General features: G+C 43.8%; 2 protein-coding genes across 2 annotated transcripts; one reads left to right on the forward strand and one right to left on the reverse strand.

The window, feature by feature from the left end:
* The first annotated feature begins 8400 nt into the window (after nt 1-8400).
* On the forward strand, nt 8401-482844 carry GABRB1 (gamma-aminobutyric acid type A receptor subunit beta1). Its single transcript, XM_083167879.1, has 9 exons — nt 8401-9076; nt 9278-9369; nt 9578-9645; nt 201058-201278; nt 370507-370589; nt 449679-449816; nt 449893-450045; nt 453947-454197; nt 461506-482844. The coding sequence occupies exons 1-9, from the start codon at nt 8997-8999 to the stop codon at nt 461851-461853; spliced, it is 1434 nt and encodes a 477-aa protein (XP_083024005.1). The 5' UTR covers nt 8401-8996; the 3' UTR covers nt 461854-482844.
* LOC146050849 (uncharacterized) lies at nt 294375-302494 on the reverse strand. The gene is made up of 2 exons (XM_083167878.1): nt 302263-302494; nt 294375-297080 (listed from the first exon to the last, which is right to left on the reverse strand). Exon 2 carries the CDS (start codon nt 296771-296773, stop codon nt 294737-294739), a length of 2037 nt encoding a protein of 678 aa, XP_083024004.1. The 5' UTR covers nt 296774-297080; nt 302263-302494; the 3' UTR covers nt 294375-294736.
* Nucleotides 482845-576716: the final 93872 nt, after the last annotated feature.

The following is a 576716-nucleotide window of genomic DNA, read 5'->3' on the forward strand; positions in this document are numbered from 1 at the left end:
CAGAAAGACATTCAGAGACACGGAGCAATAATGATGGTGACAATTTAGTGGAGGATAGATAGATTTGAGTATCATCACTGTACAGATGATACTGAAATTCAAAAGAGTCGATTAGTTTGCCAAGAGAGGAGGTATAGCTCGAGAAAAGCAGAGGACCTAAGACTGAGCCTTGGGATCCGCCAACTGACAGAGGTAGTGAAGAGGAGGTAGAATCAGAGAAGCGAACACTGAAAGAGCAATTACAATACATAGGATGAGAACCAAGAAAGGGCTGTGTTCTGAAGATAGGGATTGTAGTGTTTGTATGAGAAAAGAGTTGTCAACAGTGTCAAGGCAGTAGAGAGATCTGGAAGATTAAGAAGTGAGAGCGAAATCCTGACTGAAGTGGGTCCAATAAGTTGTAGGAGTTAATAAAGTGTGTGAGGCAAGTGTAGGCAAGTCTCTCAAGTAAACAAGAAAAAAGACTACCCTAGGGCGGTCAGAGGGCGCTGCCGTGGGATGTAGGTCAAGTGAAGCTGCTACTTGGAGGGACTGAGTAGGTCCCTAAATATAGAAAAAGAATAAAGGAAAAAAAGTAGCGCTTACCAAGGAGGAATTACAATGTAAAAAACATTTAATGTACATACATAACAATAAAAATTACATGAACATAATAAAAAATAGGGTACTTGTGTATTTTGGCGGCGCCCATCGCATCGGATATCATAAGGCATACGATGGTATGCGATGCGACGCGATATTGCGCGGTATTGTAAAATGCCATACAATTTTCAAATTGTATGACATTGTATATGGCATACAATGCCATACAATGCGATGCGATTAAACATTGTATAAGCACCCTAATGGGTGCTTACAATGTTAAATGCACCCCCACGCCACCCCCCCACTATAAACGTGAACCCGAAGCGTGGCGAGCGCAGCGAGCCCGCGACTGGCGTCGGTACGCGTCCTCCGACCTTTTCATACCCCCACTATCCACGTCGGCGTGGAGTTGAGAATAGAAAGTGTGGCGAGCGCAGCGAGCCACTGAGCCCGAAGCGCGGCGAGCGCAGCGGATACCTGTGAAGCCCGCGAGGGGACTCCGATACCTGTGAAGGTATCCACGTCCCCTCGCGGGGCTCGCTGCGCTCGCCACGCTTCGGGCTCGGTGGCTCGCTGCGCTCGCCACACTTTCTATTCTCAACTCCACGCCGACGTGGATAGTGGGGGTATGAAAAGGTCGGAGGACGCGTACCGCCGCCCCTCACGGGCTCGCTGCGCTTCGGGTTCACGTTTATAGTGGGGGGGTGGCGTGGGGGTGCATTTAACATTGTAAGCACCCATTAGTATAGGGGCCAAAAATCGCGTTGCATCACATCGCATGCCATCGGGTGCATGGCATGCGATGCGACGCAATTAAAACATTGCGCGATGGGAATCGGGGGCGCCGCTATAATACACAAGTACCAAAAATAGTATATAAAAACTCTCATATACGGCCCTTTCTATGTGCCACTGTGTGGATAATATTGGTAAGGATCCGCTCCTATTGTGCCGCCTTAATAAAGTCCCAATTGGAACAATGCAGTTCTTAAGAGGGGGTGAATTGGCTTTCCACTGGATTCAAAAGACGTCATTGGAGATAGACATATTTACCACTGATTGTCCCCTTGGAGTCTTGTATCCATTTAGGATTGCTGAAAAAGCTGTGATCTCCGTTGGGAGGGGTAGGTGGAACTTTCTCCGCTTTAAGGAATCACGATGTCTGTGGAGAGCGATGTATATTTGTCCCAAGTATGCAATTCTCCAAAATGTGAGGAGATAAAGACGGCTGGTTGGATCCAAAAGTACACAGTGCAGCGATGGCAATGAGGGGCCTTGAGAGTAGCAGCTTCCAACGTGTTTCACTGCCTCTAGGGACAGCTTTTTCAAAAAGCTGTTTGTCTATTGCGACGAGGGTCCCCTGTCTGAACCGACAGTTGGAGCTTCGCTATAATCTCCTGTTTAAAAAGCCTCATTAGGTGAAACGCGCGTCGAGAGAAATTGAGGTTTATGTGTGGGGAGAACCAGCGTTGGTGCTCACCCAAATCAGGGGAATCAACCTGTGAACTCACATACAAGCTAATAAGTATGCATATAAAAATATATTGTTGAAATGTAATAGAAATACACAGGAGACAAATACAATACAAATCTGGGTACTTGTGAGTTATCCGGGCGTCCGATTTGTAAATCGGGTCGGATCGGGACATCGCATCGCATCGCATGCGACCATCGGATGCGATGCGATGCGATGCGATGACCCGATTTTTCCATAGGAATCAATGTTAAAATGGACTGAGTCTATTTTAACATGGAATTCAATGGGAAAAAGGGTCCTTTTCATACCCCTACTATCCAAGTGGGCATGGAGTTGGATATAAACCTGTGGCGAGCGTAGCGAGCCACCGAGCCCGAAGCGTGGCGAGCGTAGCGAGCCCCGCCAGGGGACACGGAATACCGTCCCCTCGCGGGGCTCGCTTCGCTCGCCACGCTTCGGGCTCGGTGGCTCGCTACGCTCGCCACAGGTTTATATCCAACTCCATGCCCACTTGGATAGTAGGGGTATGAAAAGGACCCCTTTTTCCATAGGAATCATTTTAACATTGATTCCTATGGAAAAATCGGGTCATCGCATCCGATGATCGCATGCGATGCGATGCGATGCGATATCGCATCGCATCGCATCTGATTGTATAGAGAACGAGGGGTTTTTACCTGCGCACTGAATCTATCTTTTTGATAATCTTTAACTAGCAGCTGCACCTAAACGGGTGACTAATCCCGTTTAAGAAATGGGCAAGATATGAGAATAATTTTGTGGTGCTGCGCTCCGTTAATGAAAATTCTACAGTCTGTTTTAAAATGAATAAATTGTTGTTCTTTATTTGTAATTAATAGAAAATGTGTATGCGGCAATAGACCTTTTCAATACAAACGCCTGACTTGAAAGACAGAAATATTGTATTCCTTCAAGGTTCTTACAATTGCTCGTGGTGAATAAATACAAGAAAAGAAAAAATGAAAAAAATCAATCAAAAAAATGAAAATGAAAAAAAAAAAAAAAAAAAAAAAAAAATTCAGAAAAAATCAACACAAGTGTGTCGTCAGTTATCTGTCCAATAAATTGGACGGTGTGTACACAGTTGTCACAATATTTTGCACTAATTGCAGTAAATTCAGGGTTCCTTGGTAAGAAAAAAAGGTGTGTTTGTACTTAGTCTGTGCTTTAGAACAATGTCAAGCGGCGTCCCGCTATTTGTATTCCTCCTGTCACTGAGTTACCGGTTAATGCTGGTACCTGTAGATTGGCGTTCGTGTTCGGTCGCGGTTTTTCTCGTTTGGGAGGTGGCTTGGGATCGCAGGGTCCTGGACTTGGGTGCTGCGCTCGTCTACTACGTGGCACCGGCAGGTCCGTGCGTAACACGGCTGACCGGGCTGCAGTGAGGCAGACGCTGCTCCCTGTCTGGAGATGGAGCGGCTCACCGTTTCTGGATGGAGATCCTTCACGGTGACCGTTCGGTCTCCTTTACAAGACCCTGTATGACCTGCCTGGCTCACCCTCCTTCCGATACTCACCACTGCCGGTACACTTGGTATCCTTCAGTTTCGCTCAGGTCTCCGCTGCGTGGCGGTGTGTGCACCCACCGGCCGCTTCGACGTGGGATCCTTCCAGATGCTGCTAGCTTGGTTGCTAACAGGTATAGATGTGGTAGTAGTGTATATCCTCCTGTAGAATTTTCATTAACGGAGCGCAGCACCACAAAATTATTCTCGCATCTGATTGTATGCCTTAACTTAAGGCATACAATCAAAAAATCGGACGCCCAGATAACTCACAAGTACCCAAATCTGTGTATACATATAGGGAATCAGTGCTAGCACTCACCCAGACAGGGGAGTGCAATCAAACTCGCTTACAAATCATATAGAAACAAATTTGTAACAAAACTATCAAAGTAAAAACTCCTTAAACAGGAGATTATAGCGAAGCTCCAACTGTCGGTTCAGATAGGGGACCCTCGTCGCAATATAAAAATACAGTAAGTGACAGACCCATTAATCAGCAAAATCAATAAATACGCAGGAAGTAAAAATTTAAATGTGATATGTGCAAATAAATAATTGTATGCTGAAATTTAATGGGAGAATCACTTAAAAAACCCCAAGAAATACGGGAATAATATCTAGCCCAATAAACTGTCATCGAGGCTCCGACGGCCGGCCCAGACAGGGGACCCCCGCTGTAATATAAAAACACACAGTGGGGTGATAAGTGACAGACCCACTAAACAGACAAACAACAAAGAAATTTATAATCCCACAAACACACATGAAACTAAAATTTAAAGGTGATATGTGCCAGTAAAAACTACACACAGAAATTGGAAACACCAAAATTGCCTTGTAAAAATTCCGGTATAATTACCACTAAACTGGGGCAATACAATTCTAAGCGCTGAGGGAGCTAAAAATTCAAATTAGACCCAACACACACCTCTCTCTGAAAGGGGAATATGCTGTGCTAGACGCCAATCATTGGAAATAAAAGAGAATTAACCAGCACACATCCCTGCATAAAATACATTAAAGGAGGAAAACTGGGCTGTAGGCCAATTTAAGGCAACAGTGCATAGACACAACAGACCCAAGAAATACTCCTAAAAAATCAAATATAGTGCAGCAGACAACGAGCTCTGACATCTTTTTTAATACTCTATTCTTCACATCTTCTCATCTCTTTGTACAAGCACTATGTCTAAATGTATATGATTTTAACTCTTTATTTCACCTAGAAAGAAATAATCCTCATTTGTTCCTATAAAAATAAAGGAATCAAGACGAAGGGGAACCTTTTTAAAGAATGTTTATTAAAAGTTAAATTTTATTGAACTCATCATTACAATACAGTAAACATAAAAATAAAAAGTCAAAAAATTTTCTGTGTGCACTCAAACAGCGTAACATCTTTCTTGCACAATCTCTTGTGCTACCACAGTTTTTCGATATGCATGACCAGACTGTTTACCAGCTGTGGAATACAACTGGTCCAGAATGGCTCCTGGCTGAGGATATGCAGGACCGGACTGGTAAGGGGCTTAGGATATGCAGGACCGGACTAGTAAGGGGCTGAGGATATGCAGGACTGGACTGGTTACCGGATGAGGATTCCCAGGACCTGGTGGAGCTGTACAGGATACAACATGCAGGTTCACACAAAAATGTTATACAGCCTCAGAATGCTGCAGCTAAACTTCCTTTAAATCTCCTTGCTGGACTGTGATTGGCTTCAGGGAAACTGACAGACTGGACTGAGTCTTAGGTTGGGAAAGGTCAGCTGGAAAACATGAAATGCAGCATGTCATAAAATATCATACAAATGGTCAATAGCTGGTCAGTAGTCTCGGTTGCAAGGTGGAATTACCACAGGTGCATGATTAGTGCAGGAGTATTGCACAATCTCAAAATGAATGAATGGCAGCATAGCAGATGCAGTCTGTATGAAGCAAGGCTGGGGAACTCAGAAAGCACCGCAGACTAAAGGCAACATTAATCAGAAAACATATTAACAAGTATGTGGAATTAACCAGGTTCCTGACAATATATCTGGTGCTGCCCATGTCGGGTCAATTCTACAAAATTTTCCAGGTCTTCTTTTAGTTCCCAATCTGCGTCTACATATAAGTAATCCAATAACACCTGGCATGGTGTAATTATAAATGAAAATGTTGCACATAGACAGTGCTAAATAAATGGTAAGTGCATTCAATGGAGGGAACTGTTACCAGTTGAGTACCCCAGGGATATGTACCTGGACCAGTGCTCTTTAACATCTTTGTTGGTGACATTGCAAATGGTATTGAAGAAAGAGTATGCATTTTTGCAGATGACACAAAGTTATGCCACAGGGTAGACACACCAGGAGGGGTAAAACACATGACTGAGCATTTTGGTAGACTAGAGGAATGGTAAAGACCATCTACTGCTACAGTTTAATGTTAAAAAAAGTGCACTTGAGCCTCAAAAATCCAAAGGCTAAATATCATATCAATGGCATTATAATGGTAACTACTGAGGAGGAAAGGGATTGAGGAGTCACTATTTGAAGTGACTTAAAGGCAGGAAAACAATGCAACAAAGCAATAAGAAAGGCAGGTCAGATGCTTGGGTGCATAGAGAGAGGAATCCGTAGCAGGAGAAAAGAAGTAATAATGCCACCGTATAAGTCATTGGTACAACCTTATTTGGAATACTGTGTCCAGTTCTAGAGGTAATTTCCCGAGTAGGATATAAATACATTAAAAAGTGTACAATGAAGGGAAACTTAAATGGTGCAAGGTCTACATAAAACTTACCCAGAAAAATTAATGAGTATATTCAATTAGTGTCGGATCCATTCCGACAATCTTTTGTCATAATGAATCCAATACAGTGGGCAAATTCATCTGTTGGATTCGGCCGCTAATTGATTCTCACCCAGCCGGCACTGGGACCAGGTGAGTGCATCAGCAGTAGCTGGGACAGCCCAGGGTGAGCTGCTCTCACCCGGCCTGGCAGCGTGACAGGTGAGAGACAGGAGAGGTGGCTGGAGGGGAGGACAGCGGACGGGAGGACGGCACTGGGTGAGCTGCTGCTGCTCACCCAGCCCCATTCTCCCTGCCTCAATGCAACTTTTTTTAAAGTCAGATTGAGGTGGTCGGAAACGGGGCCAAAAACTGAGAGATTTGGCCATGTTTCCAACAAAAGCAGGTGGATTGGTGGCCAGAATTGAATAGGTCGGAACCACTTCCAACCTATTCTAGTCGGAAACTGCTCTCTTTTCGGGCATGCTTGGGATAGACATATTAATATCGTTACAAAAAACAAAGGTTAAAAAAGGGTTGACATTGCTTAAAGCAGCGGTTCCCAACTTGAGGTACTTGTACCCGTTGTACCACTTCCAGTTCCATCTGCAGCATCATAAGCGTCACCTCGTGCTTTTTCCCGACCAGCAATACACTGGGAGCTATCCGCACTGCTTTCTGACATCAGCGATCATCTGTTAAGCACTGACAGGGGTGGAGGAAGCAGCGGCCGGCATTAATCCTACAGGTGTTAGCGGGAATCCCAGGAGACAGTACACAGCCAGTGGCCAGACATAGATTCCTGATTGCACACTACTCCTCCACTATTCCTTGATATAAGGACATGCATACTGCTCACTTCCACTCCACTCGTAAGTACTGTGGATATTTCAGATTGAAAGCCGGGTCAAGGGATAAGGGAGAGAAAAAGGTTTGGGATCCACTTGCCTATGGGATAATAAAAAGGGGGCAAACTACTGTAGATGAGCCATGTGGTTCTTACCTGCCATCAAATTCTATGTTTCTATAAATGACAGTAATACCCCTTTCACACCGAACTTGTTAAACGGTATATTGCCGTTTTTTTCACATTTCAAAACGTTTAAGTTCATTTACCGGTTAAAGATAACCGGTATTTCAAAAAGTTTAAAAAGCAGAGTCCTACACGTTTCAGAGCCGTTTTTTATGCAGTGAGGCTCTGAAACGGTATTTAGTAAAAACAACAGATTACAGACCTGTGATAGGCTGTCCCCTGCATTCTGCTTTGAAACGTGTTCAGGGGATCAAACGGGTTGACTGATGTGAATGGTACTTAAACGGTATTTAAAATGGTAATCTACTGCAATGTGAAGGCTCAGAACCGTTTTAAATACTGTTTAAAAATACAGTTTTTTTTAAACGTTTTGGCTGTGTGAAAGCGGTATAAGAAGCCTATTGGTTGCTTTGGTCAATGTCTCAACCTTATCTCTTTCCAAGGCCTGATACATCACCAGTAAATGTGTAGATGACACCCAGTCATGCAAAACTAAATGCAAAGCATCTGAACCAGTTCCTTGCATGATGCGGGTTCATTCTCTAGCCTAACAATATTTGTGTTATGTCTGTGCATATCATTACTCAGTCATATGGTTAATGTAATGGAAGCACTCACAATATTTTTTTAGAAGAATTTTTTTTAGCTCGCACAGTACTACAAAAAGAGAGCAGACATTGTCTTCCCTCTTTATCCTAGTAAATGACCCCCCCCCCCCAGCCCATAGCACCTGGCCGCTGACCGTCACCTCCTGTTGCAGGTAGAGCAGGTACAGGTGGCATGACATGCACTCAGAAAAGCCTTTACATAGGGATGTGCAGACATCCAGTGACCCTTCCATTATACACTACTATGCTAAGGTGCGCTGTATCTAGGCCGGTGCCTCTTCTGCATGCACATATCAGAGCAGAAGTAATTGGTTTGTGTGTGTGCGGTTTATATTATACCCCCTCCCATAATCAGAGAAATCGTGACCAGGTACTGTACGTATCTCTCTCCCAGAACAGCTTCCCTGAGAATGGCTGCTGGCTGCTGAGGATAGATAGATAGAGAGGCTGGCATGCCGCTAGGAACCTGTATGCTTGCAGACTGATTCACATTCTGATCACCAGGCTCCAGTCACACAGCAGCAGCAGCAGCAGCAGCACGTACAGGAGCTGCTACTATACGCAGCAGCAGCAGCAGCAGCAGATCGCAATCATAGCCATGCTAACCCATCTCCCCGAGCCCGGGAGGAGGTCAGCCTGTGCAACACTACCCCAGCAGCCCTGAGACCTGACCACCACCACAGCTCCTGTGCAACCCCCCCCTGCATGCACTAGAGCACAGGTCAACGCCAGAACTTTTACAGGATTTGCATTTTTGTGGACGTGCTATTTTTTTTTTTTTGGTATTTTTTTTTCCACGGGATTTTTTTTTTCTTCCCCAGTGTGTGTGGATGTTGCCTGCAGCGCGCATGCGCCTCTCCATTAGGCATTATCGCCTGGCTCCAGACTTTAGTTGCATTCGTGGTATCTTCTGTTAGGAAACGTTTAGATTTTTTTTTCCTTTTTTTTTTATAGTTTTATTTTTTTATATATAGATATACACTTATAGTAATGCGGAGGCTGCAAAACAGAGGATATTTCGGGATTGCATCGTTTCCTGTGATGGTAGCTATGGTGTGCTGTGCTCAGAGGTGAGATGCTGTTGCTGCAGATATACATATGTCTGCTGCTGGTGTTATTCTTATTAATTGGTGTGATGTGACAATGCTGCTCATATATGGGATGTAATAAGGAGGGGGTGGAGGTGAGGGGGGGGGGGTGAGAGGGAAGTTGTCTGCATGCTTGCACTTTAGTGTACATACTGACTCCAGTCTATACTTCTTCCCACCCAGCGTTAATGAGCCCAGCAACATGTCTTATGTGAAAGAAACAGTGGATAGATTGCTCAAAGGATATGACATCCGTTTGAGGCCAGACTTTGGAGGTAATGATGCCAATACATGATCATATTGTATATACAAATATATGGTAATGCAACACATCATCTCTGCTTCTTGCTGATGCGCACAACCCACTGATTGCTCATATTAAAATAAATAAATAAATACATATGTATAAGCCCTCCATCCTGGAATGTATGTGCATACTGCTCCTATGGAACGTCTGGGTCTCATTTGTTTCTGCTTCCTCAGGCCCTCCCGTTGATGTCGGGATGAGAATTACTGTAGCCAGCATAGATATGGTCTCTGAAGTCAACATGGTGAGTACATGGGTACATCCTTTGAATTAAACAAGAGAGAGAGAGGTAAAGGGAGAGACTATTGCCCCATATTTAGAGCAGGGTAGAGCAACTTTGTGTCAACGTGGCCTTCACTATCTGTCTGTGTGGTAGCTAATTGCCCAGGTGTTGGATATAGCTAATTATACCTCCTTAGGAAACATTCCCATCTGCCATGCATGTGTGTTTGCTGGATCTCCAGCCTACTTCAGCACCATGGACAGGGCTGTGCGTGCCTGGCCTGTTGCTCTGCTGCTATTGGAAGTACAGTAAATGACTGGTGCTTTATTCACTTTGTGGAACGTAACAGTTGCGTCACTGTGATGGTGACTGATGTGTTTCGTGGAAAGGTGGGGGTCTGTTGCAGAAGTGGGGTCAAACTGAGCTTGTGCATGTGAATTCAACTTGTGATGGAGGCTATGACTCACAGGGTGACTGTACAAATTGGTATTGATATATACCTTTTACTGTGGTGATGGATAACAGTATTACAGTCACATGTATTTTTTTTATTTTTGGGATTTGGAGTTTTGCTTTGTTTTCTTGTTTATTTTACGTCAGTGTTTCGAAAACGAAGGTTCTGTGTCTGCATTTGAAAAAGTTTTATTGTGCTTCATAACTTGGTTTGAGACAGATGGTGGAACCATTTAGTTTTTTTACTACTTGGGTATCAAAGTAACAAATGTTTTTGAAAAGTGTTATAGACTCAATAACATATTATTGCTAGAACTTCGATGTAACATTGAACAAACTTTACATGTGTCTTTTACTAGTTTTTTTTAATGTGTCAGAATTGTATATCATTTTACTATAGTTACTAAAGTGTTTTTACCAATATTGGGGCAGATGTATTAAGCCTTAACAAGAGATAAATGCAAGGGTGATAAAGAGAGATAAACATCCAACCAATCACATCCCATCTGCCATGTTACAGGCTGTGTTTGAAAAAAGTCAGTAAGGAGCTGATTGGCTGGACCGTTTATCTCTCTTTATCACCCTTAATCTCTTGTTAAGGCTTAATACATCTGCCCCATTGTACTTTAAATGGGAATTCTGCATTTGGAGAACTTTATTTTTCAGGAAAAGTAGGTTAACTTTGTTGTAAATCAGATCTGTTGTGTACATACAGTCAAATACATGGAACATACATGAACTTATCTACTTTTGTATCAAAGGACAACAGATTAATTTGCTTCTTTCTTTTAGTTTAGTGGGGGGTTTTATCTTTTCTGGGGGGATTATTATGAACTTAAAATGTTTTGCTTTGTTCTGCAAAGTGAAGTGTTACAATGAAGTTAAATTAAACATGCAACCAGCTGTATAGTGTGCCTTTCAAGTGGAGATACTTTAATGCATATTAATGGAAATGGGGCCAAATTCAGCATAAGTTGTAGTTTTTTTAACTTAAATTTCTTCCACTACCATACGGAGGTCAGCACAAGGCAAGGCCGCCACTCATGCCAGGTCCTTCCACACGAAGAAATTTCTAATTTTTGCCATCGTATTACAGAAATGCAAACGCTTCAATGTGCAGAGAAGTGCTCACATGTTTAGGATAGCCCCCTGTCTGGGCAAACTAGCTGTGAAGGCAGTCACCGGGTCAACATTTTTCCCATTGCAGAGGCTTCTATCACTCTTCCATTGCCCAGACCGCATTCCTCCAAAGTTCTAACACTCTTCCGTTGTCCGGACCGCATCCCTCCAAAGCCGCGTCGCAGCCCTCCCAGTGCACCGTCACCAACCTCAGTTGGCACTTAGACTGCGGTTGCATTTTTCTGGATGTGACTTCAGTTTATGGGCTCACGCATGTGCACTGCCACATGTGTCCATGTGCAGATTTGCTAGAATCCGCAATTTAGCAAATCTAGGTTCACTACTGAATTAGGCCCACAGTACAGATTTTAACAAAGTAACAAACATATTCACATTACTCATGACTGAAGAGTTGTAATATGGTATTTTCACTATACAAAGTTTAGTTAGATTGTGTCTATGGAACTGTACGCTATGCAGAAATGGAGCTAAAGATAATGATGACATAACTAGCTCTTAATGGTCTCAGATAATGATGATGAGGACTGGTAGCAAAACAGTGGCGTGCGTTAAGTTCATTGGCTGGTAAGGCACCCGGTAAGGCTACTGCAACCACCCCACCCCCTCCCGCTCCCACAGCAAATCATTGGGCATTTCACAATCTCCCCCCAGTACACATTAACATGTCACACTCCCCCCCAGTACACATTAACATTTCACACTCCCCCCAGTACACATTAACATGTCACACTCCCACCAGTACACATGAACATGTCACACTCCCCCCAGTACACATTAACATGTCACAGTCCTCCCAGTACACATTAACATGTAAGACTCCCCCCAGTACACATTAACATGTCACACTCCCCCCAGTACACATCAACATGTCACACTCCCCCCAGTACACATCAACATGTCACACTCCCCCCAGTACACATCAACATGTCACACTCCCCCCAGTACACGTTAACATGTCACACTCCCCCCCAGTACACATTAACATTTCACACTCCCCCCAGTACACATTAACATGTCACACTCCCACCAGTACACATGAACATGTCACACTCCCCCCAGTACACATTAACATGTCACAGTCCCCCCCAGTACACATTAACATGTAAGACTCCCCCCAGTACACATCAACATGTCACACTCCCCCAGTACACATTAACATGTCACACTCCCCACCAGTACACATTAACATGTCACACTCCCCCCAGTACACATTAACATGTCACACTCCCACCAGTACACATGAACATGTCACACTCCCCCCAGTACACATCAACATGTCACAGTCCCCCCCAGTACACATTAACATGTAAGACTCCCCCCAGTACACATCAACATGTCACACTCCCCCCAGTACACATTAACATGTCACACTCCCCACCAGTACACATTAACATGTCACACTCCCCCCAGTACACATGAACATGTCACACTCCCCCCAGTACACATTAACATGTCACACTCCCCCCAGTACACATCAACATGTCACACTCCCCCCAGTACACATCAACATGTCACACTCCCCCCAGTACACATTAACATGTCACACTCCCCCCAGTACACATCAACATGTCACACTCCCCCCAGTACACATCAACATGTCACACTCCCCCCAGTACACATCAACATGTCACACTCCCCCCAGTACACATTAACATGTCACACTCCCCCCAGTAAACATTAACAAGTCCCACTCCCCCCCAGTACACATTAACATGTCACTTCTGCCCCCAGTACACATTAACTTGTCACCCCCCCCCAGTACACATTAACATGTCACACTCCCCCCAGTACACATTAACATGTCACACTCCCCACCAGTACACATTAACATGTCACACTCCCCACCAGTACACATTAACATGTCACACTCCCCCCAGTACACATCAACATGTCACACTCCCCCCAGTACACATTAACATGTCACACTCCCCACCAGTACACATTAACATGTCACACTCCTCACCAGTACACATTAACATGTCACACTCCCCCCAGTACACATTAACATGTCACACTCCCCCCAGTACACATCAACATGTCACACTCCTCACCAGTACACATTACCATGTCACACTCCCCACCAGTACACATTAACATGTCACACTCCCCCCCAGTACACATTAACATGTCACACTCCCCACCAATACACATTAACATGTCACACTCCCCCCAGTACACATTAACATGTCACACTCCCCCCAGTACACATCAACATGTCACACTCCTCACCAGTACACATTACCATGTCACACTCCCCACCAGTACACATTAACATGTCACACTCCCCCCCAGTACACATCAACATGTCACACTCCCCCCAGTACACATCAACATGTCACACTCCCCCCAGTACACATCAACATGTCACACTCCCCCCAGTACACATTAACATGTCACACTCCCCCCAGTAAACATTAACAAGTCCCACTCCCCCCCAGTACACATTAACATGTCACTTCTGCCCCCAGTACACATTAACTTGTCACCCCCCCCCCCCCCAGTACACATTAACATGTCACACTCCCCCCAGTACACATTAACATGTCACACTCCCCACCAGTACACATTAACATTTCACACTCCCCACCAGTACACATTAACATGTCACACTCCCCCCAGTACACATCAACATGTCACACTCCCCCCAGTACACATTAACATGTCACACTCCCCACCAGTACACATTAACATGTCACACTCCTCACCAGTACACATTAACATGTCACACTCCCCCCAGTACACATTAACATGTCACACTCCCCCCAGTACACATCAACATGTCACACTCCTCACCAGTACACATTACCATGTCACACTCCCCACCAGTACACATTAACATGTCACACTCCCCCCCAGTACACATTAACATGTCACACTCCCCACCAATACACATTAACATGTCACACTCCCCCCAGTACACATTAACATGTCACACTCCCCACCAGTACACATTAACATGTCACACTCCCCCCAGTACACATCAACATGTCACACTCCCCCCAGTACACATTAACATGTCACACTCCCCACCAGTACACATTAACATGTCACACTCCCCACCAGTACACATTAACATGTCACACTCCCCCCAGTACACATCAACATGTCACACTCCCCCCAGTACACATTAACATGTCACACTCCCCACCAGTACACATTACCATGTCACACTCCCCCCCAGTACACATTAGCATGTCACACTCCCCCCAGTACACATTAACATGTCACACTCCTCACCAGTACACATTAACATGTCACACTCCCCCCAGTACACATTAACATGTCACACTCCCCACCAGTACACATTAACATGTCACACTCCTCACCAGTACACATTAACATGTCACACTCCCCCCAGTACACATTAACATGTCACACTCCCCCCAGTACACATTAACATGTCACACTCCCCCCAGTACACATTAACAAGTCCCACTCCCCCCCCAGTACACATTAACATGTCACACTCCCCCCAGTACACATTACCATGTCACCCCCCCCCAGTACACATTACCATGTCACACTCCCCACCAGTACACATTACCATGTCACACTCCCCCCAGTACACATTAACATGTCACACTCCCCCCAGTACACATTACCATGTCACACTCCCCACCAGTACACATTAATATGTCACACTCCCCACCAGTACACATTACCATGTCACACTCCCCACCAGTACACATTAATATGTCACACTCCCCACCAGTACACATTAACAAGTCACACTCCCCCCAGTACACATTAACATGTCACACTCCCCACCAGTACACATTACCATGTCACACTCCCCCCCAGTACACATTACCATGTCACACTCCCCCCAGTACACATTAACATGTCACACTCCCCCCAGTACACATTAATATGTCACACTCCCCACCAGTACACATTACCATGTCACACTCCCCACCAGTACACATTAATATGTCACACTCCCCACCAGTACACATTACCATGTCACACTCCCCACCAGTACACATTAATATGTCACACTCCCCACCAATACACATTACCATGTCACACTCCCCCCAGTACACATTACCATGTCACCCCCCCCAGTACACATTACCATGTCACACTCCCCACCAGTACACATTACCATGTCACACTCCCCACCAGTACACATTACCATGTCACACTCCCCCCAGTACACATTAACATGTCACACTCCCCCCAGTACACATTAACATGTCACACTCCCCCCAGTACACATTAACATGTCACACTCCCCCCAGTACACATTACCATGTCACACTCCCCCCAGTACACATTACCATGTCACACTCCCCCCCAGTACACATTACCATGTCACACTAAGCAAACCACGTGTACGATAGGGAGGAATGTACTGTATGACTGATCTCTGCTAAATTCTGCATCAGCCTCCATGTGTTAAAATATTTGTTTCAGGGTAACTGTAGTAAACCTTGGAGAGTGATAAAGGGGAGAGAGATAAAATACCACCCAGCCCCCAACTGCCAAACCCAACCTGTGACATGACAGTTAGGATCTGATTGGCTGATACATTATTTCCGTCCACTTTATCTCTCTCCAAGGCTTAGTTCGTAGACCCCATATTACTCCCCATGTTATCACTCTACAAGGCTTAGTACATCTCCCCAAGAGTGGCCTGTTTATTACATGTTATTAAGTTGCCTGTTTATAAAGCTTTATAGGGCAGACCACATGCACTATCACAGATATCTTCTGTGCTCAGCTATGTAGGGCTGGATACCTCACCGTCTCTATCTTATTGTAATGGGGCTCTGGTCTTCTCCAATATATCAAGTTTTTCTGACCTTTGTACCCCTATATCTAATGTCAACTTGAGATGGTGTTAGCCATTGTACAATGACATATTGTTTTACTGACTCATTTTTTTTGTATCGATCTTCATAAGTCTACATCCCATAGTCACACAGGCTCAGTCGGGCAGGTTGGTCAGTACCTGGCAGTAAAGCATAGCATAATCCCCCATACAGCTATGAAAGATCAGATGCCTCCAATTTCATTTAAAGAGCCTCTGCCATCACAAGTAATATTTAGGCCTTTACTGCCACTGAGCCTGATATTAAGAACAGTTGTATAGTTAAAGTAAACAGAGAATGGAATAATACATTGCTCAAAGGGTAACATAAAGAAGTTTTTTAATCCAAGCTACAGTAGATTATACACAGCTCAAATTCATTATTTGATATGTTTGAATAGAACTATTAAATGTGCAGGCAAACATGGGAGCTTCCACTCAATATTGCTGCGGTAAATACATTTTTGAACTTATTGATGTCTTACGAAAATCAGAACAGGATTGTCAGTTTAAGAATTGCCATTCAGTGCCTGCTCGCATTTTCTAAGCAAGTGAAATAAATGTCCTTTTTTTATGAGGTGTCATGACATAATTAAAATTTGAACCCATGAATTATATATAATGTGCCAGACATCATAAAGTAATATGATTTTAAATTGTTATTGAGGAAGTTAACTAAGAACTTATCTGGATGGTAGTTGAAATGTGTGACAAAAATATATTTGCCATAAATCTATAATCTGAACTTTGAAGAAATTCATAGTTTAGCTGCTCCTCCCACCCCATGCCACATGCCTTGACCATCTCTGCTTGCTTACATCCTGCGATCACGCCATCTCCCACTTGCTGCACCTCATGTCATCTGTCATTCACCCCTTCCCACTAGATTGTTAGCTCCTCAGAGCAGGGCCCCCTCCCCTTCTTTTGTCAAAGCCTTCTTCTCCTCAAATTTCACTTATAGCTCTCCCCTAATCAGTGACCATCCTGGTCCACATAGACTCCAGATGGCTATGGCTCATCTCTATCTATGGCTGCGGGCTCCTAGTACGTTGAACATTTCCTCAATACTTACACATACCTCCCAACTGTCCCGCTTATCGCGGGAATGTCCTGTTTTTTAGAACGTTCCCACGTTGCTCCCAGAGCCGGCAGGGCAAGACAGTTGGGAATCCCCCCCTGTCATCTGTAAATAGGCACTGTGCACATGTGCACAGCATCAATCCTGCAGCCAGAGGGGTTTGGGGCATAGCCAGCAGCTCATGGAGCTGCTGGCTATGCCCCCACAGCTCCGAAAACAGGGCGTGGTCTCGCGGCAGCAAAGCTGCACACAAATGTTGGGAGGTATGCTTACATCTAAGCTGTAGTGGTTGTTGAATTGTCGTGCTTCTTGTTACCTTGTATTTTTGTTATTTATTTAATATAATGTTAAGTTTTGTCTCCCTGCACTGTTCTATTGCTTGCCCTTTGTACGGCGCTGCAAAGCATTTGTAGCACCTTATAAATATAATATAATAATAACTATCCGTGGTGGATAAGGTTGTAATTAAGATCTGTGTAAAGCTGGGTGCTCACTATAGGATATTATGGACAGGGCATAAAGTGGTCATGCAGAGATGGGGGAACTCATTTCTCTATGCCACCTAATAATACCCACCTAATAATAACCCCTCCCCTCGCCCCCTTAGGCAGAGACAGGGCCAGTGGTAGGGTTTTTGGCATCCCCTTGCAAACTAGTATTATTTTCTGTGAGAATTACAGTGCAGGGCCAATGTGGAGGTTATAATGTTCCACCTCCCCATTAGAGGTGGTGGAACCCCCGTTCCCCCTCACTTTTACCCCTGAGTATGGACAATTTATCATTACGAGGTGATTCGTAAAGATAAATCATTCACATTGTATAGTGTGTGCACACTATATGGGCGCTTCCATGGGTTGGGGACGACATCCTCTGTTACATACATGAAACTCAATTTGAGGATATCGTGAATGACAGCATACTCCTGGAAGTGGCCACTGACGATATATCAATGGTTGTTTGGAATATTGTGCAGTGTGTATGGACTATATTGGGAGTTTAAGGGAACTTAGATACATAATTTGAGTAATGTATGGAAATTATATGTAGCTGTAACGTATTCTGAAACAAAACAAAGTTGAGTTTTAGGAAATATAAGCAGACTCAAAAATAATGACAAAGATGAGTACATTGTCAGGTGGAAGCTGAGGAAAAATTGGGGTACTCTTTACCTAGAACGGCGCCCACGATTGAAATCGCGGGCATCGGGGGTAAAATCGCGGTAATCGCGGGCATCGCGGGTAAATCGCGGGTACATCAAAATCGGGTACCCGCGATTACCGCGATTTTCCCATAGGGAACAATGTTAAAAAGGAAGATTGACCGCGATTTTAGCGTTAAATGCCTCAATGCCCGCGATTTTTACATAGGAAACAATGTTAAATGGGCCACAGAGCCCTAATAGTCCCCCTGAAGTCTTAAATGGCCCCCAAAATTTTTAACGCCACCCCACGATCAACGCGAACCCGAAGCGTGGCGAGCGCAGCGAGCCCGCGAGGGGCGGCGGTACGCGTCCTACGACCTTTTCATGCCCTACTATCCATGTCGGCGTGGAGTTGAGAATAGAATAGTGTGGCGAGCGCAGCGAGCCACCGAGCCCGAAGCGTGGCGAGCGCAGCGAGCCCCGCGAGGGGACGCGGATACCTTCACAGTTATACGCGTCCCCTCGCGGGCTTCACAGGTGTCCGCGTGGCCACGGACACCTGTGAAGCCCGCGAGGGGACGCGTATACCTGTGAAGGTATCCGCGTCCCCTCGCGGGGCTCGCTGCGCTCGCCACGCTTCGGGCTCGGTGGCTCGCTGCGCTCGCCACACTATTCTATTCTCAACTCCACGCCGACGTGGATAGTAGGGCATGAAAAGGTCGGAGGACGCGTACCGCCGCCCCTCGCGGGCTCGCTGCGCTCGCCACGCTTCGGGTTGACGTGGATCGTGGGGTGGCGTTAAAAATTGGGGGGGCCATTTAAGGGTTAATGGGCTCTGTGGCCCATTTAACATTGATTCCTATGGCCAAATCGGGTCCATTGAGCCATTTAACAGTAAAATCGGGTCCATCGCGGGCATTTAACATTGATTCCTATGGGAAATCGGGAGCATCGCGTCGCGGGCATCGCGGGTACATTTATGGCCGGCCGCGACGCGACCGACACGATTTTTAATGTTTAACATGGGTTTCAATGGGAAAATCACGGGCATCGCGTCGGTCGCGTCGCGGGCAGACATAAATGTACCCGCGATGCCCGCGACGGGCGCCGTTCTAGGTAAAGAGTACCAAAATTGGCTCAGTCAGTTGGTAAAGGGGGCAGGGCCGTCTTAACATTAGGAAGGGCCCCTGGGCAACCTAGTTCACTGGACCCCCCCCCCCCAAATTAGTTTGCCCAGGAGCCCACAGTCACCTCCCCAACCCTCACCTCTCTGGCTCCGTGCGGCAGCCAGTCAGCTTCCGGCGGCCGGGGATCCGATCATCTTCGCTGGGGGATCCGGGCAGCGGGATCAGGGCAGCGGCGGTAGCTAGGAGCCTGCCCTGAAGTGGCAAAGCGCTATTAACTGGCGGGGCGGGAAGCGCTGTTGCATTTGAAAAGACTGGCCAGTCTTTTCAAATGCAGCAGCGCTTCCCGCCCCACCGGCAAATAGCGCTAATGGGAAAGATGGTGGCCGGGTGGCGGGGATCCGACCATCCTCGCTGGGGAAGGGGATCAGGGTGGCGGTGGCGGTAGCTAGGAGCCCGAAGCGGCGAAGCACTATTTGTCGGTGGGGGCGGGAAGCGCTGTTGAATTTGAAAAGACTGGCCGGATGCTGATTGGCTGAATTCAGCCAATCAGCATTCAGCCAGTCATTTTAAATGCAGCAGCGCTTCTCGCCCCCCCCTGCCGGCAAATAGCGCTTCGCCGCTTCGGGCTCCTAGCTACCGCCACCGATGCCCTGATCCCCCTGCCGGATCACCCAGTGAGGGTGATCAGAACCCCGGCACACGGACCCCCGAAATTAAATTCACTGCTAGCTAGGAGGTGAAGCGATATTTGCCGGCGGGGTGGGAAGCGCTGTTGCCTTTTCAAAGACTGGCCGGATGCTGATTTTCTGAATTCAGCCAATCAGCGTCCGGCCAGTCTATTCAAATGCAACAGCGCTTCCCGCCCCGCTGGCAAATAGAGCTTCGCCGAATCAGGCTTCTAGCTACCGCCACCGCCCTGATCCCCCTGCCCGGATCCCCCATCGAGGGTGAGCGGATTCCCGGACCCCGGCCACCATCTTTCCCATTGGGCTGGGCCGGGGGCCCCTAGGTCCTAGGGCCCCCGGGCAACTGCCCATCGTGCCCAATGGGAAAGACGGCACTGAAAGGGGGCAAGGGGTGGATTTGAGAAAACCAGCCCTAGATTGAGAATTTAAACTACTGAGGAGGAAAGGGATTTACTGTTGGAGTTACCTGTGCCCAGTACTAGAGATCATATCTTTTAAACAATATAAAAACATTAGACACTGTACAAAGAAGTGCAACTAAAATAGTGCAAGGTCTACACCACAAAACTAAAAAAGCTTGCTATGTATATTTTGCAGCAGAGAAGGAGGGACATGATAGAAACTTTAAAATATATTAAGGGTTTTATCAAGGTACAGAAGGGAGACATTCTTCCAAGCAAAAGAAGTATTAGAACTCAAAGACATTAGCTGAACTGGACGGAGATAGAGATTTTGCCGCACTCACTGTGGTTACATAGCTTTATGCTGGTGACCATTTTGTGCCGCTAGTCCAATGGGCCACAATGGGTGTCACTACAGCTGTGGGATAAAAATATTCTTTACAGAAAAAGTAGTGGGTAAATGGAATAGCCTCAGATCACAGGAAGTAGAGGTCATTTAAACATGCTTTGGATACACATAAACATTTCCTTACAAAGAACTAATGATAATATATGGTTATGGTTATCAAAAGATGAAAAACAAAGACAAACTAGATTGGGCCAAGTGGTTCCTAGCCATCAATTTATGTGTGACTAGACATGCTGACCGGCCTTTATTTTCACCCATACAATTGATTTTCCCAGGGGTGGATGGTTTTCCATAGCAGGATGCTATCAGATGAGTGGTGGTGGCTGGTGATGATGTGGGCGTGCGCATCACCGCTCATTGCTGGACCATACACACTGGGTGGCTCACACGGTTAATGTGAGCTGCTTTCAGCTCAGTATCGCCCAGTGTGTATGGGCTTTTGCTAAAATTTGCACAGATGGCAAAGTCTATTCAATGTTTTAGAATTTGCATATGGATTTGCAAGGGTACAGTATAGGGCTTAGTGATCCATAGGCAATTCACTCGCAAATTTGCACGGGGCGGTTACTTTTTCTGTCTGGGTGGCAACTATCTATTCCCTTCTGCATATTCTCAGATTAGCAATTCATGCTGAATTAGGCCTCATTCTACATAAAGTACCAGGCGCCCAGAACTTTTCATAGCAGACTGTAGTGCATTCTCACATGTTATGCATGCTCAATTGATGAGGACAGCACCATTTATTTTACCATTAACCATGGATTCTCCATGTACACTAGTTTCTTATTGTTACGGACTCTCTACTGGTAGTGCCATGCACCTATATCCGAGGCAATAATACTACTGGCAAGCTATTGAGGGACAGATGTACAGTACCAAGCTTAAAAAAGTGGAGAGTGAAAATAACCAGCCAGTCAGCTCCTAACTTTGAACATGGCAGTTAGGAGCTGATTGACTGGATGTTTATCACTCTCCCTATGTTATTACTTTTTTAAGCTTTATACTCACAGTGCTAGAAGAAATAAGGTCTTGAACTAGAGATGTGCAGGTTCTGATTTACACTGATTTACTCTGATTTCAAAGCAGGATCTTATTGGCTATCCCAAATCACATGACAGTTGTTGACAGTTGATAGCCAATAAGATCCTGCTTTGAAATCAGAGTAAATCAGAGCCTGCACATCTCTATCTTGAACATTTTTTTATGTATTGCCAGCTATGGTAACCCTGTATCATTTGCTCTACTGTCCCAATGTAATATAGTTATAGTTGGGAATACAGGTGTTTCATGGAGCCAAGGGGCTGATTCTGGTTAACTCTGTAAGCTGTGAGTCCTGTCGCTACCATGCGAGGGGATGTGTAATGAAGACACACCCCCTCCCATGCCTCCGCTGCAGGGGAAATCATTTGATAGTCCCAGCCAATAAAATCATTTCACCTGCCTTCGCAAATAAAAGTTAGTGGAGACTGACTTTTATTTGTGGCTGCGGGGACAAAGACATCATCTAATGTCAGCCGCCAGCCCCTGGCACACTTCATTCCTCCTGCATTCCAATGGGATTGGCCAGCATTTTCACGGGGGCACCCATGAAATGCTGGGCGTTACCATGGGCAACACCCAAACCTGCCACTGTACGCCCCCAGCCTGCCCTGCTCCCTTTGAATGACTCTGTGACTATGCAAGTCGCCAAAGCCGCTTGCAAAGGGGACTTGCACATGCGCATAAATGACATGCACAGTCCCCCAACCATCGGAAAAGGGTCGAATTTGCCCCATTCCATGGGAATCGGAATCACCCCCCAAGTGAGAATCAGAAAGTGCGCCTTTTAGGGAGATTTCTCCTATTTTTTTAAGGCGGCAATCATTTCAATATAAACTTGTTCTCAGTCAAAGCAGGACTAAAATATCATGAGTCCTAGCAATACTGGTTTGGGGCCCTTCCTCTATTGTAGTAGCAGCAGTAGTATTTCATGTACATTTTCTCAGTGGTTTGGTGTGTAATGTAGGGTACACACCAGGACGACCCGCTCACGATGCACATCGTGAGCGGGTCGTCAGTGTCTCGTCCGACCCGCTCACGGTGACGCAGGGGGCACGACCCGCTCACGATGTGCACCGTGAGCGGGTCCGATCCGATGGCGACACGCTCCTGGCTGTATGGTCGTCATTCAGATCCTACCTGCAGCAGGTAGGATCTCAATAACGACCAACCGACCCGCGGGACCGCGCATCGGATCGGTATCGGTCCACACCAGGACAGAAAAGGGCCCAATCACCACACAATCTACATCCAATTGGTCGGCATTGGATCTAGATTTAGGGGATCGGGCCCTAGTCGTGCTGGTGTGTACCCAGCATAAGGTTAACACGGCACATAATGAAATAGTGTGTAAAGCCAGCAGATTCTTTAAAGACAATTCAATTCATACTACATTTGTACACAAGATCATCTCAAGGGGATGGGGGAGGGGGTGAACTAATTAATTACAGAGGGCTGAGCTTGTTTGAAAGGCTAACAGGGCCAGGCTAAGGCTTCACCCAAAGACCAAACTATGAACTCACATTGAAGCTGAGCAGGTAGTTAACATTAATAATGTTACCTGCCTATGGCTTGCAAGTTCCCTCAGGCCATGGGATCAGGCAACATCATCTTTAACATTAATATCTACAACAGCCTCATTCTGTCCCCCTAAGGGACAACCCATTATTTCCAACAGGGTTTAACCTAAATTCCTTCTCTTTCTGTGTTTAAGGTTTTATCATATTTTTATGGGCCAGATGCACTAAGCTTCAAAAGTGATAAAATGGAGAGTAATGAACAATCAACCAATCAGCTCCTGCCTAACATTTTTCAAACACAGCTTGTGACTTGACAGGCGGGAGCTGATTGGCTGTTTGTTTATCACTCTCCATTTCATCACTTTTGAATCTCAGTGCACCTGGCCCTATATGAGTTGACCTTTGTAGATACTGTCCCTGAGTTCATAGACTCACAGACAAACTGCATTTTTTCAAAGAGAGCTTTTGTCAAAATTTACAAATATAGCCTGTATTCTTTTATAATACATATATATAAATCCATCAGCCATAACATTATAATCAGTGACAGGTGAACTGAATAACACTGGTGATCTTATTACAATGACACCTATTAAGGTATATTATATAATATATTAGGTAGCTAGTGAACCGATATGGCTAAATGACTGGGGGCGGGATGCAGTAACATCGGTGGCCCCTCTCCGCCACACATCGGTGGCTACCACAAAGATAATTATCGCATATGCACTAACATATGCGAAAATTATTGCAAAGGACAGCTCTTGTGTTAATAGCTGCCCTTTGCGATGTGCTCAGTGATGTGTGAGCTTTCCCCAGCGGTTCTCCCCCCTTTTCCTGCCCAGCAGCTCCCTTCTCAGACGGCTGCAGGGGCTACTGGGCTCAATCTCCTCCACCCTGCACCCGAAAGAGGTGCAGGGAGGAGGTCACTGGTCCGGGCAGCGCAGCAGGAGGCTGCCCGGGCAGAGGTGAGGGAGGGCAGCTGGGGATGCGAGGGGAAGCCCATAGGCTTCTATGGGGTTATACCAGCTAGGGCTGGCGTAACCCCCCCTCCCCCCTCGCAGCTAATAAATCGATAGCTGATTAAATCTCACAGAAGAGCTACTACTGTAAAAAAGTAATGCTGGCTATGGTAAAGAGGTTGAGGACCAACATTGAGCATATGAGCATCAGAAGAAGGTGACCTAGTATTTTTTATTTTATATGTTATGTTGACAGAAGAGTGTGTGTGTGTTTGTGTGTCATAGCACCATCATACACTCTTGGAAGAAAGGAAGCCAGCAGAGGCAGTAGGATGCTCTGCGCAATGCTCTGCTAGGAAACCTTGAGTCCAGGCATTCATGTGGTTGTTACTTTGATACCTTCTACCTAAACATTGTTGACGACCAAGTACAAGGCTTCATGGCAATGGTATTCCCTTTACAAAAGCTGGTTAGTTGGTACTTTATATCCATCCAGGCTTAGTACATGGACCACTTACTTAGTTCCTCAGTTATTTTGATGTAACATCTATGTTGAAGCCTGAATATCACTAAAACCTGCACTGTTAGTGTGCCTTGAAGACCGAAGTCGGAAATACCTGGGCTAGTAGAAGAGAGCTTGGTTGAATGGGCCTTCGGTTATCCACTCCTGAATTGTTTGTGAGGGAACTCGTCTTCATCTTATTGAGAACAAAGTCTGGTTGTTGTGTACCTACTTCCAAGAATTCCACATTTTATTTAACTATTTTCTTGGGTTGTCCTGTGGGCTTGTGATATATGTGATATTTGACAGGGACCAGATATGGTTAGTCACTACCAACATGGCCTTAGTTCGGCAGGAGTACCCTCTAACCACTACGATCCAGTACAAAGAAAAAAAACGTTTCACATGTCACATATTGCTCATATTTAATTCAATACCTGCTGGTATTCTTGTGCATGCATATGCACATATAAATGTACTGGAGTGGGCCACTGCAGTTAGTTGTCCCAGAGGAACTACTGTACAACCAGCTAATTCAAGTGTTTGATAATGAGATACTATGTAAGAAAAGATGTTTGCTCCCTGGAACATCACAGAACACAACTTTAACATTACAGGCATTTTAAAACAGTGGTTTAAAGATGATTTCACACTGAGATGTGCTATGACCCATTTTAATAAATGAGTGTTTTAGCTTTTACAGAATAAATTATAATGTGCAATAGGTATGTGCCACCACGATTTCTTAATTGCAAAAGTAAAATTATAATTAATGTTTTAATTTTACTTTTGGAACATCCGTGAGGGAAAGCAGTGAATACAATATATATATATATATATATATATATATATATATATATATATATATATATATATATATATATATATACATCTTTATATGGAACATCGACCAGGATTAACCACAAAAGTACATTCAAATATTTTCCATAACTGAAAAATATTCTTGTTGAAAAACCATATTGATGCATCTCGTGTTCTAACATGCATGAGGCTTGTGCCAAATAAGTGAACTTCCCATATGCTGGGTACACATTGGTCCTTATTCTGGTTCACTCACAAAGGCAAATTCCTTCTCAAATGGACAAAACCATGTGCACTGCAATGGGGGGGGGGGGGAGAGATGTAACATGTGCAGAGATAATTAGCTTTGGGTGGGGTTTTACTTCAAAGTGACATCTATATTGCAGTGTAAAAATAAAGTAGTCAGTATTTTCCCTGTACAAAAACATAATAACTCACCCAAATCTAACTCTTTCTGCACAAGTTACATCTGACCCACCTGCAGTGCACATGGTTTTGTCCATTGGAGAAGAAATTTGCTTTTGCGAGTGAACCAGAATAATCCCCATTGTGCAATTTATCATTCATACAGTGATCAATGAGATATTGTTAAGTGCATCAGCTCTTTTGTACACAGGATATGTCTCCAAGGGCGTAACTACCATAGGTGCACGGGGTGCAGCTGCTATGGGGCCCAGAGCTGAGAGGGGCCCACTTTGCCTGTCAAAGTATCATGTTCTATATACATTTTTCAGCAATAGGGCCCCTTACAATTTTTGCTATGGGGCCCACATGTATCTAGTTACGCCAATGTCTCTGTTGTTCACATTCATATCCGCAGATATACAGGTATCGGTACATCCACCTGTGTGTATGGGCAAATTATGGACATACCATTTATGATGATAGGAATCGCTGACAATGACATCACAGTCCTGTAGGCAAATTTAAATGCCTGCCCACATGTGATGTCTGGCCAGACACATCAGGAGGTGTGTATGCTTGCCAAAATTGGTTTCATGGTTGCTGGGTCCAGCGGTCGGCGTTGCCATGTTCCAAGTGTGCGCTTAGCCATATTGGGCCTTATTTTGGTTCATTCTTTCTGACAAAATCCTTCTTAGATGGGCAAAACCATGTGCACTGCAGGTGGGGCAGATGTAACATTTGCAGAGAGAATTAGATTTGGGTGGGGTTTTACTTCAAAGTGAGATCTATATTGCAGTGTAAAAATAAAGCAGTCAGTATTTTCCCTGCACAGAAACAAAATTACTCACCCAAATCTAATTCTCTCTGCACATGTTACATCTGCCCCCCCTGCAGTGCACATGGTTTTGTCCATCTAAGAAGGATTTTGTCAGAAAGAATGAACCAAAATAAGGCCCATTGTAACATACAGTATCACATAACACATTTTTCACTCTGAACCAAAAATCATGGAATTTTCCTGAATGTATGATAATAACAGTGATTAAAAAGGGGTCTTATTCATGTATGTAAGTAAAGCAAAAAGTAGCAAGTAACTTTGGGGTTTATTCTAGTTCATTCTTTCTGACAAAATCCTTCTTAGATGGACAAAACCATGTGCACTGCAGGTGGGGCAGATGTAACATGTGCAAATAGAATTAGATTTGGGTGAGTTATTTTGTTTCTGTGCAGGGAAAATACTGACTGCTTTATTTTACACTGCAATATAGATCTCACTTTGAAGAAAAACCCCACCCAAATCTAATTCTCTCTGCAAAAGTTACATCTGCCCCACCCGCAGTGCACATGGTTTTGTCCATCTAAGAAGGATTTTGTCAGAAAGAATGAACTAGAATAACCCCCTTTGTGTCTGGAACAATCCATAATGCCATGCAAGGGGAGCAAATACATTTTGATTTTTACATGCAAGGTAAGAACTGTCTGGTTTTGCATGTAGCCCACAAAGGTTATTCTGGGTACACACCAGGACGACAAGGGTCCGATCCCATCAATCTAGATCCAATTCCGACCGATTGGATGTAGATTGTGTGGTGATTGGGCCCTTTTCTGTCCTGGTGTGGACCGATACCGATCCAATGTGCGGTCCCGCGGGTCGGTTGGTCGTTCTTCAGATCCTACCTGCTGCAGGTAGGATCTGAAGAACGACCATACTCCCGGGTGCGGGTCGCTATCAGATGGGACCCGCTCACGGTGCACATCATGAGCGGTTCATGCCCCCCCCCCCCCCCCCGCGTCATCGTGAGCGGGTCGGAAGAAACACTGACGACCCGCTCACGATGTGAATCCTGAGCGGGTCGTCCTGGTGTGTACCCCGCATTAGACTGCTTTATTTTTACATTGCAATTTAGATTTCAGTGAAAATTGCTTGGACGGATCAACAACCGTTCAGTGTGTATGCGCTGAGTGATTTTCAGCCCAGTGATTTTCCCCATCATCGCTCTGCATACATGCTGGGTAAAAACGTCCGGTGTGTATGGGCCTTTACTCTCTCTGCACATGTTACATCTGCCCCACCTGCAACGCAACATGGTTCTGCCCAGGTGATTATTTACAAACATGAATCAGGACCAAAGTGCCTAAATGATCAAGTTTACATTACATCTTTGCTAAAAAACAGTTGCCTTTATTCCAGAATGTATTTGTTCCAAAATGCAGACAGCTTTACTGTATTTGTTTTTATTTATCAGTAACAATGAGACACACAGATAATGCAAAACAATGAGACCACTCAGAAATGAATAAAAGCTTCAGTGAAGAGTAGACACAATCATCAAAGGTTTATTGTCAGCTAGTCTTGACAGGCAGACATACTTTAACTTGTTGGCAAAGCCATTTGTAGTTCTATATGAAGCTGCCAATGTAATAAGTTGTCAAGATCATTTTATAATGTACAGTGAAGTTATAGGGGTACATTTAATATGCTGAGAATTGCCATGGAAACAGTATCTGAACCCCTTGCCCCCCATTATGTCCTGATCTCATGGATTTTTTGTACATAGCATTATGGGTCTGCAAACAAAAATACGGAAGTCTGGAGGGACCAAGATGGGACTTGTTGCTCATTGTGATGTTCCCATATAATGTTCTAGCAAATATATAAATGCAACCAAATAAAATAATAAAAAAATTCCAACAAACATTGTATATAATAAATATTAAAAACTAGATGTTGTCCCTTGTGATGCCTGGGTTTCCCTCTCTCTATCTCCATCTGTGACTGTTTCCTTCTCTTTATCTTGCGCACCCCAAACCTCCCCCCATTTTATAAACTCCCATTCCTGGATTCTAAACAGATTCCTGACTTTTTGACAGCAGTTCAATTTAGCCAGTAAGGGGTCTACCAAGAAGCTTCTGGGCAAGGGCAGTTATAGTCTGATGTTACTATGTCATCTGTCGATGCTCTGCAGCCCCTTCTGTCAACTCTTAGCAGCTCCCTGCTGTTGGTTCCCTGGCAGAAAGAACGCAGTCTGCAGATCACTCAGTAACAGAAGCTTTCTTATCTCAGCATCAACTTTTGTGAGTTGTGGGGGTAAGCAGTTCTATTAGTAATCTTTATTTTCTTACTGTGAAAGCAACACATTTTTTTATTGCATATTGTGTTGGAAGGTAGCAATTTTGGAATTAATACTTTTATAATTCTCCAAAATATATTGTTACTAATGCTTACCTCCCAAATGACCGGTCAGTCCCGAGGGTGTGGCTTGCAACCACGGCATCCCCATGAGGCCATTTCCTCTTCAGCATAGGCCACACCCCTTTTCAGGCATGCACACGGCTCCTGATTACCTAAATGGAAATGTTGGGAGGTATTCTAATGTTATATAGAAATATCTTGCAATGAGCATTTAAACAAATGATACACCCATCTGTTTAGCAGAGTAAGATTTATAAAAGTATCTATAAATCTTACTGTGGGGCATTATTATTGTGTGGGTGGCATACCATAGTGATGGCAGCATTGCGATTTATGGTATAATATGTAATGGGCATTATGTTGTGTGGCATAGTGTGTAATGGGAATTATGGTGTGGCATTGTGTGGGGCATAATGTTCAAGGAGCATTATGGTGTGCAGCATAATGTGTATTGGCCACTATGTTGTACGATATAATGTTTATCGGACATTACAGTGTGCAGCATTATTTTTAAGGGGCATTACAGTCTACCTGGCACAATGTGTACAAGTGGCACTGCTGTGTGACATAATGTGAATAACGGACACTACTTTATGGTGTAATGTGAATTGGTACTATTATGGGCCATGCCCCTTCCAATGAGATAATGCCCCTAAATTTTATTGCAATTGTGTGTGTGTGTGTGTGTGTGTGTGTGTGTGTAAGGGGGTACCGATTCCCTTTTTAACACAGAACACCAGAATTTCTAGTTATGATATTGATGCACATGGCCACTGCATCCGTAATATGGTAAGAACATGGGGGGCACCAGACAGTAAGTAAAGGTCCTTCTCCTACCCTGCACCCCCTCTAAGCCTGCGTGCTTTCCCACCCTGCACCTCCTCTCTCAGCCTGCGTCCTGTCCCACCCTACACCCCCCACTCACCCTGTGTGCTCTACCAGTACTAGATAGTATATGGGGTATATGGGGTGGTACAATACACTTAAAGACACATCCCCTTTTAAGTGGCCACAACCCCTTTCATGTGCATAATTACAGTCTTCACTTTTATAAACTCCCATTTCAAAATTTCCACTTCCACCACTGCATATAACATACCCAGAAACTCAACAGACCACTTCCCCATTTGGGCTAGTTTCGGAAATTTCCCAGCCTGGTTTTCCAACCCAATCTGCCCCTGGTGCTTTTTCACCTGGTAACTGTAACCTTTCCCCATGCCAGTATAAGAAATTGCTAAGGCATTGTGTAATGTTCTGTACACAGTATATGCTTAAGAATACTATAGCAGTAAGTTTGTTTGGAGTTCTGTACTGCTCTGTTGCAAGGGTAGGTTAAGTTCAGAAACAATGAGATGCGTTAAGGGCACCAGAACTCAACTTCAACAACTTCAAGAGCCCCGCAAAATGTGCTGCACATTTATACCTCTATATCTAGGAATAATGCTTAAGGGTAATGTAATGATAATAAAAATTAAAGTACTCCACATAAGACTGTAGAAGCCAGCTTGTCTGGCTGAAAACAGCATAAACTCACCTGGCTATTGGCAGGAATCCTTAGCTCACACACTGGATCTGGGCCCGGGGGTTCGGCTTATCTTGATTGACGGGCCGGCTGATTTGAATGACGGTCCAGGATAGGCTGCTTGAGGTCAGAGGTGGAGATTGATGGGGTGATGTTCTTGCTTCCAGAAGATTCTGCCTCTTGCTTCAGGAAACGTTGAGAGGACTGTTGAGTACAGAGACATTTGTTAAATAAATCTGTCATTGCATTCCTTATATCCTAACTTCTCTCTCATTAATCTTTCCCTTACTCTTTAAGTCTATAAAGCTTATTCTCTTTTCCTATCATTTCCTCTTTTATCCTTTTCTAAATTCTCTGATATGGCATCTAGGCCCAAAAGATCTTTGGGGGCTCCCACCAGATATGAGGGGTCGGTTAGGCCTAGGGCCAGGCCCCCGGTTTGCGGGGAAGACAGGGTGCTCTCCCCCTCACCACGCAGGAGGATAGGGGCAGATGCGGGCTTAATAACTCCCGTGGCGGGCGTCTTGGCCCCCCAGAGTCCCTAGGCGCCGTGGAGCTAAATCCACAGTGCCTCTCTGATGGCAGCAGTTTCGCCCGCCCTCGGCGTTCCCGAGGACGGACGTCAGAGAAGGGGGAGCCACAGGCCGCAGAAGCGTCCGCCCGCGATGGACAGCATAGAGGGGAACCGCTGGCTGTGGTGTCACCCGCCCGCGATGGACAAGCGGGTGGGCAGCTGAGAGGCAGAGGCCGCAGGAGCCATTCGGCGGTAGATGTGGCGCCCGCCGAGCGCATCATTGCCGGGCGGCGAACGGCTAGGCCCGCGTCAGCCGGAGCAAGGCTGTCTGGGGAGTGTAGTTTAAGCCGGGCAGCCACCGGGGATCAGCCCGGGGCTGCTCCGGTGCGGGGGAGAAGGAGGCGGGCTGCTAGGCAAAGCAGCCTGCCTTGCAGCAGTGGAGCTAGTGCGGTCAGGGCTGCATATGATAGGCAGCCCAGCCCTGACTAGCAGTTGGTTGGCAATGAAGGGGGTGATTTGCCATTAAACCACCAGGGCAATAAACGTTATAATAAAATAAATAAAAGGAGGGGAGGTCAGGCTGAAGTGCCTGTGGGTCCAAGTAAGAATACAACATATAGGAGAAAGGGGAGAGGCTGCCAGGGGAATCAGGTAGCCAGGGGAGCTGGCATAAGGCCAGCTAAGGATGTAGCGCCATCTGGTGGGGGAAGGAGGAATGCCATCCCTGAGGGCCATTTTATTAATGAAATGAGGCATAAGCTGACAGATGCTGAATATGCCATGCTCAAGGCTGCAATAGGGTTTAGCCAAGACACCAGTGAGGATTCGGATGAATCCTTATCATCGGGGGAGGAGTCTGATAGGGGCAGCGAAATTGGATTACAGGTTAGTGGGCCCGTATCCAGCGTAAGGGGTCGCCAGGCAAGAGGGGGAAGCGAGAGTGGCTGTGCTGGCCCATCGCAAACAGGCCAGGTTAGCGGTGGCAATAGCAATAACGCTAAGGCCAGGCGCCGTGAGCGTAGGAGGTTAGCAGCAGAAAGGGCGCCCGAGGTTATCAGAGTTTCGCCTGCGGCGGGGTTACAACCCGGCCGCACTTATGCAGATGCGGTGAGGGGCACTAATGCGTCAGGGAATATAGTGTTGCTAGACGCATCCGCGCTAACTTCAATTTGTGCAGCAGTGGTGTCAGCAGTGGCTCCTTTGATGACCGCCGGTCCAGGCGGGCAGGGGAGTGCTGCACCTGCTGCTACGGTGGCTTCGGTGTCTGACATTATAGCCAGAGCCATAGCGCCAACCATTACCGCGGCAAGGGGCGAGCAAGCGGTTTTCCCGTATTGGGAGGCCATCGCCCTCCAATGGGTCGGTTATGGGGTTTGTTACTGAACCTCTATTGGCAGGTCGGGGATCGGAGCAGGAAGTTATAGAAAGGCCGTCAGCAAGCCGTAGCAACGATGGGGGAGTAAGACGAAGAGCAGCGGCATCTGATACGGGTGAGTCATCAAATGACCCTGACTCGACAAGTGAGGGTAATGCTGTGGCGACTGACGAGGGGTCAGGGAGCTCCTCTTCAGGAGGGGCATCTAAACATAAGAGGCGACGCAGACACCAAACTTCCGACTCCTCACTGGCATCAACGTCGTCCGAGGGTGGTTTATCCTCGCACGGCGGTGTGCGGCGTCGCAAAAAGAAGAGGCGTTGAACTTATCGGTCACATAGCTCGGGTTCATCAAATGTATCGGTGAAATCAGACACTGTGCAATGTGCAAACACCGCTGTAAAGCGGGGTTTGCGCCCTAGGGCTAGGGATAGGATTAGAAAAGGGCGCTATGTAGATATCTTTGCTTTAACAAGCAAAGATAGGCGGGCCCTCCTAGCCGCAAGGAAGAAAGGACCCGCTAGCGAGGATGCCTTTCGAAATTATAATAACTGGGTTAGAGGCATACTTAATTTTGCGGCCTGTTATTTAGAGACACATCCAGATGAATATGTGAACCTGGCGAGATACGAGTTCCTTATTCATAAACTCTACACCTCTTACGTCGGTCCCGGTTGGCGGGTCTATGACAAAGAGTTTAGGAGGAAGCAGCACGGCCGGGAGGTGTACGATTTTGGTAAAAAAGACGTAGAGTTATACGGCGAAGTTGCCGAATCAGCTACACCTATTAGGGCTGCTGAGAATAAGGGGTGGGTAGGACAGTATGGGAGTAGGCCTTACAATAACATTAATAAGGGTGGTAATACTAAGCCTGGCCATGGTAAGTGCTACTCATTTAATAATGGGCAATGCAGCCTGGGAAACCGGTGTCGTTTTCGGCACCTTTGTCTCAGATGCGGAGGTCCACACGCAATCAAGGATTGCACAAAACCACCAACTGGTGGGGGAGGTGGGGCTCAGTCCACGACAAAACAAAGCCGCGGTCCAGCGGCACCTGTCGTTGGATAGAGCCCCAACTCCAATAGTATTGGTCAGGATGTTACCATGGCTGGAACGGTATCCGGACAGAGAGGGAGCAAGATTTTTGCAGTCCGGATTTTCAGAAGGTTTTCAATTACCTGTTTCCGCTCCAATTAGTACGAGAACTAGGGGAAACTTACGCTCCGCCATGGAATACCCTGACATAATATCCCAAAAAGTTGAAGCCGAAGTAAAACTAGGTCGCATGGCAGGCCCGTTTTCAACACCACCAGTTGAGGGACTAATTTTGTCCCCTATTGGGGTGGTTCCCAAAAAAGTTAAAGGGAAGTTCAGGCTGATTCAACATCTTTCTTGTCCTAGAGAGTCGTCTGTCAATGACGCCATCAATGACGATTTGTGCACAGTTAATTATTTTTTATTTGAGGATGCTATAGACATCATTCAAAAAATTGGTCCTGGTGCACTCATGTGCAAATTGGATGTTGAGTCAGCATTTAGACTATTACCTTTACATAAGAACGCATTTCAGTACATGGGATTTAAATTGAATGGGGGTTTTTACATAGATAAATGTTTGCCCATGGGTTGCTCTATTTCATGTGCTTATTTTGAGCGCTTTAGCACATTTTTTGCAGTGGTGCCTACAGGAAGTGACGGGAGCTGACAGCATTACTCATTATTTGGATGACTTTCTTTTAATAGGTCCTCCAAGTTCTGACCGGTGCCTTAGGTTACTAGAAACAGCGCTTGATTTATTTAGAGATTTCGGGGTTCCCGTGGCAGGGGAAAAAACCGAGGGACCTACTACTAATTTGGTGTACCTTGGAATTGAAATTGATTCCGAGTTAGGTCTGTGTAAACTTCCTCTAGACAAAGTACGCCGGCCACATGACGAAATACTTTATGCCATTGCGGCTGCTAAGTTAACACTTAGACAGGCTCAATCTTTATTGGGCCTGTTTAATTTCGCATGTAGAGTTATACCCATGGGCAAAATATTTTGTAGAAAACTTCAGCGAGCGACCGTCGGGATTCGCAAACCCCACCATTTTCTACGTCTATCTTCAGAAATGAAGAGGGATCTGAAAGTGTGGGAAATGTTTCTGGATCATTTCAACGGCATATGCATATGGCAAGCTCCAGCCGTTGCAGATGCGGAGTTGGAATTATATGCAGATGCTGCAGGATCTTCCGGATTCGTCGCATTTTATGCGGGACGTTGGTGCGCAGATGCCTGGCCCGAATCTTGGGCACGAGACGGCATGACCAAGAATATGCTATTATTAGAAATATTTCCAATAATGGTCGCTTTAGAGCTCTGGGGCGCAGAATTGGGAAACAGGGAGGTTGTCTTTTGGTGTGATAACCTAGGGGTGGTCCAATCCATTACGCAACTAAGGTCAACCTCTCTCCCAGTTTTGCGTATTTTTAGCACGGATAGTGATGAGGTGCTTGGCGAACAACATTACGTTGCGAGGCAAGCACATCCCAGGCGTGCTTAACGAAGTAGCGGATGAATTGTCCCGTTTCGAATGGGTAAGATTCAGGCAACTTGCGCCTTTAGCACAGAAGCATGGTGAACAGTGTCCATCTTTTTTATGGCAGGTGCCTCTGGAGGGGTAGAGGAGCTGGCCCTGCGGTCGTTAACGCAGGCGACTTTCTTAGCTTATCTACAGATAGCGCAGGCCTTATGCTTGCTGGCGAATCGCCAGCAGCATGCTGCTGGCGATCCGCCAGCAACACGGCGCGCCATCTGACTGAGACGCACGTGCGTCCCCCACGCACGCGCGTCTCAGTATCCGGGCGGCCGGCCGGCGAGGCGGACGCAATACTGTCCGCCTCCCGCTCGAGGGGGGCTGGGGGGACCCGAGGAGGCTGTGGGGGGGTGCGGGCGCCCGGTGTGGGCACCGGGCGACCGAGGGCAGCACCGTCGGAAGGGGACGCGCGCGCACCTCGTGCGCGCGCGTCCCCTTCCGACACACAGATGGCGCGGGAGCAGGGAATGGCGATGGCGACGCCATCGCCATCCCCTGCAAAGATGAGCCCGGCCCCATCTGTAGGCCTCATGGGAGCGCTGGAGCGAGTTCATGCTTGAACAGGGTGGCACAGGTAAGAGCTCTAAGCGTCTTATTATTGCCTTCGCATGGAGCCTGTACTTGGAGGGTAAGTCCAGAAGTTTTACGGGACGCTCTCTGGCAGGCATATCATTCTTTTGCGTCTTGGTGGGAAGAGAGACATCACCAAGTCTTTCATCCTTTACAGGTTGCTAAAAGGATGGGCCAGAACCAGGCTGGTTTTGCCCGACAGGCGACGGCCGATTGATGACGGCCTGTTGCGTCGAATTTCGAGGTCCCTAAGAGTAATTTGCTCTAACGATTACGGGGTTCGACTTTTCAGGCTGGCCTTTGCCATGGCTTTCCATGGGGCGTTCAGAGTAGGCGAACTGGAGTCCGCAACCAGGGCATCTCCCTCGCCTATGCTGTTCTGCCATGTCGACGTGCGCCACGACGGTTTGTGGTGCAAGATACAGCGCTCAAAGACCGATGTAGCAGACAGGGGTCAGTGGGTCCATTTGGGTCGGAGTGGCGACCGCCGGATCTGTCCGGTGGCGGCGGCTCTGGCTTACGTGGAGTTGCGGCCCCAATTGCCCGGGGCCTGGCTGATGCACATCGACGGGTCCCCCCTCACTAAATCACAGTTTAGGTCGGTTTTCAGGCGCTGTATATTGCATCAGGGTCTTTCTCCAGCCGACTTTGGGACACACTCTTTCCGTATCGGCGCCGCTTCGGCAGCCGCTGTGGCGGGTTGGTCTCAGGTCGACATACGAGCACTCGGAAGATGGCGGTCTGGTGCATTTAAGCGATACATCAGGCCGACATAGTCCAGTGAGCCCATTTGAGGAGTAGCCGCTCGTCCAAACGCGCTTTAGTGTTTGGGGGGCCTTGAGGAATTTTTTGTGTTATCACCAGTCTTAAATTAGGCTCTAGCCAACTGGTGGAAGATTTGTGTTTTTTGCCTCAAGTCAAATCGGGTGACCCACCCCCCACCCTTTTTTCCCATAGAACGTGAAGCAACAGATATGATTATACTTAATTCAAGTGGGTCAAATAATCAATTAGTCTTAAATAGATCACCCAAATCACAGTCCTATTAGTTATCAACAATTTAATATAGAACTCCAAAATCACCTTTAAGGGAATCTCCCGGGCCCCCCTTTAAAATTTTGCAAGATGTTGGCCTTCATTTCAATTTTCTAACAGTATCTATCATTTCGACTTACAGGTCAACGCTTGGACACCTATATGATTTGGATGGTGGGGCATTCACTTATGTATTGGTTGTCCCTGTCCCAGGTAACCACGGATACGGAACGTTTCCCGGAAACGCGATTTATCCGTTGGCTGGGGCGTAGAGGTATGAGGTGGTCCGCGTTGAGGAGTCTTTTGGATGAGTCGGTTGGGTCATTTGGTTACCCACTTTTTGTCATCATTCACCTGGGGGGCAACGACCTAACGCATAAGTCCGGTCTCAATATACGAATTGAGATTAGGAATTTATTGCTGGATCTGATCAGAGAATGGCGATTTTGCCGTTTCTTTTGGTCAGAGATTATACCTAGAAAGGTTTGGAGAGATGCACTCAATCCGGGTGCCATCGATTTGGTACGGAGGAGGATAAATTCTGTAGTCGGCAGGGCGATAGTATCGGAGGGCGGAGTGGTCGTCAGGCACGAGGCCATATCCTTTAGAAACGAGACCCTGTACAGGCCGGATGGGGTGCATCTCTCTATAGTCGGCATGGACTTGTTTTCTCAGAATTTGATAGACGCATTGAGAAGTTTAGAGGTTTAGTTGAGGGAATTTTTGTCACTAGGTTGGTGGCGGGTCAGTTCAAGTTTGAACTGATATGGCGGAAAGAACGGTAGTTTAAATTAGAGCTGTATCTACACTTAGCTGGTGGTTGATGTCGAGATGTGGGCATCACCGATCCAGGTGGGCCCACATCTGGACCTTAACGATCATCTACTTCGGATAGGGTAAATTGTTGCGGACATTTGTAAGTTAGGGCAGGTGGCCCAATTTTTTGAGGACTCGGGCAGAGTGGTGAGCTCTGCCTTAGTGATATTGCGAGGTCAGGGGCAGAAGCAGAAGGTCAACCCCCTGACCTTAAGGGCAATTGGCCCCCTTTTTGAAAAGTCCGCTTACAAATTGTGCCGTTGTCTTGGACGCTGGCAGGTGGCCGGTCCTTGGCAATTAAGGGCAGGAGACCCTTAGATCCGGAGTTTGTTATTTTTATTACTTTGTTATTTTCCAGCAATGTTATTTATCTTGCATGCCGTTCTTTGCCCGCCACCTTAGTTAGAGCAGGGACATAAATTTGAGTTAGATTCAAATAGGCCGCCCCTGCTCAAAATAAATAAGCCGTCCCCTTTAAGCCCATTCAGTTGTACGCGTCTTTATTTCTTAGATAAGTAGCGTGAGTGTGGATGAATGCCTATGTCTGTGTGGAGTTTAAGACTGTAGAAGCCAGCTTGTCTGGCTGAAAACAGCATAAACTCACCTGGCTATTGGCAGGAATCCTTAGCTCACACACTGGATCTGGGCCCGGGGGTTCGGCTTATCTTGATTGACGGGCCGGCTAATTTGAATGACGGTCCAGGATAGGCTGCTTGAGGTCAGAGGTGGAGATTGATGGGGTGATGTTCTTGCTTCCAGAAGATTCTGCCTCTTGCTTCAGGAAACGTTGCCCTCCCTCCCGCCCCAATTGTTGGTTAGAATTCGTTTTGAGAAGTCGAGCGCATTTATTCGTTTAGTTGTTGTCGGCTTATTTTTGTCCTGGCGGAAAGAACGGTAGTTTAAATTAGAGCTGTATCTACACTTAGCTGGTGGTTGATGTCGAGATGTGGGCATCACCGATCCAGGCGGGCCCACATCTGGACCTTAACGATCATCTACTTCGGATAGGGTAAATTGTTGCGGACATTTGTAAGTTAGGGCAGGTGGCCCAATTTTTTGAGGACTCGGGCAGAGTGGTGAGCTCTGCCTTAGTGATATTGCGAGGTCAGGGGCAGAAGCAGAAGGTCAACTCCCTGACCTTAAGGGCAATTGGCCCCCTTTTTGAAAAGTCCGCTTACAAATTGTGCCGTTGTCTTGGACGCTGGCAGGTGGCCGGTCCTTGGCAATTAAGGGCAGGAGGCCCTTAGATCCGGAGTTTGTTATTTTTATTACTTTGTTATTTTCCAGCAATGTTATTTATCTTGCATGCCGTTCTTTGCCCGCCACCTTAGTTAGAGCAGGGACATAAATTTGAGTTAGATTCAAATAGGCCGCCCCTGCTCAAAATAAATAAGCCGTCCCCTTTAAGCCCATTCAGTTGTACGCGTCTTTATTTCTTAGATAAGTAGCGTGAGTGTGGATGAATGCCTATGTCTGTGTGGAGTTTATTACTTACCAAGTGTTTTCCACTGGTTTATAATCTGAAACAGATGGGAGTAGAGTTTTTGGATCCCCTGTACACTATATAATCTCCTTATCCACCCACATTAAAAGTTCTGTGATCTTCAAGTTCCCCATTGTGTTGTCTGGTCTACTCGTCTTCTCAAAGGGAAGCACTATGCAGTGCATTACTGGGAGTTGACTTAAGGTGCCTATACACGGTACAATTGTTATGTGCGATGAGATGCGCACTCCCATCACACATCTCATCGCAGAGCTCAAAAAGTATGTGCGGCACATACTTTTTGTACTAGGGTGGGACAGGATGCAGGCTGAGAGAGGAGGTGCAGGGTCGGAAAGCACGCAGGCTTAGAGCGGGTGCAGGGTAGGAGAAGGACCTTTACTTACTGTCTGGTGCCCTCCATGTTCTTCCCATTCCCCGGATGCAGTGGCCTATGCAATGCGATAAGATTAGATATTGTATACAATATTGTATACAATAATTGTACAGTGTATGGGCACCTTTAGTCCCATGAGATTTTGCACAAGAGGTCAGAGGCTGAGGGGCTTGTGCTGAGCTCTGCTTGGTGGAGCTGATCATGTGCTTCTCAGGCCCATGGAGGACAGCAGCAACAGCGACCTCATCATGGGAGGGTTTTTAATCAGAGGCAGCGCTGAGCATGTCGGGGCTCCTACAGAGTAAGGTACAGAGGGACAAACACAGGCTTTTCATGTGGTATATATATATATATTAATCCCGCCCCGTGCAGTTACCCATTGACAAGTTTATACTGACTTTACTCTTTTGACAGTGTAATATTTTCCCATGCAGTTTGCGGCCAGTCTAAAGTGACCTGGGCCCTCCGAAGGCTCAAACCGGTCCTGGTGTCATTGTCTGAGGGGAGCTGTGGGCTACAGACTCTTTCAGATATTTACCACCTGCTGGCTGAACACTGAAGATTATTGCCCACTTTCTGTCTGGACACAGATATCAGTGTGTCCAGCTATGCCTGCTTCCCTCTCTTGTCCACCCTCACTGCAATGTTCCCGCCATCCAAACTAAGCCATGCCTCTTAAAGTTGAAGGATGGCTCTCTCGCCTGTGATAGTAAGATAAGCAAAGATCTGATCAGATGCAAGTTTACAGATCTCCCTCCCCTCAACATTCCCTTCTCTGTATTAGAGGCAGACTCCAATCAGATATCTCTGGCGCAAGCTATGAAGAGAGCAAAACCAGCTTTGCAGTTAAGTTACCAACATAATGCTCAGCCACATCTTTTTATAGGTTAACAATAGGGCTCTATTTGCTAAAGCTGGCCATACATCTACTGATTTATTGTCAGATCTGGCTGGTTGGAACAAAAACCTGGCAATGGATGAGTGCAAATGACAGTTGACAATTTGTGTCATAATGCTGAAAACTGTCAGTCAGTTACTACCAGGTTTTTGTTACAACCAGACAGATCTGGCAATACATCTGTAGATGTATGGCCAGCTTAAGTTGTGTGTTGGTCACATGACTGCAACACTGGTTATGCTTTGCTAAGAACTAAGGGCCAGATGCACTATGCTTTAAAAGTGATAAAATGGAGAGTGATAAACAGACAGCCAATCAGTTCCTACCTGCCATGTCACAGACTGTGTTTGAGAAATGTCAGGCAGGAGCTGATTGGCTGGTTGTTTATCACTCTCCATTTTTATCATTTTTGAAGCTTAGTGCATCTGGCCTTTACTTTGAGGGGGCTTTCTAATTGGAGCAGTCAGAGCTCCGGCGGGCATGGGAAAAGAGCCATAAAATTGATCATTGGGAGACATTGGGCTAGTACTAGGTACTTACCCAACCTGTAGTCATAAACCAAAAGCCTCACTGTTTTGAATACAGTATGCAGTGTGCTAAAGGTGTTCTGTTCTTAGCAACTGTGACATCAGTTTATAAAGTTTATACTTTACAAACATTCTGCTCCTTTGGATGAGCTTTTCTAGCCGGGTCATAGCTTAGGCCCTTATTCTGATTGACGCGTACTTTTCCGCATACTTTCGGATCGCGTCTTTACGGCGTCTGCGCATGCGTGGAGAACGCCACGCGCATGTGCCACGCCTTGACTCCGTACCTGTTCGGGCAAATCCCGTACAAAACTGTTCACCGCAATCAGTCGGGAAATATGGGCGTATTATGGGCGTCATGCGGAATGACACATGGGCGTAGTTTCAAAGTGGGCAAAACGGGGCGGAAACATGGGCGGACACGGGGGAGTACACTGATGTTGGGGGGCGTGCATTCGGATACCACTCCGAATGCACGCGAACAAAAAGGGAAGAAATGTGCGGTGTCCAAAAGGCTACTATTGCTTTGCGGACACCACTCGTTCCTGCGGTAGGCGAACGGACCGCCTAATGACTACAAGCATTAACACCTGAACCCAATAGAATCGACTCCTTTACTCATTACTCACTAATAGGATGCTTGTCAGTGCTTTAATTGAAAACATTGCTGCTTCAAGGAAACCTTACTAATCACCCACATATGCTGTACTTGTCACACACTTGAAACCTGCTAACAATGGACATGACTGAATATTAATAGTATCAATACACATGTGTATTCGACATGTACTAATGAAACCACACAATTTTAGTAAAGTAAAGACATTTATTTATATACATTTCACAGTCAATGCCACTGTGATGCAATGACAAAAAAAAAAAAAAAAAAAAAAACATGTTAGGAATGTACAAAAATAAATTATAATACAAAACAAATATAATTGCACACAGATGGACTCCAGCACCTCCTATGTGCCACTGCACATGCAGGCAGTGGGAAATGAGGAGGCTGCTGGCCCTTCTACAGCAGGGCAACCTGCACCTGACCATTCTACAGCAGGGCAACCTGCACCTGGCCCTTCTGCAGCAGGGCAACCTGCAGCTGCCTCATATGCACCATCAGCAGAATCATTTGGAACACAACCGGGGACTTAGCAACATCACTCCAAGTACAGATGACAGTAATGGCAGGCAAAAGAGGGCAACAGGGGAACCAAAAATGACATATGAAGCAAGGGCTCATCTGGTTACCCTCAGCACGTGATTGGACACAAGAAGCTGACACACACAGCACAATGGAAGAGTTGGGATGACATAACGGTGGAGATTAATGCAGCCACAAGTTCATTTGCGACCACGTTTGGCCTTGGTAGGCTCCTTGGCCTGTGCAGCAGCTCTTCGGCCACGGCCAGATGCTGGGGCAGGTGGAGCAGATGCTGGTGAGGGGTTGGCTGGTCTACCCCTCCTGCCAGCAGGGAGTGTTGCTGGTGGTAATGCACCAGAAACGGATGACATTAGGACCCTGTTGCTGTTAACCAGCTCCACCATAAGCTCATTATGGTGGAGAAGGAGATCATTTTGGCGGGTGGCTTGCTCGGCCAGCACCTGAGCACTTGCAGCCATGGCCTGATGCGCCTCAGCCATGGCCTGCATGCTCCCAGCGATGGCCTGCTGGGTGCTGACCAAGCTCGCTATGATCTCCTCGGTCCTACGCATCCGTTCTGATGCAAACTCTCCCTGCTGGTTTATGTCCCCAAGCATCTGGGCCAAGGTGGCAAAATCGGCTTGGGCCGATGGCTGCTGCTGCACAGGCCTACCACTGGGGCCAGGTGGCACGGACTCCTCCACCTCCTGAGCAGAGTCGTCACCAAGCAGTGGGGTGTCTGTGGAAAATGAAAAACACAATTAGGACACATTCTAAGATAATTACTTGCACAAGCTTATGGCATGACAAATATTTACCTTCAATAAAAGACGCAAACACTTCAGCTGGGGCCTCGCTATCCATCGTGCTCACCCCCCTGATCTCCTCAACTGATACACAGCTCTCGGCCATCAACTCCAGGGGGGTGAACTCTAGCCCTGATGGCATGGGCCCGGCCCCAGATCTCTGGCTGTGTTCCCACCGCTTGGTCATCTTCCTCTTCAGGTTGGTTTTGTCCTGCCACCTGCAATGTAAGTTGACATATTAATACATGTCACTCCAGATGTTTGCTGTTGCAGCCATTGCTCTGTGCTACATATTACGACATGTGCTTAATGTCAAAAAGATAACATTACATGCAACTATGATATCAACCGTTACAAGACACATTCACAATCACCCTACTCTAACTCTCAACTAAATAACATGTTAATAATGTCTGTGTATCGTAACAACCTCACCGGCCATTTGCAAAATCCATCTAAGCATGAATTCAATCATTACTTGTCTATTACTGGGCACATGTATCACAAAACAACTTGCCTCTTCTTGACATGGTCCGCCTCACGAACTTGTGGCGCAACTTCATTAATCTCTGCCGTTATGTCTTCCCAAATCTTCCATCGGCGTGTGTGTGTCAGCCTCTCCGATGGACACTCAATCCAATCACGTGCTCGGGGAACCAGGATGGCAAGCTCCTGTGCTTCATATGCCTTATTTCGGGAACTTGGTTCCTCTGTTGCCCTCTTTTTCCCCTTGCCACGGCCATGGCCACGCCCACTGGCACGTGGCGCTGTACTTGAAGTGCTGGCCATGGTACTATCTTGTGAAGTCCCCGGTTGTGTTCCAAATGATTCTGCTGATGGTGCATATGAGGCAGCTGCAGGTTGCCCTGCTGCAGAAGGGCCAGGTACAGGTTGCCCTGCTGTAGAATGATCAGGTGCAGGTTGCCCTGCTGTAGAAGGGCCAGCAGCCTCCTCATTTCCCACTGCCTGCATGTGCAGTGGCACATAGGAGGTGCTGGAGTCCATCTGGTCAAATAGTTGCTGCAGCTCCTGGTCCACCTCTGGTTGTGATCCAGACATGTTAGCAACAACATTGTCACATTCTAATACACCTTTATATACTGTTTGTGTATCCTGTTTGGCGGACATCAGCGGCAGCTGCGTTCCGTGCGCGAGCGTACGTCGCTGTTTTTTCGCGCCGCATACGGTGGCGGAAATTCCATTGTGTAAAACCTGGCGAAACTTTGACATGAAATACTGGTCACCAATTCTAACATTGCATAGAATCTTCTGATACACCTGTGACTATCGCACAATACACATGCTATTTGCTAGCATGACATGACATTTGGTTCATGACTACTGTGGTATTGTGGAGTTTGATTGCAAGCTAAAAGTAGCCCAATCCCTTAGAAAATCCAGGCCACAAGTCATGCAATACTCATCACTACTGTTATAGACCACACATGTGAGAGGCCTATAAATAGTGAGTTGCTGCTAGAATCATTTGTCTCCAGATCTGGACTTGTCAGGGTCTAAGGTAAGCTTTTCCATGGTCCTTGTAGATATGATATCCATTAACAATGTCAGTGTATGAATGTATGCACCATTGCCTCACTGACTACAGATTGTTGGGCCAGCAAAGTCTTTGTAGCATTATTGCAACATGTCACATGTTCACTATTTCACTCACAGGTCTTAAACCTGTGTGTGTTCATCTATTGCAGGACAACATGTCCCAGCAATAGCTGAAATGTCTCATAGTACATGATGTCGGCAACAAATGCAGACACCTTTGATACTCAAGTAGTGTTTAGTAGTTCGATGTTGTAAGCATCTGTGTGTTTAGGACGGTGTGTATTGAGTTCATATTATTGTTACATCATTATAGAGTCAAATGGATATTCGGGATTTGACGGGGCGGCCATCTATTGTACGTATTGAAGCCTTCAAATCTATTTGTAGTCGGATATGGCCATTATGTGCATAGGTGCATCAGTATTTATGTTCATTTCTTTATAGGTTGCTGAAGCAATGATGCGGTACATGGAAAGGAGGCTAAGGGCACTTGCGGCTCTCCCCACTCGTCGCCCAAGGAGGCCAGGACGTGCTAGAATCTATCGCACACGGGTGACTCTGTTTGCTATGCCCGATGATGAGGTACTTACTAGGTACCGGTTACCGCCACATGTCATTCTGGATCTGCTCTCGTTAATTGAGAGTGATCTGGAACCTCTACACGGGATCACGACAGCAATTCCGCCTCACACACAGCTGCTGGCGGTGTTGCATTTCTGCGCCTCAGGATCATTCCAACAAGTAGTGGCAGTACTTGCTGGAATATCTCAGCCGGCCTTCTGCCGAATCCTGAGGCGTGTGACGTCGGCCATGTTCAGGCGCAAGGGGCACTTCATGGCCATGACATTTGCCACCGAGACCCTGCGCAGAAGCCAGCAGGCCTTCCATCAAATTGCTGGCTTCCCTAATGTGATAGGGGCTGTGGATTGCACCCATGTACCATTTGTGCCTCCATCTCGAAGTGAGAAGATATATAGGAACCGCAAATTGTTCCACTCACTGAACGTGATGGTGGTATGTGGCCCATCCATGGAAATTCTCGCCTTCAACTCGAAGTTTCCCGGAAGTGCCCATGACTCTCATGTCATCCGACAAACCGGGATATGGCAAAGACTACAAGAGCTGGAAGGCCGTGATGCGTGGGTTCTGGGTGACTCCGGTTACCCATGTACGCCCTGGCTACTTACGCCGTACAGCTCCCCAGCACCGGGCCCACAGGAGGCATTCAATGGGGCGCATGTTGCCACCAGGCAAGTGGTGGAGCGCTCAATTGGCCTTTTAAAGGGTCGATTTAGAGTGCTCCACCGCACTGGTGGTGACTTACAGTATGCGCCTGAAATGGTGTCGAGGATCGTGGGCCTGTGTATATTTTTCCATAACATTGCTGTGCGGCGTGAGATACCCTTTGATGAGTGGGAGGTTCCATCTGAGCCGCAAGATCCGCCCATGCGCCCATCCCGCGCCCCAGAATGCCGGAGGGGATACCAGCTGCGGGACTCTGTGGCGCAAAGATTCTTCAGGTACATTTTATATAGTTGACCAGAACACACCAATTGTTGTAAAAATCACCCCTTCAAATAAGTACAGTGTGTTAGTTGTCAGTGTTACAAAACGACAATTAGCCAGCCTGCCCTCCTAATGGCAAAGAAATTGTAGATATTTATCATATGTGCTTAGTTTTGGTGGAAGTACAATATAGGTGCTCATTACTATACCTTGTGCAAGGGATCTTATGTGTTTGTTATATCTTCATTATTGTAGTTGATACTATCCCTGATGTCTGGTGAGTACATTGATTTATTCCCTAATGTGGTGGGGACTTTTTCCTGTGTTGATGTATGATTTGTTTGCAGATATATATATATATATATATATATATATATATATATATGATATTGGAATTTATTAACATGTTTTAAAATTTCAAGGAGCAGCCAGGCAGCCAGGCAGCCAGGCAGCCAGGCAGGCAGCCAGGCAGCCAGGCAGGCAGGCAGGCAGCCAGGCAGCCAGGCAGGCAGGCAGGCAGGCAGGCAGCCAGCGCAGGTGTATAATGCTGGACTCAGGATACCTGCAAGTATGTGTATGTGTCTTTTAAACATAAATGTACACATACACATAGATGCATAGAGTAAGTAATGCTAAGTACAGCTATGCGTTGCTAAGCTATAGCACGCGTTGCTTGGCGGAACGAGGCGTTATTGGATTTGCTAAGTGCATACACACTGTGTTTTATATATATCAGATTTGTTCATTCCCATACATCAGCACTACTGTTTTTAAGGCATGCGAATTTGTCACCATTTGTGTTGGCGCAGAGACGCTGTTCATGTAAAGATGAACAATAAAGTTATTAACACAAATTACTGTGATAAACCAATGCCACCACCTGATTGGTTGATTGATGCCATTGTTAACATGGCGGAGACACGCAGGGCAGAGCCGTTTTCGCCTGCGGAACTGAGGGCTCTGGTCTCCGTCATGGAGACAAGGCTGGGCCGTGCGGGGCCCTTTATCACTAATGGCCAGAAGCGGCGGGCCTATGCTGCGGCAGGGCGCAGGATTTTCGCACGCACTCGGGTGCGGAGGACCATCGGGCAGCTAGAGAGGCGGTGGTCGGACCTCCGCAGGCGCCAGCCCCAGCTTTTACAGCAAATTAGGGGCGAAATAGCTGATTGTGAGTATTTTAGCTATGAAATTTCGCACTTACATCATAGCATATATAAACAATAAAATGTGTCTCATGATAAGTGGGTGTCCATGGGTTTAAAAGTCCATAGACTGTTATGTGTGCTTCTTCCTGGTTAACATGCAGTCATGTGGCTTTTATATGTAATGACATAGCATTCATGATTCTGATGCATACAATGTGCCAGATCTAATATGTGTTCAACATTGATAAATGCCAGGGTTGTAATGATTGAACAAATTACTAACAATCACATAATAACTTAAATGTCACATTTTGGAGTCCATTAACAGTAAGGAGCTACTTTCAAGCATCGTTTGCCAACATTATCACCCTTCCATGTATGTCTTGTTATGGATTAATACATGTGCACCAATGACCCGACATTGACCATGATTTTGTTTTTTACCACACAGCACGAGCCCGAGCACGACAGGCACGGGAACAGGCCGAGGCAGCCCTGGCCGAGGAGGAGGCCCAAGAGCGTGATGAGGAGGTGGCGGCGAGGGTGGAGGAGGAGCAAGTGGAGGAGGAGGAGGAAATGGTGGAGGAGCAAGTGGAGGAGGTGGAGGAGATGGTGGAGGAGATGGTGGAGGAGGTGGTTGAGGAGGAGGAGGTGCCTGAGGAGGTGGTGGTGGAGGAGGTGGAAGAGGAGTTGGTGGCAGAGGAGGAGGTGGAGGAGGTGTTGGTGGCGGAGGAGGAGGTGGTGGTGGTGGAGGAGGTGGTTGTGGCGGAGGAGGAGGAGGTGGAGGAGGTGATGGTGGCGGAGGAGCTGGCGGAGGAGGTGGCTGAGGAGGCCACAGTTGCCCCGGAGTTGGACGAATCCGAGGGGGAGGAGGCGTGTGAGGCACCGGAGTCCCATCAGATCGGTATGTTTACATAATGCATCATTCATGAAGTAGTTGTACTGGTATTTGTTATGTAGCACTGGTGATGAAAAATTTGGGTACAATACTATTAATACAGAACTCAAAGTGGGTAGCTACAGATACAGGTACGGGTTAGATGGGGTGTCCAAGGCATCCCTTTCATCCAGGACACCTCTGAATTACACAGGTTTGTGGGATGGCTTGGAGCTCCATTTTGACTGCCACATAACCGTTGTAGTTAAACAGGATCCTGGAGTAAAGGGATGAGTGGATCATTTGTGGATTAAATTCACCTGCTGCAAGCCTCGATTCTGACCCATCATATAGTGGAATCTATATTGTTGTTGAATGTTATTTATAAACTATAGGATGTATGCTATAAATGGAGTATGGGCCGGCCTACCTGGGAATGGAGTCACAAGTTGCCAGTGTCCCTGGAGCCTCCTCTACCTAAACACCCCCTGTAGTTCAGATTGTTTTTTTGCCCTCACAGAATTGTAGGTTGGTTTAGACTGAATTATGATTTTGAGGATGTGTACTGTGCATTCCTGACATTTGCATAACTCCCATGCCACGAACCATCACTGAACTTAGACTGAGGAGATTGTGACAAGTTCTTATTGACGGAGGCCATGACATGCTTGTCATTGGTTAGTCATGGGTGGGTTGTAAATGAGAAGAAACACTATGACTGTTATGTCTTCTGCAGAGTAAAGGGTAGAGGGAAAAAAACACAGTATGTAGTAAATAAGTTTGCATGTATGTATATATGTGTGTGTCATATCTATTTATCTATGTGTGTCTCTATCTCTCTACATATATATATATATATATATACACATGTCACCTAGCATTTCTGCTATTTATGTAGCAGTATGTGAAATGTATGCATGAATATCATGACTAATTTTTGCCCCTTTGACATGCCCACAGATGACACAACACCGGCAGATGAGGGGGTTCGTGGGGCCCTCCTGCGTGCGGAACACCATTTGCGCCTATTATTAGCCGATCTCCAGGACCTGCGAGATTTACTTCTCTAATTTATTATTTTATATTTTTATATTTAAATGTTAATTTGTCATGCAAATAAATGGTTTATGCAAGTTCACAGTTGTTGGTTTTATTTGCACATTAAACAGTATATGTGTAGATTGTTTATAATCTTTTACACAGGGTCTAATACAAACCATTGCACTTCAATTGCTGTAAGGGTTAATGTGTGCAATGCATGTGTTAGGCATGCTTGTAAGGATATATTGGCATCTAATTGATTCCAATTCCAAATAAGCATTTTTGTATGAGGATAGGTAATTGAATAAGTGGGTCATGTGATGTATTGCAGAATAGACATAATAGTGGGTTGTTTGGCGTAAATACACCGCTTACGAGCGGTAGCACCGCTTGGCTCCCGTTCGGATGCGGTATTCCCGTGCATACTCTGTAATACTCTGTAATACCGTGCAGAATCGGAGTGTTTCTCCCGCACACGCATGGTTTGTATGTCGTCCGTAAACACGCCCTGTTCTTAAAGAGTGAGTCCGTCCGAATGCGGAGGACACGTGGGCGTTTCTACGGACGATGGCCGCACGCGGCAGAACACCGTGGCGTGCGGGCCGCACCGTAAGAATGCGGGAATATCCGCACCGATCAGAATAAGGGCCTTAAAGTTGTGCAAGGTGCAATAGTGTATATTCACAATCTACATCGTTTATTATTTACATGATGTCAAATGAATATTATCCTACTAAAACAATGGAGATTTTTTATTTGGTTTAGTTTAATTTATTTTAATATGTAGATGTAGCGCCCTCCCCCGCTCACACACACATCGTTTCCGTTATGCATAGGTGCACACACATCGCGGCAGTGTCTACAACGTCTGGGTGCAAATAGTCCCAAACATGATCACACAGTGCATGTCCTATGGATTGTGGGTGCATCAGTTCACTTGCCCACATATGTAAACACTAACTGAATAGTTGCGGGTGTGATCAGCGTGGCGGTATCTGTATTACAAGCTAAAATATAAATAAACATCTGTTTTTAACTTGTATAATTACTATAGTTGTTATACAGAATTACAATTACATAGTACATTGTAGTATATATTATATGTTAGATAATAACTTCTTATGGTACTTCTTGTTTTTTTTATTTCTTATCGCTCTACTCATTTCTTTTTAAGGGGCTCTTACAGCTACTATTGTACGCTGATAGAGTGTAAAATTTATGGGCTACTGAATCCATAATTTGCCCCAAATAGGTTTAGTGTGTTCAGACTTAAAAAGATAGTTTGCAAATATGGCTGTTTGATTACATGCTGCAACAGAAAAGGATTAAGCACAGGGAAACTGGGGTGATCAGCCAAGAGCCAGCATACTGAGGGGCCCCCACACACATAGCTACCTCACCAGGATGGAGGCACTGTGGCATGATGTGAATAGACGTTTCTGTATTACATAGACCCTGATTCACAAAGATGGACATAATTACAGAGCTGCACACAAGCAGCTTTGCAATTCCTTCCTCCACAATGCAAATGCAGCAGGAGGTGTCTATGTGAAGCATTGCATTTGCGATCCGAGTGCAGCGCCATGCGACCATCGATTGCCATGATTTCAGGTTTGGCCAAGATACGTAAGCTGAGGCTATTTCCTGGCACTTTGTGAAATCTGTGTGCAGACCCTGGCCTTCTACCTGGAAGGCTGGCCAGTCTCTTTACCTCCCAGTGTTATAGCTTGTCAATCATACTGTGGCTGGGAGGCACTGTGAGCAGACTCATACATGGAGAGATACACATGAACGGGACACACCCACCATCGGAGATGTGCACTAACCAATGAGGGAGCATGCATCTCAGAATCAAATTGGGGCACTGCAGTGTGTTCATGGCATTACAGTTTTATTGGAAATGGCCCCTTCAAAAAATACTGGCTCTGAGGCCCCCACAATTAGTTGACCTGGGTCCCCCTCAAACCGGAATCCTTCTATTTTTTTGATCGTTGGTTGTTTGCAAGTTGATTGACAGGAAGCCGGTGTTTGGGGGGTGGTAACCGGATGTTTTCTGGGAGTGTGAGGGAAAACGCAGGCTGCCCAGCTATTGGCTCAGGGTGAGATTTCTTTCTGGCAGGGTGGCATATACCTGATTGCTGATCTCGGAAAATTAGCAGCTGTGCAATCAGGTCTGAATTAGGCCCCTCTGTGTATGTAACAGTGTAAAAACTGTTAATTAGATGTGACTTCATACAAAGCGACATAGTGTAAAAGAGGGATTGTATGGTATTTGACAGTGAGAGACCAGATTCTATTTTTTGTAAACTACTGTATGAAGTTGGTTCTAATGTGCATATGGGCCTTATTCTAGTTCGCTCTCTCTGACAAAATCCTTCTTAGATGGACAAAATGATGTGCACTGCAGGTGGGGCAGATGTAACATGTGCAGAGAGAATTAGATTAGGGTGAGTTATTTTGTTTCTGTGCAGGGTAAATACTGACTGCATGATTTTACACTGCAATATAGATCTCACTTTGAAGTAAAACCCCACCCAAATCTAATTCTCTCTGCACAAGTAACATCTGCCCCACCTGCAGTGCACATGGTTTTGTCCATCTAAGAAGGATTTTGTCAGAAAGAGTGAACTACAAGTAGAATAAGGCCCAATGTTACCATCACAGGGCAGCATAACATTTATTAACAATTATAGGCAGAAAATACATTAAAATATAGTGAATATAAATTAGAATCTAAAAGTGAAAAGTGGTGATGTTGCCCATAGCAACCAATCAGATTCTGTCTGTCATTTTCTAGGATGCAAAAAAATAATGATAGCTAGAAGCATTAATAAATATACCCCTAAATCTGCAGTGCAGTTGAATATTGTATTTCATTCTAGAGTCTGTTGTCCTTTGGGTCAGATAAAAGGTTTAGAATGCAGTGATTCTCTAACCAGGAAGCTGAAGGTGGCCATACACTAATGCGATGTGTAGCAGCAGTGTATGGCCATCCGAGCCCCCTTGCGTCACCCAGGACCTTCATGCTGTCCTTTCACAAGCGATGTATAGTGTTACTAATGCATACCTTCCAACTGACCCGACTTTTGCGTGACAGTCATATATTTTGGGACCGTCGAGCAACCCACCCAGGGCTGGCAGTACCCTACGGTGGGGGAGGGGGGCAGTTGGGAGTCCCCCCTGACCGTTACTATTCTGAAAGGAATAGACACTATGCGCAGCTTGCAACCTCGACATCCCTGTGAGGCCATGTCCCCTTCGGCAGAGGCCACACCCCTTTTTTTCGGGCTCCTGATTACCAAAATGGAAATGTTGGGAGGTTTGCTAATGTTGCATAGAAATATCTTGCAACAAGCATTTATACAATGATACACCCATATGTTTAGCAAGACATGCCATTTAAGCAGAACATAGCATTCAACTACAACCCATAATCATCTGGATACTAGTTTTCTATAGTAGCAAAGTAGGCCTCTGAGGATTAGTACCCCGGGTGGAGAACCACTGATTTATAATGAATGCAGTATAGTCAGAAAATTGCACCATTCTAATATCATACCTCCCAACTTTGAAGAGGGAGGCGGATGGATGCTGGTGTGCATTGGAGGCTGCTGGGGGCATGGCCTAGCAGGAAGGGGGCATAGCCTATACTCCCGATGCTTCCATAAGGTCACGCCCGTTTTTTCCGCTGTGGGAGCAAGAATAGACGCTGTGCGCATGCGCACAGCATCTTATCATGGGTGACAGGGGGTACTCCCAACTGGCCCCCCACCGCAGGACACTGCCAGCCCCAGACGGGACACGGGAACGTCACCAAAAACAGCACATTCCTGCAGAAAGCGGGACAGTTGGGAGGTATGTAATATGATCATCTTTCATTGCTCCCAAGGACTGTACCCAATACATTTCCCTGATTGTTCATTAGTACACATTATTCTGCTGGAATCATACATAAGAATAAAGGTGTGGTCAGGGCCGGTGCAAGGCCCAGATGGCACCGGTGTAAGGCCCAAAGCCGGCATGGGGTTTTTGTTTTATGTTTTTGCAATGGGTCACATAAACTTGGGACACATCACTATTAATTCTTTGCTGTTATATTTGACATTTCTGTGCCACCTGATGTCTACTAGTCACAGCTGTACATTACCTTCAGAGACTAAAGGGCAGATGTATTAAGCCTGGAGAAGAGATAAACTGGAGATAAAGTGGAGATATAATGAAAGGAGATAAAGCACCAGCCAATCAACAACCAACTGTCATTTTCAAACACAGTTCATTGGCTGGTGCTTTATCTCTTTTCACTTTATCTCCACTTTATCTCCAGTTTATCACTTCTCCAGGCTTAATATTTCTTGTCAAGATATAACTTGTTAACTTTAACTTAACAACAGCCCATAAGCTGTCTTTGACTTCATGTAAGTGAGATCTGTTAAATGTCCGTGTATTTTCCCCTTTGGCTGTCATAAGTCAGATGCTGTTTGTGCTGTGGCTTGCTTGAAGTGGACATATTTTGATTGCAATGTCCATTCCAATTTTACCTGGTTTTCTTTATTTTATTGTTTTTGAAAGTTTGCCCAGACTTGTTCTGTATGTGTTGATCAAAGTTCTGCTTCAGCAGACTGAGCAGTGGCGTTTATAATGTAATCCCTGCCGCCAGCAGATACAAGTTCTTTCAATATTTTACATTTATGCAGAATTGCATATACAAGGTTGCATTGTAATAGGATAGTAAAATATTAAGTACATTTTTCTGTTAGAGGAGCAGAAGTTTGCAAATATGATAGGAGCAAGTTCAGCAGAGCCTTGCATCCTTGCTAAATGTATAAGTAAACATGTAGATGCACATCATTTTATGGAGGAGTGTAATGGTTATACTATATTTACAGAAATTGATTAGAAAAAGGATAAAGGGGCAGAGAGAGAGAGAATTTGAAGGTGTCCAGTGCCTCCTGAAAGCATGCATAACCTTTTTCAGTATGCAAATACAAATGCTTTTCCCATTTACAATGCTACAATAAGAGTACATCTAGGTACACTAGAACCACCTGAACCTGTAAGTGGAGTAAGTGCATATCTACTGTACAGTATGTCCCATTTGAACAATGGGAAACATAAAGAAACCTTTTTTTGTGGAAGAGACGCTCACAAAGCATTTCACATACTGAGCTCAGTTCAGGTGTAGTCATGTTTGTTTACCCTGCTGACTCTTTCCATACTGCCACAAGCTACTGTAGGCACTTTTGACCATGTTTTGATGTATACTGTTACTGTATGTTTTCAGAATTGCCTTCCAATGGGTTTGTTACGATATGCAGGCAGTTGAAATCCTGAAATAAGTAAGTATTTTAGGTATAATCCAAACCCTAACCCATCCCTCTTACATCTAAACCCTAACCCCCCCACCACAAAATGACCCTAAGATTGTAACCCCCAGCTTAAACACAACCACAATTAAGTACATTTGGGTTCTGTCAGGTTTCTAACTGTTGTGATTCCGCTATCAGTATTCTGACTGTCTGTATCTCAACTGCCAGGATTCTGACCATATCCCTTCCCAAGAGTACACAGTAGAGAAGTAACTTGAAGTTTGATGCAAACACCGGCTACTGACCAAAAGGTCAGAATCACACTCAAAATGTCCCACATTATGAGGTCGCCTCCAGGGTAGAAAGGTGGGTTCACACACACACACACACACACGCACACACAATATTATAATCTTACTATTTCCATTTGAACAGAAATCCAGAAGCCATAATTTCTGAGCCTGGTTTGGGCTACAGAAATGGAGTAACAGTGTAAGTTTAAAGTTGCTGCTGTGTTTACTGTATCTAATAGGACAACTGCAACAGTTATCTAACCAAGCTCAATCCACACTGAGTGAGTCATTCTTACAGGTTGGTTTAATTCAGTTCCCTACAAGGCTCTGATGATCAAGCGCGCACGCAGCAGTGGTTTCCGAGTACCCAGAAATCCCCAATGCCCACCAAACTGTCCAATTTTTATCACAGCCTACGGCAGCTGTCTCTATTGGAGACAGGGCAGTGACAGCTGGCCAGGGGAGGCAGGGATTTGTCCCCAGCAATTAAACAGGTACACTCCACTAATGTTTGAAGGAGTAAGTGGGTGCAGGTGGTTGTGTGTTTTTGTGGATATGGTGTATGTATGCTGTGTGTTTGTGTGTGTGCAAGCTATGTGTATGCACAGTATGCTTTGTACAGTATGTGTGTGTCTGTGTACTTATGTGTATGTATGCTACAGTATGTGTGTATTTTGTTTATGTATACTATGTGTGTCTGTGGGTACATACTGTGTGTATGCTATGCGTGTGAATGTATGTTATGTGTGATTGTGTCTGCAGTGTGTATGCATGCTACAGTAAATGTGTGTGTATGTACAAAAGAGTGTGTGTGTGTGTGTGTGTAACAGGACCTCCCCTACATGAAAATCCTGCCATTGCCCCTGATGATGAAGCCTTCTGCTGACAAGTTTTGTTTGTAGGGCATAGTCCTAGACATGGGACACTCATTTTATGGGAGAAATGGGTCAAGCTTTGAAGGGAAATAAAGTGGAGAGGTAACCCAAAGGAACTAAATCAGCTTCTGCCATTGATCTACAGTAGCACCGTTTTTGAAATGACAGAAGCTGAATGGCTCTCTACAAGACTTGCTGTATCTCCCCCTTGCTGATAATATACTGTACATTTTTGTGTGTTTATTTATTAAGATACTTTACTCTGATCAAGTATACTTTGTAATTTAATTTGGCAAACATTGTCACATTCTGTTGCATGCTGTTTAATAAGGCATTGGTGTATCTTTAATTCAATGTTTTATCACACTTTGAGGATTAAGGAACTATTTATGTATTTTGTGATTATCGGGAATACTTACTGCTTGCCAGACCCTACAATTGTCTGCTTGGATTCTATATAATTGTTTAGATCTTCTCTGTTATATAGATCTACAGTATGCTACTCATTTGAACTTTTTTTTAAATGTATGTATGAACTGTATTATGGGAGTTATTCTGGTTCATTCGCTCGGATGCGAATTTGTATCCTTGCGAGTCAACCTAACCCCGCCTTGCGAATGGTGGTACACCGGCCACCATTCGCAAGGCGCGTTCCTTTGCAATGGCTGTGAATGGATGTTTAACATAAAAATCCATTCACAACCTGCGGGGGAACACCCACATCATTGACCATGTGGACCGTGCACGCATATGTAAGGGTGAAATGGAGACGGGCAGGGACCCGCTGCACCGCCGTTGAGATACTGGGATGCGCGTGCGCGAGAGACACACAAGCGTCCCAGTTTAATGGAGTCCCTCCCCGTCGGCGCTCGCCAGAGATGAAGTTCTGGCGGGCGCCGGGACTGAATGGGAGGGGCTCCAACTGTATGAGGACACATCTGTATTTATTCTGTGTATCGATGTGGTAGTGCATGTAAGCTTTAACGGTCCACTAATGTGAATGAGTGAATATTTTCTACTAAGAGAAACAGAATATGTACAGTATGCACTATTTTAAGAGTAATAAATTATGTAGGTATTTAATTGATGGTGATTATCTGCCTTTCCATGTATATATCGTTTTAATAAAACAATAAATTACAGAGCATTCCGAGAGAACGGTATCCAGTTGATCAGCGGCGTAGCTACGTTTTGGGCGCCCCCCCTCCCTAACGCCCCCCCACCGCCCATTCAAACCCCCCCAATCCCCCGCAGCCTTACCTTTCGCGCTGGTCCCGGCGGCTCCGTTCTTCTGCTGAGAACCACCACAAAATGGCCGCCCCCATACAGCAGACAGTTTCAGAGAACTGTGTGCTATATGGGGGCGGCCATTTTGTGGTGGTCCTCAGCAGAAGAACGGAGCCGCCGGGACCAGCGAAAGCCTGCAGGGGATTGGGGGAGGTGTAACTATAGCACCGCAGCCCCCGGCGCCCCCATATGCACAGCGCCCCCCCCCCCCGCGGTGGCAGGGGCTGCGGTGCTATAGTTACGCCAGTGCAGTTGATTGGTCTACTGTTGACATTCTTTAAGTCTACATCACAAGACTGCTGTCAGGTTCGTAGTGTTGACATTTGCAATGTTACCATGTGAAATGTTGACTGTCATTAGGTTTAGACTGCCGGGGGGAGTTAGAGTCAGGTTGCAGGGGAAAGTTAGGGTTAGGTTGCAGGGGAAAGTTAGAGTTAGGTTGCAGGGGAAAGTTAGGGTTAGGTTGCAGGGGGAAGTTAGAGTTAGGTTGCAGGGGGAAGTTAGAGTTAAGGTGGCCATACACCTACAGATTTAATGTCAGATCTGGCTGGTTGGAACAAAACTCTGGTCATTTCTGAATGACAGTTTGGCAGATTTCCATCACTTCCATGCAAATGGTCAATTGTCGCTCTCATCCATAACTAAGTTTTTGTTCCAACCAGACAGATCTAACAATAAATCTGTAGGTGTATGGCCACCTTAAGGCTGCTTTCGGTGAGGCGTAGGCACTGAGAGGAGGGCAAGGGTAAGGGATAAGGTAAGATTGGCAGAAGTTAAGAGATCAATAGACTACCAGGTACAGTTTGATCATGTAAAAATAGCATTAGCATAGACACGGCATTAACTATGGACACGATGACTGTCAACAAGTGATACCAGCAGAACGGTCAGAAATAAGTACATTTTAGTATATTTTAGTATATCATATTCTTTATAAATACATTTTAGTATATCATATCCTTTATCACATTGTATAGATGTCTGCGCATTATCAACCTTTGTTTCTGAGAACATTGGATGAGTTATTTTTCATAATCAGCCATAATTACCTTATAGAATGATGTTACCCTCTTTGTCAGGTCTATTGGAAATAGACTTCCCTCCTTGCCTTTGAGTCAATGTCTCCATTCTTGCAGCAGATTCTTTTTGTTTAATGTAGTGTTCCTCTGAATCAGATCAGCATAATTAGCAAAGAGATTAACACAATTAGAAGTTAAGAAATAGTTTAAGCTATTCCGAAAGCTGTGAAGTGGAAAATGTATAATTATATGGATGTAAAATTTGGGGTGTTTTTTTTTTTAACCCAATAAAGAAAAATTTATTGTGCAGTAAAATATTTTTAGGTACTTGTGTATTAACACGGCGCCCATCGCATCGCATACCAATAATTAAGGTATGCGATGGTATGCGATGGACCTGATTTGAGGCTTTTCCTGGGAAGAGTGTACAATTTTAATATCGCGTCGCATCGCATGCCATTATAATGGCATGCGATGCGACACGATTTCAATGTTAAATGCCCAGGCAGACCCGATTTTTAATTGTATCCCCACCCTGATGGGTAATAAGTATGTTAAATGTCCCCCCATTGTTAACGCCACCCCACTATCAACGCCAACCCGAAGCGTGGCGAGCGCAGCGTGCCACTGAGCCCGAAGTGTAGTGAGCCCCGCAGGGCTCGCTGCGCTCGCCACGCTTCGGGCTCGGAGGCTCACTGCGCTCGCCACACTATATAAAATCAACTCCACGCCAACGTGGATAGTGGGGGTATGAAAAGGTCGGAGGACGCGTACCGCCGCCGCTCACCACACTTCGGGTTGGCGTTGATAGTAGGGTGGCGTTAACAATGGGGGCATTTAAATAATAGGTGTACTTCTGCATTTGTAGGACCCGGCACTTTGTGACTCGCGCTTGTGCAGTCCGACTTTTCAGCGTGCAGGCATAAAAACTGGGAGAATCCTGGGTATTTCTGTGAGACCAGGAGAACTATTCAAAAAGGGGGAAACTCCCGCTAAATGTGGGAGGGTAGGCAACCCTGCTTACGCCATTGAGAAAGGGTTTACAAAGGCACAAAGTGTAGTGGAAATGATGTATGCATTTCTCTTGCTCGATTCTCCATTATTCATTAGCATGAAAAAAATGTTGAAAAAAACCTGACGAAATAAAAATATAATATGTAAATTATAAATATACAATTTGCAAAAAAAAACCTGCATTCGTGATGAAGATAATTGCTGATTCAGGGTCAAATAGGGGCTACTTGCTCATCGTACTTCTACCTGGGATGTTACCATCAGTGCAAGCAGGACAGTGAAAGCATAGTCACTAAGACCAGGACAGTGCTATATTGTCTAATGCTCCATTTGACCCTTTATTATGATATGTCTGCTTTTGAGGTACTGTATGTCTGCTGATTTTATGTAAATGCTTGTTGTTAAACATTGGAATTTGTGTTTAATTTTCTTAGGTGCTTTCTTTATTCTTTTTTTAGGTTGGGATCCATGTTGTGAGAAGAATTAAGAGAAGTCCCCAATAATGCAGTTTGTGAATATGATTTTACAACATGCTATTACCTTTATTGGTGGGAGATTTACCAAAGCTTGGAGAAAAAAAAGTGGAGAGAGTTAGCTTGTAACTGTCATTTTTTAAACACAATCTGTAAAATGACAGCAGCTGATTGGTTAGTTCTTTATCTCTTTTCAAGCTTTGATGAATCTCGCCCTTTATGGGTGCACTCTGCATTGGTTATTGGGGTGAATACTACTCATTTAGTTTTTATATGTGTGTGTGTGTATCTATCTATCTATTATATATATATATATATATATATATATATATATATATATATATATATATATATATATACATAATACATACAAACACAGGGGGCCCAGCACTCACTACAACAAACTAACTCACCTTAACATTCAAATAATCAATTAAATAAATAATGGGGTTTTAGTTCATGAATTGATCAATGCATTTAAGCTTGCAGCCCATCGCAAAGGGACCCCATTTCACTGCAAGTCCTACGCTAACAACTGGATTTCATGGGAACCTGGCAACTGTTTGCACATCATAGCTAAAATGAACATGTGTTATTTTCCTGGGTTGAATAAATAAGTTTGTTCACGTTTTGCAAATCCGTGAGTGCCGCCTGATTCATTGACCCTATATATATATCTATATATAGATAGATATATATATATATATATATATATATATCTATATATATCAGAAATCACAAATTAACAAACACAAGCCACACCTTCATCAATCAGAGATGTCTTCTCAGTCACCCATCCCCTCCGCACCTGTAGCTGCCCTCCAATTACTCAGAGACACAGCCCATGGGGCTGGTGAAATTAAGTTGTACTCAGCCTGTGAAGTATATCCCATATTAATAAAAAAATCAAAGACAAAAATGACACATAATTAAAAACTGGTTATATATATATACAAAATTGCACTATACAATATATCAAAACCTGGTAAGTAATGTACAATAGTACATGTATCGGTACTCTTTACCTAGAACGGCGCCCATCGCGGTGATCGCGGCATCGCGGGCAGTACATAAACGGCCGCGACGCGATGCCCGCGATCACCGCGATTTTTCCATAGGGAACAATGTTAAAAAGCCTGATTGACCGCGATTTTGCATTCAATGCCTCAATGCCCGCGATTTTCACATAGGAATCAATGTTAAATGGGCTACAGAGCCCAAATAGGCAGAATTAACCCTTAAATGTCACCCCAATTTTTGTACGCCACCCCACGATCCACGCCAACCCGAAGCGTGGCGAGCGCAGCGAGCGCAGCGAGCCCGCGAGGGGCGGCGGTACGCGTCCTCCGACCTTTTCATGCCCTACTATCCACGTCGGCGTGGAGTTGAGAATAGAATAGTGTGGCGAGCGTAGCGAGCCACCGAGCCCGAAGCGTGGCGAGCGCAGCGAGCCCCGCGAGGGGACGCGGATACCTTCACAGGTAAACGCGTCCCCTCGCGGGCTTCACAGGTGTCCGCTTTTCGCCACGGATACCTGTGAAGCCCGCGAGGGGACGCGTATAACTGTGAAGGTATCCGCGTCCACTCGCGGGGCTCGCTGCGCTCGCCACGCTTCGGGCTCGGTGGCTCGCTGCGCTCGCCACACTATTCTATTCTCAACTCCACGCCGACGTGGATAGTAGGGCATGAAAAGGTCGGAGGACGCGTACCGCCGCCCCTCGCGGGCTCGCTGCGCTCACCACGCTTCGGGTTGGCGTGGATCGTGGGGTGGCGTACAAAAATTGGGGTGACATTTAAGGGTTAATTCTGCCTATTTGGGCTCTGTAGCCCATTTAACATTGATTCCTATGTGAAAATCGCGGGCATTGAGGCATTTTAAAGTAAAATCGCGGTCAATCAGGCTTTTTAACATTGTCCCCTATGGGAAAATCGCGGTCATCGCGGGTACACGATTTTTATGTACCCGCGATTTACCCGCGATGCCCGCGATGACCGCGATTTTTTACCCCCGACGCCCGCGATTCTAATCGCGGGCGCCGTTCTAGGTAAAGAGTACCCATGTATCATAAAACAGCAGAGATCACACCACAGGGCATTACATTTATAAGATACAAGCAATAATATATTATTATATCCAACTAGATCATAAATCCTTATATATTTGTAAGAAACAATGCAGGCCCAGTTTTTAATTTAGGCCTCGTGGTGCCAAAGAATCCAACTTCATAATTCACCTGCTCTCCAGTTTAAGTAGTAGTTTATCTCTATTACCGCCTCTCCTCAACTGGGGATATGGTTGATAATCTTGGTGCGTAAACTAGCCACCGAATGCCCAGTCATCGGCTGGTCACTGACAAGAGTGCCGTATCAGTCGACTATATACTGTAAAAACACACACGTGGGACCATCCCGTTTTTCTCGGACTGGCATTGTTTCGGGTGGGAGGGACAGTTGGGAGCACCCCTGCCTGCTGCTGTTCTGCACAGCAGTGGAATAGACACTGTGCCCTGCAATCAGGTCTGAATTAGGCCCAGTGTCCGAGGAGGGCCCCTTCGCATAGAACAGGTTCCAAGCCATGCACTTTATAAATCCACTATTTCCCAGCCCATCAAAATGATGGTACAACATTAGAGTGATACCAGCACCGGTGGCTGTGCATGCCGGAACAGAGCAACACTTGATTTCTTCCATCAAGTGCACAAAACACTTGAATTTTCCCCATAGCGGTAGGAACAGAATTAGCCTTATGTTGTACAGGATTATTACTATATTAGGTTAGTTACTTGGAGCAGAACCATCGACTGATAGCTGGCCACACTATTTAATACTGGACACCCTACCCTGGCATACCCCTGATCAAGGCCAGCTCTACCAATTGCCAGATGTAGGCAGCTGTGTAGGGGCTACAGAATCTGGGGGCATCCCGCCATCTTTCACAAAATTATTGAGAACGGCAGGTGTCTAACATCTAAAACATGACTTCACATGAGGTTTTGGAAACTTAGTATTTATGTGCGGGTGGTGGTTGAAACATTCAGCTAAGGTTTTGCTTTGGCTGCCAAAAAACCTTGCATTGACAATGCCACCGATCTGCCCTTCATGCCCCAGTACAACACTGGTTGTTTGTGGCATAACAGCTCTTTAGCTTATTACTGAGAAGTGTACTGGCGGCCATAAGGAATAATGCAGCTGCTGGGATCAGTTCATTCAGCATTATTTATCTCTCTTTAAATACAGGAGACATACATTTTGTCTTTTACTTTGTCTATGATGCTTGGCTCATAAATCTGTTGCTGATGAAGATCCAGGTCAGGAATACAGAGTAGGACGATTATGTACAGTGTGTATAATGGATGCTGAGGTTCTAAATGATATTATTCCCTGCATGTGGGGTTCCAACTTTGGCCAGTGTGAGAGCTTGTTCCAAGCATGGACTGTTCTAATGAAGATGCATGAGAGCTAGGGACAAAGACATGATTATTCCATTCATCCTTCTACTATTTCACATACATTTCTATTTAATTCCCCCAGCCAAGCTGATTTAATACAGTTGGGCTCTCACTTCTTAAACACTACTCACTATTCAATCTTACTGCCATTTTCATTAAGTAAACTAGTTCATAAATCAATCTGTGGGCACACTTCAATATTCCAATGGGTAATTCTCTCCACAGCGGTTTAGTGCCTCATAAACAATTCGGATAGTTTATTTAGCATATTGACTACGCGCGCAGTTTTAGTATTGGTAGGTAAAGTAATAAATGAACAACATTCTAGATCTATCCTATGTCTTAGATCTACATTGTACCTACATTGTACATTGTACCTCCTTTCTGAATCACACATATTGCAGGGACCTCAAATGTTGTCTTTTGGCGATTGTGCGCTGCACAGGGGAACACATCTGCTACGTATTTACACAAGAGAAAAGAATGTTGGTGGGGGGTGCACTGGGCAATGCTATAAAAAATAATACATTTTTTTTTAATAGTAAAAAATCTTAAAAATTCTGTGAAATATAAAAAAACAGGCAAGATAGGTGCAAATGTAAGGAAAGAAGTGATTAAAAAGATATTAAATCTTGACATGGCGAGGCTCCAGTGTTATTGTGTTTCAATTGTCCCACATTAAATGGTTAAACCACTGTGTGTCTTATTCTAAATAGGACACACACACTAAAAGAAAATATATAAGCTGATAATACACTCACTACACTCAGGGCCGGTGCAAGGCACCGGAGCGCTTCAGGCGAGTCGGGGTGGGGGCGTCCCGGTGCCGGGGGTGGTACCTGTGTAAAAAACTGGCGTCCCCGGCGTCCCTGCTGAGTGCTGGTGTGTGCAGGGGTGTCCGTGCCGCCGGGGGAACCTGCGGCGCTGTTATTGTGTACAAGCTGGCCGCGGCCGGCGGGGTCCCTACAGTGAATAGAAAATAACTAGAGCTTCCCGCATAGCGCTAGTTATTTTCTATTCACTGTAGGGACCCCGCCGGCCGCGGCCAGCTTATACACAATAACAGCGCTGCAGGTTCCCCCAGCGGCACGGACACCCCTGCACGCACCAGCACTGCAGGGACGCCGGGGACGCAAGTTTTTTACACAGGTACCACAGTTCGCTAACCCTCCATGCTGGGGGTGAGGGGCGAACTGCCGCCCTCCAGGTGCCGGCGCCCTAGGCAGATGCCTAGAGCTGCCTAGTGGTGGCGCCGGCCCTGACTACACTACAATTGTTGCTAAATGGTCAGAGAATGTTTCTCTTTAATGCAAATTTATCAACTTGACACAGCCTTTATCAAAGTAGGCTGAGTAATATGGTACCTCTTTTACACTAAAATCCCTGTTGGGCACTGGTCTTCGAACACGGGAGTTTCCAGGTTCAGACCCAGCTTTATACCCCATTTTTACCCCTTTCACATCAGAAAACCCGGGAATATGTTCCCTGGATCATGCAGGGACATTGCCGGATTGGCCCCTTTCACACCAGCCTTTTGAAAAGACTGGGCGGACACTCTCAGCCAATCAGCATCTGGGCAGTCTTTTCAAATCCAGTAGTGCTTCCTGCCCGACAAATAGCGCTACAAGCACCCAGCTGCTGTTGCCCGAATCCCGGCAGTCTAGACCCCAGACCCCGCTGCCTGTAACCCGCAGCCCAGACCCCACCTGGAGGCTGGGTAAGGACCTTTCACACCGGCCTGTATCCTGAGCTGGTCACGGGAGCAACCCTGCTATCTAGCAGGGTTGAATTCCCGGTAAATATTACCGGGAATTTGGTCCGGGAACCTTGCACACCAGCGATAGTCGTGGGTTGTTCCTGGAGCCAACCTGGGAATTCAGGCTGGTGTGAAAGGGGTTTTACACAGCACTGCGACCTGGGTCAGACCCAGGTCTGCACTGTTTACACCTGGGTCAGCCCTGCTTTTTCCTATGGATGCCAGGGGTTCAATGCTTGTTGCCAGGGGGTATTACATGCCCGTTGCCATATGGGGTTACATGCTCTTAGCCAGGGGGAATTATATGGTTGTTGCCAAGGGGGATTACATGCATGGCAGGGCAGGGGGATAGGCAGCGGGGTCCGACCAGCCGGTCCGAGATGGCAGTGAGGAGCTAGTGGTAGCATATGCCAGTTGACGGGGCTGCTGAATTTAGGCCGCTGTTTGGCTGAGTGAATTCTCTCAGGCAATAACCATACGGCCAGTTTTTTCAAAATATTTTTTTAAAATTCAGCAGAGCTTCCCGGCAAATGCCACTATTAGCTCCCCATCTCCGCTTGGACCCGCTGCCCGGACCCCGATATCCAGACCCCACTGCCCGCCACTGCACATAGGTGTGTGCCAGCGGTGCTTCACTGCTGGCACACACCTACAGATCAGATTGGACCCAACACATTACGGGTGCTAAAAAGCACCCGCTATCTGCCACTGGTGGGTCCGATCCGAAATATGTTATGTGCAACCCGTCAGTCCTCCCGACTCCGACCTGATGCACATGGGACTGCGCATCAGGTCAGAGAGAATGTTAAACACATCCGATTTAGGCCGATGTCTCGGGCCGATCCGTCAGAAACGGGCGAAATCGGCCCAAGTCCGGTAAGTGTATGGACATCTTTAGGTTACAAAAAATGGCCATGGCCACCAGTAACACAGTTCTTGCACTGCAGTAAAATGCTTTCTTTATATAACATCTGTAACTCCACAACAGTTGGTTTTATTTTGCATTTCAGTTTCCGTTTTGTATAAATCACAATGGGGTATTATTTGAAAAATATATTTGTTACAGTACAGTATGTAGATAATTACATTTTCCATACTGAATAACCCCTGTGTAACTCTTCTGCCATTTGCCACCTTAATCCTTCTGCATGGGATACTCAATGCTAAAAATAGACTTCAACAAAACCATTCCATTCAGCTCCAGAGAGCACAACAAAATTGGACTTTACATGTTGATTTTCTAAAAGAAGTTTAAGTCCGCAGGGATTTCTCTAAGTAGGAATCTTATAAAAAAAACAAGGACGCAGAGGAAGCCGTTCAGGCGCTCACTATCTTTTACTATGTCTATTGTGAAATACTTTCAGCATAAGAAAAAATCCTCCTATTCATTCTGCATCTTCCTGCCTGGTGCTGTGACGGACGTTGTACATACTGTATATGGCCTGATTCAGGCCTTTTCGCTAGCTTGCATATATTTGCTGCTTTGCGAATGGGTAAACGCAGCCCGCTGCCAGCAGGTCTGAATAACCCCATACTGTATATGTACAAATTGGTATTTTCTTATTCGTAAAACGTGAATTTCCGCTGTAGTAACTCACAGCTGCTGGGTTCTTTATCATCTGTGTAACATTTAGCTGCAGTAAATGCTGCTGTTTATATATTGCCATTAAGAAAACGATATCCCTACACATACAGATAATGGGGCTGGTTTAGATGTGGGCGTGAATGCATTATGCTAATTAGTACTGAGATGCACACCAGCAGCCTTGCTACGATCAGCAACTGCGCACACACACACACACCACACACACACACACACAATAATAAGAAACCAAAAAACAAATTTATAATAGGGGTATGCTATAGACCACCAAATATAAATGAAAGGGAAGAGTCTCTTCTTTTAAACCAAATCAAACAAGCAGTGGCGTAACTATAAATGATGCTCCCCCAAGCCAAAATATTTTTAGGCGCCCCCCCCCCGCCATAATGCCCCATACACATTACCTCTCTGTCTCTCCCCATGTCCCTTTCCCCCACATGCCTCTCTGTGTCCCCTGGTCCATTTCCACTATATGCACATGTGTCCTTCCTGTTCCGTTCTCACCACATGCCTCTCTTTGTCCCTCCTGGTCCCTTCCCACCACAGGCCTCTCTTTGTCCCCCCTGGTACCTTCCCACTACATGCCTCGCTGTCCCCCCCCATTGTACCTTCCCACCACATGCCTATATGTGCCCCCCTTGGTCCACACTGACCACCCTGGTGGGACTTAATTTAAATGAATGGCTGCAGAAAAAGGTGAATTACCAACCTGCTTCTAATTATTGTTGTCTGTCTGCCACATATGTGGCTGGGAGCGCTGTGATTGGCGGAGAAGCATCCCTGGGGAGGCATAGCAGGGAGAGCGCAGCGAGCTTACTGGCAGAACCCATCCCCTGTAGAACACTCTCCCCTCCGCCCAGCACCGTGGCCACCTGGACATCCTCTCCCCCGGGACTGGCTGCTAGCGCACTGCACACTGCCCCCAGCAGACTGTTTGACCCCCACCTCCTCACCTATGTGCAGCAGTGGGGATGATCTGGGCGGCGGCAGATAGCTTGTACTCTAGCGCTATGTGCCGGCAGGGCAGGAAGCGCTACTGAATTTGAAAAGACTGGCCGGGCCGGAAGCTGATTGGCTGAGAGAATTCTCAGTCTTTTCAATGTCAGCAGCGCTTCCCGCCCTGCCGGCACATAGTGCTACAACTTCCAGCGGGGCCCAGAAGAAAAAGACTGCCCGCTGTCAGTGTAGCATACTGGGTCTGGGTGGGATACTGTTTTCTCTCATACTTGCCTACTTTTGAAAACTAGTTTCAGGGAGATTCCAGATGCTAGTAAAATGCGCTGCCCCATTGAGAGGGGGATATCGTGGTCCGCTCCAAAGGTTGTGTCTAGCTCCACCCATGTACATACACTCAGTGGTGTGTTCTGCAATGGCAGGTGAAAACTATAGCATACCTCAACCTGCCGCACCGAAGGCGCGTCCGACCCCAGGAAGGGCGGAGCTACATGCCAGGTGGGTATGGCCATGGGGAGAGGCCTAGCACTGCGACCCCCGTTTCCGTCATTCCTAGCAGGTGAGCACCCACGGCTATCTGCCTGCACTACCTCTGTTCCTGCACTGAAGAGATGCCGCACCCAGTACACACACCCATCCCATATTACACCCCGTACACAAAGTACCATATCACATTATATACAGCCGCCCCTCTCCCATATTACGCATAGCACCATATTTTAATGGGCCTAATTCAGACCTGCTTGCATGGCTGCAAATTTGCATAGCGGATGATTATCATTGAACTGCATATGTGTAGGGTATGCAGTATACATGCACGAGGCCATGCTGCAATAAAATCCTGCCATTATTTTTGTTGGCTGCCGTTCGAAAGGTAATTGTCATTGAGTGGGCATGTGGGGGTGGACAACGAACGCTTTTGGGAGTCCAATAAAAACACTGGTTGTCCCTGATATTTGTAAATATCCGGGCGGGTTCAAACGGATGTGCAGCCTTACAAATCCAGTCACACAGGGGGCACATTGATTTGCAAGGCGGGATTTCACTGGTGCGCGGCGGAGACTATACTGATCAACAGGTCTGAATCTGGCCCAATGAATGCAGCCTTCACCATATCACATTATACACAGCCCCCCTATGTTACATTATACACAGCCCCCCTATATTACATTATACACAGCCCCCCTATGTTACATTATACACATCCCCCCTATATACATTATACACAGCCCACCCCATATTATATTATACACAGCCCCCCTATATTACATTATACACAACCCACCCATATTACATTATACACAGCATCCCTATATTACATTATACACAGCCCCCCTATATTACATTATACACAGCCCCCTATATTACATTATACACAGCCCTTCCCATATCACATTATACACAGCCCTCCCCATATTACACTATACACAGCCCTTCCCATATCACATTTTACACAGCCCTCCCCATATTACACTATGCACAGCCCTCCCCATATTACACTATACACAGCCCTCCCCATATTAAACTATACACAGATCCCTTATATTACATTATACACAGCCCATTCCACATTATAAACAGCCCCCACACACACTAAATCCCCATCATATTACAGACCCCACTCCCCCAGTACACACACAGCACCACAATAATAAAAGTGCCACATTACAGTAGATAAAACACAGCCCCTCACTCCCCCACTATACAGCACTCACCTGGCTTGCCCATTCCTTGGAGGTGCAGGGAGCTGGCACTGTGGTGAGTGTGTTAGGCCAGCATCAGCATGTTACAGGAGTGTGCAGGGAGAGCAGGAGTCAGGACTGTACCCTAATGCACGCACGGAGCCCATAAGAATGCCGGTCACAGGAGCAGGGAGAGCAGGGCTGGGGCCTGCTGCACGGAGCCCATGAGTGTGGTGGGCGGAGCCAGCATCAGGGAAGCCCTGACTGACAGCTCCCCTGCTCCTCAAGCTGCACGGACTTCCTCTAACAATGTACAGCGCGGCAGCAGTGGCCGGCTGTGTATATTCACGAGCAGCTGCAGGCCCCCTCCTGACAGTACTGCTCAGCTTCTTCCCGGCTCCTCTGTCTGGCCTCTCTCCGTGCCCGAGCCGGCGCCCAGGCAGCCCCCGCTCCTCCAAGCAGTGGCGGGGGCTGCCTTACACAAGTTACGCCACTGCAAACAAGCATCAAATCAGGGTCAGGTATTAATTATGGGGGATTTTAATTTACCCGACATTGATTGGGAAAACGAAACAGGTAAATCAGCAAGAAGCAATGGGTTCTTAAGCTTACTTAAAGACCAGTTTATTACACAAATGGTAGAAACTCCAACAGACTTAGTTTCAAACACAAAAGTAATTGAACAATTAGGGAATAGTGATCACAATATGGTTTCACTGGAAATCAACTTCAGTAAATTACATCAAAAAGGATCTGCAAAAATACTAAACTTCAGAAAAGCGAACTTTGAATTATTCAGGGAAGCCCTAACAGGAATTGGGTGGGAAACGGTTATGGAGGGAAAGAATGCAGAGGAAATGTGGGATACTCTAAAAAAGGTGCTTGATTCACTAACTATTGAATACATTCCTAAAATAACTAAAGGTAAATTCAACAAAAAAAAGCCACCATGGTTGGACAAAGAAGTAAGGTCAGCTATCAACAATAAAACCAGAGCCTTTAAATTCTATAAAAATAACTTGAATGAGGAGGCGTTCGCAAAATACAAAGAATCAAACAAAACTTGTAAAGGGGTAATCAAAGCAGCTAAAATATTATATGAAGAGTGCATAGCCACTGAAAGCAAAACCAACCCAAAGAAGTTTTTTAAATACATAAATAGTAAACGTTTAATTAAGGAAAACATAGGCCCACTAACTGATACTAGTGGAAAAAGTGTTACTGAGGACAAGGGAAAAGCAAAACTGTTAAATGAGTTCTTCTCATCAGTATTTACTAAGGGAGAGCAGACTGTGGAACGAACATTTACCACAAACGGGACAAATAAGCCAGATCTCATTGTGGATTTCACGCCGAAGGAAATAATACTGAGGCTAAGCAAACTCAAAACAAATAAGTCACCAGGGCCAGATGGGATTCATCCGAGGGTATTAATGGAATTAAGGGATGAACTAGCTACCCCCCTACATTATATCTTTAGCAAGTCACTATCGTCAGGTATAGTACCAAAAGATTGGAGAATAGCAGAGGTAGTGCCAATATTCAAAAAAGGAAAAAAGGAAGATCCCGCTAATTACAGACCCGTTAGTTTAACATCAATTGTGGGTAAACTATTTGAAGGATTTTTAAGGGATGGTATCCAGGAATATTTAGATCATCACCGTCTACTCAGTACTAACCAACATGGGTTCGTGAAAAATCGTTCATGCCAAACTAATCTACTAGGGTTCTATGAAGAGGTTAGCAAAAACCTCGATAATGGAAATGCTGTAGATGTGATTTTCCTAGATTTCGCTAAAGCATTTGATACTGTCCCACACAAGAGATTGATTAATAAAATGGAGAACCTAGGATTGGGTGAAAATATCTGCAGATGGGTAGGGAAGTGGCTATGTAATAGAGAACAAAGAGTGGTTGTGAATGGTGCCGTATCAGATATGATACCGGTACTAAGTGGAGTGCCCCAGGGTTCGGTTTTGGGGCCCATTTTGTTTAACATTTTTATTAACGATATTGAGATAGGGTTACTCAGCAATGTATCCATCTTTGCGGACGATACAAAACTTAGCAAAGTCATCAAATCACCAGAAGATGTCACCATGCTTCAAAATGATCTTGCAATTCTAGATGAGTGGGCAAAAAAATGGAAGATGAGGTTCAATGTAGATAAATGTAAGGTTATGCACCTTGGGAGACACAACCAGTGTGCAAGTTACAACCTTAGCGGAGAGGAACTGGGTAATTCCATACTTGAAAAGGATCTAGGAGTCCAAATAGACAGCAATCTAGGATGTAGTGCCCATTGTAATGTAGCTACAAAAAAGGCCAACAAAATTCTGGCATGTATTAAGAGGGGAATGGAAACTAGGGACTCAAGGGTAATTATGCCACTATATAAAGCATTGGTGAGACCTCACCTAGAGTACGGAGTACAGTTCTGGGCCCCACACTATAAAAAGGACATCATAGAATTAGAAAAAGTCCAAAGGCGAGCAACAAAGCTTATTAGGGGAATGGAGAATTTAAGCTACGGGGAGAGATTAAGCAATTTGGGACTATTTACATTAGAAAAGAGACGTTTAAGGGGGGACATGCTCAACATGTACAAGTATATCAAGGGCCAATATAAGGAACTGTCACACACCCTATTTTCTACTAGAAAGGAATCTAGGACGCGAGGGCATGAGTATAGATTAGAAGAAAAAAGATTTCATTCAGCTAGTAGAAAGAATTGGTACTCTTTACCTAGCACGGCGCCACCGATCAAAATCGTGGTCATCGCGGGTAAAAATCGCGGTGATCGCGGTAATCGCGGGCATCGCGGGTAAAATTGGATGGTCGCGATGCCCGCGATGACCGCGATCACCGCGATTTTCCCATAGGGAACAATGTTAAAAAAGGCTGATTGACCGCGATTTCACTGTTAAATGGCTCAATTGACCCGATTTGGCCATATTAACCCTGAATTAGGCCCAATTAACCCTTAAATGTCCCCAAAAATTTTTAACGCCACCCCACGATCCACGCCAACCCGAAGCGTGGCGAGCGCAGCGAGCCCGCGAGGGGCGGCGGTACGCGTCCTCCGACCTTTTCATGCCCTACTATCCACGTCGGCGTGGTGTGGGAATATAATAGTGTGGCGAGCGCAGCGAGCCACCGAGCCCGAAGCGTGGCGAGCGAAGCGAGCCCCGCGAGGGGACGCGGATACCTTCACAGGTAGACGCGTCCCCTCGCGGGCTTCACAGGTGTCCGGGTCGCCACGGACACCTGTGAAGCCCGCGAGGGGACGCGTATAACTGTGAAGGTATCCGCGTCCCCTCGCGGGGCTCGCTGCGCTCGCCACGCTTCGGGCTCGGTGGCTCGCTGCGCTCGCCACACTATTATATTCTCACACCACGCCGACGTGGATAGTAGGGCATGAAAAGGTCGGAGGACGCGTACCGCCGCCCCTCGCGGGCTCGCTGCGCTCGCCACGCTTCGGGTTCGCGTGGATCGTGGGGTGGCGTTAAAAATTTTTGGGGACATTTAAGGGTTAATGGGCTCTGTGGCCCATTTAACATTGATTCCTATGGCCAAATCGGGTTGATTGAGCCATTTAACACTAAAATCGGGTCCATCGCGACTTTTAACATTGTTCCCTATGGGAAATCGTGAGCATCGCGTCGCGGGCATCGCGGGTACGTTTATGGCCGGCCGCGACGCGACCGACACGATTTTTAAGTTTTACATTGATTTCAATGGCAAATCGCGGGCATCGCGTCGGTCGCGTCGCGGCCATACATTAATGTACTCGCGATGCCCGCGACGGGCGCCGCACTAAGTAAAGAGTACCAAAGAATTTCTTTACGGTCAGAACAGTCAAACTCTGGAACTCTCTTCCCAGAGAGGTGGTAACGGCTGGCTCATTAAATGCGTTCAAGGCAAAGTTGGACAAACATTTACTGGAGAAAAACATCCATGGGTACAAATAAGAAATATAATTTGTCTGTAAAATACCAGAACCTACCAAATCAGCAATGGATATCTATACCAGGTTGAACTAGATGGACGCAAGTCTTTTTTCAGCCTTACCTACTATGTAACTAGGTAACACGCACACACACAATGCTGGAGGCAGATCCTTTGAGAATGGGCCATATAAGTAAGCCTATGGTCACACAGAATGGTCATATGAGCTGAGACACTGGCACTATAGAAACATAGAAACATAGAATTTGACGGCAGATAAGAACCACCTGGCCCATCTAGTCTGCCCCTTTTATTAAACATGTTACCTCAAACCATATTTGATCCTTATTTTTTTGTAAGGATATCAATATGCTTATCCCAAGCATGTTTAAATTGTACTACTGTATTTGCGTCTACCACCTCTGTTGGGAGGCTATTCCACTTATCTACTACTCTTTCTGTGAAAAAATTCTTCCTCGCATTTCCCCTGAATCTTCCTCCCTCTAGTTTCAGTGCATGTCCTCGTGTTCTGTTGCTCCTCTTCCTGTGAAGAATGTCTCCCACCTGTACCTTGTTAAAGCCCTTGATATATTTGAAAGTGTCTATTATGTCCCCCCTTTCCCTTCTCTGCTCTAAAGTATACATATTAAGATCTTTTAGTCTTTCCTGGTACGTTTTGTGATGTAGGCCATGCACCATTTTAGTTGCTCTTCTTTGTACAGTCTCTAATGTATTTATATCCTTCTGGAGATATGGCCTCCAGAACTGAACACAATACTCTAGGTGAGGTCGTACCAATGACCTATACAGTGGCATTATTACTTCTTTCTTTCTACTGCTGATACCTCTCCCTATGCAACCAAGCATCTGACTTGCCTTCTTCATTGCTTTGTTACATTGCCTACCTGCTTTTAAGTCCCCTGAAATGGTGACACCTAGATCCCTCTCTTCCTCAGTAGTTTCCATTATAGTGCCATTTATACTATATTGAGTCTTTGGATTTCTGAGACCCAAGTGCATGATTTTGCATTTTTTGGCATTAAACTGTAGTTGCCATTCTCTTGACCATTTCTCTAATCTACCTAGATCCTCAATCATTTGTTTTACCCCTCCTGGTGTGTCTACCCTGTTGCATACCTTTGTGTCATCTGCAAAAAGGCACATTTTACCCTCAATTCCATTTGCAATATCACCAATAAAGATATTAAAAAGCACCGGTCCAAGTACAGATCCCTGGGGTACTCCACTTGTAACCTTTCCCTCCTTTGACTGTACTCTGTTTACTACAACTCTCTGTTTTCTGTCCTGCAACCACGCTCTTATCCATTCAACTATCTTAGAATCCAATCCCAAGCTTTCAAGTTTATTTAACAGTCTGCGATGTGGGACAGTGTCAAAAGCTTTACTAAAGTCTAGATAAGCTACATCTACAGCCCCACCTTGATCTATTACTTTAGTCACCCAGTCAAAAAAGTCAATAAGATTTGTTTGACATGATCTTCCCCCAGTAAACCCATGCTGTTTTGGATCCTGTAAATTGCTGGTTTTGAGATATTCTACAACTCTTTGTTATAAGAGTGTTTCCATCAATTTCCCTACTACTGATGTAAGGCTCACTGGTCGATAGTTGCTTACCTCTTCCTTGCTTCCACTTTTGTGCAGTGGGACTACATTCGCTGTTTTCCAGTCCTCTGGGATTACTCCAGTAGCTAGTGACTGGTTGAATAATTCTGCTATTGGTTTTACCAGCTCCCCTTTAAGCTCTTTTAGTATCCTTGGATGTATCCCATCTGGCCCCATTGATTTATCCACTTTCAGTTTTGAGAGTTCTGTGAGGACTTTCTCCTCTGTAAATGTACTTGTCTCTCCCTCAGTTTTCTGACTATACTTGCAACTTAACTGTGGCCCCTTCCCCTCTCTTTCAGCAGTGAATACTGAGCAAAAATAATTATTAATATTATCTGCTATTACATTGTCCCCCTCAAGAAAACTTCCACTCTCTGTCTTCAGTCTAATTATTCCACTTTTTGTTTTTCTCCTTTCACTTATATACCTAAAAAAAGTTTTCCCCCCTTTACCCACTGACTGGGCCATTTTCTCTTCAGCCTGTGCTTTTGCACATCTGATTACCTTCTTAGCCTCCTTCTGTCTAACAAGATACACCTCTTTGTCCTCATTCTTCTGCGTCTGCTTAAATTTCTTAAAGGCCAACTTTTTTGCTTTCACAATACTTGCTACTTCTTTTGCAAACCACAATGGCTTTCTTTTTCTTGTGTTTTTCCTAACTCTTTTGACACAAAGTTCTGTTGCTTTTAGAATTGCACTTTTTAATTTTTCCCACTTATCCTGCACTCCTTCCAAGTTCTTCCACTCTGCCAAAGAATCCCTTACAGAGTTTCCCATCTCTACAAAATCAGCCTTCCTAAAATCTAACACCTTTGTTTTTGTGTGCGATGAGTCAGTCTCTGTCTTTATTTTGAACCATACTGCTTGATGGTCACTGGATCTCAGATTTTCACCCACATTTATGTCAGATATTCTGTCACCATTTGTAAGTATTAAGTCTAATATTGCGTCCTTATGAGTGGGCTCCCTCACCAATTGCTGGAGGGATGCTCCTTGCAAGGAATTCAGCATGTCCCTACTTCTGGTGGAACTTGCAACAGGCAGCTCCCAGTTTACATCAGGTAGATTAAAGTCTCCCATGATTATCACCTCTCCTTTTAATGCCATTTTATTGATGTCCTGCAATAGGCTCTTGTCTAGTTCCTCTTCCTGACCTGGAGGTCTGTAGATCACCCCTATACGAAGAATCGCCTTCTCCCCTGTTTCTATGGTCACCCAAAGGGCCTCCGTTTTTTCTTCAATACTTTGTATTAAGGTAGTCTTTATATATTTTTTCACATATATTGCAACCCCTCCTCCAATTTTTCCCATTCTGTCCTTCCTAAATAAAGTATATCCTGGTATAGCTATGTCCCAGTCATGATTTTCATTGCACCATGTCTCTGTAATAGCCACGATATCCAGTTCATCCCTTGTCATTATTGCAATTAGTTCTGGGATTTTATTTCCTAAGCTCCTAGCATTTGCACACATAGCTCTTAAAGTTGTGTTTGTGCTTCTCCTGCTGCTAGCTATGTTCATCTTTCTGCCTATATCTATTCGGTTTTGATCGGCATTATCTTCTGTTGCAGTGGATAGGCTTTCTGTTCCATTTGCCTGCAGAGACAATACCTATAGGTTGGGGGAGCAGATTTCTTCATTCTTATTTGGTTCACTGCCCCCCTCTGCTAGTTTAAATAGTTGTTTATGAAGCTTCCAAACTTCTCACTTAATATTCTCGTTCCCCTTGAAGATGGGTTCAGGCCATCACTTTTATATAAGGCTCTGTCTTGCCAGGTAGCTTGACTTTGACCTAAATATCCAAATCTCTCCTCATTGCACCAATTCCTTAGCCAAACATTGAAGTTTTCTGCATCACAGATATAGGCAGAGACATGCCCTGAAGGTGCTGTGACATGCCTGCTCCCTGTTACCAATGGTTTGCAATGCCAATAGGTGTATCTTTAACACCCAAAACAGGATATCATGATAGTTTAGAGTGTAAAGAACTAATCATGTAGCAAGAAAGACAAATATGGACAACCTAATAGGATACTGACCATACGCGTTTCATCCAGGACACTTCCTCAGGCAACATAGTCCTCAAGGTGTAAATACTAATATTGGCCTTCTCTATAAAACATGTTGCCTTTCTCTCAGGCCAAAGAGCATCACTGTGCTACTGCACAACGCACTCCCCTGGAAACATTACACACACTCTAAAACACATCCAGCAGTTTGGTCTTGTCCTGTAACTACAGTACCTGCCATTGTGACATTCTATGCATCACCTTGGTGGTATCTCCTCCTCATCCAAGCAAAGTGCTCACTGCGCCTGTCAAACAATCAAACAGTTATTAAACTAGCTGCCCAATTATCTGTCCTGACTTCCCACCCTGCAGCACACAGCACTTATCACCTTAGCTTTTCTTTCTGCTAATAGATGCTAAATTGCATAAACAATTTGGTCGCTGTACATTTGCCTTCCGAGCAACAGAAGTCTGGAACAATATACCAGCATATTAATCTGCCTCCAGCCTAATATATTCTAAAAAATCTGTCATTTCATATTATAAGCATAAGTGTCACTGGTATGCATAATTGCATTTTCTGTAAGCAGTACAACTGTATATGGTGAACCCAATAGAAGAAAAACTCTCACTAGCGAGCCCTTCCTACTGTCTCTTTCACATGTGCACTTATACGTATGTTCTACGTTGTATGCACCTATTCTGTGTATTCTCAGGTCTCTCGAATGTTCCTCTGGAAAACTTCCACAAGACTGGTAGAAGGGATGCTGGCATCCCGCTGATCAGAGTCCTGACTCGGACTGGGTAGGTATCCTTTAGATGTATGCATCTCCCCGTATATCTCCCTACCTGATGCTTACCACTACCCCTGCAGCTTAACTCTAGCCCTCCCTATTAGTGCCTAACCCTAATCCCCCTGCAGCATAATCCTCTCGCTCCATCCTTAGTGCCTAACCCTCTTCCCCCTGCATCTTCATTCTATCCCTCCCCCAGTAAACCCCCTAGTGCCTAAACCTATCACAATCCCCCCACCCCTATACAGACAGGCATATTTACATTTGGGATGCGGCATCCTAAACACATCTCAATCACTGACATGCCCGTTCAGCTTTGCCGAGAACTGTGGCGCTGTATAAATCAACAACGATTACAGAAATAACCCGGTCACAGTGGTTTATTATAATAGCGGCGATTGGGCCAACATCCTGTGACCATGCTCATCAGTATACATAGGCTATAGCCATGTACAGAGTGAGCCACTCAAGCTTAATTTAATAAATGGATGAGTGTGGATCACAACACAAAAAATCCCATTTAATAATCACTTTAGGTACATGATATAAAATAGTATATAAAACAAACGTAGGTAAGGTAACCACATTATTTAGTTAGTGTGCTCAATGTATAAGAAATATTTAAGATCAATAATAAACTGATCCCCCCCCCCCAAAAAAAAATAATGTCATATATATATATATATATATATATATATATATATATATATATATATATATATATAAGGGATTGGGTAACAGGGCGGCACTCCAATAATTTAAACAGTAGAATTCGGTGCCTGGTCCATAATAGTAATACAGTACACTTACCCCCCCACTGCGGAAGGAGTCCAAACCGGCACACGACAGCTGTTTCAACTGGGTCCTACCAGTCTTCATCAGTGCCCCTGATGAAGACTGGTAGGACCCAGATGAAACAGCTGTCAGGACCGCTGTTATAACTCTTGTACTTATGGAATAAACCACATCTTTTTTCTTCACTACTCGTGTGCCGGTTTGGACTCCTTCCGCAGTGGGGGGGTAAGTGTACTATATATATCTATATAGATATATAGATATATATATCCCCCCCCACCCCCCGGTCCTGCAAGAGACTTCCAATTAACTGTGAAGCCTCTCCCTGCTTAACAAAGGGCCTGATTCACATCTGCTCACTGCTCTGCGTGCTGGTTAAATGCCACCCCACTGAAAGGCTGCCCTCCAGAATGCCACCCCCCGCCATCCGGATCCTGTCACTATCATGCGAGCAGATGTGTTCGCATACACATACCCAGGTCTGGGTCTGATGGAAGGGCTCCCCCCTCCACCATTGCAGCATCGGCCGTGGGAGGACAGGCTACCACTGCAGCACACAGCCTCTCTCCCCAGCTCAGCACATGCTGCTCAGTGCTGTACTGAGCTGGAGAGAGAGGCAGTGCATTGCGCAAGTGAGCTGGTGAGCTGTCACCGGCGCACTCACAAAGAGGATCCCGGAGACCGCCGTGGCCGCTGGAGGACCATCAGGGAACTACTACAGTAGGTAAGTATGGGAAAAACAATATTCCAAAATCCGAAAAAGTCCCTTATCCAGAATGCTCGTGGTCTCGAGCATTTCAGATAAGGGACACTCAACCTGTATTCTTTGTGCACATGCAGGTGATTTATGTAGATCTTGACCAGAAATTGCCCTATGTGTACGCACCCTTAGATTTAACATCAAGAAGTCCAAGTAAGAATAAGCGTAATAAAAAGACCATCATCTCTCCGATACACATTCCATGGGGGCTACGCAATAGGTTGTGAGAATCAGAAAGTGAGAGATTTTGTGATGGTTCTCCTGTTTTTTTAGAGCAATCATTTACACTGCAAATCTACAGGCTGATTTTGCCATATAAATCATTGCTGATTTTAAAAGACTGGAGAATTCTCCCAAAATCTCTCACTTTCAGATTCTCACACCCTATTATATTTGCACCCATGTGTGGAAGTACTGTAATATATTTAGGATTTTAAATCATTGGTCATTCGTTATAGCAAATAGTGGTGATTTTTTTATTATGACCTGTGTCAGAGTAATGAATATACTGTAAGTGAGTTACAGAACTTGTGTATTCCCTGGTGGCGTTCGCCTTTGGAACCCTGGCTATTTATTATTTATTTATTAACAGTTTCTTATATAGTGCAGCATATTCCGTTGCGCTTTACAAAGGATACAGTGATACGACAATCAGGGTATTTACAGACAGTCAAAATGTAGAAGGGCCCTGCTCGCAAGCTTCAAATCTATAGGGAAATATGCATTGATACATAAGGATAGATACTGTATTCTTTATTGCATCGATTCCACCAGAATGCAAGGTTCTGTGACTGGTTCTGGAATTTAATAAGCTTGCCTGAAGAGATTAATTTTTAGGGAACGCTTACAGGTTTGGAGGCTGGAGGAGAGTCTTATTGTACATGGGAGGGCATTCCACAGAGTGAGTGCAGCCCGAAGAAAGTCCTGCAGTTGGGAATGGGAGCGAGTAATGAATAACAAGCTATGCATATTCTTGTACCTAATGGAAATACACCAGCAGAGGCCAATAGACACTGTGCCATATATATATATACGCACAGTATATTTTTTTGTAAAGAGAAAAGCGAATTGTCTTAACACATCAAGCTTTCGGGGTCTCCCCCTTCGTCAGGATACAATTCCTACAGCTGTAGGAATTGTATCCTTTTCTCTTTACAAAAAAATGCTTCTGAAGTGCCATTTGTTGCTGGATTTAGTATGATTTATTCTATGGGCACCGGTGCTAGCTGAGTGTTATTGTTGAGTGCCGGCTGATTTGGATATTTATATATATATATATATATATATATATTGACAAGTCAATATGTGTATGTTTGACCTTTGCCTATATGACCACTTAATGAATGGCGTGGTATCTTCTGATGAATATTCATACAGGGACAGCAGAGAGAAGTCGCACCTGTAATTGATGTGTGCATATTTATTTATTAGACAAAGCAAAACTTCCTTTGTCCCCTTCCAGCATGATCTCTTGGTCATCCAGCGCGAGACTGTGACCTGATACTGCTTTGCCACAGATGACACTTTCAGTTGAATTTTGAAGCAATTAAAGTGTTGGAAAGAACCATGTTCCGGTTGGCTTTTGTAGCTGTTGCTGAAAATTGAGATTTACAGTTACTGTACCTGGCACTTTGTAGCTCTTCCATGAGATGTTAACAGTGTAAAATGTCAGAAAAGATTAGCTGTGGCGGCAAGAGGGATATATTTGGTGCGGATTTTCTGTTTGTAACTTCTGGAAATGTTCATTGCTTGACAGATAAAGTACTGTTCAGAGCTAGTATTTCAAAAGCGAATACCCACTGTAGCTGTAAACATGTCAAAGGAATGTTTCTAAAATGACCATGTTGTTGTGTGCATCTTAGTCATTTTCTGCATTTAAAACAAAAATGGCACATGCATCCCAGCATTTCTGTTGTTGTTCACTTTTACATTATATCTGAAATGGAACTATATTTGCATTTATTCCTTTCATCTCTTGGTAAAAGACATGCCCGTCACGCCAGGGAATACAGCATTACCACTAGAATCATCATGGATTTCAAATCAAACTGCTATAAATATTCCAAAAATAAACATTTCTATTTGCATTTATGAGCAATTGAACTCTTGATTTTGTTTATAATTTTTTTTTAAGCAAATCCTTAGCGTGTTTTATCCTATGCTTTTTCTGTATTATAGTTGATTATTGTATTTTGACGTATAATAATATCTAAAACAATACACTATTTTCATACCTCCCAACTTCTGTGTTGGGGAAATAGGGACACTCGCGCGAGCGCCCGAAAAGGGGGCGGGGCGTATGCAAATGAGGATGTGGCTTATGCTAATTAGCCGCAACCTCATTTTCATACGAGAATAGGGGTCTCCCAACTGCCACCCCCCGCAGCGGGACAATGCCTGCCGTGGGTGGGACAGCGGGACAGGACCCGAAAATCGGGACTGTCCCGCTGTAATCGTGACAGTTGGGAGGTATGTATTTTTACTACAATCTCCTAAGGGAGTAAAATACATAGAGGGGGTGAACCGCATGTGCAGATACACACTCGCCAAGTCGTTCATTGCGGGGAGGGAGGGCCGGGAGCAGTAACGGGGCTTCAGGGTACTAAGGAGATTCGGAAGAGGGGGCTGGCGGGCAATCGGACAGGTGAGTTCTGTGTTCATCACCTTTAATTCAAACATACCTTGGGAGGTGGCCGAGAATGGTCGTCATATTTTAACTGCCTCTTGCACCTTCCAAGCAGACATTGTATGAGAAGCATATTTTTACTGTATGTGCGTTTTGATTAGTATACAAACATGTGTATGTACAATAGTTAAATATATAACTAGACAGTGAATGGGTCCCTTACTCTCCTAATTAATGTACAGTAATACATGACTGAGGCTGTCACCAACAGTATATTAGAACGATGGCAATGTTGATATTAAGGAAGAGAGTAGATATAAAGGGATTTATTTATTTATTTACAGTTTCTTATATAGTGCAGCAGATTCCGTTGCGCTTTACAAATGTTGACAACACTGAAAGAACAAACTGGGAAAAACAGACGTCCATGGAGGAAGGAAGGAACTGCTGTAAGCTTACAATCTACAGGGACATGGGAGGGAAACACAAGGACAGGCATCAGTAATAGCATAGCAGTCCCACCAAGTTGCAAGTCCAGAAGGGAAGCTATATAATACATAAGTGCCTCAGAGGGTTATGTGTGTGGTACTTATACAGTATATATGATAGGCTTGCCTGAAGAGGTGAGTTTTCAGGGAACGCTTGAAAGTTTGGAGGCTAGTAGAGAGTCTTATTGTGCGTGGAAGGGCATTCCATAGGATGGGAGCAGCCCGATGAAAATCTTGTAACAGTGAATGGGAGCTGGTGAGCCGTTCAGAAGAGAGACACAGATCTTGTGCAGAGCGAAGAGAGAGGTAGTTGGGAGATATTTTGAGATAAGGGAAGAGATACAGTATATGTTGTTGTGGTATGGTTAATACAGTAGCTTTATATGTGAGTAGAAGTATTTTATATTGAATATGGTAGAATATGGGCAACCAATGGAATGACCGGCAGAGCAGATCAGCAGATGATGAACGTCTTGCTAGGAAGATCAGCCTTCCAGCAGCATTCCAAATAGATTGCAGTGGCGAGAGTCTGTTCAAGGGAAGACCAACAAGGAGACTATTGCAATAATCAATGCGAGAGATAATGAGTACATGGATAAGTGTTTTAGCAGTGTCGTGTGTAAGATAGGGACATATCTTAGATATGTTTTTTTAATGCATTTAATATGATTTTGAGACAGACTGAATGTGGGGAGCAAAGGACAGTTCAGAGTCAAGGGTGACCCCTAGGCAGCAAGCTTGAGGGGTAGGGTAGATTGTTGCGTTTTCGACCGTAATGGAGATACTGTATCAGGATGGTAACTGCTCCTGGCTGGTGGGAATATAATTAATTCTGCTTTGGAAATGTTAAGTCTGAGGTAGCGAGAAGACTTCCAAGATGAGATGTCAGAGAGGTATTCAGAGACACGGCCCAAAACCACTGGTGACATCTCTGAGGTTGATAGATAGATTTGAGCTGTATCATTAAGACCTAGGGATTGTAGTATTTCAAACAAAAAAAGACTTCTGATGCGATCCTAATAGCGCTCAATATAATACAAATGATGAAAATAGTTGCGTATTCTTTGCTCTGTATGGCCAAAATGTGGAAGGTATCACATCAGGTTTCTCACGGACAGTTCATACATAAAAAACAAGTAAACAAAGAAATATATAGTGTAGTATTTCCATACTGGAGCTGTCTTCCCAAAGATGATATGTAGTATCCTATTATATGAGATGGTGGTTCTATTCTTTATAGGTTCACCCTTCGTGCAGGCAGCCCCAATATGAACTTTTAAAAAATACTACACTACATATTTCTTTGTTTACTTGTTTTTTATGTATGAACTGTCCGTGAGAAACCTGATGTGATACCTTCCACATTTTGGCCATACAGAGCAAAGAATACGTAACTATTTTCATCATTTGTATTGTATTGAGCGCTGTTAGGATCGCATCATAAGTCTTTTTTTGTTTGTTATCCATGTGGAGGGACTGAACTATCCCTCGTTTGTTGTGATCTTCATTGCTGCTCATGGCACAGTCATTACAGTAGAGAAATTTCCATTTTTACTTTGGATTGTAGTATTTGCTTGAGAAGAGAATGGTCACCAGTGTCAAAAGCAGCAGAGAGATCTAGTAGAATGAGTAGTGAGTAATAATGGCCTTTAGATCTAGCAGTGACCAGATCATTCACTACTTTAGTCAGTGCTGTCTCTGTGGAGTGTTGGGAACGAAAGCCTGCCTGAAGTGGGTCTGATTTGTTGTGGGAGTTAAGAAAGTGTGTGAGGTGAGAATAGGCAAGTCTATCTCTCTAGCAGCTTGGACAGGCAGGGGAGCTGAGAGATAGGATGGTAGTTAAAGAGAGAGTTAGGCTCATAATTGTGTTTTTTTTTAGAATGGGAGTAATAAGTGCATGCTTGAACAGAGAAGGAACGATATCTGTAGCAAGAGAGAGATTGCAGATTTTAGTTAAGGTTAGGACAAGCACAGGAGAAAGAATTTTACTGGCTTTTGGGGGTATAGGGTCAAAAGGAGAGGTAGTGGAGTAGGAGGATGAGAAGAGTTTCGATATTTCTTCTTCATTTGTGAGCTCAAATGATGAGAAAGTGCCAGAGAGCTCAGGTAAGTAATGTAGTAGCTCACTGGCTGCGGAGGAGCATACAATCCCATATCAGATGTTATCAATCTTGTCCTTAAAGTAGGAATCAAGTTCTTGTGCAATGATGGTAGCTGGTGGAGGGGGTGAGGGAGGGTACAGAAGTGATTTAAATGTATAAAAAAGTTGCTGGTAGGTGGCATGAAAAAGGATAAGAGATTGGAAGTGTGTTTGTTTGGCAGTGTCCAAAGCATCACGGTAGGAGTGGTAGGAGTCTTTTACGTTGGGAAGTCACCCAGACTCCAAGATTTACCCCACTGATGTTCTACTTTACGTGACTGATTTTGTAGTTTTCTTGTTCATTTGGAGTGCCATGGCTGGCATCTAAGCCTGCGTGGGGTGTGTTGGGAAGCTGGAGCCACTTCATCAAGGGCTGTTTCAAGAGTCTAGTACAGATGAGGAACAGCAGAGTCAGAAGAGGTAAATGTAGAAATTGGTAAGAGCTGTTTTTGCAGAGAGGTGAAAAGTTGTGGAAAATTAATAGCATTAGTACAGTCTTTCTGCGAGTTAGAGAAGGCTTGCATGATTTTAATGTCAGTGAGCTTGGGGTAATGGAGGAAAATGAGAGGGTAATGATATTGTGATCAGAGATGGGGAAGGGAGTGTTAGTAAAATCAGAAACTGAGCACAGCCTAGTGAATACAAGATCAAGGCATGAGTAGAGGAGTCAGACCACTGGGAGAGGCCGAGGAGTTTGGATGCATGCAGAGATTGTGTTTATTTGTTTTGCATCTGTGTGAATTTTGGGTTGGGTTCTGAACAATAACATACGAAAAAAACTTTTGTTTAAGATATTTATTGATAGGAACAAACCAAGTCTGCGTTCAATACAGGGTAGTTATGTTAGATCTTGGGAATCTTGTCCCTTCTTATGGTCAAAATGACATTATTGGGTGCCCAATGTTTCCCTTAAATATTTAATTCAGTGGATTTAACATTAACAAGGGATTTGCATTCTTATCGCAGTGGTCTGAGTACCTCTGTACTGAGATCATTAAAGCACACTGGGAGGGGCAGATGTACTGAGCCTTCGAGAATGATAAAATAAAGAGAGATAAAATATCAGCCAATCAGCTCCTACCTGTGATGTAGCTGAGTAGTTTTTACAGTAGTTTTTCCCTGTCCACTTACCTCTCTACAATACTTAGCACATCTGCCCCCCCCCCCCCTTTCCCAAGAGATAAGCCAATACTTCCAGGACAATAAGTAAAGTCTGTAGTGTTAAATAGAGCATGGGGGAATGAGTTGAGTTGATTAAGTACAGCGTCTAGTAAATTATCAATATCTTCGTTATAAAACTGCAGACACTCCCCCTTAGGCACTCTTTCTGTACATCCTTATTAATACTATATCAGTCTATTATTCAAACAAACATTGCATTTTGTGTAAACTAAATGGGGTTAATTTGGAACAGACTGTGATCTTGAAAAACTGTTATAATAAGTAAATAATAGTTTATTAATAGTTTAATACATACAACAACAAAAATAAATTCATACTAGTTGAGCTGACTTTCCCCTTCCTCCTCTGCTATTCCAGGCCTGGATTTACACTACCCTTTGCCTCAGAGGAGGCTAAATATAGTAATATAATGTCACATATATTGTATAGCTTATTAAGCTTAACAAGTCACAGTTGCTCTGATGATATTCTGGTTACAGAGCTGTGCCATTATTGATTTGTTCTTACAACTAATAAAATGTGTCCCTGTTTTTTTTAATACTTAAGTGGTTTTATATTTGATTTGTCACCAGCTGTAAAATAGAATACTGTGAAACAGGATATATATATATATATATATATATATATATGGAAAGGGGGGTTGTGACCTTGTCCTGCGCTTTTAGGCTGGCAGCACTACTCTAAGACCCCGCTGCTAATGGAGGTCTGATGTAGAAGATAGAAAAGGAGATGTAGAGGTGCGCTCAAGATATAGTTTCATCAGTCCACAAATAAGTAAAAGCAATATAGAATGTATTTATTACAAACAAAAAAACAATTTAAATTACATTAGTTCTGAATCATTTACAAGAGTTTTTTTCCGATGGATAATTTCATGTCAGTGCAAGATTTTTAATTTGACCATTGGTGCAAATGGATCTTAAAGAAAACCCGGTACTTGTTTCCTAGCACGGCCACAATCGTAACTAATCGTGTCCCTTAATTAAGGGACACGATTAGCCCGATGGACCCGATTTCCTTTGAAATCAGGTCCATTTTGCCGGCTAGGAAACAAAAATCGGGGGCATCGCGTCGGTCGGGACCATTAACATTGGTCCCGACGCGACCGACGCGATGCCCCCGATATTTGCATTGACTTCAATGTTAAAAAAAATTTTAACATTGAAATCTTGTCGGGAACTGTAAAATATCGGGGGCATCGCGTCGGTCGGGACCATTAACATTGGTCCCGACGCGATGCGACGCGATGCACCCGATTTTTACATAGGATTCAATGTTAAAAAAAAATTTAACATTGAAATGGTGTAAAAATGTTAAAAAATGTGAAATGGGTCAATATGACCCATTTCACATTAAAAATGTCCCCGTCGTCGCCCCACGATAGACAGCAACCCGAAGCGTGGCGAGCGCAGCGAGCCCGCGAGGGGCGGCGGTACGCGTCCTCCGACCTTTTCATGCCCTACTATCCACTAGGGCGTGGAGTGAGAATAGAATAGTGTGGCGAGCGCAGCGAGCCACCGAGCCCGAAGCGTGGCGAGCGCAGCGAGCCCCGCGAGGGGACGCGGATACCTTCACAGGTAAACGCGTCCCTTCGCGGGCTTCACAGGTGTCCGTGGCGACGCCGACAACTGTGAAGCCCGCGAAGGGACGCGATTACCTGTGAAGGTATCCGCGTCCCCTCGCGGGGCTCGCTGCGCTCGCCACGCTTCGGGCTCGGTGGCTCGCTGCGCTCGCCACACTATTCTATTCTCACTCCACGCCGTAGTGGATAGTAGGGCATGAAAAGGTCGGAGGACGCGTACCGCCGCCCCTCGCGGGCTCGCTGCGCTCGCCACGCTTCGGGTTGCCGTCTATCGTGGGGCGCTGTGTACACGCTTCAATTTGGGGGGGTTTGGAATTTTTTTCATTCAATCCAATGTAAAATTGGGTCCCAGGGACCCAATTTACATTGGATTTAATGAAAAAATCGGGTCAAAAATCGGTCGGATCGGTCGATCGCATCGCATGCGACCAAATCGCATGCGATGCGATCGACCGATTTTTTTCAGCACGACCACCCCGATCTTAATCGGTGTGGCCGTGCTAGGAAACAAGTACCGAAAACCCTACGCGTTTCGTCCCTTGGGGACTTCTTCAGGGGTAATACACTGAGATCAGTAGAATTTTTACGCCTTACACAGGTACATATATACTAAGAACCCACACTCTAGGGTGTATAATTGGATGGTGTGGTCAACGTTGGTGTTCATACAACCCAGTGAGGCTTCAATTTAGAGGAGTTTTAACTCAATTTCAGAATCAATGTAGAATATGGAATCCGCAGTCAAAGTAGAGAGCTCTCAGAACTAATGTATTTTAAATTGTTTTATTGTTTGTAATAAATACATTCTACTGTATATTGCTTTTACTTTTTTTGTGGACTGGTGAAACTATATCTTGAGCACACCTCTACATCTCCTTTTATATATATATATATATATATATATATATATATATATATATATATATTACCCAATCTGCAAATATATGAAGTCACTACTCCCCCATTCGTACTTGCAGTGTATGGTTTCTCTTTAGAGCAAGACTCAGACTGATACAACATATAATATAATATAAGTCATTGTTTTTTTTACAAAGCTGAGATGACTTCAATGTTCCCAATCAAATATCATTGATATATCTTCTCCAGTGATTGGATGTGACACATTTCATAGTACCTGACAAACATATTTCTTGCCCTGGGCACAGACATTGTAATGCACATAAATAAACAAGTAGATAAACTTTGTATCCCAACAGGGGAAACATCAAGAATGTATAAACTGAGCAGCCAAGACACTTAATTCATACTGACACGTAAAATGTCATATAAAAACCTTTTAAATCTAAAATGTTGTATACGTGATAAATGAATACAAAGCCTTAGCATGGTGTTGCACAGAGGACACGGTTTAGAAAAACACACAAACCGGAACCAGGCCAAGTCCAGGGCAAGTGTGGCAACTGCATAGATCTTAAGATTGTAAAGACTTTAATGTGGTCAGTTGTTTTAAAAAATTATGGATTTTGAGATCACTCACACTCGCCTATCCTCCAGGAACGTCCGGGAGTCTCCTGTTAATCAGGTGGCATACCCGTAAACCCGGAACAGTGGCCAAGCCTACTGGAGCCAGCCACAAGAGAAAGTGGATGGTGCCGGAGGCCAAAAATGAAATTTGCACTTAATTGCATTATCATGGCCCCACCCCTGCTTTGTAATTCAGGTAATTGCGGCATTGCATAGACACTATGCTCACCAGATCTTACCAGCGACACCCCTCTTATCCCACTGAGTCAAACTGTCTGCCCCCTCACAGAGGAGGCAGCCTGGAAGTCAGAAAGGGACGGATGCACTGGCATATAACCGGTGCCCAAGGGGACCCATTCCGCAAATCCTGCAAGCATTTTTTTCAATACTTACCATCCGGAGTCCCAGGTCGGCAGCAGCTCTGCAGAAGCACCAGAAAAATGGCCTCCATGACATTTTCCTGAAGACTTGCATATGCAAACAAAACTCTGGGACAGAGCTATGGTCTTCTAGTGACCCTAGTGCCCAAAGTCAACTGCCTTGTCAGCTACAGAGGAGTGTTACCCAATGTGGGGGATCGGGGATATTAAACATGTATAAAAATCCTGCCCATTTTTTAACATGCTTAATATCTCTGATCCCCACAGTTGTGCAGATCAGCGCCTCCTGTCGGCATAATGGCGGTGCCGCGAGGTCAGGGGATAGGTGGATCATGCCCCCAGGTGTATGGGCACCTTAAGCCTTAAAAAGTGGAGAGAAATACCAACCGACCTACCAACCTGCCAGCTCTTAACTGTCATTTTTTTAACACAGCCTGCTAGGAGCTAATTGGCTGGTACTTTATCACTCTCCACTTTATTACTTTTCAAAGCTTAATATATCTGACTGAAAATGTGCAGTAGATTGGAAGCTTGCAAGCTCAGCCCTTTGTCTGTCTGCTATTACCTAGCCTTGTTTTATTACTGTTCTCAGTTGTAAAGATCAAAACATTATTCTGGTGCTAAATAAATTAATGTTTGTAAAAGAATATACTAATTTGTTTTTGGGACACGTTTTCTCTTATATAACTCCCATCACCACATTAGCAAGAGATGACAATAGAACCAGAACAGTTTTTATTTTCTACAACGCAATATGCAATACAGCAACGTACCAATGTTTTTCAGTATATTTATGTACAGATATACAGTATCACTGAGATAAAGATTCCTGGACACTTTTATTACCATAGGAACCACATAAGTTAATAGTAGGAGCAAGGTGAAAATGTTTGTTACGTCATGGTTAAACAGATAGTAAGGGGACGGATTATCATATAATGGTCGGATAAACATAATTTCTCATCACCACATATTGCAGCAATAACACATTATTTATTGTGGAAATGCATTTAAATATTAATTTTAGCAACACAGTGGCTTGTATTTAATGCGGCCGGCGAGGGGGTTAAACGGCGGGGATCGCAGAAAACAATCGATCCTCACTGTTTAACCCCCACGCTGGCCGCTCACCCTATTCTACGTTCCGGGAGAATCCTCACTGTCACAGGACGGCGAGGATTCCCCCAAACAGCGAGGCTCGCGGCTAATGCAGGGAGCCCCATTTAACCGCAAGTCTCGCTGTTTTAGCGGCTGCATATGGCGATTCTCCCTTGCTCCAAAAACGGAGCGAGGGGGAATCAGCGTATGCATTGGGGTCAGTTGAATTCTGACCCTGCGAGCTGTGACAGCTCGCCAGCAGCATTGAATACACATGAGTACCTACAGATGTGCTCTCATATGATGTTCTTACGATGCATGGACGCACATATCGCATCAACTCTATACAGCGTCATGCTGGGTATGTTCGCACCCCTGGTTTTATCATTTAGTACAAATGCATTGTGGGTGCAAACATAAGTACACATCTGTGAATCTCGCATTGTCGTCCTGATAAAAACATTTGTAGTTTCCGTGGAAGTGCCACAATGTAGGGAGCACGGTTGTTGAGAATATCTCATGAAGTGTAGAGATGTGACCATTCAGTAACTAGTGAACCCATGTCAAAGCAGACTCACAGAATAACCCCACCACCTCCATACTTTACTGCAGGTACTGAACCCTCTGGCATCAGACATTCTCCTGGCAATCGCAAAACTCATACATAAAAGTGTAGATCTTGATTCGTCACTCCATAACACTCAGCGCCATTACAGTTGTAAGTGGCACTTCCTTTTGGGGTGGCAGAACATGCTAACTTACATGAGAGCCCTGCTAGGCCAAAGGCCAGATGAGGTCAGGTGATTTTCTTTTTCTTTTTTTTTGCTGAGATTGGAGGAAACAATTGTGGTATTGGAGGGGAAGTGAGGTTGGTGCTCCTTTTTCAATTGGGCTGCCCCAACATGAAGGTAACAGTGGGGGGTGGCCGATGGTGTTGTGCCTAGAGTCGACCTGACCCCTAAATTTACTGCTGGTCACAGCATCCCAATGTGCCGGATGGGCAGTCTGGCCCTGGCTGTAGTGTTACTTACAGCAGCATATTCAAAGTTAGTTATAACACCCGCAAGGGTAAAATGCTGGAAGCAGCATTACTCCTGTTTTAGATTTCCATTGATAAGATTCAGCAGGCATGCCAGGCAACATACTCAGGACGGGATGTATTAAAATACATCGTCGCCCCCTCGCCGCCTGGCCGCAGTGATGCTAGCGCATATGTATTAGCATCGCAGTGCGGTGATGGAGGCCCCCCACGATACCTGTGATATGTTGTGCGGGGTGGTCTCCGTCACATCTCGACTTAGCACTGCTGTCCCCGACGCCTCCTCTCCCCCTGCTGCCAGAAAGATCATGGAGTGCACCTTGTGTGCATGAAGTGACATAAGTTTTATGGCCCATGCATGAAATGTATTCCATAAGCACTCGGCAACAGGGGATGGGGTGTTTTGTTTTTCTGAAGGTCGGATTGGCTGATGTATATTAGGCTGTCATTGGTTAGGATTTGTTATGGGTGGGGATTAAGGTTAGGATCATGGGAGATTCTAGAATATTCTGCCTCTTTGATTTCAAACGTTGGACTGATAAGTACTGTGGTTTTGAACTCAGAGATTTATATTCTGTCTTTTTACTATCTACTCTTTCTTTTCCTACTCTCTTCACACTGTTAATCTACCTCAATTAATTCTACCTGTCTTTACATCTACTAGAAAGCTAGCTTTTCTATTTTTCTTTTCTTCTATTTATTTTCTATTTTGGTCTGCTTATTATGGCTGCAGTGAGACCTAATAGGGAGGCTGCTGTCCCTGCTCGCTTTTTACAGGGAGCGGGGCAGCCGTCTATCCCTGGGGCGAGATGGAGGTCAAGGGCCCTGCCACTGCTCCCGCCCGTGTGCGCACCCGGCCGCCAGGTAGGGACGCAGTGAGAGGCCTGTCTGGCTCTCCCGCTCCACTTGGCAGAATCCTGACACCCGCGGCTGATGCCCAATCAGCGCGCGGGCAACGTGAGGAGACGGGCCCTGAGGCAGACAGACGGTCTGCTAACGGGCGGCGTGTAATGGCGCCCGCGGTTGATATGCAAACAACTCGCGGGCGCCGTGGTAGGAGGGTGTTGCCCGCGGCTGATGCTCGGTCAGCTCGCGGGCGTCGGTCAGGAGCGAGGCAGCCCGCGGCTAGTGCAGCTCGCGGGCGGCCGAGTAATGCTCCGGTGGGCAGGGGTAGCCGCGCGCAGGCGGCGGAAGAGTCCCTGCACCGCCGGCCTGGCGCAGTTCGTTCGCGTCACGCTGGCGGGGGTCAGAGGTCAGCGGGGGTCTCGGGAGCAATGCAGCAGCAGCGTGGCGCCTCCCGTACGGTGTTGTCAGCAGCAGGGACCGTTAGAGTTCCTGCTGGCAGTGCCGGTGGTCAGCGGTGGGGTAGACGCCCTGCTGCTGCTAGGGGGGGCAGGTCTGCGCGTGGTGGAAGTCGCACAGACCTGCCCTCTTACAGTGGGGAAGTCAATGCTGGGGAGAATGATATAACTCCCCAGCTTAATGAAGATGATTCAAATGTGTATGCTGCAGTTGGAGCCAATTCTAGAAACAGAAGAAGGAATAGGAGGGCACAGCAGTTTAATATGGCTGCATTTGGAACAGAGGATGGGGGCTCATCCTCTGGGTCCATAGGGGAGCAAAATGTCCTGGCATTGGTTCCAACTGGAGGCAGGGATAATAGTGCTGGGTCCCGCCGTACTTATGCGGAGGTGGTCCGGGGAGGTCCCTCCACTGGGAACATGGCTTCGCTATCCACGATCTGTGCAGCAGTGGTATCCGCTGGACCAGGTGGGCAGGGTGCTGGTGGTCAGCGTCCATTAGACGCTGCAGCACTGACACAGGTCATGGTGCCGGCTCTTTCCTCTGCTCTGGGTGTCATCAGCAATATGTCGTCAGGGTCAGCTGTTGTGAATGACTCGATTGGTGAGACAAATGTCCCTTTTGTGCCCTCAGTAGCAGGCACATCAGGAGTCATGGAACGATCATCAGCGAGACGCCGACGAGGTGATGGCAGCAGGTCGGGAGGATCTACGCATTCCGGTGGTGAGCTGCCTTCTGACCCTGATTGGGTTGATTCATGCGGGTCAGGTACGGGTAACTCTGACACCGATGGGTCTAGCTCATCGGGCGGGGGGAGGCATAAAAAGGCTAAGCGCGGTAAGCGTTCAGGGAAAAAGCGTAGGCATAGACACTCAGATAGTTCGTTGGCCTCTACTTCTTCGGAATCACCCTCCTCGTCGGATGACGGGGTGCGGAGGTCCAGGAGAAAGAGGAGACGAACTAGGAGGTCTCCTAGCGAGGATTCAGTGCTAACAATTGAATGCGACTCTGTCCAATGTGCAAATACCGCCGTAATGCGGGGTTTGCGACCAAGAATGCGGGACAGGATTAGAAAGGGTAAGTATGTTAACATATTTGCTCTTACTAGCAAAAGTCAGAATGCGCTGATTGCCGCACGAAAGAAAGGAACAGACAGTGAGGAAGAAATAATGACTTACAATAACTGGGTGCGAGGAATGCTGGTCTTCGCGGCATGTTATATGGAATCTAGGCCTGACGAATACATGAATTTGATACGCTATCAGTATCTAATTCATAATTTGTACACATCATACCGTGGCTACGGATGGCGCACGTATGATGAGGAGTTCAGGCGCAAGCAGCACGGAAAGGAGGTTTATGACTTCGGCAGAAAAGACATTGAGCTTTATGTTGAGGTCATAAATTCTGCCGTGCCAATGGGCGATGCTTCTGCAAAGCATTGGACTAAGAAGCAAGGTGGGCAGGCTACGGGGGGCCGTGCAAACAGAGTAGGTCACGGGAAATGCTTTGCCTACAACAATAACACGTGCACACTGGGCCAGAAGTGTCGTTTTCGGCACTCCTGTATCAGATGTGGAGGCAACCATCCCATTAAGGAATGCAGCAGGCCAGCGCAAGGACCGGTTGGAGCTTCAGGCAACAAGCAAATCTGCGGTCCAGCGGAGACAAGTCATGCATAAAGCTCCATCCCCTATCCAGCTGCAGGCTATGTTACCATGGTTGGGTAGATACCCCTTTAGGGAGGAGGCGGAATTCATTAAAACTGGATTCTCGGGGGGGTTTGCCTTGCCAATCTCGGGTAACATTAGTCAGGGATCCGTTGGGAATTTGCGTTCAGCATATCAGTTTCCTTTGATTATTAAGGAGAAGGTTATTGCTGAGGTAAATTTGGGACGGATGGTGGGTCCTTTTAAAGAGCCTCCTATTAAGGGCATGATCCTGTCTCCGGTAGGAGTAGTCCCCAAAAAAGCAGAGGGGAAATTTAGGCTGATTCAACATCTATCCAGCTCAAAAGGTGCATCAGTCAATGAGGCCATCCCTGATGAATTATGTAGAGTGGTTTATCAATCTTTTGACGAAGCCATTGCATTAGTCAGGTCTTTTGGTAAAGGGGCTTTACTGTGCAAGATAGATGTTGAGTCAGCTTTTAGGTTATTACCTCTGCACCCATCGGCTTTTAAATACATAGGTTTTAAATTAGACGATGGGTTTTATGTGGATAGATGCCTTCCCATGGGTTGTTCCATTTCCTGCGCCTATTTTGAACGATTCAGCACCTTTTTGCAATGGTGTTTGCACGAGGTTTCTGGAAAGTCCGGAATAGCGCATTATTTAGATGATTTCCTGCTCATGGGTCCATCAAACTCAGATAGATGTTTAGCCCTATTAGTTAGTGCACAGACACTTTTTAAGTCATTTGGGGTACCGATAGCGGACGATAAAACTGAGGGCCCGACTACAGTCTTAACTTTCCTGGGTATTGAAGTCGACACAGTGCAGGGTCAATGTAGGCTTCCAAGAGACAAGATTAATCGCTTGCATGATGAAATCTTGTTTGTCCTCGCAGCAGGGAAATTAACGCTTAAACAGGCCCAATCTTTGCTGGGTGTGTTTAATTTCGCCTGCCGAGTGATACCCATGGGTAGGATTTTCATGAGGAAATTAGAAAGGGCTACTGTGGGAATAAGGAGGCCTCACCATTTCCTGAGGGTCACAAGCGAAATGCGGCGTGACCTTGGGATTTGGGATGCCTTTTTGTCCCAATTTAATGGTATCCGCATATGGCAGGAGGCGCCCATTTGTAATTCTGTTCTAGAACTATATACCGACGCAGCGGGTTCCACTGGCTTTGGCGCTTTCTTTGCCGGTAGATGGTGTTCGGAACCTTGGCCTGCAGACTGGATTGAGAAAGGGTTCACGAGGAATATGCTTCTACTAGAAGTGTTTCCCATCATGGTCGCAATTGAGCTTTGGCATGATTATTTAAAAAATAGGGAAGTGGTTTTTTGGTGTGACAACCTAGGTGTTGTTTATGCTATTAACAGACAAAAATCTACTTCCTTAGAGGTTCTCAGGGTAATTGCACAGATTGTGCTAACATGTCTGGTTAACAATATAACGTTGAGAGCCAAACATGTTCCTGGCGTACATAACGAAATAGCCGATGCCCTTTTGCGCTTTGAATGGCAGCACTTTAGACACCTGGCACCTACTGCGCGGCTAATGGGTGACATTTGCCCCTTTTATGTATGGCAGGTAATTCACCGGCTACGGTTGCCGCATATTTGACGGCGTGGCAGAGTTGGAGCCAATTCTTAAGGGAAAGTGGCAACAGAGGTAAGAGTTTAAAATCATTAATTCTTGCCTTTGCTTGGCGTTTCTATGTAGCCGGGAAGTCTTGCGGCGCAGTGGGGAAGGCCTTAGCTGGCATTTCTTACTTTCTGCGTTTGAAAGGGAAAAAGGACATTACCAAGTCCTTTTTCCTGCAAAGAATGCTTAAGGGCTGGGCTAGATTAGAGGCACCCATCCCCGATAGGCGACGGCCTATTGATGGTCGCCTGTTGGGAAGGTTGGTACGTGCCTTGAAAGCAGTTTTGTACATCAAAGTATGAGGCCAAACTGTTTGCTATGGCCTTTGTAATGGCCTTTCATGGGGCGTTCAGGGTAGGTGAACTAGTGGCACCTTCTTGGTCATCGGCGTCACCTATACTGGCAACCCATGTCGTCGTTGCCCCCGACGGGTTATGGTGCAGAGTGCAACGGTCCAAGACTGATGTAGTCGGCAAGGGGCGATGGGTTCGTATGGGTTCCTGTCCGGATCGGCGGATTTGTCCGTTGGTTGTGGCAGGGGCTTATTCGACCCTGCGTCCGAATATGCCCGGGGGATGGCTCATTCCCATGGATGGGTCTCCTCTGACTCGTTACCAATTCAATTCGGTCTTGAAACGGGGCATTCTGCATCTGGGTCTTTCACCGGAGATGTATGGGACACACTCTTTCCGCATCGGCGCCGCTTCGGCTGCTGCTGCGGCGGGTTGGTCCGATGGATCTATTCGGGCACTGGGTAGATGGAGGTCTGGTGCGTTTCGACGTTACATCAGACCTTGATCTGACAGTGCGCCCCCTTTGAGGATTAGCCGCTCGCTCAAACACGCTTTAGTGTTTGGGGGGCCTTGAGGAATTTTTTATTGACCACCAGTTTTAATTACGGCTACTGCCGGCTGGTGGGTGTGTTTTTTGCCTCAAGTCAAATTGGGGCGACCCAAATCCCCCCCCCCCCTCTTTTTTAAAGAAATAAAAACAGCCCACTGTCAGGAATTACACTATCTTTATCTTAAAATAATTCAGAAATCCTACTAATTTTTTCTAACTTCTTTTTTCAGGCATGCGGATTGATCCGCAATTTATTTGGTTATTGGGTCATTCATTTGTTTACTGGCTATCAGTATCCCCAATAGCTCTGGATTACATACAGTATCCAGAATTGAACTTGTTTAGATGGCTAGGGCATCGCGGTTTAAGGTTTTCGCAATTTAGGCGAACATTTGAGGAGGCAGTAGATAGGTTTGGATACCCGCTCTTTCTGATAGTGCACTTAGGGGGTAATGATTTAACATCCAGAACCTGTCTGGAGGTTAGATTTGAAATCAGGAATGAATTGTTAGATCTATTACAGCGTTTCCCCTTTTGCAGAATCTTTTGGTCAGAAATTATACCGAGGCAGCATTGGAGGGGTGCTCTTAACCCTGGGGCAGTTAATCTGGTGAGACGAAGGGTGAACTCAGTAGTGGGTCGAGCTGTCTGTCAACAAGGCGGATACTCGATACCGCATGCGGGTATCACTTTCCGCGATCAGAGGCTGTACAGGAGTGACGGAGTACACCTTTCAGAGGAGGGTATGGCCCTATTCCTTAGAGATATTATAGAGAGATTGAGGGCTATGTAGATTTAGTCTATGGTGGCGGTGCCGGTTCGGGAGATCTTCGGCAGTTGGCCGGTCTCAGAACGGTGGCTAGGTTAATTTGTGCATTAACACCTTTTTGTGATTCATTTCCCTTGAGGGGCAACTCCTTTGGAGAAAGTGACTTTGGCATGGCAACAGTTATTTCCTTTAGGGGCATCACCGATCCAGGTGGGCCCCTGATGTCACTTTAGTTGAGTTGTGACCTGATGGGGATTTTTAAATTGTTGAGGCAGGTGGCATCATTTTTATTTTTGAATAATTTTAAATTGTATTTTAAGGACACGGATTTGGCAGGAGGCCAGTTCTTGTTCCTTTGGGCAGTCGGCCCAAGAAATTTTATTTAAAGCAGTTCTGACCTCGCCACCATAGATAGTTAAAGTTAATTTTTATAGTTAGATCACATAGGCCGCCCTCTTTCAGAAAAATAAAAAGACGACCCCATTCACCACATTTCAGTTGTCCGAGTCGTTATTTTAGATAAGATGATTTGCGTGGTGCATGAATGCAGTGGGTCATGAAAGACTTAAGATCATGGAGTGCACCTTGTGTGCATGAAGTGACATAAGTTTTATGGCCCATGCATGAAATGTATTCCATAAGCACTCGGCAACAGGGGATGGGGTGTTTTGTTTTTCTGAAGGTCGGATTGGCTGATGTATATTAGGCTGTCATTGGTTAGGATTTGTTATGGGTGGGGATTAAGGTTAGGATCATGGGAGATTCTAGAATATTCTGCCTCTTTGATTTCAAACGTTGCCCACCCTCCCACCCTAAGTGGAAGGTAGTAAGTAAGATTATAGTTGTATGTGTCGTCTTTTGGAGAGAGGCCGGTCTCAGAACGGTGGCTAGGTTAATTTGTGCATTAACACCTTTTTGTGATTCATTTCCCTTGAGGGGCAACTCCTTTGGAGAAAGTGACTTTGGCATGGCAACAGTTTTTTCCTTTAGGGGCATCACCAATCCAGGTGGGCCCCTGATGTCACTTTAGTTGAGTTGTGACCTGATGGGGATTTTTAAATTGTTGAGGCAGGTGGCCTGATTTTTATTTTTGAATAATTTAAAATTGTATTTTAAGGACAGGGATTTGGCAGGAGGCCAGTTCTTGTTCCTTTGGGCAGTCGTCCCAAGAAATTTTATTTAAAGCAGTTCTGACCTCGCCACAATAGATAGTTAAAGTAAATTTTTATAGTTAGATCAAATAGGCCGCCCTCTTTCAGAAAAATAAAAAGACGACCCCATTCACCACATTTCAGTTGTCTGAGTCGTTATTTTAGATAAGATGATTTGCGTGGTGCATGAATGCAGTGGGTCATGAAAGACTTATGACATCTGGCTGTGACATATGCTAGGGGGAGGAGGACGGGGAGAGGGGTTGGATTCTGTGGCAGACGGCGGGCAGACGGTGGCGATAGAAGCCCATAGGCTTCTATAGGGTTTCACCACCCAAAGGTAGTGATACCCTGCCCTGCGATGATGCGGCGGCACGGAATTCGTACATTTTAAACTGCGGTAAAACAGGGTTTTTACCACATTTTCCTCTTAGTACATCTGTCCCAAAAAATGTCTGAAGAGGTGGTAAGCACTGAAAATGGACACGAGACAGAAACAACTCTAGAGTTTCCTGCAGGTTACTTTTTGCTTAATTGTAAGAAGTTGCTACAGTATAAGCATTTTCTTTAGCAAAACACCAGAGATAGACTGTGTCCCTTCTTCACAAATAGACCCCTTACTATATTTATTTATTTATTTATTTATTAACAGTTTCTTATATAGCGCATACAGATTCCGCAGCGCTTTACAGAGCATAGTTATTAGCAAAAACACATAACAAATTACAGTACAAGACAGTTTAGGACAAGTACATGGTTAATATGGATAGTTGCGCCAGGGGACAGGACACTGAAGCAAGCATCAGGGTGGCAGAGGTTTATATATTCTAAGAAAGGCACATGAGGAGAGAGGGCCCTGCTCGTGAGAGCTTACATTCTAAAAAGGGAGGGTTAGACAGACAGGGGTGACACAGAAGGGAAAGAGGTGAGCATAAACAGGTTAGGATGAGAGATGGTCGGGTTTTATGTAGGAGGGTGGGAAGAGGTCAGCTTAGTCCTTGATATTTTAAGTCTAAAAAAGAGCTGGGTCATCCAGGAGTAGACAGCAGAGAGACAGTTGGAGATATGAGTGAGGATAGAGGGAGAGCGGTCAGGAAAGGAGCGGTAGATTTCAGTGTTATCAGCATAGATGTGATAGTGGAAGTCGAGTGAGCAAATAAGCTCACCAAGAGAGGACGTATACAGATAGAGAAGAAAAGGGGCAAGAATAAAATTTTGGGGGACACCTAAAATCAATGGAAGAGCAGGAGAGGTGAGGGCATTAGAGGTACAGCTTGGCATTTTCAAAACTGACAGTGCAAATACAAGCATTAACAGTGATAGTAAAAGTTGTTTGCAGATGTAAAAATGATGATATTATGGTTGAATCGCCAGATTAAGCAGCCACAGGTAGTATGTTGTGAGAAGAAATTAAACTCACTCAAAGCAGTCTTTGGTACTATAAATTCAGATCTTCATATAAAACTCCTGCAATACATTTGTGATTTTTTTATTTTATTTAAAAATGTAATGTATTTTCATTTGAATAAGTCCCTGAATACTGGAAGACAAGATTGCAGTCCTGTGTAATTCAGCATTCTTCTAGCACTGTAGTATACTTGGTTATGTGCTGTAAAGCTTTTGCACTGTTTCTGTGCTTTCCACTCAGTACCATTTTAAAATGTCATCATTTTCTCCCTTGGGCTATATAAAATAACAGAATGTCATGTAAATGTTCCCCAGTATGAAGACTAGCTCTAGCACATATAAAATTGAAAATCAAATGGGAGTCTGTTCTCTTACAGACCACCAGAATATGTCTTGTGTATTTACTATTCACAAATCCCTGCGTTTTTATTATTAACATCATACTTTAAAAATAGAACACTGCATCTAGCAAGGAAGGGAGCAGTATCACTGTGTAGTGCTTTGCCTCTTTCCATTTTCATAATACAATATCTAGGCCAGCTGTAAAATATTTATAAAGAACTGTTTGATCCACAATTTTGCTATCCGGAGGTACTGTATCACCGCACAATTGAGACCAGGGGAGCGATTGATAGTTGGATGGATGACAATTCGCAGCCGCTATTGTGTCTTTATGCTAATGCCACTTTCTGTAGGCGTCCTTTTGGAACATGACGACTGGTGGCAAAGGAACTGTGGGCCTTATTCTAGTTCACTCTTAGAGGCAAATTCCTTCTTAGCTGGACAAAACCATGTGCACTGCAGGTGGGGCAGATGTAACATGTGCAGAGAGATTTAGCTTTGGGTGAGTTATTTTGTTTCTGTGCAGGGAAAATACTGACTGCTTTATTATTTATTATATATAAGAAGGAATTTGCCTCTAAGAGTGAACTAGATACTAATACACACCCTAACATGACACACCCCTGACCAATCTACCCCACCCCCAGTTATGGACCATGTTTTTTTTTAAGTGCTGAAAACATCCCACTCCTAAATTTTCCTCCGTGTCACTTTCCTCCTTCTCTTCCCCTTTATCAGTTGGTTTTCTCTTCTTCTCTGCAGTTTTACTTTTTCTTTTCTTCTTTTAATTTATCATTTTTCTTTTATAAAAAAAAACCCAATTGAAGTGGTAGGTGCGGCTTTTCTCTATATTTCTTAGTGCAGCTGCATTAAGTTGACATACTACTCTTATTACAAATATACCTGCATTTTTATTATAATTAATCTTTTCTCAAACTGTACAATGTTTTTTTCCCCCCAAATATCTTGCAATCTGTACATAGCTTTTTCTACCTGTATTCCTATTGGTCATCCCTAATGTTTTTTTAAGATAAAATAATGTAATATTGCCCTGCTTTTCTCCCTATGGTATTATTAACCACAATAACATAAATGTCCAGTAAATTTTGACCACACCCCCAACCTATAATATTGTTTTCGCCAATATTGGACAAAGGCTGCTGGAAACTGGCTAGTTACTAAGCAACAGAGCAGTGGCACAAACACACTGCAGAATTGTCCTTGGCCCTCTAACCGACCGTTATGTTGGATAGTAAAGCATATGCAGTTTATATTGAACTGAAAATGTAAAAAACCTATGCCAGGAAGTTGATGTTTTGGAATCCAAGTCCGGTGGGAAAACCCAAGCACGTACTCAGATTTAATTTGAACCTGGAAGTAAGCATACCTCCCAACTTGTAGTTTCTCCGAGGAGGGCAAGTTGCGGCTGAAATTAGGAGGCGCGGCTTGCCACGGGAGGGGTCGTATAATTGGGACTATAATTGCGTTGTATCGCAAGGTCACGCCCCAGTTTTACGATTTGGGGGCATGGCCCTGATGCTCTGTGAGCCTCTAGCCAAGCCCCCATCCCCTCTGGATGCGGGTGATAGATGATGTGCGCACAGCGTCTATTTTCCGCTCGCGGCTGGCCAGCAACTAACGGGGGGACTCCCAACTGGCCCCCACCGCCGAGGGAGACTGTGGGTGGCGGGAGGGATGCGGGAATGTCCCCGAAAACCGGGACGTTCCCACGATTATCGGGACGGTTGGGAGGTATGAAGTAAGCATGGGCTCAGTTTCCTAGAAACAGGGCCGTGCATTCTTGGTGGCATGCCATTGCAATGCCAAATTTGCTCCCTTTATTTGAATTGACCCATTTAACATTATATAAGTATGAGGCAGCAGTACGAACTTGGTGATAATAACTGTCATGTAATTAAGATAAATGAATAATGAAAGAAAACTAACAAATTTCTCTCTTCTCTCCTGCAAAACTGTAATCAGTACTTGTGGGATTGCAGTCCCAGGTGGAAATGTGTCAGCCATACTATCATGAATAGTTTAACTCCTTTTATTAACATCAACACATTTTCACAGTTTATTTTTCACAAATAAGGAGAGCTATACTGTATCAAACTTCCAAGTGAAGAAGTTGCCCATAGCAACTGGTCAGCTTCTAGCTACATTATATAATCTTGCACAATCTACTGATTGTTTCCTACTGGCAGTTTCTCTACTTTATCTCTCCCCCTACAGAGAGGTTATTAACTGTAGAAGATATCACATTCAATTGTGCAGGGAAAATAGTGGTATCTATGGAAACAGCAGCTAGTCATGCAATTGAATTGCAAGGAGTCACAACAATGCACAGTGATAACAAAGCTATCACCAGCTGTCGGGCTAGTTCTGCAGAGAACGGCCAGGAAGTGACGAGCTGCTGGCTGCACTCGCGGCCACGCCCCCTTCTTGGTCCCCGGCAGGCAGGACATTGAATTCCACCTGCATGTTCTCGGTCGAGCAGACCGAGAACGGGACTGGGTCACGGCGGTCGAGCAAGCTCGACCGCCATGACCCTCTGATTGAATACCCCCCCATGCCTCTTTAGAAACAAATATGGTGGAAGACCAATATACCGTTTTAAAGGTGCAGTGTGAAAGGGGTATATATCTCCTTTGGCTGTCCTGCTCCATAGAGCTCACACCTGCTGCTACCACAGTATTTTCCCCCTTGCTGCACCTTTTCAGTGATCATCCACTTTACCCTCTGTAAAAGGAATAAAAAACTACTCAAAGTTTTCAGGTTCACCTTTTCTTCTAGTTAATTTAATGAACAATTTGTAAATCTCTTATATTGCCGTTTTCTTTCCATTTTAAAACGTTTAAGGCTGCAGTGTGAAAGTGCCAGAGTTGATTTACCGGTTAAAGTTAACTGGTATTTCAACACGTTTAAAAAGCAGAGTCCTACACGTTTCAAAGCCGTTTTTTAGGCAGAGTGAATGGCTCTATTTCTATTGATTGAAACGTGTCCCTTGGGGGTTAAACGGGTTGAATGTGTGAATGGTATTTTATGCTTTTTAAAACGGTTTTCACCTGCAATGTGAAAGGTCTTAAGGTTCAGACCCGTTTTAAAGTCCCATTTAAGAATACAGGCCCTTATTCTGGTTGGTGCGGTAATATCCGCGTGCGTTCGTGCCGCTGATGTTTTGTGTCTGCGCATGTGCGAGCCGGACGCACGGCAACATTCCGCATGAAATGTGTACACTACGAACAGGGGGTGGAGAGGGGCGTGAAGGGTAGTTTGGGCTCATTACCATATGTTTACACCCCGCGTTTCATGGGCGTTCCCATGCAAACGCTGGGCGTACGTATGGTAATGCGGTCGTGACGCACGTGTAGGGGGCGGACATATGACATCGCCGGATGTCAGCTGCCCGGCCAGATCCCTGCTTTTGCACGGAAAAATGTCCGTGTGGTCTGAGGTTGCGGGAGCTGGTGGACCACTCGGTCCTGCATTCGATGGTCTGCGACCATCGAATGATGGGGGAGGTTCCCTGAGATGGAGGAGGCGTATTCCGTGAAAAATACACATGCGGTCCATTCGGCCAGCTTCTTACCGCATACGGACGGAGGTGGTGATCCGTATGGAAGGCGGGGTTTCGCACGTACGGTCCTGGCCGCATATTCGGATCTGGCCGCACCGATCAGAATAAGGGCCACAGGGTCAATACGCGTTTCTGCAATGTGAAAGCAGTATTAGAGATGCTAAATTCCAAACACTTGTGTAGTAAATATGTGTGGTAAGTATGCGAATCCTAAAAATAAAATGAAATTGCATTACACATATGACAATACTGTAGCATACACATTCAGTAATCTCTTATGCAAAGGAGTACAGACATGCAATAAAAGTAAATTCATTATCCATGAGCCGCTCTTAAATCCAGATGGTCCTGGGACTACAGTAGTATAAATGGTAATATTTCTGTTAATATGTACACTCTGCAGAAGACGTAAAGTAGCAATCCAGTACTCCTTAAAAATAGACATAGCCCTGTGGTCTTATGCAGCTCCTGACAACTTAAGGAAAAAATATCATTTGTTTTCCAATTATACGTTGGCCATCTTAGCACTTTTTGTGACTCATATACACTGCTGTATCTTTCATAGATATAACATCAGTCAATGATTCTACCACTGACGCGTTTCATGTGAATTCATACTTTATCAAAATATGTCCTATACTGGCAAGTCCTCACTTTATATAAAACTTCAAAGTATCTCTTATTGGAAGACTCCCATTAATTATCGCAGTTGTGTTATCACACAATTTTGTGTCTTGAATCAATAACATTTGCAATCATATAATACAATTATACATGCTTTTCCTAAGGAATTGGTCAGGGAACAGGGGTAAATTACTCCCAAATGGGTTAATGTTTCAGTACTGTAGTGTACAAGGACCTGATGCAGTGCAGTACAGCACTTGGGTATAACACGCTTCCCTGTGTGATGTCCTGGGCCCCGCCTCCAAGCCCGACCGCTTCTTCAGTAGAGTCCACTAGTTGTCTGTACTGCTGCTGCGGCGCCGAGTTTCTTTGCCTGGTTATAGGCTCCTGTCAAGGTATGCCAATCTCTTGTCTAGGGAAAAAATTGATGAGACTATGACCTCCGTGTTAGGCAGTAATGCTAACCATTACACTGTCCGTGCTGCCCCAACATTTACGTAACCATCGACATTGTGTATGATTGTCAACATTGTTATTGTTGAATGATCACTCCACTCCCCTCAGCACTAACCCCACCAACTACCATATTACTATTGAAGCATGCCTTAGTCACAGACTGGTAGTGAAAGGTGCCACCTAGAGGCTTGCTCATCGTAATGCTGCTTATTCCATTGTATTATTTAATCATGGTTCACATATAGGCTTTAAAGAAGCTTTTAATTTATTACAACTTCATCATACATTTGATACAGCCAACAAAAAGTTATCTATTGTTGACACCTAAAATATTGATGCCATGATATAATTTATTTACCAAAAGTTAACCCACATTTGTTATAGACAATATCGAATAATTTCGGGCCCGCATGCTACCCTGCGAATGGATCATACATAATACAGGTTGAGTATCCGGTATCCGGACATCCCTTATCCGAATTATTCCAAAAACCGTGGTTTTTGGAATCATTCGAATTTTTTTTTTTTTTTAACCCCCTAACCCTCTTTTCATACTTACCAAGTCCCCGGGCGTCCACAGCAGGCCTCCGGCATCTTCTCCAGGGTCTCCAGCGGTCCCAGGAATGCATTGCGCGAGTGTGCGCGCGCGCCGGTGACGTCACCGGTGCGCGCGCACACTCGCGCAATGCATTCCTGGGACCGCTGGAGACCAGGAGAAGATGCCGGAGGCCTGCTGTGGACGCCCGGGGACTGCGCGGACGCCGAGGGACCACCGGACACCATCAGGGGACAGGTAAGTATGGCTACAAAAAAATATTCCAAAAACCGGAAAATTCCCCTATCCGAAATGCTTGCGGTCCCGAGCATTTCGGATAGGGGATACTCAACCTGTAGCACATTTTCACCTGTTGCACACTGCGCTCACAACCTAAAACTATTAATGAAAAATGAGTGTCCTTTATTCTCTAATTAAATATTTTCAATGCTTGTCGTTCTGTATCTTCCGCTCTCCTCAATGTTCAGGTACATGAAAAGAGAAGAAATACCATATGGTGTAGTACATTTCGTACAGGGGGGTTTTATATGTTGCCAACAGAATATTCAATATGGCGTACAGTACTCACACATATGTAATGTACATTCCTCATATAAAGGTATCTTTTCTATATGGAAGTGATGTATCCCAACTCACGTTATTCTGAAGTGCTCTCCTCACATAAAGGTATCTTTATGGGTATTATGTCCGTATTCACTAGGGTCACCACTTAGTGTGAAAAAGGCAGAAAATAGGGCATACCTCACTTACGGATTAAGATGTACCATACCATACACATCACAGTTTCTTTGTGGGCCACCAGACCCCGGTGTTATTCCATATTATTAGAATATTGAGTGTACACATTAGACGATATTGTGAATGATATTGCTCAGAAGCCCCTCCACTAGTGTTTATGGGGCTTAACAAATGCATACTAATAAATGCTAAATGTAAATTTCCCTTTATCTATATCTGTATAGAGGTGAAGCCAAAGTCATTTTTCTGACATTTCTTTGTCCAGATGACTATTGGAAATACATGCAAAGTCTCTATTTGTCACTAAGTTCAATTGATTTTCCTGCATGCCTTCAAGTCAGAGGAGCAGATTGCAATGAATACAAACAGCATAGTTCTCCAAAACAATGTGACATGAATTAAAAACGTGGCATTTCCTGCTGAGCTATTACATTCAACATAGACGGTTCTATCTCTGTAAACCCTCTATTGTTATGCTGAGCACAATTATTACATAGATGTGTATTGTTTATTATTATAAGAAATTGCCAACTAACAATTAATTACTTGCTTGCAATTATTGCACTCATATTGAAAAAAACAACAGTATTTAGAAAAAATATGTTTTTTGGTTACATATTTCTAAAGGTTTATACACACTGAGTGATTTTGCCCAGCATGTACTGTATGCACAGTGATGATGGGGGAAATCGTTGGTCTGAAAACCGTGCAGTGCATAAACTCGATTTTTGCCTGTTTTAGCAATTTTCCCGGTGATGGACAACTTTTAATAGCAGGACACTCAGGGCTGGCGCTACCCATTCAGCAGCTCCTGCAAAGCAGAGAGGCGCCATGCTGAAAAGGCGCTGTATCCCTCCCTGCTCTGCTAAAGCTGCCTCAGCCCTCACTGTCACTGCCTCCTGCACGCCGCCTGCAGTGCCTGTCTGACAGCGGGTGGGCGGCAGTCTAAAGAGCTGCTCCCTGCACCACGAGTGCACACAGCCTGCATGCCACCCGCAGCGCCTGTCTGACAGCGGGTGGCAGTTTGGAAAGGCTGAGCAGCTCCCTGCACCGCACACACACTGTCCTCCTCCTGCAACCTGCCCCCCTCTTCCTCACGGACACTTCCGCTGAGGCATGTAGCGCTGTCTGTGAATGCCTGGATGACATGTCATGTCCAGATCCGCCCCCTACCCATTGCTCCCTGCGCCTGTCAGCTGTCAATCAAATGACGAACATGTGACAGCGCCGCCTCCCCTTCCTTCCCTCTTCTCAGTGTGCTGTGCCGGTGCCACTGCCAGTCCTCAACACTCCACCCCCTCTATCTCCTCCCCTCTTCTTCCATCTCTCCCCCAGTCATGAGACGGGTGGCCATACACACTGCAATAGCAGCGTGCAATGTGATGTGCATTCCTGCGTGCATCGCATCGCACAGTACAAAACGTATGTGCTGCACATACTTTTTGTACTGCTTTTTGGATCGCATCGCACACACATTGCATGCATGCCATGCAATGCGATCTAGCCCATAACATATGTAATTCTCGCAGCGTGTATGGCCACCTTTAGTGCCTGCTACATTTTGCGGACACAGCACTGAGATGGTGTATGCATACATGTACATGCACCCGTGATCCTCCATAGGATCGCATGTTGCATATGCTCCCACAATCGGGCTGCAGCTTGTTGCAATGGCAATGTGAAAGGGCGCAAAATTTATGGGCTGCAGGAGGGCGCCGGACACCCTAGAACCGGCCCTGAGGACACTATAGAAAGCCATACACGCCGTCTTTCACCTGTTGGTAATACCAGCAGATGAGCGGTCGGCCCAGCAATTATGTGAAAGTGCACATACAGTACGAGCAAGTTTCATCTTTGCTCCTTTGTCCATGGCTAGCCATGGCTAGCCATGGCTATTCTATTGTTCTCAGCTGCAATACAATACGTGTTGCAGCTGAGAACAATAGAATAGCCATGGCCAAAGGAGCAAAGATGAAACTTGCTCCTACTGTAACATCATTATTTCAACTGTAAATGTATTGATCTGACTTGTGCAATACTGTAGATTGGCATGCTCCATTTAACTCCCTGCACCATTCAATTATCCACTAAAAGTGGCTTCATATTCAATGATACTTCTCATCTGTAATAAATTAAATATTAAATAGATTATTAGGCATAATCTACATAAATTCATATACTCAGCAGATTCCACACTTGTCATGTACTTTAACCTATAATGCTTAATTCATTCAGGGACCAGCATTTGATGCATCCATTAAACAACGGCCAGATGTACTGTATTAAGCCTGGCGAAGAGATAAAGTGGAGATAAAGGGACTTATTCTGGTTCACTCTCAGAGGCAAATTCCTTCTCAAATGGACAAAACTGTAAACAATCTACCAAACTTATGCCCATGTTCAAAAGATGACAGACCAACTTGCAATGTCCCACCTTCTCTAGTCTCCAGGTCGTATGGTTGTTATGCATTAGGTCAACAGGTCAACATGGTCAACTTGTAAGACTCAAGTGGTAGTAGATAAAGGCACTCTGAATGAAGCGGTACACTAATTGGGGTCAACAATAAGCTTGCGTTGACCATTTTCATGTAAACCTTTTGACTCTGTTGGCCTTTTGTACCTGTCAACCTTTCCAGGTGTCTGTTTTTTACATTGTCAACCTAATTATGCTTTACCTGATGATCCACGCCATCTACACCATGATTTAGGAAGTCATTGCCTTTTGACAATGGAATCCAAGCGCTACAATATGTTAAGTCATAAGGTGCGTACAGACGCCTGGATTTGCTTTCGCTTTCGATTTCCCCTCTCCACCACTTTTCTATTTTGCCTATGATTTTCCATTGTTTTCACATTAGATCTGTACTTTTGCATTCGATTCGATGTCAATATCGAATTCGATTTACATTCAAGTTGCAGTGTACACATTCGATTTACTGGATCGAATTGGATATTTCCTTGCCTGCGCAGTCTATTTTTCTTTTTAATATAGAGAAAACGGGAGCGCGCATCGAATCGAACGCCAGTCGAAAGTGTCCTAAAAACAATTCAATTTCGATTAGGTTTCGATTGGATTTTGCTTCTTTAAGCAAAATCCAATCAAAAACTGGGGAAAAAATGAAGTGTGTGTACACAACTATAGTTTTGCAAATCCCTGTTACCTGCTAGCAGTCTAGCAGTAGGTAGCAGTCAACCTATAATTAAGTGAATAGACAGTCACTTTGCCCAGCAGAAATCAAAATGTAGGTTGTCAGAAGTCAGTAGTACAGTACAGTATATGATATAAAGGTGCATGGCACTCCAACGTTTGTATAAATGAATGAGTCATCTGCAAGTCAAAAACAAGTTCAAGAATGTATTGGAAATATGTACATAAATATTACTGACTAAATAGGGGTGCGAACTGGGATCGAATCTGCATCCAATGCGGCTGAATGTGAACCATTCTGACTAAAGGTGCGTACAGACGCATCGATTTGCCTTCGATTCGATTTTGATTTCCCCTCTCCACCACCTTTCGATTTTGTCTTTGGTTTTCCATTCGTTTTCACATTCAATCTGCACTTTTGCATTCGATTCGATTTCAATATCAATTCCGATTTACTTTCACGGTGCAGTGTACACATTCGATTTACTGGATCAAATTCGATATTTTCTTGCCTGCACAGTCTATTTTTCTTTTTTAGAGTAGGGTCCCAAAAAAAAACATCAGGTCCATGTATTTTTCATACCATCCACAAGCATACCAGATGAGACAACCATGTTGCACGCACTACAATTGTTACACTGTGGGAGGTGAGCTATACAAGGGTCCAATGCAAATATATGGGAAAACTGACACTTGTGTAATAGTATAATACTGAGCCTGGTGCTTCTGCTGTCGACTTATAGCTCTCTGCTCACCTTGAGGGGTAGTAGGCCTGGTCCTGGTGTTCTCATGGTATAAGTGAAGGAAGGCCACATAAAGATCCTCAGTTTGTGGTTGTAAGCAGTGTTCGAAGTGGGCCGGTATACAACGGTATGACATACCGGCACTTCGAGCACTGAACTTTCTTCTCCCCTCTCTGCAGCAGAGATGGAGATTCCACGGCCATTCACTCCAGCACACAGGAGACAGTGTAGCTGCTGTCACCCGGCAATAGGGAAAGGTGGGGAGATGACAGGCTGGGCCGGGGGGTCAAAGTGCATTGTACCCCCACTGTAATTTATTTATTTATTTAAGCTCCATTGCAGCCGCCCGCCCGAAGGACCACCCACCCATCGAGACACTGGCAGAGAGGTGACAGCCGGCAGAGATCGGCGAACTGCCCGTGCTGCCCGGCTATCTTCAGAGCAGAGAGTGCAGAGCGGTGAACTTCCCGTGCCTGGCAGTCTTCAGCGGGTTGCAGCTATTTGAAATCTGGCGATGGGTTGCGAGACCGCTGATTGGCTGACATTCTTCCTGCACTAGATTTCAAATAGCCGCAGCCCGCTCTGAAGACTGCACGGGCAGTTCACCGCTCTGCACTGTCACCTGACTGTCACCTCGCTGCCATTCTCTCAGTGGGTGGGTACGCGGCCATGACGGAGCTTAAATAAATAAATAAATTACAGCGGGGGGCATGAAGCCCCTGACATCAAGCATGAAGTTCCTGACATTGTGAAATAAACTCCTAGCAATGAGCATGTGGGTAAGTAGCACTTACGTGGCATATTATATAATGGGCATCGCGGTGTGCCATAATGTATAATGGGCAACACAGTGTGTGGTATAATATGTAATGGGCATTACGGTGTGTTAAGTCATGTGTAGTGGGCATTCCGCTGTGTAGAATAATGTGTAATGGGCATTACGGTGTGTTGCGTCATGTGTAATGGGCATTATGGTGTGTGGCATCATGTGTAATGGGCATTACAGTGTGTGGCATCATGTGCATCAGGTATTATGGTATGTGGCATTCATGGCCACACCCCTATTGTGATGAAGCCACTCCTCTAGCTTTGTATGACCAAACACCCTTTTACGTGGCCACACCCCCTTTTCTGGAACGTGTGCGCCTTCGGCGAAGAACATTCTTAGCTTCAATATTTTCACTTCGACCACTGGTTGTAAGGCAATCCTTTTGTAGTAAAAGTAATTAAACATTGTTTATTACACATAAAATACACTGGTAATTAATGACCAATAGCTATCTGTCTGTCTATCAGTCTATATCTATCTACCTGCTATTCTATTCTCTCTGTGTAGCTATACGTCTGTCATACCAAGCAATCCTTATAAATCTATTTTCATTTCTAAACACCCAACATGCAAATTACATGATTTTTAGCAAATTACATGATTTTTAAGTTAAAGTTTTTTTTCATTTTTTTTATAGAAGATAGAAATATTCATGTCATTATTATTTTTTATGAAGAATTTTAGTCATCAGTGATAGTATTGTTGAGTATCGCAGCATGCAGCACTGTCAGATATCAAAATGTTATATTAAATATCAAATACAGACATTATTCTGGGACTCTGGAATATGACATTTCCTTAGGTAGAACTTAAATACTTTGTTTTTCTAAGTATTTTCAAATTCTTTAAAGCTGGCAACAGCTGTGTTACTTCACAATCTGGTTATTGGGTTTTCCAAATGTCTTTTATAACCCAGAGTGTCACATTCTATTTCAATTCAAGATTTTTTAACTTTGACATTTGAGTCATTGCCTTTACACATCATATTTTAATGAGGTTTAGTTAAAGTGATGTGAATATAGAATTATTTTATATATAGAACAGAGCAGTTCACTGGGTTCTAGAAGGATACAATGGAGAATTCTGTATGGCTTGCACTCAGTTTAAATGTTGAATGAGAACGAGCTTGGTGTTATAAAAATCTAGAGAACAGAACTGTGTGCCTTTGAGACATTGAACTTTCATGATTTGCCTTAATTTAAAAAGAATAATAATAATAATTTTATTTCTATATCGCTCTTTCTCTAACAGGACTCAAGGTGCTCTGTAGACATCAAAATTGCTGCACATTGGCCCTTATTCTGGCTGATTCGCTCGGGCATGAATTTGCACCCTTGCTAGTCAACCAGAACCCACCCTGCGAATGGTCCACCCTCCTTCGCACGCCAGGTTTGTTTGCCCGGCATGCAAATAGATGTTTTACATAAACATCCATTCGCATGCCAGTGGGAACCTCCCACATCTTTCAATGGTCGCCGACCATCGAATGATTTTGAAGGCGCACGCATATATAAGGGTGGTCCAGACCACTCGTACATATGTGTGTAGAAATCCAGAGAATTGGGCGGTCAGCTGACATCCGGTTATGTCAGCTGTCCGCCCCCCGCATGTGCGTCACGAACGCATTAGCATGTGTATGCCCAGCATTTTCATAGGAACGCCCATGAAACACTGGGCGTTCAAATATGCTGATGACCCTGCCCGGCACCCCTCTCCACCCCCTGCTCGAAGGGCAGGGAGCGTGCACCCAGCGAAGCGATTTTTCACCGAGTTCACACACACCCAGCCAAAGGCAGAACTCTGGGAGGCAATGATGACTCCATCTGCCGCCGGGCTCCTGCTCCCAAGGGGGCACCTCTCCTTCCCATCACGTTGAAAGCAGTTAATTGAAAGCAGTTGATATTGCTAATGTGGCTGACTCCTCCTCCTAACATCATTTTTGCAAGTATCACACCCTGTATTAGATCCCATGACCTTACTGGAGACAGATACCTTACTGATTGAGCTATTTGGGGGGGCACCAAGAGTTATCTTGCCTCCGGGCAACTTGGATGAACTTACAACACTGCACCCAGCATATACACATATAGACATAAAAAGAATACCTTGAGAGCACAGTAAGCACAGTAAGGATAACACATGAGGCATTTAGGATAATAACTTCCGCATGTTATGTATTCCAACCTCACACGGTACCAGGTGAGACAGCCATCTTAAGTGCACTGTGTAGGATTACCCTGGGTGGAATAATCCACCCCTAGAAGAGATGACACAAATTGGGGTGAATACAGCGTCTTAATGTTCAGAGTAGGGTCCCAACAAAACCATCAGGTCCATGTAATTTTCATCCCATTCACAAGCGTACCAGATGAGACAACCATGTTGTACGCACTACAATTGTTACACTGTGGGAGGGGAGCTATACAAGGGTCCAATGCAAATATATGGGAAACTAACACTTGTGTAATAGTATAATACTGAGCCTGGTCCTTCTGCTGTTGGCCCATAGCTCTCTGCTCAACTTGAGGGGTAGTAGGAAAACTAGGATGTCCCTGGCGGGGACAGACAGGCGCTGATAGGGGTTAATGATCCAGCTGCTGTGTGATGTGGGGTAGTCACTCCCACTTAGACAGAAAAAACAAGCAAATATATTGATACAGCTCTACTTTGAGGAAGAAAAATGTAGATAACCACCATGGGATAAAAATTATTATTATTATACATTTATTTCATTAAATATTTGATAACATTCAATAGTTAAAAATGCAAAATAAAAAGTATAAAAAAAGAGAACATTAATTGATTCTAGCAGCAGTTGTATGATATAATGAAGCAGCAGCCTCTCTTGGTGCAAATGATTGGGTGACCTTTTACTTGGTTACAGTTGCTTGAGGGGTAGTAGGCCTGGTCCTGGTGTTCTCAAGGTATAGGACAGACATGTCCAAACTATGGCCCTCCGGCCCCCAGCTGTGATACTACACATACCAGTATGCCTTGCAATAGTTTCAGCTAACTAATTAAGTTAACTAATAGCAAAACTGAGGCAAGGCATGATGGGACTTGTAGTCTCACAACAGCTGGAGGGTCATAGTTTGGACATACCTGGTATAGGAGAAGGGAAGCCACATCAAGATCCTGAGTTTGTGGTTGTAAGGCAGTCCTTTTGTAGTAAAATTGGTTTTCTGTTTGATTGCAATCTGTTTTACTCTGGTTTAATGCTGGTATAATGCTGCTATTGATTTTACGCTCACCCTTTATAACTAGACCCTTACCTATTCTGGATACAAAAGGCTACAGAAAAATGTGTTCATCCTGATTACTGCCCCCACATAACAATCCTCCTCCATCCCTATAAAACCTAGATCACTGAAATCCATAGAGCATAGCAGTTGATTGAAAATACCTAATACTATGTCAGTATAAAGTGCTGTGATAGTCTGCAGTAGTGATCTGAATAGAATTACATGTCGATTAAAAGGAGGGAGGAGTCAATTCACGATCGATATCCATTGAAGACATAATTAATTACACACCGGTATATCTCTGTTATTGATTTGTGTCAACCTTCTGTCAATGCCGACATATGGTATGTCAACCATTTCAAAGGTGTTGACCTAGTCACTGTGGACAATTAGTGGTCAGCCTTGTGATTGTCGGTTAAATTTTATGTACCTGCTTTTTAATAAATTGCTTTTATCCCGAGATGGCCTTAATAATGATGGCCACACATCAGACCAACTTTCCTCCAACCATCCATCTTGGTTGGACTGAAAATCTGGTACTGTATGGGGGCAAATGCCAATAAGCAATTTGCTCACAAACTCAGGAGAATGGACAAAAACATCCAGTGAAATTGTTTAAATCAAATAGGTCCAACTACAGTGACAGTTGTTGTCCACTTTCAAATTTGGGAAACAAATGACTTAATTACAAATGACATTTCCTCCTATTCAGTACCAGGTTTTTATTCCATCCAACCAACTAGTTGGATGGTTGGAGGAAAGTTGGTCTGATGTGTGGCCAGTATAACCCCTTTTTTGCATGCCCCATATGCTCCACGATTGACAGCAAATAAAGGAGCCAATCAGAAGGGTCATTGAAAGATACCTTGGCCCTTATTCTGATCGGTGCGGACTTTCCCGAATTCTTACGGTGCGGTCCGCACGCCACGCTGTGTGGCGGCGTGCGGGCTTCGTCCGTAGAAACGCCCACATGTCCTCCGCATTCGGACGGACTCACTCTTTAAGAACAGGGTGTGTGTACGGACGACATACAAACCGTGCGTGTGCGGTGGAAACGTACAGATTCTTGCACGGTCTTCCCGCACAAGCACGGTCTTACCGCGTCAGAACGTACGGGAAGCTGTCCGTACGCCCCGATGCGGAGTATTTACACTCAATCCCACACTTTTTTACTGAGTACACACAGCGATCACATGACCCACTTAGGCAATTAGCCAACCTCCTGAAAAAGGGATTGTTATCAATTTCAATCAATTAAATGCTCATCTATACTGACCCACATTCCTACTACATTCATGACACACATTAACCCTTACAGCATGTGACCCTAACATACATCTAGATACACTATGTACATTTTGCTTATTTTAAAGATTTTAAACAAGTTACACATATACTTTAGCATGTTAGAAAAAAACACTGACAACTTTGAACTTTAAATAACGATTTATTACAAAAGAACTGTCCACAACCAAAAAATTTAATTTCCCTATCAATGATGCGGTCCATTTCCTCCAGCATTTGCCTCATCAGGCCTCTCAGGCTAAGGAGGGCCCCACGGCGACCCTCCTCTGCTTGGGCAGGCTCATCTGTGGAGGAAATTCAAATTCAAAAATGACTAATGATATTCATGCATACATTTAACATAGTCAAACCTACTTTTTAAACATGCATTGTGACAGGTGTGTGTGTATATATATATATATATATATATATATATATATATTTATATATATATATATATATATATACACACATATATAACTATATATATGAGACATACACCTATACATACATGCATACATACTACATGGAAAGCCTGATTTTGGCCCTCTACCCTTTACTCTGTCGAACACCTCACAGTCATACTGCTCCTTCTCAATCCAAACCCACCCATGACTAAGCTCTGAGAAGCATGTCACGCGCTGCACCAATCACAATTCGGCAAACAAAGTTCATTGTCTCTTATATGATGGAGCCTGGCAGGGGAGTTACACAACTCTCAGGAATGCTCAGTACATTTGTGCAATCAAGCATGGCTTGCCTGCTGATGGTCTGCTCCAGAAATCATTGTCAGAATGCCAGTTAGGGTAAGCTGCAGCACTAACCCACTCACATGCTCAAAAGCATTACTAAGACCAAATACACACACAATTATGGTGCAAAACATACATGCAGACCGCAGGGGGTGGTTAGCTAGAGGAGGGCCCAGGGGCACTGACCACTTGTTACTCCAGTCTAAGCCACGCCTGTCCATACTCCATTTATGCCATACTGAATCTAGTTTACAAAGATCATTCACCAGTAAACTCTACTCACCTATATGAGGCTACAGATTGTATGCAAGCAGCAGGGACATGAAACACTTACATTAGCAAGTCATCCCTTTCTTCCAGGATACAGATTAACTACACAGGTTCAGTGGCACTTAAAATCGATATGAAAGACATCCTCACAACCTGTGTCATTAATATGTGTCCTGGCTGAAAGGGATGGTTTGGCCACCCTATCTAACCCAAAAGTGTGTCTGTTGCTATCCCGTTTGTTTTGTCATTTTATAGTATTGTAAAAATCAATTGAATCACCAGTGCTACATAGCAAATAGTAAATGCCAAACGGATAAATTAATCCTTATGTATACATACCAATTCCGGCCGCCTGGACGACCTCACCGGCCTCCACCTCCTCCTCAGGGGCCTCCAATGCTCCATCCTCGGCCTCGATGACGTCCTCCTCGGGTGGCAGTGCCTCCACAGCCCACCCCTCCTCATCCTCAATTTCTTGGGCCTCCTCCTCCGGCCTCCCTTCCTGCGGCTGGTCCTCCAGGGCCACCGCTGCCTCCTCCATTTCCTGGGCCCCCTCCTCCGGGCTCCCTTCCTGCGGCAGGTCCTCGAGGGCCACCTCTGCCTCCTCCCGGGCCTGTCTTGCGCGAGCACGTGCTGTGTATGTGAAAAATCAAAAAAGTGGCAATTAGTGGTAATTACTATTAAGCCTTATCAAGCTATAAATGCAAAGGTTAGAAGTACAGATAATTGTACAGGCAAACAGCTCCCTAGTGGCCTTTACAAAACACAGCCTGTAACATGGCAGGTATGCTGTGACATTTGGGCCATTGTAAGCATCACAAGCATTAATCCTCCCCAATAACATATTTTATGACCATTACAGGGTGTCAAACAGGAAGTAGCACTCATATATTGTATGCCATGTTTAACTCATGATCAGGCTGGTGACCTTAGTGGATTAAATAATGTCAGGTAAGCAATCATGTCCAAATCCCCATTTACTGTTGAAATACTCACATCTAGCAATGCTGGCCCTTATTTCTTGCAGCCTCTCTGGCTCCCTGCGCCTGAGGTCGGACCACCGCCGCTCCAGCTGAGCGATGGTCCGCCGCACCTGGGTGCGTGCGTATATACGGCGGCGGGCCACCGCATAGGCATTGCGTTTCTGCCGGTTGGTTATAAAGGGGCCCGCCCGCCCCAGCCTGGTCTCCATAACGGAGACCAGAGTTCTCAGCTCCGCGGGTGAGAATGGGGCTGCTCTCCCATAGGCCGCCATCTTAGCAATGGCACAAATCAAACAATCATGTGCTGTCATTGGTTGATCAGAGTGATATTTGGTATTAACTTTATTGTTCATTTTTACACTAACAGCGTGTATGCGCCAGAACAGACGGCTAACCCATTGCATCGCACACCCATCCTAAACAGACAGTGTAAAATAAGATGGAAACACATTATATATAATCTATACCATCCACCATGGGTAGAAGCACCAGGTGAAATAGTCTGCATCACTAGACACTTACACCTAACTCCACAAGGTTCTAAACAGCTATTTTATAATGAAAGCTATGCAGCAGAAACATAGCAAATAGTGGCAGACCTTTTACAAAAATTAGGCCATGCTGCCATGTGTACACTTACCTTCTACTGGCCCCTACTACAGAGGTGGAATGAAAAGTAGCTAGCATCCAGTCTGAATTTGGAGTGCTTTCACATGTGATTTGGATGCTAGCACTGATTACTTGTGGCTAAGTGGTGGACTGGATTGACATATGGAATGGGTAGTGTCAGTTGTACTACATACCAAACAAGTGCACAGTACAGATGTACATTCAAATATACATTTCATGTGAGTTTTATTTTGTAATTGGTGTTGGAATCTGCATTTAGCTACTAAATCTGACTTACTCAGTTTGCCTGGTTTTTGAGAAATATTTTTCCACACCAAGGGGCGTCCCGTATGCGCCGCACGGTTGACGCTGATTAACGCCAATTACAGAAATAGTATTTAAAGTTGTCCTAGAAAGGCAAACAGTTGTTGCAAACATGGCTGGCTCAGAGTCAGAGGAAGAACAGGTGGTGCAGAATCTCTTGTCCCGCATGGAAGCCAACACCACCTTTGTCCCCCTCAACCCAGAGCAGCCAGATGGGCCATCAACATCAGGCCAATCGGCAGCTGGCCCATCCTCAGCATCAGCAGAATCATTGGGAACACAGCAGGTGGCTTCCCAACAGAGTAGCCAGCCCAGCACTTCAAGTACACCAACCGGTGGCCGTGGCCGTGGCCGTGCCAGTGGCCGTGCCCGTGGCCGCAGTCGGGCAACAGAGGAACCAACCACAAGAAACATGGCATATGAACCGCAGGAGCTTGACATCCTGGTGACCCGGGCACGTGATTTAATAGAGTGCCCAGCGGTAAAGTTGACACACACAAGGAGATGGAAGATCTGGGAGGAGATAACGGTGGAGATTAATGCAGTGGCTCCACAAGTTCGTGAGGCGGAGCACGTTAAGAAGAGGCAAGTACATGTGTGTTACATTTGAGCAGTACAAGTCCAGTAATGTTTACATTCAATATTAGATGGAGTTGGTCAATGGGTGTTCACGTTGCTTGGAGGCACAGACATGTTGGCCATGACATTGAATTGATAGTTATTGGAGGGTGACTGGTGTTGTATCTTGTAATGGTTGGTTTTAAAAATGAATATAATGGAAGTTTGGTGTCAGTAGGCACATGTTGTATTATGTTTCAGATTGCAATGGGTGCTACAGCAAACATGAGGAGTTACATGTATTAATATGTACACTTTGATTGCATGTGGCACGACTTCAAAGGCAACCTCAAGAAGAAATTGACCGAGCGGTGGCAACACAGCCACACCTCTGGGGCTGGCCCCATGCCTGGCAAGCTGAAGCTCACCCCCCTGGAAGAGATGGCCCAGTGCTGCATTGCAGTGGAGGAGGTCCGGGGGGTGAGCACCATAGACAGCGAGTCCCCAGCGGAAGTGATGGCTTCTATGCTTGAAGGTAATTATGGTACTTGTTTCCTATCTGGGCGCCCACGATTGAAATCGCGGGCATCGGGGGTAAAATTGGGGCCATCGCGGGCATCGCGGCCGATAAAAAAATCGGGTGCGATGTGCCAGACGCGATGCCCGCGATTTTCCCATAGAGAACAATGTTAAATGCCTCAATTTACCCGCGATGACCACGATTTACCATAGGAAACAATGTTAAATGGATCAATTTCCCCAAATTATCATAGGGAACAATGGGAAATGGGGCAAAAACACCCCTGAACATAAAAATGTCCCCCCAAAAGTAGTTGACGCCACCCCGCCATCAACGTGAACCCGAAGCGTGGCGAGCGCAGCGAGCCCGCGAGGGGCGGCGGTACGCGTCCTCCGACCTTTTCATGCCCTACTATCCACTAGGGTGTGGAGTGAGAATAGAATAGTGTGGCGAGCGCAGCGAGCCACCGAGCCCGAAGCGTGGCGAGCGCAGCGAGCCCCGCGAGGGGACGCGGATACCTTCACAGGTAAACGCGTCCCTTCGCGGGCTTCCCAGGTGTCCGCGTCGCCATGGACACCTGGGAAGCCCGCGAGGGGACGCGTATAACTGTGAAGGTATCCGCGTCTCCTCGCGGGGCTCGCTGCGCTCGCCACGCTTCGGGCTCGGGGGCTCGCTGCGCTCGCCACACTATTCTATTCTCACTCCACGCCCTAGTGGATAGTAGGGCATGAAAAGGTCGGAGGACGCGTACCGCCGCCCCTCGCGGGCTCGCTGCGCTCGCCACGCTTCGGGTTGGCGTGGATCGTGGGGTGGCGTTAAAAATTTGGGGGGACATTTAAGGGTTAATTGTGCCTATTTGGGCTCTGTAGCCCATTTAACATTGATTCCTATGGCCACATCGGGTCCATTGAGGCATTTAACAGTAAAATCGCGTCGGTCGGGCCATTTAACATTGATTCCTATGGGAAATCGGGTGCATCGCGTCGTGGGCATCGCGGGTACATTTATGGCCGGCCGCGACGCGACCGACGCGATTTCCATGTTTAGTAAGTAAGTAAGTAAGTTTTATTTATATAGCGCACTTTCTCCAACAGGACTCAAGGCATGGGTTTCAATGGAAAATCGCGGGCATCGCGTCGGTCGCGTCGCGGCCAGACATAAATGTACCCGCGATCACCACGACGGGCGCCCAGATAGGAAACAAGTACCGTAATTATTTGCCAGGCCATAAGTAGATGTTTTGAATTTGGCATGGAATGTGTGGTAATTGGTAATTTCTCGTTCAACAGCATCCCCACCACTTGGTCCAGATTCTCTTGAGGAGGTTGTGGAGTCTGTGCCACCTGGCCCCAGTAGCAGGCCCGTGCAGCAGCAGCCGGAAATGTCCGCGGCTGAATTGTCCACGTGCGGCCGTGTGCTAGACAGTATTGTGCAGCAGGGAGACTCGGCATTCGAGCGGGTGCGTAGGGCCGAGGAGGTGCTGCAGGGTTTGACCACCAGCCAGCAGAGTATTGCTGCGAGCCTGCAGGCTATGACTGCCAGCCAGCAAGCTATGAGTGACAGCCAGCAAGCTATTGCTGCTAGCCTGCAGGTGCTGGCTGATCAAGCCCTGCGGCAAAATGAACTCCTCCTCCGCCATAATGAACTTATGGTGGTGCTAGTTACCACCAATAGGGTCCTAATGTCACCCGCTTCTGGTGCTTTACCAACATCATCACTCCCTGCTGCCAGAGGGGGAAGAACATCCACCCCCTCCCCAGCATGTGCTCCACGTGACCCACCATCTGACTGTGGCCGTGGGCGAGGCCGAAGAGCTGCTGTACGTGGCAAGGAGCCTGCCAGGGGCAAACGTGCCCGCAAATGAACTTGTGTCCCCATTAATCTCCACCGTTATATCTTCCCAAATCTTCCATTGAGCTGTGTGTGTCAGCATCCTGTGTCAAAATCCGTGCCGAGGGTCACCACATTTGCCCGCGGTTCAAATGTCATGTTTGGTTCCCCTGTTGCCCTGTTTCGGCTAGCATTACTGTGTGCTGTACTTGAAGTGTTGGTGCTGTACTTTTGTTGTGAAGCCACCTGATGTGTTCCTAATGATTCTGCTGTGGCTATTTATTATATATTATTTACTTTTAGTCCTGTTATGGTACCATTTGTTTTGTGATGTTTTTGTCATTTTTGGCAAAGTTTCTTTAATAAATGTTATTTTGGCCCCACAAATGTCTGTATTAATTGATACACGCAGAAGTGACATGTGTATTAGTATTATTAATATTAAGTTGTGTTGATTATTTGCTATGTAAAAGTGTGTGACAAGTGCAGCATGTAATGTTCCCTTTAAGCTGCAATGCTTCCAATTGTAGCAGTGAGAAGCGTGTCATTAACAAGTAATGAGTAAAGTAGGTCATTGTATTGGGTTCAGCTGACATTGGTTGTGTTGCGTCCGTCCTGATTAGGCGTTCCGATTGCCTAGCGCATGACCGAGTGGTGTCCGCAAAGCAATACTAGCCTTTTGGACACCGCACATTTCTACCCTTTTTGTTCGCGTGCATTCGGCGTGCTGTCCGAATGCACGCCTACCCAAATATGTGTACTCCCCCGTGTCCGCCCATGTTTCCGCCCAGTTTAGCCCACTTTGAAACTACTCCCCTGTGTCATTCCGCATGACGCCCATAACACACCCATATTGGCCGAATGATTGCGGTGCACATTTCTGTACGGTATTAGTGAGAACAAGTACGGAGACCATACGTGGCACATGCGCATTGCGTTCCCCACGCATGCGCAGGCGGCTAAAAAACGCGAATTCCGAAAGAATTTGGGAAAGTACGCACCGATCAGAATAAGGGCCCTTGATAGGAGTGTTTCTGTTTATATCCATGTAAAGTTGATACCTATATAAAGTGCTGCATGTTACTGTCTGTTAGGAATAGACACATGTGGTGATTCCTGTTAAATACTCCTTTATTCACCTGTCTTTATTGATTGCAGTGTGAGTACGGGTACGCACCATTGATTGGCATCCTGATACCCACACCTTGCCATTATCGTTATAATTATTAAGACATAATGGACAGTGGGCCAGATTCTCTAAGCTTCAAAAGTGATAAAATGGAGAGTGATAAACAGCCAGCCAATCAGCTCTTGTTTGACATTTTTCAAACAGTCTGTGCAATGGCAGGTAGGAGCTGACTGGCTGGCTGTTTATCACTCTCCATTTTATCACTTTTTGAAGCTTAAAGAATCTGGCCCCATTTCTTTCCCCACATGTGAGATTCATTACGTTGGACCAAATTATCTCACATATGATCCTTGGATTGTCAAGTGAAATTTCCCTGAGAAATTGGGCCTAGCGCCAAGTACCACTGTTTGACTCTTCAGTTTGTTGTAGTAGGGACTCGGGTGGTCCTCATTTGTGGGGAGGCTACAGAGGTTCAGTTTAAGCCTTGGGACTTTTTCTATTTTATTTTCATTATTTTATAAACGTACCTTTCACATACTAGACCCCTAGGACTCTAAGGGATTGGCGCACAAACCTAGTTTAGATGGTCCGTCTTTGAGAAAGCTTGATTCATTGTAGCAATGTCTACTGAACGATTTTGATTGTTATGTCGTTAGTCTTTTATTTACTGAAATATTAAATGGGTATCTGGTCCTTGGGTCGACAATGTCTAGGTCGACAGCCACTAGGTCACCTCAATTGGTCGACAGTGACTAGGTTGACACCTAAGAATGGTTGATATACCTTAGGTTGACAATGACAGAAGGTCGACACAAGCTTAAGGTTTCATGAACGGCACAATGAGTTTTTATTTTTTGGGGGTTTAGACTGACTTGGTTCATAGTTTACTATCTAAGTGGGCATACAGTGAGAATATAAAAGTGTGCCCAAAGTATGGCGAGGGGATGCGCCACACTTTTACGGTATCCATGTCGACTTATATCGCGACATAGACAACCAAACCATGAAAAACTCATGTCAACCTTTTGAGTGTTGACCATGTCCATGTCGACCTTAAGCTTGTACCATGGGGGAGGGCCAGGATCTAGATAGCAAATGCCATAAAAAAGCTTTGTGCTCTCAAATGTACTGTAGATACAGTACAACAATACTGTGTTCAGTGGGCTCTTTCTATGAGAGCAGGTCATCTGGGGGTGCAGGTTCCACCATAGAATGAATGTCTGGCATGCTGGCACTTGTAGTTCTCCAAGTGATGGCATGCTTGGGCAGGCTTGCTGGGACATCTAGTACCACTCAGGGGCACTTTAAGAGAGGAGGAGGCCTGTGTGCAGCCTCCTCCAGCCGGGCCCCCTCCTCTTTGCCGGGAGCAGCGCCTGCCCAATACCTCAGACTCTACTGCGCATGTGTGAACTGCTGGAAAAATGGTGAGGCGGCCATTTTTCTGTTGCTTCCAGTTGTGCTGATGCATTCATCTCAGGACTCAGGAGGCAGAGGGGCAGATTTATTAAGCTTGGAGAAGAGATAAACTGGAGATAAAGCGGAGAAAAGGTATAAGGAGATAAAGCACAGCCAATCAACTCCCAACTGTCTTTTTCAAACACAGCTGATTGGCTGGTGCTTTATCTCCTTTTACCTTTTCTCCGCTTTATCTCCAGTTTATCTCTTCTCCAAGCTTAATAAATCTGCCCCTAAGTATTCAAAAATGGGTGCATTGTGGGCCTTCCTGGGACTCAGGGTTCCTGTGAGTCCCAGGGGGGCAGAACTGCACCCATCATTATAAATACGTCACTGGTACCACTGTGAAGAACAATATTTACTTCTACTTTTACACTGTGAACTTCACTTATAGATTATGCTGATTTGTACAGTTCTTCTTCCAAGCTCGACTGCAACGGGCAGGTCTATTGTTTGGGCAGGGATATTGATGTAGTTTTTGGTCACTAGGGGGTTTATTTACTAAAATGGGAGTTTTATTTTTATTTAAGATGGCATGTTGCCCATACAACCAGTTAGAATGTACTGCTTATTTATTTAGCACCTTTTAGAAGATAATAGATAGAATCTGATCTGGTTTCCCATAGCAACATCCCATCTTAAATAGAACTCCCATCTTAGTAAATAAATGCCAAATAATTCATCCCTTAGTAAATTTGGGGTGAAATGTAATAGGATGATAGATTCAGAAAGTGAGAGATTTAGTATGAAATCTCCAGTTTTTTAAAAAACTTTTTAAAGCACTGCAAAATCAAACTGGTTTTGCAGTGTAAATGATTGCCGTTTTAAAAAAATTGAATAAACAAACAAATTATACCCATAATACCACTTTCAGATGGAAAAATCCCAAAATCCAAGTTTTTTTCTATATATCCAAATCCAAGCTCTTGCCCCCCTTTCACACCGCACATTTAAACCGGGCAATTCTTGTGCTGACCCCCTTCACACAGAACCCTGGTCAACTCTGCAATATACTGTGTGTCATAAGAAATGGACAGTTTTCTTGACGCAAAGAGATGAGGTCATGAAAAGTGTGTGGTGATTCAGAGTTCCTGAGTTCTTGCTGTTATACACAGCAAATGAGACCCTGATGCATCTGCTTACACTGCTACCCAGCAGAGTATTATGTAAGGAGGAGAAGGGCGTAATTTCTGGCAGAGAGGGCTAATGTTCCAGGAGAAGAGCCCTGATTTGCATTAGTATTACTTCCATATTAAGAGTGTGCCATACTGTCTCTTCTGCACCTCCCTGATGACCTCAGATGCCAGCATCGGTGCCCCGCCCATTCATCCAATCAGAAAGACCCACACTGTCAGCCAGTGCCCTGCTAGCTCATCCAATCATTGCTGTTTACCGTGACCCGGCTCAAAAACCCAGGTCGCACCCTTTCAGACAGCTGGCAACCAGTGTTGGACCCATGAAAATTTCTGGTAATTATCTGGGTCAAAGTCCCAGGATTTTCAACCTGGATTCACCCTTTCCTTGCTGGAAGAATACCGGGTTATTTTGTCTGTCTGAAAGGGGTATTAGAGTTGGGAACACCATGTTGCATTTAATAAAGAATACATTTGTATCCCTTGCATTACAACATGTGTGGTAGGCGCCCCTGTAAACGATTAGATGAGAGTGTACCTGAATCAGACGATGGCTATACACTCTGGAGTCTTCACGGCCCTTTCTTCTGATGAGGACGCACCTGTGGCAGGGGGTGGAACACCCAGGAGAGAACCCACCCAAAAGCACAAAACAACCACAGCTGGCAGCAACTGATATTTATTAAATGGAAAAATAATGCACGGTTGCTGCGCTTTGCTCAATGAAATAAAATAACATCACACTTACAGTAATAACGGCACAAATGAATAAATAAATATCCCTGCAAAACACTCTAGGAACCAATGACCACCTCAGTCCGTATCAAAGGTCAGACTGCTTTGGTCATGAGCAATTCTACCTACGGTACCGTAAGGCTAAGGGATAACACATACAATAACAACAATAATGACAGTTAGAATAATGCGACAATAAGACTAGAATAAAGAAGAATATTACAAAAGGATGCTGAACTGCTTCAATAAAGAACGTCCACCAGAGGGCACCATATACCTTACATATACATTACAGTCTCGGATGTAAGTCAGTGTCCCTCAACTCAAATAAAGGTCCCACGACGTTCAATCCTCCAGGGAGCAACGGGCCTACCTAAGTGTGCACACTATTAGAGGTGGGCCAGAACGTATTAACGGTCCCTTCGGTGAAGGGTACAGGCAAGTCCCCGTTACCTAGGGCAACTCCCTGCGAGGGTTAGGAAGATTAACTGTAAGGGGTGAGGTTTGGTGCAATACACCCTGCAGCAGGGTGACCGATTGCTGGGGGCATAGGCTAGTAGGGTGTGTGTCAGGCAATTGTGTCCCAGGGGCTGCAGTGTCAGGGGTGCAGACAGGAGGGTGTAAAGTACCTGTTACAGCTGCCGCTGCCAGCTCCTGCTGGTCTCGAATCAGGCCCCTCTGAGGCACCTCCGGCTGGCTCCTTCTTGGATGGCTGCTGCTGTTCTGCCTGTAGTGCGGGGTATCTGGGTCCCTCCAGGCACTCTCTCCATGCGGGGCACTCTTCCTCCTCACCGGGCCGCCAGGCGCCCACTGTCAATCACCGCCGAGTGGTGGGACACACGCAGGGGTGTCAGGCGGGAGATGCGTTGTCTTCACTCCCGGCCGCCGGCTGTCAATCACCGCCAGGATCTCCGCTTCAGGGCTGTATACACGCGCCGGCTCTCTCTCCCCGCTATTCACTGCTGGAGACTTCACAACAGGGGCCGCTCCGCTCACCGCTGGTGCACGCTGCTCCGCTCTGCAGCCAGGTCACACTTCCGCTGTCGCTGCTTCACTCTGCTGCTCCCGATCAGTCTCACACCTCTTCTCCTCGCCCACGCTGGTTTTTTCTTCTCCCCCACCCCGGGGCTCACCTCTGACCTCTCTTTTGGCGCCCCTGAGCCCTCCAATCAGGTGCGTGTCAGGCTCCACGCACGTGCCAAGGAGCTGGGGAGCGGGCTGGGAACTCTGTTAACCCCTTCCGTCCCAGCCAATTAACAGAAGGGCTATATCAGTAACTCTGGGGTCACGAAAAGGGAAACACACCACTACAGTGGGCTGCCACACATCCCCCTGCTAGAACAATGCGTGTCCGCACGCAACAGGACAGGGAGGTTGAGTCCTAAACAAAGTCCATTGTAAATAATTAAACGGTAAGGAAGAGGACATATAAAAGGAGATATATACATTCAATGAACATAGTCCAATTATTCTCGGTAGCGCGAGGGCAGAACACCTCTGGTGCGGCGCTCTGACCTCCTGACACCGATTACATCGGGTGCAATTTCTGCGTGAGCAACCATTTCAACATTTGGCACAGGATTTGGTTCCGCAACAATAGGTTCATCTACTGACAACTCTGGAGCGACGCTCCTGACCCTGAGATTGGGAACAGCATTTCCCAAGAACATTAGCAGATTGAACGGGTCATCACGTGGTATACCACCCCAGGGATCCCACTCCCCCGCCACAGGGCTCTCCATCTCCTGCCGGTCGGAGTTTTCTTCTGGGCTGGTGCACAGTTTCAGCTGGTCACGGGGTACAGTGGTGGTTCGACCGTCTTTCGCCTGGACTTGGTAGGTGTATGACTCGCCTGATGGGACTGTCACGAGGGTGTATGGCGTATCTTCCCACATTGCATCCAGCTTGCTGATCCGACGATTTTTCTTCTTCCACACCTTGTCGCCGACTTGCAGTGGTACGGGTCGAGCATCTGCATTGTAATTCCGTTCTTGACGGGCATGAACCACTTCCAGGCGTTTTGCAACAACCTGCCGGGCTGTCTCGATGCGGTGCCGGTGTTCTTGCACCCATTCAATGGATGGGAGACTGGGCTCGTCCAGTTCAGGGGCCAGTTCCATATCTTGAGGCAGCTTGCCCTGCCGCCCGAACATCAGAAAGAAGGGCGTGAACCCAGTTGAACAGTGCTCGGTGTTGTTGTATAAATAGGCCAAGCCTGGAAGAAGGCGGGGCCACTGGGCCCGGTTCTCGGCAGAGAGGCTTCGCAGCATTCCAATCACGGTCTGATTGGCCCTCTCGCAGAGGCCGTTCCCCTGGGGATGATAGGCCGTGGTCCTCAGCTTCCGACATCCGTACAGGTGACACAATTCGTGGAAGAGCTGGGACTCGAACGCTGGGCCCTGGTCTGTCAAGATTCGGTCGGGGTATCCGTACTGGAGGACGAAATGTTTCATAAACAGCTCAGCTGTGGTCCTAGCAGTCAGGTCACGAGCTGGGACCACTACCAGGAAATGGCTGTAATGGTCCACAATTGTGAGGGCGTACTGGAAACCGCTGGGGGTGGGTTCCAACTTGACGTGATCTAATACTACAAGTTCACAGGGTCGGCTGCTTGGAATCGGGTGCAATGGATCCCTCTGGGACAATTCGACTGGGCGCTTCAAATTGCAGTTCACACAGTCCCGACACCACCTCTCAATGTCAGCACGCATCCCGACCCAGAAGTATCGCTTCCGCAAGGTGGCCTCTGTCTTCTGGGTGCCAAAGTGGCCAGACTGGTTATGGTAGGCGATGAGGAGGAAATTGGCTTGTTCTCTTGGTACTACGATTTGGTGGACGGGTTGATGGGTCCCAGGATCCAAGCTGGTGCGCACGACAAGGCCCTGTTGGAGAGTTAAGCGGTCCCGGTGTCGCAGAAGTTTGACCAGTTCAGGGTCGGCCTTGTCCCTCTGTGCTTTGGTGAGTTGCTTCTGCTGGTGAAGGAGATCTCTCAGGCCTTTGATCACCAAACTCTTCGCTTGTACCTGCCTCCAATCAAATCCCAATTGGTCGTTTGGCTGCGGCTCGGGGGAAGCTTCCACGTTGGCCACTACAGGGTCGGAGGTGGCAACAATTCGGTGGTCTTTTGGCTTCCCGAACACCGGGGTCTCGACATCTTCAGACTGATCGTATCTCTCTTCTTCGAGGTCTTCGGTGGGTAGGCGGGACAGGGCGTCTGCGTTGCCGTTGGATTTTCCACTCCGGTAAACCACAGTGTAACGGAAGTTGGCTAACCGTGCCATCCACCTCTGCTCCAGTGCTCCCAGGCGAGCCGTTGACAGGTGGGCCAGCGGGTTGTTGTCGGTGACTATCTCGAAGGGAGTGGCAACCAGATAGTTCTTGAATTTCTCCGTCACTGCCCAGATCAAGGCGAGTAGCTCGAGCTTGAAGGTGGAATAGTTCTCGCTGTTCCGCTCGGTCTTCCGAAGGCCTCTGCTGGCATAGGCAATCACCCGCTCCCTACCATCCTGGACTTGAGACAGCACAGCTCCCAGGCCTCGGTGGCTGGCGTCGGTGTAGACCCGGAAAGGCTTCTCATAGTCCGGATAGGCCAGGAGGGGCGCCTCGAGCAGAGCCCGCTTAAGCTGGTCAAAGGCGGCCTGGTGTTCACTCGCCCAAGGAACTGTAGACGTACTCCGTCTCTCTTGGCCCGACTTGCCACGGAGGAGTTCATGGAGGGGCGCGGCCACCTTGGCGAAGTGTTCGATGAAGCGACGGTAGTATCCCACGAACCCCAAGAAGCTCCGCACGTCCTTGACCGTCCTGGGTGCTGGCCAGTCCCGAACCGCACAGATCTTCTCGGGGTCCGGCTTCACTCCTTCAGCACTGACTATGTGCCCGAGGTACTGCACTTCAGGTTTCAGGAGGTGACACTTGGACGGCTTCAGCTTCAGGCCACATCGTGTCAGCTGGACGAAGACTTCTTCTAGGTTCTTCAGATGGTCCTCATACGTCTTGGAGAAGATGATGACGTCATCCAGATACAGGAGGACCATCTCGAAGTTCCGGTGGCCTAAGCAGTGTTCCATGACCCTTTGAAACGTAGCCGGGGCGTTGCACAGCCCAAAGGGCATCCGGTCAAATTTGAAGAGGCCCATGGGAGTGGTGAACGCCGTTTTTTCCCGGTCTTCGGGGGCCATCGGGATTTGCCAGTATCCGCTGGTCAGATTTAAGGTGGAGAAGTAGACGGCAGTCTTCAGGGCCGTCAGCGACTCTTCGATCCTGGGCAGAGGGTACGCGTCCTTGTGGGTGACTGCATTTAGCTTCCTGTAGTCCACACAGAAGCGGAGGCTGCCGTCCTTCTTTTTGACTATGACCAGCGGGGCGGCCCATGGGCTGTGACTCTCCTTGATTACCCCTGCTTCCTGCATCTCTCCCAGCATAGTCCTCACGGGCTGGTACATGGCCGGTGGAAGCGGCCGGTGTCTCTCCTTGATGGGTGGACTGGATCCGGTGGGAATATGGTGCTGTACCCCTTCCGCACGTCCGAAGTCGGCTGGGTGTTGGCTGAACGCGCTGGCATTCCGACAGACGACCTGGAGGACGCCCTCACGCTGTTCTGCGGGGGTGTTGGAATCGCCAACCTGTATCTCCTTCCACCACGCGGTCTCAGTTGTGATCAGGCTCGACTGACCCACCACCACTCCTGGTTGTTCTTTCGGCAAGGCTTCTCCCAGGATATCCTGGAAATCGACCAGGACCACGTTCGCCACTGTGCAGTGTCGGAACAGCCGCACGGGGTAGCTGTGCGGGTTCAGCACGCGGACGGGGACTCTCCCACGCTCCACTCTTGCTAGCGTCCTGGCTACGGCAAACGGCTGTTGTCCCTCGAGGTCGCATGGTTCGATGACAGCGTCATAGTCTCGCCCACCTGGCCCAATCCTAGCCTTGCACCAGATCACATGTTCGGCATTGGGCCGCAGAAGGATGGGTTGCCGATCGGTGACCCTCGCCTTGCCCACTTCTCCCTGTGAATTGGCGAAGTGCTTGTGCCCTTCGATCAGGCGCACTGTCTGCTGCATAGCTCTTCGTTCTTCCGGGGCGGCAGCCTGCATCTCGATCCGGAGGGCTTCCACCAGTTCATCTGGGCAATTCTTCAGGACGTTCATTCCCATGATGACCGGGGGTAAGTGCTCGTTGCAGGTGGACGTGATCAAGCAGCCTTGACGTTCCAGTCGCGCCTCTCCCACGTTGATATCTGCTTCCCAGTAGCCGCTGAACTCAATGGGTTGTCCGTTACTGGCCAGTAGACTGAGCCACGGGGTCGGGGGTGACACTATCTCCTCCTCTTTCCAGTAGCGTTGAAACGCACCAAGTTGTATCGTTGTCACCTGGGACCCGGTATCCAAGAGAGCTGCCATTTCCACTCCGTTCACCTTTATCTTCAAGTGGGGGCACCTGCCAACGAATCGCGGCCACCACTCTTGAGTTGGCGGACCTACTGGCGAGGCTCCTCCCGAGGGTCGGTCCCTGGCCTCGGGGTTGAGTCGTTTAAAGGCTGTTTGCCGCACTCTCGTTCGACATGCCCGCTGAGTTTGCATCGGCGGCAAATGGGTCTTCCTTGGGCATCGAACTGGTCTGTGGGGCGCCTGCCCGGCCTTCGTGGGGTGTCCCACTGTCGCCTGCCTCTTCCGCCTGAGTCCCGTTGCCATCCTCCTTGGCGAGCTTCATTCTGTTCCCTTCGCATGTCCCGTAGTTCTCTCATCATTTCTGTGACTGCCGTGGTGAGGGTTTCCATTTGGTTCGGGGACGCTTGGACTTGCTGGGTCACTGTGGGCCTGGTCTTTTTGGGTTCGGGTCTTGGGAAGAACTGGACTGGCTCCATCTCATCATCCTCCATTTCTGATGACGCCGCTCCACCTTCCTCATCGACATTTTGGTTCAACCCCAGGATGGTCAGGGTGGTTTCTTTGAATTCTGGGAAGGTACAGTCAGGTTTCTGTCGCCTCCACATCCTCAGCTGTGACCTGATTGCCTCTCCTCTGGCTCCTTCAATAAAAATGTCGATCAGCGTCTCATCTACTGGAGTCACGTCTTGTGGGGTTCTCGCTTGAATGGCCCGCATCGCTTCCTGCAGTCCTATGGCGAAGTCCCGCAGGGTCTCTTGCGGCTGTTGTTTCCTGGCATATAGTCGCCGTTTCAACTCTGCGGCCGATTGTGCGTTGAAGATGCCGCCCAGCTTCTTCAATATCCCGTCGGCTGACTTCCTTTCTTCCGCCGACCATGACCGGACCTCTCGTTGCGCTGCCCCTTTTAGCTGTCCAATCACCATTCCCGCCTTCTGTTCTTCACTGGGGTTGTACATCAGGAATGTGTGCATTAACCCCTCCTTGAACTCTCTGAAGGAGACGGTTCCAGGCGTGCGGGAGTCTCCTGAATATTTTGGCACCCACGGTGCCCCGAAGAAGTAGGGCATGGTGATTTGAGCTGCCGGAGTCGTCGGTGTGTCTGGCAGCCTTCTCCTGCCTTGGACTTGCTCTGCTGGCTGTTGCTGGTTAGCTTGTTGCTGGTCGAGCTGTTGTTGGTCGACCTGCTGTTGGTCTTCCGCGTCCGCTGCGTTCTGTGGCTGTAGCATCTTCGCCGTTTACAGGGGTCTTTGACAATCCTGTTCGTGACGCCAAGTTGTGGTAGGCGCCCCTGTAAACGATTAGATGAGAGTGTACCTGAATCAGACGATGGCTATACACTCTGGAGTCTTCACGGCCCTTTCTTCTGATGAGGACGCACCTGTGGCAGGGGGTGGAACACCCAGGAGAGAACCCACCCAAAAGCACAAAACAACCACAGCTGGCAGCAACTGATATTTATTAAATGGAAAAATAATGCACGGTTGCTGCGCTTTGCTCAATGAAATAAAATAACATCACACTTACAGTAATAACGGCACAAATGAATAAATAAATATCCCTGCAAAACACTCTAGGAACCAATGACCACCTCAGTCCGTATCAAAGGTCAGACTGCTTTGGTCATGAGCAATTCTACCTACGGTACCGTAAGGCTAAGGGATAACACATACAATAACAACAATAATGACAGTTAGAATAATGCGACAATAAGACTAGAATAAAGAAGAATATTACAAAAGGATGCTGAACTGCTTCAATAAAGAACGTCCACCAGAGGGCACCATATACCTTACATATACATTACAGTCTCGGATGTAAGTCAGTGTCCCTCAACTCAAATAAAGGTCCCACGACGTTCAATCCTCCAGGGAGCAACGGGCCTACCTAAGTGTGCACACTATTAGAGGTGGGCCAGAACGTATTAACGGTCCCTTCGGTGAAGGGTACAGGCAAGTCCCCGTTACCTAGGGCAACTCCCTGCGAGGGTTAGGAAGATTAACTGTAAGGGGTGAGGTTTGGTGCAATACACCCTGCAGCAGGGTGACCGATTGCTGGGGGCATAGGCTAGTAGGGTGTGTGTCAGGCAATTGTGTCCCAGGGGCTGCAGTGTCAGGGGTGCAGACAGGAGGGTGTAAAGTACCTGTTACAGCTGCCGCTGCCAGCTCCTGCTGGTCTCGAATCAGGCCCCTCTGAGGCACCTCCGGCTGGCTCCTTCTTGGATGGCTGCTGCTGTTCTGCCTGTAGTGCGGGGTATCTGGGTCCCTCCAGGCACTCTCTCCATGCGGGGCACTCTTCCTCCTCACCGGGCCGCCAGGCGCCCACTGTCAATCACCGCCGAGTGGTGGGACACACGCAGGGGTGTCAGGCGGGAGATGCGTTGTCTTCACTCCCGGCCGCCGGCTGTCAATCACCGCCAGGATCTCCGCTTCAGGGCTGTATACACGCGCCGGCTCTCTCTCCCCGCTATTCACTGCTGGAGACTTCACAACAGGGGCCGCTCCGCTCACCGCTGGTGCACGCTGCTCCGCTCTGCAGCCAGGTCACACTTCCGCTGTCGCTGCTTCACTCTGCTGCTCCCGATCAGTCTCACACCTCTTCTCCTCGCCCACGCTGGTTTTTTCTTCTCCCCCACCCCGGGGCTCACCTCTGACCTCTCTTTTGGCGCCCCTGAGCCCTCCAATCAGGTGCGTGTCAGGCTCCACGCACGTGCCAAGGAGCTGGGGAGCGGGCTGGGAACTCTGTTAACCCCTTCCGTCCCAGCCAATTAACAGAAGGGCTATATCAGTAACTCTGGGGTCACGAAAAGGGAAACACACCACTACAGTGGGCTGCCACACATGGTTTGTGTAAGTGTAAAGTTACTCATTATTTTGCCTTGTTAAGATGAGGTAAGCCCCTACACACTTGCCGATCCCTGCCGACACTGATATTGGTGGAGGTGGAGACTTGGCATATACACTTTCCGATGCTGGGGGGATTGTAGTGATGTCGTGGGGCCACGGGGAGAGCGGCAGCAATGCTGCAGCATGATTGTCGTTAATAAGGACCTCCCTCATCTGAACATGCAGGAAGAGGGAGGGGGTTGTTAAGGATGTGCATGAGCACCCATCATTAACAATATTCAGTGTACACACTAGGAATAAAAGATATAACTCAGAAGGGCCCTTTTGAGTAATATATTTTGCTATATCTCCTAGTGTGTAAGGGGTTTCACACCCAAGTTTAAAGGCTGTACATCTAATGCACATGCCCTTCTCCATGTAGATGCACATTGAGGAGGTCCGTCCATAGCCGGTTTTGACTCCCTGGTGGTCAATTAGGTAGCATGGTTCTTGTGAAAGTGACAAATGTGTATGCAAATACTATGGGTGTAGATGTAGTGAAAATGTAATTTTAGCTTTCGGTTATATTAATATTATTTTTTTCATTATTATTTTACTGCTTTGCTGCTTATAGTATAGATTGTGTGAACAGTGGAGGTGTTCCTTGGGATTTATGCGTTACAATTTATATTGTCCAAAACTAGCCCAAGTTACAGATATTATATATTATTTATTTTTAGAAAATGCAGCCTAGGTGTTTATTCATCTTCGCAATGCTCTAGCGGAACCCATTGTTTCCGTAAGTGATTCCGCATTCAGGACCATCTTAACAGAAATGGACAAAGCACTGGGAAAGGCAATGCCTCTACACACACATTCATAGGAACCATTTACAAAAAATTAGAACATGGTCCTCCTGTGGTTCTGCGCAGTCCCTCCACACTTATTTATACAGTTAGGGTTATTCTGGTTGATTCGAATTCGCAGCCTTGCAAGTCCAACAGAAGCTGCCGGTGATGTCAGCTGCCCGCCCCCTGTGCCCACATCACTGGGCATTCCCATGGGCGGGACTATCCACCACTTCCACCACCTGCCCACAATTTGGGTGCGTGTCCCCATGCAAATCAACGATCCGTCCTAATGGACCAGTATAAGGGCTAGTGAGTGGCTGTCAACACTCTGATTGGTGGATAGCACCATTCATCCACCAATCAGAATGCTGACAGCCATTTACTAACTGGCAGCTAGCTGGAAGGAGGGTAGAGAAAACAGCCTCAATGATCTGGTTTTGTGACCACCACCCACACCAGTCTGAAGACTCTAGAAGCTTGGGGCAGTTGTCTAGGGCGCCTATACTTTAATACCATGCCACCATTGGGTGTAAGTGTTGTATTGCCAGGTTTTAGGCAAATTGGCTTACAAGCAGCGGCAGCTCTTCACTCTGCAGAGGAGGGGTGTGGCCCCCCCCCCTCTTCTGCTGCCGCTATGCTCTTTGTCTCCGCCGCTGCCGTCGCCAATCCCGGTCTCAGCTAGTTCCTGCGGCAGGGCCGGCGCATGCTCAGTAGCTTCTTCTGTACTTTGCATGTGCTGGGCCCCAGCCTCTATAGGCTGCTTTTCAGCATATTCAGGGTCCCGGGTCCGGCGCATGCGCAATATCGTACTCGTACTGCACGAATGTGCGGAACCCAGTTTTTATGGGCTGTCGCTCTGCAGCCCATGTAGAGATGTCCCGGGGGAAGGGTACACCTCCCAATGGGACTTCCTTGGCATTTCGGACTTCCAATAGTCACTACAAGTCACAGTGAAGCCGAAGCAGTCTCACAGACTGCACCTGGCTTCACTTAGGCAGAGAACAGTGGTGGAGTTTACTTTGGGGCTGCAGCCCTGCAGCCCATAGGTAAAAACCGCCACTGCTTACAAGCATATGTGGTTAATAAAGTCAATGTTGTTTGGCACCAAGCAGCTGATAATCACATGTGGACAGGAAATCATTTTCTCAGTTTTCCCACCTGCAGATAATGCAGTATTAATTTCAGCATTTAAATCACTTGACTCATCAATTAGAAACAGTTGGTCAGATTTTCATCTCTTTATTTTTTTCCAATTAAGTGATTGGCAATCAGGTACAGATATTAATACAGCTGTATCTCAGACACCACTCTGGGATTTCAGTGATTGAGTGTCAATCTACAGTAAAACACTGAACCTAGGGGTACATTTACTAAAGCTTCTAAAATGTACAGCCAATCAGATTCTGTCTATCATTTTCTAGGATGCAATAGATCAATGATAGAATTGAATTGATTGCTATGGGCAAAATAATTTATTTTTCATTTTAGAAGCATTAGTAAATTTACCCAATAGGGTATAAAGTGTCAAATTATAGAAGTAGAGATGTCGCCCATAACAACCAATGAGATTTAACTTTTCATTTATATAGCACTTTCTAGAGAATAATAGGGCAAATCTGATTGGTTGTTATGGGCAGCATCTCTTCTTCTATAAATTCGCATTTTAGAAAATATACCCCATACTGTAGATGGAAAATACTGTAGCCCAGGGTTCAGTGGGCCCATACCACCCTACTAATTATACTCACCCCTCTGGAGCCCCGTGGAGGTCAGCTTTGGTGACATAAAAAAACATACAAATATGGTGACACTGCGCTGCTATGAGGAATAAAAGGTCCTTTGATAAAGCCAGTTGAACTGGTGAAACGCGTCAGTGTACCAGCATTTGCTAACAACCAGCCTCTCTTGGATAACCACTTTATTATTGGATCCATCTACAGTCATTTTCCAGCCCCGGACTAGACCTGCACAACTGATTCATGACTTCTAGAGCCCCAATCATGGGTCAAAAGCTCTTTTCTGTGCTGTAACTACTACTCCACTCCAGGATACTCCTTGCCCAAATACAAGCTTTTCAGTGAGGATCTACAGATAGCGAGTGTACAAGGTCAGCTTTGGGAAATATTCCATATGCAATTGGAGGTCATCATAGGAATGGGATTTGGACAGCTTCCAGAGAGACTGGTATTCCAATACGGTATATTCCTTAAAACAAGAAAGTACCATACATATGCTGCTATCTACTTTTTTAAATAACCTTTTTTAATTTTTTTTTTTGTATTATTATATTGTTGTTTATGATTACTATGTCTGTAAATGAGCTATTTATGAATTAAATGTATATGTTTTTATCCCATGGTGATGAATAGAATTTATTCCTCCTCACTACAGTGCAGTGTCACCATATTTGTTTGTTCTTTCCTTTTAATGGGCCTGACTACTCCACCCCACACAGCAGCTGGGATCTAACCCAAATCAGCGCTTGATAGTCCCATAGTGGACAGTTTGTGGTTGGAGCCCATGCTTAGACCACTAGCCAAGGTTTTCCTTGTGGGCCAGTCTTGCCCTGGGGGCCCCTCCACTATTAATCCACCCCTGCTTCATATACAGTAGAAGTCTTTTCAATTTATATATTTTAGCATGTATATATATCTATAAGAATATGTCAAGCATTCACATTTACTACCTAAAATACAAAATCTACCTAATATGTATTCATAGTAGAGATATTTCTGTCTGCAAACCATTAAATTCATCTCCCGTTCCGTCACTCTCAGTTATTCCAACAAAACTGAAGTCATAATATTTCACATTGGATTTAGTCTCTACTTTCGGGATTAATAGACTATAGGGCTGCATTTGCATAAATATTCAGCATCTCGGGTCTGAAGGTCACATTGTCATTCGGATTGGCGGTTGTCCTCTTGCCCTGCATAAAGCCACATAATCAGTGCGGTTACACGTCACAGGACACAGGATTCCACTCACACTTTGAATATCAGAATAAGCTGGAACATTTATAGCCAGAATATTTAGCAGCACAGAACTAGTTTTATTTGCAGAGTCTCTGCCAATAAAGTGTCTAGCTATGGTAAAGTCATTAATTGGTATTCAATTACCACTGACATTTTTTTTTTGCAGTAGTCTCAAGAGGTGCGTTGAACGTATTAATCAGTCATACTTATGCAGTCAAGTGTGTCTTCATATTAGGCAGGCTATGTCTGAAAGATAAAGAATCACCAGTCACTGCCAGTTCGGTGAAAATGGATGCAGAACAAATAAGGATTACATCCATACATTTTACTATATGGTTTAAAACATTTCTATGACAGTTCTCTTGTAAAACTGTAACACATACAATGAAACTGGAAGCTCTACTGTTTATATAATAATCTTCTAAAATGGGCGGATCTGGGGGGAGGGGGATTGGAGCAATAAACACCCCCCCTAGCATTGTGTGGCTGTGATCACTATCCCCACTTATTTGTATTCCCTATATGGCAGCTTTATCAGATTCACAGATCGTACATCGTTTATGCTGCCTGCTACAGTCTAGATTTATTGAGTGCTGAGCTGCTGTTGAGCCTGGGCAGTCTAAAAAACCCTAGACAATGGCTCATCTGCTGTGGGTCACGATTAACTGTTAAACCGCCCCCCTAAATGAAAAGTCTATCCACCCCTGTATCCTAAGGTTTTTTCCATCTCCAAAATGCATGCACTGCGAGAGCCACAGACAGGCGTCACCCCTCTAATGGCTCCCACTGGGACAGAAACTAGTCTAGCCAGAGAGGAGGAGGACCCGCACAGAATGAATAACTACTGTATGCAGCGACTGGAGGGATAGGGTGGGAATGATGATGTGTCCCTTTACTAGGTTACATATATAGTAATTGTGTTTGACTTGCAGAGTTACAGTGTCTTGCAAAAGTATTTCCCCCCCCCCCCCCCTCTCCCTCTCCTTTTGGCATTTTTCATGTTTGGTTGCCTCTCAACCTGGAATTAAAATGGATTGTTTGAAGGTTTGCATCATTTCATTCACAGCACATGCGTACAGCTTTACTGTTATTGTGAAGCAAACAACAAATATGACAAAATAACAGAAAACGTCAGCATACTTTGTAGAGCCTCCTTTTGTTGCAATTACAGCTTTGGATAAGTCTCTATGAGCTTGCCACATCTTACTAATGGGATTTTTGCCCATTCCTCAAGGCAAAACTCCAGCCCCTTCATGTTGGATGGTTTCTGCTTGTGAACAGCAATCTTCAAGTCTGACCACAGATTCTCAATTGGATTGTGATCTGGGCTTTGACTACACCATTCCATCAAATTAAAAATTTTCCCCTTCAACCACTCGAGTGTTGCTTTAGCAGTATGCTTTCGGTCATTGTCCTGCTGGAAGGTGAACCTCCGTCCCAGTCTCAAATCACAGGCAGACTGAAACAGGTTTTGCTCAAGAATATGCCTGTATTTAGCACCATCCATCTTTCCCTTGTGTCGAATCAGTTTCCCAGTTCCTGCTGCTGAAAAACATCCCCACAGCATGATGCTGCCACCACGTTTCACTGTCTTCTTGGGGGGATGGTCTTCTTGGGGTGATGGGATGTGTTGGGTTTGCATCAGACATATCGTTTTCCTTGGAGGCCAAAAAAGGTAAATTTTGGTCTCATTTGACCGGAGTACCTTTCTCCATGCATTTGGGGAGTCACCAACATGCCTTTTGGCAAACTCTAAATGTGCCTTCTTATTTCTAACACTAGCTCTATGATGTGTATGGCTTATTGTGGTCCTATGCACATATATACTAGTCACTGCTGTGGAACTCTGCAGCTCCTTCAGGGTTACCTTTGGTCTCTGTGCTGCCTCCCTCATTGATGCCCTCCTTGCCCGGTCAGTGAGTTTTGGTGGGTAGCCCCCTCTTGGTAGGTTTGTTGTGGTGTCATGTTCTTTCCATTTAAAGATAATGGATTCATGGTGCTCCAGGGGATCAACAAAGATTTGAATATTTTTTTTATCTCCCAACCCTGACTTGTACTTCTCAACAACTTTGTCCCTGACTTGTTTGGAGAATTCCTTGGTCTTCATGGTGCGATGCCTCTTGCTTAGTGGTGTTGCAGCCTTCGGGGCCTTTCAGAAAAGGTGTGTTTATACTGACAGATCATGTGATGCCAAGATTGCACACAGGTGGACATCATTTCATAATTATGTGACTTCTGAAGGCAATTGGTTGCACTAGAACTTTTGAGGGGCTCCATAGCAAAGAGGGCGAATACATATGCACATGCCAACTTTCAGATTTTTATTTTTAAAAATTATTTTTTATAAATATTTTTCTCAATTCACTTCACCAACTTAGGCTATGTTGTGCAGATCAATCACTTAAAATTCAGAATAAAAAAATTAAATTACAGGTTATAATGTAACAAAACAGGTAAAAAGCCAAAGGGGGGAATACTTTTGCAAGGTATTGTACGTTGAAGTTTATTTCTTTGGTACAGTATATTTCATTGGTTTTTCATGAGTTGATACTTGTGCCAATTATTTTTCTAATTATTATTTCTCAAGAATGATTCATGTGTCCATGTCTGTCAATTTACATATTTAAGTATATGGGTTGTCATGTCAGTATTGCCCTGACTGTGATCAGTGGCGGTACTAGTGGGTGTTTTTCCCAGGTAAAAAAATATAATTTGCCCACCCTCCCTCCTCTTCAACTCAAGTTTAAAATATGCCATACAGCACAACCCCAGGAACATAATCCCTTTTTTACCGAAAGCCGACAATGCAATCAAGTCTAATTTGCAGACACAGACATTTCCTGGGGTGTACATCACATTAGACAGATCTGGGACACACATTCCCCCATTAAAAACGTTACCAGTGCCTATATAACACCATCTATATACTGTATATGGTATGTGGTGACTAAGGGCCACAGTACCTGCATGACTAAGGTCCAGGTGTATAAAACTTCCAAAAATTATAATCAGCTCCTACCTGTCAATTTTCACACCCAGCCTGGCAGTTAGGAGCTGATTGGCTGGCTGTTTATTACTCACAACTTTATCACATTTGAAGCTTGATAAAATTGACCCTAATAGTGCAACATCCTGAAGTGTTTCCAAAAAATGTATGTTCACAACTGAATCCCAAAAAACCTTTGCCACAACAGCAACCATGAAAAGGTTCTTACTGTATTATTCCTAGGACACATTGGGCCTTATTCTGGTTCACTCTTCAAATTCTCAAATGGACAAAACCATGTGCACTGCAGGTGGGGCAGATGTAACATGTTCAGAAAGTGCCCAGTGTGTATGGACCTTAAGTTTACAGTAATCGCTGTAAAAACATTTTTAATATTAATACATGCTTGTTTAATGTTTTATTTAACCCTTTGAGTGCCAACATTGCTGTGAGAGATGCGCAAAATGTCTGCTAAAAATGCCAGGGCCGTAGTCGAGGAATATGAATCACTTTAGTTGTTGTCAGCAAATGATCTGAGGTCAATGGCCAGTATTCAATGCCTCAGATTTGCCGTAGTTTACAACGAATCTGGCATTTCTCCGGGGTAACGGCGAATTTTCTCTGAAAAAAAAACAGTTCGCCCTATTCAATGGAGACAATTCGCTGCATGCGAACAGTGAATGTTTGACGATTCGCTGTGTGCGATTGGCCGCAATTCGGCCGGTGGTTTTCAATGGGGTTTTTAGTAAAATTCGCAGAGAGTGTATTCAATGCTAAAATGGAGAACTGCTTTCTCCAGTGATTTTCGCCATGATTCTCCATTTTGCATTTAAAATCTTTTTTTGGTGAACTGTTATGTGTACTTGTAAAATAAATGTTTTCTTTTCTTTTTTTTTTTTATGCAAAAAAAAATCAGTTTTCATTTTATTTGAAGAGTCTTGCTTATGTTTCTGCATTACAAGCACCTCTTTATTTTATTTTGAATTTTTTTCCACCCTCAGCGAACTGACAGCCAGCTGAGCAGCGTCGGGGGAGGGGGGGTGGGGGGTGGGTAGGGATGCGGGTGCCGTCAGCTGACATTGGAAGGCAACATATGCAGTCATGACACTGCAGTGAGGGGGCCATGTAATGCAGGCAGGAGCCTAGCTCCTGCAGCCCCAGCGCGGTGATAGCAGATGTCAGCGCCAGGGCTGCTAGAGCCGGAGTTCTGCTACTGCTGCTGGACCCGTCCCCATCCTCAGGCTGTTCAGGGGCTCCCGGCGGCATCAGCGCACTCCCACGCCGGGACTCCGCTCCATCCCCTGCAGTGGCAGTGTAGCCGCAGAAGCAGGGGAGAGAGCCGCGACACTGCCTGTGTGATCAGTAGGGAGATGGCTCCAGCAGCAGCAGCAGACCTCTGGGTCCGGCAGTCCCAGCGCGGTGATAGCAGATGTCAGTGCCAGGGCTGCTGGAGCCGGAGGTCTGTTACTGCTGCTGGACCCGTCCCCATCCTTAGGCTGTTCAGGGGCTCCCGGCGGCATCAGCGCACTCCCACGCCGGGACTCTGCTCCATCCCCTGCAGTGGCAGTGTAGCCGCAGAAGCAGGGGAGAGAGCCGCGACACTGCCTGTGTGATCAGTAGGGAGATGGCTCCAGCAGCAGCAGACCTCTGGGTCCGGCAGTCCCAGCGCGGTGATAGCAGATGTCAGTGCCAGGGCTGCTGGAGCCGGAGGTCTGTTACTGCTGCTGGACCGGTCCCCGTCCTCAGGCTGTTCAGGGGCTCCCGGAAGCATCAGCGTGCTCCCCCGCCGGGACTCCACTCCATCCCCAGCAGTGTAGCCGCAGCAGCATGGTATAGTACCAAAAGATTGGAGAATAGCAGAGGTAGTGCCAATATTCAAAAAAGGAAAAAAGGAAGATCCCGCTAATTACAGACCCGTTAGTTTAACATCAATTGTGGGTAAACTATTTGAAGGATTTTTAAGGGATAGTATCCAGGAATATTTAGATCATCACCGTCTACTCAGTACTAACCAACATGGGTTCGTGAAAAATCGTTCATGCCAAACTAATCTACTAGGGTTCTATGAAGAGGTTAGCAAAAACCTCGATAATGGAAATGCTGTAGATGTGATTTTCCTAGATTTCGCTAAAGCATTTGATACTGTCCCACACAAGAGATTGATTAATAAAATGGAGAACCTAGGATTGGGTGAAAATATTTGCAGATGGGTAGGGAATTGGCTATGTAATAGAAAATAAAGAGTGGTTGTGAATGGTGCCGTATCAGATATGATACCGGTACTAAGTGGAGTGCCCCAGGGTTCGGTTTTGGGGCCCATTTTGTTTAACATTTTTATTAACGATATTGGGATAGGATTACTCAGCAATGTATCCATCTTTGCGGACGATACAAAACTTAGCAAAATTATCAAATCATCAGAAGATGTCACCATGCTTCAAAATGATCTTGCAATTCTAGATGAGTGGGCAAAAAAATGGAAGATGAGGTTCAATGTAGATAAATGTAAGGTTATGCACCTTGGGAGACACAACCAGTGTGCAAGTTACAACCTTAGTGGAGAGGAACTGGGTAATTCCATACTTGAAAAGGATCTAGGAGTCCAAATAGACAGCAAACTGGGATGTAGTGCCCATTGTAATGTAGCTACAAAAAAGGCCAGCAAAATTCTGGCATGTATTAAGAGGGGAATGGAAACTAGGGACTCATGGGTAATTATGCCACTATATAAAGCATTGGTGAGACCTCACCTAGAGTACGGAGTACAGTTCTGGGCCCCACACTATAAAAAGGACATCATAGAATTAGAAAAAGTCCAAAGGCGAGCAACAAAGCTTATTAGGGGAATGGAGAATTTAAGCTACGGGGAGAGATTAAGCAATTTGGGACTATTTACATTAGAAAAGAGACGTTTAAGGGGGGACATGCTCAACATGTACAAGTATATCAAGGGCCAATATAAGGAACTGTCACACACCCTCTTTTCTACTAGAAAGGAATTTAGGACGCGAGGGCATGAGTATAGATTAGAAGAAAAAAGATTTCATTCAGCTAGTAGAAAGAATTTCTTTACGGTCAGAACAGTCAAACTCTGGAACTCTCTTCCCAGAGAGGTGGTAACGGCTGGCTCATTAAATGCGTTCAAGGCAAAGTTGGACAAACATTTACTGGAGAAAAACATCCATGGGTACAAATAAGAAATATAAATTGTCTGTAAAATACCAGAACCTACCAAATCAGCAATGGATATCTATACCAGGTTGAACTAGATGGACGCAAGTCTTTTTTCAGCCTTTCCTACTATGTAACTATGTAACTATGTAGCAGGGGTAGAGAGCTGGGACTGTAATTCGCTGTAGGGGATCCCTAACACCAGGGAGACATGTTGGGCATCCCCAGGATAAACACTTTATAAATGAATAGCGTGACTAGCTGGTGCGCTTGTGCAGACATTACAGAGCAGTAGGAGTGGTTAGTTAAGCTATAAAAAAAATTCCAATTACCACATCTAATTGAATTCCACCCCAAGTTTCATGTTATAAGTTTGTAAACATCAGTGCTCACCATAGTTATGCGTGCCACATACTGTACCCACTGGCATTTTATTTTAAATTGTTAAAAGAATACATGCCTTGCATTCTTCCTAATGCTGTAGACAGTCATCGTGTACAATATTTAATAAGATTCCTTCCTTTAAAAAAAAGCTCAAATGCTATTGAAACAAAAACTTCATATAATGTAATATAGTAACAAAAGCCAGCCAGGTTTAAGGCATCGTCATAGGCCAGAGGTTCCCAACCTGGGGTACTCGTATCCCTGGAGGTACGCTGCAGAACGGATGTGAGTATTTGAAAATAATATTGGTAATGGCTAAAGAAGTGTTACGTTGCCTTGGAGATGAACCACGTTGCGTCACTTCCAGTTCCGTCTGTAGCATTATAAGCATCTCCTCGTGCTTTTGTCTGGCTAGCAGTCCACTAGGAGCTACCCATGGTGCCCTAAGACATCAGCAGTCATGTACCGGAAGAAGGTAACGAGAACGGGAAAGAAAAAGGGAGGAAACACCTCCCAATGGGATTGCTTTTACTGTGGGTGACTGGCAGGTAGGACTTCCAATATAAAGTCACTGCCAGTCACAGGGAAGCCACTGCGGTCTCACAGACGACATCTGGCTTCCCTAATGATGAGCAGGGTGGTGGATTTTACTGGGGGGTGTTGCAGTCCTGCAGTCAATAAGTAAAATCCACCACTGTTTTTTATTATTTATCCTTATTAGTATGGTGCCACAAGGGTTCGGCAAAAGCTGAACAAAATACATAAACACTTAAGCACGCAATAATACAGTGAATTACAAAACAAGACAAAGAAAAACCAAGCACATTGTATATAAACATTGCTGCATACTGTGTATTGCATATTATTAACAACTTAGGGTAAATGATAATTAGAAGGTAAATGTTAGCAGGTTACGGTGGAATACAACACTGGAATCCATCATTCTGTCACATTTTACCACTTCTTAAAATACCTACAGACTGACAATAAATAATACAGATATAGACATTAGATGGTATTACATGCTCACACATGCAGTCAAATGCATTAGCAGATAATGACAGTCGTAATTTACCTGTTATAGCATTGTGCTCCATCACACAGGCTATAGAGTCATCAAAAATTCATTATTATTAATGGGGATCTCAATCTGGTTCACAGAAAGGATAATTGATTGAGTAACTTATTCTAGTTATAATATGATTTTCTGTACATATTGGTCCATGCAAAAATTATATTTTGTGTAATCTATGGTGTTCCATTTATGTTAATAATTTCCATGCACAATGGCATGATAATAATAGCATGATAAATATTATATAGCCATAAAGACTGATATATTGGTGATTCTGCCTGAAGTGACCTATGAAATTGTAGAAAATATATTAGTAAGCACAGTTACTGTATGTGCCCATCACTAGTAATTTGGCATTACTGTACATGTCTGTAAGTAGCAACAGCTTGGAAACAGGGAACTGGTTATTTAATGAATAATTATTGGTTGCATTATTGAATGATATTTTAATGATATTTGAATGATAATGACTGTTGGATGATTATTGGTTATTGAATGCTCATTATGCTAATACATGTGTGCCAAAACTAACCATTTTGATTGGTAGGATGGTGAATTTTGGTGTAAGTTATATACTGTAGTATCAAAGTGTCCAGGTACACCCATACTCCTGCTGTACCAGGTAAAGGGCCCCATACATCAGCAATTAATTGTGACAATTTTCAGATATGGAGATGATTGCCACAATTAATTTTAGATGTGTGGGCTCCCCCTTTTGGCAATCCCAATCAAAATCGCCAATCGATTGCTTAATCAGGTTTTTAAACATGTTTAATAATCTGGTATTATCTGCAGATCTTTCTTATATGTGTGGGCATTCCCAATTCGTCTTCTTCATCTATTTACATTATGAACAGCTGAAATGACAATCGATTGGGGCAATTTCCAGATATGAAGATGCAATCTTTAGATGGAAAAATCTGCCGATCACTGAAATAAATCTGTAATGTGTGGGCAAGTCAGATAATTTGTAAAATCCATTTATCTGGCCAAAAAATCCCTGGATCTGGAAATCCATAAATTGTGATTGCTGATGTATGGGGCCCTTAACTGGCTCTCTAGAGCAACATTGTATAATTCAAATGAACAGTCTGAGGAGGGAGTGTGCTCTCAAGTTCTTAGGTCCACTGGGGATTTACATAAGCAAACTCCTTCTTTATTGGACAAAACCATGTGCACTGCAAGTGGGGCTGATGTAACTTGTGCAAAGAGAGTTAGATTTGGGTGGAATGTAACTCTCTCTGCACATGTTACATCAGATCCACCTGCAAAGTCCATGGTTTTGTCCATTAAAGATGGGGGTTGCTTTTTGCAAACCAACCTGAAGGGTCAGTCTGACCCTTCCACCCATTATTCTGACTGGTGGTTGCTAATGCTAATTACCCTCTGTTCCATGCTCACCATCTGTATCACCCTTGTCTGTCTGCCCCTCCCTTTAGAATGTAAGCTCTCAAGAGCAGGGCCCTCTTCCCTCATATGATTTTCCTCCTCACTTAAACCATTTTCAGTGGCACCAAATCCTGTCGTTTTCAGCCACACTGATACTTATTCCAGTGTCCTCTGTTGATGCAGATAAGTTATGTACTTGTTCCGTTCCTGTACTCAATTGTAAGTAACTGTTTTGCTAATTTGTTTATGAACTGTAAATTGAGCGATGCCGATCCCTTGCGGCGCCATATAAATAAAGAATAATAATAATAATTCCATGTAACCACATTTTCTTTGCCATACATGGTAGTCCTGCAATGATTTGTGGATCTGCGCCTTAATGGCAATGCACAGCAAAAGTCATACAGGTTGAGTATCCTTTATCCGAGTATCCTTTATCCTCCCGACCCTTTATTTATACTGTACTTCCCCGGAGTCCACAGCATGTCTTCAGCATCCTCTCCGGCATCCCCAGCGGTTCCTGAATGCATTGCGCATGGTGGGAACTTGTGCAATGTACTCTTCTGACTGCTGGAGACACCGGAGATGCCGGAAAAGATGCTGAAGCCTGCCGTGAACACTGGGGAACACCGAGGGAACATCGGGGCACCACCAGAGGACAGGTAAGTATGTTTAAAATAATTTCATTCCAAAAACCAAAAAAATCCCTTACCCGGAATGCTCGTATTCCCGAGCATTTCTTATAAGGGATACTCAACCTGTACTACCCATCAATAGTATCACGCTGATAGAGCACTGTAGCACTAATGTCCATCAGTAGTTATACTCAGTACTATGATCATTAGTTGTTATTATTAAATGGTTGATTTCTATCACCCAGTCTCTTTGAGTAGTCTCCCACACAGTGCCGCTTAGTATAGTAAGATTAGTTATTTGTGACCTCTCATTATCGGATGTTTCCTACTGGTTATTCTCTTTGATATTGGAGTTCCTAGTGTATTTCTGTAAAAGCGTGGTCTCCAGCCTGCCACAACTGGTCATTATTGTCCTCTCCACCAGATCACTCTGTGAGCATTTCAGTTATCATTTGCTTTCAATTTTCTCTGTAGAACGTATTGTGGAATCAACCTATTGGGAAATGTGCATAATGCATAATACAATCCGCAGTACACCGAGCTGTCAATGTGACGGTTAACTGAGTCTCAGGATTCCTAAGCTGATATTTATTTACGTGTATAGACCTTTTGTACCTCTCAGCCTTATCCACTGTCTACTTTTTACCTGTCAATGTTTTGAGTCTGCCGACCTAAAATATGTCAACCATATGGTGTTGTCTTAATGATTGTTTATCTAGACAGTGTGGATCTTGTGTGCCAAACCCGATTTGCACATCTTATTAAGGAATCAGCACATTGCACAAAAAGCTGTTTATAATACTGAACTCTAATCATAAAAGTAACCATCTCCCTCATCAGGATGGGGGGCAGATGCACTAAGCCTTGCAGAGGAATAATATGGAGAGAGATAAACTACCAACCAATCAGTTCCATGCTGCGATTTTTCAAACACAGACTGAAACATGACAGTTAAGATCAATTTGGTTGGTACGTTGCCACTTTATCTCTCTCCAGTGCTTAGTACATGCAGGTTATAAGTATCCCTTATCCGAAATGCTCAGGACCACAAGAACTTTGGATAAGGGATATTTACGGTTTTTGGAATAATTTTGTTTTTTAATACTTACCTGGTCCCCTGGTGGTGCCCCCATGGTCCTACGACCACCACAGTGTCCCCCAGCATCCACGGAGGGCTCAGCGGTTCCAGGAGTGCATTGCATGAGAGCGCGGGCACACCCGTGACATCACCGCCGTGCCTGCGCACTTGCACAATGCACTCCAGGCTCCGCCGAAGGAGATCCTGAAGGCCACCATGGACATCTGGCCACTTGGTAAGTATGAAAAAGTTCACACTGATGCCCTGTCTCTGCCTGCCTGGCGGGCACACTGGGCATGCGCAATATCTCAAGCACAGCCCGGAGCCGGCAGAAGGGCTAGCATTGTCCCTGCAGTGGGGCTAGGACAATGCTAGCCCTGAGCTGGGGTGGTTAATGGCCGATGAATGCCTAGGAGGCTAGTCAAAAATTGCCCTCGCCGCTAATTGCTGGGGGGGATTGCAGGGGACAGCCCCGCCAAGGTAAGATATGCACTTAAAGCTAGTTCATACATCTGCCCCAATGTACCATATGGATCCTGTCAGGGCTTCAAGATCTAACTTGTGACAGCAAACACAGTTGTATTGATACCTGTTTACAAACCCAACCGCAACAGTTACAATCAGAATTGAGTATTTGGGCCATCCTTTTTTACAGTCCTGACTGGTACTCATACACACATTGTGCTTCGTGGAGCAATGCTGCCTGATTTTCCATTTGTAGACGATAAAGAAAAAGTGGGGTTAATCTAATACTAGTCTGAGTGAGTAGGAACCTTGCTTTAACATCTCCATTTATTGCTAAGACAGTTGGTTAATGCAAATTTTCCTTGGGTCTATGTACAAATCAGAATCAAGCAATAAGTTGGGCAGCTGTGAAGCTAGGTGTATTAGCACTTGGTGCTCTGCATCTGGAGTATAGAAATGTATTAACCAGTGGCACAAAGCATCATGGCAGCTGGGAATGCGTAGTCCCAGGGGACAGTGTAAGGCTGTCCTCTGCGTGATGCTGGGACACAAAATAGGCAAGAAAATTGTTTATTGTACAGCAAACAGAAAATATACACAACGGACATGCCAATAATAAAACAAGTTACAATATCCAATCACGGTTGTGAAGTAGTTCTTGACAAAGAACAATAAATCTATAATTTTCTGACATTTAAAAAATGTTGGTAAATAATTGTTAAATTGTAAATATTATAATCATACAGAGAAAGCATGTAAAAGATGGAAAAAACAAAGCAAAACCCCATATGGCATTACGCACAGAATTTAGTAAAAAAAAAAAAGCTATATATCAAAGAAAGAATACAAGTTGCCTATTCCTGTGAATGTCAATTCTGTTTTTACTATTCTTGAAGTTACTTAGAGTGGGATCCACGGCCCCACGTCACTGACTACCGCATTCATAATAATTGCATATGCTCTAACATATGCGATTATCAACGCAAAGGACATCTCTTGCGATAAGAGCTGTGCCTTGTGATGTGGTACCCTCCCTGGACTTCCTGGTTTGAGACCCAGGAGTCCTTCTGCGCATGCACAGAGTGATGGCACCGGCCCCGGGGCATGCTGGAAGGGATCTGTGATGGATCCCTAACACAGCTCTGCTCATAGGCTTCTACAGGGTATTGACAGCTTTTGCTTTGGTTCTTGGGGTGGAGAATGTTAGGGTTAGGCTATGAGGAGGGGGCTTATAGTTAAGCAAAGGCTGCTGGGTGGGGGGTTTGGTTTAAGCTGCAAGCCGAGGGTGTTAGGGCATAGGGGGAGAGAGTTAGGTTACTTATGGAGCCCTTGCCTGGTTTCTCCATTTTGGGATGCCAGGGCCGGTCTTTTTGACTGCCGGATTCCCCACCACATGGCTATTAAATGCATCCAAGTATTTTACCTCCCCATAGTATCACTACACCTCCAATACCTATAAAGAAGTAATATACCTCCCCTACATATAACATTAATAGTCCCCAGACTACCTTAATATGCCCCTCTACACCTCCCCATATACAGGTACCTACCATCAGGCAGTAGGTGCCTGCCTAGTCGTGCAGAGTGAGAATCTAAGAGAATTAAAGACACCCATCAGAAAAGAGGAAGTGCTTGAGAGACTAGGAAAGGAGAAGCAAGAACATTAAAAGGGGGAAGGGCTTCACATAACAAAAGGGCGGAGTCTTGGCTGGGAGGGGAGGGAGCACAGACATTCTCAGCCCAGCCCATTAGTGGCAGTGGTTGATGGAAGAAACACTTGTGGCACCTTATAAATAAAATGTAATAATAATAATGGACAGTTCAGCATAAGAGCAGTGCCTGCTGCAGTGCTGTAAGTCCGATGAGAGCAGCAATATACATGCTGCATGACTTATCTTGGCGCCAAACTAACAAATTGTTCTACTGCTGCTCCAGGGGGACCCTAGTGAAAGGAGGGCCTGGGGTTACTTACCCCCTGGGCACCCCCTTTAATCCGGCTCTGCTGTGAGGCCTGACTGATCCCAACCCTCTAGTATATCTTCTGGAATCCAATGTTGCCACTCTGAAGTTTTTTTTTTCCAGATCAATCCAGTTGAAGGCCCAAAATAAGTTCTCTGCTTAAAAGTTCTGCCCGATGTATTCTTATGTGAGGTCAGACTGACCCCAACCCCTTGGTATGTCTTTTGGGATCCACTGCTACCACGATGATGTTTTCTTTCAAACGTATCCAGGGCAGGCCCAGAGCAGCTCCCTGGGTCATTATTCGGGCCAGGTTATACCAACAGGAGATCAGACTTGGATCCAACCCCCTAGTCTTCTGTGATCTAATGTTTCCATTCTGTGAAGCTTTCTTCCAGATCCATTAAGTAGAAGGCCCAGAACAGGCTCCCTGGGCAAAAGTTCTGCCCTGCATATTCTTTCCTGAGGTTCAACTGACCCCAATTCCCTTGAATGTATTGTGGTATCAAAGGTTAATTTTGTGAAGAAGTCTTCTTCCAAATCCATCCAGTACATACTGTATATATATATATATATATATATATATATATATATATATATATATATATATATATATATATATATATATATATATATACACATACAGTATGTACTGGATGGATTTGGAAGAAGACTTCACAGAATTTACCATTGATACCACAATACATTTTTATATATATATATATATATATAATTTTGAAATGAAGAAGGCACTCAAAGGGTCTTTTCAAACGAGCTATATTACAAAGTTAAGACCAACGTTTTGGGACTGGCACACCCCTGTGTCAAGGTGTATAGGTGAATCACTTACCAATACAGCACAGCAGAAAATATTTTCGGCCATATAATTCACAGAAAAACTCTCAGATGGTTCCAAACACACGTGTTATTTTGTACTAGTACAATGCTTTGCTATAACAAACATATTTCTAGTTGTCTCCCATTCACACTCACCAGATACTTCTAATGGCACCAAAACTTAATGTTCATTTCAAAATGATAAAAATGTAATTAAATAAAATACCTAGAACTAAAGAATGTGTTTTTTTTCCAGGTGTTCGAGCACGTCTAGGAATACAGCCAGATCTAATAAGCCTTTTCCCCAATGCAGTAAACAAGTTTGATATTTTACAGAATTTCATATCATGGTTAAACATGGCTGAACATTGGCAAATGGAGCCTAGCAAGGTTATTGATTTTCCAAAGCTACACTCTGTAAGCCAGTGTCTGCACCTTATTATATATTATATATTACAGCCAGTATTATACTGTACATACTGTACTTCTCTAATTTTGAAAACTAGTTTCAGGGAGAGTATAGATGATACTAGAATGCGACGCACAAAGCCATGGATTGTCTCCGCGGAAGGGGGATTGTCATGCTCCACCCAAAGGACATATATAGTTCCACATACGGACACATGTACTGCTGCTCAGAGGTGTGTCCTCTATTGGCAGGTGCAAACTAAAGTACTAAGGGCAGCATGCTGCCAGAGGTTGGTGTATGGATTGTAAAGTACTGTATTTTTTAAAACCTAAAATTGTTTGGTTTGTGTAGAAATTGGGTTAAAATGAGCAAGAATCTTATATAGCCACAGGTCTACCCTAGCTTTGTGCGCTACAGCTACTGTATGCCCTTCCTCTCTCTGGCACATAAATGGTGTGCATGTCTGTGAATGCCTTTATGTGCAGTTACAGGGATATCTCAGTTTTCTTTTGGGTTGATAAAGTGTCTCCCCAGGATATAACAGCAGTAAGCTGCTTCACAGGCTCTGGTTTGTGCCTTGTCAGTCACTTTTGCTCCCTCATATTGCATCGTGCTGAAGTCCGCCACAAGAAGATAGATCCACTCTGAGCAGTAGCCAGAATAGCCAACCAACAGGGAAGGTTGAGTGGCATCTCATGCTCTGGAGATCTCAGACTCCATGGCTCCCTGATGTTTTCCATCCTACTCCTCCCACTCAGTGATACGGCCAAGCTGCCTATGCTGATGGATGACCATGCGTGGTTGTGTGGGTGGGAGAAGTAACATGCTTGGAGTTGAGGCTTGTGGCTGTTGTATGTGTTCTGTTTCCTCTATTATATGCCCCATCACATATGGACATGTGCATTTGCAGTCCAGATTCTGGATGGGGCAGAGGAAGGGGGCCTCTCCTAGGCCTGGCTTGATCACATTCCTTTTATGACCAGAAACAGGCAGGATCCCTGTCCTTATTCCTTGGTTACCTCAGAAAAAAGGGGAGGGTGCAAATCTCATAGTTTAAAACTGCAAATACTTTATTTAAAACACCAAGACGATAACAAAAAAAGAAAAAAATCTTAATACCGTATGGTGCCTTATATTATAAGGCATTTCAGATCGTATTTCTGGGTGGTGGATGTTAACCCCTTCAGTGGCAATCCCGATAATTTTCCGGGCTGTGCCTCAGTGTCCAGCTTGGCAAGCCCAGAAAATTATCGGGATTTCCACTGTTTAGAGCACTGCTGAGTTCAATCACTGAACTCAGGCAGCTTTTGCCGCTGCCCGGCTCCCTCCCCTCCGCCGCACCTCCTCCTCCCCCCTCCCCTCCGGGTTTTCTATTGAAGTCCCCGGCACTGGCTTATGACAAGCCGGCTGCCGGGGACGGGGTCCGGATGCGCAGGTCCGGGAAGCCGCTGATTGATAGTTCAGTTCAGAGAGTTGCCGCTGCCCGGACCCAGGGAGGCAGTAGTGAGGTTTTTTTAAGGGAGCGCTCCCCATAAAAAACTCACCCAGTGGGGAGCGCTCCCCAAAAAAACCCTACCACTGAAGGGGTTAATACCCGGGTAACACCATCCAAAAATTGGTCAGCGAACACATCAAACATCAGGGATCCCCCAGGGGTCATCTAAGCAAACTCCTGTACAAATAACACATTTTGGCTATCTAAGAGCCTTCCTCAGGGTGTACAGGTACAACCTGAGGAAGGCTCTTAGATAGCCGAAACACGTGAGATAATTTAAAGTCTAAAAGGACCAAATTGTGATTTTAGTAATTCAAAAGTAGGAGCGCTGGTTCCAATACTTCTACTTTGTACTTTATTCAAGTGATAGTGGGTAACTATCACAGGTACTAGATGCAACTATTTTTTGATGCACAAGAGCCCAATAAAAATCCTTTTATGTTTATAGTATAGGTCAGGGTATTCCTTGAGGAGACTAGTTTATCCTAGGTTAGTAACAGTAAGTACTTTTAAAAACATTGGGACAAAACATTACTACTGTAATGCATTCATTTCCAGCTGCAATGTACATGTTCTGTAGTACCAATAAAATGTTCCAGAATACCAAAACATTTTATTAAGTTGCTTAATGGATTATTAAACTAAAGCGGATGTAGTCAGTATGCACTAATGCCTTTAGATTTGGCTCATAAATTTTCCTGCATTTTGACAGGTAACATGTATTTGATTAAGTTTCTAGTGTTAGTAAATTAAGCAATAGACTTGTTTCAGAATAGAAAATTACTTTTAATGAGAGTGCAGTAATTAGAGGTATCTGTTTTGCTACACGGTGGAGATCAGCATCATTGACCAGTATGGCAGGTGGAATCTTTCACTGTAATGGGTTTTAGATGTATTATTTTAATGATGCCTACAAAATGCTGGGGCTTTGTCTGTTCTTGGTTTTTTTATATATAAATTTTAGTCCAGTAAGCAATTTTAAAATGACCATAACTAAGCATCCATGTCATAATTAAATATTTTTTTTGCTATAATTTATAATATATCATTTTAATGCTAGAGAATTATAATATTGTAGTTAATAGATTATTTCATCATGGTTATAAATACTACCAGACACCTAGGTCCCTGCATGAGCAACACAGGAAAACTATTTGTATAGTGCTCAAATTCTTTACATGTAAAGACCATATCGGATTACAGGACACTTGAAAGAAGCCAGGAGGGAAGACACTGCAGGGAACATCAGGGGGAAGGACCACTTGTCTTGTTCTTACGTCCGCCCTAACATAGGGAGACTGTCAGGATATGCGATTGTGCAGTGAGGAGGTGGAGCAAAATGATGCAATACAATCATTTAGCCACACCCCCTTTCCACGGCTCTGGCGATTGCTGTTAATTAAGTAATATACAATCCTAACAAGTGAAGCAGGCAGGACACGGATGAGCCGCATACAGTTTCTGGGCTGCAGGGGACCACTCGACAAGGGAAATATCGGCAATCACTTGTTCAATGCTATTATTACTGACAGCATTGAAGGCTTGAAGTTCTCACAGACCATAAATATCACTCATTAACACCTTTCTCTATATAAATACCGGTGCGGATACACTCAACATCCCTCCCCTCCCCCATCCCCTTCCCTCTCCCACCTATATCTACAGCATTGAAGGCTGCCAGATCCAACTTTTTTTAAAAAGTCAGATTTATTTTGTTGCAAACGACTGTAGATTGTCTAATTCACAATGTTTTCCGACAATCCAACAATTTGTGGACTTTCCGACACTCAACAGTACATTGAATACCAACTGTCTAGGTCTATCAGAAGCCACCGGAAATGGATGCTATTCTGACTGTTGGGACGTCTCGACAGTCGGAATCCAGGACTGAATACACCCCTAAGATTCCTCTACCTAGCAAATATTGATTTATTGGAAAAACAGTTAATGCACAAGAGTTTATTATAAAAATACATACTTTGAAAGACACAAGGATCCCGTTGTAACTTTAAGTATTTCTTTGTGCCCAATAACTTTTTAATGATATTATGATAAAGACTCTTTGATCAATTAGCTAGTAACAAAGTGTTACTGAATGGGGCCCAAAATATATATTGTATTGACCAGTCTCAATTGTCTTAAAGTGAGCTCAGTGCACTAAAAATCTGTAGACCTAGGTCCATATCTAGAGTATTTGTTTGTTAATGATGGACTACCATCCTCTTACACCAGGAATAGTGGAAAGAGAGCCGACTGTGTTGGGAAAACATCATCTGAGCCAGTGGCGTAACTACTGTAAGGCAGCCCCAGCAGCCGCTTGGGGGAGCAAGCGGCAGCGGGGTCTGTGTGGTCCCCAGCACCCGCTTGACGCACTGGCATGCTGCTGCCTGCTGGCTGAGCACCGGAGGCAAACTTTTTGGCAGGTGGGAGCAAAATGTATAGTTACGCCACTAATCTGAGCACAGTATTGCTCCTCCTGCTAATAAAATACAGTTACATTATACAATTTGTTTCACAAATGTTTCTAAGTGGAATTTTCCACTTATAAAAAACATACATGTTTACATGCCCCACATCCTACTTCTCCATCGTAACATGCCTAATAAAAATTGGGATTCCACAGATGAGTACCTATTGTGTAGAGCATGCTGGGCTTCATTTTAAAGCTTTCCTCATAATAGGAGGGATACAGCAAAGTAGAATGTACAAAATGTATCTCCATATGTACCAGCTCAGGGGTGTAAATTCATACCAGATGCTGGAAGGTTATCTGGAATGTGGTGCCCCACATTGGCTCTTGGTTACACATGTGCTGATGTCTGTTAGCACAGTTGAGGGGGCAAAGGAGGAAGTTGTGTGATCGCAATGCAGTCACATTACTTCTCAGTGGTCCTTTTGGCGCCCCTGTCCCTACAACTCACCAGTGGTACATATGAGAAAATAAAGATTCCTTATGGCAGCTGATTGAAGATAATAATGAACCATTATTTTTGGGTGGTGACTGCAAATCATAATAAATACTGTAGAACCCTGGTAGGGGATTTGATCAAAACTTGAAAAAAGATAAAATTGTGAGAGATAAAGTACCAGCCAGTCAGTTACTGCTTTTCATTTTACATGCTAAGTTTGAAACATACCAGGAGCTGATTGGATGGTACTTTATCTCTCACAATTTTATCACTTGTTTTGTATGATAAACTTGGGCTTTCTTCTTTGAGGACCACTGACAGCTGGAGCTATGGCGGCCAGTGCTTCCACTGTCTCTTGGAGTTACTCAACTGACTAAGCTCCAGAATGCCTAGGGAGAGATGTCCTTTGTAATACTATTCGCATATGTAATTATATATGCAAATAATATGTAGGCAGTAAGTGGCGGGATGCAGCACATGGCAGATGCAATGCTTACTACAGCCCACCCATTTTGCTGTAAGGTTTGGCCTGCATATGCATCACAAACTCACCATCGGGTATCCCCAGGCCCACACTTTAAAAATTAAACACACTTAACCATAACTTAACCTTAACTAATAACTTAACCTAAAAATAAAGACACAGACACAAGTGCTGGCATTTCAAAATGAATGTAAAATTTTTTTTTGACAAATTAACTATATAGCTATAAATGGTGGCGGCACCAAAGAACAGTCAATAGAGGAAAGTGGGGGTTAAACATCACCATGCAAACACACATCGCTGGTGATCACTCTCCCTGGTCAAACCACCCAGGCAGGTGGTGTGGCTATTCCCCGTGCAGAAGCATGGCCCATGACGATCGATGTCAACAGAGAGTGCACCCACTATCTAGATACACACAGAACTATTAAAGATGACCGTTCTTTACCGCCGCCAAAGAAGAAAAATAGAGAAGGGTGGGTGGGGCTTCTCAGGACAGAGGCAGATCACTCTAGCACGTGATCATTCCTAATCTTTCTAGTCCCTCCCCCCTGCTCTGATAGGCCTTATGCCCACCTTCATTACCATAACACATGACTAACTACTAAAGTGCAGCCTGCATGAACCATTCAGTGGTTTATGTCTACCTCATTGCTTGATCAGCATTCAGTGTTTCTTTCTCCAGAATTAAGTTTGGGTCATTCATATGTGTCCCCTCTCAGCATCCCCTGTGCTGCATGCTTTACTAGATCGGTCTCTGCGATTGACTCTTTATATATGGATACTACATTCTATCATGTGCAATTGTCTTTTAAATATTGTGATGGTTTAGGAGGAGCAAGGAACAAAACATGGCCATGTCTAAGTAACTGAAAATATATTATATAAGCTCATTGTAGAGTATATTTCTTATACCAAATTGTTTCACTTTGTGACATATTCACTTTAAACATTAATCAAAGTATTCATACCGATTAGTTTCCTTTGGGACTGTAATCCATGTAACAGTATATGTGCAATACCCTAAAGCTATATCATTCTAATAGAACACTCAGGAGCTTTATATAATTACTAGAAATTAATTACTATGAACCTTTATTTATATTGTGCCACAAGGGTCTGCAGTGCCCTATAAAGTACAGAAACAGTGCAAACAAAACAAGTATCTTACAAAACATGGACATGGGCCCTTATTCTGATCGCTTTGCTCAGACCCGTGCACCGGCCGAAGCGAATGTCCTGTACCAAATCCCGCCTAGTGAATGCCTTGCCTGCGCCGCCCATTCACACCCCGAATTCAGCCGGCCGGCATGCAAACAGATGTTTTATGTGAACATCCATTCAAATGCCTGTGGGAACCTCCCCCATCATTCGATGGTCTGCGACCATCGTATGATGTGGGAAGCGCTCACCCATGCAAAAATGGTCTACGCCACTCAAACATTTGAGCGAAGAAAAGCAGGGATATGGGCGGGCAGCTGACACCCGGTTAAGTCAGCTGTCCGCCCCCACACGTACGTCACGACCACATTTCCATACGCACACCCTGCATTTTCATGGGAACGCCCATGAAACATATGGTGTGCGCATATGGTAATGACTCTGATCAGGCCAGAAAGCCCCTCTCCACCCCCTGCTCAGAAGGCCAGGAGCGAGCACACGGATGTTCCATGCGTACACACATGCACAGAAATGGTTCTGCGCATGCATATACGCACAACATCGGAACACTGGCCGAATTCGGGTCCGGGCGAAGCAATCAGAATAATGGCCATGGTTTATAATCATCGCTGTACCAGCAGTCATATCCAAACAAGCAGCAGGATAGCAGAAGCCACATATTTGGTGCCATTTTTGGCAGGGGGAGAAAATGGTTGTATTAGTGAGGAAAGGAAGCGATCAGGCAGACATTCTAATTGGGTCCTGGCACCCCAGTTGGCTACCAATGGTAGAGCTTGGCCTAGGAGACAATAAGACAATAAGAGCTTCATTAAGAGGTGCATCTGATTAGAACAGGAAGAGAGTTTCAGTGGTAGGTAGTAGCATGGCCAACACCTTGGAGGTGGTAGTGGGAGGAAGTGATCAGTTGGAAGGAAAGACAGCATTCATTTGTAGAGGGAAGAGGGTGGGCAGAAGTGTACACAATATATACATTGTACAGTTGACTTAATAGGTGATACTGTACATATATTCCATTATATGCATAATTTAAGCTAAAAGTGTTGTGAGTGTAAAGATGTGAACATTATAAAACACTCTTTCAATATATGAATCTTCTTAAGATTAAGATCTATATTTATTATTAGAATATAATACAGACTCAATAAAAAAACTGCGCTAAACAAAGTCAAATGAATGAAAAATCACATATAAATGTAATAATAAAATAATATAAAATGCACTGGCCAGTGATAGAAATGATCACAATATATACATACACATCAATACACAAAAAATATACTATATGTATATGTGCGTAGACCATATTTATTCCCTTTTAGATCTCAGGTGGCTGCTCATATTAGAACCCTGTTAATAGTAATCACTGACTCCCTATGGAATTAGGCTTATTATGGTGGTCCCAGGAAAAAATAACTTTCATTCAGTGTTAACAGCTGAGGACTTTAGCAGAGATGTACTTTTTAAGTTTGGGAAGGTGGTATCTTGTGCTCTGACATCACATCTTTATTAGCACCAATAGAATTTGGCAGACAGCCACAACTACAGTTCTTGGTTGTTGTTTTCATTTTATAGCAGCATTAAACTTGCTTCAGAGATGGACAAAGTTAATACAGTAGCTTCGTCTTTGGTATTGATTAAGTCATCTGTTGGGAAGCAAGGATATCAGGCATGGCCAAACTGTGGTCCTCCAGCTGTTGTGAAACTATACATCCCAGCATGCCTTTCTATAGGTTTAGCATTCCGTATCAGCAAAACTGGGGCAAGGCATGATTGGACTTGTAGTTTCACAACAGCTGGAGGGCCATAATGTGGCTGTGTCTGCTGCACTTTAAACCTTGACCATTAGGGTTCTTTAAATACAGCATTTGGGAACCTCTGCTGTAGACACATCTGTAGTCCTGCATAATGCATTAGCAATAATTACTTCGCCTACTTTGCATTTACCTGCCTGAGCAATACTAGGGAATTATGTGATAACCCTTGAGTGTACATACTTAGGGATTAATATTGATGCATAATATTAATAACTACAAGAAAAGAGTGCCATATAAAGAGACTGTTACACTATTAGTCTAGACTGGAGTGATTCTATTGCATATGGTGGAGAGAGAGAGAGACCAAAGACAAATTAAAACAGGCTACGGAGGGGCATGCATCAAAGTCATTTTATCGATGCCGTAGCGCTTTTATTTTCTTTCTAGACAATGAATGTATACCTAATGACTCATTGAAAAGGTGAGACTGAATATTGATTTTGTTATAATGCATTACAATTGGCACTTCTGGTATAATTGTGTCATTCCTTTTTTATGCCTGCTTTGCAAGTCATGGATTCTTCTACGGAAGACTTGAAAGCTAAAAAATACCAACAAAGCGCCAACAAAGCAGCGAGATAAAAAAAGGGGACATTAGAATGTATTCATACAGACAACTCTCTCCAGCTTTATTTCCATTCTGAGGGCATCACAAGGAACAGAAACAGTTTGAGAGTTTTAAAAAATGGCGTATCTTTTTTTTTGGGGGGGGGGGGTTTGGGAGGGGGTGAATGGGATGGAATGGGGTGTTTTATATGTAAACGCAGGACAATGTCTGAAATATGATGCGTCACAGATTAATTAATCTTTTGACTGCATACCTTGACCTGGAAACTAATTATTTTACTCCATCTAATACAAGATCACTATCCTTCCATCAGTTCAAATGACTTCCTATCTGACTTGCCTAAGTTGCCTAATTGTATATTCAAAGCATGCGATCAATCTTTTATGTCTTTGCACTGCTGCCTTGCATATCAGCTTCTCTACAAATGAAATTCCACAAACACTCAAAAACTAATTCCATAAGGGTTGAAAGGTTCATTGAATTGTTCAGCAGATAACACATTGAGAGTGGATGTCAGTATTCACCTGCACTAATGCCTTCAGAACATTTTCTTTTTCCTATTTTCCTATTTCGAACAGCTAATTTCAGAAATGAGTGGAAACGAAAATAATACACTTTCATGTGTTGCAGTAAAAATGGACAGGTTGCGAAGTCAAGGCAATAATTGCATGTAGATTTACAAAGAATAGAGATTGATTATGAAGAGTATTTGCCTATCTGTTAATTATGCTTATAGATACCGTATTGTGAGTTCCTTAGGGAAATTACTTATGGAGATTAGTCTTTAATCCATAAAACCATTTATTTTAAAGGAAATTGATGGCAATTGCTGTTATGGTCCCTATGTGTAAATACAATGGATTGACTCTGTTTTTGTATAGGTTGAAATTGAGTTACTTGCATTTGCAGAAATTGCTTACAGCTTAGTTAGTAGCACCCAACGCTACCAGCTTGACCCACTGCTAACATCACAAATGAGAAGAGGGCATTAATCACCCAAGTTCTCTGTAAGGGCCAGATGTATCAAGCTTCAAAAAGTGATAAAATGGAGAGTTATAAACAGCCAGCCAATCAGCTCCTGTCTGTTATTTTTCAAACCCAGCCTGTGACATGGCAGGTAGAAGATGATTGGCTGGCTGTTTATCAGTGGCGTAACAATAGCCCTGCAGACCCCGCGGTCGCGGGGAGGCGCTGTGTAAGTGTGGGCACCGGGGGGCTGCAGGGCTATTGTAATGCCGCTGTTCTGTGGCCGGGACCCACAGATTTACCTGTCTGCGCAGCGGTCCCGGCTCCCCTCCTACCCTGGCTTCTGCTGAAATTAAAATGGACCATCATAAAATGTCCGCCCCCATACAGCAGAGAGTTCTCTGAAACTGTATGCTGTATGGGGGCGGACATTTTGTGATGGTCCGTTTTCATACCAGCAGAAGCGAGGATGGGAGCCGTGATTTTTATAGTTACGCCACTGCTGTTTATCTCTCCATTTTATCACTTTTGAAGCTTGATACATCTGGCCCTGGGGCACTGCATATTGTGTTGCTATTCTTAACATTGACACCACAATGCCAACAGTTCTAATGTCAATACCACCATGCCAACAGTTCTGATGTCGACACTGTTAAAACGTCAACAATCAATGTGTCAACATTCTCATAATGTTAACAAGTAAAGTGCAACATTATCAAAATGTCAACATTAGGGTTAGGCTGCAGGTGGGAGGATTTGGCTTTGGGAGGAATTTAGGGTTAGGCACTAGAGGGAGGGGTAAGGGTTGAAGATAGCAGAGAAATATATGGACGTGGACTGATGCTCTAAACCTAAAATGGTGGTTACATGACTGACCAGGACTTAAAAGTCACTGCTGGGCCACCTGTATGTCAATATTCTCATATTGACATGATGAATGTCCATATAACTGTCGGCCAGTAATTTCCAAACCTGGCACCAGCCTCCTCATGTCCCTATTTATGCACGATGTCCCTCATTCATGCCTTTTTACACAGCATCCGAGCCTCTCCATCTTTCTATATAAGCCAATACAGAACCCCCCATCGTGAGTCAGTCTTGATGCTGCTTCTCCTTTTAACCAAAGTACGGAGCTGTATATGGGGCAGCCAACAATCTCAGTGACAGCAGTAAAGAAAATATACTGTAGCTGGACATGAGCAAGAAAAAGGGAACTGTGCATAAAAAAAAACAAATAAAGTATTAGTATCATCAACAGACGTCCATTATGACATTAACATGTCAGATTAATAACAACTGAATACTGATTTGCTTCATGAGCACAACTGGGCAAAGAGAAAAAATATTATTTTTTCCTTGAGCATTTTCGCCACCGCTAAAGGAGGAGACCTGCTCCAAACTTTGCAGAAATGACACAACAACAACAAAATCTGTGGCACAAAGGTCTGTGGCATGTGTGTTAAAAAAAGTAACTTTTTGTGGAAACTGCCCATCCAAGATGAACCACACTCCGGACTCTGTACAGATATATTGATTTCTTCACTGTCCTGAGTAATCCAGAATGGGTGGTACTCTTGCTTACTGGGCTTAGCTCTTTTAGAATTGTTCAGGAGATCTCTGTCTCTTCATACTGTATCTGCCACATCCCCATAGTAATGGAGGTGCGTTTTTGGGCAGATGCGACCTCCTACTCAAAGCTCCTACTGTGTCATTACCTCTCATCTTCACCTATCATCCTCTGGATTGTAAGGATGTTCCTCTGAGTGTCTCCCTAGAGGAGATTCTGCAAGACACTCCTGGATACAATGATCACACAGAGGGCCAAATGTAATAGGGTGAGAGTTTCAGAAAGTGAGAGATTTTGGGAGAGTTTTCCCATGTTTTTTTAAAGCAGCAATCAATTACACTGCAAAACCAGGTTGATTTTGCCATGTAATTGATTGCTGCTTTAAAAAACATGTGAAAACTCTCCCAAAATCTCTCACTTTCTGAAACTCTCACCCTATTTCATTTGGCCCAGAGTGTCACCACTGCTTACAGCCCAGTGTATTCTACTAACACCACTGCATATAGATTTGGCTGCATATACTGTACCTCCTCACCACACACTACCTGCATGAAACTGCTACAGGTTGAGTATCCCGTATCCAAAATGCTCGGGACCAGGAGAATTTTGGATAGCGGATTATTCCGTATTTCAGAATATTTTAATATTTAAATGATGTATTTTGAAGTATCTTGCATTTATGCTGTATAAACACATAAAATACACACATATATATTTTATTACCACATGAAATGCACACAAATATATTTTATTTGTTCAAAAAACAAGGTTTCAAAACATGAAACAAAATTTGTGTACTATCTCAGATATTGAATTTGAATGCCAAGCAGTCATTTTCTTGCACATATATAGTGCCAGTTACATATCATGTCCTCAGTAGGGCTGTTACAGATGTCCCCAGTGAGTTTTTAGCAAAAAAAAACATTTTTTTTTCACTTTCTGGAATGTATGGTTTTCGGAATAATTCGGATAACGGATATTCGGATACGGGATACTCAACCTGTACTGGCTGGATCTGTCTTATTCTGCATGCTGTTTATCGTCCATTGTGCTGTTGTGACCCTCTGTTGTCTCATCCTGCTGCTCTACCTAGTTATCAAAGCAATCCCTGGTTAAGATATTAATTGGGGCATACAGTATGTAATAAGGCCTGAGTTTGCCGGCGGTGCGGGATGCATGGCGGCAATCATTTACAAGGCAAAACCAAAACGTGGATACTATTACATATGCCACCATGTGTGGTTTGACCCCTTTTAAAGCACTCCTGACACTTATATACTGTACCTTGGTTCTGCCGATAAGAATACTGAGGGGGTAATTTACTTTAGCTGAAATATGAGTGTGAACATCCATGTTAAGGTCTACTGGTTGGCAATAAAATACTGGAACAATCTGTGTAAGTGTAGAGACAAATATGTTGACTTTTTTGGGGGGATAAATATTTTATCTATGCCCATTTTGCAATAGACGCTGTGTGCAGTTGACTCCCAACTGCCCCCCCCCCACGGGACACTGCCAGCATTGGGTGGGACGCGTCCCAAAAAACAGGACTATCCTGTGAAAATAGGGACAGTTGGGAGGTACTGTATGTGTATAGGATAGCTCCTAGCACTTTTTTCCTGTATTGCAATCACTCATGTACGTAATGCATTTGGGGGTAGATGTATGCAGCAGTGATAAGGTAGGAGAAGTGAGCCAGATGAGACGTGGCTCATGCTAACCAATCAGCTGCTCTGTATAACTTTAAATTATGCAAATGATGGATGTTACTTCAGTGCTGGACCCCTTATTTCTTGCATCTCAATAGCTTTAAACTGTTTGGGATCCATAAGCTTAAAAGTTCCAAATGTTTGGATACAATTAATCTTTGACCATACAATACTTGTTTTCTAGCACGGCGCCATCGCATCGTATACCATATTACAAAATATGGTATACGATGCCATGCGACGCGATATTGTACAATAAAAAATCGTATTGCATCGTATGCCATACAATGGCATACAATGCGATGGTATATGATTTTTTATTGTACAACTACCTGATGGGTCCTTACAATGTTAAATGCCCCCCCCCCCATTGTGTACGCCACCCCCAGGATCAACTCCAACCCAAAGCGTGGCGAGCGGCGGCGGTACGCGTCCTCTGACCTTTTCATACCCCCACTATCCACCTCGTCATGGAGTTGATTTTATATAGTGTGGTGAGCGCAGTGAGCCACCGAGCCCGAAGCGTGGCGAGCGGACGCGGAATACACGTAAAGTAATACACGTCCCCTCGCGGGGCTCGCTGCGCTCCCCACGATTCGGGCTCGGTGGCTCGCTGCGCTCGCCACACTATCTACAATCAACTCCACGCCAACGTGGATAGTGGGGTATGAAAAGGTCGGAGGACACGTACCGCGGCCCCACACGGACTCGCTGCGCTCACCACGCATCGGGTTGGCGTTGATAGTGGGGGTGGCGTGGGTGTGCATTTAACATTGGGGGTGGCGTGGGGGTCCATTTAACATTGTAAGCACCCATTAGGGTGCTTATACGATGAAAAATCGCATGTGGCTATATGGCATGCGAAGCGATGTGATGGCATAAGATGCCATAAGATGGAAATCGGGGGCGCCGTGCTAGGAAACAAGTACCGACCATACATTTATAATAGGGCCTAATTCAGACATGATCGCAGGACACATTTGTTCTAAAAACCATGCTACACTGCAGGGGGGGGGGGGGGGCAGATGTAACATGTACATAGAGAGTTAGATATGGGTGGTGTGTGTTGAAACTGAATTCTAAATTTCAGTGTAAAAATAAAGCAGCCAGTATATACCATGCACAGAAACAAAATAACTCACACAAATCCAATGGGGGCCTACACACGTAGCGATGAACAAGTATTTTCTGAGCAATTTTACTTAATTATTCTACATTGCTCAGAAAATGGCCCTACATCACTGTGTGTGTGTGTGTGTGTGTGTGTGTGTGTGTGAGGGCCATAGCGATAGCGATGCATGGTCCTGCGAGTCGCTATCTCCTGGTGATTAAGAACCCACTGCAGGTTATTAATCGGTCAGGGCCAGTGCTGACCGGAGAACACTTGCCCTGACAGATCGCTCAGCACACAGTGCTGGCACATCACTGTGTGCTGAGCAATCTTGCTGAGCATTCTGAGCAATCTAACATCGCTCATGAGTGCTCATAATTTTTTTTATGTGTATATAGTGTTCATTCTAGCACTCGCCATCTTTTAAAACCCATGCAGTTCCTCTTCCCTGCCTGGGGTGTCACTGTCTGCTGTAGTGATTTTAGCACAGTGTGATCTGTTTATCAGCACTGATATGCAAACCGGACCTGTGGTAGAAACACCACAGCAGGCAGTGACACCCCAGGCAGGGAAGAGGAACTGCATGGGTTTTAAAAGATGGCGGGTGCTAGAATGAACACTAGTATAGGCCCCATACTTCTCTTTGCACATATTACAAATTTGTCCTGCCATCAGATTGAATGAATTAGACCCTTAGTACAGTTTGTACCAGTATAAGAGATAGTGCATGTGTATTTTAATCTATACTTTAGAATGCCTGTGTTGTACTATTACTATTCGATATACTCATTGTACATTTGGACCTGTATAATGTTTACAGTTTCTATAATATTAACACAGACAGGTGAATTTTTATCAATTATCGTGTTTTAGATATAATAATTATAATTGGTTGGGGCCAACCTTTCACCTGTCCAGGAATTATACCTATCCAGGGTCAAGAAGCTTGCTGGAAAATATGTGGCGAATAAGCGGCACCCTGGCCACAACCTGTTTGAAGCACTTCCATCAGGAAGACGTTACAGGTCCATCCATGCGAAGTCAGCCAGAACTGCTAAAAGCTTCTACCCAATACCTGTCCGTCAGCTGAACAATAACTAATGCGTAAAAGAACATTTAATGTGTCTAATATTATCAAGCCCTATGTGCACTCATAGATAGATGAAGTGACCACTTTGATCCTGCACATGTAATGCTTGTAATGTGCGTTATGTATTTTCCCCTACATCGTCTTGCTTGATGATGCAATGTTGGTGAAATTCCAGAGGAACTGGCTCCTAGAAAGTTTTGCAAAATGTGGCCTAAAGTTACAGCAGCTAGCATCTTCTTATGGCATTGGTTTCATGGCAGATGGCTTCCCCCACAGGTACTGCATTTTGAACAGATATCAAGCAATACGGGTGTGGTATATTTCCCCGACAGTCGGGATTCCGACAGTCATTAGTCAGACGTCGGAATCCCGACTGCACAGCGTGGTGAGTGCAATGAAGCCCCTTGCGGTCTCGCTGCGCTCGCCGCGCTGCGGGCACGGTGGCAAGCTGCGCTTGCCACCTATATTATTCTCCCTCTATGGGGGTCGTGGACCCCCACGAGGGAGAAGTCGGGATTCCGACGTCGGAGGAATGACTGTCGGAATCCCGACTGTCGGGGAGCCGTCCGGCACCCAGCAATACAAACTCATTGAACTTCGCAGGTGCTCCTACAAAATGCATTTCTTGGGTCATAATAATAAACGTGAGGCTCTGAAATTTATTAGGTGTCTAAGCTATGATCACATGCAGAAATAAAGATGCAAAAATCTAGCAGGAAATGTAGCATGCCAAATGACACTCATGAATAGCATAGTAAGATGGAGATTATATTGCGGTCATTACTGTTTATTGAGTAGAAAATGACCACACTAGTGTTACATCTATTGCTAAGAACTGAATCGACTAATTTAGTATTTGGATATTGTTTGGTCCGGATATATTGTGTTGTACTGTAGCAATGCAGGACCTGTGATCCCTTAATAAACACAAGCAATCATAAAAGGAATGTGCATGAAGCCTGAGCTAATGTGACTAGATAGATTATAATTATCTTTCATTTATACGAGACCCCAAGGGTTCCATAGCACAATAAATAGGTGATAGATCATGCAAGGAAATTATAAAAGTACAGTAGACAGTTTTACAAGTTTACAAATGTGCACACATAAATAACAATTACCTGCGGGTTACATAGAGGAGAAAACAGGAGTAAGGTTACTGCTTACAAAAGCTTACATCACCCTTGGGTGCCTCGGGGCACTTGCAGGGGTGCCTTGGGTTGGTGGTCAGGACCAATGCAATTTATGGTCTGGGTAATAGATAAAACCAGTGATTTGTGGCTTCCAATCATAAAATATGGGGAGAAAACAGAAAATAACCCAGTCCCCCACCACATAATGAAACATACTAATAACATATAAACACAATTCACTTCATTTATTTTTGGCTTAGGGGCACGGTGAAAATTCTGAGGTAGTGATAGTGTGTGTCAGGTCACTCATGGCCGCCGACGGTGAGTGTGCTACTCACCCGCTCAGCAGCAGCTCTCCTTGTGCTGTATGGATGTTTAGCATCATGCTGGAGGTTGGTGATCTCAGCAGGGGTCCAGTTGCGGTGGCCTGCAGGAGTCGTGTGGTTTTGTTTCTGGTCGGCACTGGCTGGGCTCCTGTGCTTCCTGACTCTCAGCCAATGGGAGGATAGTGCTGGGTATGTAGCCTTGCCTCTCTGACGAGAGAGCTGTCGGTCCAAAGTATCTCTTCATCTGTGCACTACCTGGAGCTTGCAGATTTCCCTGGGCCTATGCTGGTCACTCTGCTCATCCTGCCACAGTTTCTTTCCTGAGGAGCAATCCTGGCAAACCGGCTGATGACATCTTCACTCCCGTCGGTGTTAGTACCATGTGCACAAGTGGACGACCAAGTGCTACCTCTGCCCTTTTGTCATTTCTCAGCCATCAGGAATCAGCTAAGTCCAAGTTATCATAGTTCTTTCAAAGTAAAGGTATTTCAGAGACTGTGGTCATTTCTTCTAAGTCCAAGCTACAGTATCATGCTTATAGTTCTAAGTCCAAGTATTTCACAGACTGTCATATTATTCTAAGTCTAAGGAATCGTTGCTCTTGTTATTTCAAAGTCTAAGGAATTATCATTGTTGTTGTTATTATTCTTCAAAGAAGCCTTAGTTTATATATTCTAAGTCTAAGAAGAGATTGTGTTTATCCTTATTCTCAGTCCCGAAGTTGTAGAGACTGTTATTATTTTCAAAGTGGTCTTGTCTTGTATTTTCATTGGCTTGTAATCTTTATGAGCAAAAATTATATAAAACCTGCAAGCTTTAACCCTAAATAGTCTGTCTCCATTACTCCTGCCACACCCCCAATTCCATCAAACACTACAGTTGTGACAGTGCGCCTTTAATATACTAGATCTAGGGTATTTTATACAAACTCTTTGAATATATTATATTAATTATATAAATATATTAGATCTTGGCATTGATTACATTTTACATTATTTAAGAAAACACATACATATCATAGTATAACTTTTATCTTAGAAGTAAGTTCTGTATATGCTGTGAATGCTTCAGCACCCCTATTGCTCCCATAAGAAATTCTTACAAGCCACCTACTGTACATACCCATCAGCTTAACCCAGGCACCACGCCCACCAGACCACTCCATATGCCATCAAACCATTTGTTAACAGATGGAGACATAATCACCCATAACTATCTTGGAGATGATACTGTATCTATTGCAGTCAGTGCAGTAAGGCATCTTCCACTCTAACAGGCAAATGTATGAAACAGTGATAAGGGAGGAGAAGTGAGCTGCTCTGTCTAATTTTATGCAAATATTAGATGTTACTTCAGTGCTGATTGGTTGCCATGGGCCACTTCTCCTCTGGCTCACTTCTCCCTTATCACTGCTTCATACATCTGCCCCTAAGTAATTTTGTAGTGGGGTGAAGATGTGAGTGTGAAATTCTTAAACATATTGGTTATATACATTTTACAAGCGTCAATGTTGCAAGCTCCACTCCACCCCGGCTGATGAGTCTTTAGCCCCTGTCCTAATTTTTACCCCCAAAGATGAACCCGGGAGGTAAGTGCATCTCACTCAGACAGTACCTGTGACTCAGAAGGAGTTTGCAGTCAGTTAATAAGTGCCTGTTACTATTACAACTACACCCCCCCCCCCCCTTTTAAGGCAGTCCTCTAAGCAAGCATAGCTTTTTACATTTCCAATGCTGCCTAATGCTTTACTGCCTGTACTTGATTCATATCAAATTAAATGGGATGGGCATAATATGATACTATTATAGCCACTGTGTAAACATACTGTATATGCAAGACCTGTCCAGTGTGGGACATTGTTTGTAGATAACTCTTTGACGGCCCATATTGCTGTGAGCGATCCTCAAAATATCCGCTAAAAATGCCGGCATCGCTCACAGCGACTGTTCTTTTAGTATAAATAACTACAAATACAAGCGAATCAATTAATTGAAGTTTGATTTAATATTTCACCCCCCCCCCAAAAAAAAAGTCACTATGAGCGCCACTAGCATTTTTAGTAGATATTTTGATGATCACTCACAGCAATGTTGGCACTTAAACTTAAAGAAGGCTTTTAAATGAAGAAAGCCCATAATATAGAAAAAAGTAATTTGTCTATAATTATTTTCATTAGGTACTGCGGACAAACACCATTTATATAACTGAGAGAAGCAATGCTTAAATCATAAAATCATAACGTCATCTCTGGATGGCGTTATGTCTCCCATCACTGAAGAGAAGAATGTTGCCATTCAAATCTCAATGTCCATTTAAATATACATTAAATGTTGCGGTACTGTCCCTGTTGTTAGGCCCTTACCCTGTTTCACCAATCCGGCTGGTCCCTCCTGCATGGGACAACCGGAAAGTCAGTAAGTATGCCCTAATGCTTTAAATGTATATTCTGAAAATCTTGTCTCTTTTTACACATTATTGATTGTTTGGTAAGTTTTCTTTCCTGGAGTGTAGCGATTTGGTTTCAGACTAAAACTATTGGTTATTTTTTGCTGTTACAGCAGTTTTTTCTTTTGTTTCATATTCTGCTGTACTATATTGTGTAGTATATTTATTTAATTTACTTTATTCCAAACAGCTTTACTTCCAATGTTAAAATATATATATATATATATATATATATGTATATTAATAAAACTGCAATGTTGTCACTACAGGCATTAAAATAAATCTGGAATATGTTCATCGCAGAGTTGGAGATTTATTGTTTGAGTCAGCTATTTTCTTGTATAAAATTGTGAATACAGTATGTCACCTATTTGTCTATTTATTAGAGAAAGTCCTTTCTCCAGCAAAAATGGGTATTTGCACTAGATAAGACTTTTCTCTGTTGAAAGAGGAGCATGCTACTGCAACGACTCCTGTACTCCAGGTTGTCAAAGTGTAGGTATTCCTATTTAACAAGGACTACAATGCTACAAGTATCGCTGCAGTCTTTTTTAGATACTCTCCATCGCAGATGGGTCATAACAGACACTAGTAATAAAAAAATGCTTTATTTATATATTTGTATACTCAAATCATTAATTAAAATATCAAATACAGCTAATAACAAATGTTTTAAATTATATATTTTTTTCGTATTTTTAATGAAGTGGAACGGGAAGTCTAGGTAAGATGTTCTAATTCCACTGCACATTTGAACTGAGTTATGTATTCCCATTTACATCAACTTTGGCCAGCAATGCGGCAGGACTCCTTTTTATCAATGGCAACCAGAATTGCCTGGCTGCTGCTTATTATCAGATTTTAATAATAAACTGCAGAAAAATTTTAACTATTGTCACTATAATTGTTATTTATTGAAAACTAGTTTAAAACATTCTTGCCAATTTTTTTGCAGCCATGTCTGCATTGCGCATGGAGGGAGAGGGGGTCGTGGTGCAAAAAATGGGGAGCGAAATCATGTCATTTTGGCCCCCCATGCTGTTATACATTGCCGAGATTACTAGTTTTGTGATGCAAGGTGTATGTTCGAGTGGGAGGGATGGTGACCATCTGCAAGACTTGCCTGGAGAGCCACTTGATTTTTGGGAGTCTTCTGGCCAATCCGGTAGAGTAGGCAAGTATGGTTTAAACGTGAGGCAAGGTTATAAATTGTAAGTTAAACCAATATTACTGTATATGCAGAAAAATATATATTTCCAACACTGTCTAGAACCCCACTATAGGACTGAGATCAAACTCACTCTGGAACATCTCAATTGTTCACATACTGTACATACAGTATAATGAGCTGTAGCAAAAATTCATGTTCGTTAGTGTAATTGGGAATGGATAATTATTTAACAACAATATAATTATCTGATATATCACATTGGTTTCATAGGATCATTATCCCCCAAAAATTCTGTAAACAAAATATTAAAAGGTGACAATATGAAATTTAAAAAGGACATTTTAAATATTCACGTGCCTTGATCCATGAGAAACATGAGGAAGTCATAGCAAGCGTTGAAAGCATCCTATAGCAAGTAAAACATATTGTATAATGTTTTCAATCAATGCTAACTCAGAGCTAAATGGTTGCTATGGTCAACTTTCCTCTTGTCCCCTTATCTACTTCTCTACACTTTTTCAGGCATGTCAAAACTATGGCCCTCCAGCTGATGTGAAACTACAAGTCCCATCATGCCTTGCCACAGTTTTGCTATTATGGAGTGCTAAAACTATAGCAAGGCATCCTGGGATGTGTAGTTTCACAACAGCTGGAGGGCCACAGTTTGGACATGCCTGGTTTAGGGGAAATGTGGTACAGCTCTCCCTATTTGTTTAAATTATATTATTATTATTATTATTATTATTATTATTATTATTATAATAATTATTATTATTATTATTATTATAACCAAATCAAGATAACATGATACTTCCACCATTTTCTCTGTTTGCTAATTGACCAGTATAAGCATCTAGCCTACCTGTCGCGGGTTGTTTTGTCATATTTGATCAAATATAATAAGCAAATGAGGGAATCCAAATGAGACAGAAAGACATAGAGTATTAGGTAGACCTTCTTAACAAAGCTAAATATTCATTCATTAGCATTTAAATGAAAACTAGACTCTGTGTCATTTGATTAGCTAAGAAAATTGATCAAGCTTAATTTGTAGGAAAAATTCATTACTGCATCCTCATTTATGCGAGGACAAAACAGTACAATTTAAACTGATTGCACTATTTAAAAGAAGTTGTTTCTATGAGAAGGCAGAGATTGGAGTCATAATTGAATCAATAATATGTCTTGTGTACCACATATGTTTTATATGATTACATATGATTGTTATTGTGTTTTCATTTTTATGGTGCCAGTGAAGCAGGAAATATGTTGTCACAGGCATTTTGTTTAGTGTGAGTAACCTGGTGCTTTTATTTGTGAACTGCTGTTTTCATTTGTTGAATCATCCGCAACTGTTCAGTGTCATTAACCACTGTTTTATGTAATACATCTTCACTTTACATAATACATCTTCACTTCAAGTAATACATTTTCACTTTATGTAATACATTTTCACTTTATGTAATACATTTTCACTGTATGCAATAGACTATTTCAAACTTAGGAGGGTATTCAATCTTGGATTGTGACTGTTAGAATGCTCTGACCGTCGGAGTCCTGGCCCGGTTTCGCTCTTTTCGACAGTTTTTCGACAGGCGGAATTCAATGTTCAATTGCCGAAAAGGGGGTGTACCCTTGAAAATGGCCGTGGATTGTTGAGAAACGGAAGTGAATTCCACAATCCACGGCCGTTTCTGATAAAACAGATCGATTGGTTAAAGTCGGATCTGTTCTGTTGAGATCCGCCTTCAATGCTTTTCCCTGGATTCCTGGGATTGAATACCCCCTTTAATCGCAAAGCACATGTTTTTCTCTCATGTGCACTGCAGGTGGGGCAAATGTAACATGTGCAGAGAGATTTAGATTTGGGTGAGGTGTGTTTAAACTGCAATTTAAATTGCAGTGTAAATTTAAAGCAGTCAGTATTTGCCCTGCACAGAAATAAATTAAATCACCCAAATCGAAATCTCTCTGTACATATAACATTTACACCTCCTGCAGTGCATATGGTTTTGTCCATTGCTTTTGCGATCCAATCTAAATTAGGCTCCTTGTCCTCTGTAGCATTCATTGTGCACATGTGTCTGTGTGTATGTGTCTGTGTGTGTGTGTGTGTGTGTGTGTGTGTGTGTGTGTGTGTGAAGGGGAAAAAAAAGCGAAATGCACCCAATGTTCTTTCACATGCCACCGCTGCGGATGTACACAGCAGCCACAATACTCACCCGTCCATGTCTGCCGTTGGCTAGCATGTGTCCATCGGACATCCAGGGCCTGCAGGAGGCAGTGGGGGGCAGCAGGCATGTGAGGCGGCGGCGGGGTGCAGGTCACGCAGAATGGAGTCTGACTGCTTGGCGGTGCTGGGAGGCCTGGCGCCGCCATTTTGGTTTAGGGCAAGTGAGCTATTGGGCCATGTCAGGGTCTTTCCTGCCTTCCTGCCCTGTCAGCCAATGGCAGCCACCCACTAGCTATATAGGGATCTGCCTATGCTGATCTGGGTCAGTGCACAAAGACTCCTGAGCCGTTCAGATTGTTTGGGAAGACTCCTGGCTTTTCTAGTGCCTGTTGCTGCTCCCAGCTCAACCTGTCAGTTATCCTTTGCTGCCCTCTGATTCCATCACAGTCTTCACAGCCTGGCCCGGTCCTTTTCTTCCGGTCGAGTCTAACTGGTACCCATTGGTCTCTGTCAGTACCCTCCAGCTCCTGTTCCGGGTTCAGCTCCATTCAAATCCAACTCTTTCAGTATCTTTCTCATTGGATCGAATCGTCTTGTCATCAATTCCATTCTTCTTTCTGGATATCACTACTCAAGTCTTCATCACCTTTATCAAGTAACCATCTTCATTCTTCAGTGTTCATCATTACCCACAGTCTCCAGCTAACCCGTCACCCCAAGTTCCCTATACAAAGACTTTGCTTTATTTACTATTGTCTTTTCTCTCAAAGAAGTATTTGAGCCCTGCCCATTTGTTTTTCATTTATGAAGAAATCCTTAATTAAAACTGCCTGTTTTAACCCTTCATCTTCTGGTCCGTCTGCAGTTCCTGAGCACCACGCGACTCCATCAAATCCCTGTCCCATGACAATCAGGGTGCTAAAAAAGTGATGCATTGTAGTAAACTGATTAAGGTTCCATGCTAAATTTGGCCCTCTGTATTGAGTCATCTAGTAAATACTGTATTCTGTTTAAGATATGGGCACAAGGATTCCATGAAAAAAATGCAGTTCCAAAATATGCTGATTGGGAACAAGCTACCAAGAAAATAAATAAAATAAACCTATATTAACTTTCCAGTTTAGATTTTTCCTCTTTGTGAAAATTGAAACTGAAACTAAACTGATCTTAAATTTTAATTCCAAAATCAGAAAAGTGTGTGATGCTTTTAAGAGAACAGAACTATTCAGATCAGCAATATTATTGGACATAGGGGGTGATTCAGGTTGGTTTGCAAAAGCAAACTCCTTCTTTAATGGACAAAACCATGTGCACTGCAGGTGGGGCAGATGTAACATGTGCAGAGAGAGTTACATTTGGGTGAGTTATTTTGTTTCTGTGCAGAGTAAATACTGCCTGCTTTATTCTTACACTGCAATTTAGATTTCAGTTTGAACACACCCCACCCAACTCTAACTCTCTCTTTAAATAGAGTTTTTGCTTTTACAAACCATCCTGAATTAGGCCCATAGTGAGTGAATTTAGTTTTATTAGTGAAATACCCTTTTTAATGTTACTTCAATTAATTTTTGGATTTATTTAGAGAGACATTTTTTTAATTTAATTTCAGATTTCTTTTATTCATTGTCTGTTGGTTCATTTTTAAGCATTTTACCTGGAATGGAATCTTACTCCCCATGCCTTGCTAAGCATTGCCTAACATTGGTGACATCCGCCTGTAAGTTACTGCCGCAGACAGCTCTGAATACTGACATTTTAATTATATCCATGTTGCACTTATTCAATGTATACTTGTAAAGTCCACATTTTAGCCCATATGAATGTAATTTGTTATTGCTTCATGTCATGGTAATAAGAAATTATGCTATGGGGGCATGTATCAAAAACACTTGCAGGGACACAGGCTCTAGTCTTCAGTGTTTTTCTGGGAGGTGTCATGCCCTAACCCAGTGCAGTGGCAAACGCAGGATTTTCAGAAGGGGGTTTCCAGAGGGGTGGAGCAAAGCACAGAGATGGACACTTAGGTGACCCAGTATATGCCGGGTCAGTTAAAGTATTATAGATAGACCAAATGTATATAAATAATAATAATAATATACACACACACACATATATATATATATATACATACATACATAACAGCAGTGTAGACCTCTGGGCATAGCAATGTATTGGGGCCCCTACCGATCCTCCAGCAGTAGGGGAAGCTTTGATGTCCCGCGGGTGGTAGGGGGTATTATATCAACCGCTCAGCATGTAGGGCCTGGATCAGTAATTTCCACTAATTGCCCCTTTACTGCACAGATGGATGGAGATGGGGTGGGAGAAGGGGGCATTGGGCTGAATGAAGAGGCCCTAATACATTACTTCCAGGGTGGTAGAGGATGTTTAATACGCAGAGGAGGGGTGTATAGTGGAGTGGGCTTATTATTCATTATTTTCTGGTGGGAGGACAGCTTGCTTGACTACAGATATCTCCAGTTCAGAAATAGATTTCTTAGATTTTAATGGTATTAAAAACTAGAGAATCCCACCTACCAAATGGTATTGGGGACGAGGGGATCAGAGTTCAGGAGGCAAAACAATCTGCCAACAAGAATATAAAACTACATACCAGGTGTGTGGAGCTGGAGCAGTAACCAGCTGCTGGAAGGCTGATATCTCTGGTTCTGGGAACAGTAGAGACAAGCTACTAGTGTCCATCAAACACTAGGGAGAGTCCCAGCTTTTGGAATATATCCTCAGAAAAACTCTAAGTCAGACAGAACCTGAAATATCTGACTGGGAAGAGCAATTAACAGGCTTGGATGGGGACCACTGCTTTGAAGTCAGATATCTCCGTTTCCCAAGGGCTGATTTTTAAAATTCTTATACCCATGGAAAGAGGAGACCCTTAGCTTTCAGTCTAGGGCCCTTGGGGGGGTTTCTGGGTACTCAGAACCCCCCCCTACTGCGTGCGCTACTGCAGTGATGGCTAACCTTGACCCTCCAGATATTGTTGAACTAAACATCCCAGCATGCCCTGCATCAGTATTAGCATGGCCAAATAGTAAAACTGTAGCAGGGCATGCTGGAATGTGTATAGTTCAACAACAGTTGGAGTATCAAGGTTAGCTATCACTGCCCTAACCCAAGATGGCCACTGACATCGCTGTACAACAAGTAAACGAATGGCTCACTTCCAGGTTAGGTACCAAGAGATCAACTGCTCTTGTGCACAATGCATAGGCATACCGTCTGGTTTTGCAGCTGTAGAGGACCCTACCCGTACCACAGGTGCATCTGAATGGGTTAGAGCCTTGGGGAAAAGGGATGAAAAAGGGTATAGAGTCTCAGAAGAACCCCAAACACATCACTTTCTGAGATGCTGTGCTGCCCCCCACACTTCCCCTGCATTGTGAGTAAATGTCTTGCGCATATGCATGGTATCTATTTTCTGCGCTTCTGCTGCTGCCCCAACTCCCCAACACTCGCAGCGTGACACTGCACCATCAGGTGGGACCACCACAGTACAGTCCTAGAAAAAACTGGACTGCTCCAGTAGGACCAGTGGCAAACGCAGGATTTTCAGAAGGGGGTTTCCAGAAGGGCGGAGCAAAGCACGGAGATGGACACTTAGGTGACCCAGTATATGCCGGGTCAGTTAAAGTATTATAGAAAGACCAAATGTGTATAAATAATAATATATATATATATATATATATATATATATATACACATATATATATATATATATATATATATATATATATATACATACATACATACATACACACATATATATATATATATATATATATATACACATACATATATATATATATATATATATATATACAGGGGCGTCAACAGCAGTGTAGACCTCTGGGCATAGCAATGTATTGGGGCACCTACCGATCCTCCAGCGGTAGGGGTGGGGGAAGCTTTGATGTCCCACGGGTGGTAGGGGGTATTATATCAACCGCTCAGCATGTAGGGCCTGGATCAGTAATTTCCACTAATTACCCCTTTACTGCACAGATGGTGGGAGATGGGGTGGGAGAAGGGGGCATTGGGCTGAATGAAGGGGCCCTGATACATAACTTCCAGGGTAGTAGAGGATGTTTAATATGCAGAGGAGGGGTGTATAGTGAAGTGGGCTTATTATTCATAATTTTCTGGTGGGAGGACAGCTTGCTTGACTGCAGATATCTCCAGTTCCCGGAAATAGATTTCTTAGATTTTAATGGAATTAAAAACTAGAGAATCCCACCTACCAAATGGTATTGGGGACTAGGGGATGAAAGATCAGGAGGCAGAGCAATCTGCCAATGAGTATATAAAACTACATACCAGGTGTGTGGAGCTGGAGCAGTAACCAGCTGCTGGAAGGCTGATATCTCTGGTTCTGGGAAGAGTAGAGACCAGCTTCTAGTGTCCCTCAAAGGGGGAGAGTCACCGCTTTTGGAATATACCCTCAGAAAAAGTCAGAAAGAACCTGAAATATCTGACTGGGAAGAGCAATTACCAGGCTTGGATGGGGACCACTGCTTTGAAGTCAGATATCTCCGGTTCCCAAGGGCCGATTTGTAAAATTATTGTACCCTTGGAAAGAGGGGACCCTCAGCTTTCAGTCTAGGCCCCTTAGACTCCTACGGGGGTTTCTGGGTACTCAGAAACCCCCCCTGCGTGCGCTACTGAGTAGGACGTATGCATATCTTACTCCAAACAGCCCCAATGTCTGAAAAGTGTAAACGTGGTTAATTAAATAATATTCAACAGCTAAAATTTTGTAATTAAAAGAATTCTTTGCTGTCTAACATTCATTGATTCTGCAAACGACTGCATTTACTCACCAGTGAAAAGCAGAGAGGAGGTTTAAGTGTAAGCAGAGCTGCAGCGCCATAAGGAAAGGACAGAGGGAGGTTTAGATCTCGGTGTATAACAAAGAGATAAGGATTGAAAATGGAAAGGAAACAGATCAGTGGGTCTCAGGTTGGTCACAAACCACACAATCAAATCTTGTGATCAGTGACAGTCAGAGCCGCAATAAAAAAACAATTAAGGAGGTGAAGTGTGAAAATGATGTGTCATAAATTGTCTGTATGAGCATTCTAGGATTATTTCAGCGATTTCTGTATTTCCTTCTCCCTCAGGGGATTGCGGAATGTGATGTCACTTTATACAACACCAATACTTATTTTAGGACTAACATCTATACTGAAACCAGCCAGTCACCCCAACTCGGGCAAGAAGCTGGAATACGGTATTTTACATTAACTCTGCAGTTTAAAAAAAAAAGGTGGAAAATGCTATTTAACTACTGCACAGCTAAGCAGACATCTAAACAGTTAAGAATAGCTGTAAGTAAAATGTCCCCAAAAAAAGGGTAACATCATATCCGGGTGAAATTAACAGACATCAGTGCTTAGGTATTATTAATGTTACCATGACAGCCAATCTCTCACGTCACTGCAATAACGTTATGCTGGTAACCATAGTAACCAATATTCTAACAAGAGATCAGCAATGATACAAAGGATGCTCACAGATGACATTGTCAGTAATTTTCGCTGTAAAAATTCCATGTGAACATATGTAGCATTAAATGTGCTAAATTTTAAGGTTACAACAATAAATTAGTTTCCATATTACAATATGGAGATACAGGGGTTTATTCAATGCCGTTTGGGCGAGCAGTGCCTATTGCTTGCCGTCATAGCCCGTCCTCAGTATTTAACCCACCCCCCTACACTCGCTGTTTCCACCTCACTAAAAAGCGAGGTGGAAACGGGGAGTGCGGCCGTCAAAATAGCGAGGTCCGCAGTTATATGCAGCGGGCTTGCTGCATTAGTGGTGAACCTCGCAGTTCAGGGGAATCCCCCAGGACATAGAATAGGGGTGTGGTCGGTGAGTGGGTTGAAAAGCGAGGGTTGCTTATTTTCTATGCTGAGCCTGCTGTACATGTGTGCTGCTGCTGCTGCCCGGGAGGAATAGAGGGGGAAAGTGGGAGGGGGTCAGACCAGGGCCCCCACCAGGCCCCTCAAGCAAGCCCGACCTGGGTAATTAGTACCTGAACCCCCCACCACCACCACCTCGGTGGCCCTGAGGCCATTGAGTCAGGCACATCAGGTACTGAGTAAAGTAGACGTGATTACCTCATAGAGAGAAAGGGAGAAAGAGACTGTTTCATTCTTCAGTGCATTACTTCTAAACAGTGGTGGGCTGGGCTGGGCCGGGGGGGCAGGGTGCCATGTGCCCCTCAGGCCAGTAGATTTATGCAGCACGAGGTCCGCGTGTGGCTGGGAAGGATTGCCGGACAGCTGGGAAGTATCTTCTGCCTGTCAGTGTCAAGCAGCGGCTCAGTCACTGCTATGACCGGCCACTTAGGAGAGCTTCGTGAGGTGGCAGGGATCAGAGATGGAACTACCGACTATGCAGCCAGGGCATTGCACTGCAACTGACAGCATTATCAGCAGCAGTAACGTACTAGTTACAGTACGTTGCAACCAGATGCGGGTCCCCCTTCACTGCCGCAGGCTGCCGTGCCAGGAGCCATAGCCAGGAGCGGGAAAGAGATCCATCTGGTCAAAGGAGGAGGGACTGGGAGACCACTAACCTTCCCTGCCCCTCCCCTTCTCCTCTGTAGCAATTTGAGTCTCCGCAGCAGCGGGCGGCTCCCCCCCCCCCAGCAGCGGCAGACAACATCCTCTCCAAACCCACTCACCCCTCCTCCTCCGCAGCAGCAGACATCCTCTCCCAACCCACCCACCCCCCTCACAGCAGCAACAGCAGACATCCTCTCCTGACCCACCCACTCATCCCTCCCCTGCAGCAGCAGACATCCTCTCCCGACCCACCCACCCCCCTCGCAGCAGCAACAGCAGACATCCTCTCCTGACCCACTCCCCAGCAGCAGCAGCAGATGCCCTCTCCCGACCCCCGGCAGCAGCAGCAGACATCCTCTCCCGACCTACACACCCTCTTGCAGCAGCAGACGCAGACATCCTCTCCTGACCCACACCCCACAGCAGCAGCGGACAAGCTCTCACGACCCTCCCACCTCATATGCGGACAACTTCAAGTCCCCCCCACCCCCCCTGTTTCTGAAGTCTCCTTCCCTCCATGCTCTGCTCACAGCAGCGCCCAGTTTGCGCCTTGTCCCAACCCCAGGGCACTAACTAGGTTGGGATTCTCTGCCTTCCCACCAGCAGAGCTCAACCTCAGAGGAGAAGAGGGGGCATACAGTCCTGCCCGGCCGGCTCCACCAGGTCCACCTGTTCCTGCACAGAGCAGCGCCTGTGGATCTCCCAGCACCTGTCAAGCGCTTCCTATCTAAATGGTCAGTCAGCCTTCTTTATTAAATTATTTTATCCTGGTGCTCCCCTCCAGCGGAGTCTGTGGGGAGCACCAGGATGCTGATGCTGCATCGACAGTTGAACGGGTGTTACCTGCCTGCTTAAGCAGCAGAGACATAACAAGGGCCACTGGTGTGGCAAGGTTGACCGACATTTGAAATGTGGTGCTGGCTGCCAGCCAATCAGAGCTCATGGACTGGAAGCTGCAGTTAGTGAATGGCTACCAAACTGTGAGCTCTGATGGGCTCTTTAGCCAGTGCCATATTTGAAATGTCTGCCAGACTTATCTAGAGGGATATAGGAGAGCGTGCTCTGCTCCACTCTCCTCTCTTCCTTATCGCAGCAGCTTCTGCAACAGCGGTGGCAACAGATGCCTGACTGAACAGTGAGCAGCAATTAGGGCATAGAGTAGGTGGCACTTTTGGAGGCAATGTAGTAAATAAAGAGCTCTTTATCAACATAACTTTTATGTGCAAATAATTGACATTGGGTATAGGTCCATTTAAAATGTGTGTCGAGGGGGGCGTGGCTTCGGCGGACATAGAGTAGCTGCTTCCAGCCTGTGCTCTCCGTCCCCGATATCCTGTATCTATATCCTGCCTTCACTCACACTGCTCTTGGACCGCACTGCTGGTGGGGGAATATCTCCTGAACAGATTAAGCCCCATCTCTTTGCTGTACCTGGTCCGCGGCCTGATTTACAGCCAAGGGAGCCCGCCGGAGGTCGCGCTGGGAGCCGCGGATGCCATTTTCTTTCCCCTGCCCCGCTGTCGTGTATGCCCTGCGTGTCTCCCCCTTCACAGACGGGAGGCGCGGTGCTGAGGAGGGACACCGCCGGGGCTGCTGTGTGGTTGCTGCCTGTCTGGGTGAGCCTGATTGGCCGCCCTCTCTCCCCCGCTTGCTGTGCGCCTGGAGGGGCGCCTCCTGTCACCCCCGTCCTGCCCTCCAGGCTGTTGGGAACTGCAGCGTGTCACAGTGCCTGAATCTGATGATCAGCCATCTTGGCTGGGAGGGTCCTATTAGGTATGCCACCATCAACTACCTCTCCTGTGTTTGTGTTTGAGCCTGGTACTGCCTGCATTTATTGTGAACACAGTAACACCGCTTGTAGCAAGTCTTGCTGTTATATCTGCCACTGCTCTGAGAGTGACTTAAAATCTCTTCACTAGCCAGATCCTTTAGTGACACAAGGTAATTTGGACGCTATCCTGCTGACACCTATGGTACACACTGGTGGTGTGCTAGCCACAACCATTTTGCCATTACTTTCAATATTGGGTATCACCTAACTTTATATGATGTCAGGCTTTGTGCAACAACCCCTCCAGGCAATCAATGCCTCCACTCAGAGGCTACTTGCCAAACTTGATACTATGGCAGGTGCGCCTATAACTCCTGAAAATATGACCTCCGTGTCATCTGTGCTAGATTGGCACCAGGACCCTCCTGTTAGGAGGTAGTGTCTTCTTCATCCGCTACTCTCATTTCAACACCTGCAGCTGAGGACTCTATAAAAATCCGTTCTGCAGCTGCAACAATAGATCCACCCTGTCAAATAGATGCTTCTAACACTGCCTCTGTTACTGTTGCGGTACCAGCTGTTGCGGCCTCTTTGGGGCTCCGTTGTACGACTCCTGTGGTGGCACTACAGCTACGAAAATTCCTCTACACCTACTCCTTACATCTATTTCCATGTTTCTGGATTGATGGGACACTCCTGGAACTCTTGTCCCTGTGCTCTCGGCTCCTATGTGCATGTCCTTGGGTGTACGATGGAGGGACTATTGTCCTTAAGACTCTGCGGGGGAGGAGGGCTTGGCCCGCCCGACTAATATTTTTCATACTCTTACGCTCCATAATATCTCCATTGTTAACTGAGGTTTGGCCGGATTAATATTTCCAGCTCCTGTGCTTTTACATGTCTGCTGGTTTAGTGACCGTTGTGTATGTTTCTATGATATATAGCCTTTACAGATTCTACTTTGTTGCCTAATATTGAGACGGGATCATTTTATATTGTAATTATGTTGCAGCATATTCGTTATACTAGTTAATAATTACAGTCATTGCCCCATTTAGCCCATTCGCCTATTATCCGACCATATGGGGGAGGGGGGGGGGTGTTTGGTAGATACTATAATGTAGGTGGTGGGTGGGTGGGGGGGGAAGGGGTGAATTAGGATTTTAGGCTAGGTTAGCTAATATAAGCTGAAGGCCACTAATTTATCCCCTCTTAGTAATAGTAGTATAGACAGTTGGGAAGAGGAGGGTAGGTTGTTCAGGATCCAGGTATACCTAGGTTGGGGTTAGGTCATACAGGGTGGTTTTTTTTTGGGAAGGTTTATTTTGTTTTTTAGGGGGGGTTTTGCTTTGGGTAGGTTAGGTATTATATTCAAGATAGTGGGTTACTTATTTTATATTTTTTATTACCCTTGTCTGACCAGACTTTCGATTCTGCAATAATAATTTCTCCAAGTCTAGTAACTTTTTTTAACTGGGAAATATAGTCTTATCAGACCTCTTTATCCATATTGTCATACTTTTTATTATATTGTGGTGTGGTATTTCACTCTGTATGTATATGTGTCATATACTCGGTAGTACCTAGAACCCAGATGGCGCCTTTGGGCAATAGGGCTTGATATATCCTGCATTACAGAGTTCTCTTACCTGTTCTGTCCACAAGCAATACCCTTATTTTTACTGTTGCTTTAATGCAACATTGCAGTATTAACGTTACCCTAGCTGAACATTTTTGTATTAGTATCATGTGTTATTACTTACTGGATTTCACTGTCTGTGTCTACAAACATCTACATCTAAAGCAATACGGCCGTATGGACTGGTAACTATATATACACAAAAAAAAGCCTCTATAATGAAAAGCCTCTGTGATATATGAACATTCACTTTTTATAAGCCTTGTCTATATAAGACTTTCCAAAAAGCCATATCCCATTGTGCACAGAATACTGCCTTTCATGTTATGTGTTGTACGTTACGTCTGTCTATGAAATGTTTTTTAATTGATGGAATCATGTTTTAATAAATGTATACTAATTAATTCAGATATTGACTGAGTATAATATTATTTTTGGCTAAGCAGCGCCACCTAGGTGTACCAGCATATTGCTGGATACTCCAAAACCCATTATTGTGTCTACAAACTATTGCCTGTATCGGGAGTTTATGTTGCATAATTAAAAATTTCAATAAAAATTATTGAATTTAAAACGTGTGTCCTTTATACTATGGTTTTATTAATGTTACAACGGTAATGGAAATACCTAGTTAATAATATTCTTATGAAATTGTAGTGCTACAGTATATAGTAAATTTCGGTGTATATTGTATTAATCACTTCGATTCTAGGCTAAGAGAAGCTGGTTTTGTGAAAGATGACAGAATTCCAGTTGGCCTCCTGTATAACAAACTTTGTACAGTGTCTGGATATTAATTGAATCTGTTTGATATTGTAGTGAATACAATTGTACTAAATCTTTTAACTTATTGTTGGTCTGTAATACTTACTCAAGTAGGTTATTACACAGTCACCTTTGTTCTAGTCATACACCTTTAGTGGTACACTTGGACTTTAAAGTCCACCATATACAAGAAACTCATCCTTTTGCTTTGTTCCATGGGGGATTAGGTCAGAGCTATAACAAGGGGAGAACAAGCAGTGCCTCTCACCAGGTTGCAAGGCAGAGTGTTGGCACCTATGTTTGGCTTGTAAAGTTCCTGGAAAAAGCATCCTGTTGCCTGAAGATCTGCCATAGAGACACCATGCACATTCTTAGGATGCGCTGAGAACTCAACATCCTGATAATTTCAGTGGCCCATCCTCATTTTTGAGGCATAATGATGCCACATGTATGGAGGAGGGCACCCCTGGCCAATGGCACATTATCACCCTGCCATGGTTCAGGGTTAATTTTGGTTGCTTCCTAAGTAGTCTATTTTGCAAAGAAGCGATTGGTCAAATCGATTACAGCTATTTTCTCATCCATGGTGGTCATGCGCCACTCATCTCCTCCTTTCCACTTCTCACTATTTCACATCTGTTTGCCAATCTCATGACATCTACCCCAACTGCATACCACTGTATTCATGCAGCACGAGAATAGAGTCATGTGCTGTGCAGTTAAGAAGATGCCTTTGAAAGATACCAAGAGACATTTTAAGGTCATACATCCCAGATCATGAATATGAAACTTGCTCTGTGCCAATCATAACAAGGTTATGGTCATGTGTTAGTGACTTTTGTATTCTGATTGGCTGATTACCCAGAATCGGGTTTGATTAATGACAATTTTCAGTCGTACCTAATACTTACAGATGTTAAACTTCTGACAAATCAGATAGCTCCTCTGTTTCAGGCAATAATTATGTTCCATCCCAATAAAAATCATAAATGAGATTGAGCATACATAACAGAAGTGTATTCATTATATGCCTTATAATCAGAGCACATCCTGTGAAATAAAATATTATTCAATATGCAATTCTATTCTAAATATGTTTTTTCTTACTAATTTAATTCGCCCTTCCATAATCAAATATGTAATTCAATACAATAAGAAATAAGTATTGTTCTAAAGATTCAGAAGCTAATTCAGACATATAGGGGGAAATTTACTAAAGGAAATTTAAAAAAAATAGGTGTATTTGTATTCAGAAATTCACTTATTTTTGACATTTACTATCCCGAAAATACGGCAACTCGTATTCGTATTGATAGCACATCAATAGGACTACGAATTGCCGTATTTTCGGGATAGTAAATGTAAAAAATAAGTGTATTTCTGGATACAAATACACCTATTTTTTACAAATTTCCTTTAGTAAATTTCCCCCATAATGTTTCAATGTCTGTGCCTCGCTACCAATTTCTGTGCTGTTTTAAAGAAAAATTACACAGCAGATGCCTTGGGTCATCTCAGTGTGTCTCATCTTTACTTGTGAAGGTCAAAGTGTTAGATTTATCAAATTCCTTCTGGATTTGTTTGTTTTTTGTGCTGTGTTTTCTCACAGTTCAAGACTTGAAGCTGCCAAAGCAATATTCTGTTTTTTTGTTACTGAGTAGGCATTTGTTATAATGGGAGAGTGGGGGTTGTGTCTTCTCATGCCCATTGTTTTACTGATTACAGAACAATGAACATGTTAAGAAGAAGGAAACTATTTCGTTTTAATTAGCAGAAATGTAGCAATTTCCCTTTTTATATGCAACCTTTTTTTTCCTACGGTTGTCTTATAAGTGGAAAATAAACATGAAGAGACATTAATAATAGTGCAACTATCACTGCCCTTGTATAAGCCTATACTGTTACCCACAAGCTGTGATCTGTTGCAGAACATAACAAAAAAATAATAGAATGTGAAGCTAGAGTCAATGAGGATTGCACAGGCAAAGTGTTTTTTTTTTTTTTTATTGCAGCCGGCGCCATCACTCTGAGCAGTCTCAGACCCTGGAGTCCATTGCATCTAGCTCTGCAACAGGCGCATTGTGAGCGGGCACATATCATCTACAGCACGGATGGTGTAATGGTTAGCATGACTGCCTCACTGCACTGAGGACATTGGTTCGATTTCCACCATGACCCTAACTCTGCAGAATTTGTATATTCTCCCCGTACTTGCGTGGGTTTCCTCTGGGTACTCCGTTTTCACCCAACAATCCAAAAATATACTGGTAGGTTAATTGGCTTCCAACAAAATTAACCCAAGAGCGAATGTGTGTGCGTGTACATGTGGTAGGGAATATAGTTTGTAAGATCCACTGGGGCAGGGACTGGTGTGAATGTTCAAATATTCTCTGTAAAGCGCTGCGGAATATGTGTGCGCTATATAAGAAACTGTTAATAAATAAATAAATAGATACAGCAGTGGTTCCCACACTTTTTTGAATCAGGGTGCCCTAGAGTATCAGCATTATTTTTATGGCACCTCTAAGCCAAAAGTTTTTTAAATTATGTAAATTGGGCTTAGTTGTCATCAAATGATTTCTCCTTCCTTCAGATATCAACTCAACACTCTCAACTGACTTTTATTTCCTTTGGATATTAAACAGTAAACTTGTATTATGAAATCCTTTGTTATTTGAATGTCTTGTTTTTTTACCCAAAGGGGATATAATAACAGTTTGCGAATACATCCCAAATCTGCAGTCCTTCTGGTAACCTTGGTATCTGGCCAAATTCTAGTCATGATTTCAATACCAAATACTTGAGAAGTACAAGTCATACATTCAGGGAATTTCATTTTGTGTGAATGAACTTCACGCTTTGCATGCAATTAAAGCAGTACATTGTTTACGTGTATTATGTTTTACCTTTGCACTTACATTGTGCCTACCCTCAAAGTGCCTGCATCTAACATATAAAGAGCTAGACCAAACTCTTGCCAGTTAGCTTGAGCCTTCATTAATGGGACTACCATGACCAGGAAAAGAGTAATTTAGGTAGTAACATGTACATAAATAGCCAATATCTGTTCAGTTTCCCCTTTACAACAAGCAGGTGAGCAAGGCAGCAAAGGAAAGAAACTATAAAACCTAATTTATGTACCAAATGTTTATGTGCCTAAGTTCAGTATGGTTAATAACAGGATGGTCATGGGGAATGTAGGAGGAGCCAAATGATTGCTACAGCCACTGATTAAACGCATGGAGAAAATAGAAGCAATTGCTTCTGTGTGCCAAATGTACCGGGGATAAGGGAGCAAGTGGGCGTGGTGGTAAAGGGAGGTAATACCAGCTTTACAGACCTGGGCTGTTTATATTCTGTATACCCAAGTTCTGTGAGCAAGACCACAGGTAAATCTTTTACAGGTGCGGGTGGAGGGGGTGGGGAACAGGAGTAGCCTGAGGAAACCCAACGCAAGCATGGGGAGAATATACAAACTCCGCACAGTTAGTGCCATGGTGGGAATTTAACCCATGACCTCAGTGCTGTGAGGCAGTAATGCTAACCATTACACATCCGTGCTGCCCCAATGAATTCATATGCTCTCCGTGTATATGTACATTCAAGGGGTGAACAGAGATAAAGTGCTCTCCAAATCATTGCTGTGATTCCCAGTGTACTCTAGTAATAATAGTAATAACAAGCCCTCCTGCACACCCCCCCCCCCCCATGTGGGCAAGTGTCCTGTATACCCCCCAGAACTCGCACTCCTCTTCAGCCACCCAAACCAAAGACAGAGCACAAGTGTGCGTGGGGACCGAGGGGAACCAATTACATGATTTGTGCTGAATAGTGTTATTGTCCGTCCTCCCCCCATGCTACGGTGGCCTTGTACATCTTGTGCTGACGCCTCTCCCATCAGCCCATCTTCCTGCCAGCCATGCCTCCAGTCCAGGCTTTCTCCTTGCAGGGGTAGAAATCAGCACCCTAGACAAATGTTCAAACCCCCCAAACCCCACACTGCCACCAATACGCACTTTGCAGCCCCTCTAGTGAAAGTGTGGAAGTGGCGTCTTAGACATCCACAGCTGCCAACTGTCAGCTTTAATTTCGTGATAGGCAGCCTCATGTCACTTCCCAACATCCCATCACCCTAGACAGCTGCCTAAAGCTAGTGCCCCCTCTGTACGGGTGTGTGTGTGTGTGTGTGTGTGTGTGTAAGTACAGTATGGTAATAAAGATTCAGGGAAAAGCTTTGTCTTAGAACAGTGTTCCTCTATGACAGTGATTTTCAACCTTTTTACCATGCGGCACACTAAATAAGATTTTAAAATTGCCAAGGCACACCATGAGATCCCCACAGGGCAAAACACATTGGCCCCCACAGGAAAAAAACAAACCTATTGCCCCCCATATAAAAAACAATCACACTGGTAACACAAATAAAATACATTGGCCCTTTACATGAAAAGAAGAGACCAGTAAATAACACTTGAACTGGTGGTGGCTGTAAACTAGTTTGGGCTTCTCTAGATCAGGGGGCACACTTGAGAACAGCTCAAGGCACACTAGTGTGCCACGGCACAGTGGTTGAAAAACACTGCTCTATGACCTACTGTAACAGCTTTTTTTTTTTTCCATAGCAACATTCCATCTTCAATAGACCTCTCATTTTAGTAAATTTACCCCATTTAGTTTGAGAATTCCTTCATTCCATATTTGATATACAAATTCCTCTTGCGAACCTTATTATTTAGGAAACAAGCAGCATAGAAAGATCTGGTATATCCAGGCATGCCAGCCCAGATCAAATGCAAAATACTCCTCGGGCTAATACAAAATATCCTGTCTGCATCAGTAGGAAGGTGGCTGTGCTCTTGACAAATGTAAGAAAATGAAATGACACATACAGTGGTTGTCAGGATTTCCATGTGTTATTTTTACAATGGTGAAACGAAGATGGGGGTTAGCTTTACTATTCATCATTATCTGGAAGAAATATAGATATCACAAAGACACAAGAGCAGCACATTGAAATCATACAGTGTTTATTATAACATAGTCAGGCGCTTAGGGAAATGATTCCTAGGCCGTGCCAGACTGGATCATGAAGGGCCCACCAGGAGAATGCACTTTTAGTGGCCCATACATAAGGGGTGTGGCCAATTAACACAGAGGGTGCGGCCAACCCAACCAGAGGCTTGGCTAGCCATTAGAGACCATGTAAATGACTCTCTCATTGAGTTTTAAGATATAATATCATTGCACAGTCTGCAACCTGACATTAGAGGAAGGGATGGTGCCCTCAGGCAGTGGAGCCCACTGGAGATTTCCTCTGGACCCTTGCAGTTCAATTCAACCATGTTCCTAAGGTTTTTTTTTTACAAAGCATTGAGTTGTAAAGCATATTTTGCTAGTAAAATCATTGCCCATTTGAAATCATTGACCATTTAGACATGATCAGACGTAAATAAACCCTCTAGACCGGGATGGACTATAAACTGCCCTCAAGCTGTAGTAGAAATACAGTACACATCCCAGCATGCCCTGCAACAGTTTTAGCATGGCCAAATGGCTGGGTGAGCTGGGATGTGTAGTTCAACAACAGTTGGAGGGCCGCTTATTGCCCCTACTCTATAGACATTAGGCTGATGCAGAGTAGTGAACAAATTGCTCTAATTGCTTCCACATTTCATGCACAGAGCTAAATGTGTATATTTGTCCCTCTACAGATTTGTAATCATGTCTGAAGCCATACCACCCTTATCTGTACCTGTTTTGGCCTACAGTATTTGTCAGTGAATGATAAAACTCTTTTGTGATTGGTGAAACTCATTGCATATGATAAATAGTGCCCCGGCCAATCAGCTCTCAACACTCATCTTTAAAACACATGACACATGGGAGCCTGATACATAAAAGGAGCTCAATAGCTAGAACACCATTTATCATATGTAATGAGTGTAATCATTAACAAAGGGTTTTGTTATTTGTTGATAAATGAGCAACATGGTCTGAAATTTGTCATAATCATCATCAGTCCACTCTTGCTCTAGTCCTATACAGCGGCGGCTGCAGTGCTGACCAGGAATGTATGGGGAGGATCACTAACCAGATATATACATACATGTTATCACCAGCGCTGAATGCATCAGGTGTCCGGTAACCAGCACAAGTCATTGCACATTGTTAAGCCCAGTCCCGGACTCCTATTGGCTAGTTTCACAGGAGTCCAGGGGATGGGCTTAACAGTGTGCAATGACTTACGCTGGCTCTTGGGCTCTCAAAACACTCAGTGCTGGCGATCCTTGGAGGATCAATCCAGCACATATATTGCATAGATGATAACATATATATATGCTTAGCCATACAATCCCTGCACTTTATGGTCAGTGGTGCAGCCCATGATCTAAGCCAGTTGTGAAAGATCCATCAAAAGAACATATTTACAGTTCCGCACAACTGTATCCAAATATGAGGACTTGGAATGGTTTGGCCTTTTGCCCATTGTTTTCTAGTCATTGTGAAATGCAAGTCATGGAAATTTTGTGGATAACATTTTTTTTCAAGGATTCATTATAACATGGTGGTAAAAACAAAAATATTATAAGATAAAATGAAAGTTTACTTAGTACTCTAAAGCATAAGTTTAGTTATGGATATGAAGAACAGCCACAAGGTGGAGTGATATCCGTAATAAATTATTGCACACTGATATGTTCTGCTGGGAGCCAGAACGTCAGCTTAGTGCTTAGAGAAGACATCAGCAGGAGATGTATGGCAAAGAGAATTGTAGTTCAGACACAGCTAATTAAACTATAGGAATACTACTAAAGTTTTCCAGGCAGATGTCAAAACAAGCTGAATTCCAAGCAAGTAATTTACCTTGATCTCTAGCCCATTGGAAGAAAATGGTGCTGAAGTCTCAGAAGATCACCTTCACGATCTGTAGGAGATTAAAGGCCCCGGGAGAGCAAAATCTGCTTATAATGCAAAACAACTATTAGCCAGCTGAAAGCGATCATTTTACACTAAGTGGCTCCACTTGGAATAACACTTACCACTGTAATATGCAATCATTAAGCCAAGAGTAAAACAAAAAATCATGAGACTGTGCCTGCTCATATATTGCTAGCTGCCCATCGGAATGCCAGCTACTGGTATATTAGTGTTAGCATCCTGATCCTTTAGTAGTTCTGGCACCAGTGTTTTGACTGCAGCCGGGATGCCGGCGTTGGTATACTGAATGAGGGTATCCTGACGGCCAGGATGCTGATTTCATCACCCTGACTTAGTACAAGAGGCTAGTAGCAGCAATGCAATAGCATTGAGCGCTGGATGAGCGACGACAGTCAGGATTCTGGCGGCCATTTCTCCGACATCAGAATCCCAACTGTCAGGAGCCCGACAGTCGGAATCCCAACTTACACAGGCTATTTTCTCTCGTGGGCAATGAGCAGCTCAAACGACAAAACTGTGCTCCTTTTAACTCAAAGTCAACCAGTGTAGATGGGCCTTAAAAATGTAATGCCACCCATGTAACCCAGTTTAGTGTTGCTCCCCCATTGTTTTAGTACATGAAATATGAAAAGATAATTACATTTTTGATACATACAATAACTTTTTGTGGCATCTATAAAAGTAACACGAAACCATCATTCAAAATATACCGTACTAAGCACCACAGAGCGAATCTTTAGTCTCTGCCATAAAACTCTGTGTTTCCTTTCAAAGCATTCCGGCAAATGTTATTGTTGTTATAATGCCTCTACAATACAACAGTTTGAGCTTGAGTTGCACACACATGTATAATAATCTAAACATATACTGTATCAATTCTAAATGTGCAGACACTGTTACAAAATGTATTGCTGATACCGGCGTAATACAATAAAGGAGGGCCAGCTAGTCATTCACCTTAAGGATGCAGCACACAGTGATAAAAAAATGGTTATGAAGGTTTTAATTACCTCTAAAAGCTATAGTTCTTCCTGGTGACATTCCTCGTAATGAGAACATTTGCAGAGTCTTATTACTGAATTCACAGGGGGCGGCCATTTTGCTTCTGTGTAGACTTCATTTAAATTTGCCTGTTAAATTTACCTATTCAACAAAACAGGTTATAGAACTGTGTTTTGTGCCATTGCTTGCATTTACTAGAGGAAATGAATTCATTAAATAATGTGTGAAAAGCAGCGCCCAAAGTGTGCCTGTCGCGTCTGAGGGTTGAATTGGCTTGGTCTGTGAGTCAACCCCAGGATCTGGATTGTAAATTAGGCTAGGGTTCTTGAGAGACACGATGAGTCTCTGTCAGCGATGTTGGCATTTGTAGTGGATATTTTGAGGATCTCTCGCAGCAACGTTGCCACTCAAAAGGTTAAGAGCAGAGATTGGCAGTTGTAGAGCACAATATGTTCAAAACATGGGGAATACTATATAAACATAGACTGTGACAGCAGATAATAACCATTCGGCCCATCTAGTCTGCCCCATATTGTTACTTCAAACCCTATATCTTTATGCAGGGGCGTAAGTTCATCCCAGTTGCCCAGACGCAAGATAAATATTGGTGTCACCCCTCCCCCCCCCACACACACACACAGCACCTTATATAAATATATGTATGCATGTGTGTGTGTGTATGTATGTATTTAATGTTTCAAATAAAGAGACGTTTATGGTCCTGCTAGAAGGGGGAGACAGTCACAGAAGCAATATCGATGGCTTTCAATGAACTGATTCAAAATCACAGGGGAGTAGAGGTGCCCCCTTAGGAGCAGGAGCCTAGCAGCAGATGACTCCATTGCCTCCCAGAGTTACACCTCTGTCCTTATGTCTACCTCAAGCATGTTTAAACATTACTCTCTTAGCCTCTTTCTGTGAAGTAATTTTTCCCCAGATTTCCTTTGAACCTACCTCCCTCCATTCCTCGTGTTCTTATACTTCTCTTTATTGGAATAATGTTTCCCATCTGAACCTTGATATATTAGAAAGTCCCCACTTCGACCACTGGTGGGAAGAATAAACAATATATAGGGGCATAAGATATATGAGAACAAAAGCTATTGTGAAGATTATACATAATATGAAAAAAATAACACCAAATTCAAATGACTTCCAAATCATAATTTACACAGATTAAAAAAATATAAAATATACAGCATTTTATATGCATTTAGTAAACAAGTCATTTGGTTAAAAATACATTTACTGTATGGCACTGTTGGCTGCTACTTGTTACTAGTAACGTAAACACTATTTAGAGGGTACAGCATGTCCTAGTTTCTCTTTCAGTCATTGTTCTCTTGAATAAATCAGTATGTTAGACCTGTAGGTTAAAGTCTTGCATTTTATTGATGGAATTTTAAATTAAAACACTTCATTTAATCCTTCAACATCTTGTCATAGTGACAGGAGACCTGCTGTATGGCCCTTGGCACCTATATAGTCTTTCCAATGTCACTTCCAATTATCCAGCCAAGTTAACAGATACATTATACATGTTGTATGGAGGTTTATGGCATGTGCTGTTTTGCCATTTCCATTGTGCATATTCCGGTTAAATTTTTTTTATAGAATTTTATCTGTATAGATGGAGGACATGAGAATATTTTATGCCATTGTGATGCTTGTGAACATCCTTCCCTATTAGCAGTTCTCTGTTTGATTATACATTTATCTTTTATTTTATAAATACATAGCTGAGGTACCCGGCATTGCCCGAGTTTGGTTGTGCAAATAGCATTACTTGAACTTTATCCTTCATTTGTTTTAATCTTAAACACTTGTCATTCCCAGGGTGTGACTGGCATACACCTGTCTGTGGGCGGCTCCTTGATCCGACCACATTTTTTTTCCTTAAACCCCATGTCCTCTACCCCCTTTATGTTATGTAACTCTTGCTTCCTTGACCCACTTTGTGGTGGCCAGCCCAAAAATTGGGGCTCTTTATTTACTGTATTTTGGCACTAAAACACCTCTAGAAAATCATTACTTTCTATGTTTGCTGACTGCTACTCTCATGTCCATGTGCAGTATGACGCAAATATTTGAATATATGTTTGCACCATATATAATGGGTGGAGGGTGTACAGTGCACATGGGCCGCTGGGTCCAGGAGAGGCCACATTGTACACTGTACATCCATATACAGACATATGTCTGGCATCTATGGAGCCCTGAGTTGGCCAGGTAAATGAAAGGGAAAATGGTGTGCTGGCCATTTTCCCTGTGATTTGAACAGGTGCATTGGAGAAGTCCGTTGGTACAAGGCACATGCGTCATGTTTCTGGAGACCTGCACCTGCACAAGCCAGACTCTGCTGCAGTGGCTAACGCAGGATTTTTAGGGGGGGTTTCCAAATAAAATCCTAAATCTCCCTCTCTGCAGGACATTGGAGTAAGTACGGGAGTCTGGGGGACAGGAACAGCTCTAAAAATTGGTCTTTTTATACACTGGATACGGAATAAAGTATAAAAATTTACCGGGACAGATGGTATATATAGTATAGGCTATTTCAAACATTTAAATAGGATAAGTGGTTAGGAAAAGGTTAAACATCATAATAATCATAAATACACAAACATTATAGAACCAGTACTGCTCTTTCTAAGCTCACAATCTCCCACTTAATGGTAGGGCTCCTGTCTCATCCTGATAGCAGCTACTCTCTGGTCCATTGCGATGTTTGAAGGCTCAGATACACACCTACAGTAAATGTGCTATAAGAATCTGGCACACTAGGCATGTACAGCAGCTCTGCTCTGTCCCTTACACTGCATGATGTGGCAGATCTATTGATCATTTTGTATACCAGTGCTATTGTCATAGTTTAAGGCTAGTGCCAAGAGGAGGGGGGTTTCTGGGCAACCAGAACCCCCCCCCCTGCATTTTCCTATGCGCTGCACTGCCAGAACATTGCCTGCAAATGGGCCCCATCCTCTCTTAAACCACCCCTGACTTGCACTATACCCAAGACTCTTCTTTTCATAGTTTACATTTTTATAATGTCAATAAAATGACACTTTCTCTAACCTTTACTGCCAACATAAGACATTGCATACTAATATTGCTGATCTGGATTTTGCTGGACATTTAAACTGGGTACACATTTCAAGGATATCGTACTACTTTGTCTGATCCGGGACGAATTAGAATGAGAATTTGACCATGTCGTGCGGTGTGTATGTCCCATTTCGCTATCCAGTGGGTCACATGTGAGAGAGTTTCATTTACCATGCTGCGGGCCAATCACATGACCTCTCATTTGATGCAGTGAATATTAATTAGGGGTGGAATGGTGATTGTTCCCTCACTCATTATTATCTTCCTAGTTTGCATCTGCAATCTACCGATGCACAGAGCAAGGGGTAATCGCTCTCCATATCAACACAATTGCTGGCAGCACTAGTGTGTACTCAGCTTTGGAGTTACTGATGGCAAAGGCCATCTTCCTAGTCACACAATTCATTAATACCAACCTATTTTCTTCCAGTGCTGCCTCTTATATCCAAAAACACTATCTACTAATTAATTACCATGGACATTCAATACAACCTATATTGCAAGGTCAATAACATTTACATGAGTACCATTCTACATGATTCTTGCTTTGGCCATTTTGCTGGCTTGTGGATTTTATATGCTTTATTAATGGTGGTTCAATAGAATAATCTAAACGTAGCACGCATTATTAAAAGTTCATGGAACGCTTGCTGTTTTCCCATTCCTGATGCCCTTGAAACAACCCTTTCTTATCTACCAGAATTTCAAAGTCTTAAGCAATTATTTTCTGAGTGTACTTGAATTACAGAATTAAAACACAGAACTTACAAACATCTGTCCACTGCAAACCCAGGGTCGTAAAACTGAAATATTTCAATTCTTGAAAAAATCTTTTAAACTACAGGGGGCCAGTTTTAGATTTCTATATGACTTGAGTCAGCGGTGCAACCTGGTGAAACTCTATGGCTGCAATATGTTTGGACCAAGTGTTCCTGATACTTTGCCCCCAAAATATGGACATGCAGGGGTTATGTAATAGCCTTTGAGTCTATAAAATCTGCTGTTATCTCTGTTTTTTTTCGTAAGTAGTTTGTAAGCTGCTGTATGTAATAGAGATTAAGGGGGTATTCAATCCCGGACTAAATTTCCGTTCCACAAAAATATCATCTTTTTTCACACAGAATAGATCAAATTAGCAATCTATTCAATCTTCTGTTTTCCCCAACTTTCAGAAACAATCCAAAGTCGGAAAAGACATGGATCAACACCTTTTTCTGTGGAAGCGCCCGCTAATTTGCAATTTTAGCAGAGGTTTCCATGAATGTAGATTTGGATTTTCAAAGAGCCAAATCGGCAGTCGCGAGCCGTCCGGGATTAGGTGCTGGCCAAAATTTTTGAGTATTGGAAATATCAATTAGAGCCCCTGTTTCTCATCTGGTAAATTACTGTATTAACAGGCGTTGACACACAGAATACGATACGTTTTCCGTACCTATGTGTTACCGGAGTTGTGACACCCGTAAACAGGCTTTTTAACAGGGATTTCTTTTTAGAGCCTGCTCAGGCAAATGCGTCTGGAAGTCGGATGAAAATACTGCAACCATTCTATGATACTGGCATGTGATGGCACGTGATGGGGTAGTTTGGTTCCATTGCATTGTAGGCCCCCCAAAGGACAAGCAAATGAGTACACCCTAGCAATGTACATCTATGTGCTGATGCCTGGACTGGTGCACACGTACAAGCTGATGTCTTTCTTTGGCACATGAACAGCATACAGAAATTCGTGGTATACGTGTGCATTACGAATCAGCCCTATTTTTGCTATTGACCTAAAATTGATTACTGTGCAATATGGTTGTATTAGAGAATAAAGAAACTAGATTCAGGATGGATTTAACTAGATTAGAAAAATATGTTTAACAAAGCATGATCCATGTATTAATAAAACTCCCACTACTGTTTATGAGGATTTTACCCTGGAGTGGAACTAGATCATGACTGATTGCTCAATTAAGCTGATGCAGCTGATAATCATCAGACATGAAACATTTCTCTTAGATCTAAGAGTTCAAATTAAAGTATCACAAGATTCATTGTTGCAATCTTTGAACAAGACTGATAATCTAAATACAAAATGGAAACAAATATTGAAGAATTAGAAAATATTAATATGCAAACTAAAAAATATAAGCAAAACAAAAAAAAAAATGCCATAGTCTCAATAAAGTTAACAACCGTCACAATACAAAAAAATCCCTCAAATGTGCTGATATTTCCGCGTAAGCCACTGGTTGGACCCGAGATTTGGAACATAGTTCCAAACCAGGACTGACCCTTTTCCTCCGTGGCTCCGGCCCAGATTAATCCCGGGTTGATGCTGCATAAACTGCAGTAGCGGTGGGAGTCTCAGCAGCAGTAAAGACTCTTGCTCCACCCCCTGATATCACTGACCACCAACCCCAGATTAACACTTGATCTCCCCATGCTGTGAGCAGGGTCGGATGACAGTTGTGATGCAATATCAAGGCTCAGTGGATCGCCTACTTCAGATGCACAAACAATGGGTTCATATAGTTTTTCTGTGATCAAATAACAATAGGCATTTAAAAAAACAGTGTCATTGGTCCAGAACACATTTGCAGCAAGGAGAACCATCTGAACAAGACAGGCAATATTAAAAGTATACTACGGTATGTCTAATGGGACACAACACCCCAGATCGAGAAAAGCAATAAATATATGTCCTCTAAACCTCTCACTGTTGACCGGTTGGAAGTTTTGTCTAAAAGGCATTCTCTTTTTAGATAACATATTAGTTTGTACAGAATGGGCATTGATGTTGAAGCACTTTGATAGATCTATTCAACTAAAGAAGGTAGACCATAGATTTGATATTGCCGATGCCTGAGTTTAATTTAACTATGAGAATACAATTGATGCAAGTTTCAATCTGGATGGCTCTACTTAATTGAATGTGGGGTTTATTGTGAAGCAGTTGAAATGTCCACCTGCACAGTGCCTGAGAATCGGCATAAACCATTACAGCTCTAAACCCCCTTGAACCCCCTGGGGACAGGCTTAACTGTTTAATGGTTTATGCTGATTCCCAGGCGTGACTCATTCCATGTAAACTGCGGAATCAATGGTTTTGCCTCAGTGTGAACCAGTGTTTTCATACACTTTTCCCCACAGCTACGGAAGCTGCGTGTAAAAAAGGACACTATCAGTAACTTATGTGCCAGGTAGTCCCCATCAATTGAATTGGACCAATGTGGCAATTAACCAAGGGTAAAGCTGTACTCACTGTTATACATACTGTTTTTATTGTATGTGGATTGGTTAAAAATGTCCATAAATAAAGAGTTTACTTTTTTTTTTTTTACGCGTCTTCCATATATATATATCTGTATCCTATGTGTGGATACCCCGCTAATATTTCACTGGGAAATATCTTAAATTGTTAAGTATTTATTATGTTGTGCTTGCCGGCCTGTCATGGTTCCTTACTCTATTTTATTCTGTTCGATTATATTTAATCTGCAGTTCTACCATAAAGCATATTTTCAAGAAAGGTGTTTGAGCAATGCTTTCAGAGGTTTTACTGTTTTACACAAACTCATACATAAGAAGCGTATCATTATTTTGATTCATGTATTGTTTATCGTTAAGTGCCTGTATTTTTCGGGTTAGGTTTTACACTGAGAGGGTTGTTCTGGTTGATTCGCAAGGCTGCAAATTCACAGCCCTGAGAGTCCACCAGACACCGCCCCGGGGAATGCCGGTAAGCCCGCCTCCCCCTCGCACACGGTGTACGCTCGCACGGGCTGCAAATGGCTGTTTTACTTAAACATCCATTCGCAGGTTGTGGGGGAACATCAACATCATTTGATGGTTGCCGACCAACGAATGATGTGGAAGGCACATGCACTTACTCTCAGATAATCTTTGATGTGTGTGGGCATTCGAAAGGAAATGGGTGGGCAGCTGACATCCGGTGATGTCAGCTGCTCGCCCCTGGCGCCCCCATCGCGGGACGATTTCCATGGGAACGTCCATCGTTTTCCATGGGCACAATTATCCGCCGCCTCATGCCTCACGCCCCCCCACCAGCAATGTTGGGTGCACGTATCCGGTGAACAGTCTGTTTGCCGGGGCTGCGCTCATCCGGCATATGCACATGAGCAGAAATGTGGCTGTGCACACGTCGACCATCGGCCTGAGTTTGCTGACTATTTGAGGGCTCACAGTAGTTCTGTATATGAACAAAATCCACAGCTACACTACATTTATATTATATGGAAAAGTGTGATAGTGATCATTTTAATTGGTGCTAATTGGTAAGCCAAATGAGGCAAATATGTACATCTAACTCTTCTGTACATTCTAATTGGGGCTATTCAAAACATTGCTCTACAGACCAGTAGTGAGATCAATAATATGCAAATTATTGCAACGCAAATGTAAAACTAGTATCCTGCAAATGGGGGGTTACTGTGCCAGGATTTAAATGATACTGTAGAAATGTATAGATACTGTATACCGGTTCCTTTAGTGCTACTCATTTTCTAGTTACAGTAACATATTTTCTACAGATAACTTTACTTTTCTTGCTGCACATTGCTGTATTTATAACAGTTCTTAGGTTGACCCCAAAAGTTTGAGAGGTGCAAGGTCAACATAAGAAAAGGGTTGAAATGGAAATGGTTAACACATGAAGAGGTCAACATGAGTTAAAAAAAATTGGTGTCATTTTAAATTAGTGCTACCATTCTGAGACTTGCAGTTCCACACACACACACACACACACACACAAAAAGAGAAAATGCAGATGCACACTATTAATACTAAACACCGCTAATCTGAAAGATCATGAACTCTGCAATATAACATAGAGGTGTTTACCATCATTTTGGCCAAACAAAGGATCCTGCCAATCATAACCAGGTGATCACATGTGGTGGGTCCCTAACCAAAGGTCCAAGGGCAACTGTAAAAGAGAGGTATCTCTCTATGTGCCAGCTCTACAATTAAGCAGCTGCCTAGGGGTTCCAGAATTGGGGTGGGAACCCTGAAATTGCTATTACAAAATTAAGGATGACTCTTAGAGAGGTTACTTTGTTGAGCTTAATGCAAGCAGCAGGTGTTGAACTTCTAAGACACCACCTCCACACTCCAGATGTTCTGGAAAGTCAGCATTGGTGGTGGGTGATGGGAGCAGTAAGCTCAACTGCACCAGCCCTGCATTGGCCCACAAACTTCTGCGCAACAAATCAAAGTCATGTAAGGGAAAGAAAATGTTAAGACAACGTTGTGGTATTTCAGTTAGCACTAATTCCGTGATTGTGTTTTTTTGCAGGACTATACCCTCACGATGTACTTTCAGCAGTCATGGAGGGACAAAAGACTGTCTTATTCAGGAATCCCTCTAAATCTTACATTGGACAACAGGGTCGCTGATCAGCTCTGGGTGCCTGATACATACTTTCTTAATGATAAACGATCATTTGTTCATGGGGTTACTGTAAAGAACAGAATGATACGACTGCATCCGGATGGTACCGTACTATATGGACTAAGGTAGGACTCTTACATTTTGCTTTGTTGTTCAAGTCTCTTAAATTGGATCTGTTAAGATAATAAAGCTTCTGTCCAGGTGCTGAATTAGGAACTTTACACCACAGAATATGGGGCCTGATTCTGGTTCACTTGCAAAACCAAATTCACTCTCGAATGGACAAAACCATGTGCACTGCTGGTGGGGCAGATGTAACGTGCAGAGAGAGTTAGATTTGGATGAGTTATTTTGTTTCTGTGCAGAGTAAATACTGACTGCTTTATTTTGACACTGCACTATAGATATTAGTTTGAAGTACAAACCCCACCCAAATCTAACTCTCTCTGCACATGTTACATCTGCTCCACCTGCAGATGTAACAGAATTTGCTTTTGCAAGTGAACCAGATTCAGGCCCATAGGCCCTTATTCTGATTGAGTCAGATGGCTCCGAATGCGGACGGCCAATGGTTGGTGTTTGCGCATGTGCAGAGGCGTATCTGCGCATGTGCGAACGCCGCGCACGTCGGAATTCTGTACAGAAAACGATCGGTCGGAACAATCCGAACAGGGGGTGTAGAGGGGCGTGAAGGGCTGTTTGGGCTCATTACCATATGCATACGCCCCACGTTTCATGGGCGTTCCCATGAAAATACTGAGCGTACGTATGGTAATCCGGCCGTGACGAACGTGTGGGGGGTGAAAATATGACATAGCCAGATGCCAGCTGCCCGCCCATATCCCTGCATTTGCACGGAGAAATGCCCGAGTGGTCTGGAGCACTCGGTGCTGCTTGACCACTCGGTCAAGCATTCGATGGTCGGCGACTATCGAATGATGGGGGAGGTTCCCACAGATTGAGGAGGTGTTCACATGAAAAATCCACTTGCGGTCCGTTCGGTCGGCGTCTTACCACATACGGACGGTGTAAGCGATAAGTACGGAAGGCGGGGCTAAAAACACTTGGTTCCTGTCTGAAAATATGCATCCGACCGATTCAACTAGAATACGGCCCATAGTGACATGTCCAGATGAAGGTAAATAAGCTTATCTTTCATAGTACTTATAAGGAGTCATGTGACATTTCTGCAAAATGCTAATTCTGATTTGAGTTATGTGCCAGCTGAAGTTGCAGAAGATAAATGCAATCAAATTTATTATAATTTGCATAGAGAAGTAAAGGAGGAAATCAAAAGTAAGAAGCATTAGGCATAATTTTCCCTGGCAATTTCAAGAGGTGCTTAGCTAAAAAAAGAACATATTTCTGTCTGCTATGAGACCAATGAATTTGTCCTCTTAATCAGTCAAATTCTTGTAACGTTAAAATTGCCAGCACGGGGCATCATATAAGTGATTTAACATTATTTTCTGACGTTGTTAAATGGATACGCTGTGCTCAAGTGGGGATAAGTATCTGATTTTTAATTATCACAAAGTTGAGTACTTGATATTTACCAAAATAACGAGAATTGGCATGAAAGAGACGGGAGATGATAAGTGCAGTTTGTCATTGTAACTCAGCCCTAAGAAATGTATTAAAAGTTTATTTGTAACTTTTCAGATATATTATAAAAAGTGTTGTCCTTTTGTCAGGCATCAAGTACATTGGGAAGAGTGTGGGGATTGCGTTTTTACCCTGAAATGTTTTGTACCTGGTGATGTACCGTAGGGCATACTTGCCTACTCTCCATAAGTTGCAAGAGACTGACTTTTTTGGGTCATCGGGATTGTAGTGGGTAACAAGTTATCCACTGGTGTAGGGGGCGCAATAGATAAGTGGTGCTTTGCCAAGCTGCAGTGTGGAAAAAGGGGTAGTCAGCCCCAGTTTGGATACAAGAGAAACACAAGGGTATACTGCGCTAGATAACAACAAATTCTAAATGAATAACAATTTACTACCAATTTGGATGAAAAAATGCTGAATATTTATTAAAAACCATAAAACATAATAAGCCCCCTTTTCCAGAAAAAAGGGGGAGGGTTTACAAGAAGAGGAATATATTTTGTTGTCCAGTTCATACGGTACCGTATATAGTTGAAACCACAAGTCGGTGGGTCCGTTCCTATGGTGTCTCCAAGATGATAGCTGATTATTTGTATCCAATGTGTCCAGAGTAATTTTATGGCAGGATCTTTATGGAGTAGCACTCTCCTGGTGTAATACCTCTGTCCTGATTAGGGCAAGTGTAAGCCCCAGATGGAAGGCACCAAATGATTGCCGGAGGTCACAAATAGAATTGCAAAGAGGGAGACTGGTCCGGATCCAAGTATGGTACAAAGTGGGGCTAAGAACTGGATAAAGGTATTCCTCAAATCCACCAACGCGTTTCGCCAGGTCTCTGGCTTTATCAAGGTGTATGTATTTTTTGGGTCGTCCCCTGCACCTCCAGAAGAGTTGACGGAAGAATTGACAGATTCCTAGTGGGGCTAAAATATTGTGAATCACAAACTTGTTCATACCGTCGGGCCGTGGTATGGCGGCCCGACAGTCGGGATTCTGACAGTCAGTATACTAACACCGGAATACCCTAATACCCTAGAGCACTGTGATTCAATAATTTGGTATGCTTATTTGCTTATAAGCCCAACTGAAAATAAGCCAATGATTATTATTATTGCTGTGTGTCTGTGGTCATCAACAGTCCACACTAATTGAGGCCAACAGGATTATTCACTCCTATTTGGTGAATCTATTTACTTTGACCACTTATAATTGTTACTTTGGTATGCAATGAAACAGCTGATTTTAGTAGATATTTATTAACTTATTTTATTTGTTAATTTTGGTTTTCTGGTCATTAGAAGGTACTACCAGTGTCCAAAATGGCAACATCATGGACATGGACCGATGGTAGTGCAAATCTCCAGAAAGGTCACTTAGCAACAGAGAGCATAATTACAGCATCTCTGTTACTATGGCGGGACCTGTGCAAGACATAATGGGGGAAATTTACTAAAATGTGTATTCTACTTCACATGTGATGTTGCTATGGGCAACCAATCAGAATCTACTTCTTATTTGTTTAGCACCTTCTAGAAGATAGTAGACAGGATCTGATTGGTTGCCCATAGCAACATCACATGTTAAGTAGAATACACATTTTAGTAAATTTCCCCCAATGCCTCCTGGTCCTTGCGACGGAGGGGGGTTTACACAACCCGTTTTTTTATATTGTGGTTGATAGGTGCTTTTGCAGCCAAGCTTAGTGATCCATATCATATACTAAGACAGAAGCTCAGACCTCAATCCTCCAGCTTCTTTCAGCCTCTACATTAGACAGGAGCAGATTGGTTATTACTTTATTTATCTTTACATTATCTCTACCCCCTTTGAGTTGTGTAGTAGTAGTAGTAGTAGTAGTAGTACCCAGGAAAGGACCTTTTTTTTTTTTTTCCTTTACCTGTTAATCCATTGAACTGTGTAATGTTATGTGGTAGTATGGTTAAATAGACTGAGGATATATTGTACTGTATTTCAAGGTTTAGTGAGTTGTGCTATGATGGGGGTGGTTGTTTTGGGGACCAATTCTTGGAACACTGTTTACAATTGTATTTTGTATAATTGCATTAATAATAATCTACAATTACTGCACATTGCTAAAAGTGTACATATTTTGTTTGGTACAAAAAAAATTAAATAAACTATAAATGCGTGAGGTGTATAATGACATACATAATAACGCAAACTTGGTTATGCATGAAAGACAGTAAGACCACAACCAGGGCTATTGAGGCAACCACGAGGCCCAGGTACTGAAGGTAGTGTTGTTTTAGGGTTGTACTCTTTTAGGTGGAGGTTTGCAATACTCATCACCTCAGTCATTATCACTATCTGCATGCGTTAAATCCTGGCTACAAATAATGCAATTGTATAATCCAGTTTGGCTGATGGGGAATCATAAAATTGACTTGACATTGACCACTGGCCAACATGAGTTCATGCTCTAACTACAGTATACAATATTGTATAATAGACGCTTCGTAATCAGCAGATTTCATCTTGCAGAAAAATGTTTTTTGGTTTAAATCAAATATGTGACCCCCGCCCCCTCTCCATGGGATCAATGTTCACTACTGATCTTTCTAGAACAGTGCTGGGCAATTTTTATTTTTCAGGACATCAATACATGTTCCACTCATGTATAAAATCCTAAAGATAAATAAAGGGAAGCTGACCATCGCAACCAATCAGCTTCGGTCATTTTATAGACTGTGCTAGATTAATTAGCATCTCCACTTTATATTGCCGCTGCATACTGTAGATGGTGTATGGTTAGTTACTGTCTCCGAGCACTGAGGTCACCGGTTCAATTCCCATGACCTCAGAGGAGTTGGTATTTTCTCCCCATGCTTTCTTGAGTTTCCTCCTGGTACTCCGGTTTTCTCCCACTGGTACGTTAATTCCAACACAAAAGAAAACCTAGTGTGTAAAGCTGGCCATACAGTTATATGATTTGGACCCTTATGAACCAATTCCGATGCATTGGGACAAAAAGTGCCCAAATCGTATATGTACCTAACCTCCGATTCAGATCCAATGTGCGGTTCCCATGCGCATCAGATTAGATCTGGAGATCACAAGTGCTGCACGTAATATTTATCGGATCCAGCAGGATCCGGCAGCATTTACTAGGGTCGCATACAATACATTGGATGCTAAAGGACATTATACGATGGTATGGTATGTGGTCCATTCCCCCTTATTGACCTCAATTCCTAATAAGAATCCACAGATGTAAATGAATGATGGTCAGGACAGGGGGCCTCTATAAATTGCATGGTGACCCTGAGTTCTCGCCACTGATCTTTAAACTTAAATGGCCATTGCAAACCTGAGTGTATTTTCTTTATACATGGCAAATAAAAAACATTATTCTTTACCGCAGTGTTTATAAGTGTGTTGCTTAGCATAGGGTGGCTGTAAAAATTCAACATAAATATCTTGGATTGACACAAACAGCAGTCAAAGCTTAATATAATGAGGCGTTTGCCATTTGAATTGTTTGCCCTACTGATGAAATTCAACTTTTATTAAAACTATTCAGCAAGCATTAATCAAACATGAATGCATAAATTAATTGTCAGCCTATAAATAAATTAGTTCATTACGGGAAGACAAAAGCACTGTTTTTCTGTGCTGCATCTTGTAAACAGACACAGTTGCCAGCAGGGCAGTGAGAATAATTTGAGGCACACAGATTGAAAGGAAAAATGCAAGAAGTAGGATTATGTAAACTATGCCTAAGCTTTCCTGGACTGAGTTATTATTACATTGACACAGAACAGAACTAGTGCATTCACTGAGCCATAATCAACAAAAGTGTTATTTTACCCTTGTGGCAGCTTGCTGTAGAGTTTTACATTCTTTAGCTTTCCCTAATGGGTAATACTGTTGTACGCAGGGCAAAGCATGTTCTTTTTATCCAAGATAGCGTGTCCTCATATGCTCTCCTGCAGCTCATCTTAGTTCCCCTAATCAAAAATTACAATTAACAGAATTATTATGCACACTTTCTTTTTCTCAAATGTATGATGTTATAATTTAAAAAAAAAATCTATTCATTATCCTGTATTGTTCTATCTTTATTTGTCTTATTTTAAATTAATCTATAGTGTGATCAGAGGCGGCTTCACAGTTCAAAATTTAAATAGCGAGCCACACCCACTTCCACCAATTACAGTTCCAAACGGATTCTTTGGCAGTTGGTGTGGCTCCTCTATTTGAATTTTGAACAAAGTTGCATTCCCTGCTCTGGAGCTCCCACTGAGTCTTATCATTATTAGGACAACATTGTAAATAAAATGCAACACAATTTTCTTATATAACCGTATGCACACCAGCTATCCAAGCCAATCCTTCCAGAGATTATTCAGTTTATTTTAAAACACTCTCTTCGCAAGACTTGTAACTCTCTGTAGGTGTCTCAATGTTTTCTCAGTTCAGCAGGGGTCTGGTACTTGTTATCAGTAGACAGATCTACTGGATAACTGTAAGAAATACATCCGATTGCCAAAGGAAAAGGCATCTGACACATTAGCTAAAAGCAACTCAGTACAAATAGAGAAGATACTAAAGGCAACTAGCAGTGCAGAACCTCACGCATTGATGACTCCACAGTTGTCTTGTACAGCATGTGTACGTATTATGGGGAAATGCTACCAAAACAATCCTAAAGTAAAAGTTTGGTATAGCAGAGTTTCCCAGATTCCTCTATTACAGTCCGGGTTTCAAAAGTCTTTGGTATATGGCAAAAAAAACAAGTGTAAAAGTAGGTACAGATGGTCCGCTATCCCCCTTTGCCGCCAGCGCGCCATATCTGTATAGCTGGCGGGCGGCGGATGGTGATGCATCTCACATGCTTTCATGTCCCATTGCCGAGAATGGGGCGTGAGAGCGTACCCCATTCTGGTGGACGACACATGGCTGTAGTCACACCGGGAGCCGTTTTGATGAGAGCGACGCCATCTGTATTGGTAAACAGCTAGAACAACTGATTAGCTGAAATAATAGACTAGAGCATTAAACAACCATATTGTGAGCACAGGACCAAAGGTTTGTTTTTGATTCATTCGGACGGGGCACAATTCAGCCCCTTTCCGATGATAGAGGGTCTGCGCATGTGCAGGTCCCCTTGCGAAGGCTTCTGCGACTTGCATATTTGCCGAGCTGTTCCCAAGGTTCAGGGCGGCCCGGGGGCAGACGGCAGCATGACCGGGGTCGCCCATGGGAACACCCAGCATTTTATGGGCATCTTTATGAAAACGGTGGGGCGTTTCCATGGGTACGAGGGTGGGCTGATGCCTGCTGGAGGTGGGTGTCTAACATCACAGCACATCAACCGCTTGCCCCATCTTTGTACAGGCGTCCGCTTCAACTGACTTTTATTTGTGAAGGCAGGAGAAAAGATTTGACGTTCGGCGACCATCGAATGATATCTCCTGCTGCGGAGACATACGAGGGGATGTGTCTTTGTTACACAACCGTTCGCATGTAAGGGAGGGGATTCGGCAGCAGCCGGGGGGGTCACTCGAATGGGTGGCGGGCAGCGTCTCTTGTGCTCGGTAAACTGCAATCCTCATAGCTTACCGTGCCAATCCAGAATGACCCCCTAAATAGCTACATGTGTTCTACACATCTCTGAGACATGACTGTGGCCACCTGATCACTTGTTTTCAAAGTACTTGGGATATCAGGTGCTCAAACCTACAACTTGACATCCAAAAAACATTATAACAAAGGGTTGGTGGCATAGGTGCCGATTTATGTTTTTGCTGGTGGGTGCTCAAGCCAAAAATATAGGGGAGTGACTTCATAGGAAAGGGGCGTGGCCACAAAATAATACTGATTTATATTACGCAACACAGTTATCTCCAATATTCAAATTATGGCAACAGTGCCAAATACATAAATGCCCACACAGTGCCAACTATATAAATGCCCCCGCAGTACAGGTACATAAATTCCCACAAAGTACCTGTGCCAGCGACAAGGGAGGGGGAGTGCAGCGGGAGACGGGAGAGTGGGCCGCTGCTGAGCGGATGGGTGCTCATCAATTTCCGTGGTTGCGCGGGCCCTCAAGCACCCAAAGAATCGGCACCTATGGTCGGTGGTTTCAGTGTGTCAACATTTTTTCACATGTCATCCTTGCGCATATGACCTTTTGTACCACACTCGCTACTACCAAGCTCTACCTAACATTTAGGTTAACACGCCAAATAAATTCACTAAAAGGCTTTCGTTATAGCAAGCAATGTATACAACTGAAGTTAATGAAAACTTGCAAAATTGCTGTTTACGCAGGTGGAGGTTCCAACTTCTTGCATTATCCTGCCTGTAGATAAATAGCACATTCAGTGAAAGTCGTGATCCAGGGGGAAGAATAAAACATTCATTAGCCTCATTCCACCTTAGCAGTAATAACGATTCTGGAATAGATCCTGGAATATTTCCAGAATTAAGATGTGCAGTCATTCACCTGGGACTATGTGGTTATTTAGCAACAATACTATGAACATACAGCATGAAAGCAGGTGCTCATTTTGTCATTTGGTGCAAAATATTATGATCAGCTTATTTTTATATGCCATATGATTATGTTTTGAAGGTTAATGAGATTTTAAAGTCTGCCAAACAAGTCTATCTATGCAAAGTTAACAAGAACATTTTCAATAGGTATTTGTTTGTGTTGCACACTATTAAGCTTTATATGGCTGTTATACCAGTAATAAGTAGAGCTAAAGAAACTGCCATCCACAAGGTTTATGTAGTCCTTAAGACTCTCAAGGTGCAAACAGACGATTTTCAGGCATGTAAGCGATTTTCCGGGGGGTGGACGGCTTTGCATAGCAGGACGCTATGGAAAGTTATCCACCCCACCGGTCATCTGCCGGTAATACCGGAAGATGAGCATAGGTGGCTGGCGATGATGTGGAAGTGTGCATCAGCACTCACCACTATGCCGGGCCATACACACTGGGTGGCTTTTGAGCAAAAGGCAAAACTGAGCTGCTTTCAGCTCAAAATCACCCAGTGCGTATGGGCCATAAGCAACCAAATTAAAAAACAGCAATATTTTATTTTTACGCAGGTGATAGAGACCCCCTTGGGGTCTGCATAGCCATATGGGCAATAGATAAGAATTCCTTTGTCCCAGAGGGTTGCGCAAAGCACATATGAGTTAATACGGTTTACAATAAGCTAAACAATGTGATTTGCAAGATTAGGCGGTAGGAATATGGGAGGTCTAGGGCATGGGTCTTCAACCTGTGGCCCTCTAGATGTTGTGAAACTACATGTTTCAACATGCATTGCCACATTTTTTCCTATGAGAGCATGCCAAAACTGTCAGGGCATGCTGGGACATTTAGTTCTACAACATCTGGAGGGCCACAGGTTGAAGACATGTGGTCCAGGGTAACCAAAGCTTTCTGGAAGTCCACTCCTTTGTTACAAAATGGAAGTGCACACTTTCTACGCAGCTCATGTCTGAACCAATGTCTGGCCTGCAATCCATCCCCATTGGGGAGGGTCATATATGAATATGTCTGTCACTCCTTGAAAATCCTCGCCCTGAGGGTAGGGTATACCTGTATTACTTTAGTACAAATATATGTGTCCGTGCAAATAAACTTTAGAATACTTGTAATTATGATCCAACTTGTGTGGTATCCTATTCTTGTATTCTCCTGATCAGATCAGTAAAGGTAAGGTGTTCCAGAGGTGACTAAGTATATCAAAGATAATTGTTAACGCTAATACCGGCATATAATGTACTTATAAATCATTTGTATTAAAAAAACAGGTACTTATGTAGTATCTGGGCTGCCGATTTCTAAATCGGGTCGGATCGGGAGATCGCATCGCATCGCATGCGACCATGCGATTCGATGCGATGCGATGCGATGCGATGACCCGATTTTTCCATAGGAATCAATGTTAAAATGGACTGAGTCCATTTTAACATGGAATTCAATGGGAAAAATGGGTCCTTTTCATACCCCTACTATCCAAGTGGGCATGGAGTTGGATATAAACCTGTGGCGAGCGTAGCGAGCCACCGAGCCCGAAGCGTGGCGAGCGAAGCGAGCCCCGCGAGGGGACGAATACCGTCCCCTCGCGGGGCTCGCTTCGCTCGCCACGCTTCGGGCTCGGTGGCTCGCTACGCTCGCCACAGGTTTATATCCAACTCCATGCCCACTTGGATAGTAGGGGTATGAAAAGGACCCATTTTTCCATAGGAATCATTTTAACATTGATTCCTATGGAAAAATCGGGTCATCGCATCCGATATCGCATCCGATATCGGATGCGATGCGATGCGATATCGCATCGCATCGCATCTGATTGTATGCCTTAACTTAAGGCATACAATCAAAAAATCGGCAGCCCAGATACTACATAAGTACCAAAAAACAAATAGTCGTACAATAATGTTTAAGCTTCAAAAATATTATTAAAAATAACCAGATTTCAATAATAAAAATATAACTACGAATAATAATGAGCTATCAGAAAACAGTTTGAATGCATTAGAAATGCTGTAAACTCCAACATTCCAGGATAATTAAACTATCCAGAGATTGTTGCTGTGTTAATATGACTCTGCCCTCACACTGATGAATTCTAAAGTACATCTGTCTCTTGATCTATTAATTAAGTAGTTACCAGACCATCAAAATTATGGAACAACATAACAGTAATATCAGTGCCAGTGGCTGTGCGAAGCCAAATGGAGCAACACTTGAATCGCTCCGTCAGACGCCATCTAGTGGCTGCCAGCATGAAAAACGGTACTTGTTTGCTAGCACGGCGCCCATCGCATCGCATACCATAAGGCATACGATGGTATGCAATGCAATGCGATGTTACGCGATGGCAGCCAATGTTATACACTTTTAAATTGTATACGATCGCATTGTATGCCATATACAATGGTATATGATTTAAAATTGATAAACCCCCTAATGGGTGTTTTCAATGTTAAATGTGCTCCCTATAAGATAAATAATTGTATAAGCACAGTAATGGGTGCTTACAATGTAAAAAGCACCCCCACGCCACCCATACTATCAACGCCTACCCGAAGCGTGGCGAGTGCAGCGAGCCCGCGAGGGTCGGCGGCGTGGAGTTGATTTTACATAGTGTGGTGAGCGCAGCGAGCCACCGAGCCTGAAGAATGGCGAGCGGATGCGGAATACATGTAAAGCAATACGCGTCCGCTCGCCACGCTGTATAGGGTGCTTATACAATTTAAAATCACGTCGCATCGCGTGCCAGCATATGGCATGCGATGCCGTACGACTGAATATCGTGGGCGCCGTGCTAGGAAACAAGTACCTGAAAAACACTTAAATTTTAACCATAGAGGTGAGGCGCAAATTAGCCTTGTATTCTATAGGATATACAGTATGTGCCATGTAAAGCCTTTACCGAATGATTACCAGTTGGCTTACAGAAGGAAATTTGGCCAGATGGAGGTTAAATCCTGAGGCATAAAATAGTGTGGTTTATGAGTTAGACAGTGGGCACTTCTCAGAAGGACATTGGCTGACTTAGGCAATAGAGGTGGCCATACACTAGGAAAAATTCTCCGAAGGGAGAAGTCACCCGAAATCCACCGTACAGATAGAGCGGGTCTTGCTCTTGCAGGGGATGGCGGAAGATCTTCCGCCATCTGTCATCCCCCGCCAGCCGCCATAAGGGGACACGCGCGCACGAGATGTGCGCACGTCGCCTTACAACGGGGCTCCCCCCGGGTCCCCGCCGCCTCGCCGACGGTTGCCCCGGGTCCCCGCCGCCTCGCCGCACCCACCCTAACCCTGTCCATCTCCCTGAAGCGGAGACGGACAGGGTTCCCGTCCCCCCACCTACGGGAAACTGAGACGCGCGTGCGTGTGAGATGCACATGCGTCTCCGCCAGATTCTGGTGCTGGCACATCGCCAGCAAAAATGAGGCGCTCCATCTGTATGCAGTTCTTTTGCATACTATGTATTGTATGCGATCTGATGCAATATATCTACAGTGCAAACCATGTGATCTCCTGGCTCCAATGCTATGCTCACGGAAATGTACATTGCATCGGACCTGGGGGGTTATTCTAATCCATTCAGAACGGGATGAATTTGGCCCCGTTCTGATTATTGGGGAACTGCGCATGCGCATGGTATATTTTGCGCATGTGCAGGGCCCCTTTGCCAACAGCTGCAGTTTGCAGGGATGGGGGCGGACGGCGGTGTGGTAGGGGGTTGCATATGGGAACACCCAGCGTTTCATGGGCATCACCATGAAAACACTGGGCGTTGCCATGGTTATGTGGGCGGGAGGAAGAGTGGGAGGTGGCTAACATCATATGACATCAGCCGCCCGCCCTGTCTTTGTCCTAGTGGCCACAAATAAAAGTCTCCACTGGGGACCATCAAATGATTTATTTACGAATGATCAAATTTACGGCAGTTATGGCATCCAAGAATATTTGTCTTCGTAACACATCCCCTCGCATGATAGAGAATGGACTTGGTGGTGGGGGGGTGGGAAGGTATTTGGCGAGGCGGGCTCTCTGGCACTCTGTAAGCTTTAATCAGAATCAGTCCCAGTGGCGTAACTAAGTTTTGGGCGCCCCCCCGCCGTTAGGGCCCCCCCCCCCGCCAAGCACCCCCAATCCCCCGCCGCCCTGCCGCCCATGCAAACACCCCCCCCCCCCAATCCCCTGCAGCCTTACCTATCGCGCTGGTCCTGGCGGCTCCGTTCTTCTTCTGCTGAGGACCACCACAAAATGGCCGCCCCCATACAGCAGACAGTTTCAGAGAACTGTGTGCTATATGGGGGCGGCCATTTTGTGGTGGTCCTCAGCAGAAGAACGGAGCCGCCGGGACCAGCGAGATAGGTAAGTCTGCGGGGGATTGGGGGGGGGGTGTAACTATAGCACCGCAGCCCCTGGTGCCCCCACATGCACAGCGCCCCCCTGCGGTAGCGGGGGCTGCGGTGCTATAGTTACGCCGCTGATCAGTCCCCTGATGTCAAACACATGCAAATTTGACACTTTTTATCCGATTTCACGCCACATGCGGATGAATAGTGACCAAGTCGACATGAAACGTGCACCTTAACTGGTCATCAGTGACCTCACTTTTCCAATAAGAGAAGGAGTAGCCAGAAACCATGTGTTGGTACAGTTATAAAATGGACTTGGTTGAAACCATTTGTTGACGCCATTTGGGTGTATAGGTGGCCGCTGTTGAAGTGTGGTAATCTGATCTGCTCACTTTCTTCTTGCCATTCTACTATTTATAATGATATTGTTATAGAAAAAATTGATGACCAAATCAAATGCCAGTTCTTATTTTACAGATGGAGCGCTTGTGGTTCTTTCCCTCGCCAGCGTCCCCTTACTACGGAGCTCCCTGCCGCCTGATCCCACATCCCCGCCCCCCCCCCTCCCAACCTGGGACGCGCGTGCGTGTGGGTCGCTTCTGCGTCCCAGTCAGATGGAGCACCAGCCAGGCAATCTGGCGAGCACCAGCGCTGGCTGAGAGGCGCTTCATCTGTACATGTGATTATTTTTTTAGAGTTTATGTTTATATTACACTGTCTAGTGGTATAGTAGACCTGTTGTTAAGGGATTCCTTGTTTATTAGAAGCTGTAAAACTATCTTGCGAAGATGAAAACATATTTTCCCATATCTTGGAAAGTTCTGCACTTTCATTAAAATTTGACACTACCCAGTTCTTGCCCCTATAATTTGCCTGAAATGCTTTTATCTAGGGCCTGGAAGCAGATTGTTCTTTCTGGTGTTAATACTGGCTCTGGTGGCTCTGAATATCACTTACGATGGGTGATATTCAGATATGGTGCCAATGGGCGCAGGATCTGTGGGTGCCCATTACATATCTCAACTTTTGGCAGAGTTTTGCTTGGGTAGGTAGGGTTGATCAGAAATAATGGGCATTCATGAAACTTGTATTGGCAAAATTATTTAAATTCACTCATCACGCACCCATTACTTACGGGCACCCAAAAACAATTGAACTCCCTTCATAGAGATCTAAGTAAAAGCAGTAGAACCAAAAAACCTCAACATTTACAAGCTCCTAAACAACATACACTTTCTAAATAAGGTGCTCACCTTCATAAATTATAATTGCATGTAAAACACGTCATATAATAATCAAGGAAGTGACTGCACCGCTGTAACTTTTATTTTAATTTGACTGCAAATGACATCTTTGACCCCAAGATGTGTATTTCTATTTACATAATTAATCTTTCTTCAATTTAGAACTAAACATTTCTGTAACATTATTCACATTAATATAATGCAGTATGTATGTATAACATGGGCCCTCATTCAAGTTTACTCGGATCGGGGGGAATTTGGCCCCGTTCCGATGTTTGGGGGGTCTTCGCATGTGCAGACCCCAGCAACAAACTGCTTAGGTGGGTTATACACTCGCCGAGCTGTTTGTTTGCGGGGAGGGAGGGCCGGGGTGGATGGGGGCAGTGACTGCCCTGGACCAGGGGGACACTCATCATTTTATGGGCTTCACCTTGAAAATGATGGGACATTCCCATGGGTTAGCCGATGGGCCAGTGCATGCCGGGGGCGGGCATCTGACATCATAGGGTGCCCGCCCTGTTCTCGGCAATTTGCGGAGGAAATAAAAGTCAGTTCCAACTGACATTTATTTCTAAAGGCCGGTGAAATCATTCAATGGTCAGCGACCATCAAACGATTTCTCCTGCTAGTGGAGGCATGCGAGGGGAAGTGATAGCGAACACATCCCCTCGCATGGCACCGAGGAGATTCGGCGGCTTACTGAGCCAATGAGAATTAGGCCCATGGTATGTTTATTTCACAGATTTATAAAGTCACATGTTTTTTCAAATAAATATATTTTGTTAGATCCCTCAGGTATATCACACACTTCTAAAGGAGAAAGGAAACATGGTGATACAATGACATTGTGAAGGACTAAGTGTGAAGAACATCAGAAATATGAACAGTAAACATGTTCCAATGTTTATTTCAAGTGTGAATTAAAGAGAATGTCTTCAATTCTATCAAACAAGTCGATGACGCTTCTTAGTGCTCAGAGTCCAGAACAAACTAGCAAAGAAAAAATAAAATCATCCGTTTAAGTATAAAGCTGTAAATAATGGCAGCGGCCTGGATTCCAATAAAACGGCGAATTGACAAAGTGGCATAATAGTCACTAAACAGCTGCCGTTGGCCACAGACATGATATTTCCGATGATGATAGATCTTCACTAAGCAGAATTAATAGGCATAATTTGTCATCTATGATATTGCAAAATTGTCTTCAGCGTACTATTATTTAAAAGGCTGTTGTAGTTCTAGGAGTATTCAGATGCCTAATTATTTATAAGAAGCGACTGTATTCTAATAAGTGACACATTACAGCTCCTGCAGCAGAAAAGAGGGATAGGAGGGACCTCACTGTTATATGAGAAGATCCCTACATGTAAAGTGAGACGTCAAATTGCTCCTTTCTTTATATGATGAGAAATCACTTTGTCAGATCCTGTGGCCCTTTATGTTTATTACAAGGAAACATTATGGGAAGAGTGAGGACTTTCTCACAGCTAGTAAATCTTTGTATACAGAGCCTCCAATCAAATGGACAACAGAATGAACGAAGGATGGCCACCAGTACTACCTCCGGGGTGATGGTGACGTGAATAATCTATGGCAGACAACTATTCTGAGCATTAACATTGATGGTTTTACCATTGTTGTTAATGCTCACTGGTAGAGTCTGGTTCTGATTCTGTGCGAGAGGTGAGGCTGAGCTGTGAATGACAGCTCAGCCTGTGAAAGATGACCTGCCCAGTGTGACCAACTGTATGTGTAGATGGACACAGAAGCTGATCATTATGGGGAAAAAAAGTAAAAAAGAAATAACTACTCACCTACAGACACCTACGGTGCTCCGGTGATATTTGCTGGTCATCGGGTCCTCCTGCACTGCTGCTTGTCACCCCTGCAGAAGCTCACTTTACAGCAATGAATGTCACATTAGGAAGAGGATCCAATGACCCGCTGCCCCTCAGTGGTCCCTTAGTGTAGGTGAGTATGTGACAGGGAGGTCACAGTGTGGTGGTGGTAGTAGCGATGGCAAGAGCACATGTGAAGCACATTGACATTACAAAAGGACCCCGGAGTGCATTCACAAGGACAGAGCATTCTCGCAAGCTCTGTCCCTGGATGTGATAACCAGTTATCACATTGTGGATTGGGGCAATGTTATTACATCTGCGTCCTTAAATACAGATTATTCTAATACGGCCTACACATATTAAGGTATTTTCTAAGTGATTTTGCTTAGTTTGGCAAAGTCGCTTAGCAAATGCCCTCACATCGGTGTATGTGTGGGGGCTATATCGGCAGCAGTGCGCGTCCCCGCGCGTCTTTATCGCTGGCCGAGATTGATGGACAGTGTCCATCAATCTCGGCATCAGCAGGGTTCTCCCACCAGAGAACACTGGCGCTGTCTGCTCGCTTAGCACACAGAGCTGACAGCTCGCTCTGTGTGTGGGCTGTCAGCTCTGTGTGCTATGCGATAGCGGCGCAGCACAGCCCGACCTAGCATAGCTAGGTAGCCCTGCACACATCGCTATGTGTGTAGGGCCCTTTAATCTCCCCCTGAATCTGAGGCCCTTACTTCATGTTTAGATACAGTATTTCAGGTTGTGAAAGTAAGCATGGAGAAAACATCTAAGATACAGCGCTGGGTTTTTACTGAAAATAATTTATTTCAAACAATCTAAAATAATTTTTCAATGAATAAAATAACACACAATATAAATTTCATATGAGAATTCTCATGAGATAAACAGGTAGCGTATTTGAAAAAATGATTAAATTATAAAAAAATTTCAATATTAAAAATGATGAATGTGAATAATTCCAGCTGGCATTCAAGTATATTGGGGAGAATCAGTTTTGTGTCCAAATCAACACCATATATATTTACCAGACGATTGAGATATCCTTGTTAAGGCGGAATTTAAACAAAGTCCCGGTGATTACCCAGTGATTGATTCCAGATGTCACTCAATTGTTAGGTGATGCAGTTTTTTATGGTATGCCAATACCTAGCTTGGTTACTGCAGAGTGGAACTCAATAGTGGGATCCAAGGTGATGGTATAAACTGGTCCGGATGGAGTCTGGTATAACTGTTCCAAGGATTAACTGGAAAGGGTGTGAGATGGACAATTCCCCCAAATGCAGGCTGGAGCAGGAATGCTGTGGCTCACACGCCTTCATCAGGAGCTGGAGTGCATGTGAAAGTAAGCATGGCAGCCATCAGGAGGGGGAACTGCAAGGACTCCAGTCCCAGGCCCAGACAGGAAGGGCGCCCTGGAGTTTAGAAAGTATAATTAGTCATAAACAAAGTTTACATTTCCAGGTGTTCGAGAAAGTCCGGTGAAGTGATAGTGTCTGGTTTTTCACCGGCCAATCAGCTCCTACCTGCCATTTTTCAGACCAAGCCTGTAACCTCACAGTTAGGAGCTGATTGGCCGGTGATAAAAACCAGACACTTTATCACTTCATTGAGCATGCACACACACACACACATTCATTCTAGGGTTCATTTTTGTTGGGAGAAAATTAACCTACCAGTATATTTTGGAGAGTTGGAGAAAACCGGAGTACCCTGAAGAAACCCACACAAGCACAGGGAGAATATACAAACTCCGCACAGTTAGGGCCATGACCTCGGTGCTGTGAGGCAGTAATGCTAACCATTACACCATCTGTGCTGCCCCGTATATAACACATAATAATTACAACCAATTGCTACTTTTATAAATGGAAACGTTGAAAAGTGGTAGATGGTTAAACTTTTCATTTGATGTTCATATATTTACAGTGCACCTCCTGAGATGGAGAATAGCTACTATATGATCCATGTTGTGTGCAGGGGCAGAACATCTGCTGTAGGTGCATTACTAGTATGTAGCATGGAGATTAGGTATAAAGGTGCCCATAAACGTTACAATTATTGTATACAATATCGCATCTCATCCAAAAAGTATGTGCTGCACATACTTTTTGTACTAGATCTCATCTCATCTGATATCATCGCAAAACTGAGATGCGATGAGATGCGATATTGTATACAATATTGTATACAATAATTGTAACGTGTATGGGCACCTTAAGCAGGGGCGGAAAATCTGCTATATGTGTACTTCTAGTATGTAGCATGGAGATTAGGAATCAGCAGGGGCGGAACATGCACTGTATGTGCACTTCTAGTATGCAGCATGGAGATTAGGCATCAGCAGGGGGCCAAACATCCACTGGAGGAGCACTTCTAGTACGCAGCGAGGAGATTAGGTGTCAGCAGGGGGCGTAACATCTACTGTAGGTACACTTCTAGTATGCTGCAAGGAGATTAGGTGTCAGCAGAGGGCGGAACATCTACTGTAGGTGCACTTCTAGTATGTAGCATGGAGATTAGGCATCAGCAGGGGCGGAACATGCACTGTATGTGCACTTCTAGTATGCAGCATGGAGATTAGGCATCAGCAGGGGGTGAAACTTCCACCGGAGGTACACTTCTAGTATGCTGCAAAGAGATTAGGTGTCAGCAGGGGGTGGAACATCCACTGTAGGTGCACTTCTAGTATGCAGCATGGAGATTAGGCATCAGCAGGGGGCGGAACATCCGCTGGAGGTAGACTTCTAGTATGCAGTATGAGATTAGGCATCAGCAGGGGTGCTGAACATCTGCTGTATGTGCACTTCTAGTATGCAGCATGAGATTAGGCATCAGCAGGGGGCGGAACATCTACGCACTTTGGGGCAAAACCAAAGCTTTTTGAAGTGTGCAAAGAAAGCATCGGAAGTAAAGTCTATTGACTGCAGGTTGACTTTCTCTCCATCTAAAGAAATCATTTTTAGGTATTACTCTATTGTGGCACAAATTGGTATCACAGTCATAGAAGTCTCTACACTGCTACAATAATGTTGGATTCCATTGAAAGCTGTTTGTTGCCACTGGTTTATGTCTATATTTTACAATTATCTCAGTTTATTTAAAATAATAAAACTCACCATTTAACAACTGCCGTTATTTCTAACTTTTACTGCTTAGTAAACTGATGTTTGTTTGAATTTTACAATGATATAAAGAAACTGGGATGGTAGCAGAACAATCTCCTCATATTAAGGGGTGCAAAGAAGGCAAGGGGGGAGTGGGTGCTAATTACCCAGGCTGGGTTTGTTAGAAGTGACTGCCCCGGTTCAGCTGCTAGAGGGGCCATTGGACCCTTTGTATTGCTGCTTATAGGGACAAACCTCCAGCACCCCATCTGCAACCGCTCGCGCTGTGCGGTTCTTTTAAAATTGGACATTGCTTCTGTTTGAAAGTGACATTTAGCGCCTCTTTAATAATAATTTTTCTCCAAATGCAGGGCCCTGCGAAATATACTACTGAAAACAGACATACATCTTTATATATATCTTTATTTACTTGTGACTGAACCAAAAATATATATTTAAACTAATTAATTTTGATTAGACATCTGAAAACCAGAAATACAGAATGCCGCTAAGCTATGAAGATGTTGTAGAGTATGTTACAAAAACAGCTATAAACTTAATAAATCATGCTTTTTCTCAATGCCATATGCTATCACATATTTGGCAAGTGAACCAAGACATGCCTGGTAATTAGGTCAGTATGGAACTCTTGTCAATTTTTCTTCATCATTGGAAACAAAAACTCAATGAGAATGTATTGAAAATAAAGCTGTTGAGCCGCAAGAGAGGCAATAGAGTGAATAAACACCTTATGCCAAAATCTAATATCAGATACGTTTTACAAAGTGCTTCCTTTACAGCTTCTTAGCTACAGTAAATATAGGAGATGGAGAGAGCACAAGGGCTCATGAGTTGTGCGAATGTTCATTAGCTTGGCAAAATATCTGCAAATTTGTACTGTGCATCAGAAACAGGACTCCCTGCGCTTGTCCTGCCCCAGACACCTAACATCATGCAAAAGGGGTGTGGCCACGGACAGGAGAAAGTATAAAGCTGCCTAATGCTCTGGGTGAAACACTGCAGTTCTGCAAGCTACAGGCTCAAGATCACTGTACACTCTACATGACCAGCAACACACACACCCCTCCCTATGGACCTGTTGGGCATGCCATAAAAAGTGTATGGAAAAGACCATATGCATGTTGAGAAGTCGCACCACATCATTCTTTACTTTCTGGCTGACCCCACCAGAACTGCAAAGATTGAGCAGGTTGATCTTGAGGCTATGATTGGTATCAAAACAGCAATACAGGTTCTGACTCTGAAGGAGGCATTGGGGGTGGTATGGGCTTACACCTCATTAGGTGGCCCCTAACCTGAGCAAACTGATGAAATTCTTAGGGCCGTTGGTAACTTCTCGGAGGAAGAAGTTGCATAAGAGTTCCCTTGATCCACCCAGGAAGCGCTCCTGTCTCGGATGTTGGACCTGCAAGCAGGTTTGTTCTCTGACTCCATTCAGATGCGCACAGGGCCGCGCACCAGATCAGGGGGTTATTCTGGTCAATTTCACCAAACCCCGCCTTGCTGCAGGGAACACCCACATCTTTCGATGGTTGCCGACCATCAAAAGATGTGCAAGGTGCACGCATATAAATGTGATTTTCAAGTCACTTACATATGCATCCACGCTAGAACGGATATGGACGGGCAGCTGACATCCGGTGATGTCAGCTGCCTATGCCCATCACCCACGTCGCAGCCTCATTGCCATGAGATCGCCCATGAAATGCTGGTCATTCCCATATGGCAATGGGGTTGCCCGGCACCCCTGGCTCTTTTCTGCTCCCACCCTTCTCTGGCCCGCACCCTGTGTAGAGTGTGTGCACCCACCGAACTGAAAGTTTGCAGTTGGTGCACGCACATGTGCAGAAACGCGCTTGCGCATGCACAGACACACAACATTGGTCGCACAGAGGACCAAACGGACATGAATAAGGGCCAAGTTCAGATGTCAACATATCTGATTTGGCTAGTTTTCACTCATTTTCTTGGCCCAATCCATCGGAATAGGTGGAAAAGTGGCCAAATCTAACATGTGTATGACCAGCTTTACTGCCATGATTCTTGTCACTTAGCTCTGTCACCTCGGCCTGGCTACACATTTTGAGTGGCTTTCTACCCATCCTGCCTCTCCTCTAAACCTACTTTTCTATTGGTGTGGGGACTACACAAAGAATTGGTAGTCTACAGCAACTTCCTACAGAGTAGGCAAGTATGAATTGTGGGCTCTATTAGATTTCTGTAGGTCTGGATGATTTAATTCCACAGTAGTTGAGGTAGCAGGAATTCCTCAAGCACAAAACAGGTAACACTGGTATCAAGGTATGCATCAGGCAGTTTAGTCATTTGCCATTGGGAGAATAATCCCTTTGTCTGATAAAGAAGTTATATAACTCCACTCACACATTTCATAGGGTCAGTAAATGCTACTACCAACATAGCAGCGGTGGGGTTCCAAGTACATTTTAACCTCCCCCCCTGCTTGCAGATCTATCGGCCCAGGTGTTTGATTTTTATTTATGTTTACAAGGAGCCACAGGCAGGGTGTGTTACCGACAGCCGGCTACTAGTAGCAGAGTGAGACTGTCTGAAGGTAGGAGGAGCTAGTGTGCAGCTCCTCCCAGCCAGAGCTGCGGAGTTCTATTGCAGATGGGATGTTGCTATAGGCAACCAATCAGAATCTATCTATTATCTTCTAGAAGGTGTGAAATAAGAAGTAGATTCTGATTGGTTGCTTCAATAGAACTCCCATTTCAGAACATAAATACCTGTCTATCTAATAATCCATGGCTGTTCACAATAACCTGTAACACTGGTTTACCTTACACTCAATCAATTTGTCATGGAATTAACTACAATAATTTATAGTATTGTTACCTCTACTTTGCTTCTTATTTGTTTATATCATTATCCAGCTAATGTATACTGTTACATAATGTTTCCAATTTATAAATAAAGGATAATAAATACAGGATACTAAAAATACGGATAATAATAATACTATCACAAAAGTTTAGTATTTGCGCCTTTATCTTCTTACATCTGCATTTGCCATGTGTAATACAGCTTCTGTGCTAATTTGGATGTGGCCATGTTTCAAGTCAACGTTCAGTTGCCAAAAGCTGAATATCATGTTTTTTTTCTTTTCTAGCCATCTGTAAAATCTGCATATGTCTTTGTTTCCAGTTACATTGCTGGAAAATTATACAAAAATAGAAGGACTCTAGAAGACCTATAACAGCTATGATTCTGACATGTGCTTGGTTACATTATACTGTATATTATTTAGAATTTTGTACAAATATCTGGTTTCTTTATTTGAGTGCTTATGGCTTATATGTTTCTGCATTAATCTACTCTTTTCTAAAGCTGGGTACACATAAGGTGATATACTGCATCAGGCATTTGGGCGAACAGTCAAAATATATCGCAAGTCCTGTCTGTGGGTGGCTGTGAGCCGCCAATATGTCTCTGATCAGCATTGTTCATATATATCTGAGCATACAGTACTGTGTACTAGCACATCTGGATGTGTGTTTAGGTGGTCAGATCCTTATATCAGGGAAGGGAACTTGCCATCCCAGCTGGACGCCAATCTGGATTTCCAGACCTACACTCCGATAAGCGGGTATACTTACAGTACCTGGTCATGGCATCGGCTTGTCCACTGACATGACTTGCAGGGGTGCAAGTCAAGCCTTGGGTGACTTGCAGTTATTAAGTTATTTATGTCTAAAATAATGGTTCAATTATGATGCTCCAGGGTGCCGGGATTCAAAACATTTTGGGAACCCCTGGCCTAATGCCTTACTTTGTGAATTTCCAGTGTATGCACTTTTTTGTTTCATTTAAGAATTATCTATTGTGTAAAATGCTACTTGGAGGGCTGTCATAAAATCCACTCATTTCTGTTAACTGAAGAGGGTAGAATTAAATGTTGAAATGTTTAATACATTTCATAAAGGGTAACACATTTAAATATGTGGCCTGATTCATTTGAGATTCAGCAGATAAAACATACCATCTTTCAATCGCTATCAATCAAATTAAGGCAGCAAATCACAATGCAGCTGCCATTGCCTCCTAATTGCCATGTTATAAGAATGGAAATGTCTTTCAGTGTCTTTGAAGTGATCCCTGACTCCTGTACACCACCAGCTAGCTTCACATCCAGTAAATCAGTTTACACACGTTATTATATTGCATATGTCAATGAACATCTTTGTAATTGTAATTACATTATAAAAATAGCTATTTTTGTCTTGGATTTGTATTAAGCCCATGCAGAGTTTTAATTTCCTGTTTTACTGTGAAATAACAACAGATTATCAAAATGGATTTTATTCTTAAGAGATGGAAAATTTTGGGTATTCTAAATATCTGTTTTTACTGACATGAAATGTATATTAAAAAAAAAACAGCTGTGGCTCCTATCTCGGTGTAGAAGAGAGGCTTTAGTTTTTCAATTCAACAGAACATTTGAAATAATTAAAAATATTAAAATGGCATAGACAAAAAATTATTGGATCCATAGCCCAGTATTTGGTTACACAGCCTTTAGAAGCAATCACTGCAATCTTGTGATTTATATAGCACTCAATGAGCATCCTGCACCTATCACCAGGTAATATGTTCCAGTCTTCCTTAGAAAACTGCGATTTAAGATTGTGATTTAATGGGTATCTTCTCCGCTGTAAATAATTTAGGGATAGATTTATTAAAATCGGTGAAGGGATAAAGTGTCTGGTTTTTATCACCGGCCAATCAGCTCCTACCTGTCATTTTTCAAACCAAGCTTGTAACTACACAGGTAGGAGCTGATTGGCCGGTGATAAAAACCAGACACTTTATCACTTCACTGAGCTTAATAAATCTGCCCCTTAGTTCTTTCTATAAATGTTCAATAGGCTTCAAATCAGGCCACATACAGTAGAAGGCCACTTCAGAACAGTCCAATGTTGGACAGCTGTGTGTTTTAGAGCATTATACCATTGGAAGAACCATGACGTGTGTCTTAGACAGAGCTTACTGACACCGTGTCCATTTTTTGGGCTCATCTGTCCAAAGGATATTTGCTCAGAGGCAATTTCATTATATAATTTTTAAATTCTAGAATTTTTAAATTCTAGAATTTTTAAATTCTAGTTTTGATTTTGTTTAATGATTTGTCAAAAGTTTGCTTTTTACAAATCTTTTATTGAACCACTGTCGACCAAAAAACATTGGGTGGCAATATCAGGCATTGTTGAGTTCAGCTTGTATCTCTGTGCAAGTTTTCTTTGGCTCTTGAAATTTATTTTTTACAGCCGCATCCAGAAAGGATGGCTACAGCCCCATAGATTTTAAATTATTGCTACTGTAGTCACAGGAACATCAATCTACCTTGACATAGTCTTATAGCACTTGGCTTTATCTCATATGTCTATAATTTTCTCCCTGATATCTTCAGAAGTGTTCATTTTGGCAAGGATTTTCTATTAAGTTTTAGTCTTTCTTAAAATTTGACTAAATTAAATGTCACATTTTAGTCAATTTCTTTGTTTTTGTTTTAGTCTGTGGATCTTGACTAACCTTTTAGTTTCATTTTAGTTAATGATTTAGTCATACAGTAGCTTTGCTATGTGTTTAGTAACCTAGGTATTAAACATTTGTACTAAAGGAAATGTCACATTTTAGTGCAACGCAAATGCTGTTTCCTTCACAGAAGGTCATTTATTTTCTGCAAAATATCAATTCAAGAATACAATCGTGTATTAAAAATGTTAATTGAAATAATTAAAGAATACAATAAATCACTAGAAAAATATTAGTAGCAGTAGTACAGTGCTAGTCTGCTACAAAAAATGAAGCTGTAAGGATGCATATTATAATATATAGATATTTAGCGAATGTTAAAAGTTAAATAGCTAGCTATAGAAATTGACTGAGTGATTCTTATGACCAAGAGGATTTGCGCAGCTGCAGCGCATGTAATTAAACCTAGGGCCAGAGAGGATGAGTAAAACCTAAAAAAAATACAACCTAGAGGTGCCCAGACAAAAATGATACAGCATTTTTTGCTAGTCAATTTTCATCAACATGGATTAATATTTAGTCAACATTTTTATTATGAATAAATTCCTTTAGTTACATTTTAGTCACAGAAAAAAAACCTTTGTCCACCAATAGTTGAATCTAAATTTTCATTGACAAAATTAACACTACTCTTCAGACAGCTTTTCTTTGCTTTCTCTTGTCCATTTTCAGTGTGGTGCACACGATGATACCAAACAGCAGACTGACTACTCTTCTCCATATAAATAGGCTGAATGACAGGGTACCAACACTCTGTTCAAGCCACTTTAGAATCTTTGAAGAATATACTATGAAATACTGTAGTAGTGGCATACAAGTATAGAGGATATAATAGCTTTTAAAATAATCACTTTTCAGGAGGAATAAAGCACTGATTCAGTGATCTGTAATGCTACTAACACATGTGTCTATAGCTATACAGTATGTTTGTTAATAAATAAATTGTTGTCATACAGATGGAGCCCCTCTCAGCGATCCCACAAGCTCACCATGGCGATGTTTCTGGTGGAGCTGGCAGACAGTGGGGACGGGCGAGCGTCTCACTTGCTCGCTTATCCTACTCAGCTGCGTGGCATGGAGCGGGGACATGGTGCTTCCCTGCCCCTCTCTGTTTCAGGGAGACAGGCAGGGAGTGGGGACAGGGCTGCAGGGCTTGCGGGAGAATAGGGTACGCATGCCTCTCGTGCGCTCCCTTCCTGGTGCATGGCGGCGGACAGCGATGGCAATAGCATCTAATGAGAGCGGCTCCATTTGTACATTTTACAGGAAAATCTATCAGTTTAATATTATGTCATGGTTGCTTGTTAGGTGCATTAAGCATTGTATCGTTTTAGAAAGATATTGGATTTTCTATGGTGTGAAATCCATCAAGCAGAATATTCTGCTACATTATGCTCTAGGATTAGGTCATGATCATGACTGCAGATGTTATCTAAGCATTTAATTTACACCTTGAGCAATAATTATAAGAGGCATGTTCATAGCACTGTCTTTTAAAACCAGAACTGCTCCATAGTGCCTAGATTGATAAATACATTTACAATCTCTTACATAGGCTTCAGTTCCTTGGACATCTGAGCCTTTAGAATTCCAATATCTGTTACTAGTGAAAAGCTACTTAACCAGTTAGCCGTTGAGGGTTTTCTCCCCCCTGTTCTGAGCCTGTTTTCATGTTCACAATCGTCAGATTCCAACATTTAATGTCAATTCATTTTATACCCACAACAATTATAAAAAAAATTCCCATGTGGCTTAAACTTATAATTAAACAATGTTTATTTAAACAATTAAACAAAATAGGATGATTTTTTAATTTTTTTTTATTTTAGAACATATTGAATAAAATTTTACCAAAATTTGCAAATAAAAAGTATTTTACAATTTATATTTTAAGAAATTACTACTGTAAAAGCAAGTGTGATTTGTTTGTTTGTGTTTTTATAATCTTATAGAATCCCCTCATAGAATTACATTTTGTTTCTAGCTTTGGCATGAATCGACCGAGTAGAAAAGTGCAATATCATACACGTGCCTTTGCATAATTGAATCGGCCCTTAGAATGATTCTGAATTTTTATTTTTTTTTTGCTAATTTTCTCCCTGTGGAGAGCGGGTACAATGTCTTTTGTAGCAGCCTCCACTATCTTCTGAATTTAAGTTGTTTATTTTAAGACAAAAACAATGAGAGATTTAAAAGTCATTCATAAAAGATGATAAAAATGGGTTTATCTGTAGAGATCCCAAAAGGGTATGTAATAGATGACATACATCTATACGGTCCAAGGAGGTTACTCTGCTTGGCTCGCGATATTTAGCGTCTGCGCATGTGCAGATGCTTTGTGTGAGCGGGCACAGCAAACAGCTTGTTTGCCGTCCCATTAACACCTAGCAGTGTGGGCGGGGGGGGGGGGGGTGGCAGCGACGGACTGCACATATATATATATATATATATATATATATATATCTGTATGCTCCTAATGTGCGCAGTTTCTATTTTGGCAATAGATAACAGAGGGGCAGATTTATTAATCCTGGTGAAGCGATGAAGTGGAAGGTAATAATGCACCAGCCAATCAGCTCCTAACTGTAAAGCTACATACTGGATTTGAAAAATAACAGTTAGCCGCTGATTGGCTGGTGCATTGTTATATGCCACTTTATCACTTTTCCAGGCTTTATAAATATGCCCCAGTGTTCTGTATGACCCAATTAATTCTCCAGGTAATGTGTATTTGATAAATATAAATATAAAATTCTCTCTTGGTAGTATTTACAACCATTTTTGGAAATAGTTTTTCCATACTTATCTTTGCTACTGTATGTGAAGTTTCCATATCAAGGAAAACCATTACGGAAGATAATTGGTCATCATTATTTGGCTTTATTAAAGTATTTTTATTGTGCAGACAAATACAAGGGAATATGCGGAATAGAACGAGAGTACGGAGCATCATATGTGTACATTATTGTGACCTGTTTCTCAATAACATTGCCGTAGGATTACATAACAAACAGATTAACAAGAGAAGAAGTGAACATGATAAAAAAAAGACATAAATAAATGGGACAAGAAAAGGAAAGAGGGCAAAAAAAGAAATAAAATAAAGACAAGGGTAAAGTAACAAAGTGATAAAGCAACAGACTAAGGGCATCAGGAAACTACAGAGTGTAAATTCACATGAAAGTCAGTATAATGTTTGTGTGAGAGAAATTTAGGGCAAGGGATAGGAGGGATGTCATTAACAACCCAGCTATCAGAATGCAGGCATTAATAATTACTAATGAGAATCAGAATCCCAACTCACATCCGGGGAGGAGCTTATAGCTGAAATACTGACAATGATGGACATTCTAACGATGAATACCTGACTGCCAGTATGCCCACTGTAAGCAAGAGGGGCAGATTAGCACTAGGCCTGAGGAGTGGGGGATAGGTTCAGGCACTAGCAGGGGATTTAGGATTAGGTTGCTATTTAGGGTTATGCTCCAATGGAGGGATATGCACTTAAAGGGGGATAGGCTGTGGATTGTGTGTGTGTGTGGGGGGGGGGGGGGGAGTGTTTGGCTGTTGGTTAGGTATTTTAGGGTTGGGCACTAATCAGGAGGGTAAGGATTTGGCTGTGGGGAGGGAGGAGGATTTAGGATGAGGCTGTAGGAAGAGAAGGTTATTATTATAAGTATAGTATAAGTATATTCACCAGACCCTGTTGGGAATACCTTCATCATAATGCATGTGCCAGGAATTATGACTGCAGGCATTCAATCCGCCAGTCAGCCGCATGCCTTCTGGATAGGACGTGTGGAGAAAAGACAAAATGGAAAAAGCAGAGATTAAGGCAAGACAGAGTGACATGGCAAATCCTATAATCAAACACAATTTCCTGGCGGTACAGTAGGGCCCAGGATAGCCTGAGATAGGGACCTTTATCATTCAGTGAGTTGATGCAACAAAAACCATTCTGTACCTTTATATATTTTCCATAAAATTGTTTGTGTCTGTGTGGGAACATGGTTAGTATTTTATTCCATTAATTTTATAACCCCTTTTTCTATATCAAAGGTTCTTGATGGAGTGTCTCCAACATGACAGATTTGCAGCCAAGAGCAGTTGTAATTTGTTTGGCATCGGAGTGGTATATGAGGGTCTAGTGATGTTTCTTTAATCCATAAGGAAAGGTTAGCAAAAAGCACCTTGGAAAGAGTAAGTCTGAAAATAGCCTGTAACTTATCAAGAAATGTATCCCAACATCTGCTGATCTTTCTACAGTGCCACAGATAGGAAATCTTACTGTAGTATGGGATTGATGCGATTTAGAGCCATCACCCAACTCAGATTCTGCTAAGTACTCTCATATAAGTCTCTTGTTGATTTAAGAATAAGTTGTCTTTAGTATAGTATAGAGTGGTGGTAAAATTGGTTAATCTGATATCTTAGAAAGCCATTTTATACAGGTGCTAGACCATACTAGAGGTTCTCATTGAATATAATCTGGATATAAAAAGTTATTTTGAATTTGTTAAAGTGGCTAAAAGCCAGAGTTTCAGAAGGCTTTGGTTGCAAGAAGGGATGAATACAAGGAAATGAATGCAATTGTGCATACAAAAATGTGAGCAGAGAGGTGAACTTTGTCCTGGAGCTATGTAAAGGGCATGTCCTCCTGGATCAAATACATCATTTATGTTGAAGAGGGCCTGCAGGCCCACATTTTCTACAGAATGTTGCATTGTCAGAGAATGGGAAAACGTTGGGTTACCCCTTAAGAGTAGACTTAAGCTCTGTAGCTAGGCCTTGTGTGTGTCTTAAAAAAGGTGAGGGGGTCTGCTATTTAGTGGTATGGGGCAATGCTGCTTTGGCATATGGATGGACCATTCTCAGGCTTCCCCTGTTCTCATCCTCGTTTTTTTTGGTTCCTCTAGATAAATTTGAAAAACATCTGTTTGCAGCCGAGGGCATTAACCACAGTGAGCATGTATGGGAGCATTTTATGTAGATATGCCAGCCTAGGGAAAATAATGTTCTTAATTACTGTGACTCTTCCCGAAAGAGAGCGATTTAAGTCCTGCAAGTTTACCAGCTGGGAAAGTATTCTGGCTGGAAGAGGGGAGAAATTACATTATTATTATAATTCTTCTTTTTTTACATACAAGCACTAAAATGTCATAATTGTAGCATTAAGATAAAGTATGCATTATTGGCGAAAACTTTGTATATTTACTTATTGAATACATTTTACAGCTCAAATATTACACATGTGGCTGGACACAGACAATTAGCCAATAATAAATACAGTAATACTGTACATATATAAATTTAAAACACAAAGAAGTTAAAAGAATATGACCATTACCATAATAGTAGTTTTCCACATAACCTAGTACCAAGGCCACTCACCGCACCTGCAGCTTAAAGTCCTGGCTGTCCCTGCCATGGTCACTTCCTGTCTTCAGGCCTCCGTGCAAGCACCTCATGTCACCTGTCTGTCCCTCCCGCCCTCTAGATTGAAGGCTTCCTGGAGTAGGGTGCTCCCCCCCCCCCCCCCCCCCCCCGTTCTCAATGACAACCCACCCCCCAGTAGTACATGGGCAACTCATTTGCTTCCCTACACCTTGCCTGTATTGTGTACTGAGAATCCTGGTGCTAATTATTACCTGTGCTCTGTTTTAGTTTTTCAGTCACCGTATTGTTGTAATGTGTGACATATATATGGCACTGCGAACCACTTGTGGTGCCTTATAATTAAAATGTAATAATAATAAATACATAAGACATAGCAGATCCATTAAATAAAAATATCATTGTAAATTTATAAAATACACAACATTTTATGATTTCATAAAGAGAAAACCTGAGCATTTACAGTGTTAGAAATATGTAATATTCCATCCTTCTAAGCGGCTGCCAGGTGACACGTCATATGTTGACCGTTATATTCTGTGCAGACATGATATGTCAATTATAAATCTTTATGACCATTTTAATGTGATAAGATTTTACACAACAGTAGAACAAAACTGCCCAGCGAGTAGATCTGAATGTGCCCATATATGTGGTCCAGCTTGGACAGGACCCCTGGAAGTGATATCACTTCCTATTGGAACAATGCAACAAGTGCAACAACAAAAACAAACCACTACCATTACAATGTTGAAAACTTAAGTCAGTGGCGTAACTATACATTTTGCTCCCCCCAAGCCAAATTAGTTTCAGATGCCCCCCCTCCATAATCATAATGCCCCTTACACATTATGCCACACACATTAATGCAAAATAAACTATACGTTGCATATTGTAATACCCCTTAAACTATATGTCACACCGCAAGTAAACAAACCTGTCCCAGCAGCAACGTCAGCACAGAGATGAGCAGCATGAGAGGAGGGACAGCATCACTCATCCTCAACAGCTGCCCTCATGCCACCCTAAAGCAGCACTGGCTGAGTGACTGTGTGCCACTGCAATATATAGCCAGTCCCTGGATGCACAGTGCTGTAACCGCACAGGCAGTCTGTGGCGCAGCTGCATTATTAACTTCTTCTAGCACTGGTGGCATGGTAAGATAAAGCAGGGACAGAAGCACTTACAAGTGAGGCCACATGCAGGAGCAGATTGGGGACTAAAAGTGGCCCTGGAAATTTTTTGGAAGTAGCCTCATGTGGGCGGCACAAAATCAACAATGGGTGGAGCCGGCAGAGTGGCTTTCACTTATATGTCATAGTAGCAGTGCTCAAAGTGGAAATTTTGAGATGGGACTATGGAAAAGTGAAGGCTGTAATTATGCTCACGCTCCAGAAAAGAGGGGTGTATCCTTAAGTGTAGTGTACCACACTATATACCCCTTATATGCATTATACACCACAATAGTAGGACCCCTTATCCTATCTAGTACTAATGCCCCTTACACATCACGCCACATGGTAGAAGCCATGGAATGAGCAAAAATTCAAATTATGCCACAAGGTAGAAGCCAAAAATCACATTACACCACAGAGTAGGAGCCAAAAACCACATTACACCGCACAATAGGAGCTAAAAATCACATTACGCCACACATTAGGAGCCAAAAATCACAATACGCCGCACAGTAAGAGCCAAAAATCACATTACTCCACACAATAGGAGCCAAAAATCACATTATGCCACACAGTAGGAGCCAAAAATCACATTACGCCTCACAGTAGAGGCCAAAAACTACATTATGCTGCACAATAGGAGCCAAACATCACATTATGCCGCACAGTAGGAGCCAAACATTACATTAAGCCACACGAAAGGTGACGGATAGGCTGCGACAGGGAATGTGATGGCTAGGCTGTGGCGGGGAAGGTGGTGGCTGGGCTGCGGCAGGGAATGTGACGGCTAGGCTGCGGCAATGAAGGTGGCGGCTAGGCTGCGGCGGGGAAGGTGATGACAAGGCAGCAGGGAAAGATAGCATTAGATTGCAGCAGGGGAGGGTACAGCTAGGCTACGGCAGTTAAGGTGATGGTTTGGCTGCAGCAAGGGAGGTGATGGTTAGTCTGTGGTATGGGGGTTATAGTTAGGCTGCACACTCCTTTGCTATGTTCCCCCTGCGCAGTCACAGGGATGCCTCTATGGAACAGCCAGATGACTATTAAATCACCCCATCCCCGCTGCTGTCACAGTGCAGTATAACCACCCATGGCCTGTCAATAACCCCTCTGCAGGACTGTAGTATGTTAAATATCTTTTGTGGTGGCAGCGTAGTACTCGTGGTCTGAGAGGTGTGCAGCCGGCCGAGTCCCTCTGAGGGAACACAGAGCTCAGCTGGCAGCCCGGAGTCAGGAACAAGCAGTCAGGCACTCCCACAGCATCTGGGATTAAAGCCCCTTCTGCTGGTGCCGCCATAATTTCAAATCCGGCGAGTGACACGCGGCGCAGCTGTGGGTGGGGCCACAGTACTTTCAGCCGCCTCACTATCCAGAGGCTGCAGTGTTGGCCAATCTGCCCCTACTGACATGTGTGGGTACACGCTATGTGCGCCATTCCCTCCCTCCTCTGCTGCCAGGGAGAGAGGGTGCAGCATGGGCGGCCTTCGAGGGAGCTGGGCAGCAAGGGAGGAGTCAGGGATGTGAGTGCCAGACGAATGGCGCTTTCTCCAGCGTCCATGATTTATGTGCAGCAGTGCCACTTTTTTCTCAGCGCTCCCCACAGATCCCGCGGCACTGGCTGCCCCAAGCCACCGCGGGATCTGCAGCATTATAGCTACGCCACTGACTTAAGTCATGTAATTGGTCAGGCAGAGATGTAGTAATCTGCTAGTATCCTCATGATTTCACATGAATAAAATGGTACAGTTGCACCCAAACCTTGCACCTCATCCTGGAACAGAAAACCAGATGAATGCAGCTAGTTGAAGTGGAATGCAAACACCTCTCATGCAGTTACCAGTTGCCAAGCAACATCAGTGAACATGTGTGGACCATTATTGACCATTTTTAACCCCTTCCTGACAGAGCTAGTTTTTGCGTTCCTGACAGAGCCATTTTTTTCAAATCTGACATGTCTCACTTAAGTGGGGATAACTTTTTTTTGCTTTTACTTATCCCAGTGGTTTTGAGATTGTTTTTTCGTGACACATTGTACTTCAAATTAGTGGTAAATTTGGGTCGATACAGTCTGTGTTTTTTTGTGAAAAATACCAAAATATCGTGAAAAAATGGAAAATTTAGCGATTTGCAAAATGTTAAATTTTCTGCTTGTGAGACAAATAATCTTACCACTCAAAATAGTGAATAACTAACATAGACCATATGTCTACTTTATGTTGACATCATTATTTCAACTTCCTTTTAATTTTTTGGGACACTAGGAGGCTTACAATATGAATAGCAAATTCTCAAATTTTCAAGAAAATTTCAAACACTGATTTTTTTAGGGACCAGTTCAGTTCTGATGTGACTTTGAGGGACTTGTATGTGAGACACCCCCATAAATGATGCCATTTCAAAAACTGCACCCCTCACAGTATTCAAAACAGCATTTTGGAAGTTTGTTAACCCTTTAGGTGTTTCACAGGAATTAAAACAAAGTGTAGGTGAAATTTCAAAATTTCTTTTTTTTTGCAGATTTGCAATTTTAATACATTTTTCTAAGGAACACAGTACATTTTACTAGAGAAATGTGACTAAAAATTGATTCCCCCAATTCTTTTGTTTTCATAAATATCCTATATGTGGCCCTAGTGTGCACGGTGACCAAACCACAGGCTTCATAATAGAAGGAGCACCTACTTGATTTTGGAGCCTCCTTTTTATGAGATTATTTTTTAGGCACCATGTAGGTTTCTAGGCACCATAACATGCTAAAAGTTAGGAACCCCCCCACAAGTGACCCCATTTTGCAAACTACACCCCTCAGGGAATTCAGCTAGGGGTATAGTGTACATTTCAAACCCGCAGGGGTTTCACCAATTGTGGTACAACTGGGCAGTGAAAATGAAAAATTATTTTTTTTACACAAAAATGCAGTTCTGGCTCCAAATTTGTCATTTTCAGAAGGTATGAAGGAGACAAAGCACCCCAAAATCTGTGCCCCAATTTCTCCCGAGTACAGCAATGCCTCACATGTGACCAAAAAATACCAGTTGGGTGCATGGCAGGACTCAAAAGGGAAGGAGTGATTTTTGGATTTTGCAGCTCAGATTCTGGTGGAATTTTGGTGGGTGCTATGTCGCATTAGCAAGACCCCCCAAGCACCAATACAGTGGAACCCCCCCACAAGTCACCCCATTTTGCAAACTACACCCCTCAGGGAATTCATCTAGGGGTATAGTGTACATTTCAAACCCCCAGGGGTTTCACCAATTTTGATACAAGTGGGCAGTGAAAATGAAAAATTACATTTTTTTACACAAAAATGCAGTTCTGGCTCAAAATTTTTCATTTTCAGAAGGTATGAAGGAGAAAAAGCACCCCAAAATCTGTGCCCCAATTTCTCCCGAGTACGGCAATGCCTCACATGTGACCAAAAAATACCAGTTGGGTGCATGGCAGGACTCAGAAGGGAAGGAGTGATTTTTGGATTTTGCAGCACAGATTCTGGTGGAATGAATGGTGGGTGCTATGTTGCACCAATACAGTGGAACCCCCCCACAAGTCACCCCATTTTGCAAAGTACACCCCTCAGGGAATTCATCTAGGGGTATAGTGTACATTTCAAACCCCCAGGGGTTTCACCAATTTTGATACAAGTGGGCAGTGAAAATGAAAAATTACATTTTTTTACACAAAAATGCAGTTCTGGCTCACAATTTTTCATTTTCAGAAGGTATGAAGGAGAAAAAGCACCCCAAAATATGTGCCCCAATTTCTTCCGAGTACGGCAATGCCTCACATGTGACCAAAAAATACCAGTTGGGTGCATGGCAGGACTCAGAACGGAAGGAGTGATTTTTGGATTTTGCGGCTCAGATTCTGGTGGAATTTTGGTGGGTGCTATGTCGCATTAGCAAGACCCCCCAAGCACCAATACAGTGGAACCCCCCCACAAGTCACCCCATTTTGAAAACTACACCCCTCAGGGAATTCATCTAGGGGTATAGTGTACATTTCAAACCCCCAGGGGTTTCACCAATTTTGATACAAGTGGGCAGTGAAAATGAAAAATTACATTTTTTTACACAAAAATGCAGTTCTGGCTCAAAATTTTTCATTTTCAGAAGGTATGAAGGAGAAAAAGCACCCCAAAATCTGTGCCCCAATATCTCCCGAGTACGGCAATGCCTCACATGTGACCAAAAAATACCAGTTGGGTGCATGGCAGGACTCAGAACGGAAGGAGTGATTTTTGGATTTTGCAGCACACATTCTGGTGGAATGAATGGTGGGTGCTATGTTGCACCAATACAGTGGAACCCCCCCACAAGTCACCCCATTTTGCAAAGTACACCCCTCAGGGAATTCATCTAGGGGTATAGTGTACATTTCAAACCCCCAGGGGTTTCACCAATTTTGATACAAGTGGGCAGTGAAAATGAAAAATTACATTTTTTTACACAAAAATGCAGTTCTGGCTCACAATTTTTCATTTTCAGAAGGTATGAAGGAGAAAAAGCACCCCAAAATATGTGCCCCAATTTCTTCCGAGTACGGCAATGCCTCACATGTGACCAAAAAATACCAGTTGGGTGCATGGCAGGACTCAGAACGGAAGGAGTGATTTTTGGATTTTGTGGCTCAGATTCTGGTGGAATTTTGGTGGGTGCTATGTCGCATTAGCAAGACCCCCCAAGCACCAATACAGTTGAACCCCCCCACAAGTCACCCCATTTTGCAAACTACACCCCTCAGGGAATTCATCTAGGGGTATAGTGTACATTTCAAACCCCCATGGGTTTCACCAATTTTGATACAAGTGGGCAGTGAACATGAAAAATTACATTTTTTACACAAAAATGCAGTTCTGGCTCAAAATTTTTCATTTTCAGAAGATATGAAGGAGAAAAAGCACCCCAAAATCTGTGCCCCAATTTCTCCCGAGTACGGCAATGCCTCACATGTGACCAAAAAATACCAGTTGGGTGCATGGCAGGACTCAAAAGGGAAGGAGTGATTTTTGGATTTTGCAGCTCAGATTCTGGTGGAATTTTGGTGGGTGCTATGTCGCATTAGCAAGACCCCCCAAGCACCAATACAGTAGAACCCCCCCACAAGTGACCCCATTTTGCAAACTACACCCCTCAGGGAATTCATCTAGGGGTATAGTGTACATTTAAAACCCCCAGGGGTTTCACCAATTTTGATACAAGTGGGCAGTGAAAAAGAAAAATTACATTTTTTACACAAAAATGCAGTTCTGGCTCAAAATTTTTCATTTTCAGAAGGTATGAAGGAGAAAAAGCACCCCAAAATCTGTGCCCCAATTTCTCCCGAGTACGGCAATGCCTCACATGTGACCAAAAAATACCAGTTGGGTGCATGGCAGGACTCAAAAGGGAAGGAGTGATTTTTGGATTTTGCAGCTCAGATTCTGGTGGAATTTTGGTGGGTGCTATGTCGCATTAGCAAGACCCCCCAAGCACCAATACAGTAGAACCCCCCCACAAGTGACCCCATTTTGCAAACTACACCCCTCAGGGAATTCATCTAGGGGTATAGTGTACATTTAAAACCCCCAGGGGTTTCACCAATTTTGATACAAGTGGGCAGTGAAAAAGAAAAATTACATTTTTTACACAAAAATGCAGTTCTGGCTCAAAATTTTTCATTTTCAGAAGGTATGAAGGAGAAAAAGCACCCCAAAATCTGTGCCCCAATTTCTCCCGAGTACGGCAATGCCTCACATGTGACCAAAAAATACCAGTTGGGTGCATGGCAGGACTCAGAAGGGAAGGAGTGATTTTTGGATTTTGCGGCTCAGATTCTGGTGGAATGAATGGTGGGTGCTATGTGGCATTAGCAAGACCCCCGAAGCACGGTGAAATTATGAACCTAATATTCCATAGATGTGTGGTATAATTTAAAACACTCCTTTATACATAGGCCGGGTTTGTCGGGGCAAGTGTCACACTGGAAAATAGTTTGCTTTCTTATTCCCTTTTTATAGCAAACTTTGCACCTTTTTTGTGTCCTGCCCTTTTTTCCAGTGGAGGGGATTTCATCAGGAAAATGCTGCCCTGGTACAATACGGGGGCCAGTACTAGAAGTACTGGGGCCCTCTGCCTGCTGGTTCCCAAATATTAGGCCCTTTATGACTTCCTCTTGAAAGTGCATAAATGTCCCCCTCTGGCCGGTAGAACGGAATAGCACGTAAGCGTTATACAGTGCCATCTGGATGATATACACGGCCACCTTCTTGTACCAGATTTTTGTTTTCCGCAGGGCACTGTACGGCTTCAGTACCTGATCTGAAAGATCCACTCCGCCCATGTACCTATTGTAATCCAGGATACAATTAGGTTTTGAGGTGTGGGTACTGGTACCTCGTACAGGGACGGAGGTGGTACTGTCTCCGTGAATTGTTGTCAGTATAAGGACATCCCTCTTGTCCTTATATTTGACCAACAACATATTTTCGGTGCATATTCCCCTGCTTTCACCCCTTCTCATTACTTGGGCAATGTGCGTTTTTGGGAGGCCTCTTTGGTTCTTGCGCACAGTACCGCAAGCTGCTGTACCTCTTGAACCAAGGGCCTTAAACAGGGGGATGCTAGTGTAAAAGTTATCCACATAGAGGTGATAACCTTTATCCAGGAAGGGGTGCACTAAATCCCAGACAATTTTCCCACTAACACCTACGAGGGAGGGGGGGCATTCTGGCGGTTGAATTCTTGAATCCTTCCCTTCATAAACCCTAAACCTGTGGGTGTACCCTGAGGTGCTTTCACACAGTTTATACATTTTTATGCCATACCTTGCCCTCTTACTGGGAAGGTACTGGCGGAATTTAACCCTTCCTTTAAAATGTATAAGGGACTCGTCGATACAAATAAATTTTTCAGGGATGTACACCTCTTCAAATTTGGCACTGAAATGATCAATGACCGGCCTGACTTTGAATAGCCGGTCAAAGGTGGGATCATCTCTGGGTGGGCACTGTGCATTATCGGTGTAATGTATGAATTTAAGAATTGTCTCAAATCGAGTCCGGGGCATGGCCATACGGTAAAATGGAGTACTGTACAGAACATCTGTACTCCAATATTGCCTAATTTCTGGCTTTTTTACTATGCCCATATGAAACACCAGACCCCAAAACGTCATCATCTCTACTGCATCTACAGGGGTCCACCTAGCAAATGATGACGTGGGGTTTTGAGCAATAAACTGCTGGGCATATAAATTAGTTTGGTCCACCATTAAATTTATAAAATCATCAGAGAAAAATAATTTGAAAAAGTCAATTTCTCTGAGACCTGTGGAATCAAATTGGATTCCTGGCATGGCCAAAAACTCAGGAACCTGGGGCTCAAAATTGTCTGGTGGTGGGGTCCATACTAGATCAATTATTGGGGGGGGAATCTCAGCTGATCTACGGGGGCGTCTTTGAGGGGGTCCCTCATCAGCAGAGGAGGAAGAGGAGCTTAAGGCAAATCCTTCAAATTCCCCGCTTGCATCACTGGCTGTGTCAGAGTCAGAAGCAAGCATGGCATATGCCTCCTCCACTGAATACATTCTCCTGGATGATTGGGAGGACATTTGGGAGGACATTTGGGAGGACATTTGGGATGCCATTTTTATTTTTGTGTTACCGGTAGTGAAATGTTTCAACACGTGTATAGTGTAGGGGGGGGCACAAACTTTATTTCAATCCGGGGGGTATGTAGTGTGTAGTGTGTATGTAGTGCAGAAAAAAAAAAAAATACTTTATACCAATAAAAAAAAAAAAAAATGAAGGTGTTAAAAAAAAAAAAAATGAAGGGGTTAAAAAAAAAAAAAAGGAATGGGTTAAAAAAAAAAAGGTCCTGCGCCAAAAATTGAGCACAGATGTTGGTCAGTAACGTCTGTCACTGAACAGCGCTCAAAGGCAACAGGAATTTGATCAAAAAAAAAAAAAAAAATAGATCAACCCTGTGCCGAAAGAGATGATCAGTGATGTACGTCACTGATCAGCGCACAGCGGCCACAGGACACCCACAAAATCACAGTGTGTGTAAAAAAAAAAATTAAAAAAATACCCCACAGCACACACACAAAAAAAAAAGGTGATCAGTGATGCGACACTGATTACCAGTGAGGTGCAGCAGGTGTACAACCTTTGGTGCAACTGACAGGTATATATAAAAAAAAAAAAACCTCTGTACCCCCAAAAAAGTTGCTGATCACCTCAGATATAGTGATCAGCACAAAAGGCGGGGACAGCAGACACAAAATTTAGCACTCTCTATCACTATCTCTCTCTATCTCTCTATCTCTCACTATCTATCACTATCTATCACTCTATGACACTGCAGCAGCAGCACTGACAGGTATATCTATATATTAAAAAAAACCTGCGCCCCCAAAAAGTTGCTGATCAGTTAATTTATACTGATCAGCACAAAAGGAGGGGGCAGCAGTCAGTTATATAAAAAATATATAGCACAATCTGTCACTATCTCTCTCTATCTCTCTCTATCTCTCTCTCTCTATCTCTCTCTATCTCTCTATAACTATCACACTGCAGCAGCACAAAATATAGCACTCTGTCAGTAGGCCTCTCTCTCTATCTCTCTCTCTCTCTCTCTATCTATAACTATATCACACTGCAGCAGCACAAAATATAGCACTCTCTGACACTATCTCTCTCTCTATCTCTCTCTATCTCTCTCTATCTCTCTCTCTCTATCTCTCTCTATCTCTCTATAACTATCACACTGCAGCAGCACAAAATATAGCACTCTGTCAGTAGGCCTCTCTCTCTATCTCTCTCTCTCTCTCTCTATCTATAACTATATCACACTGCAGCAGCACAAAATATAGCACTCTCTGACACTATCTCTCTCTCTATCTCTCTCTATCTCTCTCTATCTCTCTCTCTCTATCTCTCTCTATCTATCTCTCTATCTCTCTATCTATCTAGCTAGTACACTGCAGCAGCACAATTTCACAGGAAGGCACAATTATTGAACAGGATCCAGGAAGCAATCAGCAGCGATCAGGTAAGTATTGCAGCAAGTATTCTGGTCAGTATGGCGGCAGGGGGGTACGGTGACCGCACTGCACGCTTTCCAGACCGGAATGGCGTCTGCAGTGCAGTCACCGTTAGTTTAAATCCCCCTCCTTGGCTGTGATTGGTCCGTCGGACCGACGGACCAATCACGGCCTTTGGGGGCGGGCGGGGTGAGGTGGGGTGACACCAGTGTCACCCTTACACCCCGCGGTGATTGGTGCTGTACTTTACAGCACCAATCACCTCTGATCCCGTGTCACCGGCGAACGTTATTCGCCGGTGACACAGGAAAACGCTGTGAATGGCTGTTCACACTGAACAGCCAATCACAGCGATCGCCGACGGGGGGGCGGCATCGCAGCCCCCCCGGGGCATGCACGGACATGTCTGCTGTCAGGGACAGCAGACATGTTGAAACTGTCACCGCGTCTATAGACGCGGTGACAGTTTAAATCCATGACGTACATTTACGCCATGTGTCGGGAAGTGCTTCCCGACCATGACGTAAATGTACGTCAAATGTCGGGAAGGGGTTAAAGGAACAGCTTACAGAAAAAAAGTCATTAAATTCTAAATACACCAAACATAAGTTGAAGGGTATATATCAAATCAGTATTGCTCCAACAGAAGCCCTGCTATGCTAGCAAACTCAATGCAATATTAGTGGAATATTATTATAAGTGGCGGCTGCAGCACTGACCATGTAATGGAGGAAGGATCGCTAGGCACATACAGTATATATACATTAACTTCTGCTACCTACCTCGCCTGCTACAAGTTACAGTAAGCTTCTTTTTATATATATATATATATATATATATATATATATATATATACTACCCACAATAGTGTCTCTAGCGCCCTGTGTACGATATGTAATGTCCATTCTAATATATATTAAAATAGAATAAAAGAAAGAAACGCTTGTAGCTTCTGATTTTCTGGAGTGATTCTCCGTTTATTTTGATCAACACCCGTATATATATATTATATATTGTCTGAATCCTTTTAGTGTTTTATCCTTCGTATACTTTTAGGTCATACATTATCTGTGTCTATTTTTAATCTTTTTGATTGTGAGGTGATTTTCACTCTTTCCTATTTTTTTTTAGAATAAATACTTTTTACGTATATAAATGTCTCACAAATTTTATTTAAGGACACCGCTGGTCGCTTGGAGCCAAAAAAACCTTTTTTAACCATTTTTTTATTGTCTATAAGGCAGCTCACCACCACCTATTTTGGACTGAGCTGACGCCCCCTGATAGGGAGTGTCCATACTGAGACCGTATTCTCATAGTGTCCCTGTATTTCTTAGTTTGGCGGTGATATTTACCTTAACAGGTTTCCTGTCTTTATTATTCTAAGATGCCGAAGTGCCACCCACCCACCTGCTATATATAGATAGATAGATAGATAGATAGATAGATAGATAGATAGATAGATATATGTGTGGGTGTGTATATATATATATATATATATATATATACACACACACATGTTTTCATGTATATATTATATGTACTGTATCAATCCCCAGGAATCTCCAGCACTGAGACCATTGGGCACCGTGCGGCACCCAGGAATCAGCATAAGCTATTTTAAGCCCACCCATAGGCTCCTTTAAAACTGGCCAATTCGACTCCCGGGGGGGAGCAGACTTAACAGTGTGCAATAGCTTATGCTGGTTCTGAGGCACCACGTGTTGCCCGACATCTATTCAGTGATCAATGGCTCCCCAGCTGTCCCCTCCTGTGGGACACTGGGATCTGTGGGTGGGACAGTGGGACAATGTCCAATTAGTGGGACTGTCCCACTGTAATCAGGGACACTTGGTTTTATATACTGTATACAGTGGAGAAGAAATATGAAACCTTGGAGAAAGTAATGGTCAAGTAAAATCAGCTCCTAACAGCTATTTTGGAGGCCATTTATGAAAAATGACAGTTAGGCACTGAGTGGCTGATAATTAATCCCTCTCCACTTTATATCTCTTTAAGAGCCAGGTGCACCAAGCTTCAAAAAGTGATAAAGTGGAGAGTGATAGACAACCAGCCATTCAGCTCCTAACTGGCACATTCAGGCTGTGTACCACTCTCCACATTATCACTTTTTGAAGCTTGGTGCATGTGTCCCCAAGAGTTGATACACCTCTCCCAGTATATGAAACTTAAGCTTGATACAAATCGCTGGGTGTCCCATTTTCATCAATGACCAGCGCTGGTCGCTAATGAAAATGGAGTCGCTGCAGGAGAAAGCCGCTGGTTGCAGGAGCAACCTCCTCCGATCAGCGACCAGTATTAGGCTGGCTGTGGGAGTGCGCTCCTAGAGACCACCGCCCCATGCACACGGAGATATGGTCGCTCAGTGATATAGGCTTAAATCACCCCGTGTGTACGGGGCTTACGTTTATTTAAAATTTCTTAAAATGTTCAAATATTTATTTCAATGTTACACAAAAAGCAGGTAAAGAGATATATATACAATGAGAAAACAGCTACCATAGTAAATATGACATTGAAATACTTGTATCTTTGTGAATTCATTTGTTCTAAAACCCCATACAGAATATTATGTTCCATAAAAGTCTCAAACCCCCTAAATAAACATTAAAATGAATATTACTGTATATATAAAAAGCAATTAAATTGGTGTCAACGGTTATTCTCTTGATATTAAGGAATTAAGTTAATAAATCCGATATCTCTCCCTCTGTTTAAGCCCTGCTAATGTATTCCCATCATGCCTGGGTGCATATTTGTTGCATTCCATAAATAGTACACTGCCGAAATCTTCTGAGCTGCTCTCTAAATTTAGTTTTCTGTTTACTGCTTTCTATTTAATGCAACCATGCAAGTGACAATTAAATATTTTTTCCCTTGTTTTACTGATATTGTCTGTCACAATGAAGACAAAGGCATGTATAGTATTTCAGGCTTACAAAGCGACCATATTTTCTAATTTCATAAAACATTTATACTTAGGTAGCAAAATCTATCAATTAATTTGAATGAATTGGAATTTGAAAAATATTCACAATGTCCTGCTACAAAGTTGCAACGGGTGTGGTATGAATCACCGACAGTCGGGATCCCGACAGTCATTATCCCGACGTCGCTGCGGGCACAGTGGCGAGCTACGCTCGCCACCTATTCTATTCTCCCTCTATGGGGGTCGTGGACCCCCATGAGGGAAAATAGCCGACGGCCGTCGGGAACCCGTCCGTCTGTGTTTTAACAGTCGAGATCCCGACGTCGGGTTAATGACTGTTGGGATCCCGACTGTCGGGACCCCGTCCGGCACCCATTGCAACAGATGTCTCTGATACCATGGAATAAAACAAAAACCTCTCAACTGAAAATAAATAGAATTAAGTATTAGTGGTTTGTAAAATGCATAAAAGTGACCAACCTCAGGTCCCTCCATGTCTGTTCCTCGTGGCTGCTGAGATGCTGTATTTACTAGCTCTGCATTTGCAAAACCTCCTGGAGCTTGGATCCAGTTATACTGTTTTCAGACCGCATATGCCGTGTCGCACCCGGGATAAGGACACGGGTCCCGTCCTCAGAGCGACACGGCATATGCGGTCTGAAAGCTCCGAAACCGACCCGGCTTATTGCCGTGTCGGTGACATCACACTGGGTGGAGCTGAGTGGCGGCGTCACCCGGGGCTTGGGAGGAGGCAGCACTTGAAGCTGACAGTGCTGCCTCCTCCATACTGTGAACGGGACCCGGGTAGCTCGACCCAGGCACCCGTTCACACTGCACTTGACACGGGTAAGAGCCATGTTTAACCCTGGTCATTACCAGGGTTGAACTCCCGTGGTGGCTCTTTCAGACCACACCTAGACCCGTGTTGGGGCCGCTAGGACACGGCAATAACCCAGGTCTAGATTGTGGTCTGAAAGCTGTATTACTAATACGATCTGAAGATAGCATTAGACCATATTAGCCAATACGAAATCCTGGAAGCAGAGTTTGGGTTTGTTGCATTGCCTTTATCACGGCAGGGCAGAGGTTCAGGTAAGCAGCTTTCTGGCCAATTATGCAAAACCCACCATAGGCAGTGCACCAAACCCAAATGGGTGTTGTATGCGGCTCTGATAGTCGGGATTCCAATGGTCATTATACCGGTATCAGAATTCTGACCGCTGATACTTCGACAGGGGAGCAAGCGCAAAAAAGTACTTTGCAGGCTTAGTGGCTCAGTGCGCTCGCCAAAGGTTCTATTCTCTCTCTATGGGGGTCGTGGACCCCCCACAAGAGAGAATAGCCCCTGTAAGTCAAGATTCTGACTGTCAGGCATTTTCCACACGTAATTACGATGTCGGTATACTGACATTCGAGATCCCGACAGTAGGAGTGTCATCCGGCACCCACCAAAACCTAGCTTCATGACGCTATCACCATATACCTCAATGTTTGACCATGTTTCAACCAACCCTGCCATCTTACGACTGATGTTGGAACAGGATGACTGATATGAGCAGCAATATAATATCTGCGAGGGGAAGAAGTGATTTCTCTACTCTGGCCTTGCCAAGGGCCAGACTGAAATAGAAACCTGTTACACACACACAGTAGGTCTTGTTGATTTGCTTATTGAACCACCCTCATGTATATAATAAATGTATTGGGGAAAAGTAAGGGAAACAAATGAGCTGCATCTACAATATACCATCCATAGCCCCATAACACCAAGACTTCAATTTACAAGTGTATGCTACTGTAATGGCTGAAAATTGGTTCTGTACTGTTATCATTGAACATACAGACTGGACAGCCATGCACTAGACCAACCTACAGTATTTCAAATGTAACATTTCTTCACTTGTGGCCTACGTCGCTCACCGTTCTGCCCACTCACCGTCCAGAAGTCTCTGTGCCTCGCGAAACCTGCCCGGCATCCTGCATGGCGATCCAGCTTGGCGGCTTGTCAGCGGGCGAATCGGAGGTCCCTGACCCAGGAGCGTGAGAAGCTTTGCCTTTGGCGTGTATATACAAAATCTTGTGGTAACCGGCCCACAGCAGTTATATACTGTGTGACTTTGTATATATATATATATGTGGTCACATTCTCTCATGCACCATGTTTTAACTAAGATTCCATAGCTTATGTTAACCATTTCCCTAGATGATTAGTGACAGGGGTGTTGGTAGCTGCTCACCTATAAAAGCAAAGTCTGCTGTGAGCTTCAGACCTGATAGCATGCCTGGTATCAAACATTGATGTGATAGCTATGTGTATTGTAGCCATTTTCAGCGATAGTGTTAGGACCTGCAGAACAGTGGGGTCCCGTGAAGGGGGCTGCAGGCTTAAATGCATTGATCAATTCATGAACCAAATCTCCACTATTTATTATCTGTTAATTTAGTGTGTGCAGAGCCCATCCAATGTCTGTTTAAACAATGTGGTCACATGCCATAGGGCACCCCAAAACTAGGAAAGGTGAGTGTCGATGTTAAGTGTATATATTATATATATATATATATATATATATATATACTGTATATATAATATATATATATATAGTTGACTGCATATTGAACAAGGCACAATTCATTTACTTTATAGCACTTAGTTTTTTAGCTATATAACATTTTTCACACATCTATATATCACACCTGTACACTCCTGACACATGGTAGCTGTTTTGACTTATCTGGCGCTCTTTAACACTTCACTTGCTATTTCTCACTGCCTTGGGGAGGTTTGGTTGGGTTGCCTTGGGGTATTCCATGCCCTAGACTTCAACCCTTAGAATGTTATGGACTTGGACTGGTGATGAGGTTACGTGGAGGTGGTGGGTCAGACCATGCAAAAACTCTTTGTTATATTGCAATATAATTATTGCATCTTTCTCTTTGTGCGTCTGTCTGTCTATCTATTTATACAGACCCACACATGTACATTAAACACATACAGTACCTATACACATCATACACATGCACATTGCATGTACTGTACAGTATATGCTTGTGTGAGTTTTGTTTGTATATTGAAATTGAATTCAGATGAACAGAACTAATCTTCAGTGAGTTCCAGCTGAAAGAGAAAATTACAGTTTAAAGAGAAATGGGAATGATTGTTGTACAATGTTCTGAAATGGAATGCGCTGCTTCCCAGCAGATAGAACTAAAATTAATTTTTCAAGATCTGCCAAGTGTACAATGCTGCAAATGCAATGAAGTTTTAAATATATCCCCAAATGGTAGAAGATAATGAAGTTGCTGTTAAATATTTATCAATGAATGTAAAATCTCTCGGTGTATCCTGGGAGCCCCCTGCTGGGAAAGCTGCCTTAAGGTACAAGCTATGATACGAGCAGGGGCACAGATGTAACTCTAGCACTTTCCTCTGCAATATGGCAATTTACAGAACAATGCTGGATTGATAGCAGTTTCTATAGCAGTATGTGTATATACAATATTAGTCATGAATATCCCACAACAACTACTATTACGGTCAAAGGCGTAACTACCACTGGTGCAAGGGGTGCAACTGCTATGGGGCCCAGAGCTAAAGGGGGTCCATCTTTACAGTCTAAGGTATATGTGCTATATTCATTTATTACCAACAGTTGCTAAATAGGGGGCCCATACAAACTTTTGCTATGGGGCCTATGAATGTCTAGTTACGCCTCTGATTACGGTACTGTAATTAGTGTGACCGGATGCATATAGAGAAGCCTGAATAACAAGAGTGGGGCTACGGGTTCATTCCTTCTGGCAAATTCCTTCTTAGATGGACAAAACCATGTGCACTGCAGGTGGGGCAGATGTAAAATGTGCAGAGAGAATTCGATTTGGGCGAGTTATTTTGTTTCTGTGCAGGGAAAATACTGGCTGCTTTATTTTTACACTGCAATATAGATCTCACTTTGAAGTAAATACCAACCCAAATCTAACTCTCTCTGCACAAGTTACATCTACCCCACCTGCAGTGCATATGGTTTTGTCCATCTAAGAAGGAATTTGCCAGAAGGAGTGAACCAGAATAACCCCCTGAGGGATTCTGAGAGGTATGGATCTCTGTACATGGGCGTAAATGGAGAGTTTTTCTATACGGCGCAGATTACAATTTTGTAGTGTTCTGAGTTGGATGTAAATTACCCGTGTTTATCTTTCTGGGAAATAGGGCTTTTCGTATTGTGATCTGGGAAGTGATAATACAGTCACCACCCTGGTATGTGGGCCTGGTGTGGGCTTGTATGAAAAGCTCTACCCATCTTAGTCATGCGTACAGGGAAGTTTATGACAGATCTCTTGTATCCAAGAGCTGGCGCAAATGCACAGAGGTGGAACTACCGTTGGTGCAGCAGGTGCTTTGCACTGAGGCCCCTAAGGAATAAGGAGCCCACTTCTGCCACCCACTGCTGTGTGGCATATTGTGAACTTGGGTTGGAGTAGAGGAGGCGGGCCCAAATTATATTTTTGCACCTGGGCCAACCACTCACAAGTTCCGCCACTGCAAATGCAGGTACTAAAGATAACGGTGATTGCATCCGGCGAGAAAGCAGGGTGGCAGATGTTTCCCCTTATACACATACAAGCCCTATGGATTGTTGCATTAGGTAGTACAGTAAATCCGGCTTCCACTGCTGTCCACAACTATGATGCTGTGGCCATATTTATGAGGTTCTGCATATGCACAGTAAGGGAATCAATGACAAAATGGCGGTCACACCATGAGCAGTAGACTCTAGCACCACTGTAGAGTTTACTAGCGCCCGGCTCTGCCACTCAGATGGGGGAGGGCAGTGGTGCCGAGAGAGGGGTGGAGGAGGTACTAATTTCCTGGACCGGGGTCTGATAAAAGGGGGAGGGGCATTAACTGGCTGCAGCAGCTCTTCTCAACCCAGCACATGGTGCTGTATGCCGGGCTGCCGTGTGGTCAGGGAGGTACTTAACCCTTTGAGTGACAACGATGCTGTGAGAGATCCTGAAAATATCCGCTAAAAATGCCAGCGTCGCTCACAGCTACAGCACTGTTCTTTTATTATAAATAAACACAAATACAGCCAAGTCAATTCATTGAAGTTTAGTTAAATATTGCACTCAAAAAAAGAACAATCGCTGTGAGCGATGCTGGCATTTTTAGCAGATATTCTGAGGCGCTCTCACAGCAATGTTGGCACTCAAAGGGTTAAAGTGCCATTTTTCCCCCCTCTATTTTATCCTAAGGGTGCATGGCCATGCCTCTTATGATTAGGCCACACCCCCTGAAATGTACCTAGGCCCTGCAAGACTCTCTACTGCCCTGATGGAGGGGGATGGTTAGGGCTAGGCAGTAAAGATGTACGGTTAGGGTTAAGCTGTGGGGAAGGGGGGTGGTTACAGTTAAGCCCTAATGGGGGTTAGGGTTAGACTCCAGGTATGCGTATTGGGAGGCTGTCGTCTGAGCTTTCTAAGCGCCGGCAACCCAATACCATCCATTAATTTAATTTCAATATAGATGCAAATAGAACATTAAAGTAATACATTTAAATAAATACAATTATTGAGTGTCTTCCACTATAAAAACATCTAGTGCAAATTTGCTATCCTGCCAAAAATCTGATTTATAATGTGACTGCAGCCAGAGCCTAATTAAAGGTTCCAGGTGCCCTACGCCACTTGTGCCTCCCCTGCTGATGCTGTTAACCATTTGAGTGAAAATTGTCAAGAAAACATCTTTATTCATCATAATGGCCTGTAATGTTTACCTTATATAGGAAATATAATATTTTTTTTCCACAACATTTTTTTATTTAATTTATATAACAAATGTGAGCGGCGCTAGCATTTTTAGCTGATATTTTGCACATCTCACACAGAGATGTTTGCACACAAAGGGTTAAACACACGTGGATAGTTTCTCAGGGACTCGCCAGCAGGGGCGGATTGGCCATTAAATTGACCGGGAAGTTTCCCGGGAGGCCGATTGCTTTGAGGCCGAATTCTGGCCGGGACCCTCATTACAGTTTGTGCAGTGTGGCAGACGGCAGCCCAAGGCCGTGTCCCCGGGCGGCCCCTCCTCCTCTGACTGCGTAGAGCAGGGGTGGCCAAGCTGCGGCTCTCTGCTTAATGAGCCGCAGGTTGGTCACCCCTACTCTATACAGTCAGAGGAGGCGGGGCCGCCCGGCTCTATGCAGCCCCTCCCCCTCATTGCAGAAGCTGTGGACAGGACACACTCAGGGCCTGCTTTGCATCCACGCTGATGAGTAGTGTAGTGTGCCTGTTATACTGCTCTCATGGCAGGCAGGCAGCATAATCTGTGTGGCTCCGATTTCCTCCTCCCTGCTGCTCCTGTCAGAATAGATGACAGACAGGCAGCACCGCAGCCCTCCGCACTCTCTCCCTCCCCACTGGACCTGAAACTACTGCACGCCGGGACACCGCTGAGCTGCCACTGTTCCTATACCCCCACGCACCCTGAGAAGACATATGGGTGTCACATCCAGAGACCAGGGACGAACTTCCAGAATTGCGGTGAGGCACACTATTACTCACAGGACAGGTCAAGCATAAAGATCACTGCTTAGCTGAAGTTTTATGAACAGTGGAATGTACTTTTTGCCCAACTGTTGAGCAGTTTGTACATATAGCTATCTATCTCACACACTCACACACACACACATCCTTTTGTCTCTGATTATTAGAACACACATTTCAAATATTTATCTCCCTTCTATTAGTTCTATATGTTATGCTGAATTAGTAAATGACATTACTGATTTTTTTTTTTTTTCTGTTCTAGCAGGGCATATTTTTACCTTTTAAACCTCCGTCAGGATGTGGCGCCCTGCTAAAACAGCCTAGCATGAACACTAACATACCCTCCAACTGTACCGAATTTGCCAGTACAGTACCGTTTTTTTACGGTCTGTACCGGCAAATTAAATGTGTACCGAATTTCTTAATCTCTCCAGACTCCAGGTGTCCTCTTGTTGTCCTCATGGCTCCAGGCTGTGTCACTGTGCTGACAGTGCGCTCCACATGCCAAGCACTGGTTCCCAAGGGTGCATTGCGGGTCCTGGGCCAGCGTGCGATGCTTCATGACGTCACACGCCGGCACCAGGACTATGTCTATTGTAGCCACAGCGCACTAGCGCTGCACAGAAGAGAGGAGGCAATGACTGTCAGTTTCTACGGCCCTCAGGAGATGGTGGAGGAATCGGGATGTTGGAGCTTCATATAAACGATGTGAGTGGGGAAATAGTGGGAAATGTGTCACTGTCCAGGGACAGTCTGGGGCGGGAGCTGGTCTTTACATGAGCAATACTGTTTGCATTTTTTAGGTTACTGGAGGACAGATTGTGCAGTATTCAATGCCGGTGCGAGCGGCCGGCGAGGGGGTTAAACTGCGAGGATCACAGAAAACCAGTGATCCTCGCAGTTTAACCCCGGCGCCAGCCGCTCGCACTATGCAACGTTCCGGGGGAATCCTCGCAGTCACAGAACGGCGAGGATTCCCCTAAACTGCGAGAGCCACGGCTAGTGCAGCAAACTCGCTGTAATTAGCCTCGGCTCTCGCAGCTTTTGGAGGCACATTCGCAAATTCCCCCTCGCTCAAAAAACGGAGTGAGGGGGAATTTGCGAATGAGGGGGGGTCAGTTGAATACTGACAGGGTGAGCGGTGACTGCGAGCAAAAAGTCCTGCTCGCAGTCACCGCTCGCCCTAGGCATTGAATATATGCCATTGTGTCTCTTCAGCAGGTATGGCTTTGCCAACAGCTGTGTGTTTTATATAGTGCACTACAGGCAACCATAAAAAAGGGAAAAAAATTACCAGTACATAATCGGTAAGAGGGTGTGGTCACACCTCTTTCCATGTGACCATGCCCCCTTTCCGAATGTGTACCGATTTCTGCCCTTCAGATGTTGGAGGGTATGCACTAATGTAGTGTGTACAGGGTAGCGGCAGTAGTGTAGTATGTTCGGGAAGCAGAGTAGCAGTGATAGGGGGTTATTCAGACCTGATCGCTGTGTGAATTCACAAGCCGATCGAGTACTGAATGACTACACATGCGTACGGATCATAGTGCGCATGTGCAAGGTCAAACAAGAAAAACGGATTACTTTTTCGCAATCCCTTCACAACTTGACTGACAGAAAGCCGGTGTTTGTTAGTGGTAACCAGACGTTTTCTGTGAGTTTCAGATGGTTTGCGATCAGTGATTAATTTGCAGACTTGCACAGGGCGGGCCTTTACTCTGGCGGGGCGGCGGCTATCTGATCACAGCAGCGATCAGTTCTAAATCAGTTCCATAATGTAGTTTTTGTAGGGTGCCGGACGGGATCCCGACTGTCAAAATGCCGACATATAGGTGCCCGACGGCTACCCGCTATTTTCCCTCGTGGGGGTCCACAACCCCCATAGAGGGAGAATAGAATAGGTGGTGAGCGTAGTGAGCCACCGTGCCCGCAGCGTGGCGAGTGCAGCGATCCCGCAAGGGGCTTTGTTGCACTCACCAAGCTGTCTGAGTCCGGGCCGACAGGATCCCGTCGTCGGGCTAATGACTGTCAGGATCCCGAACTGTCGGAACCCTATACCACACCCGTTTTTGTGTAGGGAAAGCGCCAATTTTATAGCTTGCAGGAGGGCACCAAATACCCTAGCACCGGCCCTGGGTACACTGATCGGCTGCTTAACAGGCTGGCCGCGGTCTGCGGAGCACCTCCCCCGTCTCCATATTTGGAGGACGCCTGGCTCCCAGCGTGCAGTCAACTACTCAGTAAGTTACCCGGGGAAGGTACGGTGGCCTTGTTTGGGGGCAACCAGGGATTGTGTTAGGGGGGGGGGGAATTTTAAACATCTATGTAGCGGCAGGAAAGCTGTGTTGGGGGGGGGATGCATATCTATGTAGCTGCAGTATGTTGTGTTGGTGGAGGCAGTGGATGTATGGATATTTGTATGCATGTATGAAGGAGGCAGTGTATGGATGGATGAGAGTGGTGGTGTAAGTACTTAATGTATGACGATGGTAGCGTATAAATGTATGTATGTATGTATGAGGGTGGCGGTGTATAAATGCATGTATGAGGGTGGTGTAAATGTGTGGTGGTGGTGGTGGTGTATGTATGTATGTATGAGGGTGGCATATAAATGTATGCATGCATGAGGGTGGTGGTGTATAAATGTTTGTATGTATGATGGTGTATAAATGTATGTATGTATGTATGTATGTATGATGGTGGTGGTGTATAAATGTATGCATGTATGAGGGTGGTGGTGTATAAATGTACAGTATGTATGTATGTATGATGGTGGCGGTGTATAAATGTATGTATGAGGGTGGCGTATAAATGTATGTATGACAGTGGTGGTGTATAACTGTATGTATGAGGGTGGTGGTGTATAAATGTACAGTATGTATGATGGTGGCGGTGTATAAATGTATGTATGAGGGTGGCGTATAAATGTATGTATGACAGTGGTGGTGTATAACTGTATGTATGAGGGTGGTGGTGTATAAATGTACAGTATGTATGTATGATGGTGGCGGTGTATAAATGTATGTATGAGGGTGGCGTATAAATGTATGTATGACAGTGGTGGTGTATAACTGTATGTATGAGGGTGGTGGTGTATAAATGTACAGTATGTATGTATGTATGATGGTGGCGGTGTATAAATGTATGTATGAGGGTGGCGTATAAATGTATGTATGACAGTGGTGGTGTATAACTGTATGTATGAGGGTGGTGGTGTATAAATGTACAGTATGTATGTATGATGGTGGCGGTGTATAAATGTATGTATGAGGGTGGCGTATAAATGTACGTATGACAGTGGTGGTGTATAACTGTATGTATGAGGGTGGTGGTGTATAAATGTACAGTATGTATGATGGTGGCGGTGTATAAATGTATGTATGAGGGTGGCGTATAAATGTATGTATGACAGTGGTGGTGTATAACTGTATGTATGAGGGTGGTGGTGTATAAATGTATGGATCCACATGATGTTGGCTCTTCGGCATCCCTAAACATATTTCTTGGTGTCTGACTGATTCTGCCATGTGTGCTATATAATTCCACTGGCGTCGCCATGTGTGCCGTATCAGTCCAGGGGAGCTGGCTTTTTTTTTTTTTTTTATTAAAAGAAAAAATATGTATATAAATATATTTTTTTTCCTACTGCAAGGGTGCTGGTAAGTGTGCCAAATCAGTCAAGGGGTGCTGTCATGTATGCTGTATAGTTCCAGACACTATTGATGCTTTAGTCTTGCCTGTCACCGATGTCTCTAATGCCACCTACTGTTATGCTGGCTCCAGCTATTATTGATTTGTTACCGCCTACATGAGGCCACTTCCAGGAAATTTCCAGGGCCACTTTTAGTCCCCAATCCGCCCCTGCTCGCCAGTCATACTGCCAATGTGCATGTACTGTAAGCAAGGTTATACAACTGGCATGTAGGATCTAATGCTTATGGCATGTAAAGGAAACTTAGGCTGGCGGCAGTGTCCCTGCTTAGCATCCCATTACCTGCCTCTCTCTACCATGCCTCTCAAATAAACGCCTTCAGTAATCACCTTGTCAGGTCCCACCTGCGGCTACCGTCTCCCTGCGGGCGGCTGTATGTAGCGTGTGCAAGTCGCCTGGCGCTCTGCCACAGTGCAAGCAGAGAAGAGGTGATGAATGTGCAAGCCGTCTGGCACAGTGCGAGTGGTGAAGTGATGGTGTATGTAATAAATTAGGCCTTCATTTTATTCCTCGTGTCTCCTGAAAAGTGCCCTAGGCTGCAGCCTAATCACCCTATGGGTTAATCAGGCACTAATAGCCACAGTGGGAGTGATCAATACACACTCAGCCTATCAGACTCAGCTGCCTTAAATTATTTATTGCGCTTACCATCTTAATACTTAATACTGTATTATTATAATTTGTAAATCAATGTTTCTTCCGTAGTAGATAACGTTCTTGTTCCCACGTTATGCATAGAGACAATTAGAAAAATAATGAAATAGGCCATTCCCAAGAAGCAACCAAGCAGGTAAAAAGTGCAGATTTTGGTTAAAAAGATTTTGGCAGCAATGCTTACTGGCTGTACAATGGGTGAGATTCATGCAACAGCTTTCCACCAAATGCCTAGAGAGGAAGAATATTAATGAAAAAAGAGCGGTCAGCAGTGTTAAAAGCAGCAGTGAGATCAACTAGGATGTGACAAGAGAAGTAACCTTAAAATTTACCAACTTGAAGGTCATCAGCAAATCTGCAAGACACTTTTAGACAAATGAACAGAACATCATATGTAAATCTTAGGGAAATATAGGAAACAAAAATGATATGTTGTATAAGGATACTGTTCAACTTTAAATGACACCGCTTTGGTTCTGAATGTGCAGTGACAGTGCGGCCACAGCTAAGTTTAATAATTGAATAGCACAGGGCCATCTTAACATTTTTGTAGGCTCTGGGCAAAGCAATGTAGTAGTGCCCCTACCCACCCATACACGGGAATTAAAAAAAAAAAAATCATAACTTACTCCTCCTGCAGTGCCACTCCATCTCTCCACATGCTTCCGTACAGTGAATGGCTGTCAGCACCCTGATTGGTGGATAGCTCCAGCAGTCCTCCAATCAGCACATGGACAGCCATTCATTGCCTAGCTGCAAGCTGTGTAATTCACAATCAGAGTTTCCAGGCAGGATGCTTTACCTACATTTGGGAAGACCCTAAAATTGTGGAGCAGTGTGCCTATGGCCCTGAAATAGCATCATAACACTGTTACATAGGGGTATATGTAAAATGGTCTTGCAACATCAATTGATTTGACCAGTTTTCTTGATTACCGAGGGCCTGGCTTCTTTTCTTACCCTGGGGATCCTGACGGAGCAAAGGCCTCACAGCATGCCTCTGCGTTCGAGATGGAAAAAAAATCACAGGTGTTTAACATCAGCCCTGGGATTAAAAATTTAAATAGAGACCTTATTGGGAAGTATTGGCTAAATTAACTAAGAGGCTCAAAATACTGTTGTTTTGAAACCCGCCAGTTTAATAAGGTCGAAACCTTTGACAAATCGCACTTTATAACACTACCAATGTTGTAGTCCATGAATAGAATAGAATGAAAAAACTGATTTGTCAAGTGATAGTTTTTAAACTGACAGCAATCAGGCATGATTTCCAATACAGTTGGCAAATGAACTGACTTTGACAGGTGAGGTTGATTGACAGGAATAGCCAAATTGGCTATGGAGGATTATGATGTCTCTCACCAGACATGACTGGACTTTTAACAGAAATACACAAACAAAATATAAAAAATACACCATAAAACACAAACACAGAATAACACCACACTTAAAAAAAAATCACATACTGTATAGGAAGTAAATGAATAAATTAGCTTCAATGACACTGTGATTTCTATTCAACTCATATTAATCTACTTGTGCTACAGAAGCCATATAGAATGCTATGCAGTGGGATATTATTTCTAATTGGATGGGGAACGACAGTAAATTATGGTTAGACATCAAATCAGACCTTTATGCTACCAATCTGGTGCTACCAATCTGGTGTACAGTTTGCACAGCATTATATAGTTCTTGGTTTGGATGTAATATGGAAGTAGGGGGTTAAGGGTATTAAGTGTAGGCACAATCTCCTGAAAGGTAAGAAAACATGATATTTTGTGTTCCATACTTTATAGTCAAGAAAACAATTGTAGGTGATGGTTTTGTATATGAATTAGACAACACAAATTATCAAAGTTTAAGTGCACGCTTCTCAGATTGTACATAATATATATATATATATATATATATCACCATGATAGTGTTATATAGCGCCCAATGATTGATAATGTTTCCTTTTGTCTTTCCTTATCTTAAATATCCATAGACAAGATTTTCAAATATAAAACATTTATTACAAATATATACGCATTAAAACAAGTTTTTTACAGTAATTCCTTGTCAGAGGATTTTCTTAGATAGTAGATGAACACATATGACCGACGCGTTTCGTCTCACTACGAGACTTCATCAGGGGTGCATTACATAAATCTTTGCCAATCTTTATGGGACCCATAAATGATTTTCTATTGTATATTATTGTTTAACATATAAATTTCCACTGATTGTGATCTCACTGTGGTATAAAATCTTTAAATTCTCTACCAATGGGTACTCCTCCCCTCCTTCATTAGTAATATTGCATAGTGAATATTAATCTGATTTAGTTTCTGATATCAAATAGATATTAATGTGGCCGATAGTATTCCACACACATGGAGAGCTCCAATGAAGGATGGAATCTCAATTTAGTCCACCAACAGGTGTATCATTGCTTGGTCCTCAGAGGTTAAATTCAAATTTCAGTGTCAAACAAAGTAATTTCAGGTTACCCAGTAGTAGTGTGCTCCTCTGTGTCCGATGTGCACAGACTTGCACATTGGACAAATCATGACAAACATTATCACCTAATAGCCACACTTTTGGACTAATGAATGCTCCGTGGTTGTTTGGATATCAGGTTCATAGATATCATATATATAGCCTTCTTCGATTTCAATAATTAGATACATTTCTTCCCAATGGTACCAGTGTAACAATGAGATCATCCACTGTCCATATGATACGCAGGAATCTAGTAATTTGTTCTATGGGCACAATTGATTCCTTCTCCAATATCAGATGAAGAACATTGTTGCGACACTATAGGAATTCTGCAATTACTACTTGAGATCTTAGCCTGGGACATTCATGCTGTCGTAGACACCGTGTATTGGGAAGACACACTCAGGAATGTAACAATACAGTTAGTGGTAGTGTTGTTGTGCAGATGCTGCTCATTGGCTCAAGGTCATTCTGCAGAATGCACAATGTATTATTGGTGAGGAGGTGCCAGGCATCCGGCATCTCAAAGAGGGATTGACCAACAGCAATGGTCACATCAGCCATCAGGCACTTAGGCCCTTATTTAGATCTGAAAACCAAGTGCACTGCAGGTGGGGCAGTCGTAACAGGTGCAGAGAGAGTTAATTTGGGTGGGGTGTGTTGAAACTGAAATCTAAATTGCAGTTTAAAAATAAAGCAGCCTGGATTTACCCTGCACAGAAACAAAAATAACTCACACAAATCAGTGCACATGGTTTTGCCAACTTTGAAAACAAATTTGCACTGCAATCAGATCTGAATAAGGGCCTTAATGTCATAAATTTAACCAAATACTTAAAAAATAAAAGTTACCTAATCCATAAATACATTTATTGTGATTCACACAGACCTCATGACACATATGACATACTGAGAGTACACAGTGGGTGCAGGGGTCCCATTACCTTGGGATCCCAATAGCCTCTGTCAACCACCTCCCTACAAACACTGCATGTCCAGAGCTGAAGTAGAGGGGCACCAGGGGTATGTGCTCAGTACCCCTTCTCTTAGAGGGACCCCCATGTCATTGCATGCGTTTGCACAGCCTGCAGGGAAGGAGGGGACAGGTAGACAAATGACTGTGTATAGGGAATGATGGTGAGTATAGGGAATGATGAGTGAGGAGAGCAGAGCAGCCAGGTCATAAATAACAACAATAAGTCGGCTCTTCACTGGTGTACACATTTTCTGAGACATAAGTAAAACAGTAGTAACCATAGTGGTATGATGATGTTGTTGTTGTTTTTTCACATGCTGGGTTGAAAGCATTGAAAGCAATGCATTTGTGAACTTGTGGTATCACTACAATGGGGCATAATGTAAATGGGGGCACACCAATGTGTTGTAATGTGAACCTGATGTCAAAATGCTGTGTGGGACAATGTGAATGGTGATTCTACAATGGAGCATAATGTTAACAGTGGTACTGCAATGGGGCATAATGTGAATTGGGGTACTAAGATGGACCATAATGTGAACTGGGGTAATACAATGGAGCATAATGTGAACTGGGGTACCACAGTGGGCCATAATTTGTATTGGGGGTACTATAGTGGGCCATAATGTAAACTGAAGGCACCACAATGGAGTATAATGTCAACTGAGGTCCCTAGAACGTGGCACCCTCATTATTATTTTGTTGTAAGAATTGATACTTGAATTCAGAGTTACACCGCGCAATTGCTCAGTTGTGTGCATTCAAATTCTGCGCATGTATATTCACGCCAAATACCATACCTGCCAGCCTAGTGCTCACTCCGAATCAGACCCATATCATTGTGCAAAGGCTTTCCTATTGCATATTAAAAGGAAACGCATCTTAATTAATACTGTTTCCAGAATAATAAAACAGCATTTTAGAACCCAGTTGTCAAACATGCCTAGTCCATTACCTCTTCTGCAAACAGCTAAGGAATATTCATGACATTTAAATGAGTTATCACATCAATAAACATCTCTCCCAGATATAGTTGCAACAGAAAAGGTTAAACTGATTAAAATTATGTAGGCATTTCACGAGCAAGACTAACATAACTCACATGCGAATATGTCTTTTGTTCATTTAATCTCCTTTTCTCTCATACTTTTTTGCTACTTCATGGTGAGTTTGGAAATTATTCACAGTTGGTAAGCTGAAAAATTATTTACAGATGACTAGCATTAAGAATTTGTTCAGAACCAGTTTTTCTTTTCGCATTAACCCATCTGCCGTTGAATGATATTAAATACACTGAGCATATCCATACTGGTGGTGGCAACACATACTGTTTTTTCAAGACACCGTTGACTCTAGATATCCATAATGTAGTATGTAACGATAAAGTATTTTTTTTATGTAAAGTAGAGCCATTCACTCTTCAATATATTTTTTGGGAAAACATTGTGTACCCCCACTTACATAGGTGTGCACCCACAAAGGCTATAACAGCAGAGCATATGTAAATGCATGCATCGTTATACAGTTTCTATACCTCTGCCTAGACCACTGGTTCCCAAACTCTTACTTCAAGGACCCCACACAGGTCATGGTTTTTCAGGTCACCTGTGGATTTTTAAAAAGTGACAGTTGGTGATATAGGCCCATATTCAAAGCGGTCGACAAGGGGGTTAAATGGCGGGGATCACAGAAAACAAGTGATCCTCTCTGTTTAACCCCCTCACCGGCCGCTCACGGTATTCAAGGTTCCAAGGGAATGTCACAGGACGGTGAGGATTCCCCCAAACAGCGAGGCTCGCAGCTAATGCAGGGAGACCACTGCATTTAGCCACGAGTCTTGCTGTTTCAGCAGCGATCACTTGCTTTACTTTACTTGCTTACAACTGGACTACCAAGTTGACAGCATTTCTGAGGTGGAATAAACTTTTTTCACCCATAATATAGTAGAACTTCTACCTCAGAAAGAGGCTATTTTTTGTGAAGGCCTTATTTCCCACTAAAGTAATCTAAGGTCAAGGGAGATAATGTCTGCATCCATAATTTATGAGAGACAATAATACTTGAAGAGATAAAAAAAAACCCTGATGAAGTTCCTAACCGGAACGAAACGCGTTGGTATTGATAATAATTTGAAAATAAACAGAAAACTGTTCCAGAAAACAAGAAGCTACAAGCGTACCATTATTTCATATTTTAATTGATATATCTTTTATGGACATTACACACTTTACATAGGGCGCTGAAAGACACTTTTGTGGGTATTTTAAAAATTGTGAGTTCCTGCTGGTAGGGAACTAAGTGTCTAATAGCGACCACTCTGTTATAGAATATTGCAGATTTTGTGTTTATTTATATATATATATATATATATCCAATATTTCCTCATCAGAGAAAATGACATCTGCACACCAAAAATGCTCATAATTGATTTTTTAAGCATATATTTGTAAGTCCATAGTTGAACAATACTTAAAAACACATGGCAACATATTGCATAAGGAAAAAAGCAGTGGGTCACTTATCCTTAACGGGCCATCACCATAGTGCCCGTGGAACTCCACGCTGGTCCCAAAACCAATCTGCTGAGCAATATGTTGCCATGTGTTTTTAAGTATTGTTCAACTATGGACTTACAAATATATGCTTAAAAAATCAATTATGAGCATTTTTGGTGTGCAGATGTCGTTTTTCTCTGATGAGGAAATATTGGATGTATAATTGAATATGGGATCTGGCACCCAACAAATTGGATACCAAGTGGAGTGCGTTTTTTCTCTGTGCATCTTTATAAATATATATATATATTTATAGATATAGATATTTATAGATATATATATATATATATATAAATGGAAGCAGCAGGGAATTAGCAATGTATCAGTCCCCACACTGGAACAAAACTGTTGCTACTTATGAGATACCATGAATGGAAGAACAGGAGATACTGTAGACAGAAGGACACTTAATGAAACATTTAACGAGACAAGTACAGACAACATGAAGCTGAATCAGTGCTCTAAAAAACAAATAAAGCTCAAAGTAAGAGAAACAACAATGCTCACTGTATCAGTCAATTTACAGCTTCTGGCAGTACCATTTCCACTGAGCTCGTGTCTGAGCACATGCCGAGCGTACAAAAGTTACTCTTACATGTTTCTTAGTTTAGGGCATATTTGTAGAAGCTGTGACAGATTGTGGTGCTAAAATTCTACAGTGCATTAATTGCCTTGCTTATGTGTGGCCACATGCCTGGGGAGTTTGCTATTTCATGACATTGGGCTAATTGCTGGAAAAAGTGCTGCAGCTCAGTTAAATAACATACGGCAAACAAACATACTGTTGATATTATGGATTATAATTGCAATAATTATATTGAATTTTTATTTTTTTTGCAATGAATGCTGATTGCACTACTCCTAGTCTAGAAGCAGAAGGATGCTCGTTCTTAGAAAATTGTACACTGTGATACATTTATTTTACATATGGATGGCCATCGACCATCGATGATTTGAAATCATTGGTGGTTTATGGCCGATGTTGAATACTTTTGCCATTGATGGGGGAGAACCAGATGGTTTCTTTCCATCGATAGCACAGTATAACCGATGTTTTGTTTTTGCCGGGACACGGTGCATAGCCCCGAAGCCCGTGAAGCCCCGCCCCATGTTTTGATTGGCCCCCGGGCCAATCAGTCAAACAAAATGGATGATCATCGATATGTAAAAATATCGCTGGTCATCCATTGCATAGTTTAACACTATCAATGGACAGTTGCATTTTTGCCAACAATGGCCATCCCTTACTTTAGCAAAGATTCTCTTCACTTTCAGTTTTATATAGTGACTCCCGGAAGGTGGCACAGACACATATTAATTCCCCTCCTTCCCTCTATCTTCTCACTTCGACTGCGTTTGTACAGTCTCGCCAATACAGTAGGTGCGGACTTTGCTACAGGAGACCTTTGATTCCAGTTTCTAAGTTGTTTACATAGGAACAATTTCAGAATCAGAATCAACTTTATTGGCCATGTATACTTGTGCATACTAGGAATTTGACTTGGATTTCAAACCAGAGACTGATCTAAACTTCAGTTAAGGCATTGGCCTTTCCCAACACAGCCATATTTGGAAACCTGGCACACAGTATCTCCATTTGTGCATCCTGGACACTTTCTGAACTTTGAGATTAAAAGACTAAAAGCCATCTTGGACTACAAGCAGCCAATCGGATTGATTTAAAAAGGAGTGGACACTGTAGCATTGTCCCATTCAGCAATATGACCCCTAAAGTACAGTACAATTGATCTCTCCAATGGGGCCTTGGCGTGGGTGGTGCCATAAATATCTATCACTACTGGGCATGCAGCTGTGCTTTTAATTATTTTCACTGACTACTCATTTATTGCCCATCTGGCAGTGTGTGATATTGATGTGTGATGATTGAACAACTTGGCCATTTACCGTTGTCACCTAATGGCCTTTTTATATGTACAAACCAGTTTGGTAACATGTGGCTATCTGTCCCCTTATCTACACTTACTAGGCACTACATGGAATCACAGGACTTGTGTTTTGAGAGCCATAATAATCATTGACACAATCCAAATGCTGCTTTTCTTGTTGGGCAGCTCCGTCATTCCACTGTGCAAGGTGAAGTTACCTGCTACTTCCAGCATATCAGTATTGACCATTTGCTTCTTTATATTGGCTAGCCATCACTTTTTCTGGCCATCAAACCTATCCTGTCTACAATGGGGACAGTTTAGCCCATGACTTGTGTTCCTGATCCCTCCTTCAGGCAAACAGCCTGTTAAACAAACTAGAGCTTTAGGAGGAGTAAACTTGCCTTGTTTCTGGAGATGTTCCGTAGTCGCAAACTATCATTTTGCAATGGACTGGCTTGGCCAAGCTAACAATTACACAATCTTTTCTATAGAACAAGCTTTTATTCCATGCATCCATCTATCTGTGTTACCTTACACCCACCTCTCATCTCTTCCTCAAGAGATTGGAGATAATGTACTTTTATCCACTACTTGCAAGGCATGGAGACAATCTTGTGTTCTTTTAAAATTATCCTACTATAATTCTCTGTTCCTACCACTAACAGGCAACCCTACCTTTGCAAATGGCCAGTCATCTCATCCTATCAGTAATTGGTCTCTCGAGGGCCTTTATATTAACTTCAATTTGTGACAGTTGATTCCCTTTAACCTCTTTCACTTAGCTAATTAAGTTCCAATTTCCATAATGTAAATATACCACTTTTTACATGTTTACAAGTCCATAGTTTCTTGTTAAAAACACTTGCTTTTGGATTTTAGGGGTCGGGCGGTAAAATATGACAGTATGAATTTAGCCCTTAGAACCTTTTTCTTCTCCTTTCATTTCCTCCCACATTCGGACAATTATAGATTTCAACAAGATCACTGGCAAAATGGAAAAATACCTTCCCAGACCTTACTCTTGTCCAAATGTCGAAAGCTACACAGTCCTTAAGCAAGCAACTAATCTCTACTTCATACTCTGAAATAAACTACAGTACTATATTCTACATAAATCCTACTTCATCCCCAGGCTGAAATTTATAATCGGTCAAGCAGATAATTCTTATCGCTACGAATGTAGTTCTCCAGTTTCAGATATTTACAATTGCCTTTGATTATGCAAAAGAGTAGTAAGTTTTTGATCCAAATTCATAATTATATTATTTCTGACTTCGCAGATTATTATCTAAGGGCAATACATTAATTTTGTGCAAATTTGCAAGTGCAGCAAAGAAAACTATCTTCATGGATAGAACACTCCGCAATTCCACTTTCCTTATTTTCCCCCTAGACAGATGTTTCTGTTTCATATGGACTGGACAGCTACGTCAATAAAGGGTTAGCTGAAAAGTTGAGCACCATGGGATGGTATTAGATGTAATGTATGTACCTGATAAGTGGCCTCTGTAGAGGACATCTACCATATGACTATGTGACTTTGAAGTTTATTGCCTGTATTTGACCATACTCTCGCTTTTCCGTTCTTGGAACTTTGAGATTGTGTGAGAAATCATAGCAAGATACCAACCTAAGTTCAACCTAAGCTTGAAAAGGGCTACTAATTAATTGAGCAGCTGCTTTAAAGGAGGAGGTCAGCCCCTACAACAAAGTAGAATTTAGAAAGACAATAGAAGCTTAAAAATAAGAATTCAAATTTCAAGCAAATGTTAAAAACTATTTTACTTACATCAATAACATAGACAGACATACATAAAATTACCAGGTTCCGCACTTGCAGGGTAATGTAAACTTGCCCAGCAATAATTGAGGCAAACTGAATTGGAAAATTGTGTTAAAACAGGTAAGTGCACTTTACCATTGGCACCACCACTGGAGGAGAGGTTATAGTTATGTACCCAATCAATCGGGGGCCATTGGAGGAAGGTATCTGGAGCAGCTTCCAAGTGAGTCCGGAATTTGGTCCTCTCTAGTTTTGCGGTGTTGAATGTTTGGTGCCAAGGTATAGGTGAAGCGGTAAGGAAATGTCCAAGGTAAATAAATTCACTGAAACAAAAGTAGTCCAGTTTGCTGGATAAGGGGTCTTGTGTTCTTTTAAAATTATCCTACTATAATTCTCTGTTCCTACCACTAACAGGCAACCCTACCTTTGCAAATGGCCAGTCATCTCATCCTATCAGTAATTGGTCTCTCGAGGGCCTTTATATTAACTTCAATTTGTGACAGTTGATTCCCTTTAACCTCTTTCACTTAGCTAATTAAGTTCCAATTTCCATAATGTAAATATACCACTTTTTACATGTTTACAAGTCCATAGTTTCTTGTTAAAAACACTTGCTTTTGGATTTTAGGGGTCGGGCGGTAAAATATGACAGTATGAATTTAGCCCTTAGAACCTTTTTCTTCTCCTTTCATTTCCTCCCACATTCGGACAATTATAGATTTCAACAAGATCACTGGCAAAATGGAAAAATACCTTCCCAGACCTTACTCTTGTCCAAATGTCGAAAGATACACAGTCCTTAAGCAAGCAACTAATCTCTACTTCATACTCTGAAATAAACTACAGTACTATATTCTACATAAATCCTACTTCATCCCCAGGCTGAAATTTATAATCGGTCAAGCAGATAATTCTTATCGCTACGAATGTAGTTCTCCAGTTTCAGATATTTACAATTGCCTTTGATTATGCAAAAGAGTAGTAAGTTTTTGATCCAAATTCATAATTATATTATTTCTGACTTCGCAGATTATTATCTAAGGGCAATACATTAATTTTGTGCAAATTTGCAAGTGCAGCAAAGAAAACTATCTTCATGGATAGAACACTCCGCAATTCCACTTTCCTTATTTTCCCCCTAGACAGATGTTTCTGTTTCATATGGACTGGACAGCTACGTCAATAAAGGGTTAGCTGAAAAGTTGAGCACCATGGGATGGTATTAGATGTAATGTATGTACCTGATAAGTGGCCTCTGTAGAGGACATCTACCATATGACTATGTGACTTTGAAGTTTATTGCCTGTATTTGACCATACTCTCGCTTTTCCGTTCTTGGAACTTTGAGATTGTGTGAGAAATCATAGCAAGATACCAACCTAAGTTCAACCTAAGCTTGAAAAGGGCTACTAATTAATTGAGCAGCTGCTTTAAAGGAGGAGGTCAGCCCCTACAACAAAGTAGAATTTAGAAAGACAATAGAAGCTTAAAAATAAGAATTCAAATTTCAAGCAAATGTTAAAAACTATTTTACTTACATCAATAACGTAGACAGACATACATAAAATTACCAGGTTCCGCACTTGCAGGGTAATGTAAACTTGCCCAGCAATAATTGAGGCAAACTGAATTGGAAAATTGTGTTAAAACAGGTAAGTGCACTTTACCATTGGCACCACCACTGGAGGAGAGGTTATAGTTATGTACCCAATCAATCGGGGGCCATTGGAGGAAGGTATCTGGAGCAGCTTCCAAGTGAGTCCGGAATTTGGTCCTCTCTAGTTTTGCGGTGTTGAATGTTTGGTGCCAAGGTATAGGTGAAGCGGTAAGGAAATGTCCAAGGTAAATAAATTCACTGAAACAAAAGTAGTCCAGTTTGCTGGATAAGGGGTCTTGTGTTCTTTTAAAATTATCCTACTATAATTCTCTGTTCCTACCACTAACAGGCAACCCTACCTTTGCAAATGGCCAGTCATCTCATCCTATCAGTAATTGGTCTCTCGAGGGCCTTTATATTAACTTCAATTTGTGACAGTTGATTCCCTTTAACCTCTTTCACTTAGCTAATTAAGTTCCAATTTCCATAATGTAAATATACCACTTTTTACATGTTTACAAGTCCATAGTTTCTTGTTAAAACTACTTGCTTTTGGATTTTAGGGGTCGGGCGGTAAAATATGACAGTATGAATTTAGCCCTTAGAACCTTTTTCTTCTCCTTTCATTTCCTCCCACATTCGGACAATTATAGATTTCAACAAGATCACTGGCAAAATGGAAAAATACCTTCCCAGACCTTACTCTTGTCCAAATGTCGAAAGCTACACAGTCCTTAAGCAAGCAACTAATCTCTACTTCATACTCTGAAATAAACTACAGTACTATATTCTACATAAATCCTACTTCATCCCCAGGCTGAAATTTATAATTGGTCAAGCAGATAATTCTTATCGCTACGAATGTAGTTCTCCAGTTTCAGATATTTACAATTGCCTTTGATTATGCAAAAGAGTAGTACATTTTTGATCCAAATTCATAATTATATTATTTCTGACTTCGCAGATTATTATCTAAGGGCAATACATTAATTTTGTGCAAATTTGCAAGTGCAGCAAAGAAAACTATCTTAATGGATAGAACCCTCCGCAATTCCACTTTCCTTATTTTCCCCCTAGACAGATGTTTCTGTTTCATATGGACTGGACAGCTACGTCAATAAAGGGTTAGCTGAAAAGTTGAGCACCATGGGATGGTATTAGATGTAATGTATGTACCTGATAAGTGGCCTCTGTAGAGGACATCTACCATATGACTATGTGACTTTGAAGTTTATTGCCTGTATTTGACCATACTCTCGCTTTTCCGTTCTTGGAACTTTGAGATTGTGTGAAAAATTATAGCAAGATACCAACCTAAGTTCAACCTAAGCTTGAAAAGGGCTACTAATTAATTGAGCAGCTGCTTTAAAGGAGGAGGTCAGCCCCCACAACAAAGTAGAATTTAGAAAGACAATAGAAGCTTAAAAATAAGAATTCAAATTTCAAGCAAATTTTAAAAACTATTTTACTTACATCAATTACATAGACAGACATACATAAAATTACCAGGTTCCGCACTTGCAGGGTAATGTAAACTTGCCCAGCAATAATTGAGGCAAACTGAATTGGAAAATTGTGTTAAAACAGGTAAGTGCACTTTACCATTGGTACCACCACTGGAGGAGAGGTTATAGTTATGTACCCAATCAATCGGGGGCCATTGGAGGAAGGTATCTGGAGCAGCTTCCAAGTGAGTCCGGAATTTGGTCCTCTCTAGTTTTGCGGTGTTGAATGTTTGGTGCCAAGGTATAGGTGAAGCGGTAAGGAAATGTCCAAGGTAAATAAATTCACTGAAACAAAAGTAGTCCAGTTTGCTGGATAAGGGGTCCTGAAGAATTTTCCAATTCAGTTTGCCTCAATTATTGCTGGACAAGTTTACATTACCCTGCAAGTGCGGAACCTGGTAATTTTATGTATGTGTCTGTTTATGTTATTGATTTATGTAAAAATAGTTTTTAACACTTGAATTAATTCTTTTTTTTAAAGCTGTACTATTGACTTTCTAAATTCTACCCTGTGAGCAATCATGTCTTTTTATTTCTCTTTGTTTATTTTGAAATTTTTTGTAGTCATTTCTTATTGCAATATTTAATACAGCTAAGGCTTCACTTACTTCTATACACCTTCATTTACTGTACTTTGTACAGTATATGTGGTATAGTTTATTTTATGATTTGAACATAGATCTTGTCACAATCTGATAAAACTTGTCCCAATCATTTAGTGTACTGAAACCTTTATTGAGTTTTATTTTCTTGCTAATATAGTTTTCTTCATGTTCTGAACTAGGATTCCCATTTTATTTTCTCATTCTTTGCACATCCTTGTAATGATGTTGTGTGACCTTGGTGATCCTTCTATTCTGCAGTACTCATCTGTTATACTTTGGGAGTAGAGTTCTTGGACTAAATAATGTCTACTCTTCTTTTAAAACTGATCCACAAAAAAATGGCTATAACTATGGCCTCATACCTTTAATTGGAATCTCCTTTCCCCCTTCCTCTGTAACCAAGGAGTCCCACGCTTCCTTTTCTTCACAAACAAGGTGTAAAATATCATTGTTAAGGCAGATAGTGTATTACAGTATATGCAGTAGCCAATAGTTGATATGTGGAACAAAGGAAACAATAACAAAAGCATGCAAAGTAGGAATAAAGTTTTTGTTGTCTAAGATGCAATGCTCTAGTCAGGGGTAATCCTTTAAGGAAAACCCTTTATAGCAAGAGAGTGCTCTACATTCCACTGCTGGTAAGAAGTATCCAGATGGTGTGCTCTGGGATGAAATACAGATAGGTATTATTAAGGTATAATCCTTTAGCAAACACCCTACAAACAGTGTAGCAGTAGGTATATAAAGGTGGACTTTCCAACCACTGTCTGATGATCAAAGGTGTGGGAAATCACCCTAATGCTCTGTACACACGGTTAGATATAACATTCGATTTTGACATTCGATTTTGACTATATAGTCAAACTCAAATGGAAATCTACTCAAAATCGAATGCACATTGAATGCTTTTAGCAGCATTCAATGCAGATTCAATCCCAATGTGTGTTCACGTTTAGTGGCAATCGAAAAGAAAATAGTCTTGCCAGGCAAGACTATATAGTAGAAATCGAATCGAAAGCCAGATCGAATGGAACAGCATATTGAATCAAATCGAATTACACATCTAACATGTGTGCACACCTTAATAATCAAATATAGCTGCAATGCCACAGTAGGTTGCAATAGTGTTGCTGGATCTTACCAGTAAACCTGGCCATACACTAGACCAGCTTTCTATTCTGATTGGCAGCCCTGGACTCACAATTTGGGGCATTTTTGACACACAATGCGTTAATGAGCTGCCGCATGGGGTGGGAGTGTCCTGGAAACTGCCAGTCAAAATAGGTTGGTCATACAATCCATCGAATGATTAATCACGTGTGCAAAAAACAACTCGCGATCTGCACCCAAACATGACTAGTGGGATCCCATCATAGATCCACCATGTCAGACCTCCACCTGAAGTTGTGCACTGTTGCTGCAGGCCGATCGCTGTCCATTATCCCTGCCTCCAGCTGGGGTTTAGTTGGTTTGCTTTGGGTCTGTAGAGTATAATATGATGCACATTTCAGTCTTACCTGTCTCAACATGCACATTCTACACCTCATATGCTAGTACCATCACACCAATAAATTAAAGTAAAAATATATCAATGAACATCCATGCAACCAAAAACCCATTTCCCTCTTTTTCTATGATCTGTCCGATTTATGTGTCTGAGTTCTTGGAATCGATTTTATTGTATTGGTTAAACAAAAACGTGCTAAAACAGGGGCAGACTAGATGGGCCAAGTGGTTCTTATCTGCCATCAAATTCTATGTTCCTATCCTCCCCACCCAGACCTCATGCAGGAATGTAGGCCAATAACTAAAGATGAACTTGTGACTTTACTGACCTCTGACACCTCTAAAATCCTCCCTTGTGCAGTTATTCTTCATATGTTCCCATGAAATGGTTTTAGATACAAGTCTAGAAATGTCATTTTTAATGAATGATTTTCTTTTTTCCCTGCATGGGTAATCCCTGCATATGGGAATCTACAAGTTGATATTAGCAGTATCAGAGGTGGCTTTTAGACGTGGATACACAATGATCTCTCTGCCATGTCTCAGTTTTGACAAAATGTGTCATACAGTATGTTCTTTATGAACTGCACAGATGTCTCTGCTGTATAAACTTGTGAGCTATAGAAATATTTTATCTCTTATAATTACGGAAGAAATTTGACCCTGTTTCAAAAACACACTTTGGTATATATGATTATGACCCTCAATTTTTAACACAAAAATAAGAAGCTTCATACAGATTGTATCTCTCTTGAACTAAAACTCATTCCACAAGCCTGTAATATTACCATGCTGCTACCAAGCCATTGTCCCAATTGAGCTACAGACCCATTTTATAAGAACAAGGCCCTAAATCAGTAAGCCTAATCCTTGTAGAATGCTGAATATATGGATTGTCGCATGGGTACAGTATTTTTTAACTAGGCAAAAGAACACAATGGCGGCAATTGCAAATTCTTTCTTGCACAAGGAAAAAATACCATATACTCCAACAGATATTTATGCAGTCAGAATGTCAACATATACTACAGCATGTTGACACCAGAAAATCAACATGATTAAAATTTCACTTTGAACATGTTGATATGGGTTAAATATTTAATTCCGACATAGTGAAAATGTAGACGTTACTGTTAGGGTTAAAGTTATGGTTAGAGGATAGGGATAGGTTTAGGGCTGATAAACAGCATTAAGAGTAGGAGTTTGGTTGAGTGTTAGGGTTACACTACCCTAAAAAAGAAGACTGTCTACATTCTGACTATGTCAAAATTGCATCAGTGTCAACATGTTGGTAATGCGATGAAGATGTTCAATGTTGGATGTATTTTACCAAACCTCAACAGATCTCTCAGGGTTTTTTCTATATCTTTTTCCCAGTAGTAGATGAAATACAAATATTATCTGATAGAGCTAATATTAAATTGATTTCAGCATGGACCCATTTATCATTGTTTCCTTGGTAAGCCTAGAGACTATGCAATTGTACAGGAGCATATATCAACCATTACATGTATTGGTAAAGTGCAGGTTTACCAATGAAAGCAAATATGTGAACATCGAAGAATAAATTAGAGATGAGATATATTTACAAAATTGTTTGTTATCTCTTCTTCATCTGAACGTTAAATATTGCATATTTTGCTGGTCCCCAGTCCTACCCCAACCACAGAACACAACACAATGATCTGACCCTAGCCATTCCAGATCAACTCATACTATAGACCAGCAGTTCTCTAACTGTGGGTCCTGACCCCAAAGTGGGTCCCGACCTTCTCAGCATGTTGCTGACCTTCTTCTCCATGTTGCTGACCGTCAGTCTGATAACTTTTCTAAACTCAGTCAATGATTCAAGGAGTCTGAACAATCTGTTGAATTGTCTGTTATTTTAGACTCCTCACATCATGTTGTTCCTCCACAATGCTGCCAATGTATGTGCCATCTGCTGACTACACATGTGATGTGATGATCTTCTGCAGTAACTTGCTGGGGTCCTGTAATTATTTTTATTGTCTGCTGGGGTCCCAGAGCAAATTAGTTTGAGGACCCCTGTTGTAGACTATACAGTATATTCATCTAAATTTCAGATACAGAAAGACAAATCAATGGCTAATGTCGAAGAATGTTTTGTTTCAGTACCTTCGCTAGAAACTTTTTTGGCCATAGATGTCGTAAATATTATAGGTATTATAAATCAGAAATGCAGCTTTAACAATTATTTTAAAAGTTTTATTATTGTTACGGAAAGTAGGCTTTGAAAGCTAAAGAATCAGCAGCATGAAGCTTATAAGCCACATTCCAAGGCTTAATCTTACTCCTGTGTTTTGTCCTCATTAATAAATGTTCTCCTTAAGCCTCATGCTCCTGAAATTTAGATTGCAAACACTATAAACTTTAACCTTATTATGCAGAAAATGTTCCTTTGCTGCATGGCTTGTATTCACTGCTTTAATTGTATTGTATTCCCACATTTAAAATGCTACGGGCCAGATGTACTAAGCTTAAAAAGTGATATAATGGAGAGTGATTAAACCACCAGCCAATCAGCTCGTAACTTTACAAACAAGCTGTGCTTGAAAAATGACAGGTAATAGCCAGTGCCGGTGCAAGACGCCGGAGCACCCTAGGCGGGGGGGCGCCCCGGCGCTCACCCGCTCCACGGGTGGGGGGTGGGGAGGAATAAGGCCGCTGTGCTGCTCCCAGGGGGGGGGGGTTTCCGGTGTATATATTACTCACCCTTCAGGAGGTGAGGCGCTCGGGTCTAGCTCAGTGGGCGGGAGGGAGAGCTGGAGAGCTTAGCGGGCAGGAGGGAGGCCTCGCAGTTCAGTCCCAGCGCAGTGTGACTGACATCTTCCTGACTTCCTCCACCCGCACCGTGTACAGCCGCTCAGCCGGGCAGCGCTGAGCACTTGGCTCACCATCAGACGCTGCCCGGCTGAGCGGCTGTACGCGGTGCGGGTGGAGGAAAATGTCAGTTAACATGCACCGGGGTCCGGGACTGAACTGCACACAGCGCAGCGAGCCCTCCCTCCTGCCTGCTAAGCCAGACCTCCAGCTCTCCCTCCTGCCCTGCTCCCAACTACCGCCCTCCAGTGGCCGGCGCCCTAGGCAAATGCCTAACACTGCCTAGTGGTGGCGCTGGCCCTGGTAATAGCTGATTGGTGAGTGGTTTATCACTCTCCATTTTATCACTTTTTAAAGCTTAGTACATCTCACCCTTAAAGTGTTCTTGCAGAAATATACCCCATAAGGGTTTAGTTGTATGGCTATTAAATAATGAGATTGTACTTTTGAAAAAATTAACTTTACTGACTTAGTCAAAAAGGAGTAGGGGAACATGGACCTAGGATTTTACCAAAACTGTTTTGCAAGTTTCAACCTTCTCACACAAATAGGGTCTAATTCGGATCTGTTCGCTAGGCTGCGTATACTCACAGCCTAGTGAACAAATCAGCGTCGCCTACCGCCATACCCACCCCACCCCGCCATCTGCATCCCCTCACTAGCATGCGAAGGGATGTGTACAAGAACACATCCACTCTTATGCGGCCGAAAGGAAGAAAAATCGTTCCAATGTCACAAACCATCGAAGATTTTCTCTCCTCTTTGGTAATGAAAGTCAACTGACTAATATTCCCGCCACAGATCGCCGAAAAGGAGGCGGTTGCTGACATCATGTGACATCATCTGCCCGCCCCGAGCAGGCATAAACCCGCCCATTGTTTTCATTGGGTCTCTGGTTTTTCGTATTATTTCTCTAAATCTACTGAACTTTGGTTGGAGTCTTATGGCTCTCCGGGTGCCGGATGGGGTCCTGACAGTCGGTATCCCGACAGGCATTCACCCAACGTCCGGATCCCAACTGTCAAAACACCAGCAGCCGGGTTCCCGATGGCTATTTTCCCTCGTGGGGGTCCACGACCCCCATAGAGGGAGAATAGAATAGGTGGCTCACATAGCGAGCCACCGTGCCCCCAAGGGGCTTTGTAGTGCTCGCCATGCTGTCTGGGTCCGGCCAGTCGGGATCCCAACATCGGGATAATGACTGTCAGGATCCCGACTGTCGGACCCCTATACCACACCCGGCTCTCCAATGTCTTGGACCTAAGATATTTCCGTTTCCTCGATATTTCCGCAGTCCTCGCAGTCTGTATAGCTCTAATTTTACCCATGCCATCACGGCCATGTTGCTTGAGCTGACGGGATAGATACATCTTCCAGTATCTTATAAGGGCGGTCCCAGTCTCATTAAAATTATATCCTTACCTAACTTCTGCAGTATATTTAATTCAAGCCTTTATTTATTATCATTTTATTTATTGCTAATTATTTATATAGCTCACACACATATTCCGCAGCGCTTTACAGAGAATATTTGGTAATCCACCAACCCCTGTCCCAGTGGAGCTTACAATCTACAGTATATTCTCTTCAACAAGGATCAACCTAATTAAATTAAAATGGGGCATCAATTTTCCTAATTTTACATTATGGGGGTCATTTCAGTTTACACACTCCCCTGCGCGTTCGCACAGGGGGAACAATGTTTTCTTTCTGCACATGCGCATAATGGTTTATGGGTGAATGGACTCAGTGACTTATATAGTTGCTGGCACGGGGCAATGCGAGCATGGGGCGGCGGTCCCCGATGTCACCCATAGTAACGACCAGCATTTCATGGGCATCCCCATGAAAACGCTGGCCATTCCCATGGGAATTCAGGCGGGAGGATGTGTGCTGGTTGCAGGCGGCTGACATCACATGACGTGACATCCGAGAAAAGTATAATCATTCACTGTCATCTCTTAGATTATCACCCCGGCTTATGCATTTTTCACAATTAAATTTTTTTAGTAAATTTGCTGCATATTGGCCCTGATTCTGATTTCATTGTTCCCCAGCGTGTTCACACGGAGCACCAATGTTTGTGCCCTGTATAACCAATTATGCACATGTGCAGGGCTTTTGTGCGAGTGCCCTTGCTGACCTGCACTGTCAGCATGGCACTCGCACAGGGGGAGGCTGGACAGGTGGTGGCTGTGCTTCGATATGGGAACGGACAGTATTTCATGGGCATCCCCATGCAAACGCAGGGCATTCACATGTAAATGCAGGCGTCACGAAGTGTGCCGGGGCAGGCGGCTGACGTCACATGACATCAGCCACCTGCCCTGTCTTTGTCCCGCTGCCTGCAAATATAAGTTAAGTCAGTCTCCACTGACTTATATTTGCGGAGGCAGGGAAAATCATTTGATGGTCCTGCTCCAGGCACATGTGAGAGGAAACTGTTATAGTGCGGAACCAATTAATTATATATCATTATCTTACGAAATGCCCTAAAATGTAGAATTTTTGGCTATGGGTAAAGTCATATTTAGATAAGCCCAAAAGATAGAACTTTTTTTGCATGTTGTAATCCAGTGGCGGCTCCTACCTCGGTGGAGAGAGGGACTGCCTTGATGGCGCCCCCCCATCCGTCAGTCTGTTGCCGCAGCCGCCCCCTGCTTATGCTGATTCCCGATCACTGATACAGGACCGGCGCATGCGCAGTAGCCTCTTCAGTACTGTGCATGCGCTGGCCCCAGCTTCTATGGGTCTGTTCAGGAGCAGACCTGTAGAATGGTATACGGCCCAGGTTCGGCGTATGCACAGAACCCATTTTTTTTAGGGGCTGGCCTGCAGTTGCATATAAAGAGGCATCCCGGAGGGAGGGAACACCTCCCAATGTGACTGCTTTGGTGACTGGCAGGTCAGACTTCCAATAGGAAGTCACTGCCAGTCACAGTGAAGCTAAATAAATAAGAAGTAAAAATGTGTTGCTATGGACATCCCATCTTCAATAGAACTTCCATCTTAGTAAATTGACCCCATTGTGTTCCACCTGTCATCTTATGGGTCCTGGGCCATAAATGTTTCCTGCAATAACTTATTACATCTGTAGATTACGTTTTTGTTGTTTCCATAATCCTTTGGAAAATTGTTCATTGCTATTGTACAATTGTTATGTATAGTTTATTATACATGGGATTCTTCACTAATAAACATAAAAAAGAACTTACTGTATTTAATAAAATGATATTATCAGTCTCGTTATTTAATTGGCACACATCGTATACTCTGTATGCTCGGCCCAATTCAGACCCATTCACAGGGGTGCGAATTTGCAGCCCTGCCAATTATCGAAAGGGCGCACATGCGCATGGTACACTGTGCACAAGTGTGGGGTCACCTTGCGAATGGACCATCCGAAGGCTAGCCTTTGCTGGCCACTCTCAAGGTGATTGACAGGTGCCAGGCATTTGGGGGCATAATGCAGGCATTTAATGGGAGTGCCCATGGAAAATGCAGGTGTTCCCGGTCGTTGGGAGGGAGGGCCGCTAACATCAGCTGAGGCCTCCTTCTCCCCATGGCCTTCACAGTGCTGTGAGCAGGGGGGAAATAATTCTATGGTGAGTCATTTTTTTCCCCCTGCTTGCTAGTTTATGCTAATGCAGTAGCCGTCCATGTTGGCTGTGCATCTGCACCTGAAGCTGGGTACAAAGGAACAGTCTGGCCCAGATGCCCTATCACACGCTACGAACAGGCACTGGAATCAGCTGATTGGCGAACAGCACTCCAATGAAAGAGGACAGCCACCATCAAGTTACCCCTCAGAAACAGTAGTTTCCCAGAAAAATCGACAAACAGATGGATCCATCTGGGCAAGTCTCCCAGAACCTACCACTGCAGCTAGTTAAAGCTACCACCATGCCTCATACCACTTCCTAAGCCTTGCTCCACCCCCTATGATGCATCACACAGGCCTGTAATTCCACCCCCACCCCCTAATACTTACAGTGCAGGTCTGCCAGAAGGGGCAGTCAGAAAGTCAGCAATTATTCTTTGCAATCTCCATCTGTTTGCATATGCATGTTCCAACACATGTGCCGTCGGCGACCGCTTTCTAGCTGATTCCGTGTGCAGGAGGTTGATATTCATAAGATCCATCTGCATTTTCTCTTGTATCTAAATCAAAACCAGCTCCTTTATGTTAAGTAAACAAGTGTACATTGGCTGATTGGATAATTTTTTTTACTAAATAGTTAATAAAGTAAAACTGACATACATTAAATAGAGTTGGAACAATAAGTGCAATCAGGTGTACCCACAAGTTGGTTAAGTTAAGGGGTATTTATAGGAATGGACTCTCCGGGACTTAACCAGCTTGTGGGTACACTTGATTTTACTTATTGTTCCAAGTTTATTTAATGTCTGTCAGTTTTAATTTATTAAATATTTTGTAAAATACAAGTTGAAACATCCTCAATCATTACAATAAAGGTTGCATTATCCAGGTGGTACATGAAATTGAAGAAGAAGTTTCATTATAAACTGTGACAATATAATCTCAATAAATGCTATAATAACAAAGATATCTGTGTTTTATATTTTTCTAGAAAGAAAAAGTATATAATAAGTAAAGTAACTCTGTACACTAGCATCCAATCAATCTTTTAACTTTCTGTTTATGCGCTTCTTTTCTTTTGTTGTGTATACTACTTTTCGGAGTCAACTACCCCGTTTCTCAGCAGCAGCAGGAGATCCAATTCATATTTTGCATCCCCCAGTTCTGTCCCTTCCAGGGCCAGTCCTATTTTGTCTTAAGTGTACATTGATCTCTGTGTGAGCTTCTAAATGTGATTCATACTGTAATTCAATACCTGTATAATAGTACTTTGAGAGATGCATCATCCCAATGAAAATAAAGCTTTCAATCATATATCACTATAATTCACACACTGAGTGGCAATGTAATAGCCAGCAAGACATTCAACACACAGGTAAGTACCACCCCTTCTAAAGCATGTACCTGTAGATCATACTAGCAGACATTTTGATCCGCCATCTTATAGATTCTGGAGGGGAGGTCCAGGGGCTGGAGTAGTGCGTGTGGCATCATGGCCCCACCCCCTGCTGTGCAGTGCTGAGATCTAAAGGTGTGTAGAGTCACGAAGATGCAATTTGCAATTTGCTTCGAGAAGTTACCCCATCCACTCACAATGAAAGCAGATGGTATGCAGTAATATAGCTTCCTATTCTGTGAGTCCAAGCAAGCCTCATCTAGAACAGTGGTTCTCAAACTTGGTCCTCAGGACCCCACACAGTTCACATTTTACAGGTCACCCAACAGGTGCGCTCATTACTGACGGACACATTTTAAAAGATCCACAGGTGGAGCTAATTATTTCACTTGATTCTGTGAGGAGACTTGCAAAACATGCACTGTGTGGGGCCCTGAGGACCAACTCTGAGAACCTGTGATCTAGATACAGTATAGCAAGAATAATATTCTCTGTGTAGCATATATACAGTTTATGCGTTACTATGGAAACAACAATAAAATTACACAAAAAATAAAGCTAGAAGCCCCTGGGTGCACGTAGTAATTCCCTGTGGAACTTTCTGTAAAATCCAGATTCTATATACAGTATACTTCCCCTGTGCACAGAAGCACTGTATCATCTAGGAATATTTTCACTTACATGTCCTGAATTACAGGTTGAGTTTCCCTTATCCGAAATGCTCGGGACCACAAGCATTTTGGATAAGGAATTTTTCTGTGCAACATACTTACTTACCTGGTCCCCTGGTGGTGCCCTGTTGGTCCCCTGACATCCACGGTGTCCCCCGGTATCCACGGTGGCCTTCAGGAGCCTCTTCAGCGGTCCCATGGGGGCAATGCGCAGGCATGCCGGAGACGTCGCCAGCGCGCCCCCGCACTTGCGCAATGCACCCCTGGGATCGCTGAAGAGGATCCTGAAGCCTGCCGTGGACGCCGGAGGATGAGGTAAGTATGAACAAAGGGGCGGGGGGTGGAAAAAAAAAATCTGAAAAACCACGGTTTTCGGAATATTTTGTTTTTTGGATATACGGATAAGGGAGACTTGACCTGTATTGGTATAAATTGCAGAGGTTGATGTGGAATAAATGACTATCATTAACCTGAGCAGGACATGTCTGCAAGTTTTGAAGAAACAGACTGAGATTTGCAAGCAGAACCATGTGTTTTTGTATCCTCTGTTGGCTTCGTCTATTGTATTTCCCATACAGCTCTCATGTAACGCACAGAGCCAATTTTTACCTTTTTGGGAAATACTTGTATGTATTCAGGCTGTCAGATTACTGTTTCCGCTACTCGTCTGTAGCTTGTTCTAATAGTCTCTGTCTAGGGCTATTACCGTTCTATCGAATGACAAGTAAGGAAGCCTTAGCACAACGGAAACATTTTTTTTCCTTTCCTTTCTTTTCTTATTTTTGCACTCCTTTATAGTCATTTAGAGTTTTTCATAACATTTTCAACTTCTTACTGTGTAAGAAAATTAGCCAAGCATAAAGAAACACTCAGAACAATCGCCCTAAAGCCCCCATGTCCAGTGTAATAGTTCAATCCATTCCACCCTGTTATCTAAAATTACATTTTCTTATGTAAGTACTCGCCCCGGGGGGATGTCTGCCTGGTATTCACAGAATGTATTATGTACAGTGCAGTACATGAAGACTATGCAAATATGGTAACTATACAATCAGACATCCTGACACATTGTGTTTCACAACAAAACCATGAATGGACCAAATAAACCAAAAACGAAAAAAAGAATATAGTAGTAATAATATTAATAATAATAATAATAATAATAACTGTGCACTATTTAATTCCCGTGATAGATGTCACTGGGAAGGAATAAATCTGATCTTCTCCACCATATGGCAACTAGCATTGCTTCAATGAGGTTATCCTTTAACGGTATTTCTGTTTGAATCCTTTGAGTGCCAACATATCTGTGGGAGATGTTAAAAATATCCACTAGAGATTTCAACATCCCTGAGATATGGGTAATACAGATGGAGACCCTCTATTCTTTGCCCGGCGCTCGCCGGGACGTCCCCGCTGGCGAGCGCCGGCGGAGAGGGTCTCCATCAGACTGGGACGCGTGTACTAAGCAAAATACTGTAGGAATTGGCATATTCGTATTCAGTCGTATTCGTATTTGGGCACGTATTTGTATTTTTTAAATTTACTAATGTGACAGCAGGTTAGTATTTTGCCTTTTTACGGCCAATACTACCAAGTCGCATTCATATTCCTGTATTTATACGAATAAATACGCCATTGAAAGAATACGACTTGTATTTTACATTTGCTCCCGTATTAATTTGAAATTTACTAACAATTTATAAATATTTATAAATACATACGTATACTAAGGGTAAACCAGTAAAACTCGTAAAAAAAAATATATAACTGAAAAATACTGTTTTACAGGCGTATTTCACATTTTCAATATTTTCACATGTGAAATGAGTTAGATTTTAGCCAACAGCTACTCCTATGAACAAATGTGTGCCTTATAAAAGCTCATTAAGCACACAACCACACTTCACTTCTCTGCTTGTTACAAACATAGATGGGTACCCAATTAATACAATGAGAAGTTTTAATTGTGGGCTGTGGGCTACCTGATGTCCTGAGACATGATGCATTGAAGAAGACACCGATGTCCATGTCTAGATTTTTAGGTTTTTGCTTATTGTCGGCTTAAGCTGGCCATACATCTACAGATCGATTGTCAGATTGGACTGGTTGGAACAAAAACCTGGTTGTATCTGAATGGCAGTTTGGCAGTTTTCCAGCATTACAAAGCAAATGGTCAACTGTCATTTGCTCTCATCCATTACCAGGATTTTGTTCCAACGAGCCCAATCTGACAATCATAGATTATAGAAACATAGAAACATAGAATTTGACGGCAGATAAGAACCACTTGGCCCATCTAGTCTGCCCCTTTTTTAAACATGTTACCTCAAACCATATTTGATCCTTATTTTTTTGTAAGGATATCAATATGCCTATCCCAAGCATGTTTAAATTGTACTACTGTATTTGCCTCTACCACCTCTGATGGGAGGCTATTCCACTTATCTACTACTCTTTCTGTGAAGTAATTCTTCCTCAAATTTCCCCTGAATCTTCCTCCCTCTAGTTTCAGTGCATGTCCTCGTGTTCTGCTGCTCCTCTTCCTGTGAAGAATGTCTCCCACCTGTACCTTGTTAAAACCCTTGATATATTTGAAAGTTTCTATCATGTCCCCCCTTTCCCTTCTCTGCTCTAAACTATACATATTAAGACATTTTAGTCTTTCCTGGTACGTATTGTGATGTAGGCCATGCACCATTTTAGTTGCCCTTCTTTGTACAGTCTCTAATGTATTTATATCCTTCTGGAGATATGGCCTCCAGAACTGAACACAATACTCTAGATGAGGTCGTACCAATGACCTATACAGTGGCATTATTACTTCTTGCTATCTATTGCTGATACCTCTCCCTATGCAACCAAGCATCTGACTTGCCTTCTTCATTGCTTTGTTACATTGCCTACCTGCCTTTAAGTCCCCTGAAATAGTGACACCTAGATCCCTCTCTTCCTCAGTAGTTTCCATTATAGTGCCATTTATACTATGTTTAGACTTTGGATTTTTGAGACCCAAGTGCATGATTTTGCATTTTTTGGCATTAAACTGTAGTTGCCATGCTCTTGACCATTCCTCTAATCTACCTAGATCATCAATCATTTGTTTTACCCCTCCTGGTGTGTCTACCCTGTTGCATACCTTTGTGTCATCTGCAAAAAGGCACATCTACAATCGATCTGTAGATGTATGGCTGGCTTTAGTCCCGTAGAGGTAGAACAGGGAAGGGATGGGCAAGCGTACATTAAGTGGACATAGAATCATCCCCAGTTGAGACTTCTTGAAACCATATCTCTTGCAGATACTTAAAGACTGGGGAACCAGTTTGCAAAGCTGATGATGTCTATCAGCATCATAGACTGATGTCAGATTTACCACTGCAGCTGACTCACAGCCATCTCTTTGAGGGGTAGATTTATTAAGCTCAGTGAAGTTATAAAGTGTCTGGCTTTTATCACCGGCCAATCAGCTCCTACCTGTCATTTTTCAAACCAAGCCTGTAACTTCACACAGGAGCTGATTGGCCGGTGATAAAAAAACAGAAACATTGGGGGACATTTACTAAAGGAAATTTGTAAAAAATTAGGTGTATTTGTATCCAGAAATACACTTATTTTTGACATTTACTATCCCGAAAATACGGCAATTCGTAGTCGTATTGATGTGCTATCAATACGAATACGAATTGCCATATTTTCGGGATAGTAAATGTCAAAAATAAGTGTATTTCTGGATACAAATACACCTATTTTTTACAAATTTCCTTTAGTAAATTTCCCCCATTATCACTTCACCAAGCTTTATAAATCTGCCCCTGAATTATCTAATTGATATACCCTTTTGGACTACTGCAGAAAAGGAGATTCCCATTTATTTTTAATGCAGTAATCTGGATTGTATATAATTATACTCTACATGGAAAAGGGGACTTGCATTTATCATAACATTTATTAATATCACTGTCAAGATATTTCTCTATTTATTCTACTCTCTCTCTCTCTGGAATATATGACTCAACGTTACATTGTTCTATTGTGTACAAACATGGTAGTGCGAATTCTGCATTTACCACATGTTACTGCAGTCCTACAGTATTGTTAGGTGTAAGTAAATGCACATAACCTACATCTGATATAACCATCACTGATGTCTCATGAGGTCAGGTCAGACTTTAGATTTAGTTTTTCACACTGTTTTGGGGCATGCTTCCTCTGTAGGGATATCCATTATCATGCTAATTGTCCAGGGAGACAATTAGCATGATAATTGATATCCCTATCCCCTATAGACCCCCCCCCCCCCAGGGGGGTCTTTAAAATCAGTCCTGTAGCGTCGGCCATGACATCTATCTGGACTTTATTTTGGAGCCTCTGCAGGCAAGACAAATTGGTGTTATTTTTTGCAAATCAAGCATTGAAAACACATACTGTAGGAACCGTGATTCTATTATATTTTTAAGGGCAAAAACAAGGGCAAAAAACACTGGGGCTAATTGAATAGCCTGATAAAAAAAAGTGAAAAAATGGAAAACAATCGATAATAGCTTCCCAAAAGATATTGTGGCTAATTGAATTGCCACCTAAGCATGTAAATGTTTATGACTCCAAATTAACACTTTAATCCGCTGTAAATACCTATGTCCACTAAAATGTGTTTTACAAATTAATGAAAGAGTCTTCAATGACAAATCTAATATTGTACTGTATATGAGATGTACAGATGAGAAACTAGTCTGCAAAATGTTCCACATTTTTAATTGCTCCGGCAGATAATTGCCTTTGTTGTACAGTGTGGAATTCTCATATCTACATGCATGTACAGTACTGCACACAATGGTATATTTTAGGGCAGGGTGCTAATTGTGAAGGATACAATTTTCGTGGGACAAGTACTATTCAGTTTCCAAAGCTCAGCACATAGGTTCATAGTTTATATACATATATTTTCCTCTTAGAATATCATGTACCCCTACATAAAGTACATATAGGACACTCATGGAACACCTAACATCTGTACTGTGGTAAATACTGTATGTGTCCAGTCTTCTTAAACAAATCAAGAAGCCTGGGAATGAAATGGTTCAGTAGACGTTCACTTCTAGCTACAGGAAGTACTTTTGTGTCTATAGATCATTACAGAGTAAATATCAAAGTCTCCCTGGAAATTGCATTGAAAGGTTAAGAGCTATGGGAATTAGCAGCTGGTCTACCTCTGTTCCTTTATTTTATAGCAATTGTGTAACCATCACTACCTCGTACTTATAAGTTTCCTGCACCAAAACGTGTGTGATGTATGTGGATTGCATCACTGCTATCCTCTTGTCAAATCGGGAGTGTAATGGGGTCTACGCACGGGATGATTTCAGGGCATTTTCTAAGCGATCTATCTTCAGGTTCCGTGTGTAGGGGCCATAGCGATAGAGATGTGTGGCCCCGTGCGTCGCTATCGCCCAGCGATTAAGATCAAGCATGCTGGATAAATCTAGTTACATTGCCGGTCATGGTCAGTGTTCTCACCGGAGAACACTGGCCCTGACAGATCGCACAGCACACAGTGCTGACACATCACTGAGCGATCTTGCTGAGCGTTCTGAGCAATCTACAGTACATTGCTCAGATTGCTCAGCAGTGTGGCCTCATGTGTAGGCCATACTTACCTACTTTCTGGCAGCCAGCTCGGGGGGACAGGGCTGCAGGGAGTGAAATGGGGTGGGGCCACATGGGCGGTTACTTGTTTGGGGGTGTGGCCAGAGCGATCGTGTCATTTTTGCCACACAACCCGACGTGCAATTCCATTTTGAAGCCATTGCGGTGGACAGGGCTAAAACGGTGCGATTTGCGTCATTTGACCTGCGCACCCCCCCACCGAGGTGGGGTTGCGGGTCCCGGCGGGGGGTTCTCGAGAGCCGGATGGCTTTGCAGGTGGATTGCTTCTCTTTCTGGGAGGCCGGGAAGCGGACCCTGGTGAAGCCCCTTTAGTTGCACAGGAAGTGCTTGTTATACACATACCCTGAAGCGGTATTACATGGCATTGCAGTATTTAGGGCACCCTTGCATTGTACTTTTGAGGTTTATTTTGTCTCAAGTAGCTCACGCTCGACTAAGATTGGAGACCACTGGGCAAAACCATGCTGCGCTGCAGGTGGGGAAGATGTAACATGTGCAGAGAAAGTTAGATTTGCGTGGGTTATTTTGTATCTGTAAATACTGGGTGCTTTATTTTTATACTACAATTTACAGTAGATTTCAGTTTGAACACATCTCACCCAAATCCAACTCTCTCTGCACATATTACATGTGCCCTCCTGCAGAACAGCATGGTTTTGTCCACCTGACAAAGATTTAGCCTTTGCGATCAATTCTGTCTGAATCGACCTCGGGTCCCAATGTCCAGAATGAGCTGCACAAGATGCATGTACAGCCACTTTCTATAAAGGCCAATAAATTAAGGGAACACTGAGACCTATTTATTTTGTGATTAACTTGATTCTTGGGACAATAAATAAATGCTCCTAGATTTTACTGGGGCATGAAGAATTGAGCAGATTATTTGTCAATTTGACAAATAATGGGATATTTATAGTTCACGGCAGTATGAGCTAATCGTTTTATTACCTATATTAAATTATTAACTGAGTATAATTCACATGTAGCAAAGTTAAAAAGTGTTGTGGATACATGCAAACAAAAACACCACGCAATCTCATTTCAATGATTTAATTGCTTTGAAGGACGTTCCAATTGTATAGTGCTTTATTTTTCAAGAGTTACAAATAAAAAACTTGGTTTCATTCATTTCTAAATCCTCTAAAAAAGAATTAAAGAAAAACATGATTGGGATTTTTTGCTTCTTTTTGAAATCTATTATGCAGTGATCTCTACCCCTTTTCCCTTGTTCATGTTTCATTAGGGGATCTGGGATTCTCCTGTTCTGGCCCTGTCTTGTTATCTGTATAATCTCCTGCATGATTTATTCATTCTGTGAAGTGTGTCCAACCTTTCATGTTGCTGCCCTCTCTTGATCTGTCTACCAGCTGGATAGCTTTCAGAATTAAGCACTTCAAATTTTTCACAGAAGCACATCCTATGTATAAGTGTTGAAAACATGGCATGCATTCTGATTGTCATTATCCTATCAATAAATGCATTCTAAAAAACAACTGTTAAAAAAATATTTAAATTAATTAAGGTAATAATTTCAATAAGAAGAACAGGACTGGAAATCTTGGGGTCCGTAACACTAATATTTTTATGGCACCTCAACCCTCTGCGTTAGGCAGGCTGGATGGGCATTGGTTTCCCCCCCCCCCAACCCCCCCACCACCACCACCTCTCTATCCTCACCATCTCTACAGCCTCACTCGTTATCTGTACCTCTCCAACCTCAATCTCAACTGTGCCTCTTCAGCACATCCTTCCTATTCCCTCATGTCTCTCAGTGGGCTACCAGCCTCCTGTTCCTTCTCTCTGTATTCAGCCTGATGACTACATCACATCCAAGGGGGACACAGGAGAGGGTCCGGGACCCATCAGAATCTTGAGATCCTTCACAAGTGTCTGCTTTGTTCCTCCGGAATATCAGGAAGATTTGCTGTATCTGAACAACAAATCGTCTACATCACCTAGTGTGTACCTGCTATTGCATGCTCCAATGAGTTGCAGGCAACATCATCTGGTTGCCTTTGTTGCCAACCAGAAGATATCGTGTAGTGTCCTAATATAGGATGGAACGAGATGTCATTCCAAAATTCTTTAAATCATTTAGTTAGTCCATGCAGTCTGGCATGGGTGCCGGATGTCTGCCTCACAATCGGGATCCTGACAGTTAGTATACCGACATCAGAATCCTGACTGCCAGTGCTCTGACAGGGGCAAGTCTTCCTTGTGGGGGTCTACAACCCCCTGTCAGAGCACCTCAGTCGAGATTCTGATGTCGGTATACTGACTGTCAAGATCTCGATTGATACCACATTCGTCTGGCATGCCCTGGTCTGAAGAAACTTCTAGCTCAGTTGCATTATTTTTAAAAATCCATATTTTGGAATTTTGGACATGGGTGACTCACCCTGTATTCGATTTGGATGGCTATTTAACAAGCTTCAATGCTTAGTGCTTTGTAACTTGCCAGTAGCAGAAATTAGCCTGGTGCTCCATATGGAGGATGACCATCCATAATAGGATTTTGGGATATCTCTCCTCAATGGCTATTGTGCAGTTTTGTGGTAGGCTCCACACCTAAAAGAAAAGTGATAATATAGGATTAAGCTATAATTACACTTTTTTCTAACTACATTAAAATTATTGGGTTTTGTAATAAACAGATCCCTTAGCGGGTTTCTTAATTTTTTTTTTATTACATTATTATTAAAAATAAAACAAGAGAAAAACCGCAGGCTTTGGTGAGATGTGCGCAGTTCCTGAGGAGATTTGTCAGGGAGCAGAGGTGTGCAGCTGTGCACAGCCACTAGCGGACCCTAAAGACTTACCTAAGTGCTGCCTGTCGGGTTCAGCTTCTCCCCCTCTTTGGCAGAGATCGGGTGGAGATTTGGAGATGTCCTACAACAGAGAGGGGAGGAAGGTAAGCTTTGAGCACATGCTGCGGCACAACATTTCGGAACGCAGGATCACCAGTACTTATCACCCAGTCCCTACATTTGCTGTCCCTTCCAACGAGGATTATCCGGGACCGTATGGCCTCAAACTGAAATTCCAGAAGATTGAGACTGCGAAGAGTGTGACCTATATGTACTTTCCGGACCTATAGAATATATGTGTAACAACTCCTGCATGGGGAAATGAATCGCCAACCCATAATGACCATAATCACTCTGGAGTTAAAGGAGGGCGCTCTCCTGGGACATTGCTGCTTTGAGGTCCGGATCTGCACTTCTTCCTGGAAAAGAACGGAGGAAGAAAACTTCCTGAAAAAAAGAAATGAAAAGCAGCGGAAGGAGAGCTGCCGTGGACACTCCTCTGCTGAACTTAGCCCTGCCCAAGAACTGAGGTCTGAAAGAGGAGGGAATGTTCCCATTACAGGTCAGAGGCCATGAGCGCTACGAGACACTGAAGAAGTTAAATGATGCTCTGGAGATAAAGGATTGGGTGGATCAGCAGAGACTGACTCTGAAGTTCCAGAAATGTTGTGATGAGATTAAGCCCAAGAAGGGAAAGATCTGCTACTGAAGAAAAAGTAGGACTCTGCCATATGTGACCCACTGCTTCAGCCCCACCATGGACGCCCTCCCACCCACCTACCAGGAATTTATTTATCTCTGATAGAACAATTGGGGAGTGTTACTCCGCACAGGTATTTGAACAATTATTTATAACCAGAATTTTAGGATCAGAGATTGTTACAGCTCTATGGTAACCTAATCCATGCTTAGCATATACAGTAAAGGATTATTAAATGTATTCATCTGGTGGTGCTCCCTTAGAGTTTAAAATTATGCTTAAAGGCACACACAGTCAGTTTATATGTCTATCTATTTTAATAAGTTATAATAAAAGTTTTTAATATTTTATTCATATATAAGTAGTGCCCGACAAAAAGAGTTTATTTTCTTTCCTTTGTTCAAATTAACAATCTCTGTCAGTAATCTAATAAAACTGTTCTCTTTAAAAAAAAAAGAATAATTTAATTATGAACAGATGTTCAGCTATATTTAAATGATATGCTAATTTAATATTTCCAGTGGGAGAGCTCTCATGTGGACCCCATGCTATCAGTTTGTTGACTCATAATTCAGACTTTAATATGCTATTTTTGTTCACCTATGAATTCACTTTGTAAATTATCACCATTACCATTTACTTTCTCTCAGTTTCACAATTTATAAACCTGCTGCAAACTAAATGGACAAAATTAGGATAAAAAGAGTACTGAAAACAGTAGAAGTATGTCTAAAATATGTTTAAAATTTATACTCTTAAAATAAATCATCTAAAAATTAATTTGAGGATTTTTTTTATTACAAAATAAATGTGCAACAACAAATTGCCTGAGTTTTTGAAAAGGAATGATGTTCTTGTTTTTTTTTTGTTTTTGTTTTTTCATTTTTATTTTGGAAGACAATTACACCACAGTTTTGCACCCTTCACCAGCAGACATTGGCAACCACCTTATAGTAATGCCACTTACACATTATACATTACACCATAATCCCCAATACACATTATGCCTCACACCTTAATGCCCTAATACACAATATGCACCATACTGTAATGTCACTTGAACCATATGCATTACACAGAAATGCCCACTGCACCATATTAAGCCATATACAGCAATGCCTGTTACACCATATTATTCTCCACATAGTACTGCTCCCTGTACCATATTAAGCCATACACATTAATGCCCTGGACACTTTATTATGCCCCACACAGTAATGCACAGAAAACCATATTATCCCCCATAGTTATGTCCCCTGACACGCTAATATATTCCACAATATGGATAGCATTTAAACCTCTTGCTCGTTGCCTGGGGTTTCATGAAATCTCTGGTTTAGCTCAGCGGTCACCTGGGTCACTGCAGCATCTCCCCTGGCGGCACCCAGCAATCCCGATACCACTGTTCTCTCCTTTCCCTGTTGGTTACTTATGGTTCTTCTGGTCCTCTAGCGTATATCCTTTCTCTGCCAAATGCTAGAGGTAAAGTAGGACCTCTAGACTATGCCTCCTCTAATGTCCATTTGTGTGGGACATTTTAAGCCATATTCCATGTGGTCAGCTAGAACTCATGTAATACTGCTTCGGATACTAGCAGTGGTGCCTGTATGATTGCATGGCTCACCAAGCCCTAGAAATATCCCTAGACATGATACTGTAGCAGTCATTTTCTAAAAGCTGATTGGTTGCTTGGGGCAATTTCTCCATTATTTTCACTGCATGCTATGTCAATCGCTAAATTTTGAACATAGATATTGCATATTGCCTTTGTATATGCTCATGAGCGAGTACATGCAAGTACAGATGATATTGAATCCTATGCAGTTAAGTTACATCTCCACTAGAGGCTGAATGAATGTTACTGGCTGGCAATGGGACATTCACATTTACTTAAAGTTGACATGGATGCGGTAATGAAATTGCAGGTGAGTAAGTATTGTGTGCATATGTAGGTTTGGCATTTAAGGACCTATTTATCAACAAGTGTTAACACTCCTTGTGAAAGATAAGACTCATTACATATGATAATTGTGCTCCAGCTGATCAGTTCCCAGCTGTCATGTGTGCAGCTGCTGATGGTCATGTGATTAAGCAATGACACTTAAGAGCTGATTGGATGGAGCACCGTTTATCATATGAGTTTTAACACTCAATGCTAAATTGGCCCCTTAGTTTTTATCCTCAGAGGTTCAACCCTCTTATCCTATTACAGTCACTTAATTCGGATTACAAGACTGCTGATGAATATACAGTAGTAGTGAATCATTTTCCTGGAGTACAGTCTCCAGCTGAAAAGATCTAACCATTTGCAACCAATATCATTTAGAACTTTTTGAATTTGTGATTCTGTGTTTGGTTAATTATTCTGCTGCCGAGTCCTTGGAAGTTACCACACAGAAGCTATTGTAAAATAGAGAAAAGGACACGGGAACGTGGAATTGTTTGTGCTCTATATTTATTCCCTCTTCTACTGCATCTCCAAACTATCTCCAGATTCCACTTCGGAAGAGTCAATATAAGCGTTACGGATCTGTGATATCTCTTCAGCATGGCACTACCCCCTACAAAGTTATACTGATCTTTAATAGGGAGCTCCAACAAAAGAGTATGGGCATAGCGGCATATGCCAAGCAAGTCCTTAGAGTGGGTGCTATACACGAATGTCACAGTGTGGACAAATGCTTAGAATGGAAATATAACACAGAGACACCAGAGAAGAAACAGAGCAATGTAAGTGTCTAACAATAAATGTAGCGTACCCAAAGAATGTGTTGTCATCAGAGCAGTCTAGGCCAATGCTCTGGTGTGAATAGCTTGCTCAGCAATGAGGGGTTGAGCCAATGAGGTGGACAGTCATGTGACCATATCTTAAAACAGTGAAGGTTTTAGTGATATCTAAGCTTCAATTGGTTAAATCAAAATAGCTGAAGTACTAATGAAGTCACCTGTGGTGAAGCATGGATATCACTAAAACCTTGACTTTTGGGGGGTATTCAATCCCGGGTCACAACTGTCGATTTGGCCCGACAGCCGTGACCCTGGCCTGTTTTCGTTTTGTTCAACCACAGATCGCCAGACGCGAGTGTCTTGAGGACCATGGTTGGGAATGCCTGCCATAACTGGTGGTACCAGACATCAGACTCTAGCTTTTTGCAACAGGAGCTGTGGAAATACTGGCCCATGTCTATCGCATGATCGGCCCAAAGAAATTGGGAAAGTTCGTTGTTTAGATTATTCTTAAACTGGTCAAATTACTACTTCCACTTGAGATCTTCTATACATTCCCCAATAATCCGTGTCCTGCATGTTTGGATTCTGGTGCTGCTGAAAGTTTCTGTTCTTTTTCTTACACTGTACTGGACCATCGGTCCTTTAGTCATAAGTTGGGCCTTCAGCCCCATACACACTACATTGCAATCGTTAGCGATGACCTCACTTGTCCAAACATGCTTGGACGAAGGAGGGGGTCATTAAAGACGCACAGGAGTGCGCATCGTTAACGATGCACAGCATACACATTGGACGATATTGTTCACAATATCATTCAGCAAGCCCCATATGAACGGTACTGTGACCAATATTGTCTAGTGTGTGGAGAGAGATAAAGTACCAGCCAATCAGCTCCTAACTGTTATTTTTCAAATACAGCCTGCAACTTGGCACTTAGTAGCTGATTGGCTGATACCTTATCTCAGTGATGTGCAGTGAGGGCAATGGCTGTGGAGGCACTGGCTAGTATCAGAGACAGATTTACACTTGCTCATATATGATTTAGTGGGGAATTTTAACTGAACAAATGATTAGAACAATACAAAGATTATATGCATAATACAAGTATGATATTTATGAAAACTACATTTGATATTTGTATTCTAATTATTTTTATAGTGAACACTCTACCTCCCTTGCCTACAGTACCATGACTGCTTTATCTCTCTACTTTATCACTTTTAAAGGCTAGTACCTCGCTCATAATATCTTGTTGGTTGGATTCATTTTTAAAAATGATGGTCTCAATGTTCCGTATCTGACATAAGACCAGATATATCAAGCTTAAAAAATGATAAAATAAATAAAATTGAGAGTGATAACAGCCAGCCAATCAGCTCCTACCTGTCATGTAGGGTGGCCAATCCCGGGATCAGGATCGTCGGGATCCCGGGATTTGGCCCCTAAAACACCGGGATTTCAATCCCGGGATTGGATTTTCCAATCCCGGGATTTCGGGATTAGACTGCGCATGCGCAGTCTAATGCCGGGCAGCATCTGAGCTAGTGCTCAGACGCTGCCCAGCTTCTCCCGTCCCGGGCAGCGCGGCTATGCACAGCGTGACGGCGTCAGAGGTCACGCTACGCAGGCCACACAAACAGCCGCCTCATCCGTGCGCACCGCGCTGACCTCCGGCCGCCTCGATGATACCGCCCACCCAGGCTGCCTGCACTCGCCTCTTACCGGACCCCGAAGCATCGCCCGACGAACCAGCCAGTCACCCACCCAGGCTGCATCCTCCTCCATGCCCAGCTCCATCCCCACCGGCCCGGCCGCACCACAATTGTAAGTAAATATGCGGGCAGCTGGGGCAGGATTTTGTATAGGAAGCCAATCCCGGGATCCCGGGAATCCCGGGATTGGGCATTTTTCGATCCCGAATCCCGGGATTGAAAAAATGCCCCGGGATTGGCCTACCTACTGTCATGTTACAGGCTGGGTTTGAAAAATGACAGGTAGTTGCTGATTGGCTGGTTGTTTATCACTCTCCACTTTTTCACTTTTTGAAGCTTGATACATCTGGCCCTATAGATTTTGGGAACATTATTGAGTTCTACTTAATAGAAGTATGTACTTACATTACTGGTGCAATCAATAAGAAATGTGCATACAGTATAATGGGCATACTGTATAACAGAATGCATTACTGACTTATACTCTATTTAATTCCTGAAACTACAGTATGACCCCTAAAGGGATAGTACAGTATGGGCATTTTCAAGATCATAAACCAAGTTATCAAGCAATATAGGAAGAAAAATGAAGACATGGTGCTTAGTAGGTAAGCCATCTCTGTCTTTAGCATGGACTGAATTATTCTTTGCATCTGGGGTTTCAGTCCTTGCCTTGACTGTCATGGCTTAATAAAATATTTATCAAGAACATATATATATATATTGACTAATATCAGCATTGTTTGTACAAAAAGAATGTCAATCTATTTTCCACCCTAGATCTTAGAGGTACATGCAACCTTTCAAGCATCCAGCAGGGAGATGAATAGATGACAGCTTTCAATTCCAGGGACTAGCATTACACAAACCTAATTATTAATATAGGTTATATAATGCTCAGTCCGTCATTCAGGGTCTTGTTAATGATGTTTTCTCAGAACATCAAAGAATATTTATAGCACATTATGAACTTTTTCATTCTCATTATCCGAATACTGTTAACATGTAAGTTTAGTTTTGTAAAAATTGACAGAAAATAGGTTCTTTGCTGTTTTAGAGAAATGTACTTATTGTTTGAAGTCCCTGAAGCTTTATTGCCTCAGTTATCCTGCTCCTAAAGATATCCTTCATACAGTATGGACCCTAAAAAGGGTCCTTACTAGGGATGCCAATCCCGGGGCATTTTTTCAATCCCGGGATTCGGAATTGAAAAATGCTCAATCCCGGGATTGGCCTCCCTAATAATAAATAAAAAGACCTGCACCCAAATATCAATATAAATGTCCTCTAACTCCGCCCCGCCTGCCCGCCCACCACTCTTCCCCATCCTCCTGCCCTGCACTGTCACTTACAGAGGTAGTGGTGACAGGCAGCAGCAGGAGTGATGTCCGTCCATCCATCCAGCGGCCGGGCGGGCAGGCGGTAGCCGCACAGCGGGCATGTTGCTGAGTGACAGTGTGCTGCTCAGTGCACTGACAGGCATGATGGCGGACGGGCTGCGCAGCGTGGCGTGATGTCAGGGGTCACGCTGCGCAGCCTAGGCGCCGTCATGCCTGTCATCACAGAGCACACAGTGACAGCGGAATCGGCCACGGGGGGTCCCGGCACAGTACGTAGCAGTCAGCCGGGCAGCATCTGAGCCATTCTAAAGTGCTCAGCGCTGCCTGGCTTTAAAAAAAACAGTAAATTTTGCACTGGGGTACTAATCCCGAAATCCCGGGATTGAAAGCTTCAAGCCCGGGATTCAAATCCCGACGATTTTAGGCCTAAATCCGATCCTGGGATTGGTCTCCCTAGTCCTTTCTATGTGGAAAAATAATCTGTACCAAATACATATTATTATATCTTTATGTACGAGTTGATAAATTAGCACATTGAAAGGTCTGGTTACCTTCTTTATTGAACCAGCCTTATACAGTGAACACTATAAAATGATTATAAATTTATTTATATAATAACAGCATACTCTTCAGCACTTTTCAAGTTCAATATGTTTATGTTTAGTGTAGTGGCCAGTGGTAAAGCGCCAGCAGGTGAAGTGAGTCCATTGCAGTATACCTAGATACCATAGGCTACTATAATTATACCCACCTGCAGTCATAAATGTAGGTGATCTTGTGCATTATATTAAGAAAGTTCTGGATTCAAGATAGTTTCATACAATTATTCAGCGCTTGATGCATTAAAAAGATCATTGCACGTGGTGTCAAAAATTTAGGACATTTGGTTAACGGGACAGGACAATGCACTTATTTTTAGAGACTGTTGAATAATATGGTTTACTAACAGGGTTTCCTATGGCCTTCCACCAAAGTAAACACTTTATTTATTCAGTAATTAAAGTATTTTCAGACAAGATTGGTGAAGAGAATCGATCATACGCCGATGTATCGATTGTCTGATCTATTAATTACCTTATTTGACCTCAGTGTGAAGACCCCTTAGAGCTCCGTGAGAGTGTAACCTCATATGATATGACCAGTAACGATGACCACAGATACAAGGTTGAACTCTGATTTAATGATGACGAAAACAACATATTTATACACAACAAACGACGCTGGTTCAATTACATGATTGGTTAATATTTGGTGCAGAGGTAGGGAAATAGCAGTGTCTTTGTGGGGTGGCTTATACATCGCCTTGTGTAGTATTCGTTAGTTATGAGAAAGCACAGAATGTACAGTGTCTAAGGAAAGTAACAAAGTTTATGATAGCAGCGAGTACTGGAAAAGAGCCAGGATATAACCACCTTGAAATCAGCAGGGACAGACATAGAGAAACAAGATGGCTGATTAACCCTTCAATGAAAACAAGATGGCTGATTAACCCTTCAATCCCCTCTTAGAATCAATGTCCTTTTTAGACAATTTGATTCTTGTAGATGGCATCTTGTTTGGTACGATGGATTTTAACATATTCACTATAATCTTCTGGTGAGGGAAGGCTTTTGGCGAGATCAGTGTACATAGCAGGTGTTACATTATCCAGGTACTTGGAACCAATCTTCTTACATATGGGAAAGACACAATATCCTACTATCATAAGTACAATAATTATAATGAGAATAAACATGCCTATTTGTGTTAGTGCGTGTTTCCAATCGTTTAGCCATCCAAACCAGCTACTCCAGGGGTCCGTGACACCTGAGTTCTTCTTGAGTTCGATGGATAAATCTTCTAGATGTTTAATAGCTAGGGTAGTTTTCCCATTAGGACCTGTGTTGTCTGGGATATAAGTACAGCATCCATCAATCTTACCTATGTACACACAGGTTCCTCCTTTCTCGGCAAGCATCATATCTAAAGCCATACGATTCTGAAAAGTCATTTGAGAAGTGGCTTCTAACTGTTCAGCTATACCTTTTAAAGCATCTCTAGTATCATTCACAAAACGTTGCTGGTTATAATATATGTAATTTATCCAATTCACATTCTTATTGATTGTCACCTGGGGAAGCAGAGACTCAAAGCCAGCAGCGACTTCATCTCGAGCCTTGAATTCATCTGGAACTCCCCGGGGGACACCAATAGTATCGATATACACATGTGGATCGAAACTTTCCTTGGGGGCATCTCTCTTAGCTCTAGAGTGTGTGTTTGTGTTACCTGTGGGAGGAGGCCGAGGAAGGTTGGCTGGGAGGGTGTGAATGGGCATGATAATCTTTGCCAGGGCACATTCTCCTTTCCAAGGGTTGTCTAGTTTTGTCCTCAGCCTCATATCTCCACAGATAAAATAGATATCTCCCAAAGATTTCTTCATGGTGGGTATGGTGATATGTCTTCTTTCAGCACAATACCCATCAGGAAATAATTTCAATTGTACAACATTTTGATCAGTACTATTAGAGAAATAACAAGTGTAATTACCGGGGTAAATAGTTATAGTACTACCAGGGTTGGTATTCTTTGTCATAATGGGGTATTCCTTTTTCCATTGTTCACATTTGGCTTCTTCTATTACAGTGTCAGTGTATAAACTAAAAAAGCATTTATCCTGTTCAGGTGGTATGTGTATGGGTACAGTACCTAAATGGGGTCTGGACTTTCCACACACATAGCAATCAGTTTGATTAACCTTGCGGGCATTATTCTTCATCCATTCTAACCAATAGTTTACATCAGAGAAACCTGTTTCCATAGACATGGTATCTTCATACGTGGGATTATCAATGGCTAACATATTATTAAAAGTAGTGACATGTGGTTTAAGGAATGATGGTGGTGTTTTAGGTTTTACAGTGGCTTTGAGGGCGGTGTATTCTGGGTTATCGTACATGTCCTTTAAATGGAATTTTCCTCTTGGGCCCCCGTTTTCCCCTGATTGATATTTACCCATGACATATAGTCCGGCATCACCGGGGGCCGGGTTTTCTAAGTTAATGATAAATTGGCCATTGCAGGTGCCCTTTTTTCGTAGGGACATACGGGCTAGTAAGGATCGACCATTGGACCATTTATGGATGCCAACATCGGGGTAATATCCCCAGTCTTGGCTGATATCAAAGGCAGTGGTATCTGCTCTAGTGTTCCACCCAACAGCCCCCCATGAGTTGCAAGAATCTCCCCAGTAAGTACTAGTGACACATATATATACGTGACTTACAGCGTGTGGTGTGTGTTGGATGTTACACAGCCAGGGCAGCGGTGGTTCTTCTCGATTCCCGCCTTGATTGTTTGAACAAGATACAATATCACAATAAGAAAATATGAAAGTAGCAACAGTTGTACTAGAAGAATTATACCAGAAGGTAAAACGTCCATCATTCTGAGTAATATCAACTTCAGCAAAACAGTTATAAAGAACAAGCCCGAATAAAATCACTAGGGCTAAGGTGGGGGGAGTCATATCCTGTAGCGTCGTCCTCGGCTTCAGAATGTTGTACCCCTGATTCCTCATCACCTCCAGCCGGCAGGTCTTCTCCAAGTTGGAGGTCAGAGCCACTGGCTCCCGTTATTACCTCTCTCGTCCCGTCTGTGTCAGTCTCGGGATCGGTGTCGACCTCTGTGTTGACGTGTGGTGGAGGTGGAATTTTCTTTACTCTGGATGCATGGATCCACGTTGGTCCTTCGTCGGTGAGGACAGCCGTCCTGGTAACCGCGACCACTTCTGTTTCTGGGCCGTAGGTGAAATCTCCGGGGTGCTTGTTTCTCGGCAACACTTTCACTACGACCTTGTCTCCAACCCTGAATGGGTGAGTGGGTATCTGTGGATGACAAGGATTCTTAAAGATAACATTTTGTTCTAACTCATTAAGTTTCTCTATTAGGGATCTAATGTACTCTTCTCTTATTACGTCTAGATCTCCCTCAGTTGTAACTAGTGGTTTCTTTGCCCAGGGCGTGGGAAAAGGTCTGCCCATTAGTATTTCAAAGGGGGAGTAACCTAGAGTCTTTTGTGGTGTCATTCTAATTTCAGCCAATACGATAGGAAGGACTTGTTTCCATTTTGCAAATGTACCTCCTGTCGCTTTACGTAGTTTATCTTTAAGAGTACGGTTCATGCGTTCCACGATACCGGAACTCTGTGGATGATATGGAATGTGAAACTTCCATTCTATTTGCAGTGCTTTGACTAGTTCTGCTGTGACCTTGGCTGTGAAGGCTGAACCTTTATCACTATTAATTTGAAGCGGGCATCCCCAGCGCGGAATGATTTCTCGCGTGAGTATGCGGGCTACTGTTTTTGCATCTTCTGATTTAGTGGCATATGCTTCTGGCCACCGAGAAAACATGTCGACAATGACCAGGGCATATTCCTGTCTTCCTGCATTATTGATATGTGTAAAATCGATTTGCAGGTGGGTGAATGGAGTGGTTGGGTATTCTAGGTGCTGGTGTCTTGCTTTGTCTGGGTTATTTGGGTTGTTTCTGAGACATATTATACATCTACTGATGTATTGTTTAATGAGATCTTTTGCATTAGTAATGTAGAAATCATTGGAGAGGAGTAAAGTAGTTGTTACTATACTATGGTGTCCTACTCCGTGGTAGTGTGCTATGAACAATGATGCACTGGTTTGGGGTATACATGGTTTCCCCTCTTTGCAGATTAATCCAGTCCGTGGATTCTTCTGCAGTATTGGATATGTCCAATCTGATAGATCTGAATTAGAGGCAGCAGCCTGTAATTCTGTCAGTAGGTATGTATCATCTAACGAAGGAGGCGAGATGACAGCAAGAGTGAGGTTATATGTTGCTATAGTGGCAGCACGTTTAGCAGCGGTATCAGCAAGAGCGTTGCCTTTGCTGATATCATCCTTTCCTCCAGTGTGTGCTTTACAATGAAGGATGGCAATTTGAGATGGTAATGTAATTGCGTGTAAGAGATCTGTGATGAGTTGCGCATGTGATATGCCTTTCCCATCAGCGCCAGTGAAGCCTCGGCGTTGCCAGATCATACCATGAACAACTCCGTAAGCGTATTTGGAGTCTGTGTAAATTGTGACAGGTTTGTCTTTGTAAATGTGACAAGCTCGAGTGAGTGCAATGAGTTCTGCAGCTTGTGCTGACTGTAAGGGGACTGTCTTTGCTTCAAGGGTGGTGTTTGGAAGTTTAACCACTGCATATCCTGCCTGGTACGTGTTGTCATTGGGACGGCTGCAGGAGCCGTCAACAAATATTATGTCGGCATCGGGGATAGGCACAGTCGACATGTCTTGTCTGGGTGAAGTTTCTGAGTCAATTGTCAGAGTACAGTCATGTTGAGGCGGCGCCTCGTCGTCAGGTCCTTTAAGACCTAAAAGTGCGTTTAGTACAGGGACAGGTCCTTCTGTGTTTGTTGCGTATTTTACAGTGAGAGAAGGGTTCCCTAGTAGGAGTACTTCATAGCCGCTGAGTCTTTGGGCAGACATGTGTTGTGTGTGTAGACCTTTGAGGATGGAGAGGACATTATGTGTGGTATGTAACACAGTAGGATGTCCTAATGTAAGTGATGTGGACATCTCAACAACCATTGCACAGGCAGCCAGTGCTCGAAGACAAGCTGGCATTCCTTGCACAGTGACAGGCATTACCTTTGAGAAGAATGCGACTGGGCGCATTTTGCCTCCATGAAGTTGGGTCAGTACACCCGCCATAGTTGTACATGTGTCCCTTGCAAACAAGTGAAATGATAACATATAGTCCGGGAGACCAAGCGCGGGACTCTGTACTAACATTTCTTTCAATTTTTTAAATGCAGAATACATTTCATCTGACCATTGTATAACCTTGGGTTTGTCTTTGAGTGTGCATTGTCTCAAGATATTATCATAGTAGGAACAATCAGAGATCCACTGTCTGCAGTAACTTACCATACCCAAGAAAGACAACATATCCTTCTGGGTAGTTGGGGTGACCAGGCCCAATACAGACTGTATGCGTTGTGGACTGATTTTTCTTTCTCCCTCAGAGAGTACAAAACCCAGGTAATTGACATGCGCTTTACACCATTGCAATTTTTCTCTTGACACTTTGTGTCCACATTCTGCTAACCAGTTTAACAATGAGATTCCATCTAACCGGCTGGTCTCCTCGGTGACACTACAGAGAAGCAGATCATCTGCATACTGTAGCAGGACAGAACTATGGGGGGGGTGCCATGGAGCCAATGTGGCTTGGAGGATTATGCTATAGACCACTGGAGAGTCAATATAGCCTTGGGGTAAACGACACCAGGTTAATTGTTTACCTTCAAATGAAAAAGCAAAGAGTAATTGGGTCTCTGTGTCTATAGGAATGCTAAAAATGCGTTTTTCAAATCTATGACATTAAAGTGGGTTGCGTTTGCAGGGATTGCTGAGATGAGTGAATTGATGTCAGGTACTATGGGTGCAATAGGAACAATGAGATCATTTACTTTTCTCAAGTCTTGTACGAATCTAACAGAGCCATCGGCCTTAGCAACAGGGTTGATAGGTGTCGAGTAAGGTGAGACAATGTACCTGAGTATGCCTTGTTCGAGGAAGTCATGTATCATAGGTCTAAGACCTTCAATCTTTTCTGGTGAGAGTGGATATTGTCTGCAAAACACGGGTTGTGTATCTGGTTTGAGCTTGGCTTTGTATGGTGTACAGGGTATGAAGCCAGTGTCATAAGGGCCAATGGCCCAAATTCTATCATCAATTTGATCAAGTGAGTTGTCCAGAGTATTTTGTAGTGACACAAAGTGTGGGGAGGTGACTTGGAGCTCACTCCCTTGTGGAGAGGGTGAGATGGAGATGTGGAATTTACTAAACAAGTCACGGCCCAGTAAGTTAACAGGACATTCTGGGATGATCCTGAATTGGTGTATCCCTAAGTGTTTTCCCTTGTCAGAGCGTATGATAACTGGGTCAGTCAGGTATGTGTCAGTGGGTATCCCGTTGATTCCCATTGAAGGAGTAGTCTTTTGCAGTTCACCATCATAGTTAAGAGAACACAAAACACTGGTTGTTGCCCCACTGTCTACTAGAAAGGACAGTTTTTTATCATCAACATATAATGTGATGAGGGGTGAATCTTCCCAATGAGTAGTGAACTGTGCAAAAGATGGGATACCCTCCTCCGGGCCCCGTCAATGTGCAGGGTCAGACCAGTCCACTCTGAAACGTACATGGTCTTGAACTGATGTTGAGTGTGGTCTGTATGGTCCCTGTTGGGGTCTGGGAGTGTAAGGTTGTTGTGGTTTCTGGGGAGGGAGTGGACAGTCCCTAGCCCAGTGTGTATTCCGGCCACAGTTGAAACAAGTTGTTTGTCTTGGTACTGCACCAGTATTGTTGTAATCTCTGTTGTATGGAGGCGCACGGGGTGTTGGACCCTGAGGGGGTCTATATGGTCTTTTCTGGTTATTTTGTGGGATCCCCCTATTTGGTCTATTTGGTGGGCCTCTGTTATTATTTTGGAAGTTGTGAGTAGAAGTGACGACAGTCTTCTTCATATCAAAACATCCAGCAGATTCTTTTTCATATAAGTGCTCACTAAATTCAGTGAGTTTGTCAGATGTCCAGGTAGAGACATTCTGTTTGACTGGCGTGGAAATGGAGGGGTGTAGGTTATTGATAAAGGTGGAAATGAGTAAAGGGAATATTTCAAGAAATAGTCCCGTTTCCTCAGTCCAGCATCTTTTAAATCTCTTCCAAAATTCAGTGACTGTAGGTTTCTATTTACATGAAACTGCAATAGGCAGCGATGTTCAGTGTTAGGGAGAGAGAGGCCAATACTGCAGCTTCCCCCTCAGACCCCCCTCTTCCAGCAAAGACACAGAAGCCTAGCAGGAATCCGCCGTACACCCTGAGAGCTCAATAGAAAATAGATCTTTCAAAGCTGAACTGGTGTACGGTGATTTCATTCCACATGTCAGTTATCTCCTGTGCTTTGTTAAGGGGATAATCTGCAGCTGTTTACTATATTGCAGGGATCGGGGTATTAATACTGGGGACTTGATTCCAGTCCCATCTATTATATTGTCCACCTCATGGATTAACAAGGTAATAATTTGTGGGCAACATACTCCTTACATATTTCACTAGGTAATGGGGGTGGATAGACTGTTTTATTCTTACTATTATTTCCACCCATGTCGGGGTATGATTGTGTATCAATATTTCTGACTATGAATGGGAGCGTGGAAAGTTCTTAATACTCAGACCAGGGGCACCGTCTTCAGTCAGGCAGGTCGGGACCTGTGGCAGCAGACTGTGAGGGTTGGTCTTTATCTGAATATTATATGAACTATATTTCCTCTAGATACATCCCATTAAATATAAAAGTACAAAATGTTAGTGAAACAACAGACCGTCTACGTGACGGTGGACAGAGTCTTGTTGTTATGTTGCTGAGAACTGTATGTGAAGCCTCACGTTGCGTTACTCCGAGAAGGAGAGCATAAAGTCCGCAAGTCTGTTGGCATACAGTAGTCAGATTAGACAAACGGTGAAGTTATTGTGCGTGAACTTACCAGCCGCACGGTTTACAAGGAAATACAGATATCACGAGTGTGTATACTCACCAATCACACAGGGATATTGAATGAAAGAAAAACTTATACTTTAAGACAATACAATAAAGACAATTGGCCAATAAAGAATGGGCGTTCAAAGTGAGGTACTATTTAGACTAAAGACCCCAGGTCTCCTTCGTACTCCAAGTACGGCATCTGATCCCAGATCAGGTTATGTGCACAAAAATAGAAGACTTTAACTTCTATGATAGAAGACTCTAACTTCTATATAAGACATTCAACATACCCCAGGCATGGTGTCACAGGTTCAGGATCGAGTATGTCCGTAACCTCACAACAGATTCAGGCAGACTGTAAAATCTTTATGACATCTGTGTAGGAATGGACCTCGCATCCCGGTGGCCGAGCCCCCACTTGAAGAGAATCGATCATACGCCGATGTATCGATTGTCTGATCTATTAATTACCTTATTTGACCTCAGTGTGAAGACCCCTTAGAGCTCCGTGAGAGTGTAACCTCATATGATATGACCAGTAACGATGACCACAGATACAAGGTTGAACTCTGATTTAATGATGACGAAAACAACATATTTATACACAACAAACGACGCTGGTTCAATTACATGATTGGTTAATATTTGGTGCAGAGGTAGGGAAATAGCAGTGTCTTTGTGGGGTGGCTTATACATCGCCTTGTGTAGTATTCGTTAGTTATGAGAAAGCACAGAATGTACAGTGTCTAAGGAAAGTAACAAAGTTTATGATAGCAGCGAGTACTGGAAAAGAGCCAGGATATAACCACCTTGAAATCAGCAGGGACAGACATAGAGAAACAAGATGGCTGATTAACCCTTCAATGAAAACAAGATGGCTGATTAACCCTTCAATTGGCAAAACCAAATTGATACGATAGTTTCAAAGAAAGTACAGTATGGATTGTGCCACCACCTCCAGAGGTATGGCTCAATGGATATCAACATTTCCCACACTTACTGTAGAAGAGCTTTCAAAAGTATTTTACTTCATCTACAGTATGTACAAGGGAATGCTCTTAAATATCTTGCATAGATCATATCTATCTTCTCATAAAAGTTTTTTGATGGGGAGGTCCACCTTACATTCGTGTTACAGATGATTACTTGGACGATATCATTGTCCTTGTTCATGTACAATTTTAAGGAGATTTTGACTTCAGGTTCAAAACTATGCTGAGACCCATCTGTTAAATTATGTTGCCCTAAGTGCGGAATGTGCTATTTTCAAGATACTTCTACTTGAAATCACAATAACATAGGAAAATGTTTACTATTAGCAGTTTCCCGTAAAACAATATTACATGAGTGGGTGTCTACACAATCTCCTTCATTGTCATTATTTAAATCCAAGCTTTTCCATTTGTTTTGCATGGACTGGATCAAAGTATTACTAGACAAATCTAGAGTAGAATTTTTTTTAATTATGTGGGAAAGCTACATTTCCACTTTATCAAGATTTCTTATTGCTTAAAAGATAAATTTTTGGGTTTCTCCAACAACTGTTAGTTGGCGACCCACCTATTGAAATAGATGTTACAGTATAGAGGTTGAGTATCCCTTATCCAAAATGCTCAGGACCAGAAGAATTTTGGATAACGTATTATTCCGTATTTCAGAATATTTTTATATTTCAATAATGTATCTTGAGTTATCTTGCATTTATGTTGTACAAACACATCAAACACATGAAATACACACAGATATATTTTATTTGTGCATAAAACAAGGTTTCAAAACATGAAACAAAGTTTTTGTACAATCTCGGATACTGAATTCAAATGCCAACCAATCATTTTCTTGCACATATTTAGTGCCAGTTACATATTATATCCAGAGTAGTGCTGTTACAGTTGTCCCCAGTAGTGCCAGTTACATAGTATATCCAGATTAGTGCTGTTACAGTTGTCCCCAGTAGTGCCAGTTACATATCATGTCCTCAGTAGTGCTGTTACAGATGTCCCCAGTAGTGCCAGTTACATATCATATCCACGGTAGTGCTGTTACAGATGTCCCCAGTAGTGCCAGTTACATATCATATCCACAGTAGTGCTGTTACAGATGTCCCCAGTAGTGCTTCTAGCAAAAACAAATACATTTTGTTTTTCCAGTTTCTGGAATGTATGGTTTTCGGAATTATTTGGATAACAGATATTTGAATAAGGGATACTCAACCTGTATTACAAAATACATTTATTTTATTTTGAGAATTTTATTTTGAGATTTCTAAAATACGTCTCTATATTTTGGCAACTTATTAGGGAGTCCCCCCAAAAAAGTGACAAAATACCCCCCCCCCCCCCCCCACACACACACACACACACCCTAATACACACGATGTGTAGTTGTTAACTGATGTAATGTATTATATATATCCCTTTGTTTGCTAAGTGGATAATTGTCCATATGGATGTGTACTGTATGCATAGAATGCTTCAATAAAAAAATATTTTTGAAAAAAAAGCCTTGCACCAAGAGATCATGACAAAAACATTCATGTGGAATGACTGTTTTTTTTTCACAGAAAATAATTATTGAAAGTGCTCCAGGGTCTCAGTAAGGGGGGCCACTGGTATACTTTGGATATTAGGTGTACAGCCCCTACCTAGGTGTTCTGCCACCATTTATTCACTTCCTTTAGGCACTTCACCTGCTGGGCTTGTACCTCCGCCGTAGCCCTCTGTAACATAACTGGGACTACTCTGATAGAGGACATTTTTCTAACTTGTAGACATTTGTAGGTTAAGCTGTTGGAGCCTCAGTCCCCATTGTTGTACAGTTATCCTGTTGTCTACTCTTTCTGAGCCATTGACCTTGATGCACTCCGACCAACACACTTGTTTTGCTTGACATTACCTTTTGCCTGCTGACTTACAGTGAAATCCCCAGTGTGTTTAGACAACCTGTAAGCAGGCAGCGCAATTCAGCTCACATATCGCATGCAGCATTCTCCAGAGGTATAGGTGTTTAGCATAGCTCTGTTCTCCCATAAGGCTGAAAGTTGTCAATGACTATATCTGGTGCTAATCTAATTTGCAGCTAGACAGATGTGTATATATAATAGCCTGTAATTGCAGTTAGATATCAGATTTCAACAATTTAGCAACTTGATTTAAAGGGACTGCTCTTTCCTTTTAAATTAGCGATGGCTGAAACCTAGAAGATAAATCACTGAAATCTCTTGGCTACCTGCAGATTTCAAATACATACCCCAGAGAGTCAAACTGAGTCCGTTAAGTACTGTAATACACATCTTCACAGGATAGTTCTAGTTTTTAGAAGTCAAAGGGATGTGACAATGGGGTTGACCTCAAGAAATGTGTCATGTCAATTGTGCTGTGTAGCGGGTTTTGTGGTGAGACGTAATTTATTCTGATTGCAATCAGTTGTGTAGTGAGGTATACCAAGGGAGCATTTCAGGCAAATCACTTCTTCCTCAAACTATCCAAATGTTGCTTTATGAGTGCCCCCCTTCCTTCATCTTGAAATCGTGATGTGCCATGGGCATATAGTTCAGGTATACAAGGGCAAATTAAGTGCACTCTATAAATCCCCTCCATTGGGTAAAAACTATAACTATAAATAACAGGTGATATGGTGACATTTGAATTACTTAGCCCAATTAATAAAATAATTGGTCAGCTTTATTGTATAAGAGATGCAAAATGGAAGTGTTCAAAAAGCAGCCTGTTCCCTATAATATACACATTAAATCATATAATCTGGAAAAAATATATATATATTTTAAGGTTAGCAGTTCTAGGTTATTATGTACTTTTGTTTTTGTTGCATTTAAAAAGAAATTGTGTCAGTAAACAATAAAAATTGGTACTTGTTTCCTAGCACGGCGCCCATCGCATCGCATACCATAAGGCATACGATGGTATGCGATGCGATGCAATGTTACGCGATGGCAGCCGATGTTATACAATTTTAAATTGTATACCATCGCATTGTATGCCATTGTATGCCATATACAATGGTATACGATTTAAAATTGTATAAGCACCCTAATGGATGTTTTGAATGTTAAATGTGCCCCCTATAAGATAATTAATTGTATAAGCACCATAATGGGTGCTTACAATGTTAAAAGCACCCCCACACCACCCCCACTATCAACACTAACCCGAAGCGTGGCGAGCGCAGCGAGCCCACGAGGGGTGGCGGTACGTGTCTTCCGACCTTTTTATACCCCCACTATCCACGTCGGCGTGGGGTTGATCTTATATAGTGCGGCGAGCACAGCGAACCACCGAGCCCGAAGCGTGGCAAGCGCAGCGAGCCCCGCGAGGGGACGCGTAATACATGTCCGCTCGCCACGCTTCGGGCTCGGTGGCTCACTGCGCTCGCCACACTATATAAAATTAACTCCACGCCAACGTGGATAATGGGGGTATGAAAAGGTCGGAGGACATGTACCGCCGCCTCTCGCGGACTCGCTGCGCTCACTACGCTTCGGGTTGGCGTTGATAGTGGGGGTGGCGTGGGGTGCATTTAACATTGTAAGCACTCATTAGGGTGCTTATACAATTAAAAATCATATAGGGGCTTAAACAATTTAAAATCACATCGCATGCGGGCATATGGCATGCGATGCGATGTGATGTCATACAACTTAATATCGTGGGCGCCGTGCTAGGAAACAAGTACCTAAAAATTATACATTGTGTTATAGAGGGTACACACGGTGAGATATTTTTCTATTTGATTTTGCTTATAGAAGTAAAATCTAATAGAAATCAAATAGTATATTGAATGGGCATCAAATGTTTTTTCTACATTCGAGGCAATTTCTATCCTCCCGTGTAGTATAAATCAAATAGATAAAAAGTCTTGTCAGGCAAGACGGTACTTGTGTATTATCACAGCGCCCGTTACGTAGTTAGCGTAGTGTCCCTGTCAGAATCAGCGTAGTGTTCCCGCGGCCAGCGTAGTCAGCGTCCCTGTCAGTATCAGAGTCGTGTTTCTGCAGCCAGCGTAGTTAGCTTAGTCAGCTTCCCTCTCAGTATCAGCGTCGTGTTCTTGTAGCCAGCGTGGTCAGTACATTCGAGGCTAGCTGGAGCTTATGTAGTTAGCGTAGTCAGTCAGCGCTTATTACTTTGTGTGGGAACCATTGACCATTTTAATCTGCATGACATGACAGTTGTGTTACTGAAACACCCCCACTATCCACATCAGCCCGAAGTGTGGCGAGCGTAGCAGATTACTTGACTCAACTCCACGCTGATGTGGACAGTACCACGTTCCCTCACAGGGCTTGCTGCGCTCACCCGGCTTCGGGCTGATGTGGATAGTGGGGGTTTGAAATGGAGGCATTTGCCAGTATGTAATATGGAGCACTGGCAAATGCGTCCTTTCCGAATTGCTGAGACGCACAAGCGTATGAGACACTCGTGCGTCTCAGGCAGACTCTCCGCCGGCGTCCAACAGCGCAGGGGATCTGGCGGTTACCAGCGATGTGTGAGAGGCACTCACTAGGTTTACACTATGCTACCTTACTACGACTATGCTGGCTGACGCTGACTGTGTAGCTCTGATTATGCTGACTACATAGCTCTGACTACGCCAACTACGTTGCGCGCACCAGCGCAGTGATAATACAGAAGTACCGGCAAGACTACGTATATACGGCCGCTAATACGAATTCATACAGGCAGATCCGTGCAGCCTGCAGAGTGTAAAAAAAATGGTAAAATAAATAGAGCTACACAGTTGGCTGACGCTGACTGTGTAGCTCTGATTATGCTGACTACGTAGCTCTGACTACACCAACTACATTGCGCGCACCGGCGCTGTGATAATACAGAAGTACCGGCAAGACTACGTATATACGGCCGCTAATACGAATTCATATAGGCAGATCCGTGCAGGCTGCAGAGTGTAAAAAAAATGGTAAAATAAATAAATAAAAAAACGGCGTGGGGTCCCCTGCCACAGCCGTAACCACCACCAGGCTGAAAGAGCCAGGGCTGGTAATAAAAAATCAGGAAACCCGGCAAATAGGGGTTCCCCGATTTTTTTAAACCAGCCCCAGGCTCCAGGTCCAGGGCTGGTTCCCAAAATACGGGGGACAAAATGACTAGGGGTCCCCTGTATTTTAGGAACCAGCCCCAGGCCAAACCAGCCAGCAGGGTAATGTCACAGCCGGGGGGAGACTTTTTATAGTAAAAGCTCAATGGCGGCATCACAGATTTAAATAGTCGAATAAATTATATTTAACATTTTGAGGATCCACAGTCCTCGTTGTCAGATGTTAAGCTGTTCTGACAACTAGGACTGTGGTTTCTCAAAACGTTAAATAAAATTTCGTCGACTATTTAACCCTTCAGTGGCAATCCCGAGAATTTTCCGGGCTGTGCCTCAGTGCCCAGTCTGGCAAGCCCGGAAAACTCTTGGGATTGCCACTGTTTAGAGCCGGGCAGCGCTGCTGAGTTCAATCACTGAACTCGAGCAGCTTCGGCGCTGCCCAGGTCCCTCCCCTCTGCCACGCCTCCTCCCTCCTCCTTCCCTTCCCCTCCGGGTTTTCTATTATATGACAGTATATGCAGAATAAATGCATTGGTGCCTTCCTGAGATTAAGAATATACGAGGGTACCCACCTTTCTTTGTGGGGGGAGGCGGAATAAGGCGGCACTCAAAGGACTTAGATGAAAAAAGTTTTTTTAGTAGCTTTTTAGAAGAAATACATTGTGGTTGTCAACATTTCAAGGCCATACCGTGTCGTCAGGATGGACAATAAGGGGGAACGTGCAAGTGCAAAAAACAAGAACCAGAATGGTGAGCGTACTTACTATTTAAAGCCGATGTAGTGTCCTCCCGCTGTGCTCCCGGGGCCTGCGAGCTGTGCTTCCGGGTGTCAGACGGTGCATCCCACGCTGATGACGCAGAACGTCCTTTCTCTCTGCAATGGTGTCTTGTTGCATGGCAACCCTCAACGTCCCGCTGGCAAGCCGCTCAGGATGTCAGGGGAGGGATTGCGTTAAGACCAACTGTAAAACAAAGTTGCATATGTGGATGTGCAATCAAATATTTAAATATTAAAAATAGTGACATAACTAAAGTGAAAAAAACATCGGACTTTGCAATATTATGTTAGTGACATCGATATGTGAATAGTGCACTTATTAGTACATCACATGGAAAAATAAATACACACAGATAAAAGAACAATATCAAAAATAAGAGTGGATAATGTTTGTTAAAAGTCTAGTTATATGCATACAGCATTTGGAATATTAGTTTTTAATATTTATAATATAGTGTGGTATTACAGTAGGTTTAGTCAATAATTATTAATGGGTATAGTTACTATCAACTGATTTTTTTAGGCTGCTGAAGATCTCAATGATCTATGTCTGGTATTCAATTGCATTATGATCTATTGCATATCAGTTATTTGAGTTGGGGTTTTTTTTAAACTCTTTTGTTACATTACAAGAAGGCATTCCAAGAGATTGTCTCATTAAGTCCGTTAGGGACCAATGTATTCAGTTTATGGATCCATTCTGTTTCTTTCCAGTTTAATAATTTTTGTCTGTCACCTCCACGTTTCAGTGGAGGGACATAATCGATAATTTTGCATCAAAAATTGGTTAGTGAATATCCATGAATTTTAAAATGGTGTGCCACTGGTTGTCTACCTCTTTGCTCTCTAATATGGCTTTAATGGCCAATCTATGTACGGCCATTCTTTCACGGAAGCTGCATATTTTTTGGCCAACATATTATTTGCCACAGGGGCATATTATTTTGTACACAATGAATTGGGACTTACAAGTCAGGACATGTTTAATTTTATACTTTTTACCGGATTGGGGGTATTTAAAATCCGGTCCACTTTCCGTGTACCCACAAGTGGTACATGCTGGGCATCAATAGCAGCCCGGTTTTTGGTTTGTATGTTGAATAAGGTGTTCTCACCTTATTCTTCTGACATGATTGGCCAAAGTGCATTTAGTGCTTGAGGTAGTATTACACTTGTAGGGGGTGCCAAATGGTATTCTGGTATTTAGATTAGATTTTTTTGTTTTTATTGTCTTGTAAGAGACATTCTCTTGGCATATTTAAAACCTCTATATTTTGTTGATTCAACTTTTTGGTATTATATCCCCTACTAGCAAATTTGTCTACCATCTCATCAAGGGCCACTTCAACTTTATCTGGATTGGTGGTAATTCTGGCCACTCGCATGAGTTGGGATTTTGGTAATCCCTTCTTAAGAGGTGGCGCATGATTTCTGCTGTGTAGTAGCAGCGTGCTTCTGTCTGTTTCTTTTTTATATACAGATGTTTCTATGCTACCCTGTACAATGGAAATGTTAACGTCCAAATAATTGACATTGTGTGTACTGATGTTAAAGGTTAGTTTGATGGGTCCATTTTGGCTGTTGATCTTCTGTAGAACATGTTCAAGGGGCTCCATGGTTCCTGTCCAGATAAGCATGATATCATCTATGTAGCGCTACATTTTGACTGATGTTGAAGTCTTGAAAGAAAAAATTATTTTCTTGCTCAAACAAAAAAATGTTTGCTACCGATGGAGATACATTAGAGCCCATAAAGCATCCTGTTAGTTGAAGGTAATATTGGGAATTGTGCAAAAAGTTATTTTTCTTTAAAGTCAATTCTTAAAGATGTAAAAACAGCGGAATGTCCAGATCCTCAAACTTAATTTTGTGTAAGAAACATTGTACAGCTTACAGTGCTTCCTCATGCGGAATGACCGTGTACAAATTTTGTACATCCATGGTGCACAAAAGAGCATCATTTGGAAGTGGGCCGATGTGGTGTCTTTTAAATAATATTCTTGAATAACAATGTAGGGCTGTATCATAATGTCCAAAAATGGAGAAATAGATTGATAAAGGGAACCCCGGGCAGATATAATGGGTCTGACCATTGGATCAACTGGGTTTTTGTGAACTTTGGGAAGAGTATATATTACAGGCGTCACCGGAAATTCGTGTTTCAAGGTTTGTAGTACTTTTTTGAAAAAAAAAGGTTATGTTTCTAAGCTTCCATAAGGACACCATCTAGTTCTTTTTTGAAGATGGATGTAGGATCTCCCGGTAGTTTCCTATAGGTGGTATGATCCGATAGCAGCTTATCCAAATTTTTTATATATTATGTAGTGTCCTATAGTACTATTCCCCTGCCTTTGTCGGCAGGGTGGATAGTAATTTCAGATTTTATGGACAATGTATGGAGAGCTTTGGCTTCTTTGGGGCTTATGTTTGAATATATCTTTTTTGGAGTTTGATCAAATTTGGTCACTGCTTCATCAACCAGTCTATTGAAGATTTTGATACGGATTAAATGATTGAGGGTCAGATGTGAAGTGGGCATGCTTTTTTAAAAAGTCATCATGACAATCTTTGGTGGTTTCTGGCGTGTCTTGAAAATGTTCCCTGATTCTCATAGATCTTCCAAAATTGTATAGATCTGCTTTCCAGTTGACATCTTGGTGTTTATTGGTTGGTATAAATGATAAGCCCCTGTAAAGGAGGCCGGTTTCTTCTTGTGTGAGTGTATGGGAAGAAAGATTAAAAATCCAGGGTTTCTTTTTGTTTGTTGGAGGCTTTGTATGTCCTGATGTTTTGGCTGCCTCTACCTGGGCCTTTGGCTTTGCGGGCCCACGTTGTCCTGCCTAAACGGAGACTTGTTGTTGGTGTGGTGTCATTGGAGTCTTCTATGACAAAATCACTATCACTAGTGTAACGATTTTGTTCCCTTTGGCGTTGGTCCCTCCAATATGGCCTCTGGTTTCCTCTGGATCTATTTTGGAGTGGCTCAGTTCCTGTAAGCCATCTGTATACCGGACCATCTTCATAGTCTGTTTGGACTGTGTTCCATTTGTTTCTTTTGAATTTTTCAAGTTCTTTTTTGTGCTGTTCCACTTGGACCTCTAATTTCTCCCAAAGATTATGATTCTTTTTATCCTGAATGATACTGGAATATTCATCCCGAATGTTGGTGATATTGGCCCTTGTTGCTTGAATATATATATATATGTACAGTATATATATACCGGGAGAAAGGCCGGCACTCCTCTTTGTGGATAGAAAATACCTGCCCAGGTGCCTTCCAGGATGCGATGGCCAATCCAGAATATAGAACAGATAGATGCGGCGGCACTCAAAGGGGCTTCAAACATTGCATTGCATTCTTGATAAAGGTCTAACCGATCGAAACATTGGACTTGAACCCCACAGTGGTCTGACTCTTATTGTTTGAAGCCCCTTTGAGTGCTGCTGCATCTATTTGTTCTATGTATATATGTATATATATATATATATATATATATACGAGGATTCAGCCTGGCACTCCACGAGTGACTGTTTGCAGCTGCCGCGGGTGCCTTCCAGACACGATTGATAGAGAGTAGTATGGAACAAATAGAGGCACTCCAGCGGTCTTGGTGAAAAAAAATGTTTCACAGTAAACCTCGTTTTTTTCACTAAGACCGCTGGAGTGCCTCTATTTGTTTCATACTACTCTCTCTCTATATATATATATGTAGAGAGGAGAAGGTGCGGCGGCACTCACGGTCTTAAAGAAATACAACCAGTTGAACTCAAATACCCTGAGTGGTTGTATTGCTTTAAGACCATAAGTGCCGCCGCATCTACTCCTCTCTGCCTATGTATGCCAAGGGAGGGCACCCAACTAGCTGAATTAATGAAATTAATTAATTTAATGAAATTGCATATCTGCATGCCAAGTCAACCTCGCTGTGTACATATATACTGTATATATGTACAGGTATATGGCAGTTTGGGGAATTGTGGCCGCTGACATATGGGGGGCCATCATTTCATGTAATCACCAGCAGCTGTTCATTCCTGAGCCTGAAATAGTTTTTTTCTCTTTTATTATATTTTGTTAAGAGGTTGGGTGTGAAAATTTTTCTGGGGTAGATTTATTAAGTCTGGTGAAGTAGAGCGGGGGAGAGAGATGGAGAGAGGAGAGGAAGAGGAAGATGAGAGAAGAGCGGGAGAGGAGGGGGGAAGAGAGAGAGAGAGAAGAGGGGGAGATGAGATGGGAGCAAGAGGAGGGGGAGAGGAAGAGGGCAGAGAGGGAGTGAGGTGGAGAGTGAAAGAGGAGTAGAGAGGAGTGGGGCAGAGAGAAGAGAGGGTATGGGGGAGAGGAGAGGGGTTAGGGGAGAGATAGAGGAGGGAAGGGAGAGCTAGAGAGGGTGAGGTAGAATAGGGAGAGCAAGGGATTGAAAGAGTTGTGACAGCAGGCATCACTGTATCCCTACTAATCTCCCACTTCCCCCACTACAGGTGGGAATGGGTACCTTACTTTGTCCACCCCCCAGTGCAAGTGGGCGCTGTTTACCTCCAGTATTGGCAGATCTGGTTGAGGTCTCCTGCATATAGTTACACCACTACATATATTGCTGTAATAACCTGTAAATAATAGTGATTAATATTATAAAGTCTACCATAAAGACAACATCATTGTACTGAAAACATACAATCCACACACCATTCTTAAGGTGGCCATACATCAGAAAGACCGGTCTAATTACAATCATGATTGTGTCCAATTTCCCTTAAACTCCCCGGCAGTTCTTGGTGGTTTTTGGACACACAATGTACTCACAATCTGTAATACAATCCATCATACAATCCATCTGCTGCTTGATTGTATGATTGAAGCTTCATTTAAATAGGGGGCTGGCCTACTAAGATCAAAAGGATAGGAGTACCAAAAAATCCATTATTTTTTTAAATGTACAGGTTGCCAGCACTACCAATCTGCTCACATCTGCTGTGTTATGCCGTTATTAAATAGCCCGAAAGCAGCAATCCTCTGAAAACTGTTTTCAGAGTAGTGACAGAATTGAGCAAAAGGACGTCCACTGCTCTCTTCAGCCTCTCTCTCGTCTGACGCTTGGAAACTTCTGCGGCTCCCAGCATATTCACTGCCACGGGCCGCCCGGAAGCTGCACCTCTCTTCTCTGCTAGTCAGGGAGGGAGTGTCACATGACTCTGGTTGTATGAGCCATCTAAAGACAAATTGCATGTGCTTAAAAGCAGATGCAATCTGCTCCCAATCCCAACTGATGTGACTTGCAACACGTCAGATCAGAGTACCAATCCTCCAATCTCCCAGGGCCAGGAGATTGTGTGATTATGTACACACGAAGTGCACACAATCTGCATGCAATCCGTTCTACAATCCATTGAGATTGTATGATTGGGTGCAATGTCTTTCTGATGTATGGCCACTTAATACTAGTGCTGACACTTTCTTCTTATTTTACTTCTTTCTTCGTAAAATAAATGCAGACATGCAAAAAAGAACTTCTCTCGGAGAGGAGATATTAAATGTAGGAAATGATGCTGTAAATGTATTGATCCTCCTCTTCAAGTTATTGGCCAGAAAGCTGCCTGCTGTTTTCTGGTGGTGTAGCCAATTGTAAATACCTCACATCGATATTGGCAGGTTTCCAAACTCTAAACTGCTGAATAGGAAATCCGGCAGGTTGGCGATCACAGCCACCGGCTTTTGGCATTAATATATACCCACCATTGAGTGAATTTCACCCCAAGGACCCTGTGGAGATTGTAGAAATGATTACCAGTTACTTCTGCTGGAAGCCGTTTCAGTATCCGTCTGTATTTTCCTCATTTAATTTTTCATTTAAACAATTTAATTCATTTTAACCATTTTGATGAATGAATCGTTAATAAGGCTTTTTGACTGTAAAATTTAGGTTCTTGTTTCACATTTAATGAGGCAGGTCAAAACTCCTAGAATCTGAATCATGTTCTAATTGCTGTGCACTGTTATATAAATAAAATAGACATAAACTAGCAGCAGGAGAATGTTAACCTCAGTCTACATTTTAGTCCTGTACTAGCTCTACACCTGGAAACAAGGCAGCCGCTTCCAAGCCGGGAACATTCTGTTCTTTCTGAAATTTCAAGGGCATAAAAACCTCTGTGTTATGAATGCTGCTATGAACTAGAATGGAAATTCTGATGCTCACTGTATGTCTTTAGCTGCTTGATCTCTTCTGAATGCTTTGCTGTTTCAATTACTGTCCCTATTTCCTTACCATTTCCCTTAAAGGGGCGACAAAACCACAGATATGAGGACATGAAAAATGAAAGGTATAAAATGTACAAATTATGAAGTTTTGTCTGATTCATGTAAGAGATATATTGAACTTTGGTGTATGGCCGGCATGAGTCTCAACAAGCCAACTAATCCTTGAAGAGAGATAAAAATGTCTAAGCGTTGGAAAGAGATAAAGAGCACGGAGATAAAGTACGATCCGACCAGCTTTTAACTGCCATATTGAGTTTGTAAAATGACAGTTAGAAAGAGAGAGACTCTGAGCTGCCAGAGCCAGTGAACCGAAGACCTGGCGACCCTGCACAAGCTAGGAGACCTGCTACCATGGTTCAGGTATACGCAGGTATACAAAAGAAGAAGGGGAGGCGCAGTGCAACCTGTACTGGGGGGAGAGGGGGCATGGGGAGAGTAGTGGAGATTACTCTATTTTCTACTCTCTCCTCTGCCCCCTTCTCTTTCTCTCTCCTGCTCTATCTCTCCCCTGTCTTTCTCATTCCCTGACATCCACTCTTTCCACACCTAGCTCTCCCCCTCATCTCATAATTTTCTCTCTCTCCATCATCCTCTCTCCCACCTCTGCCACCCTGCCCCACTACACTCACCTCTCTCTCTCTCATTCCACTGCCCACTTTTCTTTCTCTCACCATCTCCCTCACTCCCCATCTGCCCTAGCCTCTCTATTTCTCTTTCTTATCTTTCTCCATCCCCCCTTTCTGTTTCCTCCATTCTCCCTTTCTCTCCTGGACACCCTGTCTCTCTCCCTGACACTCACTCTCTTGCTTACCTCTTTCTTTCTCTCTCTCTCCCTCCCTGACATTCTCTCCCACTCCTGCTTGCTCCCCCATTCTCTCTATTGCTCCTCCCCTTTCTCTCTCTCTCTCTCTCTCGCTGACACCCTCTCTCTGTCCTTTCCTTGAAGCTGTCTCTCCCTGACAACCCCCCTCCCTCTCTTACTTATCTCTCTTTTGTTCTGTATCCCTAAGGGTCATTTTACTAACAATGGTGATTTTGCTATGGGTCCCACAAACTTATGGTTATGCCCCTAGAACACAGTATTAATATTTAACTCTATAGATGGTCTGAGCAGTGGTTCTCAACCTCGGTCCTCAGGACCCCCAACAGTTCACATCTTCCAGGTCACCCGGCAGGTACACGGATGCACTTATTATTCACTGACACATTTTAAAAGTTCCACAGTTGGAGCTAATTATTTCACTTGCAATTCTGTGTGGACACCTGGAAAACGTGCACTGTTGGGGATACTTGAGGACCGAGGTTGAGAACCACTGGTCTAGAGTATAGGCTGTATCAAACATTGAAATAATATAAACAAGTGGTCAGGAAAAGGTTAAACATACCATTATAGGTAAATACACAAACAAACATAATAGAACCAGCTCACATTCTCCCACCTCTCTCATGGCTTCTGTCTCTTCTTCCTGGTAGCTACTCTTTGGTCCAGAGCACTGATTTGAGTACTCAGATCCATACATAGCAATTTTGTTAGTAGAAGCTGTTGCTACCAAGGGGCACATGCAGCAGCTCCGCTCTGTCCCTTGCACTACATTTTGTTGGAGCAGCTCTAGTATCATATTATATACCATTACTATTGATATCATAATTTGAGCCAAGTGCCAAGAGGATGGGGTTTCCTGGGCAACCAGAACCTCACCACCAGCACCACCACCACTGTGTTTGCCTATGAGCACCTAATGGTCATTTTACAAACACAGACTGTCTCCTGGCAGTTAGGAGCTAATTAGTTGGAAGTTTATCTCTACAAGGTTTAGTTCACATGACCTACTGCATCAGTGTGTGGACCAGATGCACTAAGCTTCAAAAGTGATAAAACAGAGAGTGATAATCAGTCAGCCAATCAGCTCCTGCCTGACATTTTGCAAACACAGTCTGTGACATGGCAGGTAGGAGCTGATTGGCTGGCTATTTATCACTCTCCATTTTATCACTTTTGAACCTTAGTACATCTGGCCCTGAGTGAAATATGGGACAGTCTAGGTTCTTCCCTTTGTACTGTATGTCGATCACCAAAACAGAGAATGTAATGCCTGCATATAAAACTAGACTCCAATGTGCTTTGGTTAAAATAGTTTTATGGTTGTTTAGGATGAATAAAATGACTTCCTTTGAAAAGCTTGGAAATAAAGCCAGCACCATTGGGTACTGCTATACTCTGTGTTTGACCTTTATATAATAATAGAACTTTTGTAGATACAGCAAGAAGTATAAAAACATGTCAGGTTACAAAATGCAAAACTAACATTTGTGGATGCACACAGCACCATCTACAGCTCATGCACAAATGTGAGATTACCAGAGGAACACATAATATACATGATGACATTTATAACTATATTTATATTTGCAAATATTTATTATGTAGCATCAGTACTTGTGTATCAGATGATGGTGTAGTTACTATGCATCCCAGCTACACTAGAATAATATTGTGTCACCTGAATCATAGCAGCTAACAAGTCACACACAGCAGATGTCCAATGATACGCAGAACTCCAGATAGCAGCAACAGTATCATATGTAGGGGCGGAACACAAGGCCCCCATACACTGGTCCAACTGGTATGAGGCACAAGTCGGACCAACTGTTTTCCCCTGAACTTCCCTGGCAGCTCCCAGGGATTTATTGCATGTAAAAGGACTCCCGGGAGTTGTAGGAGGAGTTCAAAGGGAATCGGATGCGATACTTCGTGGCGGGTGCTAAAAAGCATCCGCGATGTGCACCTTGCGGCTACACGTGCAATTTATCTTATGCGCAGAATCTCCGACCTCTGATTCCTACCTGATGAGCACGGGGCCACGCATCAGGTTGATTTGGATGTGACACACATGTGATTTGGCTTGATTTTACCCGGTTTTTTGGCCTGTTCCGTCGGAATCAGTTGAAAACGGCCCAAATTGCAGTCATTTATGTGCCTTAACAGTGGTGGAGTCAGTACATTGCACAAGGGACTCACACCTGCGGCATTAAAATGAGTCACACTATACAGAGCAGTAGCAAAGCAACCACACATGTGCAGTATAAAAACCACGGGGAATATGGATGTCACACCATTTTACCCCTAGAGAGACCTAGGTATGCTCACTGGGCTCTGGCACAGCGCTGTGGTTTCCCCAGTGACCTTAGGGCTCAGAATCTACTGAGCTGCCAGCTAGAGAGGAGGCGGGCCAGTCTTGATATAACTTTTCTATGTTGTAAACCGTCTATTTTATGTCCGGCAAACATATTCAATCAGGTCTGAATCATTCCCAATGTGTGCCAATGCCAGCGGCCCTATTTGGGTCATCAGTATAGAATAGAAGTTTCCTTGCTGGGAAGTTCTGTAATAGTTGAGGATGTGTCTGTGAAATGAATTATGTCTAATCTAATCTGTGTATCTAAATGTGAAGGTCTGATGATATAATAGTGGCATGCAGAGGGGTATGGTAACATACTAGTAGCACTTTGAGAAGTCTGATGGTATAATAGTGGTATGCAGAGGGGTATGGTGGCATACTAGTAGCACTTTGAGAAGTCTGATGGAATAATAGTGACATGCAGAGGAGTATGATGGCATACTAGTCACACTTTGAGAAGTCTGATGATATAATAGTGGCATGCAGAGGGGTATGGTGGCATACTAGTAGCACTTTGAGAAGTCTGATGGTATAATAGTGGCATGCAGAGGAGTATGGTGGCATACTAGTCACACTTTGAGAAGACTGATGGTATAATAGTGGCATGCAGAGGAGTATGGTGGCATACTAGTCACACTTTGAGAAGTCTGATGGTATAATAGTGGCATGCAGAGGAGTATGGTGGCATACTAGTAGCACTTTGAGAAGTCTGATGGTATAATAGTGGCATGCAGAGGAGTATGATGGCCAGAGCCGGCCTTAGGCATAGGCCAACTAGGCAATTGCCTAGGGCATTTGGAATGCCTAGGGGCATCAGCAGCTTCTGCTGATTAAAATGATATGCAGCATGCCTATATTCTGTGTGTGAGTGAGGCTGTATCTGCATATGAAATAGTGTATTCATGGAAATCACTGTAACATAGCATTCCGTATGCAGGTACAGCCACAGTCGCTCACAGAATATAGGCATGCCGCATATTATTTTAATCATTGGAAACTCCTTGTGTGTGCTGGTCATAACAATGCAAATAAGACGAATTTTCAGCAAAAAAGGCACCCAACGTTAGCAGAACTCGACAGGAGCTGCATGGCCTATTGAGGCAAGATGTATGAGGAAACATCTGTATCCAAGCCGGGACAGAGGTCACAGTGTTAGCGGCTGTGCGAGTGCTGTCTGCGGGTGGGTTGGCTGTGCAATAGTGTTCGGCATATGTGTAAGGGGCATTATTTGTGTCAAGTATAAACGCATTATTAATGTGCGACATATGTGTAACAGGCATTATGTGTGTCATGTGTATAAGGGCATTAATAATGTGCAACATATGTGTAAGGGGCATTATGTGTGTCATTATGTGTATGAAGGGCATTAATAAAGGTTGGCATAATGTGTCCCTTATGTGTCCCTTATGGTTATAAGGACATTAATAATGTGTGTCATGTGTAAGCGGCATTACTGTGTGGTATTATCAGGGATGCTGAGAGAAAGGGGTAGGGGGTACAAATTACCCAGGCCAAAGTCTGATGGAAGGGCCCAGTGGGGCCCTTAAGTCAGCAGCAGCTGAAGCTCTTCTCCTCTGCCCAGCACACACTGCTTTGTGCTGGGTTGCAGTGTGGCCACGGAGGTGCTTAAAATACAATATTTTCTCAGTATTTTTTTCTAAGGGTATAATGTGAATAATGTGAGGAAAAATGTATATAAGGTAAAGTGGTACTACTGTGTGATGTAACGTGAATAAGGGACACCATCGCATGATATAATGGAGGTTATTCTGATCGGAGCGGCCAAACGTGCGTACGTTCGCCATTAACGTACGCTAGCCGTACGCGGCCGTTAGGGTTAGGTCCACCCACAAATCAGCCGCTTACGTACGGGCAGAAATACCGTAGAAGGGGAGTGGCGTACAAATGAGCGTACGGCAACGTACGCGGACGGCCCAGCCCTTGCACTCCGACAACAGGCGTACAACTGAGCGTACGGCGCCGTTTACGGATGTCTTTCGTCCGTCTCCCCACCGACTTCTTGCGGAGATCTGAGTGTACGCCAGTTTGCACGGACGGGTCCCTATTGTTTTCAATGGAAAACACAGCTTATGTCACCGCTCGTGAGAGTGAGCGTACGTCCGTGTACGCTGCCATACCCTTCACATATATGGACCTGCAAATCTTGCCTTTCAACTACAAATCTCACAATTGATTAATTAATCTATTTGTTATTCAATTATTGTTTTCTATTAACTCAATTGTCTACCTTAATAAAGACCTAATAAACCAACATTTGAACCCTCATTACATGTATATTTGTTATGTTCTAATGTGGCATTTTAATCACTATCTATGTGTCCCCATATTGCTGTTACTTTTAAATCAAGTTATGTTGGTGTTTCTGTATATGTACTAAATTATGTCCATAATTAGTTTGTCCAAAATGTGTAACATGTATACCTACCCTGATGTTATGTGTGATGTTTTACTCGAACAACATTAAACATTCATGCATTTTCACTATGTGTTATTTTACTCAAAAACACACACATTCACACATCAATCATTACCCCTCACCTCAAATTACAAGTATAACTTACAGTACACATCTGTATGTACCTACCCTTACAAGCCCTCTAACATATTTATTAGTAAAAACACAGGCAAGTTCAAACTGTACATAAACTTTTATTTCGGACAACAATAATAAGGGGGGGGGGAATAAAAAAAAATTAAATCCGGGCCTCCAGAAGTCCAAACAGGATCTGGAGGTACAGGAGGGTCAATACAATCTCCCTCATTAGGGCTGCCACCTCCTCCTGCTGCTGTTCAGTGTCTGTAGTGAAGGGATAAAAAAAATAAATAAATATATAACATACACAAATGTTTGTTGTATTTGTACATAATAAAAAGTTCAGAGTTATGTGTGAAGGCCACATACATTTTTAAACTACATTGAAGATGGGTCTGCTGTAAACACAGTACTAAAAAATAATATGTTAACACACACATACTGTACATAGTAAATAACATTAATTCAATTACTCCTTCATGGATGAATGTATGCTGTATCCCAATTGGTACTTTGGTTTTGGGGGACTGTCCTCTAACCTCACAATTAGGCTGTGCTATTTAAGGGTTATGACATTGTTGTGGCTTAAGCACTCCTTACTATTTTAAATTTAGGACATTGCTGTACAAATTATAGGCCTACAGCTATGTTTGTAAAGCATGCATCCGCATGGCCTCACATACTATTAACAAAACAATCTCTACATTTATGTTGCACCAGTGCCAGATTAAGCCTTTGGGGGGCCCGGGGTACTTTAGAGCGGGGGGCCCCCTTGCACTTGTCATTACTGGCCGCACACTGCATGGGAGAATATTATACTGTCAAAACACAGAGTGAAGGCAGAATAAACTTGTTCAATGGTTAACTGCATGGGATATATATATATATATATATATACACACACACACACCACATGAAAAGCCTGTGTTTGTCCCTCTGCCCCTTACTCTGGAGGAGACCTCACAGTCCTAGTGCTGCCTCTGATTAAAAACCCTCCCATGACTAAGCTGCTGCTGCTGTTCTCCATGGACCTGAGAAGCATGTAATGAGCTCCACCAATCAGAGCTCAGCACAAACTTCTCAGCCTCTGTCCTCTGGTGCAAAGTGTCATGGGACTTAGTCAACTCCCAGAAATGCACTGCACACTTGTGCAATCAGTGTGCCTTGGCTCCCGATGCTCAGCACCATAAATCATTGTCACATTGGCAGATAGGTGAAGCTGCAGCACTACCCCACCCATGCACAAAACATTTAGCTAAAAAAAAAAAAACATAACTTAAATATTTTTTTTTTAAAAAAATACATGACAACCACAGGGGGCCCCTAGCTAGAGGGGTGCCCAGGGGCACTGACCCCTTGTGCCTCCATTATAATCCGGCCCTGTGTTGCACATCATGCTGGGAAGTGGAGTTACCCAACACCTGGAGCCACATAACTACCACACCACTAATGTCGGATATCTCATTGGATGTACTGTTATGTCAATTATTCAAGGGGTGAGGCATGGCCACACTCAAAAAAACCACCAAGGGGACCCTTGTTCCTGGAGAAGGACAGGACACACCTCATGGTCGCCCTGCAGTGATATGTTGCAACTAATGTTGATGTTGGATACACATATGTGGTTGTTGTGATTGTTTATGTGTAGAAATGTGTAGGTAAACATTAGACACATTATTTACTTACGGCTACTTGAGCCATCCTGGTCGCCGCTGGTTGGCTGTGCGGTGGTTGGGGGGGTCAGGAGCAAGGGGGATGGTACTGGAGTTTGGTTCGAGGTAGTGGGTGTGAGTGGGGATTGGAGAGGTTTGGGGGTGGGTGGTGGAGAGGTGTAGGGGGGTTGGAAATGGGGTGGGGAGGGGGGGGGGGTGGGTGTTGGGGAGGGGGTGGGGGTTGTGGAGGGGGTGGGGGTGGGGGTTGTGGAGGGGGAAGGGGATGGTGAAATTGGGTGGGCCCCAGCTTCACCCAGTGTCTCCAGTGTTGGGGAGGGGGAGGGGGTGGGGGTTGGGGAGGGGGTGGGGGTTGTGGAGGGGGAAGGGGATGGTGAAATTGGGTGGGCCCCAGCTTCACCCAGTGTCTCCTCTTCTTCCTCCTCCTCTTCTTCCTCCTCCTCTTCTTCCTCCTCCTCCTCTTCCTCCTCCTCTTCCTCCTCCTCCTCTGCCGGCTGCTCCTGGGCTGCCTGGTCCCGGCGTGCCTGCTCCCGGGCTTCTCTGCGGGCTCTTTCCCGTGCTGAAATGTTCATGTTGATGGCATAGAAATCGAAGATTGGGTTTCATAAAAAAGGGGGAAAGAAAAATTCACATTACTCATGCTCATAACCTTCAAAATTATCATTGCTGTGATATTTCAGACATTTATCATGCAAACTAATTGATATCCTACACCCAAAAACTGAGCAACTACTTAAACCCCCCCCTATACACCCCCTATACACCCCCCATATACCCCCCATATACACCCATATACACCCCATATACCCCCCATATACACCCATATACACCCATATACACCCATATACCCCCCATATACCCCCATATACACCCATATACACCCATATACACCCATATACCCCCCATATACCCCCCATATACACCCATATACCCCCCATATACCCCCCATATACACCCATATACACCCCCATATACACCCCCATACTCAGGAACATATTTATAAAAAGTACACAAAACATTGCTAAAAAACGCTGACATACTAGTAATCAAAACTTACATCGGGCAATATGGCGGCGAAGGCTGCTGAGCAAAACTGGCTGCCGCCGGCGCAGGTCTGACCAGCGCCGCTCAACCTGCCCCAGGCTTCTGCGGACGCCGGTCGTCGAGTATATCAGGCGGCGGGCAGCAGTATACGCCCGCCGCTTGTCCACATTCCTTACATATGGGCCCCATGGCCCCAGGTGACGGTCCATTACGTCAACCAGGGCCAACAGCTCAGGGGTGGAAAACGGCCTAGCTCTGTTAGAAGTCATAGTGCCTATGGCGCAGTTAATAATTGCAGGTACATATATCACTTTTGGTGCTTGCTGATTGGTGTAAAAAATTGTTTGTTTGGTATTAACTTTATTAATCCCTCTTACATTAACAAACTGGATGCGAATAGAAACTTACGCGGACCGTTCCGATATACACACACCACAACCAACAGCATGCATTCAATGTATAGAGAGGAACTGTATTTACAGTGTGCTGAAAATAATACACGCAACCCTCTACTTATAACTACGCTGCTTAAAGGGGGCACGATACACCGATATCCATGGAGAGGAGTACTGTATTTACAGTGTGCGGAAAATAATACACGCAACCCTCTACTTATAACTACGCTGCTTAAAGGGCCACAATGCGACATGTTGCTGTATGACAATTTCATACACATTACATATGTAAGGAAAGCATTGTAACGTGATGTTTTGAAATGTGACTCACAAAGCATACACGAACTCCAACAGATACCAGCTGACAACACTCATCATTGGAATGACAGGTGCACACATTTCACGATGTAGCCCACAATGCTCCACAACCTGTGTATGTGCATATACAGGTGATTGATCAGGTGCGTTGAGACCTGCGTAATTTAAGCGGGAATTATCGGCGGGAAATATCGGCGTAAATTTGCATCTACATTGCGTGGAAAAATATACGCCCCCTTGTTCATGGCGGGAGATTAACATATAAATATTCAGTCAGATGCAGCCCACAATTGCTGCAAACATGTCTGACTCAGACGATTCCGCAGCTGAGGACGCTCTGCAGAGAGCTACAGCACAATCCCTGCTTGATGCACTGAACAAGAGGGAACAGGAGCGGAGAAGGAGGGCCCAAGAGAGGAGTAGCCTGCAAGATCAAGCGGGCCCCTCAGTAACAGGCCCTGTTGAACCTCCACCAGCTCCACAAGGGCCAAGCAACCAGCCAGAACAAGAGGTTGCATCTCTCCAAACAGGTGTGACCCAGCAGGTGCATGGTGAGAGAACTGGGGCCACCAGAAAACGTGCTGCAACATCTAGGGTGAGGACTGAGCAGGATACCACCACCAGAAAGAGAAACCCTGCATTTGTAGAGGCCGAAATGCGAATTCTAGTGCCCAGGGCACGCGAATGGATTGAATTGGCAACCAGGAAGCCTAGTGCCAGTGCAAGGAGAAACCTTTGGGAGAAGATCACAGAGGAAGTGAACCAGGTGGCACCAGTGGTCAGAAATTGGGACGCGGTGAAGAAAAGGTTAGTGTGTTTGTCAGGGCAATTTTTCAGCAGTCTCCAGCAGGAACTGAGGCCCTTATTCTAGTTCACTCTTTCTGCCCAAATATTTCTTAGATGGACAAAACCATGTGCACTGCAGGTGAGGCAGGTGTTACTTGTGCAGAGATAATCAGATTTGGGTGGGGTTTTACACCTGCCTCACCTGCAGTGCACATGGTTTTGTCCATCAAAGAAATATTTGGGCAGAAAGAGTGAACTAGAATAAGGGCCTCAGTTCCTGCTGGAGACTGCTGAAAAATTGCCCTGGTCTTTGTCCCCCTGATGTCATATGTGTGTACATATGTTACATGTATGTTTTGAGACTAATAGAAAGGTGTGTTTGTAGATAGTGCTACACTTCAATGTCACATGTGAACACAACCATGTCTAATAACCCACATTGATATATGAAACATGCACCATTGGTGTGATGTGAGGTTATGGGCACAGTTCTGCTCATGTGAAGTATGTGATGGGACAAGAGAAAGTGTGTTTTTGAAAGAGTTGTTGTAACATGTTCCATATGATGCTACTGAAACAAGAATGACCAAACTGTGCACATGTAGCTGGTGAGAAACTACACATCCCAGTATGCCATTCCATAGTTAAATTACTCCATAATAACCACATTGTCAAGCTATGGTGGAATGTGTAGTTTCACACCAGGTGGAGGTGCCTAATTTGGCCATGGATGATGTCATTTCTGCATAGTGATGTATGTATGTGCATTTAGTGGCCTAATGAATGAGATGAGACACTGAAATGCCTCCTAATTTAGACATGAATGTGTGTGTGGGACACATATGGCAAAAAAACATAAGAGCACCCACACTAGGAAATGTCACGTAGCTAGGGGTACCACATAGTCCCTTTAATTCCGGACACATATTAATTACACAGGTTCTGTGGCTGGCTGACTTCAAGACTCCACTTCACCTAATTTTAAACTGCCACAGAACCTGTGTAATTAACATGTGTCCGGAATTTAAGGGACTAGGTGGTAACCCTACACGTAGCACAGTGGTGCACATATCTCATGGTGATATTTGTATTTTTAAACTTGTAGGTGGACTGACTTCAAAAGTACACTGAAGAGGAAGATGACTGACCGGTACAACCACAGCATGTGCACCGGGAGAGGTCCTATGCCTGACCATTTGGAGTATACCCCCCTGGAGCAGGACTCCTTGGACGTGATTGATGTGGGGGAGATCAGGGGGATCTCCAATATGGACAGTGAGCTCCCGGCGGAGGTCTTTGATGCTGCTTTTGATGGTAAGTCACAGTAATGCATTGTATTTAGAAAGATATTTTTTATTGCGTATGTGATGGTGACATTGTTTTCAATTCTTATCCTAGAAGAAGCAGAAACCCAGGATGTACCGGCAGCATCTTCCTCTGCAGAGCCACAGGTGGAGCAAGTGGTCCATCCTCCACCAAGAAGACACCCCCAGCCCCAGCCACAGGAGACATGGGAAGAGAGCATGATGGTGACGCTGGAGAGGATCGAGCAGCAAGGGGTGGATGCTGCGATCCGTCAGCAGCAGGTGGCGGAATTTCTGGCGGAGTGGAAGGCCACAAACAGGCTGCAGTGTGAGGCCTTGACCCGCATTAACGACACTCTGGCGGCTGGCATAGTAAGCATTGGCCAACACCTCAGCCGCCAGAATGAACTTCTTACGGAGCAGCTGTCCACCGCCAGGTCCCTAAGGGACAATCCCCCATCTGCTGCCCCACCCCAAGCTGCTCCCCAACCTTCCACCTCTGCTGACCCTCCTGTGTCGACTAGGGGAAGACGCCGCAAGGCAGCTGAGCCAAAGGCCCCTGTCCCCAAGGCCCCATCTAAAAGGGGGAAAAAAGGGCCCAAATAATGAGACCTGGTTCACTTCCTCTGTGGTTGGACCCCAAATGTTTAAATTGCACTGGACATCCGCTTCCTGAGTTGGCCATCTATCCATTTGCGTGCCATGGGCATGAAAGTTCGTATTTTGACCTCTACAAATGCAGGATAAATTTGTGGTGGTGTGTATCTTGCTTAGTATTCACCCTGGTTGTTGCAGTACGTATTCTGGTGTCCCCATTTCTTTCACCATTGCATTTGCAGGGTAACACATGTTTGGAGATATGCAACCTCTTGTTCTGGCTGTTTTATTATTTGTGTGTCTATTTTATTTGTTTATTTGATTTCTTACATTAAAGTGTGAAATAAGCTGTGATGCTGAACAGCAAATAAATTTATTTTACAAATTAAATCAAAATTGTGGTATGTGTCATTTCTTGTGTGAAACAAATACTAGATTTATGTGTACTTACTGACCAGGGTATTTTTGAACATTTGTGGAAGTGTGGTCGAAGTTTCCCATGTGTAACCCTCTCCATGGCCATTCCCATGTTCCTATCCAACTTTTCCCTGCTAATTAGTTTGTGTCAGCACATGTGCAGAGCAACTTAATAGGTGAGAAAGCAGTTTGTGTGCAGGTGAGGTAGCTCCTACAGTAGTAGGTAAAAGCAGGTCCAGAACAATGCTTTCCTCATGGAGTGGGTGAGGCCGACAAACAAGGGTGAAAAGGTACATTTGTGTAGGAATGCATATGTGTCCTCCCTAAAAAAAGATGTGTGAATGGGCCAAACATGATAAATTAGCTTGTGAACAAACATGCATAACTTTTTAAATATATATGATTTTACAGTGTCATAAGCAGATGTAGGAATCCTTTGTTAGAGAGATGAGAGTGCAATAATGTGATTGGTGGCATCTTACATCCAGAGTGTAGTCAAATCCAAATCATAGCAGATGAGATAGTGGTACAGGTCATTATTTTGGGTACTATACAAAGATTGTGTGCAAAATAGTGGTCATGGGCTTAAAACATTGCTGAAACATCCTTTGTAGGTGTTAGATGTGGTTTATGTTATTGTATCCTAAATACAAAACCTATGTTAGTATTAGAGTGAACACGTTGACACATGTCGACTTGTGTAGATTGAGTGTGCTACTGCGTAAAGTCTATGAAAGCACGTAGTGAATGTGTCTAACTGTTTAGCAAATAGCTACCTTAGCATATATAAGCAGGTCTTAAAAAGATTCTTACCTTAAATTAAACAAACCTTTAAATGTCGAGAAGTATATAAAGATAAGCTTCCAATGTGTTTGAGTGCTGTGTGTGGCTTGCAGGTAGTGAAATCATGGTTTGGACTTAATAGACTGCAGCATTGCTTATTACATTCAGGTGTATGTGTTTGAGTAGGAATCAGCGTTAATTAGCAAACTCAGGCGCACGCTGGCATGCGGTATCTGTAGGGGTGGTTTGAGCTGGCGGTTGGCGGCCGCCTGTTTTGTGTCCGAAATGAACGGTGCCTTAGTCGATCGTGCGGTAGTAGCACCGCTCATTTTTGGTGCACACCCCCGTATACGCCCATATTTACGCCCATTTTCCCTCATTATTTCGGCCACTCCCCTCTTCACGCCCCTATGCCGCCCCCAATACCGTACACTCGCGTACAGGTTTTTTCGCACGTAGAGACCCCGTCCGTAAGCGTTGGTGAGTGGTCGCGCCTGCGCATTAGCGAATGTACGCATGCGCAGATCATAAAAAACCCCGGAACGTACGCGTACGGCCCGGCCGCACCAACCAGAATAAGGCCCAATGTGAATAAAGTTGCACTACTGTGTGACATAATGTGAATTGGGGGTACTATTGTGTGGCCATGCCCCTTCCCAGCAAAAACACACCTGTTTGGGCTGCGCACCAAATGTGTGCACTGTTTCTATTTAAAATATTGTGGGTAGGAGCACCAAAATGATGACTGCTATGATGATTGTTGATGGTACTGGGAAAGGGGAGCAGGGTCCGAGGCGGAACTAGTGGCGGTGGTAGGGGGCACCAACCAAAATCTTGCCTAGGGCGTCATTTAGGCTAGGGCCGGCTCTGATGATGGCATACTAGTCACACTTTGAGAAGTCTGATGGTATAATAGTGGCATGCAGAGGAGTATGATGGCATACTAGTCACACTTTGAGAAGTCTGATGGAATAATAGTGGCATGCAGAGGAGTATAGTGGCATACTAGTCACACTTTGAGAAGTCTGATGGTATAATAGTGGCATGCAGAGGGGTATGGTGGCATACTAGTAGTACTTGGGAGAGTCTGATGGCATTATAATGGCGCTCAGAGGAGTCTGATGGCATAATAGGGGCATGTGGGATTCTAATGGCCCATTAGTGACATGCGAAGGAGACTGATGGCACAATTGTAGCATGAGGAGGACTCTGATAGCATAATAATGGCATGTGGAGGAGTCATAACAATGGCATGTCAGGCCACCTCAAGGCACAACATTAGCTGCCCCCGATTATGTCATTTTACCCTTTATGTTGGGGTCATCCAATTGCCAAAGCAGTACCAACCTCACCCCCCCCCCCCACACACACACACACACACACACACACACACCTTTACACAAGAATTAACAGACCATTGCCCCCTGCTCCCTCACTAGATACAAACTAAAATAAAAGTCAAAATGAAAGGGACAGCAAGGGACACCACTGGGCACATGCCTCACATGCCTAGTGAGAGTACAACCACTGTATGTATAAAAAAATGGTAAGTGCACTTTTGCTGCTTATCGTTTTTCACATATCGGAAGGATATGTGTGCTTGTGTTTGCCCAGGGCCCCCTGTGCAAAGGGGGTACCTGCTGCGCCATCTGGGAAGTGGGCAGGGGGGTCCATGCCGGCTTCTGACAAGAACCTGCAGTGGTGTCCTTGCCGCTCGGGTACTGCGCTGTGTATAAAGCTGGCGGCAGTGGGGGGTCCCTGCAGTGAATAGGAAATAACTAGCGCTATCCGCCGGGCTATGCGGCGGCGTGGGAAGCGCTGCCGGGTTTGAAAACACTGGCTGAGATTCAGCCAATCAGCGTGCGGCCAGTGTTTTCAAAACAGAAGCGCTTCCCGCGCCGCCGCATAGCGCTAGTTATTTCTTATTCACTGTAGGGACCCCCCGCCACCACCAGCTTTATACACAGCGCCGCAGGTACCCGCGCGGCAAGGACACCACTGCAGGCTCCTGTCAGACGCCAGCATGGACCCCACTGCCCGCTCCGCAGACGGCGCAACAGGTACCCCCCAACCCGATTTGCCTGGGGCGCTCCGGTGCCTTGCATCGGCCCTGTGTTTGCCCCCCAGACTGAAAGGGGCCAGCCTGCCCCTGACTACCCCCAACTGCCCCCTACCCACGGGACTTTGCCACCTACGGGAGGGACAGCCTTGAAATAGAAGGACTGTCCTGCTGTAATCGGGACAGTTGGGAGGTATGCTATAACTAGGCCAAAAACAGCATTTTGCCCATCACTTGCACTTAATTGCATTATTTCCTGGATTCTGGACCAGTGACAGGTGGTAGAAAGTATAAATGATGCTAAAGGCAAGTTAATAATTTGCATCTGTAATATCACAAAATAATAACATAATTTAAAATTAAAGAGCAGAGAAGGTTCTATTCTAGTTCACTTGCAAAAGCAAATTCTCTCTTTAATGGACAAAACCATGCACACATGGTTTTGTCCATTAGAGAGAGAATTTGATTTTGCGAGTGAACCAGAATCAGGCCCTAGGTGCAGTCTGGTGGGAGAAGTCCAAATTACATTGTGCCATATTTCTCCCTATACTCTCATGTACTTTAGCTGCCATCGCTGGGACTTCTGTCTCTCACCTCAGGTGCTTGTAACAGCATGTAATTACTCCAGATTTACAGAGTGTTTACAGCACTGAGACACCCGAGCACCTGATGGTGGATGCTTAGAACATTTTAGTCACAACGGACTAAGGTGTGGGGCATAATTACTGATGTGGAGGCATTCTGTGGCGCTCTGGTTTTTCTCCTCTAGGAAATAAATGAAGATATCATACAGTAAGTGCCAACATCTTCATATATCTGTTTTAATTAGCATATTTTAATAAAACATAATAAATGAACAGGTGAAATATGTAAAAAATAGTGAGCTTGTTGGTGATTACAGTACCACAGAACATAGTTGCCTACCCTCCTGCATTCTGCAGGAGACTCCCTGAAATAACAGCAATCTCCCTATCTCCCTCATAAGTCTAGCAATCTCCCTCATTTCACCTAGCCCATATCACACTGGTACATTTTTGGGGAAAAAAGGAATGAGAGATAGATAGATTTACATTGAATCATCAGCACCATTTCCGAGCACTATAGCAAGTACAGTATCTCCTACTAACTGCTTTGGGGCTCATCTACATTTGCATATAAGTCATTTAACAAGATTTCTCTGAGATGTAGCAGTACACAGCAGTACGCTTCTAGGTGCCATGGGGCAGATGTATTAAACCTGGCAAAGAGATAAACTGAAGATAAAGTGGAAGGAGATAACGCACCAGCCAATCAGCTGTGTTTAAAATATGACAGTTGGGAGTTGATTGGCTGGTGCGTTATCTCCTTCCACTTTATCTCCACTTTATCTCCAGTTTATCTTTTCACCAGGCTTAATACATCTGCCCCCATGTTCACAATCTATTTTCACAAACTCTCCATATATGGAACTAGACATGCCCTTTGGGTGGAGCATGACACGCCCCCTCGGTGGGGCACTGTGCAAAATTCTACTACCAACTATAATCTCCCTGAAACTAGGTTTCAAACGTAGGCAAGTACACCACAGAATACTGTGTAGTAGTTTTGCTCTTTAGTGTGAGATCAAATGAAGCCTGGATTTTATTGGACAAGGAGGGAATGAGGACTATGCAAGTTGTCTATGTGACATACAGTACTGAAGCGTTGGGATGATCCATCAAGTCCCAGTCCGCAGCTCAGGCCCAATTTACAGTAGCTCAGACAAATGCAAATCTTGCTCCATGTGCAATAACAATAGATAATAGATTAATGCTAACAATTTCCTGTATGAAGCAGATTTGATCTGAGCTGGCCCAGCCCAGAATTCCCTGTCATAGTGTAATGGAAGGAAAACAATAACACTTGTGTCACACTGGCATGTCCCCTGGAAACCTACTAGACCGTTTTTATGATTTATCTTCCCCAGATTATTAACTGTGTGCAGGGGCGGATCCAGGATAAAATGACAGGGGGGGCACCATGATAAAAGAGGGTTTAGTTGGGGGAGGGGCGGTGTTAGTGGTGCCAGTGTACATGCTAAGAGAGCGGCAGAGAGAGGGTGGCAATGGGATTAAAAATAGGCCCTGGCATTTAAAGTGCACAGGCCCACCATGGCAACAAAAGTGAAGGATGTAGTTGTGCGCGCGCCGAAGGCACGCTCTGGAAAAGGGGGTGTGGCCACTCAACAGGGGGCATGTCCTTGAGTGTAGTGTACAACACCATATACAACTTCTACACATTATGCAACAAAATACTAGACCCCATTATACTTGCCCCTTACACATGATGCCAAATGGAATGAGCCAAAATTCACATAATGCCAAATGGATTGAGCCAAAATTCACATAATGCCAAATGGATTGAGCCAAAATTCACATAATGTCACATGGATTGTGTCAAAATTCACATAATGCCACACGGATTGAGCCAAAATTCACATAATGCCACATGGATTGAGCCAGAATTCACATAGTGCCACACGGATTGAGCCAAAATTCACAATATGCTTCATAAACAGGGACATTGTCCACCAAAGGCTCGCATTAAACATTTACACCATAATGTCCATTACACGTTAAGTTACACGCTATTATGTCCATTATGTGTTATGCCAAACACCATAATGCCTATTAAAAATTATGCTACATACAGTAAGTGCTGCTTATCTACATGCTCATTGCCAAGGGTTCCATGCTCATTGCCAGAGGTTCCATGCTCGTTGCCATGTGGGATTACATGCTCATTGCCAACGGGGAATACATGCTCGTGGTAAATGGGGGACAGCCGCCGCCAGGCAGAAGTGATAGCCACTGACAGTGGCAGAGCCTGGCTGTATTCAGAGCACTGCAGGTCCCGGCTATTTTAAATAATACCCATTTCACACCAGAAAATGTGTTCCCAGGTTGGCCCCTTTTACACCAGCCTAGTCCCTGCATTTTCTGGTGTGAGGGGGAGAGAAAACCACCCCCCTCCCCTTTAACCAGTGATCTCATTTAACCGGCTATATCTTCGGAACCAACTGACCCATTTACATGAGACAAGTATCATATTGAAGAACTTTTGAGTGGGCTTTGAATGATTTTGGTCCAGTGAAACTGGAACGTTTGGTTCCAGAGTAATCTGCCCTCAAAGAACATGAACAGCCATGAAATTACATTGCAAAAATAAATAAATCGATTTACATGCTATATCTCTGGAACCGATTAACCGATATGGACCATCCTGCTATCATATTGAAGGCCCAGCGATTTGGAATTGAATGACTTCAACCACAAGCTCCTGTGATGCAAGGGCAACTGGCAGCCGTCGGAACCGGGTGGGGGTCGGAATTGACGGGTCCCATATTATCCTATGGGGAAAAAATGTTACAGCTTTGCCAGGCGATATCTCCGGTTCCCGGGGGGCTAGAGACATGGGGCTGGGCTCGTTAGAAAGCTCTGGTCCTCATCTACAAAATGAACGTGCCCAGGTGCCCCCCCCTGAATCCGCCACTGACTGTGTGCACAGCGGTGTAGCTAGGCGACATGGTGCCCGGAGCAATGGCATATTTCGCGCCCCCCCCCCGGTAATGAATTGGGGGCGTGGCTAACATGTGTTGGCATGTCACATTTGAAAAGAAAAAACTTAAAAAACACTGTAACGGAATCTGCTGCGCTATATAAAACACTGTAACGGAATCTGCTGCGCTATATAAAACACTGTAACGGAATCTGCTGCGCTATATAATACGCTGTAACGGAATCTGCTGCGCTATATAATACGCTGTAACGGAATCTGCTGCGCTATATAAGACGCTGTGACGGAATCTGCTGCGCTATATAAGACGCTGTAACGGAATCTGCTGCGCTATATAAGACACTGTAACGGAATCTGCTGCGCTATATAAGACACTGTAACGGAATCTGCTGCGCTATATAAGACACTGTAACGGAATCTGCTGCGCTATATAAGACACTGTAACGGAATCTGCTGCGCTATATAAGACACTGTAACGGAATCTGCTGCGCTATATATGACACTGTAACGGAATCTGCTGCGCTACAGTATATAACATGCTGACAGCTGTAAATAAATATACATATAAAGATATATACAGCACAGTAGGCCAGGGCAGCAACAGAAGCCAGAGAGATTCACTCTCCCCCAGCCCCTACAAACAACCCCCCCCCCCCTACAAACAACCCAACCCCCCCCCCCCCCCAGCCCCTACAAACAAATCAACCACCCCCCCGCCACCCCACCCCACCCCACCGCACCGCAACCCACCGCAAAAAAAGTTACCTTGAATAATAAATGGGATGTTTGTTAGGCACGGGCGGGCGGGCGGCAGCAACACACCTTCTTCTAATCCTCCAGGCTACAGCCAGCGCTTGGGAAGGATGGCTGGTGGCGCTGCTGTAGCCTGGGAGGAGGGAGGCAGTCAGAGACAGGTGACTCGGGCAGTGGGAGGAGTCTGTAGTGTGCAGCTGCGCTACTCGGAAGCCGGACCGAGCAGCAGCAGCAATTCAGACAGAGAGGTCGGAGTGTCAGTCAGCCCGCCCCTGGCCCTACCGCCTGTGACGCTTTGCGGCAGGGACCGGGCGAGCAGGGCAGAGCAGGAGCCGGGCAGGGCAGCAGCCAGCGCTGCGCACTGCCCGGCGGCGTGACACTTCTAGTGCAGGCATCATTTGCGGAGGGGGGGCGGGCCGGCGGCGCCATTCAGCCAATCTGCGCCCGGAGCATGAGCTCCGGTGGCTCCGCCCTCCCTACGCCTCTGTGTGTGCAACAAATGAGTTCATTAGTTGTAAAGTGGGAAATACAGTAACAAGCCTGCATAAGAAAGAGTCTGAAAAGTTGCACATGCTACCATCGGTACAGAGGGTGCCTTAACTCTTTGAGTCCTCAAAATATCCGCTACAAAATGCCAGCGCCGCTCACAGTGACTGTTCTTTTAGTATAAATAAATACATATACAGCCAAGTCACATAATTGAGGTTCAGTTCAATATTGCATTTAATTAAAGAACAGTCGCTGGAAATGATGCTGGCATTTTTGGCGGATATTTTGAGGATCTCTTGCGGCAACGTTACCCTCCAAGGGTTAAAAATCATAATATCTGGGCATGACTCTCTGTGCAGGAACTGACTCTCCCGCTGGTACATTTACAGTGAGTCTCCTGGGCATGTGCATAATCTCCACGCAATGTTTTCCCAGTGATGTACCTACTGTGTATAGCCTATCTCAAGGAAAAGGATGCTGGCATCATTTACCCTTTAAATAATGGATCCATATGTAGCATACACGTATATGCTAGTGGAAATGGTCATGGCACGCTAAGGGATAGATGATGTGTCATTGGGCTATATGGCTTGGCAGATTTATCTCAAAGTAGTATTGATGTACAAAGTTGACACTCTAACAACAATTGCTTAATCACAGAGTTCAGCTAAAACAACATGCTCCATCTTTATATACCTATGTAGCTCAGGGATCATAACATAGATAATTGGAAGAACTGAGTCACAAAGTAGGCGGATACTTCTCCCATATAAAATAAACTATAAAACAATGAAATTATTGGATTTGACATTATTACATATTTAGCTAATGTAACAGGTATAAGTGGGAACAATTATTACTGATACTATCTGTAATTTTGGTAAAGTAAAACTTTTTCATGGTAGAGGACCAGAAACACCCAGAGGAAAAACACAGCCAAGGGGTTCAACTCCAGACCTGCAGAGCACAGCAGAGTAGAACTACAGTATTGAGGCCAACTAATTAACATCACTGCAATCAAACCCCCCTACCCCCCCCCCCCCAACTGTACCTTTTTGGTAGGGGCAGTACTGTTTTTGTATGGCCTGTACCGTTTTTTTGGGTCTCCAACTGCCCATTGTAAGTATTGGAAAGTGGAGATGGCCACACCCCCTTTACCCATGGCCAGGCCCCTGCATTGAGGGGGGGGGGGTTGAGCCAGGGGTCATTCGGCGCTAAGCAGCGAACAAATGCTGCTTAGCAAGTGGTACTCAATCAGGCCCTGAATCTCACTGTACAGTATATACATCTCATTTGATGACTATTTGCAGTGTTCCAGAGCTCTTGTCCAGATTAACCCCTCTCTTACAAGCACCGATGACATACTTGCCTACTTTTAAAAACTAGTTTCAGGGAGATTATAGTTGGTAGCAGAATTTTACACAGTGCCACATTGAGGGGGCATGTCATGCTCTACCCAAAGGGCATGTCTTGTTCAATATATGGAGAGATTATGAACGTGGGACCTAGCAGCGTGGGTGTGTGCCAGTGGCGTAACTATAGCTCCGCAGCCCCCGCGGTGGCGGGGGGGCGCAGAGAAATTGGGGGCGCCGCCGGCGGGGCTGCGGGGCTATAGTTACCCGCGTTCTGTGTCTCGCCCGGCTCTCTGTCGGGACCTTCCTGACGTCACGGTCCCGGCCGGCTCCTGCTGCAATGAAAACTGACAATTAGAAAATGGCTGCCCCCATACTGCGGACAGTTTTCTGTCTGCGGTATGGGGGCAGCCATTTTCTGAGAGTCCGTTTTCATTGTAGCAGCAGGAGCCGGCCGGGACCGTGACGTCAGGAAGGTCCCGACAGAGAGCCGGGCGAGAGTCGGACGCAGACCGCAGGTAAGAAGGAGGGGCAGGTTAGGTGGGGGGCGCCGAATAAACGTGCGGCGGGGGGGGCGATAAATAGTTAGTTACGCCCCTGGTGTGTGCTGCTACATCTGAGGGGAATCTTTTAAAATGACTTATATCCAAATGTAGATGAGCCCCAAAGCAGTTAGTAAGAGATAAAGTGCTGGGATATGGCGCTGATGATTCAGTGTAAGTGTAATTGTATCTGTCTCTCATCCCTTTTTTCCCCAAATATGTAACAGTGTAATTTGGCTAGGTTATATGAGGGAGATTGCTAGACTAATCAGGGAGAGAGGGAGATTGCTGCTATGTCAGGGAGTCTCCTGCAGAATGCAGGAGGGGAGGTAACTATGATGTAACAGTGTAATGTGGGCTAGGTGATATGAGGGAGATTGCTAGACTAATCAGGGAGAGAGGGAGATTGCTGCTATTTCAGGGAGTCTCCTGCAGAATGCAGGAGGGTAGGAAACTATGACCTATGACAACCCAATACACTGCCACTCTGTGCATCATAGTACTATGCCTAGGATCCTGTTTGCTGCTGAGCAGTGAAGTATATGAGGTCTGCAGTGTACAATGAGTGACAGATGCTGCTGCTAATACATAATTAAAATACCACAATAACAAAATGTCATTGACATATAGAAACCATTCAACTCTATATGGTACAATTGGACAAGGATCATTGCCTTATAAATGGATAGTCTCAATTACAATTTGTTATTGTGGAAGGGCATTGCAGAATAACCAAGTGAGTTTCTCTGCATTCTAAATAATACTGTTGGAGGTTTATGAGTTTACAGCAACCAAGGATTTAAAGTTGTTACATTTCTAAGCCATAACCGCCTGCCATAAACCTTTAGATATGAATAGAGTTTTGCATCATAACCGGTTCCATCCCATCAGTTTGAGTCAGAATATTCCCAAATGCTATTTTTTATGTTTTTACTTGTATTTATGATGATCATGCATCCTGTACAGTAGATGATAGCAAAGTGCTTCCTTATTACGTTACTTTAAATAATTTGTTTTAGATACTGTAGATTTTATAATGCATAATATTATTGAGCTATAGGGTATGACAAAACACTGAACTTTTGCTTTTTACCAGTTGTTATTTATGTCACTAATGTTTATATGACATACAGTATTACTGGTTTGGTTTAGGTCATGTAACATGCAATCATTGTTTTTTAAGGTCAGTTGCATTTATATATATATATATATATATATATATATATATATATATATATATATATATATACATACATACATATCTCAATCTGATTCTGGTTCAGTCGCAAAAGTAATTCTCTCTCTAATGGACAAAACCATGTGCACAGGGCCGCTGACAGGGGGGTGCCCTAGGTACAGCTGTCCCAGGCCTGGCCTATGGAGGGGCCCGGGCAGCTGCCCACAGTAGTTCCAAACCTTCACCCTCCGGGTACCCGCACACTGCCTCCCCCTCCCGGCACAGACGGCCCCCACCCAGGCATGCACAGTGCAGCCTGCAGAGCACCGAGACTAGGACACAGAGGGGCTCGGCGCTCTGCAGGATGCACACTGCGCTCCAGACCGGACCTGACCTGACTGATGGCGGAGGCTGAAGGAACGATGCCGCGTTATGGTTCGTAATGGGGTAGGGGGAAGCGGGGTGCGGACGGTAATGTAGGGTGCTGTGCCGCTAGGGGCCTGGACTGTAGGTCAGTCCCGGGCCCCAACAATTCTAGTGGCGGCCCTGCATGTGCACTGTGGGGGGGGGGCAGATGTAACATGTGCAGAGAGAGTTAGATTTGGGTGTTATTTTGTCTCTGTGCAAAATACTGACTGCCTTATTTTTACACTGTAATATAGATATTAGTTTGAAGTAACAACCCCACCCAATTCTAACTATCTCTTAAGTGTTGTATTATTTTAATATGAAGCCGTATCAAGTTTTTCATCTCCAGAGCATGAAATCCTAACAGCTAGTGCTCCCAATGACAGTAATGTCACAGCAAGTTACTTATCTGAAATGTCATCTTTTTTTACCTATATCAGAGCCCATGGAAGCATTTCTTATTTCTCTCTGTGAGTAATGGGGCCTACACACATACATATTTTATTGGCAGAGTGTCTATAAATACGTGCTGTGTGGTTGTTAGACGACACACTTAGAAGATATAACCAGCTTGAGGTTTATTCAAGTGACAGGCTTGTAGAATACAACAGTACTTCAGTAGTTAACTTCAGGTGTAATACAACTGATGCATGGGAAACACAGTCCTCAGGCATTACATATCTGTAGCGTTCAGCTTGTGCAGGGTTAATGGCAATTAACTGGTTTACGCTGCGGTATCTCTCCCAGTCGACGCTGCTGCCAATGATGAATCTCCCTGTATAAAGGTCATGCTTGTAACGGGAGTACAGCGGGGCTTGCTCTTACGCGCTCCGGTGCACGTGGAGCTACAAACAGGCATGGAGGATGTCACACACGCTCTCTGAGGCACACGATCACACTATCACTTCCCTACAGGAAAGGAAACGCTGCCAGCAGGGTCAGGGGTCTCTGCCCTGCTATTCGCTATGCGAGCTGTCACTCAGGGTGACGTCTAGCTACAGTGGCTGCAAGGGGACAAGGCAGTCTGTAGGCTGCACACTAAACAGTGTATGGAGACAGACGCTGGGCGCTGCATTCTAACACTCCCCCTTGCTCAAGGCTGTCTTCGGCTACATAAAAGAACTTAATACAATGCTTTGTCCTTTTGTTATACCTGAAACCGAAAATATGGTTAGAGAGAAAAGACATTCAGAACATCAAAACTTCAAATCAACATTTTGAACTTAGACAAGTCCACAGTCCTTCACGAACTTAATAAGCAAGTTTGTCGACAGTCCTTTTGTAAGCATGTCAGCGACATTCTGTTCACTTGCAATGTATTCAACATCGATGGACTTGTTCTCCACTAGTTCTCTGATGAAGTGGTGTCTGATTGCGATGTGTTTCGACCTTCCATGGTGCTTGGTAGTACAGGAAAGATCTATTGCTCCCCTGTTATCACATGCGATGCTGATAGTCTCTTCTTCAAAAAGTAGACCTAACTCACACAAAGTCTCTTTGATCCAGAGTGCTTCCTTTGATGTCTCTGTAAGAGCCATGTATTCGGCCTCGGTTGTCGAGAGAGCAACGGTTGGTTGTTTTCTACTCGCCCAACTAACTGCTGCCCCGGCCAGTGTGAACAGGTAACCGGTGTGGGAACGACGATCATCTTCATCTGCTCCCCAGTCGGCATCGCAGAAGACTTTCAAATTTGAATTGCTTGTCTTGGCGAATTTTAATTTCAAGGAACTTGTACCTTTTAGGTATCTCAGAATCCTCTTCACTGCGATCCAGTGTTGCCTTCCAGGATTTATTGCAAATTGGCTCACCCGACTGACTGCATGAGTGATGTCTGGACGGGTTCCAATACTTGCATACATAAGACTTCCAACCACGTTCTTGTAAGGAACATCTTGCATTTCCTCTACTTCTTCTTGTGTGGTTGGTGACATACCTTTTGTAATCTTGATGCTTTTGTCAATTGGTGTATTTACTGACTTGGAGTCTGCCATCCCATACTTCAAGATTGTTGCCTCGATGTACATTTGTTGGTCGACTGTGACTGTTCCCTTTTGCAAGTCTTGAACAATTCTCATTCCCAACAAATGATTGGCTGGACCTAAGTCTTTCAACTTGAATTTCTGTTTTAGTTGATCTCTCACACTTATGATGTGATCTTCGTGACCTGCTATAAGTATATCATCCACATAGACTGCTATGATGAACATCTTTTCTCCCAGAGTTTTGTGATAAAGGCAGTGGTCAGTCTCTGATCTAATAAAATTCATTTCAAGTAGTACTGTGTCCAATTTTATGTACCAGCAACGACCACTCTGTTTTAGGCCGTATATGTATTTCTTCAGAAGACACACCTTCTCTGTCTGAAGTTCATCCTCATTATAATGATCTGGCGATTCCATATAGATTTCTTCAAGTAGCTCTCCATTTAGGAACGCTGAGTCGAAGTCTAGTTGGTATAGCAGTAAGTCTTGTAAGGTGGTGACTGCAATTACTAATCTAAGAGTGTTATATCTCGCAACTGGTGAGTATATCTCCCCATAGTCAATTCCGGATCTCTGTGTGTATCCCTTAGCAACAAGACGGGCTTTGTAACGGGCAACTTCTCCGTCTGAATTTAACTTCTTGCAGAAGACCCACTTGTTCTTGACTGTCTTGCGGTTGCTTGGCCTATCTACTATGGTCCAAGTATCGTTCTCTTTCAGCGCTGATAGCTCTGTGTCTATTGCAGATTTCCATTTCGCCCAATCACTGCACGCTTTCGCTTCTTGAATACTCTGAGGTTCACTGAAAGCAATATTCGCATATTCTTCCTCATATCTTCTGGCTGGTATGCCCTTGTTACTTCTTATGGAAGCTCTGTTTGTTGGTTCGCTTCCCTCTTCAGTATTTTCTGTTTCAGGTATGCTTTCTATTTCACACACCTCTACTAGTGATGCTGTTTCTTGAAATATCACATCTCTTGATTTTAGAAGACGTCTGTTCTCTGCATCCCAGAGCCTGTACCCTTTGCTCTCCTCACAATAGCCTTGCAGTATTCACCGTATTGATTTCAGGTCAAGTTTCTTTCTCTTCTCCTTTGGTATATGCGCATAAGCTCTGCTCCCAAAGACACGGAGATGACTGATGTCTGGCTTCTTCCCAGACCAGGCCTCTAAGGGGGTTTTTCCCTTCACGGCCACTGTGGGTGTTCTGTTTTTCAGGTATACTGCAGTAGATACAGCTTCTGCCCAAAAACTCTTCTCCAGGCCAGCATCGTTCACCATCGCTCGTGCTCTTTCAACGATTGTTCGGTTCGCCCTTTCACTTACGCCATTCTGTTCAGGCGTATAGGCCATCGTCAGCTGATGCTTTATGCCATGCATTTTGAGAAAGTCAGTTAGTGCTTCATTTTCGTACTCTCCCCCATTGTCGGATCTCAGGACTTTTAGCTTTAGGCCTGTCTGAGTTTCCACTAGGTTCTTGTACTCCACAATTTTCTTGACCACCTCACTTTTCTTCCTTATGAAGTATACGTGTGTCATTCTTGTGGCGTCATCGATGAGAGTCATGAAGTACTTGTAACCACTGGTTGACTCCTCTTCCATTGGTCCGCACACATCTGTGTGCACCAGAGCTAACTGTGATTCTGCTCTGCTTGCTGACTTGGGAAATGGGTTGCGGGTCTGCTTGCCTTTTATGCAACTCTCGCACACAGGTCTTCCGGTGTCTTTCACTGTGATCCCTGTTGCCATCCCATCAGCTAATTTCTGGACATTATCATATCCTAAGTGTCCCAAACGTCTGTTCCAGAGTTCCATCGACTCATTTTCAGCAAAGGCTGCCAAAGCTACACATTCATCTGTGTCTAGGACGTATAGTTGGTTGCATCGGGTTGCTGAAGCAATTACAGTCCCTCTTTCATTATGCACCATACACCTGCCCTTTGCAAACTGAACTCTGTAGCCTTTTGCCTCGAGTACGCTGATAGCGATGAGGTTACTTCCCAATTCTGGTACATACAGGACGCCTTGGATATCTGTGACTACTGTCTGTCCCTCAATTCTTAGTCTCACTGTGATTGTCCCAACACTTGATGCAGTAAGGACCTTTTCACCAATCCCGGTAACTGTTGTGGGTGTACACTGTGTTAAAGAATTGAACCACTCCTTGTTGCAGCTGAAGTGTCTAGAGGCTCCCGAGTCCATGTACCAGAGATCCCTCCTTGGCTTGTCTGCTACATTCAGTGCTGACTCGTTTTTCTTGTCATGCTGCTTGTGCATGCCACTAGTGTTCTTCATCCTGCATTCTGAAGCCTTGTGCCCTACTTTGTGGCACACATAACATTTGAATGTGCATTTCTTGGGTTTTGCACCCTTTGCTACTAAGGCAGAACCCTCAGCTATGGCTTCCTTGTGGATTCTCTCTTGGAACTGTAGTAGCTTGGCCCTCACAACTTCTGTTGTAAGCTTGGTTTCATTTGACTCTAGTGCGACAACTAGGAAGTCAAATTCTTCTGTCAAATTCTGCAGCATTACCATCGCCACTTCTTCCTCATCCACTTTTGCTCCTACACATGCCAATTGCTGAGCTATCGATAGTATCTTATCAATGTAATCGTTCATGTCCTTGCATGCATTCAACTTTGTTCCATACAGTGTGCGTCTCAGACTTATCCTCCTCATTAGGCCTTTATTCTCATAAGCACCTTGTAGAGTTGTCCACATGTCCTTAGCGGACTCTTTCCCACAGATTGTAGAGTAAACATGCTGCTCCACAGCCAGGCCTATTGTGCCAATGGCCTTGTCTACCTCTTCTGGGTTTGGACTATCTCCTGGAGCTATTGTGACTTTCCATAGCTTCTCCCTTTTAAGCTGCATTTCCATAGCGAACTTCCATGTAGTGTAATTCTCTGAGCCTTTGAGTTTTGGAAAGTTCATGCTATGCCCTGTACTGTGCATTCTCGTTAACTCTTCCACAAATGACAATTTAGAAATAATTCCTTTGTGTTCTTTTATGTACTGCGCTAGCACTTGGTCTTTAGGGGGTTAATCTTCGCGCACGTGACGTGCTGGGCCCATAACCTATTGGCAGAGTGTCTATAAATACGTGCTGTGTGGTTGTTAGACGACACACTTAGAAGATATAACCAACTTGAGGTTTATTCAAGTGACAGGCTTGTAGAATACAACAGTACTTCAGTAGTTAACTTCAGGTGTAATACAACTGATGCATGGGAATCACAGTCTCAGGCGTTACTTATCTGTAGCGTTCAGCTTGTGCAGGGTTAATGGCAATTAACTGGTTTACGCTGCGGTATCTCTCCCAGTCGACGCTGCTGCCAATGATGAATCTCCCTGTATAAAGGTCACGCTTGTAACGGGAGTACAGCGGGGCTTGCTCTTACGCGCTCCGGTGCACGTGGAGCTACAAACAGGCATGGAGGATGTCACACACACTCTCTGAGGCACACGATCACACTATCACTTCCCTACAGGAAAGGAAACGCTGCCAGCAGGGTCAGGGGTCTCTGCCCTGCTATTCGCTATGCGAGCTGTCACTCAGGGTGACGTCTAGCTACAGTGGCTGCAAGGGGACAAGGCAGTCTGTAGGCTGCACACTAAACAGTGTATGGAGACAGACGCTGGGCGCTGCATTCTAACATATTTTGCTGAGATCGCTCAGCACACATCGCTGCACAGCGATGTGCCAGCGATGTGTACGGAGCGATCTGTCCAGGCCAGTGTTCTCCGGTGATTTATTCTGCATGCTAGATCTTAATCGCTATGGCCCCTACACGCAGAGCGATAAAAGGGTATTTTCTAAGCAATCTATTCAAATTAAGGGCCAGATGCACTAAGCTTCAAAAGTGATAAAATGGAGAGTGAAAAAACACCAGCCAATCAGCTCCTGTCTGACATTTTTCAAACACAGTCTGTCACATGGCAGGCAGGAGCTGATTGGCTGGTGATTTAAAACTCTCCATGTTATCACTTTTGAAACTTATTGCATCTGGTCCTAAGTCAAATCACATCAGAAAATGCCCTGACCCCATAAGGCAAGTGGTAATCTATTAATTTTGACCATAAATAGAGCTGCAATCCTGTGTTAGCATAATATTGAGCATTACTTAAACTTCTATCAGATGGGTTGTATAACACTACTATAAATACAGACACTGAGATGTAGACAGGGCCGGTGCAAGGCACCGGAGCGCCCAGGCGAGAGGGGGTGGGGCGCCCCGGTGCCTACAGGGGGGGTACCTGCTGCACTGTGTGATCTGGCCGCGGGGTCCCTGCAGTGATGCTCGCAATCCGGCAGCCAGGCGGCGGCGCGGGAAGTGCTGATTGGTTTGAAATCTCGCCGCACGCTGATTGGCTGAATCTCAGCCAATCAGCATGCGGAATGTTTTCAAACCCAGCCGCGCTTCCCGCGCCACCGCCTGGCTGCCGTATAGCGCGCATCACTGCAGGGACCCCGCCGCCAGATCACACAGTGCCGCAGGTACCCGGCACGGACACCCCTGCAGCCTCTATGCGAGAGGCGAGGGTCGAAGTGCCGCCCTCCAGTGGCTGGCGCCCTAGGCAAATGCCTAGATTTGCCTAGTGGTGGCGCCGGCCCTGGATGTAGATTGGGCAGAGAAACTGTTAGCTAATTTATTGAATGCTATATTATTAATCAATTTAAATAGTATGGTGGCGAAGAAAGGACAGACAGAATTAGCCAATTTTGCATTGCCCTAACACAGCCAACAAGAAACAAGGCGGATACCTGAGAGTGCATAAAAATGATCATAAACCGATGTAAGCAACAAAAGGTATCCGCTCACTTTCTACTTTTACTTGCCACCCATTCGGGTGATGATACTGCCCATCATTATGGTGGTACAGCCAATTACCAGTCAACGAAGGGGGCGCACCTCAACTAAGTAGTTGCACTCGGACTTGTGACTTGAATGCCCGGTGAGACCTGTGTCGGCAGCACTTCTCAAAGTCTACATTGCTTTAATGGAAATGTGAACTTTGTTTAGGACAACTTATACTTTATCAACTTAGTCCTGGACCCTCTTTCTGTTTGGGCCCGGAACTGTAATCCTCACAGCCCCCCAACCCCCCCCCCCCTCCCCCCCATCCTTCATGCTCAGTTACCCCAGCAATTTTTTTTTTTTTTTTTGTCAACAGCCTAAATAATATTTTCCACCATTTTTTTTCCCCGCCCTAATTATAAATGAATCTCTTTGGGAAAATCTCCGGGTTTAATTAATATCCAACCACCACAGATCTTTAAATATAGAGGCTGCACAGGCAGGATGTTTTTTCTTTGGAATAAGAAATGAACATCTGGAAAATTTGCGGATATATCCTAATGCATACAACATACTCCAAACCAGACCAATCATCTCCTGACACTCCGTAATCCAGCACAGCTCTGCAAACGGCATCTCTTCAGTGTCAATTCCAGGACAGTTGCACAGAGGCAAGTTCATGACATGACTGAGGAGAATAGCTTTTGTTCTCTGCTACACGGCTGTATTGTAAATGACCCTAAATGCGCCTTTTCTTAGAATCCTGAAAAAAAAGCCATTTGAAGACCGTTTAGGTGGTGTCCAGGGAATTCCCACCTTGCCTTGGGAAATAAAATTCTATTTCTTATTTAACAGTATTTTTTCTTCTGATGAAATGTCATAAGTCAGCGTTCTGCCTTACATAGCTGTATGGTTGTAGAAGGTAATAATCATATTGCTATATACAGTATATGGGAAACAATCTCCTCATTATTTTCTTATAACTCTATAATTGTGTTCCTTTTTCGTGAATGCAATACTACGGTAGCTGTTTTTATTACTGATACAGGCAGCTGTAAACTTACAATATAACAGCAGTTAAAAGCCATATACAGTAGGTCACCTATGTTCCCTGGTTATAAACACTATAACAAACCCGAATTATACAGGTGGAGAAGACTGTATTGCAGTCAACATAGGGCCCTGATGCATACTTGCCTACTTTTGAAAACTAGTTTCAGGGAGATTATAGTTGGTAGTAGAATTTTGCACAGCGCCCCGTTGAGGGAACTTGTCATGCTCCTCCCAAAAGGAGTGTCTAGTTCCATATATGGAGAGATAGTGAAAAGACATTGTGAACGTGGCACCTAGAAGCGTGGGTGTGTACTGCTACATCTGAGAGGAATCTTTTTCAATTACATATCCAAATGTAGATGAGCCCCCAAAGCAGTTAGTAAGAGCGACTATACTTGGTGAAGTGCTGGGAAACGGTGCTGATGACTCAATGTAAATGTATCTGTCTCTCATTCCTTTTTTCCCAAAAAATGCAACAGTGTAATGTGGGCTAGGTGACATGAGGGAGATTGCTAGACTATTATTTATTTCCTGTTCTGGACTAAAGTAATCTGATATCTGTGACAAAAATAGGCATATAGCAGGTTGTATTTTACGTAGCCCTGGCAAGTTTGCACATACTGTAAGTACACAATACCATTTTTCTAATTATTTTTTAAATTGTGAAATTTTATGTACATTATTATTTGGTGTGTGTGTGTGTGTGGGGGGGGGTAAATATTTTATTTGACTGCATTATACAGTGGCTTTTTTTTAATTCACAATTTATGTGAGTCTCAACTTACTATCTTTCATAAACAGAATCTAATTTACAGTACTTATGGTAATTTGCTTCTTATAATGTTTTCAAGAGCAATAATATATGGGTACTTCATTGGATCTTTTAGGTCACCTTGTATGTAAATATGTTCATGTGTCTGGGTGTTGTATATACAGAAAAAGGTGTTCAATGTAGGGTCATGACTGTCAGACTGGCCCGGCAGCCATTACTCTGTCCGTTCTCTGCCGGCTCAACAGTGATTTTGCAGGTGGGATTCAATGTCCCTCCTGCCGAGCGCTGAGAAGGGGTCATGGCGTGAGAAGAGTGCGGAAATTGGCGAGCTGTGGCCGGGAGCTTGACAGTTCCCGGCCGTTCTCTCTACAGAACGTGCCCGACTGCTTGTGAAGTCGGGCCCATTCTGCAGAGATCCCTGTTCAATGCTGCCGGGGAAGACAGCATTGACTTGGGCCCCGCCAGTGGTGTAACTATAAATTTTGCTCCCCCCTGCCAAAAAGTTTGTGGTGCCCCCCCCCCCCCCCCCCCACACACACCCAAGCGGCAGCTGGGGCTGCCGAACAGAAGTTACGCCTCTGGGCCCTACCGCCATTTCCCCATCGGGAATGTTGGCGGATTATTTCATATCCCCTTAAGTCACCCCATACCTCTGGCACTATAATGAATAAAAATAATAATGGGCAAGAAAGCCGCATATGACAACAAGCAGACCAGCTTGTAAAAAGTAAAGAAAAACAATTAAAAAGCTGTCACAGCACTAATGCTGGGTACACACCAGGATGACTAGGGCCCGATCCCCTCAATCTAGATCCAATTCCGACCAATTGGATCTAGATTGTGTGATGATTGGGCCCTTTTCTGTCCTGGTGTGGACCGATACCGATCCGATGCGCGGGTCGGTCGGTCGTTATTGAGATCCTACCTGCTGCAGGTAGGATCTCAATGACGACCATACAGCCGGGTGCGGGTCGCCATCGGATCGGACCCGCTCACGGTGCACATCGTGAGCGGGTCATGCCCCCCCGCGTCACCGTGAGCGGGTCGGACGAGACACTGACGACCCGCTCGCGATGTGCATCGTGAGCGGGTCGCCCTGGTGTGTACCCTACATAACACTTATACCTTTGGTTAGAATTAATAATTAAATAATATAATGTGGGTCCACCTTTTCAATAATGACACAAGACTCACCCTAGTTGAAATATCAAACATATTTAATGAACACATAATAATAAAAACATATAAAGAAATATAGACACATACTTAAATCACACATGATTTACGGTAGGACAATATGGGGGGCATTCAATCCCGGGTCACGACTGTCGATCTGTCCCAACAGCCATAACTCTGGCATGTTTTCATTTTGCTCCACAGCATATTGCCAGGCGGGATTCAATGTCCACCTTTGTGATCGATGAACAGGCGGGGCTTGTCCACGTAAATGACTGTGGATTATCTAGATTCGGCCGTGATCGCGACAATTCACGGGCCGTAATCGACAAACAGGGCCGACAGTTTCAAAGTCAGGACCGTTCTGTTGATCTGCCTCTTCAATGCTGTCAGAAATATTGGCGGGGATTGAATACCCCCCTATAACTGAAAGAGCTGGCATCTCAGATAATTTAAATAAATTGGTCTTTTTTATATATGTAGCAGCAGTAGGGTTAATGCAGACACGTATGGTTTGTATAGTCTAGTGCACTTTATTGAAATGTTCCTCAATGCACCGTCCTAGGCTAAAACTTCAACGTTTGTAAAGTTAATTGTAGTGAACCGATTGACCGGCTAAGGGAGTGCACTGCACACAATGAGCTCACCTGTAAGGAGGGTCAGAGCCATCTCGCATTAAGGTGCCCATACAGGGTGCATTTTTCAGTTGCCATGCATTCGTGCTCGCACGCACAGCACAAAAAATTTTAGTACAAAAAGCATGCTGCTGTAACACACTGTATGCTTTTTGTACTAGATACAATGCAATCTAGTGCTAAAAGCATGGAGATCATTGCACCGTGTATGGGCACCATTAGATGACATGGCCGAGTGTCCCATATAGATAAATGGAGCAATGTAATTAGATTCGTTAGTAGCTCATGATAGCCTTGCAGCGGGGCCGCAAACACCTTCTGTGTCGGTCACTTGCAGGGCGGTCCGGAACCTGGGAGGTTGTGCGCTGATTGACGACGGCTTATGTGGGTGTTGTATATGTAATAAAAAAAACCTTTTATTTTACTTTTTTATTTTTTTGTATAGCATATTTAGTTTACTGTACATTACTGTAAATTATTGTGTAGAACAAATCTTCAGAATGTGCTTGACAATGCTTTCTGTAATTCCAAATGGTCTGTTTGTTTCCAGAATGTAAGATTTACAATAACACTTGATCACAGTTGCACAAGTGATCCCTACTAAATTTCATCCCTACAACTTTTCATTCCATTTCCATATAGGTTCAGTATTCTAGGTCGAAATTCATAATGCCAACATGAGAATATACTGTAGACATGTTCATTATGTTAAAATGGAGGGTGGGGTTTAGGAAAAAGTGGCGCTGAATAAATGAAAAAACAAATACTTATCTTTTCATTGAAATTCTTTTCGATTTCTGATGCTTTCCCTTCTTTAATCGGCTTTCAATAAGGTGGATGCATGAAAAGATAAGAATTCAGAAAAGGCAGGAGGACATTGCCTTTTAAATCTGTAAGTGCGTGAGGTGAAGGCTGGAGAAAAGGTAAGATCCCACCACATAACATCTGGGTGTATACCGGTATTACACTGTGGATCAAAGACCTGATCTCCTTACCTCCCTCATTTCACTGAAAGAGAAAAAGGATATATTTTAAATGTAATTTTTACCTTTTTGGATGTGTGTTACTTATAAAATAAATTCTGACTTGTTACAAAGAGAATTGCACACCACCCAATTTTTTTTATATGAAAAGGAACAACTGAAAGAAACCTTTCAAAGAGTGTCATCACTTAATACTTCGTGAGTACGGGTACGCACCCACCATTTGAAAAGAAACCTTTACATATGTATCTTATAACATTTCACTGTAAGTAAGGTACGCCCCCTTGCTAACGGTGGATGTTCTTCTAAATCTCTATTGCAAAAGAGCAGACCATCACATCCCTCTTTTTTCTGAATTCTTATCTTTTCATGCATCCACCTTATTGAAAGCCGATTAAAGAAGGGAAAGCATCAGAAATCGAAAAGAATTTCAATGAAAAGATAAGTATTTGTTTTTTCATTTATTCAGCGCCACTTTTTCCTAAACCCCACCCTCCATTTTTTCACTTGTACCAATGGATCAATAGGGATTGATCCACGTTTTTGGAAATAAAGGCAGCAGAATCACAGGAGCGCCCCATTTTAATTCCACCTTTCCAGAAAAAATGTTCATTATGTTAACAATAAACATTTGATATAATGGGGAAAATTTACTAAAGGAAATTTGTAAAAAAAAAAAAGGTGTATTTGTATCCAGAAATACACTCATTTTTTACATTTACTATCCCGAAAATACAGCAATTCGTATTCGTATTGATAGCACATCAATACGACTACGAATTGCCGTATTTTTGGGATAGTAAATGTCAAAAATAAGTGTATTTCTGGATACAAATACACCTATTTTTTTACAAATTTCCTTTAGTAAATTTGCCCCAATGTATTTATCATATTGACACTGACAATATCAAGGTAAAGCATGATGAAATGTTTACAATGTGGTTTAAGGTAAACTCATGTTAAGCCCTAATGCTAACCCTATCCCCATTACTAAACTTATCCAATAAATCCTTTGCCTATTGCTGGCCATACACTAGAGCAACTCTTATTCAATCATACAGCTAGTTGGTTGATTGGACTAAAAATCCAGTTTTGTATGGGAACAAGTGACAAGCAGCAAATTTGCTCACAAACCCAGGAAAATGGACAAAAACATTCAGTCAAATTCAGTTCACATTTTTCAGGTCTCCACACAGAATCCACCAGTGCAGCCCTGAAGCCCCCCAAGATAGCACAGACTGTCCCTTTAACAGATGTCATAATGAATATAGATTGACGCCAGACTTAGATGAGTATTTGCAGTGATGGGTACTCTGTGAATAGAAAACGGTTGCTTCTGTGGGAGACCGGAGGGGGACGGGGCCAAAGCTCAGTACAGGTGGACTCATAAGTGTGTTGGCCCCCTGGGAGGTATATGGCCAATGCACCCCTGGGGGTGCAGATATGCTGTGCTGGAAGAAGGGAGAGGGTTAATAGGTGCTGTGCTGGTAGAAGGGCGATAGATGAGGTGTGCTGTGCAGTGATGGAGAGGGGAGAGCATGGGGCACTGTGCTGTTAGAGGAGAATGTGCCCATTAGAGTATTGGGAATGCTGCACTAATGAGAGAAGATAGCAGGAGGCTCTGTAATGGTTAAGCCAAAGAGAACAGAGTGTGCCAGCACTGGCTGAAATAGTACAAGATGGTTCAATAAAAAAATAACATTTATTAAAACATTTATAACACAATACAAATTACTCGATATCACAGGTATATCATTTAAATAGAATATTTAGCTCCAAATAAAAAGTTCAGTTCCAACTTGATCAACTTTGGTGGTATATAAATATTACCAATCCTTATAGATGTAGTGGCTGCTGGGATCCGTGCTCATCCTATCCTTCAGAGAGTCCATCTTCCCCTGTGGAGTTCCTCTACAGACTCCTGTTACTCTCTATGCAGTCTAAGTTTATTAAGGAACTGAGCTTCCGCTACACTCCAGCTCCAGACCAGAGTCACCCCTCAGACATGACAAAATGCGTCAGCTGAAGCACGTACTGCAGGGTTGCTGAGAGGGATCTGATTGGAACACTGCATACAAGCCCCCGAGTCTATGGCATTCCGGGGCTAGGTGCATATGTGGTACTGTATGTGGGCAAACCTCTGAAAACTGCATAAGTGCACTATAATTCCCCTAAGTGCGCTATAAATCACATACAGGGGCAGTATCTCCAAAAGGAACCCTCCCTGCGATGTGTAAAGTAGTGGAATGATCACAAAAGCAATCGCTTCATTTCTATTTTGTGAGCTGGGTCCATTGTGCGCCTGTGCGGTTTTCTGACCAATCATGTTTGACAGCGAAAGAGTAGTCCATAAACTACTATAGGATAAGGGGGTAGATGTATTAATCCTTAAAAAGAGATCAACTCGATGGTGACAAAGAGGGATAAACATCAAGCCAATCAGCCCATAACTGTCATTTTCAATTACAGCCTATAAAATGACAGTTATAAGCTAATTGGCTGGACCAATGATACCTGGTGCTTGGTAAATCTGACAGCTTCACGGGTCCTATAGAAACAACTGGAGGATGCAGCTGCTACTCTATTTTAAATAAAATACCCAAGAATAGATAAATATGATTTCTTATCTTTACTGGTGACCTCTATGGGGAAACCAGAAACATTTAAGCTAAGTTTAGATATTTTTTATAATACTCTTTGATGGCAAATACCTATTCAGTCTGCAATTACAATTTCAAAATATGTTTCCATGATGCATTTTTTCAAATCCATCTTCTAAGATATAAATCGCGAGGAGCTTATCAGACGTAAACTGGTCCATCTGAGTCCCCATAGGACATAAATAGCAAAAATAGGATTATCCGTGCAAGTCTATAAAAAGTTAAATAAGCAATCTTTCCGTGGCATTTCGGAAACTCACTTTGGTAGCATTAGGCTTTCTGTGTATTTAAGATTTCTTAAAGGTTGGCTTATTCCCAATTCCGAACCTACAGTAGTACATGGTTAGAATTTATATTCTATCATGTCAGTTAGGAAAAGGCGAGGACAGATTAAAGTTTAATTTCCTTGTTCGCCACAAGGGATTGGGCATTTCCTGACAAGTTTTCTATCATTCGGTGTAGGCCATGCATTAATCATTCATGCTGTGTTAAATATTGCTTCCCACAGTAAACTCAAAGGACTAGAAAACATTTTTACCAGCATTGTTATAACAGAGTGTTCTATTCAAGAAGGTGAGAACAGATGCTTCTTCCTGTCACACAGTCCGTGGCTATTTCTCTATGACATAACAATTTTTTTTGCATGGATTGAAATAAAAAGAGGAAAAAAAATCTGTAATCATATCTAATTAACATATTAAAAATAATGTGCCAGCTTTCTTTAGTGTTTAAAATAAAATGTAGGTACTAAAATGTATTTTCTTCATTTTTAGAGTTAGGTGAGTGAATTCTCATCTGTAGTGAGCAAGATGGTTTCTTGGTATCGTAGAGTGCAAATCAGGTCATAGAAACACCGGTGACAACAGCTAATGGGATAATCATGTAGACTTAAAGGTTTTAACAAGTTTATTTGGGGCTGGTTCTACCTTTTGTCAGCTTTGGACAGCTGCCAAAGGCATCAGGATGCAAAGGGGCGACCCTGAGTCCCAATTAAGGATATCTCTAACAGAGGCAATCCTTGTTGCACTGAATTTAAATGGTGGCTGTTCAACTTGTAAGATACCAGCTTCACACCACCTGAAAGGCTGGACAGTAGGTATTAGTGTATGGGTGGGGCAGTAGACTGAAGATTTGCCTTGGATACTGAGAAACCTTGCACCGGCCATGGGTTTATTTATCAAAGCCTGTCATTTTGGATGACATTTATGCCCAATATTTAAAAGGACTAATGTGTAGAAACACAATCCGAAATGATGGGTTAACAACGTGACTTTTGATGATTAACCGAAAAGGGTACTAATCATGAACAAAATGCAGGTCTGACCTCCGACCTCGGCCCCCCTCACGGCGGCAGGGAACAGGGGTTGCATGTGATACATTACATGTGAAAGGATCACATGCAATGTATTGCATGCGTTCCGGTCCTGGGCGGCTCACGGGGATAGGCTGGTCATTCACTGATGCAATACATCGCAGTAGTGTATGGTAACCTTCAGCTGGACAGCTCACTTGAACAGCTCACTTTCCATTTTAGCATATAATCAAATGTCATGGGCAATTACCATTCAAGTTAGTTTTAAGACGCTGACATTTAATTTTGTCAAACATTGTCAACGTCAACCCAGTTTTTGATTGCTTGCTAACCTGAAATTATCACATAGCATAGATGCTTGGCTGCCAATCATCATTGTTATATATCAGCACTGAATGAATAATGTACGGTATTCTACAATTGCCTCTGCAATCTGCTGTATAGGGCAGATTCATTTCAAGGCGATGGCTGCAAAAGCGCCTCCGGTAATTCCACTTTGCGGCCAGTAATTTGCCCACACTCCCCAGAGGCAAAGATGGAAATGTGCAATGTTTGACTACTGTAATAAGTGATAGTGGGACAGATGTATTATGCCTGGAGTATAGATAAACTGGAGAAAAAGTAGAGATAAAGTGAAAGGAGATAAAGCACCAGCCACCACCCTGGGTCCGCGCCACCCTCCTGGGTCCATGCCACCATCTATTACATTTAGTAAAGTGTGGTGAGTGAAGCAAGCCCGCGAGGGGACAAGGGCGCTATAGCGGTTAATTAGCGGCTAACGTAACTGTCGTAGCGGTTGCCGCAAAGATGAGGAAGTACCCAATCAACTCCCAACTGTCATTTTCAAATACAGTTCATTGGCTGGTGCTTTATCTTCTTTCACTTTATCTCCACTTTATGATCAGTTTATATCTTCACCAGGCTTAATACATATGCCCCATATGCCCCAATGTGTGCAGCTGGACATTGGACACATCAGAATATATTGATCGTACCCATATTAGATTAATACTTATTCTAAGGGGTTGATTCATATAGCCACGGGGACTGTGCACCTGGGATGACATTGTGCATATTTCTCAGGATATTTTAGTGAAGTGACCTTTTGTTGTGGGAGGAAGGCTAGTGGAGGTGGGTTGATTTTTGTGTGAACACCTGATAGCAGCCTTACTTATAGTGAGTGCTAAGCTGACATAGCCAAGGCTGCTCAGATTCTAAGTGATCAGTTCAAAGTGTTATTACAATATTTATATCGAAGCTGGAGTTATACAGGAGCTAAACAGCAGGGAAACAATAGGATTATATTAGAGACTAATCTGTCAGCTAACTCTGATGCTATGGACTGCTTTCAGCTACTGTAACTACTTACTCTGGACTAGGTGATTCATCGCACCCTACGGGCGCTCTTCAAACCGTCGTAAGGGGCTGCGCCCCCTTAATTTGTGATCGTTTGTAGATGAGAAATATGTTTAGAATTGTATGAAAGATACCCTGTATTGCAACTTGAGTTATAGGTGAAATGTGTTAAATAGAGAGCATATAATGTGGAAGGGGGTGTGTATTGTTTTGTTTAATTAAAAATCGGTTACAGAGTAAGATGTACATTGATAGTGTGGATGGTACAGTGACATTTGTGGGTGTGGGGGGGGGGCTGTGTGTGCGTGTTGTTTAGGTGTGTGTGCAATAGTATAGTAGGGTGTTTTTGAGTCAGCGGCTCCCTACTGGTGGAGGTCACGACACAGGAAAACAGGAGGCTGGGTAGTGATAGGGGTGTGTGGGCATAAGGGGGACTAAAAGAGGAGGGTGGGAGACACTGTGCAGCTTCTGCCAGCCGGTGAGGGTCCAGCGTGGCAGTACAGGAGTCAGTGTTTCCTCCTACTGGGTGGGAGTTAGGGTGCATGAGAGCAGGAGGTTGGGGTATGTGGGCAACACAGCGTCAGCGACTCCCCAGTGGTGGAAGTTACGGTTCAGGAGAGCAGGAAGCTGGGTAGTGATAGGGGTGTGTGGGCATACGGGGGGCTAAAGAGGGGCGCAGGGGTGCCGTGAATTGCGGGAGGGGCGCGGGGGTGCCGTGAATCAAGGGAGGGAGGGGGGCAGAATTGCGGGGGGGGGGCTATCAGGTGTCCGCGAATCGTGGGGGGGTGGGGGTCCGCAAAGCGTGGGGGTGGGGCGTGAATCGTGCGAGGGGGGGTTGCGAATTGCGGGAGGGGGGGCACGGGGTGCCGTGAATTGTGGGAGGGGGGTGTGAATCGCGGGAGGGGGGGCAGGGGGGGGGCGCGATGAATCACCTAGTTGGTTATATATTCTTGTAGCAGAATGGTAGGATGTTGCTGTCATACAGAATGCATTTACATAAACAGTAATAGTTGCAGTAAAAGTTCTGAATTAAAACACCTACAGTAAAACAGAACAGATGTTGTATATTGTACAGCGTCTTGGTTGATGATGTCTAGGTTGACGTGCACAAAGTTGCCACTGGAAAAAATTGCCACAAGAAAAAATCAACACAGAAAGGTCAACACATGTAAATGTTGACATAAGTGTGGCACTTCATTGGTGTCCATGTCGACACATGAGAATGAATATGAAAACATTCAAAAAATGAAAAATAAATCTTCAAAAACTCATGTCAACCTTTTTCATTGTCGACCATAGCCATGTCAGTGTTTTGCATGTGCCATTTAATCCTGGGGTTGCCGTGAATCGCAGGCGAGGGGGGGGTTCGCGGGGGTGCCGTGAATTCGCGGGAGGGGGGGTCGCAGGGGTGTGGGTGCCGCAAATTGCGGGAGGGGGGGCTCAGGGGGGTTGCAACGAATCGCGGGAGGGGGGGTCGCGGGGGGGGCGGTTTTGCCACGAATCACGGGAGGGGGGGCGCGAATCGAGGGAGGGGGGGCGCGGGGGTGGGTGCCGCGAATCGTGGGAGGGGGGAGCTGGGGCAGGGGTTGCCACAAATCGTGGGAGGGGGGGTCGCGGGGGGTATGTGTGCCGCGAATGTCAGGAGGGGGGGTCACGGGGTGGGGGGGTGCCGTGAATCGCGAGAGATCAAAGGGGGGGTCGCGGGGAGGGGGGTTGCCGCAAAACACGGGAGGTGGCGTAGCGGGGGTTGGGGGTGAGTGCCGCGAATCGCGGGAGGGGGGCGCGGGGGATTTCAGCGAATCACGGGAGGGGGGTCGCGGGGGTAGCCGCGAATCGCGGGAGGGGGGGTCGTAGGGGGGTGGTGCCTTGAATCACGGGTGGCGGGTTCGCGGGGGTGGGGGGTTTGCCGCGAATCGCGGGATGGGGGGGTCGCGGGGGCGGGGGTTGCCACGAATTGTGGGAGGGGGTGTTATTAAGCGTTATTCATAATTATTAGAGGCATTGACGATTGTGTAATAACTAGTATTTCTGCCTCAAAGCAATGAGGTCATAAGTTTCCCATAAATTCCCACCTAACTGTGTGGAGTTTTTATATTCTCCCAGTACTTGCGTGGGTTTCAGGTTTCCTCCCACAATCCCAAAAATATACTGGTAGGTTAATTGTCTCTTAACAAAAACGTGTGAACGTATACATGTGTTTGGGGCAGACTAGATGGGTCGAGGGCTTCTTATCTGCTGTTAAATTGTATGCAGATGGGATTGTCTCTATTTATACCATAGGACAGGATCGTCATAACTGAAAATCTTGTATCAATCTGGTAATTTGATGATTTCAAGAAATAAAAATATTTACAAACAAGTTTGCCATCTACAACAAATTAAACATTATATGTTACAGTACTTTACTTGGAATAAAAATGATGACTTTAGAAACAAAACAGTTTTATTTTTATTGGGGAGGAGAATATGGACGTCATGTGTATGAATGGAAGTTTGCTTTCTTGACTGATCTTTCCCGGCATCGGAATGTACAACCCCGGGTAACCTTTTCAGCTTTGTTCTCCTGCAGTCTTTACATGAAAGCGTTGCCTTGCTTTATAGCCTGCAGCTTTTTGTTCTAGTCACTTTTACTTGTTCATAAAAAAAAATGGATCCTCGGGGCTAGCACCAGACACTTGATAAACTTTCAAAGCATTTCATTATGTATATAAGAAAATTAGGATTTGTTTACGGTAAATTGAAACTGGGGCAGATTTGCAACTTGTGGATTAGTCTTACATTTATTGTGATTTCAATGACTTACTAAATTGCATATGACTTGTATTAAAATACATTGTATAGGTACGTAGTATGTACAAAAATGTATTGAATTATAAGAAAGGAAATTAATTGGTTTTATATAAACACTAAAATTAATCTAATTCAAAAGAGAGCGCCACACACCTGAACATATATCTTAGAAAATTCATATAAAATTTATTTTTTTATAAAAAAAGAGAAAAAAACATTGAAAACACAAATAAAATCACAAAATACAATATCACGGATATAATTAACCCAATTGGGAATGCAATAAAAATAATTATTAACCACTTAATCATAGGTTACTAATAAACCCAGCTCTTGAACAATTCCCTGCATATGAAAAATAAAATATCCATCAAATATAATTTCCAAGGAAATATATATGTAAGTCAGGCCAATTAGGAAGGTGATCCTTTAGAGTCTTGGAAAACTTATCCTTTATTTGAGGAAGATGTGCACATCTAGAAAGTTTTAATAGACCATTCTTTGTTATCAAAGGGTTTCTCAGGAGGAAAGATTGCGCTATTGTATATACTTTGAGACCAGTACCTCTCTGATGTTACGGGTACTTAGATACAGTCCCTGCGGTAGCCTTCTGTGTCGGGGTGCTTCAACCCGCCCGGCTCCAGCTATAATCAGCGAGCCGATGATGTATTTGGCGTGGCGGGGAGCACCTTCACTGACCTTAGATTTTGTATAGGTCCACAGTGTCCGGCTTTCCGAGTAGGCAGGTAGTTGTAAATCAGCTGTAATTGCCGCTTTGGAAAATGTCTCGCTCTCTGTATTGCGCCGTCTCCTGAAGTGCAGAAAGGATATCAGCAGGTGAGAGGGGGGTTTAGAAGTAGTAGATAACGATCCTTGACGCGTTTCTCCGCAAGAATATGATGGCGGTTTCCTCAGAAGGAGCATAGTAGCTGGAGGAAGGTCTCCAGTATTTAAAAGGCTGAGTAGCCAATCATAATTCTTAGTGGTGGAAAGTCAATTAATGGTTTCAGGTGTGTATTTAACTCATCAAGAGCTACAGGTGTTTATCGTGGAGCACGGGTGTATATCTTTAGTTAACAGATATATTTCTATCCTAAACAACTCAAGTGCAGCTCAGGATAGAATAATAGATAAATACAATAATAGAAAATACAAAAATATAAAATAAAAAAAGTTATATATAAAAGTCACATTGACAAGGAATGGCATCGCTACATATATCAATCAAAAAAGAAAGAAAATAAATAAAAGAAAAAGAAAAAGAAAAAATCCTTCGAGGAGGATAAGTATCATAGAATTGACTAATTCAACAATCAAATGGAGCCGTGGCTCCACTGGTAAGGCGTCCAGTCCATATAACTGTCAAAAACCTCAGCATCATCAGTTCGAGTCCATGAAGAGACCGGAGTATAAGTCAAAAAATATTTGACTTCGTATTTTTCTCCTCCAATCTTAAATTGTTATTTTGGTCTCTCTAACTGAAGTGCATGCGATTAATTGTGTTTTAATCCACACATATATCATATGTATAATATTATACATATGTATAACATACAATTATTTAATTTTTAATTTTGATTAACTTTTAATCCCAACCTCCTCAAAGGATTTACAAAAAAACTTTATCAGATATATATAATTTCAAAAATGTGATGAGACACTGTTGATAAGGACATCATGAGAAGTCTAACAGTGTCATATAATCATATTGTCAGAGTAATCAAATAAACAGTTGATCATATCTTGATGTAGGATTATTATACAAAAATCAACATTTAACAAAAGTGTATATAGATAAATGAGTCACTGGAAAGTGATAGTGAATGCAGAAATTCAACAGAGGAGAGAAATTCTTTAGTGAACATTATTCAATTCAATACATTCGTTGAGACCTGCAGGGTGCAACGTATTTAGAGCAAATATCCAATAGGCTTCTTTTTTACAGAGATAATTAAATCTATCGCCTCCTCTCGGGGTAGTTTGTATTCTCTCTATCCCTTGTACTTTTAAACACTCTACGTCCCCATGATGTTTGTTCTTCACATGTCTAGACAGACTGTGTGTCAAGACACCTTTTATTGTGTTCCTCCTATGTTCCAGGAACCTAGTATTCAAGGGACGAGTTGTTCGACCAACATATTGTGCTCCACAGATACAGGTAACCAAGTAGATAACAAAAGTTGAGGAACAATCTATGTGGTTATTGATGGTATAAGGTATACCTGTAGCTGTGGACACAAAATGAGTCCCAATTTTCAAAAATTTACATGTGATACATTTGGGTCTTGAACAATGATAGCAACCTTTATTTTTCTTAGAAATAGAACTTGTATTGTTCACAGAACTCTCATTTGGGAAATGGCTCGGAGCAAGGGAATTTTTTAAAGTAATATTCTTTTTAAAGACAATTTTAGGATATTCTTCTAGTGTGTTTTTCAAAAATTTATCTTTTTTGAGAATTTCATGATTCTTTGTAACAATATTTCTCAGTTGTCTGGAGTGAGTATTAAACTTTGAAACAAATATGGGCGTGGAACTATCCGTAAAGACTAGATTCTTCGGTTCACTTTTGTCTCTTGTTCTATTCAAAATGGAAGCTTGTGTTTGAGCCATAGCTTCCTCTCGGGCTTCTATTAGGAGTTCATTAGGGTAGCCCGACTCCAGAAATGCTGTGGTCAGATCATCTGCTTGTCTAATAAAATCACAATCTTCAGAACAATTACGTCTAATCCTAATAAATTGACTTCTAGGGATATTTGTGATCCAGGGACGATGGTGACTACTAGTAAAATTAAGAAAATTCTGACAGTCATCCTCTTTCTTGAATGATGTTGTATGTATGGAGCCACCCTCGGCCGAGAGTGCAACATCCAGGAAGGTAATCTCCTTATTATGTGCTGTGCTCGTGAATTTTAAACCATAGTGATTAGTGTTAAGAAATGAAACAAAACTATTCACAGAAGATAAATCCCCTTTCCAAACAAAAAATAAATCATCTATGTACCGCCCATAGTACACCAAATTCGCCCCATATGGACCGCCCCAGATCATGTCCTCTTCAAGGCGGCCCATGTATAAGTTGGCAAAACTGGGGGCGAACTTGGTGCCCATGTACATGTACATGTAACATGTACAAATAATAATACTTAATGATTAACAAGAGTTGGTACATAGTGTACATCCTAACTGCATTAATTCCACCAATTGGATACTCCTGGAGCCCTGGGTCCTGGGGGGGGACCCAGCAGCAGCGGCACAATAAATGCCGCTGGGGTGAGACCGCTTCCTGCTGCTGCTGGAGTTGGGGACGAGCAAGGTCTAGTAAGATCTCCCCTGGGAACTGTAGGAACAGTGGTGTCTGCTGGTATTGCTGGCATAACCAAGGCTGAAACGCAGAGAAGAACAGCAGCAGGTTCCGCTGCCGAGGACTTTTATTGATGCCACTGCCACTGTTGCCAGCACTGCTAGGGCAGTAAGTGGCATCATGAATGGAGCTGTGGCCTGAGCCTGTTACAGATTTTTAGCTGAATGTGAATGAATAAATTGTTGGGGGAAGGGGGGTGGCCACTACTGTATTAACCTAGGGTGGCTGGAACCCTTAATCAGGCCCTGCCCATAATAGATAGGCATGTGGGAGGGGGGGGACTATTCCCATGTTGTGTACAGCTGTCATAGGATGTGCCATCACTGTGTGCGATAATAATTTGGGATTTCTGTAGACGAGGAGGCAGCCCAGCCACTAAGATGTGTGCCATTGTCACGCCCCTTTATTCTGGCAATCTTTTGTTTGGTTTATTTACATTATCTATCATGCCTGTGATCTATGGTTTTGGTTTAGAATGAGAGGAGGGGAAGTGAGGGAGCACCAATGCACAGGCTATGGCTTAGGACCCAACCAACACAAAAGTTATTTCTGAGAGTGCAAAGTGTGACAACCATTTTGCATTACAGTCTATATTTGTGTGAAAACACCTGCTTAGTGCTTATAGAGTGAAAAGTAACATTGTTGGGGCAAAAGGGCACCGAGCAGGAAAAATAGTATTTGCATCTTCATTTGGGACCGCTGGATACATGCTGAATGCATCTACCGTGTTTCCCCGATAATAAGACACTGTCTTATTTTTTTTTTTTTGGGGGGAGCACAAAAACACCATAGGGCTTATTTTTGGGGTAGCGCTTATTTTAATTAACATTGACAGCATGCCCCCCAGTCCTGCTTTTATCAACATCATGCCCCTCAGTCCTGCCCCTCACCTTATACTTTCAGCACAACTGCCGCTTTCCTTTCGCGTTTTTGAGCCTTTCCACCACCGCTCAGTCACTCCGCTCCCACCTGTGTACCGTACACATGCCACTCAGTCTTGTACGGTGCGCAGTGATATCACATGTGCAATGCATCCCTGGGACCACTGATGCCAGCAGAGGCTTCAGAGGTACCAGGGCTGCTACCGTAGCAGCAGCAACCATTTCATGCAGGGCGAAGTTGGAAGCATTGTAGTTTAGTGCAGGGACTGGGGAAAATGGAAATTTAGCTAGGGCTTATTTTCGGGGTAGGGCTTATTTTGGACCAATGTCCAGAAATAAGGGTAGGGCTTATTTTCGGGGTAGGGCTTATTATCGGGGAAACACGGTAGTATGCACCTGCATGCAAAAACTGTGGTTTCATTTTGCTAGACGTGATTACTTAAGCCACTGTGACTCAGTTGGCACAACACATTTAGGGAATGTTTCCTATTTAGTTGGGGCTACAGAGCAGATTTGGTGCCTTCAAAAGGACAGATTTTTACATGTTATTTGACTTTAAAAATATGAAATAACCAGTTTCAGAACAAGACGCGATGGTACACCACTAATTTCTTCCTCATCATTATGTGTTCAGACCTTTTATCAAAGTGCTGCAACATTGATGAGCGCACTGCCAATCTAACTTTTGGTCATATTTAAAACATTAGTTCTCTAAGGCTAAATCTGTTCATTAGATTCTGTAGAGTGCTTTGAGTTCTAATGATGAGAAGAATTATATACAGTAAGTATGGAGGAATAAAAAAAGCAAAATTGGATCATTTAAATAATTTTTTAGATTTGTTCTGTTCCTCAGTGGGAATACTAGTAATGGTGACAGTCAGCACAACCATAGATTAGTGTGGCCACACTTGATAATTCTTTGCATACATACTATACTGTATTCTGTATATATACATATCTATATCTATATAGCGGACAGCATGGATGGTGTAATGGTCAGCATTACTGCCTCACAGCATTGAGTTAATAAGTTTGTTTCCCACCATGGCCCTAACTGTGTGGAGTTTGTATATTCTCCCCGTACTTGCGTGGGTTCCATCCGGGTACTCCGGTTCCCTCCCACAATCCAAAAATATACTGCTAGGTTAATTGTTTCCAACAAAATGAACCCTAGAATGTCTGTGTGTGTGTACATGTGGTAGGGAATATAGATTGTAAGCTCCACTGGGACAGGAACTTATGTGAATGGGCAACTATACTCTGTAAAGCGCTGCAGAATATGTGTGCGCTATACAAGAAATGACTAATATATAAATGTCTCTCTCTCGTCTATGATTGAAAACTGCTGTGAAATGCCAATTTTATCCTATATATTTTAATAAATGTTTTATTTTGGTTTATATTTGTATATGGAAATAATTAATTTATCATCGAATATTGTGAACTGGGGCGCTATTTAACACTACTGAGGAGGTGTAAGGTTAAGGCATCCTACTAGTAGGGGATCAAATCAAGGGGGACTAGATATTCACAGGCCCCATAACAAAAGTTTGTAAGGGCCCCCTATGTAGCAAATGATGGTGATAAATGTATGTAAAACATATTAGCTAGACAGTAAAGATGGGCCCCCTTCAGCTCTGGGCCCCATAGCAGCTGCACCCCTTGCACCTATGGTAGTTACGCCCTTGGATCAAGTGTTAACAGCGACCACTTAGTTTCATCATCAGCGCAACTATAGGGGTTCTGTTCATCCCGTGCTCAGAGTAGACGGAGACTCGGTGGCTGCAATGAAATCAGCTTGATTGAGGCCGGAGCTGATACACACCCTCCCCTGAAATGATTGGGTATGTCTACGTTTTCACTAGGCAAGCCTGTGTTTATTCAGTCAAGCAGAGCATTTTCCTTAACACTCCCACTAAACTGCCAATTACCACCCCCAGATGCCAACTTCCTGTCAATCAGCTTGGGAATGGCTAGCAAATGAAAAAAGTAGTAGGGTTTCATTGCAGCACATGATTAAAAATACGCATTTTGGCCCATACGCATGTGCAGTGTATCGATAATCAGCCGCTGCGCGAATTTGCAGCTGTGCGATCAGGTCTGATTTATGGTCATTGTTCTGTTGCAAAAATGTATTAGAAAAAAACCTGAAGTATGTTGTTTGCATAAGAATTTAATCCCTATGTTGTGAAAGACCTGAAGTTAGTATTGTGAAAAACAATTAACAATTACCAAAAGAGGAAAAAATTGCTTTAATATTAGCCTCCACTGGGGAATGAGCAAACAACCCCAACATTTAAAGGTTCATTATTTATATACAGCACTGTACATAACGGTAATTAGTTGTAATATCATTATAAGCAATAGTAAAGTAAATATTAGTGGCCAAAGAATTAAGGGAATCATTGACATCAGTAAGAAGGCCAGCATCCCCAGTCCCCACAACAGCAAAAAACAACAAATCAAAAAACCTTATGTAAAAAATATGAATTCTGGAAAAATGGTCTGTTACAGTATGCATACATGTGCATAAAATAGTTAGCATACAATGGGCCCATGTTGGACCCCATTGCAGTCCCTCTTAAAAGGACTCCATATTGAGGTTAATGTGATGTACTATCTGCCAAAGCTTCTGTTCTAAATGTATTTTTTAAGAGCCAGAACTAATTATGCATAATTATTTAATGTGTTATATGAAGCTTTGGATAATAACGTTTGTGATGGAGCAATGGATAAGACAAAGCTGGTTTTGTTTTTATGACAACAATTCTTAAGGTGCCCATACACCATATGCGATTTTTGGGCCACACCTCTGTTGATAATACATGCAGACTTTATACACATATATATATATATATATATATACACAATGTAGCAGCGGCACTCAAAGTAGAATGAAAACTCACAGACGTCTTGTCATAGTCAACGTTTCGAGGCTTTTATTTGCGCCTCTTCATCAGGACATCATCATAACAAAAACCATTACAAAAAGGTGTATAAATACATACCAAACACGCCCCTCGGTGTGGCGGGAGTCCCGTACGCTCAGCACAGTCAAATCGTCAGCATTTCCGGTCAGGTACAGACGTCAACGTCATGCGTCACACTTCCGTATCCCGAAAACCGGCTTGAACCGCACAATTGATAGCTTGCGTTCCATGATCACCCTGCCAACCGAACAAGCACCTAGAACAGACATACAAAGATCAAACAACCACGGAAAAAGTGTAAAAAGTACAAGTCATAGTGTAGCATAGCATAGCATACTATAAAGATTCATTAAAAAATAAAAAACATACATACACAAGGCAATACTAAATAGTAACAACAGCTCATAAAGCTGGTAACCGCTAATAAGTTGAATAACAAGTAAACGGCATATATAACAAGAGGATGACGTAAGTAGCTGAAACATATAAGGGTATCGTCCAAGAAACCCTAAATAAAACAATGCAGCCCAGCGGTCTCATTAAGCCCTTTCGGGGCAAGTGTCCCCAACCGGTGTATCCATTGTGCCTCACACCTCAGCAATTTAAGAGACCTATCACCTCGTCTGATATCTTGAGGGATATGGTCAATGATAACATACCTAAGAGTGGGAATGGTGTGCTTGGCTAATAAAAAATGGCGTGCTACCGGTTGGTCACTGTGACCCTTCTCAAATGCAGTTTTAATGGCATGTCTGTGTCCTGCCATTCTTTCCCTGAGTGTCCGCTCAGTTTTACCCACATAGTGCAACCCGCACGGACACGATATAAGATAGATAATATGCCGGTAGCGAACAATTTTTGTCTTCAAATGTAGGCTGTTACAGGTGTCTTGGTTGCACTACATGTCGTTCATTGGTCCGCACTGACAGCTTTTGCCATCCATCAAGTGGCAAGAGATACATTATCCGGCATAGGGTAACCTGCACGACACGGTATATTATCTATCTTATATCGTGTCCGTGCGGGTTGCACTATGTGGGTAAAACTGAGCGGACACTCAGGGAAAGAATGGCAGGACACAGACATGCCATTAAAACTGCATTTGAGAAGGGTCACAGTGACCAACCGGTAGCACGCCATTTTTTATTAGCCAAGCACACCATTCCCACTCTTAGGTATGTTATCATTGACCATATCCCTCAAAATATCAGACGAGGTGATAGGTCTCTTAAATTGCTGAGGTGTGAGGCACAATGGATACACCGGTTGGGGACACTTGCCCCGAAAGGGCTTAATGAGACCGCTGGGCTGCATTGTTTTATTTAGGGTTTCTTGGACGATACCCTTATATGTTTCAGCTACTTACGTCATCCTCTTGTTATATATGCCGTTTACTTGTTATTCAACTTATTAGCGGTTACCAGCTTTATGAGCTGTTGTTACTATTTAGTATTGCCTTGTGTATGTATGTTTTTTATTTTTTAATGAATCTTTATAGTATGCTATGCTATGCTACACTATGACTTGTACTTTTTACACTTTTTCCGTGGTTGTTTGATCTTTGTATGTCTGTTCTAGGTGCTTGTTCGGTTGGCAGGGTGATCATGGAACGCAAGCTATCAATTGTGCGGTTCAAGCCGGTTTTCGGGATACGGAAGTGTGACGCATGACGTTGACGTCTGTACCTGACCGGAAATGCTGACGATTTGACTGTGCTGAGCGTACGGGACTCCCGCCACACCGAGGGGCGTGTTTGGTATGTATTTATACACCTTTTTGTAATGGTTTTTGTTATGATGATGTCCTGATGAAGAGGCGCAAATAAAAGCCTCGAAACGTTGACTATGACAAGACGTCTGTGAGTTTTCATTCTACTTTGAGTGCCGCTGCTACATTGTGTATATTGCGACCCCTTCCCTGGGTTCGTCTTGGAAGGCACCTACACGCTGACTTGAAACCGAGGAGTGCTGCTTCGATCCTGTCTACTATATATATATATATATATATATATATATATTGTCCATCTACAGTACATTTCTTTCAATTTTAAAGAGTTTAATACCTTTCTTTGTTGCTCGAAATGAGTAAGGCCTCCAGTTATATTTTCATTTTAACATATTTATGAACATAAAAATGTAAATGTGTTAAACAGTGGTATAAAACCTGTACAATATTGTCACTGGAGGGAAAACTGGTGGAGAAACACAGAGGGAAAGTTGTGGTTAAAAATACTGAAATAATCTAATTATTCTGAACATATGGTGCAAACCTTCTTACACCCTCCTGGATTTTAAGTTGAAGGACACGAGGGACTTGTACTGTAAGTGTCTGCTTTATGTTAATATTTTGAAAATCCCTTATTGGATTTCGCTGAAAAAGAAAAGACAATCGTGAAAGAATATGATTAAAAAATGATTTTCAAAATTGCTTTAGATTTATTCAAGTCATGTTAAAATGTGACTATATTACAGGGATATATCTCAAGGGAAATACTAGCTACAGTACATGTGATATGTGTGGCTAGAGGTGCTGAAGCATAATTGTCTCCTTGTACTGCGTGTGCTACTGGATAGATAGAAAGAGCATAGGGGTAGATGTACGAAGCAGTTATAAGGAAGGAGAAGTGATAAAGTGCCTGGTATTTTATCACTGACCAATTAGCTTCTAACTGTAACTTTTTAAACCCAGCCTTTAACTTAACAGTCAGGAGCTGATTGGCCAGTGATAAAGTACCAGGCACTTTATCACTTCTCCTTCCTTTTCACTGCTTCATACATCTACCCCAGAGACCCATGTTTATGATGTACAAATTACTATTTGTGCTGCAGTCTAACGATTATTGGATCAAACCTGAAGTAAATGCTTCCGTAGTGTATACACTGACGTGAACAAAAATATTTAGTTCCCCTACGATGCATTGAAACAGTGCTTCATTCCTCCTAAAAAGTGATGATATTAAAAACTGTATATATCATATGGTCGATGGTAATTAGGTCGACAGTATCTTGGTTGACCCCAAAATGTTGACATGCACAAGGCCAACACGAGAAAAAGTTTGACAAAGGCAAAATATCAACCCGAAAAATGGTCAATACATGAAAAGGTCAACAAGATTTTTTTTTCAAGGTTTTTGGGCATCAATTTGTAGGTTTGAGCACCTGGACCCAGGTTAGTTATACCCCTTTCACACCAGAAATGCAGAGACAAACCCGGGAATTAAATTTCAGGGACAAGCAGGGACATTCCCGGGTTGGGACCCATTCACACATGCTTTTGAAGCAGGGACAACCTGAGTCAGCACTTTTCACACTGAACCCGGGATGACCCTGCATTTCTATGAGAATAGCATTGAAAATGGCCTTTTTTAGGCTCACATTAGATAATTGATTATTAATAATTAAGACACAAAACATTTGTAGTGTTTCAGCCTTTGTTTACTTGTATACAACCAATTAAAAGGCATATGAAAGCATCTTCCTCTCATGGTTAATAGCTCTCTAACCTCCTCATTTGTCCAAGACATGGCACACATTGCAGGTTTTCAGTTGTTAAAATGCACTTCTGGGGTCTGTGGTGCTACAGAACATGCACAGTGTCTCCCTGCACACTGTATGCTGCCTCCGGGAGTGTCTGTGTGTATCCACCACAACAGGAAATTGCCCTGCTAGCAAATCAGCACTAGCAGAGGCAACACGGGAAGCAGGGACATGTCCCTGCACCTTTCACACCAGCCAGTAACCCTGGTTGAATTGCTGGCAAAATAACCCGGGAATTTGTCCCTGCAACCTTTCACAATAGAGCTAGTCCCGGGTTGTTCCCGGACCCAACCCGGGAATTTAGGCTGGTGTGAAAGGGGTATAAAGGGCGTTTCCTCTCGTGATTTGCTTCACTCACCATGTATTGGGCCAGGTGCCTAACTCTGAATAAATAAAAAATCTAAGGCAAAAAGTTGGTTTCTATTAAAGGTGGAATAAACAATGTTGGTGTCAGTTTGATGTTATTTCAGATAAAAACGTTGGTACCTTTTTTCATGGAAGGGTTCTAGCAACAGATATATTGTAAACACATGGCTTACAGCATTGTAGGCCCTGGGCAAAGCAGTGCAATGGGGCCCCTACACAACCATTCACAAGAACCAATTTATAAAAATAAATAACATGCTCCTCCTGCAGCCCTGCACGGTCTCTCCACATGCTTTCTAACAGTGAATGGCTTTCAGCACTCTGTATATCGCCAAGTATCCACCACTCAGCTTGCTGACAGACATACACTGTCTGGCTGATATCATTTTCCAATAATTTTGTTGCAGATATATAGTGCCAGTTACATATTATGTCCTCAGTAGTGCTGTTACAGATGTCCCCAGTAGTGCCAGTTACATATTATGTCCTCAGTAGTGCTGTTACAGATGTCCCCAGTAGTGCCAGTTACATATTATGTCCTCAGTAGTGCTGTTACAGATGTCCCCAGTAGTGCCAGTTACATATTATGTCCTCAGTAGTGCAGTTACAGATGTCCCCAGTAGTGCCAGTTACATATTATGTCCTCAGTAGTGCAGTTACAGATGTCCCCAGTAGTGCCAGTTACATATTATGTCCTCAGTAGTGCTGTTACAGATGTCCCCAGTAGTGCCAGTTACATATTATGTCCTCAGTAGTGCTGTTACAGATGTCCCCAGTAGTGCCAGTTACATATTATGTCCTCAGTAGTGCTGTTACAGATGTCCCCAGTAGTGCCAGTTACATATTATGTCCTCAGTAGTGCTGTTACAGATGTCCCCAGTAGTGCCAGTTACATATTATGTCTTCAGTAGTGCTGTTACATATTATGTCCTCAGTAGTGCTGTTACATATTATGTCCTTAGTAGTGCTGTTACAGATGTCCCCAGTAGTGCCAGTTACATATATCCTCAGTAGTGCTGTTACAGATGTCCCCAGTAGTGCCGGTTACATATCATGTCCTCAGTAGTGCCAGTTACATATCATGTCCTCAGTAGTACTGTTACAGATGTCCCCAGTAGTGCCGGTTACATACAGTATCATGTCCTCAGCAGTGCTGTTACAGTTGTCCCCAGTAGTGCCAGTTACATATTATGTCCTCAGTAGTGCTGTTACATATTATGTCCTCAGTAGTGCTGTTACATATTATGTCCTCAGTAGTGCTGTTACATATTATGTCCTCAGTAGTGCTGTTACATATTATGTCCTCAGTAGTGCTGTTACATATTATGTCCTCAGTAGTGCTGTTACAGATGTCCCAAGTAGGTTTTTAGCAAAAAAAAAATAAAAAATGTCACTTTCTGGAATGTATGGTTTTCAGAATAATTTGGATAACGGATATTTCGATAAGGGATACTCAACCTGTATGAGTTACTGTATATACTGTAAAGAATCATAGTTGCACTGGGGATATCATCGCTGTGTCACAGCACTGGGTCATAGATTTTATTCTAAGCAGCTCTCTATCTGTGTAGAGTTTATATGTAAAATCATTGTGTTCCATATGCAGCTGTGATATATGATTGTCTATTTTTCTTACATACTATGTCTTTATTTTAGGATTACAACCACCGCTGCGTGTATGATGGATCTACGTCGATATCCATTAGATGAACAAAACTGCACACTTGAGATCGAAAGTTGTAAGTACACGATGGTTCCATGTGGCACTAAATTCTGAGTATATGTTAAAATAAATATTTTGTGATCATTTTTATTTGGGTCCGTTTTTGTATATTTATAAAAAAAAAAACAATATCAAACTTCCTAGTTATTCAGGATTTGGCCAAAACAGGTCCCATCACTTATTCAATGTATTATTACTCTTGTTACAAGTCAGTATTGTGTATGTTATGCCATTAATTGTAGTTTTGTGGCAAGTCCTGTCTGGGAGAAGATGGATGGGTGACTTAGATGATAATTGCTTGAATTGCAGGGCCATTATAACGCCATTCACCACACATCCCATATTACCAAGTCCTCTGTCTGCCCACATCACTGGAGATATGGAAGAATCTGTGATGCTGGTTTCCCCTCCCAGGTATTCTGTTGAGAAGTCAAATATAGCCCAGACATACACAGTACCGGAGGCATTACAGTACTTTATCAACGCTAGAGCTGTTTTCAAAATGGAACCACAAAGCCTAACAATAAAACTAGTATAAATAAAGAATGCAAGCCTGACTGATTGCTGCATCTTAATCAATTTCTTTTGATATGGTTATCTAAATGTAGAAGTTGGATAACACTGGTGAAATAGTCTATGTTTATTTATGTATTTCTTACCAGTTATTTATATAGGGCACATATATTCTGCAGCGCTTTACAGAGAATAGTTGAACATTCACATCAGTCCCTGCCCCACATGTACACGCACACACATTAATTCTAGGGTTCATTTTGTTGGGAGCCAATTAACCTACCAGGACCAGGTGTAGGGGGGGTGCAGTGCTGTACTGTTTGGTGTAGGGGGGGGGGGGGGTGCAGTGCTGCTGGGCTTGCAAATAGTAGAGTATACTCTGAAATAGTTTTTCGTACATGCAGCTTTAAATCGTCTCATTTTTACAAAGAAAGGCCTTTCACATGAGTGATGGATACTTCTTAAATTTGTATTTTATCCAGACAGATGAACAAAAAAGAAACAAACAATGTCTCATCGGCTTATTTCATTTGCTCTTTGGGCTAACCCATTTTAAAAATAATATTTGCTTTCCAAACTTTCTTTTATTCAAGATGTGTTTCAAAGCTGTTTTATTAAATATTTTTGAAAATCCATTCTCTTTTATCTTTGCTTTAGGCTTTTTTTTTTCTCAAGAACAGTTATGTAACTTGTGCACTGAGTCATATTAGAGTATAAAAAGACATTTACCTTTGGCCACAAGTACATTTTATTCCCCAGGTGACCAAGCGTCCTTTATTGAAAGTCATTGTATGGATCATGTTCGTTTAGTTACTGCACTGTCTTTTAGGTAATTGCATAATATTCCGTTTAAAGGGTTCTAATACAATTAGAAATTCATAAATAATCTCATATTCAATTCAGGCCCTGTACCGAAATTTGAAGGCATCATTTGAGAATTGCAAAGTTATAATAAAAAAGCTGGTATCCAATTACACGTGTTCATTGGGAAATTAAAGCGGACCTAGAAAAAATTCTGAAAGACTACATCAACTGTAGGTAGGGCTGAACACAGGTGGGATTTTTAAATTGTTAGCACTAGCCAAAATTATTTGAAAGGAACTAGCAATGGTGCAGCCGGTATACCGTCTGCTATAATAAAGAATATGCCGGCAGATGTAATGCCAGGGCCAAATGGAGCCAAGAATAAATGGTTACCAGTGGTAAACCTAGTAACTGCAACTGTTAAGGATCTCCATAGTAGCGCACTGTACCGGTGATGTCCATCAGTGTATCCCGGACTGCTGCACTAATCAGTCCCACCTGTTGCTCTGTGACTCCCCCATTTTGGCTCAGTTGTCAAAAGATGGGTGACAGGGAGTGTGGCATGTGGGATGGAGGATTTTCTTTTTACCAGAATTAGGTAAAATGTGAGAAGCAAGTCTGGGAGGAGGAGGAGAGTGACCTTTTTATGGTAATTTATTTCAAGCTTGTATTTAAAATGACTCCTTTGAAACACTGACACCCCTAGCCATCTCTCAGCACTCCATTCTATGAAACCCACGGCCATCTCTCCACAGTCCATTCTCTGACAACCTCAGCCATGTCTAGCAAGTCTGTGAGACTACACTGGCTTCACTGTGACTGGCAGTGACTTCCTATTGGAAGTCCGGCCTGCCAATCCCCAAGGCAGTCCCATTGGGAGATGTTCCCTCCCACCGGGAAGTCTTTCTACAGGCTGCCGAGCAAAATCCAAGATTGTACATCGGTACTGCGCACGCGCCAGTCCCGGTGCCTGTCATCTGTATCACACAGGTGCCGGGACCATGATTCCCTTTCTATGGGCTGTTGCCGAAGCAGCCCATAGAAGCTGGCCGCATGCGCAGTACAGAGGTTTGTACTGCACATGCACCAGTCCCGGCGCCTGTCATCATAGCACAGGCACCAGGAACGCTGCAGGGACCAGGAGGGACAGTGACGGTGGTGGCAGGGGGGTGCCTGCATCTTGGTACGGCCGCAGCAGCTGCGGCCAGTGGCAGTCCCCAAAAGGTTTGAGCCGCCATTATTTTATTTATTTATTAACAGAATATATATTCCCTACCACATGTACACACAGACATTGTAGGGTAAAATGTGTTGGCAGCCAATTAGCCTACCCTTATATTTTTAGATTGTGGGAGGAAACCGGAGCACCCGGAGGAAACCCATGCAAGTATGGGGAGAATATACAAACTCCGCACAGTTAGAGCCATGGTGGGGATTGAACCCATGACCTCAGTGCTGTGAGGCATTAATGCTAACCATTACACCATCCGTACTGCCCATTTGATAATAATAATAATATTAATAATAATAATAATAATAATACAAAAATTATTTACCAATTTGTTTCCATATTTCCTTTGAATTCCCAAATTTCAGCTGTAGAATAAAGCTTAATATTGGAGCAAATACTGTATTGTGCTGAATGAGGCATTTCCACAATCTCAACACATATTGCATTTAAGCCATTTACTGTAGCAAATCTTTTTCACTGTGTTTAAAAATGACACTGATATTTTCTTTTCTACAATATGCCAAATGTAGCTTAAGGATAAAGTATTTACAGTCCAGGAGAAGTACAGAGACTGACTGATGAGGTTTCACCTCTCTGTGTGTGTTTTATCTTTGTGTATGTCTGCGATAACGTGAACTTCTCCTAAACCTTTTCAACCATCTTATCTGTGGTTGGGGCTTGTTCTGCTATGGGAAGAAAGCAGGCAGAAAATAACTGAGTTTAGCTACAGTACTGCACAGCATCAGCCTTCTTCAATGATTCCAAGGCTAAAAATAGGAGTACCGTACACTCAAGGTCAGAAACTTTGTTTATCGTTTAAAAAAAAAATTAAAATTGTGTGGCATTTTCTAAGCAACAAATCTTATTTAAAGAGATTTTACCATTTATAAGGAATAGGAAAAACTACTTGCAGTGGCGGCTCCATGGCCGAAAATTGGGTCCGCCTCCCAGCCCCCGGGAAGATAGGCAAGTCTCCCACTTGCTATCCTGAGCACCATCAACCCCTTCGCCGCTGAATAAAATACCGAAATTTACGGGTCCCCGGGGAGAGGGTGTGGATAAAATGATGTGATTGGTGTAATTTTGCATCATTAAGTCATTAAGAAGCCTCAAGCTGAGTTCTATTTCCTAGAGCCTTTGGCTAGGCCCCCCAGGCCTCATAGGTTTATGGGGGAAAAGGCATAGCACACACTGCTGCATACCTCCTAACAGTCCCGATTTTAGTGGGACAGTCCAGATTATTAGGGCCTGTCCCGCTGTCCCTGCTAAGCAGCGGGGAATAAACGCTGTGTGCATGCACACAGCGTCTATTCCCACAGCCAGGGGGCTGGGGGCATGGCTAGAGGCTCACAGAGCCTCTGGGTCATGCCCCCATAGCGTCAAAATGGGGGCGTGGCCTCGCGGAAGAGCTGCGAGTATAGGCCACGCCACCACAACCCCACCCGAAATTTTGACGCGTCTGCGGCGCGCATCAACATTGTCCCGCCTCCTGGTCCATCAAAGTTGGGAGGTATGCTGCTGTCCTATTACACTCCTGGTGGACATGGTTTATGTCCTCATCATTTATTATTGGCAGCCGCCAGACTGGTTTTACCTATCATGTTGACCATAAATATTTGGTCTTGGACCATCAATCCGTGGCATCCCTGCAAGTGGCCTGCGTTCCCAATTTTAAGTAAAGCGAAAACAACATATATGAGAGTAAATGTATTTTAGGGTTTAGTAACCATCTTAATATATAATTGATCACTGTAAATTTGTGCACCCCTTTATGCATTTTAGTTAGTGTTTTAAAAATACCTTTTTCGGGAGCCCTTTGGTGTTGTGCATCAGTTGGCTGCATCATAGAAACACCATCAAACATTCATTATGTACCTGCATGACAGCTGGGTTTCTGAAATGGTTTGAAGTAAACATCACCCTACAATGCTAAGAAGTAAAATATACAGTAATACACAGTGTTGGTACTATAATTGTATCAATACTGTGTATTATTGTATATTTTACTTCTTAGCCTTGTAGGGTGACACTTCTACAGCACTAAGGGGGTTATTCTGGTTCACTCGAGAAGGCACAATCACTTTCAAATGGACAAAACCATATGCACCACAGGTGTGGCTCATGTAACATGTATGAGAGAGTTAGATTTGGGTGTTTTATTGTTTCTGTGCAGGGTAAATACTGGCTGCTTTATTTTTACACTGCAATATAGATATCAGTTTGAAGTACACCCCCTGGTACTTGTTTCCGAGCACGGCGCCCATCGGGGTTGATCGCATGCCTTAAGTTAAGGTACTTAAGGCATGCGATCGACGCGATGGACCCGATTTTCTGTCAATTACCAGCTTTATTTGCCGGTAAAGACAAAATCGCGTTGATCGCGTCCATCGCAGCCCATTATAATGGGCCGCGATGAGACCAACACGATCAATGCGATTTTCCCATAGAGAACAATGTTAAATTAGTTAGTTAAAATCGCGTTGATCGCGTCAGCCGCATGCCATTATAATGGCATCCGATGCGATCGACGCAATCAACCTGATTTTACATAGGGAACAATGGGAAAAAGGCCAATATGGCCATTTTCTCATTGTATATGCCCCCTCATGGGTATTAAGTATGTTTAATGGCCCCCCATTGTTAACGCCACCCCACTATTGACGCCAACCTGAAGCGTGGAGCCGATTTTATATAGTGTGGCGAGCGCAGCGAACCACCGAGCCCGAAGTGTGGCGAGCCCCGCGAGGGGACGCATATACCTGTGAAGTAATGCGCGTCCCCTCACAATGGAGGGCCATTTCACCCATCAAGGGGTGGTTTGCTATCTAAATGGGTGGTTTGGGGGCTTTTCACATTGAAATCAATGTAAAATTGGGGTCTCAGGGAACATTTTACATTGATTCCAATGTAAAAATCGTGTCGATCGCGTCGATCGCATCACATGCGATTTGGTTGGCATGCGATGCGATTGACGCGATTTTTGCATCCCCGATCAATACAATTAAAATTGGTGGCGCCGTGCTAGGAAACAAGTACCCACCCCCACCCAAATCTAATTCTCTCTGCACATGGTACATCAGCTCCTCCTGCAGTGCATATGGTTTTGTCCATTAAAGAGTGATTTTGCCTTTCCGAGTGAATCAAAAGAACCCCCTAAGTTTAAGGGCTAGATGTCATAAGGTGGAGAGTGATAAACAACCAGCCAATCAGCCTCTACCTGTCATTTTTGAAACCCAGCCTGTAACATTACAGCTAGGAGCTGATTGGCTGGTTGTTTATTATCACACTCCACTTTTTGAAGCTTGATAAATCTCTCCCTAAGATTTGTGATGTGGCCAGTGTTATGACTTTAGCTTGAGATAGGAATAGATGCACAAGGTCAATGAGATGTTGACATCAGTGAGACGTCACCATAGAGACATTATGAAAAAGTTGCAAATGAAGTAGGTAAAAATTCATATCACACATTACTATTCTCAGAACACATCCTGCAAAGAAAAGGGTGCAGCCAGATTTTAATGACAGACAGTTTAGAATTCTCAAGGATAGGTGTAAACTAAGTATGGTGTTATGTAGACAATAAATCACATATAGGGACATATAGATGGCGGGATTCTCTAAACTAAAAATGCGGTAAAAATCCCGTTATCCGTTTTTTTTTTACCGCATTGTGGGATGCATTAAAGACAATTCCATCTTGCAACCCACCGCCTCCCCGAACAGACCCCGCCGCCGCCCCTCACCTGTGTCTGTGCTGTGCTGCCTAGACCTGTGACCTCCTCCTCCCTGCACTGTAAATTCTCTTCCGGGTGGAGGAGATTGTCATCTGAAGGTCAGGAGATTGTCATCTGAAGCAGAACGTGACACGGCAACAGCTTCTCTTTCATTTTCTCCCACACCTGAGGCTGCAAGGAAACAACTCAGATTTCCTACAAGACCCACTGGCGATGATGCAGAGCAGGCAGGAGTGAGTTTGGACATATGGTCCGGACTGAAGAAACTGCCAACAATTGTTTGACATGTCTACTGTCACTGCATATGATGCTGTCACCATTGAAAAAATGGTGGAGGATTACTCAGACAGTCCATACCTGTAAAGGCAGTTTGGAGGCCCCAGTACAAACTAGCTCTATTTCACCTGAGTTGTCTGTCCGTCTCCCCCCCCCCCCCCCCCCCCCCCTCCTACAGTGTGTACTCTGAAAGAGTTTTTACTGCAGCGGGGAACCTGGTCAGCGAGCAGCGTAGGAGGTTGCTTCCACAAAATGTGGAGAAGATGATGTTCATAAAAATGAACTATCAATTCTTCAACGAAGACCAGCAATTGCCTCCAGAGACTAAAGAGGGACCTGTAATGGTGGATTTCAGCGGGGACGAATTCATAATCTATGAGGACGAGGATGTACGTACTGAAGAGGGTGAGGAATCGGAGGATGAGAACAACATTTTGCCTATGCAGAGCCAGTGTGCAACGGGAGAGATGTTTTGCTTCTTTAAAACCAATCATTTCAGACACAGTAGTGTGGCAGACCCTGTCGTTGAAATGATTGGTTTGCTAAAGAAAGTGTGTATGTCCTATTTATGAATAATAAGGGTGGGTGGGAGGACCCAAGGACAATTCCATCTTGCACCTCTTTTTGTGGCATTATGTGCTGTTTGGTGGCCTAGTTTTTCAAACTGCCATCCTGGCTGCCGCTGCAGTGCCACTCCTAGATGGGCCACATGTTTGTGCTGCCCACTTGTGGCACTTAGCATAGTCATTCAGCTACCTCGGTGCAACCTTTTGACCTAAAAACAACATTGTGAGGTATTCAGGATAGACTGCAAATAAGTGGAAATTAATGTTATTAAGGGTTAATAATATCATAGGAGCAAAAAAAAAGACCCAGTTAACAGATGTTTGCCCTGGCTTTATTGCTGGAGGAAATTGGCTTCATTTAAACAGCTCTGAATGTTAAAGCTCAATTTTACAGTATCCGCCCCCGGTAAACCCTGCTGCTAACTGAATATGTCCCTATATGTGATGTATTGTGTACATAACACCATAATTAGTTTACACCTATCCTTTAGAATACTAAACCAGCATCCGTTCATCGATATGTATCCCAGGGAAACCATCTTGCACTTTACACAATGGGACCAATGTAGAGCTGAAAGCAAGTAAGCAGTACTTCCTTCTGCATTTCATTCATGTACCTAAGCAGAGGTGGAACTGCCTCTGTCCAAGCAGCTGTATTGCACCGGGGCCCTGAGGACTAAGGGGCCCACTGCTGACACCCTCTGCTGTATGACATATTGTGAATTTGGGTGGGTGTTGGAGGAACAGTTCCCAAATTATATTTTTGCACCTGGGCCAACCATTCGCAGGTTCCGCCACTGTACCCTAAAGGCCTCATTCAGACCTGATGGTATGGCAAATTTATTCTCAAAATGAACAAAACCATGTGCACTGCAGGTGGGGCAGATGTAACATGTGCAGAGAGTGTGCATATTCGCTGCATTGTAAGCATCTTTAGTTCTTCAGATACCTCCATAGATAAGATGAAAACATATATACGTAGTATTACTAAATTGCTCTTGCAGAACCAAAGCCAGGATTGTTGTCACCTAATGCAGAGCATAAAGCCAGGTACACACTAAGCAATTTGCGAGATCACAAAGGAAGGGACCCAGGGGGGAGCCAGCTTTTGTAAGTGCCTACACACTTGTTGACACAGGCAGCATAGCTTGGCCCCCGCTAGCAATGTCACTGATGACACTCAGCTGGGCGCATCGTCAGCAATATACTGTTGAAGGTACACACTAAACAATGTTTCCGATATGTCTGTCCAATCCACTAGATCGAAGGACATACTGTATGCCTACTGCTGAGGTTCCCGAATGCAGTCCTCAAGGCATCCCAAAGGTCCAGGTTTTAAAGATATAAATTGTTTGGCACAGATGGTTAAATCAAATTGACTGAGGTGCTAATTAAGTCACCTGTGGCAAAGCATGGATATACTTAAAACCTGGACTGTTAGGGAGCTCTGAGGATGGCGTTTGAGTTACCTTACTTATAACCATCATACTAGTATTGAGATTTTCCTCATGATCTTATTCTAACATCCCTGTACACAGCAGTGTTATTTGCATAATAATGCATTTGGACTTTTGTGGTCAATAAATAAAAAATAACTTTGCTGCATAATTTTAAGGTAAAATTCATTATAGAAGGCCATGAAAGACAACAGGCAGGGAACAAAAAGGCAGACAGTAGATGTATTCATTTAATGTTATGTATATGAATGTTTCAGCAGTTTTAAAGGGCAAACTCTAAGGCCCTTATTCAGATCTGATCGCAGTACAAATTTGTAAAAATGGGCAAAACCATGTACACTGCAGGTGTAACATGTATAGAGTGAGTTAGATTTGGGTGAGTTATTTTGTTTCTGTGCAGGGTAAATAAAATACTGGCTGCATTATTTTTACATTGCAATTTATATTTCAGTTTCAACACACCCCACCCAAACTTAACTCTCTTTGCACAGGTTACAATTGCCCCACCTGTAGTGCACATGGTTTTGTCTATTTCTGAACAAATTTGTACTGAGCTCAGATCTGAATAAGGCCCCAAAATGACAAGAGTTACTTACTAACATCAGACAGGAGATATATGATAAAAATATGTCACGATTTTGGTGCTAATATCCAACAAGAGCTACATACTAATACCCAAAACAGTTACATGGTGACATCCAACAACATCTACATACTAATACCCAAAACAGTTACATGGTGACATCCAACAACAGCCACATACTAATACCCAAAACAGTTACATGATGACATCCAACAAGAGCTACAAACTAATACCCAAAACAGTTACATGATGACATCCAACAAGGGGTATGGGTAAAATCCGGAATCGGATAAGACACCGGAATGCCGGACTGGACATCAAACTCTGCATTCCGGAGCTTGTAGTATCCGGTCCGGGGGTGTCCTGTCCGGGGGTGCTCCATCTGATGAGGCTGCTCTCGCACCTGTCACCTGGGAGAGGAGAGGGGGGAGAATACAGCCTCACCGCATGGTCCGGGGGTGTAATAAAAACTGGAACGGTCCAGACCACACGGGGAGGCTGTACAAACTAGCTCTATTTCACCTGAGTTGTCTGTCCGTCTCTCCCCCCCCCCCCCCCCTCCTACAGTGTGTACTCTGAAGAGTTTTTACTGCAGCGGGGAACCTGGTCAGCGAGCAGCGTAGGAGGTTGCTTCCACAAAATGTGGAGAAGATGATGTTCATAAAAATGAACTATCAATTCTTCAACGAAGACCAGCAATTGCCTCCAGAGACTAAAGAGGGACCTGTAATGGTGGATTTCAGCGGGGACGAATTCATAATCTATGAGGACGAGGATGTACGTACTGAAGAGGGTGAGGAATCGGAGGATGAGAACAACATTTTGCCTATGCAGAGCCAGTGTGCAACGGGAGAGATGTTTTGCTTCTTTAAAACCAATCATTTCAGACACAGTAGTGTGGCAGACCCTGTCGTTGAAATGATTGGTTTGCTAAAGAAAGTGTGTATGTCCTATTTATGAATAATAAGGGTGGGTGGGAGGACCCAAGGACAATTCCATCTTGCACCTCTTTTTGTGGCATTATGTGCTGTTTGGTGGCCTAGTTTTTCAAACTGCCATCCTGGCTGCCGCTGCAGTGCCACTCCTAGATGGGCCACATGTTTGTGCTGCCACTTGTGGCACTTAGCATAGTCATTCAGCTACCTCGGTGCAACCTTTTGACCTAAAAACAACATTGTGAGGTATTCAGGATAGACTGCAAATAAGTGGAAATTAATGTTATTAAGGGTTAATAATATCATAGGAGCAAAAAAAAAGACCCAGTTAACTGATGTTTGCCCTGGCTTTATTGCTGGAGGAAATTGGCTTCATTTAAACAGCTCTGAATGTTAAAGCTCAATTTTACAGTATCCGCCCCCGGTAAACCCTGCTGCTAACTGAATATGTCCCTATATGTGATGTATTGTGTACATAACACCATAATTAGTTTACACCTATCCTTTAGAATACTAAACCAGCATCCGTTCATCGATATGTATCCCAGGGAAACCATCTTGCACTTTACACAATGGGACCAATGTAGAGCTGAAAGCAAGTAAGCAGTACTTCCTTCTGCATTTCATTCATGTACCTAAGCAGAGGTGGAACTGCCTCTGTCCAAGCAGCTGTATTGCACCGGGGCCCCTGAGGACTAAGGGGCCCACTGCTGACACCCTCTGCTGTATGACATATTGTGAATTTGGGTGGGTGTGGAGGAACAGTTCCCAAATTATATTTTTGCACCTGGGCCAACCATTCGCAGGTTCCGCCACTGTACCCTAAAGGCCTCATTCAGACCTGATGGTATGGCAAATTTATTCTCAAAATGAACAAAACCATGTGCACTGCAGGTGGGGCAGATGTAACATGTGCAGAGAGTGTGCATATTCGCTGCATTGTAAGCATCTTTAGTTCTTCAGATACCTCCATAGATAAGATGAAAACATATATACGTAGTATTACTAAATTGCTCTTGCAGAACCAAAGCCAGGATTGTTGTCACCTAATGCAGAGCATAAAGCCAGGTACACACTAAGCAATTTGCGAGATCACAAAGGAAGGGACCCAGGGGGGAGCCAGCTTTTGTAAGTGCCTACACACTTGTTGACACAGGCAGCATAGCTTGGCCCCCGCTAGCAATGTCACTGATGACACTCAGCTGGGCGCATCGTCAGCAATATACTGTTGAAGGTACACACTAAACAATGTTTCCGATATGTCTGTCCAATCCACTAGATCGAAGGACATACTGTATGCCTACTGCTGAGGTTCCCGAATGCAGTCCTCAAGGCATCCCAAAGGTCCAGGTTTTAAAGATATAAATTGTTTGGCACAGATGGTTAAATCAAATTGACTGAGGTGCTAATTAAGTCACCTGTGGCAAAGCATGGATATACTTAAAACCTGGACTGTTAGGGAGCTCTGAGGATGGCGTTTGAGTTACCTTACTTATAACCATCATACTAGTATTGAGATTTTCCTCATGATCTTATTCTAACATCCCTGTACACAGCAGTGTTATTTGCATAATAATGCATTTGGACTTTTGTGGTCAATAAATAAAAAATAACTTTGCTGCATAATTTTAAGGTAAAATTCATTATAGAAGGCCATGAAAGACATCAGGCAGGGAACAAAAAGGCAGACAGTAGATGTATTCATTTAATGTTATGTATATGAATGTTTCAGCAGTTTTAAAGGGCAAACTCTAAGGCCCTTATTCAGATCTGATCGCAGTACAAATTTGTAAAAATGGGCAAAACCATGTACACTGCAGGTGTAACATGTATAGAGTGAGTTAGATTTGGGTGAGTTATTTTGTTTCTGTGCAGGGTAAATAAAATACTGGCTGCATTATTTTTACATTGCAATTTATATTTCAGTTTCAACACACCCCACCCAAACTTAACTCTCTTTGCACAGGTTACAATTGCCCCACCTGTAGTGCACATGGTTTTGTCTATTTTCTGAACAAATTTGTACTGAGCTCAGATCTGAATAAGGCCCAAAATGACAAGAGTTACTTACTAACATCAGACAGGAGATATATGATAAAATATGTCACGATTTAGGTGCTAATATCCAACAAGAGCTACATACTAATACCCAAAACAGTTACATGGTGACATCCAACAACATCTACATACTAATACCCAAAACAGTTACATGGTGACATCCAACAACAGCCACATACTAATACCCAAAACAGTTACATGATGACATCCAACAAGAGCTACAAACTAATACCCAAAACAGTTACATGATGACATCCAACAAGGGGTATGGGTAAAATCCGGAATCGGATAAGACACCGGAATGCCGGACTGGACATCAAACTCTGCATTCCGGAGCTTGTAGTATCCGGTCCGGGGGTGTCCTGTCCGGGGGTGCTCCATCTGATGAGGCTGCTCTCGCACCTGTCACCTGGGAGAGGAGAGGGGGGAGAATACAGCCTCACCGCATGGTCCGGGGGTGTAATAAAAACTGGAACGGTCCAGACCACACGGGGAGGCTGTAATCTTCCCTTCCCCATGTCCCTGGTGTGAGCAATCACAGGCATCCCCCCGGACAAGACACCCCCCGCATGGGACACCCCTCGGACCAGACACTATAAGCTCCGGAATGCAGAGTTTGAAGTCTGGTCCGGCGTTCCGGTGTCTTATCCGGGTCCGGTTTTTACTTAGTCCCTCCAACAAGAGCTACAAACTAATACCCAAAACAGTTACATGCTGACATCCAACAAGAGCTACATACTAATACATGACTATAGTTACATGGTGACATCCAACAAGAGCTACATACTAATAACCAACAACAGGCACATGGTGACATCCAACAAGAGCTATATACTAATACCCATTAATAGGTACATGGTGACATCCAACAAGAGCAGCATACTAATACATGACTATAGTTACATGGTGACATCCAACAAGAGCTAATTACATGCTAACGTCTGGTACAAGGTACATAGTGACATCTTCCAAGAGCTATGTGCTAACATCCAACAGGAGCTATGGGCTAACATTCGACATGAGCTATAGAGTTCTGCTCCTGAAGAAGCTGGGAGGCTGATCCCAGGGAAATGCGTTGAGCCTATTATCTTATTGCACTAAACACCATTAGGAGGATATCCTATGTACATTATGGTCATTCAATTCTCCCAAAAAGGACTTTTTTTCACCAACTCCATTCGGGGGCATACCTGACGGCGACAGACTTGCATAGTCATCCAGGTTTACCTACACCCATACAGATGAAGCATCTCTCAATGGAGATGCTCCTGGCGATAGAATCGCCAATCTCCGCTGTACACCATCCAACAGAAGGGGGCGCATGCATGAGACGCTCGTATGCCGCGCTGCTCCCCTGTCTCCCCCATCGCCCTTGCTCACCCTGCCCGTCTCCCTGCAGCGGAGATGGGCAGGGAATCCGCTCCCTGCTGCCGTATTGACCGGGACACACGAGCTTGTGAGACACTCACGTGTCCCAGTCAGATGGAGCTCCTGTCCACCAGCCTGCATCATCTTTCAAGAACTGGGTGTTAACATTTAACAAGAGCTACGTGCTAACACCTGACAGGAACTACAGAACATGCTAACATCTGACAAGAGCTATGTGCTAACATCTGACAAGAGCTATGTGCTAACATCTGACAAGAGCTATGTGCTAACATCTGACAAAAGGGGTTAGCACATAGCACTTGTCGGATGTAGCACATAGCTCTTATCGTATGTTAGCACATAGCGCTTGTCTGGCCCACTGGCGCACCACCTCTAGGGCCCCCCCATTGCTCCCCCCTTCTGCCCTAAATCACCTCCGCTCCGGCGATCAGATGCCGGAGCTTCCCTGCCACTTCAACAGCTGCCAGCCTCCATTCACTTTTCATCAGTGAGGAAGGCGGCAGGCTCGGAGATGTTCGGGGTGGCTCAATGGGACTCGGGAGTACTCAGGAGTTCAGGCGCCCGAGTTCTCCCAAGCCGCTGGGAACATCCCCGAGCCTGCCGCCTGTGGTCACTGCTGTGAATGGTGGCTGTGGCAGTGGCGGCAAGGGAGCTCCGGCGTACAAACGTCGGAGCGGTGGTGAGGGGCGGGCCCCTACGTTCTGTGGTGGGTTTTGCTACCAGGGCAGGTTTGTCCTGCCCCAGCAAAACCCAACACTCAAGTGGTTAAATAGTTTTTAATTGAAAGAAACCATCTTATATGCTATATATATATATTATTTTTTTTTTATTGGTACAGCCAACCAACCAGTTCATGACTATCATTCAGTATGTTCACCTATGCATCAAGCTCAATGCTGGCTTTCAAAACATTAAAGGCAGCTATTCCATAGCTGAATAGCAGATATGGCGTAACAGCCATAAGTGACCTTATCAAAGAAACATAGGCTTATGTAACCAAGCATACCTTTAGTACCTTAGGTTGGCTACAGTATTTGTTAAGCTTATTCATTAGAATTTATTGCTTCCATGACATTTGTTTTTATATCTCAAAGCAAGTACATTGAAAATGTAAGAAAAGTGTTCTGTCTGATTTCCCTACTTGGGAGCGTAAACTGGTTCTCACATCCCATGTTCCAGTCATTGCTTTAGCTTGTTCACAATGGACAATATATAACAAAATCCTTATGAGCAGCTATCTAAGGGCCCAATTCAGACCAGCATATATACAGAGATTAATGCCACCCTGGCAAGCATTCTGAATATGGCAATGCGTGCTGAAGTTCTTCCCAGATTAGATCTATTATATGTTTCTAGTATAAAACTATTAAAGAAAAAGGTTAGGAATACCCCATGCCAAATTTGCAACACCTCGCAATAAATCACATGCAATAAATCACATGCTAATTGCCTTCTGGACAAATTATACAGATCAGAAGTTACACATTTTATAACTACAAAAGCAATTTAATACCTGGTGTTTTCCTGTTTGTACAGCTACTGCTACTTGGAGACTGTTCTGATTCAATTAGGATAAACAATCACGAAGGATTAAATATCTTTTTCAATAAAGAATGATCTTTGGATCCCATGAAAGTTTTGAAATGCTGGAAAAACGATTTAGCATCTTGTTGCCTTTGTGTTCCCATGTAGTTTTATTTCTGGGAAAGACTCCAGGAGCCAAATACATATATAACCATTACTTTCCTTCATACGCTTTGAATTTATTTATTTTTATTGCTAACACGATGAAGCAAGAGATGAAAATAAAAAAACTGTTATAATTCAAAATAATGTTAATGATAAAAACTAGCATCAACAAGAACCACAGTCAATTACCTTAAAAGCAATCTTAACCCATTGGGGTATATCCAATGCTCTTTTGCGAGCTGTGACAGCGTACAGTGCTGACTGCTCGCTGTCGAAGTTTGCACGGTCAGTATTCAACTGTCACCTGACAGCGTGGGTTCCCCCGTAACATTGGTAATATGTTTATCCAAAATGCTTGTGGTCCCGAGGATTTTGCATAAGAGCTACTCAACCTGTACTTCCATATTACTTTTATAAAGGGATCACATGAATCCAGAGTACAATGATTAGATGACTAATGCCCAGGTTTCCTAGGTGGTTATGAAGTGACCCATTTCCATTTCATATCAGAAATTCATCCCGTTCATCCCAGCGTTTATATAAAGCAGTAATATCTGTGTGTAAAAATAGAAGGCTGGCTTTAGTTACCTTACTCTTTATATTAGAACTCCAGGTAATATCCACAGTGATCACGGTCTCTCAATTACAGGGCAGTAGGTGTGATTCAGTCAGCATCACAATTTGTGTGACGATGACTCATTGGTGACATCTAATAAAACACGCAGCTTACCTTGAGGTTTCTGCAAATGTTAAAAATAACCTGTACGCATGCAGTAAAAATCACATGGTCGTCAATACCAGAATAAATGTTTTGCACGGCAGAATTTGCAGTTTAAAATACAGAAAAACAGGGCTAAATTTACTATGATGGATTAAGGCTACTGATTTAGATTCCCAAAAAAAGAAGAAGTGGAATCTGATTGGTTTCCAAAAGCAACATTTTCAATAGAACTGTAAATTTACCCCACAGTGCTGTTATCATGGACACTGAGTCTTTGGGTGTGGTCAGGTGGAGGGTTGGAGATGGACCAGATCTGGTATGCAGAAAGATTGGTGGTTTTATGAGATACTGCTCACGCCGTAGTCTGTGAGACACATTGCACTGGCAATCAGTCCGCACTACAGGAAGTACCTTTATAGGGGTAGCTGGATATGGATTGGAAAGAGTACCAGTAACTGAGTACCAGTAAATGAGTTCACATTGATGGCATATAGGGTGCCCATACTCCACATAGCAACATTGCAGTGCTCATACTCCAGTGCCTGCAGGAACTTTTTCATGAGAACCACCACAGTGGGAAATGAAGGAAACATAGCATTTGTGGGAAGTAGCAGGTGGCAGACCTGTCCACACCTGAACCGCTGTTTGGTTTTTGGTTATAAGCCGCAAAGAAGATCGCGCCAGGCTCTGCTCCACCCTGTTACTGCTCAGGCAGCGTCACACACGTCTCTTTCCAAGATAGGTTCCTTCTTGCACGGATCTAACTCTAGGGGACTCACTACAGCATGAGCAGTGCTGTCTAGTGGACCCAGGAGAGCAAATGATGAGCGCTCTAGTCTCCAACAAAGGAATGCTAAGATTTGAGTATTATGGACAGTTCTGTAGGCTTTTTTGAGGTAGAATCTTGACTCATTATACCCTTAAGAGCATTCAATTATATAATTTTACATAAGTATTAAAGAATCATACCCCCCCTACAATCACTTAATGAGTACAACTCCTGATAATGTTGATGTTGGCAGTTTTTGATTTTCCCCTAGTACAGTATACACATCGCAGTAGTAATGTCAGCCAGAGCGTTTTAGTTGAATGACTGAGCAGACTTTGAGACATTCTGCTTTCATGACGTTACTTGGTGCATTTAAGTGTGAGGATGAGAGTATCTAGCTAATGATCTCAGCCTCTGCATCATTCAATTTGCTGGACACGTAAGCTGACCTTTAAGATAACTATCTTTCTTTTCCAGCTCAAATCTCATGTCAGATTGTGCCAATAAAAGCAGAAGCCACTGCGGGTAGAATATAGGAAGCATTCACAACAGTGGGCATACTAAATAGACGCTCTAGGTGGTGAATGGGAATGGCGTTTTCTAAATATGTGTCATGGCACGAAAATAAATTCTTTGATGTTGACATTATAGTTCACTTGTTTTCTATTTCTTCCCTTGCTGTGTATAATAAGGGTAATGCTAGTCCCTGAATCAGATGTACCTTAGCTAATGTGTTTTGTTACTAAGCATACACTTAATTATTTGTTTTTATATATGTTCTGGGTGTGCTTTGCCCAGAATATCCGCGCACCTCTGGTAAAAGCAAAAAATACCTTTTAATGTAGTGATCGTTTTGTTTGTTTTTTTATTATTTATTTCTCCAAACCTCCCAGCATTTATCCAGATGAAATCTGTACACATAAGCTCAAACCTAGACCTGTTTAGGGTGCCGGACGGGGTCCTGACAGTCATTTACCCGACGTCGGGATCCCGACTATTAAAACACTGACAGACGGGTTCCCAACGGCCACCGGCTATTCTCCCTCATGGGGGGAAAATACAATAGCCCCGCAAGGGATCCCGATGTCGGGCTAATGACTGTTGGGATCCCGACTGTCGGAACCTTATACCACACCCACCTGTTTAAACCACTTTTTTTGTTCATCAATACGGGATGTGGTCAGCAGCACAGTGGTCAGGTTGCCATGTTTGATATCCCAACTACGGTCAAAAGCCTGGCGCCGGTGCCTCGAAAAAGGATCAGGATGCCGACACCTCAAAATGATAGCCAACATCCCAGTGGGTGAAATTTAATAGGTGAGAGATTCAGAAAGTGAGAGATTTTGTAAGAAATCTCCATTTTTATTTTTTTTAAAGCGGCAATCATTTACAAGGTACAACCAGTTTCATTTGCAGTGTAAATGATTGCCGCATTAAAAAAACGAGATTTCTTACCAAATCTCTCCCTTTCTGGATCTCTCATCCTATTAAATTTCACCCAGTATGTGGGACATGATAGCATGCAACCAGGAAAGAGGGGGTCAGGTTTAGGCACTAGTTGGCACTTAGGATTAGGCTGCGGGGAGGGTTAGGGTTGGGCTGCGGGGAGGGGTGGTTAGGTTTAATAACTTCCAAGAGGGGGGCTAGAGCTAGGCTGCAGAACGGGGTTAGGTTTAGGAGGCAGGGTACAGGGTTAGGCACCAGCAGGGTTGGTTAGGGTCATGCTGCAGGGAGGGAGGGTTAGGCTGCTGCAGGATGAGGGGGGTAGGGTGAAAGGGTTAGCTCACTAACAGAGCCCCTGTCAGGATTTTCTGTATCGGGATGCCAGGGCTGGTCTTTTGACCACTGGCATCCCCACAGCTGGGATACCTTATGTACAGTATACCCATGTATACTGTACGGTACCGCATTGACTCTTGATTGTGATTCCAAACTATTAAAAGGTTTTAATATTAGCTTTTACTTTATACAGTGCCAAAATACACTATGGGCGGTATTCAATGTGAATACCGGCGACGTGCAGCGAATCCTGTTTAGGATTCGCTGCACATTCGCCACTGGTCGCCGCATTCCGGAGCCTCGCCGGCTCCGGTATTCAACGAGTCAGGGGCTCGCTGCCCCTGACCGGCGAATATGAGCTCCTGCGGCGAATGATGCAGGAAGCCTGAGGACGGTGGCAGGCCGGGAGATGGAAGTCTCCCTGCCTGCCCCAGAACTTTTGTGGGTGGGAGGTGGGCTCCCCGGCTGCCCCCCGGGGGTGCCAGCAGGGGACCGGGTATATTCACTACACCCGATCATGCATATGTAATGATCGGGTGAAGTGAATATATGAATATCTAATGAGCGTCTCGGCTCCGGCCCCCTGCTGGCTGGTATGTGTAAAAAAAATACATATATATATTTTTTTAAATTGAATATATATATAATGTGCTTACAGCAGAATAAAAATAGCATGCCCCTCCTCAGAATAAAATTCCAGATTTTTTTACACCAATTGTAAAAAACAAAACACTTTATTTTAAAAGTTCACCTTCCACTTCACCATAAAAAGATAGCGATTGCTACTCGGTGAATCATGGCGAAAAAAACCTTGAAATGTATTCGCCATCTGGTCATTGAATAGGGTGATTCACCGTTTTAGTCAGAAATTCGCCTTACAGCACAAAATCGCCATAAAAACCTGGCGAATCAGCCTCATTGAATACCGCCCTATAACTTATTGTTTGCATAGTAGCACAATATTACCCAATGCTGGATAGACACTGTATGTAATCATTTACAGCAGTCCCTGACACATTGCAGCTTACAGATAAATATAAATAGACAGTCAATACAGATGTAGCCATGCTCATCATTGCCACAATCCAGCCGCTCGTGCTTGTCTGTCATGCAAAAATCGCACCCGCACCGAATCACCACGCTGCAGAAACGCCACTTATTGCTTTACAATGAGCCGCGGGAACGAATTAGACACATGCACGTGGGATCACGCCAGTGACCACGGAAGTCACACATGGCGATTGCTGCCGCAACGATTAGCGTGGCTACATCAGTAGCCAGGTGCTCAGCAGTCAAAAGGTTGCTGACTTCCTGTCTGCTCTCTCCAAGGGATGGTGCTGGGGTGCGGGGTGATGCGTCATAGGAGGAGTCAGTGGCGGCAGTACTAGGGAATCTCATTCCATCTATCAAAAAAAGGAAAACAACAGTTTGTTAATCAACTTTGTTATAACACGAGTGATGAGAAGAAAAAGTGTGTCCCAAACAGGGCCGCCAACAGGGGGGGTCTAGGGCCAAATAGTATAGATTTCTAATGTTTTATAGACAAGTACACATACAATAGACATGAAATAAGCTCACATATCCCAACAGTATAGATAATGGCCTAATGTGCTGTACTGTATTATGTATTTATTAGTACGGGATTTGCAGAGATGCCCCTGCAGCTACACTTGTCTCATAAAGTAATGGCCTCATACCAATCAATAAATAACAGTAAGCTTATCTGTGATTCTGTAGATCTCATTATGGCGTCTGTTCTCCCTAATGTGGATTTCATGTCCTCCTGTCTCAGGGGATATGTACAAAGTAGCACACTCACCGTACAGTGCGGGATATTATAGACAGAACATTTTGTTAGTACACAGAATTAGGTCATATTCATGCATCAAAGATAATAATTAAAAAACTATTAATTGACCTACTGTAACTGATATTCCTCACACCAAATGCTCAGTCCACCTCACAAGCAGCTACTGTATCAATAATTAATAGAGAATACGGTCATTAGGTCAACAATCACTGGTTGACATGCATTGGGTCATGGTGCAACGTTTCAGTGTCCATGTCGACTGTGTCGACATTTGGGTAAAAACTGCGAAAAAACCCCATGTCGACCTTTTGACTGTTGACCTTGCCCATGTCTACATAATGTTTGTGTCGACCTGACATGTCAGCCTACACCCATGTCAACCTTTCTGCATGTCAACCTAATGATGACGACCCAATGCATGTTGACCTAACTGGTGGACACCTAATGATCCATACCCATTAATAGTAAGACTTTGAGTTCACATAAGAATTCCACTTGACTAGGATTCCAGTTGATAGGTCGACAACATGTTGTGGACATGCATATAGTCAACATGGTCACCATGGGAATGGTCGACACATGCAAAGGTCAGAATGGGTTTTGTTTTTACCTTTTCATGCGTACAAGTGGGCTACGATTGGGTAAAGCGGTAGAATAAAAAAAACCGGTACTTGTGAGTTATCTGGGCGTCCGATTTTGGTACTAGATCGCATGCGATATCGCATGCTATATCGCATGCGATTTGCGATTTGCATGCGATTTAGCATGCGATTTGCATAAGATTTGCTATTCATTTCATTACCCCACTATCCCTAAAGTGTGTCTATCAACGTGAACCCGAAGCGTGGCGAGCGCAGCGAGCCCGCGAGGGGTGGCGGTACGCGTCCTCCGACCTTTTCATGCCCTACTATCCACTAGGGCGTGGAGTGAGAATAGAATAGTGTGGCGAGCGCAGCGAGCCACCGAGCCCGAAGCGTGGCGAGCGCACGCGGACACCTGTGAAGCCCGCAAGGGCACGCGGATACCTGTGAAGGTGTCCGCGTCCCCTCGCGGGGCTCGCTGCGCTCGCCACGCTTCGGGCTCGGTGGCTCGCTGCGCTCGCCACACTATTCTATTCTCACTCCACGCCCTAGTGGATAGTAGGGCATGAAAAGGTCGGAGGACGCGTACCGCCGCCCCTCGCGGGCTCGCTGCGCTCGCCACGCTTCGGGTTCACGTTGATTGCCACGCTTCACGCTAAGGGGATAGTGGGGTAATGATGAATAATGAAACGGATAGCAAATCGCATGCGATATCGCATGCGATATCGCATGCAAATCGCAAGTACCCAAAATCGGGAGCACGGATAACTCACAAGTACCAAAAAACCATCTCGTCGACCTTTTCATGTGTCCTCCATTTATAATGCCGACCTTTGCTTGTGTCAAACTTTTATCTATGTGTTGCCCAGGTCAACCATTTGGAGTCGAACTAGACACTGTTGACCTTTTGAGTGTCTACCTGTTATACCGTAACCCTTAAACAGATGATACAGTAACTCAGGGTTGCCGACTTTTACAATCTCCTCTCCGGGAGAACCCCAGAGAGGAGACTGTCAGCATCACTTCTGGGGGCGGGGCCTGATGGAGACATCATCAGTCCCTGCCCCCAGTAATGCAAATACCGCAATACGCGGGTCTCCGATGAGGGGTTGGGGCTAAATATGCGCGATTTGCATATTTAGCCATGCCCACTTTCGCCGAAAAGCCGTGAATCGCGGCAATTTAAAGCCTCCGCAACCACCAGGTACATGAGGGGGGAAGGGGACAGCTGGAATCCGGGAGGGTTGCCCACCTTTCCGGGGGGCCGGGAGGGGGACCCGATTTTCGGGATCCTCCCGGCCATTCCGGGAGGGTTGGCGACCCTGCAGTAACTTCAGTGTGTGCATGCAACGTATTGGTGCTTCTCACAATGGGGCAGATGTATTAAGCCTTAACAAGAGATAAATGCAAGGGTGATAAGGAGAGATAAACATCCAGCCAATCAGCTCCTTACTGACTTTTTCAAACACAGCCTGTAACATGGCAGTTAGGATGGTGGGCAGGGTATAGCCACAATGGGTTAAACCAACATTCGTGAGAATACATGATTCCTGTTCAGTCTGTGATGTCATTATTTCCTATTGGTTCGGTCCAGAAAATGACTGTATTAAGGTCCTGATTCTGGTTGACTTGGTAAGCTTACCGAGTACCAGAGTGTGCGCCCCGCCGAAATCTGACCTCCTGACGCCGTTTCCCCTAGCAAGAATGTGAGGAGATATGTACCTAAGACACATCCACCCGCATGCCGCCGCCGCCGCTGGAGAAATCATTCGATGATCGCTGACCATCGAATGATTTCTCATGCCTTTGCAAATAAAAGTCAGTCCGCACTGAGTTTATTTACGGGTGCACGGGACGAAGACAGGTGGATGACATCATGTGACTTCAGCCGCCCACCCCTGGCAGACATCGGCCAGCCTGTGTACCCCTGGGAATGCCCAGCATTTTCATGGGGACGCCCACAAAACGCTGGGTATTCCCATGGCCCAGTGCCGCCCCTGTCCCTCCCTCCCTCCCTGCTGCGTACGGCTCAGTGAGTGAGTGATGGGTCGCAGTCGGGTTTTCACATGCAAATGCGCAAACCCTCGACCATCGGGGCAGAAGCCGAATTCGGATCACTACATGCCCCTAAGTGCATCGGACCCATTATATATCGTCACATCATTCAGCTGAAAATAAATGATTACGGGAGAGATGTACTAAGACACGGAGAGTGATAAAGTGGAAAGATAAATCACCAACCTACCAGCCCCTAACTGCCAGTTTCCCATCTTACAATGTAACACGGCAGACAGGCGCTGATATTTTATTTCCCTGCAGTTTGGGGTATATGTACTAAGCCTTGAAAAGTAATGAAGTGGTCAGTGATAAAGTGTCAGCCAATCAGCTCCTAACTTGTATGTTACATGCCGTGTTTGAAAAACGGCAGTTGACACGTTATCTCTCTCTCTCTACTTTACCACTCTCCGAGGCTTAGTACATCTCCCTCAAACTCAGTATTATAAAATATATATATATATATATACTGTACATTTAGCATGATGTCTCCAACACACATTAATACATTATAAGATGACTGGATTGTTGAATGATGGCTTAAGTGGAGACTACGTAAAAGTTTGTGCCACCAGACTGTCACATGAATACCGCCACAAACAGTCTTGGAGCCATTGGCAATGCACTGTATGATATATTTATTACTATGTCATTCCCACAGCCGCGTCGGCAGCTGCACTTGTCTAATGAACACCCAGTGGCACAAGTATGCAGCAAGAACATAACAGGTCAAATTTAAGGTTTTTTGTTGTGACCTATGGCGGTGAAATATATTGTTTGGCACTAACTTGATATTATACAGCAGCTCTGTTAAAGCAAAAAGTATTATTCATTCCAGACAGACTATTTCCCCTTCTTTGGGATATGTCTTACTGGGATCTGATACAGACCATAAAACTGATATTGAGTTGCTGTGACATCCCCATCGCTGCTCTTGGACATGAATCAACCAATACACATTGTTAATTTCAGTGGCTGCCTACAGTAGCTGTCGGGTGCTGTCTGCATGTGTAGTTAGAGCAGAGCTCCCTCATAACATGGCAGCTAGCTGAAGTAGGGAGGAAGCCTACTGGACATATTTAGTATATTTAACAGTTATTTAATGCATACATGCCTACATAGCCAGATTAAGGAGGGGAGAAGGGCATATTGATCCCTGGGCCCACTTGCTGGAACATACTGACATCGTTAGCTGTCCCTCTTATGCAGCAGCAGAACCAGGCAGTCAGAATGCGAACAGGACAATATGGAGTACAGGCAGACGCAAGAGTTTCAGGTTTCAATAGCAGGAGCTGGAATGGGTCTTGTCGGGAGATATGTATAAACTAATATAGTCCACCGCAACCACTTCCACCACCTTCCACTGCCCCCCCCCCCCCCCCATGTTTTAAGTGCCCCAGGTACCCCCAAGGTTTAATCCGCCCCTGTGTATCCTGGCTCAACCTGCAGTGGGGGAAGGGATGTAGCATGGTGATCCTGTCACCATGATTTGGTGTAAATCACATCAGCCGCCCAAACCACACCACATTATTGATTCTTCCCATTCATTAAAATTGCCCATTGACTCATTACTCAGCATGCACTCAACAAATAGAAACCCTACTGATATTAATGATGCCATTAATGGCCCACTGAAATGAGCAGGAAATCTCCTTACAAAATAATAAATAAAAAAAATGTGAGTGTGGCTTAATTACAAATACCTCAATCAAGCTCTATACAGTGTTAATTTGGGATACGATTGCTAGGTCGACAAAAAGAAGGTTGACATAGATAGGTTGACACAAGAAATAGGTCGACAGGTGGTGTTTCATACCCTACCATCTACTAGGGCGTGGAGGAAGAATAGAACAGAGAATAGAATAGAGTACCGAGTGTGAGGGGATGCGGTACACTGGAACGGTGCCCATGCCGATTTACGTCGACATTCGGTACAAGTAACATGAAATACTCATGTCGACCATTTCACTGTGGACCTTCCCATTGTTGACCTAATGCTTGTGTCATCCTTTCAACCCTAAGCCCTGTCGACCTTTAGTGGTCAACCTAATGTTTGTGAACCATCATACTGTCAACCCTATGACCCATACCCCTTAACTGATTGCCATTATAAAAGTGTAGTCATAAGAAAGGGTTTACCCTGCCATAGTGGGTTCTAGTACTGGATCCTTTATGAGTGGGCTCCATCCCCCTCCCAGAAAATACTAGCACCACACTGATAAGCTATGGAGTATCAGGTAATGGGGAATAGTGGTACCCTTAGAGGGGCAGCCACATCAGTGGTCATGTACCCATTGCTACATTTTATCATGTAAGGAAAAGGTAATAATATGATCCAAGCTCTTCTACCAGAATTCCCAGATGGGGGAATGATTTTCCTATTATGGATTCTGTTTAATGTAGTCAATAAAATATCTGTTTCGTGGAACAGCTATAATAATATACAACACCTATAAAGCTCACCAGACCTCTGCAAAATACAGAGGGCACCTTAATACCCCATTCTCACTGCCGCAAAAACCCGGGTTTTTGCCAGGGCAAGCAGTAATTTCCCATGTCCTGTCTCAGTGTGAAAGGGTCTTTGTGAAATTCCCGGGTGTTATGCCCCGGGAATTACACACAGGTTTTTTGCAGGGTTTTTCCTGGGTAATACACGGGTGTATGGCAGTGTGAACAGGCTAGACCTAAATCCAAAAAAGCCAGTTCATTGCATTGCTCAAAGCTGCTTTTTAAACAGCCAATCAAAGATACTTTTTAAACATCCAATCAAAGCTGCTCTTAGATGCCACACACTTGATGGCAGGGCAGCCCAGGGGAACCAGTGTGAACGGGGCAGACACGGGAATTTCCCTGGTCTAAAGTGCAGTATGAATGGGGTCTGTAGAGCTGAGATGCTCTGTGCCCCGCCAAAAACACGGGAACAAAAACCCGGGATTTTGCAGGGGCGGCAATGAGAACGCAGCATTAGTGACTGATTCACTGTACCTATGGGCGTATAGCGCACAAGCTCTTTAACATGAATCATGTGACCCCAATCATGGGTCACATGATTAGGAAAACTACATCAGAATCCCTCTTGTTCACCACCCCTAGTGGGTATCAACACATTGAGCACCCATACTGCAGAGGGGAGATGACTGTTTTAAAGTACAGTGTTTTAAACACATTAATTGGCATCCAAATTAATTGGCATCCAAAAACCTGCACCAAGCTGCAAATACAGATGAGAACTGCAAATTGGTATGGATATATAGAATAGAATTGGTAATGGAACATTCTCCTTTGTTCTTTTTCTTCTTTTCTCTGTAACATTATACCATTGATAACTATTGTGAATTTTGCGCTGGTCTAGCACAGAAACCTTTATTTCCAGCAATAAGTCCTAGTTCCCTTGCTACAATACTGTGTTGCTTAGCTGGATAGATAACGTATAAAAGCTGGATGAAGAAGGGAAGCCTCATAGGAAGTTTAAAGCATCACTAAAGCCTCTAATCTACTTCAATGATTAGTTTCACATTACCTGACATTCTCAGAAGTATTTTAGACTTTAAAGTTTGTAGAAATGGTAGTTGAGCCACCATTATCCTTGGGGTGACATTACTAAATCTGTATTTGCTGAGAAGCAAGGAGGGAAGGGAACTAGTAATAAATGATTTTATGAACCGTAAGTTACAATTGGGCAATGTAAACCTCTAAAATGACATTGCTGGGATTCCCCCGGGATTGTGGCAGTGCTATATAATGAGTGGCACACACAGTACCTATCACATGACAGCAGTAACAGGAAATCATTTTGTAAGAATTGTAATCATGTGTTAGAAAATATGTATGCTAGCCCTGCAAGCCCAATATCGATAAAGATTGATTTTTAAACGATTTTACATTGATAAAATTGGTAAAAATCTATCTTTAGTAAATATATCCCAAAGTTTAACAGTTTTATATTTAAGTACTAGCATTAAGGCCATACTTGCCGACCTTTGAATGTGCCTCTCCGGGAGAAGCCCGGAGAGGACAAACAAATCTGAAGGTCGGGGGGGACAAGGCTGACGTCTCAAAACCCCACCTCCAATCCACACAAACGCTGCGATTCGCGGGTCCGCGGGTAGGGGCTGGGCTAAAATGCTGCAAAATGACGCAATTCGTGTCATTTTAGTCCCAGCCCCTCCCACGGCCCTGCGAATTTCGGCATTTCTTTCGGCAGCTCCGGGGGGGGGGGTGCTCTGGGGGGCATGCGGGAGACTTGCCCACCTTCCCGGGGGGCTGGGAGGGGGACCCGATTTTCGGGAGCCTCTCGGCCATTCCGGGAGGGTAGGCATGAATGATTAAGGCTGCATCTCACAGAAAAGTGATACTGGATTTTATTATTGTTATTATTATATAAAAATACCAATTCAATTATGAAAAGAAATCTAAAAAATACCTCAATGTAAAAGAGAAGGTAAAAGCAGAACAGCCCGTTAACAATGGAATACCGGCTTGAGAATCATATCTTGCCACAAATGCATTACTGCTGAGAAGCTGTCCACGTCAGATTGATAAAACCATTCAATGCATAATAGTGTAACAGGGAAAAAAACATAATCCAACAAAATAAATAAAAAGATATTATTTTACTGTAGCCATTTACAGTGCAACAGGGGAACGAGATTACACGCAACAGCACAATAATATTGTGAATGACAAGTGAGAAATTGGCAGCACTGATGAGCTGAGCGATTGGCGTAGAATCCGTCTCTTATAACGGATGGCTTATTTGCAGTAGGTCACAGAGGTGACAGAACGATTCAGGCAGCGAGATTACAGGAAGAGCCATCACAGGATTACAAACACATTTAATAAATCATTAATAATGTCTGACACGTAATGTCAAGCACGTAATAGGCAACTACAAAATATATTGTTGTGAGCAGCAACATCTGTTATAATTAAGGATAAGAAGAAAGTATTGATAAGTTTTGAGAATCTGTCAGATATTGGGTGATTAAGGACTGACGAAACCTTGATTATGGCTGTTTCTGTGAAGTGTGTGTGATAAGTAATAATGGTGTACGTGGAGCATTTCCTGCTCAGATCTAATGTGATGTTAAAGAACAGCAGTGATCACAGTATAATTTTTGTATCGTTGTGTATATAATTATTAGGTAATTAGTAGAAGTACGCGTGGGGACTGATAAGGAGTTAATCTCAAAATGGGCATTATTCGCAAAAAAAATCAGTTAACTATAGTGTTTTTTGCATGTGTGTCTATCTCCAAAGGTGAGGCCCAGATTAACAATGGGCAGGTGGAGCTACAGCTCCTGTACTCCACATAGAAATAAGTTTATCCTCATGACAGCAGGATGATGACCTGCAACCAGTTGGCCATACGGATGACCATAAATCAAGTGATAGTTGCATAGAATCGTGTAGGGTCCGCAGTGGAATTGATTGCACAAGTAGACCGCTGGGGAGATGTTGACCTATGCCATCTGGATAGATTGCTAAACCACTTTGATATTTACAGGTGTTGGGTGTGAATGGACCTCTCCACCACAAATCATTAATGCTCAATTGTGTTCATGCTGGACGAATGTGGTGGCCACCATAGGTGCCGATTCTGTGGGTTCTCAATGGCCCGAGCACCCACAGGAATTAATGAGCACCCACATGCCTGTAACTCCAGAGTCCCAATGCCGGGCCACTGTAGAGCCTTTCAACAGGCTTGGGCACCCACCTGAAAAAACATAAATTGGTACCTCTGGTGGCCACACCATTCATTAGAACTCTCAAGAATGTACCTTAACCAATTCTAGACTACTTGGGACAGATGACACAGTTTGGTTTCCTGCTGGAGTTGGGGGGTACATGAAGTCTATGAAGGGTTGCAAATAACTGGAACTGTGACTCAGACCATGCCACATTTTGCCAGTCTTACAGGGTACATTTAGTGACTTTGCAAACCCAGCTGAGGTGTGTCATTGTGTTAAAGAGGATAATCTTGAATCTGCTGCAGTATCCCATGGAAGGAAGGTATAGAATGCTGCACTGATCTGATGGATAGGCTTCTGGCACCTCCAGCATTAAATGTGGATGTGATTTGATCCAATGTTGCTTGTCTGTTACCACGGCCAATTCTGGCCAGGTCATGATCATTAAGAACCCATGGTTGGCCACTGTGCTGTCCATGGTGGGTGGCAATGCCTTTCTTGATGTATTCCTGGTACACAAGTGACACTGTAGATGGAGGATTGTTGAGTGGCCACACATAAATGGAATGTCTTATCTGTCAAGTACCCACTCTCATGCCCCATTGGGATAGTTCATGTTGCCTTGCCATAAGCAGCCTAGCCGCTGTTCGAACTGACTCACAAGATGTCAAATCACAACTGATGCCAGTCTGCCCATCTGGAAGTCACAGTAAGGTGGCGCTACCTACCATTACTGCCATAACTTTTGGTACTTCAGTGTAATACATGTTTTCGTCGACAGAGACATTCAGCGCACCACATATTTGTACAAGCCCTTTGGAACTGCAGTTGATATAGCTGCTAACAGGTATATATATATAGATGGAGGCACACTCATCATTGCCATGCCAATTGTCACAGCAACATATGTGGCGATTGGCACAATCCTGCCACCATGCATATGTGTCTAATTTGCTCCCATGGCTGATAGAAATGCATTGAGTGGTGATGACCCGGCATTGTAATTCCGCTCAGTGCATGTGCCATTAGCACCAAACAGTCATGAGTGGCTGTGGCGCAGCAACAATGAGCATGGCTATATCTGTATGCATCTTCTATTTGCATTAACAAACACAACTTTATTATAGCCTACCTTTGTGTGTGCAGTGCTGGATTGCATATTTTATGCTAAGCAAGCTGGCCACACCCAACTTAGCATCCGCTCCAGTGACATTCCCGAAGTACACTGCAAATGGATAACATTGGTGTCTTGTCCATGATGGACATTACACTTTCTTTTTCTGAGTCTTCTAAGGATCATGTAAATGTAAGTGAACACTATACACAGAGAACACCCAGGTTTTCCCTGTAGTTTAGGACAGTGATCTGTATTTTCAGGGAATACTCTGCGTTATTGCCTTGTGGTGGGGACAGTGATCAGTATGCACAGGGAACAATCTACAGTTTTGCCCTGTGATGGGGACTTGTGGTCATTACAGTACAGTATGTACAGGGAACATTGTCATTTTTGCCCTTTGGGGCGGACAGTGATTGGTATGCACAGGGAACACCATGCGGTGTTGGGACAGTGATCAATATGCACACGGAATACTTTCAGTATTGGGACAGTGATCAGTATGCACACGGAATACTCTCAGTATTGGGACAGCGATCTGTATGCACACGGAATACTCTCAGCATTGGGACAGTGATTGGTATGCACAGGGAACATCTTGCGGTGTTGGGACAGTGATCAATATGCACACGGAATACCCTTAGTATTGGGACAGTGTTTGGTATGCACACGGAATACCCTGCGGTTTTGGGACATAAATCGTTATGTACAGGGAATATCTTGCAGTGTTGGGACCGTGATCAGTATGCACAGAGAATACCGTGCAGTACTGGGCGGTGATCAGTATGCACAATGAATACCCTGCAGTTTTGTCCTGTGATGGGGACATTAATCAGTATGCACAGGGAACACTCTGCGGTGTTGCCCTGTGGCAGGAGCAGATTGGGAACTAAAAATAAAAAAATGGCCTCAAGTGGGTGGCACCAAATCAATTGTACGTGGAACCAACACTAAAATAGGCAGGATTAGTACATTACTACACCTGTGTGGAAGTGGTTTGTTTCAATATTCTTGCCTGTTTAGTGGCCCTGAGACCGTTAAGCTGCTGTGACAAACCTCTAAACTCCACATTTCAAATAGTAACCCACCTTCCCCCAGCACAGAAACACCCCAGAAAGTGTTACACCCCAGATAGTTCCCACTCCTGTCACAATGGATATAGATGGGCACCCACCTTAAGTGAGAATTTGCAGCATCAGGTACGCTGCTCTGTGAACTGGCAAAGGTTGTTTGTGTGAGAGACAGGAAGGGGATGGGGCCACTACTCTGGGCAGGGCCACAAAGTCACTGGCTGACAGGTGACCTCACTGGTGCTCCAGCCTAACAAGAATTTTCCCTATAAAGTCTATGGCCAGTCCGCCCCTGCCTTGTGGTGAATACAGTAAGCAGCATGCACAGGGAACAGCCAGCATTATTGTCTTTTGGTGGGGGCACTGTGCAGTGATCAGTATGTACAGGGAATACCCTGCAGTGTACCTCGCAGTATTGGGTCAGTGATAAGTATGCACAGGAAATGCTCTGTGGTATTGGGACAGTAAAAACTATGCACAGGGAATGTCTTGCAATTTTTCCCTGTGGTGGGGACTTTGATCAGTACAGTATGTACACGGAATACCTCGTGGTTTTGCCCTCTGGTAGGGACTATGATCAGTACAGTATGTACATGGAACACCTTGTGGTGTTGCTCTGTGGTGGGGACTGTGATCAGTACAGTATGTACATGGAACACCTTGTGGTGTTGCTCTGTGGTGGGGACTGTGATCCCAACATGACCCTCTCCAGGAGGGACACATTGCTCTACTCCTGCACTTACCTCTTAATTTATAATTGCCATCACCTATGTTGAAGCAGCTTTCTTATCAATTTACCTGTTCAACACAGGGTAATGAGGGTAATCATATATTAAAAGGAAAGTCCAGGAGCAGAGCATTGTGTCCCTCATGGAGAGGGTCATGTTGGGAGGTATGGGACTGTGATCTGTACAGTATGTACACGGAACATCTCGTGGCTTTGCCCTGTGGTGGGGACTGTGATCTGTACAGTATGTACACGGAACATCTCGTGGCTTTGCCCTGTGGTGGGGACTGTGATCAGTACAGTATGTACATGGAATACCTTGTGGTTTTGCCCCATGGTGGGGACTGTGATCAGTACAGTATGTACACGGAACACCTCATGGTTTTGCCCTGTGGTGGGGACTCTGATCTGTACAGTATGTACATGGAACACCTTGTGGTGTTGCTCTGTGGTGGGGACTGTGATCTGTACAGTATGTACATGGAACACCTCCTGGTTTTGCCCTGCGGTTAGGACTGTGATCAGTACAGTATGTACATGGAACACCTCATGGTTTTGCCCTGCGGTGAGGACTGTGATCAGTACAGTATATACAAAGAACACCCCGTGGTTTTGCCCTGTGGTGGGGACTGTGATCTGTACACGGAATACCTTGTGGTTTTGCCCTGTGGTGGGGACTGTGATCAGTACAGTATGTACACGGAACACCTCATGGTGTTGCCCTGTGGTGGGGACTGTGATCCGCACAGTATGTACACGGAACATCTCATGGTGTTGCCCTGTGGTGGGGAATTACAATATGCTGTAGTATAGCTAGAACCCTGTAAATGACATGCCCAGACTTCAATAGGTCATCCAAGGTATCCTTGTACATGAAATATATCTTTAGCTCCTACAAGTAATACACTTTGAGAAATACATTTCGAGAAGACTCTCTCGGGTCCGGGATTACCTTCATTTTATTGATCAAATACTGCTCTAAAATATATAATTTTAAAATAAGCTCAAGTTGATGTCTTTTTTTATTTGTTAATACAAAAAAATTGTTATTGAATCCACAATTGTCCATTTTTTCTATCCTGTGACAAACGCACGCTAGAAAGAATAGCTAATGGGCCTGAACATCTCCTGCATCCTTTATCCGTAACAAAAGCGTGCCACTAAGAGTAACTAATGGTACAGAACATCTTGTGCTTCCCTTATTTAGCTGCGGGTCACAGCGGCTCATACTGTACATAACAACAGAGGTTCAGTCTGTTCATCACTGAGTAATATGAACCACAGTGCAGTAGATGTGTCCCCTTATAGAAGTGGCTAACAAACAGGCCTGAGCCTAAAGCACTGGTATTCCAGAAACCGTATCTTTACTGTATAGTGTATACTGTGACATAAACATCTAAGTATAAGGATAACACATTGCCACATTACAAATAAGGACACCGAGAAGGTTAATGAATTCAGTATAATGCTTTTTACAATATATTATGCATTTATTGAATTTTAATGAACATTGCTAGCTAGTGGCACATGCCATAATTCGTCCATGGATTGTTACTTAATGAATAAGAAAACCTTAATCAAATCAAATGGATTGTGACTCATTGACTAATTACCAAGCACGTAACAAGCTGATACGGTGTGTGCAGGATTAGGGGAAGAAACGGTACTTGTTTCCTAGCAGGGCGCCCGTCGGGGGCCCATCGCATGCCTTAAATTAACCCGACCGACCCGATTTCGGGCTTTTTAAGAGCTTTCCCAACAATGTAAAAATCGGGTCCATCGCATGCCATTATAATGGCATGCGATGCGACCGTCCCGAGTCAATTTTATATAGTGTGTCGAGTGCAGCGAGCCCGAAGCGTGGCGAGCGCAGCGAGGGGACGCGTAATACCTGTGAAGTAATGCGCGTCCGCTCGCCACACTTCGGGCGCGGTGGCTCACTGCGCTCGCCACACTATTTAAAGTCAACTCCACGCCGACGTGGATAGTGGGGGTATGAAAAGGTCGGAGGACATGTACCGCCGCCCCTAGTGGGCTCGCTGCACTCGCCATGCTTCGGGTTGGCGTTCATTGTGGGGTGGCGTTAACAATGGGGGGGCATTTCACATATAATTAACCATTACGGTGGGTATACAATTAAAAATGGAGTCTGGGGGGCATTTAACATTGGGTCCAATGTAAAATTGGGTCTCAGGGACCATATAACATTGGATCCAATGTAAAAATCGGGTCGGTCGCATCACATCGCATGCAATTTGCGATCGACCCGATTTTTCCGACCCGATGGCATACAATTAAAGTCGGTGGCGCCGTGCTAGGAAACAAGTACTGAAGAAACCTATCCCGGGACTGCCATGTCCATTGCTGGCAATGCTAAAGCTAGCCATGCCAGGCCTTAGAGCATATGCCTATCTTTGTGGGAACATTTATTTGACATGTTAAAATTAAAACTTCCCCACTTAGTTTTTTTTTTGTTTCTTATTTATGGGCATATTTGCAGTTTTGCCCCCATTAAATTTCATCTCTTATTGATGTGATCATGGTGAAGTGTGATGCTGCTATGTTAATGTGAAAAATACCAGCATGCGCAGAGGATCTGATAAGATAATATCAAGTTGCAGCGGGATGCTGATAAGATAGGAGGAGCTTAATAAATAGCCCCAATACTCTGCGGGGATGGCCCCTAGGATCATCCCATTTGTACACATGCAATTTGGTCAGATAAATCTCATGCAATTTATTGGACCAAATTGAATGTAAAAAAATGACACATCAAGTGCAGCACTCCAGGGAAGCTGCTGGGGAAGTTCACGGTACTTATGTACTAACTGGGCTGCCGATTTTGAAATCGGGTCCATTGCATCGCATCCGACCATATCGCATGCGATGCGATGGACCCGATTTTTCCATAGGATTCAATATTAAAATGGACTGAGTCCATTTTAACATGGAATTCAATGGGAAAAGGGGTCCTTTTCATACCCCTACTATCCAAGTGGGCATGGAGTAGGATATAAACCTGTGGCGAGCGTAGCGAGCCACCGAGCCCGAAGCGTGGCGAGCGGCCACAGAATACCGTCCCCTCGCGGGGCTCGCTTCGCTCGCCACGCTTCGGGCTTGGTGGCTTGCTACGCTCGCCACAGGTTTATATCCAACTCCATGCCCACTTGGATAGTAGGGGTATGAAAATGACCCCTTTTTCCCATTGAATTCCATGTTAAAATGGACTCAGTCCATTTTAACATTGAATCCTATGGAAAAATCGGGTCATCGCATCGCATGCGATATGGTCGTATGCGATGCGATATCGCATCACATCTGATTGTATGCCTTAAGTTAAGGCATACAATCAAAAAATCGGCAGCCCAGATACTACATAAGTACCAAGTTCACAATCAATCAAGTCCAACTTGTCCCTCAGATTTTGGACAAGTTTATGTGGACCTTACTTCTGCAAATCCACACCTCATGCGGGCTATGCCAGGTCTGGCCCTGGCACATTACAGGTATGGAGATGGAGAACACAACAGAATAATATGTGCAAACTTGAACATAACTTGCATACAGTATATGGAGTTTTGGCATACAGTACTTTTAACTCCCCCATTTTATTGTGAAATCGGCAATCATTTGATTGTGCTTTGGAGATATCTTGAAATCCTATTTGAAAAAATGCAGCCCTTTCAAATGCAATGTTTCTGACAGGTACCTTCTTTGAATTTCTTGAAACAGATCACCTCTATACAGTATACCATTACTTTTATATTTTTATCTTACTGCCCTACAGGGGCGGATTGGCCATGTAAGTCACCGGGAAGTTTCCCGGGAGGCCGGACAAAGGTGAGGCCGAAAATAGACATGGCTCCACCCACTCGCGGGTGGAGCCATGGGCTGGGACCACTAGCATAGGACCGGCACTATACTTGCAGGGGCTATTTCCTCCCTCCTTCCCCTCTCCCCGAGTCTCAGCAGGAGCATGATGTCAGGTTACGGTTACACAGCCCCCCAAGGATAGCGGAGCCTGCTCCTGGCCTCCTCCTGCAGGCAGCCAGACACTGTTTGTTTAGTGTTGTTGTGGTTTAAAGGGGCGTGGCCACGGGGTCCGCGATTAGGCCACGCCCCCCACTTTATCTGGTTAGGGACGGCTAGTCTCAGACTCTGAGTGCAGCAGCAGCCAGCCTGGTCCTTCCTATTGCTGGCTCCTGGCCTCCTGCGGTCTCTGGAGCAAAAGGTAATGCTTGTTTTGGTACTAGGAGGTCAGAAAGTGGTGTGTGTGTGTGATATGGTGGGAGGAAACAGGCTATGCATGTGTATTTGTGCAAGGACTGAGGGGAACCATCTGTGTGTATTGTGTAGGGATTAAGGGGGGCAGGCTATTTGTGTGTACTTGTGTAGGGACTGAGGGGAACAAGGTGTGTGTGTGTGTATGTGTGCGAAGTGACATAGCAATGAGCGCGCAGAGACCGCAATGGCTCTTCCCACCCCCCACCCCAGTGAACTGTTGCGCAGTTCCACCTTTAAGGGGATACTGCAACCACATATTTCATGAGCCTGGACAGCAGCATTTTATTTTGGGGCCAACACCAAGCGAATCGTCCTGATTGGCTTTGGGTCTGTGGGGGTAGGTGGCTCACTGTTGCTCTGGGAGATTTGTTACCTAGCTCCAGCACCCCTTTGGTGCTTGTCACCTTCAAGGTCAGCCTGCACCTTCTCTCTGCCACTCAGATTGCCCAGTTCCATCAGTAACAGACAGCAGCTTTAGCAACTCATTACTGACCTCTCCCAGGCTAGGACCAGCGGCATCAAAACCTGCACCACACTCCCTCCATCAGTGTCCGCTCCCCCCAGCTGGCCGCGTCCGCAGCTGGGCACCATCCACTGAATGGTGGCAGCGCACACAGCAAATTACGGCTTTAATATCCCCGTAGTTGAACTCAGCTTCTCCTCCTTAGAGTGCATTACAGGGCATTACTGTGTCTGGCATAATGTATTCAAGGGCATTATGATGTGTCGCATAATGTATCACAGGCATTATGATGTGTCGCATAATGTATCACGGGCATTACAATGTGTGACATAATGTGACACGGGCATTATAATGTGTGACATAATGTGACAGGGGCATCAACTTAGCTAGGGCCTGCTCTGCTCCCTCCTCGGGCACCTCCTCCTCTGATGCGTCTGCAGCCAGGTGAGGTGACCAGTCTCCACGGCTCCTCTGAAGGCCGTAGACGCCGATGGTGTGGTCACACACTCAGCTGCTACCCTGTCATTCGCCCGTGCGTGCCCCTGTTATTTCCAGCATTTTACTGCAGTGTAAAGAAAGGTCCCGCAGCATCGTTAGTTATACTGCGGGCTGTAAATAAGCAGGAGCTTTGCAGCTGTAGCAGACACCCCCCCCCGCTTTCTCTATTGCCGGGACTCGATTGATGTCACTGACTGCCCCGGCTTCCAGGAACAGCAGCGGGAGAAGGTCTGCGGCTGCCGGTACCTACTATGGAAGAGATGGCAGGGGCGTACAGCTGTCCTGCTGTTGCCGTGGCTGTATCAGAGGTCAGCGGCTATTTCAAATGTCCCGCTGGCTCGCGAGCCAATTGAAATTGGCGGCAACCTATCAGGCAGTGGTGGCTCCTAAATTGGCTGCTGGACTGTGTGCTCGCAAGCCGGCGCGACATTTGAAATAGCCCCTGACCTGAGCCGCTGGGTTGCCCACCGCTCCCATTAAACCACTCTGTCCAGCTGTAATGGGGACAGCAAGTGCACTGCTCTGCCCAGGGTGCACTCGCTGAAAGGATGTAATCCCCCATGGCAACCAGCATTTAACTACCCCTGGCATCAAGCATGTATTCCCCATCCCCAGTGGCAACGAGCATTTCACCGCCCCTGGCAACAAGCATGTAATAGCCTGTAGCAACGAGCATTTAACTCCGCCTGACATCAAGTCATTCCTCGAGGCAAAGAGCATGTACCTCCTGACAACCAGCATGTAGGTAAGCACCAATTATGTGGCATAATATGCAATATGAATTCCGGTGTGTGGTGTAATGGGCATTACGGCATGTGGTAATTGCAATAGGCAATATAGCGTGTGGCATAATTATGGGGCATTACCATGTGTGGTCTAATGTGTAATGGGCACTATGGTGTCAGAGTGTGGCATGTGAGAGTGTGAGGGACCTACCTATGGGTAAGTATAGTAAGATAGGTAAGTATCAGTATGAAAGGGCTTTGGATGTATTAAAGTTGTATTTTTCATGTGTCAGTGTGTGTGTTTATTTTACTATTTTTAATACTGTAGAACTACAAGTGCCAGCGGGCCCTTTAATGCCCCGCATGCTCGGACTTGTGGTTCTCCAAGTCCCAGCATGCGGGGGAAGCTTGCTGGGACTCATAGTTCCACAGTATCAAACAATAGTTTATTCTATTTTTCAGCCCGGTGACCACAGCCCAGGGTCACCGGGGACAGCAGCAGTCTTCAGCTTGGTCTGGTAAGTCCTGGAGGGGGGGACCCCTTTATTGGGGGGGTCCCCACTCCCCCAGGACCCCTGGCCAGGCTGACTGGTCAGTAGGGTTAATGCTTTGGCCGGGGGGACTTGTATAAAAAGTCTCCCCCCGGCTGTGGCATTACCCTGCTGGCTGGTTGGGCCTGGGGCTGGTTCTTAAAATATGGGGGGACCCCTAGTATTTTGGGATTGGAGCCTGGGGCCAATTGTAAAAAATTGGGGAACCCCTAGTTGCCGGGTTTCCTGATTTTTTATTACCAGCCCCAGCCCTTTCAGCCTGGTGCTGGTTAAAATTTATTTATTTTTCTATTATTTTTTTTTTACACACTGCAGCCTGCACGGATCTGACTGATCTGTGCAGGCTGCCTATTCGAATTCGTATTAGCGGCCGTATATACGGACGCTAATATGATTGGATACGCCATTGGAGGATTACAAAGCAGTCGTATTTGACTGCTTTGTAAATATAAATAAAATTTGTAAACATACACACACACACACACACAGAGGTGAGCCAGCCACGGTACACGTCGTACTGTTCTGAACAAATTTAATGAAGTCCATCATGGCTTCAATCCAGTGCGAATAACGAAACAAAAGACTGCGCTGTACCAGCAATGTTTCAGCACTTTATTGTGCTTTTGTCAAGCATAATACATGAAAAGTGTACAGGCCAACCTACTGCATACCTCCCAACTTTTCATGTGAAGAAATAGGGAGAAGATGCATCTTTTGCCATGGAACCCCTGGCATAATATGTAATGGGCATTAAAGTGTGTGGTATACCATGTACTTGCCATTATGGTGTTTGGTATAATGTGTAATGGGCATTACGTTGTGTGGCATAATATGTAATGGGCATTACCCTGGCATAATGTGTATTGGGCACGCCTTTTTCCAGGCTAGGATACACCCCTTGTAATTAGGCTCCACCCATTGTTGATTTGGTGCCGCCCACATGAGGCCACTTCCAGATATTTTCCAGGGCCACTTTTAGTCCCCAATCCGCCCCTGCTGCCCTAAACCATTTTTGTTTCAGAGAAAAATCACTAAGGTTTCGACTTCAAGTCCATAACTATTAAATTCAAGGGCATCCCATGACTCATGCTGCTAAAAGCAGGAATTTTTATTTTTTTCGTTTTCATTTAAGATTTCTAGATTTGTCACTTAGGGTGTTACACATCGCTGAACAGAAAAATAGCAGTGTACAATCATTAAAACTATGCCAATCAGAAAAATATATCAAATATTTTTTGATATGTGGAATAAGTCCGTAATCAAATTTTAACAAACCGACATTCTGTAAGTAAAATTCTAAAGTATTTTTTTAAAGACCCTTTATGTTACATATTTTACTGCCCAATGCTAATAACAATGGCCCTTATTCTGGTTCACTCGCAAAGGCAAATTCCTTCTTAAATGGACAAAACCATATGCACTGCAGGTGGGGCTGATGTAACATGTGCAGAGAGAGAGAATTAGATTTGGGTGGGGTTTTACTTCAAACTGATATCTATATTGCAGTGTAAAAATAAAGCAGCCAGTAATTATCCTGCACAGAAACAAAATAACTCACCCAAATCTAACTCTCTCTGCACATGTTACCCACCTGCAGTGCACATGGTTTTGTCCATTTAAGAAGGAATTTACCTTTGCGATTGAACCAAAATAAGGGCCTATATTTAAAGTATTAACAAATAACAAATAAAAGCAGAGCAGCCATCAGGGAAGACAGCAGGGACTTCAGTCCCAGGCCTATCCAGAAAGGATGACACCAACGCCTGCCCCCAATTCGGTGAATAGCGGACATATGAAAAGTAAGTATAGACCTACTTTTCGGAGCGCGATACGCAGCAGCTAGTGCAGTCTATAAATTGATAAAATGAAAGTGTTTTACAAATTCAGAATCCATTCATGCATTATACATATATAATACTGTCTCGCAAAGTACAGGCTCCTACAGCTTCAGACAAAGGTATAAGGAAAGAGTTATGAAAACCGAGCTATGATACAGAAACGAAGGTTCCATTTTTATAAGGCAATAATGCATTAACTAGCCATTATAAGCAAAGAATTTCACAGCAGCAGCAGTGGGAGAAACGCGCAAAGTGTAGGGAACTATCCCCAGAACAATGCGCTCGGTCACAGCGGAGTCTTTGTGCGTGAATTCTTTTGATGCATATGGCCAGCTTGTAGATCCAGCAGTGACTGTTCTTTATGACATTCAAATATATAAAATAGAGGACATTGTGAAAGATTTATTGCAGCATTGCTCTACATCATTGGACCACCATTTGTACCTTTCAATATTTACAGCTTTTTAACACCAACCGTGTATGCCTGGGATTGTTCTACATTTAGGGCCTTATTCTGGTTCATTTGCAGCGGCCGCTCATTCGCATGGGGACTGATGTTTTGTGTATGCGCAGCAGCATTTCTGCGCATGTGTATACGCTGGGTGCGTGCGACCTCGGCGAGAAGTCTGGTCCCCGAGTGCACGCTCCCAGCCTTGTGAGCGATGGGTGGAGGGGGGCATGGGGTAGTGAGCTGGGGTATTAGCATATGGGTATGCCCTGCGTTTCATGGGCGTTCACATTAAAATGCTGGGCGTACATATGCTAATGTGGTTGTGGGGCCGGCAGCTGACATTGCCGGATGTCAGCTGCCCGTCCAATTCCCTGCATTTCTTCCCTCATATGTACGAGTAGTCTGGGCCACCCTTACATATGCGGATGCCTTCGCCATCATTCGATGGTCGGCGACCATCGAAAGATGGTGGAGGTTCCCACTGGCATGCGAATGGATGTTCATGTAAAACATCCGTTCGCAAGCCTTGGGAATTAAACCGGCGTGAAGAATGGGTGGTGCGGGCTAACCATTCGCAAGGCGGAGTTTGGGCCATTCGCAATGGTGCCTGCACAAGTCCGAGCGAATGAACCAGAATAAGGCCCTTAATCCCATTGCCTGGATTCCTGCATTAACACAGCCGATGGAAGCGAAGTCCATTTCCCAACACTGGGGTGAGACCATCATATTACGGGTGAGAGTCACAGCCCATTCTCCATCAATAGCGGTGTACAACCAGATTCCCAATCCATTGCGGGGCTCCTGTGGTCGTCTGTGACACAGCGGGTGAGAGACGCTGCTGCAGCCCTTGGTGCACCTGCCAGTGTTCAGCCTTCCAGTTCAAACCATTTGGACCCCTGCTGTATGTCACGAGAGAATCAAATTCAGTACAATGACGCACAACATTCCACTAATAATGTAAGATCTCAGGGCCTGATTCATGTTTGTATGTAAAAAAAGAACACAAGGAACTGGGCAAAACCATGCTGCACTGCAGATGGGGCAGATGTAACGTGCAGTGAGATATCATTTTGTGTGGAGTGTGTTCATATTAAAATCTAATTGTAGTGTACAAATAAAGCAGTGTAACAATTTGGTCAACATGCAAAAGCAGCCAGTATTTACCCTGTACAGAAATACAGTCATTCAAAATATATGTGATACTGTGTGTTTATGTACTAATAAATGTACTATTTTTTATCCTAAATTCCCAGATCCTGTCATCAATACAAGCACAACCTACACATGTTATATTCTTTTTGGGCCACAGGTGACTTAATTAGTACCTGAGTGATTCTGATTAAACCATTTGTGCTGAAGCCTGGATATCACTAAAACCTGCACTGTTGGTGTGCCTTGAGGACCGTGGTTGGGAATGCCTGATGTACTGTATATGTAATTCTATTTTTGTATTGCAGTGTCTGTTATGACTATGTGATTCCACATTCTCTTTTTTTCCCTCTGGTCTCCCAAAATGTCGATATAATGTTGATATTATGAATAACATCAGTCAGGATGTCAACATTCGGATTAGACAATTTTTTAGGTTAAGGTTAAAGTTGGTTCAGGGTTAGGGTTAACCTGTGGTTAGGGTTATTTTAGAACCCTATTAAAAATCACATGGTGCAAATGCCAACTGCCAACATACACAATGACAACAGCCAACATTAAGGGCCCCATACATCAGCAATTAATTGTGACAATTTTCAGATATGGAGATGATTGCCACAATTAATTTTAGATGTGTGGGCTCCCCCTTTTGGCAATCCCAATAAAAATCGCCAATCGATTGCTTAATCAGGTTTTTAAACATGTTTAATAATTTACTTTACTTACTTTACTTACTTCTCTACTTGTACTTTCACATCCACATCCCACCACCAATACCAAAAAACACAAACATCCACCTTTATCTATCTCTCCTTTCTAATCTTATTAGCTGGTGACATATCACCAAACCCAGGCCCAAACCACCTGTCCTACTCAGAGTTTACTGGTTGTATGCCTAGAAATTCGGCCAACCTCATTAATATCACTTGCCTCCCACCACACTCCAAACAACTTAAATGTGCCCTATTGAATGCACGCTCTGTTTGCAATAAATTAACGTCCATCCATGACCTCTTTATCTCTCACAAATTCAACCTGCTGGCAGTTACAGAAACCTGGCTCACACAATCAGACACGGCCTCGCCTGCAGCACTGTCACATGGTGGTTTCCACTTCACTCACACCACCAGGCCTGGTAACTGTAAAGGAGGTGGGGTTGGTATATTACTATCACAAGACTTCACATACTCAGTTCTACCATCTGCTCCTTCACTCACATTTGCATCATTTGAAGTTCACTCTATTAGGGTTTTTTCCCCTTTCTCTCTGCGTGTTGCTGCTATCTATCGCCCACCTGGGCTTCCCAAAACTCAATTTCCTGAAGATTTCTCTGCCTGGCTCCCCCATTTCTTATCCTCTGACATCTCCACTGTCATCCTGGGTGACTTCAATATTGCTATTGACAGTCCACCATCTTTGCATGCTTCCAAACTCCTCTCTCTAACCTCCTCTCTCGGCCTCTCCCAGTGGTCTGACTCCTCTACTCACGAGGAAGGCCACTGCCTTGACCTTGTTTTCACCAGGCTGTGCTCAGTCTCTGATTTTACTAACACTCCCTTCCCTCTCTCTGATCACAATCTCATTACCCTCTCACTCTCTTCCATTACCCCAAGCTCACTGACACTGAAATCATGCAAGCCTACTCTAACCCGCAGAAATACTAATGCAATTAATTTTCCACAACTTACCACCTCCCTGCAACAACAGCTCTCACTAATTTCTACATTTACCTCTCCTGACTCTGCTGTTTCCCACCTCTACCAGACTCTTGAAACAGCCCTTGATGACGTGGCTCCAGCTACCCATTACACCCCGCGTAGGCTTAGATGCCAACCGTGGCACACCAAAACTACAAGACAACTACGAAATCATTCACGTAAAGTAGAACGCCAATGGCGCAAATCTCGTAGTACGACTGATTTCCTCGCATATAAAACTAGCTACTACTCCTACAGCAATGCTTTGGACACTGCCAAACAAACATACTACCAATCTCTCATCTCTTCTCATGCCACCAACCCTAAGCGACTTTTTAACACCTTTAAGTCTCTTCTGTACCCTCCCCCTCCTCCCCCACCGGCTACCATCAGTGCACAAGAACTTGCCTCCTACTTTAAGGACAAGATTGATAACATCCGAGATGAAATGGTATGCTCTTCCACAACCTCTAACCCTCTTTCTTTCCCACCTGAACCCTCTGGCACTTTCTCTTCATTTGAGCCCACAAATGAAAAGGAAGTATCCGCACTCTTCTTATCCTCTTACTCTACTACCTCTCCTCTCGATCCTATACCTGCGCAAGTCATTAAAAATCTATCTCCTGTGATTATTCCAACCTTAACTAAAATCTGCAATCTCTCTCTTACTACTGGTACTTTTCCTTCTCTGCTCAAACATGCAGTGATAACTCCTATTCTAAAAAAACAGAATTCTGACCCTAACTCTCTCTCTAACTATCGTCCTATATCTCAGCTCCCATGCCTCTCCAAGCTCCTGGAGAGACTTGTCTACTCTCGCCTCACTAACTTTCTTAACTCTAACACCCTATTAGACCCACTTCAGTCAGGTTTTCGCTCTCAACACTCCACTGAGACAGCACTGACTAAAGTGGTGAATGATCTGGTAACAGCTAAGTCTAAAGGCCATTACTCACTACTTATTCTTCTTGATCTTTCTGCTGCATTTGACACCGTTGATCACTCTCTTCTCTTACAAACACTACACTCCCTAGGTCTTAATGATACAGCCCTTTCCTGGTTCACATCTTACCTATCTGATCGCTCTTTCAGTGTTCGCTTCTCTAACTCTACTTCCTCTTCATTACCTCTGTCAGTCGGAGTTCCGCAAGGTTCAGTCTTAGGACCTCTGCTCTTCTCAATCTATACCTCCTCTCTTGGCAAACTAATCAGCTCTTTCGGATTTCAGTATCACTTGTATGCTGATGATACTCAAATCTATCTATCAACCCCAGAGTTGTCACCAGTGGTTTTGGGTCGAGTTTCTGATTGTCTCTCTGCCATCTCATCTTGGATGTCTTGTCGACAACTCAAACTCAATATTTCCAAAACGGAATTACTTATATTCCCGCCAACTAAGAACAGTTACCATCCTGACATCTCCATCGCTGTTGACAACTCGATAATCTACCCTACCCCACAAGCTCGTTGCTTAGGGGTCATCCTCGACTCTGAACTGTCCTTTCTTCCCCACATTCAATCTGTCTCGAAATCATGTTACATGCATCTAAAAAACATATCCAAAATACGACCCTATCTCACACAAGACACTACCAAATCTCTTATCCATGCACTCATTATATCCCGCATTGATTATTGCAATAGTCTCCTAACTGGTCTTCCCAAGAACAGACTCTCACCACTGCAATCAATTTTAAATACTGCTGCTAGGCTGATCTTCCTTGCAAGACGCTCATCGTCTGCTGATCCGCTCTGCCAGTCCCTCCATTGGTTGCCTGTATATTACCGTATTCAATATAAAACACTTCTACTTGCTTATAAAGCTATTAACCATACTGCACCAGCATATATCTCTGCACTTATCACAAAATATCTCCCATCTCGACCACTACGCTCTACACAAGATCTGCGTCTCTCTTCTGCACGGATCACTAGCTCCCATTCATTATTACAGGACTTTTATCGGGCTGCTCCCATCCTATGGAATGCCCTTCCACGCACATTAAGACTCTCCACCAGTCTCCAAACTTTCAAGCGTTCCCTGAAAACTCACCTCTTCAGGCAAGCCTATCATATTTAAGTTCTACATGCATAACCCTCCGAGGCACTTATGTATTATATAGCTTCCCTTCTGAACTTGTAACTGCTATGCTATTACTGGTGCCTGTCCTTATGTTTCCCCCCTATATCCCTATAGATTGTAAGCTTGCAGCAGGGCCCTCCTACCTCCAAGTCTGTCTGTTGTTACCCAGTTTGTCTTATCACTGTCTACTATTGTAAAGCGCAACGGAATCTGCTGCGCTATATAAGAAACTGTAAATAAATAAATAAATAAACAAATAATCTGGTATTATCTGCGGATCTTTTTTATATGTGTGGGCATTCTGGAAATTGGCCAATTGATTGCTGTTCATAATGTAAATAGATGAAGAAGACGAATTGGGAATGCCCACACATATAAAAAAGATCTGCAGATAATACCAGGTTATTAAACATGTTTTAAAACCTGATTAAGCAATCGATTGGCGATTTTGATTGGGATTGCCAAAAGGGGGAGCCCACACATCTAAAATTAATTGTGGCAATCATCTCCATATCTGAAAATTGTCACAATTAATTGCTGATGTATGGGGCCCGATGGAAAAATCTGCCGATCACTGAAATAAATCTGTAATGTGTGGGCAAAGTCAGATAGATTGTAAAATCCATTTATCTGGCCAAAAAATCCCTGTATCTGGAAATCCATAAATTGTGATTGCTGATGTATGGGTCCCATTAGTGATTGTCGACATTTAACATAATGGGCCCCATACATCAGCAATCACAATTTATGGATTTCCAGATACAGGGATTTTTTGGCCAGATAAATGGATTTTACAATCCATCTGACTTTGCCCACACATTACAGATTTATTTCAGTGATCGGCAGATTTTTCCATCTAAAGATTGCATCTTCATATCTGGAAATTGCCCCAATCGATTGTCATTTCAGCTGTTCATAATGTAAATAGATGAAGAAGACGAATTGGGAATGCCCACACATATAAAAAAAGATCTGCAGATAATACCAGATTATTAAACATGTTTAAAAACCTGATTAAGCAATCGATTGGTGATTTTGATTAGGATTGCCAAAAGGGGGAGCCCACACATCTAAAATTAATTGTGGCAATTATCTCCATATCTGAAAATTGTTACAATTAATTGCTGATGTATGGGGCCCTTAAACCTCCCATCCATGTCAACAATTTAAAATGTCGACATTCAGAATGTTAATTTTTTATACCACACTAGTTAACATTGGCATTAACTTAAACACAGGGAAAGGGAAGTGGATGGGTACAGATGCACAAGCTATTAGCACTTTGAATATGACGATGAGATGTAGACTAGAATTTTTTCCACAATAAGATTGGTAGTCTGCCGGTATGCAGTGTTAGGTGTGTTAGTGTTAGGTGTGTGGAGGTGCTCCCCTGAGAGTAATGGTGCCCATAGACGGTCCGTTCCCGGACCGTCCGTTCTGTACTATGAGATGCGCGCTCCCGCGCATCTTATCGTACGGTACAAAAAGTATGTGCTGCACATACATTTTGTACTAGGTACACATCGCATCGGATCACAGTGCATGCACAAGGCATGCTCTAGGGATGCGATCCGATGCGATGCGTGATAATTAAGTGCCGAACGGATCCGTTAAACGGACCGTGTATGGGTACCTTAAGGATAGAACAATACAAACAAGAAAGAGAAAGTACTCTCTGGTTTTGGGGGCACGACTTGTTTAAATGTTTACTTTAAAACGTAACTTTTAATGTTTTTACAGTAAAGAATAAAATATACTCACAACACAAAGACTACAACAAGACAAATACGAACAAATAAATAGATGGGGTGGGTGGTGTTTAAATTATATCACACACTAACAGGTTATCTCCATATTCCACATGACCTCACTAAAGCAATGGCCTCATCAAAAGATTGATAAACCACGCTACATAATTCATCAGGGATGGCATCATTAACTGATGCACCCTTTGGGCTGGATAGATGCTGAATCAGCCTAAATTTTCCCTCTGCTTTTTTGGGGACTACTCCTACCGGAGAAAGGATCATGCCCTGAATAGGAGGCTCTTCAAAAGGACCCACCATCCGTCCTAAATTCACCTCGGCATTAACCTTCTCCTTAACAATTAAAGGAAACTGATATGCCGAACGCAAATTCCTCACAGACCCCTGATTAATGTTACCCGAGATTGGTAAGGCAAACCCCCCAGAGAATCCATTTTTAATGAATTCTGCCTCCTCTCTAAAGGGGTACCTATCCAACCACGGCAACATAGCCTGCAGCTGGACAGGGGATGGCACTTTAAGCATGATTTGGCTCCGCTGGACCGCGGATTTGCTTGCTGCCCGAAGCTCCACCCTGTTCCTGAGCTGGTTTGCTGCATTCCTTAATGGGATGATTGCCTCCACACCTGATACAGGAGTGTCGAAAACGACACTTCTGTCCCAGGGTACACGTGTTGTTGTTATAGGCAAAGCATTTTCCATGACCCACTCTGTTAGCACGGCCCCCTGAAACCTGTCCCCCTTGTTTCTTATTCCAAGGTTTCGAAGAAGCCTCACCCATTGGCACGGCAGAATTCGTGACCTCGACATAAAGCTCAATGTCTTTTCTGCCAAAATCATAAATCTCCTTCCCGTGCTGCTTGCGCCTGAATTCCTCATCATACGTGCGCCATCCAAAGCCGCGGTATGATGTGTATAAGTTGTGAATTAGATACTTATACCGTATCAAACTCATGTACTCATCAGGCCTAGACTCCATATAACAGGCCGCGAAGACCAGCATTCCTCGCACCCAGTTATTATAAGTCATTAACGCTTCCTCGCTGTCTGTACCTTTCTTTCGCGCAAGGATCAGCGCTTTCTGGCTTTTGCTAGTAAGAGCAAATATGTTAACATACTTGCCCTTCCTAATCCTATCTCGCATCCTTGGGCGTAAACCCCGCATTATGGCGGTGTTTGCACACTGGACAGAGTCGGATTCAACTGTGAGTATTGAATCCTCACTAGGAGATCGTCTAGTTTGTCTCCTCTTCTTCCTGGATCTCCGCACTCCGTCATCCGACGAGGAGGGTGATTCCGAAGAAGTGGAGGCCAATGAACTGTCAGAGTGCCTGCGCCTACGCTTCTTCCCAGCTCGCTTACCGCGCTTAGACTTTGTATGCCTCCCCCCTCCTGATGAGCTAGTTCCATCACTGTCAGAGTTACCCGTACCTGACCCGCATGAATTAACCCAATCAGGGTCAGAAGGCAGCTCACCCCCGGAATGCGAAGATCCTCCGGACCTGCTGCCACCACCTCGCCGGCGTCCCGCTGTTGTTCTGTCCATGATTCCTGAAGTGCCTGCTACTGCGGGCACAAAAGGGGCATTTGTCTCAGCCAACAAATCATTTGTCATAGCAGACCCTGCCGACATATTGCTGGTGGCACCCAGGGCAGAGGACAGGGCCGGTACCACGAGCTGAGTCAGTGCTGCAGCGTCTAATGGACGCTGACCCCCAGCACCCTGCCCACCTGGACCGGTGGTTAACAGGGGCACGATGGCAGATACCACTGCTGCACAGATCGTGGATAGCGAGGCCATGTTCCCTGTGGGGGCACCCCCCCGGACCACCTCCGCATAGGTACGGTGGGACCCCGCACGGTTACCCCTACCTCCAGTTGGGACCAAAGCCAGAACATTTTGCTCTCCCACGGACCCAGAGGATGAGCCTCCATCCTCTGTTCCATAAGCAGGCATTGTTCTGGCATTGCCCCCAACTGGAGCATACCTATCAACATCCCCTTCATAAAGCTGGGGAGTTATATTATCCTCCCCAGCATCTACTAACACACTGCCAGAGGGCAGCACTGCGCGGCTTCTGCCACGCGCAGACCTGCCCCCCCTAGCAGCAGCAGCAGGACGTCTTGCCTGCCGCTGTCCCCCTGAATTGCCAGCAGGAACTTCTGCTGTAACATTTGCTGCACGGGGGGCGCCTCGCTGACGTAGCGTAGCCTCCGGCACCCCCGCTGACCCCCGACCCCCGCCAGCCCGACGCGAGCGCACAGCGCCGGGCTGACGGTGCAGGGATTCATCCGCCGCCTGCGCGCGGCCTCTCCTCCCTGCTGGAGTGTCAACTACATCTGGCCGCCCGCTAGCTGTACTCGCCGCGGGCTGCCGTGTCCTTGAGCGACGCCCGCGAGCTGATTGAGCGCCAGCCGCGGGCGACCCCCTACTACCCTGGCGCCCGCGAGTTGCCTGAGTCTCGACCGCGGGCGCCATTACACGCCGCCCGTCAGCAGACCGTCTGTCTGCTCCGGGGCCCGTCTCCCTCCGCCGCCCGCGCGCTGACTGGGCATCAGCCGCGGGTGACAGGACATTACTAGGTGGAGCGGGAGAGCCGGACAGGCCTCTCACCGCATCCCTACCTGGCGGTCGGGTGCGCACACGGGCGGGGGCAGAGGCAGGACCGGAGCCTGCTGGCTCCCTAGCCCTCGCCCTCCCTCTCGCCCCTGAGGTTGTCGGCATCCCTGCTCCCTGAAGGAAGCGAGCAGGGACCCCAGCCTCCCTCCTTGGCCTGACGCCAGACATATCAAGTGACAGAAAGATAGAAGCAAGAAAAAGGATAAGCTATTTAAGAGATGACAGGAAGGATAGAAAATATGTGAAGTAGCTGAACAGAATGGAAAGAATAAGAAAAGAGAGAGTAGATAGTGAAAAAACAGGGTATAAATCTCTGAATTCAACACAGTACTTATCAGTCCAACGTTTGAAATCAAAGAGGCAGAATATTCTAGAATCTCCCATAATCCTAACCTTAAACCCCACCCATAACAATTCCTAACCAATTACAGGCTGATATACAACAGCCAATCCGACCTTCAGAAAAACAAAACACCCCATCCCCTGTTGCCGAGAGCTTCTGGAATACATTTCATGCATAGGCCATAAAACTTATGTCACTTCATGCACACAAGGTGCACTCCATGATCTTTAGTGCAGCAGGTAAAATCTCCAAAGCGACCAAATGACCGGCGGGGACGCGCATCAGATCGGAATCGCATTGAAAACATGCCCAATTCTGCTCTTTTTACATACAATCGGTCAAAATTGCATCGAAATTGGGCGAATGGAGCCCAAATTGTTCTGCTGTGTACCCAGCATAAATCAGGACCAATGTGTGTTAGAAAAATCCTGCAAGGTCACAAGCTGTTTGTTCATCATAGAATACCCAGGGGTCTGGCAAAAAGTCAGTACAGTATATTTTTTTAACAACTACTGTAGACTAATCTTCCTTACAAAACAGAAAACTCAGTTTTATCCCTATGGCACATGGTACCAGTGGCATGGCCTGATTTTTGCATTCGGCACGAACAATAATATACTTCAAATCTGTGTGTATGTAGCAAATAAATAATGTGATCAAACCATTTAAGCTTGCAGCCTAGTGTCAGTGAAACCCAAGGGATTTGCAGTATATTATTATTGGTGTCAATAGCTGTGATCTTTATTACATTTTATTTAGAATTTAAATCAAGGCCGCAGAACTATCCCAGACTATTTCTAAAAAATAAAAAGCTTAATTTTTGATGGTCAACCTCAATGAGATTGCCGTACTAGTACATTTAAATAGTTCCCAGAGTATGGGTAAAAAAGTAAAGGCTACAGGTTTTCTGCATTACGGGACTTCTTTCTTAGTAGATAGGTGTGTGCTTGTATGCCTGTTGTGCCGTGCTTGATACAGGAGAAAGGCAGAATCGATGGCGAGACATGTTTCTGCAGCGAGCTGCGCTCTCTCTTGTCATCCTGTCAGCAGGCAGTCATGTCCATGGAAGGCACGGAGAATGTAAGCGCAAACCTCATTAAGATTGTATTTTCCAAAAAACATTTACTGTTTAACTATATAAAATGTACAAAAATAATTGTAATTTGTTGGCAGGTTTCACATCAGGTTTTTTTTTTTTTGTTTGTTTTTTTGAAGTGTGACAGTGTGTAACACCGAGCACAGTCACTGAGACTTAGTGTGCTATGAACTGAGATGTGATCATCCTGCAATGGGAAGATTCATATTGACTGCATTTCATCTCTACCTGAGGAGCTTCAGGTTGCTGCATATTTATGGTTGGAATAGCAATGTGTTCCAGACCACTCCATATGAAAACGCCCTTAGGGCCTGATGTTGATCTCTCATCTGCAAATTTGGAAATTGACTATGACAAAAAAAAGCCGCTGCCCAAACAGAATGAATACCCGCTCTACGAGGGAATTGCGATAATTTCACAATCTGCTATCCTGCCACACATCCATACACAAGTCGCTCAGCATCGAATGATATTTCCAGTCTCTGCAATTGTGAATAAGTCTGACCCTTCCACTACTCTGAGACACAGACAGACTGATCTAGGTCGGCAATGACTTCACATACCCATCCTTTAAACGCTTAGGAATGCCTGCGTTTTTTCTGACACTTCCAGAGTATGGCTGATTACCACCCCCAAACACTGACTTCCTATCAGTCATACTGCATTCACGGTACGATCCATATGCAGGTGCAGTCATTTGATAATCAAATGGATTACTGCAATCAACTCGATGGCCGCCAGAATCAGCCAGGAGGGAGGGAGGGAGGGACGACGCATGAGCATGGGGGGGGGGGGGGGGGTTTATGCTGTATTGAGCACAGTGGCGGATTAGCCACATGGCGATAGGGTCGATTTGGAGGCCCCCACACCCACCACCCCACTGCTGCGGTGGCAGGTCACGGGTGGCAGGCAGCGGGGTATGGCAGCGCAGGGGGGGGGTAGCGCTGACACAGTGCAGAACCCCTCCTCACCAAAATTGCCAGATCTCGCTACCTGACTGCCTGTCACCCACCCTCATGCTGCCCAGGTATGGGGAAGGGGGGGAGATTACACCTCTGTCCGGCGGAGGGGGGGGGGTGACTGATGCCTCTGTCCGGTGGAGGGCCCACAGACCTTGATTGAGCAGCATGGCACTGCTTTCAATCTAGCAGTCTACTTCTGCTTTCGATCCCGATGCCACGGGGCCGCGCATCTGGATCTGAATGCGGCTAACACTGTAGGATTCAGGGTCACTTTTGATTCGATTTGGAGTGGACTATGTACTGTAGTCCAAATCTAATTGAAAAGTGACATTGAGTTTAGGTTTAAGATATAAAATATGTGCAGCTTATGTAATAACAATGAAGAGAACATACAATACACACAGTAACATTGGTTACTACAAGGGTAAAATGCTGCTTTAAACAGAATAACTTTAGGCATGCAGGCAGGGGTTAAAGTGAGGGGGAACTGGGTGGAACTGAGTTCCACCACCTCTAAATGTAGGGGGAACTGAGTTCCACCTCTACCATAGCCATGAACAGTAATTCCAACAGAAAAGCCTGTCCCAGTGGCTTCTTCTTCTGGCACGTGTATGTGATGTCATGCCATCACCACCTCTGAATTGAAGAAGAGCCACTAAGGGGAGCAGGCTCTGTGCATGCTGAAGACAAGGTGAAAGGGGGCTAGCAGGACCCAGAGAGGAGGGGAAGCTGCTGGAGAAACACAGGGCATGGAGCTGCTGAGGTACATGGACAGTGAGCTGCTGGAGGGACATAGGGCATGGAGCTGCTGGAGTGACAGAGACAGATGTGTATAAGCAGCACAACTGTTGACATTATATGTATAAGGGGCACTACTATGTGGTATAATATGAATCAAGGGCCGTACATGTGGTTTCATTTGTATATGATTGTGTGTATACTGCATGTTGTAATTTTAATTTGAGTTCCTATCATGTGACCACACCCCTTCCTTGTGGGACCATTATCCCTTTATGAGAGGTAGGGCACAAATTCCTTGGCACTTATCTAGGCTCTGCCTAATTGGGGGGGGGGGGGGGGGTCGCTGTTTGGGAAAGAGAGTTCCACCACCTCTCCAAGACCACTTTAAGCCCTGCATGCAGGTTTAGCAACACTTTTTAAGTTATTCTACCAATACATCATGATAAAACATGTCATACTGTACACTTACCTTCCTTCTAAACATAAATGTGAGGAACATAAGTAATTAAAAATATACAAGCAGATATCCACGTAACTAATTAAGTTTTAGAACTGCAAAATGCATTCAATTGTACTAGATCAAGTAAAGGAACAGAGAGGACTATACATGTATACTAGACTTGTGTGAGTCCGCACATAATCTTGGAAGTGATTATTTTTAAGTCGAAAAGACCAACATAAGAACACATTGTAGACTTAAATTCATGTATATTACAAGGTTGGTGGTGCTCCCAGAACAAGTTTCAGGAAAACTCTAGTATAGGGGATTTTCCTCACATAAGAGTGTGAGGAAAGGAAAGACTGATTATGTCTTTTCCGGGGCACTCTTTAATTATTTGATAGGTATGATAGTGTTTTAATTTAAAAACTAACTTTTATTAGGTATACCTTAAAACGAATGGTGCTTATCAATACGAAAAAAATGTAAAGAAATAGAAAAAATGATGAAAAAAATGAAGAATACATACACAATCAAAATTCATTAAAATATTCGATCAAAATTATGATCACAAATTTTTAGTTATACAGAGGGTTATATGCATTTTCCTCTGGTTTCCCAGATTTTACCAGTTTGCGAAGATATTGCTGAAAAAATAGGAGGTCAGTAATCTGTACTGCCCTATTTTAATATTAGGGGTATTTCCTGCTCCCTGTCCCAGCACTAGTTCTCCTGCTTTCCGTTCCAAAAATGGGAAACAGAAAGGTCTAAATGACATCAAATTTATATGCCTCAGCTCTGATTTTCAATCTAGACGGTTTATTTGAACTTTTGTTTCAACATTTAGTAACATTGTAAATCAGTGATCTGTGTGTTGACACTTAAGTAGATACTGTTGCAAACCACACTCTAAAGGATTATATTCCTATGGGAGGAATTGTGATCAGGTTTGTAAAGGAAAATTCAGAAAAAATTCAGAAAAAAGTAATATTTGTATAAAAAGATAGTGCAAGTTTCTCCCTTATGAACCTTTCTGCTTTTCAGTATCATGTGTTACCGTCAAATACTGAGTGAGAGTTAGTTCAATTTGTACCTATAGCACTGTAAGGATAGGTAACAGATATAAAGTAGTGTGAATCCTCTATATAGTTAAATATGTACTGCTCAGAGTGTCACTGTTACAATACATATGCAGAGCAGATGTTACACCCGGCTGTTTTAACTGAGAGTGTTCACACTGAACCTGCGTAGGCAGAGGAGTTCCACAAGGCTGCGTACCTCAAAAGTTAAAGGGTATCTGGGGTTGTTCAGACTGGTATCATTCTGCTATCTGTCATCTGCTTTTCAAGCATAGAATGACAGTTGAGAGATGAATGCCAGGTGTCACCCAGAAAGAATATACATAGGTTATGGTTTTCTGCTTTTCTGTCACCTGTAGCAACTGTTAATTCTGATGTTGGTGTACATTTGCAGAAAAGTTGAAGGTGACAGAATGAGAGAAACCATGAAAGTAAAGCAGAAAGTTATTCTGTGTGATCACAATATAAAACAGTGAGTATAGTTACAGAGTTTATTACTCCAATTGGTCAATGGGACTGTTCCCTGGTTCTAGTATTGCTGAGTAGTTTACAGGATACCTTTAAGATCAGTCATACACACTTTCAAATAGTGGCACTTAGTGTTAATACAATAATAATTAGATTGTGCGCTATATATTCACTGACCAATTTGCCACTACAGGTGATTGGCAAAACGTCAGGATAGTGTCTGCGCCTCAGGTTAGGGCGTTTATTGCACTTAGTAATCTCTGTACAGTAATTATAGTGCAGATGTGGTTATTACGTACTAACATATACTGATTAGAAATTGTACATCATATGTTCCTGAAAGCAGATATTTTATATAGCAGACAGTCTCTGTGTTACAGATTCAAAATTGCTGTTTTTAATTGCTAGATTGTATCTAGCTCCGCACTCAGTACTCACTGGTCAATTTGCCTCTGTCGGCAACCAGTGAGTGTCAGAGTGATGTGTGTCCGATAGGTATGGACACAGTACAGGGTTATTTTACATGTATTACAACAACAATGGTGATTCCTGTTAACACTCTGCAATCGTGTTTGGCATAATTAGGGATTAAGCACTGATTACAACTCTGACCAATCTGCCTCCGCAGAAGTTTGGCGGATGTGAGAGAAATTTTCTAAGTCTAAATTAGTATTTGCCACTACAGGTGATTGGCAAAACGTCAGGATAGTGTCTGCGCCTCAGGTTAGGGCGTTTATTGCACTTAGTAATCTCTGTACAGTAATTATAGTGCAGATGTGGTTATTTCGTACTAACATATACTGATTAGAAATTGTACATCATATGTTCCTGAAAGCAGATATTTTATATAGCAGACAGTCTCTGTGTTACAGATTCAAAATTGCTGTTTTTAATTGCTAGATTGTATCTAGCTCCGCACTCAGTACTCACTGGTCAATTTGCCTTTGTCGGCAACCAGTGAGTGTCAGAGTGATGTGTGTCCGATAGGTATGGACACAGTACAGGGTTATTTTACATGTATTACAACAACAATGGTGATTCCTGTTAACACTCTGCAATCGTGTTTGGCATAATTAGGGATTAAGCACTGATTACAACTCTGACCAATCTGCCTCCGCAGAAGTTTGGCGGATGTCAGAGAAATTTTCTAAGTCTAAATTAGTATTGTGATGCGCTGCTGGATACAGCGCCTGGCTGGGCGCTCTGTACTCACGGACCACGTTTCCTTGATATGCTGGAGCCGCGAGGAGAGAGTGCTGGGATTCAGCCGTGTCGTCCCTGGCTCACCCCGACAGTGAGTCTGTGAGCGTTTGGGACCGGAAGTGACGCGCGTTTCGCTCTGGAAGCTTGGTCACACTTGGTCTGGTGTGTGGCTATCCAGTAGCGGCGAGTATTTATTGGTTTTGTTAATAGATTAATTGATTCAATTAATCTTGTTTGTGAATTCTAAGCGCTGCTTGGTTTACTGAGTAATGTTACCTATGAGACCGCAAGTTGGAGAGTTAGCAGCAATATTTGGGAGTACAGTGTGGAAATTAATAGAGTGATTGTAGAAAAATGAAATAAATAGTTATGGTTAGAGTATCAATTGGGTTAATTTAGGGGTTTTGAATTGAATGATTAATTGTTTATGCTGGAGTAGATAAGGTATTGACTTTTTTTTATATATATAAAAATGAGAGAATTTCATCCTATGAGTATTTGTAAATGGATAACATTTTAATCTTGATTGTTGGATAGCTATAGATAAGTAAATGTACTTTAGATGGACACCTAGGGTACTGGTTCTTAAGGTCAGAGTTGTAATCAGTGCTTAATCCCTAATTATGCCAAACACGATTGCAGAGTGTTAACAGGAATCACCATTGTTGTTGTAATACATGTAAAATAACCCTGTACTGTGTCCATACCTATCGGACACACATCACTCTGACACTCACTGGTTGCCGACAGAGGCAAATTGACCAGTGAGTACTGAGTGCGGAGCTAGATACAATCTAGCAATTAAAAACAGCAATTTTGAATCTGTAACACAGAGACTGTCTGCTATATAAAATATCTGCTTTCAGGAACATATGATGTACAATTTCTAATCAGTATATGTTAGTACGTAATAACCACATCTGCACTATAATTACTGTACAGAGATTACTAAGTGCAATAAACGCCCTAACCTGAGGCGCAGACACTATCCTGACGTTTTGCCAATCACCTGTAGTGGCAAATTGGTCAGTGAATATATAGCGCACAATCTAATTATTATTGTATTAACACTAAGTGCCACTATTTGAAAGTGTGTATGACTGATCTTAAAGGTATCCTGTAAACTACTCAGCAATACTAGAACCAGGGAACAGTCCCATTGACCAATTGGAGTAATAAACTCTGTAACTATACTCACTGTTTTATATTGTGATCACACAGAATAACTTTCTGCTTTACTTTCATGGTTTCTCTCATTCTGTCACCTTCAACTTTTCTGCAAATGTACACCAACATCAGAATTAACAGTTGCTACAGGTGACAGAAAAGCAGAAAACCATAACCTATGTATATTCTTTCTGGGTGACACCTGGCATTCATCTCTCAACTGTCATTCTATGCTTGAAAAGCAGATGACAGATAGCAGAATGATACCAGTCTGAACAACCCCAGATACCCTTTAACTTTTGAGGTACGCAGCCTTGTGGAACTCCTCTGCCTACGCAGGTTCAGTGTGAACACTCTCAGTTAAAACAGCCGGGTGTAACATCTGCTCTGCATATGTATTGTAACAGTGACACTCTGAGCAGTACATATTTAACTATATAGAGGATTCACACTACTTTATATCTGTTACCTATCCTTACAGTGCTATAGGTACAAATTGAACTAACTCTCACTCAGTATTTGACGGTAACACATGATACTGAAAAGCAGAAAGGTTCATAAGGGAGAAACTTGCACTATCTTTTTATACAAATATTACTTTTTTCTGAATTTTTTCTGAATTTTCCTTTACAAACCTGATCACAATTCCTCCCATAGGAATATAATCCTTTAGAGTGTGGTTTGCAACAGTATCTACTTAAGTGTCAACACACAGATCACTGATTTACAATGTTACTAAATGTTGAAACAAAAGTTCAAATAAACCGTCTAGATTGAAAATCAGAGCTGAGGCATATAAATTTGATGTCATTTAGACCTTTCTGTTTCCCATTTTTGGAACGGAAAGCAGGAGAACTAGTGCTGGGACAGGGAGCAGGAAATACCCCTAATATTAAAATAGGGCAGTACAGATTACTGACCTCCTATTTTTTCAGCAATATCTTCGCAAACTGGTAAAATCTGGGAAACCAGAGGAAAATGCATATAACCCTCTGTATAACTAAAAATTTGTGATCATAATTTTGATCGAATATTTTAATGAATTTTGATTGTGTATGTATTCTTCATTTTTTTCATCATTTTTTCTATTTCTTTACATTTTTTTCGTATTGATAAGCACCATTCGTTTTAAGGTATACCTAATAAAAGTTAGTTTTTAAATTAAAACACTATCATACCTATCAAATAATTAAAGAGTGCCCCGGAAAAGACATAATCAGTCTTTCCTTTCCTCACACTCTTATGTGAGGAAAATCCCCTATACTAGGACTATACATGTAGTAAGATAACCACTGAACTATGTTACAGTTTATAGAAAATAGTTGAAGTAACATTGTTCATTAAGGCCAGCCGGGTGCACCGTATTATACCTGTGTATCCATCTGGTCTCACACTTTGATCGCCTCCTCTAATACTAGCCGGGACCTGGTCTATTATTTGGTAACGCAGAGTAAGATTGTGCTCTCTGAAATGCCTTGGGACCGGTTGTTCTTGCTACTTTAACTGACCGCTGTGTCCATGATTATTTCACTTATTAAGAAGTCCGATGAGTGCCTTCCCTCACTGCCTATATATATTAACACACTTTAGTTGGGTGTTTATGTTTTGAAAGTTCTAAAAGTCAATATACTGTATATAGTACTGGGCTACTGGCAGTGCACGTTTACTTGATTTCTTTTAAAAAAAAACTATGTATTAAACCTGACAAAGTGGTGATAAAGCAGTCAAAAATGTGGAAGGTGATAACGCACTAGCCAATCAACTGTGTTTGAAAAATGACAGTTGGGGGCTGATTGGATGGTGCTTTATCACTGCTTTATTATTACTTTACCCAGGCGGTACTTATATGTTAGTTGGGCGCCCACTATAATTAGTACGCTCATACCTCCACTATTCATGTCGCCATGGAGTTGATTTTATATAGTGTGGTGAGCGCAGCGAGCTACCGTGCCCGAAGCGTGGCGAGCGTAGCGAGGGGACGCATAAAACTAAGCAAATAGCTTAGGGGGCACCCAACTAACATATAAGTACCTACCAGGCTTAATACATCTGCCCCTTTGTTACTAGTCTTCCACATGCATCGTCTATTTGTTTTTTAATTGCTAATTAATTATAAGCTCCAGCATAGGTTTATATTACAGTAGCAGTTATACCGGATAATTTAATGTGAAAAGTGCCAGATTCTTTACACATTTACAAATAGAAAGCTCTTCTGTGCTGACGTGATACCCTGAGATGTATAATATGTGTAGTAGTTGCCCCTGATTATGGTACTATAGCCAGACAGTTTTTTTTTAATACAGTATGGCCTCCCTGGCTGCACAGTAACACCGTCCTCCTCCCACCCCTGAGTTTGCTGACAGTATAATCCTTTATATAATGTAGGTTTCCATGACTGCAAATCAGCCTGTTCTGCTGTGAAATTGGATTCCTGCAAAGTTCGCTGTGAGTTCACACACCTGTAATTCCAAGCTATTTTGCCAAATTTAGGGAAATTGAGTCCAATTTAACTACAATTAAAATTCTTGCAAAGTTCTATTTACAGTCATAAATCCTTCAGAAAAAGTAAGAAAAAATAATTGACTATTATGTAAAGTTGCCAATTTTCCACATAAATTGTTGACAATAAAAACAAAAAACTATATATTTTTTTATTATTATTATTATTATTTTATAATTTATAATAATTATAATAATAATTATTAATAAGAATAATATGAATAATAATATCATCAACTTTTATTTTTATGGCTCCAATATACAATATACTGTACAGTATTACACAGGCAATACAAAGGGTGGGGTGGGGGAATCAAACCATGTCATTCTAAGCTGTATCTATCTATACTACTTCTAATGCTGGGGTACACTGATACACTGTCCATTGTCCACCCCATCTGCTAAAGAATTTCATCGGTTTAAGCCGATAGTTGAACAGTGTATTACCATGACTGATCAGTGATTATCAGTCTATCAGACTTGCAAAATCATCCAGCCTATTCAGTAGATCCTGTCACCTGTTGGCCACATATGGCAAGGTATGTGCTGCTTCAGCTAACTGCTGAGCTTTTCTCCTATTGCTTCACAGGGGTGAAAGGCAGATACTATGTGGCCAGTATCTCACAGTGGGCAGGATACTCATCGTATATGTCATGGGTCTTCAACCTATGGCCCTCCAGATGTTGTGAAACTACATGTTCCAACATGCATTGCCACATTTCCTATAAGAGCATGCCAAAACTGTCAGGGCATGCTGGGACATGTAGTTCCACAACATCTGGGGGGCCACAGGTTGAAGACCTGTGGTATATGTACTGACATTTATTTATTTCAGTTTCTTATATAGCGCAGCATATTCCGTTGCGCTTTACAATCGGAGACAGCCATACAGCAAACTGGGTATTTACAGACAGTCAAAGTTATGTGGGCCCAACTGGCAAGCTTACAATCTATAGGAAAATAGACATTAATTCCACCAGACTGCAAAGGTTCCTAGTGTGCTGTATAATACAGTGACCCAGCAGAATGGAAAATTTAAAAAAGAAAGAGTGGATATGTGAGGACTGTACAGTGGGGATGTCATTAGATAGGAACGGTATATGAAGGTTAAGTGGCTGGTTCTGGAATTTGATAGGCTGCCTGAAGAGGTACGTTTTCAGGGACTGCTTGTAGGTTTGGAGAGTGGAGCAGAGTCTTATTGTGCTTGGCATGGCATTCCACAGAGTGGGTGCAGACTGAAGAAAGTCCTGCAATTGGGAATGGGAGCAAGTAATGAGTGTGGACTAGAGTTTTTGCAGATGATGAGAGCATGGATTAGAGTTTTTGCATTGTCTTGAGTTAGTTAAGGGCAAATTTGGAATTTTTTTTGGTGCACGTGGCGTGATTCAAGACAGATTTAATAAGGAGAACACATGAAATTTCAGAGTCAAGAATGACACCTAGGCAGCGAGCTTGAGTGATAGGAGTGATTGTCTCAACAGCTATAGTGATATTGTGATTAATATAGTGATTCATTCTGTTTTAGAAATATTCAGTTTGAGGTGGTGAGATGACATACAGGAGGAAACAGCAGAAAGGCATTCAGAGACATGGCCCAATACAGATTGGGACAGGTCTGGGGAGGATAGGTAGAGCTGAGTAACATCCCCATACAGATGATAGTGAAGTCCAAAAGAGCTGATTAGTTTGCCAAGTAATGAGGTATCGATTGAGAAAAGCAGATGACCTAAGACTAAACCCTGAGGTCCTCTGACTGATAGAGGTAGTGAAGAGGACGTGGAATAAGAGAAACGAACGCTGAAGGAGGGGTTAGATACTATAGGTAGGATGAGAACCAAGAAAGGGCTGTCTCTTTAAGACCTATGGATTATAGTGTTTGTATTAGAAGTGTATGGTTAACAGTGTCAAAAGCAGCAGAGAGATCTAGAAGAATTAGTAGTGAATAGTGGACTTTAGACTTATTAGTGACCAGATCATTCACAACTTTAGTGGAGTGTTGGGAACGAAAGCAGGTCCAATAAGTAGTGTGAGTTAAGAAAGTGTGTGAGGCGAGTGTAGGCAAGTCTTTCATGTACTTTGGAGGTGCATGGAAGCTGAGCGATGAGACGGTAGTTTGAGAGAGAGCTTGGGTCAGAACTGTGTTTTTTTTCAGAATTGGAGTAATAAATGCATGTTTGAACAATGAAGGAAAGATACCAGTAGAGAAAGAGAGGTTACAGATTTTAGTTAAGGTTGGGATGAGCACAGAAGACAGAGATTTACTTATTTGTGAGGGTATACGGTCAAGAGGAGAGGTAGTAGTGTGGGAGGAGAAAAGTGCAGATACTTAATCTTCATTTGTGGGATCAAATGAAGTAAACATGTCAAATGGCTCAGGTAGGCAATTGAGCTGATTACCGACTGAGTCAGAACATTCATCTCATTTGCGATGAGCCTTGCAAAGGGCAGCTCTCCCAATAAGAGCTGCCCTTTGCAGTCCCTGCAGTTCACGGAAAGGGGGTTTACTCCGTGTGGAGTTGGTGGATGCTCGCACAACCTAATGGCTTGATTTATTCCCTGATTTGTGCAGGGTAGATAGGCCCCAAAATTGCTTTTATCAGGTACGGGGGTGCTGTTCCTTACAGCTTACGGAAAGGGGGTTTACTCCGTGTGGAGTTGGTGGATGCTCGCACAACCTAACGGCTTGATTTATTCCCTGATTTGTGCAGGGTAGATAGGCCTCAAAATTGCTTTTATCAGGTACGGGGGTGCTGTTCCCTACAGCTACGGAAAGGGGGTTTACTCCGTGTGGAGTTGGTGGATGCTCGCACAGCCCTTTTCTCTCTTCGCCTTAAAATATACAGTCCCTGCAGTTTCCTGGAACTCTGCCAAACTATTCATGATGAAGTACACAAAGCTATCTCTGGCCTTCAATCAGAAGTATCCAATCTCGCTACTCGAGTTGATGCCATTGAGCACAAACAGGAGGAAATTATTGGCTTCCAAGCGATATTTGATTATAATGAAGATCATACCCAGCTTAACCACGATTTTGTGTTGTTAGCTGACAAGCAAGAGGATCTTGACATAGAAGGATCCGGAATAATCTTAGGATCCTCAATATCCCTGCATCTGTTGAATCAGCCCATTTTGACTATTATTTACTACTCCTCTTTCATATCCTTGCCTCCTCTATTTTAGATGATATGCTTCTACTAGACAGATGGCATTGGGCTATTAAACCCCACTCCCAATCCTCTGACACTCTGAGAGATGTGATTCTACGTTTTCATCACTTTAAGGCGAAAGATCAAGTCTACTCTCAAGCTTGTTGATCACCTAATTTCTCCTTTGAAGTAGCAAGATTGCTCATATTTCAGGACTTATGTTCTCTTAATATGGCTAAGCATCATAAGTTAACCTTTTGAGAACCAAATTTTCTGTTAGAGATACAGAGGGATCCGCTCTCATTAGAGCACCAACTCCCACCGCCCCATCCGCCAGAAGCACGTTGGGGTTTCCCTTTCAGCCTTTACGTAAGATCAAATGACAAGATCATCTCGGCATATTGTCCTGATGAAGCCCTTCACTTTCTTATTCAGATGCAATTCCCAGTTCCCCAGCCCATAGCAATACCTTTGCCTCAGAGGGCTCAAAGAAAAAAGTGGCAAACAGTTGGCCCCTGCTCTACTTTTGCAGAGGTAACCTGATTATCCTAGCAACTTTTTGCATTTATCTTTACTTACCTACAGTATACAGTAGAAAAAGAGATAAAGTGCTGTTCTCTGTCTTGATTTGGCAACAATGTGTAAGTATATGTATCGAAATAAGGGAGTATGAGGTCAGTGATATGAAAACAAGGTGTGTTTATTAAACTATAAAGTTACAATTTTATAAAAGTCTTAAAGTCAATGGTGGGTATCAGTGTTAGTGGTCTCCCCTCAAGGTACTGCAGCTAGTCGAACCACATAGGCTCAGTGCGCAAGTAGTCTACATATATACCTAACTACAGTATACAGGTTTTGGATCCTTAACCAGGACTCACACTTTTGGGCTAGACTCTTGTTGGGAACCTTCAATTGTCACCATGCTATGTTATTTTTTTTACCTTTATCACTTAATTATAGCACGTTTAGCTCATTATTATAAACTATTTTTCATTTTATCCTTACTTTCTTGAAGGAGACTTGGGTCCTTGATCAGGTCTCAGCCCTATGTATCGGGCTCTAACTTTAGTTGAGTCCTCCCCTCTGTTACTATATCATGTTACTGTGTGTTATGCCGGACATACTTTATTACTACTCTGATATCCTTAAAATGCTATAGAATGATATTGTGCTGGCCGGTTCCTGTCTCCCTCCTGCCCTCCCCATTGTTGACATTGATTCCTTCAACTTGGTTGTACTATGTTTCTATGTCCTTGTGCTGGTTATTTCCTGTTCCCCTCCCCTTACCCTCCCTTTTTTTTGTGTGGCTACTAAACCTTTGACTCTTAATGTTAAAGGTCTGAACTCCCCTCATAGACGTTCTATCTATATTACACCTTCAGTAAGCTCATAGGCGACATTATATTACTCCAGGAGACTCATTTCTCCAGCCTTCATCACCCAACTCAAATGCCAGCACTTTCTCCTCTAATATCATGCCTGTGATCCCTCTCTTAAAAAAAAGGATGTCCCTATTTTATTTGCTCATCATCTTACTTTTTTCCCCTCCACTATCATTCGAGACCCAGTATGCCGCTATATTTTGGTGGTGGGAGAATTAGATGGCTCCCTATTTACACTTGTTAATATTTACACCCCTAACTCTGCACAACCTTACTTCTTCTGCACTCTGGGATCACTGTTGTTATTATTATTATAATTTTATTTATAAGACGCCACAAGTGTTTTGCAGCACAGTACAAAAGAACAGTACAGGGACACAAAACTAAACATTACAGTAAATAAATAATAAAAATAGAGTACAGGTAAAAAGAGCGCCACAATTCAATACACCATACAGCTTAGATTTTAACATACTACTAGAGGCTGGTGGCCAAAGATGGAGATGAGTATGTGGATGAAGATGGTCGCTGAGTGTTTGAGTATGGAAGCGCTGTGAGTGAAATGTGAAGAAAAGAGGGCTTTGACAACAGGAGGTAAGGGGCCCCTTCTCTGAGGAGCTTCCAATCTAGTAAATCCCAACTGTTATCCCAAAATAGGAGGGGCAAGGTGATAGTTGCAGATGATTTCAATACCACTTTGGACTCTAAACCTGTTCCCCATTCCTCTGCCAAATTGATACATACTAACTCTATTGCCCTATAACACCTACTTTTAGATGCTTGGTGGGTGAAAGAAACTACCAAGAAAGACTATACTTTTATTCAGACTGCTCTTGTAGAACTCCTGATGCAAAATGAGTTAATGGTAAGCACACCTATTTACTAGGCGTCCAGTTAGAATTTCACAACATGCAAAGTGCAAGCTTGTGTAATTATATGGGGATCTTGTCAAATCAATGCAGGAAGAAACTTGGATGAAAAAACCTTTGTAGGAAAGAGTTCATAAATACAATATCTTATGCAGTTCCAGACTAAAAATAACCACCTATGCCTGCTTGTATACAGAATACAATTCCGCCTCCCTTATGACCTGCAAATCAGACTAAAGGTACCCATACACTAGTGCGATTTTGGTCAATTTCAACCTATTTAGATGCATCTGGCCGGTAAATCGAATGAAATGTGACAAATCGCATGTGTCCACTGATCCGTGTACATCAAATCAGAGCCCCTAGATGCACGTACTGGACTAACGAACTCAGTGACCCAGGGAGCGCCACACAGTTCTACAAGAGTTCTACAACCACTGCACCCAACTTTCTAATACTTACCCTTTGGAGTCCAGCAGTAACGGCAGGATTGCTGGTGATTTGCGCATGCGCAGTGGAGTTTGAGTGCTCAGACCCTACTACCCAGCGCTGCTCCTGGCAGAGGGGAGGGAGCCCAGCCAGAAGAGTCTGCACACACCTCTGTCAAACCCGTGGCTATATCGCATGAGATCCAGCTGCTGGGTCACTTTCTGGGGTATTGCATGCGATACCTCGCACAAATATATTAGGGCCTTAAGAACTGTCCAATTGCATAAACCCATTCAATAAACTGCAAGATGCCTAGACAGTGCTCTAAATGAAGGTACTAATATGACAAATAGAGCAAGAGAAAGTAGTATAGAACATTTTACAGCACAGATAGTTTTATTGATTTTCTCATATGCTACGTGTGCTATTGGCATCAGCTCATTTTAGTTGGCCATTTTTCTATGGTCCTGTTTGTTAGAGGTAGAATTGTCTGCCAGCCACATAATGTAGAGTCTGTGAGTTATCTTTAAGTCAGAAACAGCATGGCAGCTGAATCTCAGAGCTCTCTAACCTTATCTGAAAGCCAACTCAGTGGAAGGGAACACCCTCTCCTGGGAAGAGGTCTAATTTTTTTCTTCATGCTTGCTGATTTTTGGGCTTTATATCAGTACACTGCACACACAGCCGCCCTGGTTACATGTTAAATGCATGCTGTCTATTAAACTCAGTTCTGAGCAAATAGCTATGCAGAACAGTTCATTTCTGGTAAATATACAACTGGCAAGGCGTAAAGCAGACATTTATAGCAACTTATTAGTGGGAAGTAGTTTTAAATGAAAGCAATTTATCAAACATTATAATAAAGTTCTACTCCGTGATACAATTTGGTCATACAGTGTAGCTACTGTACTTTGATTGCAGGGTGTTTTTTATGTAAATAGTATATGTAGATCTCTGTACATGTATTAGCCTTCATAAGCATTTCAGGCTAGGCATTTTACCAGAGATAATACAGGGTTGCCCCTCCCGCATTGCCCTTCATCACCGGCGGACACCCCCACCCGGCGGGGGGACCCCTGAGTTAAATGATGCGATCGCGGCTTTTTAGCCCCGCCCCCTGCCTTGCAATGCCTGAAATACAGGCATAGCACAGTGGGGGCGGTGCTAAAATGATGAGATCACTATGGACACGCCCCTAATAGGACAGCCAGCCTTGTGGCTCCGCCCCCGAACTGCCCCCTTTCTCCTTCCGGAGATGGCCCCACCCCCCTGCTTTACTGAGCTGGCTACCCTCTCCAGGAGAGGGCAGCCAAAAAGTCGGCAACTATGAGATAATATAATATTGCCGTTATTGTGCCCGGTCCCTGCTTCAAGCCTGTAGCTACCATAGGCGCAAGGAATGCAGCTGGTAAGGGGCCCAGAGCTGAGAAGGGCTACCTTCCCTGTCACAGTTACAAGTGTTATATACATTTTTCACCAATGGGTGGTACATAGGGGTCATTGCCACTTTTGCCATGGGGCCAATAAGTATGTCGTTTCAAGCCTGGATCTGCTGATTTTTAATGTGGTATAAAATGAACTGGAGGGCATTCTAATATTACATACTAGGAATGGAGTCGAGGCATTATAGTGTGGCATAAAATGAACAGGGGACACTGTGATATTGTAAATTGCGGGTTCTGTGTATCATAATGTCTACTGGCAACCCTATAATGTGCCCAGTGCACCTTTCTCAAAAGGGATAAGAATGCCATAAGGCATATATAAACAATAAGCCGAGGGGGTGCTCCATGGTGTACATCAATTTATTCATAAATAGTAATAAAAATATAGAAATGAGCCTCTAAATATTGCTCATACCAAGTGGATAAACACTGTGGATTTAATACCACATCATGTACATTATACTACACCACGGTGGTCTCCACTGCTCCTTCCATGACTGTAGCTGGGATCACACACACCGCTGGCTGAAGGCTCAGTCACAGCCGCTGGCTGAAGGCTCAGTCACAGCACGCTAGAACACCATCAGCATGAGCACCAGGGAGGGAGACTAATGTGGTGCAATATACTCTAAATCTCATGGTATTTAGTCCAGAGTGTTGATCCACTTGGTATTTATAATTGTAACAACAATAAGGTACATGAAACATTGTCAAGAAGAGGTACATTGGAAACTAAAGTATCAATTGTCGTTAAATTTTTACATTTGTTAATGGCTAAAAAGTGGACAGTCACAATTCTTTGTATGGCCAGTTGTAAACGTATATTGTCTTCAGACTAACTTGGGTACAGATTAATGGAATACTACAAATTTTAGGATTAAAAAATATATATTTTATTTACTAAACATGCGATATCTTATAATAATTTAGGCATTTCATTGTTAACATTTAAGTGTGTTTAATGAACATAAAATGATTTTCAAAAAGTTTTGACTGCTTTCTTTAGAACAGAAGCTTTCTAGCCACAAAGACTATATATTAAGCCATTATACACTAGAGCGAAAACCTAACAGCCACTCTGTCCTGATGTCAGAAAAGACTCTTGGTTTTCTCTTGGGGACAAGTTGGAACTTGCTTGCAACTGCTCCCGTTGCTACATAAAACTAAATGAATAATTTCTGTTCAATAACATGATGCAGAACAGGAGACCACTACTGGAAACTGTACTTTCATAGCTCTTACCTAAATAATTCATCTCTGAAATCACTGATCTATTCTTATTGCACTACTTTTGGCAAATGGAATATTCACTCATCAATTATGTTCACTCAAGTATAAGGAGACATGTATTAATCTGTCAGAGGAAATTAAACATTAGCATATGAAACACATGGAAGAGCGGATTCATTTACCGTGGACCTCTGCAGTACTTCTGAAAGATCACTTGATAGACCTGCAATTAAAGATGAGCCAAACAATTTGCCATGGTTTGTAATTTGCCAGATTTTGCCCTAGTTAATGCACAGCTAAATTATGAACTAAATCTCCAGAATTTTGCATGTAGGCTATTATTGTGATTTTGAACTCACTTGCTAAAATATTTACGAAATAAAATTGTCTTAAAAAAAAAGTTACGAAATTAACTATTAATTAAATACTGTACTGTAAGCTGAACAGGGTAATTCAGTAATTCTAAATAAAATCCTTGTTACCTCAACATCACTGATAATTGTTTGACCCTCACATCAATATATATATATATATATATATATATATAGTGACTGATAACCAACTAATTAATTGACCCTTACTAAAATTTTAAGCATACTTGCCGACTTTTGAGCTGCCCTCTCCAGGAGAGGGCAACCAGCTCAGTTAGGAAGGGGGCAGAGAAAAAAAGGCGAAAAAAGACCCGATTTGGGGGCAGGGCCACAGACGGGCTGACCTGTTGGGGGCATGCCTAGAGTGTTCGCGTAATTTTAGCCACTCCCCTGCCGTGCAATGGCTGTACGGGGGGCAGGCTAAAATGACGGAATCTCATCATTTGACCTGCAGCCCCCCCCCCCCCCTCTTGCCGAGGGGTGGTTCGCTAGAGATGGAGGGCTATGGGGGAGGGTTGCCCCGCTTTCTGGGGGACCAGGAGGGGGACCTATTTTCTGGGACCCTAACGCCCATTCCGGGAAGGTAGGCATCACTGATTTTAAGGCATTCTTTAATATCTAGTTACAGTGGAAAATCTAATAAACTCTAAAGCTCGTCAAATATATGATAAAATAAAAAAAAAAAAAAAAGTATTCAAAGACACATTAATCGACCAATAACATGAGACTACTGTTGTAAACAGGAACGGAGATCTTCAGATGCCAGCATAATATTTTCATGAGACTTGTTAATAGAGGAAGGATCTGGATTACATGTGACATCGTAATCTGCTCCTGTGCAAACCAATGAATGCCCCTGTAGGGCAAGTTTTATTAAAGTGATAACGAGAAGAGAGAGATAAAGTACCTACCCATCAGCTCATAACTGTAATTTCACAGGCTCTGTTTGATTGTGGATACTTTATCTTGTGTACTAGTTGTTAAGGTCATCATAGAAATATAATTTTATATATGGATGATTTCCTCTTATGCTTCAGTTACTTAATTTATCATCTGTGCCTTTCACTAACTCTGACGTCAAACCACAGCTTTGAACAAAAAATTTCCCTAGCATGATACATTATACAATATATACAAGATATAGCCTCTGAAGAGTAGTATGAGAGAATGGTTTAAAATCAGGAGAGAAATAATATATATTCTGTCCTGGCAAGCAATCAGACAGAGACAGTGGAATGGGCTTTGATTTTCTGTTCCACTAACAATACTTCCGGCAGGACATCACATATAATGACACCCTGTGTATTCCTCTCTGCTTTGGCAGCCGTCTGGAAAACACATTATAGGCACAGAATCAACTGGCAGCCAAGATATTCACTTATAGCACAGAAAAGGTTATATTCCCTCCGTGAATTGCAGTCATTATTGAACATGGCATTACTGAAAAAGTAGCCTTTTTTTTTTTTTAAATGAAGAATTCATTTTAATTTATATACATAATTGTTCCCCAAAAATATCTTCATTTAGCAAGACCTGTTGACCATTCAAATGTTTGGGGGTCACTTAGGAATTTCCTTATTTTTGAAAGAAAAGCACTGAAGATAACATAAAATTAATCACTCTGGCCCTTATTTTGGTTCACTCGCAGAGGCAAATTCCTTCTCAAATGGACAAAATCATGTGTACTGCAGGTGGGGCAGATGTGCAGAGAGAGTTAGATTTGAGTGGGGTTTTACTTCAAAGTGAGCTCTATATTGCAGTGTAAAAATAAAGCAGTCAGTATTTTCCATGCACAGAAACAAACGGTACTTATGTATTATCTGGGCTCCCATGTTAAATGCACCCCATTTTTTCATACCCCTACTATCCAACTACGCATGGAGTTGATTTTATATAGTGTGGCGAGCGCAGCGAGCCACCGTGCCCGAAGCGTGGCGAGTGCAGCGAGCCCCGCGAGGGGACGCGGTCTCATAAGAAAAACGGGAGCCCAGATATTACATAAGTACCAAACAAACTAACTCACACAAATCTAACTCTCTCTGCACATGTTACATCTGCCCACCTGCAGTGCACATGGTTTTGTCCATTTGAGAAGGAAATCGCCTCTGCAAGTGAACCAAAATAAGGGCCTCTATACATTGTTAATGTGGTAAATGACCAGGGGCACAGTGAGGGCAGGGCTGGCGCAGCACGAGCTCCGGGCGCCGAAAGTTCACAGGATGTGCACTGCAAACTCTGACGTCCACCCAACTCACCTGCTCCCCCGCCCAGCTTGCCTGCTCCTATGTCCTGACTAATGTGCCGCCTGGATGTGGCTGACAATATCAGCAGTGTGAGCCACGGCCAAGCGACGCAGGAGTCAGTACACAAAGCAGGTCTGTCCACCGTTATTTTCAAGTCTCCCGCTGGACCATGAACCAATTGTGGACCAGCAGCCAATCAGGAGCGGCATTGGTGGCTGCTGGACTGCTAGCTCCTATTTGCTCGCAGTCCAACGGGAGACTTGGAAATAGCAGTGGACAGACCTGCTTTCACTATACAGCCTGGCAGCGCACTGCTCTCTCTGCCCAGCTGTCAGAGCGAGACACAGCAGGATTTCACCCTCCCCTTGGCAACATGAAATTTCAGTCCCCCTTGGCAACGCGCAATTTCAGTCCCCTTTGGCAAGAAGCAATTTCAGTCCCCCTTGGCATCGAGCATGAAGCCCCTTGGCATTGAGCATGAAGCCCCTTGGCATCGAGCATGAAGCCCCTTGGCATCGAACATGAAGCCTCTAGCAATGAGCATGTAGTTAAGTGACACTTATGTGTAATGGGCATTACGGTGTGTTATATAGTATGTAATGGGCATCATGATGTGTGGCACAATGTGGAATGGGCATTACGGTTTGTTATATAGTATGTAATGGGCATCATGTGTGGCCTTATGTGTAATTGGCATCACGGCATGTGGCTTTATGTGTAATGGGTATTACGAAGTTCGATAAAATGTGCAATGGGCATTACGGTGTGTGGTATAATGTGTAATGCTATGCCCTCTTTTGTGATGCCATGCCTCCTTTCCATTAGGCTGTTCTCACTGTAGCACCTAGCTCCACCACTGTAAATGACTATACTAGCTGCAAACGTCTGTTTTTTAAAGGAATATCTACATAGAACCATAGAATTTGATGGCAGATAAGAACCACTTGGCCCATCTTGCCTGCCCCTTTTTTAAACATGTTACCTGAAACCATATTTGAGCCTTATTATTTTGTAAGGATATCAGTATGCCTATCCCAAGCATGTTTAAATTACTCTATTGTATTTGCCTCTACCACCTCTGACGGGATGCTGTTCCACGTATCCACAACCCTTTCTGTGAAGTAATTCTTCCACACATTTCCCCTGAATCTTCCTCCCTCTAGTGTCAGTGCATGTCCTCGTGTTCTGTTGTTCCTCTTCCTGTGAAGAATGTCTCCCACCTGCACCTTGTTAAAAACCCTTGATATACTTTATTTGAAAGTTTCTATCATGTCCCCCATTTCCATTCTCTGCTCTAAACTATACATATTAAGATATTTTAGTCTTTCCTGGTACGTTTTGTGATGTAGGCCATGCACCATTTTTGTTGTCCATCTTTGTACAATGTATTAATATCCTTCTAGAGATATGGCCTCCAGAACTGAACACAGTACTCTAGGTGAGGTCGTACCAATTGGAAGCCACTAGCACGGGTATTTGATTGTAGCCACTAACACTGTTTTTTGATTGGTAGCTACTAGCACTGGTTTTCCCATAAATACATTATTTTGTTTAATCCTGGACCACAAACTCATGGCACCCCTGCAAGAGCCTTGCTGCGCCCCAGGGTGCCCAGGCATACAGTTTGGGACTCATTGCCTTAGTAAATGAGTGTCAACCCTTTTGAAATAATGGACCTTATTCTGGTCCACACGCAACACTCCGAAATTTGCAGCATTGCGTGTGGATGAAACACCACTCCTTCGCTCTGCGAGTTTCCCCCACACGGCTGCGAGTTTCCCCCACATTCGCAGCCTTGAGTGCGGGGGCCAAATCATTAGATGATCAGCGACAATGGAATGATTTGGAAGCTGCATGCAAATCTAAGACACATGGGCTCAACCCGTTGCTGCGGCCCACGCCCACACGGCTAGGTCGCAGTGCCCGCTCGCACCATGCATCTGCACATGCGCATAAATGTGCATCTGCGTGCGCAGATGCAAAACATTGCTCCCCCGTGCAAATGCAGATCGTGATTGGGTCGTAAGACGATCGTTCCCGCTCACGATCTGGAGGAGCTACGACCCGCTAACGATCTGCATCCAATCCGATCCCAATCTGATCCCAACCCATACCCACTGGAATGGTTGGTTCAGATCCTACCTGCTGCAGGTATGTCCAAGGCTATCAACCCCCCCCCCCCCTCCCACCCCCCACCCCCCCCAAAAAAAATACAATGGGGTTTATTTACTAAGATGGGAGTTCTAGTAAAGATAGCATGTTGCTATGGGCAACAATCAGAATCTACTTATTTATTTAGCACCTTCTAGAAGCGTTATTCCCACAAAGTCACGCCCCATTATGACTACTTTGCGGAGTTTCAGGAGTCCCGACTGTGACAGCACAAATGTTGGGCGTTATGGTACTGAGGCATATACCTAATTTATATAATCATTTCTGTCTAGCTGGTCAAACAGAGGACTAGGGGTTAACAGGATTAGGGGTTCCCAAACATAAAAATGATGATGTTAATTAGGCCAGACTGGAGCACTAAAGCTTCCCTCTAATAGTTGTACAGGGCATTTACATATTTTGTTTTATCATCATAAATATTTTATTTTAAAGACCCCGAAGTGTAATATTACTGTATATTCGGTACTAATCGCAGTAGGAAATTGATGTTTAATGACAGGTGATGGTGCAAGTCTTCATGGAAAATAACATAGGTTTGCTGCGTAATAATAGCACAGCATACCGTAGTAGCAGAATGATGAGGTTAGCGTGTTTAGATTATTATACTAAATGTGAGATTTTAAGTTCTAGAAATAATTGCTGTATTTCGCACATCCAGTCAAATCGACCTTTCAATGACTTGTGCAGGAAACTACTACAGTGTGTCATCTGCTGATTTGGGTACGCACCGGAGCAATTTTAAAGAACATTTAGAATTTAATTTCTGGCTTATGTGCGCCCTTCCTCCCTGGACTCAGAGTGACAATAAATGTTTCCAGCACTGCTTTCTGTCCCTGAAATATAAATTAGTTCTTAACAAAAAAAAAATAAGGGCAATGAAAAAGAGCTGGTTTAATTTTGAAAATAGAAATCTGAAAATCTGTTTACTGATCTTCAGACTTGAATTATCTCTAGTTATGAAGCGGACGCTGTAAAACCATCTGCACATCGGAGCTGATGCTGGGTACGACACATACACTTACTGCAGCCTGTCGTATGGACAAGGAAACTTTGTAGTTTCATTCATAGCACAATTCTATAATGATACATATTTTTTTTAAAGCTGGAGACCGAAAATATTTCTATGTACATTAGTAGTATAATCAGCGCTTAAAGAGGTCCTACAGATGTTGCAGAATTCACCCACCAAGCCATTCCCACTAGCTCCTCCCCTTATGTCCACATGGCAGGTGCCTCTCCCCTAGCCCCTCCTTTTCTTTCCCACATTGCTACACCTCTTGCAAAACATTACTCTTCTACTCTTTTTCAGTCCCTCCATTGCCTGCTGTATGCAGTAATGGGCTGGGACATGAAGGGCCCACCAGGTGAACGTATAGGTAAGGGGCCAATGTGTAAGGCTGTGGATAGTCTCCAGAGGGGGTGTAGCAAGCTGCCATATATCATTCCTTAAGACAATCCACTGACTTATAATCTAATAAAGTGTATATCTATTGTCATTAGGCCTAGGAGTAACCCCAGGGTGTTCATCCTTTTCTACTCTAAAGTATTTTGATTTTAATGACAGTGCGAATACAAAAGGTTCTGACAACGCGAATGCTGGATGATGGCCACATATTTACAGTATATACCTTGTACAGCATATACCTTGTACTGGTATTCCAAAGATGCTTGCACACTGCACAACAGGAGTGCACAGGGATTCCAAATAAGCCAAATACAAATTGAACGTGAAACTTGTTGGGCACATTCCCGAATCACTACTGGGTAATGTACTATCAGGTCTAAATATGGATTTAGAAAGATTGCAAAATGTGCTGCCCGAACACAGGTGAAGGGGGGGTCCAAGGGGGGGTCGATGCAGGGATCCATGTGGGGGCCCGTACTTGGTCACGTTAAGAAGCCAATAGGCTTCTATGTGGTATCGCCAACTTTGCTGGTGATAACCCCCACCCCCTGCAGCGAAAACCCATCCTGCGGGTTTTCCTGCATATCAAAATGCGGTAGAAACCCCGAACGGGGTTTTACTGCATTTTTGCGTTAGAGCATCCCACCCTATGTTACTGACAGTAAGATGGATGTTTCCTTGTTTGGAGAGTAGGTGGGAGTTTGGTGTAGGTGGGATAAAAAAATCAGATGCTGGATCTAAATTGCTAGAATAAGACATGGCCTATTGCTGAAGATTCTGGGAGAATTGTCTCCTGTTCTTACATAAATAGGAATCTGTAAATGTATCAGATACCTTAGAAATTTCGACTATATAATTTCTTTTAAATGCGTATACGTTATAGTACTATAGTGCCATTCTCAGCTAGTGATTGTCACCGACAAGAAACAGGACTACCTTTAGACATCTGAAGCAACCTCGGTTGGGTAAAAGGAAAATATACGGAGACCACCAGCTATCCAGGGCTGAGGAACACTCAGTAGATGCCATCCTCAAATCTAAGTATTCATAATACAACAAGCCCCAACATAAACAGAAGGAGATGATTGTCTTTGTCAACACATAAAGAATCAGGCAACAGAAGGCATTTATGTATCATGCAGCTGCAAATGCACAAATGGTATGTTCTGTTGCAGAGAGCACGAGGCAGAGAGGACAGTGGAATGCTAGATGACCATCTGTGCCTCTAATGTTACAGATTGTCATTCATGGCTTGCACAGCGCTTCTGGTGGTCCAGGATCTCATCACACATCGCCACACATGGCAACATGAAATGTACACACAAAAACATCTATAATGTCACTAGCAGATTAGAAGAAGATCTGAGCAACAAGCAGTTTTTCTATAAACATTATTCATATTCAAAAAAGTTATTATACAATGAAAATGTATTGAGAAAGAAATTTTCTCTCATGGTTAATACCGTCTGACATTGAGAGCTACAAAGTACATACCTACCAACTGTCCAGATTACAGTGGGACAGTCCCACTATCTGGAGACTGTCCCACTGTCTCCCCCGCAGGTGGCAATGTCCTGCATGCGATGGACAGCTGGGGGAGCCAGAGATCGCTGAAGAGATGCAGTGCATCTCCAGTGCAGGGAGGGAGCCGGGTGCTGTCCAGTCACTAGGAAAGCGCTGGGCACTTCCCTGAAAATGCTAAAAACAGGGGTCATGGCACTAGGTTCTGTACTGTCTGCCCGAGGACGCATCTATCCACCATTACCTCTGTCCCCTTTTCATGATGGCATGACTTTAAACCAAGGAGTTTGTTCTGGGGCTTCCCATGGATACAATTGAAAGGAAACTTCACAGAGTGGTAACATTGGCTATCAGAAGACATGCTAGGGGGTTGGGGTCAGTTGGATCTTGCCCGGACAGAAATTTGGCCCAGGAACCTGTTCCGGGACTTCCAGTGGAAACACTACATCACAGAAGATTCAAAAGCAGTTAGAGTAAGTCATACCTCACAGCGGAATGTGCCAGAAACAATTTTGACCCACTGGATAGATGTGCAAGAAAGCTTCACAAAGTGGTAAAATTTGAATCTAGTAGACTACTAGAGGGTCGGGGGCCGAGTCGGGCCTCCCTTTGGGGAATGCTGGCCATAACTTTGACACAGGGGCCTTTCACTGAACACTTTAATAAACTATCACTACTGACATATATAACCATAAATAAATTGCTTGAAATAACTGACAGAAAGCAAGGTGGGAAGATAAAAAAATTGTGTACCGAAAAGCAGTCGCGTCAGGGTGGGGGGGGACTTTTTACTTGGGCCCGGGTCCTGCTTCCCCATTGCAGGGAGTGGGGCAAAGGGTAGTGAGATGACAGGCTGCCACCACAGAACACGCTTCTTAGTGTTATGTGTTGAGCTGGAGAGAGAAACAGCTGCAGTTGCAGCTTGTCCTCTATCTCCCTCTCGTTTATTTTTTTCATGGGGACGTAGCCACGCTCCTCCCAGAGGCAATGCACCTTCCATTTTCCCGGGGCCTGGCTGATCTGTCAGCGCCCCCTGCCGTGCTTGGAATAGCAACATTGATACCAGAAGGAAAAGTTTAACCCCATCTTGCAATGGAAAAGTCATTATAAAACTGAAGAGAAAGAAAAGCTGGGGATCAAGGCTCCTGACCCAAAAACAAAAAAGACACTGGCTGTCTTAGATGACAGAGAGAGAGAGAGATAGAGTGAGAGAGAGAGAGAGAGAGAGAGAGAGAGAGAGAGAGAGAGAGAGAGAGAAAGGATAGGTTCAGAGGGTGTTATTGCCTAATAAATAATTATTTCAAAACACATTCATGAAATGTTTAATATAAAAAAAAGTTTTCATCAGGGGTGGATGTACAGTAGTTTTGATTGAGTGCTATAACTGAAATAACAATACAAGTATTAAAAATGTACAAATTAAAAGTAATATAAACATATCTTAATGATGAACAGGTGTATCAGAGACAATTGAAATTAATGATAAAATGGGGGGCTAAACAATTTATAGCTCCTTTTGAAAAATAGTATTACCTTAGTGATGAACAGATGTATCCGAGAAGATGGACAATCACATTTAATTATAAAGATAGCTGCTAAGTTATTTATATCTCCAAAAAGTGTAATCATAAAATAACACTTTTTATAAAATACAGACAGGGCCGGTGCTAGGGTGTCCGGCGCCCTCCTGCAAACCATACATTTTGCGCCCTTTCACATTGCCATTGCAACAAGCTGCAGCCCGATTGTGGGAGTGTATGCAACATGCGATCCTATGGAGGATCTCGGGTGCATGTACATGTATGCATACACCATATCAGTGCTGTGTCCGCAAAATGTTGCAGGCACTAAAGGTGAGGATCGCTTACGTTATGGGCTAGATCGCATCGCACGGCATGCATGCAATGTGTGTGCGATGCAATCCGAATGCAGTACAAAAAGTATGTGCAGCACTCGTGACTGAGGGGGAAAGGAGTGGAAATAAGGAGGAGATGGAAGAAGAGGGGGCGGAGTGTTGAGGACTGGCAGCGGCACTGGCACAGCACCCTGAGAAGAGGGAAGGAAGAGGAGGCGGCGGTGCTGCTGCCTGTTCATCATTTGATTGGCAGCTGACAGGCGCAGGGAGCAATGGGTTGGGGGCAGATGACTGTGACATGTCATCCAGGCATTCACAGACAGCGCTACATGTCTCAGCGCAAGTGTCCGTGAGGAAGAGGGGGCAGGTCGCAGGAGGAGGACAGTGTGTGGGCGGTGCAGGGAGCTGCTCAGCCTCTCCATACTGCCGCCCGCTGTCAGACAGGCGCAGCGGGCGGTGTGCAGGAGGCAGTGACAGTGAGGGCTGAGGCAGCTTTAGCAGAGCAGGGAGGGAGATAGCGCCTTTTCAGCATGGCGCCTCCCTGCTTTGCAGGAGCTGCTGAGTGGGTAGCGCCGGCCCTGAATACAGACATACTAGTGTACTGCATTTTAATCATATCTTATAGTTTTGACCTTATTACTTACCTATCAGTCGTTATAGATGCATTTCCTTATACGGGTGTATTTCAAAAGGTAATGTGTATGTCGATTCTGTTTGTATATATATATATATATGTATATATATATATATATATATATAAGTCCAAGAACAAGAGAACAAGGCACTCACCAGACTTTTCAAATGCAAAAGGTACTTTTTATTCTTTAAAACGACTGCATACTGCCAACGTTTCGGACCCCCTCAGGGCCCTTAGTCATGGCACAGTCCATCAGTAACTGGTCCAGACTGAGGGTATGTTCGCAGCAAGGCTTCCAAAATAGGAATGAATGCCTTGCTGGCTTGTGGGCTTTTTATAATGATTCTACGTGTTCGTCACTTCCTGTCAGTTCTCAGGAATGGGCATAGTGTAAAAATTCAATCCCATTTATTTGGATTTCTGATCCAAGTAGTTGATTCTATACACCATGCGTTCCATTGGGCATTTCTAGCTCTGTGGTGTGGAACGCAAAAGGCGTTGCTGCTATGAAATCTTTGTTTTGATTTCAACTTGGTTTAAGTTTCACAATGATGTCTCTATTATTGTACATACATGTGTGTGCGCGTGTTTTTGGACACAGGTCCCATACGTCCTTTAAAGAGCTGCTTTGACCTAAAGTTAGCCATTCATCCAGTATAAATGAACCATTTAACACTACTCCCTAGAGCAAATATATCAGTTTTAACCATGTGGCTTTATATTGCAGATGGCTATACAACAGATGACATAGAATTCTACTGGAATGGAGGTGACAAAGCAATCACAGGAGTTGAGAAGATTGAGCTGCCTCAGTTTTCAATTATTGATTACAAAATGGTTTCAAAGAAAGTTGTGTTTTCCACTGGTAAGAATCCAACAAATAGTGGTCTTGGCAAAAGCATTGGCACTATTGGTTACATTTGTGTTTGTTTTCCCCCTAGGTTCTTATCCTCGACTGTCATTGAGTTTTCGACTTAAAAGAAATATTGGCTACTTCATCTTACAAACATACATGCCTTCTACACTTATCACTATTCTGTCCTGGGTATCTTTTTGGATCAACTATGATGCATCTGCCGCAAGAGTTGCCCTAGGTAATCCCTATACCTACTAATATATAAGAATTGAACCTTGTATGTTTGTTGCCCAACTATAGCCAAGCTTTTGAATTCATTGAGGACAAATAGCATCAAATAATTTGGAGGCCATGTTAGAACATGTTGTCCCATAGTGCCCACTCACATCACATTTTATAGGTACTGGTTTACCAACTCCAAAACACCAGGGGCAGCTCGGTACTTGCCCCACAAAGCACATAATAGAGAGATCTGTAGTGCAGTTAGTTTGTATCAGAGAGATAATACGGTCAAGTAAAAGTATCAGAGAGATCGTAAGCTCAAGTGACAAATATATACAAAATAAATACACAGGTTTTAGGCAATGTGTTGCACAGCATTAGGTCTGAAACTGCTTACCACAGAGCTTCAGAAAGAAGTAGATCCCTATTTAACATCTACCAGACCTCATAATACACCTAACTTGAAAGCGGTTCCATAGTACAAGGAAATCCTTAGGAGATGTTGGGATCTTTTTTAGAAAATCTGTTGACACAGTTCTTGTTACAAGTCGTCATACTGTATGGCTTGTTCCTGTTGTTAGTCCCATTACATTGCATCTTCCTGTTGCAAGGGCTGGCAGTCCTTGCTGGTTGCTGGGCAACCTGGGTAGCAATTCAGGAAGCTAGTCTACGTGTGGCTATCGAGCCGCACTGTTTTCTCGTTATCAGCTGTTTTTTTCTGAATTCATAATTGGATTGGTTGTTCGCCCTCTTATAAGGCATCAGCCTTCCTCACCTATGCCAGTTATAAGTTTATTCTGTAGTATATGCTGCTGGTCCATATACCAGTACCTGTCCTGTAGATACTCTGCATTTTTTGTTGGAAACCCTGCCTGTCAGATGTCAAGTCTCCTGCCTTGCTTGAACCCTTGCCTTAAACTATCTTGACTACCCTTTGTGTTCTCCTGCAGTGCATTTCCTGTGTGCCTGTGTGTGAATCTCACAACACACAAGCAGTGAACACAGTTGCACTGTCTTTCTACTAAGGATGTATATTTCACTCCTCTTTCATTAAGACATTGTTCCTTCACGGATACTAATTCATAGCAGGATAAAAAATGAGAGAAAAGGTGTGATTGGTATATTACGATTGGTATATTATTATCAATCAACAGATCCCAAAGTAGATCCCTTCTTACTGACCTGTATCACAGACCCTATGTGCCTATTAAGGTATCTTTTGTAGCTCTCAATTTAATTCTCAGAGACTGCACCAACACTTCCAAATGATGCTCACCTTAGGGACGTGCCCTATTTTCACCAAAAGGTATCTTTTAATCCCAGTTTGGCAATAGGATAATACTTCAGTCGTTGTGAGTGCAAAGCATGTACGTTTATTCCAAAGTCCTCTTCACTATACAACGATTAATTTTTTTTTTTAAAGTACATTAAAAAAAATCAGGTTTCCCAGCACTGCTTTACCTCTGATACCACCACTCGGGATTTGAGGGGGAATAAGTGTCCTTCTGATGGAAAGCTGGAATCGGACAACAGAGGTTTTGTAATGCTGGTCTCCTGGCTCCACAAACCACCAACGCGTTTCGGACCTATAATGGTCCTTTTTCAAGGCGCCTTGAAAAAGGACCATTATAGGTCCGAAACGCGTTGGTGGTTAGTGGAGCCAGGAGACCAGCATTACAGAACCTCTGTTGTCTCAGAGGTCTTACACATTTGTGCATTAGTTCACTAACAGTCCTACTTTGAGGTCCTTAGCATTGCCATTTGACAGCTGCCGGCAAACAGTATTCTGACATCCAGGCTCACTGTTCACATTCACTTTAGAGGTACTGAGATACCAACTCAGACTCACCCATGTAAAGCATATAATGAGAAGATCTGTACTGCCGACAGTCACACGGTAAGTCTTACAAGCTCATTTAGGCATAGCCCTTTTAAATATCGCTCAGATGTCTGCATACATAAACCCCTTTCATACTTAAGACATTAGGTCACTAATTACCTGGGCAACACGTGTGCTACAGCTGATTTTATATAAATTTAAATGAAACAAATAGTGGTGGGCAGCAGTATGCACTGGACTACACCTATGGTAATACAATGTTAGTACACTTCCATGCTTCTCTATCTATTTAGACCACTAGACTGAAATGCAACCACATGGGCATATATATCATATGCATCTAATCAAATTAGAACTCAACAAACCTTTTTGTTGCCACAGCAGTATCAAACCATGAAAACTCCATATCCAGTCCAATATAAAGTATGCCCCAAATATAGATACAACCACACTCTGCAAGGTGACCTTCAGGGCATAGTTCAACCTACAATAAATCAACTCATTAGCAAAGTTTCATTGTGTGCCCTACTCTTTCCTTTGGTATCGGGAATCTTTAGATGCAATCACTGGTGTCCTGATGAGGTTACCATAATATTACAATGGAAATTTTACAACATGTTCCATAACCTGGAGAATCAGGGGCATAACTGGATATTCATAGGCCCCATAGCAAAATTTTGTAGGGGCCCCCTATTTATGAACTGATGGTGATAAATATGTGTCAAATATGTGTTAAACAGCAAAGGTGGCCCTCCTGCAGCTCAGGGCCTCATAGCAGCTGCACCCCTTGCACCTATGGTAGTTACGCCCTTGTGGAGATTCCTTTCAGCTGCTGAATTCTGTAGCACTATCTTTTCATTTACCAACACAACTATTTTATTTAGCCACATTTGTATCCTGGAAATCGTAAATCTTTCTATTGCACTTAGTTATATACCTACAACAATATTTATTTTACAAATGAAATGCATATCAACTGGACAACTTTTCTGCCTGAATTGTTCAAAATTGCTTTTTTTACTAATTTCATTTATTTTTTTTAAAACACAAAGAAAAGTTACCATTTATTAATTATTTTACAGCGCATTACAGAGTATATAAGCAGAAACAGTGCGAAGTAGAATTTAAAAAGACTTACAGTATACAACATTGCAGTGCTGGCTGCTAAATCCAAATGTTGTGTCCCATTGGGGTCTAGTAGGGAGGGAAGTGAATAAGTGAGGTAGAGGAGGCATGTGATGGAATATGGTCCTGCTTATATGAGCTCATAATCGTAGTAGTAGTAGTAGTAGTAGTAGTAGTAGTAGTAGTAGTAGTAGTATAACTACTATGTCCAATCAGTGGCAGCTCCAGAGGTGGGGCTGCAACACAGTACAAAATTCTGAAAGGAGAGCTACACCAACTGCTTGTGAGTTCCAGCAGGCGATATCTGGCAGTGCTTGAGGTGGCAGTTGGTTGGCTCCCCTATTTGAATTTGAACTGATCTGCAGAACCACCTCTGGAGCCACCATTGCATCCAATAAAAATCCCAATATCAATGGGTCTTGTACCACATGAGGATGGTAGCTTACTCGAGTGAACATTATTTTCTTTCTCAGCACTAGTTTAATATCCATAGACAGACAGGGGTAAATTTACAAAAGCTACCAAAACTAAAAAGAGGTGATATTGTCCATAGCAACCACCCAGATTATGTCTATCATTTCTCTATTGCATCCTATAAACTTTTAGACAGAATCTAATTGGTTGCCATGGGCAACATCACCTCACCATACCTCCCATTTGGAGATGCCGGGGAGGGACAGGGTGCGTGCCATTTTTTGGGGGCGTTACCTATCGGAAAGGGGGCATGGCCTATAATCGCGGCGCTGCCGCAAGGTCACGCCCCGTTACTCGCCGCTGTGGGGGCATGCCCAGCAACTTTTCTGTTTCTAGAAGCTTTAATAAATTTACCTCCATGTGTATACCAATATGTGTGCTGCATGAAGTTTGTTGACCAAGAAAAAGTTCCTATGAGATCTCTGATATTCTCAAAACCGGTATATAATATATTATAACTTTCCAACTTGTCTTACAGGAATAACCACTGTGCTGACAATGACTACCATCAGTACCCATCTCAGAGAGACCCTACCAAAGATCCCTTATGTGAAGGCTATAGACATCTACTTAATGGGATGTTTTGTGTTTGTGTTCTTGGCGTTGCTGGAATATGCTTTTGTGAACTACATCTTCTTTGGAAAAGGTCCTCAGCTTCAGAAGAAGGCAGCAGAAAAGGCAGAGAAAGCAAGTAACGAGAAAAACAAACTGGAAATGAACAAAGTCCAGGTAATAGAATAGGTTCCTTAAGCTGCACTCTATAACTAACCAATTCTAATCACAGAGCGGGTTAACACTGCACAGATGCACTTACCATTTCTAACCAACAGTATTTGGACATTTCACTTTTACTTGACTAATGGATACTGACAGCAGGAGCGAATTTAGGGGTCAGGCCGCCCCTAGGCACAACATTTTTGGACGCCCCCCCCCCCCCCCCCCTATTTTAATGTAATCATTATTAAGGTATGAGTCCTAACTTGCCAGTATACTGTAACAGTAAAATGAGATAAAACCTTTTTCAATAATTTATATATATATGTATATATATATATATATATATAATATACACACACACACACATATATATATATATATATATATATATATATATATACATATATACATTTATAGATTTCATACAAATTTAACTTTAGCCCACCTCATAACATTGCTAACTGTATCTATGGAGGACCCGGAGGGAAGGTGGCCGGGAGTCTGAGTAATAACTTTATTTGCTGTGACTGTGTCTCAGTCAGTCTCTCAGACAGTGACTGACTGAGCACAGAATGAGCTCAGCTGCTTTCCACGCCCATTGTATACACAGCAGCCAATAGGCTGTGTGTATACAGTAGCCAATGTGCTCTGGAGGCAGTGAGCCTGAGCAAATCAGCTTACTCAGCGAAGACGCAGGGGGACCCTTGGATACAGGCAGCCGCCGCTGGTGATGTACTGTGTGCATGGCAGAGCGGAAGGGTAGCGGCGGGTAACGAGCGACGCTGCCGCTGACATATGATGAATCATGTCAGTGGCGGCGCCGCTTGTCACTTGCCGCTTCCCACCCGCTCTGCCATGCTGCTATTTAAAAGAATGGCAGCCTGCTGTGCCGCCCTTGATTGGTGCCGCCCTGAGGCCCGTGCCTCACAGGCCTAGGCACAAATCCGGCCCTGACTGACAGTACTATTTTTCTGGGAAAACAGGTCCAGGGACTCCGGGTCTGGGAGTGGATTGTATAAATAAAAAAAGAGAGAGAGAGAGGTAGAGAGGTATATGTTGTATTTAGAAACAAAGGGACTCACAGGTGACTTTGAAATAAACTAAACAAATCAAAGAGAGTGCACTGTGTTGATCTATTAAATTTAATATATTAAAAATGAATTACACATATAACCATACACATAAAATAAAAAGATAAAAACAATTGATATCCAGCCTTGCATACACAATCCATCAATTTTATTGGCTCTTAACCATAAGGTTGAATATCGCAATCTCCTTTAAGATGGATAGCTTTTTATCAATTTAATTATTGAACCGGTTCAGATGCCTCCAACAAGAAAAAACTTTTGAGCAGCTTCAATTATAAATAAAAGTTCCTGTGCCTTTAAGAATTTCATAAATTTCCAAGTGGCATAAAAAAGTTCCAATATGTTATAGTTACCATAGCCCGCATATGTAAGTGGGGTGACGTCAGCGAGGATTGATGTTTACTTGAAGGGGGGATAAATCTTTGACCGCTACAACCGGTGGGGCTCTGTTGGACTTGGAGCCTCTGTCGGGAGCAGACTGTCAATCTCCCGTCTCTCCCTGTCCTCTGTGTGCCGGGGAAAGACGTCACACTCACCGGCCTGATGTAAGTCGCTGTGGAGATTGCCGCAGGTCACTCCTAGCGTGTGGCCTATAGAAGCGGGGGTACAAAGACCAGGTTGGAATGGAATTGAAGAAGAAGCTGGCTTTGGGGTTGTGAAGGCAAAGCTGGTCGCAGTATTCCACGTGCTTGATGCATTTCTCCGTCCACGGTAGCTGACTGTTTCCTCAGAAGCCCTGAGGAAACCATCAGCTACCGTGGATGGAGAAACGCGATTTAAGATTGCAAGCTTGTAAGATTGTATAGATTGTAAGCTTGCGAGCAGGGTGCTCCTACATTTTGACTGTCTGTAAATACCCTGTTTGTTGTATCACTGCCTACGTGTTTCCTCCGTTCCCCATGATTCCGCGGGTACTGAAGAGAGTGAGGTCCCAGAGGGTACAAACCATTTTGATTGCACCGGACTGGCCCTGGAGGTCGTGGTATTCCGACATACTGCGGTTGTCAACGGACTCTTGGCGTCTTCCTCTTCGACTGGACCTATTAAAACAAAGACCATTTCTACACCTGGACCTAGCTCGGTTCAATTTCACGGCCTGGCTTATGAAACCTCCCTATTAAGGAAGAAGGGGTTCTCGGAAGCGGTTATCCAGACTGTGCTCAGGGCTTGCAAGCCTGTGTCAGCTGCAAATTACCATTGGGTCTGGAAGATCTATATCAGGTGGTGTGAACGTCAGAGGGTACACACTTCTAGGTTCAAGGTATCAAGACTGTTGGAATTTCTCCAGGATGGATTCTCTGCAGGGCTCAGTCTGCAGTCCTTAAAGGTGCAACTCTCAGCATAATCCATTTTCTTTCAGAAGAGGGTAGCCCCGTTACCTTAGGTTCAGACCTTTTTACAGGGCATCATGAGACGTAAACCCCCGTATAGGAAGCTGGTGGCGCCTTGGGATTTGTCTTTGGTTTTGTCCGTGTTACAGAATCCTCCTTTTGAACCCTTAAGGTCGGCCGAACTTAAATTTGTTTCTTGGAAACTTACCTTTTTGTTTGCTATTGCTTCAGCTAGGTGTGTTTTGGAATTGGGGCCTTGTCGTGCAAGTCTTCATTTTTTATTTTTCATGAAGATAGGGATGTGCTGCGAACAGTGCTTAAATTCCTACCTAAGGTAGTATCTTCTTTTCATTTGAACCAGGAGATTGTACTCCTGGTGTTTTCCCCGCCTGAAGGAGCAAAAAATAGGGACAAGTTGAAGAAATTGGACGTTGTTTGTGCCTTGCGAATATTCGTGGAAAGAGTAAAGGATATCAGCAAAACTTTGCTTTTGGTGTTATATGGCATACATACAGTAAGAGAGGATGGCCTGCTTCTAAGCAGTCCATTGCAAGATGGTTAAGGTCAGTAATTGCCTTTGCCTACACCAAGGTAGGTAGACCTGTTCCATCACGGATATATGCCCATACCACCAGGTCAGTTGCTTCCTCTTGGGCTGTGCGTCATGCGGCTACAGTGGAACAGATGTATAGGGCTGCCACCTGGTCCTCTGTCATACCTTTACAAAATTCTATAGGTCCATTGAGTTTGCGTCGGTGGACGCTTCATTTGGACAAGCAGTGATGAGAACTGTAAGTCTGAGCGTACCCTTCCAAAGGACCGGCTCGTGAACCTCCCAAGGTTAGTGATATCACCAGGATGGATGAAAGAGAAAAAGGGATTTTTGTAAGAAATTACCAGTCAAACCCCTTTCTCTGAGTCCATCCTGGTGACACAGTGATCCCCCCCTTACGCTCAGTAAGTTATACTGTTCATGTATTGTCATGTTATTGGTTATGTTGATTGTGCATATAAAATGTTCAGGCGTTGTACTGAGTAATGTATCCTAGTGTGCTTTAGAAGTTGAACTGAAGTATCATGGGTTGCAGAAGGGAGGAGCCTGCAACCAGAGGAAAGATTTCAGCATAAGTGCCTTGCTCCTGCGGACCCTCCTACATCCCAAGGTTAGCTGTGTCACCAGGATGGACTCAGAGAAAGGGGTTCGAACAGTAAGTTCTTACAAAAATCCCCTTTTTCGTAGGGCATCCTTACATTAGGTCATGCCCCCCTCTCATGACCCAGGCCTGGCCTCGCTCTCTATGACCATGGGTGCATCTTTTCCCTCTATACATTTAGAGAAAAATGATGCATCCAATTCTAAATGAGCTACTATATAACCAACTGATTATCCAAACTGGATTCTTTTTAAATAAGACACAAAGGGCTTCAAAAAGAGATGAAGTGGGAAGTGATAAACAGCCAGCCAATCAGCTCCTACCTGCCATGTTGCAGGCTGGGTTTGAAAAATTACAGGTAGGAGCTGATTGGCTGGTAGTTTATCACTCTCCACTTTATCACTTTTTGAAGCTTGATACATCTGGCTGTAAATAATCCTTCAGAATTCCCTTATTAACAGTGTACTGCCCTCCTCTGACAATTCAGCATTTCTGTAGCAGGTCTCACCCACAGCTGTACATTTAGCATTTGCTTACAGCCTTCAACTAATTTTCCTACCATCCATCTATATTATGTTTCTGCTGACTATTTTAAAATCAAGGTAGCGCTTATTAGACAATATTTCACCTTCTCCTATGTCCTTTGTGCCAGCAACATAAGCTGGCAGGACGTGGAACATTATTTTATTTGCTGTTCTGTAAGTTTACTTGTGTCGCATGCTGCTGCTGCTAAAAAAACATATACAGTATGAATATATATATTTAAAGGAAAGATAGGAAAAATTCTGTGACATGAAATATGTAATGAACAACAAAACTTAGACAGAGATTAATTTGGGTTAAATAAACCATATAATGAAAACATTTATTCCAAAACCATATACAGTAAGTGTCAATCGCACTTTTTAAACGGTATATTGCCATTTTATTTCCGTTTTAAAACATTTAAGGCTGCAGTGGGAAAGCACCAGAGTTCATTTACCGGTTAAAGATAACCGGTATTTCAAAACGTTTAAAAAGCAGAGTCCTACACGTTTCAGAGCCGTTTTTTATGCAGTGAGAATGGTTCTGAAATGGTATTTAATAAAACCAACAGACTACAGACCTGTGATAGGCTGGCTGCCTTGAAACGTGTTCAGGGGATTAAACGGGTTGACTGATGTGAATGGTATTTAAACGGTATTTAAAACGGTAATCTACTGCAATGTGAAGGCTCAGACCCGTTTTAAATACCGTTTCAAAATACTGGTTTTTAAAACATTTAGGCAGTGTGAAAGTGGTATGAAGAGAAGCCCACAGCACTGCCCTTAAGTGCTAATGTTAAAGATGCCCATACACGGTACAATTGCTGGGTGCGATGAGATGCGAGCTCCCGTCACACATCTCATCGCACAGCTCAAAAAGTATATAATGCACATACTTTTTGTACTAGATCTCAGAGGGTGAGAAGTGAGATGAAAAGGACAGGGTGCGAGAAAACCATGAGTGAGATGGGGTGAGAAAAAAAGATGAAAAGCATGGGGGGGCGGGAAGATGAAAGAAAAAAGAGGGAGGGATGTGAAATGGGGTTGCGAGGCAATGAGGGGGTTAGTCTGGGGAGGGGGGTGGAGAGAAGGAGCTTAAAAAGGGATCACTTTTCCCATCATAAACCCCCTCCTCCACCCACCCCCCCCCCCAGTACAATCTGCCTGGGTACATCTGGCAGGGGAAGATTTCCCACTCACCAGCAGTCACTACCGGGTCTAGTTGGGTCTTGGTCTCCAGGGCAGAGGTTGTGCTGGGCTCTCCATTGTAGTGGCAGCGGTGCCGGGGTCTCCAGTGCAGAGGCCACGCCAGGCTCTTCATAGCAGCGCCAGCGGCGTCAGGGTCTCCAGGGCAGCAGCATTAGTGGGCTCTGCAGGTCATCGTCATCGGCGGGCTCTCCAGGGCACAGGCCACGCCGGGCAGCAGCGCCGGGGTGGGCCGCTGCGGCAGCCAGCTGGGGTCTCCAGGGCATCCGCAGCAGTGGGCTCACCAGGTCATTGGCAGCGGCGGGCTCTCCAGGGCAGAGGCAATGCCGGGCTCTTCATGGCAGCAGCGCTGGGGTCTCCAGGGCAGTGGCAGTAGTGGGCTCTCCAGGTCAGCGGTGGGCTCTCCTGGGCAGAGGCTGCACCAAGCTCTGCAGAGCAGAGACGGCATTAGTTCTCTCCAGGGCAGAGGCTGCACCGGGTATTTTATCATATGCTAGGTCTCCTGGGTGGTGCTGAATCTTGTAAGCACTGGTTCACAGCACAGGCAGTTGAGTGTCTTGCTTGGTTTCCTGCTCCCATCGCCACTGAATGGGGACACAAGACACCAGTGCAGCCACTGTCAGCAGCCCCCGCTGTACTATTTAAAAAACAAAATGGAAAACAAAATTAAGAGAGTGCAGGGTATAGCGTGCTGGTCCTTCGGCAAATCATCTGTAACATCAGAATGATTGGTGGTCACTCCAGTGTATACTCAACTTTACGGTCTGTTTTTTTTTGTGGCAACATTTGAACAAAGGGATATTAGGTTATCTAATGGGGGAACAACTGTTCCTTATAGGGAATATGCAATCACAATATTTAGAAGGGCACCCAATGAAAAAGTGATTGTGTATCCCACTTAAAAGTCTGGCCGACCTCTCCTTATATATATACTGTATGATCACTGGAGGCTTACGTAGTTGGTAAAAGCCAAGTAATGACAAAATAAAAAATGAAACAAAGTGTCCAAATACCACGAACAGTTTTTCTAATCTCAATAACTGATCAACATTATTTGTACAATTTCATCTTGTGCTAGGTATCAAAAAGCATGGAACATGTAAGTAAGGGAAGTAATAAAGAAAATTGCTTTAGCCTTTGTAACAGAACATTTTTTGTAGTCTAGTTGAAGGACTAGGGATATAGGATAGATTTTCAAAGCACCAATTAACAGCAAAATTGCATAGTAATCAAAGCAAAATTAAATGTAATTGTAATGTACATGATATTAAACAGAGAGTTTTCCTCTATCCTGTCTCTGCAGCAAGAGCTTGGAAAGGGGGGGGGGGGGGGGGGACACCAATTATTATATTAATTATTATTAGATTATTAATAATAATAGTATTATTACTAATATTGTATTATTATTATTACTTTCATAGTTATTACTACTATTGTTATTAATAATAATATTGTTGTTGTTATTATTATTCATAATACAGGTCGGGTCTCCCTTATCCGTGTGTTCCAAAGACTGAAATATTCCGAAAACCGTGGGTTTTCAGAATATTTTTTTTTTACCTACCCCTTTTTTTCATACTTACTTCGCCCCCCAATGTCCATGGCTGCCCCCGGGATCCTCTTCAGCGGCATCTCCGGTTCCAGGGGTGCATTGCGCAAGTGCACTGGGCTTGCCAGTGATATCACCGGTGCGCCCGGGCACTCGCGCAATGCACCCCTGGGATTGGAGATGCCGCTGAAGAGGATCCTGAAGGCCGCCGAGGACGCTGGGGGACACCATGGACATCGGGGGACCATCGGGGCACCACTAGGGGACCAGGAAAGTATGGAAAAAAATATATTCCAAAATCAGACAGAAATCCCATATCCAAAATGCTTGTGGTCCCAAGCATTTCGGATAAGGGATACTCAACATGTAATATTATTATTGTTGTTGTTGTTGTTGTTATTATTATTTATTATTACTATTAGTACTATTTGTATTTAACTTCTATTTACATTTAACATTTTCCAGGTTGATGCACATGGGAACATTCTGCTGACAACACTGGAAATCCGAAATGAAGTCAGTGGAACCGAAGTCTTAACCAGTACCATTGACCCACGAGCCACCATGTTCTCATACGACAGTGCAAGCATCCAGTACCGGAAGCCAATCTCCAACAGAGATATGTACAGCAGAAGCACCTTGGATAGGCACATCGTTCACAAAAAAGGGCGCTTAAGGAGAAGTGCCTCTCAGATTAAAATTAAAATTCCTGATTTGACTGATGTGAATGGCATAGACAGGTGGTCAAGGATGATATTCCCTGTTGCATTTTCTTTCTTTAATGTTGTGTATTGGCTTTATTATGTACACTAACTTATGCAGTTAGATCACCTTTTTGAAGATGCTAGTTCTATTTTTCTGATCCTGAAGGAACTGCATTAGCAATAGTGCTGCAAATTCAAGGTAAGATATTCAGCCATTAAAATGATTTTAGTGTTTGAACACTGCATTTAATTTTCAAATAGTAGGTTCTTTAGGAAGAAAGAACTTAGCTTTTATTGAAAAAAAAAATAAGTTTGCTGTCTTCTTAAATGAAGATAAAAATGATTCCAATACATTATGGTAAGAAAAAGCTTTATAAATATATATTTCACATCGTGTTTTAGCCTTAACCTCTTAGCTGCAAGAAAAAATAAACCCAGCAACACGTTGCAGGTAAGGGGTTAAAGCCGACAGGGTGCACATATTTTATACATTCAATAGGTTTATCTGTGATGTCTTTTTTTACACATGCGGTCATTGTACTTTTACTACACGGAATTACCATTAAAGTCAAGTTGAGGTTTACAGTTACACATCAACACTTTTGGTAACCTGACACCATATACGTGGACCTAGGTGTCATCATTTTCATTATCATCATCAAGCCAAGTGGCACACCTGGAACATAAATGTATTGAGAACTAAGGATCGAGATATAAGTAGAATCATTTTCTTTGATGACCTTGACAAACTCCCAACTTACTAACTTAATCGAAGGTCAACGGTGTTCACTGCCAGAATTCTTAGCACCTTCCTGAAAAGTACAGAAGGTCACAGTTTAATGGACAGAACTTCCATGCTGGCTTTGTAATGAAGAGCGAAGAGATTAGACAGAGGTGAAATCTAGAACCGATAATGGGACAAATAGTTTCTGCACCCAATGCAGAGATGCCAAATTGTGCCTGTCCCTCGAGACCTCAAGCATTGATTGCAGCATAGCAGTGTTCTGGGCCCTTTATTGTATCTTCCTGTAATTTCTGGTGGCCTTAAGTGAATCTGACAAGCCATGGAAGAGCATGGAAACGTCCTTGCTAAGGATTGTAGCAAGTGTTGGGCCTGCACACCAGAGCCTTGTTGTATCTAAAACAGCTGCCTTTCTATCTTTCCCTCACCCTGGCCTTGACTATAAGCCATTTATAGTAAAAGAAATAGACAACTGATCATATTTGCTGTACTTATACTAAAGGAAACTGTGAAATTCTAATTTCTTAGGTGATACAGTAATAGAACAGTTTCGACAAGATACAAGTGAAATTGATCAGACCCTACAAGACCACGATAAGGTCACAGTTGGATCTGTCTATCAGGTATATGCCCATGCTGACTTAATATCAATTGATTTCCACTGTTACATCACGATTCAGTTAGATAAACAGTTTCCATGTTGTCCCTTTAAACTCAAAATGTACTGTAGGTATAGACACAGAATTAGAGATGCATCCATCTTGTATTCAAACTGTCACTATAATCAACATATAGTCTTGATACATAATTGATACAATACATATACATGTATATATTTGTAAAAAATGTAAAATAGAGGCCACTTCTTTTTTTACTAATATCCTATCAATGGGGAAAATATGCCTTTTGCAGCATAATTAAAAGCAGGGTTTGGGGGGGGTTTACAGTTATTTAAAAAGTTGCTAATAATTTACATGTTGATATTTTGCTGAAGTTATTAATACAGAAAAACTACAAGAGTATATAATATACATTACATGGACATAAAATGTACACATAGCCAGGAGAAAGGAACTTTTTTACCGTTTTGCCAGAGTTGTAAATGTAAGTCACAAATATATTAATTTGGTTGAGTGATGATTAATGCACTTACATTTTTGGGATTCTGCTTTTTGCACACTCCGATATATCATATATTATCATTTAAACATCGTCTTGTGCAGCTAGAATGTTTTTGTGTTTTTTTTTGGGGGGGGGGGGGGTTATCTATCAATCATATAATGCCAGCATTTTTTTTTCGACAGTTTTTAATACACCTTCTCTATAGTTTCAAAATATTAAATGACATGTTAAGAAGCTAGTGCCATATAATTATTACAAGGTATTTGGACTGTTGGATTAAGGCAATCAAAGACAATCATGAATCAGGCTGTAATAAAAGCGGTTTTATTTATGGGCATATTAGTTTAAGGTTGTCTGGGCACTATAATGTGCAGTCATAGCTTTGCATACATTGGATGCTGCCTTTCTACCTGTACCTTCTGGTAATAGAACAAGTAGCTGCATTCATACAGTAGGCTTATGAGCAAAGTATAACTACCAGCATAGAGCATGGAAGATATTCTTCCCTTCCGGTTGCACATATTTACTATAGTAATGAGTCCCAATTACTGTGGCGTGGGGAAGGACACACATTCAAGACTGAAAGACACAATACTTATGTAGTTTACTAACTTAGTGGGTAGATTAAGCTTATTTGGGATGTTCTTTTTTATTTTAAATTCACAGAAAATGTAGTGTCGGACCCTTAACCAGTCTATGTACTTTATAGCAGAAACTCCTGACAGCCTGTAAGAGTAATCTGTATTATAAGCTACTGTATGCTCTATCACATATCAGGGCCACAGCTAGAGGGGGCTAGAGGGTTGCAACCTCTGCAAATTGTTTTCTTCTTATGGCTACACTGATTCTCGAACATTAATGGTTGAACATGAGTGCCAATGCATATACATTAAGTTACAGATCTTTTTTCAGTCCAGTCTTGGCATCAGCTAATTAACACCATTATTGATTGGTGTTTAAATACCTCGACAAGTTCTGAAAACAATGTTTTTTAGACCTTGTTGAATCAGATAATTACTATATCACCACACTAGTGTAATAGGAATGGGCTCTGTAGAGTCCTGTTATATCCATAATATCTCCGATGTCATTACTGTAATCTGGGAAAACTATGCAGAAACTAAGGATTTTGCTTGCAGTAGTGAGGGTCTCTATGGCTCGCTAGATGTTGTGAAACTACACATACCAGCATGCTTGGCCACAGTTCTAGCATTCCATAATAGCAAAAGTGTAGCAGTTCATGCCGGGACTTGTAGTTTCCCAACAGCTGGAGAGCCACAGCTTGGCCAGGCATGCAGTAGTGCATTTCATCCATTGAGGAGTAGGTCCCCAGTGACCATCCAACAGTCAAAACAGTTGTAGATATGTTTGTCTCACTCACAAGGTAGTTCTCTCTCTATCTCTCTCCTTCTCTCTCCTCCTCTCTCTTTCTCGCTTTCTCCCTCTCTTTCTCTGTTATCCATTGAGAATTTAAGTTTGTTAACGTCTTAACTAAACTTTGGATCTGCAGAAAACTTTATAGATATCCAATTTGCTAAGAAAAGACCTCTGAAAAATGTGATTTATTGTTTAACTCCTGAGATTTAAGTATGAAATTTACCCATTGAAAAAACATTCTTATACTTGATTCATACTCCCTCTTGTCAGCTAGTCTTGGGTATTCCTGGGTGATTGATTAGCAGATTGGTCAGATAACCAAATGTGGATTTCCTGTAAAAAAAAATGTAAATGATTCTATTGCTGCTGTTATTCCTCAGTGCTCCATGGTGTTATCCAGAATTTGAATTTGTTGATTTATATTGGGAAATCTGTAAAAATTTAATTTAATAGACTTATGACTTAGAATCGATTGATCTGTTACTTCATGTCTGATAGAAGGACTCTTTGATGAAAAGTTTTGAGTTGTAAGTTCCTTAGAGTAAGGTTAGGTATGGTGACTATATAGAAGACATTCTTAAACATAGATTTATCCACCAAAACAGGGTTTTCTCTTATTTTTAGATATCTGCCTTTGTAAAACAAAAGGTTAAATTGCAGTATCTTTTTAATCTTATATTTTAATCAAATTTTGTAAAATACCATCTCCACTAAGCTAGACACAAAAGCAAGACTACCAATTCATACAGACCAGACAATGGGATAAACGAAGAATTTCCATTAATATCAATAATGTCCATTATGAACAAATAGCCATGTCAATTGGACTATGTAATGCCCTGATTTTTTTTACTAATGGCATTTTCAGACAATTTCTAGGGCAATTTGTAGTAATTAATCTTTCTATTACACTGAAATGTTGTGTTTCCTTGGAGGAACATCATATTTATATCTGGTTACTGCTGGAGACATTTAGAGAACTTTCCCTGAATACTGAATGTATTCGTTTAGTTACTGAAGATCCATTTCTTTGATAAATGAACAGATCTGGATTTGGAATGGGGACAACCTAATCATGTAATCCATTCTGAGGTTTTTGTGCTTTGCCAATTAATATGGATTTTTTTATGAAGACTGTATATTCATTAATTAGCCCATTATTATTATTTTAACAAAAAAAAAGGTTTCTACAAACCTTTTTTGTGGCAATTGATGTTTTGGAAGTTGGTGCAGATACAGGTCTGGAACAGTCAATTATGTACCATATAATTATTACACAGGTAAATGGGAATGGCAATTAATGTGATGGGCATTTGAAACGTGGTGCCATACATCACTTTACTGATCTAAAATCTTTAAATGTGTTGAAGCAGCTAAAATATTGCATTATAGAATTCTAGATGGCTCTTGTTTTTGTTGTAATTCATGTTTTCACATCACCTCATAGCCCAGGAACAAAAAAATGTAACATTATGCTCTACAAGATGCATTTTGTATAAACACAATGATCCATCTGAAATGTTTTCCATTATTCCTCCTGATCAAATAATTGATGCTCAGAGTCTAGATCTATCCCTTTAAAATCGAAAAAGTCCAGAACAAGAACCCATCTGACAACTTGTACTCTACGGTGTATCTGCTTGACATCAAAATATTTTTCAATATGACTGTTCAGTTACCCTCTTGGACATTTTGGTGGCTTATTTCTAGGAATATATACAGGTGCATACTAAGACTCTTGAGGTGTGCACTATTCTTACATTATTTAGCATTTTGTAATATTTTACCCAACCTTAAAGAACCATTTGGTTAAATTTACTAAGCTAAGATTTGTGCTGTCGAGGAAGACTGCATTGAATAGGGCCCCGCAGCCATCTCCCCCGTCTGAAATGGCTGAGGGAGATTGAATATCCCCCCTAGAGACAAATGAATACTGACAAAAAGCATTTCTATGGGAAAAGGGGCTATTATAGGTACCATGACTGATTTGATTATAGTGGCTGAACTTTTCATACAAGTGGTGACCTTTATGAAGAAGAAATGGTTTTAACTCTACGGTCTGTCCATGTGCCGGTAATCATAAATGACCCATGGTGTGCCAAAGTAGGATGGGATAAAAGACATTTCAAACAAGCAACACACAAAGTTTAGATAGATATGGTTTGTAGTTGTTGTTTTTTTGTGATGTAGTATGAAAAATCACATGTTAAATTGGTGTACTATTGTGCATATGTTATTCATCTGGACTGCAACTCTACATTTTTATGTATGTTCAAAACTTCAAAATAAGTCTATATTCATACAGAAAATAAGAAGAAATGTATAACTGCATTGTTGTAATATGTTGTCACCATGTCTAATGCCCCTAAACAATTTTACAGTAACAACAAATATTGAGTGTAGTTGGATGAATAGAAAATTTCCATACCCTTCAATAGTTCCAATTTTGCTTAGAAAGCCCCGATTTTCATACCTGCAATGGGAGATGCTTTAGAATTTAGGGGGTAGATCTTAAGAATAGGTGGGTTATGGTAAAGTGGGTCTACAATGTCTAGGTAGACAGTCACTGGGTTGACCACTAATGGTCGATAGTGACTAGGTCAACACCTATAAATGGTCAACATACCCTAGGTTGACATTGACGGAAGGTTGACACAAGCAAAAGTTTAACATTGACATGGTCGATAGTGTAAAGGTCGACATGAGTTTTTTACTTTTTTTGGTGTTTATGTTCACATGTGTCAACATGGACATCTTGCATGGCTCGCTGCGATTGCCAAGCTTTGGACACAGTGCCTCCATCACTGGGCACACTATTATATTCTAACTCTATGCCCACATGGACGGTATGAACCAAGTTGATCTAAACATATAAAACATGAAAAACTTGTGTCGACCGTTTGTCAATGTCAACCTAGAGTATGTTGACCATTTATAGGTATAGACCTAGTCACTGTTGACCATTAATGGTCAACCTATTGACTATCAACCTAGATATTGTCGACCAGGGACCAGATACCGAATAAGTGTTGGTATGTGCTAATTGGGTGATGCCTGGGGAGATCATAGGTGTAGCCTAAACTGTTCCAGTTTCAGAGGATGTCGAGAATTATGATTTTATTGGTCAGAAATGATCATACATTGAAAATGTGAGTTGAGGTGCTACATTTTGCACCTTCCCATTATAAACATCTCAATACAAAGGGCAGTATTCAATGTTCCCGATTCACCAATTTTTTTTGGCGAATCGGGCTGTTTTCACTCCTTGCAGTGAATCTTTTTCACTGAAAATCGGATTCACCCTATTCAATGTTCACTGTTCGCTTTTGGCAGCATATATTTTTTTTATTTTTTTTTTTACACTTGACATCAGCAGGGGGAGCCACTCATTACATATTCACTGCACATTGGTCCCGGTCATTACATAGCACAAGCAGGACCAGCGCAGTGGCTCCCTCCACTGCGTCCCCTGCCAGCTCTCCCGGTGGGCAGCTTGTGCTGCCTGTGTCCCCAGGAGCCCTCCTTTTCCCCCACAGTGTCCGGCGCAGGCAGGGAGGCTTCCAACTCCCTGCCATGCACCGCCCCCCCCCTGGCTCCCTGCAGCATTCGTCGGGGGGGGGGGGTTAAAAATCACTGTCAGGGGCAGCGATCCCCTGCATCTTTGAATAGGGTGAGAGGGAGGACTGGCAGCGAATGCCCCAGCCCTCCAGAACATGGCGAATGTGCAGCGAATCCTAAACAGGATTCGCTGCACATAGCGATTAATCGCACTGCGCAAAGCATGGGGGATTTTATATTTTTATACTAATCGCTAGCAAAAAGGCCCATGGACAACAATCGGTAGGGCTGAAGGCCTGGTATGAATCTTAATCATTTTAAGATTGACTGTGTAAATGAGTTACATCAATGTAACGACAATGGTTTTAAAGTATCCGTCTGTAAGAGCATTGACAAAAGATCTGCTCGGGAGCCAGCAGCGTATTGCAGAAATGCTGGTAAGAATAGTCAGATAACATGTGGCAACTGCAAAGCACTTCTCAGGCCCATATTCTGTGTGTGTCCTCATAACAGATTTAGGCTTTAGGCACAATTCTAGGCAGCATTCAATGTATTGTAGAACTGCACATGTAGTGAATTATTTGTGGATGGAAAAAAACTAATTCTGGCAGCAAATATATTACATCCAGTTCATTAAAAAAGCGAATTCACGGATCATCACTTTTACTAATGTTGCTGGCTTCATTAATCAGACAGACAGACATTTAGGGGGGTATTCAATCTGGTTTCCTACTGTCGGAAAGTCCCGAAAGTCGGCATCCCGAGCCGTATTTTTTTTTTTTACCGTAACTCGACAGCCGGAATTCAATGTTCTAGCTGTCGGGTGTCGGAAAGTCTGCGAATCGATGAAAACGGCCGCGGATTTTTGAAAAACGTCCATGAATTTGACAATCCTCAAGCATTTCCGACAAAACAGATCCGACTGTCAAAAAAGTCGGATCTGACACCCTTCAAAGCTGTTGATAACAGCAGCATTGAATAGGTGAGTGCGGATATTTCCCCTGTCGGAAAATATCGACACAGATTGAATGACCCCCTTAAACTCTTTTTTTCTGTTATTTTCTGTTTCGAATACTTTAAGAGAAGATTCTTTAAAAGTAGAATTTATTATTTGTTCTTATCCGTATCAGACAGCCATTTAAAGATATAGATAGGAAATTGTATTAGGAAAATGTTATTTACTAAGCTACACAGACATTTGCCAAGGGAAAAATATTTTTCCCACGTTTTATAACATACTTCCTGCATTTGTAAATATAAGTTAGTCATCTAGATAGAACCTTTAAAAATACGAAACTGTAATGAAAGAAAAAAAGAAGAATCTATTCATACTGTAGGACTTGTTCCAATACACTAGTTAATACATCAACTAGTCTCAGTGTTGTACATCATGGCTGAATATAGTGCCTTATACAGCAGTAGTATTACATACAGTAGGTATGATTTCCAAGTACAAATTACCCATTCAATGGTACCAGGGTTTGCAGCATATTATGTAGAAATGCTGGACTACTACAGTGGTGAATGGGTTAAAATATTTTGTCAAAATGCAAATATTCGCTATGCGATGTTATAAGCAGGAGAACACAACATGTCCTACCTATCGTGTATAACTCATATTTAAAAGGGAAGTATCCACCCTCCCCCAATCAAAATGCGAGCAAGTCATCCTGGCCACAGTTAACTTACTCCTTAGCAAGGGCCAACGTTTTTTTTTACTTAGCTGTAGATTGATCTGTGAAATAGAATATTATTTCACCTTTTACTTTCATTTACGGTTTTTCAGATTTTTTTTTTTTTTTAAATACATTTTATCGCACGAAACTCTACCATGAAACATGCTATCTTACATGGAAAGCATTGGTAACACACAATGTGGTCCTTTTAAACTAAGGTGTTTTTATTGTATTTTTTACAATGAGTGATTACAGTTCTGTTTCCTAGTAGATCATAGCAACACATTTAAATGGATACTTCCCCTTTAAAAAAGGGGGAAAATAGGCAACATGCACAAAACTACAGATAGTCAGTCTTCATTACACAGGGAACTATATACAACATGGAGATCAGGTGATCAACACAAGAGCATAACAATAATTCATCAACAGCTCAAAAGGTCGAAATTTGTCTAACAATGTGATTGATATTCACCTACTGTAATCATATCAGAAGTCTGCTTATTAATGAAGAGATATTTAGCCAACAAGACAGAAATTTGGACAATCATGCAGTCTCATGCATATGTAACTGTGCTCTGAAGGTGCTGTCTCCATGGCAACTAATTAGATTCGGTCATTTTTCCCAAACAATTTGGAATTCAACAATACCTTGCTTGTTGCTATGGATAAAATATCTTTCATTCAGTTATCTATACATCTGTTATCATAGATATCATCCAATGATTATTCTTATGTGGAATGGGATCCATTATCTGGAAACCAGTTATCTAGAAAAGACTTAGAAGGGGAACACAGGTAAACAATTGCTACTTTTAAATTAAAAAAAAAGTCAGTTTCCTTCTGCCGTCACTGTGAGGAGCACTGATAAAAAAAAGGGGGGGATGATGATGATGAAAGAGCGGGGAATGACGGGTGATTTTTAAATCACATTTTGTATACTAAAGGTGCTCCAAATTACAGAAGGATCCATTCAATGTCATGGCAACGCTAATTTTCCCAGCATTCCAGATGATAGATCCTGTATCTGTGTTACTATAACTGCCATCTACTGTATACAATGACTACTGTTTTGTGATTGAGGCCTGTTCTGTTCAACCTGAACATCTCTTCACGGCTTTTGCTTATGAAGCTCAATGCTGTCGTCTAGTGTCTATACATAACATAACATAAGCGTAGCATTAAGACCTTTATATAACAAATCTAAATCCAGTGGGAATTGATCTGCCAAGTAAATCAGTGGCAAGTGGAAAACCTTCTTCACTTTCTTTAAAAGATGGTCTCCCGGTGAGACTTTGGCATCCAGCGCGTCACGCGGCACATCTATTTCATTTGCTTTTGTACAAGAAATCACTAAAGGATTTGCAAACTCGGTGCTGATGTAACCGCAGTGCTGAAGGTGTTTATTGCCTAGTGTGCTACATTTTAATACAGTATCATCAGAACACCAGACTATGACAATCTAACAGTGTTTCACTGACTGCTAAGAAAAAGCTGATCTGTAAGCAGAGTATTAGGGTAACTGCATTTAGTGTCTGCATTTAGGATTGCTGCTAAATTGGTGCACAAAAGCTTAGATTAGGTAGAATTTGCGTAACACTATTGCATATGTTAAAAAGTATCCAGAACGATTGATATCACATCATGCTATCATTCTAAACAATACATTTATTGAGCGTAGATTTACTTTGATAGCTTCACACAAATACTTTGGGGGAGATGTATAGGGGTATATTACCTACAGCTGCTAAAAATGAAGGTGAAGTTGCAAACATCAACCAATCAGATTCTGTATATGATTTTCTGAGATGCAATAGAGAAATTATATATATATATATATATAAAATGTAATTGGTTGCTATGGGCAAAACCACCTCTTCGTTTATAGAAGCTTTAGTAAATTTACACTGTAGTAAACCTAGGACAGGTGGACAAATTGCCTATACTGTAGCTATCATTTTGGGGATTCCACTAGCTACCAGGGCAGCCGAGAGGGGGGCAGCAGCAGCACACACCTATACCTATACCTTCCCCCTCTGTCTCTCCCGGGCAGCAGCAGCAGCACACACCTACAGCATGTGCATGAGCATCTTACTGATAGTGTGAGAGCTCATGCTGAGCCTGCTGTCAGCACAGCAAATGTTGTTGTTGTGTGCTGCTGCTGCTGCTGAGGTGGGGAGGCAATAACTCTCCCCCCTCAACTTTATAGTGTTTTTTCACCGACCGTAAACATTTTGGGGGCGTGGCCTAATCACGGTAGGTGACCACGCCTCCCACAATTAGGCCACCCCCCAAAATTTTTACAGAGGCCGGCATACCTCTCGGCGGCCCTGCTACTTACTGGCCAGCTTGCCCATTTATCCTCTTTAGAAGGTTTGGTTCATCTCCCCTTTAAATAAATGTTCCCTTTAACTCTTCTTCAACATTCATCTTTATCATTGTGTATATACTGTATTTGGATGCTTGTATTTTTTACCATAGAGCCTAAGAACACAGGTTCCTCCATATTTTGTGTTTCACAGTATGACTATAACAATATTTCAAGTGTAAGAGAGCTTGACGTGATATCCTCCTATCATACAGTGTCTGATATAAACATTCACTCTCTTCATTGTTCCTTATCAAATCATTTTGGTTGCTGAATATTTAGAAACAACACATTTGAATGAGACGAAACTCACGTCACTCACATTTACAGAACAAGTAGGCAGTGTGCGTAGGCAGCTAGTTCTTTTCTGTCTGTAGGTTCTGTGTTCCCATGTTCAAGGTTAGTCAAGCCATTAAGGTGTATCTAACTTGCTGCATTTACCTTTCTGGAATCTGGGGAATAATGTTTTCATATGATCATATTATTTTATATTGATTATCACTGTGTATTTTCCAAATAGATCTAGGTTTGGACTAACAGCGTTATAAAATAAAAAAAATTAACTATTTTTTATAAACTAATTAAAAGGGTCCTTAATAAATGGCATCCTGTCCAATACATATGTGAAAGCTAACAGAGGACTAATCATGCAGGAACAATCAGTGGATGAATAGTTGATGGACAAAGTACCTTATGGGTTTTTTTTATGATTCTCCTGTGAATCCAAAGTGAGCTTAGCTACGATGGCACTGAACACTAGAGAGAAGGGTATTTTGAAACAGATTGTGAAACTGGGTAGCATACTGTACTTGCCTACTTTGCTGCCCCTCCTCTGGTTGACGTATAGTCGTCGTGGCACACAGCAGCATGGTCATACCACCATGACTCTACCTCCCCGCTATACAGAGCATTGTATAGCAGGGAGTGGGGATTGGAGGACACAGTTCAGCACTTATTGCATCATCCTCCCCCTTGGACCGCCCACTTGTGCTAAGTGGGCGGCTGTAGGGGGAACGAGCAGCTGGCAGGTGGTGCTAGTGGCTGGATCAGGGTGCGGGAGTCTTACCCACCTTTTCAGAGGCTGGGAGTGCCACCTGATTTTTAGGAGCTTCCCGGCAATTCCAGGAGAGTAGGCAAGTACGATGTGTGTACAGTAAGGTACAAAAGTTACCAACCAATCAGCTTCTGCCATGTATATGCTGTACTTGAAAAATGACAGGAGCTGATTGGAACTTTATTTCTCTCCACCTTATTTATCATCAAGCTTTGATCAATTTCTAAAGGAGAGATGTGTCAAACCTTCCAAATGGGACGTGTTGTCCGAATCAACCAATAAGCTTGTAGCTATCATTCATTCCACAAAATTATAACTAAAAGCTGGTGGTTGCTATGGGCAAAACCACCTCTTTGGACCAGATGTACTAAGCTTGAAAAGTGATAAATTGGAAAGTGCTCAAATGCCAGCCAATCAGCTCATATCTGTGATGCTGCAGGCTGGGTTTGAAAAATGGCAGTTGGGAGCTGATTGGTTGCGGTTTATCACTCTCCATTTGATCACTTTTCAAGGCTTAGTACGTGTCGCCCTTTAGGGGGTTAGATACTGTACATCTCTTCTATTGTTTACTACAAATGAGAACAAGGAAGAACTACTATAAAGTGCTGAGATAACGGTTTTGGCAGAACGTAGACTGAAATAGATAGTTCTAAGTAATGGAATCGTACTGACGGAGCACTCTGGAATGTAAGGTGCCTGCTGGCTAAGGGGAAATTTCTACCCTAGAGAACTCACAACATACAAAGACAATTTATAGAATTATTTCCACTTAATTGGGTTTCAAAGAGAAAAAAAAAAGACTGTGAAATAAAAAAAAATATTGTTAGAAATCCTGGAATAAAATTCCATGTGCTTTTTAAACTTCCCTGAAAATGAATGTTCTGTACTGGGTGATTATTCCAAATTGAATTTCTTTGTAAAAAAAAAAGTCTCTAAATGTTAAATCATTTAGCGGAGAATGTTTAATGGATTTTAAGTCTGCTGGAACTTTGTAACAGGTCAAGAATCATTCGGCAAAGGAAGAAAAATGTTCGGTGGCTGTACATTAACCCCATCATTCCCAGGGGGATCTCTCAATTTATGGACTGCAGGCAACTGTGGCATTGGTAGGTTGTTGAAATGATGACGAGCAGTCAAAAAAGTGTATACATCTCTGTAAATTCTGTACATATTTCACCAAAATGATGTTATTATGGGGTTGTTCAAAGATTTTAAATGCATTTTGTCTATAGGGTATTAATATTGTATATATGAAAAAAAAAAAAAAGAAAGAATTAAAACTGCTTTAATTAATGAAACAGACTGAAACATAATGTTCTTGTAATGCTGATTTATGACCCAAAGTATTTTGTTACTTTACATTGTAGATATTGCGGCGCTTGTTTGCATTCTTACTCAGTAAAACAGGCCAAGCACCCACCCACCCCCCATCCACAGAGTTTGAAAGCCAGTATGTACAGTACAGTAGGCTTATTACAATGATGTCTCCAAATATATAATATTCAGGTTTTGCAGAAAAAGCAGGGAATAGGGTCAGGTTTCATGGACAATTTTAACAGGAACAATTGATTGTTTTCCATTTGGACATGGGCCCTTATTCTGATCGCTTCGCTCCGACCCAAATTTGGCTACTGATGTTGTGTGTATACGCATGCGGAGAACCATTTCTGCGTATGTCTGTACGCAGGGATCGTGTGAACTCGGCGATAAGTCCGGTTGCCAAGTGCTTGCTCCTGGCCTTCCCAGCAGGGGGTGGAGAGGGGCGTTGCGGCCTGATCAGGGTCATTACCATATGCGCACGCCCTGCGTTTCATGGGTGTTCCCATGAAAAAGCAGGGCGTACCTATAGAAATGTGGTCGTGACATGCGAGTGGGGGGCGGACAGCTGACTTTACCGGTTGTCAGCTGCCCGCCCATATCCCTCGTGCATGGGTGAATGCTTTCCACATCATCCAATGGTCACTGAATGATGGGGGAGGCTCCCCAGGACATCTATAAGACATCTGTCTGCATGCCAACCAGCTGAATTCGGCATGCGAATGGGCGGTGCCAGCGATCCATTCCCAAGGCGCAGTTTCATACATTCGCTTCGGCCTGTGCACGGGTTCGAGTGAAGTATTTCCCTTTGTTCTAATTTGCCCCGGTCACGTCAGTTTTCCTCTGCGGCATTGCCCAAATCTGTTGTGTTCTATTCACAGTCACCACCTAAATTCTCACCTAGACTGGCATCATGTAATATTCTTATTTATCAACTTCTTCTCATTTTAATGTCTATTATAAACATAAACTAGAGACACTGAATGCTCCACACTGCAACAAGATCGCTTATGAACTGAACTTTCACACAGCCTCTATTATATTATTAACTGCAAATTCTATTTTAAAGATATCCACTCAACCACATCTGTCCTCATTATATGCAAAATATCTTCCTATAGATTGTCAAAGCTGCTTCCTTCCTGTGTCCACTCCCCAGCTCTCTCATGCCTTAATTCTCTGGTGGGATGTTTCAAGCTTGGGGGCATATTCTTGTTATCGCTCATTGATAAATGGTGCTTTAACCAATCAGCTCCTATCATTTTTAAACACATGACAGGAAGGAGCTGATTGGCTGGAGCACCATTCAAGATTAGTAATGAGTGATAACAGGAATATCACTCATTATTAAATATGCCTCTTGAAGAGAGAGATATTGTTGATAAGTGGCCCATAGTAATTAACTAGCACAGTCTTTTAAAATGACAGTCGGTTGCTTTTGGCAATGTGTCCACTTTATTTCTTTCCAGTGTTTGATACATACCACCCTCTTGTTTGCTTCTTACCTATTATTTGCCGTCTTGACTTGACTATATATGGTTTCATTTTAACAAGACCAGTGTCTTACTGGGGCATACAGGGCCCCCCCGGTTGAGGGTGTGACCATCCACCAGTGTGACCATCAACACTAGAGGACATGGCCAATCATTAAAGAGGACATAGCCTGCAAAGTACAATGCCTCTTTATATAAAAAGGCACATGGGTGTGTCAGGCCTAAACACTTTGATTGCCAGGAGGCTAATCTTGATGTAGTTTCAATGCAAACAAAGCAAGAACCAAAGTTCATCCATGGTAATACTCCACCAAGTTACTGACACTGTAGTAGAGGTACACTGTGTATTTTAGGTTTATGATCTGAAACCTGACCTCTAGAGGAAGGGATGAGGCACTAATGCAGTGGGGCCCACTGGAGATTTAACTAAACACCAGTCTGGCCCTGAACAAAACTAAGTATTGTATATAGATTTTTAAAATCTAAATCATTATCTCCTCAAATTAAGCAATGTGATTAAGGGCTGACTGCAGCGCTGGTAAATGTATGCCCCAGATTTTTTTGTAGGGTATGCAGAGGAATATCAAACAGTTCTGATAGAAAATATATATGATCCTCGCACTTTTCTTAAAAACAGCAAATACTTTATTTCCGCCAAACAGATCAGAGAAAAAAAATGTCCTCTTTAAGGAAAAAATTATAAAAAGTGCAAAAAATGCAATACACATATAAAAACAGTTCCTTCCACTTGAACAAGCAAAATTGTTATGAGCTCACCGGACCTCCTAGGGGATGCAATTTTTTCTCCTCTCCACCGATGTTATAAATCCTCTATCACACTAGGACTCCTCTTCTGGACGCCGCACTGCCACTGCGGCTATCCTTGAGATTACCTCCATGTGTTGGGATAGTGGACAGGGGGCTGATGTCTCCGAGCTAGGTGCACGGCTATTTAGATTTTGTAGCGCACGTGTATTTTAGGTTTATGATCTGGAATCTGACCCCTAGAGGAAGGGATGAGGCACTAATGCAGTGGGGCCCACTGGAGATTTAACCAAACACCAGTCTGGCCCTGAACAAACTAAGTATTGTACATGGATTTTTTAAATCTAATTGATTATCTCCTCAGATAACCTGGAGACCATGAAGGTAGCTGGTATCCATACTCTTCTATAGAATACCAAGCAATCATAGTGTTTATGGGCAAAACTTGAATATAATGTGTCAAATTAATCCATATTTATGAGCAGAAGAATGTAGGTATGCAAATACATACATAAACTGGACGTCTCTGACTATATATATCTGGGAGATGCAGGCTGCCCCAAAAGACAGGAGCTGGGTGCTACATGTTTTGTTACAGTGCAGCATGTGACTCCTGTCACTGAGCAGGAGCTGGTATTTTGGTGTCACCCTTGGCTAGTTGGCACCTCTGTGGAGCCTGTAACCCTTTTGTGTGCCACTGTCCAAGAGGAATACCCAAAAATCTAAATTCTGTAGATCACTATTGTTCTGATTTATTTTTTCTATCTTCAGACTTCACTTAAGGCCTGATTCACATGTGGACACAGTTCATGCGCGGCTGATATTACTCACAGATTCTAAAGTAGGAAAATGGCCGTTCAAGCATTTGTCTTATATTCTCCAGTGAACAAACCCTGCAACGCCCACTTTTCTTTAGAGATGTGCGCCGGACCATTTTTGTTGGTTTGGGTTCTAATCCATCGTTCAGTTTTAGCTTTGGATTCAGTTTTAGATTTTGGCCGTGATTGGTTGTGGTTTTGGATTTTATTTCCAAAAATTTAGGGGAAAAAAGCTTAAAATTACATAATTTAGAATTTTTTGGCCCTAGAGTATTATTAACCTCAATTACATTATTTTCACTAATTTCTAGTGAATTGTGACCACCTCACAGCTCACACAATTGTTTCCATCTGCTTTAGGCCAAAGGCTGTAGTGAGCTGGCTGATTACTAAGGGACAGAGCAACAGCACAAACCCATGGAATTTTATAACACATCTATGAAACATTGCTTATGTGCAGGCAGTGGGGTACAGTACTTGTATGTTCTGGATACACAGTGGGATACAGACTTCAGAGTCACATTATTTGTACTTTACGGTTACACAGTTGGGTACAACCTCATGAATCACAGTGGTATGTCATAAATACACAGTCAATTTTTTCAACTTTTCTTAAACCTTTACAAATTACACTATGGAGTCAAATTGCTTATTTCAACACAAAAAAAAGTATAGCCCGTGTAATCGCAGTCCCTGTATGTTATGGATACACAGAAAGGTACAAAAAAAATTCAACTTTTCTTAACTTTTTTAACGTTCCTTGACTTTCATTCTTTTAACTTTTTAAAAACTTTTAAAAACATTTTTTTCAACTCTTTTTTTACACTGGAGGGAATGAGCACTGGACAGGCTTGTCATTAGACCTGGAGGAGATGTACACTGGACATGTTTGCAAGCAGCACTGGTGCGGATGGACGCTGGACAGGTGGGTTGGCAGCACTGGAGCGGATGGACGCTGGAGAAGTACGCTGGCAGCACTGTAGTGAATCGACAATTGGTAGGTGCGTCAGCAGTACTGGAGCAAATAAACACAGCACAGGTGCATCGGCAGCATTGGAACGGATGGACATTGGACCAGTGTGCCCGCAGCATTAAAATGGATGGTCATTGGACAGGTGTGTCAGCGGCACTGGGATGGGTTTACAATGGGCATTTGTATTGGCACTGGATATTACACATCCGCTCTGGATGGTCACAGCACAGCCACTGAAGGTGGCCACAGCCTAGAGTCTAGACAAGCACAGACACTTGTATGGACACAGCCCAAGATCTACTAGACTGCACACAGCAGCCACTTAATGAGCCTGGACACAGAACAGCCACTGGTATTAATCTGGAGTTTGGACACAGCCACTTGAATCAGCACAGTAAAGCACACCATCAAATGCAGTGCTGTGAAAGAATTTGTAAACTCATGCAGACACATGGCCATGACATTGGCCATGTGAATGAACTGCCCCAAACCTCTATAGATAATTGTGCCCCACCTCTGCAGAAAAACTGAGACCACTTCTGTAGACAAACTGTGCTCTACCTCTGAAAGCCAGCAGTACCCCACCTCTGTAATCAAACTAGAGATGTGCAGGCTCTGATTTACTCTGATTTCAAAGCAGGATCTTATTGGCTATCAACTGTCAACAACTGTCATGTAATTTGGGATAGCCAATAAGATCCTGCTTTGAAATCAGAGTAAATCAGAACCTGCACATCTCTAAATCAAACTATGCTTACCTGCAAAAACTGTGACAAAGCTCTGTAGACATAATGTGCCCCAATTGTATATACTGTATAAACGTTTGCCCTCACTTAAGGAGACAAACTATGCCTTACCTTTGTTATTGTGAAGTAGGTTTGATTCTGCAACAGCACCCCCAGAGTGTGAGAGTATAGTAAAGTTTACTCAGAAATTATGCTTGAACTGAAAAGCAGGGTAGAATCAGGAAAAAAAGTAGATTAAGTTTTAATTTAGAAAAGATTCAGTTGTGTTGGTGGTGCACTAAAAAGTCAGAAATCAAGTATTCATAAACAAAGGTGGCACAGAAGGACTCCCTCATAAGCAATGCCCCATCTTTACAGAGGACATGTACCCCATCTCTACTGACAAACAATGCCGCACTTATTTGTAGAAACTGTGTCCACGGCTGCAGACAAACTGTGCTCACCTCTATGTACAAATTGGGCCTCTACTGCGGGCAAAATGTGTCCACCTCAGTAGACACATGTGTAGATAAACTTTGCCCCACTTTAGGAGACAAACTATGCCCACCTTTTTCTACAAACTGTACCCACCTCTGCAGGCAAACCATGTTCCACATCTGAAGTCATACTGTGCCCCAACCAGGGGTGAACTGTGAACTTAAAGTGGCCCTGAAAAAAGGGGCCTCATATGGGCAGCACCATATCAAATGAAGACGGAGCCAACACCACAATAGACAAGATGAATACATCACTACACCCTGTGTGGAAGCCGTTGGGTTCAACCTGCTAAGCAGTCTAGTGGCCCCCAAGCCTTAATTCTGTTGTGACAAACCACAAACCTCCACGATTTAAATAATACCCCACCTGCCGCCACTGAGACTGAACAAAGACCTCAAATATCCATCAAAAAGACAAACAACTAACCAGCATAATCCCCAAATAGAATTTCCCAAATATCCCCACCCTTCCCCCAGTCAAGCCCAGAAACACCCAAGAAATTGTTACACATTCATATAGCATCCACTGCTGCCCCTTTAACAGATGTTACAATGGACATACGAAGATGGGATCCCACCTTAGATGAGTATTTGAAGCATCAGTTACTCTGCTCTGGGAACCAGCAAATGTTGATTGTGTGGGAGAAAGGAGCATGATGGGGCCACTACTCTGGGCAGGGACACATCTTAAAACAGGTGTGCCAGCCTACCAGGCATATTCACTGGAAGGTCTGTGCCAATCCGCCCTGGACCTAACCATGAAAACATACTACAGTAACTCAATAGAAAAACTGTGCCCGCTTTTGTAGGCATGCTGTGTCCCAATAAACATTTGCCTTACTTTAAACAACAAATTGTGCCCCTCATTTACAGACAAATTGCATCCCACCTCTACTGATAAACTGTGCCCACAACTATATACAAACTGACCTCTGCAAAAAGACTACCCCCCCATCTTTGTAAACAAACTGTGTCCTACTTCTGTTATAAACTGCCCGTCCCCTGTATACAAACTGACCCAACTTTCAGAGAATGACACTATGCTTACTTGTACAACAATATAATTTGCTCCCAATAATTGATGAAATGTAATTTATGTTAATAAAATGATTAATTTCAAACGTGAAACTAATCAAGGAAACGAGAAGCACATATTTAAGAAAACTAAAATAACTGACAAAAATAGTATTATTTTCATATTTACTTGCAGGAAATATATTTAAATACTTTGAAGATACATCTGTATATTGAGCCAGTTTCCCATCTCTTAATTTCCCAGCGTTAAGTTGATCTATACTTAATTTACTCTATGGAGAAGAATATAATTAAATAATTGGCAGTCACAAGCCCTCCCAAAGGATTCGTATCAATATAAAATTAATTTAGAAGAGTATCCTAATACAGTTAAATGAATATCTAATTTGATTTTAAGGCAGAATAGCGAGAGAGATCAAATGCACTGATCTAGATACAGAGTAACTGATACACTGAGGATTAAGAAAATAATAGAGGGCATTTCTTATTACAAAATAAAAAAAAAACCTTTACGTTTAAAGTCACCCTACTTTTGCAGATTGTCTTTGTATTTGGCTGTTGTAAATGATACCAGATTACTGTTGAGTAATAATCCTGTTGCTGAAATGTTCCTACAATATTTTTATTCTTGGTCTTCCAAAGTCTGCTTTTAGAGTGTGGATTGTCAAAAGAGCCATTGGTTAAGTTTCTGTTTCATATGGGCTGATTTTTTAAAGCATGCTTAAGTGATAAAGTGGATGGTGATAATGCAGCAGTCAATCAGCTCCTAACTATCATTTTTCAAACCCAGCCTGTAACTTGACAAACAGGGCTTGTGCATTATCACCGGGCACTTTACCAGGCTTAATAAATCTGCCCCATAGTCTCCTCCTAAGGGCATTCATAATACCTGTGTGATAAAAAGTTAACGATATGACAGTTTAGAGGCACCTGAATATTAGCAGCATGTTGGCAAGGGCTGTGGTACAGTATGACCATCATTTTGGTTCAGTATGATTTAATTGAGCTCATGATGGCAGTGTCCGAGAAAAAATTGAGAGGGCATATACAATTTCCGGTATTTTGCCACCATAAACAGTGGCAAACACAAGGGGGTTTCCAAATGTAATCCAAAATATCCCACTCTGCAGGGCATTGGAGTAAGTACACAATTTGCTGGGGGAGCATTAACTGCTCCGAAAATTGGTCTTTTTATACACTTAATACTGTATGGAATACAGTATTACTATTTATCAGTACAGATAGTCTATAGTATAGGCTCTTTCAAACATTGAAATAAGATAAGTGGTCAGGAAACGGTTAAACATATAATAAATAAATGCACAAACATAACAGAAACCCTACTGCACTTTCTAAGCTCACAATCTCCCACTTCATGGTAAGGATCCTGTCTCTTCCTCCTGGCAGCTGCTCTCTGGTCCATTGAGATGTTTGAGGGCTCAGATACACACATACAGTAAATGTGGTAGAAGAAGCTGGTACACTAGACATGTGCAGCAGCTCTGCTCTGTCCCATACACTGCAATATGTGTTGGCAGCTCTATTGATCACATTATATACCATTGCTAGTGTTGTCACAACCCCCCCCCCCCCTTGTTTGTCTATGGTCATTACATATTGTCTCTGAAGGTATACCACCACTCTTCATTTTCACTTTCGCTAACACTAGACTATTTTCTCTATACACACAGGAGCCTATTTATTAAGGTGGACAGGAGAACTACACATGGGGAAATAGTAGCTTCCACATAGTTTAACTAATGCACCCAGTCATCTTTAGTGGCCCAATATGCCCCCCCCCCCCCCTTTTCCTGGGTTTTGTTTGTGGGAACTGGCACCAATGATGGTAAGTTCATGGATCTTAGTTCCTGGAGCCCAGCTCCTTCCTATGCAAAGGAGGTCCAAGATGTGAGGTGCGATACACTCGGATACCTCCACCTCCTCTGACCCTCTCCATGTGTATACGGCAACTCAGTTCAGGCATGCACATTTGCACTCCAACTGTTACATTTTGCTGCTACATATTAGATGTTAGGGCTCCTGGGAGAGCTGGTTTTTGGATCAGCTTTCCTTCAACAGCAGCAATAATGATACTTAAATATTTAAAAAGTGCCAAATTGGGGCAAGTTGGATACCTAATTTTCAGTTGCCACTCAGTGCTGGATAAAGAATAGGCCCCATAGTGAAAATCAGGTACTGGGATATAAATACAACCACAAGGCTGTACTTAAATTCCAGTACCTGATTTTCACTGGAGGAGAAATGTGATGCGTGTTAAAAAAAATGATTAATTTCAAGATTTGTCATTTACTTAAAGCATAAAGAAGGCATATACAGTACATACTGTAGATAAACATCAAGAAAGTAGACATACACATACTGTAGATAAATGGAAAAAGGGAGTGTAAAAGTCAACTAATATGGGCGCAATACTGCCTAAGATAAATCAAAACCCAAAAGATGTCACCACATCTACAAGAAAGCTAACAAAAAAAATGGGGTGCGTATTGATATAATCCTATAGCGCAGTGGGAACATGTAAAAAACGAAAATATCAATAAAATTTGATGCAACCCTTAAAGTGTCAATGTGATTCTTTTTGTGAAGATGGAGTCAAAAACGTGTAAAATCTTTAGGACTAATCTGTGTTATCATTTGTCATAAACTAATCTACTGTGTGAAACAAAGAACAGTAATCTTTTGTAGAATTTTATCAATGCAGTACATTGCGTACCTCGCTCACCTCAATTAGGTAGAAGAGGAAACCTATCAAGGTATCTTTTATCTTCTTATATATAGGTACATACACATTCAAAATTAAGGCATAAACCACTCACGATAAAAAGTCTTTTTATCCAAGAACATAGCGGTTGCTTTAAGATAACTCCCCGGATTGGCTCTTTGACAATGGTATAACAACAATCATGGTGCTCCGGGTGGGCATGCCCACATTTTGCTCCTGCATAGAAAAACTAGAAATTCTAAATATATTAAGACATTGAAATCCCCCTGTATTTAAAGTGCATTTTTCCTTTCAATGTCCTATAGTAAGGGTTTCTAGTTGACTGCTTTGTTCTGTTGCAAGAATGCTAAATGTATATCAAAACAAGGATATTTCACTATAGCCTAAAGCTCTAAAAAAAATAGTAACTAAGCAACATCAGCGGTGCTGTAAGGGGATCCAACTACCAGCTCGGTCCTGTTTTAAGTTCTGCTTTGTCCATTGTCCATTTGCCATGAGTTCTCAGAACTTTTTTGGGTACTTATGTAATATCTGGGCTCCCGTTTTTCTTATGACACCGCATACCCTTGCGGGGCTCGCTGCGCTCGCCACGCTTCGGGCACGGTGGCTCGCTGCGCTCACCACACTAAATAAAATCAACTCCATGCGTAATTGGATAGTAGGGGTATGAAAAAATGGGGTGCATTTAACATGGGAGCCCAGATAATACATAAGTACCCTTTTTTGTTTCCTACATATGGAGTTTTTTTACATACAAAAATACAAAGAGAAAGCATCGGATCTAGAATTCTTACTTGGAAACAGGGTGAGTGGGATGGAGCAGGTGTGGCTGATTTTGATATATTGGAGATAAAAATCTAATTTCCAAGAAATCATGTTTTAATTCATTGGTCCCCATTTATTTTCCAATTTGGTATATTTAACACTCTACATACTAGTTTAAGGCAAACAGGGTATAGCCAGTCATGCAAAAATGTATTTCTACATATGAGTAAAAAAAATGTAATGAAACTTTTTGTCTTAAAAGTATGAATATTCTAAATGTACACTAAAAACAAAATAAAAAAGAAAGAAATACAATGGAAATACAAGCATGTTGATGGTTAAATGAACACAAAAGGTGCGTGATGAATGCATTTGAATTTACTGAGTAAGCTTGCATCGCCATGCAGTATCTTGCCTAAAAAAAAGTAACTCAGGACACTATTTAAAAATGTGAGCCTCAAAATTTCAGGATGACTTACAGGTATGACACATTTTAAGAAAAACTTTTTATGTATCTGTTTTTTTTTTCTGCCTTGATTAATCCTATTCATCCACAGTAAAGATTATTTTTCAATTGATAATTTACTGTCTAAAGTGTATTACTCATCACCCATGGCTGTTATGTCTGCTTTTGTTGGAACTATTTAAAAAAAACAGGGTAATGAATTTGTTTAATTTAAATTGTGTAGTTTGTGAAAAAAAAAAGTGATGTTTGTGTGTTATTGAAAACCCTTGACGTTTTTTCATTTTTAATTTCTTTTTTTTTAACTAAGGCGGGCTAAAAACAAGGGGGAAAAAAACTAATTAAATATCTGTGCAAGGATGGAATGAGCAGACTGAGTCCTTTCGAATGACCTTTCCAATTTCACTTATGATCTAAAGCAGGCATGTCCAACGTTGGCCCTCCAGATGTTTTAAAACTACACATCCCAGCATGCTTTGCAATAGTTTTAGCATTCTCTAATAGCAAAACTGTGGCAAAGCATGATGGGATGTGTAGTTTCAAAACATCTGGAGGGCCAACGTTGGACATGCCTGATCTAAAGTATGCTGCATTTTGTCAAATAACTGGTCTCTCCATGATGTACAAACTCTGTAGATACATTTTTACATGTTGAAATCTAATTTTCACCAGTGCTTTTTATGCGCTTGTTTTAAAACTTATTGTATAAAATCATTATCACTCTCTGGCATGTTTTTATTTTTGTGATTACGGATAAGATCTCTTTATTTTTATTTTTTGCTCCCAAGGTGCAATCTCAGATTTATTCTACCTAATTGGTGTTAGATACAAGAATAGCCTGAATTGCATGGAATTTGCATTTAAACAACTAAAAGGCTAAGGATACTGCTGTTAGCCACCCAGAAGCTATACAAATTCCATTTACACAAAGTATTTAGTCAAATCTAATGTTGTTGGCCTATTTCAAACCAGTTAATTTAAAAGAAAATAGTTATATGATCTTTAACCACTTCAGTGGGATGCCCAGGAATTTTCCGGGCTCAGCTGTGCTGCCACAACGGGCTGTCCTGGAAAATTTCCAGGCATACCACCAGTATGTAGGTGTGCGCCAGTGGTGCCTCCAGCTGTGCACCACTGGCGCACCACCTCTAGGTGCAACCCCCAGTTGTCGCATCCCCCTTCTTTCGCTCAATCCGCTCTGGTGATCATACGCCGGAGCTCCCCTGCCACTGCTGCTGCCAACATTCGCTGCAGTGAGCAGGCTCCGGCGGCAGGCCCTGCTCGGAAAACTTCGGGCTGCTCCGCAGCACTAGGAAGTTCAGGCGCTCAATTCCCCCAAGCTTCCCTGAACATCCCAAGCCTGCTGCCTGGTTACTGCGGTGAATGGCAGTGGGGGCAGCCGAAGGGGAACCCCGGCGATCTGGGGTGGAGAGTTGGCTGGCAGTGAGCGACAGGGGGGGGGCACGCAACAGGGTGGGCTACCCTTAAGTTCTCTGGTGAGTTTTTTTGGGGCAGGACAAACCTGCCATGGTAGGTTTGTCCTGCCCCAGAAAAAAACACCACTCAAGGCCCCCATACACTTGTTCGAGGTATTGCATGCAGCCTCAAAAGTGTTACCTCGGCAACTGCTCACCGGAAAGCCGCCGGGCTCCCCGCTAGCTGGACCGCATACAATACATCTTATGCAGTCCTTTAGCTATAATGTATCGTAGGCGACCCAGCAAGTGATGCCAGATCCTGCAGGATCCTATAAATCTTATGTACAGCCCTTGTGATCTCCAGATCCGATGCACACGGGACCATGCAGCAGATTGGAATCGGGCGGTATGGAACATACCGGAACATACAAATAAGTGTATGGGCACCTTTAGATTGGTGATAATAACCCTAAAGGATGAATACCTTTGACATTTGTATAATAACAACGGTTTGAACATGCAATTTCAATTAATTATTGTAGAAGAAAAATAAGAAATCAGAAATGTATATCATGGGAAAATAGCTTATTTTTCTTTTCCTTTTCTTGCTGCTTCCATGCTGCATGGAAATCAAAAGACAACCATGGAAACGCTGTTTATAAATTAAATAGAAGATCTGACCCAACAGTCAGGGGTCAGGAGGCAGCAGACACAGGAGAATATTTTGTTGCAGAATCCTAAGTAGGAGATTTCACTGATGAAATGCCAGACAGGTGGTTGAGGCAGACAGCAGCTTCCTTGATTATAAAAACTGAGCTGTCATTTGACAAGGGGGGATAAAATCCATGTATAATGCAGGTTGTTTTGCAGCTTCTATACACTTCATTCATAAGTGATCCGGAGGCGTGCAGCAGGCTGCATTATCCAGAAGATGCATCGCTCACCATGTACAGAGATGAAGTAATAATTTTCAATCAATGCAAATCTGTATACTCCCAATTACAGGCCAGTAAAAAAAAAAAACCCTGTTCACTTCAAATGTGCCCATTTCAAAGTCCATGCTAATCCCTGTACGTGTCTACTTAAAGTATAATTTGCTGTGATAACTGAAAAGTTTATTTTCCTGCTGGGGACAGATGTTTGACACGGCTGCATGTTTTTTTTTTTTTTCCTGGGCTTGTTTAAAGCAGTCGAACTGGAAATCATTTTCAAAAATCTTAATTCACTTCACGTCACCGTTTGTAACCATAGTTACCAACCTGACAGTGACCAAGGCAATACATAGCAACGAGAACATTTTCAATGTGTCATAAGAAGAAGAAAAAAAAATATCCTGAAGATAAGAATTGCGGCTGAGAGATAAAAAAACCCACAAAAAAACAAAATAAAATCACAGCGATTGCAAACAGCGTGTTTTAATAATCATCATGAGAGGGCACTTTGAAGGAGGTATTAATATAAATGACAGAACGGTGTAGGTATTTTATTTGAAATTGCACTGGGGAAAACAATTGATGAATTATTAAAATCCTTTGTCTATCTTCATCATGTCTGGAAATCCAGTTACAGGGGAGAAAAAGGAATTCAGGGAAGTGTCATTTGGACAGATATAGCACAATGAACAGAGATATGATTTGTCTACCACTGTGATGTTAGTTTTTACGAAGGTCAGAACAATAGTGGAGCGTCAGCAGCAGGTTTCCAGCTGCTGAAGATGTGGAGTGTAATAATATTAGTTATGTCCCCCTGTGTGATTATGATTGCACTGCAGTAGACTCAAGTGAACTGAAATTCATTTTTAAAGGGCACTAAACACAAAAACCAGCATCCTTGCAGTGGTAAGTGTTGATATAGCATAACTTTATTAATTATTAACAATAACAAATAAATATCATGCTGTAACTTGTGCAGTGGAAAGGAACTGATCTTGACAGAAACAAATTGTACTTTTTAACTAGTGCTTGTACTAATGCCATATTATTATTATTATTGTTATATTTTTTATTATTATTCTATTAGTGTTATCATTATATTTTTATTATTATGAATAATAATAAGAAGAATCTATTCATATAGCTCTACACACATATATCTTTTACTGCCAATGTAAAGCTTACAGTCAAATCTCTCATATGCTGTGTACACGCGGTGCGATTTGTGCTAGCGATTTTGACTATATAGTCTTTCCAGCACCCAATCCGGTACTCTTTACCTAGAAGGGCGCCCATCGCGGGCATCGCATGCACTAAAAAATCGCATGCGATGCGACCGACGCGATGACCGCGATTTCCCATAGGGAACAATGGTAAATGTCCCAATTGACCCGATTTTCCATAGGGAACAATGTTAAATGTCCCAATTGACCCGATTTTCCATAGGGAACAATGTTAAATGGCCCACAGAGGCCAAATAGGCACCCTGAAGTGTGAAATGGCCCCCCCCCCAATTGTTAACGCGACCCCACGATCAACATGAAACCGAAGTGTGGCGAGCGCAGCGAGCCTGCGAGGGGCGGCGTTACGCGTCCTCCGACCTTTTCATACCCCCACTATCCACGTCGGCGTGGAGTTGAGAATAGAAAGTGTGGCGAGTGCAGCGAGCCCGAAGCAGGGCGAGGGGACGCGGACACCTTCACAGGTATACGCGTCTCCTCGCGGGCTTCACAGGTGCCGCGTCCCCTCGCGGGGCACGCTGCGCTCGCCACGCTTCGGGCTCGGTGTTTTGCTGCGCTCGCCACACTTTCTATTCTCAACTCCACGCCGACGTGGATAATGGGGTTATGAAAAGGTCGTAGGACGCGTACCGCCGCCCCTCGCGGGCTTGCTGCGCTCGCCACGTTTCGGGTTGACGTTGATCGTGGGGTGGCGTTAACAATTGGGGGGGCCATTTCACACGTCAGGGTGCCTATTTGACCTCTCTGGGCCATTTAACATTGTTCCCTATGGAAAATCGGGTCAATTGGGACATTTAACATTGTTCCCTAAGGGAAATCGGGTCAATTGGGACTTTTAACAGTGTTCCCTATGGGAAATCGCGGTCATCGCGTCGATCGCATCGCATGCGATTTTTTTGGTCGCATGCGATGCGACCGACGCAATTTTTTTTTCCTTACGATGCCCACGATCAAAATCGTGGGCGTTCTTCTAGGTAAAGAGTACCCCCAATCCGAATTTCATTCTGATGCGCGGCCCTGCGGCATTGGAATGGAATTTAGGGTACTTATGTAGTATCTGGGCGTCCGATTTTGTGATTGTATGCCTTACCTTAAGGCATACAATCAGATGCGATGCGATGCGATTCGATGCGATTTTGCATAGGATTCAATGTTAAGAAGGTCCTGTTCATTTCCCAACTATCCAAGTGGGCATAGAGTTGATTTTATATAGCGTGGTGAGCGCAGCGAGCCACCGAGCCCGAAGCGTGGCGAGCGAACGCATATTTCTTAAAAAGTATTCTGTGTCCCCTCGCCACGCTTCGGGCTCGGTGGCTCGCTACGCTCGCCACAGGTTTATATCCAACTCCGTGCCCACTTGGATAGTGGGGAAAGGAACATGACCCCTTTTTCCCATTGAATTCTATGTTAAAATGGACTCAGACCATTTTAACATTGAATCCTATGGAAAAATCTTGACCATCGCATCGCATAAGATTTGGTCGCATGCGATGCGATGCGATCCGATCCGATTTCTAAATCGGACGCCCAGATACTACATAAGTACCGAATTTAGAAATAGATTGTGCAGTCTATTTCTACTAAGATCGGAAAGAGGGCCTGGGGAGCATCTCTAAGTGTTTCATTTTCCAGGTGGGGTTATCATTTTACAATTTGCATCTTTGCAGCTCCACCCATGCAAAGATTTGCCACAATTTGTGGCATTACGACAAAATTGCACTGGCTGTTTACTCATAATTCTAAATAAGGCCCAATTTATGCTTGGAATATGCAAAAGCAGCCCCCCCAGTATAGTATAGTATAGGGATGCCAATCCCGGGGCACATCCCCACACCGGCCGACCCGCACATTTACTTACATTAGCGGGCGGGCGGCTGGGAGTGGGTTTGGAGGTGCACGGTGCCTCCGGGCAAGTGCACCTCCTCCTTAGCAGTCAGCAGGTGGAGGAGAAGAGGCGGGCAGGCGGAGGAGAAGAGGTGGGCAGGGGGGCGGGCAGGCGGGTGGAGGAGAGTGGAAGGGGGTGGGCACAGGAGCAGAGGCTGCATCAGAGTGGGCGCAGCGTGACCTCCACTGTCACTACACAGGCCGCACGCCGGGGTCGGGATTCAGGAACAGCCGGGCAGCGTTTGAGCGGGTGCTCAGACGCTGCCCGGTATTAGACTGCGCATGTGCAGTCTAATCCCGAAATCCCGGGATTGGATACTCCAATCCCGGGATTGAAATCCCGGACTTTTTGGGGCCAAATCCCGGGATCCCGCCGATCCCGGAATTGGCCACCCTACCCCAGTAGTCCCAGGAGTAGAGACTGACTTGGTTTCCAGGGATCTATAAAATTCAAGTCCATTTGTGGACATAAACACTCCACAAAGTTGGTTCCATTACAAGTGTACACTACTGATCCACCCTTCTGGGCATATTTAGTACAATATGCATCAAAGATGTAGAAGGAATGAGATCAAATTGCCCAAACTGGCAATGCAATAATTGGGTACATTGCATTGATGCATCAAATATTGAAAGGGTTCTAAACCCTGGGCCTCAAGAACCCCTAACACAGCCGGTGCACTGTGTATCACCAACTGTCACATTGTAAAAATCCACAGGTGACCTGGAAAATGTGAACTGTTAGGGGAACTTGAGGACCAGGGTATTGCTTGCAGGGACAGAGTTTGCAATCCTCTATGCACACTTACCATTATATTTATTGAAAAAAAAAAATACTGTTCAGTAATAATGTGCTGCACATGCACTAAAGTTACTCCTGCTGGCAACCACTACCCTGAATATGTTATGTCCTCTCCATATCGGCACTGCTATCTAAAAGATATGAGGGCAAATGTATGAATGTCAGCACCGCTGACCGTTCCGCTCCCTGCAGCTATCCACTTCGACTGCTGCATGTGGCGATGCCCTATTCCTACAGAGCTGTCCCTGCTGCTGGCTCTAGGCTGCACAGAGGCAGTGTGTCAGTCTGAACTGATGTGCTGTCTCCAGGAGGGGACATCACTGGAAGGGTAAGTTTGTGCTCCCCCACTTCGGTGAACAAGACATTAATACATCTACACCCCATTGATTGATGATCCATGAGCTCCTCCATGACTCTTGTCATCTGATTGCTGGCTTCCATCTCCGTGACGATATCATCAGATGTCTTATGAGATGCTGCTCAAGATAGTATTATTATTATTGACTTCCGGTGGGTATTGACTTCCGTTTGGGACCGGGGATGGCCGCACGCATGCGAGCTCCCATCCACCGGAGTTCCATCCTCGGCCCTCATGGACGGGAGGACTGAGGAGGATGAGGGAGGAGGGTGGAGGGGGGAAAGGAGACAGAGAGGGTGGAGGAGAGGACCCAACACAGGATGTCCCCCCCCCCCCCCCCGACAAGGACAGGCATAGCACCATGCCCTGGCATGACCACTGAGTCGATAAAGAGGTGTACGGAGGAGGCAGATGGGAGTGACGAGGAGGAGGAATCGGCGGCACAGGACCTGACCGGGACAGGCAGGTGCACTGGCATGACCCCCATTGGCTCCCGGTTGAATCACCCGGCCACGTCAGTGAAGGATTGCAGGCCCCAGTCACTGTCCTCCAGCATGAGCGAATTGTGGGAGCCCGTCTACAACACACACCCGATGCTCTGGACGAAACACAGTGGCGGCACACACACACATACCCGGGGAGGAGGCATGGTTACACTATCGGGGGCAGCAGCATGGAACTCAGCCCAGAGGGCCCAACTCCACCCCCAGGCCTCAGTGACTCTCTCCAGGCCTCAGTGACTCTCCCCCACCCCACCCATGCTGGCTCTCCCTCCAGCCAGGGCCCCTGGAACACTGCCCCCCCCCCCAGCACCACAGCCTCTGGATCCATCCATGGGATCAGCAACATTAAGATGGTGCCACGGTTGGCTGCCTAGGATCTGTGCCGCTAGCCAAACTATGTACCCCGTGTCACCCCTTTAGTGTTCTATATCTGTACCGTTTTTACTTGCTACCTATTTGGCTGGTGCATTCACCAAGTGGCACCGCTGAATGGCTGCCTGGGTCCTGCACATTCGCTGTATAAGTAGGGTAAGCCATTCATTCTCTTATTTTAATCTGGGAGTAGAAGCAGTCCGGTACAGTTTAACACAACCTTATTACTTATTCACTTAAGGGGGTGTTTTGACCCTTTTCTTTGCCTCAACGTACTACACAATGAATGTCCTTTTTTTTCTCCATTCATGAGGTAACATTGGACAATCTGATTGGTTGATATGGCCAACTCTGTTCATTTTTAGACGCTTTGGTAAATTTGTGCCTTAGTGTATAAACATAGATGCTCTCTCTCAAGCTGCTTTTGGTCATTACTTACAGAACATGTGAACAGGTCTACTCTTATGGAAATTTGGGTTTACATGAACATGGTAGAAAGTCCCTACTAACACTCTCTTCAAATATTTATGTTTTTTCCCCAAAAAAGTCAAACATTTGGTAAGCACAGTATATGTAATACCTGCTCATGTAACCATTATTTATTAACTAAGTCTTGAATGTGAAAGGACTATGGGCCAGATGCACCAAGCTTCAAAAAGTGATAAATTGGTGAGTGATAAACAACCAGCCAATAAGCCCATAACTATCATTTTGCAGACCCCGTCTGACTGATCATCAAAGACTGATCGCTAAAGCTGCATCCTTCATAGATATACACCACCATCGGTGTTCTCCATCGATATCCATCACCGTCAGTGCTGCATCAGCAACTCTCTCCTTCCCTGGTGATCATCTGGTCGATGTTTCCAACCATCGTGGCTTCCATACCGTGACCCATTTTATGTGATATTCTTTAGTTCCTCAGTGGTCAGTATTCCATCTCTGACTTACCATCTGCATTATTGTTACTGCGCTATATAAGACGCTGTAACGGAATCTGCTGCGCTATATAAGATACTGTAACAGAATCAGCTGCGCTATATAAGACACTGTAACGGTATCTGCTGCACTATATAAGACGCTGTAACGGAATCTGCTGCGCTATATAAGACACTGTAAAGGAATCTGCTGTGCTATATAAGACACTGTAACGGAATCTTCTGCGCTGTATAAGATACTGTAACAGAATCAGCTGCGCTATATAAGACGCTGTAACGGAATCTGCTGTGCCTTTATAAGACGCTGTAACGGAATCTGCTGCACTATATAAGACGCTGTGACAGAATCTGTGCGCTATATAAGACACTGTAACGGAATCTGCTGCGCTATATAAGATGCTGTAACGGAATCTGCTGCTCTAGATAAGACACTGTAACGGAATCTGCTGCGCTATATAAGATGCTGTAACGGAATCTGTTGTGCTATATAACATGCTGACAGCTGTAAATAAATAAATATACATATAAACATGTATACAGCACAGCAGGCCAGGGCAGCAGCAGAAGCCAAAGAGATTCACTCTCCAACGCCCCCACCCCCGGGCCCCACGAATCCACCAAAAAACAAGTTTATTACTATGCTTATTGTAACAACATTCTTTAGCTGTAAAAAAAAATAAAAAATAAATCCACCTTGAATCATAGGATGTTAAAGAGGCACGGGCGGGCGGCAGCAAAACACCTTCTCCTCCAGGCTACAGCCAGCGCTTGGGAAGGCTGATGACGCTGCTGTAGCCAGGGAGGAGGGAGGGATTCAGAGACAAGTGATTCTGGGAGTGGGAGGAGTCTGTAGTGTGCTGCTACGCTGCGCTGCCGGAAGCCGGACCGAGCAGCAGCAGCAATTAAGACAGAGAGAAGACATAGGTCGGACTCAGAGTGTCACTGTCAGCCCGCCGCCCGGCCCCACCACCCGTGACGCTTGGCTGCAGGGTCCGGGCGAGCAGGGCAGGAGCCAGGCGCCGGCGCTGCGCACGCTGCCCGTTACTATAGTATGATGCTTCAGACACTTACAGTGCAGGCATCATTTGTGGAGGGGGGCGGGCCGGCGGCGCCATTCGACCAATCGGCACCCGGAGCAGGAGCTCTGGTGGCTCCGCCCTCCCTACGCCTCTGATTACAGAGGACCAGCTAGGTGGATGTATGTTCTCTAGAGAGGTAAGAAATTTGTACCCTTACACTTATGTTCACCCATAAACCAATATTTATGTTTTGCACCAGGAATAAATATAATTCTTTTTACAGAAATCTGTGACTGTTGATGGTGGACATTCCGGTCCACCATCAACATAATCCGGTAATAATCATGAAGTGCAAAGAGAACACAAGAGAACGGTAGATGTATGACGCAGTGATGGGGGGGAAGAAGTCATAAAGTGACCATCCAATCAGCTCCAAACCCAGCATACACTTAACAGTTTGGAGCTGATAGGAGGGCCAAAAAGCACTTTGTCAGTTGTTCTCCCTTATTACTGCTCCATACATCTGCCCCTCTGACTTTGCCCATTCTAGTTATCATGTGGACCTAATTATTTCAGGCCTAACAACGTACATCCTTGAGGTAGCAAAATAAATATATATCGGTTGCCGACTTTATTATTCTCCTCTCCGGGAGAAGCCCGGAGCGGAGAGTTTCAGCAGCCGCTCAGGGGGCGGGGCTTAAGAGTGACATCACTAAGCCCCGCCCCCATGATGGTAAAACACCTAATTCACAGATCTCAGTGGAGGGGTGGGGCTAAAAATGACGCGATTGTGCCGTTTTAGCTCCGCCCCCTCCTCTGAGACCCAAGGATTGCGGCATTTTAATGCCGCGATCCGGGGGACAGCGGGGGTCCCCCCTGGAAATTCCGGGAGGGTCGGCAACCCTGATATATATACTTATATATATTTTTTTTTAAATGTGTACCAAATGGGACAACTTTGGCCTCTCTAGCTATATTGTGCAGAAACCTATGAACCTGGAAAGAAATAACAAACATTGCTGTAGCAACAACAAGCCTAACTTAAGACAATTGCCTATAAACCCGATATTGTTCGGGTTGTGGGGTTGATGTGTTAGGATACTGAGCATGGTCATAGTTGTACTGGCCATATGGCACTTGTGTGTGGTCTTGTTGTGGTGCTTGGGTATTGGTAGGCATTCGGCTAAACTTACGCTCAAACAATGTCATCTGCCTCTCATGCATCTCCGCTATTTGTGACATAAAAGAATCATGTATTTCTTTTTCAGATGCCAAAAATCTGGCAATTCTTGCATCTTCATGAGCATTCAATTGACTATCCGCCTCACATAGATGATCCACCATAATCGTTGTCATTGCTCTCACCGATTGTTCCATTTTGTTTTGTTTCGGCTTTCTTTTGGGAACGTTATAGACTGTGAAAGGGATAAAAAATTATTTGTTACACAATGAGCATATATAAACATTGCATACTGTAGTTTACCCAACACATGTTTGCGGCATTCCGGCACCTGCACACTAGCTATACATTACCCATTATGTTTTCAATCCTTTTTCAAAGACAGTTTAAAGGTATAGAGGTATTGTTCTAGGTTGCCATTCATCTATCCACACATCCCACCATGTGTTAACATAAATTTTTGTGTTACGTATGGACTACTGCAGCAACTATGACACAACATGCTAGGATGTGTAGTACCAAAGGAGCTTGAAGTGCGATAGTTTTGACACTGCTGCATAATGTCTGTGTGTGTGTGTGCTTGTCTGTGTGCAAATTTAACACTTACTATTGGAGCGCAAAGTTGTGGGCTTGGGTGCCTGGGAAATCTCCGGCGACTTGGGTGCCTGTGAAGTCTCCGGCTGAGAAGCCTCTACCTCCTCATTTACAGCGCTGACGGAATCATCCTTCATGCTTGACTCTTCCAAACTGCAGTCAGATACAAGCAGCGGGGATGGTGGTCCAGCATTGTCAGCTGGGGAGGCTGTGCTGTGTTTCGGCATGGTCCTCCTCTACTGACATCTGACTATTGGCACAGCTGGATGATGATAGTGCGATGGGATTAGTTAGGGCACTTTTGCCAAAGACACTGTAGGCTCAAAATATGGCCAATCAATACATCCTGCGCCACTTTTCTTATGATTATGGTCGTGTGTTTTCATAAATTGTTTGCGTAGTGCCTTCAATTTGTTGACCACTTGCTGCTGTGTTTTTGTTATGCATCTGTCTGCCAGTATAAGGAAAATGTTCTTGTACACAACAGTATCCTTTCCTGTTCCCGTCATCTGCCTTCTTATTTCTTCCTCTCCCCGAATATTAAGCAGCTCTTTTATCTCACTGTCTGTCCAACTATGGCTAGACATGTTTTGCTGTTCAAATACCTGCTGTGCCCAGCATAGGAGGGAATGTGCTGTGATGGCTGCTTGTGCCCAGCGTAGGAGGGAATGTGCTGTCATGGCTGCTTGTGCCCAGCATAGGAGGGAATGTGCTGTGATGGCTGCTTGTGCCCAGCGCAGGAGGAGCTGCTGCTGCTGGGAAGCCTCCTCGTGGTCAGCATCTCCCAGCGTCCCCCAGCGCGTCTACAGCAGATGACATCATCTTCTGGTGCCTCTGAAGAACCAATTACCGGCCTCAGAGCGTTACCCGGATATAAAACATGGGTAATGTGTGTTTACACTGCGCACAGACCCATGTCATTGCCGTGTTTTACCTTGGTACATACCAGGGTAGAATTCCCTGGTCTCTCTACCCGTGTTTTGTGAGAAGGACACGTTCACACTGACAAAAAACCTGTGTCGGTGTGCGTCCATGAGCAAAAACCCGGGTAGAATTTGCTAGTGGAAAAGGGGTATTACACAGCATAAGCACGAGTGGTTAGATCATTGCGGCATACTACAACCTCTTCAGAAAGCTCCAGTTGTCCCTATCGTAGACCACACCCCTATCACTTTGGCAGTTATTCCACCATGAAGAGCAAAGACCAAGTGCCCTGGAAACACTTATATCAGAGAACACAGGTGCTGCTTAATCAGCCCAACCCAGATCACATCAATTAGGAAACTGGGGCTGGATCTAATTTTCCTGCTGCTGCTTCTGATCTAAAAAAAAACTGGTCTGGATTTTCCACATTTCCACATTATCCTCATGTGGAAATATGCTGTATCTGTTACAATATATATATATATATATATATAAGGTAAGTAGGTGCGGCACTCAGCTTTCTCATCCAAATAAGGAAATGACGACAGGACCAAGTCGACGTGTCGTGTCCTGGATCTATATATACTGTATATATATATATATATATATATATATATATATATATATATATATACAGCTGCGGTGGCCCGGCACTCCCAATGACTTTTGATAACTGCGCCCGGTGCCTCTGTCAGAGGGGGATGATGTATAGTGCGGGAAACGTGGCACTCGCGGCGACTTGGGAAAAAAAGACTCTGGAGACGGTGTGTATCACCAATCAACGTTTCATTCAGCAAAGAATTTCGTCAGGATTACATCAAAAAACAAACAGTACGCTTACCTTATATCCCCCATTCCACGCTGGGTTGTCCCATCCCCTGACGCTGGAACCCGGAAGTGGCGCTTCCAGATGACGTCATAACGTCTGCGGCCCGGCCCGCAGATGCTCTGACACTGTTCCACGTCCTCCTCCTGGGTCAGTTGCCATGGAGACGGCGCGCTATCAACAAAACAGAGTGTAGATAGGGATAAGGCAGCTATATATAAACATACAATATAATAATATCACGCATGGTAATATCCCTACATACCAGGCTATATTAGAACGCAGACAAATAGCCAGAATAGATATCAAATGTAAAATGTATATAACAGCAAAAAATACATCAGATCGAATGTACAATCATAATAAACAAGAAATGGGCATAGTATCATTTAACCCTCTAGGGTGGATCGTATCTAATTTGTTGATCCAAAACGCCTCTCTACGTAAAAGGACCAGATTTCTATCCCCGCCACGTGATAGCGGGGGGATGAAATCTATCATACGATATTTAAGAGATGTAAGACCATGCCGAAGTTCAAGGAAATGTCTGGCCACCGGCTGCTCACTAGAGCCGGAATTGATGGCGGCTTTGATGGCCGACCTATGTGCTGTCATTCTCTCCTTGAACTTACGGCTGGTCTTACCCACTTAAGAGAGCCCACAGGGGCAACTTATAAGGTATACCACAAATGAGCTCTCGCATGTGAGGTGGTGGCGGATATGGAATTTGATCCCAGAATGAGGGTGGCAGAACACGTCTCCAGGTACCATAAATTTACATGTGGTACAGGGACATTTAAAACATCCATGTTTTTTGTGGGAGAGAAAATGGCCAACAGGAGATGAACCAGGTTGCAATATATCAGTCTTCACTAACCAACTGCGAAGATTACGGGGATTGGAATAGCAGGGCATCAAGGTGGTATTATTAAGATTGAGGTCATCGTCGGATTTTACAATGCCCCATAGTCGTTTTGAGATTTCTTTAATCTGTGGTGCTGCGGTGTTATATTGGGTCACCCAAGGTAAACGGTCCTCGTTTGTTCTAACCACCCTGTTATCAAGAAGTTGTCTCCTATCCAAACCCAATACTTTAATCTTGGTCTCGACTAAGGCCTCACGCGGGTAACCTCTGATAACACATTTTTCAATCAATTTGTCTATTTGATGACTGGCACTGGTTCTGTCATTATTAATCCTAAACATTCTCAGCATCTGTGAGTATGGTAGTTCAGCTTTAAGACTACGTGGATGACAACTATCCCAGTGTAAAAAAGTGTTTCTGTCAGTCTTCTTAATAAACACAGAGGTGTTGATGACACAATTATTTACCCTGATGAGGACATCAAGAAATTCAATTTCACATTGGCTGGTTTTGTATGTGAATTTTACAGGCTGAGCAGCATCATTGATGTGATTGAAGATGCCAATGAGATCCCCCAAATCCCCCCGCCACACAAACAACAAGTCGTCTATGTAGCGGGTGAAGAAGGGGATACGAGTGGCAACCTCATCACTGCAAAAGAAAAAATTGTGCTCAACATCGAACATATAAATGTTCGCATATGTGGGGGCCACTGAGGACCCCATAGCACACCCCTTAGTTTGTAGGAAGTGCTGCCCATTGAACCTGAAATTTTTTTTTGTCAATATCATCTCCAATAATTCCATCCAAAAATCAATAAGATCTGTGTCAAAGGTACCACTGGATGTTAATAACCTGCAGACTGATGCTAGTCCTTCCGCATGGGGTATTACAGTGTACAGGCTAGTTACATCAGCTGTAACTAGCCAACAGTCATTAGGTAAAATGCCAAATGCCTCCAATTTTTTGAGCAATGTGGTGGTGTCCAATAAAAAATGCTCATGCCCCTGTATGAGGGGTTGTAGTATGGTATCTAAATAGATTGCCACTGGTTGGAAAAGGGACCCCCTCGCCGAGATGATAGGATGCCCCGGCGGGGGGTCTAGTCCCTTGTGGATTTTCGGCAATGTATATAAGATGGGCATGATGGGAAATTTGGGAATAAGTACCTGACACAGATCCTCACTGATTAAAGAATTCATACGTGCTCTATCAAGAATGCATTTCAATTGTTCAGAAAACATAGTAGTAGGATCAGACCTCAATTTTAAGTACACCTCAGAGTCGGACAATTGTCTAAAAATTTCATCACAATAGACATCGCGATCCTGTAGCACAATCCCGCCCCCCTTGTCCGTGGGTCGAATGACAATACGGTCATTTTTAGATAAATTCTGTAACGCCTCACGTTCAAGGGGGGAGAGATTGCAATGCGGAGATACAAACTCATCAATGGCAGTGGATACCTCTGAATCCAATAAACGCATAAAGGTCTTAATGCTTGGATTATTAGATAAAGGGTCAAAAGAAGACCTCATTTTAAATTGCTTTTATTTATTTGGTAGAGGGACAGAATTTTCCACAGGGGGAGATGGATTTTTATGAAAATACTCCTTGAGTTTGATCTTGCGTTGCAATTGATGCTTTTCTGAATGCCAGTTCAATGGATTGAAGTGTGAAGAAGGCACATAAGACAATCCCTTACTGAGCACCGATTTCTCAGCCTCAGTTAAGTTGTGTGTGGATAAATTGAAGATTATTTCTTCTTTGTGCCTGCGGGTGGTTTGTTTCCACGACCTCTGGCGTTGGTTCTGCCTCCCACGTCGAGTGGCTCTACGAGTGGGCCGCCTTGGGTACTTGTCTTCACCCCTAAAGGGACCGACTTCATTTATCTGGCTTGGATAGTCTCATTATCACTGGCTGAACTCATAACCTCAGCTGAGGTATCAGTGTCGACATTGGTCTTTGGATATTTTTGTCGTCTGAAAAATGGTTTCCTTCTGGAATCACTGCGACCTTGGTTGGAGGTCCCAGAGAGCCAGTTGTACACCTGGTGGGTTTCATAGTCCCGTTCAACCTTCGTGAATTTCTCTTTTTTAAAAGCGATCAGATCTTTCTTATAGGTTGCTAGTTGTGCCGACAATTTGGTTACCCAATCAGTGTCTGGATCTGCTGTTAAAATTGGCATATGGATGGTTTCAAATTGTTTGATCTTATCTTGGTACTGTGCGATCTCCTTGTTAGAGTGCTCAATCACGAGCAGTATTAGATCCATCGCACATTTATTAGTGATGGCGATCCACTTAGCACAGAAACCTGAATCATACCGTCCAATAGTGGGGCAGTTCTTTACACGGAAGCCCCGTGAAATCTTTTTCTGGCGGAAATAGTCGCTTAATGATATAGCATGGTATGTGTAATCTATTTCCGGTACTCTTTACCTAGCACGGCGCCACCGATCAAAATCGTGGTCATCGCGGGTAAAAATCGCGGTGATCGCGGTAATCGCGGGCATCGCGGGTAAAATTGGATGGTCGCGATGCCCGCGATTACCGCGATCACCGCGATTTTCCCATAGGGAACAATGTTAAAAAAGGCTGATTGACCGCGATTTCAATGTTAAATGGCTCAATTGACCCGATTTGGCCATATTAACCCTGAATTAGGCCCAATTAACCCTTAAATGTCCCCAAAAAATTTTAACGCCACCCCACGATCCACGCCAACCCGAAGCGTGGCGAGCGCAGCGAGCCCGCGAGGGGCGGCGGTACGCGTCCTCCGACCTTTTCATGCCCTACTATCCACGTCGGCGTGGTGTGGGAATATAATAGTGTGGCGAGCGCAGCGAGCCACCGAGCCCGAAGCGTGGCGAGCGCAGCGCGCCCCGCGAGGGGACGCGGATACCTTCACAGGTAGACGCGTCCCCTCGCGGGCTTCACAGGTGTCCGGGTCGCCACGGACACCTGTGAAGCCCGCGAGGGGACGCGTCTACCTGTGAAGGTATCCGCGTCCCCTCGCCACGCTTCGGGCTCGGTGGCTCGCTGCGCTCGCCACACTATTATATTCTCACACCACGCCGACGTGGATAGTAGGGCATGGAAAAAGTTGGAGGACGCGTACCGCCGCCCCTCGCGGGCTCGCTGCGCTCGCCACGCTTCGGGTTGGCGTGGATCGTGGGGTGGCGTTAAAATTTTTTGGGGACATTTAAGGGTTAATGGGCTCTGTGGCCCATTTAACATTGATTCCTATGGCCAAATCGGGTTGATTGAGCCATTTAACACTAAAATCGGGTCCATCGCGACTTTTAACATTGTTCCCTATGGGAAATCGTGAGCATCGCGTCGCGGGCATCGCGGGTACGTTTATGGCCGGCCGCGACGCGACCGACACGATTTTTATGTTTTACATTGATTTCAATGGCAAATCGCGGGCATCGCGTCGGTCGCGTCGCGGCCATACATTAATGTACTCGCGATGCCCGCGACGGGCGCCGCACTAAGTAAAGAGTACCCTATTTCCTTCTTCCTGAGTCTTAATAGGTCCCTGTAAGCAATATCGGCCGATTTGGCCTCCGATGCATCAAACAATTGTTGTTTATGTATAATTCCATCAGCATCTGACTCCGAGTAGCTGAACAGATCATATTGTGGGATGATACGAGGATTGAATGCCTCGTTAGATTCACCACCGTTAGCCATAGGGAATAAAATTGCTTATACAGGAAATTGCACAGTGTATATGGAAGTCCAATCACTGCAGCCACACTTATCTCGTCAGTTAATAGCGGATCAGTCCAGCAGTGAAAACACCAATGAACACAGTGCTCAAAAACCAATATTCACCACAGTGAAAGTCCCAGCAAATAGCCCGGTTTAAAAAGTGACGTGTAACGCCACTAGATATCCTGTAAGCAACAGTGTCATGTGGAGATAATTCCACTATAAGTTGCTGGTTGCCTTGGCCCGGTTCACTCCTTGATTGAGGGGTGTTCCAATGTACAGCTGCGGTGGCCCGGCACTCCCAATGACTTTTAATAACTGCGCCCGGTGCCTCTGTCAGAGGGGGATGATGTATAGTGCGGGAAACGTGGCACTCGCGGCGACTTGGGAAAAAAAAGACTCTGGAGACGGTGTGTATCACCAATCAACGTTTCATTCAGCAAAGAATTTCGTCAGGATTACATCAAAAAACAAACAGTACGCTTACCTTATATCCCCCATTCTACGCTGGGTTGTCCCATCCCCTGACGCTGGAACCCGGAAGTGGCGCTTCCAGATGACGTCATGACGTCTGCGGCGCCGTCTCCATGGCAACTGACCCAGGAGGAGGACGTGGAACAGTGTCAGAGCGTCTGCGGGCCGGGCCGCAGACGTCATGACGTCATCTGGAAGCGCCACTTCCGGGTTCCAGCGTCAGGGGATGGGACAACCCAGCGTGGAATGGGGGATATAAGGTAAGCGTACTGTTTGTTTTTTGATGTAATCCTGACGAAATTCTTTGCTGAATGAAACGTTGATTGGTGATACACACCGTCTCCAGAGTCTTTTTTTCCCAAGTCGCCGCGAGTGCCACGTTTCCCGCACTATACATCATCCCCCTCTGACAGAGGCACCGGGCGCAGTTATCGAAAGTCATTGGGAGTGCCGGGCCACCGCAGCTGTACATTGGAACACCCCTCAATCAAGGAGTGAACCGGGCCAAGGCAACCAGCAACTTATAGTGGAATTATCTCCACATGACACTGTTGCTTACAGGATATCTAGTGGCGTTACACGTCACTTTTTAAACCGGGCTATTTGCTGGGACTTTCACTATGGTGAATATTGGTTTTTGAGCACTGTGTTCATTGTTGTTTTCACTGCTGGACTGATCCGCTATTAACTGACGAGATAAGTGTGGCTGCAGTGATTGGACTTCCATATACACTGTGCAATTTCCTGTATAAGCAATTTTATTCCCTATGGCTAACGGTGGTGAATCTAACGAGGCATTCAATCCTTGTATCATCCCACAATATGATCTGTTCAGCTACTCGGAGTCAGATGCTGATGGAATTATACATAAACAACAATTGTTTGATGCATCGGAGGCCAAATCGGCCGATATTGCTTACAGGGACCTATTAAGACTCAGGAAGAAGGAAATAGATTACACATACCATGCTATATCATTAAGCGACTATTTCCGCCAGAAAAAGATTCCACGGGGCTTCCGTGTGAAGAACTGCCCCACTATTGGACGGTATGATTCAGGCTTCTGTGCTAAGTGGATCGCCATCACTAATAAATGTGCGATGGATCTAATACTGCTCGTGATTGAGCACTCTAACAAGGAGATCACACAGTACCAAGATAAGATCAAACAATTTGAAACCATCCATATGCCAATTTTAACAGCAGATCCAGACACTGGCCCTTATTCTGCTTCGTGCGGTACGGCCCGCGTGCGGCCGTACCGCCGATGTTTTTACTCTGCACATGCGCAGAGGTCAATCTGCGCATGTGCAGCCCCCTTCGCCGCAGACGTATTTCGTCCGCCGCAAAGGGGGCGTATAGGGGCGTGAGAGGCTTCATGCCCTCATTTCCCTATGTGTACGCCCCGCGTTTCATGGGCGTTCCCATGCAAACGCGGGGCGTATGCATGGTAATGAGGGCATGACGCAACTCATGGGGGCGGAAAGCTGACGTCGCCGGATGTCAGCTTTCAGCCCCCATACAAGCTACCACACGGACGATTGTCCGTGTGGTCTCAGCTTGCGGGAGCTGCCGGGGCGACCATCGAATGCAGGGGGCAGCTCCCACCATGGTGGAGGCGTACGCCTCCACCATTTTTATGCGGATCGCCAGCCGTCCGTGTACGGACGGCCGTGGCGATCCGTAGGGTGGGCGGGGATTGGTTTGTGCGGCCGGAGCCCCGTGTGCGGCTCTGGCCGCACCAACCAGAATAAGGGCCACTGATTGGGTAACCAAATTGTCGGCACAACTAGCAACCTATAAGAAAGATCTGATCGCTTTTAAAAAAGAGAAATTCACGAAGGTTGAACGGGACTATGAAACCCACCAGGTGTACAACTGGCTCTCTGGGACCTCCAACCAAGGTCGCAGTGATTCCAGAAGGAAACCATTTTTCAGACGACAAAAATATCCAAAGACCAATGTCGACACTGATACCTCAGCTGAGGTTATGAGTTCAGCCAGTGATAATGAGACTATCCAAGCCAGAGGAAAGAAGTCGGTCCCTTTAGGGGTGAAGACACGTACCCAAGGCGGCCCACTCGTAGAGCCACTCGACGTGGGAGGCAGAACCAACGCCAGAGGTCGTGGAAACAAACCACCCGCAGGCACAAAGAAGAAATAATCTTCAATTTATCCACACACAACTTAACTGAGGCTGAGAAATCGGTGCTCAGTAAGGGATTGTCTTATGTGCCTTCTTCACACTTCAATCCATTGAACTGGCATTCAGAAAAGCATCAATTGCAACGCAAGATCAAACTCAAGGAGTATTTTCATAAAAATCCATCTCCCCCTGTGGAAAATTCTGTCTCTCTACCAAATAAATTAAAGCAATTTAAAATGAGGTCTTCTTTTGACCCTTTATCTAATAATCCAAGCATTAAGACCTTTATGCGTTTATTGGATTCAGAGGTATCCACTGCCCTTGATGAGTTTGTATCTCCGGATTGCAATCTCTCCCCCCTTGAACGTGAGGCGTTACAGAATTTATCTAAAAATGACCGTATTGTCATTCGACCCACGGACAAGGGGGGCGGGATTGTGCTACAGGATCGCGATGTCTATTGTGATGAAATTTTTAGACAATTGTCCGACTCTGAGGTGTACTTAAAATTGAGGTCTGATCCTACTACTATGTTTTCTGAACAATTGAAATGCATTCTTGATAGAGCACGTATGAATTCTTTAATCAGTGAGGATCTGTGTCAGGTACTTATTCCCAAATTTCCCATCATGCCCATCTTATATACATTGCCGAAAATCCACAAGGGACTAGACCCCCCGCCGGGGCGTCCTATCATCTCGGCGAGGGGGTCCCTTTTCCAACCAGTGGCAATCTATTTAGATACCATACTACAACCCCTCATACAGGGGCATGAGCATTTTTTATTGGACACCACCACATTGCTCAAAAAATTGGAGGCATTTGGCATTTTACCTAATGACTGTTGGCTAGTTACAGCTGATGTAACTAGCCTGTACACTGTAATACCCCATGCGGAAGGACTAGCATCAGTCTGCAGGTTATTAACATCCAGTGGTACCTTTGACACAGATCTTATTGATTTTTGGATGGAATTATTGGAGATGATATTGACAAAAAAAAATTTCAGGTTCAATGGGCAGCACTTCCTACAAACTAAGGGGTGTGCTATGGGGTCCTCAGTGGCCCCCACATATGCGAACATTTATATGTTCGATGTTGAGCACAATTTTTTTCTTTTGCAGTGATGAGGTTGCCACTCGTATCCCCTTCTTCACCCGCTACATAGACGACTTGTTGTTTGTGTGGCGGGGGGATTTGGGGGATCTCATTGGCATCTTCAATCACATCAATGATGCTGCTCACCCTGTAAAATTCACATACAAAACCAGCCAATGTGAAATTGAATTTCTTGATGTCCTCATCAGGGTAAATAATTGTGTCATCAACACCTCTGTGTTTATTAAGAAGACTGACAGAAACACTTTTTTACATTGGGATAGTTGTCATCCACGTAGTCTTAAAGCTGGACTACAGTACTCACAGATGCTGAGAATGTTTAGGATTAATAATGACAGAACCAGTGCCAGTCATCAAATAGACGAATTGATTGAAAAATTTGTTATCAGAGGTTACCCGCGTGAGGCCTTAGTCGAGACCAAGATTAAAGTATTGGGTTTGGATAGGAGACAACTTCTTGATAACAGGGTGGTTAGAACAAACGAGGACCGTTTACCTTGGGTGACCCAATATAACACCGCAGCACCACAGATTAAAGAAATCTCAAAACGACTATGGGGCATTGTAAAATCCGACGATGACCTCAATCTTAATAATACCACCTTGATGCCCTGCTATTCCAATCCCCGTAATCTTCGCAGTTGGTTAGTGAAGACTGATATATTGCAACCTGGTTCATCTCCTGTTGGCCATTTTCTCTCCCACAAAAAACATGGATGTTTTAAATGTCCCTGTACCACATGTAAATTTATGGTACCTGGAGACGTGTTCTGCCACCCTCATTCTGGGATCAAATTCCATATCCGCCACCACCTCACATGCGAGAGCTCATTTGTGGTATACCTTATAAGTTGCCCCTGTGGGCTCTCTTATGTGGGTAAGACCAGCCGTAAGTTCAAGGAGAGAATGACAGCACATAGATCGGCCATCAAAGCCGCCATCAATTCCGGCTCTAGTGAGCAGCCGGTGGCCAGACATTTCCTTGAACTTCGGCATGGTCTTACATCTCTTAAATATCGTATGATAGATTTCATCCCCCCGCTATCACGTGGCGGGGATAGAAATCTGGTCCTTTTACGTAGAGAGGCGTTTTGGATCAACAAATTAGATACGATCCACCCTAGAGGGTTAAATGATACTATGCCCATTTCTTGTTTATTATGATTGTACATTCGATCTGATGTATTTTTTGCTGTTATATACATTTTACATTTGATATCTATTCTGGCTATTTGTCTGCGTTCTAATATAGCCTGGTATGTAGGGATATTACCATGCGTGATATTATTATATTGTATGTTTATATATAGCTGCCTTATCCCTATCTACACTCTGTTTTGTTGATAGCGCGCCGTCTCCATGGCAACTGACCCAGGAGGAGGACGTGGAACAGTGTCAGAGCGTCTGCGGGCCGGGCCGCAGACGTCATGACGTCATCTGGAAGCGTCACTTCCGGGTTCCAGCGTCAGGGGATGGGACAACCCAGCGTGGAATGGGGGATATAAGGTAAGCGTACTGTTTGTTTTTTGATGTAATCCTGACGAAATTCTTTGCTGAATGAAACGTTGATTGGTGATACACACCGTCTCCAGAGTCTTTTTTTCCCAAGTCGCCGCGAGTGCCACGTTTCCCGCACTATCTATATATATATATATATATATATATATATATATATATATATATATATATATATATATATAAGCAAGACAAATGGTTTTAGACAGCTGCGCTCAAACCGTGTTGGAGTGACAATTAGCAGTCCAGCAAAAAAGTCCTCCTCATTAAAAAGTTTCAAAATCGAGACACACCACTTCTGGGTCTCCTTGCTTAGGTCCCTTTAAACACAGACCGTCGCTCCCCAAAGTATAGAGACCCGTGTCCAGCGGGTATTAGAAATCTGCAGAGAAGGAAGGACAATGGGGGCGCCTCATAGCGTAGTATTTTTAATGTAAAAGTTTATAGACAAAACAGCAGTATTAAAAACAGTCAGAGGATGGTACCCGTACCATGTAATTCCTCCGCTGTGGGCTCGAATACCACAAGGTTTTTAATATCTACCCGTCCACGGATAACAGCACGCCTCCTCCTGCGGGATTACAGCACACCACTCAGCACTTGCAGCCTTCCACAGGCAACAAGCACGCCGGTACCTTCTCCACGCTGGGTCAGGGAACGCCGATCACCGGGACACACAGCACGGATGACGTCACACAGGCACGCCCCAAACGCGTTTCGTCATAGAGACTTCGTCAGTGGGTTGTCCTGTGTGACGCTCATCGCCATCCTTTATTCCCCGTACAACCAATCACAGCCGGTCATAGCCGGACAATCCCTCTAGCCTTAAAAGCCGGGTGTCAGTACGTGGTTATCTAATAATGGGCAAATAGTAGCAATTAGGTTTCTAAAAAGCGCTACAATCAGAATTCTTTAAAAAGTGAGCAAAATAGTGAACAAAGCATCCATAAAAACGCACATAATTATACGTTCATTTAAATCAATCATCCACTAAGAAAGTTTTCTTTAGAAAGGCCAAAGGTCAATCAGATGATGGCCTCATTATAGCGGGCAGTATAGTCTCGCACTTTAAACTTTAAAGAGGCATAATTAATAATTTTAAGCCGCCGGCTTGGCGCTATCATTGATGTTATAAGACATTCGTGTGAAAATCAGGAGAATATTATGATATAGATATCAGAGCAAATTTGTGTGGTGATGAGATTTCTGGCTCACCCGTCTTTTAAAGCTACAGCGACTTTACAGCGCATAGAATCAGTGAACATATAAACTCAACACAAAACGACATAATTTGTCACTGTGACAGAATTTCTATAGATTCTTAGTACTGGTTTGTTCGTACAAATTAATTGTACAGAGATTACAACAAGTATATAAATAGTTAATATAAAAAACAGTTAATATAAAAAACAATTAATATAACGAATTGATATAAAAAGTCACAAATAAAATAATGCGACAATGCACTCTTCATGTCAGCACATGCATAAACACCAGAATTTCGTATACAGTGAATCTTTTAGCAGCAAATACTTTTTAGATGTAGAAAATTATTTTAAAATTTAGAAGGAAATATGGGAAGAGAATCTATTTAAATTTTTAGTCATTTCATTAAATTTTATTATTTTATTGGTAGATTGTATTTTTCAGGAATCTTCAATAAAGGGGGTAATTTCATAGTTCTCGTTAAGGCCGTGGGGCACTATAGTGTTTAGCATGAGGATCCAATAGGTCTCTCTTTTTATGAGATCTTTTTCTCGATCTCCACCCCTTTTATTTTGTAAGACATGTTCTATTCCTTTAAATTTTAATCCTGAGGGGTCCCCATTATGTGCACTCTTGAAATGTCTTGGGATGCTGTGGTTAGTTACTCCATTTTTTATGTTTCGTACATGTTCAAGCATGCGAATTTTTAGGGGTCGCTTTGTCTTCCCTATATAAGACATCCCACAGGGACAGTTTATCATATATATTGTGAAGGTTGTTTTACAATTAATAAGACTTTTAATTTTGTGTTCTTCCACCCCATTAGAGTTTTTAAATGTTTTTGCTCCCTTTTCAGTTAACGCACACATTTTGCAGCCATTGCAGGGAAAAAAGCCTTTTATGTCCCCTAAGGTGGATATTGTTTTCTTTTCATTTTTCTTAGTTTCTAAACAACTTTTGGACACATAAGATTTTATATTTTTGGCCTTTTTGTAGATTATATCTGGCCTATCTGGGAGGTGCTCTGATAGGACAGGGTCCAATTTTAGGATGTGCCAGTTATCCTTTATTATCTTTTCTACCCCCTTTTGGGACGAGCTGAAATCTGTAATAAATGGGCAGAAGATTTTTTTATTACTACTACTGGTAGGGTTTTTCTTATCCTTTTTTGGTTTATACACCAGTAAGGAATCTCTCCCTTTTTCTCTTATTTTCACTTTTGAACTTTCAATCAGACTCATAGGGTATCCCCTCTCCTTGAATCTTTTTGTGTACACCTCAGCTTGTTCATGATATCTCTCGATATTAGAACAATTCCTTCTAAGCCTTGTGTACTGTGATGCAGGGATATTCTGTTTCCAAGATTTTAAATGGCAACTAGAAAATTCAACATAACTGTTGCTATCTACAGCTTTGAAATGTGTGGAGGTTTCAATTTCTCCCGTAGTCCTAAAATTTTCTGTGCTTATCACAACATCTAGGTATTCAATTCTATTAGGGTTTATAGTGTGGGTGAATTTTAGATTATATTCATTGTTATTTATCCACAGCATAAAATTTTCAAAATCCTCCTCACACCCCTTCCATATTATTATAATGTCATCAATGTACCGTTTTGTGACAATCAGACATTCTGAATATGGACAATTTTTCAAGACCCTTTCCCAATGTGACATGTATAAGTTTGCCAGACTTGGGGCACAAATACTACCCATTGCCGTCCCGCAAGTCTGGATATACCACTCATCTAGGAAGGTAAAATAGTTGTGTTTCAACACATATTCTAAACATTTGCAGACAAAGTCAATCTTTTCTTTTTTTAAATCACCAAATTCTTCAATTATGATTCTAATCGTCTCTATACCTTTTTTATGCGGAATAGCTGTATACAATGATTGTACATCGATACTACACCATTTAAATTCCTCAGACCATTCTACATCTTTCAGGATTTGTAACAGGTGGGTGGTATCTTGGATATAAGTATCCATTTTTGGTACATATTTTTTAAGATATCTGTCCACAAACTCAGACATCCGGGATGTCAGTGATCCTATACCACTGATTATAGGTCTACCTGGGGGACGGGATAGTCGCTTATGGATCTTGGGAATGTGATAGAAGGTGGCAAACCTCGGATGTTTATTGAGTAAATAAGAAAATTCATCTCGGTCAATGCTCTGAGTGCTAAGACCTTCCCTCAGGAGAACTTCAAGTTCTTCTAAAAATATTTCAGTCGGATTGTTCCTTAGTTTTGTATATGATTTTTCATCATGTAGTAAATTGAATGCCTCCTCTATATAATATTCCCTATCCATCACGACTATCCCGCCCCCTTTGTCAGCGTTTTTAATCACAATCTCCTGGTTCTCTGCCAGGCCTTTAAGAGCTCTGAATTCGCCAGGTGTAAGGTTATTTTCATTTTTCTTTATCGAACACTCCATTGCATCTATATCTTTTTTTGCCAATTGTGAAAACATTTCCACATATGGACCTTTAGATTCAATGGGGAAAAAAGTAGATCTGGGTTTTAGCCCTGATGTTTCTTTATTAGGATCATTGTTTTCCCAGTTTTTTATAACAGCATCTGATTTTTTCAGGTAGTGTCGTTTTAAAGTTAATTTTCTCACATACAGGTTTAGGTCGATGTAAAGATTCAATTTGTCTGCTTTGCAAGAGGGAGCATAAGAGAGTCCCTTTTTCAGTACACTCATTTCTATAGGTGTTAGTTCTATTTTAGAAATATTGAAAATTCCCTTTTCAGGTACTATTGGAGTGCTCTCTTTTTGGGGTCTCTTTTTGGTAGCTCTCCTTCCTCTTTTTCTAGGAACCTTCTTTTTACCCCTACCGGTGTCGGGGGATTCCCTGTCCTCCAATTTCTTAGATCTGGATTTTTTGTCTGTTGTGCCTGTCCTAAAAAAACCTCATTTTCTCCTGCATTTGATCTAAGTCTTTCAAACCTATTTACATGTCTGAAATCATGATATCTAGGCGGACCATCATAGTATCTAGGGGGACCATTTCTTCTATAATTATTTCTTGGTAAGTCCCATCTTTCTTGACTATATTCTCTATTGGAGAATTTTCGCCAGGGTTTTTCATGATAATTTCTCCTAGCGGGAGCTAGACTGAAATCTTCTCTCAAATTTTCTTTTTTCTCCTCATGTGTCTTAATTCTATTTTGGGCCCAGGTCCTCACCTCACCTTTATCGTAATCTTCCTTGTCTTCCTTGATTGGTTGTACGGGGAATAAAGGATGGCGATGAGCGTCACACAGGACAACCCACTGACGAAGTCTCTATGACGAAACGCGTTTGGGGCGTGCCTGTGTGACGTCATCCGTGCTGTGTGTCCCGGTGATCGGCGTTCCCTGACCCAGCGTGGAGAAGGTACCGGCGTGCTTGTTGCCTGTGGAAGGCTGCAAGTGCTGAGTGGTGTGCTGTAATCCCGCAGGAGGAGGCGTGCTGTTATCCGTGGACGGGTAGATATTAAAAACCTTGTGGTATTCGAGCCCACAGCGGAGGAATTACATGGTACGGGCACCATCCTCTGACTGTTTTTAATACTGCTGTTTTGTCTATAAACTTTTACATAAAAAATACTATGCTATGAGGCGCCCCCATTGTCCTTCCTTCTCTGCAGATTTCTAATACCCGCTGGACACGGGTTTCTATACTTTGGGGAGCGACGGTCTGTGTTTAAAGGGACCTAAGCAAGGAGACCCAGAAGTGGTGTGTCTCGATTTTGAAACTTTTTAATGAGGAGGACTTTTTTGCTGGACTGCTAATTGTCACTCCAACACGGTTTGAGCGCAGCTGTCTAAAACCATTTGTCTTGCTTGTGTATGTGCTCTGTCCATTGACAAGCTGCTGCTGGATTTTTTGTTTCACATTGAAATCTATAACTGTGTTTGTAATATTATTGTTACTGTTTTGAGCTTATAGTGAACTTAACACTTTTTACCATGTTTAGAAATGGAGATTATAGAACAAAAAGGAGTCAAGAATGCATGCGCATTTTTGCAGATGAAAAATCCGATGATCAGGCTAATATGGTTATAAATAGTGATGTCGGAGGAGAGCCATTATATATCCATATGGAGAGGCTACTAATAAAAGAAGTTAAAACGTGGTGGGAGATCACGGGTCTAGAAAATTATGTGAAATGCGGGAGAATCCCTAGGGGATTAAGAATAACAAAAAATTTCACAAATGTTCAGAATAATGAAAAATTCGAGAAAGAGTGGTTCAAAATACTGGACGACTGCTCACTTGAATTAATGAGGCTCTTAATCTGTGAAAAGAAAAGGGCACAGAAAGATGTAGAAAAAGAATTAGAGGAATTAGAAGTAAAAGTAATAGATATGAAGGAAACAAGTGAATTTAAAGAACGAGTACAAACCATTAACCAAAAAGTACAGAGAATTGAGGATAAAATTAAGGACTCAAAAATGCGTAAATTCCAAAGAGACAAGGAAGATTACGATAAAGGTGAGGTGAGGACCTGGGCCCAAAATAGAATTAAGACATGAGGAGAAAAAAGAAAATTTGAGAGAAGATTTCAGTCTAGCTCCCCCTAGGAGAAATTATCATGAAAAACCCTGGCGAAAATTCTCCAATAGAGAATATAGGCAAGAAAGATGGGAGGTACCAAGAAATAATTATAGAAGAAATGGTCCCCCTAGATACTATGATGGTCCGCCTAGATATCATGATTTCAGACATGTAAATAGGTTTGAAAGACTTAGATCAAATGCAGGAGAAAATGAGGTTTTTTTAGGACAGGCACAACAGACAAAAAATCCAGATCTAAGAAATTGGAGGACAGGGAATCCCCTGACACCGGTAGGGGTAAAAAGAAGGTTCCTAGAAAAAGAGGAAGGAGAGCTACCAAAAAGAGACCCCAAAAAGAGAGCACTCCAATAGTACCTGAAAAGGGAATTTTCAATATTTCTAAAATAGAACTAACACCTATAGAAATGAGTGTACTGAAAAAGGGACTCTCTTATGCTCCCTCTTGCAAAGCAGACAAATTCAATCTTTACATCGACCTAAACCTGTATGTGAGAAAATTAACTTTAAAACGACACTACCTGAAAAAATCAGATGCTGTTATAAAAAACTGGGAAAACAATGATCCTAATAAAGAAACATCAGGGCTAAAACCCAGATCTACTTTTTTCCCCATTGAATCTAAAGGTCCATATGTGGAAATGTTTTCACAATTGGCAAAAAAAGATATAGATGCAATGGAGTGTTCGATAAAGAAAAATGAAAATAACCTTACACCTGGCGAATTCAGAGCTCTTAAAGGCCTGGCAGAGAACCAGGAGATTGTGATTAAAAATGCTGACAAAGGGGGCGGGATAGTCGTGATGGATAGGGAATATTATATAGAGGAGGCATTCAATTTACTACATGATGAAAAATCATATACAAAACTAAGGAACAATCCGACTGAAATATTTTTAGAAGAACTTGAAGTTCTCCTGAGGGAAGGTCTTAGCACTCAGAGCATTGACCGAGATGAATTTTCTTATTTACTCAATAAACATCCGAGGTTTGCCACCTTCTATCACATTCCCAAGATCCATAAGCGACTATCCCGTCCCCCAGGTAGACCTATAATCAGTGGTATAGGATCACTGACATCCCGGATGTCTGAGTTTGTGGACAGATATCTTAAAAAATATGTACCAAAAATGGATACTTATATCCAAGATACCACCCACCTGTTACAAATCCTGAAAGATGTAGAATGGTCTGAGGAATTTAAATGGTGTAGTATCGATGTACAATCATTGTATACAGCTATTCCGCATAAAAAAGGTATAGAGACGATTAGAATCATACTTGAAGAATTTGGTGATTTAAAAAAAGAAAAGATTGACTTTGTCTGCAAATGTTTAGAATATGTGTTGAAACACAACTATTTTACCTTCCTAGATGAGTGGTATATCCAGACTTGCGGGACAGCAATGGGTAGTATTTGTGCCCCAAGTCTGGCAAACTTATACATGTCACATTGGGAAAGGGTCTTGAAAAATTGTCCATATTCAGAATGTCTGATTGTCACAAAACGGTACATTGATGACATTATAATAATATGGAAGGGGTGTGAGGAGGATTTTGAAAATTTTATGCTGTGGATAAATAACAATGAATATAATCTAAAATTCACCCACACTATAAACCCTAATAGAATTGAATACCTAGATGTTGTGATAAGCACAGAAAATTTTAGGACTACGGGAGAAATTGAAACCTCCACACATTTCAAAGCTGTAGATAGCAACAGTTATGTTGAATTTTCTAGTTGCCATTTAAAATCTTGGAAACAGAATATCCCTGCATCACAGTACACAAGGCTTAGAAGGAATTGTTCTAATATCGAGAGATATGATGAACAAGCTGAGGTGTACACAAAAAGATTCAAGGAGAGGGGATACCCTATGAGTCTGATTGAAAGTTCCAAAGTGAAAATAAGAGAAAAAGGGAGAGATTCCTTACTGGTGTATAAACCAAAAGAGGATAAGAAAAACCCTACCAGTAGTAGTAATAAAAAAATCTTCTGCCCATTTATTACAGATTTCAGCTCGTCCCAAAAGGGGGTAGAAAAGATAATAAAGGATAACTGGCACATCCTAAAATTGGACCCTGTCCTATCAGAGCACCTCCCAGATAGGCCAGATATAATCTACAAAAAGGCCAAAAATATAAAATCTTATGTGTCCAAAAGTTGTTTAGAAACTAAGAAAAATGAAAAGAAAACAATATCCACCTTAGGGGACATAAAAGGCTTTTTTCCCTACAATGGCTGCAAAATGTGTGCGTTAACTGAAAAGGGAGCAAAAACATTTAAAAACTCTAATGGGGTGGAAGAACACAAAATTAAAAGTCTTATTAATTGTAAAACAACCTTCACAATATATATGATAAACTGTCCCTGTGGGATGTCTTATATAGGAAAGACAAAGCGACCCCTAAAAATTTGCATGCTTGAACATGTACGAAACATAAAAAATGGAGTAACTAACCACAGCATCCCAAGACATTTCAAGAGTGCACATAATGGGGACCCCTCAGGATTAAAATTTAAAGGAATAGAACATGTCTTACAAAATAAAAGGGGTGGAGATCGAGAAAAAGATCTCATAAAAAGAGAGACCTATTGGATCCTCATGCTAAACACTATAGTGCCCCACGGCCTTAACGAGAACTATGAAATTACCCCCTTTATTGAAGATTCCTGAAAAATACAATCTACCAATAAAATAATAAAATTTAATGAAATGACTAAAAATTGAAATAGATTCTCTTCCCATATTTCCTTCTAAATTTTAAAATAATTTTCTACATCTAAAAAGTATTTGCTGCTAAAAGATTCACTGTATACGAAATTCTGGTGTTTATGCATGTGCTGACATGAAGAGTGCATTGTCGCATTATTTTATATGTGACTTTTTATATCAATTCGTTATATTAATTGTTTTTTATATTAACTGTTTTTTATATTAACTATTTATATACTTGTTGTAATCTCTGTACAATTAATTTGTACGAACAAACCAGTACTTAGAATCTATAGAAATTCTGTCACAGTGACAAATTATGTCGTTTTGTGTTGAGTTTATATGTTCACTGATTCTATGCGCTGTAAAGTCGCTGTAGCTTTAAAAGACGGGTGAGCCAGAAATCTCATCACCACACAAATTTGCCCTGATATCTATATCATAATATTCTCCTGATTTTCACACGAATGTCTTATAACATCAATGATAGCGCCAAGCCGGCGGCTTAAAATTATTAATTATGCCTCTTTAAAGTTTAAAGTGCGAGACTATACTGCCCGCTATAATGAGGCCATCATCTGATTGACCTTTGGCCTTTCTAAAGAAAACGTTCTTAGTGGATGATTGATTTAAATGAACGTATAATTATGTGCGTTTTTATGGATGCTTTGTTCACTATTTTGCTCACTTTTTCAAGAATTCTGATTGTAGCACTTTTTAGAAACCTAATTGCTACTATTTGCCCATTATTAGATAACCACGTACTGACACCCGGCTTTTAAGGCTAGAGGGATTGTCCGGCTATGACCGGCTGTGATTGGTTGTACGGGGAATAAAGGATGGCGATGAGCGTCACACAGGACAACCCACTGCCGAAGTCTCTATGACGAAACGCGTTTGGGGCGTGCCTGTGTGACGTCATCCGTGCTGTGTGTCCCGGTGATCGGCGTTCCCTGACCCAGCGTGGAGAAGGTACCGGCGTGCTTGTTGCCTGTGGAAGGCTGCAAGTGCTGAGTGGTGTGCTGTAATCCCGCAGGAGGAGGCGTGCTGTTATCCGTGGACGGGTAGATATTAAAAACCTTGTGGTATTCGAGCCCACAGCGGAGGAATTACATGGTACGGGCACCATCCTCTGACTGTTTTTAATACTGCTGTTTTGTCTATAAACTTTTACATTAAAAATACTACGCTATGAGGCGCCCCCATTGTCCTTCCTTCTCTGCATATATATATATATATATATATATATATATATACTTACTTATATTGCGTAGTCATTGTAATGGTGCCTTCTTATACCTTTGTTAGATTTACATAATGCTCTATAAATCTGGCGGTAAAAAGTTATTCAAATGTGTACTTCAAAGTCTTCCACCTGTTGCATTTAATATACTGTACTGTAAACAAATTGTCAGCGCGCCGCCTTGGAAGCGAATGGCTAACTCTTATTGCAAGCATTGCTGGAAGGCATTTCTGGGGCCCCGCTGATTTGCAATCTCAAAAATGTTAAAACTGTGCAATCGGTAGGAAAATGCAGCATGCCTCATACATAATGTATTAACAAGCGCACAGAAGCTGATATAGGGCCTTATTCTGATCGGAGCGGCCAAACGTGCGTACGTTCACAATTACCGCACGCTAGCCGTACGCGGCCGTTAGGGTTAAGTCCACCCACAAATCAGCCGCTTGCGTACGGGCAGAAATAACGTAGAAGGGGAGTGGTGTACAAATGAGCGTACGGCAACGTACGCGGCCGGCCCAGCCCTTACACTCCGACAACTTGCGTACGACTGAGCGTACGGCGCCGTCTACGGCCGTCTTTCCTCCGTCTCCCCACCGCCTTCTTGCGGCGATCTGAGCCTACGCCAGCTTGCACGGACGGGTCCCTATTGTTTTCAATGGAAAACTCAGCTTATGTCACCGCTCGTGAGAGTGAGCGTACGTCCGTGCACGCTGGCATACCCTTCACATATATGGACCTGCAAATCTTGCCTCTCAACTACTAATCTGACAATTGATTAATTAATCTATTTGTTATTCACTTATTGTTTTCTATTAACTCAATTGTCTACCTTAATAAAGACCTAATAAAACTACATTTTAAACCACATTACATGTATATTTGTTATGTTCTAATGTGGCATTTTAATCACTATCTATGTGTCCCCATATTGCTGTTACTTTTAAATCAAGTTATGTTGGTGTTTCTGTATATGTACTAAATTATGTCCATAATTAGTTTGTCCAAAATGTGTAACATGTATACCTACCCTGATGTTATGTGTGATGTTTTAATCGAAAAACATTAAACATTCATGCATTTTCACTATGTGTTATTTTACTCAAAAACACACACATTTACACATCAATCATTACCCCTCACCTCAAATTACTAATATAACTTACATTACACATCTGTATGTACCTACCCTTACAAGCCCTCTAACATATTTATTATTAAAAACACAGGCAATTTATAATACAATATAAACTTTTATTTATTACAAACATAATAAGGGGGGGGGGGGGATAAAAAAAAATTAAATGCGGGCCTCCAGTAGGCCAAAAAGAAGTTGCAAATAAAAAAGGGTCAGGAAGTTCTCCCGAATAAGGGCTGCCACCTCCTCCTGCTGCTGTTCAGTGTCTGTAGTGAAGGGATAAAAAAAAAAATTAATATATAACATACACAAATGTTTGTTGTATTTGTACATAATAAAAAGTTGTGAGTTATGTGTGAAGGGCACATACATTTTTAAACTACATTGAAGATGGGTCTGCTGTAAATACAGTACTAAAAAAAAATATGTTAACACACACATACTGTACATAGTAAACATTAATTCAATTACTCCTTCATCAATGAATGTATGCTGTATCCCAATTGGTACTTTGTTTTTGGGGGACTGTCCTCTAACCTTACAATTAGCCTGTGCTATTTAAGGGTTATGACATTGTTGTGGCTTAAGCACTCCTTACTATTTTAAATTTAGGACATTGCTGTACAAATTATAGGCCTACAGCTATGTTTGTAAAGCATGCATCCGCATGGCCTCACACACTATTACCAAAACAATCTCTACATTTAAGTTGCACCAGTGGCAGATTAAGCCTTTGGGGGGCCCGGGGTACTTTAGAGCGGGGGGCCCCCTTGCACTTGTCATTACTGGCCGCACACTGCATGGCCGAATATTATACTGTCAAAACATAGAGTAAAGGCAGAATAAACTTGGTCAATGGTTACCTGCAGGGGATATATATATATATATATATATATATATATATATATATATATATATATATATATATATATATATATAAAGCAAACAGTATATCCAAGGATATAGACAAGACAGCACTCCAATTGTTTCAATGTGAATTCCTCACAGAAATACTTTATATGAACTTTGTTTCAGTATCAGCCAAATACTTCAAGTCAAACAAATGACATAGATACAAAATGATGATTGGTAGGGGATCACAAGCATATTCACCCATCCATGTTAGACTTCATTAGTCACACAGTCGGCAGTCGACGGACCCGTTTCGGCACCAAGCCTTTCTCACAGACTGAGAAAGGCTTGGTGCCGAAACGGGTCCGTCGACTGCCGACTGTGTGACTAATGAAGTCTAACATGGATGGGTGAATATGCTTGTGATCCCCTACCAATCATCATTTTGTATCTATGTCATTTGTTTGACTTGAAGTATTTGGCTGATACTGAAACAAAGTTCATATAAAGTATTTCTGTGAGGAATTCACATTGAAACAATTGGAGTGCTGTCTTGTCTATATCCTTGGATATACTGTTTGCTTATAATACCTTCTGGACTGGCACCTGAACTCTTAAAATCACCCTAGGAGTGCGGATTCTCCCAAGTTTCTATATATATATATATATATATATATATATATATATATAGACAGGGGGTTGGCGGCACTCGGAATAATAATAGACACCATATATATATATATATATATATATATATATATATATATACACACACCACATGAAAAGCCTGTGTTTGTCCCTCTGCTACTCTGGAGGAGACCTCACAGTCCTAGTGCTGCCTCTGATTAAAAACCCTCCTATGACTAAGCTGCTGCTGCTGTTCTCCATGGACCTGAGAAGTATGTAATGAGCTCCACCAATCAGAGCTCAGCACAAACTTCTCAGCCTCTGTCCTCTGGTGCAAAGTGTCATGGGACTTAGTCAACTCCCAGAAATGCACTGCACACTTGTGCAATCAGTGTGCCTTGCCTCCCGATGCTCAGCACCATAAATCATTGTCACATTGGCAGATAGGTGAAGCTGCAGCACTACCCCACCCATGCACAAAACATTTAGCAAAAAAAAAAAACATAACTTAAACATTGTCTTTTTTAAAAAAAAAATGACAACCACAGGGGGCCCCTAGCTAGAGGGGGTCCCAGGGGCACTGACCCCTTGCGCCTCCATTATAATCTGGCCCTGTGTTGCACATCATGCTGGGAACTGGAGTTACCCAACACCTGGAGCCACATAACTACCACACCACTAATGTCGGATATCTCATTGGATGTACTGTTATGTCAATTATTCAAGGGGTGAGGCATGGCCACACTCAAAAAAAACACCAAGGGGATCCTTGTTCCTGGAGAAGGACAGGACACACCTCATGGTCGCCCTGCAGTGATATGTTGCAACTAATGTTGATGTTGGATACACATATGTGGTTGTTGTGATTGTTTATGTGTAGAAATGTGTAGGTCAACATTAGACACATTATTTACTTACGGCTACTTGAGCCATCCTGGGCGCCGCTGGTTGGCTGTGGAGTGGTTGGGGAAGGCAGGAGCAAGGAGGATGGTCCTGGTCTTTGGCCCGAGGTACTGGGTGTTACTGGGGAGTGGAGAGGTTTGGGGGTGGGTGGTGGAGAGGTGTAGGGGGGTTGGAAATGGGGTGGGGAGGGGGGGGGGGTTGTGGAGGGGGTGTGGGTTGTGGAGGGGGGAGGGGTTGTGGAGGGGGGGGGTTGTGGAGGGGGTGGGGGTTGTGGAGGGGGTGGGGGATGGGGAAATTGTGTGGGTGAAAACTGCACCCTGGGTCTCCTCTTCTTCCTCCTCCTCTTCTTCCTCCTCCTCCTCTTCCTCCTCCTCCTCTTCCTCCTCCTCCTCTTCCTCCTCCTCTTTCTTCTCCTCCTCCTCCTCCTCCTCTTCCTCCTCCTCCTCTTCCTCTTCCTCTTCTTCCTCCTCCTCCTCGGCTGCCTGGTCCCGGGCTGCCTGGTCCCGGGCTGCCTGCTCCCGGGCTTCAATGCGTGCCCTTGCCCGTGCTGAAATGTTCATGTTGATGGCATAGAAATCGAAGATTGGGTTTCATAAAAAAGGGGGAAAGAAAAATTCACATTAGTCATGCTCATAACCTTCAAAATTATCATTGCTGTGAAATTTCAGACATTTATCATGCAAACTATTTGATATCCTACACCCAAAAACTGATCAACTACTTAAACCCCCCCTATACACCCCCATATACACCCCCTATACACCCCATATACACCCCCTATACACCCATATACACCCCCATATACACCCATATACACCCCCATATACACCCATATACACCCCCTATACACCCCATATACACCCATATACACCCCCTATACACCCATATACACCCCCATATACACCCCCTATACACCCATATACACCCCCATATACACCCCCTATACACCCATATACACCCCCTATACACCCATATACACCCCCATATACACCCCATATACACCCATATACACCCCCTATACACCCCCATATACACCCATATACACCCCCTATACACCCATATACACCCCCATATACACCCATATACACCCCCTATACACCCCATATACACCCATATACACCCCCTATACACCCATATACACCCCCATATACACCCCCTATACACCCATATACACCCCCATATACCCCCCATATACACCCCCTATACACCCCCTATACACCCCATATACACCCCCATACTCAGGAACATATTTATAAAAAGTACACCAAACATTGCTAAAAAACGCTGACATACTAGTAATCAAAACTTACATCGGGCAATATGGCGGCGAAGGCTGCTGAGCAGAACCGGCTGCCGCCGGCGCAGGTCGGACCAGCGCCGCTCAACCTGGCCCAGGCTTCTGCGGACGCCGGTTGTGGAAAATATCAGGCGGCGGGCAGCATTATACGCCCGCCGCTTGTCCGCATTAGATACATATGGGCCCCTGGGCCCCAGGTGACGATCCATCACTTCCACCAGGGCCAAAAGCTCAGATGTAGAAAAGGGCCTGGCTCTTGTAGAAGTCATATTGGCAATGGCGCAGTTATTAATTGCAGGTACATATATCACTTTTGGTGCTTGCTGATTGGTCGAAAAAATTGTTTGTTTGGTATTAACTTTATTAATCCCTCTTATATTAACAAACTGGATGCGAATAGAAACTTACGCGGACCGTTCCGATATACACACCACAACCAACAGCATGCATTCAATGAAGAGAGAAGTACTGTATTTACAGTGTGCGGAAAATAATACACGCACCCCGTCTACTCCTAACTACGCTGCTTAAAGGGGGCTCAATACACCAATTGCCATGAAGAGAAGTACTGTATATATAGTAAGCGGAAATTAATACACGCAACCGTCTACTTATAACTACGCTGCTTAAAGGGGGCACGATACAGCGATATGCATGGGGAGGAGTACTGTATATACAGTAGGCGGAAAATAATACACGCAACCCTCTACTTAGAACTACGCTGCCTAAAGGGCCACAATGCAACATGTTGCTGTATGACAATTTCATACACATTACATATGTAAGGAAAGCATTATAACGTGATGTTTTGAAATGTGACTCACAAAGCATACACGAACTCCAACAGATACCAGCTGACAACACTCATCATTGGAATGACAGGTGCACACATTTCACGATGTAGCCCACAATGCTCCACAACCTGTGTAGATACATATACGGGTGATTGATCAGGTGCATTGAGACCTGCGTAATTTAAGCTGCAATTATCGGCGGGAAATATCGGCGTAAATTTGCATCTACCTTGCGGGGAAAAATATACGCCCCCTTGTTCGTGGCGGGAGATTAACATATAAATATTCAGTCAGATGCAGCCCACAATTGCTGCAAACATGTCTGACTCTGACGATTCAGCAGCAGAGGACGCTCTGCAGAGAGCACAAGCCGAATCCATGCTTCAAGCATTACAGAAGAGGGAAGAGGAGCGGAGAAGGAGGGCCCAAGAGAGGAGTCGCCTGCAAGATCAAGCGGGCCCCTCAGTAACAGGCCCTGGTGAACCTCCACCAGCTCCACAAGGGCCAAGCAGCCAGCCAGAACAAGAGGTTGCATCTCTCCAAACAGGTGTGACCCAGCAGGTGCATGGTGAGAGAGCTGGGGCCACCAGAAAACGTGCTGCAACATCTAGGGTGATGACTGAGCAGGATACCACCACCAGAAGGAGAAACCCTGCATTTGTAGAGGCCGAAATGCGAATTCTCGTGCCCAGGGCACGCGAATGGATTGAATTGGCAACCAGGAAGCCAGGTGCCAGTGCAAGGAGAAACCTTTGGGACAAGATCACAGAGGAAGTGAACCAGGTGTCACCAGTGGTCAGAACTTGGGACGCGGTGAAGAAAAGGTTAGTGTGTTTGTCAGGGCAATTTGTTCAGCAGTCTCCAGCAGGAACTGAGGCCCTTATTCTAGTTCACTCTTTCTGGCCAAATATTTCTTAGATGGACAAAACCATGTGCACTGCAGGTGAGGCAGGTGTTACTTGTGCAGAGATAATCAGATTTGGGTGGGGTTTTACACCTGCCTCACCTGCAGTGCACATGGTTTTGTCCATCAAAGAAATATTTGGCCACACATGGCACAAAAGATCACCCACACTAGGAAATGTCACGTAGCTAGGGGTACCACCTAGTCCCTTTAATTCCGGACACATATTAATTACACAGGTTCTGTGGCTGGCTGACTTCAAGACTCCACTTCACCTAATTTTAAACTGCCACAGAACCTGTGTAAGTAACATGTGTCCAGAATTAAAGGGACTAGGTGGTAACCCTACACGTAGCACAGTGGTGCACATATCTCATGGTGATATTTGTATTTTTAAACTTGTAGGTGGACTGACTTCAAAAGTGCCCTGAAGAGGAAGATGACTGACCGGTACAACCACAGCATGTCCACCGGGAGCGGTCCTATGCCTGACCATTTGGAGTATACCCCCCTGGAGCTGGACTCCTGTGACGTCATCGATGTGGGGGAGATCAGGGGGATCTCCAATATGGACAGTGAGCTCCCGGTGGAGGTCTTTGCTGCTGCTTTTGATGGTAAGTCACAGTAATGCATTGTATTTAGAAAGATATTTTTTATTGCGTATGTGATGGTGACATTGTTTTCAATTCTTATCCTAGCAGAAGCAGAAAGTCAGGATGTACCGGCAGCATCTTCCTCTGCAGAGCCACAGGTGGAGCAGGTGGTCCAGCCTCCAGCAAGACGTCGCCCCCAGCCCCAGCCACAGGAGACATTGAGTGAGAGCCTGTTGGTGACGCTGGACAGGATCGAGCAGCAAGGGGTGGATGCTGCGATCCGTCAGCAGCAGGTGGCGGATTTTCTGGCGGAGTGGAAGGCCACAAACCAGCTGCAGGTTGAGGCGTTGAACCGCATTAATGAAACTCTGGACTGTTGGGGGGGGCGTGGCCTGGCAGGTTCTCTGAACAGACGCGGGCAACGTGAGCTCCTGAGAAAGCCTTCCTAATTTTCCCTTTTTCAGACCACCATCTACCCACCCTCACCCCCCATCCCTACCCATCCCTCACACTCCTGTATCCCGACCGCTGCTGACCTTGCCGCGGAGCCGGGGAGCACTTTTGAGTGCTCTTGCAGGTTGCGGCCTGGTCTAACAGCAGAAGCCGGGACCTCGATTTGAGCGGAGGGGCGGCACATCGAGCGCCCAGGGACCCGCGAACTGCAGCACCCGCCGCACCGGCGATCCGGCACAGCACACCACCCCGCCTGCACCTCCTGCCGGCCTCGATCCAGGGGGACTGCAGACTTACTCGGGGCACATCGGAGCTCCGGACGGAGCCGGGACCGGACGAAGTGGGCGGAGTCCACGCCCATCCACCGCACCCGGACTAGGAGACACCGCGGGCCCCAAACCTACAGTGAGTACCGGTGGGAGACTCCACGACGGGCAGGTCCCGCGGGAGAGACCACCGCCATTACACCACCACCGATATATATTACAGCAGCCCCATGTGATCTGGGCCTCCAGGGTCGAGACCCAAAGTGCCACCTCTCCCAAACCCTTCTGGGACAATCATCCCCCGCTGACCCCCCCATCGGGACCCTGTCCTTCCTGGGCCACATATATTGCAGCTCCCGGGGCTTCACTACACCCCAAAAAGCAGTGGCTCTACAGCTCTCACACCCTCTGCTACCTCAAATCCACAGGCCTGTGTGTTGCAGACCTGGTCCTTGAAGCTAACTGCCCTGGGGTGCCGAGCTGTTCCTATCTCACCCTGACAGGATACCCCCTCTGCTTTCAACACAGGGCACTTCAGCTACTTGTCCCCCATTACCCCTGTCTCATAGGCCCACTCCCAGCACCCTTTGAATATAGGAGTGCCTGGGGATTTTGCCTCCGATAATACTGCTGTGACTGTAAAATACACTCTATCTCATGAGTGTTGAACTCCCCTCAGCTTGAACTGAACCCATTTGTTATACATCACTGCCCCCTAGTGTCCGCTAAATAAAATTACGCTCAGCTTATACAACCAATACTTGCAGACTAGGCCGGCACCTTATCTCTCCCGACTGAATTGTCAAGAGAGCGCCCTACAACCCGCAGTCTCTGGCAAACAAATGCAGACCTTGCGCCTAGATGGAAGACATGGAAGGCACCGTCTAAACATGCCCCAGCTCATTTGATGATGCTTCTCTGAAGCCAGGCCCCTGGGAGTCACCGATCGATGTAATAATGCTGCTTTAATATGATCGCAATCGCAGTCTGAGACCACCCTCCCAGACCCAAGAACTCTCTTTATTGCATATGCAAGCTAATTATGGTCAAGAATAAAAAAGCTCTCCAGAAAGGTACTACTCCTCTCCCTAAGGAAAATATGTCTCAGACAGATATGAGACCGTTCCTGCAATCCACCCCCTCCAGACAAGCAGATGAATCACCAGCCCCCACGTCGCCTGCCCCCCCGCCGACCACCCAGGCCTCATTGCTGTTGGCGGAGCTGTCCGAGATCAGAGATGCTCTGTCTTACATGAAGACTCTACCAACAAAGCAAGACATTCAACACACCATTCGCCAAGAAATAGCCACCATCAGACAAGACCTGTCCCAACTTTCACATCGTACATCCACCCTGGAAGTACGACAAGATGAAACATACGCCTTTTGCAATTCTCTATCAGAAATTGTCTCCGCCCAATCCGCAGAGATTCGATCTCTTCAAATGCACCTCACAGACCTGGACAACAGGGGGAGAAGAAACAACCTTCGCATTCGGGGCCTCCCGGAAGATATCACCCAGGAAAGCTTACCAGATGCACTTACTAAGATATTCAACGAGATACTAGAAAATGACCCCTCTGAAACTATACTCCTAGACAGAGCGCATCGGGCACTTAGACCCCGAGGCTCCCCATCAGACCGCCCGCGGGATGTGATCTGTCGTTTACACTATTATTCACAAAAAGAGAATATCGTACGCAAGATTCGTCAATTAGATGGTGTAAACTTCAACGGCTTCACAGTACAAATCTATCAAGATCTATCTTGGCACACCCTTCAACAGCGAAAGGCACTAAGACCCCTTACTTCAGAACTTCGTAAGCGGCAATTGAAATACAAATGGGGCTTCCCCTTCAACCTCCAGGTGACCTCAGGTGGGAAACTCCACTCCCTGAATTCCTTCTCGGGCCTCCCCTCGTTCTGCTCCGCACTGGGCCTCCCAAATCTTGATATACCCAACTGGGAATTCACACACCCTGATCTCCCCCCTCTTCGACGGTCAGAGCAAGCTCAGCCCTGGCAAGAAGTGCGCCACTCCAAGAAGACACAAGGCCAGGATTCCTCATCCCCAGACACCAGCCCCACCTGAATACCTGTGAAGATATCTTTATTTGGTCTGTCATCAGCGCTCAGCCCATAATCGGGACTGGTGATTATACCATTATATTTACTTATTGAGTTATTTGTTCACTTATCGTTACACACTTCCCCCATGCGTCCCTATTTGGAGGGACATAGTTTCCTTAATTTTCTTTATTTAAATTTTTAGTACCTTTACAAATGTAATTTGCATAGACTATTTTTATAGAAGGTCTCCTCTGACTGCATTCACTTTAATATTTTTCTGACTGTAATATACAATTAGCTTATAGCGGTGACTCCCTCACCCCATACCCGCCCTAGGCTATACTGCCTTCTGGGTCGCTGGCAAGCCTTACCGCCAGTCGCCCCACAGCGGGAGTTTTTTTTTTCTTTTCATTAGTATTGTTGTTGTTTAGTATGTTTTCATGTACATCTTTCCTCTATGTTTCCCCCTTCTTCTTATTCTCCCCCATCCACCTGACCTTTCCCGAGACCGTGAAAAGACCACCACTTTCCACCAGACATGACTACACCAGGTAAACTTAAGATCCTTTCGATCAACGCTAAAGGCCTTAATACACCAGAGAAGCGTTCTAGCCTACTCAGGACCCTCTGGGCTGAAAGGGCAGACGTCGCCATGATCCAAGAAACCCACTTTAGACTATCCTCCCAAAACCCATCAATTTCCAACCGCCGTTTCCCCCTTGTCTACTATTGCAACACGCCCAACAGCAAATCTAAAGGAGTAGCAATCCTGTTCTCTAAAAACCTTCAGCTTTCCGATATTTCGGTACAGAAAATAGTCCCAAGAAGAGTCCTCCTTGTCAAATGTAAGATCTCTTCTCAACCCTACACATTCGTAGCGATCTATGCCCCCAATCACGACCAGTATTCATTTTTCCAATCATATGTCACACGTTTAGACTCCCTTTTCGAGGGCACGGTAGTTGTGGGTGGAGACCTCAATTGGACCCTAGATCCAGTCATAGACACATCCACTAGTTCCCGGCGATTCTCCATCCGCAAATATCAAAAAGTCCGCAAGGTCCTTCATGACCTTCAGCTGGCTGACTCCTGGAGAGTTCTGAACCCCACTGGCAGAGACTACTCGTTCTACTCCCATCCCCACCAGACTTACTCCCGTCTGGATTATTTATTCATAAGCCATAGACACCTACCTATGCTTCTAGATGCATCTGTGGGCTCCATTACCTGGTCGGACCATGCTCCAATCTCAATGACCATAGCGACCCACCAACACTCCCCCGGCCAGTGGACATGGAGGCTTAATGAATCTTTACTGCAAGACACATACTGTAAATCAGAAATAGACAAAGCGCTCTCAGACTACTTCAGTCTGAACGACACGGCGGACATATCCGCAATAACTTTATGGGAGGCACACAAATGCGTCATAAGGGGCAAACTGATACAGTTGGGCACATACATTAAGAAACAAAAATCGGAGAGACTAGCGGCACTACTGAATACTATTCACAACCTCGAAACCGCACACAAATCCAATGCCGCGCCATCGACATTAGCAGAACTAGTCGAAGCCCGTTCTAACCTGAATAGAATCCTCACCGAACGCACCAAATTAGAAATTCGCAAATGTAAAAGTAGATATTACCAGTGGGGCAACAAACCAGGTCGTCTTCTTGCACAAGCCCTTAAAGCCCAAAGATCTGCCTCTTTTATCAATGCGATAAAAAAGGATGCAAACTCGCTCTGCTTCAAAACCCCGGAGATTGCAGCATGTTTCCAAAGCTATTACTCCTCACTTTATAACCTTCATGAACACTCCACCCAAACAGACCACTTGCACAAAGTTCTTCAGACCAAAGAATATTTATCCTCAATAGCTTTCCCCACTCTACCCCTTCCTGATAGAGATCTCCTAGATAAACCCTTTTCCCAATTAGAATTAGAATTAGCTATCTCCTCTATGCCCTCTGGGAAAAGCCCAGGCCCAGACGGCTTCACAGCTATATACTACAAAATATTTAAAGACCTTTTAGCGCCCAAACTGCTCCATGCCTTCAACGCCATTTCTGCAGATTCTCATTTCTCTAAACAGTCTCTAGAGGCACACATAACAGTAATTCCAAAACCCGGCAAAGACCCCTCGGTGTGCTCCAGTTATAGACCCATATCTCTTTTAAACATCGATGTCAAGCTATTTGCTAAATTGATGGCGAATAGGCTAAACAAACTTCTTCCTGCATTGATCCACAACGACCAGGTGGGATTTGTTCCTGGCCGTGAAGCGAAGGACAACACCACCAAGGTCCTTAACCTGATCCATCTCGCCTCTCAGCATCAGATCCCCACTATTTTGGTCTCTACTGATGCTGAGAAGGCCTTCGACAGGGTCAGTTGGAGTTTCATGAGGTCTGTGCTGGAGCATATCGGCTTGGGTACACATGCACTCCATAGAATCCTGGCCCTATATCACATGCCCACAGCAAGAGTAAGAACAAATGGCTTTCTATCCGACCCCTTCCCTATTAGTAATGGAACAAGGCAGGGCTGTCCCCTTTCACCGCTAATTTTTGTTCTATGTATGGAGGCCCTGGCGAGAGCAATAAGACTGAACAAATGCATCTCGGGTATACGAGTCGGAGAGGCGGACTACAAGTTGGCACTATTTGCCGACGACCTACTGGCAATAATTACACACCCAGAGACTTCTCTCCCCCACTTTGTACATGAGCTGGATCGCTTTAGCGCCATCTCCAACTTCAAAGTTAACATGTCCAAATCAAGTATCCTTAACATCTCAGTACCCTCCACAGCGATCCCCCAATTGAAGAGTGATTTCTCATTCACATGGCAACCCTCCCACATAACATACTTAGGTATTAACCTACCCAGCGACCTAACCCGATTATACTCTTTAAACTACCTGCCCCTACTTAAATCCCTCCGAGCAGATTATAGCAGATGGCATAACAAACAGCTATCCTGGCTAGGCAGAATTAACGTTACCAAAATGAACTCCCTACCTAAACTGCTCTACATACTTCAGACCCTACCTATCTCGGTTCCTGAGATTTGGTTTAAAACTATCCGAATCCTGACCCAACAATTTATATGGTTTCGTAAAAAAACCAGAATTAGACGGGAAGTTCTGATGAGGAGTACCCAAAAAGGGGGATTTCAGCTACCAGACATAAAAAATTACTATTATGCCATACATTTAAACAGGGTACTAGACTGGACTAGAAATCGGAGCAACAAACAATGGGTGGAATTAGAGGGAGTCTGTGTCCATCAATACCCTGAAATTTTCCCTTGGCTTCCTAAGCTTCCTAAACCTCCGTCTTCCCACCCGACTATCCCCCCTACCCTAGCTATCTGGAAATCCCAACGATGTAACCCCTTCATTTCTTCCGTATTTGGCCCAATGACCTCCTTTCTGTATAACCCAGATTTCCAACCGGGGTTGAACATCTCCGACTTCTCAAAATGGGCACTAGAGGGACTTTTTAGAGTGGGTCAGGTGATGGTTGGCTCGGGAATGCGCTCGTTTTCAGACATACAGGAAAAATGGGAAATCCCCTCTAGGGATTTCTGGAAGTTCCTTCAGGTTCGCCACTTCCTGCAATCTAGCTCTAGAACCGCACTAGCCTCCCGAGAACTGACTTCCTTCGAAAGACTCTGCACAGCTACATGCGACCCCACTCACACTATCTCACTGTTATACAAACTCCTTCAAAACTCAAATAACGACACTTCCTCATCATTCACCCGAGCCTGGGAACGGGATCTAGGCCTAACTATCTCTAACAAAGAATGGGAAACCATCTTCCTTAAAGCCCACGCCAGTTCTGTCTGCATTCAAACAAGGGAAACCCAATACAAAATAATTATGCGCTGGTACAGACATCCATCTATCCTACACTCCATGAACCCAAACATCTCGGCGGTTTGCTGGAGGTGCGGGAAAGCCACAGGAACTCTTTTACACATATGGTGGGAATGCCCACTAATTACCAGCTTCTGGACCGATGTTATTGAGACCTCACAAAGAATACTACACATATCCCTTCCCACTACCCCCGCCTTCTGGCTATTGAACCTATCCTCCACCCCACTATCCTCCTACAAAACCTCATTACTCAGACACCTTAGCAATGCTGCGAGAGCAGCCATACCAGTCTTGTGGAAATCCATTATCCCCCCCACACGCAAATCTTGGTTCACCAAAATTGACCATTACATGTCCATGGAGGACGTTTTACTATCATCAGTAGACAGATTCTCGGAGTTTGCAGCAATATGGCTTCCCTGGCTGGACTATAAATCCTCACAGGAATACAAAGATTTTATTTGTAGGTAAACTAGTTGGACATAGTCTCAAACTATATTAGCTTTAATTTTCCTCTGTCTTTATGTATTCGGGAAAGGTCAGTCCCCTCCCCCCCATCTTTATCACCTCTTTCTTTCTTCCCTTACTCCCCCTCCCACCCAATATCTCTCCCCGCCTACCTTCAGGCACACTAATCTGTCTGCACTAATGCGAATATACGCATCTCAATCTGCTTTCTGTGCCTCAATTCATTTCACCTAAATGACTTCATAGACCTTTGAGGACCTATTAAGAGTATTTATACGATTGTGTACTGTTGACAACTACTGTATATGTCTCGCTGCGCCGAGATAAGCAGACTTTTCACATAATTCAATGTCTCAATGTTTGAACCCCCTGTTATTTCTTTCAATATTCAATAAAAACTGATTATACAAAAAAAAATGAAACTCTGGCGGCTGGCATGCTAAGCATTGGCCAACACCTCAGCCGCCAGAATGAACTTATTGCGGAGCAGCTGTCGACCGCCAGGTCCCTAAGGGACAATCCCCCATCTGCTGCCCCACCCCAAGCTGCTCCCCAACCTTCCACCTCGGCTGACCCTCCTGTGGCGACTAGGGGAAGACGCCGAAAGCCAGCTGACCCAAAGGCCCCTGTCCCCAAGGCCCCATCTAAAAGGGGCAAAAAAGGGCCCAAATGAGACCTGGTTCACTTCCTCTGTGGTTGGAGGCCAAAGGTTTAAATTGCACTGGACATCCGCTTCCTGAGTTGCCCATCGATCCATTTGCGTGCCATGGGCATGAAAGTTCGTATTTTGACCTCTACAAATGCAGGATATTTTTTTTGGTGGTGTGTATCTTGCTTAGTATTCACCCTGGTTGTTGCAGTACGTATTCTGGTGTCCCCATTTCTTTCACCATTGCATTTGCAGGGTAACACATGTTTGGAGATATGCAACCTCTTGTTCTGGCTGTTTTATTATTTGTGTGTCTATTTTATTTGTTTTTTTTTATTTCTCACATTAAAGTGTCAAGCTGTGATGCTGAACAGCAAATAAATTTATTTTACAAATTAAATCTAAATTGTGGTATGTGTCATTTCTTGTGTGAAACAAATACTAGATTTATGTGTACTTACTGACCAGGGTATTTTTGAACATTTGTTGAAGTGTGGTGGAAGTTTCCCATGTGTAACCCTCTCCATGGCCATTCCCATGTTCCTATCCAACTTTTCCCTGCTAATTAGTTTGTGTCAGCACATGTGCAGAGCAACTTAATAGGTGAAAAAGCAGTTTGTGTGCAGGTGAGGTAGCTCCTACAGTAGTAGGTAAAAGCAGGTCCAGAACAATGCTTTCCTCATGGAGTGGGTGAGGCAGACAAACAAGGGTGAAAAGGTACATTTGTGTAGGAATTCATATGTGTCCTCCCTAAAAAAAGATGTGTGAATGGGCCAAACATGATAAATTAGCTTGTGAACAAACATGCATAACTTTTAAAATATATATGATTTGACAGTGTCATAAGCAGATGTAGGAATCCTTTGTTAGAGAGATGAGAGTGCAATAATGTGATTGGTGGCATCTTACATCCAGAGTGTAGTGAAATCCAAATCATAGCAGATGAGATAGTGGTACAGGTCATAATTTGGGGTACTATACAAAGATTGTGTTGAAAATAGTGGTCATGTGCTTCAAACATTGCAGAAACATCCTTTGTAGGTGTTAGATGTGGTTTATGTTATTGTATCCTAAATACAAAACCTATGTTAGTATTAGAGTGAACACGTTGACACATGTCGACTTGTGTAGATTGAGTGTGCTACTGCGTAAAGTCTATGAAAGCAGGTAGTGAATGTGTCTGTTTATCAAATACCTACCTTAGCGTATAAAAAGATTCTTACCTTAAATTAAACAAACCTTTAAATGTGGAGAAGTATAGAAACATAAGCTTCCAATGTGTTTGCGTGCTGCATGTGTGGCTTGCAGGCAGTGAAATCATGGTTTGGAGTTAATAGACTGCAGCATTGCTTATTACATTCAGGTGTATGTGTTTAAGTACTAATCAGCGTTAATTAGCCAACTCAGGCGCACGCTGGCAAGCGGTATCTGTAGGAGTGGTTTTAGCTGTCGGTTGGCGGCCGCCTGTTTGGTGTCCGAAACGAACGGTGCCTTAGTCGATCGTGCGGTAGTAGCACCGCTCATTTCTGGTGCACACCCCCGTGTACGCCCATATTTACGCCCATTTTCCCTCATTATTTCGGCCGCTCCCATCAACACGCCCCTATGCCGCCCCATTACCCGTACGCTCGCGTACAGGTTTTTTCGCACGTTGAGACACCGGCCGTAAGCGTTGTGGAGTGTTCGCGCCGGCGCATTAGCGTATTTGCACATGCGCAGATCGTGAAAAACCCCGGGACGTACGCGTACGGCCCGGACGCTCCAAGCAGAATAAGGCCCATAGTTTGGAACAAACAAACAAATAGGATGTGTATAAAGCTGCCAGGGAAAGTCAGACCATGATGAACAGCGTTTTACAGAAAAGGAGATGTTGCTGGATAGCGGCAATGAAGTTTATAATACTATACCATAATACCATAGCAAAAGGGCCTGTATGTACTACCAAATGGTGAAAAAGAGGAATTTGGTACCTACCGGTAATTCCGTTTCTCTGAATCCGCAGGGGACACTGGCGTTCACGCTGGGTAATAGAGGTGGATGGCTGGGAACTGGCACACTGTAACTTTAAACAGCTGGCTCCTCCCCTCTAGTACCCACAATCCCCAGTTAGGAAAATTGGAACGAGAGGAAGGACACCAGACTACTATTGACAAATAACCACATATTTACAACATATATGCATATATACAGACAATAACAACTGTACACACATGACAACAATGACCGGCAGGCGACCAGAGTAGGGAGGGAGGCCAGTGTCCCCTGCGGATTCAGAGAAACGGAATTACCGGTAGGTACCAAATTCCTCTTTTCTCTATCATCCGGCAGGGGACACTGGCGTTCACGCTGGGGAGGTTCCAAAGATTCCCCCTTGGGCGGGAGAACTCGGAGGAGCCTGCAAGACCAATCGACCAAAATCCGCCGCTGAAGAGGCGAACGTGTCGAATCTATAGAACCTAATGAAGGTGTGAGAGGACGACCAAGTAGCCGCTCTACATAGCTGAACTGAAGACGCGCCTCGTCGCGCCGCCCACGACGTGCCCACCGACCGGGTGGAGTGAGCTGTGATAGAGGAAGGCGGAGCCCTACCTTCAGCCAAATAGGCCTGCCTAATAGTGAGCTTGATCCAGCGAGCTATGGTCTGCTTAGAGGCCGGCCAACCCCGTTTAAGGGCGTCATACAGGACAAATAGGCCGTCTGATTTCCTCAAGGACGCAGTTCTGGACACATAAACTCGCAAAGCTCGGACCACATCCAGGGAGACCGATTGCGGGTCGGAGTCCGTAAAAGCAGGGATGACAATCGGTTGATTCACGTGAAAAGAAGTAACCACTTTAGGCAGGAAGGAGGCCCTCGTACGAAGCTCCGCCCTGTCCGGATGAAAAACAAGAAAAGGTGCCCGGCAAGACAGAGCCCCCAACTCTGAGACTCTCCTTGCCGAAGCCAGAGCCAACAGCGTAACTGTCTTCCATGTCAGGAATTTTAAATCTACCTGCTCCAAGGGCTCAAAAGCATCGGACTGCAGGAAGCGCAAAACCAAAGGCAGATCCCACGGCGGCGTAGGAGGAACGAAGGGGGGCTGGACTCTGGCCACCCCTTGCAAAAACGTCTTGATTTCTGGCACCGAAGCCAGCTTCTTCTGAAACAGGATGGACAGTGACGAAACCTGGACCTTCAGGGAAGCCAATCGAAGCCCTGAATCCAACCCCGACTGTAGAAATCGAAGTAGCCTAGGTAGATGGAAACTCCTGAACGGGTAACCCCGAGCGGAACACCAAGTGGAATACGCTCGCCATATCCGGTGATAATGTTTTGCGGAAACCGGCTTACGGGCCGCCAACATCGTGGGGATTACTGACGCCGGTATCCCCTTCTTCCTCAAGATGTCTTCTTCAATAGCCACGCCGTTAAACGGAGTGGCTTCAGTGCCGGGTGCAGAAATGGTCCCTGCTGGAGGAGATCCGGCCTGTCCGGAAGTGTCCAAGGCTGGTCTATGAGCAGGGACTGAATCTCGGCGAACCAAGTGCGTCTGGGCCAGAATGGAGCAATCAACACGGCTCGGACCCCTTCCCTTCTTATCTTTTTGAGAATCCTTCCTAGAAGAGGAATCGGAGGAAATAGGTAGACGAAGTGGAAGGGCCACCGAACCTCCAGAGCGTCCACTGCCCAAGCTCCGGCGTCCCTTGTCCGTGAGACGTAACGGGGAAGCTGATGGTTCTGCCTGGAGGCCATGAGGTCTATCTGAGGCAGACCCCATCTCCTGACTAGCTCCTGAAACACGTCGGGATGCAGGGACCATTCCCCCGGATGGAACATCTGCCTGCTCAGAAAGTCGGCCTCCCAATTGTCGACTCCTGGCAGGTATACTGCCGACAGAATCACTTCGTGTCTCTCCGCCCAGTGTAGAATCCTTGCGGCCTCCTTCATGGCGCCTCTGCTCTTGGTGCCTCCTTGCCTGTTGAGGTATGCGACAGCCGTCGCGTTGTCCGACTGGACCTTGACGGACTTCCCCCGAACCATGCCTGGAACAGCTAGTAGAGCATTGTGAATTGCCCTGAGCTCGAGGACGTTTATGGGCAGACTTGCTTCCCACTGACTCCAGAGACCCTGTAGGCGACGATCTAAAATGACCGCGCCCCAACCTGTGAGACTGGCGTCTGTTGTCAGAACTATCCAATCCCATATGGCGAACCGCCGGCCCTGAGTCAAATTCTGTCTGTGTAGCCACCACAGCAGTGACGACCTTGCTTGACTGGATAGCTGCACCCTCCGGTGGATGAACAGGTGAGAGCCTGACCATTGACGAAGCAAGTCCAACTGAAGGGTTCGAGAGTGGAGCCTCCCGAACTGAAGCGCCGGAAAAGCTGCCACCATCTTTCCTATCAGTCGAATGCAAAGCAGGATCTGAACTCTCTTGTGGAGTAGAATCTGACGCACCAACAACCGGATGGAGGCGATCTTGTCCTCTGGTAGGAATATTCTCTGTGCGCTGGTATCCAGCAACAGGCCCAGGAATTGTAGGCGTTGGGACGGTACCAATGAGGACTTCGGATAATTCATTATCCACCCGTGCTGCGTCAGGAACAGAATCGTTCTGTGGGCATGCTCCTGCAGAATTGAAGGGGATGAAGCCTTTATCAGCAGGTCATCCAAGTACGGCACGATATTGATGCCCTGAAGCCTCAGACAAGCTAGCAGGACTGACAACAGTTTCGTAAAGACGCGAGGGGCAGAGGACAGCCCGAACGGAAGGGCGCGAAACTGGAAATGCTCCTGTCCAACAGCGAACCTGAGAAAAGATTGATGGTGAACCCATATTGGAACGTGGAGGTATGCATCCTTTATGTCCAAAGAAAGCAAGAACTCCTGGGGCTCTAGAGAGGCTATGACAGAATGTATTGACTCCATCTTGAACGGATGGTACTGGACGTACAAATTGAGTGCCTTGAGGTTTAAAATGGGTCTGGCGGATCCATCTGGCTTGGGAACCGTGAAAAGATTTGAGTAAAATCCTCTTTCCCTCTCCCTGAAAGGCACCGGCATGATCACTCTGGATTTCAAAAGCTTCTCTATAGCCCCTTGCAGCTGTACTCTCTTCTCCTGCTCGCGTGGCAGAGCAGTTGTGAAAAATCTTGAAGGTGGGGGACCTGCAAACTGAATCTTGTATCCGTCTGAAATAAGCAGACGGACCCAAGGATCCGACGTGGTGGCAAGCCACTGCTGTCGAAACTCCAGAAGACGGGCCCCGACCTGAGAATCCCCCAGCATGGCTGGAGGATAGTCACGCTGCAGGCTTCTCCTGGGGCTTGGGCAACTGGGCCCTGGCCGCAGGCTGTCCTCTTGTCTTTCCACGGGACCCACGAAAGGAAGAGGAAGAGCCTCTTCCCCTGCCGCGAAAGGACTGCTGTGGGCGAAAGGAATTGAACGATGGACCCGTGTACTGCCGTCTCGCCGGTGGAGGAGCAGAAGGCAGAAAAGCCGACTTACCTCCCGTGGCCTGGGAGATCCACTTATCCAGCTCAGGGCCGAACAGCATGTCTCCAGTAAACGGCAAGGCCTCTACCGCCTTCTTAGACTCCATGTCCGCTTGCCAGGACCGCAACCACAAGGCTCTTCTGGCGGCGATAGAGTTAGCCGATACCCTGGTAGCAACCGTCGTGATATCCTTGGACGCGTCCGTAAGGAAATCAGCCGATTCTCGGATATGCTCTGCCAGAACCCTTAAATCCTGGCGGGGAACCCCCTCTTCCAGGCCCTGGATCAACTGTTCCGCCCATTTGGAAACAGCTTTACTTACCCAGGCTGATACTACTGCTGGACGTAGCTGCGTCCCTGACGCCACATAGATAGCCTTGAGCGTATTCTCCAGCTTCCTATCTGCAGGGTCCTTTAAGGCGGTAGCCCCCGGGACCGGCAGGGTAGTCTTCTTGGACAAGCGCGAGAAAGAAGCATCCACTGGCGGAGGCGTCACCCACTGTGCAAGTGCGGACGGCTGAAAAGGATATAAAGAAAGAAACTTCTTTGGAACCTGGAACCTCTTATCCGGGTTCAACCATGCTGAATTCAGCTGCTCCTGTTTAGGAAAAGGAAAAACAACCATCTGTCTAGGACGTACCTCAAAGAGCTCTAGATCCTGGGACACGGGCTCAGGCTCTTCAGGAAAGTTAAGGACCCGCTTTACAGCAACTATCAGAGCCTCCACCCCAGCCGGGGCCGGTTCTGGATCCGTTGCCTGTAGAACCTGGTCGTCATCCAAATCTGGGTCCAGGTCGTCCTCCAAAAACACCGGTTCATCTCCCGAATCATCAGAGTCGTGGTAATGTACCAACGGCCGTTTCGGACGTCTCTGCTGAATGGCAGGGACAGACATCGAGGAAACAAACGAATCCATGGATCTAGTTAAAGAAGAGACCCACGCTGGCTGAGCCACCCTGGACTCCGCTAGCTCAGAGGACAACTGAGACATAGCACCCACCAATGAGGAAGCCCATGCAGGGGGCGCACTAGAAGCCTCAGGCTGACCCTGGGCTACACCACGGCATGCCTCACATTTAGTAGCCTTGCCTTCCGCAGAAGTCTGCGAAAACTTTGCACCACAGGAGATGCAGCAAAAAGCCTTTTGAGAGGCTTTTGTGGAAGCCTTGCCAGTCATTTTGTATCAAATGAACCCACACACACACACAAATAACACAGAGGAGGTGTAGGGACAAAGGGACTGTGGGCACCAGAGGGAAGCACAGCCTCCTTGTAAGCAAACAACCCTCCCCCTTACTCAAAGCAAATACAGCTATATTAAGGGAAACCAAGGGTTAACAGTCCCACTGCTGTGTGCACCTAAAGAAAAAGGTGACAAGCAGAACAGCGCTTTAGAATAGAGCTACCAACAGCAATATTCAGCACAACATAAATGCATTATAGCCTCTTATACTGCCCCAAAGCCCCCCTCACCCGCGGCATTGAACTTTAAACATGGCGCCCGCCGCGTGCGGTACCGCGTCTGAGCTGCTTCTACCAGCGCTATTCTCAGCGTGTTTCCCTGCAGCAGCCTCCCGCCCAGAGAGGGTTAAAACCCCCAGCGCTCGGCGGTAGCAGCGGTACAGGCATACACGCGCGCACACTGACAGAACCCACACAGGACGCCCCGCTGAAGGGGTACTTACTATTAGATGTCTTCACCGCCGGAACGCAGGACAGACAGGCAGTTTGTGTCTGACGGTCCCTTTGGGGGGAGACCGCAGGAACACAGGACTCTGGCAGGCGTCTTTGATGAGACCCTGACAGAGAGCGCTGGACTAGCCAGCGGCGCCAAAGCTCCCTTGCAGGGAGAGAAAAATCTCAAAGCTGCAGCAGCAGAACCTTTGAGGGAAAAGCTAGAAAAAATACACACTTAAGGAGAAGGTTTAGAACGGAGACAAACTCCTCGTGGCCAGCTCCCTGAGCACAATTTTTCTAACTGGGGATTGTGGGTACTAGAGGGGAGGAGCCAGCTGTTTAAAGTTACAGTGTGCCAGTTCCCAGCCATCCACCTCTATTACCCAGCGTGAACGCCAGTGTCCCCTGCCGGATGATAGAGAAATGTATATTATAGCACAATACTTTGATATGACCCCTTTCAGCTGTGGGGCCCCATAGTAGCTGCACTCCCTGCACCTATGGTAGCTACACCCTTGTGCTCTGGTAATCTAGTGCTTTAAAATTAAGTAAGCCAATCTTGAAGAATGATTCGCCTTACAGTTAACCAGTGGAGGCAGTAAAGAATGGGTGTTATGTGCCGGGAATGGGGCTGGTTAGTTAACAGCCTGGAAGTTGTGCTTTGTACCAGCTGTAAGCGGTGCAATTCATTTTCTGGGTGAGCAAGGTAGAGGGCATTGCAGTAGTCTAGGAATTATGATACAGATACAGTACATGTATGACTTTAGGCAGAAGAAATAAAAGGGGGAAATGTAATAGGGTGAGAGAGTCATAAAGTGAGAGATTTGGTAAGACCAGTGTGATTTTGCAGTGTAATTGATTGCCGCTCACTTTCTTAATCTCTCACTATATTTATTTAGAAGATCTGCGGGAATTCAAAAACAATGAAACGCGTTAGTAGCACCTGCATATTTTAAGCTATGGGACTTTAGAGGTGTACTTTGGATTTCCCGAATTGAACCAGCTTTTCCACCATCACCTCATGTTTTGATCATCTGTTGGTCATCCGTTGCCAGCATAAAGCTTATTGGGATACCACCACCTGCAAAATTTTGGATTACAAAACTTGCTTGATTGTGAGGACGTCTCCACAGTACAGGAATACACCATATTTCAGTCGCAGTGGCGTAGCTACTATGTGGCAGACCCCACGGCGGGGTTGCACGCCGTCCGGGTGTCCCTGCACCCGGACGGACGGCGAGCACAGTGTCATCTGACGCTGCAGACGCAGCGTCATCTGACGCGGCGGGGGACGTTGCCGAGCAGCGTCCCAAGCCTCGCTCTGAGGCTAAGCGTCGGGGCGTTGCTAGGCAACGTCCCCGAGCTTCCGCCCAGCAGCCAGCAACGCGCGCCTGACGTCAGTCAGGCGGCGAGAAATTCGAACAAATAGCCGGCTTCTGCTGGGCACAGACGCCGGTTATAGCTTTTGCTCACCTTAGCAGTGTGCTGCTAAGGTCCCCTGGGTCCTTGGTCCCAGCATCCTTTGTGGTCAGTCCTTGCTGCAGTCCTCCGGGTCTCCCAGCCTGTCAGTGGCTGTCTGCCTTTGGATTCCTAAGTCCCTGCATTTCCCTGGACTCCTCTGCTGTATTCCATCCTCAGCCTGTGAGCCTGCCGTGGACCCACAGCTTCCATCTTCCGTGGGTCACGTAAGTGCTCCAGTGGAGCTCAGGTCTTTTCCTTCTTTGGTTCCCTGGCCCTCCGTGGCCTAACCCCTCCGTGGGTTTATCCTTGGTTATCCTCTTTTGTCTTGTTGTCCCTGTCTTTTGGTAGTTGTTCCCTCGCCCCCGACTGTCACTAGTGTTCTGGTTAGGCAGGAGTGTCACCGTTCATCCTGATCCCTGCTTTGGGAGTCACGGTCCCTTTGGAGTGTTTTTGGGGACTCCCTTATACCCACTGGTATCTGCGACTTGGTCGCACTCCCCGTCTTGGCCTGGTGCCGGCAGTCAGGGGCCCATTACCAGTCAGGTCCATTAGTCAGCTTATCCTCTTGAGATTCCTCGTGGCGATCGCTTACCCCTTGTCCCCACATAAGACCTGGCTGCATCGGGGTCGGAGTGGGCCTAACTCGCTCCTTCGAACGCGGCGGCCACAGGTGAAGCCTAGCTCCGCAGGGGTTTGCCATCTGCCTCGGGGACTCAACAGAGAGAGTGTAGGACCCGCTGTGGCCGTCCTAACCGGCGTCCCGGCTGTGGGCTCACGCCCTGTTCTCTCTCCGTCTGGAACCAGTGTTGTCCCTGGTGCCCAGACCAGAGCAGCGTAACAGGCGGCTTGGAGAAGCAGCGCCAGCGGGGTCTGTGGTGGGTGCTGCCTTCAGGCAGCAGTGACTCCAATTGATATGCAGCTCTGCGCTCCCAACTCCCCGCTGCCTAGGCTGACAGCCGCGGCCGCCTGGGCAGTATAGCAGAAGAGGACAGCTGAGCAACGGCATTTGAAAAGCAGCCTGCAGCTCGGTCCTTGAAGAAGGAGGCAGTGGCGGGCTGGGCAGGGTGCCAGCTGCTCCCATAGGCCAGTGCAATGTAACTGTTTGGGGCTGCGCTGTGCTTACTCATACCTGTGAGGTATTGTAGCATGTGCTCCTGACTGCTCTGATAGCCGCTTAGGGCTGGACTCCGGGATGTATTAAAATACATCGCTGCCCTTCGCGCCGCCCCCGCCGCGATGCCACCGCATATGTACTAACATATGCGGCTGGCATTGCAGTGCGGTGACGGAGGCCCCCCATGATACCTGGAATGTGGTGTGCGGGGGGTCTCCGTCACCTCCCAGCCAGCTCCTGCATCCCTCACACGGCATCACGCCGGGGACAGCTAAGCAAGCTGTCCCCGGCGCCTCCTCCTCCCCCCTGCAGCCGTAAGGACGTCCGGCTGCGTCGATAGGGGGAGGAGAGGTTTACCTTCCAGGGTCCAGGAGGACCATTCAGGAAGGTAAGCCAGAGGGGGGGGGGGGGCGGCGAGGCGGCGGGTTTGAGTCGGCGGCGAAAAGAAGCCCATAGGCTTCTATAGGGTAGCGATACCCTTCACTACGGTATCATTTTTGATACATAGGAAAATGCGGTAAAACCAGGGTTTTACCGCATTTTCCATTTGATACATCTCGCCCCTAGGCTGGAGCAGTCTGGTGAGAGTCACAGCGCACTCGCAGCCAAGACTCCAAGAGCCTTCACAGCAGCTGCAGTCCGGGATTGTTGTTGTGGCCAAAGAACCAACCCTTTCCCTGGGACAAGCCACCAATGAGATGAGATCCCATGCAGGCTGGCCCCTCCCCTCCTGTGTCACTCACAACCTCCTCCACTTCTCTCCTCCCGGGCAGCTTTGAACCTGCTGCTCCATCCCTTCTCCACAGTCACACATTACGGGCGAGATGTATCAAATGGAAAATGCGGTAAAACCCCGGTTTTACCGCATTTTCCTATGTATCAAAAATGATACCGCAGTGAAGGGTATCGCTACCCTATAGAAACCTATGGGCTTCTTTTCGCTGCCCGACGACGCTGACACAAACCCGCCACCTCGCCGACCCCCCTCTGGCTTACCTTCCTGAAGGGTCCTCCTGGACCCTGGAAGGTAAGCCCTGCCTCCCCCTAGTGAAGCAGCCGGACATCCTTCCAGCTGCAGGGGGGAGGAGGAAGCACCGGGGACAGCATGCATAGCTGTCCCCGGCGTGAGGGGAGAGCGTGGCGGCAGGGAGGTGACTGAGACCCCCCGCACACCAGTGTACAGGTATCGCGGGGGGCCTCCGTCACCGCACCGCGATGCCAGCCGCATATGTTAGTACATATGCGGCAGCATCGCGGCGGGGGAGGTGGCGAGCTGGCCTGGTCTGAGCGAGTGCTAGCTTTGGTGATATGTGGGGATATCCCATAATGGTTGTGTTATAAACATGTGTCAGTGCTGGGGGTGGGGTGAAGTGGACTAATGTCTGTGTAGTGTGTGACTATGTGTAACTTGCACACTGTACATATGTGGGTAGGGTCTGTAGTTTTCTTCATTAAATATGTGTGTAGAAAAATACATGTTCATTGCTCCTTGTTCTGTGTGTGTGTGGGGGGGGCCTGCTGTTGTTTCCTTGTTTAGTGTGTGTGTGTGTGTGTGTGTGTGTGTATTATGGAACTTATTCTGGTTGACTCGCAAAGTGAATTTCGCAGTCTTTCGAGTCCCCCAGATACCACCCACACGGCTGCCCACACCCCACCCCCCCCCACCCCCCTTTGCACGCTGGGATCCTCCGCAGGCCTGCAAATGGATCATTTGCATAAACATCCATTTGCAGCCTTGGGAGCAGGGTACAAATCATTGGATGGTCTGCGACCATCCAATGATTTTTCAGCGCTTGCAGATTTGAGACAACTCACCCTGTCACCTGCTGGACCTGGGGGTTGAACCCGGGGGTTGAAGTGCTAGTGTCAGTCTACACGGGTAGCTCAGGTGTGTGCACACCGGACTTCAGAGCACGGAGCACACAATACAGCTACCATGAGAATAAGGTACGCACATACTATCTTGCTTACTATATTTTCACTGCACACTCATCAGCTAGAGAAATGATTCTCACACAGGCGACAAACCCTCATAGCTGACAACAGCAGTAGCTGTGTACTCCCTGCATTTTTTTGCAATCAGCAAACTGGAAGCTTAATCCGGCATTCACTGCGGCAGCTCCCGCCATACAAACAGCAGCAGGAGTCTTTATAATTCCACTTTCACTAAGTAACACTGTAAATTGAAATCAAGCAATAAGAGGAATAAGCTGTTCTGGATATAGGCAACTGTATGTTCTGTGTAAAAGTCTGGATCAATCCACTAACTATTGCAATATTATTTTCTTAAGCTAAATATTTCACCTTACAGGAAAGTATCTAATTAGTCCCAAATTAAAGCGATCCACGAAAATATCCAACTCCCCTATTCTTCTGTGTTCTCATCCGCATTTCTGGCTGACAGCAGAGACATAACACTGGGGGTCATTCAGACCTAATCGCACAGCTGTGAGTTTGTGCCCAAGCGATAATCGAACAACTGTCCATGTGTCCGGCTTGTTGTACGCATATGTGAGGCCAGGGCCGGTGCTAGGGTGTCCAGCGCCCTCCTGCAAACCATACATTTTGCGCCCTTTCACATTGCCATTGCAACAAGCTGCAGCCCGATTGTGGGAGTGTATGCAACATGCGATCCTATGGAGGATCTCGGGTGCATGTACATGTATGCATACACCATCTTAGTGCTGTATCCGCAAAATGTTGCAGGCACTAAAGGTGCCCATACACGCTCCGAGAATCGCATACGTTATGGGCTATATCGCATCGCATGGCATGCATGCAATGTGTGTGCGATGCGATCCGAAAGCAGTACAAAAAGTATGTGCAGCACTTGAGACTGAGGGGGAAAGGAGGGGAGAGAAGGAGGAGATGGAAGAAGAGGGGAGGAGAAAGAGGGGCCGGAGTGTTGAGGACTGGCAATGGCACTGGCACAGCACACTGAGAAGAGCGAAGGAAGGGGAGGCGGCGCTGCTGCCTGTTCGTCATTTGATTGACAGCTGACAGGCGCAAGGAGCAATGGGTAGGGGCGGATCCGGACATGACATCCAAGCATTCACAGACAGCGCTACATGCCTCAACACAAGTGTCCGTGAGAAAGAGGGGGCAGGTCGCAGGAGGAGGACAGTGTGTGCGCGGTGCAGGGAGCTGCTCTTTATACAGCTGTCAGACAGGTGCTGCGGGCGGGAGGCAGTGACAGTGAGGGCTGAGGCAGCTTTAGCAGAGCAGGGAGGGAGACAGCGCCTTTTCAGAATGGCGCCTACCTGCTTTGCAGGAGCTGCTGAGTGGGTAGCGCCGGCCCTGTGTGAGGCCCTCCTGCAATAAGATCCAGATATTTTTTTAACCGCTAGCCCTATGCAAGTTGATTGACAGAATGCTGCCATTTGTGGGTGGTAACATCCCATTTTCTGGGAGTGTCAGGGAAAACGCCGGTGTGCACAGGAGTTTGAAAGGAAGTCATGTGACATCAGCTCTGGCCCCGATTAGCCTGTTTCTATCGCAGCTGCCGAGTAAGTCCTGGGGTTTGCACGGATTGCACACAGTGGAAAAATCATTCGATGTTGAGCGACTTGCAAATGGATTTTCAGCTAATCATAGATAAACACAATTTTCGCAAGCCGTACATAGCAATTCGCAGGTGAGCAGTGTGGAGACTCCACGGGCACTCGCGGCTGTTGTTGGGACGCACAGAGTGACCTCTGCCGTCACGCTGCGCACAGCTATTGGGTAGGGTCAGCGTCTAAACCCTCTGCTGCTTAGCACTGCCCGGCATTTAAAAATATAACAGCGCATGTGCTAAGCGAACCCAAAATAATGGTCACTCTAGTTCCAACCATTTACTATCCTTCAAATACACCGATCAACAATATAACTCATCTGCTGATTTCAATTTTAAATAAAGATATTTCATGCAACAAACAAGAGAATTGTCAGATCATCAGTCTTCCTGGTACTGTAAATAAACCAAACATACTGTAATCTGGAGAAGAAAGACTATTAGCGGATGTTACTAATGATGTCATGGATATCAACACAAATCACTCGATCTGATTACGTACAATGACATCTTCAAATATTTAACAAAAAAAGGCTAGATAAATGGCCCAAATATTGCTTATTGTACATCATTTTAATCATTTACACTACAGGTATAACTGTGTGTGTTGTTTGTTCTCAGAATAACTATTAAACTTTAAGTTTTAAGGTATATGTATAAAAATGTCCCCAGAAAAGAGTCGACACCGGCATAGAAAATTATTAGAAAGTATAAATATGCATTAGACATTTATACAGAATCTAAATTACCTGTATAATTATATCTCAAAATATTAGCTGGTAATAATAATGAAATTGACAAAAACATGTAGATGCCAGAGCAGTGCTCTGACCAAGTCTTTTTGTTCTGGAACGTCCTGGGTGTGGTCACATGACCACATCCTGATTGCTGCCTCCACTTGTGCTTTTTGCAGTGTCTATCACAACATGGAGGCTAAACCCGTAGCTGAACTCCCACACCCCCGGCCTCTCCCTGACAGTCCCTGTATTTCTCAAAAGCGAAATCTTTCTCTGATGGGCAAAACCATGCAGCACTGCAGGTGGGGCAGATGTAACATGTGCAGAGAGAGTTACATTTGGGTGGGGTGTTTACAAACTGAAATCTGAATTGCAGTGTAAAAATAAAAGCAGCCAGTATTTACTCTGCACAGAAACAAACCGTGGAGGGGGGGTGTCAGTTGGAAGTCCCCCCTGTCACCCGTGAGTAGACACTGTGCGCTTGCACACTGCATCTATTCTTGCAGCCAGAGGGGCTGGGGGGCATGGCCAGCAGCTCACAGAGCCGCTAGCCGTGCCCCCACAGCGGCAAAATGGAGGCGTGGAGCAGTGCGATTAACGACCATGCCCCCTTGTTGCTAAGCCACACCCCCAAAATTCCAGTCGCTCGCCTTAGGCAATGTCCCGCTTCCATGTACATGGTTTCACTGTAATGTACTTAGGGACCGATTCAGACACGTTAGTTAAGGTCCGAATTTGTCCCTGTCCCCAATGTTCGGGGTTTGCGCATGCGCTTTGGCGAGTTTCACACTCACCCCCCCCCCCCTCCCACAATGTTTGTTCCCCATGGCTGCACACACCCGGCACATGCACATGTGCAGAAATGTGTCTGCATATGCGCAAAACATCGCACTTGAATGCGAATTCGCATGCGAGTGTGTACAGACCTGAATAAGGTCCATAATGCAAAAGAGACAGTACTGCACATATATCAAGATAGAACCAGCATAAGTGTAACTTCAATTTCACTGTAAAATAAAAATATGTGCAGTATATAAAATTCTAAACAGATAATAATGGGGTAATACACTCGCTACTCGTTAGAGCATGTGATGAGCGCACTGACAAAAGTAATAAAAATGACTATAAACAGCATCAGCATCCATTATCACAGCCCCATATGGAAAGTCAGGTGAATAAGAAGTTGCCGGACTATCAGTTCCCAATAATTATGTTGCCAGTCGCTGTGCCTAATACTGGCTTATATGACTGTTCTCTGTGATCACAGGCATGGATGAATGTTCCCTGCATTCCAGCCCAACACATAAGCTAGTGAGTTACCCCCGAGTAACCACTGGAAATTTACTTTTTCCTAAAATAGGAGAAGAGCAGCTCAGTCAGTGGCTGACACAGCTGTTAAAATACCTTGGAGGGATCCAGTTTCCACCAATTAACTGTGAGAGTATGTGGGGAGAAAGTGTGGACAACACTGATTGGTGAGCCAGGAATTGCAGTATTAGGTATGTTGGACTGCATGAAGGGAGGGGACGACGTATACAGGAGAGTGCAGGGGTTTTACATGAGTGTACCATACCTCCCAAATGTCCCGATTTTGGCGTGTTTTGGGGACACTCCAGGGCTGGTAGTGTCCCCAACCGGGGGCAGTTGGGAGTCTTCAGAGCAGCATGTGCACAGCGTCTATTCCCGGACACCGAGGGGCTGGGGTCATGGCCAGCAGCTCACAGAGCCAGCCCCCTTGCCGCTATTCCATGCCCCCCAATTTCAGGTGCATGCAGGTTCACGGTTCATGGGACTGACAATTTGGGAGGTATGTCTATACATCTGCTGTCACCTCTGTCAATGTGCTACGTCGTGTGCAGTACAGAATCTTCTGACAAATCTGGGGTCATTGCCTGTGGTATGGGAAGTCTCGCAATATTACAGGAGTATCTAAGACAGTTCAGCAGGATAGACAAGTAGGATGTATACACTGCTATTAATATGATGCACTTGATGTAGCCAGGGCCAGATGAACTGTGGTGCTGATGGAGCCGCAGCTCCTGGTCTTCACATAAAAATAAGCCCATCACCATGACAACATGATGATCACCAGGCTGGCCACATGGTTGGCCATAAATCATTAATATATTACACATTTATGTAATTTTTGTACTTTTAGATATTTTGGGAAGACATTGGGGCTTATAATGTATGGGTTCTACATGACTACATGGTATTGGCCTCACCCAGGGCCAGTGCAAGCCCTGTCAGCACCCCAGGAGAAATCCCCCCCCCACCCGCCCCCCTTCGCTCCCGCTCTGACCAGTTTCAGGAACAGCTCCATGGCTAATCAGTTTCAGGAACAGATCCACAGGGGGGCAGCGGCACTGGGCAGCTATTCCCGACACTCCCCCCTCCTCCCCGCAGCGCTGCAGTGGTGGCGGACAGCCCTCCTCTCCCTGGCGGCGCTGGGCAGCTTCACCCGGGTCCTGACATCCCCCCTCCTCCCCGCAGCTCAGAAATCTTAATTCATCCACAAACCCCGGAGGGGGAGGGGGATGCGGGTGCTGGCAACTCTTACCTGGCTCCACGGGGGGCTGCAGGCTACAGCGGCTGCTGCTTCCAGGCTACAAAGTGCCACCCTCCAGTGGCCGGCGCCCTAGGCAAATGCCTAGAGCTGCCTAGTGGTGGCGCCAGCCCTGGCCTTACCTCCACTTCTAATATTAGGCCCTTGAACATTTTCCGCTCCAGGCCCATTTGGCCCTTAATCTGACTGTATGCAACTATAATCCCAGATTGCTGTAGATTATGTGCGCATGCTGTGTTCAATCTGACCAATCTGTACTGCGCATGCACAAATCACCAGGAAAATAGCTGCTTTGGGACTACAGAGAGGTAAGGGATTAATTCAATACCACAAAAAGATATCGGATGATTCCCACAGCACGACAGATGATGGTCTTTGTACTCTCAAATAGGAGAATGACCCCAAAAAAGAGAAAAAGACACAACAATAATGTGATACTGTTAAATTATAAATTAATCACAGTTGTTGACATAACACCTCTATTGGAAAGATTCGTACCAGATTTTGTTGTCTACTTAAATAATAGTAGACAACTGCGTTTTTTGATTGAGGGGGATTATGGACCACCAAAGGATTCCTTCTTCTTTCTTTTCCCAGAGAGATGTGATTCTCAAAAGGACAGAAGAGACTTCATAGTGCAATACTTTTAATCAAACAAATTAAGTAAAATACATATACACTGCAGGATAAGATCAGAGGACTCTCACCATGGATAGTGGTCCACAAAATTTTTGTCAACAAAAGCTGGTACGAATCTTTCCAATAGAGGTGTTATGTCAACAACTGTGATAAACTTATAACTTAACAGTATCACACTATTGTTGTGTCTTTTTCTCTTTTTTTGGGGTCATTCTCCTATTTGAGAGTACAAAGACCATCATCTGTAGTGCTGTGGGAATCATCCGATATCTTTTTGTGGTATTGTATTATCTTGTGTGAAGTGGTGCTTCACTAATTGGATTTGATTTCTTCTAGCTGCTTTTAAGCGCATGGTGTTGTAATCTGAACCCTTTGTCTACAGGTAAGGGATTAAACGTGGGTTCTTGGTGTAGACCCTCTTGGATCCAGAGGCCCATATGCATGACACACACAGAACCTGTTGAAGACCTCTGCCCCCGCCCCCTGCCTGTCCATCATTTAGCGAATGCCCCGGCTAGTGTAAAACTCGCCAAAGGCATTCAATCCAAGTCATAGGTATTTATAATTATATGCAACAGAATAAATAATTATGTAGAGACAACAGAAGGAGAGAGGCCCGTGGTCACACAAGAGCTTACATACTAGAGAAGATATGGTGGACCTATAAGAGCAATTTAAATTGGTGTAAAACTCAAAGGTATTCACTCCGGGGATTATCACATGGGCATGAGCGACTATGTGCATGCACAGACCCCCACCATTAGGGTCGGGGCTGAATTCAGACCAGTGCCAAGAGGTCTGAATCGGACCCTTCATATTTTGTCTGCTGGTCCACACTGTGCACACTTTAATAACTGGCGCTCTTTAACAATTCCCCTGTGCAGCAGTTTTGCTAATTCCACGTGATGTATTTCATTAATCTCTGCATATTTTTGCCTTTACATTGGCCTTTCTGTACTTCAACAGATTCAGATGGGATGCAGTCAGGGTACCCGCCGTTAGGATGCCAGCATTCAGTATATGGACAACGACATCCTGACTGCCTAGAGAAGACCGGCGTCCAAACCCCGAAAGGATTAGGATGTTGTCGCCAGAATCCCAATCAGTTTGTATGCGGAGAGCGGGAACCCATGGCCAGGGAAGGGGGGGTTAGGCACTAGTGTGGGGATTTAGGATTAGGCTGTGGGGAGGGGAAGGTTATGGTTAGGCTATGGGGAGATGGGGTTAGTGTTAGGTAGTGGCAGGAAGCATTAGGCTCAGGCTTTGGGGGATGCTTAGGGTTAGGCTGTTAGAAGGGGGGGTTAAGGTGGGGTAGGGGGTGGTTAAGTATACTTACCTGTCCAGTGTTGGGATTCTCTCCTTCGAAATGCCGGCATCGGTATTCTGACCACCGCCATCTTGAACCCAAGTAATTTGAATATATTCCATTCAAACATCCTACATCAGCAATATCTGCACAACAGCTACTTTGCATAAAATTGTCTGGTTGGTATAATAATTTGGCGACATAGAATAGAACAGGCATGTCCAAACTACATACCTCCCAACAGTCCCGATTACCGCGGGAATGTCCCGGTTTTCAGGGACATTCCCGCGTCCCTCCCTCGGCCGGCAGTGTCCCGCGGTGAGGGGGGGCTTTTGGGAGTCCCCCTGTTGGCTGCTGAGCAGCAGGGAATAAATGCTGTGCGCATGCTGGGGGCATGGCTAGAGGCTCACAGAGCCTCTGGGTCATGCCCCCATAGCGTCAAAACAGGGGCGTGGCCTCACGGGAGAGCGGCAAGTATAGACCACACCCCTTTAATTAGGCCCCACCCCCGCCAGAGGTGCGAATCCATATGTCCCTCCTCCGTCCCTTTGTAAGTTGGGAGGTATGAAACTATGGCCTTCCAGCTGTTGTGAAACTGCAAGTCCCAGCATGCCTTGCCACAGTTTTGCTATTAGGGAAAGCTAAAACTATGGCAAGGCATGCTGGGATGTGTAGTTTTACAACAGCTGGAGGGCCACATTTCGGACATGCCTGATATAGAACGTTTGAGTCCATAAAATCGGAATGTACAGTAGGAACACCTTATCAAATAGAGATAAAAACATCATTCACACTCTGCTGAATCCAGAAAATGGCTATATTTAAAAGCAGAAGGATTTTAGGGAGCAGGGGCGCAGGCTTTTATTATAGACTGTTATACATTAAATCCGTTATTAATACATCTATGTGTGCGACGTATATTCACAGAAGTACTAGGGCATGCTGGGAACTGCTGCTCTGCTCAGCAAACAATAATGATTATTGCCTGAAACTCAAATGGCAGAATGCTGTGTTTGAGGGCTATCATGGGCATTTGAAGGGCAAGGCATTCTTTAGTTTGTCAAACGATGACATTGGATCCAGTTACGCTGACTTTTTTATTTCCTTTTAATTGCATAAATTTCAATTACATGCATATAATTTTTTTATTACTTTTTAATTAGAACTAAACTCAAAATATTACAACGCTTGTAAAAAGCATCTCATCATTTATGTAAAAAAGATTAGTGGGTGTTTTATAGTGACTTACATCTGTTTAATACCGCACATCCCCTGGTGCCTGGGAACATAAAAATGCATACACATGGATCTGACGCTACAAGTCACAGTGGTGCCTGCTCATCATTCATCTCTAGACTTTCATTTTATTCAGACTCTTGGGGTGAATGACACGTTCAGCATGTTTACTATAGTATATAGGTGCAACAGCAGGAAGTGTTACTATGCAATCTTTATAAATTACATTATGACTGTAGACCAGCAGATATTTTATGTTTTCATTTTTCCAGGTCTTTGCTATGTCGTTATTATTATTACTATATATATTCTTTTTATTATTGTTATCATTATTATTATGGCCTGGTCCCCGGTGGGAGGGTACCTTTCTGGAGGGTCCCAGCCCCCCAGAAAGGTAGGCAAACCTCCTGTAATCCAGGCAGCCTCCCGCATTCCCCCGCCCTCCCACAGTGGGAGGTCCATGCGAGTAAGTGACACAATTTGTGTCTTTGTATCCCCGCACCCTGCTGTGCAATACCAGAAATACTGGCATTGCACAGCGGGGGGGGGGGGGGGCATGGCCACCAGGATGCGATCACATTAGCCACACCCCCACACTCATCATCTGCCGGCCGCCCCACCCCTACCCAGCCCTGTCAGTGGCCCCCATGCCTGACTGAACTGGCTGCCCTCTCCCAAGAAGTAGGCAAATTACATAGAACATTGGACATGATTCAGCAAGGCTCGCTAAGCAGTGGGTATTCGCCCATTGAGTAATGCACAACCATTGAGTAATCATAGATGTTAGTTACAGACAAGTCGTAGGTATTTATAATTATATTCAACAGAATAAATAATTATGTAAAGATAGCAGAATGAGAGAGGCCCCTGGTCACAAGAGCTTACATTCTAGAGGGTATATGGTGGACCTATAAAAGAGAGAAAAGTAAGTAGTCATATTGTCAACCAGTGGCCTGCTGGGCTGGGGGGTAGGGTGCCATCTGCCCCCGGGCTAATATAATTTTGGTGCTAGGCCTTGAATGCCACTGGCCACAGGCATGCTTGATGGCTAGTGGCATTCAGGGCCCCTGCGGTAATTTGTCCATTAGTAGAATTAGATGCAGGTTTGCCAGAAGTCTGTACTAGATGTGAAGGTTGTGGTATACCTGCGCACCAAGTGTTACTGTTGAGGACTAGCTGCAATGTAGAAGTCTGTACTAGCCAAGAAGAAGGCAAAAGCAGTGTAGTCTAGGGATGGACATTGCACCGCAATGTTTCTTAACCATCAAGGATTTTGTCTTGATGGTACTGTAGCTCTTTTACAATTCAATAGTGGCATTCCGACATTTGCCGCCATTAAAAGGTAAACATTTGATGGTGATTCAAAGGTCTCCCCCCCACACACACACAGCGCATATTTGCGCATGCGCAAAAATGGCTTTATTTTTGCACATATTATATTCATTTTTTTTCTATCTAATTCTTTTGATGCGATGGTTAATTACTATTGCATCGAAAATTTTCATGGCGGAGGCCCAGCCATCATTTGATGGTGGTAGCATTTTATGGTGGTAGCATGGCTCTTACTCCTCACATGCCTGCAGCCAGTCAGTATACACTGGCTCCACGGCCCACTCAAGGTGGGAGGCATGGTCACTGCCACCTGGCTCAGCCTCCATCGGGTGTGCTGCTTCCATTTGTGGCGCTTAAGAAGCCTGGGGCTCGGCCAAGTGTGTCACCAGTGCATATCATCTGCCAGAACATGGCTGCTCCACCTCCTGCCCTGTAACAAGAGAACTCTGCACTCATCCCTAAGCTACATCCCTGATCCACAATCAGCCACAGAATTAAGTTAGAAATGTGCCATCATGATATTAAAATATATAAAGGGGTGTGGGTGGTGATAGGTAGAATGTATATAAAGGGGGTGTTGATAGGCATAGGGTATATAAGGGGGAGGAGTTGCATAATTTTGTGTTTCTTAAGCCCCACCCCCTCTTCAAAGACCCGCAAATCATGGAGATTGTGTGTGCAGGAGCGGGGCTTGGTGACATTATCCTCCGCCTAAAGGTGTGGTATCTGGTCTCCTCTCAGGGCTTGTCCCAGAGAGGCACCACACAATCAAAGGTAAGCAACTATAAAATACACTGCTAGGCCCAGAACCCAGCGCGGCAGCAGTAAGTCAAAATAAAACAATGAAGAAAAAATAATATTACATGATAATACATTTTAAAGAGTGCAGTGGGATTGCCTTCACCCCCCACTCAAGCCACAAAGACCCATGACAGCTGCATCCCCTGCACCCTTTATAGTCAGAGAGCCCAGACATTTTTGTCTGTCTATGCCCCTTATCCATCTGTCTATATCCCCTCCAGTCTATCCGTCAATGGGGGCAGTGTGTGTGTGTGTGTGTGTGTGTGTGTGTGTGTGTGTGTGTGTGTGGTGTGTGTGTAAGGCTATGGGGTGGCAGTGTGTGTGTGTGTGTGTGTGTGAGGCTATAGGGGGCAGTGTGTGTGTGAGAGAGTGAGTCTATGGGGGCAGTGTGTGTGTATGAGGCTATGGGAGGGGCAGTGTGTGTGTGTGTGTGTGTGTGTGTATGTATGTGAGGCTACGGGGGAGTAGTGTGTTTAAGAGTTAGACTCTGGGGCAGTGTGTGTGTGTGAGAGAGAGAGTGAGTCTATGGGGGGCAGTGTGTGTGTGTGTGTGTGTGAGGTAGGTTATGGGAAAGTAGTGTGTGTAAGAGTTAGACTCTGGGGCAGTGTGTGTGTGTGTGTGAGAGAGAGAGAGTGAGTCTATGGGGGGCAGTGTGTGTGTGAGGTAGGTTATGGGGGAGTAGTGTGTGTAAGAGTTAGTCTCTGGGGCAGTGTGTGTGTGTGTGTGAGAGGGAGAGTGAGTCTATGGGGCAGTGTGTGTGTGTGTGTGTGTGTGTGTGTGTGTGAGGTAGGTTATGGGGGAGTAGCGTGTGTAAGAGTTAGTCTCTGGGCCAGTGAGTGTGTGAGGCTATGGGTAAGTACGTGCCTGGCGGAGGCAGGAGAAAATCTTGCCCTCAGCTCCATTCATTTGGTCTCAAACCGGTGTCCTGGGTTGGGCATACACTTGGCCTAGTTGCCTGTGATAAAGAAAATAAGTAGGGAATACAAGTGCTGCAAAAGCGAAACCATGGCTCTAACGTCCCTCTTAGAAATAAATACTAAAGAAAACTAAGCAGGACACACTCAAAAACTGCTGTCTACACCCAGGAATTCTGCTTCAGCAATATCTAAATTTGGTGCTGGCAATCCTGATAAATGTGCATTTCTATAACAAGAAATCATTACAACAACCAATCTACTATGAAAGTAAATATTTTCGTAAGCAAAACCAATAAGCCTGCTGTTCAAGGCTATTGCTCTAGGTTAATTGGTTTGTGAAGACTGATGAGTCCCATGTCTCCGCATGCTGCCTGAGAAATAGCTGTCCTTGTAATTACTGTTACAGTCTATGGCAGCAATGTTGTAACTAGTATTTTACAGACCTAACATAACCTCTCCTCAGGAATCTCAAGCACAATGATCAATTGTCGTGAAAGTTACAAAGTAGTAAAAAGTGGATACAAACCGCAGATCCCACTATGGAGTCATTGAGCAGGATCTCAGATGGGCCACAGTGTAATCATCATCGAGGACAATACACGCACTTGTAATAACTTTTGTCTAAGCACCGACCACAAAAGTGTAGGCGGACAGTAGTGGACAATACATTGGACGCAGACTGGTTGCATTTCCCTCATTGAACTCTGATAGCCAATCAGAGATAAAGGACTATAAAGCCTCCAATGGCAGTGCTACAGTCAACAACCACAGAGATGAGAGAAACAGAGATACATACACAATCTTGAAAACAGGGAGTGAAGGCCAGTATATACCAAAGGCATTACAGGGCAATACTGAAGCACAGGGGCGTAAGGTCATCCCAGTCGCCTGGAGGCAAGCTGGAGTTTTGTGCCCCCTCTAGCAATAGTGTGAATTTGTGTGTGTGTCAGCATTCATTGGGACATCCCATCCCACAGTCCAGCACAGGCTGATGGGTACGAGGCAGGAATTGTCCATTTTCCTATTGCAGGTTTTAGCAGGGCTGCTAGGATAGAGCAATTTACAGTAACTTCATTATCCAGCAACTGCAAGTGCGTCACAGACCTCCATTGGAAGAGCAGTGGTCACACTTGGAACCACACAGGTGAAGGTGCTCCTTCAGGGCTTGGCGCCCAGAGGCAAGCTTCTTCATTGCCTCTGGGAGTTACACCCCTGCTGAAGCATGTATACACTGATCTTCTCATCATACCTCCCAACAATAGGAAATCAGCTCCTAACTGCCATGTTACAGGTTGGCTGGTTGACAGGTAGGAGCTGATTTATCACTTTACATTTTATAACTTTTTGAAGCTTTATACATCTGGCCCAAAAAGAGGAGGGGGTCAATTACATACCCCGTTCCAGGAGGGGCAGAATTCTCTGTTTCTGGACTTCCCTCTCAATTAATGATTGCTATCACCTGTTTCAAACAGGTTAATTGATAAGGAAATGGTAATATAAATGAAGATGGGAGTCCAGGAACAGAGCATTGTGTCCCTCCTGTTGGGAGGTATGCAATCATTATGGGGGGACAAAGGGGGGGGAACAAAGTGGGGGGGGGGGTGTACAACACTGGGAAGTTCTCTGGTGTACTCAGAGGTGCAGGAGGAGCTGCAGCACAAACAACAAACTCAGGCAGGTTACATGCCCAGGAAGGCTTGGGTATGCCATGAGGTCCAGGAGCTTCACACTGGAAGCAGATATGCTACTCGGAATGCCTGTTTATATAAGTACGTCCCCTTGTTGCAGACTGAGGTCACTGTGGGGAGTAGAGGAGTCTTCCAGGATGAAGCAATTTGTAGTACCGCTCATGAAGGAGGAGTGTGGATCATGTGGGATCTGTAGGATGAACATCTGTCAATTACGGTAATGACCATTTCCGAAATGATTAAAGCTTGGACTAGCTCCACCAGATATGCATGTAAGAATTTACCTAATTGCAATTCCTCCAGCGGTGTTCCCAGGATGCCGTCCTTTTTTACTCATTCCTGCAGTATTAAACTTTAATGTCAGCAGCATATACAATTTAGATTTTATGTCAGACACTGTATTGTGAACTTCCTTCGTATGGCTATTTAAATGTTTGCAAAAAGAACAACTATAGTACATTCACATGCATGCCTTGGATACTTTGCTTCATAATTATCTGCTATTGCAGGACTTCAAGCAGCATCTTGGACACAAGCTTCGGATGATCTCTCCTTTTAGTCCAGCCAGGAATTGATGATCAGTGTCAACATCAGGCCTGGTCGTGGTCTGTCAGCACTCAGCTCATCCTGATGAAGTTCAACCACTAGCCAAGTAAAATGCACAGGATCTGCTCACACCCCAGGAACATCCCCTTGCTGACAACGAGCTCTGAGGAAAACCAGTTACCATACGGTAGTAGGAGCAGAACCTAATGTACCGTATTGTAAGGGAAACCTTCACAAAACTTCTTCTCTTTTAATTTCAGCGACTCACTGAAGCTTGGAAAAACAATGGGCATGCCAAAGACACTGGAATAAAGTAAGTATTGGACACTGAAAAGATTCATGAGCTATCTGACCCTGCATAGAAAGCTAGAGAATTCTAACTATTTAAAACTCACCTTTTATAGTACTTCATGAAAAAATTATTAGCACTGCAGCTGTGCAGATCTGTATAGTGTGTGACTGTAAGGGATTAGGGGGAAAATTTATGTATTCGTAGGGAGAAATACACCTATTTTTTACACATTTGTATTTTCGGGATTTACAATCCCGAAAATACAACAATTCGTATTCCTAAAGATGAAACATTCGTATTTGTATTTACAAATACGAATGTCTACACCATCGATAGAATACGACAGGAATCACCATTCAAAAGAATGGTGGTTCCTGATGTACTAAGCAGCCGTACTGATAATACGGCTGCTAATTGGTGTAAATCAGGCACCAAAATACGACGGGAAAATACACCCTGCTTTCCCTGTCATATTTGGCTTTAGCCTGCACGGATCAGTCAGATCCGTGCAGGCTGCAGTGTAAAAAAAATAGAAAAATTAAATAAATAAATAAAAAACCGGCGTGGGGTCCCCCCCACAGCTGTAACCAGCACCAGGCTGAAGGAGCCGGGGCCATTAATTAAAAATCAGGGAACCCGACAAATAGGGGTTCCCCGATTTTTAACAACCAGCCCCAGGCTCCAGGTCCGGGGCTGGTTCCCAAAATACGGGGGACAAAATGAGTAGGGGTCCCCCATATTTTAAGAACCAGCCCCAGGCCAAACCAGCCAGCAGGGTAATGTCACAGCCGGGGGACACTTATGATATAAGGTCCCGCAGCCAAAACATTAACCCCCTGACCGGTCAGCCTGGCCAGGGGCCCTGGGGGAGTGGGGACCCCTCCAATGAAGGGGTTTACCCCCTCCAGGACTTACCTGACCAGGCTGAAGCCTGGTGCTGTCCCCGGTGACCCTGGGCTGTGGTCACCGGGCTGATTAAAGTGTAAAAAAAGAATAAACTATTGTCTAATACTGGGGCACTATGAGTCCCAGCAAGCCTCCTCCGCAAGCTGGGACTTGGAGAACCACAAGTCCCAGCCTGCGGGGCATTAAAGGGCCCGCTGGGTCTTGTAGTTCCACAGTATTAAAAATAGTAAAATAAAACACACTGACACACACTTAAAATAAAAGTTTAATACATCCAAAGCCCTTACATACTGATACTTACCTATCTTCATCCCGTAGGTAGCCATGGTCCTGATGTCGTGGTCTTCTGGTCCTGTGTCGTCTTCTGGCTCCATGTTGACCATCGCTGTCGCCGTTGCCGTCCGGGTCCGACGAAATCCATGGAGGAAGCTGTGGAAGGAAACCATACTCACCTGTCCCAGGGCGACGTAGTCCAGGGAGTCTTGGCAAAAAAACAAACCGAGAAGCCGAACCAGACGAACAGCTGAGCCGCACGGTACTCTGTGTACATCGTGCGGCTCCGCCCCCGAATGCTGCTATTGGCCGCCTTGCGGCCTAGCGGCCAATCAGGAGCCGCTAGGCCGCAAGGCGGCCAATAGCGGCATTCGGGAGGCGGAGCCGCACGATGTACACACAGTACCGTGCGGCTCAGCTGTTTGTCTGGTTCAGCTTGTCTGGTTTTTTTTTTCCAAGACCCCCTTGGACTAAGTCGCCCTGGGACAGGTGAGTATGGTTTCCTTCCACAGCTTCCTCCATGGATTTCGTCGGACCCAGACGGCAACGGCGACAGCGACGGTCGACATGGAGCCAGAAGACGACACAGGACCAGAAGACCAGGACATCAGGACCAGGTCTACCTACGGGATGAAGATAGGTAAGTATCAGTATGTAAGGGCTTTGGATGTACTGTATTAAACTTTTATTTTAAGTGTGTGTCAGTGTGTTTTATTTTACTATTTTTAATACTGTGGAACTACAAGACCCAGCGGGCCCTTTAATGCCCCGCAGGCTGGGACTTGTGGTTCTCCAAGTCCCAGCTTGCGGGGAAGGCTTGCTGGGACTCATAGTTCCCCAGTATTAGACAATAGTTTATTCTTTTTTTTACACTTTAATCAGCCCGGTGACCACAGCCCAGGGTCACCGGGGACAGCACCAGGCTTCAGCCTGGTCAGGTAAGTCCTGGAGGGGGTAAACCCCTTCATTGGGGGGGTCCCCACTCCCCCAGGGCCCCTGGCCAGGCTGACCGGTCAGGGGGTTAATGTTTTGGCCGCAGGACCTTATATCATAAGTGTCCCCCCGGCTGTGACATTACCCTGCTGGCTGGTTTGGCCTGGGGCTGGTTCTTAAAATACGGGGAACCCCTATTTGTCGGGTTCCCTGATTTTTAATTACCGGCCCCGGCCCTTTCAGCCTGGTGCTGGTTACGGCTGTGGGGGGGACCCCACGCTGTTTTTTTTTTTTATTTATTGAATTTTCTATTTTTTTTACACACTGCAGCCTGCATGGATCTGACTGATCCATGCAGACTGCCTCTACTAATTCGTATTAGCGGCCGTATATATGGCCAGCTAATACGAATGGTTACACCATCGGAGGGTTACAGAGCAGTCGTATCTGACTGCTTTGTACATTCCCCTCCGGAACACGACTTTGCATCCGACTGAAACAGTCGTATGCAGTCGTAGGGGAAATACTAATACGAAAAACTAGGTTTTTCATATTGGTAAATTTCCCCCTAGATGTGTGGCTGTACACTATAAAGATTTGCTCAGTTGCAATAACGATTACTTTTACAAAGTAAAAGTAACTTCTCACAGTTAGATAGTTCATAGTTTTTTGTGCAGGATCACATTTCTCAATGGGTACAGTGTTTAACTGGAATGCAACTAGTTATGGGTTCAAATCCCAGGAATGTCAGTATATTGAAATGTGTTATTTAACCCTTCGAGTGCCAAAATCTGTGAGAGATGCGCAAAATATCCTCGAAAAATGCCAGCAGTGCTCACATTTGTTCAATAAATTCAAATATAAAATGTTGAGTAAAAAAAAGATTATGGGTGAGACTCAATGGGATGCAAATTTGTGTTTTTTTTGCAATTTTTAGTTAAAAACAGCAGAATTTGCATGTTTTTCTGAAATCGCCAACTTAATGGGATGCAAATTGCACTAAAATTCGCACTTTTTGCTGCAAATTCACACATTCTGAACTGACGATTATTTTTCAACACCCTTCAATTCGCATCCAGATGTTTTCCCGTTACAAAGTATACAATTCGATCAAATTTAATGGGATGCGATTTTGGTAAAACATTACCAAAAATCGCCACACAAACAGACCAGGTTCTGATAGGTGATTTTGACTGAATCATGCACAGACCAGTGTGCATTTTTTGGGTTCTGTCCAAAAAATAAATAAAAAAATTGGATAAAAACGGTGTGGGATTCCTGTCCTGGTTTCAAAAAATCACGGGGCAAACCGACTGGTGTTCCCCAGGCTTTTTAAAACCAGCACCAGGCTCAAGGGTCCATCCTGGTTTACAAAATACGGGGGGACAAAAGGAGTAGGGGTCCCCTGTATTTCAAGAACCAGCACCGGGCCCAACCAGCCAGCAGGCAGGGGAGACTTTTTATACAAGTCCCCCCTGCCAAAGCATTTACCCCATGATCAGTCAGCGCTTCCTGGGGAAGTGGGGACCCCCCCAATCAAGGGGGGGTCCCCCCTCCAGAATTTAACTGCCCCGACTGATGCCCCTTGGGCGGTGGGCATCGGGCTGATAAATGTGTAAAAATAGAAATAACTATTGTGTATTGATGTGGAACTATGAGTCCCAGGAAGCCTGCACCACATGCAGGGACTTTGAGAACCACAAGTCCCAGCATGCGGGGCATTGAAGGGCCAGCTGCAACTTGTAGTTCCACAACAATACAAATAGTGAAATAAAAACACCTACACACCAGTAAAGTATAACTTTATTACACCCACAGGCCATCCACACAGATACTTGACACATAGGTAGGTATCCTTTGTCCGCCAGTCCTGAAGAAAATCCATATGGGGTACCTGTGGAAGGAATCCATATTTACCAGGGTCCTCTGGTGTAGATCACATCCTTTTTGATCCATGTAGGCATCCAGGGACTTGGCAAAATTAAAAAAACGATGACCGCAATGCCCTGCACTGACTGGGGATAAGATGGAGGATGTGTGTTTATATCCTTCGGCTCCCCCCCCCCAAATAGCGCTATTGGCCACCTAGCGGCCAATCAGGAGTCGCACATTACTATGTCTCCAAAATCTTACTTCCAAGCAGGGGCATAGGGAGGGTGGAGCAGCGGAGTTCGAGCTCTGGGTGCCGAAAGATTTCAGGGCGCCACGCAAGCAAACAGCCCCCTGCTGTGTGCTGCACTGCCGCCCCCACCGTCTTCTCCGTGTCTCTCCAGACTCCATCTGTAATCTCCCCTTCCTCAGCACTCCCCAGCATGTACATATTATGTTGCATGCTTGGAGGAGTCCTAGGAGAGAGACCGGAGGAGCTGTAGAAAATGTGCGTACTGCTGCCAGCCTAGGCTCAGATTGCACACTAAACAATAAACATTGTTTAAATAATCATCATTGATTGGGTAACAATGTGATACTGTAGCTAAGATGGCATTGATGGTGGGGGGGGGGGGCTCCGTCACATGAACTTGCTCCAGGTGCTATTGGTAGAGGCCATGCCGCTGCACATTGCACTTCATAATAGACTTTATTGTACCTCCTACTTCTTGATCAAATCAAATATGACTGACTTGCTCAAGGCTTTGTTGTAGGCAGTGCAACATGGTGGGTTTTGTGTCATGTGTTGTTTTGGTTGCCCCTTCAAATATCTGGTACGAGCGGAGATGTTTAAATTGCCTTCTTTGGTCGCTTTGTCTCCTGACCCGACAATAGCATTGGTATCCCGCAGTCTGATTTTTATGTATACGGTCATTAAGTCTTGGTCTGTCTCCTTCCTCCCCTGTCACAAGTAGGGATTTATGGACTCAGTCGTGACTGTAGTGGTCCGGTGGTGGATGCAGGGTGATCATAAAAGAAACTGTGGGTAACGTGCCTGTGCAGCGAGTGACAGGTTATTTATTTTATTAATATTATCCTTTATTTATATGGCACCCAATTACAGAGTACATGAATGAATAAGCAAAACAGTGACTTACATTTAAATACAATAGAGGACAAGTACAGGGTACATTACCATAGCTGCGTCAGCAGGGGACACTGGAATAAATATCAGTGTGGCAGAAAACTGCAGGATTTGGTGTCATCAATCTGATCTGTAGTTTCTGAAGCAGACTGGAGTTCCACAGGTGCCCAATTAGTGCTGCAGCAGAACACAATTTCACACTGAAGGCATGGCAGCAGAAATGCAGTCTGTATGGAACAGTGCTGGGAAACTCCAAGAACAATGCAAAGGTTATCAGAATATCATGCACAAGCAAGGTATGCAGCAATAGCCAAAAGTTCATGACATCCACCTATTGCTAAAGTAATTTCCAAACTACAGTATACTCTAAATTGAAACCCTGACTCCCCATAATCTAGATTGAGATTGGTCTCATTGATTATGAAATGGTTTCCCTGGCACTTAGTGCATACCTCCCATCATGACCCTCTCCAGGACAGGAGGGACAGAATGCTCTATTTCTGGATTTCCTCTTAATTTATTATTACCCTCACCTATTGTGGACTGCCTTTCTCTTCAATTAATCTGTTTAAAACAGGTGATGGCAATGATAAATAAGATGGAAGTCCAGGAGCAGAGCATTGTGTCCCTCCTGGAATGGGTCGTGTTGGGATGTATGCTTACTGTACATGGAGCAGTGCGGTCCTCTCACCTTCACAACCTTAGCACAGCCCCTGTATTGTCACCTTGCTCACAAGCCCAGTATCTATTTCATTAAAGAAAATCTTGGACACAAACTGAATGAACTGACTATTCCTATAGCCCCACACACACGGTGCAATTCTAGCAAGAATCGCTGGGGATATGGTTGGTGAGTGACCATTCCCATGCCTACGGGGTGACTGTCACTGAGAGCCAAGGCCAGCCCTGCAATGGTCTCTGGTTTGCCCTGGCGGCATCCCAAGGAGCAGCAGGTCGGCGGGGCAGGTGAGCAGCGCCCACACCGGCCCTCGCTGTGTCCCCCTTCAGCTTCCCCCAGCAGTGTCTCCTTTTCATCTCTGAACAATATGATTGCTGAGCAATATATTGCCAGCAATCATGTTGCTCCGTGTGTACACACCTTATGACAGATTCTCCATTGATCCTTAAAATCGACATACTGTATATAAAAAACAAATACCACTGACTGACTCAATGACTCATCACGAAATCTCCAGAACCATGAGGACTAAGGGCTTGAAATTTTGACAGTAGCATTCTTTTGTGACGTAGGCACCCAAAGGCGTGAAATGTGTTTCTTTTTTTTTTACATTTTTCATTATCTGTTAATCCAGATGAGCTTTAGATTTGTTTTTTGCATACAACATTTTTCTAAATTCACCGCAATGGGGCTGGAAAGGGGTAAAATGTGTTTTACGTAATTATTTTCTATGCTTCCTGCCAGTATCTTGGGGCAATATACCCAACGAGGCTGAAGAAAAAGGGTTAAGATACACAATTTTTTTAGTTTTCAGTAGGTGTATATATTTTTAGCAGCATGTAAATTTAGGTTTAAAAACAAACATTTTTTACCAATTATTTTACTGACAATTTTTCGATTTTATTTATTTATTTTCATTTTAAATGGGAGGATTGTTAGGGATTTATTTATCATGCACCCCAATCCATTCTTTGGTTTTACTTGATTTGGTAGGAGGCACTTTAAAGTTCATTAAGATCTATTTCATTCTTATTTGGTTCTGTTTCATTAGCTTGTATACACCTTTTAGATATTTTTTTCTTTAATTCTATCTAGTGAGAAGTTTCTTTTAGTTTTTTTTAGAATGATTACCATATATACTCAAATATAAGCCTACTTTTTCAGAACACTTTTTATGCTGAAAAAGCCCTCCTCGGCTTATACTCGAGTGAGGGGCCCGCTTGAGTCAATAAGTTTTCCCAGTTTTTTGTTGTGAAATTAGGTGCCTCGGCTTATATTCGGGTCGACTTATACTCGAGTATATACGGTAAACCTTGTATGCCAATGACTGTAGAAGTTATATCAGTTGACGAAGTGGCCTTTCCTCACCATGTGTTAAAGATAAGAGGGGACGGCGCTATACTGTTCTCCTCTCTGTCATACCTGCTGCACTGCGCCCCCTCACAGGCAGCTCAGCTGCTACAGGCTGACATTGTGCCTCATGTCGCCAACAACCGGATCAGGTTCAAGCCCTTCACAATGAGGCCCATCGGACTCCCTTACAACACAAAGTGAAGTGTTCAATGTTGTGACACCTGTCAGGTGACCACTGAGAACAGGATTTCACTGCGTGATTGCAGGCCTGCCACTTATGGTACCACCTGTGAGCTCATGGCGGAGGAAGAGATTTTCACTTACAAGTTGCAGGTGTACTAGAATGGTGATCTTCTGGCCAAGTTCGGAGAGGTACGTGGCTGAGGTTCTCTTGCCAAGTTCAGAAAGGCAGCAGAGTTTCTCAGGCCAAGTTCGGAAAGGCAGCTGAGGTTCTCAGGCTAAGTTTAGAAAGGTAGCTGAGGTTCTCAGGCCAAGTTCGGAAAGGCATCTGAGATACTCAGGCCGAGTTTGGAAAGGTAGCTGAGGTTCTCAGGCCAAGTTCAGAAAGGCAGCTGAGGTTCTCAGGCCAAGTTCGGAAAGGCAGCTGAGGTTCTCAGGCCAAGTTCGGAAATGCAGCTGAGGTTCTCAGGCCAAGTTCGGAAAGGCAGCTGAGGTTCTCAGGCCAAGTTCGGAAAGGCAGCTGAGGTTCTCAGGCCAAGTTCGGAAATGCAGCTGAGGTTCTCAGGCCAAGTTCGGAAATGCAGCTGAGGTTCTCAGGCCAAGTTCGGAAAGGTAGCTGAGGTTCTCATGCCAAGTTTGAAAACACAGCTGAGTTAGTCAGGCCAAGTTTGGAGTGGTATGTAGCTGAGGTTCTTAGGCCAAGTTCGGAGAGGTATGTAGCTGAGGTTCTCAGGCCAAGCTCGGAAAGGCAGCTGAGGTTCTAAGGCCAAGTTCGGAGAGGTATGTATCTGAGGTTCTCAGACCAAGTTCAGAAAGGCAGCTGAGGTTCTCAGGACAAGTTTGGAAAGGTAGCTGAGGTTCTCAGGCAAAGTTCGGAAAACGTAGCTGAGATTCTCAGGCCAAGTTCGCAGAGGTGCATAGCTGAGGTTCTCTGGCCAAGTTCGGAAACATAGCTGAGGTTCTCAGGCCAAGTTCGGAGAGGCAGCTGAGGTTCTCATGGTGGTTTCATGGAAAGACTGAAAATGTAGTTTGCCAGGAAAGCCTTTTTAAAATAAAAGTTACAAGACATTGGTTCCCCCGGCACACTGAATAGTTTTAGCAACCAATCTTGAACACTACATGATAATAGAATTCAGCGATATTGGTTACATATACCTGCGCAGGTGTATGATATGCCCCCAAGCCGCGTCAAGGCTTCTCTGTATATTGGGGGTCCCTAGCGCTATATCTAGGTGCAGGGTGTGGCACCCCAAAAACTATCATAAGCTAGGAGGCCCAGTGCGGCATGCCAGTAAGATACTAAGTGTTAATAATTAGTGATAGGAAGCCGAAGCTATACATAAAGAGAGATAAATGAAATGTAATTAAAATAAGAGAGAGAGAGTGTTAGTGAGGGAAAAGTGTTAATAGAATGTAAGGGCATGCCGCACTAAAGCCACTCAGCCCAACCAGTCCAGGGGCACCGCACCCCACACCACTGTTACCCTAAATTGGGTTTACAATTAGTCAGCAAGGAGCCATATGATAATGGCTCCTTACTTGGTATATCTGAACTAAGAGCTACCTACCTCTTATTTTAATTACATTTGGTACTTATGTATTATCTGGGCTGCCGATTTTTTGACTGTATGCCTTAACTTAAGACATACAATCAGATGCGATGCGATGCAATATCGCATCGCATCGCATACGACCATATCGCATGCGATGCGATGCGATGACCCGATTTTTCCATAGGATTCAATGTTAAAATGGACTGAGTCCATTTTAACATGGAATTCAATGGGAAAAAGGGGTCCTTTTCATACCCCTACTATCCAAGTGGGCATGGAGTTGGATATAAACCTGTGGCGAGCGTAGCGAGCCACCGAGCCCGAAGCGTGGCGAGCGGACGGTATTCTGTGGACTCAGTCCATTTTAACATTGAATCCTATGGAAAAATCGGGTCCATCGCATCGCATCGCATGGTATATGTAACCAATATCTCTGAATTCTATTATCATGTAGTGTTCAAGATTGGTTGCTAAAACTATTCAGTGTGCCGGGGGAACCAATGTCTTGTTACTTACCAAGCATGCACCTGAAAAGTTTTACTGAACTAATTTGAGCATCTACCACTATCTGTATGTATGTTGTGAAAGGCAGAGAGGAGCCCATATTAGGCAGAGATGCAGGTCCTGATATGCCACATGGAGTCGTCTGGGGTTGCTCCAAGGTAGGTAGCTCTTAGTTCAGATATACCAAGTAAGGAGCCATTATCATGTGGCTCCTTGCTGATTAATTGTAAGCCCAATTTAGGGTAACAGTGGTGTGGGGTGCGGTGCCCCTGGACTGGTTGGGCTGGGTGGCTTTAGTGCGGCATGCCCTTACATTCTATTAACACTTTTCCCTCACTAACACTCTCTCTCTCTCTCTTATTTTAATTACATTTCATTTATCTCTCTTTGTGTATAGCTTCGGCTTCCTATCACTAATTATTAACACTTAGTATCTCACTGGCATGCCGCACTGGGCCTCCTAGCTTATGATAGTTTTTGGGGTGCCACACCCTGCACCTAGATATAGCGCTAGGGACCCCCAATATACAGAGAAGCCTTGACGCGGCTTGGGGGCATATCATACACCTGCGCAGGTATATGTAACCAATATCTCTGAATTCTATTATCATGTAGTGTTCTAGATTGGTTGCTAAAACTATTCAGTGTGCCGGGGGAACCAATGTCTTGTTACTTACTAAGTATTAACCCCTCCCTTGCATGCACCTGAAAAGTTTTACTGAACTAATTTGAGCATCTACCACTATCTGTATGTAAAATAAAAGTTACACATATGGAAATACTTGAAATTCCACATCGAAGCACGGGTATTCATCTAGTGCGCTATATACCTTGATGGTGAAATTGCAGCTTATTTTTACATCCTATATCAGCCTCTAACAGTCTTATGATGAGCACATTATATAAATACAATACTGTAAGCATCACTAGGTGTGAGTGAATTGAATTATGTGTATTTTGCATCTATTTTATTTTGCAGATTTTTTTAACATTGAGAAAAGAAAGGTTAAGGGGACCAATAAGTGAATTAGAGTTTCTAAGTAATGGACTGCTTTTAATTTAAAAAAGCTAATACGCTCCAATCATTCCAAAGAAGATTCATGATTTCATTTTAGCATTGGAGCTGATGTACATATGAGGGCAATTCCATCTGCAGATCACATTGTGCTTGCTGGCTTCTGTTCATGCTCTGGAACCAAATATAGGTAACCAATATAGGTAACTACGGGCAATGCAGAGTCATATGCAAACAGCACACAGGACAGAACAAGGCTGTAGCGGGCATTTAGAGGACAGTTCACAGAATTGTGCCTATGGGGCTAATATGCTTATGCAACACAACCTGCATTATGGGCTCAATTCAGAGTGTAAAGGTCCATACACACTGAGTGTCTATGCCCAGCGTGTATGGAGAGCGATGATCACTATCATCGCTGGGGGGAAAGCCGCTCAGTGCATACACACTGAGCCATTTTCCCCTTGCCCGGCGCCGTCAGCAGGTAGAGGACAGCTTTGCATAATGCAGCCCAAAGCCGTCCTCAAAGCCGCTCATCTGCTGGTATTACCAGCAGATGAGCGGCTTTCACAACGATGATGCGGAAGTGCGCAGCAGCGTTCACCGCTCATCGCCGGGACATACACACTCAGCGGCTTTGAGCTGAAAGCCGCTCAAACCTTTGCATTGCAGGGGCATCGTATTGCCATTTTGTGTGCTGCAACTCCAAACTGCCTGCGCCTGGTTTCGGAGCTGGGCTGCACAGCCAGGGGACAACCCATACATGGAGATCGCTTCCCTGTATAGCGAAAAGCTCGCACTTCACATGCCCGCAAAATTTTGAGGGCACATTATAAGGAGGTACCAGGAGAGCAGGGCAGCCTTGCAATGTGGATGTAGACTGGTCACCAGTGCCGAGACTATTTACAATACAGGACTATGAAAGGGACCAAGTTAGTGACAATAGCATAGGCAGCAATGGAAAAAAATGTGGTACACATCATAGCTCCCAACATGACCCTCTCCAGGAGGGACACAATGCTCTGCTCCTGGACTTTCCTCATAAGGTATGATTGCCAGCATCTGTGTTGAACTGGTTAATTGCTAAGAAAGTTCTTTCAACACAGGTGATGGTAATCATACCTTATGAGGTAAGTCCAGGAGCAGAGCATTGTGTCCCTCCTGGAGAGGGTCATGTTGGGAGGTATGCACATGGCTATGAAAAAGTATTGTCAGGCCTATTCCACAGTTGCCTACCCTCCTGCATACTGCAGGAGACTCCCTGAAATAGCAGCAATCTCCCTCTCTCCCTCATTAGTCTAGCAATCTCCCTCATTTCACCTAGCCCACATCACACTGTTACATTTTTTGGGGGGGAAAGGAATAAGAGATAGATACATTTACATTGAATCAACAGCGCCATTACCCAGCACTTTACCAAGTATAGTATCTCTTACTAACTGCGTTGGGGCTCATTTACATTTACATATAAGTAATTTTAAAAGATTCCTCTCAGATGTAGCAGTACACACCTACGCTTCTAGGTGCCACTTTCACAATCTCTCCATATAGGGAACTAGACACGCCCTATGGGTGGAGCATGACACGCCCCTCAATGGGGCGCTGTGTAAAATTATACTACCAACTATAATCTCCCTGAACTAGTTTTCAAAAGGCAAGTATGGCCTGTTATCACTTCACAGAGTGGCAGCTGCAGCACCGTCTACATAGTGCTGGGGGGGGGGGGCAACCTCAAAGCATTTTGGAAATGATAAAGGGAGGTTGGGACTCTGCAACACTGGACTTGTCAACACTAACGTGAAAGACATGTGCCAAAAGGGGCAGTGTGCTATAAAAGGGATGTGATTTGCCTGACAATATGGCAAGGGGAGAGAAATCTGGTGTATTGAAGGCTGATGCAGGCCATTTGTCAGTATGACCGATGCCAAATAGTGGCCAGTGACTAGGGCAGTCTTTCCCAACCACGGTCCTCAAGGCACACCAACAGTGCAGGTTTTGTAGATATCTAGGCTTGAGCACAGGTGAATTAATAAGTACCTGAGTGATTCTGATTATACCATCTGTGCTGAAGCCTGGATATCACTAAAACCTGCACTGTTGGTGTGCCTTGAGGACCGTGGTTGGGAAAGCCTGGACTAGGGGTAGGTCTCTGTTGGCGCTGTGAACATTATACTCTGTTAAAGTCACAATGGTGGAGGAGCTTGGAATTAGTATGCATGCTTCCACTTCACCACAAAATATTTGGTCCTTCAATGCTGGTTTTTCGGTACACAGGATCTTCCTGTGCACGACTGAATACAGTATAGGGGGTGAGATGCCAATTTTATTTGTCTGTGGGCATAACTAATTTGCAGTTTTATCAAATTCACTATAAAATCACTTAAAAATTATATATATTGGAGACAGCCACCCTACAGAGACACACTGAGCGAAAGGGGTGAATTGCCATTTTGTATAAACAACAGCAGTGGTTAACAACCTTTGGCCCTTATTCAGATCTGATCGCTGTACAAATTTGTTCTCAAAATGGGCAAAACCATGTGCACTGCAGGTGGGGCAGATGTAACATGTGCAGAGAGTTAAATTTGGGTGGGGTGGTTTGAAACTGAAATCTAAATTGCAGTGTAAAAATAAAGCAGCCAGTATTTACCCTGCACATAAACAAAATAACTCACACAAATCTAACTCTCTCTATACATGTTACATCTGCTCCCCCCTGCAGTGCACATGGTCTTGCCCATTTTGAGAACAAATTTGTACTGCGATCAGATCTGAATAAGGGCCTTTGTCCAGCCAACTCGTACCCTATGGAGTTGCGAACAATTTTCAGTGAGGTCTCACCGCCATAAAGAGTAGAAGGTGTTGTGCGAATTCGGCTGGGCAGTCACCAGCAATTGAATTACCCCATTATGTGATTGTTTAAATTATTACATTTGTTTCCCATAGTTCCATGTGGTATTTGAAGCCTAAAGGCCCCATACATTAGGCCGACTTGTCAGCACCGATTTCCCCTGAGCTCCCCCGGCAGCTCTCCAAGAACGCTCACTAAGATTTGGCACTTGATGTGCCATTTTTTTACATGTGATAATTGCATGCGATTTATCACATGTAAGCCTGGGGAGCAGCAGTAATGAAAAATCCTATTCAAATGACTGGGCAGTCGCCGATTGGCTGAGAGAGCTCTCTCAGCCAATCAGCGGCCGCCAAATCTTTTGAATAGAATTTTTCAATTCTCCCTGCCACACCGCAACCGCCGCACCATGCACTATATTAGATGTGATACATTGCAGATGCTTAGCACCGGCGATTTGCCACTGATGGCTGCACATACGATTTATCTTATGTGTAGCCCGTCCGACATCAGATCCGAAGCGCACGGGACCGCGCATCAGATCCGATCGGATGTCATACACCTGTGATTTGGGCCAATTTCTCGGCCCGTTCCGCCGCATCTGTAGAAGTCGGGCCCAAATCGTGTGGTGTACGGGGCCTTAAGACAGAGGGCTCTTTATACAGTTAACCAGTTTGATTATGCTAATTACTGAATCATATTTTATCCAGGAAACTTCAATAGACATTGCTCTGGTCCTTCTTTTTACATCACAGACAAAAAGTGAGATGCATATTTTCGAATAATTACATTTTTGAAAGCAATATCTTCCAAAACTGAAATCCATTTGATTCAGTGACTGCTGGTAATACCTTTGTGTTTTACACCCTGGCAGGCATACGCTGAACAGTGTTTCTGCTCGAATTCTTTTGCATATTTTAAAGAAATGCACCGGAATGTATAATAAAATCAATTTCTCTGACAAACTGGCCATGAATTTCAAGCAATTTTCCGCACACGATCTAAGCTTCATGGGTCCCATAAAAGAAAAGCTTTTTACTCTTATACTGCATTGCTCTGCATTGATCAAGCAGTGATAGGCCACCTGTAGCACTTCAGATTCTGCAGGGTTGTAACTAGGGCCCTTATTCTGTTTCGAGCGGTACGGCCCGCGTGCGGCCGTACCGCCGATGTTTTCCGTCTGCACATGCGCAGAGGTCAATCTGCGCATGTGCAGGCGAATTCGCCGCACATAACGTTACTACGCCGCAAAGGGGGCGTATAGGGGAGTGAGGGGCTTCATGCCCTCATTTCCCTATGTATACGCCCCGCGTTTCATGGGCGTTCCCATGCAAACGCGGGGCGTACGCATGGTAATGAGGGCATGACGCAACTCATGGGGGCGGAAAGCTGACGTCGCCGGATGTCAGCTTTCAGCCCCCATACAAGCTACCACACGGACGATTGTCCGTGTGGTCTCAGCTTGCGGGAGCTGCCGGGGCGTGCGGACCTGCCTTCGATGGTCGACGACCATCGAATGCAGGGGGCAGCTCCCACCATGGTGGAGGCGTACGCCTCCACCATTTTTATGCGGATCGCCAGCCGTCCGTGTACGGACGGCCGTGGCGATCCGTAGGGTGGGCGGGGATTGGTTTGTGCGGCCGGAGCCCCGTGTGCGGCTCTGGCCGCACCAACCAGAATAAGGGCCATATATGTTTTCTGTGATTCTCTGGTTTATGAATTAGTAAATGCTATTATTATGCCCTTTAACGTAACCACTCCCCCAGCGCATATATATCCAGTTCCTCTATTGGACACTTTACCACCTGGGTGAAGATATTAATTGTATTACTTAATGCTTTGTGTATATTAATATGTTATGCAATATGCTATTTTAATCTATCTTGAAACATATTGCTGTCTAATAGATACAACTACAGGGTAGAGCAGCCATACCCCATTTTCCTTCTGTGTAACCTATTGGGAGTGACTCTCATTACATGTCAGAGCGCCCAGTCACCACAGGTTCTATTCACCCTCTATGGGGGTCGTTGACCCCCGTGAGAGAGAATATCCTCTTTCAGTCGTGATCCCGACTGTCATAAATTTAACAGTTGAAATTTTGACTTTGGTCTACTGACCCTCGGAATCCCAACTGTCAAGAGGTCATCCATGGGCGGCAACCCCACTTTTCACTTTTAGAAGCTTTCTTAATATCGTCTTTGTGTTAGTCATATCATCTTTGTTATTCTAGTAAGTTTTATAGCCAACACTCACCACTAAATCATACAGATGGAGCCACACAATGAGGCGCATGAGCATCTCACTCAGACTTGCATCCCATTCTAGGGGAATGGTGCACCGAAGCGGTTTGCTGCGGTGCGAAGGGAGCACAGATGAGTACGGCTCCATCTGTATATGTGTGTCACTCTGTCACTGATAATAGCCAGTGCCTCACCAGCCATAGGATCCAGATAATAGGTCACCAATGTAATTAGACCGTCAATAGGTTTGACTCCAAAAGATCAACAGGCAGAAGGTTGACATTGACAAAATGTCATGCACGACAATAGATCCACACAGGCAAAAAAAAAGGCAATATGGCGATTGTCGACACAGGAAAAGGTTGACGTGTTTTTCACAATTATTTCCAGTTTTGGCTAAAACATAGGTAGATATATTGACCAGTGTTCATGAGCGATTTTATCTGTGAACAGCATCGGCAGATATATCGCCTTGGCTCTTCAACACAGCCGATGCCCTATATATCTAGAGATATATTATCGGCTCATCGTGCTGTGTGTACGGGCGATCCGCTGACCGGCCATACAGCCGCGCCGGGAGCCGCTGGTGATTGACAGCTCAGTGAGCAGATGAATGAAAATTCACCAGCCTACTTTTGAAGTCAGTTCCGATGGATCGAGCATTGTCTATGGAGAACAAGCTGCCTGATCCCTCTGTAGATATATCTGCAGATCAATTGATCTGCAGATATATCTATTAGCTTAAGTCTTGGGCCAATTCATTAAACTGAACAGGCCCATCACACATGCCGCCACACTGGTTTCCGCATGTTGTAAGTAACAGGTGCAGACATTAGTGACCCAATGTGGCCAGCTGACATCCATTGACCTAATTTTTGGAGTTGGATTATGCGGCCTTCTTCAGATACAGTAGCATTGATTACCAGAGGGCTCCTCCGGTCCTCTCTGTGTGAACTCAGTCTAAATATGCACATTACACGTTTGTGCACACTTTGCATTATGGGACTCCCAGAACAGCTGCCCTTGGGAGCAGCTTTCACACATGTGGAGGAATACAGAAATCTCCTGTACTTTGAAATTCATCACAGCAAGTCGCGTTGAGTTGGATACATAGTTAACGGTGGGCTGATTTTGCTGAATAAGGAATGAGCCCCATAATTTTGTGGAAACATATGTATACATACTGTACTTCAAAAACATTTTTTTTTTCCTTCAAAGAAGGTCAAGTAATATCTGTGGAAACAGACATTTTTCTTTAGTTCCTTGGCATGTGAATTCATTATAGCAGACTTCAGAAAGAATTTACATAAACACTGTTCCTTATGTATGAGTGAGCTGCACTTTGTGGAAAGATAAAATATGCAAAACACAGCGCAAATGGTAATATATTCTGGATCGAATTTAGGTCGTAGAATGTCAAGAAATTAGGGTTATAGGCTGCAGTTAGGTTACTTTAAATGGAACCTTCTTTTTGCTAACTTTAAAAACTGGATATTCGATTTGTTGACATCATCCTTTTCCTTATCGTAGACCGCACCCCCTTTTTGGACATTGGCACATCAGCCCGGCTTCTCCACCACTTAAATTTGGTAGGTATGAGATTAAGGGGTAGATTTATTAAGCTCGGTGAAGTGATAACGTGGCTGGTGACAGTCCCAACTGTCACTTTTCAACCCCAATCCATAACTTCCCAGTTAGGGGCTGCTTGGCCGGTTAGTAAATTAGCCCCTGTGTACCTAGAAACCCCACCTTTTTACGATATAAAGGTTCGTGATTCGTGGATGTCATTTTGACCATGTCCCCTCCCATACACCTGCAAATCATGTCAGCATGCTGTGCAGACAAGGTCTAATGATGCTATTTACCTGGCCCCACCCTTCATGTGATATGCATATTTCAAATGATATGATGGTTTGAGCTTTATTAATTTTACTCAATATTATTTGGTTTGTGTTTATTACATTTTATTTTTATTATGGCAAATGTATAGTTGTACTTGCTACTGTTGGTAAGGCTGTTTTTTTATATCTTTGGTAGAATTTTCTCTCGGCTTATATACTATTAACTGGAGAAGGTTAGAACATATCACTGACAATTGTGGATGCACCATTGTATTCAAGTTCATTAAGATGAGCTGTATGTTTTTTGTCTTCATTGTGTTTTTCAGAGATGTATTTCATACATAAAGAGATTAAGAAACATGTACACTCCGCTGGACTGTATTAAGCTAGAGTTATTGTACTTAATTATATACATTCTTTTTATTAATTGTATGTCTTCTGTAAAATGTTCCATAACAAACATTACTGTACATGTAATAGGATTCATGCAAGCTTCTGTACAACATGTCCTTGAAATCTCAAACCACTCTTCAAAGGCGCTGACATCTTTTCTATACAACTATTACGTCCATAAAGTGGAATGGCCATCAGCGTGTTCCCCCATTTCTATTCACAGTATGGAGCAGGGGGCATAGAAAAGGAACAGAGAAAGGTTCCATCCAAACAAAGTTTGACTATAAGTTTAACTGTATTAAAGGATAAAACAGCATAATTTTGTAAAGTCAATTACAATTGAAGATAACTTTGATTTTACAGGGACGGTAGTGACTCAATCCTTGGCTATGTGTGAGGCGTTACACCCCTGCACATACCACCAATGACGGTAGAGTCTTATCACTAATTTTCCTGCACACCTGTATGGTTATATGCAGGGCTATTTTTCTGAAGGCTCCAGCAGGAACTTAGGCCCTTATTCTAGTTCACTCTTTCTGACAAAATATTTCTTAGATGGACAAAACCATGTGCACTGCAGGTGAGGCAGGTGTAAAACCCCACCCAAATCTAATTATCTCTGCACAAGTAACACCTGCCTCACCTGCAGTGCACATGGTTTTGTCCATCTAAGAAATATTGGTACTTATGTAATATCTGGGCTCCCGTTTATCTTATGAGACCGCATCCCCTCGCCACGCTTCAGGCACGGTGGCTCGCTGCGCTCGCCACACTATATAAAATCAACTCCATGCGTAGTTGGATAGTAGGGGTATGAAAAAATGGGGTGCATTTAACATGGGAGCCCAGATAATACATAAGTACCGAAATATTTTGTCAGAGTGAACTAGAATAAGGGCCTCAGTTCCTGCTGGAGCCTGCTGATGTATAGCCCA

Source organism: Crinia signifera, chromosome 1 (assembly GCF_055691185.1).
Source record: "Crinia signifera chromosome 1, ASM5569118v1, whole genome shotgun sequence".
NCBI classification, from domain to species: domain Eukaryota; kingdom Metazoa; phylum Chordata; class Amphibia; order Anura; family Myobatrachidae; genus Crinia; species Crinia signifera.

Excerpts from the sequence above, each read along its gene's own strand:
- GABRB1 (XM_083167879.1), top strand. The coding sequence starts at position 8,997 with ATGCGGAGGCTGCAAAACAGAGGATATTTCGGGATTGCATCGTTTCCT. Across the intron at positions 9,077-9,277 it reads ATGGTGTGCTGTGCTCAGAG|CGTTAATGAGCCCAGCAACA; the intron begins GTGAGATGCTGT and ends CTTCCCACCCAG. Across the intron at positions 449,817-449,892 it reads GAAAGTTGTGTTTTCCACTG|GTTCTTATCCTCGACTGTCA; the intron begins GTAAGAATCCAA and ends TTTTCCCCCTAG.
- LOC146050849 (XM_083167878.1), bottom strand. The coding sequence starts at position 296,773 with ATGAGGAATCAGGGGTACAACATTCTGAAGCCGAGGACGACGCTACAG.